We start from the raw sequence: 576,716 nt of genomic DNA on the forward strand, positions 1-576,716 counted from the left end.
TTGTAACGGAACTGTTTGAAATGTTCAATATTTAATATGTATAATATAAATGTAATAATATTTTCAACTCACGCCCGCGCACACATACAAGATTATTGTCATTTTTTAAATATTGACAGTAATATTAACTTTGTCCGAGGCTATCTGAAGGATTCAATTAAATTATTGGCAATACTTACTTTATTTCTTATTATAATTAGTGATTTCACGTACACTTGGAGGAATTATCAATTTAATAAATTATAAAAAAAACAATATTTCATTACTTTGTTTTAAACGTGAAAAAGTATATCCAAACTACAATGTATCCTACTAGATGGCGCTTAAAGTCGTTATAGGACTAATATAAAAGACATGTACACAATTTCGGCGGTAGGAGAGCCGTAGCTTAGTGGTTAAAGAGCTCAGGCCGCGATTGCCAGAGAGTCGCAGGTTCAAATCCTGTCAGTCTCGAAAAAAATTATATGCAATTAAATTATAGCCCTTGACTGCAATTATTTATTTTGACAATAATATTGTATGTTCCTAATTATTGCGAAGAGGCCAATATGACTGTTTTGCCGTGCGAATGTAAGACAGACACAAGACACGTCAGTTTGAGTACGAGGTAGCGATTTATTTATTTAGCAACACACCCCGTGAAGACGTTACATTTGCCCAATTCGTCTCCCCGAGGCTTCAAAAAGACTATAACAATACTTATAAAATAAAGTTGTGTTAGATACACCATTTATAACTCAAGAACGGCTGGACCAATTTTTATGATATTTGGTTTTTTTGGATTATTCTCAGTCCGGAATAGGATAAAAATTCAAGCCTCGTTTGACATCTTTGTGTGGCCTTTGGGCTAGCTGCCAAATGAAAATCTTCAAAATACTCACCCTGTTTAAGCATCTTAAAACATAGCAAATTGTTCACCCATAGACTTAGAAAACCTCCTAAATAACATTTAAACAAAAAGAATTGAGCCTGAACAGAAATATCATTTATTGAATCATTAATTAAGTTTCAGACTTGCGCAGTTACTAGGAAATTGTAATTGACAATACATGATAAGTTATCAAGAAACAAGAAGTAGATGTTTCGGGATGAAAACTTGCTGTCCTGAATGTTTCTGACAGGTCCGGATTAAATGGACGATGCAAATATTGGATAGAAGCATGCATAACATTGCGGAATTCTTAGTAGTAGCTTAGTTTGTCATACTCCGCGAAAAACAGGAGCTAACCAATTGTTTATGGTCAACATCTCCTGAGGATGCTCCGGTGTCGCATTGCAGTTTCAATCTACTTGTCACACATGGACTGCTTCCTAACATTCATAAATACGGTACATGCGGCCTTTACGCAACAGGTATGTTAATTACATCACTCGTAATTTCTCATTTATTTAATGACTAACATGAAACCCTACACTTGTCGTATTTGAATAGTAATTTGTTTTTTTTTTTTGTTTGATAAAATAGAATAAAACTTTAATGAAGTCAACATTTTTTTTTCTTTTTTTCTCTTTTTTTTCAGCTTTACATTTGGTAGGTACACTATTTTATTTTATTTCCCATTTTATGTTATATCTTGTTTCAAACGTGTCTAATTGTAATATGGACCTTTGAAAAAGCAGAGGTACCGAAAATTCTTATATGCATTTGAAATTTTTAAAATTGATTTTTCCTCCAAGTGTAGGTAAAAGCACTAAAAAAATATATAAAACTACACCGTACAGATTCTTCTGCTTTTCGCCGCGTATAGCAAGTTAAGCTTCATGTTCATTGGACAATGTATCTTTGTCCATCTAAGTTATAATATTGGTATTACTTTCACACCTACCAGCCTCTTTAGAACATAGTTTAGTAATCATACAGTTATGTAGGTGGTAAATATACGTATTGGCAAACTCACTTAAGACAATCGAATAGTATGGGTCATACTTGAGTATTACCAGTGGGGTGCATAGAGGGTATGCACAAGGTATGTAGATAAAATATAATCAAGAAAATCTCCAGTCAGAGTTTAAAAAAAACTTAAGGATAGACTTTGTAAGAGTGACTAAAAGCCTACCTTTAAATATTTATAACTCGTACGGGAGATTTTCTTCATTTTATATTATCTGCATACCCTGTGCATACCCTCTATGCAAGCTGAGTATTACCTTATGCAAAATAGATAAGATTATTATTTCTAGATATGGTATGGACTCGTGAAGTCATATTGGATCGATTAGATGCAACCCGGATTATTATAATCAATATTTAATAGTATTAGAGCTTTTTGTGACAGAGCTCATGCGGGGAAGTCATACAGGCATATAAGGCTTATGGACACAGGGCGGCACTTTGTATGATGTGTTCCTTGCATGCACCGAAAAGTCTTGCTCTGTATTTAGGCGATGGTTTTCCGCATACCATCAGGTGGGCCATCTACTCGGTCCGGCTATTATACCTATAAAAAAATGTATTGTCTGTAATTTTACGCGATGACGTCATTAGAAAACATGCGTCACAAGCCGATAGTGCCACTCTATCGCATGTTCTGCCCTCTCGCTTGCACGCTCTGCTCAGGCGGAACGGTACAGTGACTTTTTAGTGCGTGCAGACGGCGTTCATCTATTTATATATTATCACGCCCAAAACATATCGACCATATTTTATATCCTGATGTATAGGTTAAATTCTCCAAGGATAGTATTTAACTTGCGAGATTTATTATTCTTAAACAATATTTTATACGTTATTAGATACTACTCCAACTGTACTGTAATGATTGCTAAACTGTAATTACAGTTTTTTGTGATGAGATCCTAATTCTATGAGTTATTTTGTGTCAATCTCTGATATGTTAAGAATAAGTGAAATAGTTTTATTTCCTTAGCACCAAAGTCCATACATTTGAACTCACGTAGATAGCTAAAATTGTATTATATATATAAAAACTGAATTTGAGGTGTTAAAAAATAAAATTTGAAATAAACTACAGTGCAAGGAAAATTACCAAAGTTTCGGTACATCCAAAAACTACAGCTTAGCATATTATGCAAAATCTATTCATAATAAACCCAATAAAATGCTAAGAAAAAACCTTAAATTATATTAGATTCGCAAAACGATTTTTTTGTTTATTTATAAAAGTTTATTCATTGTTTCTCCTAGAAACTTTTCTATTTATAATTTAACAACGTGAGTTATTATATTTGAATGTATTAAATTAAAAAGCTAAAGTTACATCCAAATGTAAACATTATAATAAAAATGACAATATATATTTTTAAAAAATCTAAATATTTTAAAGCATTGGTGATTATTACGTTGTACACAAATCCTAACCAAACATAACCACAAAATAATAAAAATATACTATTCTACTAGACAATCCATATCATTTGATAGCATGTTGAGGGAAGTCTGAACATAAAAATGTATTTTGTCACTCTTGTAGCGGCCATCTTGTATTTGAAAGTTGTCATAGTGTATAGTATTCTACAAGTCAGACCTTTTCATTTGAAAACCATACTGATCCCTCAGTATGGGTACAGAAAAAGTATGTAATTTGCCATTCTGTGGCGGTGGCCATCTTGTGCCTATTTTCATCAAACATAGCTAAGAATATTCCCGACTAATTCGCCTCTCAAACAAAAAAAACAAAATCAAAATCGGTTCATCCGTTCGGGAAATACGACACACACACACACATACAGACACGTTAAACTTATAACACCCAGGCGTATTTACGTCGGGGGTTACCAAATAATTTTAACTTATGTTATTCAACAGTCTTGCGATACCATAACTGGTAAACGCGCGTACAATGCCCGGTGTATACAGGCTTTTAGTATAGAATTCAATTACAAACAAATTACCATATTTAAATTTTAAATTTAAGGCAAGATAATGGCTAAAACTGTAATCAAAAAACTCTAAAATGTATGCAATATTTGTTCAAGAGCCTAGCGAAAATTAATGTCAGATTTTTTTTGTATTCTTTTTGTATTTTCTTTCTTGTCCTTTTTACGAGTATGTTCTTTCTTTTTTTATTCCCCTACAAGTTACCCCTTGAACGCAATCTCACCTAGTGGCATGTTATGATCCATTCTAAGATGGTAGCGGGCTAACCTGTAAGGCAGTATGGCAGTTATATTAAAACGACATCGCACCGGAACACTAAATCGCTTAGCGGCACGTCTTTGTCTGTAAGGTGGTAAATAGCCACGACGGAAGCCTCCCACATACCAGACCAGAGGAGATTCTGAAATTATAAATTCCCAAGTTGCCCCTGCCGGAAACCGAACACGGGACTTCAAGCTTGAAAACACAGCGTTCAGCGTAGTAAAGTCAGAGTTTGTAAACCTCCATAGCGCAGCGCGCTATGGAGGTTTACAAACTGTGAACTTACTTTACGATGATAAGTGTTCCAAAATTGTACTGCCGGGATCGAAGCCATCGAAGCCGGGCCTTCTCACTAAGAACACAGCACTCACAACTGCGCCAGTGAGTAGCGGGTTAGCCCGCTACCATCATCACTTGCCACCAGGTGAGACTGCAGTGAAGTGTTTGTAATTGTAGTGGAATAAAAAAAGTAAATAATGAACAATGATTACACAAGTACAAATAAAACCTTATTGCTATAGATTTTTATGTCACAATACTTTAAAACAATATGACTTAGTATTCCATCGGCAGTTTTAGGATATTTTTTGTAACTTAAATATTTAAATACAACATATTTTTAATTGAATAATTCGTAAATGATTTTTAATTCTTTAAAGTAGACAATAACTGTAGTATTTTTAGTGAAAACATTTGTCGCTTACGTTTATACATATTTATACATAACATATACATAAGTTATATACAACGTGTAAATGAAAACCAAAATAGTACTTCACAGGCTTTAGAGGTACATTATGTATTGTCTCTGAGACTTATCTGTGAAACCGAAAACCTAATAGGTTTAGAGTAAACCGCTGCCATAGTTTTTAAAGAAAGAAATCAGATACAGCCATGCAAAATGCAAAATTAAAATCGTGTAACTCCTGTCACTTTATTAGGTACACGTCGCGTTGCATACGTACTATGCGCGTGTCGGTCTTTGAAGTATGGAAAAATAAATAAGCTTCCATTGATTTAATATTTTACAGGGTGACTCTTTATGAATTATACCCATGCATTTTATTGTTTTTTTTTTTATTTGAAATTTAATCATTGTTTTTATTTGTCTCTGTTTAATTGACTTACTTGGCTCTATTTTTTTTATAGGCATTTACTGTGTTCTTCTTTTGTTTTATTGGTATTGGAGGTGGGCGTTACTTGTTGCGAAAGTTTATACTATTGGAACAGCTATCGCGCCATCATGTTTATTGTGTCAATTCTGTATCCTTACCAATATTCTGAATGAATAAATAAATAAAAATCTTTCAACATTGTATCGTAATTCGGTTACACGTTGTATAAGTATCGGGTACTTACAATTATATTGAAAAACGTATGCTACATTCATCCGTAATACACTCGGGGATAAACACCATTTAATAATTCCACAATTTAATTTTCATCTTTGCGCACTTGTAGCATAATGCACTATTAATAATGTTTCACTGAATGCCTCTCCCAGCGGGCGGTTTTGCCCATAATCAATACGCTGGGCAGACGGTGGTGATATCAGTAGATGGTAGTATATCAGAAATAGCGCTGGTGACTGCTCTCCGTTATATTTCCTTAGTCGCCTCGTACGACATCCGCGGGAAGAGCACGGGTGGTGACAGCTGTATTTTGATCTGCCGTCACCACTCGGAGACACATTACGAGATGTAATAAAACATATCAACTATATTAATAAGTTATATGAACTACGTCACCGCCTACGGAGAGAAGACACTGCCCCTGAAAAAGAAGTAAAATTTATTAAAAAAGGAAAATATTTTTTTATTTTTTAATAAATAAATATACTACGACAGACATCGGTTAGGGGTATGACTATCATAATCCCTAACAGGTTAGCCCGCTACCATCTTAGACTGCATAATAAAGTAACACCAGGTGAGATTTCAGCCAAGGGCTAACTTGTAGTGAAATAAAAAAAAAATTATTATGTTCTTTTGACATAATAGATCAGTATAATAGCACCAGGAGTGAGCGCGTGCGTTATAAGTTACGCACCTGGTTTTTGTGCCCGTTATGATGTAACAACAGGTGCGCGAGGTAGAGTGACGTCAAAGCGTTACCACCCAAAGCAGTCGTGTACGCGCGGACTATCGCCAGTACCTGAAAAACATATAATCGATTATTTAGATCCTCTTCACAATGTTTCACGCACGCACGCACGCACGCACGCACGCACGCACGCACGCAGACACACAAGTACGTACATTAACCCATCTTACGCCAGGATAAAAAACATATAACGCTTACCTCACAAGTGAACGTGTGTAGAAAGCCGCTGAGTCCACCCAACTCTCTGACTGCGGTGGTTTCTCTTACGAATAACAAACGCAAAGAGCAGACACGCCGGGCTACCTTAGTGCCTTCCACCGTGCTTAGAGTCGTTAGGGATACTAGGCCGGCCGCCTGTGGAGAAACGTTAAGACGCTGATTAATCTTCGCTAGTGACCCAAGAGGACTAGGGGCAGCGTTGTGGGTTTTTGTCCTAAAACCTGATCTCCTATGAGCGACGAGGCACGCGCCCACAAGTGGGACGTTAGTAGGCTGCGGATTTTGATTGGAGTGATTAATAGTACACATTGTTTAGCCAGCGTTTACAATGTAAGAAGCCAAAAATACATAATAATAATAAATATCACCGCTTTCCCCTCCTGTAACACCTTTCTCCACTTCATTGGATATCCCACTTCTGAAATATATATTAGCAGAAGTCAACTTACCGGTCCACTATTCTTATCCTCCGCTTCTGGCGACGGTTTCGCTTGTTGCTCTTCATCGAGAGCGAAGATGTCGTCGTCTCCCTCTAATACACCTTCCTTTTCTACTCCATTGGTGTGTTCCACTTTAGAAGGGTCGTGTAGAGGGATGGCTGTGCCCGACACTACTAACTGGATTTCATCCTGTTTAGAAAATGATGCAATATTACATTTTAATATCCAAAAAGGTACAACCGTATACCATACAGATACGCATACGCTACCATGTATTCAAGATAGATCTAAAACGAAAATATTTTTTGCTATCGCACCATATTTAACGTTCGAAACATCTATTATCTGGTATGGTGTAATTTATATTTTCTTCAATCGCTATACTCCACAAAAAACATATTCGGCAATGTATCCTACTACGCACGTTTCGCTCCGAAACTTGAGCATCCTCAGGAGCTGTTGACTTTACAATGAATAATTGTTAACATTTAAAGCAATTTAAATATATCATGGATTACCGCAAAATAACGCCTGCTTCTACCCAATGTTCTAAACATCTTCATCTGCTTTTTGACGTCAACCAATGGACGTCCACTGCTGGAAATAGGTCCTTGAAGAGAGTTCCAAACATTACGGTCTTGTGCCGCGTAAGTCCAGCGGCTCCCTGTGACTCGATGGATGTCATCCGTCCACCTCGTGGGTCGGGTGGAGTTCGCCATTCCAGCATCTTGGGACTCCAACGTCCATCGGTTCAACGCCCACCGCCACTTTAGCTTTCGCTTACTCTTTGAGGTACGGTAGTAACTCTGGATTTTCTACGGATCTCCTCATTCCCGATTTGATCACGTAGTACTCCAAGCCATAGCTCTCATTCGTATGAGAACCATACGAATCTCATCTCAAAGTTAGCGACCACGTTTCACGTTTTCGACTTATGGCTTTGAAGCGTGAAACATGGTACGTACACGCCACGTTATAAACAAGAAAGTTGTTGTCCAAAAGTAAAGCAGCCTGAATTTTACTACGGTTAACAATTGTTTTTATTAATTGTAGTAAGATTAATGCTTTCTCACGAATGAATATTGTCGATATTTTATTATTCAACGACTTCTTCCTGACCTGATCCCACATTACGTTGGGTCGTAACTTTTCTTCTTCCTCGAATATAGACTTGTTGTATCGGTTTTGTCATATTTTTAACGCCACTAAAGCCGGTTTTCACTAAACCTAAGAAAAGCCTTAATCAGATGCCTAGTGATTTCGGTGATTACTAGAGAAAAAGAAAGTTTCACGAACTCTTGTGTGATAACTAACGACACAAGGCGACATCTAAAGTTACGACACCGATTCTTCGGATCCTAAAGTTTAGGGGAGTGGGGGTTTTTTCCGATGGCCTTATATACATACGAAGAATAAAAAAAATGATAATACAAACATAGACACACAAACATAAAATAACCTTTTGGCAAGAACCTTAGACAAGTTAGGTAACACGAGTTGCCTAGTGAAATCGATTGGTGAAAGGCTTTGATTAGACGTTACTTACTTGGGCATTGCCTTGGCGTTCGTTAGTGGAAACGAGAATTATACTCTGAATACTTTCTTTCACAAATTGACAGATGAAAAACTGGGTTAGGAGCTCGACTTAATTTTCGGAGAGCCAAATTCGAATTCCAGCACGCACCTCCAACTTTTCTCAGTTATGTGCGTTTTAAGTAATTAAAATATCACTTGCTTCAACGGAGAAGGATAACATCGTGAGGCAATCTGCATGCCTGAGAGTTCTCCATAATGTTCTCAAAGTTGTGTGGAGTCCACCAGCGTGGTGGACTACGGCCTAAAGTCCTTCTCACTGTGGGACTCCTCCCACAGTGAGAACGGATCATCATCCGTGCACTGTGGTGGGCCGGTAATGGGTAGATATGATGATTGAAAGTTAATGATAAAATACAGTTTTATAGTCAGTTTAGTGCTTATATAACTCACCTCAGGCAGTTCCAAGTGGAAGGATGGTGCGGCGAGGGCCGCTGGCTGTAACCTCCTCAACTTGTATGCGGCCCCGGTCAAAGCGCTCGCAACTAGCCTTTCTGCTCCGGACCCTTGGGATCCTAGGCGTGCTCGCCAAACCTGGGGATGGTAACAATCACAGAATTCAGAACACACGACTTATATTGAAGCATCGAAAACCACTCCACTTTAGAATGGTTGCTCGAACAAACGGCTAGTCACTTCATACCATTTATAGCAGTTGACAGTAATTATTTTACCTCTAATGTTCTAAACGTTCACCATAATTCTTACGTACGGCTGCCAAACTTAGGCACTCACTCATGCACAAAATAAGAAACTGGAGACCTGTCAGACAGCAATGGAGAGGAGCATGCTGAATATTAAGAAATCGGACATAATATATAACAAAACCATCAGAGAACTTTCAAAAATAGAAGATGTTACAACTAGAATTAAAAAAAAAACTTGTGTTCCCAGTTTCCCACCACCCCTCTACCCGCAGGTGTCGTACGAGGCAGCTAAGAGAATATAACGGAGACCGGGCAGCCTCCTCTATACTACTACTACGATCTACTGCGATCACCAACCGGTCTGCCCAGCGTGCTGATTATGAGCAAACCCTCCCGCTGGGAGAGGATTTTGGTCCAGCAGTGGACTGTGCGTCCAACAGTGAATACGTACTTGCATGAAGGCGTGCGGCGGCGCGGCGAGTGCTGGTCGCAGCATGTTGGTGAACACCTGCATGTGATTGCGACGGATGGCCAGCGCTTTGGCTGTCTCCACCTGCAAATGTATACATTTTTAATTCAACCGGTTACTCTTAGTTTGTAGTTATAATGACAAGATTCAAGTTTAATTATATCTTTTTATGTATATTTCCTGTGCGTGTGTATGTTACTGAACTCCTCCTAGACGGCTGGACCGATTTGAATGAATTTTTCAGTATGCGTTTGGGTGGCACCCTGGATGGTTTAGATTCACAAATCAGCCCGACGACAGATGGCGCTGGGGTCCGCTAGTTTTATATATAATTTTATATTTATTTTAACTGACAGATATTATAATTATTTTTATATTGTTCAGAATTTTAATAATTGCACTAAACGAAAAAGTTAATTTAAATATGAAAATTGTAACTACAATTACGATTACCAGCCTTACCTGCGATTTTTTTTTTTTTTTTTTGGTTAAATGAGCCATACCTAGCTTAGGGACAATTGATTTCTGTATATTCAAGTACATAAATAGATATGTAACTTGTATAGATATAATACATGTTATATACCTATTGTCAGTGGCGTGCACTTCATACATGCACAAAAGCACTGCATACCCAAATTATTTTATAAAACTCGTATTGGAGGGGAATTTTTCCATGTGTCTGCTTTATGCATACCCTAGTCAAAAACCCTGTGCACGCCACTGCCTATTGTGCAGATGTAATGTAACCTGTACCTATGTTTTATTGAACAATAAACTAGAACTAAATCAGTGGGAGTAGATAAAGTCTTATAGTCGATAATTAAGTATTAAAACACTCATGCGATACTATTATTTATACGTCTTTTTATACCCCTTACTCTACAACAGTTGCATAAATAACTATAATTATGGTTAAAAAATATAAATTTTTGTTATTTACAAACAGTTGCATAAATAACTATTATTTAAAAAATAATACAATACAATAATGATGTAGTCACTCACATCTTCCGCCTCGTCCAACTCTAGAACACACGCATCTTTGTCCGCGCAGAGATCTAGTACTGGAGCTTCTTCGCCTTCTATTTCTGGTAGCACTCCGTTTGTGCTGTACTCCTGTGAACCTGGTGCAAATACTAATATTATAAATGTGAAAGTGCGTTTGTTTGTTAGAAAACCGATTAGCGCAGTGGCCAGTGACCCTGCTCGTTGAGTCCAAGGCTGTGGATTCGATTCCAACAACTGAAATGACTGTGAAGATGAACATGAATAAAAAAATTCATCAGACATCTCAGTACACAAAACACAAGCTGCGCTTACTTTGGGGCTAGATGGCGATGAGTGTATTGTCGATATTTATTTATTAATTAATTTGTTTGTTTGCCCTTACTTTACGCCCTAAAGTAAGCAACCAATTGACGTGATTTAAGGCGGTGATAGCGCATCGGGCGGGATCTCGACTTCCCTTTCGGGGGACCGAGTTTGAATCCCGGCACGCACCATTAACTTTTCTAAGTTTTGTGCGTTTTAAGTACTTAAAATATCAGTGGCTTCAACGCTGAAGGAAAACATCGTGAAGAAGCCTGAGTTCTACATAATGTTCTCAAAGGTGTGTGGAGTCCACCAATCCGCACTGGGCCAGCGTGGTGGACTACGGCCGTAACCTTTTCTCATTGTGGGAGGAGATCCGTGCTCTGTAGTGGGCCGGTAGTGGGTTGATGTGATGATGATAATGAAGGCGGTAATTTAAAAGGACGGAGGGTGAAATCGGCTACTTTTTATGCCAGTGATTTGTAAAAAAAAAACATAAAAAATGCGGGCAACAGCTAGTTCGAAAATAAAGCTCACCCATGTCGTAGCCATTCGCTGACTTGTTAGCAGTGAACGCTTCCCACAGAGACTTTTGGATCTCTATTGCGTTCTTGTCTTTCTCTGAGGCCTGCAAGAAAGATGCTGCATTTAAAAGTATGTTTAACGAGAAATGGTCAAAACACCCACCCCACCAAAATCATAAAAGTTTAGGTAGAGATTACATTTCTGATGGTTTTGTAATGTTTAACTTTTATAAGGGTGACATAATATCAGTGTCTGACTGTCTGTGTCTTTATGTTATATGTGTTATATTTATGTATCTAAAGATAATCTTAAGATAGTTATTTATATAATCGAATTGCTATATTTGTTAATTTTATGTGTTTTAATATGAGCCTAGCTGCCTGAATGAAAAAAATAATAATCAAGATGTGTCCCTTTAAATAAACAACATTTTAAAAACAAATTCTTCAAAAACTTACAACTTTTTTTTATCTTTCTTCAACCAAAGTCTAACCTAGTCAATTTGATTTATTTTCTTATCGATGCTATTTCATGTCTCCAGCTAATCTAAGCGAATATCGGGGCAGAAAAAAAAATTGGTGACGGAGCCCATAAAAGGTGGAGGAAGGGCACCCCAGGTTGTTGCAGACGCAGGTTAAAGGTAGGTAAGCAATCCTTGGTCTCCGTATGGCGTAGTCGGCCCTTTGGGTATTCGGGCCTCCTCTCAGCGAGTCGCACATACCCTTGAGAAAACTGGTAAGTTTTTTTTTACCCTGCGTCCGGGAGGGTAACGTAAAGTCATATAACAGCGTTAAAAAAGGAGCTCCTCAATACAACATAAAATCACATGAAAAGGACAGAACTACTTCTATAACTAACAATTTAGATAGGTAGGTAGATAGATAAACACTTTATTGCACACAAATTCGTCAGAATCAACACAAATGACATACAATAGTAAATTTATGCTAATATAGTGTCAATGTTTGTATGAATTTATTATCGAAGGCGGTCATATTTAGTTGAGTGATTTTTGGATGTGATAATTTAATAAAGGTAAGCGAGAAAAGCTAATTAATTAATATGGAAGAAAATTCATTCTTCTTGTTTACCTTTATCCTGGGCGGCACGGGCGGCGGCAAGGCCCCCAATCGCACCGCAGTTCCGCTCGCCAGCGCCATGACGCATCTTTCACCTATTGCGATTTGCGTTTGCAGTGCGAATATTGCGTTTGCGCCCTGGAATTGTGAGCTTGTGTGAGTGCGTCACTCAAGGTCATTAGGTATACTAGAACTGCTAGCGTGATTATCAACTCTATGAGCATAGCGGTTATAGCCGTTATAAATTAACAAGTGTACTAATTTGTGATTCTTTATTACGACGTAATGAAACCGAACCATTTTTGAAGAAGCTGATACCTGGTGATGATAAGTGGATCATGTACGAGAAGAACGTGCGAAAAAGGTTGTGGTCAAAGGCCGGACAGGTTTCACAGACTGTGACGAAACCCGGGTTAACTCGCAACAAGGTGATGCTGTGTGTGTGTCGGGATTGGAAGGGCATTATTCATTATCAGCTGTTACCACCAGGCAGGACCATCGATTCTGAACTCTACTTCGAACAACTGATAAGATTAAAGCAAGAAGTTGAGAGAAAGCGGCCGGAATTAATCAACAGAAGGAGTGTGGTTTTTCATCATGATAAAGCTAGACCTCACACTTCTTTAGCCATTCAGCAAAAATTAAGATAGTTTGGCTGGGAGGTTGTTATGCATCCGCCGTATAGTCCTGACCTTGCACCTTCAGATTTCCACCCGTTTCGGTATCTTCAGAATTCTTTAGGCAGTGTCAAGCCTAACATCACGAGAGGACTGCCAAAACTACTTGTCGCGGTATTTTGATCAGAAGCCCCAAAATTTCTATAGCAATGAGCTTATGTCCCTACCTACAAGATGGCAAAAAGTTATCGAACAAAATGGTACCTACATACTCTAGTTAAATGTAAATAAACTATGTTAAAGAAAGTTTTGAATTTTCATAAACATTGCGAAGTAACTTTTTCCCCAATCTAATATCATGACGCTAAGATCAATAAGAGCATAGAACCCATGAAGAATGCTTCAAAATCGGACGTCTTTTTTCCTTTTGAGAGGAAGAGGCGCATGTAGCGCTGCGTAATCGGATAAAGTTTCAATAAAATCATAAATCACTAAGTTTTTTCCGTTCAAAACTTCTATAAAATTGAAGAAGCGTCTCAGTTTCATCATGGGTTTTTTTGGTATATACCATTTTTTTGTTAATTTTGTCATAAAGATAGGTGACTTGCATGATACAATCTCGAGCAAAAGCAGTCCTGAGTCAAACATTGCGCAACTTCCCTGGCGCAACGGTGAGCGCTGTTAATTTAAGTAAGAGGTTTGACTCCCGCCAGGTTAATTTGGGAATTTACAATTTCTGAATTTTCGCTGGTCTGGTATGGTGGGAGGCTTTGGCCGTGGCTAGTTACCACTCTACCGTCAAAGACATGTCGCTAAGCGATTTAGTGTTCCGGTGCGATATTGCGTAGAAACCGATTAGGGGTATGACTACCATACTCACTAACAGGTTAGCCCGCTACCATCTTAGACTAGCATCACCACTTACCACCAGGTGAGATTGCAGTCAAATACTAACAAATGCTAACTAGGCTAGTAGAATATAAAAAAAAACAAACTGCATTGCGTCAAAATGTATCGTTTACCTGCATTCTCAACTTGGCTAGCAACAGCTTGTGCAGTTCGTACTCCAGGAAGGGCAACTGGTCTGACAGGTCCCTGGCACCCGCTTCCGCCCCTACGGCCCTACGGCAGCGAGCCGCTAAAACAAAGGGAGAACAGGCATTGATATGCTACGTGGTTTTAGAGACCATTTTTAAACACTACTTTCTGAAGCATAATTTTGCTCGCAAACAGTAAATGAGCGAAGAATAACTATTTTGTAAGTAATATTTAAATCAATTAAAAAACAGAATTACAATCAGTTTAGGTCCCTTTTTGGAACTACCATGCACACACAAGCACGCGCACACACATGCACGCACACACGCACGCCCGCACGCACGCAGCAACGCATGCACGCTCGCAATAAACCAAACCAACACTTTATAAAATTAATATTGATAGGTATTAATAACAGTTTATTCGTTTTTTTCTAACAATCGTTTTTCATTCGCAACCTACCGACCGCAGTAATAGTGACGGCTTTGGCATAAGAAATCAGTCGGCTGGGTTTCGCGCACGTCGCTAGAAGCACGGTGGGTACGCGGGCCCTCCTGCAACAAATTATAATAAGGATAATAATAATAAATATACTACGAGAATCCACACATCACAATCTAGCCCCAGAGTAAGCGTAGCTTGTGTTGTGGGTGCTAAGATGACTGATGAATATATTTATGAATAATATACATAAATATTTATAATATACAAATAAACACCCAGTCACTGAAAAACACACATGTTCATCACATACGACATTTTCCAGTTCTAGAAATCGAGCCCACAGCCTTGGCTCAGAAAACAGTGTCGCTGCCCACTGCGCCAATCGGACGTCAGATTATATGCGAATAGCGAGTATTCATCCAACTTTAACCAAAAAACTATAAAACGAACTTACTCCTTCTTCTATAAACTATATAACGAACCTTAATAAATTAAACTATATATTATACCTTAATAATGTAATCCATGTAGCAGATGAAGGTACACTGCATTTCTTCTAACTTGGCTTATAATGTAAATAATCTTATGATTTATTTTTAGTGAAAATATTTCTTTTAATAAAAACAAACACAATAGTAAGATATTTGCTTTTTGCAAGTGTGTTTTTATTATTTTCTTTAAAAAGTAACACAAAGCCTGTTTAGATTATAAGACAAGTAAGAAAAAATTAACTATAGCAGGGCTTCCCAACCTGGTTGCTAAACTACAGAGGTTCGCTTACGTCAAAAAAATAATATTTTTTTGGCATAAATAGTATCAATGTTTGTTAAGATACTGGCATTAATTAGCATATCATAATTTACCTGCATCCACCACACATGGATAACTCCGCGCGGTATGGCCCGGCCCCTGGCGAGTAAGGTACGTGCGCGATAGAGCACGGTTCTATTTCACACTCATCCAAAGCATTTTTGGAACCCGTCGTCACTATACACACAACATAACAAAAAAAACAACATTAAGGATTTTAATGAAAACATTTAATATAATCTATACAAAAATGGTAGTATAGTAGTATTAGAGCTTTCTGTGGCAGATCTCGTCCGGGAAGTACTACCGCCACCAGCCGGGGCGCCAGAAGACCGCTGTGTTAAGTGGTTTGATCCCCGGCTGGGTCAACTTGTGAATTTATAATTTCAAAATTTTCTCTAGTCCGGTCAGGTGGGACCACTCTACCGGCAAAGAAGTGCCGCTGAGCGATTTAGCGTTGCGATACGATATAGTGTAGATAAAACTGAGAACCTACAAGAGGTTTAACAGCGAAGGAAACCATGGTGAGACTGCCTGAGATTTCTTCGTAACGTTCTCAAAGGTGTGTGAAATGTCTCCAACAATCCGCACCTAGCCATTGTGGTGGACATAGGCCTAACCCCTTCTTATTCTGAGAGGAGACCCGTGCCATGTAGTGGGCCGGTAATGGGTTAACGATGTTGATGGATACTCACCCACTGTGGGTTCTTCGAGAGTGAAGTCGCAGTCCAGGTTGATGACGGCGGCAGTGCCAGACGCGGATAGCACGCAGACGTCCTCACTGTACATGAAACATTCCGAAAAGGCATGATGATTAATTTTGAAAAACTACCCTGTGATGTGCGGAAGTTTCTACTATAACCAAAAAATAACTCATTTTTGCAGCAATGATACTTCATTAATAATTAATAAAAAAAAAATTAAGGATTTTTTGATATGAATTAAAAATTATATCAGTGCGTGCACATGCTTCCTCTTTAAATGTACCGACTGAGAATGTTGTGGACTTACCGCACAGACGCGCGTTCGCTGTACGCCAGCACGGCGGTGCACCGCAAGGCGCGCGCGTGCGCACGCAACTCAGTACGCAGCTCCGCCCACCACGCCGCACGCGCCGCACTCTCCCCACCAGCATCCACCAGTTTTACTGACCGAGCGCAAACTGTGCCGCCTGTATTTCAATAGTCTTGTATATACTCACTATTTTTTTTTTATAAACGTTGACAGACTCTCTAGAAAAGACTTGTACAAAATACTAGACTCGATTTCCGAGATGAACTTCTAGTGAACACAGCCATAGCCACTATACTTAATTTTGTTGCCGTGCGCAAACCGCTTTATAATCTATAAGGTGCGTTATTTATTCTATTATGCGACTCGGTATGCGCGAGAAAGATACACGTATTGTTTGTCCAAATATTCGTTTGGACAAATTTAGAAACTTGGAAGCAGCTGATTAATTTAGGTACCTATTCAAAATAAAATTCTACTCCATAAAACCGCACCGCTGACACTCCAATACCAGACTATTAATAAATTATTCCTATTATTAATTTTTACGAATAAACAGTAGGGTAAGTCCGGGGTAGTTGGCCATAGTTTACTGTAAAGGCTGTTAAAAAAAATCTTACAGGTTGCAATAAAAATATTTATTTTGTAATTAAACTTTGAACATTCATTCGGGTCCAAGGTCGAACTTTTTATTCCTATCCGTCTCCCTGAGGGGACAAAGGGGACAGATAGGAATAATCCAGATTAACGGGGACACTGTACTATGAAAAGTCCACAATTATAAAATGCAATAGCCGTGCCATTTTTAATAGCAGTGAGTTTTCTGTGCTCGTCCGGGGAATTATTACTGCAAAGCTTATTTCTGTCTCTCATCATCACATCAACAAAAGGATGGCGTCTTTCGTAGGAATGTACAAAAAAGTCTTCTGCAAAAAGTTTTATACCACAACTTTGTAATAGGAAGAATAAAAACACTACTTACCAATATGGACAATAAATCCTGGTGGATATTCAGTCATTGTAAGGAACGGGTATTCGAGCATTTCCAAGTTATTGCTGTTCATTGAGGGCCTCAGTATTGCCCCGCCACCACTTCCTATTATTCCAACTGACGCGTTAAGAGAGCCGCCTTAAGTGGGAAAAAATATTTTTTATTTAGTAGTATTAATTAGTCGTATTAAAAGTTCGTCGAGACTATTAAAATGTTAAGAATGCAATGGGCAGGGCATGTGAAGGTACGAGAGCCCCAAGAAGGTTGATAGAGGGCACTTTGGAGGGGCGTAGAGTCCGAGGACGACCTAGGGGTCGGTGGAGTGATGGAGTTGAGAGGGATATGAGGGTTCTGGGAGTTCGGAGCTGGAAAGAAGCAGCTTCTGACCGAGTCAAATAGAGAAATATGCTTGACCAAGCCAAGGCCCACCCAGGGCTGTAGAGCTTTGATAATGATGATGAGTATTAATTAGTTATAAACAACATTTTATTAAACACAAAATTTGGACATGTTATATATATCTTCATTTATGCTTTTACGAGAATTAACTTTCTTGGATTAACGGTTAATTTTTTGACGTTTATTTAGCGTAAGTTTTCATGTAAAAATGTCGGGCCCAAACGTAAAAATTGTCAACTCCATCTAAGACCGGTAAAACGCGGTTATTTTTAAGTTGCGATAAAATTTTGCAGTTATTTTTATGTTACGGTAAAATGTCCCAATGACCTGTAAATTTAATTCCAAGAAATTCATGTTACTTAAATACTTTTATATAAACTAGGTTTAAATTTATGTTGTAAAAATGATCAAGCTTTTCGAAAGAACCACAGTTAATCCTAGTGAGTTAGCAATAGACGATCAAGTCAACTAATGGCTTGCATATTAATATACTACTCGAATTATTATTTGAAAATTAAATTGAAACATCAAGAACGTAATATCTAAAGCAATAATTACCTTTAGGTGTAACACTGAGATCGGAATCCGAAGATCGTCTATGTATACCCAAAGGAGTAGACGATGAATTTAGAGAAGCATTCTGTCCTGTAACACTTCCGACCGGCTCCCTTCCTCCATACGACTCATGTCTTGCGTGTCTTGGAGACCCTTTGTCCTTGTCGCACTTGTCCCGCTCCCTATCTCGCTCTCGGTCGCTCCTGTCAACATCGCACACTGCATGCGAGTTACAACACACGCTAACACTGTTAGTATCAACTCCCTCAGCATCTAAGCTCTCACTTCTATCTACACTGCTTTCCGGCAGCGATGGTATGGTCTCTAAGGGTGATCCACTAAGTATGGGATGGAAATGTTGCAGCATTGGCGCGTGGGTTAATTTGAATGGTGTGATTTTATTATTTGGATCTAATTCCTTGGACATTTTAGACGACGCCGTATCCTCCGTAGATCGGATACTGTCCTGACGAACTAATTTGCGTTCCTTCTTTTCGATTACTCTTTTATTTTTATCAGGGCTCTTAGAGTGTGTTTTCTCTTCGGTTCGTGATTTTACTTCGTTTTTGTCATCTGCTTCGAATAGCTTGTCTTTTTTAGTATCTATATTTTCTTCAACATCAGCTTGGACATTTTCTAATTCATTGAATTTCCTAATTTCAATATTAGTGTCATTTGTTTCAGGATAATTGCTGTGTGCCAGGTCTTCAGCCTTGAATTTTAAATTTTTTTCTTCAATCGCATCCTTGAAAAATTCTTTATCGCCAGTTTTAACGTCCTCGGGTGTTGCAGGCATCATTAGTGATTGCACTTTGTCAATTAACATTGTTTCCATAGCAGAATGCACAAGACCTTTAGATTCTATTATTTCCCTATCCACTTTTGTTTTAATAAGAACATCTTCAGAATGGGGTTTAGGTTTTGGATCGCCGAAAAATTTATTTTCGTCACCTCTTACAGCATCAGGCGTTGTTGGTAACAACAGAGATTCTATTTTATCAATTAACACTGTTTCTAAGGCAGAATGAATTAACCCTTTAGGTTTTATTTCAGCTCCCTGAACTTTTTCCAATTTTTCATTGACATCGTCGAAAAATTTTGTATTATCGGTTTTAAACGGATCTGGGCTTGTTGGTACCAACAACGATTCTACCTTGTCCATCAGTATAGTCTCCATGGCAGTATGAACAAGACCGGCAGGTTTAAGTTTAGTATGTTCTTTCTTAAAGGGTTTATGATCAATAAAATTATTTTCGTCCCTACTGAATGATGGGCCGCTTAAAGATGATCTTGAAACCGGTTCTGATCCTATGTACATGAAGGCCTTAGACGCGACATGCTCGTCGCTCTTATGGAGCTGGTTCATAGAGGTAAAACCTTGTTTATCTAGACTGAGCAAATCTGTATAGGATAAAAAAGGTGAACCTAACACTGTGTCACTAGGAACCTTAGATGTAACATCAGAAGCAGACCCAGGTTGGCTTATAGCAGTTTTAGGGTCGACGTGCTTTTTCTTGGGTAACAACGAATAATGCGATAAACTTTTAATCATGCTGTTCTTAGAAAATTTCGACAGCTGTCGCTTAATTTTTTTTGAAGATCGGTATATAAAACTGCTCTTTTCTACGGGAGAAGAAGGTGCGCTTATACTTTTTGATACCTTTTTATGTGCAAAGGGATTATGGAGTTTGATAGAATGAGAATTATTTGACTTTAAAGGTACACACGTTGGTTTATCTCCAGTCAATAACGATTGGGCATTGACTTCCAGCTCCTTCCCAGTAGTAAGAATGTTGGTTTTCGTTTCGGAATCTTTTAAATTTTGAACATTTGTAATTTTTTGATCATTGTTATTTTCAAGAGATGACATCTCTGAAGCGGTTTGTTTTCTGTCCATTTCAGTCATAAAGTTGACATTGCTAAGAACAGATTGAATAACAGAACTCGTTGTATCCATTTGTTCTACGTCGCTTTTCATATCATAACTTTCGTCATCTTCGTCTGAAGATGAATATATTTCTGAACTTTCAACCGAAAGAGCAGATGAAACGGAACCATAAAAATCATTATCTCCAGGCAATTTGAGAAGATTTTCATTTCTCGAAACAATGGGAGTTGTTGGACATGACTCTGATATTTTGCGTTCGCGTGGAGCAGTTTCGTTGCTCTTAATATTTTCTAATGAGCCGCAATGTATTTCTGGTATATTTTTTATGTCGTTTTCTGGTACATTTCCTGTACTCGATTGAGGTCGTGTTTTATCATCATCTGAAATGGTCACATTCGGCTCAGATTCACTAGTCCTTCTCAAGGTAGAGCTTGGGGAATTCTCAGAGTCTTGACTTTCCTTAATACAAGCGAGGCTAGTATGAGCGTGTATAACGGATCGAGCTAGTATAGAAGCCATACCCACACCGTCGTCTTCTGTTATTTCGGTTATAATCTTTGGCATTTTCAGTTTCTTTATCTTTTTAATCTCTTTTTTGATATCTGATATAGATATACGCGATGTGTCGGACGAAGTTGATTTAATAGATATTTGATCGTCTTGTATGTCTGGTTTAGACGAGCGTTTAGTGAACTTTTTCGAGAATAAATTGTTTTTTATCTTTTTGATTGTTTTTAGAGGGTTAATTGATTCTGGTGGTTCCGGCCTATTAAGTAATTTGTCGAGATCTATTTGATCTTCGGAAAGGTGTCTAAGGCTTTTTTGTGCAACGTAATTATCTTGGTAAATAGAGAGATCACCAGTGTAACTTTTTGATGGTGTTGTTGGTTTTGCTTGACCTTCGAGGCTTTTTTCATCATCGTCAAAAGTATCTGGGTCATCCAAAAGTAGTGGAGCTTGAGGATTCAAGATGCTTATTATTCTCATCAACTCTTCTTGATGAGATTGATAATATTCTTGCAAGTCTGTTATACTTTCCTCGTCTGTCGCCAAAATGTCCAAGTATTTTTTTAATTGTCTAATAAATTAGTTTTTAGGGGGGTGACAATGAAAGAGCAACAACGCAAACCATGCAAACATTTATTCATGAGTATATTTTGTTAAACTTTTATAAATTTCGTGTTATAATAAAAACAACAGTGGACAACATCAAGTCAGTTTAAAAAAAATTAAATTAATTTAAATAACATTGTAGTGTAAACAAAAATTATATTCGATATCAAGTTAGCACTTTGCAAAGTGTCGATGTCATTTAAGATTGTGTCTTGTTTAACAGGAAGGTATAAGACAGTTTATTAAGCCCATAAACCTTTCGAGAACCATTTAATGGAATGGTTTTACCCGTACATTACGTAGTCAAAGCCTACCATCACACCAGACCCGAGCCAAACGCCAGGAATAGAAACCGAGACTCTCGAGACTCACCACTGCGCCAGAAGGTCGTCAAAATTTTTTTTTTCATCAAAATTTACTGAGCGATTATTAGTACAACAACGAGAGAACTATTTGATCAAGTTAGTTGATCCATTGTGCTCGATTCTCGAAAAATCCCTTTTTAGTGCTCTACTTACTATTATCGACATTAAAATATAATTTTGTATAAACCATAATCAATTTGTTATCAAAGTTTTAATATTTCCCCAATTTAACGGAAATTACTGTAACATTACTGAAAAGTATTTTTTTATACTCACTGTTGCGTGCAAGTGATGTTTAAGGGTACGCTCGGGGTAGGTAGCGGAGTTATGCTGACAGCGGTACCTTAATACAAAGTTTTGGGTTAATATTACGCCTTAAAAAGGTTTTAAAATACAATTTATATAAAATCATCATCATCAACATCGTCAACCTAGTAAACTAGCTAAATTTGTTGTCAACTGAGATACAGAATTGGCCTGCTGGTGTCTAAATTTATAAAACATTGTCTTGGTCGCAATTGAGGTCCTGGAGACCTCTTCCGAAAAGTTTTATTACTGAAACGGACAAAAATGGTTAAGTTGCTTTATCAAGAAATTCTCAATATCATACTACTCTGGTACTGCGGATGTTCATGCGCGGTGGTGATCACTACGCTCAATATATGCTCTCTCCCTAAAATGTGAGGGTATATTTTGTTCTAAGAGTAACGGTGCAGACTCTTTCTGTACCTCGTGATTCGATGGTAGAATGCTGTGTGATCCTATAGATAGTTTGACTCACCAATGGCCCGAGCCACCACACCTGCTTCCCCTTCCAAGTCGAAGTCCTGTTGGTAACCCACCACTGCGTTCGCTCCTAACTCTGCCGCCTTCAGTCCCACTAAGCGTTGTACCTAACGAGCAGAAATTACATATCATTATATATTATGAAAATTTAGCCTAATTTGTTATACTCCGCGAAAAGCAGGAGAATCTGTATTACGTAATTTACTATTTCTTCAATCCTTATACTCCACACCAAACAGATCCTCGGCAATGTATTATGCACCCTATACGCGTGTTTCGCTACGAAACCGGAGCATCCTCAGGAGATGTCGACTTTCAAAAAAAGTTAATCCGTTCGAAAAAAGGGTTCTAAGTTTTTGCATCACGTATTAATATATATATAGATACTCGTAAAACAACAAAGAACAAAAGTTCCGCAAGAATATTGTAAAACCGAAATTTTTCATAAAGGCTGTATATATGATAACTAATTTTAGTTACCTTAAAATGAAAAAAATAATAACAATTAAAATTAAAATAAAAAAAGACTGAAACAAAACTTATATAGTTTACAATAGCTCCCTCTCGCCTCCTATATCGCATGATATCACCGATGATTGACGGCCCATTAGCGCAGTGGGCAACGACCCTGCTTTCGGAGTCCAAGGCCGTGGGTTCGATTTCCACGACTGGAAAATGTTTGTGTGATGAACATGAATGTTTTTCAGTGTCTGGGTGTATATGATTATACGTATTTATGTATATTATTCATTAAAAAAATTCATCACTCATCTTAGTACATATAACACAAGCTACGCTTACTTTGGGGCTAGATGGCGATGTGTGTATTGTCGTAGTATATTTTTTTACTAGCTGACCCGTGAAACTTCTTTGCACCAAATCGGTTATTACCGGAAAACACAAATAAAATGACATTTTCTAAAAATGAATCCATTCACATCGATTTATATACCCCGAAACCCCCTGTATACTAAATTAAATGAAAATCGTTGGAGCCGATTCCGAGATTCCAATTATATATACAAGAATTGCTTGTTTAAAGATATTTTTTTTATTTATTTTATCCAGTCTCACCTGGTTGCTGAGGTTGATGAAGGCGACCTGCCTGGCCTCGTTGGAAGCTCGAGGAGTCCTTATCTTGTCGATCCACTGGTACTCCGGGTCGTCGTTCACGATCAACTCCTCGACGAAGCCGTGGATAGCCGTCGCGTTGTACCCGGGTGGTATCATTGGACCTGTGGATAAAAATTAGCATTTATTATTTTTTGTTTGGTCTTTTACGTTTTAATTATTTTTTTTTTGTAGTTTTCAGCAGCCGTATGTTCCCACAGTATAGGGCTCATAATAAGGCTCAGAGTCACTCAGCGGGCGATAGAGAGAGCTATGCTCGGAGTATCTCTACGCGATCGAATCAGAAATGTGGAGATTCGTAGATGAATCAGAGTTACCGACATATCTCAACGAGTCGCAAGCTGAAGTGGCAATGGGCCGGGCACATAGTTCGGAGAAAGGATGGACGTTGGGGTCCCGAGGTGCTGGAATGGCAGCCCCCAACTGGTAAGCGCAGCGTTGGTCAGACGGTGGTGGACAGACGACATTAAGCGCGTCGCAGGTAGCCACTGGATCCAAGCGGCACAGAACCGTGGAATTTGGAACTCCCTACAAAAGACCTTTGTCCAGCAGTGGACGTCTATCGGTTGATATGATGATGATGATGATGATGATGTTCCCACAGCGAGTGCAGCAGAATTATTTCGCCTCCTAAACATAGACAAGAATTTACGAAGCTGACTGCCAACCTTCCCTAGTCAGAGAGGCACCGCAAGAAGAAGAAGAAGAAGTATGTTCCCAACGGATTTGCATGCTTTGTTCGCTTCGAGAAGGCACAATTGTATATCATCATCATCATATCAACCCATCACCGGCCCACTATAGAGCACGGCTTTCCTCCCACAATGGAGTGGTTAAGGCCGTAGTCAACTACGCTGACCCAGTGCGTAATGGTGGAGAAAAAATAATAATTACAAATTAAAAGCGGTGATTCGACTTCAATTTTTGTGGGCCGAGTTCGAATTGCAGCATGCACCTCACCTCAACTTTTCTAAGTGATGTGCGTTTTTCAGCAATTAAAACATCACTTGCTTCAACGGTGAAAGAAAACATCGTGAGGGAACCTGCATGCCTGAGAGTTCTACATAATGTTCTCTAAGGTGTGGAGTCCACCGATCCGCACTGGGCCAGCGTAGTGTACTACGGCCTTAGCCTGAGATGAGACCCGTGCTTTGTACCAGTTGCCGCTAATGATGCTACTAAAATTAAATCCGGACATATAACCATCATAAGGTGGTTATAATATACACTCACAGTGAAAGAACTGCACTCCACAGCTGGACGTCTTGTACTTGTTGAAGTCTGAGAACAGCTCCACTTTGACAATCACGTTGAGCTCGCCTCGTATACCGTGCATGGTGTCGAACACCGGGATCCAGCCCGACATCACTGCACCTGTTGAAAGGCACCAAGATCTCAGTTCCACTGCTCGTCAGTTTTCTGTTTACCACCTATAAGCGGTGATAGCGCAGTGGGTAGGAGCTCGACTTAACTTTCGGGGGGCCGACTTCGAATCCCAGCTCTAACTTTCTAATTTATGTGCGTTTTGATTAAAAATGTCACTTGATTTGACGGTGAAGGAAAACATCGTGAGGAAACCTGCATGCCTAAGAGTTCTACATAATGTTCTCTAAGGTATGTGGAGGACTCCAAATACTTTTGAGAACATTATGTAGCAACCAGTACCAATCACAAAAAATACAAAAATGTCTGTACAGTAAAGATAACTATTCAAAATTCTTTATCGTGTCTCACTGGTTACCCTAAGCCAGCTCACCTCCAGGTAGCCCTGCCACTATTTAAAACCTTCATCTTCAAAAAAGTATGTACAGTAAAGAAAAATAACTATTTAAATTCATTATCGTGTCTGACCGGTTACTCTTTAGTAGGCCAGCTCAACTCTAGGTAACCCTGTAACTATTTAAATTATTTATCGTGTCTCACTGGTTACCCTTTTGTAGGCCAGCTCACCTCCAGGTAACACATCCACTATTTAAATCCTTCATCTTCAAAAAAGTCTGTACAGTAAAGAAAAATAACTATTGAAATTCATTATCGTGTCTGACTGGTTACTCTTTCGTAGGCCAGCTCAACTCGAGGTAGCCCTGCAACTATTTAAATTATTTATCCTGTCTCACTTCAAAAAAGTCTGTACAGTAAACAAAAATAACTATTTAAATTTTTTATCCTGTCTGACTGGTTACTCTTAAGTAGGCCAGCTCAACTCGAGGTAGCCCTGCAACTATTTAAATTATTTATCGTATCTCACTTCAAAAAAGTCTGTACAGTAAAGAAAAATAACTATTTAAATTCTTTATCGTGCCTGACTGGTTACTCTTAAGTAGGCCAGCTCAACTCGAGGTAGCCCTGCAACTATTTAAATTATTTATCGTGTCTCACTGGTTACACTTTAGTAGGCCAGCTCACCTCCAGGTAGCCCTGCCGCGCCGTTGGCATTATTGGCCTCCCGGGCCAGTAGCGGGGCGAGGCTGATGACCACCTTGCCAATGGCGTCGTTCGCAGAATACGTGTCGTGGTCCATAAGGCGCAGCTGAAGGGGCTCGTCTTGTAGTTCTGATTCGTCCACCTGAAGCAGGGAAGAATCTTATACTAATATACAAAGGTGAAGAGTTTGTTTATATACTTGAATGCAATGATCTCAGGAACTACTGATCAGGTGTGAAAATATTTCAGTGTTGGATAACTCATTTATCGAGGAAGGCTATATTATATATCATCACACTAAGACCAGTATGAGCAAAGCATCAATGAAGTATGTTTCATAATCGCGTTTTTTATTTTCCTTTTGAGAGCTTAAAGTTACGATAAAATACTATATGATAAAATGGTTCCCCTTTATAAATTCTAAAAAAATGTCCGCGACAGCATATGTCTATCTTTTAAGGTTGACTTATACGCGGATGAAGTCGCGAGGGACCGCTAGTCACTCAATAAAAAACAATCAATATGTTTTTAAACTTAACCACCAGAAACCTCTAAGCAACTTCTTTATAAATATATATACTACCTATATTTACAAATCCCACGGGATACATAAGTCATCCATGGGGTTACTTTGTAGGTGATAGTAAGTATTTCAATCATGTACCTAGTACATAACTTTTAGTTTTCTCAGTGCACGCCAAATAATGATTTTAATAAGCAACATTTTGCTGCTTTAGGTTATATTATTATATTATTGCTATTTTCTAAAGGAGTTCTATTTTTTTTTATAATGGCCTATGTTACTACGTGATAATTTAGATTTCTATTGGTAAAAAAATGTTTAAAATCGGTATAGTAGCTTCGGAGGGCATTGGGTACAAAAAAAGAAACAAGAAAATCTTTGGTCTTTATAATATGAGTATAGAGCATTCATCGAAATCTATGGATATGGATAGCATCTGTAACTTTCCGGGAGCTATACACGTTTTTATTCAAGAAATTAAAATATTAATAGCTTTAACGGTAACGGAAAACATAATGAGGAAACTGGCATGACTGAGTTTTCTTAACATTCTCAAAGTCTTCTGAAGTCTGCCAATCTGCATTTGGCCAGCGTTGTTGACTAAGCCGTAAATCCTTCTCATTCCGAGAAGAAACCAGTGCCCTGAAGTAAGCCAGTTACAGGTGGATAATCACAGAATTAAGAAAAATGCAGAACCCACATTTTCCTAACTCCAGGATAGGACCTAATTTCACTTTTATTTGAGACGCAGATGCTGTAGTTCTGATTTTGGTTTTGCAATTGTTCTGTCAAAAGCCAGATCAAGAATTGTAGGCAGATTTGAGCATGTGGTAAAGATCAACAACAATTTTTTTCTCTAGTAGGTCTCATTAAATCTTAACGATACAGGAAAACTGTAATCTAATATACATAAATACCTTAAATATATAAACTACTAGCTGTTGCCCGCGACTTCGTCTGCGTTTGATTTTGTTTTTAAAGTATTCAGTATTGTTAAGCCTTAAATGAGTATAGTAGTATATATCTGTATAACATGTGACTGTCAATTAATTAAAGACAAATAATTACAAATAAAATAAAATTGCGACTATAATTAAAGATCTAAGCTATCCTATCTCTTAAGTTGGAGCAGACTGCTCACTGTGTGCCAATTTAATTTAAAATCGGTTAAGTAGTTTAGGAGTCCATCGCGGACAAACATCGTGACAGGAGATTATAAATATATATTAAGATTATGAAGAATGAGCAATAATAACAAATTTTGATTACTGTCTACATCCTTAATGCTTTATATCTGGATATAAACATGTAGACAGTGGCCAGACAAAGTTTATTTTTAGCCTGCCTGTTCAGCATTATGAACTTGAAATATAGCCAAATGATGAATTTATGATTACCAAATTCAAAATATAATACAGTTGGCACAGTGTGAGGGATAGAATAAATGATGTAAAGAATGTTTCCACCATAACCTTTTTATTTTCATTTTTAAGTCATATCAAAATCTTAATATTTGGTTTATGGAAACTATATATCTGGTCAATAATGTTGTGTACTAACAATACACACGATAGGTCCTCCCCAGGCTTGTGATGGTAGTAACTTTAAACAAATAATTAGACATCATATCAGAATGCTAAATCGCTTTGTATTATGTCTCTGTTGGTAGGGTGGTAACAAGCCACGGTCGAAGTCTTCTACCAGACCAGACCAGAGAAAATTAAGAAATTTTAAATTTCCGCTGTCAGAAATCATACCCGGGAACTCCAAGTTTAAACTACAGCACTCTTTTTTTTGAGCTCCTTGGTCAGAAAAAGTTCAAAGTTATATTAAAGACATAAGCCTAATCGGTTTAATTGACCTAATAATAATAATGCTTATTTTCTTGCCCATTTTTTGTATGTTTTTTTGCAAATTTTTTTTACTACCAGTACCAGATTGCTTAATCTCTTGGTGGCATGTCTGCATTGTAGGGATGGTCACAAACCACAACTAAAACACAAGACCAGACCAGAGAAAATTCAGAAGTAGCGGTGGCAAGGTCCAAATGTCTCTAAATCCTTGTTTCTCCTATGAGAGACCAGGCTTTTGCCCACCAGTGGAACGTTAATGATGATGATGAATTTCTTAACAACAAGGCTGTTTGGAAGCAGGCTGTTCTGATCTCTTCTCTCACAAGAAAGAAAAATTCTAAAGATTGCTAACTGTAAAATGATGTTGAAAAAAAGCAATCTGCTGAGTTCTTTGCCAGCTTTTCTGTGTAGAACCTATCACTATCCATCACTATAAACAGACTGACTTAATGTTTCATAAGTAAATTTTGATGAATGATATCCTAACTAATATTATATGTGAAAGTGAGTTTGTTTAACCTTCCTTCAGATCCTAACTGAGCAACCAATCAACTTCATTAATTGGCATATATATGAGTTATTTGAAAGGACTCAGGAGTAACATAGGCTACTTTTGATGCCAGGTAAGCCAACTGTACCCACAGGATTTGTAAATAAACTATTATAAATGGAGATGTAGCATGTGGACTATAGCTAGTTATAACTATAATTGTATTCATTTGTAATAGTGGTTGGTTGGACTTTGTTTGGAATTTGTGTGCTAATTTGGTATGTATGTTATTCTCTTACCCCGAACTACCACTATGAATTCTGTGAAAAACAAATCTAAATCAATCCTACAGGAACCATAAATTGTTATGGGACAATAAGTACCATTGGTACCATTCCAGACTACACACTATCTCTATGTTCAATTTAACCTAGATTTGTTCAGCTATTTGGAACATAAATCCATCCAAACTTTTGAATATAGAGCATTACTTTCAACCCATCACCAGTCTACTACAGGTTGCAGGTGTCCTCTCAGAATGACAAGGCTGCAGTCCACAACACCAAGTGCATGTAGACTTAACAGAACTTTGAGAATATTGGGTAGTACTGTAGATTTTCTAACAATGTCTTCTTTCACTGTTAAAGCAAGTTTAATTTTTGTATAAAAAAATGTACATAACTAAGAAAATGTAGATATGTAAGTAGGGTATTGAGCTCAGAACCAAGAAAGGGAAATTCTAGCCACTAGGTTATTACTGCTTCACCCCTGGGCACAGGCAACCGCTATCATAAATAAGAAGGATTTTGAGTATAGGCCCAATGTGCACACATTGGAGTAACATTGCCAAGAAAATCGATCGATCGAAAATCGGTTAAAAAGTTTAACCCATACCTCAAATCTGTACCATTCGGTGCTATTCCACTGAGGGTTCAGTGACTTCCGGCAGACGTCGGTTTTATGCGTTATCCCACCGAACTTTATCTCCACGAAAGCATCGGTTGTATCACTGGCCCTATCCATAACAGGCAAGTTACGCCCCGCTAACACCTTAACTTTTATTTTCCCAGGCATTTCCGTATTTTAACACTTTACTACAACTACAAAAACAGTTAAACCGTTTGCATAATCGTCGTTTTAAAGAGATAAAATTAACACTGATAAAAGGTGTAATTAATAGGCGAAACAACCTTTGTACTACTAAGATTAATATTAGTGCACTGTGTCAATCGTTTTATTTGATAATAACACTTTAAAAATCGAAAATAAGCTAGTGTTTTGCTTTTTAAAACATGTTTTGCAACGCTCGAAACCAAAACAATGTCTGAGACGCCGAAAACATTTTAAACGCGTCGCATTTACGTACGTATTGGTTTTACACAATCATAATATCTTAACTATAAAGAAAGCGCGTTGTATGTTAATTTTACTAATGTTTATTTATAGAATTGAAAATTTATAAATAATTCTGAAACGTGAGCGACATCGACTGTCGACATTGCAAGCGACATTATTTTCGGTGCCCCGTGCCACAGAAAAAGCCAAAGAGTATAAAACAATTGTAAATAACTTTTCACCCAGCTGTTAAATATTTTATTATCTGGCTGAACAGCTTTGAGGATTAACACTGTTGGCTAAGATATATTTTATTGCCCATTTTTTTTGCACATTTTTTCACTACAGAAGTGACTGCAATCGTTGAGGAAAATTATGCATGGTAAATAAGGTCCGCGTGCTCGGTTGTGTTCTATAACAGATTCATTGTTTAAACTTTAAATTAAATTTTTAAAGCCAAAATTGACGCAAATTGAAAAAGATCATGCATGAAACTTACAGCTAATATATACCTGCTATAATATCGAAATGACCATAAAAGCGCGTAATCAATGAAGATTTGGTAACCAAAAGGGATTTAAAAAAAAAAAAACGTTGTATGCGATCACTGTATTACTGTTCATAAATACTAATTATTCATAAAAGGTTTCTTTATAAACTTGCCATCATCATTTCAGCCTGCGGACGTCCGTGTCTGCTTTCGCATGCGTAAAAACAAGATAGTCCATTCGCAGAGCGAGACCTGTGGCGTTTATTTATGCTTTGAGGCTTGTTGGGCCAATTGGCACTCGCTGGATACTTTCGAAGGAGTAAATCCAGTGTCAAAGGAGTGCCATAAAGAAATGTCCTTGCCGATAAAGATCCTAACCTAAAGATCTTGGAGACTGGATAGTTGGGGAGTTGGGAATTGCCGACCTGTTGATTGTTGCGTGATTCCGTTTAACAATATAAGATTTCGCTCATTTAAAATCAGGGGAAGTACTGTGCTGCTGGATGTGACAAAAATCTCTACCACTACTTATTATACTATATTCAATATTCTGTTATTTAATTTTTATTAAACATAATTCCATATGAAACATGTTAATAACAAAAACACACAATAGTTTATTATGTTTATTGTCTTAACAAAATCAGTCTTCAGTTTTATATTAACAATACATTAGAATTTATTTATACATTAAGTTAACACACTCACAGTTTGGTCTAGTTAAGTGTAAAGTCAATGCTGTTAACTCATCAAGTAAATAGAAATACTTTATATCATTACAATTTTGTCATTACAAAGCTGCTTAGCAGTATTTATACATAGGAGAATCACCAGTGACGTTAATACATTTCCATCAAATTTGGTCCAGCAATCCAAAAAAACCCAACCAAAATCAGAATTTTCGAAACTAAAATGTTTACAACTTTATAACTGACTTCCTTCAAAGTGGAGGTTTTTAACATAACTCGGAAAGGGTTTATTCAGAAATTGTGCCATTGAAATGTCATATAGTTCTGATGAAGAGTTCCAGACACAGACAACTTGTTTTCCTGGGATAAAAAGTAGCCCAAGGAACTCTCCGTCCTTTCACTAGCTTATGCCAAAAATCAAGTTGATTGGTTGCTATAAATGCTTTATTTTGCCTTAGTTAGGGCGTTAAGGAAGGACAAACAAACAAGCACTTCCGCGTTTATAATATTGAATTAAGGACGATTTATTGAAATTGGTAAGTATAACATTTGTTTTAGAAGTCGTTTCTTTTGTTAGAAAAAAATTCTATCTTGTCCTTTGACCGTGTCAAAGTTCGTATAACCTTATTATACGCCATACAAAAGACTAAACAAAGCCATAGCTTGAGCCGAATGCAATAAGAACTTGAAAGTCCTCTCGTACCGAAATACGTGAAATCAAATTAACGTGATCGGGGAAAAAAAATGGATATTTAAAAAAAAAAATCCACGCTCTATATTTGGCTTCTTTGTTTCAAATCTGTATATCGACAGATTAAATTATGCTTATCTACTTGTCTCTGATTTTCTCTAACATCTTTCCTATATCCTGACTCCCGACCGGGTTGGGTCGTTTCAACTTGTGTTTCGCTGAAAGCTTCGGTATGCAACTCTTGAAATTGGGTTTTGAGTTGGGCACTGGAAAGGTGTCCAGTTTCGAATGCCCGCCCAATCCGTCGTAGGAGATATTCAGTAGGGAGAGATTCGGGTCATTTTCTTGGGTGAAGTTGATTTTCGTCGGCTCCTTTTTTTGGAAAATACTTGTCGCTTGACTTTTGTTTGCTTCCGGTTTCTTTGTGATGGCATTTCTCACTGAGTTGAGGAGTGCGTATTCTGACGGCTGGGAATTAAAAAAATATTTATCTCTACAATGAATTATAGTCTGAGATCGTTTTTTTACGAATATCGACAACCGCTTTAGACTATTCAATCTACGATAACAATAAGCAGTATTGAAAATAATTGCTTAATAGTTATCACTCATAAAAAAAAATTAAACATGGGCATCAGGCAAAGATCATTGACCATACAGCCTATATGCAATAGACTAAGAACATAAACTCCGCAAGCTATGAGATGTCAAACACTTTACTTTTTGATCGTACATTTTTAATTCACATAATCTTTAATTGACAGCCGAGTGAGTCCGAAGCCTTGGGTTTGATTCCCACAATTGGAACATGTTTGTGTGATGAAAATGAATGTTTTTCAGTGTCTGGGTGTTTATCTGTTTATTATATGTAACTATGTATATCATATTTATAAAAAAAAATCAGCTATCTTATCATCTCACAAGCTATGCTTATTTTAGGGCTAGATGGCTATGTGTGTATTAATATTAATAATAATAATAATAATCTCTTTATTAAGACAACTAAGGTCCACCTTTGTTAGTAATACAACTTAAACGACTATGTTAGTATAAAATTAATTATATTATATTATAGGATAAATTCAAGACAGTTTGATTCACCGTACAAGCACCGACATGAAGTGTTGCAAGATATACTGTCGTAGTATATTTATTTATTTAATTATTAGACCAATCAACAATCTTTTAGTGTCTTTATGAATAATTAGAATCAAACAAAGAAAATAAACAATGTTGATTTGAATTTGATATCTTATAGCGTCCATGAGATAAGTTTTGTCATTGAAGACCAAAACAAATTGATAGCTGACTGTCTAGTGGTAAAGAGGTCAGTTTAATAATAAAGCATACCTTCAGGTTTTTATCCGACAAGGGTTTAGCGGGGTTCGCGTGTTGCGAGGCGAGGTTCAACGCGGAGAGTGCCAAGCTACTCTGCTGTAGACGCAAGTACGGCGATTCTGCGTTCTCTATCTTATCAACCATCGTGTTCTGTAACAAATTAACGCTATTGGGTTATTTCATTATCATCATCATCACACCAACCAATTACGGGCCCACTACAGGGCACGGGTCTCCTCCCATAATGAGAAGGGTTTAAGGCTGTAGTCCACCACGCTGCCCCAGTCCGGATTGGTGGGCTCAACACACCTTCTTAGAACATTATGTAGAACTCTCAGGCATGCTGGTTTTCTCACGATGTTTTCCTTCACCGTTGAAGCAAGTGATATTTTAATTGCTTAAAACGCAATCGCGACCCCAAAAGTTTATGAGCTAGCAACATTCCGGGGGTGTTAAGTGAGACTTGCGCGGACGTTTTCACTGTTTTTGGACACAATGCACTGCATGCAATAATGGCTGAATGAGGATTCTGTATGTTCTTAACTCTGTTGTATTTTCCATTAAATATTTGTCAGTACACGAAGCTCACGAGTTAGGAAATTGGCGGTGTCAAACAACGTGCCTCGGAGAACACGTCAGCCGCCGGTCCGGCTGTTATCACTTTGTGGTAATAGTTAAAGCCCACCAACCCGCAATTAAGCAGCGTGCTGGGTCTACGCTCTAAAACTGTCTCTTTTTTTATTCCACTACAAGTTAGCCCTTGACTGCCATCTCATCTGGTGGTACGTCATGATGCAGTCTAAGATGGAAGCGGGCTAACCTGTAATCTCCTAAGAGATATCCTGAGAGAGCCTATGCATAGCAGTGGGACGTTAATAGGCTGCGGATGATGATGATGACCTATGAAAGTGCTCTTAAAAAAAAAAAGTTCACTATTCATAAAACCTCATAACTACTAGTGCCATGTGAGCATTTCATGTTATTGTTAAATCACAAGTTCTATCTGTGCAAAACTTGTGATTTAACAATAACATGTGAAAAATAGGGTAGGCATTGCTTTTGTGCATGTATGAAGTGCGCGCCACTGGTACTCACGAAGCTGTTATTGCAGCTGTCGGTGAGGAGTACGGCCGCGTTGAGGTCCTGCCTCATCTTTTTCGCCGACGACGGAGACTCCTCGGCGAGGGAGCTCTCGAGGACGTCGGACTTGCGTTTCTGCTGCAGACCTCTGTACTTGCGGTGCAACAACGAGAGCTTCTCTTCCGCAGATCTGTGGCAAGAAGTAATCTATACAACGTGTAAATGAAAACCTAAATAATATGACCTCACAGAACACTATGTACTGTGAGTTTAGTGGTACACTATGTACTGTCTCTGAGAGTTATCTGAAGGCCGACTGGCGCAGTGGGTAGCGACCCTGCTTTCTGAGTCCTGCCGTGGGTTCGATTCCCACAACTGGAAAATGTTTGTGTGATGCACATGATTGTTTTTCAGTGTTTGGGTGCTTATATATATATTATAAGTTTTTCTGTGTATTATATTCATAAAATATTCATCGACTTTCTAAGTACCCATAACACAAGCTACGCTTACTTTGGGGCTAGATGGCGACGTGTGTATTGTCGTAGTATATTTATTTATTTATTTATCTGTGAAACCGAAAACCTAATAGTTTTTGAATAAACCAATGCAATAGTTTTAAAAAATCAGATACAAACATGCAAAACATCACATGCAAAATTAAAATCAAGTGACAGCCTGTCACTTGATTAGGTTTACGCCTATGCACGTGTTGGTCTTTAATATTCAATAGGGTTGTCAAAAGTAAACACTTAGAATGTTTTGAATTACTTTGTATGGAAAAAAAAATATGCTTCTTTTGATTTAATATTTTTACAAGGTGATTCCTTACGACATATACTTATGCACCCTTTAACATTATTTCGTAATTCGGTTACACGTTGTATATTCGATGAGCGACGGCTATTTGGCCGTACATACGACCGATGGCGCAGTGGGCAGTGAGTTCTTTCTGAGCCCATGTGGGTTCGATTCCCACAACTGTAAAATAATAAATAAATAATAATAAATATACTACGACAATACACACATCGCCACCTAGCCCCAAAGTAAGCGTAGCTTGTGTTATGGGTACTAAGATGACTGATGAATATTTTTATGAATTATATATACATAAATACTTAGAAAATACATATAAACACCCAGACACTGAAAAACACTTATTGCTCATCACACAAACATTTTCCATTTTTCAATGAATGTTTTTCAGTGTGTGGTTGTTTATCTGTATATTATAAGTATTTGAGTATAGACCGTGTATAGTGTATACATCGTGTGGTGATGACAGATCAGAATACAGTTGGCACCACCCCTACTCATCCCGGTGGTGTCGTACGAGGCGACTAAATGTATAAAACGGAGTCCGGGCAGCAGCTCTGTGCTACTACTACCGTCCATTTTGATCACCAACCCGTCTGCCAAGCGTGGTGATTATGGAGCTGGGGAGAGGACATTAGACCAGCAGTGGACTGAAGTAAATAGATTGTTGATGATGTATATCTTCTATCTATATATATAAAAGAGAAAGTGTGTGGGTATGTTCCGTATAGGCCTTGAAACGGCTGGACCGATTTCAATGAAACTTTCAGGGAATCTCCGGATTGACCTGGCGAGTAATCCTGTAAGTTTGGTCACGATCGCAGCACTCCTATTTTTAACCTGTCAAATACAGCTTTTATTTACTATGATGATATTCTATTGTTGGGTGTACATGGGTGTAGATAATGATCATCACCCGCTCGAGAAGTGAATGAATACGGCGACAAATAAATGATTTAATATATTATAAGACTTAAATTAAAAATTTAATGATGTAAGTTTATTGTTTAAATAAAATAAAGCAAAATCTAGCCCGGCGAAGCGGGCTGGGTACGCTAGTAATTCATAAAAATATTCATCAGTCATCTTAGTAACCATAACACAAGGTTAGATGGCGATGTGTGTAGTGTCGTAGTATATTTATTTATTTATATTAGCCTTCCCTTATTAGAGAATTCGGCTTCCCTTTCGCCGAGTTGGATTTCTGGCACGAACCTCTAGTTGAAAGGAATTCGAATGTTCGTTTTAATAAATTTTATACCACGGAGAACGAAAATAGCGTGACAAAACCAGCATGTCTCACGCCAGTTAGGACTGCAAGTCATTGACTGTAAATAAATACATCTAATTCGACGTAATTGAAATGCATATCTCACGCTAGTTTGGCCTGCAAGTCAGCAACGATGCTCTTCTCCGCTGCAAGTTTCTGCTTGGTCACTTGCAGTCTGTCTCGGGTGTCGTTCTTTTTGCTCTCCGACTCGCATAATGCGCTGGGAAATAACAAATAAATGTACGCCCACCAACCCTCTGTGAAGTTTAAGCTTTTTAACCCTATGCTATTAGCCTAGCTGTGGCACCCCAATGCGAGTTATAAAAAAACTTTAGGGTAGTTTTATGTATATATACAGTGTAGGCTAGTATCGTCATAAAATCATTATTCCATTTTTTTACCCTAGGTTAATAAGCCATTGGCTGCAATCTCACCTGGTGGTAAGTGATGATGATGTCTAAGATGGCAACAGGCAAATCCAGAAACTACAAATTTTCAATAAGAAAATACGATATTGATGATTTCTCTCTTTTAACCCGTTGTTGGAATATTGTACAACTTCAATTTTCATCCCCTCGATTCTTCTATGATTTCCATTTTTAAAATAAAATATTAGATTTTAAGTAATAATAATTAATAATGGTAATAAATACTTTTATTGCAGGCCCACATGACACCAGTTGTTGTATGTATGTAATAAAGATAAGCAAATAAAGACCCTGATAATATAACTTTTTAAAAATTAACATTAAACAAAAAAAAAATCTTAAAAATTGCATTAAAAAAAAATTAATACTAAATAAATATCAGGCTACAATTACAATTTTAAAAAACAAAAAATGCAACCAATGCCGAAAGGCGACATCCATCCAAGTGCTCTCAAGGAGAATCTCATTACTAGAGCGACGTAATCGTAAAAGCGTATGAATGAATGAATGAATGAATGAACTTTTATTGCACACCACAAAAAAGTACATAGAAAAAAAAATTAAGTGTATGTGACAAGATTAACAAGAAAAATTCATGTAACATACTACTTATTACTTATTACTTTACCGTTTCAGAGCAGTTGCGAATGTGGCGACAGTCCGAACATCCGAGTAGCCCTCCAACATTAGTTCCACTTCCTCACTTGTGGCGTTCAATACTTTCTGAAGACTGAAAGGCAAAATTATTTTAATAATAAAAAAATTGTGAGCCGTCACGGGACGCCTGTCAGATGTGAAACATCGAAATTATTTTGTACAGGGAATAGGAACAAAAGTACAGATTATGACAGGAACTAAATATGACATGATAAAAAAATACAATATTACGAATTTTCTCCAGAAAATTTCTTGATGTACAAAATGTTTTAATTCAAAAATTTCTTTAAAAAGGTGACAACTCAAGTATTTTCATCGACGTATAGTACATATATTCTACGATACAGCGTGGCGATTCGTCGCCACGGCCTGTGTCGCCACGCCAAAAATCAGGTTTACCCTCCGCCTATAGATATTTCACATGAAAAACATTATTAAAGATTTATAAAAAAAAACATCCACTCTCCGCTGGTGGGGCTTTTGAATGTACAAGCAACCGGCAGTCAGGGCTCCAGAGTGAGGAACCTTCTCACAGTACGCACCGTTTCAAGGAATACTACCTTCTGTATCCGACCCTTGATCTAACACGAAGACCTTGACCAAAGCGAAGCGAAAGCTTCTTAAGATTTTGGTCGAAGCTTTTCGTGAGAAGACCATTGAGTGAAACGACTAATTTATTATTATTACAGCTTTATAGTCCCACCCATTTACAATTGTTTAGTATACATTTAAAACTCAACACCCAACTGGGCCCGACCATTTTGTGATTTGATAACTCCTTGTCTTTGTACCTTGCCTGCCTTGTATATGTCCTACACATCTGCATCATCTTTTATGGTACATCTTTTGTGCATGTCATATGAACTCATAATAGGCCCACTACAGGGCACGGGTCTCCTCCCACAATGAAATGGGGTTAAGGCCGTAGTCCACCTCAATGGTCCAATGAGGATCAGTCTTGGAAAAATGGTCCTATGTAATAAACACTTCATAGGACCAATTCTATAGTAAGCTCTTCACAAGACTTATGTGACTTATGTGTTATGACGGCCGATTGGCGCACTGTGCAGCGATTCTGCTTTCTGAGTCCAAGGCCGTGGGTTCGATTCCCACAACTGGAAAATGTTTGTGTGATGAACATGAATGTTTTCAGTGTCTGGGTGTTTATTTATATGTTACTAGCGGACCCCAGCGCCATCTGTCGGGCTAATTTGTGAATCTAAACCATCAAGGGTGCCACCCAAACGTATACCAAAAACTTCATTAAAATCGGTCCAGCCGTCTAGGAGAAACACACAAGAAATATATATATATAAAGATAAGTATTTATGTAGGTATAATATTCATAAAATTATTAATCAGTTATCTTAGTACCCATAACACAAGCTACGCTTACTTTGGGACTAGATGTGTGTATTGTCGTAGTATATAAATATTTTTTTTATTAAGTATGTAAATGAAGGCAATTAATTGATAAATAAATAATTATAAAATAACAGCCTGTGAGTCACAAATCATTGATTCTAAATTCAAAAAAGCCCTTAAACAGTCTACTGTTTAGATTTTACCCGTATAGTATCTTTGAAGCATTCTCCTTTTTACCATTGAGTTAAGAACATACAGAATCCCCGATCAGCCATTATTGTATGCAGTGTATTGTCCAAAAACAGTGAAAACGCCCCGCGAACTTCTTACATTACACCCGCGGAATGTTGCTAGCTCAACTTTTTCCCATTTTATGTTGAACGTTTAGAAAGATTATAGGTATAATAATTACTCTCTCCCGACAACGAGGGGTGACCTCCCTGGCGCAACGGTGAGCATTGTAAATTAAAGTAGGAGGTTTTGGGAGGCAATTTTGGAATTTATAATTTCTGAATTATCTCTGGTCTGGTCTGGTGGCAGGCCGTGGCTAGTTACCACCCTACCGACCAAGCCGAGCCGCTAAGCGATTTAGTATTCCGGTGCGATGTCGCGAAAAAGCCGATTCGGGGTATGACTACCATACTCCCTAACAGGATAGCCCCAGATGAGATCAAGGGCTAACTTGTAGTGGAATAAAAAAAAAACACTCTCAACTCCTAAATGGTATGAAGTGACTAACAGTTTTTTTGAGGCACCATTCTAAAGTGGATTGGTTTTGGATGCTTCAATATAAGTTGTGTACACGGTTTCTGTATGTTCTAAATTCTGTGTATTTTTACCCGTTTAATGTTCTCATGTTTTTCTTTAAGCCTTCGTTCTCATCCTTTAAATTCTCGACCACTGTGATCTCCATCTTCAAATACTTGAGTTGTTCCTTCATTGCTGCGATGGCGGTTTCTCGGCTCTCCAGCTGCTTTTCAGATGTCTTTAACTGAGTCCTGAAATGGAATTTTTTCAGTTCTTTGACCTCATCTTTTTTTTTGTTATAATACCTGTTAAAGCTCTTACACTAAATGCTTTTATATGATATGTAATTTTTAGGAAAATATCCTAGAACGTAAGTCCGTCAAATCTATTGGCTGTATTTATCCATGCATGTCTAACAGGTTAGCCCGCTACCCTCTTAGACTGCATCATCACCTACCATCAGTAGCCTTAGTCCAAGATTTGCTCGCTGTCAATCCTGAGGTCGTTTTCGAGTATTAAACTCTGTATCGTTAAAGTATAATTCACCTTATTTTAATAGGCTTAGAGTCGCAAATTCTGTACTTTTGACTTGTTTTACAAACGTTTTGCCCGAGCAATTGCAAATAAAGGCAAATTTAAGCTTTAATAGAATGCGAAAAAGATGCATTTTATTCTGATGTTGCGAGCAAATTTAGTAGTAAGGCTACAGGTGAGATTGCAGTCAAGGGCTAACTAGACCTAGTAGTGGAATGGAATACTTACATTACTTTGGCCAGTTGCGCCTCCGCTTTTGCGCATTTTTCGACGTTTTCCTTGCAGGTGGCGTGAGACTGCCTAAGCTGCAGAAGTGCGTCATCCAGGCGGCTCTGAAGCGTTATGACGTCATCGACCTCGGTCTCGCTGGAGATGGTCGGAAACAGCCGGTACAAACCCGATTCTGTCACTTTGTTGCGGCATTGAGGGCACGACTTTGATCTGCAATGATCAACTAACTTTTTTCAGTTTTACGTGACTGTGTTAGTGGTGCGTGTGTGTGTGTTGTGTATGTTTGTGTGTGTGTGTGTGTCTGACTATGTAAAGCATTGTATTTCACGAACGGATGAAACGATTTTGATTTTACTTTTTTTGTTTGAAAGGTTCTTAGCTATGTTTGATGAAAATTGGCCAAGATGACCGCCGCAGCAAGATGTCTAATAACATGTTTTTTTTCACAACTCCATCAATATGGGTATCAAATAAAAGGACTTGACTAGTAGAATAATGTACCTACACTATATTGAAAGTGGAGGTTTTTAGAATTTTAAATTTATACATTTATTTTTGAGATGATTATGTCTTATAACTCGATGATAGCCGGTTGCAGGCACGAAAAAGCATGACTCACTGTCACGTTCCACCTGAGTCAAGCAATGGAAACGATCGGCCTAAGACACATCTATCTCTCGACTATTCAACATAATTATTGTATTGATACAATATATATATATATATCATGGAGATATGACTTGTAATTTAAAGTGCCAAAGTGTGCCTGTTTGTTTATTTGTTACGTATGTTGATCTGGCACCTCATTTGGCACATATTATATAGCTTGCACCCTGGAGATAGACATAGGGTACTATTTATCTCATGTTAAAATGATATTGTAAAAAAATTAATGCATTTTAGGTCACTTTCAGCCTGTACTGTAATGAAACTATAAATGTCATTAACATACAGCTTATATACCTTTCTATCCATTTTGATAGGCAGTTATGATGAAATATATGACCACATTTTGTTACAATTAAGTTATCTGCTTGATTCACCAGGTCACTGCAGATTGTGCATAGAATATGCATTATGCTGAAACAAGTATTAAATCATTTTAATTAAATTAATTTGGAATGTCAACTATTGTGAGTAAAGTTCATTTTTACTGTTTCATAGATGGCAGAACTCTCATTAATTTTCGTCAGAGATTCCCCAACTAGTTTGGAACCATTTGGGATCTTAGTCATGAGAGTATTATAGAGTATAATATGTCTATTTGACATAAATATGAGTATATTTAACAGCCGACTAGCGCAGTGGGCAACAACCCTGCTTTTTTGAGTCCCAGGCAGTGAGTTTGATTCCCACAACTGGAAAATGTTTGTGTGACGAACATGATTGTGTCCGGGTGTTTATCTGTATATAATAAGTATTTATGTGTTTTATATTCATGAAAATATTCAGCTATCTTGGTACCCATAACACAAGCTACGCTCATTTTGGGGCTAGATGGCGATGTGTGTATTGTCGTAGTATATATTTATTTATTTATTTAATATGTGAGTTCAGTCTTCTATGTGCAGTATAATATTCCAACGGTAACAATAACATTAAAAAAGGCAATCCTCAACATGTACTACATTGTGTTGCCAACTTTTAAAGAAATAGATTCATCTGATTTTAGATAGGTAAATGAGTAGGTAAAGAATTGTATTTTTTTCTATAGTAATAATTTGGCCCTCCCAATGGTAATTGTTAACCATCAACAGAGCAACACTTAAAAAGGCATGCAAGGAGCACATCCCGCAAAATGCTACCCTGTGTCAATCAATTTAATGTGTTGACGGCAAACAAATCCCTTGGCGTTTCAACAATGCTGCTTAGCTGTAGAAATAATCATGGCAGTAGAAGTAGTAGTAGTCTGTTTAATAATCTAAACATTCTTAATCTAGTTATAAACGAGTCTGATAGTGGAGAAACTTCTGATGCTTTAGAAGCAAAAAATTGTTGAAGAACATCAGTTTTTATCATTAAAGGCAAAGATTTATTGTTTCATGTTTTCTTTTTCCTATAGTCCGGTTGTATTTAGAACTTGGAAATAGTTTCAGAGTAATGAGAATTTTTAGGCAAAGAACCAAATACCTAACCATTTTTAACCCGACCTGGGAATTCAATTGAGAATCTCATTGGGCTACTTACTAAAAAAAGATCCATTAAGCCACTTAAATTATCAACTTGAGCCTTACCCTCAAATCGTTGATCCGATTTTTATCTATGATTGATAATATATTGATTAATATGTATTGTTTTACAACGTTTGATTATTTGCTTTATTTACGAGACATTGTAAAAAAAGTAAAATTCACAATGTTTCTTCTTCTTTTGATTTATGGCTTTTCGTAGTGCCAAAACAGCACAATGTACTTTGCCAGTGTCAAGTAGCTTGGAAAAGGCACGAACTAGAGTGGTCAGTAAAGAAAAAGAAATGTCTATTTCATAACTTCGACCTGCAATAGTAGTTGTTAGTGAAATGAACTAAGTACGCATGAATTTAAAAATCATTTGAAGATAAAATAGAATTCAAATTTTATATCCAAAATATAAAAATCATAGTTTTAATTTGTTAATTTTAATAAATTTGCATAGATATTTAACATACCGACTATACACTGACATTAACACACACTCGGCATTTAAGGGACGAGGAATTTTAGAAGGAAGTATATCATACAGATTAAAGGGTAATTTCGGGCTCACAATGTTTATGTACCGGTTTTTGTGTAGCCGTCAATGTAACTGTCAAAGTCAAAATTTCACCTCAGAAAATGTACAGGAAATAAATGTCACTGCCATAAAAAGCAATGCAAGTGCCATAGATTAAAGATCAGTCGTTATTGTAAGAAGATACTCACAATATTTTTAGTGTTAATATTCCCTTTCATTCATTGGGAGTATGGAGGGTAGAGGTAAGGAGAGTCATCTTATATGGGAGAAAAGTTGAAAAAGTGTCCAGTGTATGCGCTAAATAACAGTTCAGTTCAGTTCAAAAATCCTCCACAATGGCGCTGGTGGATGCACAGGGTATGGTATGAATGTAGCAATCGTAGATGAATTGAAGTATGCCGAGTTAAAAAATTTAATGTCATTATCGACTAAAGTAGTTAATTATTGAGAATTTCAACAACTTACGTTGTACAAAATATTGTAGTAAATATAACCTTACTTCCTTGTATCTCCATACTTCCTTGTTTATTTTTCAAGCCTACTCTAACAATATTTATATTTGGCGCTTCTTTTAAGAGTTACCCTGATGCAAATGTGGCGCCATCCTAATTTAATACATTTTGACGACACTTTTTCATATACACAGATGACTCTCCTTACCTCTACCCTCCATAATTGGGGGGCAAGAATTATTAATGTAAAAGACTTCATAGTTCATTTAAAATTTTTGCGTTATCTTACTTATAGTAATTAAACATTTTAAAATTTTAATGGTCTAAACATTTTGAGACCGCAATTTAAACTGAATTGTTCACGATTGACGAAATGTTAATTTGAGAAATGTACCTACCTAACTAACTACTTGTTCCTTCGAAGATTTAGTAAGTAGATAGCTACTTACTAAATCTTCGAATTTTCTTCGTTCAGTATAGACTAAGAGTAGTCATTATACGAATGTCAAATGACATTGTGAGATGGTGATAACAAAAAAAAAAAAACCCGGCTAAGTTGTGGGCTTCTTCTTAGACCAGGACGCGTTTGGAACCCTCGTAGCTTTAGTTTTATGTTTACGAATGTGGTTATCGCCATCATCTCACTACCGTGTAATTATTATGTACGCATCTTTGGGGTAATTCGGGATATTTTTCTTCTGAATTTTCTCTGGCATGACTAGAGTACCACTCTACCTATGGAGACGTGTCGCTAAACAATTTAGCATTCGGGTACGATGTCGCGTACAGACCCACTAGGGGTACCTATAGGTTTAATATAACTATCATACCTCTGAACAGGTTAGCCCATTAACAAATTAGTTTGCGTTATCACTAGGCGAGTTTGCAGTCAAGGGATAACTTGTAGTGGAATAATAAAATAAATCAACTCTGTGTGTGATTATATTCTGTTTATAAATGATACGATTCTGAGGTACGAGTAACTTATATACAAAAATACAACCGAATTGATACCGGCTCCATTTTTGTAAGTCGGTTAAAAAGCAGATCGTAGACTATGCATTACTGTATCTACCAACATGCTTTAAATCCCCTATAAAAGCTTCTAAAACAGTTCGCTTATTGTTACTATTAAAACACCCAATTTCCTAATAACCATTTTATCATCCGAGCAGATTTTCTAATGTTGTACTAAACTTCGTATTAATGTTAATAACACTACTTTATTCTGCGCAAAGTTTTTCTGTGCATTGTATATGTAAAAAAAGAACATTGTCATACACGCGCGTATCCTGCTGAACGCTGCGCGCAAATCCCTGCCATTTTTCTTCGATATATTTATTATTTTGTTAACAAAAAAATGAGCGATTAAAGTGGTAAATATAAATACTTCACCGAGTAGGTAGGTACATATGCATCGGAATCTTCCTACATATTCAAGTGAATTTGATAATTACACTATACAAAATAAATAATAATTATTTTATTAATACTTAGTTTATTTGTATAAATTTTTAATTTGGATAACATTAGGTAAACTATAGGACTGGCTGTTTTTAACGTTAAGCTAACTTGAAGCTAACTGTATTAGAACATTTTATACAATCTAAATTCCTCAGATTATTTATAATGTTCTCAAACGCGTGTTAAGTGTGCTAATCCGCACTTGGCCAGCATTGTGGACTACGGCCGGAAACCCAAAAAAAATCAGCCAAAAGCAGCGGAAAACGATTACATAAAACTACTACTAGAAACAATTTTATTTTGACTCAATGTCAATTTCATCCATCTTCATTTTCGCTGTCCTCAGTTCTTGAAGCAGGTCCTTCACTAGCGACTTGTCTATAATCAGGTTTGAAGTCTTTTGTTCCCCGGTGAATACCTCGTCGCAGATCAGCGACAGAGTGACCGTGTCGACTGTGCCCTCGGGGCCTGGGGCCGTCTTCACGTCGGTCAGTTTGTTTACTGGAAACCAAACATGAATTAGCAAACTGGCCAGCTTTATCCACAGTCGCATATTTGAGAGAATAGAACTACGTATAATCCTTAACTTCTACCAAGCAAATTGTAGCAATCCATGATCTTTGAATGACGATGAATCACGATGTGCTGATGTCTAGAAAACATCTCGCCCATTTTTTTGCGAGTGGGTTTCAATAACCAGTGGGTTTCAATACCCAAGCAGGTCTTTCCCTACTTTTATCCGCTGCAAGAAAACCTGGCGTGATATTTTCGAATATAAACGACCAAGTTATCACCTTACCTAACTGACTGGATGGAGTGTGGTTCCTATCATGGACTTCGTAGAGACTTCGTAGACTGCGCGGAGTCGGTACTGCCAATACAAACAGGTCTCTCACCAGCTCAATCTGCTGCAAGGATATATGGCAAGTCGGATGCAAGTAGCAATGGCCAAGTTATTACCTTACGTTACCAGCTGATTATGGCCACTCATCTGGTCTTTAGAAAGTCCCATTGCTTTCATCTGTGCCTCGGTAGTCTTTCTCTTGGCTAGATGAATGTGAGTAGAAACGACTAAGTTATCGTATTACCTTACTGTCCAGAATGTAGTTTAGTTGGACTTAGCATTACTATCTATTGATATACACCTATCTCTTCACCCAAAATTTCCTCATTAGTTAACGGAACACTTACCCATAAACCCATTGGTCTTGATCTGTGCCTCGTAAGCCTCCCTTCCGGTCTCCGCGGCGTCAGCCAGGGCAGAGGCGTGTGCTCGGGGCACTCCCAGCACGAGCAGATCTCTCGCAAGCTGGACGCCGCTGCAGCCACATCTGTGTGCCTGTTTCAACGTCCATCGGAGCACGGCGGCTGCGCGAGCGCATTCCTCGCGCGATGCTGGTGACAACGTTTTTACAATGAACTTTTTTCACTAGTTTAAAAGTGGTAATAGCCTAGTGGATAGGGCTCTGGCTCCCCCTTCTGGGGGACCCAGTGGAAACCTTACTTTTCGAAGGTCTGTGCGTTTCAAGCACGAAACATAGCGAGGAGGAACTTGAGAGTTCTCCATAATGTTATCAAAGGCTAGCGTGGTGGTAGTAACCTGATATGCTTGCTTGGTACCATCTTATAATGCACAGAAACAGGTGGGATTGCAGTGCAATGTTAACTTGTAGTGGAAAAATAAATACTTACATAAGCTGGTGTCCTTCAGTATTTCCATGATGCCATCATCCTGAAAAGTAAAAAAATCGGCTAAGTGCATATTGGACTTGCATAAAGAGGGTTCCGTACATAGGTGCCATATAAAAAATCCCATTATCATTAGTACGATTGTGAATCGAAAACGTAGCTTTGTTTTCGTTTTAATTTTCAACTTTTTTTAATTTAATTATTTGTTGAAGCGGTAGTAGACAAAAAGTTTAAGGTAAACGGCGTTACAATAAAATAATTCACAGACAAATCGTCCCGTCTAAACCACGGAGCAAAGTCGATTACTTATCCAGTTACCTAATTGGTTAAGAGTTGTCAAATCAGTAACGTTGCTATAACATCCTCTTCCTCAGCTAATTACTGGCCCACTACTGGCCACGAGTGTCCTCTTATAGGAGAGAGGCATTGGTGACGTTAAGCCATAGATGATAACCATCCCGCATTGCAGCAGCGTGGTGGGTTGTAGACCACCACCCTACAACCTCTTAAAATGTTCTATGACGTTGTCCATTAACATATTGTAGATGTGCATTCTTTACCCATTGAACTTTGTACAAATAAATAATAAAATATTTGCTCGTAATGTCAAGGTAAAAGCTTTTATTTTCTATGTATCTATGATAAAAAAAATCTTCCGTGCGTGTACCAAAATAAAACACATTTTTTAAATTATTGGGTATCTGTATTTTAGTCTTTGACATTAGCTGAATCACCGAAACTTCTGGATTTATTTTAAGGGGACTTTTACAGGGTTTAGCAAATTATGCTTCTGTTACTACGGAAAACTATCCCACAAGTGTCGAAATGACAGTTGAAAGAATGTATTAGAGTCATATGATTTCAAAGTTAGCGATATAAAAAAGAAGGTCTCTCTTAGTTTGTTGGTTTACACTAAGACAGAGTTTCTCTTAAATCTACAATTAAGGCTTAAACCGGGAATTAGAAGAAGAAATGTGAAAAATAATGAAAGAAAGTCCTATGTTTTTGAAGCCAGGGCCTTTAAACCAGCATAGTTTCAAAAAGCTTTTTTTTAAACCCTCTAGTCTAGACTACTATCTAGGTACTCTCTATAGGACATATCTTTATATATATATTTCTTGTGTGAGTGTGTATGTCACTGAACTCCTCCTAAACGGCTGGACCGATTTCAGTGAATTTTTTGGTATGCTTTTGGGTGGCACCCTGGATGATTTAGATGCACAAACCAGCCCGACAGATGGCGCTGGGGTCCGCTAGTAAGTTTATATTTATGAGAATACTAGTTGTACCCAGCCACGTTTCGTTGTGGCACATTTTTACGGAATGGTTGAGAAATGAGAAACAAAACAAAGAATACATTACATATAAGTTTAATATTGCAATATTTGTGGATATGCAATATTCTTTGTTTTTTTACAGTCTTTTACAGGTGCGTGGTGTCTTTATGTCTGCGTAGATATAAAGACCCGCGGATATGTGACTGATGCATAAAATATATAAAAACAATCCTTGATGCGGATATTATATAAACAGGGGTAGTGATACTTCTCTTAAAAGAAGGCTTCAGCGATATATTAATACCACTTTGTTTCTTACCGAAATAAACTATTTTTTTTTATATCATGCTAAAATTTCAGCTCGATCGGTGCATAACTTTTTGAGTTTTTGAAGCGTACACAAAGTCACAAACCAACATAACATTTTTATATATATAGATGTTACATATGATATTAAATTGTACACAAACCAAATCGCGCGTAACCGCTAGTCTAATATAGATTCGGTACAATGGAATCTTGTTACCCACTTACTATTCGCAAGACAAAAATGATTCCCTGGCTAGGCTTTTAGCGCGTCTTTGACGATAATCCAATCATAAGTAAACGAATAATGTTTTGTATTCACTTCTGTACCTACCTACTAGTTTACTTGTCCGGCTTTTGTGCGTTCTTAACTAATCTATTAATATCTATCTGATATCTTAAAACAAGGAATGATTTGTAGTCTAGGTTATGACTTCGGTCTGTTTTTCAGAAGGAACGAGTTTGAACCCTTCTTATTTGGCGAATATCATTTTTTTTTGTGAATTGCATCGATTTGATATTAAGATGAAGGTATATGTTGGTGGCGGAAACTGTGACAGCCTAGTGGTTAGGACGGGCTTTTCAATCGGGGGCCGAGTTCGAATCCCAGCACGCACCTCTAACTTTTCTAAGTTATGTGCGTTTTAGGCAATTAAAATATTACTTGCTTCAACGGTGAAGGCAAACATCGAACCTCCAAAACGAGAGTTCTTTTTTTGTTCTCAAAGGTGTGTGAAGTCATTCAATCAACAACTTCACTAGCGTGGTGGACTACGGCACGAACCCTGAGAATATCCTCTCTCTTTGGATCGTAAGCTTCAGTGAAATGTCTTTGTCTGTCTCTCAGCTCAGCTGCCTTCGCAGTCAGAGCAATGAAGTAGTTTGAAACAGATAGGCCTAGTAAAGGACTACGTAATCGGAAAAAAACCAGGTTGCTCTTCTAATAATTTAAAATGACATTGTGAGATGGTGATAACAAAAAAAAAACACCCAGCTAAGTTTGTTGTGGGCTTCTTATTAGACCAGGACGCGCTTGGAACCCTCGTAGCTTTAGTTTTAAGTTTACGAATGTGGTTATCACCATCATCTCACTACCGTGTAATTCTTATGTACGCATCAAAAGTGCCGCCTGTGGGCCGGGCCTACTTGAATAAAGATATTTTTGACTTTGACTTTGACATTGCAATCCAACTTATAGGTCAGCCCGCTACCATCTTACATTGCACCATCAGGTAAGATCGTAGTCAAGGGTCTGACTTGTTGGCAGAAAAATTGTACCTACTGTTTACGAAGTAGTTATATTAACTCTCGAATGACAATAAGAACAATCCGATTTGAACCACTGCTCTCAAAATTACGTCAAAACAATGCAAAAAGTATTTCTGAACGATTTACAAAACAACAACTTCGCTTATCCCGATGGAGACATTGCCAACTTTGAACAGTTTAAAAGTTAGTACCTGTCTAGATCAATATCCAAATTTAATTGCTGAATCTCAGAAGCGTAGGAGTTAGTTATAAATAATCTTAGAACAATACATTCGGCAGTCATTTCATAAAATCGCCATTGTAAATGGCAGCTACTTGATATTCAATTGAAATCCACCTAATTACCTATCCCCTTATCCGAGCCCATTGGTTCAACAAATCAAGAATTCAAAGAGTTTCAACATCGCCCTTGAAGTTTGTATACTTATTTCAACTTAATAAGTACTTAGGCAATAATTTCGTAACTTTTAAACTTCCACTAGGGGTAAAGTAATTGCGTAATTTTGTTTGATGTAAACTTAACGAGTTGGTTTCGACTATTGGCAATTTTTTATTTTCAAAGGCTTCTTTTCACGTGTTTACGCAAGTTTCCGTTTTCTAAAACATTTTATCGGTTTAGTAATACTTGCCTAACTACCTTTACTACTTAGCCATTATTAATAACGGTTCGTTTGTGCAATGGAATAAATTGTTCATGCGAGACAGAGATCATTCTAAAATGTGTTTTCAAACAGCATTTTTTTACTGTGAGATGGTGATAACAAAAAAAAATTTACCCGACTAAGTTTGTTGTGGGCTCTTCTTGGACCAGGGCGCGTTTGGAACCCTCGTAGCTTTAGGTTTAAGTTGGCGAACGAAGTTATCACCATCCCCTTACAACTAATCCATGAACCTGAGGCGTTGGCGTTGTGGCCGCGTACCTGTAAGTAAACCGGCAACTACGCCCTTCAGACCTGAACACAGCATTGCAACAATGCTGCGGAAGTAATAAGCATTGCGGTAGAAGGTACTTCCCCGGACGAGCTTTGGCACGGAAAGCTCTAACCAAACTTGGAATCCAAGCATCCACACTTCCGAAAACGCATTCAGTAGTCATCCAGATACTTATTTTACTCACAGGCTGCTCTTCCACGACCTGGCGCAGCAGGTTCTTGAAGGTCGGCGCTGGGAGACTGCCCAGGGCGTGCAGAGCAGCCAGAGCCCACAGTGGACAGTCGCCGTCGGAACAGAACTTGAATTTCTAGAATAAAAAGTCTTATTGTTTTTTATTTCACTATACCACAGTATAAGATGGCTGCGATAATCTCAATATCGTTGCTGTCAAAATCACTTTGAATTAAAAAAAATACAAATGTCACAAAAAAAAAGTGACGTTTGACAGCAAAAATTGCACGAAAAACTATGAAGGGTAGAGGTAAGGAGAGTCATCTTATATGGGAGAAAAGTTGAAAAAGTGTATGCGCTAAATAACAGTTCAAAAATCCTCCACAATGGCGCTGGTGGATGCACAGGGTATGGTATGAATGTAGCAATCGTAGATGAATTGAAGTATGCCGAGTTAAAAAATTTAATGTCATTATCGACTAAAGTAGTTAATTATTGAGAATTTCAACAACTTACGTTGTACAAAATATTGTGGTAAATATAACCTTACTTCCTTGTATCTCCATACTTAATTGTTTATTTTTCAAGCCTACTCTAACAATATTTATATTTGGCGCTTCTTTTAAGAGTTACCCTGATGCAAATGTGGCGCCATCCTAATTTAATACATTTTGACGACACTTTTTCATATATACAGATGACTCTCCTTACCATACCCTGTGCATCCACCAGCGCCATTGTGGAGGATTTTTGAACTGTTATTTAGCGCATACAACTGGACACTTTTTCAACTTTTCTCTCTCTCCTCTTTTGACTCTCCTTACCTCTACTTTCCATACTTCGAACGGAGCAACGGAGCATCGCTTTGACAGATTTTCGTAAATCGAAAACATGCCCTTGACATTACGGGGGCGTTCAAATTATCACTCACCATGGTTTAAACGTTTATCACCGAGTTTGAAGGCAGTGGCCTGAAACAAGGGGGTTATAAAATTAACATAGGAATTAGAGTCGATGGGCTATCATACGCATACGCTATACATGTTATAATAATGCACGGTCAATGAAGCCCCACTTATATATCGCAAATAGTGCTTGTGGTATGGTTGAAGTTATAGCGGATCATGAAGCGATAAAAAAAAAACTCATAACATTTATTTAAACTTGTTGCATTCAAAAACCTACAGCTATGATAGCTGTAGTTTTTTAATACAATCACAAGTTAGGGCGAGGACACGAGGAGTATAGTCGGCTGACAACTTGTGCACCAATTTTATATTTACGTTATGTTACAGTGACAGTTGTCATAAACACTGAAGACGCTTGTGTTCGGTGATATACCTCTGCCTTTTTCCTATGGGAAAGAATAAAAAAAAATGACAGCTGTCAATGTAACTGTCACTATATATCTGTGTATTCTACTCTTATCTAAGAACAATAAATAAATACAACGTGCCGATATGGCACACCTAAAAGACAAAAAAAGCAATAGAAGAAGAACAATTAATAATAAACTCATATACATACAACATCTTATGATTGGATACACCGGTGCCACACAGTATAATACTCATTTCATATACATAGGTACATAATAAACTATACTATATCTGTTTATGTATTTAAAACCCAACGTTTGAACAGATACATTTGTTAACGTTCCTTAGATTATAAGAAACCGTTGTAAAAGAGATAGGTAGGAAGAGATTTAGAAAATTATAAATTTTAATAACAAATTACGCTTAGTGTTCATTTTATTTTAATTTTTATTTACAATCGTTTTACGGGTGTTCATTTAAAATAGTTTAAAACAGTAGTTTTAAGTAGAACCGTATTATATTTCCTCACAATCAATGCCCCAGCGTTTCATAGGGCAGCCATGTTGAATGTTGACAGATTATACACGGACAAACTTAATATCGGCAATGTTGAGTTTAATGCTCCGATTAATACGTGAATATTGGACAAACACTATACCACTGGGGTTTGTTCCACAATATTGATCTTGTGACTAATGTCAATAATTTATTGAGGTTGAGCGTATATCTGTCCATCTAAAACCTTTAAACGAGCAATTCTTGTATAATTTGTAGCTTTATATATATAAATCTTCGGCTCTAACAATATTTATAAAGGAAAGTTCGTATAAAGGTATACAGGGGGTTCCGGGGGCGATGAATAGATCTAGCTAGATTTCATTTTAAGAAAATGTTGTTTCATCCATGTTTTCAGGCAACGAAAGACTGCTACAATATGATTAGAATACGAAGGTAAATTTCCCATAATCTACAAGGTTATTATAGCTTAGGTGGTAAATCCTAAATCAGGACACCCCGTTTCGAATTCAGATGATTATTTTTCTCCTTTTTTTGTTCGGTACTTTTACGGCGAACTACAAAAAAAAAATCAGTTAGGTACTGTTACCAGTATAATATAAATTATGTACCAGAATAAAAAGTACTTTTTATTTTCACATAACTCACTTTAGTTCAAAGATCTTGTCATTGTCATTTGTTAGTCAGTAATTTATGTTAGGATTAGCTGGTTGCACGCCATCTTTATCCGCGTTTATTATGTTTTGTTATAAATCCCGTGGGAACCGTTTGTTTTCCTGGTATATATATTAGGTATTTCATACCTACGAGCAGTGGCGTGCATAGAGGGTATGCATAAGGTATGCAGATGATATAAAATGAAGAATATCTCCTGTCTAAGTTATAAAAAACTTAAGGATAGACATTGTAAGAGTTATTAGAAGCCTACCTTTAAGTATTTATGCCACGTACTGGAGATTTTCTTCATTTCATATCATCTGCATACCCTGTGCATACCCTATATATGCACGCCACTGCCTACGAGTATGTTACACTCCTTGCTTTGACTAACTCTATGACAAAATCAATTAATAAAACAAAAGGTAATGCGAATGCAAAGATAAATATTAAGAATATAAGATAAATTTAATTAATATAAGATAAATATAATTAATATAAGATAAATATAATTAAATATTAAGTAATAAATGGGAAAATCCCTTTATGGAGCACTTGGTTAGTAGTTTGGTACACACTTATACACCACGTGCTCAAGAGGGAACTTACCTTTATTAGGAGGTATGTTTGGCCAATTGTAATTTATAAAATAGTTACTAAGATAATCTTTACAAGCTTTTATTATATTTTTGTCATCAAACCTGATCGTAAGTAGAGGACTTCGTAGGGAATACGTCCTGCAACGTGTTGCCTGTGGCCAGTGGCCTGGATCACAGCAGATCAAGCATGGCGGCTGAACTTCTTCTTGCGAGCTCCATTACAAAAAGCTCTACTTATTTAAACACTTACTTAATATTATAAATGCGGAATTGTGTTTGTTTGTCCTTTCTTCACGCCATAACTAAGCAACCAATCAATTCGATTTTTAGCATAGAGTTAGTTAAAAGACGGTGAGTTGGATCTAGGGATTTTTATTTCAGAAAAACAAACGGTTCTCACGGGATTTGTAAAACCCAGTATAAATAGGCACGAAGCCGTGGGTAACAGCTTATACGCTATATTTTCTACTCGCATCAAGTGTCAGCAATAAAGCAATTTAAATAAAGTTTAAGTTGACCTTCCCTATATCCTTCTAGCTTCCAAAATATGGTAAAAAAAGGTAATAATTTACGCGGGAATTTTGGGAGTCAATATTATAAAAACGTGCCATCAACTCTTGCAATATCTAATCTACCCACTCGAGTCTCGATCTCTCTCGAACGGAAGAACGTAAGTACGCAACGCATGTTTACATTCAATCAACGATAGGGCGGGCCCCAGGTGTTTTGTGTCAAAACTGCCTCTTTTATCGAATTAGCCAGGTCAATCGGTTTTAAGGAGACTTGAGTTCAGTTGTTCCCAAAGTTTCTAGCCCGTTGGATAATATTTAAGAAGCCTAGAAACATCCAACAGCCTTTTTTATGTTAGCTTTGTCATATTTCAGTTGTGCTCCCTTTTTCAATTTAGTGAAGATTGATTGGGGAGGGATAAAGAAAACTAAAAACTTTGATACGTTGATAATGAACGTGGATATTAAAATTGTTAAAGAAAATATTTCCTTCTTGCTTTTTAGTTTGCATCTTTTCTCAGTTACGTCTGCTTTAAGCAATTTAATACTACTTGAAACCTGCATGCCTTAGAGTTTTCCGTGTCGAGTCAGCCCGTTGGACTATGGCCACAGCTGTGTTTATTTCGAGAGGATAAAGAGGAGACTCGTACCCTGTAGTGGGCCGGTAATAAATTAAGCGTAAAGATGATAAAATGGTGATCTTTGAAATTTAAAACAACTGCTGATTTTTGCAGGCGTCTTGTAAGCGAAATCTACTTTCAGAACCGGTAATAGAGTCACGTGACGTTTCAAAAGTGCTTGTATACCAAACTAATTCTGAATTTAAATTTAAAATAAGACAAAGTGACGACGTTTGCGTGGAGTAAAATTTTCACAATTAGGCTCGTTCAACTTTGGGAAGCGATTTATAGGACCATTCGTAAATCGATTAAGATGACACAATGTTCGTTTATTACTTTAGCGAATGGCTTCTAGTAAAAACACTATTAAAAATTGCTTATTAACATTAAGATCCATTTATAATCGACTTTTAGAAAAGGTTATGATTCGGTGCGTTTTTTTATGTGTATCATCATGTCTACCGCACGATTTCCACTGCTGAACGTCGGTTTATTGTAAGCATTTCCAAACGTTACAGTTTACCGCTCGTATCCAGTGACTATTTGCGACTCTTCTTATGTTATATATTTATTTATTATACATCTTGATAGTACGGCAGGGCACTAACACTAAGTAAGTGGAACTATTGGATAGAAGCAGGCGTTACTTTGCGGAAATCCATGATATATTATGAAAATTAAGCTTAATTTGCTATACCTTCTCCGCGAAAAGCAGGAGCATCTGTATAATTTATAATTTCTTCAATCCTTATACTCCACACCAAACAGATCTTCGGCAATAAATAAATAATAAAGCCATCATTCTGCCAATACTTCTTTATGCTTCTGAAGTTTGGTGTTTGTACAAAACAGATATTAAGTGTCTGGATATTTTCCATCACAAATGCTTAAGATAAATAATGCGTGTAAAGTGGCAGGATAAAATCAAAAACTCTGAAATTCTGAGGAGATCGAGCATGGACGGCATGGAAGCTTTGATATTGAAAGGTCAACTCAGAGGGTGTAGACATTTGGCGCGCATGAATGACACCCTGCTACCGAAAGCAGTTTTTTACTCTGAGCTCAGTACTGGTAAACGAAAGTCTGGTGGTCAGTACTTGCGTTTTAAGGATGTTCTAAAACGTAATCTAACATCATGCAAAATACCATGGAGCAATTGGGAGCGAATTGCCGCGCAGAGGTCTACATGGCGCAAACTGATAAGTGACAAATGTAAAACCTTCGAAAAGAAACGTCTAGAACACCTTGCTTCAAAGCGCTACAACAGAAAAATTAGGACTAAGTCTTCCTATACATATAATTGTAATAACAGCGGTCAACTTTACTGCGGGTCATGCAATCGAATCTTTAAGACTAAATTTGGCTTCGCTAGTCATATCCGTGCACACTCGAGACTATAAAGCCAAGGTGTCGCCGTGGACGGATACGTCATGGAGGACATCATCATCATCAAAGGTGCCACGCTTCGTGCAACAGTGTTACAGGAAGGGACCACGAACAATTTTTTGACGTGACAACGTCTTATAATTCGATGGAGCCGGCTGCACGCACGAAAAAAACATGACGCATGCGGCGTTAACTCGCTCTGAGGCGTTCCATTCAAGGCTTGAAGTGCAAGCGAGAGCGCGGAACGAGCGACAAAGAGGCACAGTCGGCCTCCGCGTTCGACATCTGTCACTCTTCTACTTGAGTCAGCGATGCGTCCGCGTGGACAGCTTCTATACAATAATACATTTACATGTTTTCGGCAAGGATGAAGTGCAGTGAAAAGTGAATGTGGTGTCAATTGTTTATAGCAACGATAATATCTATCAAACGAATAAAATTTAAATTTTCTTTTGAAACCATTCCATCAGTATTTTCTTACGACGTTGTCACGTTCAACTATCGTCAGAAAGCCGACTTTACAGACAACCAATTTTTTTTTTGAAGGACGAATGTTATTGCCTTTTGGGGCACAATACAGTTGGTTATGAAGATCGTGCTATTTTTAGTTGGTCTCAAGTCCGTCTGACCTCCAGGGATTTTGAATCTTAAGCAGCCTAAAAGAAATTTGGTTGGGAACCGAGTGATCGATTTCGATTTTGTTTTTGATAGTATACTATAAACTATGATAAATTAAAAATCCAAGATGGCCGCCAGCACAAAATGCTGAATCACATATTTTTCCACAACTCCCTCAATATGGGTATCAAATGAAAGGGCTTAACTAGTAGAATACTGTACACGATATTGAAATTCGGTGGCATTTATAAATTTATACTGCTTATTAAAAATGTCGGTCAACCTCTACGTCCTGTTAAAATCGTGTAATCATGTGCGCGCGCATTTCGTTACATCGTATAATTTCAATCCCATGATTTTTTCCTGCCGCCGCTAAAGAAGTATAACTACAAAAGGTTTTAATTTATTTTAGTTTTGAACTGAAAGGACCCAAGCTCAATATGCATCCTTCTTACGGAATATGGAGAAGGCTTTTGATGATTGTAATACCTACTGATGATGGCTACACAGAAGTGAGTTTCGTGTTTCACGTCGGCACGTAAACTATTTTAACGTACTTCGCCTTGGTTCTTGGAGAAATCCATGTTGACAAACATATGGGATGGATGCTGAGCATAACTTGGTGTGTTGATTTTGTGAACAAAAGAACTGATTTATGTCATAATAGTTACATTTATCATCCTTATATTGCTTGTAACACAAGAGAGGTTTATAGAATCGCTTTTTTAAATTCCATTACAAGGTACTTTACTATAATCTCACCAGTCAAGGGTATGGCAGTATTAAGCCATTGCTATGCGACATCGTATCGGTACGCTAAATATCTAAGCGTCACGTCTTTGTAGTAGACTGGTAACTAGCCACAACCTGAGACCCTCCCCTAGATCCTAAAGAAAACATTCAGAAATTATACATTGATTTGACGACCTCCCTGGCGCAATGGTGAGCGCTTGTTAAGAGAGGTCCCGGGTTCGAATCCTTGTAGGGGCAATTTGGGAATTTATTATTTCAGAATTTTCTCTGGACTGGTCTAGTGGGAGAATTCGGCCGTGGCTAGCTACCACCCTACACACAAAGACATGACACTAAGCGATTTAGTGTTCCGGTGCGATTTCGCGTAGAAACCGACTACTACTCCCTAACAGGTTAACCCGGGACCTCCTCGGCTCCCGGAAAAACATTCCCGACTTGCCACAGACAGACACGTCAAACCCGTAACATCCCTTCATTTTTGCGTCTGGTATTAAAAATATAACATGTTGCATTAACGAAATAAGTGAGGGCACTTATGATTTTCGTTTGAAGAGAAAATGTTAATGTAATACAAATTTATTTTATTCCAAACAAGAAAAGCTCTCTTAAATCAAGCAATATAATGTACGATGTATATTTTAATTATTAATTAAATTAACATCTCGTTAATAAAACAGAAAACAACTTACTTAAGCGCTTTTAAAATCCCGTGGAATTCCCGTTATTTTGCCTCGGATGAAAGGCATAACGTTTGACGACCACCCTGGTGCCTTAGTGAACGTTGTGATCTTATAAGTTTGAGATGCCAGTTTCGGTCCCCGGTGGGGGATGTTTGGGAATATATAATTTTCTCTGGTCTGTTCTGGTGGGAAGATACATGGCCACCGAAAAAGGCGTGCCGCCAAGCTATTTTCAAAAAAAAATCAAAATTCATTTATAGTATATTTCAAGGCCTTTTGAAACTTCAAGTCTGTCTGAGTGTAGTGACTCTAACACCGGTTCGGCAGGCAGATTCTACCGAGAAGAAGCCGGCAAGAAACTCAGCACTTGCTCTTTTCAATATCAACAATTTACATTCACATTTTAAAATTCATTTTTCTCTCTGTGAGAGATGAAAGCGGAGCCGGATGCTTCTAAGAAACCTTTTCATTAAGTAATTAATTGTTGTGTATAGTAATGTCAATAGTATAGTAACCTAGCTGTAATAAATGTGTTTTAACACATTCTTTAAACTAAGCATTTAGGTAGGTCCAAACTTACCTTAGGAATCATATTATAAAATATTAAGCGGAACTTTTTTAAATTGATGCTGCCGCTGCTGGAAATCTCGCAGAAAATGTAAGGCGGCCAAGATTCAGAAAAAAATTAAAAATATCACTATCTGACCTGAAATATCTCGCTATGTCAGTCACAATCTCTCCCCCTAGACCTGAAGCCGGGTAAGCCCATGCTGCTATTTTGTATATACAAAGTAGATTATTATCTAAAGCCGTACCATTAATAATGGTATGGACACCCTGGACTGTAAATTTCGCAAACTGTTGACGGCTTACCGTATGCATCACCCACGTTCCTCTGTAATGTGGTTGTACATCCCACGCAAGTGAGGAGGACGTGGTCTTCTGAATGCCAAGAACCTTCATAATCGTGAGGTGTGCAATCTTAGAGATCATTTTCTTAGAATGAATGTGGGTATGTGTAAGGATGTAGTTGCAGTACCCCTAGGTCTTACTCCACTATTCCTTGGCAAAGAGAACTGGCGCAAGCCAAAAGTACTTAGCAACTCAGATCGTGTGGCGGTATGGAAGAGTAAGGAGTTGCATGGCAGATTCTACAAGGCCCTGTCGGGACCAGATGTAGATCAAATCGCATCGATATCCTGGTTACAGTTCGGTGACCTATTTGGGGAAACCGAGGGTTTTGTCTGTGCAATTATGGACGAAGTCATCAAGACGAGAAACTACCGGAAACACATTATGAAAGATGGCACTCTAGACATATGTCGAGCGTGTCATCGTCCTGGGGAGTCCCTCAGGCATATAGTTTCCGGGTGTTCTCATCTTGCTAACGGCGAATACTTGCACATAGCCAGGATAGTTCATCAACAACTTGCTCTTCGGTTTGGCCTTATCGATTTTGAGATGCTTTACTATAGGTACGACCCGGCGTCAGTTCTTGAAAATAGCAGTGCATTGCTCTACTGGGATCGAACGATTATCACTGACAGGTATATTACAGCTAATAGACCTGATATAGTGCTCGTCGATCGATCAGTGCGCCGTGCAATAATTGTTGACATAACTATTCCACATGACGATAATCTGGTGAAAGCTGAAAAGGAAAAAGTATCTAAATACTTGGACCTTGCTCACGACATTACCGCCATGTGGAATGTTGAGTCGACCGTTGTTGTTCCGATCGTCGTTTCAGTCAATGGTCTTCTCGCGAAAAGCTTCGACCAACATCTCAAGAAGCTTTCGCTTGGTTGTTGGATCAAGGGTCGGATACAGAAGGCAGTAGTCCTTGAAACGGCGCGTATTGTGAGGTTTCTTACTCTGGAGCCCTGACCACCGGTTGCTTGGGCATTCAAAAGCCCCGCAAGCGGAGGGTGGAAGTTTTATTTTTTTATAAATTTTTAATAGTGTTTTTTAATTTATTCTTAAGCATTGTTAATAATTTAAAAAAAAAAGAAAAATAATAAATGATAGAAATAATAATAATACCAGTTTAATGACAATATTTTTCATATGAATATCTGATTTCAATAAAACAGTTATAAATCTATAAAAGAAAGTTGTGTTTAGTTACACCATTTAAAACTCAAGAACGGCTGGACCAATTTATGATATTTGATTTTTTGGATTCCTCTTCGACCGGAATAGGATAATAAGTATTAAGATATAACATTCATAAAAAAAAATGATCCGCGGTTCGAAGTTCGCACCAATCAATATACCTACTAACCCATCTCTAAAATTTTTATATATTTTTTTATTTCCTTTCCTTTTATATAATTTTGCCTTTAAATGTCAAACGGTAGTGATTAGGTCCATAAATATAGGTAACACACCTATAATATGCCTTCACACTAATGAAATGTTTATTAATTTCTTAAACTTAAACTTATGTATATTAATTTCTTTTCTGATTAAGTGATACGGATTCTTCTAGGAATAAATTTCTTTATAATATACTAAAAAACAAACTCTTCAGATTTCCTCAACATTATATAGATGTTGTATAATAGGAAACGCAACAAAAGTATACAATGGGATGCGAAGAGTGCCATTTGAGGTAATGAATATGAAACAGTGGACTGAGATGTTGCACTGCAGAGATGGGGCGAAACAAGCCCTTTTGCAATTCAACAGGTGCAGGGAGCGACAGCAAATATCTTACTTGCAATATTTTCTACGCCATTTTTTTTTTTTTATTCTACTATAAGTTAGCCCTTGACTGCAATCTCATCTCGTGGTAAGTGTTTATGCAGTCTAAGATGGTAGCGGGCTAACCTGTTAGGGAAAAGTGGCACGTCGCCCCAGACCAGGAAAAATTAACAAATTATAAATCCTCAAATGGATCCTGCCGGGCTCAATCCGGGACCTTCTACTTAAATTCATAGCGCTCACCGCTGTGCCAGGGAGGTCGTTTTTCAATTTACATCCACAGCTACATCCGGTGTCAACTGAGATACAGATTAGCCCTGCCTCTCAGGCTCTCTGGACCTTTGGTTCCTCCACAGGCATAGTTAATGCTGATTGGAGGCCATTTTGGAATACACACGTACGATTATTCCTTAAAGTTCCTATTTTTATACTAAAACGTGTATGAAGTTCTTAAATAAACACTTTTGTTTAGACGTTTTTGAATTAATACAAATCAGCATTGTCTAAGATAATTTTTTATAGTTTTTTCTTCTTAATTTTTAATTATTAATGTTCTCATCTTATTTTTTAATTATTAATGTTTAATTATTTACTATCGTACTTTCGTGCTTTTTGGGTTTTTATCACAATAAAGAAATTATTATTATTACGATTATTATATGCGTCAGGTTTCAAAGATATTAGTGGTAGGCCAAATGGCAGGTACTCTAACGTTAAGAAGGCAGGAGGGGTTTTTAGTCGGTAGGAGTCCGGCACTATCTATAGGGATGTCCATGAGGATTTTCCCCTCCTAATTATAAAAAAAAGGTTACAAAGATATATGCCATCAAAGTTGTATCAAAGTTAACGCAACGAGTGATTAAGTATAACTAAAATAAAAGTCATAAATTCGCTGTAAAATATATTTTTTTAATAATTCAGGTCTAGTTTTTAAAGCTAGTATATCCAGTAGGTGATAATCCCGGAAAATATTTTATTGATTGTTGGCCGGAAGTACCTACGATTAATTTTAGTCCCACCTAGCCTTTATTGAAAAACCATCGCCTATAATACAGAGTAACACTTCAGAATGCCACATTTTGACTTTCAACTTAAAGTCAAAGTCAAAGTCAAAAATATCTTTATTTAAGTAGGCCCATAGGTGGCACTTTTGATGCGTACATAAAAATTACACGGTAGTGAGATGATGGCGATAACCACATTCGTAAACTTAAAACTAAAGCTACGAGGGTTCCAAACGCGTCCTGGTCTAAGAAGAAGCCCACAACAAACTTAGCCGGGTGTTTTTTTTGTTATCATCAATGTCATTTAAAATTATTAGAAGAGCAAGTTGGTTAGAGCAATAATTTACACTTAGAAGTCAAGCTTTATGAGCCTTTAATTACACCGGCATCATAACTCTTCAGACCAGGGTTACAGCAGTACTGCGTGACGAAAGAGAAAAAAATTTACTACTACTAATGTTTTTCTAGTTTTTTTTTTTCAAATCGCATTACAATGAATGCCATTGAATACATAAATATACTTCGACAAGACACACATCGCTATCTAGCCCCAAAGTAAGCGTAGCTTGTGTTATGGGTACTAAGATAGCTGATGAATATTTTTATGAATATAATACACATGAATACATATAATATACATATAAACGACCAGACACTGAATAACATTCATGTTCATCACACAAACATTTTGCAAGTTGTGGGAATCGACCCACGGAATTGGACGCGGAAAGCAGGGTCACTGCCCACTGCGCCACTCGGCTGTCAAAATAAAGAAAATGTCACGAGCAGCGGCTTCGAATATACGAAATCTCAATCCATATAATTCAAGTGTATACGCCGGAAACCCTACGACGGTCGTTGCGAAAACTTTTTAAGCAATAAAAATTATTGTTGCTCAACTTGTTGTTGCCCCTAACTAGGGAAACTTTCGTAATTATTTGCACAACCCCTTTTTATAGGCTTCGATAGCTACTGCCCTTGACTACGGTTTTTTTTTAATTCCCGCAAAAAAAAAAAAAAAACAGAAATACTATCGCATTCATAATGCTATGCTTTGTCTAATTTAGGATGATAAGTTTGAAAGGACCGCCCGTAAATAATATACATAATGTCGTACTTCATTGACCGCCCACTTCCGAAATCGGTATTGAAATCAAATGAATCCGACTAACTACTAACATTCTAACATTCATAAAGAATGTTAGTATTTTTTGTAAATATTAAAGATATTAGCAATTATGTATCACACAATAAATTATTGGTTAAAAAAAGGATTACATAGGTATATAAAAAAAAAAATTGAGTTTTAAAATTAGAATTGCCATGAAACTATAAAATTTAAAAATCCAAATATTCTTTCATCATCATCATTGAGAGGAGGAAGAGAGATATTCAACCAATTGACGTCCACTGCTGGACAAAGGACTTATGTTGGGAGTTCCACAACCACGGTCTTGGGCCGCTTGTTTCCAGTGGCTCCATCCGTGCCGTCCATCGCTTCCACGGAGTTACCGACATAGCTAAATACATACTAAATACAATACATAGCTAAATATAATTTTTTCTACCAAAATTGTTGATGTAAAAAAACGTTGTGTCAGATGAACGGAAGAAATCCTCCAATCAGAATTATTTTATACCATTTTGTACGGAACCCCAAAAATAGGTTCATACTAATACAAACCCTTCTAGCAAACGAACTGTGAGGAAGTATTCGTGCGCGACTCTAAAAATACAGAAATATGTATCATATTGTTTCAGCGACGCGACGTTCTGATTTGGGTTGAACGGCAGAAGAATTGATATTAAAAACCAAGAAAAACATATATAGTGTATAGTATTCTACTAGTCAGACCCTTTAATTTGATACTCATATTGAGGGAATTGTGGAAACAAAATGTAATCCGCCATTTTGTGGCAACGGCCATCTTGGATCGATTTTGATAAAAAATAGCTCCCAAAAAAATCTAAATACACACACACACACAAATTAATAAAACTCCGTCGTTTGTGTTAAATGTAAAATTGTTGAAGTTTCTTGCCGGTTTATTATCGGTAGAGTCTGTGTTCTGGATGGTAAAGCGACTGGAAATAGACAAACTTGACATTTTCAAAACTCTGATAGAGTACGCCTACTGGAAATAAATGAATTTAGAATTTTTTATGGTGTGGTCTAGTGTAATTACGTAATCATAACGATGATCCAAAACACCTACGCCTAAGGTTGATGTATACAGAGCGGCACCTTGCAGGACGTGACCCGTTCATGCCCTGCCAACTGTTGCCCTGTTTACATGCAATCTTTTCCCGCATACCATCCGGTGGGCCATCGCTTGTTCCGTCAATTATTACAATATATAAAAAATAAAGACCACAAGCAAATACGACACTAGCATACTAAAACGATAACTCTACATTAACTTCAAACGCCTTCTATTGTTCTTTTTTATTGTTTAGAAGATTATTCAAAGTTTCAAGTTGAAAAATGCAGACAAGATTTTAACGATCATTCGCCACCTGTTAAACGGTTAACAATCTGGTATTGATGACAAAAAAATATATAAAACTGCGAAGTTTATTAACTTTACATTATGCTGCTACCCGCGTTCTATATTCGCCTTTATTACAGTTTTCTTTTACGAATACAGTGTGAATCAGTTATTTTCCTGAGATAAAAACTAGCCTATGATACTCTCCGTCCTTTCAACTAACTCTATACCAAAAACCAATTTAATTGGCAGCTCACTTAGGGCGTGAAGGAAGAACGAACATACAAACTTTCGCATTTATAACTTTGTTAAGGAAGTAGGGATAATCGAAAAATCTCAATGAAAAACTAATTAAGAAGTAAAGCAGTACATTAAATATACAAGATCTTGATAGAACAAGTTGTGTTGAGACTGTGATATCGTGCTAACAAAAATAATACCTGGATACTTTTATTGTGGGCATCTCCTAAGACCAGTATGGCAAGCACGCGTGCCATGAAATAATTATCTCTACACGTTACTCGATAGATCAGATAATATGTAAACTGTAAACATAATTTTCTCGTGGGACCCACGTTGCTTTAGTTTTAAGTCAACAAAGGTAGTTATCACCTGGATTTATAATTTTTTTTGTTTGAGAAAAATCTTAAAAGAATATAAGCCTACGAATTTCATGTGGCGATGTGATGAATTAAATCAACACGCAGAACACCGTCCGCAAAACAAATGGTTATGTATCAATCAACACGATAGGTAGGTGTCTACGAAAACCGCAAAAACCGTTTATGTCGATGGAAATAATTGTTGAGGCTGACGCTACTTCGCATCTCGCCGGTATAAAAACGCGGGGTTGGTCGCATCAAAATCATAACAGCTCCCATCGTCCTCCGGTGTACACCCTTAGTGAAACAACATTATATCGAATATATATATCGAATATATACAGTTATAGTAAAGTTCCTAAGACGTGAAGTGGTGTATTTGAGTTATGCTGTATTGATATCGAACGGGTGAGTATTTTTAAATTAAAAGTTATATAATCAAGTGTTAATTTATTTTTTTTGGTAATTTTTATTTCGGGGGACTTAACACTAAACCAAATCGTTAAACACGGAAATTCTTGATTCGTGAAATAATGCATATTAAATAAATAAATAAATAAAAAAGCCATTTATTTCTCATTCCAAATATATAAAGTTTACATTGATTTTTAAATTCTATTTTATACAAAATTTTACAGATAAGTCTTGACCAGAGTTAATTTTTATTACCGTGCATTTACTCAGCATAAGTTTCATGTTTTCATGTCAATATATATATGTACTTTTTTTGTATACTTAGTATCTTTATATTGTCGCAGTTATATGTATATTTTTTTTTTTTTTTTTTTTTTTTTGCCATAGTATTTTCTTATTATTTTGGTCATTTGGTTTTTATTGTTATTGTAACTTATTATTGATATTATTATTATGTTTCATTTATTGTGTTATTTGTCATGTGTGGATGAGAACCCCTTACGGGTATAGGCCTCCTCCAGAGCTTTCCAGGATCCAGAAATAATGCATATTAATATTTTCTAAATCATCTTTATCACTAAACAACGTCAACAAATCTATTTCAGAAGATTCGTTTTCTCTTGATCTGTATAACATTGATTCGTGAAATAAACGATTTTCAAATATATTTAATTTTTTATCATGTTTAATTCGTAACTCAACAAAATCTAACAAATAACTTTCGTTATTCTGTTCAATGTTTATCAGTGAAAAATAATAATATTCAAATATATATATTTACTTTCGTGATCAACTTTTAAAGAGCAGATTTACTGAGGTAACTATTGTAACAAATGTGGCTTAAAAACAGTTTTAAATCTTAAAATAAATAATGTGACATAGCTCTACAAATGTTCAATGTGAACGATATAATTTTATTTATCCGTTATGCAAATGCGACTAACGGTTAAAAATAAATATCAATATAAATTTATAATCGTCAACGTGATAATGCCCAATAATCGACGTCTAGTTCTGGACATACATCAATATAATTTTGAGGGATATCCACGAGCCGCGATCTTATGCCGCCAGTGACTTTCAATAGATGAATCAGAGATGATTGAAGAAAACAAAAGCTAGTGAAATAATCAGTTAAATTTAAATAAAATATTTTAACGCTGTTTTTTATTTTCTAATTTGTATTTAAAAAAGTTGCATCAACAATTTTAGAAACTAATAAAACTTATGTCATAATATTTTGAAACTCAGAAAACCAACTAAGTGCAAGTTGGACTTGCAGAAGAGTTCCGTACCGAGATGTAATTTGAATTACTTTATTACACACTGCTAACAAGCAGTAGGTAATTATGTTTTATTTAAATAGAAAAGAAGGAGAAAATATGTAGCAAAAAACTAGCTGTTATTTCGGAAATAGAAATACGTTATTTAAAAATTTCAAATCTCTACTTATTAGGAACAAACAGACGGATCTGTTCTTTAGTTTAAAATTCAAATAAACCAACAGTCAAAATACAAATATCGAAATTATTTAACAAATTAAAATTCTTATAGACGTACTTTTCGTAGAGGGCTACGCAATGCCTACGGTAATCTCTACGATAAAGTTTGAAAGGAACGGACTATATAAAAATTTACTTAAGAATAAAATTTATTTTTATTTTTTTTATTACTAATAGTTTTATTTTTTACACCATGATTATTTTAGATACAAGCAGCTTTCGCTACTTGATACAATACAAAATCGAGTGTCGATATCGTATTACACATATAACTTACTCAGGTTTACGTATGAACGTTAAACATTATTATATCTACTTTTATTAAGTTTATGTACATATCTGTGAAAACGATAAATTCAACGTTTTTTTAGGATTCCTAACACGAATGGTGCCACATGGACCCTATTACTAAGCATCGGCTGTACATCTGCCTGTTTTTTTGTTTAAATTCTTTATTGGACACTTAAAATCTAACCAACAAAAACCAGAAACGCACAGAAACTTAAAAAGTTTAAACGTGCAAAGGCGGTCTTATTGATAAAGAAATCTCTCCTGGACAACCTTTCTGTCAGCGGGCTGTATCACATAGTGTGTACTGCTATTGCTACAATTGCGAGAAAATATATAGTATTTTTATTATCAAAATTAAGCTTAATTTGCTATACTCCGCGAAAAGCAGGAGAATCTGTTTGGTGTAATTTATAATTTCTTCAATCCTTACACTAGATAAGTATATTGCGTTATTTAATGTTCCGGTCTGAATGGTGTGGTAGCCGGTTTAATTTCAGGCTTAAAACATACAACTTAGGTTGACGGCATAGGTGAGCATTTGATTGGTGCGACAATAATTACTATATAACAAAACTTTAAGTACCTTTGTATAAGATGCCAACAACCCCACGTTTAAGGGTAAAAAGAAGAAGGTATCTAAAAGCTTTAAGCTAATAAGCTTTTATAATATGATTCCTAAGGTAATTTTGGACCTACCAATGCATAAGTTTAAAGAATGTGTTAAAATAAATTTATTGCAGCGAGGTTATTATACAATTGATGAATTTCCTAATGACAAGGTTGCTTGGAAGCATCCGGCTCCGCTTTCATCTCTCACAAGATAGAAAAATGAATTATAAAATGTAAATGTAAATTGTTGATATTGGAAAAGAGCAACTGCTGAGTTTCTTGCCGGCTTCTTCTCGGTAGAATCTGCCTTCTGAACCGGTGGTAGAGTCACTACACACAGACAGACTTGACGTTTCAAAAGTGCTTATATTAAGCCTATTTGAAATAAATGAATTTTTAAGTCACCTAGTAAGAAAAAATATTCGCAGCTTCCTAAATGTCTCCCCATTACACCCGAGCCGGGTATCGAACCTAGTACCCGCAAGACGCACAATAAAGGTTGCCAATACAATAACAATAGCATACCTTGTCGCCATTATCGAAATGTCGGCAATAAAACAGAAGGCGTCTGCCCTATACAATCTTTAATGGATACAATTAGCGTTAGATACAATGTGTAATCATCTCGATTAATATACAATTTTGTTGCCAAAAAGGCATACCTTTGTAGCCGTTTGCGTTATCAATTTAAAACGCTATTTTCCCCCCGACGTTTTCCCGCGGCCCTAAAGAAAACAACTTTAGTAGAAGTAGAGATACAGTCAAAGTCAATCAGTCAAAAATGTCTTTATTCAAGTAGGCCCATAGGTGGCACTTTTAATGCGTGAATTACATGTGAATTACACGGTAGTGAGATGATGGCGATAACCATATTCGTAAACGTAAAACTGAAGCTACGAGGGTTCCAAACGCGTCTTGGTCTGGTGTTAATGATTGATTTTTGTGAGCTTGTCCGGGGAAGAAGAGGAAGAAACACTTTATCGCACGCAAAACCTAAAGGAAAAGAAATTCACAGTAATACACAATGCAGAGATGCAAAGGCTGCCTTGTTGCTGCAAGCAATCTCTTACAGGCAACCTTTGTAGACAGAAGTTCCTACCATGCTTATTTCTGCCGCCAAGTAGCATTGCTGTGTTCGGGTCTGAAGGAAGTGGTTGCCGCTGTGATTACTGGCTTCAGAGGCTTTTCCCCTACACAATAGGTTGATTGACAGTGCAGTCTCTATCAACTGCAATTTGTGGGACTGGTCCCTTGCATACCCATGCCAGTGTTGCTTGGTTTATAATGATTCCTAAATAGGGCTGGCTGGGACTAAAACTAATCGTTAGTTACTTCCGGCCAACAATTAATTTTCCGGAGTTTTCATTTACTGGATATACGCGTTTAAATGTAGACTTGAGTGAAAGAAAAAAAATAATTTTCATAAATATTTTTTTTATTCCACTACAAGTTAGCCCTTTACTGCAATCTCACCTGGTGGTAACTGATGGTGCAGTCTAATAAGGTAGCGGGCTAACCTGTTAGGGGATATGGTAGTCACACTCCCTAATCGGTTTCTACGCGACATCGCACCGGAACACTACGTTTTGTCGGTAGGGTGGTAACTAGCCACGGCCAAAGCCTCCCACCAGAAAAAAATGTGAGTTTTATCTTAGTTCTACTTAATCACTCATGGCGCTAACTTTATTATAAATTTGGTAGGCTTTGGTTTTATACTTATCAGGCTGGCCACCTGCTCGGTCCGTCAGTTATTGATATAAACAGTACAGAAAACAGAAAAAAAATACAACTCAGCGTATACAATTTGGCCTCTTCCAGGTAACCAACGTCGTAAAAGACATAGCTACGGAAAATAAATAGAACCCATTACCGATGTACTACAGGGCACGGATCCAATTTCAGAATAAGAAGGGTTTAGACCGTAGTCCACCAAGCTGGCCAAGTTCAAACGCCTTTGAGAACATTATGGAACTGTCTGGCGAACAGGTTTCCTAACCAAGTTTTTGTTAACGCTAGTGATATTTAACTGTTTAAAAACCATATAACGTAGAAAAGTTATAGGTGCGTGCCCGTGTTCGAATTCGGTTCCCCCGTTAGAGAAACCGACGTCCCAACCACTGGGGTATCACCGCTGGCCGTAACAATAGCTATCACAAATCCTCCGTTATTACAATGTCCGATTGTAATATGGTTTCGGGCAAAAGAATAATACCTATTTGATTAACTTTTGCCGACCACACCGGCGCAGGGGCGTTATTATATGCCTTACAAGTAAAACGTGAGTTAGTTTGGATTCTTCTATCTAATGTTAAAGATAGTAAGTACAGTGCCACTCTTTCTTAAAAGGGCTTGTGATATGTCCTTGTCACAAGCCACACGACCACAAGATACGGGATCCGCACATACAGACACACGACGTCCAAGACAGAACTTTTTCAAACAATTTTTTAATTAGTTTAAATAATAAAAAGAGATTTAAAAATATCATGAGTGTTAAAAATAGTGTTTTTTCTCAACATTTGTCTATTTATATTCACTTATAAAAGCAATAAAGAATAAAAAAAAGTAAGACATTTTAAGTTGGAGAATCACTCGGTGTGCGTAAACTGACAGTAATACCCACCTCAACGCTTCGCTTATGAGGCGTGCAATATATTATGTTGAATACTATCGCAATGCAATTTAAAATACGCTGTAAAAATTTTCCTTTCCGTTTCCAAAACTTTTACGCAATTAGTGGAACTTCACGTGTTCGCAAACATTAAATACTTCAAAACTTCTTTGCCTCCGGTGCAAGCTCTCAAGTTGACGAACGGTAGGTACGGCATTTTTACGATGTTACCAACTTTGTTTCTAACTTGCAACTGTTGTGAAATCAGTACGTTCGGTGTTATTGACACAAAAATAGCGGCCAAAAGTATGTATGCAAAGTTTACCTAGCTGTGTTAGCGCGCAATCGCATACCCACTTAATTATTATATTTGCGTTATTTTATATCAACACATACGTGTCTGCTATGTGTACAAAATTCCAATATTGTATTATTCAATTTTTTGTAGTGGGCTGGTAAAGGTTTGATAATTAAGATGATGATGATGATACATAGCTATTTCTTCCAGGAGGATATGGGCAGGAGACATTTCCTCCACAGGAAAAGGACAAAATGTTTATCTTCTCCCTGCACAGTTTTATCCACTCTCCGAGCATGGGCGTTAGGGTGTAATATAAAACAGGGTTAACCTTCTCCTTTCCCTTATGCTACGCTTTGGTAGGTGGACAACTAAACTTTAAATAAAATAAAAAGTAAACTTTATCCCATCAAAAATATTAATGTGAAAATGAGCTAGTGTAAAATAACACAACACGGTAGCCGTGACGCCAGTTCCTATCTCTTGGCTTGAACTTTGCTGACACGCTTCCGCGTGTCTTGATATCCTCGTCTATCTCATGGTGTGGGGCCATGACTACGATCAACGATCTGACCAGAAAAAAAACTCAATTTAAAAATTCCCAAACAAAGACGGGTCTATTGTTAACCCCGGGTCGGGTTTAACAATAGACCCGGAACTTCGTCATCCGTATTCGAAAATGCTAGCCACTAAACCACCGAGGCAGTTAAAGTCAATCGTAAGGCATTAAAATATTCAACATTTATACAGACGAAGAAACGGAACCATCAAAGAGATATAATTAAAGAAAAAATATTGTTTTTAGTGAAATAAGTGAACGGCGAGAGTATTTCTTAACGGTTCAGTATACCTACCTAAATAATTTAATAGGATGTCCTTTTACGGTTTAAAAGTTTACACAAACTCCGTTCTTTAGGGTACCGTGCGTAACGAATTTTTAACCTAACTCGGACCTATAACATATTGTTAGTGTGCCTTTGCTCTGTTTTTCGGAAAGCTTGAGATATCAATTAAACAAGTAAACAAAATTTAATATTGTGTATTTTAATGATACATGAAGTATATTCGTTAGCACTAAAAAAAAAATCCGACTAGGGGACTAATCCGACTAGTCTAATTAGACTAGACTAATACACACATCGCCATCTAGCCCCAAAGTAAGCGTAGCTTGTGCTATGGGTACTAAAATGACTGATGAATATTTTTATAAATAATATACATAAATAATGATTAGCATCCATGTTCATCACACAAACATTTTCCCGCTGTGGGAATCGAACCCGCGGCCTTAGGCTCAGAAAGTACCAATATTGTTGTAAAAAATACGACTGTAAACCACTTGGGATGTTTTTCCAGGACTAAAAGTAGCGTATGTTACTAATTCGTCCATTCAACTATATGCTAAGAATTGAGTCGATTGAATGCTTTAACTAAGGCGTGAAAGAAGGACAAACAAACAAATACTTTCACATTTAGAGTATTAGTATGAATATTAAAATAAATGAATTTCGGGCCTTTCTTTAACGATTTGGATGTCCACAATAAAGGGTTTCTTTTATTTGGTGACATCGAAACTTGGAATAACTGATTTAGGAAGTTAATCAAAAGTAGGAAGTAATTTTCATAAAACAAAAAAAAAATCTATCTTCCTTAAACTCTATTACTACAAATAATACTAGTTTCTTGAATCGTATAATCTTTGTCATTATAAAAGATTCAGTGATAATACTGCACGTATTGCTTCACAGTTGATTATCGAATTTTTTATTTCAATGGATGGATTTAATACCTTACTATTAACTATAGTAACTTAAGATATTAAATCCATGAGTTATACAATCTTTTGATAGAAGGCTGGTTCTATCAAACATTTAGATAAATTCCTACTAGTATTCCCCCCAAACAGTTTAGTTCGGTATTGAAAGATGACATTAACAACGTAAAATGGTTATATTTTTATATTTTTTTTTCCAGAACCATGGCTTACTTCTGGATCTTCGTGATTCTTTCCTGGTTCGGCAGTGTCAGCCTCCAGTACATCAACACCGCCGGCCAGGGAGCGGAAACCCTCCTGGATCCGATCGACTCATCAATCCACTACCCTCCGCTGCCGTACGTGAATTACTTCAACATGCCATTTCCCAGGAGCAACTACGACTCATTCCCAAACGATGAAACTGATCAGGCTTTCTATTCTCAAGGCCAGGAGTCACTAGATTTTCTAAGGAAACGAAGAACAGTGGTAGAAGATATTAAGGAAGAGAACAAAGAAAAACGATGGTTACCAGATTTAATCGATAGCGACAAAACGATTTATCTGCGAAATGATGGAAACGTCAATCCTTTTATCATACAAGCATTGGCCAATGCGTTGGAAGGAAATGCAAATGACAGCGACGTGGTCCAGACGAAGGAGGATAAGCGTAGCTTTAGCCCTTGGGGCGGAAAGAGGGACAAGCCTCTGATAGAGCATACCTGGACTTGGAAACGATCGCCCGGAATCCGAGAGCCGAGCATGCCGAAGAGAGTACGTTTCAGTCCCTGGGGTGGTAAGCGGAGCGGACAGATGATTTACAAGCCAGGAAATAAAAGCACAAAGTTGATCTTCTCAGCGTCAATGCCAGAACTGACTCGCATTATATCCAACTATTCACCTAACGGCAAGAGTTTGGATGTGGCTGGTTTCCAATTTGTGCCATCTTTGGGGAAACGGCATCCAATCAGGATATTGGCTTTGAGTACCAACATGGATGAGAGAACGCTTCGTGACGCACTACCGTATAACACGTTCATGGAACCGATGCCGAGGATCTACAAACCTGGTCATCCTTACTCGGATGTGAACCTAAAAAAGGACGGCAAAAGAAAGGTTAAATTCAGCGCGTGGGGCGGCAAGAGATCTCCACCCATCATCGGACCGATATGGACGCCAGCATCTCAGGACCTCCAGGAATCCACGTTGAACACGATAGTGTTGGTACGAAAACAGGACAACGAAGCGAAAAATTTGTAATGCATTGAAACGATAATAAATGGCGCAAAGTAACATTATAACGACGATCTTTGATACTCAATAATTGATAGTTTTTTATATAATGTAAGTGCCATAGTCACATTATTAGACTGCCTTTCGATTAGAGCATGAGCTAAGAATCTATTATGTAGAAGCGCGATGCGATTATGCAGACTTAAACTATAAATATTAAACCTCTAGGGGCTTAGTAGCCCTTAAAGCAGTACTATTTTAAAATTACCTTAAAAAATAAGGATTGGAGTACTGAAACAAAACGTCATTGATATTGAAATAATACTGCTTCAAGCGATGGTAGTAAGGGGGCTGATACGGACAAAGCTAAGCGGTTCTGTTTAACTTGTAAAGCAGTAAAAAAGTTTTAATTAACAGAGGATGGACCATTTCATAGACTTTTGCCCGATGTAAGTAATAATCAATCTAAATCAAATCTTCAAATTGCATAATGTATTTAGTACCTAATACTATACCTGCCTACAGGGATGGTAGGAAATGAATAGACTATAGATTTTGAATTGAGTTTTAATTTCGGGCGTTAAACATGTGAATTTTAATTCTCATTCAATACATCCTTGAACCACGCAATCATCTCTATCTACAACGAGTATAAAGTATGAAAAAACTTAGTTAAATCCCTTTACCGCAGACAAAGCTTAGCTTATTATTAGTCTTAGTCGCTTATTATCCATGAATAATAAACGACTTGAATTGGTTAGTTTTTAATTATCCCGAGCAACACAACCTTTAATACCTTTAATAGTCATAGCACTTGCTTTGATGGAGAGGCGCTTTCAATTGGTAGAAATAGGTATAGAACACTTGCTTGGTTTGCTATCATTCTCAAAAACCACAGATTATCTTATTTAAGTTTTCTACCATCGCATATCCTCACATACTAAAGAACAAAGTACCCCGCCGAGTCTGTCTGACTGTCTGGGCGCGACAATCTGAAAAACTACCGAACGGATTTTTAAACGGTATTCACTAAGAAACAGAGTGACTCATGCGGAAGTGTATATTTTAATTATGATTTTCTGTAAATTGCCTGAAATATAACGATGTTTGTTAAAGATGACATACCAACTCTTTTCTGAAGTACGCTGCGAAAATGATTGATTACAATTTATGTATCCTCAAAAAAAATTAAGTATTAAGTACAAAAAAAGTCCGCGAGGCTATAAGTGTAACTTTTATGGTTAGGTCATAATTACCGCTTTTTGTTATAATTTGTCAATCAAAACACGGGTACAATCGAAAGATGGGGACATTTCTATAATAATATTAATAATTATTCAAATCAATAGTATCATAATTTAGATTGATTATGCACCTGCAAATTTCTTTTTAAATTATTGAAATTGGACCTATAGTTTAGAAGTTACGATGGGTATAGAAATGTTAGAAGCAAGAAAAATGCCGTGGGCCGACCGGCCGCGTATAATATACTTAGTTTGGAAATAAAACTAGACCTGGTAGGTGGTGCTGCAATTAGCTTCCAGGTTTTTGTAAGATATTAAAGTCTGTAATAACCGATTTGGTTGTTCACGGATAAATTACAGTTTTATATGATTGTACCTTGGTGGATAGGTTAAGGATTATAATTCTGAAACAAAAGCGACAACACGAAAATACGACATAGACATTCATTCGTAGTCCGTAGAAGTTTATAAGTACAGTAGAACTCCAATTATCCGAATTAATGGGGACCGGGACCCATTCGGATAATCAAATATTCGGATAATCGGATTTTTGTAAAAAAAATTGCCATTGGAGAGAATAAAAGCTACCTTTTGATATTGCACTATTTTCTTATTGAATTAAATGAAAGAAACATGAAATTTTCACATGTTTCAAATATAAATAAAATGTACTTATGTACAAGTTTAGAAATAAAAATCATTGTTTTTTAAACATCTCCGTCAATGTAAGCTGTTTTGCGTTTTTCAACCGTTTTCGGGCAGCCAGGTCACGCATTCGCTTGATTCTACTGTATTCTAAGAGATGGCGCTGATTTATTTGTTGGTCGTATTACTGTAAAATATTTGGTCGCAGGACCGTATCTCCGTATCATATCGATAGCGGATAATCTTACGCGCGAATTATTTTAATCCAAAATGGTCTGAATAAATAATGAAGTTAGTAGAGCCATCTTTATCGACAAGCAATAGTAGGAAAAGGATAGCACGACTAAATTCCATCTGCGATCTGAAGATTTTGAATTACATTGACTATTAATAATTTAGTAAGCGATAAAAATCGTAAAGTATCTAAGAACTTGTGAAATCCGAATTGTCATATTTTTTTTGCTATTAAATTAATAAGTTTTTTTTAATAATGGCATATAAGGTTTTCGCGAATGATTGGCAAAGAGTATCGTGGATTTTTGAACTTAGGTACGAGAGATACACTGACCTCTAGTGGTAAAAATAGAGGACAGGCGAGAGCTCGTATCTGTACAAGAAAAATTACAATTTGCTACCAACGAAAAGGCTGGTTTCGTTGGAAGCACTTTAGTGGTTTCCAGTAAATATATATTGAAACAATGTTAGTCAATTGTTTTCAAAGAAATGTTCTTACGTAATATAATATATTAAGTAGTAAAATTGTATTTCAAATTATTGGACAAAGGCTAATAAATAACATACTGTATCTTATTTATTGTGAATTTTAAGTAAATGTAAAGAATTAAATTACGGGTTTTTAAAATTTTATTTATTTCACCTAACTTTTTTTACTGTTTCCAAGAATTTATGTTTTTTTTTGTACATGTTAACGCTCGACTACGACTACAACTCATGGTAAGTGGCGATGCAGTCTTAGTTGGAAGGGGAAGGGGGTAACGGGTTTTGGGTCCTGGGATAGCACTAGTGGGTTATCACTATACATCGTAACGCTTTGTTAAAATTAACGGACATCTTAGGACAAATTCTCCCAGACCTAATCTGAGAAATAATTTAAAAGACCCAAGGCGCTTATCGAACACGGGACTTCACACTAAAAATGCTACTGCAGCGCACCGCTATTTTCTAGATTATCTTTGACAGTTACTTTATGCTTAAAGTCATAGCCTATCCTAAGATTTCATTTTTTTTTCCTTAAATTAGTAACTAATTTCGTATAGGAAAAGACATGTGAATAAGTTATTGCAGATTTTGCATAATGAAAAGGGAAAAGACATGTGACTAAGTTATTGCAGATTTTGCATAATGAAAAGATAAAGCATAACAAATTTGTTCCCCAAATTAAAAAAAAAATATACATTCAAATGGATAACAACTCCGTTTTGTAAGACGGTTAATAATTACTTACCTACTGTTTTATTACAAAATTAATATATATTGATGTTTATAGTTACATACGAAATACAAAAATTCAATCATATAGCGTGGCTATGCGTCGCAATGCCAAAAATCAGGTTTACCCTCCGCCTATAGATGTTTCACATCAAATAAATGTTTTTCTTTATTCTACCTTACTGACGATACACCTAAAAAGCGTAGATGGTTACCCAGTATCGAACCACCACTGGCAGACCAAAATGGACCTAACCCTGTTGGTTTTAAAGTTAACATCAGTATAAACGGCTACCGCCTAGCGCCGCCTTCTGGACTGCGATAACTTCGTGAAATAATAATTGTGCGGAAAATAAGATTAAAACAAGTAGTAGTAATATTTAACTCACCATATTACTACTACTACTACTATATCTGACGTTGAGTGATTGGAATCATAGATCAGTGACACCCTTAACTTAATTTGAAGATGGTATGAAACAATCCACAAAATGGCTAGTGTAGATAGTTTAAAGAAAGTCAGTAGTCTAAGGTGTTACTGTTAAAACAAGACAGATTAAAGTCCATTGGCTTAATATGTTACTATTGTTAAAGTCAGACATATAACTTTGTCTCGTTATAACGCTTTCTTAAATACAATATATTTCATAGTGTACAGGTTGACATAATAAACAACAATTTTAGTTTATTTTTTTATATTCAGAAGTTTTAAAATACAGAGTAATGGAATCTTAACAATACATATCTTGTCTTTTAAATCATTTCTCCAATTTTATTCTTAGTTCCTATATTTATTACCATCATCTTATTTACCTTGACATTGGCTTACTCATGGGACAGAACTTTACACCCTCCACTGTTCCAATGTTTGGGGTCTTTAAATTATTAATGTATAGACCACCCAGGCAAGAAAAGTGGATAATCATTATACAGCTTGAACATTTGATTAATATTTGAAAATCACTGTGCTAGATATGATATTGTTTAGTTTTATACAACATGTAAATGAAAACCGAAAAATACATCACAGGCTTTAGAGGTACATTATGTACTGTCTCCAAGACTTATCTGTGAAACCGAAAACCAATGTAATCGTTTTTGAGTAAACCAATGCCATAATTTTTACTGAAAGAAATCAGATACAGTCCTAATATCACAGGACAAATTAAAATCATGTGACTCCTGTGAGTCCTCATAAGTAAACACTAAGAATGATCTGAATTAGTTTGTATGGAAAAATAAGTATGCTTCTTTTGATTTAATATTTTTACAGGGTGTTTTCTAATGAAATATACTTATGCATTCTTCAACATTATTTCGTAATTCAGCTACACATTGTGTAAGGCTCAATGTAATAGTTATAATAACCAGGACAGATGGCTTAATAACTATATAGACTATATATGACATGATGGTAAACAACATCAACTTTGCAACTCTGGGCTAGTACCGAGGTAATTTAAATTGAAGCCCAACCTGGGAATCCACCTAGGCTCATAATTGGTTGAACATGCAAACCGCTAGATCAAGAATGGTTTGATAAGTCATCATCATCATCATAAACACATTACTGGTATGCTACAGGCAGTGGTGTGCATAGAGGGTATGCAGTTCATATAAAATAAAGAAAATCTCCAGTACAAGTTAAAAATACATAAGGGTACGCTTTTTATAACCCTTAAGTTTTTTTTAAGTCTAAATGTAATATGGTGATTTTCTTCATTTTATATCATCTGCATACCCTGTGCATACCCTGTATGCACACCACCCACTACAGGACACAGGTCTTGCAGAATGAGAAGGGTTAGGCCACAGTCCACCACACTGATGCAGGTTTCCGTGTGATGTTTCCCTTAACCGCTACAGCAAGTGATATTTGATTCTTAAAATCCGCATAACTTATAAAAGTTACGAGTTGGTTGCTGGGGTTCCAACTCAGTTCCCCATCCTGCCCGCCATAAACAAAGCAGAAGTCCCACCCACATACAAGGACTTTCAAATTTATTTCTTTACAAATCAACGTAATATAGGAACTATGCATAATATTGGTGACATAACTGTCTTTGGGCTCATCACAGCACCATACAAGAATCTTTAGAATATTTTTTTACAAGGACTAACGCACACTTCAGGTGGGTCTAGGTAAGCATTACTATATGATGAAATTTGCAATACAATGCTATAGTGGGCCCAATGTTGCGCTAGCCTTAAAGGTACAAAAATCTACACTGTTCTCAATATAATATGGAACCCTGAATTGGTCTCGATTGGCTTGCTCAGCTGACCAACTTTGAGTTTGAACGCCTCTTCTTCAAATGCCTGCTGCATTTGACCTCGTCCAAACATTCCAAGATCACCACCTCGTTTTGCTGATGAGCAATCAGAATACTTCAAAGCAATATCAGGGAAAGCTGCGTCAGTAGAAACTATTTGCTTGCGGTAGCTTTTTAGTAAATCCATAGCTTCTTCTTTAGTCCTGGTAACATTCTCTTCTCTCCAAGAGGTTGGGCGACGACTCTCTGCATGTTTAACGAGGATGTGGCTGCATCGGATCTCTCCAGGGTCGGCAGGTGCCTCCGGACGTTCCCACTGCGATTTTTTCGTGTACATATTGAGAAAATACGTCATGCCAGTCGATCTACTAGTTCGCATCTCCCATCCTTCGGGTAGTGGTGCCTCGTTGTCATTGGACATCCTGGAATGTTTTGTCAACTTTTTTGATGCTTTTCCACAGTAAAACACACACACAGTTGTTCCAAAATGGTATAAAATAAATATCACTTTTAACCGTAAGATCTTTTTAATAATGGTAAGCATTAAATTTCAGTGAAATCAAGGAATTTGGATAACAGTTGTAATTTATAGGCCTTTATCCGAATTATGAACTGTATTAAAGGTAATAAGAGATTGTTAATAGGTTACCTACCGATTATTTTAAATACAGGGATAACCTAAATAAAATTAAAAGTTTCGACTTTTTAACTTACCTAAAGCTGGTTTCTTGATGTCAAGTTCAAGATGAACCTTTATCCAATAAAATAGTTACGTAGTATTAGTGAACACGATATTTATTTAAATAATTAACAAAAATCCAAAGCAATTCATAGCTTCCCACAAACCAATCAAACCACAGAACCAAACAACTCAAACAAGCGTCCTCGTCAAACGTCACGGTCGAGTTGCAAGGAGTAAAAACATTCAAGACTCCAACAGGAGGTTAAAGAAGATAATAACATACAGTGAGCTTATAAATATAGTAACATATTAAATCAATGGTAAATCCCACTCATTTCTTTATTCTAAGGTTAGGATACGATAAAATTCTCTGTAGGACTAAAAATTAAGTTTTATCCGCAAAAGGATGTAAACACTATGTTACATTATTCTCGGAATCAACCTGAGAAATCTCAGAGCAATGCCTAAAATACAAAAATAAAAGCATGTTCTTTATTGTAGATGCAGCCTTGTTTATTATGTGGTATAAAAAAAACACAACCAAAAAAAAAATTAACGTTTAAAATTAAAAAAAGACCAAATTTTTTTAACACAGATTCTTGCTTTCATAACGCCATCTTACGTAAATATTTTACTACGCTTGATATGACCATGAGAGCCATCTCTAGGAAACTTGTGTAAGACAAAAACGATGAACACAATACAGATGGCACTGTCAAATATTATCCAAATCTAGTAAAACAATAAAACTATGCTTTTGGCATAGTTTTAAACATGGTTTTCACCAGACAGCCAAGTCAGGGTTACATTTTTTTTAGTTATTATTACTATAGCTTCTCTTAAAATATTATAACCCATTTACGTTATGGCAACCAGGCCAAATCATTCAAATGGAAAAAGCTGGTGATATTAAAATGAATTGTGCCATCTCCAATTTAATGTTTTGTTTTAACAGACGATTTCCTCGAGTCGATTTACAACGAAATGGAAAAAGGGTGGGTTGACACTTAAAAAAGCGTTGGGACACGAACCAACATTTTAGCAAGTAGAAAAAATGATTTTTTTGATTATATTAGAGCTGTAAGAGAACTAAATAAAGTTGTAGATTTTTTAATATAAATAAAAGTTTTGTTATGTTGAATAATAAAACTTTTATACGTGTAAAAGAATAACGAAATAATATTTAAGTATGCATAAGTATACTTCATAAGGAATCACCCAGTCATCATCATCATCATCATCATTTCAACCAATGGACGTCCACTGCTGGACATAGGTCATTTGTAGGGAGTTCCACAATACACGGTCCTGGGCCGCTTGCCTCCAGCGGCTCCCAGCGACTCGCCTGATGTGATCTGTACACCTCGTTGGGGGCCGACATACGCTGCGTTTACCGGTGCGGGGTCGCCATTTCAGCACCTTAAGACGCCATCGTCCATCGGTTCTTTGAGCTATGTGCCCTGCCCATTGCCACTTAAGCTTCGCGAATCGCTCAGCTATGTCGGTAACTCTAGTTCTCCTACGGATCTCCTCATTTCTGATAAGATCACGTAGAGATACTCGTAGCATAGCTCTCATCGCCAAATATATGGTTTTTAATAATTTAGGTGATACATCATACAACATGACCTAATTTTTTGAAGATCCATATAAGATTCCTTGTCCGATGTATCAAACTTTCTATTTGTTTGTGCCAATTAAGGTGTTGGGGTATTATTATTCCTAAATATTTATAGTCCATCAATTTATCAATTTTCGGGCATACCTGCAATACTATACAATGAATAGTGATGATATAAAATTAAAACGGAAAATAAATTAATTTAAGTTATGTAAGTAAATGTTTGACATGTTTTTTGAATGAGGTCAAAGAAGTACTAAAAATGTCACAGTTATTTCTGTAAGCATTTAAAAGTGAGCAAATTCGAAAGACAGGCGCATGTTGTCCTGCCTTGGTCCGACAAAAAGGTAAATGAAACGGTTTCCGATTTTGCAGGCGACTACCCGAACGCGGTACACAAAACTTCAACCTCTCCAATATTTCCGTTGACTCAATGTCTCCATTGATGACTTTGAAAAAAAAAATCATGTCTAGCATTTTACGTCTGTTCTTTAGTGACATTATATTGTACGAACGTAAGCGTCATTCGTACGAGTCCAACTCACGAGATTTGTTATCGTTATACGCTAGGTGGTAGATAAACCGTTTTTGAACGCGTTCCAATCGGACACTATGTACGTTATATGTGGGGCACCAAACTGGACTGCAGTATTCCAGTATACTACGTACCAAAGAATAATAGATAGTAATTGATAAAAAAGGGTCTCGGAACAATTTCATCTGACGGGATATAAAACCTGACAATTTTGAAGCTTTTTTCACGATTGAGTCAAAATGGTATCGAAAAGATAGTGAACAATCAAAAAGTACGCCCAAATCACGGACAACTTCTACTTCCCGTAACGGAATGTCGTTATACGCATAATATACTGTATTATTTGTTATTTTTTTTCTAGTGAATTTAATGTGTAAGCATTTATCGGAGTTTAATGCCATTAAATTATTATTACACCAGTTAACAATATTATTAATATCTCGTTGAAGTAATTCAGAATCATTTTTATTTCTAACGGCGCGATAAATTTTTAGATCATCTGCGTAAAAACGAAAATTTGATGTGAGTGTAAGACTAAGGTCATTAATAAATATCAAGAAGAGAAGTGGACCCAAATGAGACCCTTGTGGAACTCCGGATGGAATTGATTTAATGTCAGACTTGTGACCGAATAGAGACACTAGTTGAGATCGGTTTTTTAAATATGATTCACACCACCTTAATAGGGAGCCATGTATACCCATATGATTAAGTTTAAGTAATAATAAATCATGATTAACCAAATCAAAGGCTTTTTTAAAATCAGTATAAACTGCATGAACTTCCATTTTATGACAAGGTTTCTGTGTTCCTAAATCTTTTCCCGCAATAAGAAGGGCTTAGGCTGGGTCCACCATGCTGGTCGATTGCGGATTGGTGGACTTCACACGCGATTGAGAAAATTATGAAGAACTCCCAGCAGTGGCGTGCACAGGGTTTTGGACCAGGGTATGCATAAAGGAGGCAGATGCCATAAAATGGAATAATCCTTCGCATTAATCAGTTATACAAAAATTTTAGGGTATGCTGAGCTTTTGTGCATGTATGAAGTGCACGCCACTGACTCCCAGGTATGCAGGTTTCACGATGCTTTTCCTTCACCGTTGAAGCAAGTGATACTATAATTGCATAGCACGCATATAACTTCCGCCGCTTCCTGCTTATTATTTTCATACTTAGTTAAAAACTTAGCTATTACGTATTCACTACACTGAGTCACTGCGACCGTACTCACTAAGTAGTTTCTAAGTTATTGAATAGAGAGAAAAGCGTTCACTGCTTACATAACAACCACTTCAACGTAGGGATCTCTGGCTTTGATTATTGAATAAGTGTTATTATTCAGTAAATGAAATGTTGGCATTTTAGAATAAAAATTAAAAATAAATTTTGAAAATGACATTTATTACAACGATTGACATCATTATTTAAATTATATAATTTTTTGTTTTTTTTTTGTATATTATGAAAATTAAGCTTAATTTGCTATAATCCGCGAACAACAGGAGAATCCGTATAGTGTAATTTCTAAATTCTTCAATCCGTATACCCAGTGGCGTGCACAGGGTCTTCGGCCAGGGTATGCATAAAGCAGATATATAGCATAAAAAATAAAAAAATCCCCTCCAATACGAGCTATATAAAATCATTCGGGTATGCAGAGCTTTTGTGCATGTATGATGTGCATGCCACTGCGTATACCCCACACCAAACAGATCCTCGGCAATGTACCCTTTACGCACGTTTCGCTCCGAAACCGGAGCATCCCCAGGAGATGTTGACTTTACAATGAATTGTTAACTGACAATTACACCATACAGATTCTCCAGCTGTTCGCGGAGTATAGCAAATTAAGCTTAATTTTCATAATATATTATGGATTTCCGCAAAGTAACGTCATCTTCTATGCAATGTTTTTTTTTGTAGTTATACTTCTCTTGTCGCGTTAGAGAAAAATGGTAAGAGTAATTTTTTACGATGCGCCACCGTCACAAAAAACCAACAGCATGAAGTAAGCTATATAGTCAACATGTTAGTTTTTCTAAAAAAGGTTTCACAGTTGACTTTCAATAATTCAAACATCACCTTTTTTCTATTGCTAGTGTCGTTTTTTCTACAAACGTAGAATAAGGCGAAAGATAAAATTTTTGAAAAGATTTTTATCTTGTTACGCCAAAGAAGTATAACTTCTGACGCGTACATACACGTTTTTTTTTGTTTTGTGCGATATGATTTAACTTTTTTTTTTTAATATGTAACTATTTGTTCAATAAATGAATACACAGTTAATGCAATAAATGAATTATGAATGAAAACTGTATATTTCTTACCATCTTTCAACCCCGGTTTCACCCGCTCATCTTAGTCCTTTCCTAAGCGAACACCACAGTTAATATTAGAGATGCGCCGAATATTCGTTTGGTATTCGGTTTTCGGCGTATTCAGTATCGGTTTTGTTGGCGAATATATTCGGTTCAACATATTCATAGTATTATTTTTCTTAAGTTATTAGCAATACTTTAATAACGATAAGCACGATTGTTTTCAAAGTTATAATTTTATAGAGGCGTTAGAAAAAATCATGTGAGTGAAACTATACGATATAACGAAATCCACGTGCCCATAGTTACACGACTTTAACAGGATGAAGGTATATGCGAAACCGAGTGAGAGGGGAATACATCGTCCGCTAGCTCACTTTTTACGATATGCACGCACACCGGCACCCTGAAGTTAGCTATAAGGTTTGACAGTGTACATTTTCAATTGTCAAAGTCTGCGGGCTAATTCCGGTGATTTAATTGATAAAATTGTACAAAACTCTCAAATTTTAATTTTCAGTGAAACTTGGTGGTCCTATAACGAGATAATTAGATAATGCTTTATAAATTATCATAAAACTTTCAATGAAGTAAATACCTTTTTTCTATTGTTAGTGTCGTTTTCTCTGCAAACGTAGAATAAGGCGCTAAAGAAGTATATTTTCTAACGCGTGTACATAAGTTAAGTGTACACACGTTTTTTATTTGTAAAGTAATCGTGGGATGTTTAGAAACCAAGTGACAGCGCGGTTGGTGAGCGGGTAGCGGGTGAAGAGCTACGGCTCGTTTGTCATCTATCCAGCAGCGATACGTAGCGTATATGCAAGAACATGTTTTTGCGGCAAAACAACTTAATGGTAAACCGAATAATTCGGCGGAATATCAGGTTAAACCGAATAATATTCGGTTATTCGGTGCAAACAATATTGGGCGCATTTCTAGGAAATATAACTTTACGCTTATTTACTGTGCCTACACTCATGCTCGCACGTTTTGTTTGACACCCTTCCTGGTGCACCGGTGAACGCTGTGGTTTTAGGTGGGAGGTCCCGAGTTTGGTCCCCGACAGGGCCACTTTGGGAATTTTCTCTGGTCTGGTCTGGTGGAAGGCCTCGGCTTTGGCTAGTTAATCCGATCACGTGCCGCTAAGCGATTTAGCGTTCCGGTACGATTCAATGTCGCGTAGAAACCGACTAGGTATACGGGTTTAATATAACTGCTATATTCCTTACAGGTTAGCCCACTAACATCTTAGACTGCATCATAACTTACCATTTCAGATTGAAGTCAGGGGTTAACTTATAGTGGAATAAAAATATTGTAATTCGTAGCACGCTGGACGCATGTTTTTATCTACGTAGTCATAATCGAATTGAAGTCAAAGTCAAAGTCAAAGTCAAAGTCAGGGTCAAAGTCAAATATTTCTTTATTCAAATAGGCACATAGATGGCACTTTTGTTGCGTTGTTTGCATACAAAATGTGTACATAGTAGTGAGTAAGGATGGCGATATAAGCATGGCGTATGCATGGCGTAGTACTCCACCGGACGAGGATACAGCTTAATACTGAAACTTCTACGCTTACCCCTTGTGCGATTTGCTTGGTCCATCAATAATGACTATAAGTATAAATATACTACGACAATACACACATCCAGTGGCGTGCATAGAGGGTCTGCACAGGGTATGCGGATAAATAAATAAATAAATAAATAAATATACTACGACAATACACACATCCAGTGGCGTGCATAGAGGGTATGCACAGGGTATGCGGATAAATAAATAAATAAATAAATATACTACGACAATACACACATCCAGTGGCGTGCATAGAGGGTCTGCACAGGGTATGCGGATAAATAAATAAATAAATAAATAAATATACTACGACAATACACACATCCAGTGGCGTGCATAGAGGGTATGCACAGGGTATGCGGATAAATAAATAAATAAATAAATATACTACGACAATACACACATCCAGTGGCGTGCATAGAGGGTCTGCACAGGGTATGCGGATAAATAAATAAATAAATAAATATACTACGACAATACACACATCCAGTGGCGTGCATAGAGGGTCTGCACAGGGTATGCGGATAAATAAATAAATAAATAAATATACTGCGACAATACACACATCCAGTGGCGTGCATAGAGGGTCTGCACAGGGTATGCGGATAAATAAATAAATAAATAAATAAATATACTACGACAATACACACATCCAGTGGCGTGCATAGAGGGTCTGCACAGGGTATGCGGATAAATAAATAAATAAATAAATAAATATACTACGACAATACACACATCCAGTGGCGTGCATAGAGGGTATGCACAGGGTATGCGGATAAATAAATAAATAAATAAATAAATATACTACGACAATACACACATCGCCACCTAGCCCCAAAGTAAGCGTAGCTTGTGTTATGGGTACTAAGATGACTGATTAATACTGATTATGAATTATATATACATAAACACTTAGAAAATACATATAAACACCCAGACACTGAAAAACACTTAATGCTCATCACACAAACATTTTCCAGTTGTGGGAATCGAACCCACGGCCTTGGACTCAGAAAGCAGGGTCGCTGCCCACTGCGCCAGTCGGCCGTCAAATGAAGAAATAGGATAGGATGATATAAAATGAAGAAAATCTCCAGTACGAGTTATAGAATCTAAAGGGTGGACTTTTTGTAACTCTTACAATGGTTTTTGCACGCCTCATAAGCGAAGCGTTGAGGTTGTGCTCTACTCTCGACATTTCAAAAAAAGCAGTTTTCTCGAAACTGAAATTGATTTTTTGTTATTTATATTGCACTTACAGGTTAATTTGAGTACACTAATATCAAGTCAAATAATTTGTCAGGCACATAAAATACATTTCAATAACAATTTTTTTGTTTAACATAGTAAATAATAACATTAAACATAATCTTTTCTGGACGTCCGTGTATGGACGGGTGTATGTGGCATCAAAATTGGTCGAAAAAATGATCGTATCGGAATATTTTTTTTTAATTATCTAAAGTAACACACGACATAATTTCTTAGTTAATATGAGCGTTCAATTCACTGTCGTTAAATTTCCATGTAATTATTCTAGCTAATATTAATGTGCAATCATTATGACATTCCCGTGTCTTGTTTACAAAAAATGAATAATAATTAATATGAAAAAAAAAAATTTGGTATGAGCATTGAAAGTTTCAGTTAAAAAAATTTCAATTTTATTGTGAAAAAAATAAGATTATGAGGCGTGCACTTTTGGATTTTCCAAATTTTTATAGCTCGTACTGGAGATTTTTTTCATTTTACTTTATCTGCCCGCTTAATGCATAACCTGTGCATACCCTAAATGCACGATACTGCAAACATCGCCATCTAGCCCCAAAGTAAGCATAGCTTGTGTTATGGGTACTAAGATAGCTGATGAATATCGTTATGATTATAATACACATAAATACTTATAATATACAGATATACACCTAGACACTGAAAAAAATGCATATTCATCACACAGACATTTTCCAGTTGTGGGAATCGAACCCACGGCCTTGGACCGTAAACACAATATTTCATACCTACCGTTTTCGAATAGCCAGATTATAATTCTAGTTTAGATTAAGAATTATCATTGGTCGGAAAGGGTAGATACTATGAATGGAACGTTCAAAACAAACATAAAGTTGATCTAACTTCCATTCTTCGCTGAGTCAATTCGACCCGAGTTTCTGTGATTAGTTTCAAAATGGTTATTGTAAACGATTGATATAAATCAATACTTGGGAACATAGTCGGTCATATCTAGCGCACATAAAGTCGAAATTAACTTTGATTTTCGGTACCTTTATCTGTAGCTTAGTTTTTGAGAACCTCTTTGTCGCAGTAGTGAGCGGTGTGGTATGGGACCACAGTACAATGAAGCTACGAAGTTGCAGGTCCCCAGTTCGATCCTCGTCATCATCATCATGTTAACCAATGGATGCCCACTGCTGGACATAGGTTCGATCCTCTACATGGGCAATTTATAATTTCTGAATTTTCTGGTGGCAGGCTCATATGCACGTCTTCGTCGGTAGGGTGGTAACTAGCCACGGCCAAAGCCTCCCACCTGACCAGACCAAATTCAGAAACAATAATGTTCCATATTTCCCCTGCCAGGAATCGAACCCGGGAACTCCGACTTTAATTCACAGCGCTTACCGTTGCGCCAGGGAGGACGTAAAATAGTTTTATTTTTGTATGTATGTAAAACTAGGTATGTCATATAAAAATGCATTTTTAAAATAATACCGTTCTACCCTCAGTGCTCCGCGTGGGGTGGTTTGATGAATAATATTTTACCCAATTCCGTCGGTCACGACATTTTTGAGTAAACATTTACACCTTTTCGCGTTGTTACCTACTTTATACGTCGCGACTTTCGCGTAAAAGCTTTCTAATTTAAATCTAAAAGCTTTCAAAGAACTGGATACGTAGTTAAGTTGAGTGTTAAAGTTAGCTGCAGTTTCTTTCTTCTGTTTACGAGACGAAGCGGCGATAGCCTAGTGGTTAGGACGGCTCACTTCACTTTCGAATCCCAGTACGCACATGTTACTTTTCTGAGTTATGAGCGTTTTAAACAATTGAAATATCAAAGATTTTAAACTAAGATTTTCGTGGTTAATCCACATTCTTAAATAAAGTTCAAAATTTTTAGTTGTCGATACCCATTTTCTGGATCGTGGTCACGACGGCACTTTGGTCGTGGTGCCGTCGTGACCACGATCTAGTGGCGTGCCCAGGTTCTTTGACAAGGGTAAATAAATAGGGTTTAAAGAACATTTGGTATAGTGGTAGTTGATATTCCGGGTTAACATATAGGATACTTTTTATCCCGTTAAACAATAAGTTTCCTCCGGGAAATGGGATGAAAAAGTTTATAAATTTTACTTCATAGCTCATTTCAATTTGCAGCGATTTTAATAATTCTTTTTTTATTTGAAAGTGTATACTATCAAGCATGTGTTGCTTAATTTTTATGAAGATCTGATAAATATTGTCGGAGATAAAGGACATAACTCCTCGCAAATAACAGCAAGTTGCAAGGCATATGGTACAGCGATCGAATGCATGCTTACCATCCTAATTCCTACTAATATTATAAATGCGTGCACAGGGTCTTTGACCAGGGTATGCATAAATAAGGAAGATGGCATAAAATGGAAAAGTCCCTCGCCTTTACCGGTTATCCAAAAATTTTGGGGAGTGCAGTGCACGTATGAAGTGCACGCCACTACCACGATCCATGTAACTGGGTCGAAATATCGACAAATCCAAAAATATTATCGTAGTATGTACCCGTTGAACGTTATTGAAAATTGAAATATCACTTGCTTCATCTTCAACGTTAAAGGAAAATATCGTGTGGACACCTGCATGCCTGAGAGTCCCCATAATGTTCTCAATGGCGTTTGGAGTCCACAAATCCGTACTGGGCCCGCGTGGTGGACTACGGCCTGAACCCATCTCTCTGTGGGAGGAGACCCGTGCTACAGGGCACGAGTCTCCTCCCATATGCCGGTAATGGGTTCATATGATGATAATTTTAGAGATTCGGCAAGGTTCCGGCACCTCGAACTACCGTTATATTGATCCCGTCCAAAGATTTTAGATCTTATATCTTCCCGTTACAATATTTAATATTGATGTAAAGTATTTATAAAAAGTTTTTCTTATTTATTTGTAGTTAGTTATGTGTTTTAAACAATAAATAATAATAATAATAATAAACTAATTAAATACTCACCCACTCATGTACATGTATCACGCACCATGTACAAGCACCATCTATGTTATGCTATGAGGTTTGTCCACAGCATCGTCGCTTTGGTAATAAACTGCGCACCGTTTTAGCTGAGTCGCTTTGTTTTATTTTTATTGCCCTACAAAAGTTTAAGATGGTAGCGGGCTTACCTGTTAGGGGGATAGCCGCTATATTAAACCCACAAATATAATCGTTTTCTACGCAGCGTCGTACCGGAACGCGAAATTGCTTAGTGCCCTGTCAAAAATCAAATAAACCCATTATAGGCACAATACAGAGCACGGGTCCTCCTCCCACTTCCACGCGAGCCTAATAGGGATTGGTGGACTGCACACACCTTTGAATAGATTATGTAGAACTCTCAGGCATGCAGATTTCTTCACGATGTTTAACTTAACCGTTGAAGCGTTGATATTTGTATTACTTAAAACGCACATAACTTAGAAAAGCTCAAAGTGCGTGCTGGGATTCGAACTCGGCCCCTCGAGAGTGAAGTTGAGTTCCTATCCAATATCACCGCTTCTACAATGCGAGACCAGATATATTTAAAACATGATAAATTCCCAAATTGCTTGTTGGCGTCCTCACGGCCGCTTTGATGTGTATATAAATAAAACTAAGTGGACTGTATATAAAGCTGGTTATAATGAGAATAACAAAGTTGTTAACAATTGTCTATAAAATCGTTGATCGCGTCGTCGGTGGTCCGTTTGCGAGTGCCTTTCGCCGCCGCGACCGTGCGATGTCCCCGTCGACTCGCCTGGCCCCCCGCGCGTCTCCTCCCGCGCGTTACAAACAAGTATATCGTTCCCGCACATTGCTCGTGCTGGGTTAACCCGGGATCGTTCACCTGCCAGACCTCGGTGCCCACCATTGCGCTAGGGAGGTCGTCCGTGAAACTCCGTGCCAAATATTCCAATCAGCATTCTACAACCTGCAAAATGACAGTCGGACTCGCGCACGAAGTCAAAGTCAAAGTCAAAAATATCTTTATTCAAGTAGGCCCACAGGTGGCACTTTTGATGCGTACATAAGAGTTCCGAACATCGATAAGAACGACTAAAAACACTATTGTATGGGAATAGACATGATTTTTTGTATATTGATATTCTGTCTAACCCCCCTTGTTTATTGATTTTATTCTGTCTCCCTATCAACTATAACTATATATGTCACGAAACATACCACCTGGTGCAGACGGACAACGGAATTTTAGTTTCCGTTTCACCATTTGGGTACAGAATCTTAAAAAGTCGATTATTGTTTTTTTTTCAATTATAGCTCCAGATACCTTTATAAACATAGGACTGTGATATAATCTTCCGGCTCCTTTTTCAACCATTAAGATTAAACCCTTCCAAAAGAAATGTCCTTTCAAATTGACATCAACACAACTTTAGAAAAGCTAAACTAAAGAACAAATGTCTGCAGTTTGCGCGCGTCCTTACAATTGTTTTGTGTACTCATCGACAGATAGTTAGAATATAATTATCTGAGGCTTGAGACTTCGTTAAATAGTTTCATAGCTCTTAATCCAAGATGCCCTACACCATTGTATTTGAATAATGTATCTAGTATTTTTATGGCCATTATTTGCTTGATGCAAATAAATAAATAAATGAATATACTACGACAATACACACATAGCCATCTAGCCCCAAAGTAAGCGTAGCTTGTGTTAGGGGTACTAAGTTAGCCGATGAATACTTTTTTTTTCTGAATATAATACACATAATAACTTAATATATATAGATAAACTCCCAGTCACAGAAAAACATTCATGTTCATCACACAAACATTTTCCAGTTGTGGGAATTGAACCCACGACCTTGAACTCAGAAAGCAGGGTCGCTGCCCACTGCGCCACTCGCCACATTTATTTCTAGAAGGCAAAGTTTAAAAGCGCTTTTGAAACGTCAATTCTGTCTGTGACTTTAACATTAATCATTTTAAGTGTGTAATTTGAATTATTTATGTATTTCATACAAATTGAGGATGTTATATGTTATATATTTATATAGATATTTATGTTATATATTTTATTTGTATTTATATGTAATATATTTATATATATTTTATTTGTATTTATATATTTGTATAATTTTTAAATCTTATTTATTGCACCACCTACCTCTTTTCTATGTTTTTTCCTTTTACGCCATTGGTTGCCTGGAAGAAATCGCTATGTAGCGATAAGGCCACCAAATTGTACTCTCTTGTTACGTATTTATATCTTTGTAACTACTTTTTTTTCTTTGGTGTACAATAAAAGTGTATTCATTCATTCATTCATTCATTATTTTGGAAGACAGATTCTATTGAGAAGAGCCAGCAAGAAACTCAGCAGATTGCTCATTTTCAACATCATTTTAAAGTTTACAATCCTTAGAATATTCTATCTTGTGAGAGATGAGAGCGGAGCCTGCTTCCAAGCAGCCATAGCCATCAATCGTATAGGAACCACGGTTTATAAAATTAACATATCTGGTCTGGTGGCCAAAATACTAACATACTTATTTCTGGCGCCAAGCAACATCACTGTGTTCCGGTCTGAATGATGCCACCGGTGTTACATGTCACATGAGCCTCAAAACCTACGTCTTAGGTTGATAGACACAGGACGTCACTTTGTAGGACATGCTCGTATGCTTAGCGAAGTATTGCCTGTTTATAGGCGACAAGTTAGCCCGCTACCATCTTAGATTATTTTTTTAACCGAATTGGGATAAAATATTATATGAACTGATGTCTATGCTTTGAAAGTAACCTATTTTTCAAATTGCAGGGGTTGTGACTTAATAATAAAAAAAAAGCTTAAACTTTCATCCCCTATATTTAATGCCCTTAAATTGAATGCCCTTAGATTTTCCAAAATATTCTTTGCAACGTGTAACGGAATTAAGAAGGGTGCATAAGTATATTTCATAAGGGAAAATTCCCTGTAAAAATATTAAATCAAAAATTGCGTATACATAAGATTGCCTTGATACTAAAATTTCTTTCTTTAAGTATTAATATTTTGTGCCTTATAATGACGATTGGAAACTTTTTAATTTTTAATTTCTTTTGTACATAAAACATCTGTCCAACGGTAAAAGAATTACGGAAATCCATTCAGTAGTATCAAAAATTATAAATCTTTCCTCTGTATAATATTAGTAGGTATTGATTAAACACTGTAATCAAAAAACATTATAAATAAAGTAATAATTGCAATTAAAAAATCACTTGCATAAAAATTGGTGGAAAACATCGTTTCGAAATCTTTATGTGTGTGAAATCTACCAATTCGCACTTGACCAACGTGGTAGCCTATAACGGCCTTAACTATTCTCATTCTGGGAGGAGAACTGTGAGATGGTGATAACAAAAAAGAACACCCGGCTTTGTTATGGGCTTCTTCTAAGACCAGGGCGGATATTATTATTATTTTTATTATTGCCGTGAACACATTTCCAATAAAATGTACGGATCATCAGTGCCATACCCGGGCCTAGTTGAATAAAGATATTTTTGACTTTGACTTTAACCTTAAATTGTCGATGATGCTAACTGTTAGTTGAATTGAAAGTTAAAATAAACCGTGTGTTTTACGTATTTGTGAGCCGGTATCTAATGGATGATAAAAGCTAGACTGTTAGTGTGAATCAATATAATTTTCTCAGTACTTGAATCGCTTTGAGCTTTGAGCGCAGTGGTGAGCACCGAGGTCTTATTTCTGGGAGGTCCCGGTTTGCTCCCTGGCGGGGACATCCTGGGAATTTATAATTTCTATGTGATTTTTGGCTTACTAGCCACGGCTGAAACCTCTAGGGTTTCAGCCGTGGCCGTGGTAGTTACAGGCTAAAGCCCCACCGACAAAGACTTGCTGCCAAGCAATTTTACGTTCTGGTACGAGGCCGATTAGCAACCTTAGAGTTTAATATAACAGCTGTCATATTGCTAACAGGTTAGCCCGCTAGCACCTTAGAATGCATAATGAGGTGACTCAAGGTGAGTCAGGGGATAGCTGGCAGACATAAAAAAAAAAGGAGAAGAGATTTGATTCAAAACAACGGATTAATAAAGAATACCCGGGTGAGTTTGCTATGGGCTTCTTCTTTGACGAGCTGGTTTGGAACCCTCGTAGCTTTAGTTTAAAGCTTGCGATAGAAGTTATCGCCATCATCTTATTACCAATAACAAATGCGGATGAGGTCGAGGCCAACAGCTAGTGCTTTACATATTACTAGCGGACCCTCGCGACTTCGTTCGCGTATGAGTCAATCGAGAAGCTAGAATAGATCAGATGCTAACATCATAATCATCGTGGCTAGCTATGTACCATACTATTGTTTTACGTGGTATACTGAGTGAGTAAGTTGTCATTATTTTAGTTGATACGTACATACATTCATACATCCATCCTCACAAACTTTGGCATTTACAATATTAGTAGAATGGTACGCATGCATTCGATCGTTGTACCTAGTATCCTGTATGTTGACCCGGAATATTAGCTACAACTATACCGAATTTTCACGTGATGCCCTGACAGTCAGACATACAGACAGACAGACAGACAAAAATTAAATAAAAATCTTTTTTGGACTCACTTTTGGAATAAATGTACGGAAATCTTCCAGTTACAGGTTTATTATAAGTAAAGATAGGCATTTAGATGCCTACATTATATAAAGTGCCATCTATGGGCCGAATTGAATTAGGATTTTTTTTATTTTGATACTGACATAAGACCAGTCGAACAAGCGGATATCGGACACTTCCCCTGCGTAGGATTTTGTGATTAGAATTTTCTGACTTCAAAATAAGATATTTTCCTGGAATGCTAGGTTTTTTATTTGCCTAAAGGCAAATATAAAAGCGATAAAAAGTAAAAATACTATGTTAAAAGATATAACTTGAAAGATGAAATACTTTTCTACAAAATTTTGTCCCCTATTTTATCCTTTCGGGGTAGCTTTTATATAAAGCCTGGAACGTGTGTTTTACTTTTTTATTTGTCGACCATTGCCATTTTTTATTATCACATATTGAAACTCAAAATAATAATATACAAACTGTCGTCCCCTGTTTAACCCTCTAAGAGGTATAATTAAAGCAATCAATGAGCTCTTTCAATTAAGCTCTTAAGCCTTCCTAGACTGTATAGTTCTCACCACATGGGGGTCGAGGAACGAGAAACATAATATAGATAAACAAATAGACAGTCATCATCATCATCATATCAACCGATAGACGTCCACTGCTGGACATAGATCGTTTGTAGGGAGTTCCAAATTCCACGGTTCTGTGCCGCTTGGATCCAGCGGCTACCTGCGATGCGCTTAATGTCGTCTGTCCACCCCGTTGGGGGTCGACCAACGCTGCGCTTACCAGTTCGGGGCTGCCATTCCAGCACCTCGGGACCCCAACGTCCATCCTTTCTCCGAACTATGTGCCCGTAAAGTAAATAAAACACATACGGACAAAATCGCGAGCTTAAATTAGTATTTGATACAATAAAACGCCCACTCTACAATCTACGAAAATCAACAAAAAGCGACAAGATGGCGTCAACCGTCAAGCTATCATAACCAAACAACAGATAAATATTAATGTAACAATAATTACTACAACTAAAAGAGCAGACATGAAAAACCTATTAAAGTTTTTAAGTGCTCTAACCTGATTGGCGGGACGTGGGAAGAGTTTGCGTGGTACGGGGGCCCCGATTGGTGGGATTCCGCGTAAGTAGAGGTGTTTTCGCGCGTTTTCCATCAGTTGTGACGGAATTTCCCGCGCTACGGTGCGGTCGCTGTATTGAAAAGTTAACGGCGAGTCATGAAGAATCTTTAAGTCGCAGTTTTTTCGAGTTCAGATGGTAAGTTTAGTAATAAAATTTTAAATTTATAATTCATAGTTTAGATTAAGAAAGTGGTAATTTTAAAGATCATAAAAAAAAGGAAATTCGTTTTTAAAATATGTTACAAAAGTTGACTTAATTTATTTATATGCCAAACATTTAATATTTAAGAATAAATAATGCTTATTTCTAATAGAAATAAAACAAGACGTTTTTTTCGGGATCTTTCAAAATATAATATTTTGCTAATCAGGGGCGGTTTAAGTGTACAAATTTACCCTCAAAATAACAGCCAGGAATATTTAGAAAATTAGTGAAACTGTTATATCATTTTCAAACTATTTTTTCAAACTAAAATGGTAAAGTCAAAGTCGAAAATATCGTTATTCAAAAATTGCGTACATTACATGAAAATGTGTATACGTTAGTGAGATGATTGCGATAACCATATTCGGAAACTTAAAACTAAAGCTACAAGGGTTCCAAACGAGCTCTGGTCTAAGAAGAAGCCCACACCGGGTATTCTTTTTTGTTATCACCATCTCACATTGACATTTTAAATTATTATAAGAGCAACCTGGCTAGAGCAATAATTCACACCCAAAATTTCGAATCGATTACGTCTTTTATAACTAAAATAGGACTTTTCTATAAGCTTGCGTTAAATACAAACTTAAACTCCAATATATTTACGTATTTTTAAATTTGCAAACGGTTGATAGATTATGACTTAAACTCTTATCTTAAAAATATTTATACAGTTACTTAATTAATTGAATTATCGAAATCGAATTTTTAACGCTGGCTGGCTTATTTTAAATTTTAGTATTCTCTTGCAATTAAAAAAGAAAAACTAGAAAAAGGTTGGTTTCCGGTTTCCGATGATTAGATTTTTACTGTTGATTTTTAAGCGAGTTTCCGAGGAATATTTAAACAAATGCACTATTTTGAACCCGAACTATAACATTTTTTTATAGAAGTAAACGTAAAAGAGATTCCATGTTTTAAATTATTTAAAAAAAAAAACGTTCAAAGACTGTAAGAGCGATTTTCACGATTTCAGCTTTGACTGATTGGTCAATTTTACGTTTTGGTGGTCTTTGTATTGGAAATCTGTCAAGATGTCAATACATCAGTTAAAGTTTAATGGTTGAAACGGGCCCTAAGTATTTCAAACTGTTACTTTACTACGGACTTTAATATCTCCAACTTCAATACAGTCGAATAACTATTATTCTGCTTTCGAAAAAAAACTTCTAGTATTGCAGCGTAATATTGAGATTTCATCATATGTTGTTTTATAGAGTGAATGTACTTCGCTTTTGTATACCTAAAAGTATATATTGAAAATCTGTAAACGAACAGTTGCAAAGATTCTCATTCAGGAGTTGTAAAGTCAAAATCCCCTGAGGATTAGTGTGGTGTTGAGAAAAAAATATAAACCCTTCTTACTAATATTATAAACGTGAACGTTTGTGAGGAATCTATGGATGTACGGATCTTTGTAAGTCTTTATAGTCTTTGTATAACACATAGGCTACTTTTTAAACTGAAGAATCCATCCCGTTCGATTTTTGGATAACTTAATTTCTTGTCTATGGCTATAACTTTAGCTATAGATAAACTTTACCATTACAAACTTCTTCGACATTAGATTTATACTAGGCGTTCCGTACGATGTAAAATCTGTACACGGAATTGCAATAAAAAAGTTACGTGTACAGACTTATTCAACCCTGGTAATCTACTGCTAATCTCTATCTACTATAAATCTACTAATCTGGTACACTGTAGAGATTTTTCCGGTAAACGTGAATGGTAGAAAATGGATAGGTATAGTGCTGATGAATTAGGAATAATGATCTACTAAGTATAGTTCTCTGATGCATTAGGAATAATGATCTACTAAGTATAGTTCTCTGATGAATTAGGAATAATGATCTACTAAGTATAGTTCTCTGATGAATTAGGAATAATGATCTACTGTAATATTAGAAGCACGCAATTGAAAGTAATGTCATACTTTTCAGAATGTTTTTCCGGAAAAAAACTGGAATAGAATAATAATTTGCCAAACGTAGAATTGGTGGACTTCGCACGCCTTTGAGAACATTGTAGAGAATTCTCAGGCATGCAGATTTCTTCACGATGTTTTACTTCACCGTTGAAGCAAGTGATATTTTAATTGCTGATAACGCACATAACTTTAAAAAACTAGTGGTGCTGGGATTCGAATTCCGCCCCCCGAAAGTGAAGACGAAGTGATACTCACTGTACTCACTTATGTTAATTTAGTTTAAAATCCTAATATTTCACTAATGTTTGTTGTACCACCTACTAATTTCGTATAGCATTTTCTTGTATGCCTTTGGTTGCCTGGAAGAGATCGCTATTTAGAGATAAGGCGGCCAAATTGTACGTTCTACCTTATTGTGCTGTTGTATTTGCATCTCTGTAAATTTTCTCTGTAGTGTACAATAAAAGTGTATTCATTCATTAATTCATTCACCGAGCTATCACATAACATCATAAAATCAAAAACAATGACACTAAGCAAGCGCTAGAGGAAAATAAAATCATCTTACAACAAATAACAAATATCTCTTCATATAAGTTTAACTTTACCCTCAGGGCTATGGGTAAGGATATAAAAAATATCTATTGACTTTTCCATAGAGTTTGACAAAGTTTCTGCGTTTTATAGCAATCATTCGTTATTAAGATAAAATAAACTTCTAACAAGTTGCGGATATAACTCTTTCTTTCTTAGTAAAATTAACTTTGCCTATAGGCCATGGATTTAGTTTACATTCGCGTTATCCTAGAGTATATATATTGTTTGTAGAGCTTAGACTTATCACGCAGCTCCAACATGAGTTGGTGGGCATAAACGATATAAATATCCCAGATAGATATAACAACGATCGACGGCTTAACTTAACATATCTCCGGGCTGATACTGATAATTTCTTGACAGAAACTCTCAATAGCTAACAGCTTTTAGTACAACCTGAGAATCGAACGAAGTACCTTTCGCATTTTGTCTGAAAACCTTTGTAGTAAGTTAATGTTTTTATAACATGATATCGAAGGTTTTTTTTATTAAAGATAGGTCAGCGTTTGACGACAATCATGCCCGTTAGAAGGCAATGGTGAGGTCTAGGTTGGAGCACGCTTGTCTAGAAGAAGCCTATTCACTCTGGCCTTGAAGGTACTCTAGTTATACGTGGCAGGAAACACAGTTGCCGGTAGGGCGTCCCACATCCTAGCGGTAACGTAAATAATATCATCATCATCATCTCAACCGATCGACGTCCACTGCTGGACATAGGTCTTTTGTAGGGAGTTCCACAATACACGTTCCTGGGCCGCTTGCCTCCAGCGGCTCCCAGCGACTCGCCTGATGTCATCTGTCCACCTCGTTGGGGGCCGACCTACGCTGCGCTTACCGGTGTGGGGTCGCCATTCCAGCACCTTAAGACCCCAACGTCCATCGGTTCTCCGAGCTGTGTGCCCTGCTCATTGCCACTTCAGGTTCGCGACTCGCTGAGCTATGTCGGTAACTGTAGTTCTTCTACGGATCTCCTCATTTATGATTTCATCACGTAGAGATACTCCTGGCATAGCTCTCTCCATCGCCCGCCGCCCTTAGTTAGCGACCATGTCATAGTTCCGTAAGTCACCACTGGCAACACGCACTGTTCGAAGACTTTAGTCTTCAGGCACTAAGGTATTTTGGACGAGAAGATGTCACGCAGTTGTTCGTTCGGGAAACAAATAATAATAAAGGTAATATTAGATTGACCGTAGCATAAGTTAAAATAATGTATCTAAAACATTACATTAATGTATATACAATTGATGCATTTCTTAATGACAAGGTTGCTTGGAAACTCGCTCGTCCGCTTCTCTTTCATCTCGTACCCATATAGAAAAATGATTGTTGAATTACGTTGGAAAAGATCAAATGCCTAGGCTGGCCAAGTGCGGATTAGTAGACTTCCCAGGCCTTTAAGAACATTATGGAGAACGCTCAGCCATACAGGTTTAATCGCGACGCTTTCCTTGCCCGTAAAAGTATGTGATATTTAAATTAAAAACGTAAAACATAACTCATAAGTCAGTGGTGCGTGCCGGGTATCGAACTCGGTCTCCACGAAAGAAAAGCCGAAACCTTAACCACTAGGCTATCACCGTTTACTACAGTAGTAGAGATAAAATAAAATCAACTTAAAAATAGCAAATGTCTCTTTCTATACGTTTAACTTCGCCAAAGGGAATTATTATAATAATCTAACTTCACATTTCTGTAGAGTTCATCGTAAAACTTTATCTTCACACTTCACAAACGCTTCCTTCGTTTAATCACTTCTGAATACTATGATCAATACAGATGCACTAATAAGAAAATAATTGTTGGAAATTCTTAATGTCGCTACGAGTTAAAAAATGGTGCAAAATCTTTTCAATTCATTTGAAAGACAAAATTGCATTTTATGTTAGGTTTTTTTTCAGCAATATTTTTGTTGTTTAGAGTTGTAGGTCCATTATCTAAGTTGAATTTGCCAGTTTTAAAAAATACGTGTGAAAAATCTATACAATTTTGTTATGAAATAAAGTAAAAAATAGGTAGTCTATTAGTCTATGAACTGGAAAACTTTATACAATGTATATATAGATAAAGATATTATTACTACATGTACATAGCACCAGTTTTCATCATTATCATATCAACGAATGGACAGCTGGATATAGATATTTTGTAGCGAGTTCCAAATACCACAGCCTTGTGCCGCGTAGGTCCATTGGCTCCCTGCAACTTGTTTGATGCCATCTGTCCACCTCTTCACCTTTCCAGCACCTTGGATACTGGTTGTCACTACCAAAAATCGCGACTAGAGAACTTTTCACTTCAAAATTTGAAAGTCGCTCGAAAGAGTATTTGGACCACATTTTTCGCCGATATCGTCAAATTCAAATTTAAATTCAAAAATGTTTTATTCCTGTAGACCTTATCACAGTCACTTATGAAGCATATTACACTAATGTTAGTGATGGTAATAACTACATTTGTTAACTTAAAACTAAAGCTAGGCTGGTCTTACACCTAAAGCTGGTCCGAGAAGAGCCCACAATAAACTTAGCCAGGTTTTTTTTGTTATCACCATCTCACAGTCGAGTTAATGTTGAGCTATGAGGTTAGAGCAATTCATACCCAAGCTTTTTTATCTTACATGTAATCCTTAATATTATAATAGGAACTTTGAACTTATTGAGAGACATCTCAAGGATTTCATCTGGTAATTTGTTATAAAATAATATATAATTATTAATTACCCTTAAATTAATTACTAATTTTATGCAGCCTAATATACTGCACTAAAAGTTTATTTCTACTTTTCCTATTAATATTGTTACAGTCCAGTTTCTTTTTAAATTATGTAATATTTTTATGTACATAAATTAAATTTCGTGGTGATCCTGGTAGAGTAATGGCGTCAAATCGTACAGGAACGCTTCATCACTTTGCGACTCATCTTTGTCGGAAGGGTGATAACTAGACACGAGTCACCACCAAGTCTATTAACCAATCAGAAATACTATACAAGTCTATATTAAAATGATTTCTCGGTCTTGAAGTTACTTAATTAAAAAATATAAAAACAAAGCCACGCCTCAGGTTCACCGCCAGCGGTACAGTGTACACGTCATATTACATCTTCCCAAATTTATTTTAATTAATGTTGGAAACATCTTTATACCACAGACTAAAGGAACGAAAACGGAAGAACATTTCAGTAATCTGCGATCCGTATTAGAAACAAGGAAGTAAAGCCCTTCGTACGTTTTCATTGATTTCAATTTTCGGATGGACACTAGCTGATAAATACCTGAGGGGTTGCTATGACTTAACGGGGGGATTGGGGCGAGCGCGAAAGCTCGGCATGAGATGAACCCCAAGGCTCGACGACATCGGTGGAGAAGTGGGAGACGTCGACCCGAGAGTGCCTCCTGCGATTACTCGGACCTCGACTCGGTTCGACGTTTTCATGAGATATCAACAACGTAAGGGTGCATTCCACCCATCCGCACTGGGCCAGCGTGGTGGACTACGGCTTTAAATCCTTCTCATTGTGGGAGGATATCCGTGTCCCGTAGTGGGCTGGCAAGCGTTGATGTGATGCTTGTGATTATGTTATCATTCCACTGCTGGGTGCGTGACTCCTCTTTTATAGGAGATCGGGTATTACAGCATAGATCCACCTTGCTCGAATGTGGATCTGTGTGGTTAACGGGCTCCCCGGAACACGGGGGTGGGTACCGCCAATTTCTTAAACATGAAAATTTTAATAGGAAAACCCATGACCTTGTAAGTTTTGGCCCGACGTTTATCCATACCGGCGAGCCTATATGGTAATGCCATCAACAAGTACAAATACATTTATTATTAAATCCATCTGTTATTTGTGACTACTACCCGTCATCGACAGATTCTATCGAAAATAAATTGGCAGCAGGTTTTTTATATTTATTTCACTACTAATAGTCCTTGACTGTAATCTCACCTAGTGGCAGTTGCTCTTTTCAAACATCAATATTTTGCGATTCTGTCATACGATGATGAAAGCGGAGCCAATTATCATTGACGTAAACTGCTGGACAGGTCTATTTTTTCAATTTATTGATACAATTAGATGCACAAGTGTCATTATATTTAATTTAGCGAGAAACCCTTGTTTGGGATTCTAAAGTCCATCGTTCTGCCACGCTATGCCCTGCCACACCAGCTTCGCAACTTGTTGAATAGTGTTAGTAATTCTAGTTCTTCTAAGAATGTTTCATTACTGATTTGATCACGTGGAGACACTCCGAGCTTTCTTAACCAAATATGAGTAACACTAAATCTCCTTATGAGGCCCATAGTAAGCGGCCATGTGACGATTCCCTTCTTGAAACTCGGTTCTGGCCAATAACATCGATGCTTATTGTTGATGAACTGATTTTATCTGATAGTGAAGTGATATTGCATTTGTAAATGTGCTAAGCAAGACTTAAGAGTCCTAGCTAAGCTGCGCAAATATTCGCGCGTCTATATTTTCCTCAGTCTGAGCCTTACGCCCCGGTAGATGTTGTTTTAGGCTGTTTACACACTGTTTAAGGTTGTCTACGGGAACTTCCAATTAACAAGGAAACTCTAAAATGAAAGATAATACCGAGCTGCCAGTCGACCAGATTTTCTAGAACATGCCCTGTGTTTAGGAAGTTCAGCCATTCATTCATAATATCATCCCATTACCGGTCGACTACAGGGCACGGGTGTCCTCCCACAATGAGAAGGGCTTAAGGCCGTAGTCCACCACGCTGGCCTAGAGCAGTTTGGTGGACTCCACACAACTTTAATAACATTATGCAGACCTCTCTGGCTTGCATGTTTCCTGACGATGTTTTCCTTCACCGTTGAGGCAAGTTATATTTTATAATATAACTTTTAAAAAATCGTGTATGTGTGCTTATGTACACGCGTTAGAAGTTATACAACTTTGGCGTAAAGAGATAAAAATTTAAAACTCTTTTCAAAAATTTAATCTTTCGCCTTATTCTACGTTTGAATATTACGACTTTGACAATTTAATGTGTAAGCTGTCAAACCTTATAGCTAACTTCAGGATGTCGGTTTTTTGGGCGCATCGTAAAAAGATACTCTCATAATTTTTCCCTAACGCGCCAAAAGAAGTGCTGGGCTTCGAACTCGGCCCCGTGAAGGTGATGTCGAAGTCCTACTCCCTGAGCACATCCAACGGGACATCGTACCGAACGCACAATCGCTTCTCACCAGGCGAATACTTACATACAAATACCAAAAATCGTAATCCAGTTATACGTTACGCATAGCCTGGCAATGAATGGGGGCGATATTAAATTTGTTATATAGATATGTCTGGATTACATAACTTTAGCCGCTATCTCACGAATATGTTGAACATCGGACGTTATTCGATCGCATTGACGACTCGGTATCGCGTTTACGACCGCATTAAAATAAAGGTGCGACGTTTGGTACCTATTACCTCGTTTCGGACCAACGAGGGTATAAAAGTTCATTGACATTTTTTTATATATTGGTACCTAGGTAATACAAAAAATAAAGTATGCCGTGAAAATAAATTAAGGTCACTTATGACTAGGCTGTGAAATTTCATGTATAAGAAAGAAATTGTTACAATCTATTTTCTGACGTTAAACTAGACTAGCAATTTCGACACAATTTTCAAACCTTTTTTTTCAAGCGTTTTTTAAGCTCTGTGGTTTTATAAGTGGGGCAATTTAGGAATTTCCGAATCTTCACTGGCCTGTTTTTTTTTTTTAATAACTTTAAAATGGTTAGTATAAAAGCACCGAAAAAACCGCAGAGGTTTATCTTCGGTGCCTATCTGCAACGATTACCTAAGGTGTTAATTAGAAGAATAAAAGCGGCTGTGGGAAAAACATACTGCTACATTGTAGAACGATAGGAACTAAGTAAGCCTGTAAATTTTAATTTTTAATAGTAGTAAGTACCAAAATAAATGAATATAAACTATACCAGATACACCAAGTGGTTGCCGCCAAGCGGTCACACGTAGCGTAGAATCTTATTGGGATGCCACAGCCCAAACAGGTTAGCACGCTACCACCTTGGACTGCATCAAGCGTGAAATTGCAATCAAGGGTTAACTTGGTCGTGGTGTTAAAAAAAAACAAGTTTTGCAAACTTTGGTACTATTCCTCCCATATCAAAGTTAAAAAATCAAAATCGTATTTGTTTAAACAAATGCAATCACCATCATCATATCAAACCATTACCGGCCCACCACAGGGCACGGGTTTCCTCCTACATATCCACCACTTTGGCCCAGTGCGGATCGGTGGACTCCACACCAATAAAAAAAAACATCCTTTATTTAAAATTTACCGGAAAGAAAATGGAAAATGCGTTTGAAGGGTGAAAAATTTTGCTTAAGAAAGCGATATCTTACTTAGTTCGGGACAAACGACTGGTATATTCGGATAACATTATAATGCGAAGTAGATCGAGCCAGGATAGTCCCCGAGTTAAAATATCACTGGATTTTTCTGTAAGTATCCCCGATCCTAATCGAAACGTATCAACCCAATGGATACCCACCGGATAGTTTCAATAACATTAAAATAAATAAACTGTGTCGACCTACGCAGAAATATCTACTACATATAACGCTATGTATTATTTACTAGACAATAATCTGGACTTGCGAGTTTCGAGGGATATATTCGATACAACAGACGATTTAAAAATCGGACCCACATCCCGTTATTTGACAGGTTGGTCTTAATCATCTTCATCAAAATCTTCATCATTGCCACCGACAGCCGAGTGGCGCAGTGGCAGTGACCCTGCTTTCCGCGTCCAGGGCCGTGGGTTCGACTCCCACAACTGGAAAAATGTTTGTGTGATGAACATGAATGTTTTTCAGTGTCTGGGTGTTCATATGTATATTCATAAAAATATTCATCAGCTATCTTAGTACCCATAACACAAGCTACGCTTACTTTGGGGCTAGATAGCGATGTGTGTCTTGTCGAAGTATATTTATTTATTTATTATTATCATTATTCGGTAAATATAATAACGGCAAAAAAATCATGTCTGTTGTATGGGAGCCCTCCTTGAAGTCTTCCAATAAGCACTTGGCCAGCGTGCTACGGCCAAAAACGGTAATATAGTCCAACTAACAGATACTATATACTTTGTCCGTTGGGAGGCTTCGGCCGCGGCGAGGTAGGTAACACCCTACCCTACCGATAACGTGCCGCATATTTGTTTTATTCTGTTTATTCTAACTACCACTGTTCAGAGATACAGCCCGGTGACAGACGGACAGACAGACAGAGGGACGGACAGCGGAGTTTACATATGTGTCACAACAGATCTTATAATAGTCGAAAATACGTTGAGCTTGAAATGTTTGCTCAATTCCAAATTCAAAAGCTTGGAGCCCAGTAACTTTTGCATGATTGAAAACATTTGAAATGAAAAGATATATACGAGTACGTATCATATTCGGTCAGTGATATGAATCACTCTTGCATATCACTAGCCCACTGGTATATCAGTAGCTCAATTGTAAAACGGAGAATTTTAGCCAATATAGCGAGCACAAAAGAAACTAAATATTGTATATTAATAGCAGGTAGTGGTACCGATTCCGTTGTACACGTATATCTAAACTAAAGTAAATTGACAGTTCTTTTTACAATGTCATCATCTGAAAAAAGAATCTACTTTAAAATTTTGTGTATTTAAAAACAGATAGACAGACAGAGGGACGGACAGCGGAGTCTTAGTAATATGGTTACGTTTTAATACTGTGGATACGGAAGCCTAAAACGCACGCAAAGCCTTTAGAAGTGCGTGCCAGCACGGCTAGCACGGACAGGGGACCATTATCTCCGGGGGCTTTATCAACTTTCAGAGCATTGACGCACAATTGGAAATATCATCTAAATAATAAATGTGTAATAATAAACGCAAGTGATATTTTGATTGGAGGTTAAAACGCAGATAACTTAGGAAGGCCGAACTCGGTCCCCTGAAAGTGCAGTTGAATTCCTACTCACTAGGCTATCAACGCTTCAGATAGGATATCACATTCACTGCAATCAACTTGAAGATCTCTCTAAAACTAATGAGTTTTAAAGAAAGAACGCCAACAATTTGATGCATGTACTTAGTAAATCTATTCAAGTTAGCTCTATTATAGAAGAAGTTTCGAATAAACGCCATAAAATATATTTATTATGGTTCTAAGTAACAATCGCTTTTGTACTAACATCATTATAAATGGTTACGGTTTTTATATGTTTAAACATGCCAATAAGGAGTACTTCAGTTTAATAGGAGTTTACCTGCCAACCACTGCCTGGCAGAGATTGCTACTTAGCGATAAGGCCGCCTTTTGTATCCTCAAGTGTTTGTTCTTTTTTTTTGTTTTTCTGAGTTGTGTACAAATAAAGAGTATAAATAAATAAATAAAAAACCACCACGTAATATATTGAGGTTAAGACAGAGTATAGCTGCGACAAAGATGAAGAGGTATTTTAAAAAACTATTGTTATCGTAACTATTTTCATATCTTCCTCCGTAGGGACTCGTTCAATCGCAATCATACCGATTTTAGCTATATAAATTTGACGAGTTTAACGTTTCCCATGTTTTCTCATCCAAAGCTGAGCCCATTAAAATATTTTTGGTATGAAAATTTTGAAAAAGGTTAACGTTATTTTACTAACGGTTTAATTTTTCTTAATAATTTTTCTTACTCTAGATGCATTGTCCAGAGAAAAAATAGGGAACTAAATTTGAATCGAGAATTTCGCCACTTTTAGTTAGCTTTGTGAACCGTGACGCTGGCAAAGCTCATTACAATTATTACTAGTAAATAAATTAATATAATACTATAACGATACACACATCACTATCTAACCCCAAAGTAAGCGTAGCTTGTGTTATGGGTATTACGGTGACGGATGAGTATTTTTATAATTAAATACTTATAAAATACAGATTATTTACACTACTTATTTTTAGGGTCGCAGCAGGGTGCGGAATAAAAAGATGCTAAGTTAAATATAAATTTATGAGTCTAAGAATTACATTATTAATTATTGTAAAATTAAAAATAAACTTATTAACAATGCTCGGTCGATTTGTGGCACGAGCTACCTAGCCTAGGTCTTACAATTAATTCCCATAGGAAGCGCGGTAAAAAAGGTATCGCATCACGATTCAAAGCTAGCTGGAATTTGCTGCGTCGACGTAACTTGAACATGATGCGATACGGCCGCTTCTTGGTTAGCAGGCATACTATGACTATCCTGTGGGTATGCTTAAGTAACACACTGAAAAACATTCATGTTCATCACACAAACATTGTCAGGTTGTGGGACTCAGAAAGCAGGGTCGCTGACCACTGCGCCAATCAGCCGTCATGACATGAGCAAGTCATATGGCGAGTAGTAACTCTTGAATTTAGCGAGATTACTGCCATGAGAAGAGTCTGTTGGCAATAGCAAGCCTCATGGCAATTAGAGTATCATGAAGTTCACAGGTCTCATGGCAAGCAGTGTGTCTAACGGGTATCATGGCAAGTAAATTCTTATATATATTACAAGAAATGGTCATAAATTAGTGACATCTGCATATCGTCTGCGAAAGGTGCAGAACTCATTTGTGGGACTGAGTATACGCTTTTATAATATGATTCCTAAGGTAATTTTGGACCTACCAATGCATAAGTTTAAAGAATTTGTTAAAATACATTTATTACAGCGAGGTTATTATACAATTGATGAATTTCTTAATGACAAGGTTGCTTGGAAGCATCCGGCTCCGCTTTCATCTCTCACAAGATAGAAAAATGAATTTTGAAATGTAAAATGTAAATTGTTAATGTTGGAAAAGAGCAACTGCTGAGTTTCTTGCCGGCTTCTTCTCGGTAGAATCTGCCTTCCGAACCGGTGGTAGAGACACTACACACAGACCGACTTGACGTTTCCAAAGTGCTTATATTAGGCCTACTTGAAATAAATGAATTTTGAATTTTGAATTTTGAAATGGTAAGAGTGGGCCTTACGTGCCTCGTTTACTTTCTATTTGAACAAAAAAAGTTGTGACTTTGATTCTGATCTGTCAAACCAGCTATTCCCAGCGCCTATATAAACATTATCTGATTTATATTCCGCCCATAAATAGCCAGTTCGCACTAGGTGAGAAGGGTTTCTGATGTTTAAATAGGACTTGCTTGTTATTTCAAATCAGATATTGTTACGTAAAGTGCTGGCCACGGGATAGGTCTCATCGCGCGAATTTTCACGCGGTGTGAATAAATGTATGGGTAACCGCGTCGTCGGTCGCCGCTGCCCCGTGTCATGGTGTGTGATGATACCATGAACATTAAACTGATTTTCCGCAATGTACTATACTCTAAACTTACAATGAACGGTTGTTAAGTCAATATCTCCTGCAGATGCTCCGGTGTCAGAGTGAAAAGTGCGTAGAGAGTAGGTACACGATCTGTTTGGTTTTCAATTTGCCATCAAGTAGGCGATCTGCTTGGTCTGTCAATTATTAAATAAATAAAATGTGTTTTATTAATTAAAAGAGGTTCAGATTTCATGTAGACCTCGAGTATGTTATTAACTACTTGAATTTTCTCTGGTCGGACCTACAACCTCGGATGTGATACGCACACGGTTTGCCAGTAAGTTGTTTTATGATAATATTGTAGTTCAGATTAGTGGTATAAAGTATTGGCAAATCTAATAAACAAATAAATAAATCGCCCCACGAACTCAACAGTTATATTTGCTTGTTCACGGTTTGATATTAGATTTGACTGCACACCGTGATATAAATGGAACGATACTGAAAATAGGAAATGTGAGGAAAACTTTTAAATTTGAAATTTTTGACTATTTGTCTGGCGCAACGGTGAGCGCTGTGAATTTAAGTAGGAGGGCCCGGGTTCTATTCCCGGCAGGCAATTTGGGAATTTATTAGTTACTCTCAGAAATGCAGACTTCCTCACGATGGTTTCCTTCGCCGTTGAAGCAAGTGATATTTTAATTACTTAAAACTTTTTTGTTTATTTAGTTTTATTATATTTTTGTGTAATTTTCGCTTGGTAGCTAATCCCTAGGTAATTTACTGTTATCGTTATATTATCCTACTAATATTATAAATGTGAAAGCGTGGATGTCTGTTACTTAATCACGAAAAACCGGCTGAACGGATTTGGATGAAATTTGGCATGAAAGTAGCATAAAAATAGGGAAAAACATAGGCTACCTATCCTCCCGATTTCTTAAGTAGTCCCCGAGGGAAAATGAAAATTGTTTGTGAGCTAAGACGCGGGGTAACAGCTTTGAAATTGGTATGCAAGTCTATGCTTTGCTATGGAAAAGGACATGTACTTTCTATACCGACTTCTCAAATAGTTCCCGTGGTAGGATTAAAAATTGTTAACGAGCGAAGCTTTAGACCCAATTGTGAAGTCCACGTAAACGAAGTCGCGGGCAGAAGCTAGTAAGTTAATAATTATAAGTGAATATTATCATTTATGTATTACTAAGTTGTTGAAACTTTATTGGTTTATGTGATAAAATGTACTCTTATGTGTTAGTACACATAGGAGTACTGCCGTACTTTTACTATTGCAGTACTGATTGTTTCCCTTGAAAAGCTAATAAATAAATACTAACCGCTTAAAAAACTGCATCACGACTGTAAAATTGAAAAAGACCGCGTATTAATTGGCTTACACTGTGTACAAAATAACAGCAGCAATCTCGTATCTGCAAGAATTACAATACAGACTTTGTAATAGAGTTTCCAAACTCAATTCCGTTGTTCATTTTGGTATGCCGTATCTATACAGTCAACTAAGCAACTCTATGCTAACATAGTCTGTATATATTTAGTTAAACTAGCTGGAATATTTTATATAGGTCCTCGCGTTATTACGTCATGTTTGACGAGTTACTTGAATATAGAGCATTCTCGGTCTTGCTAACATCTCATTAATTTTATTAAATCAGTTCATACGTTCAGGAAATACGATGCCACAGACAGACAAACACACATGTACAAATACACACATACACACACACACACACACACAAAAATGAACATACGTTAAATTTACAAGATCCCGTCTTACCCTTAGGAAGTCAAGGTATATCAAATGAACTATCAATTTAAAATAATTCTGAATTATTTAAAATTGATTTTTCATTGAATTATTCATGAGGGGTTTGCTGCTGTCCACTGAGGAGTTCTGTCCTCTATCTCCAACTACAGTTTAGGCAAAATTAATTACATATTATAACCTCTGTAGTACAAAAATAATTATTTAAATAGGTTATAATTTGTCGGAGTTACGGCGTAAAATCATCAAACACTTTCAACCCCTCTCCCAAAGAAACCGAGCTTAATGACGGGATCAAAGTATTCTATGTTACTTCTAACACTTCCAAGAATATGTGATTCATGAGAATCGGTTAAGTAGTTTTTGCGTGAAAGCGTAACAAACAAAATTACATTGACATTTATAATATTAGTAGGGATAGGGATTAATAACCAACAAAAATATATTTTTCTAGTGAAATAATAATTACAAACTAAGTTTTTAAGTTCTATACACGAAAATTTGTATTTTGACTATTATTTTTGCCTGTGCCGTGCTTGCTTTTTTGAGACGGGCATAGGTACCATATTTTATACGCAGACGAAATTTGTGGCATCAGCTTGTATATCATAAACGTAGTACGTAAAAACTTTAATTTTCATCCAACTTCTCGAAGTTATTGTACTTGAAAATCTTTTAAAAATCGTCCCCGAGACAAAAAGAAAATTGTATGCAAATGTATTGTAACCATTCCATTGTCTTTGCATGATCAAAAAAAAAGCAAACACATGTAGCTACTCGTACATACAATGGTGTAAACTATACAGCATGTCTGCCGCGACCTGCTTCAGAAAGGGAACGCAATCTGACATCAGTTTAGTAGTAGTGGAGCCTTTTGTGACAGACCTCGTCCGGGGAAGTACTTCCGCCATGCTTATTTCTGCTTAGCAGCATTGTTGCGATGGCTGTGCACCGGAAACCACGCCCAACAGACTGACCGTTGGGCGTGGTTTCCGGTGTAATTACAGGCACATGAGCTTTAACACCCACGTGTTAGTTTGACGGACACAGAGGGCATGTTGATGTGTTCGCTTGAATGGTTTTTTTGCAACTACTATAAAAAAAATATGCATTTTGAAGAAACTGTATTAATTTATTTTTTATTTATTTATACACTTTATTTGTACACCACAAATAGGAAAAAAAAACAATGCACACAACAATAATAAACTTAAAAAGTAGGATTCAAAGGGCGGCCTTATCGCTTAGTAGCGATCTCTTCCAGGCAACGTTAGGATGTAGGCACTGTAGTGCCATGTATATAATAGGATTTTTCTGACGATCTCCGTGGCGCACATGAGCGCTGTGGTCTTACAAATGGGAAGTACCGGGTTCTATAGCCGGTAGCGGCAAATTGACAATTTATAATTTCTGCGATTTCGCGTTCCGGTATGATATCGTGTTGAAACCGATTATGGGCTTCCTACACAAAAAAAAAGGTAAGCCCGCTACTCTCTTAAACTGCATCATCTGTTACCAGATAGCAGTAAAGGGCTAAATCGGGAAGGAATCAAAAAATGTTTTGAAGACTATTTAACATCACGATACGATCACACTAGATGGAAGATTGTCACCCTAGTAAGAAGTAACACGTGGATAAAGTCACAGTAACCCGCTAGTTAATTTATAAAGAGTTACACTTGTAACACGGAAATAGAATTACAAAATAATAATTGTAACTGGATTGCCCAACTTTCATACCGATTGTCGACTCGTTTTAACTCGTTTAACCCCGAAAGGATTGTTAATTTAATTTACATTTTAACTTCATACCATGTCAAAGCTTTTGAAATAATTTATGCCTGTTTTAATAAATTAAAGGAGATAAAATACGGAATAGTGGGATATATACTTGAAGTTGTGGTCGGTCTACCCGGCGAAGTGAGCGTAGGTTATATACTTGAACTTGTTTTCGGCCTCCCCGGCGCAATAAGTAGGAGGTCCCAGGTTCGAACCCGGCGGGGGAAATTTCTTTTGCTTATTCTGATAGGAAGCTCAGGCCGTTAGTTACCGATACAAAGATATGTCAAGCGTCCTAAAAATAAGAAAAAAATTCTAATGCAAAACGTCAACAATTCTTACTAATATTATAATTGCGAAAGTATGTTTGTTTGTCCTTGTGTACGCCCTAACTAAGCAAACTTGATTTTTACCAGAGAGTTAGTTGAAAAGACGGAGAGTAACTTATTTTTCATCCTAGGAAATTGAACAATTCCCACGGGATTTGTAAATAAGCTGTTTTACGAAATATGTTGTGGTTTTTAAACGCCGCGTGTGTGATGACCATTGTAAAACTTTCTCATTTTGCGGGAGATATGTCACACTCATTTTATCTTTAAACATGATGCGCAACGTGGAACACGCTTCAGTAAAAACCATTATACTGAGAGTACAAAAGCGGACAGTGATCTGCCTCGTTGTTCTAGGTTTTTGTACGGGGCAAGAGGTTCTTTTTTCAAATCCCGGGTTGCTCCGATAATTGTTAGGTTAGGTAAGGACTTCGGCTTCACTTTTGGGGTGCCGAGTTCGAATCCCAGTACTCACCTCTAACTTTCCTAAGTTATGTGCGTCTTAAGAAATTAAAATATCACTTGCTTCAAAGGTGAAGGAACATATAGTGAGGAAACGTGCATCAAAGGGGTATGGACTCCACCAATCTGCACTAGGCCAGCGTGGTGGACTAAGGCCCTTCTTTTTGTGGGAGGAGACCCGTGCCCTGTTGGGGGCCAGTAATGGGTTGATACAATGATGATGATGACATTGAAAAGCTGGAGTGTAGATTGAAGAAATTATAAATTGCAGGTTTTTCGCGGATTATAGCAAATTTAGCTTATTGATAATTTTTTTATGTTAAAGAATTCTCAATACCAGCCAGGAGTTAGGAAATAGGCGGTGTCAACTCCTCATGCCTCGAAGCACACTTAAAACCGTCCGTCCTGGTTATTTTCACCAACTTGTGATAATACTCGTTAAAGCCCATCCGCATTAGAGCAGCATGGTGGGTCTTCACTCTAAAACACTCTCTCCTATGTGAGATGAGGCCCGTACCCAGCAGTGGGATTGTGAAAAGGCGTATGTGTGTCGTCCGAGTGCGTCTTCACCTGAAGGTCTATAATTTTGGACGGCCGATTGGCGCAGTGGGCAACGACCCTGCTTTCTGAATCAAGGCCGTGGGTTCGACTCGCACAACTGGAAAATGTTTGTGTGATGAACATGAATGTTTTTCAGTGTCTGGGTTTTTTTTTTATTATAAGTATTTATATATATTATTCATAAAAATATCTTAGTACCCATAACACAAGCTACGCTTACTTTTAGGCTAGATGGCGATGTGTGTGTGTATTGTCGAAGCATATTTTTTATTATTATTATTATTAATATTACAATTAGGTATAAAGGTGTTAGTTTTAAAGTTCAGTTTTTGGAATCAGTTAATTGTTTTATCTACATTATTAACATTTTCGTGTTAAGTTATTCGTTCACGCTATTTTCGCTCAAGTTCGCTTGTCCAATCACAATTTCGGATGTATTCTGGAAACGTTAAGCAATCAACGCCATACCAAAAACTATCTTCAGATTTATAACACCATTACACATACCACGATTGTCCCTGCCAGGGATAGAACCCGTGACCTCATATATTAAAGATAATGCGCAATAACATTTATATAACAAGTTATATTTTAGTGTCTTTGTGTTTTTAGTTCACGATATTGTCGCTCAAGTCTGCTTGTCTAATACTAATTCTGGAGTATTCTGGAAACGTTAAGCAATTGATACAATAACAAAAACTATCTTCAGATTTATAGCACTCTTACGATTGTTCCTGCCAGGGATAGAACCTGAGACCTCATACATTAAAGACCACACTACTGCACTAGGCAGAACTAACTAAAAAAATAATTTTTATTTTAATATACTTTGCGTGTTATTTCTTACATGTTTTTCATACCGCTGGAGCTCTATTTTCACACTTACATAATTTGCCTCAACAAAAACACGTAATTCTCCGACCGGACGGCCGCCGTTCACAAACACTGAATTGCCGATTGGTTTGTTTAATTCCATACATAAATGTTTGTCTGTAGTTCAGCTGGGTGTGAAAGTTTTTACCTTTTTCACAAGTCCCTTGTTTGTCTATGAATACTATGAGAACATTTGTATTTTTAGAGTACAATAATAATAATAGGTTTTTTAACTATTGCAAAAGTAGGTTAGTCCGCTTTTGTATTTGTTTGTCTGGTCGCACACCAAGCGATTTAGCGTTCCGGTACGATGCCACATAGGAACTGATAAGGGGTATAAGTTCAATATTATTGTCATACCCCTAACAGGTGAGACGGCCACCATCGTCGCGATTGCGGTAAAGGTCTAACTTGCAGTGTAAAAAAAAGGTATAAAAACTTTCGAAATATGAATTTGACAGATGTAGTATCGAAATGAGCCAAGATATAGCAACCTGTATCTCAATGAGGGAATGGCACTCTTTTCGTTACAGGTCAATCTATATAAATTTACAAAGAAAAAAAACGAAAGGCAAAGGTCGATAACTATACAGCCATTTATTACAGACGCCATAACCATCGTCTGAAGCTCATCTACCATATACAGCAAGAAAAGTATTAATTTTATTATCTCGCTTGGTTGTCTGACCTATCTGATCTTTTACTATTTGCATGGCATAATTGGGATCACTTTTACAATATTTAATCAATTAATTAATTTAATTTACTACACTCCCCGAAAAGCAAGAGTATCTCTAAAGATGTATAAATCTTTAACAGTGTGCCTTATGTTCATCGTATACCCTTCTATCCAAAAAAAAATATCCATTATAATTTTGGGAGTTATGTGTTAAAACCGATTGGATATGACCGACGTCGACATCGTTAGCAAATTGGAAGATACTCCAAATGACATCAATAACTGTTCCATACAAAATCTTAATTTCACCAAAACCTACATGTATGCAGCCGCCGTAAGTTTGTTAAGGCGGTAATTTTAACTGTATCGTATCGAAGGATCTATATACGTCGTAGCAAATGCTACGTCGTAGTAGTCTACGAAATATCATGTCACAATTCAAAAATCCAAATTCGCTAACTTCAAAGATTCAAAAGCCCTACTTTATAAAGATTTTTGGAACATCAAATTTGTGTGTTTGTAGTAACTCTGCAGTCTGTCACTTCCACCAGATTCTACCAAGTTTTTATTAATGCCATAAATATTGAGAACTTCTGAACGATAACTGAAGTGAACGATTCCTGAGTGTGTATTTATTTATGTATGTTCCTAAAGAGTTATTCTGCTATGGCGTTAATCATAAAATATATAGTTTAAAGTATATGAAATAATATAATATAATTTTAATCATAAAATATATGAAGATCTGAGTAAGACATTAGACGGCATCAAATTCTACTTACTCATAACAATGCCTTAAGATAACGTGTCCCCTACACCCAATTCCTATTTCTACAGAATAAATTCGACGTTTTGCCTTCGACAAAAAAAATATTCATTCAAAACTTTGCCTTTCCATTAACTCAACTAAAAATAATGTGTTTTTTAATTCAAATACTTAGACAAAATATCAATTCGCTTTCGGGGGGCCGAGTTCGAATCCCAGCACGCTCACCTCTAACTTTTCTAAGTTATGTGCGTTTTAAGCAATAAAAATATCACCGTTGAAGGTGAAGAAAAACATCGTGAGGTAACCTGCATGCCTGAGAGTTCTACATAATGATCTCAAAGGTGTGTGGAGTCCACCAATCCACACTGGGCCAGCGTGGTGAACTACTACCTTTTAACCCCTTCTCATTTTTGGAGGAGACCCGTGCCCTGTATTGGGCTGGTGATGGGTTTATATGATGATGATGACTTAGATAAAAAATGCCCTGTTTTTCTATTTCTGATATTTTAGGATCATTTCAACACTTTCTCTAATGGTGCATTAAATGGAGTAATTTAGATTTGACCGAAACTTTGGAAAAAAATAACTTTCCTCTGTAATTCTAAGAGATAAGAGAGAGAGAGACACTCTTTCTTTACTATCCCACCTTATTTGGGATAAGAATAACATATCTTCTTCTTCTTCCGACCGATTCTAGCTGTCGAATCACTATCAACTCCATTTACACATATCACATTTTACGAAATCCGTGTATCTCCTTCCACACAAACATTACAAACAAAAGTATTTTGGTAACATGAAGTTAATCTCTACGCATTAAAAGACCCCACGCCACACTTATCTTTCCTTTCCCTAGCACGACTTTTAAACAGACCCTAAGAATTCGCTTTCATCTGATTTTCCTAATGCCTCAAGAGAATTATAACTACAATAAAATAAACTCCCTGCTCGGTAACAGAATACAAAATAACAAGGTGTTAACTTGTTGTGAACTCTTTACAACTTAAGTGCTACTTAACCCTTAACTCTTAACTGGATCTGAGATTGTATTGACCGACTACTTATGAAATCCTGGTGTTTTATTCCGTACTATAATAATTACAGACGTGTGTTTTGATCATACTACTCAGAAAGGACAGATTATTATGTCATTGTGACTTCATATCTTTCTGAACTCTTGATCTAACGAAAACAAATATTTTTTGTTTGAAAAAAATTTAATTATTAGAAAATAATGATATACATATCTCGACATTAACGATAAAAATCTGTTAAATTTTGCCTCCATTTCTCGCATCTCGCAATTACTTCCACTAGTTTTGAACTACAATGAAAAAACTCGCCATTTCGAGTTGCGCTGTGCGTTTAAAAATAGTTAAGGTTAAAAGGTGAACGTAACAATTTAACCGAATTAACCGCTTAGTGCGATTTAAAGCTGTTAACGCCATAATTAATTTAAACCAGGATTTAATTGCTGTATAGTTATGGAACGCTTGACATTTTAGTTACAGGCTTTATAAAATTTGCATTGCGTCACTAATAGACTTTTAGCGTGAGAGAATGACTGTACACATCTGGATTTTACTGGGATATGAAGAAGCCCCAATACTGACCCATACACTATTACTCTTCTGAAACACACGTTTACACATGTTTTAGGTTTTTATTGTATAATCTTAATATATATATATCTCCTGTCACGATGTTTGTCCGCGATGGACTCCTAAACTACTGAACCGATTTTAAATTAAATTGGCACACCGTGAGCAGTCTGGTCCAACTTAAGAGATAGGATAGCTTAGATCTTTAAGTAAAGTCACACATTTTATTTTATTTTATTGCAAATTATTTGTCTATAATTAATTGACAGTCACATGTTATATGTATATACAACTATACTCATTTAAGGCTTAGCGATACTGAATACTTTAAAAACAAAATCAAACGCAGACGAAGTCGCGGGCAACAGCTAGTATAATATAAGGTTGGTTGGCATTGTATAATATAAGGTTTTGCTACTAGACCATATATCTCTCGATTATTCGCAGTCGTTTGTGATGGAGAACGTTAAGTTATGGGTAAGTCCCCGGGATGGTTATTTACGATTGGCAATGTCTACTTGATTGAAGTTTTCAGATGGAAGAAGGCTAAGCGCAGATCAGTAGACTTTACACACCTTTGAAAACGTTCTGGATCACTCCCAGGCATGTAAGTTTCCTCATGATATTTTTTCTTTGCAGTTAAATCTAGTGATATTTAAATTGCTTCAATTAAAAATATTCATAATATATCATGGAATTCCGCAAAGTAACGCCTACTTCTACCCAATATATAAACAGAGTAACACTTCACATGGCATTCAAAGAGTATGCCCTTGCAACCTGCCAACTTGTATCCGTCAATTTGAGGCGTAGGTGTTACGCCTCATGTGCCTGTAATAACACCGGTAACCACGCCCTTCAGACCGGAACATGGCGTTGCAACAATGCTGCTTAGCGGCATTACTTCCCCGGACGAGCTCTGTCACAAAAAGCTGAACTACTACAAAATACGAATGTTCCTTTAAACTCTTGGGAATTTAATTGTTCCAGGATCTAGAGTAGCTTATGCTAATCTCCGTCGTTTTAACTAAACCTGCCAAAAATCGAGTCAATTAGTGGCTTAGTTAGGGCGTGAAGAAAGGACATACTAACTAACTACTTTCGTGTTTTTATTATGTATCGTCTCAGTACATGTAAATATAGTTAAGGAATATGAACTTACTTTGTTCCTACCTATACTGAGCTATATAAATTATTGGAACGTCAACAAAAGGTTTTTACATTTAGTGTTGTCGGCCTACCCTCATTCTAAATATTAATGTGAATACGAGTAAGTAACGTTTTTGTAGCGTAAATTGTGAATGATAATAGTAATAAATATCTGTTAGATTAACCAAACAAAAATGTGTCATCAGCAGCAGCAGTGTACGGAAATTCTAAATAATTCAAAATTCAAAATTCATTTATTTCAAGTAGCGCTAATATAAGCACTTTTGAAACGTCAAGTCTGTTTGTTTGTAGTGACTCTACCACCGGTTAGGAAGGCAGATTCTACCGAGAAGAAGCCGGCAAGAAACTCAGCAGTTGTTTTTTTCCAACATCAACAATTTAAATTTTACATTTTAACATGAAAGCGGAGCCGGATGCTTCCAAGCAACCTTGTCATTATGAAATTCATCAATTGTATAGTAACCTCGCTGTAATAAAAGTGTTTTACATATTCTTTAAACTTATGCATTGGTAGGTCCAAAAGTACCTTAGGAATTATATTATGAAAGCGTATACTCAATCCCACAAATGACTTCTGTACCATTCGCACAGGATTGAGTTTATGCTTACACCTTCAATTTAAGACGTGTGATGTATATGTGTGATTAGTTAACAAATAAAAAAAAAAAAAATAGTACCCCATTTCGTTTAGATATCTGTAGGTATTAATAGGACCGAACATGTTTTATCGAAGGCTGTAGTTATTATTGCTATGAGCCGGCCACACGTGCCCCATTTTTGCGGGAAATCACTAATGTCCAGTGCGATCCCGAATCACGTCCCCGAAATCCCCCGGGCGCGAACGCTTGTGTGCGATTAAGTACATCCCTTACTTTAATATCGATAGGATATATATCTGTTCATTGTAACTTTACAATTTTTATAATTTATACTCAAACCAAAAGGTTATAGTCCAGTGGGTAAGACTTCGATTTGTCAGCGTTCCAATCTCAGTTCGCACCTGTAACTTCTCTAAGTTATGTGCGTTTTAAACAAATTCAATATCACTTGCTTCACCATTTCCAAGACAACATGGTGAGGAAACCTGCATGCCTGAGAGCTCTCCATAATGTTCTGAGATGATATGATGATGATGATGATGATGATGTTAATTCAGGTTGTAAAGCTTATGGAACCCAGATCTCTTGCTTGTAAGAACACTGGGCCAAAATGGTTTTGTAAAAGGATGTGTGAACGAAATTTATTTTCCTTAAATTCCGAAAACGTCCATCCTACCCTAGTAGGATAGGATGGACGTTTTTGGAATGTAAGGAAAATAAATTTCGTTAAACATGGCTTAAAAGTAAAGACCCTAATTAGCAATGAAGGATTTAAACTTTCGAATTCATTAACGCATCAAAAACATCTTTTCACGGATTTAAAAACAGTGGGAGCTCCTATCTTTATATATATATTTCTTGTATATATATATTTTTTTAGCGTATTAATAGATTAAATCACAAATAAACATATATATAATGAATATCATTACCATCATCAACCTATTACCGGTCCACTACACGGCACGGGTCTTCTCCCACAATGAGAAGGGGTTAAGGCGCCGTAGTCCACCACTGGCCCAGTGCGGATGGGTGGACTCCAGAAGCCTTTTGAGAACATTATGGAGAACTCTCAGGCATGCAGGTTCCCTCACGATGTTTTCCTTCACCGTTGAAGCTAGTGACATTGTAATTGCACAAAACGCGCAAAACTCAGATAAATTAGAGGTGCGTGTTGGGATTCGAACTCGGACCCCGGAAAGTGAAGACGAAGTCCTGCCCATTGGGCTATCGCCGTTTTATATCATCAGGTTAAACATTCGAAAATTAAATTATTGTAGCACAAACTTTATTAAAGTAAATTAAAATAACGTTTAATTGCATTTGCGGTAACTATCACATTAACTGCTTTCCGCTTGGTAAACCTGTTGATCGTATGTTTTTGTTGGTACACATAGCAATTGAGAGATGATCAGAGGGGCGTTTGTGTAAAGAAATCGTATTCATTTGACAGCTTGGAATGTAAGAATTAGTTCGATTTTCATTCGCAAATAGAAGTTGGTTTGATTTGTAAAATACCGGTGTTGTGGTGCATTTTTCATTATTGGGCGGTGTCATCTTTACTAATTATAAAAATATAAAATGACGTAGTGGGTAAATTCAAAATCAACTTAAATGAGTTTGGAATATTCGAGGAAAACACGTTGGTTATTTGACAAATTCTATACGAGACCTTATATTCAAATAGTATAATTATATAGATTTTTAACGTACGGTATTTCATCATCATCATATCAAGCCATTGCCAGCTGGTCTCCTCCAACTACAGGCCACGGGTCTCCTCCAACATCGAGCAGGGGTTAGGGGCGCAGTCCACCACGCTGGCCCAGTGCAGATTGGTGGACTCCACACATTTTTGAGAACATTATGTAGAACTCTCAGGTATGCAGGTTTTCTCACGATGATTCTATTCACCGTTGAAGCAAGAGATATTCTAATTCCTTAAAACGCACATAACATAGAGGTGCGTGCTGGGATTCAAACTCGGCCCTCTGAGAGTAAACTTGAGCTTCTACCCACTATCACCGCTTGTACGGTATTTGATATATGCAAAATGTTAATTCCAAAACAATGAGATTAATTGATACAATTCGACATAATAACACATTGTTATAAATTGTTATTATAATAGCTGTATAATTATTTATGAAAAGACATTAGATACTTACTCTATTTTATTTGGATTCTATAGGCAACAATATTTTTAATGGAAGTTAGGTGTTTCTTATGAACCACTGAATTATATGCAGTGTATTTAGACGGGATTTTTGTAGGCTGAATATTAAAAAGTCAAAAGTTAGGAATATTTTTTGAAACCACCACTTAGGGGGTTTTTTCATATACCGTTTACTAAATCCCATATCGGAAAACAAGCGCCTATTATAAGTATATGTGCGTAATAGAACGAGTTATCTAAAAAGATACCTGGCATCGATATCCTCCATGACTCACCCACAGCTTTTAGGAAAAAACTCACCGAACACTTATCGGTGAGTTGAATTGTTTGTCAAATTAAGTTTACATGACGCTTTGTCAATGCTGTGTGCACTTGTAATTGACGTGCACATCAGTCCATTTTTTTGTGTGTGTGCTATGTTTAAAAACGTATTGTAATGTGCATGTTGTTAGTGCTCTTAACAAATAAATCAATAAAATATACTAAAACTATACTACTTCAATACACACATCGCCATCTAGCCCCAAAGTAAGCGTAGCTTGTGTTATGGGTACTAAGATGACTGATGAATATTTTTATGAATAATATACATAAATACTAAGAATATACATATAAACACCCAGACACTGAAAAACATTCATGCTCATCACACAATATTTTCCTGTTGTGAGAATCGAACCCACGGCCTTGACTCAGAAAGCAGGGTCGAAACTGCGCCAATCGGCCGTCAAATAAATCGCAGTTTGACGATTGTGTTATTATAGATCCCGTAAAATGCTGGTTGGAATATTTATAAAAATGTATTTGAAGTAACAGATATGAAAATTTGCGGTAACGGTTTGATAAAATATATTTAAACCCTTAATTTCTAGAAAACAAAATTTCTTAAATCAAATATCGGCTTAAAGTTCTATAGTGTACAAGCGGACCCCAGCGCCATCTGTCGGGCTGATTTGTGAATCTAAACCATCCAGGGTGCCACCCAAAGGCATACCAAAAAATTCATTCAAATCGGTCCAGCCGTTTAGGAGGAGTTTAGTGACATACACACGCACACAAGAATTATATATAAAAAGATATATCACAATTCACTAGTTTAATTTGAACCTCTTTAGGTTCAAAAACGTGTTCGCCCGACGCTGCTGCTTAAGTCAGGCGTACTTCAACGTAAATCTACGTTTTAAACTGATATACAAGTAGGTATATTAGTTATCTTGTAGGTGAGTGCGGACGTTCAGCCGTAGCTTGCGACGTGGCATTCGTGTTATTTATTAGCATAGCTGTGCCTGCGGCTGAAGGCGTGCGAATAGATATCGACGCGAATAATTTTGGCTTATGAATATCTCAATTATGCATCGACGTATTGGGTCAGTTATACAGCGCAAAATGATTCAGGTGGTGCGTCATATTAGACTCGTACCTTCCATTTACAAAGTTATATCATAGGGTAGTCGATTGCAAGGCGTAACTTTGGTGAATCCCTCACTAAAAGTTAAGTTGAAATTAAAATTCATTCATTTCAAGTAGGCCTAATATAAGTACTTTTGAAGTGTCAAGAATGTATGTTTGTTGTGCCTCTACGGCCGGTTCGGAAGGCAGATTCTACTGAGAAGAAGCCGGCAAGAAACTCAGCGGTTGCTCTTTGCCAACATTGTTTTACAATTTAACAATCTTTGTTCTATTCTTCATTCATTCTTTAAACTTTATTTAATCTAATATTACTTTGGGTAGCATGTTATAAAAGCATACACTCAGGCTCCAGAAAGGTTTTCTATACTTTCCTAAGACATAAAAAAAAAAATATTAAATTGCTTAAATAAAAAACACACATAACTCTGAAAAGTTAAGCGTGCCGGGGCCCGAACTCGGTCCCACAAAAGGGAAGCCAAAGCGCATCCGTAGCCGTAGGTTTAAAGCTACTGCTTCTAGGCCATAATTCCTTGACGGCCGACTGGCGCAGTGGGCAGCGACCCTGCTTTCTGAGTCCAAGGCCGTGGGTTCGATTCCCACTACTGGAAAATGTTTGTGTGATGAAAATGGTTGTTTTTCTGCTGTCATGGTGTTTATCTGTGTATAATAAGTATTTATGTATATTTTTCATAAAAATATTCAGACATATTAGTACCCATAACACAAGCTATGCTTACTTTGCAACATATAAACTTACAATATATAAACTTAAATCACGTGAATCCCTCCGTGAAAAATTTAAAGAAATAAGTATCCTTACGGTAGCCTCACAATATATTTATAACAATATCGTATTTGTAAGACAACATATTAGTCTTTATAAACAAAAAGTGGATATAAACAGTCGACTTACAAGAAATGGTCATAAATTAGTGACATCTGCATATCGTCTGCGAAAGGTGCAGAAGTCATTTGTGGGACTGAGTATACGCTTTTATAATATGATTCCTAAGGTAATTTTGGACCTACCAATGCATAAGTTTAAAGAATGTGTTAAAACACATTTATTACAGCGAGGTTATTATACAATTGATGAATTTCTTAATGACAAGGTTGCTTGGAAGCATCCGGCTCCGCTTTCATCTCTCACAAGATAGAAAAATGAATTTTGAAATGTAAAATGTAAATTGTTAATGTTGGAAAAGAGCAACTGCGGAGTTTCTTGCCGGCTTCTTCTCGGTAGAATCTGCCTTCCGAACCGGTGGTAGAGTCACTACACACAGACAGACTTGACATTTCAAAAGTGCTTATATTAGGCCTACTTGAAATAAATGAATTTTGAATTTTGAATTTATTGCGCTAGAAGGATTAGAAGGATATGTGTGTATTGCTATAGTATAGTTAAAAAAAAATCGCGGTAAAAGGAGGGCTTGTGACAACTGTATTCTAATACACGGCATTATACTTGGGCTATTTTCGGGTACGTTGGTGCACAGACAATCACAGAAATTTACACTTTGAACGTACGACAGTTTCTGCGAGTGTTTACGCCAGCTGCCATACTTTTTTTTCAATTTCCCGCCGCCGACGCACGACAGTGCCGTGCTAATGAAAAAGGCGACTTTTCGTCACTTTGATAAAACTTGGTTTCAGACTTGTGCTGCATCTGCAAAGGGAGTAGAAGAAGTTCTTCCCACGTTCGTTTCACAAGAATGATTTTTTGTACAAACAGAAAACAGAATGACACGGATAATTAAGACGCGTACACCTCGCTATCTTGCCCCAAAGTAAGCATAGCTTGTGTAATGGGTACTAAGATAGCTGATGAATATTTTTATGAATATACACATAAATACTTATAATACACAGATAAGCACCCAGACACTGAAAAACACTCATGTTTATTACACAAACATTTTTTCCAGTTGTAGCAATTGAACCCACGGCCTGGGATACAGAAAGCAGGGCCGCTGCCCACTGCCCCAACCGGCGGTCTGAAAATAGATAGATGATAAATTCTTTATTGCACACAATGAAAAACAAAACAATAAATAAGGGAATTAACCCTTAAAGTAAGAAGCAAATAATAATAAAAAGGCATAGCGCGATATAGACTTAGATAAAAATTACATATATATATTAAAGCTTACTTTGTGGATGTTAGAGAAGTCTGAAACTCAGTTTTAGTAAAATGTCCAAAGTAGCCTTTTTACAATCCATCGAGCTCCGCCTGGTGGCTTTCGCGTTCATATTTTTATCTGTCTTAACTATACTGCTATGTAAATAAATATATATATTTGTAAAGGCGGCCTTATTGTTTGAAGCGATCTTCTCTAGAAAAACTTTCGCACAATAATCGTGTTACGGTAAACGGGATAGTGTAGTGTAGGCACTTTTTATTAATAAAATACAAGACATATACTTCAAATACTAGTACTATTTATTTGAATCTACCACAAGATATCCCTCAACTATTTTAGGGCTGATGCAGGGATCGAACCTCGAACATTCTACCACTGTACCATCCAGGTAGTCAGTGCAAAAGCGTTCTGTTAATATGTTAAATCCGTAAGCGCCTGCAAATTGGGATATGCGGATTGAGTCATTTCCTGCAATAGGTACCGACTTGAAGCGATTTCCTTGGCTAAAGCACAAATTCAAACTTAACGATACAGACTATCTACGTACTGAAGTTTGTCTTGGGGTACGACAGATCAGAATACAGTTATCACCACTACTCCTCTTTAAAAATCCACTATTCAAGAAGTACTTTTTGAACGACAAGTCTGTCTGTCTATTTAGTGACTCTACCACCGGTTTGAAAGGCTCGAAGATTCTAAAGACAATAAACCGGGAAGAAACTCAGCAGTTGCTCTTTTCCAACACAAATAATTTATATTTTAGCATTCGGTTCTCTATGTCGTGAGAGATAAAAACGGAGGCTGATGCTACCAAGTATATATGAATTTCACTATTATAAATGTTTTTCAACACATTGTTTACGAATCGGTTGGTCCAAAATTACCTTAGGAATATTAAAAGACTATCTAAAACATACACCATTTATTAATTAACACCAATATGCAGGTAAGTATAATAATGTTCTTTTAGCAGGAGTTATGATAATACATATTTATAGAATGCAATTGATATATCTGAACATTACAATAAATAGGACGGTACAGGAATAACCGTTTGTAGGACTACAAAATCCAAACTGCTGCAGGCTCAATACGAACGGTAATCTTTTATTAAATAATCCTTAATACAATACCGAGGTTACTTATATTTTTCCAATACGCTTACAACATTTTTGCATGCGGCCAACTTAATGGAAAAATCGACCGCCTTCCCGCCATTTTTACAGCCGTCGTACCACCCGTTTTTCGTTTAAGCCCGCGCCGAGCGCGCCGCTAGTCCAATGCTGCCACCCACGTGACCACAGATGACGCACAATATCCATGGATGACAACAGGAATCATATTAAATACGCGTATATAATATGATATGAACTCAATCCCTCAAATAACTTCTGTACCTGTCGCAGTCGTATAAATGAGTGCCATTTATGTGGGTGTTTTTATTTTTAGTAATAATTGACGGACCAAATTTTTCAAATTCAAATTCATATCGTTTATTTGCAGGTTGGTTTAACGTTGTTGATAGATACTCGTACACAAAATATAGGGACAAACAAACCACTTTAGATGGTTGCGAAAAATATATATGTTTGTACACTAATTCCTACTTACTATAATAATGCTATCCTAAGACAATCCACATTATTAAAATAAGAAAATCAAATCAAATCAAATCGTTTATTTGCAGATTGGTATTACATTGTTGGTAGGTACACAAAACATAGGGACAAACAATCCGTCTTAGATGGCATCCAAAAGATATATATGATCGTACACTAATTCCTACTTACTATAGAATAAGAATAAAATTTAAGACTGATATTGATACAAAATTACAAGCAGATGTCCCACCTGATAGTAAGTGGAAAACCATCGACTATAAACAGAACAATACTTCAAAGGGCACGCAAGGAGCGTGCCCTGCAATATTCCGCTCTGTGTCATCAATTTAAAACGTAGGTGTTAAGCCTAATGTGCCAATAATTACACCGCGCCCTTACGACCGGAACACAATGCTTAGCGGCAGAAATAAGCATGGCGATACTACCACAGACTAGTTCTGTCACAAAAAGCTTTACTACTACAAAAACACAAAAATAGAATTCCATGATATATTCAAGAGAATTCAAAGAGAATCTGTATGGTGTAATTTATAATTTCTTCAATCCTTATACTCCACAACGAACAGATCTTTTCGCGGAGTATCGCAAATTGAGCTTTATTTTCATAATATAACAGAGAATGGACCGCAGCATCCTCTTTTCTACTACGACCATGAACTGCGATCACAAACCCAGTGTGGTTACTGGGTAAATCCTCACGTTGGGAGAGGCCTCGCTCCAGCTGTGGACTGTCGTAGGCAGTGCCGGATTAACCGCGTAGCAAGCGTAGCAATTGCTACGGGCCCCTATCTCCTACTACGATCTCTGTTTGAGTTGACCAAGAAGTTGACATTCACCTAATTTTACTATTAAAACTGAAACTAAATGAATTAATCTTAAATACAAATAAATTGCCTAATGGAATGGATTTGTATACGTAAAAAATTGTGCACGCAAACATGACGGCCGATTGGCCGTATATTCTAAGTGTTTATTATTTATAAAAATATTCAACAGTCATCTTAGTACCCATAACACAAGCTACGCTTACTTTAGTGCTAGATGGCGATGTGTGTATTGTCGTAATATATTTATTATATTTATTATTTTGTTTTTACCTTAAAACGAGTACCACTTTATACTTAAGAAACCCATAGCAGATCAAGGGTTCCTTTAAAGAATTTGCTACGGGCCCCGCGCTTTCATAATCAGGCACTGGTCATAGGCTACCATTGTAATTGTATATGTACTGAATTACTCACTTTTTTTAGGATTAGTAACGCCTTTGGAGATAGTTTACCACACGGTGAGATTACAGTCAAGGGTTTATTTGTAATACGATAAAAAAAAAACATTGATTCATTATTTTAGCTGTGAATCACTCGCATTAGTTTTTACGACTACAGTTATTTTATTACCATAGCCGCTGCTTATGGCTTTTGACATTAAAAGAGTTTTATATTCCAGTCGCATATAGCTTAAACTCGCTATATATAAACACACCATTTATTACTATGCTATAAATTTTCACTTCTCACACTCTTAAATTTCTCTTCGTTGCTTTTTTTGGTGTTTTGGCTTTTAGGTGTGCCAAATTAGCGTTGTACTTCGCCAATGTCACTTATACTTGGAATATCTGACAAAAAAAAATAAAACAACTACAGCACTATACATTTTATCTCACTTTAACATACCAAAATTGAGCTTACGTAATGGAGTATGGTTAAAGTTTTACTATTCTTAGTTTGAACTATGTCATTTCAACTTGACTTATTATTAAAACAGTTTTAATAATAGATTATATAAAATATTATTCGAATGAATAAAATCAGGCAAAATAAAAATAGGTGTTCCTTAAGAATAATAAAGTCTTTTTTATTTTTTACTAATAGGTAGTGAAAAGATAGCTCACATTATCATCGTTATCAACTTGTTATCAGCTCACTACAGCGTAAAAAAAACGAAAGGGTATGGTTTCAGGATGATCTGCTGAGTTTCTTGTCGGCTCTTCTCGGTAGAATCCGCCTTCCGAACCGGTGGTATAGTCACTATAAACAGACTGACTTGACGTTTCAAATGTGCTTATAAACTAGGCCTACTTGAAATAAATGAATTTTCAATTTTGTTGAGAAGGGTATAGGCCGTAGTCCACCACACTGGCCCAGTGCGGAGACTTTACACTCCTTTGAGATCATTATTGACTATCAGCCAGTTCCTCACGATTTTTTTCGTTACAGTTAAAATCAAGGTATATTGAATTTCTTAGAACGCTCATAACTCCGAAAAGTTTGAAATGCCGGTGATCGAATTCAATCCCCTCGATCGTGAGGCAGAAGTCCTAACCAATGCTATTTAAATAGCCGTAAATAGAAATGGAATTATATACTTTCACTTTGTACATAAAGATCACTTTTAGTGATAAGGCCGCCTTTGCACCCTGGGACTAAGCACTATTACTGTTTCCCTTGTGGTTTTCGTATTGTGTTGTGTTGCAAAAAAGTTTTTCTATTCTATTTCTAGAACGATATATAATTTTCCATTGAAAATTTTCTAGTGATTAAATACACTCTTAGATTCGTCAATTTAGTTTACTTTCAAAATTTGAATATACCATAGTATCGGCATTTTTAATTCTCTCGCAATCTAAATTAAAAGTTAAGTGAAAGTCGATTATAAACCCATTTTATCCATGACTTAAATATCTAAATTCGCCTTTGTCTAAGGTGGAAAAATGTGTCGCATAAAATGGGTCGTTTAAAGATGTTCTGCATTTGTTGGAGGAGTGTGTTCGAAATATACCAATAAGGGACCAATTAAAATGTAAATTTAAAAAAATCTTAGTCAAAGTCAAAGTCAAATATGTATTTCTTTATTAAAATAGGCACATAGATGGAACTTTTGATGCGTACATTACATGTGAAATATTACATAGGAGTGAGTTGATGGCGATAAATAAATTAGTTTACTTAAAACTAAAGCTACGAGGGTTCCAAACGCACCCTGGCTAAGAAGAAGCCCACAACAAACTTAGCCGGTTGTTATTTAAATCTAAATGTGGGGATTTGGAAAAGTATCCTGGCGGCACCATATTCAGAGGTAGCCAGATTTTAAGTTAAGATAAGAGAAGAAGCAAGAATTATTAATCGTACAGGAAACGATGGGGCTGGCATTCTTATTGTTAAGAAAAGTCCCGAATTAATAAAAAAAAATGGGTCGTTTAATGCACTCGTTTTACAAAGTACAATTTACTATTTATTCTAGGACTAGTAAACCTTTTGAATAATTTACATCTTCAAGCGCTTTAAGCAGAATACTTGGATAATTAACGGGATGCAAGCGCTCTAGACTCCTGTCATTTATTTTTCCACCCGGGGCAGTGCTTGCAATTTCGTTTCACCAATTATTTCTGTGGCAAATCTAAATGCTATTTTAATTAGAGAAACGGTACGGCAGCGTTTTAATAAAGAGGAAATACTTATTACCTTCAAGTTAGGTTTTCGTCCGCAATCAAAACAATTCTGGATGTGTATCTCTTATACGCACAATGTTTACAAGGATGTGTGGAGTCCACCAATACGCACTGGGCCCGCGTGGTGGACTACGGCCTTAACCCTTTCTCATTATCTTAGGAGACCTGTGCTCTGTAGTGAGGCGGGTCACATCAACATCACATCAACCAATTAGGGTTGATGTGATGTTGATGTGATGAAAACATTGTGTTATTAAGGGGTTTTTTACATTAATTTTGAGCTTTTTGTGGCAGAGCTCGTCCGGGGAAGACAGGTGGTGTAAAATTATTATAAACCTACATTCAAATAGCTAAATACAAATACATAACCAAAATTGCACAAATAAGAAAGATATAATAAATAAATGAAAAATAATAAACTAATATATACTCAATCATACATAAATACTTATGAACATTTATATCAATAAAATAGAAAGTATTCAAAAGAAATTTATCAGATTCCTTAAGCACAAATTTCACCTTCCTAAAACTTCCTACGAAATATCATGTTCGGATTTACACCTTGTACCCCTTCATACACGTAGAAACATTTCCGATGTTTGTCTCTTACTTAACATTGTTAGAGGGTCAATAGATAGTCCGGAATTACTTACTAAGTTAGATTTTTTTGTACCCTCGCTATTACCTAGGCATAAAATGATTCTCTGCACGTACCCTTAACTAAAATTAAGAATAGATTTAATTACTTTATAATCCGTGTCTCTCGCCTTCTTGATTCTGTTTACAATGACCCCGAAATTGACTTATTTTATGGTAATATGAACAGTGTACGTCGCAACTTAGTAGATAAACTGTTGCATGCTCGGTAAACTTAACACTTTGTTATAGTTTGCTGCGTTATTGCTGGGTTCTATCAGGTACCCTTGTTTATATAAGACTTATCTGTGGAAACCTGTTATTAGTTTTAAGTCAACCAATTTGTTAAATATTAAGTATCTACAACTGTTGGTTTTCCAATTAAAGAAAAGATGAAATAAAATAAAATAATAAAAATAAACATAATCAAGGTACTAAGTGTCGTCATTATTGTGCAAGATAATATGCTTTCACAGCTTGCTTGCTTTTTTTTCTCTCGGATATAAAATTATTAGTGCATACCCCGCGAAGTGTTGTTCTATATCTGTAAATTAGCGTTATTTTATACAGACTGAAAACATTAGACATGGTTATTTTAAACTTTGCATTCCGTAAGGTCCCAAATAACAGTATTCCCGATGGATAATCAAATTTTGTGGTTCCACCGCGCGTATTTAACAAACGTTCCATTAACATTAATGAGTTAACAACATTTATACATATTCCTGGTGTAATTAAATCATTTACCTGCCGCGGGTGGTATCTGATCGATAATATATCAACTGGAACGGAAATTTTTGATTTTGAAACAGTTTGTTAATTCAAGGGTGCTAATTCTTTTGAACATTAATCTCAAACTAAACTAAATTGTCAGTTTTTTATTTATTTGTTTATTTCGTAGTAATAGGATCAAGGAGGCGCAAATTCAAAATTCAAATTCGAAATTTCTTTATTCAAATACACAGGCACTTATGAAGCGTTCATACATACATGTTTACATAATTGTAAGGGGATGGTGGTAACTTCGTTCGCCAACTTAAACCTAAAGCTACGAGGGTTCCAAACGCGCCCTGGTCTAAGAAGAGCACAGATGATTGTTAAACCAAAACTAACTTAAGATCAGAATACCAAGTAAATAAATAAAAACAAATGTCATTGATCCGTCATTTTATGGTACGGCGGCCATCCGATGGCATTATCTTAGCGCAAGCATTCAACATATTTGAAAGGATATAATGAAAGCAATCAGAAAGTTATACAGGTATAACCAAAATACAATAGCCGCCTATTACAGTACTCAAATAACGTCTCAGTAACATGCTAACATGTAACGTTCAGCCGCAGTTAGTTGCATTTGTGTAAACTTCAGCTATTAGCATTTTCACATTCGCGGCTCGTTCCTTTTTGCACCTTCGCATTATACATTCACTTACACCAACAATTAATTATAATAACGTAAGAATCTAGACTAGCAAGCGATGATAGCCTAGTTATTAGGGCTTCGGCTTTCCTTTCGGGGTACCGAGTTCGATCCCCAGCACAGATAAATAAATAAATAAATAAATAAATAAATATACTACGACAATACACACATCGCCACCTAGCCCCAAAGTAAGCGTAGCTTGTGTTATGGGTACAAAGATGACTGATGAATAATTATATGAATAACATACATAAATACTTATAATATATAGATAAACACCCAGACACTGAAAAACATTCATGTTCATCACACAAAGATTGTCCACTTGTGGGAATCGAACCCACGGCCTTGGCTCAGAAAGCAGGGTCGCTGCCCAATGCGCCTATCGGCTTGTAACCTTTTGAAGTTATGTGCGTTTTGAGAAATTAAAATATCGCTTGCTTCAACGGTTAAGGAACACATCGTGAGGGAACCTGCCTATTTAAGAGTTCTCCATAATGTTTTTAAAGGCGTGTGAAGTCCACCAATCCGCACTGGGCCAGAGTATTGGATTAGAGAATACTGGTAAGCTCACTGATTAAACGTATCTAAATTAAACTATTAACATTTATATACAATTTGCATACTGTGACATTTGATGTATTAGCATTTTCATGGTTTCCTACACCCACCTCCGGCAATTTATCTTACGTTTGTCCCCAAACGATTTACCATGGAAACGATCGCCTGAGACATCTGTGTGGAGGTCGGATATTATTAAAATAATTTCGGGAACACAGCGAACCGAGAGGAATAGTCATAATTTCAGGAATACTGTTTGTTATATAAGACTTAAATACTTACCAACGTATAACTACCTTCGTACAATCTGCCTGCTGAAATCCGTGGAAGTAGTTCCCTTCCGATATTTAAGAGTCGTCTGAAGGACTACTACCTCTCTTTGAGTGATGAAATTTGAAGTAGATTCTTTATATTCTTATTTTTTTTTTTTTTTTAACTGTGTGTTAAAATCTACTTATATATATTATGTTTGTTATATATTTATATATATTATGTATATTTTCTATTTATATATCATGTAGGTATATTTTATATATTACGTATATTTATTTAAATTATATATGTATTTGTATCTTTACATTTTGGTATTTATGTATATCTATCAACACTCTTGGCACTATCCCGTTCTCTTGCTGTTAGTCCTATCTACAAAGGTTGCCTGTAAGAGATTGCTTGCAGCAATAAGGCCGCCTTTGCATGTCTACATTGTGTACTGTATACTCCTTACTGTTTCTTTTCCTGTATGTTATACGTGCAATAAAGTGTTTCTTCTTCTTCTTCTTCTTCTTATAATAATACATATGGCCAGCGTACCTGTGATTATACGCTCCCATCACTTATCAATACGCTTCCAGTTAGTTTGTTTGTTAAGATTAAAAACACCGATAACATTATATTTAATGTTATCGGTGTTTTTAATCTTAGGGCAACCTTAAAGAATTTTATTCTAAAATAACTTTATCAGTGAGAAAGTTGCGTGGGATAGGGATCTGGTATGTCTTCTGTGTACAAGTTGTAATCATAAACTTGCTATGTTGGGTACTGGCTACTGGTAGGGTTGTGATTGTAACTTAATTTTTTTTTTTAAATGAATATATTAATAATCTATACCTTGTCACATAAACTCTGTGTGGTTTGAGATGAGGTGAGTTACCTAGTTGTCGTTAATTGTTTTACTCTTAAGTTGACAAAAAAAAAAAGTAAAACATTGTTTGTTATTATATTGTTAGGTGGTAGACTACAAAAAAACTGACTTGAAGCCTAGGTAACCTACGATGTGAAATAAATGAATTTCAAGATAATTGAATTGAGGAGAAATGAATTTCAATGAAAATAAAATACTTTTATTAAGACGAACTGATAATATGTTGAAGTGGTGATAGCCCAGTGGTAACGGCTTCGGTTTCTCTTTCGAGGTGCCGAGTTCGAATCCCACCTCTCGCTTTCCTAAGTTATGTGCGTTTTAAGTAATTAAAATATTGCTTCAACTGTGATGGAAAACATCGTGAGGAAAACTGGATGCCTGAGAGATCACTCGTGTGGAGTCCACCAACTGGGCCGACGTGGTGGACTAAACCCTTCTCATTGTGGGAGAAGACTCGTGACCTGTAGTGGGCCTGTAATATAATGATCATGATGATGATGACATTATGACATATCGTATTTTGTGCTTTTATCGTACTGGAACGCTAAAATGGAAGACATTTGCGTTGTTAATCTCTAGCACCAAGAAGAGCAACTCAACTTGAACCGAATGACTTATTCCACAAGGCGATTTCCATTTGGAATAATAGCAATCAACCTGAGACTTTTTGCACTGAACTTCGAACGCTAGAACTTTTGACTGCATTTATGTGTACCATAAAGTGTATATAGTATCATAAAGTTTTGATGGGTCATAAGTTTTTGGAACAATCAGCTGTTGATTTTTATTGAACGACTAGTTTATTTCTGTGTAGCTCCTACTACAAATGTAATACATGATAAAATACAACTGACGAGAACTGCCTGAATTATGACATTTGAAAATGGCGCTATGCTGCGGCTATTTTGAATATATAGCATTCAAATCGATAAAGGTATTTCGAAGTCATAGTGGAAAAAAGGAACTCGTATACATACATAATTAATATATATATATATGACGGTCGATTGGCGCAGAGGTCAGGGACCCTGCTTTTTGAGTCCAAGGCCGTGGGTTCGTTTCCCACAACTGAGAAAATGTTTCTGTGAAGAGCATGAATTTTTCTCAGTGTCTGGGTGTTTAAATGTATTTTATAAGTATTTATGTATATTATTCATAAAATAAATAACACAAACTCCGCTTACTTTGGGACTACATGGCGATGTGTGTATTATCGTACTATATTTATGTTTAAAAATATATATTTTATAAACCTACAAGTTAGCCCTTGACTGCAATCACACTTGGTGATAAGTAAGTGATGATGCAAGCTAATCTGTTGGGTGTATGGCAGTCAAATTAAAACCCATTCCCCTTATCAGTTTCTACGCGGCATCGTACCCGAACGCTAAATCGCTTTGAGGAAAATCTTTGTCTGTACTATGGTAAGCTACTACTCCTACTACTCTTACTCATATTTAAGTATGTTTTAGTATAAATTAGTTTATTATTTTTATTATTATTAGTATTTTATGTGTGTAATTTTGATAAGTATTAGTGTGTAATTGTTCGTAAGTGTGTATATAATAATAATATACCCCACCAATCGGTTTCCCTTGGTTTTCCTAATCCTAAGGTTGTCTGGAAGAGATCGCTACTAAGTGATAAGGCCGCCCTTTGTATCCTACTTTTTAAGATTATTTTTGTTGTGTCCATTGTTTTTTTTTCCTATTTGTGGTGTACAAATAAATTGTATAAATAAATAAATAAATAAGCTAAAGATGGCCAAAGCCCCCAGACCAGATGAAACTAATAAGAACGCTTGCCAATGCGCCAGGGAGTTTCACCCATCCAGTTATTGACATGGATGAACGTTGTCAAAACAACACAATCGATTGTTTACGTTATCCTAACAAGACTACACCACCAGCTTCAAGACCACTTTTCATAACCCAAATCGGGTATCTCACCAGGAGATTTCCCTCTCGTAGTAAAAGGAGAAAAACCCAAATTATAGCTCAAAAAAAGGTGAACGTTCGTAAATATTTACTTTAACATTAAACTGGAACGAAATATTAGTCTTAGCGAATCTGAAAACACTAACAGCCTTAGGACAAAGTTAAAAATATAAGATCCGAGAAGGGCGACTAGTTCAAAACTTCTTCAAAATCAGAAAAGCAATGTTTTCTTCCAAACTATCCTTCACCGGGCACGTAACGATGTACTTTTTAGTGTAGGGACACAATATTTTGAGATTTATTGGGACATGTTTCCTTTAATAAATATCTTTTGTATTTAAGATATAAAATTTTACGCAACACCTAATTACCATGTTAATAATTGTATAAAGAATGAAAGTGCTTTCCTTCTTTATAAATGAAAAAGTGTCACTTTTTCATTTATAAAGAAGATTTTTATTGAAGAATGGAGAATCGAGACAAAAAGAAGGCTGTTGTAAGTTTGTTGACTTCCTCTCTCTGTCCGTATATATGTGTGTATTCGATGTAGTAATTAAAATATTAGTGACATGTGGCAGTGATAAAAACATTGACATTACCATAAATAATAAAGGTAAAAAACCATTCAATTTTCAGCTTACATTTTTATCCTATGTAGGCATTAAGAAAACGTAAGGTCATTGCGTCAAATTGTATAATGTAAATGTAAATCTAAAGAAGGTAAACGAAATAAGAAGATATTATCAAAATTATATCATGGATTTCCGCAAAGTAACGCCTGCTTCTATCCAATATTTGAAATAAGAAGAGTAGCCAGCGGTTACCTAATCTACAGAATAAAAGTAACAGTTATGAACCGGACGCTTCTAGAAGATAGTTTAAGAGTTTTGTTTATAGTAATACTTCACGGACCAACCAGTTGGCCCACCTGATGGTAAGTGCAAAACCATCGTCTATTAACAGTCCATCATTTCACAGGGCATGCACGGAGCACATCCTGCAACATACCACTTCTGTCCATTAAACATTATCATGTCCATTAATTTGAGGCGTACGTGTTAAACATGTCCATCATATTAAACATGTCCATTAATTTGAGGCGTACGTGTTAAACATGTCCATCATATTAAACATGTCCATTAATTTGAGGAGTACGTGTTAAACATGTCCATCATATTAAACATGTCCATTAATTTGAGGAGTACGTGTTAAACATGTCCATCATATTAAACATGTCCATTAATTTGAGGAGTACGTGTTAAACATGTTCATCATATTAAACATGTCCATTAATTTGAGGCGTACGTGTTAAGTCTCATGTGCCTGTATCTACTACGGAACACAGCATTACAACCTTGCTGCTTAGTGGCAGAAATAAGTTGAGCAAGTATAAAGTGTACTACCAGTGCTGCACTGGCACCTAAACTAATGGCACGTCTCATCGACTTGTCCACATCCCGTATCTTCATATGGTCAACCTACACCGGTGTTCCCACAGAGACGTAAACTGGGTTTTATTAGGAGTATAAATCCAATAAAAGTTCGCATCGCACCGGACAGTTAAGTTTTAAACTTACAAATCAACCTAATTCTACAAAGGATCTTAGAAAACTTTGCTCATATATACGAGTTGACCATTTTGCGTCTATCCAAGGGTCCCTGAGCCACGGTCAGTTTAATTCGTTGGATTATTTTAAAACTGTAAATAACTTACTTTACCCTTATCTTACCCTTTTTAAATAGTAATTGACTATTGGCATAAATAATATGATGGCGAACCAGGATTTTAACATAGCAAAACATTTTGTTATAATATAATGAATTAAATGCAAATTTATTTACCTTCACTTGGAGGAATTATCAATTTTATAAGTTTAAAATGCATATAAATTTTTTTGGAACCGACAGGATTTGAACCTGCGACTCTCTGGCAATCGCGGCCTGAGCGCTTTATTCAGTTAAGCTACGGCTCTCCTACCGTCCATAATTTTTTTTTTTTTTTTGTGTCAATACCCATTCTCTATTAATATAAAGCATATTGGCAAAGATATTTTTATAGTATCTCATGAAAATCGAAGCAAGAAACAAAAAAAAAAAAAAAGAGCGATTACACAATTTTTTATGCATTAATGTTTTTTTCTTAAACTTATGAAAATTGTTTAAATTATAAAAAAATACATAGATCGATAGATAAACACTTTTAAGACATAAAAAGAATCAACACAAATTAAAACTTAATAAATTTAAACAAATATTGGTCATAATTATATTAATAATAATAACAATTTTTATTTTTCTTATTTTACGACAATACACACATCGCAATCTAGCCCCAAAGTAAGTGTAGCTTGTGATATGGATACTCAGATAGCAGATGAATATTTTTATGAATATGATACACATAAATACTTATAATATACAGATAAATTTCCAAACAATGAAAAACATACATGTTCATCACACAAACATTTTTTTCCAGTAATGGGAATCGAGTCCACGACTAAAAACCACCAACAACACTACAAACACTATATATAAAGGTAGAATACATAAAAAATCTCCCCCAGAACGGTTTGTCACCGCGGGGGTAGTAGACAAACACCCTCCATTAAAGAAAAAGTATTATATATCTACTTTTAACGTCAGATCATTAGGAAATGAAGATAGAGTCATACAACTAGAGCATGCGATAGCGAAAATAAAATGGGATATTATAGGTCTATCAGAAGTTCGCCGGTTGGGATATAACATGGAAGATAGAGGCCAATACATACTATATAGCTTCGGAGAAACGAAAGGAGAAAAAGGAGTCGGTTTTCTGATAAGAAAACAAAATCAAATTATAATATTGGATTTTATAGGTATAAGCGAGAGAGTGGCCGTACTTCGAGTGCAAATTGAAGGAAATATCTTCTCAATTATTCAGGTATATGCTCCTACAAGTGAAGCGAAGGACATTGAAATCCATTATTTTTACGAATGCTTGCACAATACAATTAAAAAATGTGATCTAAAAATGATTCTAATGGGAGACATGAATGCAAAGGTAGGACAGACAAATAATAATATGGGATTTATCATGGGAAAATACGGATACGGCATCAAAAACGAAAGAGGTGAATTATTTATAGAATTTTGTCAACAAAATAAATTAACCATAATGAATACTATATTTTACAAGCCTAAACAACTTAGATGGACATGGGAGTCGCCAAACGGATCCACAAGAAATGAAATAGACTTCATTACAACAAATGTCCCTAAGTCGATAGAGAATGTTAATGTCCTTAGCAGTTTAAAATTTCCAAGTGATCATAGGATGGTAAGAGCAACTTTAAATATTACCTGTCAAAAACGATCTAGACGACGATTCAATCAAAAGTCAGTAAAATATGTAGATATACCTAAACTTAAAGCATCACTTGCAAGCAAAATATTCAAAACATATTGGAATGAGACGGAAAACCCCCAAGAAATGTATGACATCATAGAAAAAACTATATTTGATAGCACAAAAGTATCTAAAATTACAAGTAGAGAAAACAAAAGGCAAAATATAATAAATAAGGAAGTGGAAGATCTAATAAATGAAAGACACGAGTTGAAGAATAAAAGAAATAAAACAAGAAAAGAAAAGAAAAAACTGAGCATGCTGTATAGAACTATTAATAAAAAAATAAGGGAAAATACTAAAAATTACAGACTACATATACTCCAACACTTACTAGAAAAAACTGGAGCAGTGAAGAAAGCTTATAAGAAGTTAGCCAATACGAAAATCGTCATGAGTCAGATAGAAACCGCTACAGGCTGTACCGTTACTAACAGAAATGAAACTATTCAGATAGCTACTCAATATTATAGAGCTCTATACAGTCAACAATCCCATACAAATGGTACAAAAGTAGAAACATACAATACGGACCCAGCACCACCGTTTATGGAAAGAGAGGTAGAGTTATCAATAAATAAATTAAAACATGACAAAAGCCCTGGACCGGACGGTATTAGCAATGAAATAATAATAGCTGGAAAGGACAGTCTTATTATACCATTGACGAAACTTTTTAACATTATACTTTATACGAAAAAACTACCGACTCAGTGGACATATTCTGAAATTTCATTAATTTATAAAAAAGGAGACCCGAAACAAATATGTAATTACAGGCCTATCAGTCTAACATCATGCATCTATAAAGTGTTCGCTACCACTTTATTGCGACGCATAACAAAAATCATAGATGAAAACCAGGGAGTAGAACAAGCAGGTTTTATACAAGGATTTTCCACAATAGATCATATTCACACACTAAAAAATATAATAGAAAAATACAAGGAATATGGAAAACCATTATACATTGGATTTATCGATTATTCTAAAGCATTCGATTCCATTTCCCATAATGCTATGTGGAATGCTCTAGCAGAACAGGGTATTAATAGTGAATACATAGACATTATAAAAGAACTCTACCACAAAAGTACATCTAGCGTTCGTATAGACACGGTCGGAATCCCATTTAAATTAGAAAGAGGTTTAAGGCAAGGCGACCCGCTCTCTTCAAAGCTTTTTTTAGCTGTCCTTGAAAATATATTCAGGACACTAAATTGGGACAACGTCGGGCTAAAAATATACGGTAGCTTCTTGTCACACCTGAGGTTTGCGGACGACATAGTACTATTTTCTGAAAGTTCAGATGGTTTACAGTATATGTTGGAAACATTAAATTTACAAAGTATGAAAGTAGGTCTGCATATAAATCAAGAAAAAACGAAAATTATCACAAACTCCACATGCAGTCAGATACAAATACAATCGAAAGTTATAGAATACGTAGAAGAATATATCTATCTTGGTCATCTGATCTCATTCCAAAACTCTATTGACAAAGAAATAGATAGACGAATCACCAATACATGGAAAAAATATTGGAGCATGAAGGAAATTTTTAAAGGAAATTTACCAATAAGATTAAAAACAAAAGCGCTAGAGACGTGTATATTACCATGTCTTACCTATGCATGCCAGTCCTGGCCCCTCTCAATCAGGACATTGAAAAAAATAAGGACATGTCAAAGAGGTTTGGAGAGGAGTATAGTTGGCCTTAAACTTAAAGACCGCATTAGGTGCTCTGATATAAGACGAGAGACCAAAGCAAGAGACGCCATAAAGCTAATTATGCAACTTAAATGGAGATGGGCGGGTCACATTCAAAGATGTCAAGATAGTAGATGGACAAAAATTGTTACCAACTGGCATCCCATGGATTGGAAGAGAAGACCCGGTAGGCCATTGAAAAGATGGGAGGACGACATCGCGAAAGTTGCGGGTAAGACATGGAGTACTCTTGCAAGGGACAGGTGCAAATGGAAAAATATGGAGGAGGCTTTTACCGCTACTGGCGGTCCTTACGTAAATTAGATAGTATAAGTACAATAAGGGCAATATATTACTTAGCTATGAAAACATTAAAATAGAAAATAAGAATTTAGGATTAAGGAAAATTGTATTTACTTAACTCTATTATATTTAGCCAGTAAGGTATTTAATTGTAAGGAATGTAAATAAAGCTTTATTATTATTATTATATATTATTATAATGGGAATCGAACCCACGGCCTTGGACTGAGAAAGCAGGGTCGCTGCCCACTGCGCCAGCCATCTGTATTCATATTTTTATAGTAAATACATTTCATTAGCTAAGATTATCCACATCAGTGTTTTTACAAACAAGTAAACGTGTTTTAATTAGGCATATAAATCCAATAAAAGTTCGGATCCCATTTAAGTTTTAAACTTAACAATCAGCCTAATTCTACAAGGGGTCATAGAAAACTTCCCTGATATTTACGAGTTAAGCTTTTTACGTGCTCAAAGTACCTCAAAGGGTCCGCCACGGTCAGTTTAATCGGTTGGTGTAATTGTTTTTAACTTGTTAACTTTTCTCATTCCATTTTCATATGAAAATTTAGCAATAAAACTTCTGCCCAACTTATAATAATACTTAAGCTAAGTTATTGCCTTATAACTTATACTCTTTGAATACTGGCTGGCTGGAGTGCTGGATGCATTCCCGCGATTAACAGTCAGGCTGATCCTTCGCGCATAAAAGTCAAAGTCAAAGTCAAAAATATCTTTATTCAAGTAGGCCCACAGGTGGCACTTTTGATGCGTACATAGGAACCACACGGTAGTGAGAAGATGGCGATAACCACATTCGTAAACTTAAAACTAAAGCTACGAGGGTTCCAAACGCGTCCTGGTCTAAGAAGAAGCCCACAACAAACTTAGCCGGGTGTTTTTTTTTTTGTTATCACCATCTCACAATGTCATTTTAAATTATTAGAAGAGCAACCTGGTTAGAGCAATAATTTACACCCAAGCTTTTTTATCGTTTACGTAGTCCTTTATACTATAATAGGACTTTTCTATAAGCTTACGTTTAATACAAACTTTGAACTTTTTAAGAGACATCTCCAAGAGTAGTATGAGTCAGCTCTTCTGTCACTCGATGTATCATATAAGAGCCATGGTAAATGTACTGGTTCTTTATTAAACTAAAAGTTAGCCCAAGTGGTATGGCAGTTATAAAAAACCCACGTCCCTACCTAATCAGTTTCTAAGAATGTACTGTACCAGACCGACCCGGGAATTTTATCGTAGTAGGACATCGTATTCTGTATTTAACCTCACAGCATGTAGGTTTTTTAAATTTCTGCCATAAACATAAACGTGGCTTACGAGTTATGGATTGTTTGTGTAACCAAAAACAATGGGGTGTTACACACAATTACGGCGCGTCTGTATGTGTGTGTGTGTGTGTGTGTGTGTGTGTGTGTGTGTGTGTGTGTGTGCGTGTGTCTCTGTCGCATAGTTTTGACCTGATGAACCGATTTTGATTTTGTTTTTTTGTTTGATGTCCAGGGTAGCCATCCTGCCACAAAATGGCGGATGACATACTTTTTTCACAATTCCCTCAGTATGCGAATGAAATGACTTGGCTAGTAGAATAAAACACTCTCTATTAAATTCGGGGGATTTATAAATTTTGAATGTATTTATTTTTAAGCTCTGATATTTGAAATATGCTGTCAAGAAATTGAGGCAAAACACTATTTCGGTGTTATGTCACCTTTACCAATCAGGGAGTAAAGTAAAGACTGTGGCTCAGTTAGGTATTTTATTTATAGGTATATTATAAAGTAATACAACACGATAAAATGTACAATACAAATGAGTGGTATGATAAAAAAAAACAGTTCCAGTAAATGGAATGAAATATAGCACATTTAACGCTTAGCAAGGTAGCAGGCGAGAAGTTAACCCCTCTAAACTCAAGCTGTGCATCTTATCTTAGGCTAGTTCCATACGGACGACTTTCAGACCTTCATTAGTAAAGTATACATACAACGTGAACCGGAATTATGAAATACTATTGAAGGTTGCATAAGTATATTTCATAAGACATCACCCTATAAAAATATTAAATCAACAGAAGGATATCTATTTTTCCATATCAACTAATTCAAAACATTCTTAATGTTTACTTATGACTATCCAATTTAAGATAAAAGACCGACCGACCGACGTGCATGGTACAGGTGCAAGAGACAGGAGTCACTTGATTTTACTATTGCATGTGATGTGGCTGATTTGATCTTTTAGTAAAAACTATGGCAATGGTTTACTCAAAAACTATTGGCATTTCGGTTTCACAAATAAGTCTCAGAGAAAGTAAATACTGTACCTCTAAAGCCTCTGAAGTATTATTTCGGTTTTCATTTACACGTTTTAAGAAAAAAGAAAATACCTTTGTTTCATGTTTTGTTAAAAAAGTTCAATTATAGTAACATCTAAAAAAGTGTCTATCTTTAAGACCATACAGAAAGGGTGTACAGCTCAGCATATGCCATGCGTTATATATTCCCGCACGACGCTGATTCTAAGCAGAGACCCGAGTGACGTTACAGCAAATATAATTGAAAAAATAAAAAAAAGCGAAGCATATAATTTCCAGTTAAGTCACAGGAGCAACAAAATATAGTTAAATTAATAAATAATAAAAAATATTGTAAATATCTTTATAAACAAATCAAATGTTGCAATAAATATGAAGCGTTAATATAATGTAAAATTATTTGTAAATAAAGATAAAAAAAAATTACTAAAAGTACTACACATGATCTCAATAATTGACAAATGAATCACCTAAATGTTTTTTAAAATTTAATGTAAATTATGGATAGTTTGTACTCTTATATCTATTCGTGCCATGAATTGCCTTTTGAAGGTTCCCACTTATGACTGTTAATCCCAAATTGTAGGCTCAATACTATTGATGTGTTGCCAGCATCTAAAATACGTTTGCACTATAATCACTAAAACTATTAACCTGCAATTTCATCATCATAAATGGCCTATAACGGTCCAATGCTGGGCTAAAGCCTTCTCAAACGGGACGGTTTGGCACTTATCACCACGCAGTGGTGAATTGGTGGAGGGGTGGTGACAACAATAAAAAAGAAGCACCCGCAATAGAGCAACTACTGTGTTTCTTGCTGTCTTCTTCTCGGTAGAATCTGCCTTCTGAACCGGTGTTAGAGTCACTACAAACAGAGAGACTTGACGTTTAAGTAGTACTTATAGAGGCCTATCTTGAAATAATAATAATAAATAATAAATATACTACGACAATACACACATCGCCATCTAGCCCCAAATTAAGCGTAGCTTGTGTTATGGGTACTGAGATAGCTGATGAATGTTTTGAATTTCGTATTCTGATCTGCCGGCACCACACGGCGTAATATTAAATTAATTTAGAGTGTAAGTTACGTCTGAGTCGCACGATCGTTATATTTTCACGAAGACAGGGCCTGGTGGAACGTAAAAATGAAATAAACCGTGTTAACCCGACGGTTTACCGTAACAAGTTAATGTTTCGCCGCGATCTCGACAAAATATTTATTGTTTTACGAGCCGCCGTCAAATGGCAGTAAAAAGGGTATTTTCTGGCTTGTTTCGATGTCTTATTCTTTGATTTAATTACGGCATTTATTGACGGGCGGTAATCTTTACATTATTGAGTATAAAGTTCTGGTGGTGAATGCGAATTGTCAGACATTTTATAAAGCTGGGTTGACATCTATGGCGCAGTGGCCCATAGCGGTGATAGCCCACTGGGTTCGACTTAACTTTCGGGGGCCGAGTTTGAATCCCAGCTCCTCTAACTTTTCTAAGTTATGTGCGTTTTAATCCATTAAAATATCTAATGCTTTAACGGTGAAGGTAAATTTCGTGAGGAAACCTGCATGCCTGAGAGTCCTCCATAATGTTCTTAAAGGTGTGTGGAGTCCACCAATCTGCACTGGGCCAGCATTTCAGACTCTTTATGATTCTCATTATGGTAGGAGACCCGGGCCCCGCAGTGGACCGGTAATGGTTTAATATTAATAATATTTATTATGGCGCAGTCTTATCTGACTCCGCTCTCATTTCCCACAAGATAGAAAATTTTAAAGATTGCAGACTAAAATGATGTTGAAAATGAGCAATCTGGAATTTACCTTCCGAACCGGTGGTAGGCAATACAATCAGACTGAATTGACGTTTCAAAAGTACTTATATTAGGCCTAGATCCCGGCGGAGGAATTTGGAATGTATAATTTTTTATTTTTTTCTGGTCTGGTCTAGTGGTTTCGACAAAGACTTGCCACTAGACCATTAAGCGTTCCGATATTGTGATACCGCGTGGAAACCAGTTAGGGGTGTACAGTGGCGTGCACAGAGGGTATGCAGAGGGTATGCAGATTATATAAAATGAAAAATCTCCAGTACGAGATTATAAAAAACTCAAGGTTAGGCATTGTAAGAGTTATGAAAATCCTTCCCTTAAGTATTTATAGCTCATTTTCTTCTTTTTATACCATCTGCAAACCCTGTACATACCCACTATGCACGTCACTGGGGTTATATGGGTCTTATTTGTCTGTCATACAGTTTAATCCACTAACATCTTAGACATTATCAAGGGCTAACTGAAGTTGAAAACAAATTACATTAAAAGGGTGCTCAGTTCTTATGAAAAATATCTGAAAATAAAAAATTGTTATCTATACTTATTGTTTTACGAGGCGACGTCAAACTGCACTAAAAAGGTAATTTCTTGCTTGTTTCGATGTAGGTCTTTGATTTAATTACAGCATTTATTGTCGGCCGGTTATCTTTATATTATTCGGAGTAAAATTACGGTGTTAAAAGGGAGGGGAGGAAGATGTTCGCGTGTTTTATTCCGGGTATAATTAAAATACTAGCTATCTTCGTCGACTTCGTTCGCTTATAATTTCTGATAAAGCTCCCATTCAAACTTTATTCTGCTATTCTACACAATCAATTAATGATAAGGTGTAGATTGGAAGCAGCTAGCTCTCATCTCCCGCAAGATAGAAAAATGATTGTAAATGTTGATGTTGGAAAACAGCAACTACTTAGTTTCTTGCCGGCTCTTCTCGGTAGAATCTGCTTTCCGAACCGATGGTAGAGTCACTACAAACATACATACTTCACGTTTCAAAAGTGTTTATAAAGTAGGCCTACTTGAAATAAATGAATTTTGAATTTGAATTTGAATTTAAATCTATATGCTGACCTACCGCGTCCCCCCATTCACCTTATGGTGGAATAGTTTATCACCTTCATCAAGAATTATTGGGCTCTTAAATTCAAAAAGAGCTTTGAAATCCGAATGATATCTTCCTTCTCTTTCTGCCAAATAAATATTCATCACTATCGGTTAAATACTTTTGGGGTAGAATTTTTGTGAATCCTTAAAAATGCAATTTACTATTTTGTTTGTCAACGTAAAAACCAATTAACATTGATAAAATTAAAAAAAAATACGGACTTCATCTTAATATATATAAATCTCCTGTCACGATGTTTGTCCGCGATGGACTCCTAAACTACTTAACCGATTTTAAATTAAATTGGCACACAGTGAGCAGTCTGCTCCAACTTAAGAGATAGGATAGCTTAGGTCTTTAATTATAGTCGCAATTTTATTTTATTGTAAAGTATTTGTCTATGATTAATTGACAGTCACAACTCACATGTTATATATATATATATATATACTACTATACTCATTTAAGGCTTAGCGATACTGAATACTTTAAAAACAAAATCAAACGCAGACGAAGTCGCGGGCAACAGCTAGTACTACTATATATTTAACCCTCTTAGGGGCGAAAATTTAAAGTCAATATGTAATTTAAATTTTATGATGAATTCATAAATTCATTACAATATATTTCCAACACATTATGTTTTATAACATTATATTTTCCAAGAATTCATTATATCTGAATAAAGCCTTCTCGACAAGCTTAGTTTTCAGTTTTTTTCTGGGATCTTATTAAAAATTTCTGGACCCATTCCTGTTACAGTATTTGATGCCTCTTAAGGATGTGATCTTAGGATAGAAATCTATTTGGGGGTACGTTAGTAATAATGACTCATTTTGCCCCACTCGTTTTTGTGCAGCTACGTATATATAGCCGCAAATATTGTGCTTTTGCATGCAAAAAAGATTTTTTTAATCGGACATCTTCCGAATTAGTGCGCCTTCTCACAAATAAACTATCATCTAACCCTTTAGATTAGAACTTTAAAAAAGTCAGTATCATGTTATTTCTATTGATTGACTTCAAAATTGACTTCGAATTTCATTATACCTTATTTAAACTAGCCACGGCTAAAGATGGGATGAGGGGATCAAGACCGGCCACACAAAATTCATAAATTATAATTTCCCAAATTACTCCTCCCTCACCACTAGGGTGGTCGATAAAAACTGTAACATTTTCCTTATAAACATTTGCCCGTAATTTCAAGTAGCTCAGGATGTTTTTGTACGAATATTTTACGGAATGCAAGGCTTCGCTTCCATGTTGTACCCGTTTTCATGTAAATTAAGTTGCCACGAACAGAAAAAAGAGTTTAACATAATGTAAATATATGTAACGGTGGTAGCCTATTGGGTAAGACTTCGGGATGCATTTCGGGGGACCAAGTTCAGGCACCTTTTACTTTTCGAAGTTATGTGCATCTTAGGCAAATGAGTATCACTTATTGGATTAAAGCAAGCGTTGCTTTGCGGAAAACTTAATTTGGTATACTCCGCGAACAGAGTATAGCAAATAAAGCTTAACTTTCATAACGAATATGACTTGTTTTAACGGTGGAGGAAAGTATCGTGAGGAGTGTGGAGGATCTCAACGGCGCTAATTGGCACTTGGCCAGCGAGCTGGACTACGTCTTCAATTATTCTATTTATGTTTAGACAGCCGATTGGCGCAGTGGGCAGCGACCCTGCTTTCTGAGTCCAAGGCCGTGGATTTGATTCCCACAACTGGAAAATGTTTGTGTGATGAACATGAATGATTTTCTGTGTCTGGGTATTTATATGCATAATATAAGTATTTATGTATATTATTCATTAAAATATTCATCAGGCATCTTAGTACCCATAACACAAGCTACGCTTACTTTGAGGCTAAATGACGATGTGTGTATATTTATATTTTTCGAGTAAGATAATAAGCTAATGATTAATATAATTCTAATAATGATTAGAACCAAGGCCAAGGGGTACCAAGGTGCCCCTTAACCTTGGGACGACCTCCAACGATGTGGACAGACGACGTTAAGCGCGTCGCAGGTAGCCGATGGATCCAAGCGGCACAAAACCGTGGAACTTGGAACTCCCTACCAAAGATCTATGTCCAGTGGACGTCTACCGATAGACGTGATATGATCATGATGAATAATGATAAAGTAGAATGTTCATTTTCGACACAACCTCTAACTAATGAAATCCCTGCGTCAAAATAAATTTAATTAAAATTCAAAATCTAAATACAACAAAAACATTACATTTTTGCCCTGTAATATTACTTGCGCTGTAATATTAACCGTTTTTACTACACCCATGTAAGCCTCGCCTTTTGTCGAGATAATCGTATGAAAATAAAACATGCTTTGTTGTTTATGTTGCCCGAGATCACGTAGAGATACTCCGAGAGTATAGCTCTCTCATTGCTCACTGAACATTAAGCGTAAACATTTTTTTAACAAACTAAATTTTTATTTAAATTATTACTTACTAGCTGACGCGCAACTTCGTCTGCACAATATCTTAAAAAACGTAGAATCTAATTGCAGCGCAACCTACCGGGTCCAGTTTTATTTTCAATATATTATACGTGGCCGGGCGTCTTGCGGCTTTTTTTTTGCTATTTCTAAACGATAAGTCCAATTTGAATAATTTTAAAAGGAAAAAAAGCATTGTGGTAAGCTGAATGCCTGATAGTTCGCCATAATGTTCGCCATAAACTCCACCAATCCGCACCGGGCTAGCGTGGTAGACTACGGCCTTAATCCTTTCTTATTGTAGGACGACCTGTACCCTGTAGTGGGCCGGTAATGGGTTGGTAACGCGTTGCCAGAAGCAGGGAGTTGCTACTTATCATTAAAAAGCGTAAAGTCAAATATCTGGGCCACGTTCTGAGACATGAGCGATACCAACTGCTCCAGCTCATAATGATGGGCAAAGTAGAGGGCAAACGACGTGTTGGGAAGAGGAAGAAGTCATGGTTGCACATCCGTGAATGGACGAATATTGTAAGCGTGGAAACATTGTTTCGTTTTGCGCAAGACCGCGAGAAGTTCGCTGAGCTGACGGCCAACCGCCAGTAGTGGAGAGGCACAAAAAGAGAGAAGAGAGAGAATCGGTTGGTATGATGAACTTAAAGTTTAATCCCTCAGCTAATGCGCGTGCAGAGTGGAGGGAAATTTCGTTGTTCATCCCGGACGAACATCGCGACACGGGAGTTATAATGACCATAAACTCGAAAGTTCGATCGACCTTTGATCTTAAACCGTTGTGGAAATGCAATAAATAACTAAATTCTTTAAATGGAGTCGGGTTCATAAAGCTTCACTTTACATACATTTATAAAGTTCTTTCAAACTTTTCCATCCAGTTACATTTGAATAACAAAGCGGACCTATGTCACCCGTGACATGTTTTACAGTTATTATATAAGACTAGCGTTGCCCGCGGCTTCGGCCTTGTTGGATTTATTATCCACGTGTCACCATCAAAAGCCCAAAACAATTCAATGCTGGTCTAAAGTGAAATAGGGGGTTTCCCCTAATCACGCTTCGGATTTCAAAGGATTCGGGTTATGATCACAGTAGGTAGTTGTAATATGTGTATATTCAGAAACCTTCTTGACGGAGGAGGTGTGTCCAGCAGTACCTTCGAGCTCGAGACGAGGTTCAATCCCCGGCACCCACCTAAAATTTTTGGGATAAGTTTATGTGCATTTTAAGCCATTGTCGGCCCACTACAGGCAGTGGCGTGCACAGGGTTTTTGACCAGGGTATGCATAAAGAAGGAAGCTGCCATAAAATGGGAAAATCCTTCGCATTTATGAGTTATACAAAAAATTAAGGGTAGGCGGTGCTTTTGCGCATGTATGAAGTGCACGCCACTGACTACAGGGAACGGGTCTCTTCCCAAAATGAGAAGGGTGTAGGCCGTAGTCTTTACCGTTGAAGCAAGTGATATTTTAAAACTTAAAAAGCACGTTACTTAGAAAAGTTAGTCGAGCGTGCCGTGGTCCAAACTCGGTCCCCTGAAATTGAAACCGAAGTCTTAACCACTAGGCTAGCAGCACTTCTAGACCGCGTAGAAGAACGGCTGATCTGAATTATTTATATAATTTAAAAAAAAAACAGTTATGTTATATCTGTAAAGTTTTTAAGATAAAAAAAGAACTTTGGCTATAAGAACTTCTTCTTCTGAGGGCGCCGTCTCCTTACAAAGATTGGCAATCATTAGGGCGATCTAAACTTCCATCCGGACTAGGCCAGCGTGGTGGACTACTGCCTTAGCCCTTTATCATTGTGGAATATCCGTGCTCTGTAGTAGGCTGGTAATGGGTTGATAAATAAATAATAAATACTATAAATAAATATACTACGGCAATACACACATCGCCATCTAGCCCCAAAGTAAGCGTAGCTTGTGTTATATTTATTTATTTATTTATTTATTAGCTTTTCAAGGGAAACAAACAGTATTATTACACATAAAAGTAATGCCGTATTTTTGTATCACATAAACCAATGAAGTTTCCACAACTTGGTTATACATATAATACGATAACATCAACCACAATTGCTTAGGAATAAGTACCTAGCAAGCAATTATTATACAAAAAAAGAAAAAAATAATAATTAAATAAAAACAAAAATGAAAAACAAAAACTTTAAAGCTATAGTACTTATTTTGTCATAATAAATTTCCTAAATGTGCCAACTTTGCCTTGAAAAATGTCCGTCTCACAATATTTGCTGTTGAAAGCATTGCACGCCCGAGATAAAAAGTTATTTGCCGAATACCTTGTCTTCCATCTAGCCCACGCAAAGAGAGGTTTACGCCTTGCATTTAACCTACGACATGCAAAATCGATATTACTTAGAAGAAGTTTTATGAATAAAATACACATAAATACTTATAATATACAGATAAACACCCAAACACAGAAAAACATTCAAAAATTTCATCACACAAACATTTTCCAGTTGTGGGAATCTAACCCACGGCCTAGGACTCAAAGCAGGGTCGCTACCCACTGCGCCAATCGGCCGTCTATTAAAACTACAAACAACGGCACGTACAAAACAATTAGAAATTATACAAAAAACTTGAGGGTAAAATTATAAATTAGAAATAAAATTCTCCGGGAGCTCTGTCACAAAAACCTCTGCTCCTCCTGAAAAACTAAACTGCTTTACGTGCTGTAAATTATGGATTTCAATGAGCAGACAGATCACGGTTGACTAAACTAAATCTAAACCGCGATATCTAAACCGCGAGGCGGAGTAATCTTCCCCACTAACGAAATTACCTGCCGTCTGGGTGACTTGTCCCTTGAACGTGCACTTTTCTATTAACAGCTCGACGCAAAGCTTGTGGGTGTTATTAGCTTTGGATTTAATATCTCACCCACTCTGCACCCGCATTAACTGAGGGTTTCTCTTTATGTGCATCATATCAACCCATTACGGCCGAGTGGCGCAGTGGGCAGCGAGCCTGCTTTCTGAGTCCAAGGCCGTGGGTTTGATTCCCACAACTGGAAAATGTTTGTGTGATGAATATGAGTGTTTTTCAGTGTCTGTGTGTTCTCTATATAATTATTTATATGTATTTATGTATATTATTCATAAAAATGTTCAACAGTCATCTTAGTAACCATAACACAAGCTACGCTTACTTTGGGGCTAGATGGCGGTGTGAGCATTGTCGTACTATATTTATTTATTTATTTATCACCGGTCCACTACAGGGCACGGGTCCTCCCACAATGAGAAAGGGTTAAGACCGTAGTCTTCCACGCTGGCCCAGTGCGGTTTGGTGGACTCCACATACCTTTGAGAACAGGCAAGCAGGTTTCCTCACATGTTTTCCTTCCCCGTTGAAGCAAGTGATGTTTTAATTACTTAAAACACACATAACTTAGAAAAGCTGGGATTCGAACTCAGCCCCGCGAAAGTGAAGTCGAGCTACCCACAGGCTATCACCGCTTCTGTATAAGTTATAACATCGTCATTATATTAGAAGAATCATCCATAATAATACTAGCAGACCCGGCCACTCGTTTCTGTGGTTTTCTTGGGTTTTCCCCCCTATTTTACTTGATAGGTGAAACCCAAAAAACGTTAATATGAGCTTTTTTTTTATTAATAATAAACCCCTAACCTTTAAACTTAAAAACAAAGGACTTTGATACAAACTTCCAACCCCTGTTTTACCCCTTTAGGGATAGATTTAGATAAAATATTTTTGACGTCTACGCTTTAAAATAAACCAATGTTCTAAATTTCCACGGACGAGGACGAAGTCCTCTTTTTTTTGGTTTTTAAAAAGTCACATCGGAACAGTTTATTCACCAGGGCGTAAAATTGCTCAAAGGCTAGCTCCAGGATGTATTAGTATCTAAATTATAAAGAATACATGCTCCAAATGCATGTCTCTAGGACCAGTGTAGCGGTTTAAGTTGTGCGTTTATTATTCGGGTATTCTTTCCAAGCACTGTGATACATATATTACATTATATTTATTATAAAAAATAAGCTTAATTTGCTATAGGTACTCCGCGAAAAGCAGGAGAATCTGTGTGGTGCAATTTATAATTTCTTCAATCCTTATACTCGACACCAAACAGATCTTTTCGGGGAGTATAGCAAATTAAACTTAATCTTCATAATATATCACGGATTTCCGCAAAGTAACGCCTGCTTCTATTTCCAATTTTCATGGATATTACTTGAAAAATAACAGACCTTACAAACTTTAAACACCTATTTAACAACCTTGTGGATGGAATTTCAAAAAAAATGACGTCATACAATAAAACTACTGTCAAAACTTCAAGTTTCTAACCCCTAGGTTTCTGGCCTAGGCTGTGGGTTCATGTCTCAGTCAATCAGAACTTTGAATTTTATGTATATATATATAGTAGGACTTCCAAAATAGTTTTAATAGAAATTGCCAGTATGTAATCAACTTTTGACACACAGCAAAGCCGGGAGATTCATGACTTTAGTTCCGTTTACTTTCGCGCGAAATAAAAACAAATATTAATCTTAACTTATAACATTAGTGAAAAATGCCGACGTGTCATTTGCCAACAAGCTTTTGTTAGTAAAGTTTACACCACTTTGAACATGGCGGTGGGAATTCAGCGTCGGCATTAATCATTGGTTGGTGCTGTTTAAGCCATTTTTTTTTATATATTAATAGCGGGCAAACGAGCAAGTAGGTCACCTGATGATAAGTGATCACCGCCGCCCATAAACATCTGCAGCACCAAAGGAGCCACCGATGCGTTGCCGGCTTTTAAGGAATTTGTTTATCCGCCCCTTGAACAAACCCTAGATTGTATTTTTGAGGAAACATATCAGATGGGAGATTGTTCCACAATTTGCAAGTGCGCGGTAGAAATGATCTGGTATTTCGAACGGTAGAAGAATACCAGGCATCCAGACGATGAGGGTGGAATTTATTTCTACGGCGTGAGGTGCGGTCAGAGTGATTTATATTACTCTAGTAAAAGCTCTGACTACTTTAGCATTAGAACTGAGATCATATCAACCCATTACCGGCCCACTTCAGGGCACGCTCCTCCCACAGTGAGAAGGGGTTAAAGCCGTAGTCCACCACGCTGGCCCAGTGCGGCTTGGTGGACTTTCTACACCCTTGAGAACATCATGGAGAACTCTTAGGCATGCAGGTTGCCTCACGATGTTTTCCTTTACCGTTGAAGCAAATGATATTTTAAATGATTTTTCAATTGCTAAAAACGCTCATAACTTAGAAAAGTTATAGGCAGGGAATCGAACTCACCACCTCGAAAGTGAAGTCTAAGTCCTACCCACTGGGCTATCAAGTAGTAGGGCATTTTGTGGCAGAGGTCTGTCAGAGGTTGTGTGGTCTCTTTACTAGCTGTTTCCTACGGTTTCACCCACGTAAACTACGGAGCGCAACGTACTACACAATCAACCTCAGTATATCAGCTACCTGTGGTAAACATTTTTATATCTATTCTTGCTTTTGGAGCTTCAATCACCCACTATTTGAAATCTTCAATCAAGTAGACATTGCCAATCGCACATTATTGTCAAAGCACATACGCAGACAGACTGAAAAAAAAAATTAAAAAATACTGTTATGGCTTCAGTAGTGATTAAAGTCAAAGCCAAAAATATCTTTAATCAAGTAGGCCTCATATGCGGCATTTTATGCGTACATTACATGAGAATTACACGGTAGTGAGATGATGGCGATAACCACATTCGTAAACTTAAAACTAAAGCTACGCGGATTCCAAACGCGTTCTGTTCTAAGAAGAAGCCCACAACAAACTTAGCTGGTTGTTTTGTTTTGTTAGCACCACCTCACACTGCCATTTTAAATTATTACAAGAGCAACCTGGTTAAAGCAATAATTCACACACAAGTTTTGTCATCGATGACGTAGTCCTTTATAATAGGACTTTTCTATAAGCTTATGTTAAATAGAAACTTTGAAATTTTTAAGAGACATCTCCAGATTATAAGGCCTGTTAGGTATTGTCAGCCAAAAAAGAAAAATTTCAAAATATCTTCAATACTTGACCTGCTTCAGTTATAATACACATAATATATCCCTATCCCTATCCCTATCCTTACTAATACTTACTTACTTACTTCTCTATCTCTATCTCTACTAATATTATAAATGTCAATGTAAGTTTGTTTGTTACGCTTTCACGCAAAAACTACTTAACCGATCCTCATGAAACTTTGTACACATATTTTTGGAAGTGTTAGAAGTAATATAGGATACTTTTTATCCCGACTTTAAGCTCGGTTCCTTTGGGAGATGGGATAAAAGTGTTTGACGATTTATACCATAACTCCGACAAATTATAACCGATTTAAATAATTATTTTAGTTATAATATGTGTTTAATTTTGTCCAAACTGTGGTTGGAGATAGAGGACAGAACTCCTTATCGGACAACAGCAAACCCCTCATTCAAGGCTTAGCGATACTGATAACTAAATTTAATGCCACATCAAAAATAAAATCAAACGCAGACGAAGTCGCGGGCAACAGCTAGTAATATATATATAGTACTAGCGGACCCTAGCGCCATCTGTCGGGCTGATTAGTGAATCTAAACCATCCAGGGTGCCACCCAAACGCATACCAAAAAATTCATTCAAATCGGTCCAGCCGTTTAGGAGGAGTTCAGTGACATACACACGCACACAAGAAATATATATATAAGACTAGCTTTTGCCCGCGGCTTCGCTCACGTTAAGTTTTATTTTTGATTTGTTAAATTTACTACAAAGGGTTAAAAAAAGGTCTTGCTGCTTATAGAAAAATATGAACGGAAATTACTTAGAAAATCAGAAACTTTCATATAAATTTTGATCCCCTATGAAATACGTATTTCTTTATTATAAATCGAAAACCTAAAATCAAAGTTTAATTGATGTAGCTTGAAAAATAAATTGAAAAATGAAGAATTTTTGTCAAACTTTCATCCCATATTGAAATATTCAAATTTTTTCAAATTCCCATATTCAAATTTGTGCAGTTATGCTGATAATGCGTTTGGTGAAAATAATTGGTCATATACAATTACGTAATCGGTGAGTACTTTAGTAATTAAACACCGTTTTATCTATTTACATAAATAATTAATTAGTTAATTCTTTTCTATTTACAATTTAAATTAACTATTTATGCTTGATAAATCCTCATTAATCTGTGGTCGAAGTAATAGATAATGGCTACACTATGGATTTCCATCCTCCATTTTTTATATTTCCGCATCCTTATCTGCCCGCATCACGCCGCCAATTAGTTGCACACCTATATCCGCGGCAAACGCACGTCAATCTTCCGCTCATCCATTCAATAAAACCACATGGTCGGCCGGCCAAAGAACCTTATACTGGACGATTAATAGTATTTAAACCTACATCAGTGCTTTAGTGTTTAGTGATAACCTGTGAAACCTTGTGAAGTGACGAGAAATCAAGAGAACTGCATTACGACGAACTGTAAGTCCACGTGCAAATACTTTTCTGTCCAACCCTAGTTATCCCTTGTTCTATATCCTTTAAAGCCATAGTTTAAACATTAAAAAGGGGAAAAGAATCCAGCAAAACCTAAAATATACAGTCCACTAAATTTACAAAGAAAATAAATACCATTTTATGGTGATGATTCCCCGAAAGTAAAAATGGCGTCACCATAAAATTTGGTCACTTCGAGCCGATTTCATAAAAAAATATTTGATCACTTCCATCGAATTTCATAAATTTTAGTCATTCGATCCGAAGATCGGCCGATTCGATTTAAATTCATAATTTTAGGATTTAAATTATCGTTAATCATTACATTCTATGACTTTAAAGTTCGGAATTATTATTAGTCTATGCAACTTAAAGTACGCCATATTGTAGGTATTCACTAGTTCAGTTTGTAAGTTTAATACCGCTAAGATATTGTCTACATAATAGATTTAACGTTTTGTTTACTAAGTAAAGAAGTACTAAGTATTTTATAATTATATATCTCTTTTCCGCACCGCTTGCTTAGTATTTCTATATAGTTTTACCCCGCTACTTAGTATTAAAAACGGATGAATCGTAGGTAAAGATATCTATTTCAAACGCATCATACCTACCAAACAATGCGCTCGGCCGCAGTCGTTTTTGTCGCTCGCTGCATTCAAGGTCACGCATGACCGCTAACTTGTTAATTGTTATACCTAGTTCTTTGCCCGGTTTAGTTTTTAAAATAGCATTATAACACTTTTATTTAACCGCTCGCGTCTATAAAGGGGTTGTGTGTTTATTATTATAAGACTGCAACTACTTTATATATTTTACGCATTTCTTGACGCATTTGCAAACACATATACACCTTTTTTATAATATTTTTATTTTTATAATTCGGTTTACTCCTTCAGAATGAATAAACCAGAGTCGGTTTCTTCACCAAGTCCATATAGCAAGGAAGAATGTAAGTTACGGTTGTTGGAAGGCAAACGGGACGTTATATTTGCTCGTATGCAAAGAATGTTTGACACCGCTATTCAAGTCGAATCGGACAGCAGTAAGCTGCCTTCTTTATTGTCTCAGGCTTCAAACATAGACACTTTACGCAAAGAGTTTGAGTTAAATTTAGATTTATTCAATGAGGCGCAGTTAATGTTGAATCCAAAGGCTATGATTAATTACCAATCGTGGACTTCATTTGAAGAAATGTTTTGCTATGTCAAACAAATAATGGAGCGTCACTCTAATGTTGATAATACTAGTTCAGAGAATGACAGCGCACGTCCTATCTCTAGTTTTCCTAAATTAAAATCCCATCTTCCGCCTATAGACTTAATGGAGTTTGACGGTCAGTTAACTAAATTTCCTTTGTTCTACCAGCAGTTTAAAAACATGATACATGATAATCCTAACTTAACCAATAATGAAAAGGTATTTTATTTAGTTGGTAGGTTAAAAGGGAAAGCCGCATCTGTATGTGCAGGATTGCCAGCCACCGCAGAAAATTATCCTATTATTTGGGAGGCGTTAATACAAAAATACGACGATCCGCGTTCGTTAGCCTGCGCTTATTTAAACCAATTATTGCAATTTAAACCGCTTGCTAGTACTAATGCTAATTCATTAGATAGCTTTATAAATACATTTAATTCTTCAGTAGAAGCTCTCAAACAATTAAAAATCGATCTTACTGATTTTATATTCTTTCACTTAGCCACGCTTAAATTAGATGCTGATACAGTTAAAATGTTTGAGATAATAAATCGCAAACAACAAATTCCTACCTATAGGAGTCTTATAGAATTTGTGAAGGAACAGAATAAAGTAATGTCGCGCTCTCTTAATAAAGGATTAGAATTACCTCAAAATAGATATAAGGGGAATTCGATTCCGAAGCCTTCTACCAAAAGTTTTGTAAGTACAGAAACTGTAAATACTTTAAATAGTGCAGCTTGCAGTTTGTGTAAAATTGGTCAACACATACATCTTTATTCTTGCCCTGCATTTATGAAGTTGTCTCCGCATGAGCGGCATTTACATGTAAAAAATAATAACTTTTGTAACCGATGTTTATCGACTCATCATAAAACTTTAAACTGCTCTTCTCAGCGAAACTGTAAAAGGTGCTCATCGGCATCACATCATACTGAATTGCATTTTGAACGCAACAATTACAACGCTAAAGATTTATTACCTAAAACGTCCAAATCTAACATAGGTAAACCGCCCTCATCTCCTAACGCAATTAATTCGCCTCGCGTGTCATCAGTTATTACTGAGGCACCTTCGACAAGCTCCTCTAGTGAAAATACACTAAATAAAAATAATTTTATATCTCAGACCACAAATACCACTTTGGTATGTAACGTATCATATGATTGTTTAGAACGCGTCACAACAACAACTTTGTTAGGTACTGCGAAAATAAGAGTGTATGACAAAAATAATTGTGCACATCTTATAAGATGCCTAGTGGATCCCGCATCGCAAAGAGATTACGTTTCAATTAGTTGCTGTGAAAAATATTCGCTACCTATTAGCTTTCAGAGTCGTTTTTCTGAAGTTCAAGGCATCGGCGGAATATCGCAAAAAATAATTGGTGTTTCAGAATTTACGTTTAAATCTCGTTTTAATGACGCGAATGAATACTCAATACGCCCTCTTGTAGTTGAGCGAATCACTTCTCAACTGCCTGACTCTCATGTAGACATCACAGCCATTGATGGTCTTATTAAAAATTTACCTCTGGCTGATGATGATTTCGCAGAACCTGGTCCAATTGATATATTACTAGGGGTAAATGTGTATCGCAAAATAGCAATGGCTGATAAAATAAATGGTTATGAAAATATGCCTTCCGCATTTGAAACCTCTTTGGGTTATATAATTATGGGCGATGCACCTATTTTATCTAAACCTAATAATTCCCGCGCTTTGTGTTTTTTCACGAGTGAACCTTTAGATAAAATGTTAGAGAGATTTTGGACAATAGAAGAGCCTCCTTCCCGCAAATTCTTAAGTCCTGATGAACAAAGGTGTGAGGACATATATACGGCTTCCACTGTACGCCAACAGGACGGAGCATATTCGGTAGATCTTCCCTTTAAAGAAGATCCTAATTTATTAGGTGATTCGTATTTTACCGCAAAGAAGCGTTTTCTCAATCTGGAAAAACGATTCATTAGAGATCCCGAACTTCATATTAGATATAATGAAGTTATTAAGGATTACCTTGATAAGGGTATCCTCAAACGCTTACCACCTGATGAACCTGCTTCACCAGGTTATATCTTAGCGCATCATCCAGTGATACGCGAAGACAAGAGTACCAAGGTACGAATCGTACTAGATGGTTCTTGTCCCACTGATTATTCTCTTCTTAAAATAGAAGAACCCTCCGCAAATAGGAAATTATCTTTAAATGATATTTTGTATACTGGTTGCAATTTGCAAGCAGACATATTTAACATTCTTTTGAATGTCCGCATTTTCCGCATCGCATTTTTTGCTGACGTCCGACAAATGTATTTGTCTATATATGTCAATTCTCCGCACCGCAAATATCAACGCATTATTTATCGATCTTCACCAAAGGACCCACTTGAAATGTATGAATTTACTCGAGTGACCTTTGGTCTCCGCTCATCGCCCTTTTTGGCATTACGCACACTGCGCCAGCTGGCTAGTGACGAGCGCCAGCAATGGCCTCTCGCTGCATCAGTGGTTGAGAGAGACGTCTACATGGACGACCTAGCTTCTTCCGCCTCATCTCTAGATGAAGCGGTAAAGATAGCTCAAGAGTTGATACAACTGTTTAAGGCTGGTGGATTTGACTTAGTGAAATGGACCAGCAATTCGACTGAATTGCTCGGACACATTCCTTCATTTCACCGCCAATCTGAGTCGATCTCTCTTGACACTGATGACTCTTTTAAGATTCTTGGTCTTCATTGGCTTCCCGCATCTGATGAATTTATTTTTAGAGTTTCGCAACCGCAAAGTGATTGTACCAAAAGAGCTATACTTTCAGCTACCGCGCGTCTTTATGACGTTCTAGGTCTTGTTGGTCCAGTCATTTTATTCGCTAAATTACTCATAAAGGAGTTATGGCTTCTAAAAATAGGATGGGACGAGTGTCCCCCTCAACACATATGTGAAAGATGGCAAAATTATATAATTGAACTGCCTATTATTCAGAATCTTAAGTATCCTCGTCATGTTGGAATAGAAGACACTTCTGAAATTTATCTTCTCGCATTCTCTGACGCTAGTGAGCAAGCATTTGGCTCTGTTTTATACTTATACGTTAAAAACAGAAATCAAAGGCCTATAATTACACTTATTTGCTCTAAATCCCGCGTAGCACCGGTAAAACCAACGGTCACGCTAGCTAGGTTAGAGTTAAATGGAATAGTATTGCTTGCTCGACTTGTAAATTCAGTATATAATATATTGTCAACCCGCATCAAAATAAAGGAAGTACTCGCGTTTTCTGATTCAGAAGTCGCCCTTTGTTGGGCACTCTCTTCGCCACACAGGTTTAATACATATGTGGCTAACCGCATCTCTCAAATTCATACGCTATTGACATCAATTAAGGTGAACTTTTATCACATACCTGGTGTTCAAAACCCCGCGGACTGTGTGTCTCGTGGCCTTATGCCCACACAGTTTTCAAAACACGACCTTTGGTTTAAGGGTCCCCCATGGTTGTCTTTATCTTCAGAAGAGTGGCCCATAATAAAGTTTTCCTCTCAGCAGGTTTCTTCATTACCTGAGGAGAAAACTACAACGCACTTAATAATATCGCACGATGAATATACAATTATAAAGCTTGGATCTAAATGTTCTTCTTGGACTAAATTTCTTCACGCCACGATTTATGTACTCAGATTCATGAAAAAACTTCCGCGCAGAGATATTATTACAGCTGAAGATATCAATGCAGCTGAATTACTGATAATTCGCACAATACAACGCTCAGTCTTTCAGACTGATATTGACAACATTAAAAATAATAAACCATGTTCGTCAAAATTACGAAAATTATTTCCTTTGTTTCTGAGGACATTCTTCGGGTGGGTGGACGTCTTGCTTACTCGTCGTTAGATTACTCGCATAAACACCCAATTTTATTACCCAAGAAGGGACACATAATAGATCTGTTAATTGATCACTATCATCGCAATCATTCACACGCTGGCCCTCAATTGCTTCTGTCTATATTGAGACAAAAATATTGGATATTATCCGCTCGTTGTGTGGTACGTCAACGCATACATAAGTGCAATGCATGTTTTAGGCATAATCCTAAGCCTACATTTCCACTTATGTCTGACCTTCCTAAGTGTAGGATAGAGAAAAGTAAGGCATTCCTACACACAGGTGTAGATTACGCTGGACCTCTCTATATCACATTGACTAGGAAACGCGGCATACGTAGTCAGAAGGCATATATATGCCTATTTGTTTGTTTGGTTACAAAGGCGGTTCATATAGAGCTAGCCTCTGATCTGAGTTCCTCCGCCTTCTTAAATTGTTTTAAAAGATTCCAGGCCAGGAGAGGAAATTGCGAAGTCCTGTATTCAGACCAAGGGACCAATTTCGTTTCATCCAAGGCTTATTTGAATGAGTTACATATCTTTTTAAAGTCAGAAGATTATTATAAGGACTTTAGTTCCGAATTAGCTAAATATCGTATAGATTGGAAACTTAATGCACCAACTGCAAGCCATTTTGGAGGAGTCTGGGAGAGTAATATTAAAAGTGTTAAAACTCTACTTTTTCGCGTAATCGGCAAACAAATTCTGACATACGAGGAAATGCTTACTGTACTTAATGAAATTGAGGCTGTACTTAACAGTCGACCTCTGTATGTTTTAAGTTCAGATCCCTCTGAACCCTCCGCGCTAACGCCTTCGCATTTTCTTTCAACCGTACCTTTGGAATTCATTCCAGCTCCAGACGTAACTGGAGAACGCGCTGGTCTTTTGTCTAGATTTTCTTTATTGGATTCTCTGGTTCAGTCATTCTGGAAGAGATTCAGAACGGAATATCTGCACAATTTGCAAGTGCGTCAAAAGTGGAACACTCCCACGAATCCGCTTACAATAGGGACTGTTGTGATAGTTATTGTACAAAACGCGCCGCCCTTACAGTGGCCACTTGGGGTCATTACTAAGGTGCTACCTGGCAAAGATGGAGTTGTCCGCGTAGTTCAAATAAAAACTAAGAACGGGACTTATATCCGGCCTATCGTTAAGTTATGTCCGCTGCCAACTCAATAATTTTTATCACTAGTTCTCATTTAATCTTATTATGTTTTAGTTAATTTATTTTATTTTTCTTTATGCATTACTCTTGTATAGTATACTTACAATATTAGGTCGTATTATAAGTTGCAATTATGTTTATATCCGTTTTATGAAGGGTTCCTTCATGTCCGGGGGGATGCTTGATAAATCCTCATTAATCTGTGGTCGAAGTAATAGATAATGGCTACACTATGGATTTCCATCCTCCATTTTTTATATTTCCGCATCCTTATCTGCCCGCATCACGCCGCCAATTAGTTGCACACCTATATCCGCGGCAAACGCACGTCAATCTTCCGCTCATCCATTCAATAAAACCACATGGTCGGCCGGCCAAAGAACCTTATACTGGACGATTAATAGTATTTAAACCTACATCAGTGCTTTAGTGTTTAGTGATAACCTGTGAAACCTTGTGAAGTGACGAGAAATCAAGAGAACTGCATTACGACGAACTGTAAGTCCACGTGCAAATACTTTTCTGTCCAACCCTAGTTATCCCTTGTTCTATATCCTTTAAAGCCATAGTTTAAACATTAAAAAGGGGAAAAGAATCCAGCAAAACCTAAAATATACAGTCCACTAAATTTACAAAGAAAATAAATACCATTTTATGGTGATGATTCCCCGAAAGTAAAAATGGCGTCACCAATTTATTATAATTAAAGTCTTGAGTATACTTACTAATTAAGAGTATTATTGACTTTCATTAAATTACACTTACAATTAAAATTACAAATCAATTTTTTTAGTACATGATCATGTTATTTTAAAATAATAATTATAAGTTATTTTTTTATTTTATTGCTTTATTTTTATTTTCAATAACAATTATAGTCATACCAATTTTTATGACAATCGGTTGAACGGGGCGGAAGTCGATACTTGACAGCGCCGCCTGGTGGGGAGTTACATCAATGGGCATAGCATATAAACCTTCTCCGTGAAAAAATACATAAACATACCAATTTTCATAATGATCGGTCAAATAGTTTCTGAGTTTATCGATGACATATATACAAACATCCTCTTTTATATATATAGAAGATAACACATATTAGTATAGCTTATCTGTTTTCTTAAATTTTTCAGTGTGTTTTACATTAAAGTGTTTACATGTTGTATTCGAAAACGATTTTGTATTTTGATTTTGTTTTGATCTGGAGATATTTAAAGTTTTTTCATCATATTGTGTGCTCACGTGAACAAAGAGCTGCGGGCGCTGTAAAGTAAAGTTACCGAAGACTTTTAACGAGCTAATAACGTAGTAATTACAGGATTCAATATTATCTTGTACATATTTAACCCGAAATTCTTATATAAATAACTAGAAGCGCCTGCGGCTTGGTTTGCATTTGTTTTTGCGTTTTTAAAAATGCCGCGGGAATCGTTTCTATTTGCGGGGTGTAAAGAATCCTAATCTCTAAGTTGCAAGCTACCCCTATATAAAGTTTTGAAGACTTTGGCGAAGTGATCAGCGCTGTGTTTTTATGAGGGGAGGTTTTCAGGAGGAGGGTTCGATAATTTCTTAATTTTCTCTTGTCAGGTCACGCGGGCAGCTTCTATCACCCTACTGACAAAGCCGTGCGGCCAAGCGTTTTAGCATTCCGATACGGTGCAACGTAGAAACCTATTTTAGATAAGTACCTTTCGAGGGATAAAATGTATCTATAACTCTTAGCTTATTCTGTAGTCAGTTTTGTTGACCTCTCTGGTGCAGTATTATGAATTGAAGGTCCCGGATTCGATCCCAGGCAGTCGGGAGGCAGGGGCAATCTGGGAATTAATAATTTCCATATTTTCTCTGGTCCGGTCTGGTGATAGGCTTCGGTCGTGGCCAGTTACTACCCTACAACCAAGTTATTTAGGATTCCGCCATGTTGCCGCGGTTAGCTCGCTTACAGTACGCTCATTTGAGCGTACTGTAAGCGCTAAACTTAGAGTGAAATAAAAAAAAGATCTGTGCAGTAGTTGAACCGGAAACAAAGAAATATATCCTACCTCACATATAACTCAACATCTCATTTAAAATTACATAGTTTAGTGTGAACTAACGGGTCATCAGTTGATTGAGACATAAAGTGATCTCTCACAAGTTTTTCAATGGTTTATATATCATACTAATATTATAAATGTCAATGTAAGTTTGTTTGTTACGCTTTCACGCAAAAACTACTAAACCGATCCTCATGAAGCTTTGTACCCATATTCTTGGAAGTGTTAGAAGTAATATAGGATACTTTTTATTCCGACATTAAGCTCGGCTCCTTTGGGAGAGGGGATGAAAATGCGTGGCGATTTTACACCATAACTCCGACAAATTATAACCGATTTAAATACTTATTATTATACTATAGAGGTTATAATATGCGTTTAATTTTGTCCAAACTGTGGTTGGAGTTGGAGAATAGGACTCCTCAGCGGACAGCAGCAAACCCCTCATTTAAGATATAAGGCTTAGCGATACTGAATACTTTAATTTTAGAACTGCAACTAAATTTAATGCCACATCAAAAAACAAAATCAAACGCAGACGAAGCCGCGGGCAACAGCTAGTATGTATTTATTTGTAAAGATGGTAGTACAAAGGACAATGCTGCCGGTTCTCCGTTAGTAGCTTAGCCGCATCGTACGATACCGGCGCGACGAGGAGGTCCGGTAATTAAAAAATTAAAAATATTTATTTCGTTTCGTACAGCAAAATAATACATTGAAATTGGGGTCATCCTAGTAAGTTACTAGTATTACTACTAGCACTTGTGGCAGGCGGCCCCGCTCTTCCATAACATAATATACAAATTAAAATAAATAAGTAGATCAAAGTTATATAAATCAAAATTAAGTATAATTTAAAGTTATAAAGGTTGGTAATAAATGGATTTTGACCTGCCATCGCAAATCGAAACACACTGGGAAGTCTCCGAGCTATTAAACATCACGCTAAAACTCGGAATAAACCGCGGGGCACAGCTAGTCGAAACCCCACCACCCCTTTTAACCTTTCCACAAGTAAAATGCCGCAGGCGTCGCCTATATACAGCGTGTAAAATTTTCGTTCACGATATCACACAATCGTTATCGATACAATCGCCCGCGTCCATATATCAATGTATTCGTATTCGTTATCCGGGTTTTGTGGGGTTTTGAATACGCTTCTCATTTTTCAACGTCACGTGAATCAGCCTGTATACTTCCAGCGTCATACATGCTGTAACAGAAACAGCCTGTACACTGTCTAATGCTAATGGACTGGAAACGTATGATTAAAACGTGCCTTTTATAGTTAAACTAGCTTCTGAACCGCGACTTTGGTTGCGCTGTTTTAGAGGATAGACTTTTTATTTAGCAAGGGCTATTACTAATTTAGCAAATAAAAAAATCCAAAACTACCCAAAAAAATATATATTTTTTAAAATAATATTTGTATATATTTTTTTAACAATATTCATACAAACATTAAATTTTTCGATACTGCAACGTTTCCTACTAGATGACGCTACAGCCGCTATAATACTGTACGGTAGCAGAGCCGTAGCTTAATTGGAGAAAGCGCTCAGGCCGCCATTGCCAAAGAGTCGCAGGTTCAAATCCTGTCAGTTCCGAAATTTTTTTATATGCTTTTTAAATTTATAAAAATTGATAATTCCTCCAAGTGTAGCTAAAAACACTTAAATAAATAAAAAAAAAAACAAAAAAATATTCATACAATTTTTAATAGTAACAATTGACGGATTAAATAGATGGTCCACATGATATATATATATATATATATAATAATATTTTAGGTGATATTTATAAAACAATTATTTTAAAGATATAATAATATATATATATATATAAATAAATAAATAATAATTAATATACTACGACAACGCACACTTCGCCATCTAGCCCCAAAGTAAGCGTAGCTTGTGTTATGGGTACTGAGATGACTGATGACTATTTTTATGAATAATATACATAAATGATTATAATATACATATAAAAACCCAGACACTGAAAAACATTAATACTCATCACACAAACATTTTCCAGTTGTGGGAATCGAACCCACGGCCTTGGACTCAGAAAGCAGGGCTGCAACCTGCGCCAATCGGCCGTCCATTATTGATAGAAGCGGACGTTACTTTGCAGAAATCTATGATATATGATTAAAATTAAGCTTAATTTGCTATAAAAAGAAACGCATTTGGTACATTACAGGTTACCCACTCGGCTTTCTTAGCTCATTCGCTTTTAGCTAATACCGCCTCAACTATAAAATGCAATGTTACAAAACTAGATTCATAATCTACTAATATAAGTTTGAGTTTCACAAAACGGACTCAAAATCCGATTTCAGTTTCGATTTTATCAAATGAATTGCTAAACCAGTAGCGAATTCTCAACTACTCCATCAAACTGTTTTAGTCGCATTTATTAGTTGAACGATTCCCGCTTAATTTACCCAATTGTTGCTGTGAACTAGTTAAAAACTTTAAAACTTGCTCAGCTATTAATAATTTGGTTTCTGAATGAAATTCAATACAAAAATACCAATTTTACGATCTCTGCAGACTGGCTACGTGTAATAGCATAAACGTTGACTGCTTATTGTTTAAAGTTCATCTCATACTTGTCGTTGTTATTGTAATTCAATTTATGCTAAGTTCAAATCGAGTTTCCCGTAACATTATCCCCTACAATAATGTTATGCTTTTTGTTTCATAGTTACATGCTCGATTATATCTCAATACAGGTTATGCTTACATGAATAATAATTTGGCGTTAATAGCATGAGCGGCTTTCCGTTCGTGGAGACTTTTGAAAGATATGTGCGTTTTAAGTAATTAAAATACCACTTGCTTCATCGGTCAAGGAAAACATCGTGAGGAAACCTGTATGCCTGAGAGTTCTACATAATGTTCTCAAAGGTGTGTGAAGTCCACCATACCGCACTGGGCCAGTGTGGTGGACTATGGCTTTAACCCCTCATTGTGGGACCCGTGCCCTGTGGAGAGCCAGTAATGGGTTGATATGATGAAATAGCAGGTGGAAAAAATAAACCTATTTTCAGAGACTACTACAACATTGCAAGTTTGTTTTATGAAAATGTTTTTTGTTTTATACGCTAAAGTCTGGAGTCTTAAATCGTTAACATAAAGACTGTATAATACAACGATTCAAAATATTGTACACGACAATAAAAGCAGCCTCTTGTAATACGTGATCATATAAACTTTGTGACGTTTTTTTCGGTTCTTCGTTGGAAGCGATCCAGCCTTTGCTCCGTTGCTTCCGAATGGATGAAGCGATTTTGTTTTTTTTGGTTGAAAGGTGAATCGTTATAATAAATATACTGCGTAAAGATCATCTAGCCCCAAAGTAGGCATAGCTTTTCTTATGGGCACTTACTAAGATGAACGATGAATATTTGACAAACAATATAAATGCTACTAGCTGCTAGATTGGGCAGGAGACAATTATATCCCCGGGGAAAGAATATAAATTTATCTTCTCCCACAGATTTAGCAACTCTCAGAGCAAAAGTGGAAATAATATCCAAATAATTTATGTGTGATAATAAACGGGGGTAAACTTCTCCTATTCCATGTTCCCGTGATTGAGCAGGTGGACAAGTAATTATATCAGGGGATATAATCGGGGATAACCTTTTTATCTCCCGCTTGAGCTAGCCCTGCAGACACTGAAAAACATTCATGTTCATCACACAGACATTTTCCAGTTGTGGGAAGCGAACCCACGGCCTTGGACTCAGATAGCAGGTTCGCTGCCCACTGCGCTAATCGGCCGTCAAATACAAACACTTGGCTCGTTTTATAAAGTGGTTAAAGTAGTAGTAAAATTGAAATATACGTATTTAATGCTCTGTCTTAAAAGTGAAACAGAGTGGCAGTATTAAAAGGAGTGTAAAGTGAGTTGTCAACAAGACGGCGACCATCAGTTTTATTGATGCTAAAATATCCACCGGGAGCTCAATAAAATATTCTCTACTCGTGTAGGTATTCCTCGTTGGTTAAGTGGTTATCTTCGTCTAAGGAATCCTAGGTTCGCATGTAGATTTGGTTAATGTCCAAGAATTTTACCTACTCTTCCCGCGGGTGTCGTACGAGGCGGCTAAGGGAAAATAACAGAGAACGGGCAATTTGCGTCCGCTGAGCTACAACATCAATCTACTGCGATCACAGACCAGTTTGGTGTTATGGGAAAACCCTTCCATTGGGAGATGCCTTTAGTCAAGTTTTGTCAAGCCTTTAGTCAAGTATTTGACGGCCGAGTGGCGCAGTGGGCAGCGACCCTGCTTTCTGAGTCCAAGGTCGTGGGTTCGATTCCCACAACTGATGTGATGAACATGAATGTTTTTCAGTGTCTGGGTGTTTATCTGTATATTATAAGTATTTATGTGAATTATATTCATAAAAAAAATATTCATCGGCTATCTCAGTACCCATAACACAAGCTATGCTTACTTTGGGGCTAGATGGCGATGTGTGTTTTTTCATAGTATATTTAGTATTACTTATTATGTGAACTGCCGTCACCCCGTCACGACTCACACAAATCCAATGTGCTTGCAAATCTTTTTGATTTTTTTCGGAAGGACAATTGTCGATAACCACCTACGTTGCTAGGGCTTCGGCGTCACCAGGGGAGTGAGGACGCGAAAGCTTGCCATGAGAAGAGCCCCAGGGCTCGACGAAATCAGGGGGGGCTCGTCGAATCGAACCTCGGCTCGATTCGACGTTAATCTGACTTGATGGACTTAATTACCATAATTAGTCAAAGTTAGTTTATTCTGAGCACCCACGTGACCCTGGTAAGGGTCCACGTTCGGATGACATCAGAAATCGGGGCCCTCGTCTTCGCCGGCGAAGACTGTCTATGCTGTTTGTGTGTGTTGTTGGGACACATTGTCGCTAGTAGTAGATCATCTGGGTCGTCAGGGACGTGTTCCGGTCATCTCAGCCTGAGCTCGACGTTGGGGACGGGGTATAGGCGGATGCTTCGACCACAAGGTGGTTGCTAGCTAATATTTTTTCGGCGCATTTTATGGTGCACCGCGAGACTTGATACCCTACTTCTTCTGTTCCTGGGCCTGTCTTTATACTTGGTTGGCCTGAACCGTCCGTTGTACGTGTGGCTGCTGATGCGGCTCCAAGCTGGATCACTCCAGCCAGCCGAGCTCACTCCAGAAGCTTAGCAGGCCGCTCAGGTCGCCGAGTGCTTCATGGAGTGTTGCTGAGGAGCCAAGATGTGCTGCACGTTGTTCTGCCACTCTATTGCATTGGAGCATTACGTGTATCGATGTTACATCTGTCTGTACTGTCAGCTATGCCTAGAATTGAAAGGTGATTGTTTAATGGGCAGTGCCCCGTTATCATTGTCCCAAAAGCAAATTAAGCAAGGGCTTGCAATTAATTACTTAATTGAGCTTAGGGCTCAAGTTGGAGTTATGGATTTGAAACAAAAGATTGCAAACACAAGAAGGAGGCCCCAATCAACGACTAACAACCAATATAATGCAACTAAACCTGCAGGGTGAATACGTATCTCGCGACAGCAATGCGACAGGCGTAAATTTTGCAATCACTGCTGTCAAACGTCACTTTTGTTTATTTATAAGCTATATTAATTAATAAATTGCTAGCCCTTGCTTAATTTGCTTTTGGGACAATCCGGGACAGATGATGCACTTTGATGATGCAATTTGCTTTTTATTATTTTTTTATTTTTATTACTGTTGCATTTTATAAACACGTAATAAAAACTACCGCCAGATTGCAAATCAAACGACTATCGATGCGTAGTTTCGTTGATTAAAGTTTTGATTAAATATTCATGAAATGTATTTATTTGTCAGACACCGTGAATTTTGATTTACGCGGTTTTGAAAGCGTTGTGAATATTACTCTTTATACTTATTTATTCATATTATGAAACTGAAGAGGCGCTGGCTTAAAAACGCGCATATCTTACAAAAGTTAGAGGTGCGTGCTGGGATATTATTGTGTCACCATCATTATCATCATCATCACGTCAACCCATTACAGGTCTACTACAGAGCACGTTTCTCCTCCCATAATGTGAATGGGTTAAGATCGTAGTCCACCACTCTGCCCCAGTGCAGATTGGTGGACTCCAGACTCCTTTGAGAACATTATGAAGAACTCTCAGGCATGCCGGTTTCCTCACGATGTTTTCCTTCACCGTTGAAGCAAGTGATATTTTAATAACAAAAGTTAGAAGTGCGTGCTGGGATTCGAACCCGGCCCCCCAAAATTGAAGTCGAGCTCCAACCCAATGCGCTATCACCGGTTTTTATTGTGTAGGTAAGGTTAATTTAAATGTTCCATACGATTTTTTTGCAGTAATAATTAACAGACCAAGAAGTAACGATGGGTTATTGGAAAAACGTCGCCTATAAACAGAAGGACACTTCGCAGAGCATGCTAGCAACATGTCCGACAAAGTGTCAGCCTGTGTCCATCAACCGGTGACGTCGTAGGTGTAAAGCGTCGTGTGCTTCCATTTATTTACATTTGCATCTTCTTTTCTTTCGCGTGGCTGGGGTTTGGAACATCCTTACAAGTTCTGTGTTTCCTAATTCTCACAACGTGGGTATCTTTGAATCAAGAGGCATTTTATAGGCAAGCGCATCCTATATGAGCCACATCTACACTTTCCATCAGGTGAGAATGTGGTCAAGCTAGTATATTACAGTTTAAAAAAAAAACATCGGCAACCATGCCCGACCGGTACCCAGCATTGCGGCTTAGCGGCAGAAATAAGACTGGCGCATTGTAGCACTTCCCTGGACGTGCTTTCACTAACAGCTTTAGTACTACTGATACGTGTAGAATTTTGGATACATTGATTATAATTTCGGACGTTATTTAAGATTATTTTTACAAAGCGTATATCAAACTTCGCAGTTTTCTATTTTGGTTGTTTTCGATATTCTTTTATATATCTGAGGACGTTGATATCAATTTTTTAGTACTGGTGTAAGTGCAAAGTAAAATCCAAGAATAATAATGAAAATAGATTTATGTACAAAATACAGTACTATTAAGTACCATTTTGTGAAAGTCTCAATTAGGTAAAAGAGATGCACCGAATAGTTATTTAACCGAATAACCGAATATCGAATTCGGTGAATACCGAACCGGATATTCGGCTGAATTATTCATTCTGAAATAATATTAACAGAAACGCTCGAACCGGATATATTCGGCAACAAAAACTAATGATTTGGCCGAATACAAGAAGTGGAAAAGATGTCGAATTCGCCAAATAACGAATATTCGGCGTACCTCTATTACTCACGCTGCGACCTTCAGCAAAACCTGCAGGCATAGCTAGTTATTTTATACATGTTCCAAGCTAGCAGCTCCCTTCCAACAGGGTAGTTAAAGTAGTGTCATTAGTGATAACGATAATCTACTTGCGATGAACTAGGTAGATTACTAGGTCTAACGTTTTCCACGGCCAATACAACCATATTTCACACTTGTAAAAGTCCCGGCCAATACAACCATATTTCACACTTGTAAAAGTACCGAAATGACACGATGTTATTATGATATGATGTGATAAAATAATGTATTGATATCGTATGCAAATATTCTTTTATCGAAGTACACTTACGGATAAAACACCTTTTATTATATCGAAAATTCGCATCGTAACTATATAACTGGCAATTTGAAAAAGTTTTACGAATTTTTTTAAATTTTTGTATATAGAATTCGATGGTTTAATAGAAGTTTAAGTCGAGATATTTTGCTAGGCCGATTTTTTACCAAACAGTCGGCGGTTTTTAAAATTATAATTTTATTTTTTTAATTACTTAAAACGCACATCACTTAGTAAAGTTAGAGGTCTGGGATACAAACTCGGCCGCACCGTGTGAAGTCGAAGTCCTAACTACTAGGCTATCACTGCATTTGCTTTAACACACTAGAAAAGAGGGATTAAAACCCACCAACTAACACTAAAGCAGCGTGGAGGGTTTTCTCCCCTAGAGACAAGGCCTGTATCCAGCTGTTTATTGGCTGAATATGATTAATAATGAAAAAGATTTTTCTAATTTTTATCTTTACAATTAAGTAATTGAATTTCTTAACGATGTTAACACAGTAACATTGCTTCGTACCTGCCCCATTGGCTTAGTGGAAACCGTGCGAAAATTCGAATTACAATGTTTCGGATAGGAATCCCGGATCGGTCTTAAAATTATTAGCTACCGGTTTTTTTTTCGTTTTTTCACTTCCTAGATTATTTTTATTTCACTACAAGTTAACCCTTGACTGCAATCTCACCTGGTAGTAAGTGATGATGCAGTCTAAGATGGTAGCGTGCAAACCTATTATACGTTAGGGAGTATGATTATACCCCTAATCAGTTTCTACGCGACATCGCACTGGAACCCTCAATCGCTTAGCGGCACGTCTTTGTCCATAGGGTTGTAACTAGCCACGGCCAAAGCCTCCCACAAGACCAGAGAAAATTCAGAAATTATAAATTCTCCTACCGGGAATCGAACCCGGGTCCTACTTAAATTCATAGCGCAACAGACTGCGATCCCCCTGGTGGTACGTGATGATGCAGTTCAATATGGTAGGGTGAACCTGTTAGGCGTATAGAAATTAATTAAAACCCATATTATTTTCTAATCGTTTTCTTCAACATTTGATTTATCACCGTTCCAACTACAAAACAGTGACATTAGCTTCTTAAAGAACCAATTGGCCAATTGGCGCAGTTTGCAGCGACCCTGCTTTCTGAGTCCAAGGCCGTGGGTTCGATTCCCACAACTGGAAAATGTTCGTGCGATGAGCATGAATGTTTTTCAGTGTCTGGGTATTTATATGTATATTCTAAGTATTTATGTATATTATTTATAAAAACATTCAACAGTCATCTTAGTACCCATAACACAAGCTACGCTTACTTAGGGGCTAGATGGCGATGTGTGTATTGTCGTAATATATTTATTAATTTATTATTTAATTGTGTAGAGTCGGTCCATAATTGTGCCAAGTCAACAAATTTTGTTTATTGTCAACAATTGGGTTCAGTTTCCAGAAATGTGTCCAGTGTCCACAATTTGGTCCTGTGTCTACATTACCACTGCTACCTTGGCGTCTGTCCAAAAACTAATTGCAACGCTAAAATTTAGCACAGTTATAAACACAAAGGCGTGTAGTGTAATTTGCTTAGTGTTTCGTATTTGTCAGTAAGGTGGTTACTAGATTCGGCCGATGCCTCCAGCCATACCAGACTAGAGAAAATTCTGAAATTGTTAATAAAATCACATTATGTGTCGGGCCGAGATCGAAACCCTGCACCCCATTTACAATGACAATGATTCTGACAGACGGACAAAGAGCAAAATTTATTATATGTTGTATATGAAGCTTGTCTACTTACGTGTATTGCAGTAAGTGCACAAATTGTATCTGATGTTTGCATGAGATATAGAACTTTCGGCAATCTCTGTTATATCGTCATAGTTTTATAACCCGCACTCCAGCTTCAAGTGCTCGTGGGTGTTCGTTTGTGTTTTTGAGGGTTCTAGAGGATTTTATTGAGTTTAGGATCACGGGTGATTAAGGTCTGTCTTTTTAATTTTCTTTAATGTTATATTGACGAATTTTCGTCAAAAGTCCCTCAGTGCCTGAAGACGAAAGTCTTCGAACAGTGCGTGTTGCCATTGATGACTTATGGTCCTAAAACATGGTCCCTAACTATGGGCCTGGGCGATATGAGCTATGCTCAGAGTATCTCTACGCGATCAAATCAGAAATGTGGAGATTCGTAGAAAAACCAAAGCTACCGACATAGCTCAACGAGTCGCGAAGTTGAAGTGGCAATGGGCCGGGCACATATTTCGGAGATAGATGGACGTTGGGGTCCCAAGGTGCTGGAATGGCAGCTCCGAACTGGTAAGCGTAGCGTTGTTCGCCCCCTAACGAGGTGGACAGACAGACATTAGGTGCGTCGCAGGTAGCCGCTGGATCCAAGCGGCCATTGACCTTTGACTATCATCATTGTCATCATCAACCCATTAACGGTCCACTACAGGGCACGGGTCTCTTAGAATGAGAACGGTTTAGGCTGTAGTCCACCACGCTAGTCATGTGCGGATTGGTGAACTTAACACGCCCTTGAGAACTTTATTGGGACCTCTCAGGCGCCCCAACAATCGGTTGGTGTGGTTAGTAGACGTCCGGGTATACAACGGGTTCCCCGGGCGTCTAACAAAGCCAACAAGAGGGACATGCCGTGGTGGTTTTTAGTTTAAGTATACCCTCTTTAGAGGGGGGAGTCCCACATAACCTCCGTCCTGCCCAAGGGTTGGAGGTAGCAATACAGCTTTTCCACTATGCCAAAAAAAAGGCATGCAGGTTTCAGCATGTTTTCCTTTACGGTTACAGCAAGGGTTTAGTTAAGGTTATTTAATTAGGGCAGGGGCAATTTGGGAATTTACAAAGTCCAAAGTCAAGTCAAAAATATCTCTTTATGCTAGTAGGCCCATAGGTGGGACTTTTGATGCGTACATTACATGAGAAGTACACGGTAGTGAGATTATGGCGATAACCATATTGGTAAACTTAAAACTAAATTTAAGAGGGTTCCAAACGCGTCCTGGTCTAACAAGAAGCCCACAGCAAACTTAGCCGGGTGTTTTTCTTTGTTATCACCATCTCATATTGTCATATAAAATTGTCATCGAAATATGAGACGTTGTCACGTCAAAAACGAACGCTCAAGTTATCTTATCATATATTTAAATTCTCATAGAAGTTAGACCATCCAAACATTTGGTCACTGAAGTTTTTATTGCATAACATAAGGCCACACTACTATACTTATGTTTTTATAAATAACTAAAATAAATCTAACTTTAACAAGTGAAAGATATATGTGATCTCATAAACTTCAATAACGAGGCTCGGTTTGATTGCCCCGCGAGAAGTTTCATACATAAAGGAGCGCTGCTGAGAAATTGCATTCATAAGTGAGGCGCGAAGCAAAAGACTACGATAACAATCCATTCGAGTTGGCCGACATCAACAAGTACTAACTTCTTAGTTTGCAAGTGAATGTGTATAGACTTTCTTGAGGGACGTTCAATAACAGCGTTCCCCCTTACTTAAATCTAAGTCCATGTACAGACATCACCTAGAATTACGTAAAAATCAAACTCGTGTTTATTAGCCATTAGCAGTGGCGTGCACTTCGTAGATTCACAAAAGCACTGCCTACCCTAAAATTGATGTAGAACTCGTATAGTAGGAGGATTTTTGGCGTTTTTGCCAATTTTTCCGGTGCACGCCACTGGCCATTAGCCTAAAGGTTATAGTCATAGTCAAATATATCTTTATTCAGATAGATACCACTAATCCATAGATAGCACTTTTGTCGTTTCCACTTATAGCACAAGTGCAGAAATACTCTGAAACTGTTTATGTCTATTTCCATTTTGAACAATCCCTATCCCTACTAATATTATAAATGTCAATGTAAGTTTGTTTGTTACGCTTTCACTCAAAAACTACTTAACCGATCCTCGTGAAACTTTGTACACATATTCTTGGAAGTGTTAGAAGTAATATAGGATACTTTTTATCCCGACATTAAAGTCGGTTCCTTTGGGAGAGGGGATGAGTTTTTGACGATTTTACACCATAACTCCGACAAATTATAACCGATTTAAATAATTATTTTTGTACTATAGAGGTTATAATATGTGTTTAATTTTGCCCTAACCCCTCATTTAAGGCTTAGCGATACTGAATACTTTAATTTTTTTAGATCTACAACTAAATTTAATACCACATAAAAAAAACAAAATTAAACGCAGACAAAGTCGCGGGCAACAGCTAGTAATATATATATTTTTTTGAAAATGTCTTTATTTGGTCAAAAAAAGGTAACGAATGTTAGACAATCGATATATAAGTTCTTATTGCTAACGTAAACTAATATTTTTTTTGTTGTTCGACGAACACACCTTTGTGACCATATACAATGAGTACCCTTAACCTTATCACCTACGCAAAATTAAACGTAACACTTTTTTTTACCTTATATAAACGTACCGCTTCCGGTGTCAAGCACTTATTCAGATAAATTATACTATATATACAGAAACGTTCATGAAGTAAATAAATATAATATACTACGATAATACATAGCGGCCGGCCTACTAAAGGGCACGGGTCTCCTCCCACAATGAGTAGGGTTCGGAACCCTTGCAGAATGAAAAATTCAAAGTTTATATAAAACGTAAGCTTACAGAAAAATCCTATTATAATATTAAGGATTACTTAAACGATAAAAAAGCTTCGCTGTGAATTGCTCTAGCTTCATAGCTTAATATAAATTTACTGGAAGATGGTGGCTTTTCTTCACCGTTAAAGCAAGTGATACCTAATTTATTTGCTTAAAACGCAAATAACTCAGAGGTGCGAGTTGGAATTCGAACTTGGCCCCCCGAAAGAGAAAACCGGAGCCCTTGCCACTATCACCGCTTCAAATATTGACTGACAATAAATTATATTCAGTTCCGATAAGACCAGTGGCGTGCATAGAGGGTATGCATAGGGTATGCAGATGATATAAAGTGATGAACGACTAAGACACTGGCAGGTATCTTTGCATCGTTCGAGTCCATGTAGGATGCGGTGCATCGATAATGCAGTCGTATTTATATCAAAATACCCACAAACTCAATGTCATGAACATAAATATCTGGCAAATATGAATTTATAGCTAGCAAAAGTTTAATTATTTACCCAGTTTATAAATTAACTGTAACAAAAGTAAAGAAAATGTTCAGTTCGAGTTGTAATAATAGCCTAAGTTTTTTAGAACTCGTACTGGAGGATTTTCTTTATTTTATATCATCTGCCTACCCTGTGCATACCCTCTATGCACGCCACTGGATGAGACCAACTTGAATGTTATTAAGTAAAAACCACAGAATATTACGCGATATCATAAAAATGTTGCAGTGGAAAATTGCAATAACAGTTTTCAAGTGTGCCATAATCCGCTATTTAAGGCTCATATCATAAGATTCGCTGCACCACTCTCGCAACACTAATATGATAATATTGGAAACAAATTCTTGATATTTTATAGCAAGTTGGCAGTTTACTCAGAAATTACTTTACGGTTTTAAATAAGATTGATATTAAGGATGTTCTTTTTGTTATCACCATCTTAAATTTTCATTTAAAAAGTAAAAGCTACAGCAATAATTCATACCCAAGCTTTTTTATCGTTTACGTAATCCTTCATACTATAGCAAAACTTGTCTTAAGTTTTTTGAACTTTTTAAGAGACATCTGCCCCACAGATATCAACCAGCAGTTTATTGTAATAGAACCTACCGTAGCGATCTCTTCCCGGAAACCTTATGATTAGGAAAACCAAGAGTAACCGAATGTTAACAATTTTGCAGTCAAGTTTTTCTTAAATTTACTAATATTTTTGTGAACATTCATTAAATTTTCAAATGTATATTGACAGCATATACTTACGTATATACTGTCATTGTTTTTTATAGATTTTAAAATTGAAAAAAATATTAAGTTTATTATTCAGTTTAACATGATATATAACATTAAGATGCTGTTACTGAGAACGGAGGCCTTAACGCGCACACAAAAACCTTATTCTATAACGGGTACGTTTATCCACTGAACAATCCTTATACTCCACACCAAACAGATCTTCGGCAATAAACCCTCATGAGGGTTTTGAGTGAAGAAATTATAAATTACACCCTACAGATTCTCCTGCTTTTCGCGGAGTATAGCAAATTAAGCTCAATTTTCATAATATATCATGAATTTCCGCAAAGTAATTCTATCCAATATATAAAAATGCAAACTAAGATAAAGAGATTCCTGAATTCGCACCAGAAACTTAAAATAATTCAATACACTTATAAATAAATTGATAGTACAAAGAAAAAATAACCGTTCGCATCGATGGAATAGCATTTCGTATGAAAGATGTTATAATAGGCCTATTTGATTGAAGATTTTAAGAGTTTTTTTTTCTTCTAAAAACAGATCACACCGAAAAAAAAATCGTTTACTTCTAAGGAATCTCATATCACACGTCAGGGTTGGCATCAAAGTGCGCCAATTATTTATTTTCGCGACGGGATCCGACAAAATCGTCGTCAATTAGGTTTCCTCTCGATTTAGCTTCAGGGTGCCATTTTTTCACTCCCTTTGCCTTTTGTAGCTTGTCTGAAATCGCTTCGGAAAACCAATTAGAACGTATCGCGCCCTACCTAAAAGTTTAATAATAATTCTAACATCAATCCGTACTAATGTTATGAGATTTTGTCTGTTTGTTAAAAGCATGATAAGCATACAATGAACTTTATTGCGTTGATAACATAGCTGGTGGGGCCGAGTTTAACCCTGGACTTGAACCTCTGACTTTTGTAAGTTATATGCGCTTTAAGAATTATATATCACTTGCTTGTTTAGAAAATCGTATAGAAACCTGCATGCCTAAGAGTTCTCCATAATGTTCTCAAAGACGTGTGAAGTCTACCAATCCCTGGGCCAGCGTGGTGGCCAAGTGGCTACGGCTAAAACCATTTTCATTCTGAGAGAAGATCCGTTCCCTGTGGGCATGTAATGGAGTGATGATTCTGATAACAATGATTATTAAGCTAATACTCCACACAAAATGTATTCTCTACGCACGTTTCGCTCCGGCGCCGGAGCATATTTATAGCCAATTTACAATCAATTATCTATACAACCAATTGACGGCCGATTGGCGCAGTGGGCAGACACCCAGCTTTCTGAGTACAAGGCCGTGGGTTCGTTTCCCACAACTGGAAAATGTTTGTGTGATGAACATGAATGTTTTTCAATGTCTGGGTGTTTATATGTATATTATAAGTATTTATGTATATTATTCATAAAAATATTCATCAGTTATCTTAGTATCCATAACACAAGCTACGCTTACTTTGGGACTAGATGGCGGTGTGTGTATTATCGTAGTATATTTATTTATTTATTTTATTTTATTATAAACTAATTTTCTTCTTCCCATGTTAGTTTGAATTTCCTCTACAGGTCGTATTTTACAACCGATTTAGATGAAACTTGGCATACAGGTTGTATGATTTTATAGTCTTTTTTTGCGTCAGGCATTTTTGATCGGATCGGGATTCCATTCAAAAAAAGGGTATCCGACTTCGATGGTCCTTTTTTTATTTAATAGGTAGAGAATGAGCAGGCTAGATCACAATGCAGTAAATTGCTCACTTTACATAATTGTTGAGAATTCACCGTTATTAAGTTAATCTAAAGAAATTGCTACGATTTTGAAGGTTAAAAAATAGAAAAAATAAAAACCGTTTATTTAGTTTCTTCGATGATACATATTGTGGAGACCTTCTCGTAAGAATCAAAATACCTGTGCCACGAGGCCTCACTCTTCCATAGCAAAGGTACCGTTGAGTTTTAAAAAGCGTTGCATTCGGACATACCGAAAATATATTTTTTTTTTGTTTTGTATTGAAGCAATTTCCGAGCATACGGGTGTAACTTCTTTATTTCTCTCTTGAACGAAATAATAATCCAATTGAGGTTCACGCTTGACATGGACATATGTCTTAGGCACGCGTATAGTAAAATTAAGCGACGGACATGGTATCATATAGCGTTATGGAGGCCACATTTTGCTACGTTTTTCATTAAGCGCCTACGTGTTGGGAATACGGGACAATGAATTGCTTGTATTTAGGACATTCTTACACAAGGATGTGTTAGGTTAGGGTCCCACCAGAGCTGAGCGAGGTTTCAAGCTTTTAACTGGTGGTAGAATCGATTCAAACAGACTGACTTTACGTTTTAGAAGTGCTAGAACTAGGCCTTCTTTAAATAAATGAATTTTGAATCAGCCCCGGTATCGAAATCATTTCGGATTCTTTTATTAAACCGGTTAAATTGAGCAACCGTTGCTAGTACAATTTCGCTCGGTTTATCGAATTAAAAATCATTAATTTTTAGTCATTTTGCGCGGTTGCTACGATTAGCGGAAAATAAAAGGTGCAATTGGCGCTATTGTCGCATTATTTTTTTCGATATGATTTCTTTAAAACACGTTCAATCAATTTACCTTATTTTTACTTATTTATTTATTCTTAAGACACATCAGCAGTTCATTTTAATAAAAATTTAAACAGTGTTAGAATTACTAATTGTGTCTAGTTCCATTACATCAATCAATTCTAGATGTATACAGCATTATTAATATTAGCGAAGAATATTTTTCATAATTAATGTGTCGCTTTCCTACCAGTAGGAAAACCCAGTAAGGAGCTTGTGGAAACGCTGTTGTCATCGGTACACAGTTATGTATGTCTTGAAAAAAGGAAATAGTAAAAGAGCTTAGCTTAGCATCGAATCCCCCACAGTTGCAGTGGAAAGATGGCCTTAGGTTCGTATTATTTGAATTTACTTCTGAATATAGAAAGATACATTGGGTCAAATACCAAAGATATTTATTTCTTAATATTTTCTCTTTCTTGATTTGGGTTGAATGAATGACATCCAACTAACTACATTCCTTTTTTGAGGAAACATACTTTTTGGAGAAAAGTGATAATGGAAATTGCAATTTTTCTGAATAAAACTGAATAATTTAGTAAAAACACTGCGTAGATATCATTGATGGGAATCTTGAGACCTTGACATACCTTAAGCACTAACGTAATTTTTTAAATCTTTCCCAAGTGAAGTGTTTATTTTTATGAAACTAACGATATTACTATAAGACGCCATCTTGGACTTGATACGTCATTCGTTCCATTTCTATTGTTTGTGATAAAGTCGTTGTAATTATCAGAAATCAAAAAAAATTGTAAGTCAGAACTAGCCTAGGTTAGGTTAGAACATGAATGTTATTTTTTTTCTGATAAGCAAGTAATTTTTTCCCGAAAAAAGGAAGGCGGGCAGGAGATTCCACTGTAGGCTGATCATACTTGACAGTCATGTTCAAAGCGTGAAAAAATAATCTGATGAATGCCTTCAGAATTCTTAATGTTTGAAGTTTGTTACAAAACGCGAAGTTTTTTTTATCAGAAATCATAGTACACTTTGATGTCCCATTCCCCGGTGTTTCTTTAAATTGATTTGTATTTTTTTAAAACAAGCTAGTAATTTTTTATTAGTTAAATAGTTTCACATTCATGAAGGGTAGTGGTTGTTTCGTTATAAATACGGAACCATCTTGCATTGAAACTCCCACGGCGCAAAGACACATTCTGGCGTTAAGTCGCAATTAATATAAAATGTCAACGACACCGTATCTTTTTCTTTTGTATAGTGATTATTGTTAATTTTACTAGAAATAACTTTTATGTTAAAAACACAATTGAATATCTATTGTCGTTCTTTCATTGTGTTATTGTATTGTTTACAATTCCTATTATTATGTGGAAGATGTTTTCGCACAATATTGCATGCTTTGAATCAGAAATGGTGGACGATTCATAAAATATACATGAACTGAAGTGGTTCTTTAAAATGATATTTCATCTATTTTATTCCATGACGAGGTTGTTTGTTTTGGTTTTTAAAAATCACCGGAATTAAATTTGTATGGAATGTGTACTTAGCTGTAATAGAGCATTATAGAATAGAAAAACTTCATAGCAACACAACACAATAGGAAAAACACAAGGGAAACAAAAAAAGTACTTACTGCTAGGGTGCAAATGCGGCCTTATCACTAATTATGTGACAAAGCTCGACCGGGAAAGTACTGTCATGTCGTGTGTTTCGCGCTTAGCGATTTACTTAGCTTTAAACATAACTACCGTACCCCCTAACAGGTTATTCGGCTACAATCTCAGACTGCATCATCATTTAACAGGTGAGATATCAGTCGAAGCTTGTAGTGAAATATAAAAAAGAAACTTGAGGGACAATATCTCGCGGTGCACTCTACAACGGTGTACGGTGTTTCGATAAAAACACATTTTTGCAAACTTTTTAGTGTTTTTGTTGCTGACAAAGATTCGGATTGAAAGATACGCAAAACAGTTTACTTACGTTATATACTAGTTTTTATACGTGACTTTGACTACCTCACTGCGAGAGCTCCCGTGTTTCGTTCCGTTCTAGGGCAGGAATTTAAAATTTCTGGGATTTCTCTTGTCTGTGACAAAGACTTGCCGCCTAGAGGTTTTGCGTTCCGGGACGACGCCGCGTAGAAAGAGTTATTGGGTTTAACATACTGACATATGTTAGAGTAATTGTGGTAAAAAAAAAAAGTAGATAAATAACCAAACTTTTGATAACTATAAATTCATATTTACCAGATATTTTATTAAATTGATTTGGATTTTACAAATACCCTTATAAATAAACAATTAAAATTATATTTCATTAATAACCAATGTTCATGACATTGACTTTGATAACAAAACGTGTGTTTACTTATGTACACGCGTAAGAAGTTATACTTTGGCGTAACAAGATAAAAATCTTTTCAAAAATTTTATATTTCGCCTTATTCTACGTTTGTAGAAAAAACGACTCTAACAATAGAAAAAAATACATTACATTCCTTGAAAGTTTATAATAACTCACAATCTATTTAAATAAAGTTTATTTAAGTATCACAAAAAAAATATTTATGCATATTTAAAGGAATGGATATAATGAACAAAATTTAATTTGGACACTAATGGACTCGTAGTTATCGGACAACCAAGTTTCACTCAACATTAAAATTCAAGATTTTTGTACAATTAAATCACCGGAATGAGCCCGCAGACTTTGACAATTCAAAGTGTACACTGTCAAACCTTACAGCTAACTTCAGGTTGTCGGTTTTTTTGTGACAGTGTGCGCGCGCATCGTAAAATTTACTCTCATCATTTTCCCTAACGCGCTAAAAGAATTATAACTTCAATAATAATAATCACACACTAAAATTAATATTTACAAAAAATATAAGCCGTCTAACTATTCACTTACGGGCATGGCACCCAAAATGTTGACGCTACTGCCCCTTTAAATGCTAGACTTAGCCGTTGGGCTAAGTATAAATAGTAATTTGGTCAATATATTCAGTTCCAAGATGGCCGAAGACACAAAGTGGCGTATCACATATATTTTCACTACTCCCACAATATGGTCATCGCATAAAACGATTTAACTATTAGACCACGATACACGATGACAAATTTTTAATCCAATATGGTCGCCAATACGAAACTGCGACTTACATTGTTTTCACAACTCTCTCTATATCAAATATAGGACTTGACAAAGAGAATATTATACTGAATGTAAGAATGTATAGGTACACTTTTATTGTACACCAAGAAAAAAGTAGTCACAGACATAACATAGTAAGAAGGTACAATTTGGCGGCTTTATCGCAACCTACGACAAACATTATCCGCTATGACAAATTTCGAATGCAAGATTGCCGCCACCACAATATAGCGACCCATTCGTTCCGACACCGGAGTATCCTCAGGAGATGTTGACTTTACAATGTATAATTGTTAAGTCATTATTTATTTAGTCGTATGGCATTTTCTAAGAAAAAGCGGTTTAAATTATTGATATAATTTACAAATTATTTATTTATTTCATCTTATTTATACATAAATATAAATAAATAATACATACGGATAGTTAACCTCAAAGCACTTGAAAAAGTATATAACCACAATTTTTTTCACTAATATTCACAAATAGTAAGTAATATCAATCAAAACATTCAATTTAAATCACTACTGAATATAATTTATTAGCACATATATAATTCGCACTTGTATGAAACTAAAACACTTGTTGTGAATGTATAAACTAGAAACATGTTGATAAATATTATAAATATGAAAACAGTGATCAGAGGGGACGAGCGTACCAACGCGCGACTAATATCGAGGTTCAATTTCTATTTTGTTGGTAGCTTTTTTTTCGAGACTTAATGAGCGGTTAAGCAGACAACTTCATACTGTTAATTTTGTGTCACATCTTAAATTTTCACTCTCATCATTTTTTCATAACGCGCCTAAAGAAGTATAACTTCAAAAAAAAATATGATTGAGTGGAATAAAAAAAATATTTAAAGAAACAAATTGTTTTATTTATGATTAAGTAAGTGAAATCGCGTAGTCGAGTATCGCTCGAGTCCATGTAGGACTGAAGTCTATCGAACATTCACCCGTATTCATATCAAAATACCCACCAACTCAATGTCATGAATATTGGTTATTAATCAAATATAATTTTAATGGTGTATGGAAAACTATATATTAATTAATTAACAATTAACAGGGTATTTGTAAAATCCTTATCAATTTAATAAAATATTGCCAGATATTTTATTAAATTTGAATTTATAGTTATCAAAAGGTTGGATATCTATCCGCTTTATAAAATTACTGTAACACTTATGATAAAGACTAAGACACCGGGAGGTATCTTTGCATCGTTCGAGTCCATACAGGACTGAGGTGTATCTTCTTTTTCGGATGGTCACTTGCCGATAACCACCTGAGGGGTTGCTACGGCGTCACCGAGGGAGTCGGGCGAGCGCGAAAGCTCGCCATGAGAAGAGCCCCAGGGCTCGACGACATCGGGGGTAAAGTGGGATACGTCGGCCCGAGGCTGCCTCCTGCGAGGACTCGGACCTCGGCTGGGTTCGCCGTTAATCGGACTGTGACAATGCAGTCTTATTTACATCAAAATACCCACCAACTCAATGTCATGAACAATAGTTGTTAATTAAAAATAAAGTCAATTGTTGCCTGAAAACTATTTACATATTAACTAAAAAATAATTATTATCGTATTTGTAAAAATCCTAATCAATTTAATAAAATATCTGAGAAATATGAATTTTTAGTTATCAAAAGTAGTATTTACCCATTTTATATATTTACTGTAACACTTATCTTCCCGTTAAGTCATAATTGAGTGCTTTCTGCTGTTCACTGAGTACTTATTTTCTCCATTTCCAACGATTTTCATCAGATAATGTATATTAGTATTTGCCTATAGTTTGCCCATAGTTTTTGCCTCGCGGGTTAAAAACAAGTGTCAGTAGAATAATGAAAATATAAAAATTTATGAAAAACTCAACTAAATGCTTAAAAGAATGCAAGAAATAATTAAAGGAGTTTTAAACGTCCTAAGTCAAAAAGATAGATAATAGATGAGAAGGATAGAAGCTAAATCTATTTTCAATATATTGTGTAGCAACTTTAGAATGATTAAATTAATTTCATCGTTGTGTTTATATAAGAATCCACACAGCTGGGATTTTTATTGGAAGAGTTCCTAATCAAATTCCCTGTTTAACTTTCGCGTAAGATTTTATATACTTAATCTAGTTTGAAGCAATATCAATAAACGATACTATATTGCGATTATCTCCGTTCTTTTTAATACCCCGCTGGCACAATATCCTATGCCCTTCTCTAAAATGCAAGTTATTCATATCACAGAATTAAGAACGCACAGAACCCTCATTCAGCCATTATTGCATGAAGTCTATTGTGTCCAAAAACAGTGAAAACACCTCGAGCTCATTTCACTTCACACGCGCGGAATGTTGCTAGCTCACAAACTTGACGGCCGATTGGTGCAGTTTGCAGCGACCCTGCTTTCTGAGTCCAAGGGAACCCACGGGGTTCGATTCCCTCAACTGGAAAATATTTGTGTGATGTGCATTAATGTTTTTCAGTGTCTAGCTGTTTATATGTATATTCTAAGTATTTATGGATATTATTTATAAAAATATTCATCAGTCATCTTAGTACCCATAACACAAGCTATGCTTACTTTGGGGCTAGGTGGCGATGTGTGTATTGTCGTAGTATATTTATTTATTTACTTATTTAAAAAAAGAAACTTTTTCTAGTTTTCCCCATCGTATAGTAAACGTTAAGAACTAGCCTGGTGGGTCAATGCTGCAATTTCGTCTTTCTGATTGGAGGGGTGTATGCCTAGCAATAGGACATTTATAGGCTGTTTGTAATTATGAAATATTTTGAATTAATAAAAGTTCAATGACTGCGCTGTAGAACTAGCCTGGTGGGTCAATGCTGCAATTTCGTCTTTCTGATTGGAGGGGTGTATGCCTAGCAATAGGACATTTATAGGCTGTTTGTAATTATGAAATATTTTGAATTAATAAAAGTTCAATGACTGCGCTGTAGAACTAGCCTGGTGGGTCAATGCTGCAATTTCGTCTTTCTGATTGGAGGGGTGTATGCCTAGCAATAGGACATTTATAGGCTGTTTGTAATTATGAAATATTTTGAATTAATAAAAGTTCAATGACTGCGCTGTAGAACTAGCCTGGTGGGTCAATGCTGCAATTTCGTCTTTCTGATTGGAGGGGTGTATGCCTAGCAATAGGACATTTATAGGCTGTTTGTAATTATGAAATATTTTGAATTAATAAAAGTTCAATGACTGCGCTGTAGAACTAGCCTGGTGGGTCAATGCTGCAATTTCGTCTTTCTGATTGGAGGGGTGTATGCCTAGCAATAGGACATTTATAGGCTGTTTGTAATTATGAAATATTTTGAATTAATAAAAGTTCAATGACTGCGCTGTAGAACTAGCCTGGTGGGTCAATGCTGCAATTTCGTCTTTCTGATTGGAGGGGTGTATGCCTAGCAATAGGACATTTATAGGCTGTTTGTAATTATGAAATATTTTGAATTAATAAAAGTTCAATGACTGCGCTGTAGAACTAGCCTGGTGGGTCAATGCTGCAATTTCGTCTTTCTGATTGGAGGGGTGTATGCCTAGCAATAGGACATTTATAGGCTGTTTGTAATTATGAAATATTTTGAATTAATAAAAGTTCAATGACTGCGCTGTAGAACTAGCCTGGTGGGTCAATGCTGCAATTTCGTCTTTCTGATTGGAGGGGTGTATGCCTAGCAATAGGACATTTATAGGCTGTTTGTAATTATGAAATATTTTGAATTAATAAAAGTTCAATGACTGCGCTGTAGAACTAGCCTGGTGGGTCAATGCTGCAATTTCGTCTTTCTGATTGGAGGGGTGTATGCCTAGCAATAGGACATTTATAGGCTGTTTGTAATTATGAAATATTTTGAATTAATAAAAGTTCAATGACTGCGCTGTAGAACTAGCCTGGTGGGTCAATGCTGCAATTTCGTCTTTCTGATTGGAGGGGTGTATGCCTAGCAATAGGACATTTATAGGCTGTTTGTAATTATGAAATATTTTGAATTAATAAAAGTTCAATGACTGCGCTGTAGAACTAGCCTGGTGGGTCAATGCTGCAATTTCGTCTTTCTGATTGGAGGGGTGTATGCCTAGCAATAGGACATTTATAGGCTGTTTGTAATTATGAAATATTTTGAATTAATAAAAGTTCAATGACTGCGCTGTAGAACTAGCCTGGTGGGTCAATGCTGCAATTTCGTCTTTCTGATTGGAGGGGTGTATGCCTAGCAATAGGACATTTATAGGCTGTTTGTAATTATGAAATATTTTGAATTAATAAAAGTTCAATGACTGCGCTGTAGAACTAGCCTGGTGGGTCAATGCTGCAATTTCGTCTTTCTGATTGGAGGGGTGTATGCCTAGCAATAGGACATTTATAGGCTGTTTGTAATTATGAAATATTTTGAATTAATAAAAGTTCAATGACTGCGCTGTAGAACTAGCCTGGTGGGTCAATGCTGCAATTTCGTCTTTCTGATTGGAGGGGTGTATGCCTAGCAATAGGACATTTATAGGCTGTTTGTAATTATGAAATATTTTGAATTAATAAAAGTTCAATGACTGCGCTGTAGAACTAGCCTGGTGGGTCAATGCTGCAATTTCGTCTTTCTGATTGGAGGGGTGTATGCCTAGCAATAGGACATTTATAGGCTGTTTGTAATTATGAAATATTTTGAATTAATAAAAGTTCAATGACTGCGCTGTAGAACTAGCCTGGTGGGTCAATGCTGCAATTTCGTCTTTCTGATTGGAGGGGTGTATGCCTAGCAATAGGACATTTATAGGCTGTTTGTAATTATGAAATATTTTGAATAAATAAATAAATAAATAAATTTATTTATTTATTCACAAGAATGTAGGTACATACAGTTTTTAAAATGTAAAGTAGTTATTATAATATTTATACAAACAAATGCGTGCCTCACAAATTATATTGGTGTGTATGTCATAAATGTATGTAATGGTGCCATTTAAAATCTACTGTCCCTGATTTAGGTAAAAACCTGTATTACAGGCGACAGTGCTCTCTTTAAATTGTTGTTTCGATGATTGAGTGTATGATTGTGCGTATGTGAGTTTGTTAATAAAAGTTCAATGACCGCGCTGTAGAAACGAGTTGGGCAAAAATATAGATTGGATTGATACTGCACTTCTGATTCAGACTTGGAAATATTAAAAGCTGGTTTCGATGAACTCGTAACACAATATTATTTAGGTCAATAGCAGCGAAGTAAGTACTTTAGGTCTTTTAAATTATGATACACTAGCTCCTGCCCGCGACTTCGTCTGCGTGGCCGTCAGAATTGGACCTTAAAGCCTCGCTCGTTAACAATTTTTAACCCTACCACGGGAACTATTCGAGAGATCGACATAGAAAGTACATGTCGTTTTCCATAGCCTAGGTGACATGCATACAAAATTTCAAAACTGTTTGCCCTCAGCTTACCTCGTATACAATGTTCAATTTTCTCTCGGTAACTTCTTAAGGAATCGGGATAAAAAGGTAGCCTATATTCTTTTCCATGTCAAAGGCTACGTGCATGCAAAATTTCATTCAAATCTGTTCAGCCGTTTTTGCGTGATTGAGTAATAAACATCCACACTATCACATTTATAATAATAGTTGGACTAGCGAAACGTTCCGGCTTCGCGCAGGTGAATAAAAAAAAATTGGTAACTTGCTAGCAAAATATACAAACATTCATTCATTGGCCTGAGCTGGGAATCGAACCCGGTACCACATGATCTGCAGTCGAACGTGCTCACCACTACATCCTACTAATATTATAAATGCTAACATTTCTATGCATGAATGGATCGATGGATGTTTGTTACTCTTTCACGCAAAAACTACAAAAACTGACAAATTTGTTCAGTCAAAAAAAAATTGACTGAATTTTGAAATGGAGATAGGATTGAAACATAGGCAGCTATCCCGGTAAAAATTACGGTTCCCGCAGGATTCTTGAAAAACCAAAAAACCGTATACGAAACAGCGGGCAACAGCGGGTAATAAAAGTGAAGGGTTTATTTTTTTGTTCAATGTTTGTAGTTACGTCACTGCATTGTATACTTAGCGGGCGACGGAGTGACCTAGGCTCACAATATCTCTATGTCAACAAATCAGGAGAGCCATAGAAAAACAGAGTTATAGCTCAACGAGTAGCGGAACTGAAGTGGCAATGGGCGGGGCACATAACTCTGAGAACCGATGGACGTCCTCCGACCACCGACGAATTGGATAAATGACATCAACCGAGTCGCAGGAAGCCGCTGGACACAAGCGGCATAAGACCATGGTATTTGGAACCCTACGAACCTATTCCCAGCAGAGGACCTCCATTAGATGACATCACGATGATGAATTATCAATTTTATAAATTTAAAATGCATATACAAATTTTCGGCAGCGACGGTAGGAGAGCCGTAGCTTAATTGGTGAAAGCGCTCAGGCCGCGATTGCCCGAGAGTCGCAGGTTCAAATCCTGTCGGTTTCGAAAATTTTTATATGCATTTTAAATTTATAAAATTGATAATTCCTCCAAGTGTAGGTAAATAACCTAATAAAAAATTATAAATTTCATGATGATGATAGACTAAGAGGGTGAATCCACGACGCACAGGTAGTCCAACGTTACAAAACCTTCCTTTGTAGGTAAGTTGTAAATCGCCGGTAGGGTTGACACAGCCGAGTAAACTGTACGCCGTACTGTAAGTACAATACTAACAAGGCTGAACACAATGGCCGGAGCCTCCGTCAAGCCTCGCCTTTGTGATGACATAAAACTCGTAGACGTTGGTCCAGTCGTTATAATAGATCACTGGGCTTGATTGCAGGTAAAATTAGTTTTTTTTAAAAGTAATAATTGTCGTACAAAGCAGATAGCCTCCATGCATATACCAGAATCGTTTGCCATACCAGAATATCCCGTCAAAGATACCGTCAAATTGTGGAATAGCCTTCCCTCTGAAATTCGAAAATCCTTATTAATTTTTAAAATATTTAAATATTACCTTTCACTTATCAGATTGAGTTTATGAGTAGGTAGTATTAGTACAATATATTTGTTACACTATTAATTACTACTTATTGTTAAGATTACATTACTATAGAGGTACATGCATTTGTTTATTGTATTTATCTATATATATAAAAATGTTATGTTGGTTTGTGTAGGTACGCTTCAAAAACTCAAAAAGTTCTGCACCGACCGAGCTGAAATTTTGGCACAGCGAAGCGTGGCAGGGTATAGCTTGTAATATATATATATATATATATATATATATATATATATATATATATATATATATATATATATATATATATATTACACACACACGCACACGCACACAAACACACACACACACCCACTCATACTCATTCGTGCTGTTGTGAATATCGTAACTGATTGTTTTGTATATTTTGTACTTGCACCTATTACTTGATTACTAATAAATAAATAAATGAATAAATAAAGGCAATTAAAGTCCGCCAATCCGCACTTGGCCAGCGTGGTGGACTATGGCCTAGCCCCCTCTAATTCTGAGTGGAGAACGGACCCGAAATATCTTTAACTGAGAGCACCTTTCAAATTTCAGAGCGTGATAAAACATTGAATAATTATTCCCAAGTTATTCCATGAATCTGACACAGTTTATTATGACACCTACTTATACGTAACACATATGTCCCTCAAGATTGTACTGGGTGTAAGCGAGATAAAATCTCATTTTCACAGGCGAGTGAAAGAGAAAAGAAATGACTAATGAGCGTGTGACCATTGTGGCATCATTATCATTGCCTACTTAAGCTTTTTTAAAGGCGTCATCTCTTACCTTGCAACTAATACTATGTTATAAACATGCTATCTCTTTTCTATGACGCTCATTTTTATGGTTTATATTTTCCAGTTGTGTGATACGAAACCACGGCCGTGGACTCAGAAAGCAGGGTCGCTGCTAATCGGTCGTAAAATTTTCACAGATGATTTATTTCGGTTGCCTTAAAATAGTAACTACACAGATTACACAAATTTTGTCTTTCCTAAAACAGAAATATAATAAAATAAATATACCCATACAACAGAACGGTTAACGGCAACGGTTTGAAACCTTACGCGCGCGAGTCCGTCTCGCACTTGGCCCGTTTTTAGACTTGTCAATTAAGCTTGTATTAGATAATAGTCACTATTGGTGCTAAAGGTAAACCGAGACAGGTTATAAAGTTGTGCTGTCGTTTTTACGATGGTTGCTGTAGAAAATGATAGCACTTTATACAAAGTATAAATGAAAACCGAAATAACACTTCAGAGGCAGGTACATTATTTACTGTCTCTGAGACTTATCTGTGAAATCGTAACGCTAATAGTTTTGGAGTAAACCATTGCCATAGTTTATACTGAAAGAAATCAGATACAGCCCTAACATCACATGTAAAAGTAAAATCAAGTGACTCCTGTCACTTCATAAGGTCCGCGTCGCTTAGCGTAGGTACTAGGCACGTGTTGGTATTTTATCTTCAATAGGGCTGTCATAAACACTTAAAATTTAAATTAGTTTGTATGGAAAAATAAATATGTTTCTTTTGATTTAAATTTTTTACAGGGTAATTCCTTATCAAATATACTTATGCACTCTTCAACAGTTCTTCGTAATTCCATTACACGTTGTAGAGACTCGTCAATTTACTTTTGAATCACCGCCAATTTCACCCTATTAGTATAAGATATTTTAATAGGTAACTTCTTTATTTATTGTCGCAAACTCACAATGTCACTTAAAACTAAGTAGCTACCCACTCGCAGTGAGGGCAATTTATACCTAAGCTTTTTTACCGTTTATGTAATCCTATATGTTACAATAGGATGTTTATATCGGCTTACGGTTAAAACGTATTGTGTGGTGTACAATAAAGGTATATTCTTTTATTCATTTTGAATAGTTTTTGATACGTAAGTGTGGATTGTGAATTATTTTTACCTGACTACGGGAGGGCAGCGCTGATAGCCCAGTGGTTAGAGCATGAGCCTCCTTTTCGGGGGACCGTATTCGATCCCCGTAACGAATCTTTAACTTTTAGGAATTATGTGCGTTTTTATTAAAGCATTATAAATATCATATTTTGTGAAGACCGATCGGCGCAGTGGGCAGCGACCCTGCTTTCTTAGTCCAAGGCTGTGGGTTCGACTGGAAAATGTTTGGTGATGAACATGAATATTTTTCAGTGTCCGGGAAGTATGTCAAATTCAAATTCAAAATTTCTTTATTCACGTAGACCTTATGAAGCGTTCATACATATATGTTTACATAATTGTAAGGGGATGGTGATAACTGAACTTCGTTCGCCAACTTAAACCTAAAGTTTCAAAGGCGCTCTGGTCTAAGAAGAGCCCACAACAAACTTAGCCGGGTTATCTGTATTATATTATATGTATTTATGTAAATTATTTTAAAAAATATACATAAGTTATCTTAGTACCCATAACACAAGCTACGCTTACTTTGGAGCTAGATGGCGATGAGTATTGTCGTAGTATATTTATTTATTTATTTTATTTTATCACTCGGTATAGGATTCTCCATAATGTTATCAAATGCGTGTGGAGTCCACCAAAACTTGGTCAGCGTGGTGAACTACGGCCTACTTTCGTCTGGAGAAGATCTTAGCAAGTTGTTAGCCGATATTGGGTTGTTAATCATAAAAGTCTGGTTTTCGAACTTTTATTTTATTTTACAGCTTCGGTGTTAGCAAAGATTTTAGCCGAAGCAAATTGTGTTTACGCCATTTTTGGACGAAATGCTCGCTCCTCCATTACGAGCTAAGTGCACCGCGATATATTGCATTCGATACAACGTCCCGCGGAAAGGAGATATTGCTGTTAGCTTGCGTTTCGAAAACATTTGTTTGTATTGTTTTATAGACTCTCCATCATTTGGGCTAAAACTTAGCTAAACTTACTTATTTACCCGGCTAAGTTTGTTGTGGGCTCTTCTTAGACCAGGGCGCGTTTGGAACCCTCGTAGCTTTAGTTTTAAGTTGGCGAACGAAGTTATCACCATCCATACGTTACAATTATGTAAACAAATATGTATGAACGCTTCATAAGTGCCTGTGATAGGCCTACATGAATAAAGAAATTTTGAATTTGAATTTGAATTTTGAATTAGTTTTATATTAGGTAGTAGTAGTATTTCGATCAAATGAACTAAGAGTTTGTTAATATATCCACTTACCCATTCTTAGTCTCTCATGTTAATAGGCATGCGAATAATAGGTATTTGAAATCACGTATACAATGCTAATCGCAAATTATCGTCACGGGTCGGATATCGAGGAGTTAAAGTTTTTGTTTTAATTTTTGATGAATTGTGTGTTATTGGATAAAAAAAATAATTTTCTAAATTACAATAAAAAAGAGTTTTTATACTTACAACTAAGAAGCAAGAAATAAATGCCACTAAAAAGCGTGAAAAATAATGTTTACAAAGTAAAACCGACTTTGTTATGTACCCTGTAAATACAGCTAAAAACCAAGAAATAATTATTTCCTACAACATTTTGAAGAGTCGCTGACAAGTTAAATTTAGAAAATAACTGGCACTTTCCTTGCTATCATATAAAAGGGAATACGTAGGAAGTATACGAGATCATATAGGTACCTATTAGTTTTTAAAATTTTACTTGGCACCGACTTAAAAATGTGGTAGAAAATAATTATTTCTTGCTTTTCAGTTGTAGGTACATAACCAAGTTGTTTTTATTTTGTAAAAATTTTTTTTTACTCCTTTTAGCGGCTAACATTTCAATTATCTATGTTTTAAAAGCCAAATGTCAATTGCTCACAATCTTTTAAAAAATGTTTCTCTTCCCGAAACTGGGGCGTTATTGGTTGAGGAGTTCTCCCGGCACTTCACCATTAGTTCAACTCAAGTAATCTTTCTTCAGGATCCCTTCAACAGGTCTTGACCTGATGAAAATGGGGCCACATAAGAAGTATACCGTTTCAAAAAAAAAAAATTAAATCGATCGATATTAATTTAAATATGTAATTCCAACAACAAACATTACAAAAAAAATACAACCGAATTGATAACCTCTGTGTTTTGTAAGTTGCGGTGAATAAAGATAAAAAACATCGTAAAGATATAGTTCTAATATAGGTGAGGTTTCACGATTTCATCAGTTGAACATATCTATACAGAGTTTGTAAGCTCGGTTAACTTTGCTCAAGAGACGAGTTAACTCACACCGCCCGTGTAATAACGTTACAGTCACGTCACTGGCTGGCACACATGACAGTCCCGTGAGAGCCGAGTGTAAACACAATGTTTGGCTAAAAGAGTGAGGAATATATATTTTTTTTTATTCCTTTACAAGCTAACCTTTGACTGCAATCTGCTCAAAAGTGATGATGCAGTCTGAGATGGTAACGGGCTAACCTGTTAGGGAATAGGGTAGTCAAATCCCTAATAGGTTTCTACGCGACCTCGCACTGGAACACTTAATCACTTAGCGGCACGTCTTCGTCGGTAGGGTGGTAACTAGCCACGGATGAAGCCTCCCACCAGACCAGACCAGAGATAATTCAGAAATTATAAATTCCCAAATTTGCCCTGCCGTGGAAAAAGAAATTACAATTAAAATAAAATAAAAAAACTTAATTAATTGTATAGTATATAAGGAACTTATTTGGTATAAATAAATTTAGATGCCTCGATTTGAGAGTTGAGGTAAAAGTTTTTTAGTTTATACTTTACTAGTGGGTGCAATGATTTTTTATAGGCACGGGCCACCGCGCCAACCCGCCGGAATCGCTAGGTCCCTGCATTTTAAATCTATAATATCTTCAAAAATATTCATTTAAATTACGTGCTGTAAAGGACATATTTATCTATATTAAATGCACAATGTTTTTCAGGTACTTAATTACATAAAGTTTAATTCTGTATTGCTTAAAAATGCTTCGTAAATAAGCCATTATTTCTCGTTAATAGAAATAAAAAAAAATGTTTATTATGGGATATTCCTAATAGTGCGGTGTGGTGACGGCAGATTAGAATACATTTGTCACCACCCCTCTTCTATTTAATACATTGGAAGTTTTATTATCAAGTAAAATAAAGTTTATTTAAATATCACAATAAAAAAATCTACAAAATGAAAGAAATGGACATAATAAACGTAATTAAATTTGGAATACTAATAGACTCATTATCGGACAGCCAAGTTTCACTCAACATTAAAATTTGAGATTTTTGTACAATTGAATCAATTAAATCACCGCAATGAGCCCGCAGACTTTGACAATTGAAAGTAACACGGTATTATGAACCTTATAGCTAACTTCAGGGTGTCGGTATTTTGTGACGTTGTCGCGCGCGCATCGTAAAAATTTACTCTCATCATTTTTCCCTAACGCGCCAAAAGAAATATTACTTCAAAAAACCGCATCAAAATCCGTTGCGTAATTTTAAAGATCTAAGCATATATACACGGGCAGATAGCGGAAAGCAACTTGGTTTCGTATTACGTTGTGATTGTAGGTACGGTATGAGTGTAAAGTACTGTACATGTACTCACATGTATGGAGCGTAGGCGTTAAAGCGTTCCAATATTGTTATATCAAGTACAGCTCTATAACAACCAAAACAATACATAAAATGGTCTTGCGAACCTTGAAACTTAAGCCAGAAATGGAGCTCTCGAATTCTTAGTTGGTGCTCCGAATACAAACCCATTTTTAAAAGCTATTTTCGTATTGGATAGAAGCAGGCGTTGCTTTGCATATATTATGAAAATTAAGCTTAATTGGCTATACTCCGCGAACAGCAGGAGAATCTGTATGGTGTAATTTATAATTTCTTCAATCCGTATACTCCACACCAAACAGATCTTCGGCAATGTACCCTCTACGCACATTTCGCTCAGAAACCGGAGCATCCTCAGGAGATGTTGACTTTACAATGAATAATTGTTGAGTGACTTAATATATAAAGCTGTTTTCTTTCTTTTCAGATCCATAAAGCACAAATGGGTGCGTTAAAGGCTTTCGGTTTCTTGATTACCATACTGGTGTACTCCGCCACCGCTCAGGAAGTAGTGAGAAGGGTGCCCCAGGGGTTCGTAGGCATGCGCGGCAAGAAGTATGGGGCATCGGAATTCTATAAGCGAAAACCCCAGTTCTTTGTCGGTGTAAAAGGCAAGAAAAGTTTCGACCCTTTCTCGGATATGAATTATAAAAGAGCACCAATGGGCTTCGTTGGCATGAGAGGCAAGAAAGAGGATTACTCAGACTTTGAAGACAATCCATTGAATCAATTTTCGGACATGGATTATAAACGAGCGCCAATGGGTTTCGTTGGTATGAGAGGCAAGAAAGAGGTACATCCAGATTTCAGCGTTAAAGACAGTTTTGACTTTGATCAGCTTTTTGACACGGGCGAAAAACGAGCTCCTATGGGTTTTGTTGGTATGAGAGGCAAGAAAGAAGCTGATCCTGATTTCAGTATTAAAGACAACTTGGATCAGTTTCCTGGCGTGCATTACAAACGAGCTCCAATGGGCTTCGTAGGCATGAGAGGGAAGAAAGACGCTTACCCAGATTTCAGTATCAAAGGCAAGAATGACTTCGATCCCTTTACTGATATGGATTATAAACGAGCTCCAATGGGCTTTGTTGGTATGAGAGGCAAGAAAGAGGCTAACCCAGACTTTAGCATAAGAGGCAATAATAATTTAGATCAATTTTCCAACATGGATTATAAACGAGCTCCCATGGGTTTCGTGGGTATGAGAGGCAAGAAAGAGGCTTATACAGATTTCAGTAACTTTGATCAATTATCCGATATGTACAATAAGCGAGCTCCTATGGGCTTTGTAGGTATGAGAGGCAAGAAAGATTATTCATATCCAGAATTCCTCGGTGTCAAAGGCAAGAACAGTTTTGACGAATTTTCGGAATTGGGTTATAAAAGAGCTCCGATGGGCTTCGTAGGCATGAGAGGGAAGAAAGAATTCCCAGATATCATTTTCATGCCAGATAGTGATGATAATATACCGAAAAAGTCTGGTTCTTTGATCGGACAGATAGATTATACAACTGACGATAATAATGGCGGCGAATTTCCTATCCTGAACGAAATTATTAACGAATATCTTAATAAGTTACGATCGAATTTGAATAATGAGGTATCAACTGAGTCTTCCAACGTTTCTGATGAAAGGTATTGTAATTATTTAAATTTTTTAACTTAAGAATAGCTTTAAAATAATATCTTGAAAGTAATATTAAAATAAAAATAAGATTATAATACAAATTGTGTACAAAACACGTTTCCATTTGAACAAGATATCTTTGATGAGATTTCGAAAAAAATAAATAAAGAGCCTGTAAACAATTAGAACTAACATTATTATTATCATTATTTTGTTTGTCTGGTGGGAGGCTTCTGCCGTGGCTAGTTACCACCCTACCGACAAAGACGTGCCGCTAAGCGATTTAGCGTTCCGGTACGATGTCGCCTAAAAACCGATTGGCAGTATGCAACTACATCTTAAGGGCTAACTTGTAATGGGATTAAAAAAAAGCTCTGTGGCTTGTGTTGTACACTGCTGGATAAATCTTTTTTTTTCTAAAGTCATTATTGACGGATTAAGTATATGGCCATCTGATTGGCCTGTAACGTGCCGCCCTGTGTCGATCAAACTGGGACGTAGGTGCTAAGCCTCACGTTCCTGTAATTACACCAGAACCATCCCCTTCAGATCGGAACACAGCATTGCAACAATGCTGCTTATCGGCATAAATATGCATGGTGGTACTTCTCCGAAAGAGCTCAAAAAACTCTACTCTCTACAGCTTTCGATACGTCGCGTCGCATATTACCACGCGCTCTTAGTTTAGCGTGCTTTCTTTGACTTTTTGGTCTTAATTTCTTTGTTTTTTATTTTATTTATTAGGTTTCCTACAAACACTTACACTAATGCAACCGTTTTTAAAATTTTAACTATTCTATTTAAGTGTAATGTTTTCTTAAAAGTAAACACAGCATATGAAAAGTTATCGTGAATGAGAATATATTAACAAAATATCTCACACACTAAATAAATAAATCAAGGAAACTGCAAATAAGGGTCAATTGGTCCATGATAAAAATGTCTTATCTCTGAACTTATACAACGAGTCAGAGTAAATTTCTTCAACTTCAGCGCTAATGTGGTTTTTTTGTTCTTGATTCGTTTTTAAGAACATAGTTGTATCTATGTTTAACTTGATGTAAGCTTTAAACCAACGAGGCACGCACTAAAAATCTATTCTAACAATTACCCTCAGGGTGAACGATTTGGAAAAGCGAGCGAACTTACACAAATTCTACGGTGTCAGAGGAAAGAAATCCGTGCAAGCGAAAAGACCATACGATGTTTCCTTTCGTGGTAAATTCATCGGTGTCCGTGGCAAGAAGGACTTGAAAAACTCGGGGGCTCAAGAGATCAGGTTTTTGCTGCCCCGACCCTGGCCGAAGAGAAGGGGGCAGGGGTTCCTGGGAATGCGCGGCAAAAAGTGGACCGACAATGATACCGTTTTAGGTAAGGCTGTGAGCAAATATTTGGGGCTGTTGTGTACATGCCGGCTTCGTTGGGTCATGACGTGTTTCTTTTTTGTTAATATTTAATACTGGTTGGTGAAATTTTCTAGCATGTACTTATACGTTCAAAGGCTGTGTTGTAGGTGTATAATTTATCCATCCTCACATTCCTTAGCCTATTAATCGGGCTGTTTCCACCGAATTAAACATATTAGTCGCTTAATAAATAACAATGACTGACAATATTAATGTGTCGCGACCGTTCCGTGGCACTACCCGCACCTGACTCAGGTTTTTTTTTTTAAATATCTATCATCATCATCGTCATTATCAAACTGGTCCACTACAGGACACGGGTCTTCTTCTAGAATGAGAAGGGTTTTCAGCGTAGTCCACCACGCTATTGGTAGACTTAACGCGCCTTTGAGAACGATATGGAGAACTCTGAGGCATGCAGGTTTCCTCACATGTTTCAAGTGATAATTTAATTGCTTAAATTAAAACGCACATAACTTCTAACAGTTAGAGGTGCGCGCTGGGGGTCAAACTCGGCACCCCGAAAGGCATCCGTCCTAACCACTAGGCTACAACTTTATATTAAATAGCAAGAAAGTTTCTATTCACATCTTTTTAATATACAAAATATCTAGGTTTTTTTTAACATTAACATTGGTTTTCTATGTTCAATATACTCGTATAAGAAGCAGTGATAGCGCATTAGGTAGGAGCTCGACTTCACTTTCGGGGAGCCGAATTTTAATCTCAGCACGCACATCTAATTTTCTAAGTTATGTGCGTTTTAATTAATTAAAATATCACTTGCTTCAATGGTGAATGAAAACATCGTGAGGAAACCGGCATGCCTGAGAGTTCTACATTATGTTCTCAAAGTTGTGTGGAGTCAACCTATCCGCACTGGGCCAGCGTGGTGGATCACGGTCTTCTCATTGTTGGAGGACACCCGTGATCGATATCTATAGATTACGGATAGATTGGATATTGAAAATGGACGTAAGTCATCAGTTATGCCTAGATATTGTTTTTAATGTTGGTTATTTAATGATTTCGTTTTTCCTTTTGTGAATTTATGAATAGGTAGGAACTACTGTATATTTGAAGATGCGAATGTGGGTTTTTTTTTGTTTTATCCCCTATTTATATATTATGTTGAACTTATTTTGGCACAAATTAAGCTTGCAGATGCACATAGGGTTACATTTATCGGTTCAGGTTCGATTCCCACAACTAGAAAATGTTTGTGGTATGAACATAAATGCTTTTCAGTGTCTGGGTGTTTAGCTGTATAATAAAAGTATTTATGTATATTATCATAAAAATATTCATCAATCATCTTATTTTTTTTCTTTTTATATCATCTGCATACTCTGTGCATACCCTCTATGCACGCCACTGCACGATAATATTCTTGGATTGGTCGTCGTGACCACGACCCATGCACCTTGGTCGAAATATCGACAAATCCAAAAATAATATCGTGGTATGCACCCGTTTAACTATATTTAAGAAATGAAAAAAAAAATGTTTATATTTTCAGATCCAGAACAAACCAGCGAAATGGTGATTCCGAATTAACTCTTAGAAGCTATGTCTACATTCAACAGCATCCGATACTTATCTCAACTAAGACTAGAACTCTAAGACTAGTCGACCTATAGATACCTAAGTACATCTTATAAGTCAGCAATAAGGTTTAATTGGCACAGAATACAGAACCAACTAGAAGCTGCGAATCTTTGTGTGGAGGCTTCGGCCGTGGCTTGATATCTTTATAAATGTGTAGAGTTTACAGTATGTAAGTATCATCAATAGCCCTTGTCAGTCCATTGTTACTGAACTTAAGGCTTCTCCTAACGGAAAAGTTTGCCCTTAATCACCTAGCTGGGCAGACGGGTTCGTGATCGTAGTTGATGATAGTAGCAGCATAGAGTACGCAGTGGCGCGCACTTCAAACATGCTTAAAAGCACTGCTTACCCTAAAATTTATATATAACTCGTATAGGAGGCGGATTTTTGCCATTTTATGCAATTTTCCTGATTTATGCTTACCCTGGTAAAAAAGGTTGCCTGGCAGAGATCGCTACTAAGCGATAAGGCCGCCTTTTGTATTCTCCTTCTGTCTTTGTATTTCTATTGTTTTTTTTTCCTAACTTCATAGTGGTGTACAAATAAAGAGTTAAATAATAATAATAAAATCTATGCACGCCACTGAGTGTACGCTGCTGCACGTTCGACGACGATCGCGGAAAGAGTTATGGTGACAACTTCATTCTGATCTGTCACCATACGGAACTGTGTATTATATAATCTTATGCATCATTTACCATTATTTAAGCAAGCCTACAGAACTCTACTATACAAGGTCTTTAACCTTTTTTATGAATGAGGCTCTTGGAGTTTTAACAGTAATTCTTTCTGCTAGAATTGGGTTACCAACATGATATCGCAACGCCATTCGCTCAACGAACATAGAAAAAACAGAGCAGTTTAATACATTTAACTGCTAGTTTTTCTGTGTTTTAGTGTCAATTTGTGACGGTCTCTGGTTTGTCCTGTATTCTGTTCCGACATCCGTATACAAACGTTAGTGTGAATTCTCACAGTGATACTAGCTGTATTTGCTTTGTACACTGAATAGAAGCAAATGAAGAACCCTGAACTTCCACACCTTAAATTAAAGCATTGAAATGTGAGCTCTATGTCGTGGACATTGTGGCCCACTTGCATTATATTAAAAAAATAATAAAAATATTAAAAGTTTGCTTTATGTTACATAGCATAAAGTTCACATTCCAATGCTTTAATTTGAAGCGAGCCGGTGTTGAATCGATATGCATTATGTGAAATGAGGAGGTATGATATATTTTGTGAACTTGTTTGTATACTCATTGAGAGTACCGGCGTGCAAGCAAAGTTGAATGTAGAAAAGAACTTCTCAGCGGACAACTGCAAACACGCGGCCAGTGCAAGCTACTCAAAATCTCTGCAAGTCACAAATCATCTGTGGAATAACTTGTAGTTTAGTTGCGACTGTGAGAATGCACAGTAATGTAAATAAAAATGGGTGTAAAGTTATAAATACGTATGTGTACTATTCCCGGCGATATTACATTTGTTTCTAACAACAAACAAACAGACACCGACGATCCAATTTAAGTCATGTATTACAGTAAGGTTTTAATGTATCTACCTTAACTTTGTTATATTATTTTTAATACCTAAAATTATTTTTTTCCACCGTAGCTCAAGTAGCTACGAAATTTTGTTTGTTTGGTTCCTTGTTAAAATGATACATATGGCTTAGCACTAAATCGGTTTCGGCAAAAATATTTGACATAGACTTAGCTTGCTTTTTAAACCTGTTTAATTATGCTATCATTTTGACACAGTTTTGTCTTGTTCTTAGATTGCCCTCTTCACGTTAAGTATAGCGCATAGCGTAAACAGCGCCATCTAGTATATTAAATTTAAACTAAATTTAATTGATACTAAATTTAATACTAATTTACCTGTTATATATTGCCGGGAATTGTAACTTTATAAGGCTTATTATAGCGTTCGTTAAGTTTCAACTGTATTTAACTAGTTTACTTAATAAGAGTATCAGTATTTATTTACTTAAAATAGAATTCCTGTTATATTCAAAAATAAAATTATTTACATGTTACTTTTAATCATTTATAACGCATAGGGTTTAAATGGGTAAACATAAATTATTTTGGAATTCAACCTGTCGTGAAAAAAGTTCTTAGTATAAGATTTATAGGCCCGCAATCCTGGAGTAGTTTTCGAGGTTTAGAACACTGTAGTGCCAGAGTAAAATGGAACTTATCAACCTTGGTTTAAAACTCAAATACGCCCACGCTTTTTCATAATAACACTCTGGGCAGAGCTGGCAGAATTCACGACTCTAAAATAAGGTTTTATGTATTTTTAGGCTTTTTGTGACAGAGCTTCTCCGGGGAAGTACTACCACCATGTTTATTTCTGGCGCTTAGCAGTATTGCTGCAATCTTGTGGGGATGGGTATATGCTTTTATAACATGTTACCGAAGGTAATATTAGATCTACCTTCACCTAAGTTTAAACAATCCGGCCATCTGATTAGTCCATCCATTATTAATATGAAAAAAAGGCAGAAAGGAGCACTTTAATTTGACGTCGTAGCGTTCCGATACTCGATTGCGAGTGTGCAGAACTTATACTAAGGATGTTGGACTCGCGTAAACTTGTGTTGAACAAGCTTATTACTGAGCGCCCCAAATGGGTTCGAAAATTCTCAGACAATCTCTGAATTAGGTAAATTCACGTGATTTCAGCCGGCAATAACAAATTTAAAATAAAATACTGATAATGGTTTGGACTTTCGAAATATCTTTAATACTTTCATGGCTTTACATATAAACGTTGAAAACCGAGGGAATAGTTGTGGAGTTTTTTTTATCATTGTGGACATTTGATGCCAGCATGCCAATAATTGTGAGATTAACTACCTATGTTTAGAGCGCCAGTATGGTGACAGTGACTAGTGACAGTATGGTTTCTACTAGATGGCGTTCCTTCGATACCATGTAAATCGTAGTGACCTAACCTAACCGAATAAGTAAACGTAGATATACAATCTCACACTGGGCACTCAGTTGTAGTTACAAAACGCTGCTTAAATATTACGTTATATCGCTATTATCTTCTTATATAGCTTTTATTCGAAATACCCGAATATCAATCACTGTACCGGATTCTTTACCGCTCATTTTAAATGTATCTAATGTTGCTACAACATTATGAAAATTATGAAAGTTAAAGCTTAATTTGCTATACTTACCCCGCGAAAAGCAGGAGAATCTGTCTTCAATGCTTATACTTTACACCAAACAGATGTTCGGCAATCTACGCACGTTTCATTCCGAAACCGGAGCATCCTCAGGAGATGATGACTTTACAATAAATAATTGTTGAAAGTGCAAATTAAGCTTAATTTTCATAATGTATCATGGATTTCCGCAAAGTAACGCCTGCTTCTATCCAATTGTTATTACATTTAAAATAAAAAGCTCTATTTACCATAAGTATTTTAGAACAAATTATTTTATTTCATTGTGTGAAAAAAACTCCTTATGCTTTAAAAATATTTAAAGTGTTTTTAAAGGAATTACCGTCAAAGACAACTTTCGCCTTTACTAACAAAGATGAAGGCTTTTAGGTTTTCGCTACCCATGCGTATAATTGAAAGTCAAGTAGGTGCAGTGAGCCGTCTGCTTTTGGGTCTTCCCGTAGTATTTAAGTTACAAAATTTAACCAGTGATTATTTAATCATATCTATGACTATTACACAGAGCACCTTAATACGACCTTTAAGGGTAAAACATGTAATGTCTAAAACGCCTAGGTACCTACTTAGTAGGTACTGCCCGATTTAGTAACTTTTCTAAGAATTTGATAACTGGCTGCCTTCGTACATAACGAATAATTTGACAGCCACAATTGGTAACTTATCGCAAATTTTGTATCTTTTCCAGATCACGTCCGACTAGTAACTCTAAGAAAAGTTTCTGAATACTTTACTTTTAATAAACCTCTTAGCATTTTTTTCATTATTGTGAGTGTCTTTGAGTTCCTATGTATAGGTCGTGTCACGTAAAATGAGCACTATGAGATTCTTATTAGGTTTGATACTAAGGCGCTAGCACTATTACAAAATAGTTCTTTTTCTTGAATACTAGTTACTGACAGGTTTATTTGTTAGTTTGCTATAAAGAAATAATGAAATTTTTAATCGATCAAATCAAAATCTTAAAATGGCAGATTTATGTAGTCGTTTTACATAAGGATAGCATTATTAAATTCAATCATAATCTATTTTTTATTTTTTATTAAATTATAAGCATCTTTTGTGCATCAAAAGGTAAACAAAGCACGTTGCTCACACGATTCCACAAGCAAAACCTGCACCTTGACAACTTCCAACGAAGGGAAGATTACCTAAAAAATTCAAAATTCATATTACCTACATGTGCGAATCAATGCATTTTATGGGCTATTATTTTAAAACAGTGACTTTAACTTCATTATTTATTCTAACATAGTACAAAAAATAACGAAAAAAAATCAATAAGCTGTAATTAAGAAAACAGCTATTTTTATTCAAATAATTTATTAATTTCGTTTTCTCTCATATATGACTTATTAAGTAAGTGTAATACTTGCCGTAAGGAATGGATTAAAACTAACAATGACAGACGATGTCGATAGTGGGTTCATTAATTACACTAAAATATTGATTAATTACTGTTTTATTCACACTTATTCCCATGTATCAGCTTACATATTTCGTTAATTGGTTTTTTTTACGTGACACTTACTGTACTTAAACAATAATATTCTTTATTTACTAATAATGTAGCTAATTAAACTATTATAGTTATATCACTTTAAAATAAAAGAGTAAAACTCTTGGAATGTGAAATATTTATTTACTTGAATTTAACAAGCTTGTTAATTTATTACAGAATATATTCAAGTTATTATTAAAAAAATGTTGATAAATTAGAACAATATAAATCGGTATTTATAGTTGTAATTCGCCATATCTTGATGTTATTAAGATAATAATACATTTTGCTAAGGCTGGCAAAATGTTAAATAGTGTATAATAAACACCAAACAATCATAGGCAAATATAAGCAATTGTCAATTTTAAAAATGGTATTTTATTTCCTGCCTATAAAGTTCACTATTATGTAGCTTATATAGCTTTTATAGCTTATTATAGTTCAGCATTTCTGTACCTATTTCCGCCTTTCCACACTAGGAAGTGAAGTAAGTTGAGTAGGTACCTCATCATCAGCGGCGTGCATAGAGGGTATGCAGATGATATAAAATGAAAAAATCTCCAGCAGGGCTAGCACAGGCAAGAGACAAAAATTAGATCCCCTGATAAGGGACATAATGAACGTATCCACCTGCTAAATCACGGGAACAAGGAATAGGAGAAGTTTACCCTCGTTTTTTTTTTTTTTTTTTTTTAATTTATTGATCAAAATAAAAGTAACAAATATTTTTCCAACATAATTATCCATCCCCTTAGAAACTATGCGTTTATGGTGGGGATGGCAGGTTCGCAAGTTTATATCTTAAAAAAAAAAGAAAAAAATGTATTCAACTACTTAATCAAATATATTATAACACATATATTATTTCCACTTATGCGCCAGTGCTTTAAGAGCTGATAAAGCTGTAGAAGACAAATTTTAATCCGTTCCCCGGGGATATAATTATTCCCTGCCCTGCCCTCCATTTTAAACGCTCATAGCTTAGAACAATAAGAGGTGCGTGTTCGGATTCGAAATCTGACCCCCGAACACTTTCGGGTCACACAGTCGAAGTTCTGCCCACTGGGCTAACACCGCTTTAAGTACCTAATTCCACTAAAGTATCAGTGTAAAAGAAATGATTATAAATTATTATTATTATTATTATTATATATATATATTTATTTTGAATTCGAATAGATGTTATCCTTTAGACTGCACTTTCTTTAGGATGTGAAGCGATGATGCAGTCTTAAGATATTCTTGACCATGTTTCTGTCGAAATGGTTGTTCGATGAGCAAATGAGTTCAATTTGTATAATTACCGTACCTCAAACGAAAATTTAAATTATGTTTTCGATAGTTATATTACGTCAGTGGTTATATATTTTAAAATATTGGAATAAAATAAAAGAAAAATGTTGGTTAAAAAACATTACTGAGGTATCTATTTTGGTTGTTTTCATTACTTACCTCCTAATTATACTTATTGTTAGCTTCTAATTAATATTGTTAGATCCCCAAGTAAAGGTAAAGGAACTTTTAAAATTAAAAATATATAAAACTTAATTTTTGATTAATTCGTAGAATCATAAATATCAAAGGGGGCAAAAGAAATATTTTCATATTGCAGAGTTGCATACTGAAATCCATTTCGAAGCAGTGATAGCGATTAGATATATATGGATAGATTGTGACTCGACATCACTTTCGGGGGCCCGAGTAGGAATGCCAGCACGCACCTCTAACTTTTCGAAGCTAATAATCTGTATGGTAAAAGACGATTGCTATACGTTATACCTTACTTAATTAACCAGCTTCCTAAAGAGCTTAGGGAAGTTATAACGAAGAAAAATATTAAGTATAAACTTAAACAACATTATAATATAGATCTTATAACAAACAAATATATTTAATGACAAAATCTGAGAAAAAATTAAAAACATCCTGTACATGTATAGTGAAGGAATATGAACGCACTTCGTTCCTACCTATACTGAGTTATATAAATTATGGAACGTAAACAAAAGGTTTTTACATTTATCAATGTCGACCTACCCGCATTCTAAATGGTAATGTGAATAAGTAACGATTTTGTAGCATTAATTGTGAATGTTAATATATTAATCTATTAGACTAACAAAGCAAAAATTTGTCAACGGCTGGGTGTACGGAATAATTCGTTTGAGTTTATGCTTACACCTTTAAATTAAGACCTGTGATGTATATTATGTGTAATGAGTTAATAAATAAAAAATGTGCGTTTTTTAGTAATTAAAATATCACTTGCTTCAACGGTGAAGGAAAACATCACGAGGAAACCTCCATGCCTGAGAGTTCTCAATAATGTTCTCATAGGTGTGTGGAGTCCACCAATCCGCACTGGGCTAGCGGGGTAGACTACGGCCTTAACCCTGTTTCATTGTTGGAGGAGACCCGTGCTCTGTAGTGGACTGGTAATGGGTTGATGTGATGATGATACTGATGAAATCGAATAATGTCACGATTAAGTCTATACCTAAATTCGAAAGAGTTTGCTGATTTTACCTCCTTCCTTTTTTATTACACTAGTGGGGAAGAAAGGAAACAGCAAAAAAGCCGCGTACATATTCGGTATTAAAATAAAAATACATGAATCAAATTTCATAATATTTTTTATTAAAACTTTCTCCTTATAAATCCATCGATTGCTAACGTAGTAAAGAAATAGAACGTACATATAGAAGCCATGTCTCAATGTGGTAATATAAATACATACAATACATGTTTTCATATCATTATTGTATATAATAACAGAGCTAACAATTGTCACCATGCTTAGCGCACACAAAAATGACTTGCGCACGCGCATAATGGACGCGAAACAATGAACAGATGTAGTACAGGGAGCTATATTTGTACCGGAGTATGATAAGACGTTTTCGATTTGATCCTGTTACGACAAACTTCAGATGCCAGAGAGACGATTGTCTGAGTGTCTGTGGCTTTTAGTTCTATAAATTTAGCTATGCCGTCCATTATTAATGAATATAGAGGTATTTACAGTCCATTCACTACAACTTGTCTCTTATATTATTTAGGACAAGTAATAGTGAATGGAAGGTTTTTATTAAATACATCTTTCTGACATCAGTCAAGCTCCTCATACTAAACTCATTGTTCTCTTAGTGGAATACGCCGCCATTTTGTTTTTTTTTTTTTTTTTTTTTTTTAATTCATTATACTTTACAAAATTGGATATGCATGACTCTATTGACTACACAATATTTATTATAATCAAGCGTTATATTATAATAGGATTAAACAAATTATACACAAAAGGTGACACGTACGATAATGTACGAGCAAAAAGAAAAACAAAATGGCGTCATAGGATTTCATTGCGTCTAGAAACCAGTTCGATACTTTCATACAAAAACTAAATATTAGAAAAAAAAATAGCATTTAAAATTATTCATCATAAGGCCGTCTTGTAGTTACTACATGATTTATTTTTATTTAAGGGAAAACATTATATAAAATGGACGATTGGCAAATATTGTATAAATGTTATCTACAATAAGCGAGGGAATATTATTTTGAACCAACTTTTATCATAATGGGCGTACGAACACGGCAACATTTTTCACCGTCTTAAATCGGGCGCGCTTCAATATATTCGAACTAAAGTATCCGTTAATAGAAAGAAAAAAAAATTAAAATCCCTTTAAATTTATTGGCCAGATCGGGATCCGAACTCAGGTACCTCATTACCTCTAGTGAAACATGCTAATCACTAGACCAAAAAGGCTGAGGCTGATAAAAGTGTCACTAAACACTATTAAAAATGTGTACTTGTGGCAAAGTGATAAGAATTAAAATAAATGCAGTTACCACCGCATCGCCGTTTTTACACTCTCTATGTAGGGTGTTTCTTATAACCATACAGACTCGCCGTTGTAAGACGAAAAAAGTCACCGTGTAAATAAAAGACGTCTTGGTCATTTGGAATTAATAATATTTAGGCAAAATGACATTGTGCCACCAAATCAGTAACAAGAAGACAGTAAACTAATCTGACATTATTCAAAGTAGTGTCATCCCCTTTTCAGGTTTCTGTTAATAAGGATATCACTACTTTGTTAGAGCAATAAGTTTATATGAAGATATCAATAAATTCAAGTATTACATAAAATAAAAAAATAAAAAAGAGAAACCGAAAATTAATTGTCTAACGTAGATAAAAATGATTTCAAATATCTATTTTATAACACACAACCGAAGTAGTTCATTGATTTTAATTATTTTTTTCCAAAATGGCGTCTACTGACGGCCAAAATTATTTTACTAAGACTCATACGAAGTTTCAGCTCAGAAATGCAGCTAAATGCATGTCTTGTATATTTGCGTTAAAGGTATATTTTAAAAAAAACGCTTTGATCAATTTTACGTAATATTTGAACTTACATTCACGTACGCCATCTATCGTCAGTCCATGGAATTAAATTATACATTAAATGAAAACAATAATGGAATATACAATATAATGAGGGAAAAAACACTAATCCCAGTAAGTATTAATTATAATTTGTTATTTTAACTACTAGTTCATATAAATAGGAATTGAAAATATTTGGGCTAAACGAACAAGCTATTCTAGGCTTAATTATATAATGTGTCAAAATTGTGCAAACCGTTCGGTTGAATGAACAATTTTGACAGATTTTACATACTTCATTTGAATGAGGAATAATTTGGCGCCAGTGGACTTGGATAAGCTTTCGTAATCGAATAAAATGTAAAAAGGCAAGCCAGTAAGAGAAGATACTTTAGGAATTATGAAGTGTCCTATTCTCAATCACGCACTTAATGCAACTATATTCTTTTCCATTCCTAATTACATTTTATTTAAAGTTTTATACGTATCTACTGCAACATTTTCCGTTCATAATTTGGGATACTAATATATAAAATCTGCGAAAACGTACTTTTTTTTTTTCTTCTCCAATACTTATCATTATACCTGGAATGAACCGTAAAACATCTGGGTTAGGACTTTGTGTTCATAAACAAATTTACTTTAGAACTTGACAACAGAATTATCTGAAATAAACGGTATTTTATGTCTTGTTATAACTCGAAAATTATTGTTATTAACTTTTGTATGCAAAACGATTGGGCTGACATTCTTATAATAAAGAAAAGTCCAAAGTAAATAAAAAATATGATTAGACTATATTCTTGCTAGCGAAATTATGAACGTTTACTTTCTCTTTACCAGGCAACATTCATTATTGTGCATTTGATCCCATTTACTTACCTAAGTCCAATTAAACATGAATATATGAATGAAAATTCTAAACTGGAACTAACTGTTCCTATGATAGACTTATATAATTGTCAAATTGTGATTCGATTCAGACTTTTGAATAGGGATTGAAGTAATTATAAATTACACCATACAGATTCTCCTGCTGCTTGCGGAGTAGCTTAATTTTCATAATATATTATGGATTTCCGCATAGTAACGCCTGCTTCTATACAATATTTCGATTCACAAGCGCCAAATTTTCCATAGGCAAAAAAAAAATTTGTAATGCAAATAAAAACAAAAGAAAGTGGGAGGCGTAAATTGTAAACGAGAGAAACAGATAAAGATTATTAATATTTTGAATTCTAACTACTTACAATAATACAAAAATTGTTTATGCATGTTTAAACATAGTCTCAGCCTGGCTATAGAGTTACATTACACGTGACTATACCCAGTGGCGTGCACAGGGTTCTCGACCAGGGTATGCATAAAGCCGTTACATGGCATGAAAAGGAAAAATTCCCCTCCAATACGAGTTAGATAAAATAATTTGGGTATGCAGTGCTTTCGTGCATGTATGAAGTGCACGCCACTGACTATACCATTGTAAGTGCCATACAATTGAAGCTATACTTATAAACCAGTTGTTAAGCGTACTAACACACGTTGCGGCAATTCATCGCAAAATTAATATGATTCCCTAGTGTAACTTTGGTGTAACGTTAGTCTGTCAAATTTGTGTGGAGTTTTCAAAGTTCGACGTTAGGTCCTCCTTGTCGGATGACAAATTTACGCTAACGTGGGCGTGACGTTAGTTAAAAATGAAAACTTAACTTCAGACTGCGCAGGCTTGCAATTCGTGCCGACGGTAAATTTTGGATGTTAACTTCAAACACACATCAGACATGAACAAAGATGTCATCCAGTAGCATTAACTATATTGGTACCGTACCATTGGACATAATATCTAACTAAATTGACAGACACGTCTAAAAATAGTGAGATCGTTTTTAACATAAACATGCTGAAACTTCTAGACCAGTCAATTTAGTTTTATTGCGGAATTTGCTTACAACTGAAGAGTTTTTGCCTACTTCTAATTATAATAACGGATGAGTCAAAAATTTCCTCTAAATGTGTATGACAATGGTGCTAATTCTGTTGCACACATATCTTTATATCAAATCAAATTGACAGACCTAATAGTGCTATCCTGTGCACAATATTTCTGTTGGAAAGGGACAGCACTAGACCTGTCAATTCAGTTTAGTTTAAAGATGTATTATATACAGAACTGGCATCATTGAATATCAAAGAGTACTTTATTAGCTTAATATTTGCATTAAATAAATTTATTTGTTCCTAAAAATTGAAGTGTAAGCTAAATTTTCAGAAGCTGTAGTGCTGACACTAGTCTCCAAAGCTGTCTGAACAAACGCCAACGCCTGCAGTTGGCTCCGCCGTAAGTATTCCATCCACTGCCCTCACTAAAAACGTTGTACATCGGTTGTATAGTTTCGCAAAGTTCTGACTCCTTCTTTCGAAAATCGAAATAATAATGACAGATATAGAGAAAACATTATACAACCAGCTAGCAAAGTTTAAAAAAGCCATAAGTGTGTCAGAACACTAAAACAAGAGTGAAATGACATAGCTGATACCTCTACAGCTAGACTGAGTACCATAACCTATAGTTAACGTTTATTAATTGGTTTTTTGTTACTACTGCGTCGCGATCGGGCTTCCTTCTGAACCTTAAGACCTCAAGTCTAAATAAACGAAAAAAAAAGCTGTTTTAAACATATGCAGCTTTGTTTGCATTTCATAAGTAATGTATACATACATGATTGAGTTCAAACATGAAACTTAGCTAATATTATAAAAAAAAAAAACATTTAATTGAATTGATTTAAGCACCGCCATTTTGGCGTGCATTTATAACGAGTTTATAAATTTGTAATGTAAAATGCGAACACTTATGCCCGTTTTCATTAGATCTACGAATCGCCTTAATCGAATGTCTAATTATTGAGGTGATTCCTAGAGCAAACGTGTCACTTATGTGATGTCTAACGACGTCAGGCGCCGTCTAAAGTTACGACACCGATTTGGCGCATCAAAAAATTTAAGGAAGTTGTGTAAACTGATAATTGACAGATGAAAAAAATATGAATTTATTTATTTTAATGGACAATTATTATAATTTACAAAACACCACATCTCGTGGCAGGAACCATAGATAATAAGTTATGTTTTATAAGTTGCGTATTGAAAATCGATGTATGCCTAGACTAGGCGTTGTTTGATTAGGCAAAGAAATTAGGAGTAAGAGTCGAAATCGAAACAGCGCCATCTAGTGAAAAATACTGTTTCCCAGTATTACAACTAGATGGCGCTATTCAATTTAGTGAACGGTACAAGAGGTCTTAAGGTAACTCGAGGCTACGTGACATGTTACACACCGTGCTCCACATTGTGTAACATTAATAAATGTTAGGTAGTTATATACTCTAAACTCGTCTTAAATATGCAATTCTTTATTTAGGTCTATAAACAGTACAGTTTTCATACTTGCCTAGTATTTCAAAGCTAAATAAGTCTTATTCAGATATTAGTTATAGGTACATTTTAAAAACGAGACTAACATTTCTTACTAGCATTTTGTCCGTGACTTCGTTTAACTGTATACTACATAATGGCGCTCCCACACAAAACTTATATAAGGAAATAGCATTAATTAACTCATTGTAACATTTTGTTTCAAAATGTCTTAATAATATTTATTGTTCATATATAACGTGATATAACATGGTAACAATTCATAACTTCGCAATATTGTAATGTTATATAACTTAATGTAAAGCATGTGTGTGAACACCATTACATATATTCATCAAAATAGTTGCTGCGCCATCTAAAACGACGAGCAAAAAAAGCAAATCTATTGCACGCTATAATTCAATTTCTTTCTTTTTCATTTTAAAATATTGGATAATCCACATAATTTTAAATGTCGTCTTTTTCACACATTTTTGGTGTACAATCTACCCTTTGTCTATGTTATAAGTTATATAACTTCCATGTTGAAAATCACAAATAAACATGTCTAAAGCCAAAATTATTATTTTAATAATAATAATAATAAAAACATCACAATAAATAAAACTTAATTTAAATAATTATTGTAATACACACTGTTTAGCACAGCGTTCCTATACACAACCTATTAATGACGTTCAAAGTTGATGAATAGTCCAAGAGTCCACAAGAAAAAAAATACCATTGATTCAAACATCTAAATTGTAACAGCGATCAAGTAACCGATCTTAATTTTATCGCCTTGCTTGGATAGGATATTCGCATTGCTAGATTGTTCTATACTTATTGAATGTACCAGATAAATAGGTATAGGTCCTAACTATTGGTATATTCAATTCGTATACGTTCATATCAATGTTAGCATGACGATTCAAAAAGACTGTGCCCTTTCTTAACTCATAACATCGTCACATCAACGATAGCGTAATAAACCGCGCGACCAAAATGGTCACATTTAAGTTCAGCGTTATGTTTGTAAATCTTTCACAAACATAAAAGCCGGGTTATTCATTTTAACGACGGCTCTTGAACTATCCCTTGGATAATGAAATGATAAACCCCTTTCTTAAGTCCAACTACGCAATGAACATTTATTGTTATTGTTTAATTTTATATGAAAATATTATTTTTCTCTCACACATCAAACATGAGGAACGTTAAGCGACAATAATAATAATTTTCTTTTTTTTTTATATTAATTTATATTCGCTTACATTAATTTAGCGGAACAAAAAAGCTAGACATTTTATTATTATTTCATAAATCGTGGATTTGCGATATAAATGCAGTAATTATTATTAAATATTTTATTTATTATTATTATATTATGTGCCAACCCTATCTCAGTAATGTCAACTATTCGCCAGACCTATCTTTCGTGATGGATGAAACATTCGATTAAAACAACAAAATCTATTCTATTGATCAATTATATCGAATAATTTTTTATTATAACAATGTATGGAATACCAATCAAAATCTGTGCGAATAGTTGACAGTAGAGAAAAAAACAACACCCTTCTCGATGCGTACATATTGGCTAGGACGTGAAAATGCAGAAGTGATAATTCATTGACGACTGACTCCTAACCTATAACCGCCGTAAAATACATTCAATTTGTACTCTTCTGCCTTGAAATTAAATTTCAAATTCCAACACCTAATTAGCACCGTTTTTTTTTAAATAATAGGACAATATCGAAGGCACCTTTCGTATTAAACTGAGCGTTGCTTTCTATTGTTTCTTGGTTGTTTTACGAGACGTTTCTAAGCGACTTCGAATCACAAATCATCACACTATAAATAGGCCATAGATATGCGAAAACGTTTCTATCCACAATTAATCGTTTTCATTGTTGGATGGGACCCCACAAGCGGTGATATGTTCATAGTTCAGCGTGTATATTCATATGTAAAAATATCAGCAAATTAATATCACTTGTAAATTAGCTTATCACTGTGTTACTAGCCACATGTTTTTTTTATTGTTTTTTTATACATCTAAAAAGTAATTTCGTAATTCTTTAGATTCCGGGAGTCCCCGAATGCTATCCTATTACGACCAAGGCTCATTGCCTTCGCTCAAATATATTTTTATATCTGAAATAATTCAAGGTGTCGAAGCTGGGTGGATTTCTGGGTTAAAACGTTTTCGCTTAACTTTGTCTGATTATCTGTTATAAAACTTAGAATATCGGGTAGTATTCTAATCTTGAGATACAAATCAGTCGTAAAATGCATGGCATTTAATTTAATATCATGAGTTTACTTATATAAATGCATTGCTCACTAGTCTTACACCCCATATCTATTCTTGCTTCATGCAAGCAATTTTTAAAAAACGTAACTGAATTTTATTTTCCCTGTCATTTATGTTAAAAATATATCAGCTGACTTATTTACGCGACATTTCATCAGTGTGGCCTCACGCTTATGTATGTTTTTTTTTTTTTTGGGAATTTTTCCCAGAAAATTTGAGAACTAAGCAAACCTACCAATAAAAAAATAAAATAAGTAGGTTTTTATAAAAAACTTCCAGTTATCCTCGAGAGCTTAGTTCGACAAAGGCGTGAAATGTCTTATTTAAGACGTGTGTTTATTTTAACACACCGAAAATGATGAATTACTTCATTAAACTGTCCATCTTTTGTGGATGACCTTGACATAACAACTTTAATCGCATTTTCAGTAATTGGACCGATATTACATTTGGAAATAAAAAAGTACGTCCATAGTATGTTTTCTATTGAATAATCACTCCTGAAACTCCTGAAATTATATAAGCGCGTTTCTAACACGGTTTTCGAGAAAACGTGCGTCTTTTGAATATTTTCATTCAGTTCAAGAGCCTAGTGCGAGATTGTCTATCTACATTCACTTATTCGGTCGCATGAAAATTAACAACTATTAATAAGGTAACGCTGTATCCAAGTTTTGTATCTAGATTGCGCAACTAGGAGACAATATATTTCGTAGATAACATTCGACTTCGCCATTGATTAAGCAAACGTAGGGAGAAAATCCTGGACTTCACTTCTGGACACTTTGGTGATAAAGATAAAAAAAAACTCCTGTTCTGGTTTTACTATCTAACCTTGACTAGCGATCGGTATTCATACGTAAACATATGACCTTGATAGAGATATTAAATGAATAAAAATATTTAAATTTCATGGTAATAAAAAGCTATCGTACATAAATGATAAGTATATGATAGTGTTATAACATTCTAACAGTGCGGCCACATACAGTCTTGGACCAACTTGAGTCTTACCTAGCCAATATGCAAGCTGAGAGTGCCAATCTAAATTGATCCTTATCCTTTAGTAATAAGGCCGGCAGCATATTGGATACGAATTTTTAAACAACAGCCAGCGAGATGGGATTCAGAATGTAAACAAACTTGTACATTGGTGCCAATTACGCTGTACGCGAATCTCTATTAAACTGGGTCCGTAAATACGATAAAAACTATTTATTGCCTTCGAGATATGTAGTTTTTTTTTCTCTCTTTTATTATTATCTTTATCGGGACATCTGTGCAGAAACCTTTTTTTCAATCTCTACTCTTAATTACAATCCCACCTGGCGGTAAGTGCTGATGCAGTCTATGACAGTAGCGGGCTGACGAGCTTGGCTATCGCACCTCAATCAGTTCCTATCATCATCGTACCGGAACGCTAAACCTTGGCGTGAAACCGGTAAGGTGGTAACTAGATAGAGGCTTTTGTTTGTGTTTGTGGCCGAAGTGATCCACCAAATCGAAAAAAAAATAATAATCATGAAAGCCAAATGGGCCGCTCTGGGGATCGAACCAGTAATCTCCATTTATGAGACCACACTCGCTTACCACTGCATCAGGTTCCCAGAAACCAGTAAAGACCCGTTCGTTCTGAAGTGGTTACACCTGGGGGTATCATCTCAAGCTCTCTCCCGGAACCCATTGCATCCCGCCAGTGTAAAATGCAACATAGCTCGCAAACAAGCCCAATTATAAGTACCCTGGACAGGTTAATGTCTAGTCGGGCATACACCGACTTAAACAAGCTCGAATAAAGAACGATTTTTTTTTTAATATTTGTAATAGCCTACCATTCTTACAGCAGCCTTGCGTGCCCTAAGCCCTGCACTAGGTATACCAATCTAACTGACGTCGCGTCACGCGAACGAAATAATTAAGAAACACATACAGTTCTTACCGCGCAAAAAAGTTAAAGTCGGGCATACAATGGTTAAAACAAGCTTGCGTACTAATTCATATTTTAAAACTTTTTTTTTCTCAACACAATCTCATCCAATAGGCGGCCGGCCTTATCGAAACTTTACACAGGGTTCAATGTAAATTAGTAACCGACCCTTACCCGAGGGCCACGGCTTTCGCGATGCTACAAGTGACGCGATGTGTCGTGGCCAGCTATATTTCTATACATTTTTTTGTCGCATTCCGCATCGCTATACCCCAAGGCCACAGCTCTCGGCTGAAACACGCTCAACAGCAAATGTGTAGAGAAAAACCCTTCCAACTATTACTTTTTCATCTTGCGTTTAAAGCATGCATTATATGTTACTGAATATATTTTGGAGCATATATATACTTTTGACATCTGGTTAAATATATTATGCAACAGAGCAATACGCCCGCTCGAATACCGTTACGTTTATTATTCATATTTTCCACAATTTTTTCATTTAAAAAAATACAGATAAAGTGGATTGACTGTCAAGATCGTCTCATTTAACTTTTTACACGGACCAAGAATACGCAATATGAAAATTAAAATAGCATATCTTATGGAGTTGCGTCAACTTGTTTCTATACATTTGTTTTTGTAACGTGTCGCTCACGCAACAAGGCTGTGGCCCGGGCGTTAAGCTACCGCTCCCGCGACGAGGTCGTGGCCCAGCTAGATCGCGTTCTGCAGCGTCAGCGGATGGTTGTGTCCGTTGTGCGTCGTGAAGTCGTCGAGCTTGTTGTTCACCTCGGCCATGCGTTCAGTTTGTATGAAGTTGGCGGATATGTGGCCAACGTTGGGATTGCCGTTGTTGGCTTCCAATATTGGCGTGTTGTCCATTTTTGTAGTCTGCTCCTCTTGTTTGTCCTTCGTCTGTAACGATCAGAAGGTTGTATAGAAGCATTGCGTTACTTTCCGGAATTTATTATTTGTTCTTAATTCTGTAGCGGCGAGTATGGCAAACTGGCGGATCACGCAGCAATGTGATATTGTGCTGCCTTCGATACATATAAACACCCAGACACTGAAAAACATTCATGCTCATCACACAAACATTTTCCAGCTGTGGGAATCGAACCCACGGCCTAGGGCTCAGAGAACAGTCGCTGCCCACTGCACCAGTCGGCCGTCTATGATGAGGCCGTGATGATTACGTACCTCATGTTGTTGGGACAGTCCAAGCAGGTCGGCAGTGATGTTACCGTTGTTGGTCACAGGCTCAAGGGGGGCCGGTGACTGGCTTTTTGTATCTTCAGGCTGCTTGGAAAAAAACAGGGAAACTATTTTACAAAATATTTTAAAATCAAATAAACTTGGGTTTTCCTCTAATCAGGTTTTAATGCTAGCACGATAGCTGAACATGTTTTAGCTAATACAATATTAAATTGAATCTATACTTATTTATCAAAAAGGTTTAATATATGATTTTAAGAAATCAAATTTGCATGCCATTCGATGGCGATTGTAGCACTATTCTACTATTGGACCCAACAACTAAGGAATTGAAATTTAAATTGATTCATTGTTTGATGGTTAAAAATTCTCAACTGATTTTAAAAATACTTTCACCTAACAAAACAAGTTTTTACATATTTTATTACACTAAAAAAAAGAATACAGCCTGAAATAATTGTATTTGTAGAGCAAACCAGAAGAAAAAAATGCGACATAGCTGCTTTAACCGTGTGCACTGACTAAATGTTTTAAGAAGGTCAAACAAAAAGTGTGAATAAGATAACGCATTTTACGTATTGATTAAAAAAAAATGTGATTTTTAATCATCATTATTTAGAACTCAGCATGTCAGAAAAAGTTATTAGCTCTACTACTAGAATTTTTGATTTTGATTTGTTTCAGGCAACTATGCCCATATAAAAACACATAAAATACGGTAGATAAATTAAAAAGATATTCAAATTCAAAATTTATTTATTTCACGTTGGCCTAATGCAAGCACTTTTGAAACGTCAAATATGTTTGTATGTAGAGACTCTACCACTGGTTCGGAAGGTAGATTCTACCGATAAGAAGCCGGCAAGAAACTCAGCAGTTGCTCTTTTTCAACATTGTTTACAATTTAACAATCATTTATCTATCTTTTGAATCTGTATATAATGTTATCTATCTTTGCGGAATTCCATTATATAATATGAAAATTAAGCTTAATTTGATATACTCCGCGAACAGCAGGAGAATCTGTATGGTGTAATTTATAATTTCTTCAATCCTTATACTCTACACCAAACAGATCCTCGGCAATGTACCCTCTACGCACGTTCCGCTCCGAAACCGGAGCATCCTCAGGAGATGTTGACTTTACAATGAATAATTGTTAAGAAGTTGTAAGTATTGTATAGAAAAGTAAGAAAGAATAAACTTTAGATATATAACTCACCTGACTAGGGGCAAGCTGCAACAAATCCGACGTCTGCATATTGCCGTTGCTGTTATCCACCGCGATTTCCACTGACACCGGCAAATTCACATTCACGTTCTCTCTAACAGTCACTATGGACGCACTATCACTGACTGACGATGCACTCTCTAAACTACCGACTACATCCGACTTTGCACTATCATCACTAAAGAGCGACACATTATTTTCAGACTTCGCACTATCTTGTGCGAAATTCACTAGGGGCGCACTTTCTTGCGCTGTATTTACAAGTGCACTATCGGCGTTCGTTTCAAGTGTTACACTTTCCATTTTCGTTTCTAGTGTTGCACTTTTAGAATTCTCTGTATTGTTGTTTAGGGATGATCCATTTTCATTTGTTGTAGCACTATCTACATTATCCTTGGTTGGTTCTGCTGCTGTGTTATTTTCAGGGGCTGTTTGATTTTGATGTTGCGTTGTTTCTTGATTTTTCTTTTCTTCTTCCGCTTGCTGTAAAGACAGAGATTATTACTTACTTATTATTTAAATCTGATTTAGTATTAAGTAATTTCGAAAGTTTTTTTCTTTTCTTCTTGAAGTATTAAATCTAATGCTATATTATCTGGATTAAATATAAATAAATAAATATGCTTTTTACGACAATACACACATCGTCATCTAACCCCAAAGTAAGCGTAGCTTGTGTTATGGGTACTAAGATGACTGGTGAATATTTTAATGAATTATATACATAAAAAAATTTAAATACAGATCAACACCCAGACACTGAAAAACATTCATGTTCATCACACAAACATTAACAGTTGTGGGAATCGAACACAGCCTTGGACGCAGTAAGCAGGGTCGCTGGCCACTGCGCCAGTCGGCCGTAAAACATTGGAGCGATAATATACATTTAAGTAAATTGAAGTTATCAATTGTATAGAAGAAGAAGAAAACTGGGTCTATCAGGTTACCTCTAGCAACACAAACGTTTTGGTTATTTGTTCAAGCAAATACGAAGCAATGATCAGTTCTTTTATCTTTGCTACATTCTTACACTTATAGCTTTCTCTACTTATTTGTTGTACATTTCAGGCTTACCTTCTTCAAGCGCGTTCTTGCCATAATAGCTTCTACTCTCTGCTTTCTAGCGAGTCGTTCACGTTCTTCCTTCTCCGCCTCTTCTCGTTTCAATTTCTCCGCCTCGTCGGCCGCTTTCCGCCTTTCTTCTTCTTCCTTGACCTTTAATTTCTTTTCTTCTTCTTCTCTCACGCGACGCTCGGCTTCTTCTTTTTCGAATTGCTGTTGTGCCTGAAATACAACATTATACAGGAAAAGGGTAATTAAAAACTGACGACAACTCTTAAAAAATACAACCACGGGTTTCCCCACATAAATGATATTGATACCAAATCTTAAATTTTTTTGATTTTCATTCTTTGTTCTATCAACCATTAATTTACCTCAATGGCCTTCCTTAGTTTCTCTTCTTCCATTTTCCGCTGCAAGGCGGCAAGTTCTCTCGCTTCAATTTCTTCGCGCCTCTGTCTTTCTTCTTCTTGACGTTGCCTTTCTGCTTCTTCTTCTGCTTCACGTTGCAATCTGAAATTAGTTTCATCTTATTTATACTTTATTTTACACTGAACATTTCACCTTGTTTGAATAGTTGATTTCCTTTCTCCCAAGTTTATTGTTTTGACATTGGTTTCTAATAACGTTGGTCATATGCAATTGATAATTTTAATAAATAGCTCGTACCGTCATTATCATTATCAACCCATTTCTGGCCCAATACAGGACACAGGTCGCCTCGGTTAAGGAAAACATCGTGAGGAAACCTACATGCCTGAGAGTTCTACTATAATGTTCTCAAAGGTGTGTGGAGTCCACCAATCTGCACCGGGCCAGCGTGGTGGACTACAGCCTTAACCCCTTCTCATTGTGGGAGGAGACCCGTGCTCTGTAGTTGGCAAGGAATGGGTTGATGTGATGATGGTGATGATGACATATTTCATACAATTCTATCTATGGCAACAGTAAGAATTCAAATTCGTACTAATAATAATAAATACCCATAGGTATATTGGTTAAAATGTTAGACTAAGAATCAATCCAGAGTTGAGTCGAATGTTCTGGAATGGCGACCGATGAGTTAAGATGTACTTACACTTTCTCTGTGTAAGTACATATAAACTCAAAGTTATTTCCACTGTCTGAACAGTTTAAACTTATGGAATAGAGTTTGGGAATAGAGAGCGAGTAGAGAACTGCCTGAACTCACCGCTGCCTCTCAAGTTCTGCCTGTTTTTCTAGTTCCTCTCTGGCACGTCTTCTCCTCTCAGCGAGGGCCGCTTTCGCCTCCACCTCGGTCGTTATACGACGGGCAACCATTGATGCTGGAAACAAAACCATAAAAAATATTTTAAACTTGAGAATGTATCTGTTTATTTGTTACCTATGTTCCCTTCAACTACTCCACTGAATTTGATGAAATTTGGCACAAACAGCTTGCATTTTTAACATAGCCCCAGGAAACATTCTGAAAAATATCCTTTGTTAAATACGCACTGTTTTGACATAGATGCAGGGAATTGGCACTGGACAGCAAGTTAAGCCGTCCGTGACCGTAGGTAGTCGGTTTTTTTTTTAATCGGACCAGGTTGATGGCCCACCTGATAGATGGTTAGGATGACAACACTTCGCAGGGCATGCAAGGAGCTTGTCATACTGCAAACGAGGGCTGTCATGAGTGAGAAGCCCTGTGTTCATTATTAAGCAGATTATAATTCCGAGAGAGAAAATATTTTACTGTCCTGGGAAAACCTAAAATCCACGCCGGAACTAGTATCTATAGGTGAGCACACCAGAATCTGCATCTTTAACTCACCGGTCATTTCGTTATCTTCAGTCTTTTCCACCGACGACTCCTTCTTCTCTTCTCGTTTCTCTTCTGTCGGCTTCTCGGTTGGCTTCTGTATCTCTTCTGTCTCCTTCTCGACTCGCTTCTGTACGTCTATTGGTTTCTTATCTACCTTCTGTTCGTTATTCGTTTCGGGCTTAACCTCTGCAGACTCTTTAATTTCGCTTATTTGCTGAAAAGATGTTTTAATTTATTTAAGTACTAGTTTCGCACTGCTGTGTTACTCACGGTGATTAAGTCGCTCATGTCGAAGGACGATATTTAGTTTGAACATAAGAATGCTCCTGGAAATCACCCTTTGGAATTGGATGTTTTTCCAGGATCAAAAGTATGCCAAAAATTAAGTTTGCGAAGTTAGGACAAACAAAAACATTTTCGCATTAATAATACTAGTATGGATTTGACCACGACCTTATTTGATTGCAACGCCTAGTATATTCCGATCGCCTAAATCAGGGGTTCTCAACTTTTTCAAGCCAGCGGTGCACTTACAAGTTAAGAAATTTGTCATGGCGCCCGCGCCTCAACCTTAGCTAGTTAAAATAAAAAAAGGGAATTAGGCAGATATGCGCAATACATTAAACATCCCCATTATGAAACCAATGGAACCATAATAAGTAATCAGTTTTAACAAAGAATTAAAAGAGTATTTTCAAAGTGCGGGGACAACCTTTCACAACTAAAAAAATATTATTTATTTTTTTAAGTACAAAAGGACTGCCTCGCGTTTCACCTCTGTACTATCTAGGGCGCTTTAGGTTGGGAACCCCTGGCCTATATTAAACATTATAACGTGCAATGTTCTTACGCACTCATACAGTTTTATCGTACCTAAACAGCGTAGCGAAACAGATAACCTGAAATTGGTTGGTTACCTAGGTACTTCATATGACTATCACTGTCACTCACTACATAAGAAGGGTACATGCTCTTAATAATTATTAACATTTATGCCAAATGTGTCATGAGTATAGTGAGGCAACTTGTTTGTATACTCACTGAGAGTACCGGCGCGCAGGCAAAGATCTTGAAGAAATCTTGCATAGAAGTTGCTTGCATCTTGGTAACCGACAAAGGATACTGGTTCATTATTAATAGCCAATATTGGTCCACTGCTGGCATAAGTGCCTCTCCCAACGTGAGGGTTTGCCCATAATCACCACATTGGGCAGATGGGTACGTACTTTTGGGACGAGCAGAGATGGTGTCAACGGTATTTTGGTCTGCCGCCACCCCACGGAATACTCTTTAGCCAGGGTTAAAATATTATAAAGGTATGGATATTCACCTGTCGGTCATCGATTCGCAACGCTTCCAGTTTCTGCGTCACCTCGATGGCGTTCACTTGGTTTTTAACCAGCACCGGTTGTGGTACGCTCTGAGAAATTTATACAATACTAAGTTATTATAACTTATCTTAGCTAGACTCTTGAGTGTGAATTAAGCATTATTAGCATTTTTTTAATTTTATTCCACTACAAGTTAGCCATTGACTGCAATCCCATCTGATGGCCGACTGGCGCAGTGGGTAGCGACCCTGATTTCTGCAGTCCAAGGCCGTTGGTTCGATTCCCACAACTAGACAATATTTGTGTGATGAACATGATTGGTTTTCAGTGTCCGGGTGTTTATCTATATATTATAAGTATTTATGTATATTATTATAAAAATTATTCATCAGTTAACTTAGTACCCATAACACAAGCTACGCTTACTTTGAGACTAGATGGCGATGTGTGTATTGCCGTAGTATATTTATTTTATATTTTATTTATTATTTATTAAAGTTGGCTAGTTGAGTTATCTCCGAGCCTTGAGGGTGCACCTTCTTTGCTTTTTGCGGCCTGGCTCAATAATTTACGCCTCAAATTCTAGAGTCCTGCTTAGCGCTAATGATGAAAGAAATATATGATTTCAGTACATATGCCTAGTTACCACCTAACCGACAATGACGCAGCCAAGCGATCTAGCGTTCGGTACGATGCCGTGTAAAAACCGTAGGGGCATCGATTTGATGTAACTGTTATACCAACATCGTGTACCACCAGGTGTGATTGCAGTCAAGTCAACTTATTTATTAGCAACGCGGTTAAAAAGATACGTAGATACTAAATTATGATGAGGTGGAATCTTTATTAGAGAACGTTTTATATAAAATTGAATTTATCAGTCGTGAATTTTCACAAATTCTGGCTTACACAAACTTTGAGCACGCACACACAAACACACACACATACACACCCACCCACACAAACACACAGAAGCACGCATACTTATTTTGTATATTGTATGCTGTAATTTTTATTATCATCTAAATTTCTTTATAACATGTCTGTCCTGTTGTTTTGTTTGTTTACCTACCTTCATTTTAATGTATTTTGTTAAGTTTATTTTAATTGTAATGGAAGAGCGGAGTCTTCTGACACAGGGGTAGTAATACTACTCTCAAAATAAGGCTTCAGTGATATATTAATACCACTTTGTTTCTTACCGAAATAAACATTTTTATTTTTTTATTTTTCTTTTAATATTAGAAGTAAAATTAAACTTGAAGTGCAGTTTACTAGGCTGCATAAAATTAGTAATTTATTTAAGGGTAATTGTATAAATTTATAACGGATCACAAGATGAAATCCTTGAGATGTCTCTCAATAAGCTCAAAGTTTTTATAAAACGTAAGCTTATAGAAAAATCCTATTATAATATTAAGGATACATGTATGATAAAAAAGCTTGCGTAAACAACCGAGTTAATACTCGACTGTGAGATGGTGACCACAAAAAAAAACTTGACTAAGTTTGTTGTGGGCTCTTCTTAGACAAGGGCGCGTTTGGAACCCATCAGCTAACATTAATGTTAAGATGTTAGATGTATGAACGCTTCATAAGTGCCAGGTCTACATGAATAAAACATTTTAGATTTTGAATTTGAATCATGTTATGTAAACTTATTATTCGCACATCACTACACAGTAAGGAATATAAAGGACGAATAGAGAGAAACACAAAAACTGGAGAAGCGATCTCTGCAACTTGAAGTGGGAATAAAAAAAAAAAGCTAGAAACTGTATCGGTTGACGCAAGCATACCTTCGGTATCTCCTTATCAACGCTGGGATCCTTAGAGACTCCCGGCGACGGAGACAGCGTGCGACCCGGGGATGCTGACAGCGACTTGCCGCGTGACTATAAATATATAATTATGGATTTCCATTGAAACAGCTCTTTTATCATCATATCAACCGATTGACGTCCACAGCTGGACATTGGTATTTTGTAGGGAGTTCCAAAGAACGCGGTCTTGCGCCGCTTAGTAGTAGTAGACTCTGTAAACCTCGTCGAGGGTCTACCAACGCTACGTTTGCCGGTACAAGGTAGCCATTCAAGCCCCTTGGGACCAACGACCATCGGTTCTCCGAGCTATGTGCCCCGCCCATTGCCAGTTTAGCTTCGCGACTCGTTGAGCTATGTCCGTAACTCTTGTTCTTCTACGGATCTCCACATTCCTGATTTGGTAGAGAGATACTTCGAGCATAGCTTTCTCCATCGCCCGCTGTGACTCTGAGCCTTCAGATGGCTACACGCACTTCTCGAAAACTTTGGTCTTTAGGTACTGAGGTATTTTCGATGAAAAGCTCTATAACTAGATCGAATTAACTGTACACCTCGATAGTCATAAAGGAAATCCATACAAAAAAAAAGGCAAATATGCATATTTGGCATTTTTAACTTTGAGGATGGATGTAGAAAAAGCGATAAAACCTAATATTATCTCAGGTGCATAGTTATTTCAAACGTGTTGGAGATGTTATTAAATTATTGTGCATTCCTTTAAGGTGCACCTCAAGGTCATACAATGGAATCTCTATTATTTGTATGAATTTAATTAGTGTTAAAAAAAATATATTTGACCAATGAATTTTAACTGAATGTGTGTTTTTAAAGATATGAGAATTATTCTTCAGGTTTGTGTTCATTAATGTTTTTTTTTTTACGGTTTGATTCCTATTTCGATAACCGATGTCAAAGTTTAAATGAATGACAAGAGAGAAAAAATTCCCAAAAAATACAAAAACAATACAGCGTTAATGTAGTAGATACAATTTGGCCACCCTGTCGTAGAAGTAAATGCTATAGATCCTATAGATTCAATCAATAATTTTTTTATTTTGCTTGAATATGGTACATGCAATATGTAAGTAACATAGGTAATAATTAATGTGTATAAGTTTTGTGAAACTTATAAAAATTAATTAACACCTATGTTGTACCATATTCAAGCAAAATAAAAAAATGATTGATTATCCATTGATCCTTATAGTTTGGTAAAAACCTTAAAGACCTTATCTTTAGTATAGAGCTGTATTGAGAAACTCTTGATACTAGTTTCTCATATTAACAAACACCCCTACAGAACACAATTTTCATCTTTTTTTTAATGCTCAAGCTGCCATACATAATACCTTCTAGTGTTTTAGTCGTTACTTTTTGGTCGTGGTGGTGTCTCACATACCTTATCATGATCTTTGGATGGCTTTGGCTTTCTGTGTAGCGGCGGTTTGCCTTCGCCTGGAGCGACCGGTGTAGCTGCAAATGTAATTATATTATTTCATACATTTTAGTTACGTTTGCACTAGATATAAATAACGTATAATGGAGAACAATGATCCCGATATAAAAGATAGGGATGTGGATTTCTTATAATTTGCATACCTCTAACATGTTGTTTTTTTCTAATGAAAAAAATAAATGTAAATGTGTAAATATTCACTTAAATACTAATTATTAATACTAATTATTTAAATTTTTTATTTTAATATTATTCATTGTAATTTTTTATTTCGACTTTTTAATTTATTTAAATTTTTTTTTTATTGTTTAATATTAATGACATGCCATTTTAATAAAATTATAAATATTGCATTTTTAATTTTAATTCGATATTGTATATTGTTACTGTTCACTAATTTTGTAATTTTAAATGTATTACTATGGGCTTTGCCTGAAATGAAGAGATTATTATTATTTAGGGTGTGCACAGCATTTACTACAAAATGACTGTATTAAGCACAACAAATTGAACAACAAACTTTGTTAAATAAGACACAATAAGTTAAACAAATGTAATACTAATTAAAAAAAAAAAATTATGATCTAAAAGTGCAGTCGGAATAGATTGTCAAAGCAGAAATAATAGCACGTATATAATCATTCGGCTTTTGTTAAATAAATGAATATTATTATTTGCGCGCCCTGTGAAGTTTCGCTTATAATTTTTGCTTTGTTATACGCAATGGTTTTCCACATACCAATAGGTGTCAATTATCACTATAAAAAAAAGTAAGGATTGGAACCTAGGAGCTCGTGATTCGTAGCTGGACACACTGACTACTAGACCAACAAAACAGTAACCGTGATATAATGTACACTATAGTCGTAATTATATATCGTATGTTACATACATGCGATATATAATTAAAAGTATTATGAAAAAAAAAAAAAGTTTATTTGGGTAAATAAAATTACTGTATACGCTAATGGCTGGAGCCTTCTTTTAAGGGAAGTATTACTACCCCTGTGTCAGCAGACACCGTTCTTTCATAACAAGAAAAAAAAATAAAAAACGAGGGTAGGGATACAAACAAAAAAAAAAATATTTTTATATTATTCAAACACAATAGTACGTAGAACGCTATTTATTGTATACACTGGTGATTACATATTTAAATACACAAAGCTAATTTACGTGTTACGTCTACCGCTGCCAATGCTCAACTGATCCCCTAAAGAGGCCATATTTATTAAACTGTGCATGTCAACAATCTAGTCAGTACCGTTCACGTGGGTAATAGGATGATGATAACAAAAGTAATGCTAACCTGGTTTGGACGACACGTGCAGCGACAAAGGTCTCGGACGACGCGGCGTGGTCGCCGGCCTGCTAATCACCGTGGTCGCATCCCGCGACACAGATGGCGTTGTGGAAACACTGTTCGCTCCTGTGTCTGGACCTACGCGAACGTTCGAAGTAACACAGGACACGTATTAACACAACGGACATAATTATGTTACACCGGCACCTTAATACCCGTTTTCATTGCGGGGCGTCCATAAATTATGGGGGGACCCCTGATAAGATTTCGTGAGATTTTATTCAACCCCCTCCCCTCATCCCCCAATCTCACGTGAGATTTTTCAAAATGTGGGTTTCTTACGTAAACGCGTTGGAATGTTATTGTAAAAAGTGTACGTGTACTATTCAGAAAATATTTGCGTAATTTTTGCCGAGACCCCCCTCTCTCCAACGTAAGATTATATGAGATATGACTTGACCCCCTCCCCCCCAAAAAATATCACGTATTTTATGAACGCCCCCTAACGACGGCCCCTAAAGACATTGCCAAAGTCAAAAATGTCTTTATTCAAATAGTGTGCACATAGATGGCACTGTTGATGCATAGATACATTAGGTGCCAAATAAGACATAGAATTGAGTTGATGGCGATAACTAAATTCGTCAACATTAAACTAAAGCTACGAGGGCTCCAAACGCGCCCTGGTTTAAGTAAATGACGGCTAATCAAAAAATATTCCTAGGCATATATTTACTATTCACCAATCGATTTTTACTAGGCGACAAACTTAACTTGTATATGGCTCTTGCCAAGATGTGGTATTTTGTGTTTGGATTTTGCGTATTGATTTAGGTTTTTAAAAATAAAACCGAATATATGTTTTTTTCGTCTGTCAAGTGTCAGTTTACGAGTCTCCTAAACATGACGATCCGCCGAATCGGTGTCCCAACTTTAGACGGCGCCTAACATCTTCGAACGAACGACGAATGACAAATCGAGAGCAGTTCATACTTTACTTTGGAAGCTTTAGACAGGAAAGTGCTTTTAAAACACATTGTATGTCAGCTACATTAAGAGCAAACTTCAACAGTTAGTATGCAAAAGAAAATATATTTAGTATTTCTTTTTGACAAATTTATCTGTTGAACGTGTACGTAATTGTATCGTTATAACTTTAGATTATATTTAAAAGATTCATCATAAAATCTCAGTATCACAAAGAACCGATATAGTAGGATATAGTATAGTGCCTTTCAATAGTCCGAATAGATTACGGTTTACAAAATATTTCAATTTGACATTATTAAACGCAAAGTATCCAATCCACATTGAGGTGTTTGGAGACATTTAGGGCCTTATAATAAATAATGAATGTTCAACCTTTTGTCACATTTCCACTGACAGCATCTTTCACATGTCAGAGTTACGAAGTTATGCAAAATATATTTTCAAGGCCTCGAGTGTCTCAAAACGGCATATGTGTGTTGGTTCTTTTCGTTTATCTACATAAAATTGTGGAAGTTTATTTAAAAGGGAAAGAGAGCGAATGTATAAAAACAATAAACACAGATAAAGCAACATTTCGTAAACATCGACATAAAAAGCAATCAACAGTGTTATACACAGCAAACGTGCAAAAAATATATTAGTATAGTGCGATTCAAACTATATGTCGGCGCGAAAGTGCGAGTGTAGCTTCGAAAAGGTACACCGAGTATTGAATTCTGCGTATCAAAACGCACGAACTTCACGAAGTCGTAACATTTGAATCGGATTTTGGTTAAAATAAAATAAACACGAGACAGTTGTTATTATACAATAGTGTTTCAACTGCAAAAATGTACATTTTTATAATTAATAAATATATATACAAATTTGCGAAACTTGGAAACATGGAAATCCATTTGTCATATATACTAACTAGACCAAGTTTCAAAATCACAGTTATAATTTCATCGCTACACAACTGATAAGATATTAGATGAAAATCTTGTGACAGGTTGACAACCGAAAATGGTTTTAAAGATGATTGTAAAATCTTATTATGTCTTTAAAAAAAAATTGAAGATTTGACAATCATCTTATGTCCATTAATAGACATAGAAATGACAGCTCGATGACTCGGTTGGAAACTGTCAAAAAACCTACGCAGTACGGGACTGTCTTCATTTTCTGCAAGTGTTTGTATGAAGTGGATCGAATTATTGTCTCAAATATATCAAGCAAAAATCTTTTGTTGAGTATGGAAATATCCCATGAAACACTATCCAATATATTTAATATTTGTAATATTATATACAGATATCCACAAAATATCTTCCCCTTCCCTCTAATCCCAGCGTTGGGCGTCCAACATTGGCATACGTGGACACTTGGGGAAAATGTTTCAGTGCTTATAAAACGAGTGCATATTATGTATAAAAACCCATCAAACAAAACTCCTTAGCCACTCGTGCTACTACGTACGTGTCATCGCAAAACCAACTCAACTGCCTACGTAACAAAGTCAAATTTACCTCGCGGCGTGTTAACACCCGTACCGGCTATAGAGGCGGGCCGCGGCTTCCGAGGTGCGGATGAAGCCCTCCGTACCACGCCAGTCGCGTTCGACATCGCGCTGCCGGGCCGGGAGCCGGGCGTTGTCTCGCCCGATCTGGTTTCTGTACACCGATTGTTTTGTATGAAATGGTGTGCGTTATGCACTTGTTAAATAAGCAATGTATGTAGTGCAAGATGATTTGTTAGTAATAAATGTGATAAGAAGCTATGCACCACGCCAGTTATATATATACATAGTAAGTCAAATCGACTGCACGAATGGATGAAGTGTAGTACAGAGTACTCTCTCTGCTCGGGACGTCTGCGGTAGGTCGGTTGAGCTTTGGCTGCGCACCGATAGTCTCGATGAGTATACAAAGTCGAATTTGACAAGGCTGGAAAGGTTGGAAATCTGTATTTACATTTTTGTATGAAATTTCTGAAGACAGTTTCGTGCTATTTCAATGTAAGTAGGTCCGTATAATACGTTCGAAACTAAGCTTTTGAGAAGTTATAATATAGTTTTAATTATTCTGGCTTCTGTACATGTGATATGTGATGCTTTTGTATGAAATTATAAGAAAATTATAGACAAATATTGTGTTACATAAACAATGGAATTATAGACAAATAAAGCTTCGAAATTAATATTTTGTAGTAAAAGCTAGTTGTCGCTAGCAATTTTTAACATAAAATTCTCAATTTACTGTACATTGAGAGTTATGTATGACTTTATGCCCGAAGATAGAAGTAAGATGATAAATACGCAATGCATGTGAATGTTGCCCGACTTGAAAACTGTTAGTGCCTTACAAATGGATGTGAATTATAAGTGTAGTGCGAATTGTGGACATTAGTTCTGCAGTGAGATGAAACCGCACCCTCATACAAAAAAAGCATAATTTACATAATTGAAATAAGGGAATTACGATGTGTTTCTCGCGTAGAATCATACTTTGAACATTCCAAAAAAACGATAAATGTAGCACAGACTTGTGAAATACATTCATTGTTAAATTATATACTTTAATTTTATTTTTTGAATATTGTTGATAAAAAAAACAGCCAAATAATATCTAAGGTGCCAATTCTGTTGTCATATGTGTCTAACTAAACTATATACTTTAAAAAATCAAATGCTATCCTTTTCTAATAGCACTTTTTATATGCTACAACAACACTGGGCTTATGCATTTTTTTTGTATTAGGGATACAAAGAAAAAATTATTGTAATTTTCTGCCCATACAAGTATTAGTGTGAGATTTTTGTACCTACCTTTTTGTTAACTTATCCGATCGCGTAAAATTTTAAGACAAATTAAATGAAATCGAAACAGCGCCATCTCGTGACAAAACTGTAACTCTTTCTTACACTAAGCACTCGGTAACATTATAAGTACAAAAATGTATAAAGCAGTGATACACAATGGTAAATACAAAATGATACATGAAACTTATTATTTACATGAAAATAATTAATTAATTATTTAATAGAACCTTACCTTGTGAGAAGAAGGCCTTCACCAGAGTGATGGAGAGATTCATTATACAGGGTGTTACAAAATGTTAACTTTTTATGTATAATCATAAAATTAAGCCATTATTATAAATAATATTTCACCCAAAATCTCACTCCAAACTATGTATAACATGCTACAATATTAATTATAAAATTACCTGTTATTCCACATATCTTGAAATGTTATATACCAATTCCACGTGCCGTAGAAGTAAGACGAGGACAAATCAACATAGAACCCATTGAGATTGAGAAGAGGAAAAGAAGTTGGAAATTTTTACCATTAAATTTCAAATGTCGATAAGAGCTTATAAAAAGAGAGTGAATAAAGACAGTTGGTTTTAGAACATACTATATATTATTACAATCTTGGTTTTAGCAACACAAGTTTTTTTTAATATTAGGACACAAAAAACGGATTAACACAAATAAACAATTATTAAAGGGACACAAAGTTGTCATACTCATTTGTAAAAGCTGATCAAACGGCATAACACAGGTTTTCATGTGGCAGGGGTTAGTGAGACGAAAACTTTATCTTTTAGAGGTAGAGAAATTTGATATCTAAGACGTTGATTTTAGAGAAAAGCAAGAATATATTCATATATTTTTTTAAATAGTAATTAAAAGGGTTAAAGTGTATATTGATTAGGCATTTAATGAAAAAAAATTTGAATAACGAAAATGAAGGCATAGTGCTTTCCTATTTATTTGGGAAAAGATTATATTTATTATTATTTACTTCTTGTATGAACACAATTAGACACAAAACAACTTTTTAAACAAGACTGTCCTGAGCCCAGACACCAGAGTAAGGTTGTATTTAATTATTATATAAAACCTTTTTTCGTCTAAATGTGTCAGGTCATGTGTACTTAGTCATGTGTGCCATCAAATTCCTCGAACTCTTACAGTAACTGCTTTTCGCTACGCTGGCGCTTCTAAAGAAACATCCTGTATTATAGCAAAGCCACGAAAACGCAAAATAAAAAGCAAATATTCTTTTGAATACCTATTGTAAAATTTATAGCAAATAATTAAAGAATTATCAAATAAATAAAACGAATATGTACCTATAGAAAATTTACTTTAAAAATTAATTAAAGTACCTTAAATTAGGAAAATTTAATAGTGGAAGACATATCCACATATTATATCATAGGAAAATATATCAGAGAAGTTGGTAAGTTGGTATCGCATGGAAAAGAGAAAAAAAAAGTAGGTATCGCTTGGAAAAGAGACCAATGTGTTTGGTATAGTACGGTAAAGAGATCAACAAGGTTTATAACACATGGAAAAGAGACCAGAGAAGTTGGTATCGCACAGAAGCCCATCACAGGTGAAGTAAGCTTGTAGAAAGCAAAGCAACCGAGTTATTTCTTCCAGGCGTAGAACGCAGCGTCGCAAGCTCACCCCCAAAGCGTTGTAGGCTTCGCGTTCCACCGGGGATATGCGAGGATATGTAACGATAATTCCACCATTCCGACTATTTTTTTTTTCCAGAAAAGTTGATGTACGCATAGAGTTAATTCATTCAACTTAAGTCAAAAAACATTACACCTGCAATTAATAAGGCAGCTTTCCGTCGAATTTTTGGGCACGATATGTCTTTCCAGTTCCTAATAGGATCGTTCACATTTTTTTTTCTACCAATAAGGCTTTAAATTCTTTTTTTTCTATAGTCAAGTCAAGTCAAATATAACTCAAAGTCAAATGGCGCATAGATGGCACTTTTGATGCGTTGATTACATACAAAAGGCGTACACTGCATTACATGTGTAAATTACATGTGCCCATTGTCATTTGAACATATTTAAGAAGCAACGTGGTTAGAGCAATTGTTCACACCCAAGCTTTCTTATCGTTTACGTAATCCTTTATATATATAATCGGCTTCGTACGCTCAGGTTGCCTTTAAGAGATCACTTTTAGATAAGGCCGCCTTTGCACCCTAGCACTAAGTACTATTACTGTTTTCCTTGTATTTTTCCTATTGTGTTGTGTTGCAATAAAGATTTTCTGCTCTATTCTATTCTTTTAAATATAACCATAATGCTATAACCAAAATGTGCTATAATATGTTATTGTCGTAGTTATGACAAAGTCTCTAGAGTGTTTAAAGATCGACTAAAATACATTAATGGGAATTTCCCTGGTCGTGCGTTACGTACAGTTTACGTTGGATATTAATAAAAATTACCCTAAAGGAGCGCAATGCAAATGTAATGATTGTTAACTTAAAGATTGCGCTGGAGGAAGTAAGCTTTTACTAGTTACTTAACTAGTAAAAGCTGTGGTGTGTGTGGTGTGGCGACGCAAAATGATCTCGTCGGTAGATTCCACTAACGTTTCATATACTCGCACATACCCGATGAAAAGCATCCTTAACTTCCTGCGCATAGAATCAGCACGGATGAGAATTTTTCAAGTTATATTTCTCGGTACTACATATTTTCCTAGTACTTCATATTCTGTTTACTAATCACACCAAAACAAATCAACTATATATATCACACGTCTAAACACACAATAAGTTCTTACTAATTTCTCTAAATTCTACAATTATTGGTTTTTTTTCTTATGTATATTTTTTTACGGTTTATCAGTTTGTTCACAGCTAGAACATCTAAAGTTCTATGCAAAGCACGTTCCCATGGCTAAAAAAATATTTACGAAATCCTTTAATTCCGTCCGGTGGATGACCGTTAGGTGGATAAAAGTAAAATCTTAACGCGCCTCTCTGATGTGTGTATTGAATAAAAAAACTGGTGTATACTCGATACACCCTTGGTTGGCTTTTTCAAGATGGTTAATTGGCCAACGAGCCTCTCTAATTTCAATCTCACCTGGTGGTGATGAGGCAGTCTAAGATCGTAGAGGGCTAATCTGTTAGGGAGTATGGCAGTTATTTTTAACCCGTATCCCTAATCGCCTTCTACGCGACATCATACCGGAACCCTAAACCGCTTACCCGAACCAGAGCGGCCTAGAGAAAATTCGCAACAAAACGCGCATACGCCTATGTATGGATAGACAAAAACCGAATGCTTCGTTTACTCACCCCAAAAAGGGTGAGTAAACGAAGCAACCTAACGCGCTACTGTAAAGTCTCGGCGCTAAGCGGTCAACCCGTGCTGATTCCACACCCGTGCAGGCGAGTATACGTACGGCTCCTGTTTAGGTGGTGCATGGACGGCGAGGCCGAGTGCAGCGGGCGCGCCGAGGGGATCTTGTCCAGCCGCGTCATGGAGTAGGCCCTACCTGGCGCGCGGGGGGCGGGCAGCGTGGGCACCAGGTCAGTGCGCCTGCGGGCCACGGACGACCACATCGGCTGCGGGGAGCGGTCGGGTTCGTCTGCAACCGACGGACGGGTCTGGTCAGTATCCCCCTGCCTCCATCATCACACTAGCTTCGACCCGCGATGTTTAGTACGCTTGGATGTGAAAGTAGGACAATCAACGACGATCACCATCATATTAACCCATTTCGGGGGAGTTCGAATCTCAGCAAGCACCTCTAACTTTTCTTAGTTATGTGCGTTTTAAGGTATCAAAATATCAGTTGCTTCAATACTGAAATGAAATATCGTGAGAAAACCTGCCCGAGGCGTGTGGAGTCCACCAATAGCCACTGGGCCAGCGTGGTGGACTACGGTCTAAACCCTTCTCATTGCTGGAGGAGACCCGTGCCCTGTAGTCAGTGGCGTGCATAGAGGGTATGCACAGGGTATGCAGATGATATAAAATGAAGAAAATCTCCAGTACGAGGCATAAATACTTAAGGGGAGGCTTTTAATAACTCTTACAATGCCTATCCTTTTTATAACTCGGACAGGAGATATTCTTCGTTTTATATCATCTGCATACCTAATGCATAACCTCTATGCACGATGCCACAATGAGAAGAGTTTAGGTCGTAGTCCACCACGCTGGCCCAGTGCGGATTGGTGGACTTCAGACGCCTCAGGCAGGTTTTCTCACGATGTTTTCCTTCAGCATTGAAGCAAGTGATATTTTAATAGCTTAAACCGCACATAACTAAGAAAAGTTAGAGGTGCGTGCTGGGATTCGAACTTGGTCCCCAGAAAAATTAGGTCGGGCTCCTACCCAATGCGCTACCACCGCTTATTGCTAACTTAGATATACAAAAATATAACTAGCTATCATTAACCTGGGTCCTGATTAACACTGATATCGGAGTCGTAAACACACTGTGTGCACTCCGACCAACCGCGTCAACTACGACTCTAATATAACCGCTTATAAATAAGAATTATATACCTACTAGATGTGCCCTGCGGCTTCGCCCGCGTAATTTTGGGACGCAGCGTACTGCTAAATAGACTACACCTATAGTCATATATGAGATTTTTCGATTTTTTCACTAACTTTTTTATCTCACGTATTTTTGTTTTTCAATGAAAAGTATACTATATTAATTTTAATACCTCCAAGAATATGTGAATATGATCGGTTCAGTAGTTTACGAGTGAAAGCTTAACAAACAAACTAACATTCACATTTATAATAATAGTAGGGAAGTAGGGATTACGTAAATACTTATTATACAAGTACATATTAACACACAGACACTGAAAAATATTCTTGTTCATCGCACAAACATTTTCTAGTAGTGGGAATCGAACGTACAGCCTTGGATGCAGAGAGCAGGGTCGCTGCCCACTGCGCCAGTCAGTGTATTACTTGTATACCTAATACCGGACGCTTGCAATGGCGATCACGTATTACCATTTTTGTAAGACAAGGCAGTCATTGGCATTGCACAGATGTTTGTTAACCATTCCGTATTCTTTACAAATACCTATACCCTTAGTAACTACAAGATTCTTTCGCCCGCAATCGACCAGTCGTGCCAACCTATGTACCGTCAAAGTAAAATGGACCTCATAGCACTCGCTTTAGAGTCGCAAATCCTGTATTAATATTTTTGTATTAAAAACGTGCTGTCAAAAGCACGAGTTGTAGAATTGTAGTCAAAACTGAGCTTTAATACAACGTAAATAAGATCCATTTTAATCCGATGTTAAAGTATTTCGATATTCAAAAACGATTCAACGATTGCGAGCTAGGAAATCTTGTACTAGGGGAACTGTATATTTATTTATCTACATAAATAGTGACAGACTTGTTTTTCCACATTCCAGAGCTATGTTTTTCGAACGATCTAATAATATTTATACTTAATCCGTACATAGCCTGCTTCGTTTTTTTTTAATACCATTTAAAAAAAAATTCATGGCCGACCAAGACGATGGGCAACCAGGTGATAAGAAGACATTGCCTATGACGAGAGAAACACTTCCCCGGGCATGCGAGGAACACGCCAAGTGCCACCCTGTGCACATAAACCTGAGGCGTAGGTGTTAACTCTCATGTTCCTGTGAACTGTAAACTGTTAACACAGTGAGCAGCCACCGTGCTTTCTGAGTCCAAGGCCGTGGGTTCGATTCCCACAATTGGAAAATGTTTGCGTGATGAACATTAATGTTTCTCAGTGTCTGTGTGTTCATCTGTATATTATAAGTATTTATGTGTATTATATTCATAAAAAAATTCATCTGCTATCTTAGTACCAATAATACGCTTACTTATTATATATTTTGTATATTTTGTCTTGTATATTTTGTATACAGGGTGTTTCGGGGGCGATGAATCGATCTGGCTAGGACTCATTTTTAGAAAATGTCATTTTATTTTTTCGGTAATAACCGATTTGGTGCAGACGAAGTTGCACGGGTCAGCTAGTTATTATTAAAATAATGAAAATCTTATGTCACACAGCTTGTTCCCTGAGGAATAGTTCAGCACTTTTGTTTCTTTTTTTAATAATTGAACAGAGTTGTCCTAAGAAATACGCAGTGACAACCATAACATCAGCTGCGTTAACATTTAAAGTGTGGTGACGGCAGATCAAAGTACAATTGTCACCACGCCTCCTCTCCGCGAAAGTGTCGTACGAGGCGACTAAGAGAATACATCAGAGAACGGGTAGCAGCTTCCTCGGTGCCACTTCCATATACTGCAATCACCAACCCGTCAGCCCAGAGTAGTGAGAGTAACCCTCCCATTGGGAGATGCCTCTAGTCCAACAGCGGACTAGCTATTGACTTATTACCAAGGCAACAGTAATAAGTTTATGGTTCTTGAAATTATTAAAACAATCATACACACACACGTTCATACGCTGACACACACACATGTAAATGCGATTTCAAATAATTACAATGAGTTAGGGTTGTCAAGTTTTAAGCTTATTTCAGGAAATACCAATCTATAGATATGAAATATTTAGAATCCCATCTATTTAAGCTAAATTATATTTTGACTTCATTAAACTTTTTTTTTTGTAAAAGATATTACTATTAGTGTTCAACAGAAACCGCTTCATTGTTTTCAATCTTAGCATTTTACAAACAGATTTAGAAACTTGCAGCAATTTATACATGTGCTACGTGTAATCAAAATTCCATAAGTTTCTATAAAAAAAAGTATTTGCTTTATACTTACATAGACTCGCAAACATAATTCCTTGGCAGCATAAATATGAGAAAAAACATTATTAAATGGAAATAAAAAAATAAAACATTATATCGTATTAAACCATTTTTCATATAAATAACTTATTCTTAGATCTATACGAAATACTTAAAAGCAAATTATAAATAGTCATTGCCTATATTGTGGTTTTATCTATAAAAGCCAGCGTTAAGCCCCAAAGCGCGTGTTCTAATAATCATAGCTTGGTTGTCACAGACAGAAATACATATAAAAAGTATATAATATATATAGAGTAAGACAAGAGAAACTTCTATAAACCAAAATACTTCATTATGTTAGTATGTTTTGGCAGAAAGAAAACCGTTGTTTTCAGAGTGTTTCAGGTGATAGTTCTTAATGTTGTTATTTTGAGTCTCTATTGTATTCCACTACAAGAAAGTCCTTGACTGCAGTATCACCTGGTGGTAAGTGATTACGCAGTTTAATATGGTAGCGCGCTAACCTGTTATGAGTATAGCAGTTAAAATGTAAAAAAAAAATATGGGCCTCATTTATCTTTAGAAACGTCAAGTTAGTCTTGTACTTGTACTGACTCTACCACCGGTCCGGAAGGCAGATTTCAGAGAAGAATCTGGTAAGAAACTATATTAAGTCAATACCCCTAATTGGTATTTACATGGTATCGTGGCGGTACGCTTTGTTGGTAGGGTAATAACTAGCTAGGCCCAAGTCCTCAATTAGATCAGACCAAAAAAAAACAGAAATTTGGGAAATTTACCCTAATTATGAACGTGTAAATGAAAACCGAAATTATACTTCAGAGGCTTTTGGGGTCACATTTACTGGGTCTGAGACTTATCTGTGAAACCGAAACGCTAAAAGTTTTTAAGTTAATCATTGCCCTAGTTTTTACTGAAAGAAATCAGATACAGCCCTATCAACAACATGCAAAAGTGAAATCAAGTGACTCCTGTCACTTTATTATGTGCGTGTCGCGTAGCGTAGGTACTATGAGCGTGTCGGTCTTTTATCTTCAATAGGGTTGTCACAAGTAAACACTTGAGAATGTTTTGATCTAGTTTATAAATATGATTCTTTTGATTTAATATTTTTACAGGGTGATTCCTTATGAAATATACTTATGAACCTTTCAACAGTACTTCGTAATTCAGTTACACGTTGTATACGGATATCGAACCCATTTATAGCGCTCACCACTGCGCAAAGGAGGTCTTCTTTCTTACCAAAACATACCCACATATGTATGAACAAGAGTACCAAAAATAAAGGAGTGGGGATGAACGAACAAGTAAGTACCTTTATTATCAGTGTCCGACGAGTCGAGCTGCAGTGCGGACGCGCGTCTCGTGAGCGGCGCAGACGCGTACATCACATTCGTTGTTGATGCCGCCCTGGAATTTTAAATAGTAACTTAATTATTTGTTTTTTATAGTAACCGAATTTAGTTGGGTTAGTTTTTTCGCACTGTGGCAAATTACATGCCAGAAATAGATTTTCATACAGTAAAAGAGAGATAGAAATAAATAGCATTAGGTTTGTGTTATTCTGTCGAAATAGTGATTTCATAATAATACCTCTTATAAATAGTACTATACCTACTATGACATATTATAGTTTTTGGACATTGATGAAAGCGCTATCTTACTTCACCATACCTGACAAGTTTGTCAGATATGATGCAGTAAGAGAAGGTTACATGACATAAAAAAAAATAAAAAAACATAACACATCATTATCTTATTGATAAAATGACTATTATGACGATATCAAAGAATCAGATAATTAAAAGATAATTCAGGTGCAAAAAGATAAGAATACCAGGCGAAATTATTTCCCAATGCTACACAATGCTCAAATAGATGCTCACAATAAATTATATGGTTAGTCCAAGGCTGCACGATAATTCAAACACCGATATGCAGTATTTTAGGTCATTAATAATATTTATTGTTAAAAATATTATGAGTATAATATTAAAGTAGAGACAGCACAATTTAGCAAATTAAAAACACAAGACACTAACTAGGTGAGTATAAATGCTTAAAAAATACGTAATTCGAGATAATAGGATCTCTATTTTGAAAACAGGCATGATTACAGTAAAATAAAGAATCGCTAAAATATTGTATTTATCAATATGATTCATGTAGTATGAAAAACGTATTTTTATATATATCCGAAATGAGATTGACATGTTAAACGCCGAATTCTAAATTATGACGTCACGTCTCTATACACATTATTTTGTACCGCTAAAATTTCTAAAATCTTCTAAAATCTCTGTGTTTATGAACCAGGTTTGTTTTTGTAACCAGGACTTACTTGAAGCTCTAACTTTGCTTATGATGCCACGAGTACACCCATTACATGAAATATATTTTTTTTTAAATAATTCGCAATTTATATTAAGAAACACTTTAATTTCAGATTTTTTTATTGTATACAGTAGATACTTCCGGTGATCATAGGGCAAATTCAAAATTAGTGTACTACGTCGCGTTGGTATTATTCGGGTGTCGGTCTTGTATCTCCAATAGGGATGTTCGTTTGTGCTCAAAGCGTGTATTAAAATTTTTAACTGGATTATGCCCGCGCTCTCCGTTCGCTTATTCGTATTTTCTTGCGATAAAAAGCCTATGTGACTAACTCTCCACCCTTTAAACTAACCCTATGCCAAAAATCAAGTTCATTGACCGTGAAGTAAGGACGAACAATCAAACTTTCGCTTTTTATAATATTAGTTAGGATGTAAACGTTTTTGTCCTGCAGTAATAGCAATTGGCCGGAATCACGCACTAACAAATAGAAAAGTGAAGTTAAAACTCTCTCGCTTATGCAAAGCGGTAGGGTATGACGAAAGCTTATTGTAAAATTCGCCGAGTTGAATTAATCCCATTGTTTTATGTTGACAATGGTGACATTTTGAGTATTATTAAATGTACCGAGGCAATGTTTACAGGTCGTTGATCTTGCAATATTTTTTTTCGTACTACAGTGATTTTTGCTACGTACTCGTATCACATTTATCAATTTTTTTATTGAGTCATGAAAAACTTAAACATAGGCTTTGTTAGAGTTATTAAAAGCCTATCCTTAAGTTTTTATAACTCATACTAGACATTTTCATCATTTTATATCATCTGCATACCCTGTGCATACCCTCTATGCACGCCACTGTATGGCAGTGGTTTACTCAAAAACTATTAGGTTTTCGTTTATAGAGATAAGTCTCAGAGACAGTACATAATGTACCTCTAAAGCCTGTGAAGTACTAATTGGGTTTTAGTTTACACATTGTATATTTATTTTTATTCCACTACAAGTTCGGGTATGGCGGTTATAAAAAAACCCATACCTCCTGATCGCTTTCTACGCAACATCGTACCGGAACACTAAATCGCTTAAAAAAGCGTTCATCTTAAATCTTGATCCATACTAATATTGTAAATGCGAAAGTGTGTTTGTTTGTTGGTTACTTTCCTCGCTAATTAAGCAACCAATCGACTTGATTTTGATGAGCTTGGATTTAAATTCAAATACACAATTTCTTTATTCAAGTAGGCCTATCACAGGCACTTATGAAGCGTTCATACATGTATGTTTACATAATTGTAAGGGGACGGTGATAAATTCGTTCGCCAACTTAAACCTAAAGCTACGGGGGTTTCAAACGCGCCCTGGTCTAAGAAATGCCAATAACAAACTTAGTCGGATATTTTTTTTTATTATCACCATCTTGGAAGGACGGAGAGTATCAAAACATGGACAGAGAGCTCGGATGGCAGCTGGTATAATACAAATCTTTCGCGGCGCAAGAATTGGAACTTGACGAACTAATGTTAGCTTAAGTGTGTTAAAAATCGAGCAATCAAATACAAAAAAAAACACATCTTTAATATAAGTATACAAAGATTATGAAAAAATTCCACCCATAAACAATCATACAGCCGATCCATACTATCTTATCTCTTTCTAGAATATAAAAATATATATTATCACAGGTATGACTCTGCTGGTATCTAATTATATTTATATAAAAACAATCTTGGAAGCGGTGATAGCTCAGTGGGTAGGACTTCGACTTCACCCCAGCTCACAACTCCAACTTGCGCGTTACGTGCAATTAAAAATATCATTTGCTTCAACGGTGAAGGAAAACATCGTGAGGAAACCTGCATTGCTGAGAGTTCTACTTAGTGATATTAAAGGAGTGTGGAGTCCACCAATCCGCATTGGGCCAGCGTGCTGGACTAAGGCCTTAACCACTCCTGAGTGTGATCCGTGCCGTAGGTTGATATGATGATGATGAACTACAATTCGTTGGTGGGAAATGATGATGCAGTCAGAGATGGTAGCGGTACCTGTGAGGAGTATAAGCCATATCCCAAATCGATTTCGCGACATCCCACCGGAACCGTAAATCGCATGGGGCATCTCTCTGTCAGACCAGAAAAAAAACGACTTCGTCCGCGAAGGAGTCGACTTCAAAAAAATAGTCGTGTGTTGTTGCGGACTGTTTTATAGAACACTAGCTGTTGCCCGCGACTTCGTCTGCGTTTGATTTTGTTTTTTGATGTGGCATTAAATTTAGTTGTAGGTCTAAAAAAAATTTAAAGTATTCAGTATCGCTAAGCCTTAAATGACGGGTTTGCTGCTGTCCGCTGGAGGAGGAGGAGTTCTGTCCTCTATCTCCAACCACAGTTTGGGCAAAATTAAACCCATATTATAACCTCTATAATACAAAAATAATTATTTAAATCTGTTATAATTTGTCAGAGTTTTGGTGTAAAATCGTCAAACACACATCCCCTCTCCCAAAGGAACCGAGCTTAATATCGGGATAAAAAGTATCCTATGTTACTTCTAACATTTCCAAGAATATGTGTACAAAGTTTCATGAGGATCGGTTAAGAAGTTTTTGCGTGAAAGCGTAACAAACAAACTTACATTGACATTTATAATATTAGTAGGGAAGTAGGGAAGTAAGGATAGGGATTAAAGAAACAACAATTCCGACAATTCCGATATACTTCTGTCTTCCGTCGTTTGGCGTAACGTTTACCGTTCACGCATCGCACGCATCAGAATCTCTCAAAAAGGATATTTTTTGCAGTTTTGCAACATGGGGACAATGGGAACCTCCCAACAAGGCCACAGCGCGTACCACTGTAATCCCTTTTTTGTATATTTTTTTTTGTATATACCCAAACCAATGACAAGCCATCGCCTGTAAACAGAGCAATACTTCAAGGCATGCAAAGATGCTGCAAAGTGATGCCCTGTGTCCAGCAACCTGAGGAGTTGGTAAGCCTCATGTACAGGTGGTTACACCGGCAGCCACGCCCTTCAGACCGGAACACAGCATTGCAACCATGCTGCTTAGCCGCAGAGATTCCAGCCTTTTGGGACACCGGCCTTAAAATTTTATCTAAATATAGTAAAATAGGCTGTAGAACCGTTAATCTCACAACAGACGGTCCGCAAGTGAGTGTCAAGTCTATATTAGTAGCAGTGTTCCTATTCCTGTATTAGCCGCGAATGTGGGTCGTATTAATTAGATTCACAGCTAGTAAATGCATTGAGTATGCCACCAGTGTGCGGTGTAGTTTATAATGTCCTGCGACTTCGCACAGATTAATAAATCGATTGTTTACCTTTAATAACCATCTCTCCCGCGAGATTGAAAAATGATTAATAGTTGATATTGGAAAAGAGCAACTACTGACTTTATTAAAAAAAGTTTATATAAACAATCGATTTACTAGAAACGGACATAAATTAGTGATATCAGCATATCGTATTAGAAAAGTACAGAAAACCTTTGTGGGACTGAGTATATGCTTTTATAACATGCTACCGAAAGTAATATTAGATTTACCATTACATAAGTTTAAAGAATGTATAAAAACACGTTTATTACAGCGAATCTACTATACTATTGATGAATTTCTTAATGACAAGGTTGTCTGGACGCAAGCCGCTCCGCTTTCATCTCACACAAGATAGAATAATGTTCAATTGTAAAATGATGTTGGAAAAGAGCAGCTACTGAGTTTCTTGCCGGCTCTTCTCGGTAGAATCTGCTTTCCGAACCGGTGGTGGAGTCACTACAGACAGACTTGACGTTTCAAAAGTGCTTATAAAGTACGCCTACTTGAAATAAAAGAATTTTGAATTTGAGTAGATACTTAAGCCTTCGGCTTACGAAATCTCAGGCATGCAGGCGCCCTTTACGATGTTTTCTTTTACTGTTAAAGCAAGTGATAAATTGCTGAAAACGCAAATGATTCGGAAAAGTTAAGAGACGCTACACATTTCGAAATCTAGTGCATCTTTGTGTTTTTTTTAAATCAACTCTGACAGGTTTAAGGAGGTTGCAAATTTGTAGCAAAAGAATTCGCAATCAACCCTTATTTTAAAATGGATTTTTCGTCATGATCCCAGAAAACAACATTTTTTTTCTTTAATTCGTAAAATTGACAATCAACTGCTCACTCTAATGTAAACCATAGTACTATTTGGAATGTGTATTGTGCTTTCTTGATGCGAACATATCATCCGCTAGGTAGGTACATACGGCTGCCATAAACAGCTAAAAAATTAAAAATGTAAAATACTAAGAACAAAAAAAAATAATTTTGCTAAAATAAAAACATATAAACAACTTACTAGTTCTTAATTTAAGCTAAACACTAGGAATGCTATCGCTAAAGATAGTAAGATACTTTCACGAAAGCAACACTGTATTTTATTTAATTAGATTTTAAAAAAGTTGCATTTATTTTCTTGTATAGTTATACATCTAATTAAAAAAACCAATTTATATTTTGTGTGTTACCTATTTGCGTAAATATATTTTTTGAACTAGTTTTTTTTTTTTGAACCAGGTTGGAACAATTTAAAATGCAATAAAAACAGTAAGACCGTAACTTAACTACCGTCATGACGACATAATATGTTCCACATGACTGCAACAACACCATATGGTGAGTGACATATCAGCTTAAGGCCCCTTCTCATAAAACGGCTTTCCAAAGCACGTAATTGAAGCTATATTTTGGCGGTAATTATAGAGTAATAACTTTGCAAAGAATAATTAAAAAATATTAGCTGCCAGTCAATACCTACTCAGGTAAGTTTATGTTATCACACGAACTGGTTTTATCTAAATTTTTAACCGACTTAAATACGAGGAGGTTATCAATTCGAATGTTCGTACATAACTTTGCCCCATATGAGCGGATTAGCAAAATGATTTGTTCCGAAACGGTCCCATTTTATTTCATACTAGCGGTCCTTCTCGATTCAGACTGCGTTTAAGTCACCCTAAAAAGATGGACATATGCTGTCGCGAACTTTTTTTTTTAACTTTTAACGGGGAAACCACTTTGTCATACTTGATTTTTCGAAACTTTATTCGATTCGCACGCTGTGGTTGCTCTCAGAAGGAAAAAAAAACCCGATTTTGAAACATTCTTCATTGGTGCTATTCTCCTTAGCTTGATGATATATAGTTTATGTTCTATAAATGGGCTATCCAACACTTAAATATTTTTTCAAATCGGAGCAGTAGTTCCCGAGATCATCGCGTTCAAGTAAACAAACAAACAAACTCTTCAGCTTTATATATTCGTATAAGATTTTGTTCAAAAGGCCTTTAACCGAAAATTTAATTGCAAATTTTTCACGTATTGAACTAGACATACTAGTTGTCGTACAAAGTATTAATTGATTATTGCTTGATTTATACAAAATTATTAACATTTTGGTCTTTAAATAATCAATTGAATTTGAATTTGAATTTGAATTTTTGTAATTTATAATTTCTTCAATCTTTATACTCCACACCAAGATCTTCGGCAATAAACTGTCTACACACGTTTATCTCCGACACCGGTTTAACTCAGAGGATGTTGACTTAAGTATAAGATTATAGAAAATTAAGCTTAATTTTCATAGTATATCATGGAATTCTGCAAAGTAACGTCTGCTTCGATCCAGCCTCTATAACTTCATTACTCTGTGCCATGAACTGTGACTAAGACTCCATCCGGAAAAACGGAATGCAAACTTCATAAAGATTTCGAGTCATTGTATTATGATACCTATTTGCTAAAACAGAAGAACTATATTGTTATGCGAGATATCTCCGCAATAAACTTCTGTACATACATTCCGTATAGAAGTGCAAAGTAAGCAAATGGGCACTTACAAAGTGGAGCTATTTGAGTTTTCTATTTACTGTTCTTTATCAATATTGTATCTGCATAATCTTTCATCTCGCAAGTCATGCATTTATAAATACACTACATTAATACATAAAGAAAATACCTAAATAATTATATCATAGAGAAATGTCAATTAGATCATACAATGCAGAGTTGTATGAAAGACCATAATTGTTGATTCATACAGAATTGCATACCTCAAATCACTGGTATCTTTAGTAACAAAAAAAGATAGTATCAACCTCAGATTTAGGAAAGGTATAGAGTACGGGACTGCGGTCTACTTTTATTGAAGTGTGAGTGACAGATAAGTTATTTGAATAGCTATGGGGTATTTGCGTTAGGTGCCTAAACCCCCTCGCTACACTAAGGATTCTGTTTTTTTTTTAATTTATAGTAATTATTGACAGACCATGCATATGGCCGACCGGATGGTAAGTAAAACCCCATCCCCACGTATCGAGTTTGTATTTAGAAGTGTTTAATAATTCTTGAAAGTTTATTTTTAATAACACTACCTAATGTTAATATAACATATTTTACTTCGATAATAAGAACAATGGGTACGCAGTCATACAAACCGAATAAATTTAAATCGGAAATAGAATAAAAATTCATGCATTTTTGACAAACCATGCAAGTAAGACCATCTAATAGAATACTAATAATTGTTAATTACAGTTTAAACTTGCGATTAGTAACAGAGTTGATATATAAACTAAACTACGTAATGAGTTCATTAAAAAAATACAAAACTAAACAAGTAGAATACATATTAGTGATTATTAAAGAATGACAGAACATAACAGAACCAAAAACAACAAAAAAAATATGTTGAAACTGCTTACAGCGATTCAAAAAAGTTCATCTGATCTATGGGGTTGGTACTGGAGGTGAGAAAACAAAAAATAAAATTAGTGCAAAATAAAAATTGTTATACAATAATGAATATTATAAACCGACACCTTTGACAATAATAAATAATAAATGGGTCGTAAAAGAAGAGCAATTTAATCACATTTTTAACTATGAATAAATTAAAAGCGAAACAAAAAAACTAATGGCGGCGGACAATATTCTATGAAAATTTTGGGGAAAGGGATAGTTGTTCCGCTAGCGGCCTTTGCAACAAAATATAATACGATCCCTTAGAGCGAAATTCGACGGTTCACTGTCGATTAAATTTTCTATGCCGCATCAATAAAGCTCCAATAATAAAGGATCTGAACATTAATTTTCATTGCAGATTTTGTGTACATCCATTAAGGATGTTCATGAACAAACTTCACACGCCTTTGAGAACATTTTACAGAACTCTTAGGCAAGCAGGTATCCTCACGATGTTCCCGTCACGGGTATTATAGTTTTATTTCGATTGGTTAAATTAAAACGCACATAACTCCGAAAAATAAGAAGGACCCCAGAAGGGACGCAGAGGCTATTACCATTTACATACAGTGATCAACTAAGATTGATTTATTCCAAATGAACCGTCAAATTGCGCCATTATATTTCAAGGAGTAACGTCTTAAAAGTGCATTATATGTATAATCAAAGAATTCCAGTGATCATCTTATCTAGAAATTCGCTCTATAAATCCATAATTAGATTATACAAATATTAAACAAAAAAATCATTATTTTTCGTGATATAAAAGGCAATTTGGAAAAGGGGTACCTACTTCATAATAATAAAAATCCACTTTTATTACTGGTGGCATAAAAAAAATACGCGGTGACAACCAGAAAATGTAAGTGTAACCGTATAGGGCTGTCGTCATGATGAATCGTAATATTGATGCTATAGTTGTTTTTTTTTATTCAATGCCTGTAAGGGGTATAACATACCCATATCGCTAATTGGTTTCCACACAGGGTGGTAACTAGCCACAGCCGAAGCCTCCCACCCGAGAAAATATTTCTGGTGGTATAGTTGGTGTTACCCCCTTTCCAAAATACCTTGTTAAGCAGTATAATAAAGCGTGGAAGCTCATCCCATACCTGCGCGCGGCCCAAAAGAAGCCAGCCGAGTCTACTGGTTCGAGCAGGCGAGGTGTCGACGAGCCGAACGCGAACGCAGGCCTCGGCGCCGAGCGAGCGGCTCGCGCTCGTTCCAACCGCTCTGTTCGATCGCGCTCGCGCTGTAACAGCGCCTCTCGACGGGAGATCGACGCCTCCCATATCGCGCGTTTTCGTTCTTCTACCTGTAAAAGAATAATAACAATGAATTCAAATCCATGATAAAAAAAAAAGTTAAAATCAAAATTTACATGTTAGCAAAGCAACCTTAATGCTTGTCAGTTGGGTAGTTACTAGCCTCGGCCGAAGTCTGCCAGTGAACCGGGTAAGAGAAAATTCAAAAATCCACAGTTTTATGTAATGTTTTGTCAACATCGGATTTGCTCTAAATATTCACACTTTAAAATTTTTTGTTTTGAATTTGTTTGTATGGAAAAATAAATATGCTTTTTTTGATTTAATATTTTTACAGGATGAATCCTTATGTAATATATTTATGCACCCTTCAACAGTATTTGGTAATTCCGTTACACGTTGTATATTTAATATTATACATTTTATAAGTATGGATGTACCAAAAATATATGTTCACACATCGACAACTTTGTAATATACGTCCATCTTAATTATACAACATAAACTACTCGATGATCTCTTACATGGAATTTCAATTATAGCGATATTTTATTAGTGTAATTATAAAATTCTTCTACGAAATATAACATTACGAGTTACGATAATGGCGGCTAAATATACTGGTTAATACATAACAACAATAAATTATTAGTAGCGACTACAAGTTTCCATAATATGTCCACAATTTTCACACGTTTCACATTCAGTATTGAGGCAGCATTAAATTTTCTTTTGTGACGAAGATAGCTCATTCAAATTTAAGTTAATAAGCAAACAACGAGAGACTGAGAAGGAATTTGAAGCCCTGATTAAAAGAAGGAAAGAAAGAAAGAATTAAACAACTTTATCATCATATCATCCCATTAACGGACCACTACAGAGCACGGATCTTCTCTCACAATGAGGAGGGGTTAAGGCCGTCGTCCACCACGCTGGCCTATTGCGACTGGTGGACTGATTGGTGGACTTCACACACATTTGAAATAGTATGAAGAACATTCAGGTATGCAGGTTTCAGGCAAGTGATATGTTGCATAAAACGCACATGACTTAGAAAAGTTAAGAGGTGCGTGCTGGGATTCGAACTCGGCCCCCCGAAAGAGAAGCCGGAGTCCTACCCACTGGGCTATCACCGATTGACAAAATAAACAAAAACAACCACAAAGCAGTCTGTCTATATCTGTTATAGGTTTTCAAAGATTTAGGCACTATACTGTAACCAGTCATTTTTTTTATTCCATCACAGGTTAGCTCTTGACTGCAATCTCATCTGGTGGTAAGTGATGATCTAAGATGGTAGCGGTCTAACCTGTTAGGTAGTATGGTAGTCATACCGCTAATAGGTTCCCGACCATATTAGATTCAGAAATTATTCAAAAAAAAAATTAAAAATTCATTTATTTCAAGTAGTAATATAAGCACTTTTGAAACGTCAAGTCTGTCTGTGTGTAGTGACTCTACCACCGGTTCGGAAGGCAGATTCTACCGAGAAGAAGCCGGCAAGGAACTCAGCAGTTGCTCTTTTCCTCTTTATTAATTCCCCAATAGCCAAATTATTAATGCGCCAAGGAGTTCGTCAAAATCTTCTGTCCCGGTCGCAGCATCAGGTCAAGATAACAATGATTTATTGTCACTTCGCTACAAGTTAGCACTTAACCGTGATAAGTGTTTTCGCGAGATTTCCAAAGACAATCTTGCTCAGTGTCTCGAGTCAGAAAAACAAGCGTGTGGTAAGAGTACAAAAGCTTCGTATCATCATTACTTTCACAGTCAAGATTCAACGGGAGCACTAAATGTTTCGATGTAAGTATAACCGCTCACATGTTTTTATAAACAGCACTCACGCGTAAAATCAATCATTAGCGACTTGTTGAATGGGATTCTTCGTCTGCGATAAAGCTTGAATTAAATACCATTCGAAACCCGTCTAGACTTTTGACGATTTTATTTTTGACGCTTTCGTTTCGTTTATGTTAATCTACATACCTGTTATTTTTTGTATTATAATCAAGCTAAAGAATTTGGTTTTTTTTATTGTTGCATGTTGTATCTTCTTTTAATAATTAACAGTCCAATACTCGAGGGAGGGTCTAAGCTGTTTCTCGGTAGCTTATCCTTTCTTTTATGCAATATGCTTTCCGAACCGTTGGTAGAGTCACTACAAACCGACGTACCTGAAGTTCCAAATTAGGAATACTTGAAATAAATACATTTTGAAAACATAAGGCTTCGACATCCTGGATCCGAACAATCGAAGCTCATGGCAGGTTGTACGTCGCGTGTATATTGTGCAGAATAGCGAATGAAAGTTTGTATGTGAAAAGTTTACTTATCATTACCGCTACATTAAATTTTTTTCATATACCATTTACTAAATCCCATCTCGGAAAACAAGCGCCTATTATACGTATTTGTTCGAAATACAACGATTTATCTAAAAAGATACCTAGCATCGATATCTTCCATGACTCACTCACAGCTTTTAGAAAAAAACTCACCGAACACTTATCGATGAGTTAAATTTTGTGTTAAAATTATTTTTTTTGCAAATTAAGTTTATATGACGCTTTGTCCATGCTATGTGCACTTGTCATTGACGTGCATATCAGTCCATGTGTTCGTGTGTGTGCTATGTTTAAAAAACGTGTAATATGCATGTTGTTAGTGCTCTTAAATAAATAAATAAATAAATACATTAGAATCATCATCATCATCATATCAACCCATTACCGGTCCACTATAAGGGAACGGGTCTCCTCCTACATTGAGAAGGGGTAAAAGCAGTTTGTGGTGTCCACCACACTGGCCCAGTGCGGTTTGTTTGACCCCGTACACCTTTTGAGATCATTATTGAGAACTCCCAGGCATGCAGGATTCCTCAGGATGTTTTACTTCTTAGTTGCTTTAAACGCACATAACTTAGAAAAGTTGGAGGTGCGTGCGGGGCCGGCTATCACAGTAAAATATCGTCGCTTAACTAACAATAAATACCGTGCAAGTAAAATTTCTGAAAATTCAAAGTCAAATATGTATTTATTCGAATAGGCACATAGGTAGCACTTTGATGAGTACATTACGTAAGTAGTAGTCTAGCATTTTATGATAGAACTCGTCATACCATCATGCTTATAACTGCCGCTAATCAGCATTATTACAATGCTTTGTTTCGGTCTCAAGGGCATGGTTGCCAGTGTAACTACAGGCCCAAATTGCTTAACAGCTACGCATCAGGATGGGCACAGGGCGGCAAGTTTCAGGACGTGTTTCTTGCGTGCCCTGTGAAATTTAGCTGTTCCTAATGCAATGGTTTTCCACCTTCCATCAGGCGGGCCATTTGTTTAGTCACTTTATCCATAAAAAAAAATCGGTTGTCCGTAAAGTCGATTTACTGACGGTAGTTGAACGTGACAACGCCATAAGAAAATACCGATCGAATGGTTGCATTTTTAAAGAGAAAATTTTAATTTTATTTGTTTGATAGATATAGAGAAGTAGGTAAATGGAAATTACAATTATTTTTTTTACAATATTCATAGTTTCTATCATCATCTGTGCTATAAACAATTGACACCACATTCACTTTTCACTGCACTTCATACTTGACGATAACATGTATATGTATTATTGGATAGCAGCTGTCCAAGCGGACGGCATCGCTCACTTAAGTAGGAGAGAGACAGATCGGCCTATTTTGCCTCTTTGTAGCTCGTTCCGCGCTCTCGTTTGCACTTCAAGCCTTAAACGGAACGCCTCAGAGCGAGGTAACGCCATGAGTCATGTTTTTTCGTGCGTGCAGCCGACTCCATCGAATTATAAGACGTTCTCACGTCAAAAGATTAGTTTTGAAAACAAGAAATACAGAACCCTTGCGACTATACCTATTAAACTAAAACAAATATATTTCCATTTGTTTCACATTAGAGTCTGACATAAACGACTTTGAGGACTGACCTTGTCTGCTATGCATTGCTTATAGTATTATACATAGATGTTTGTGTACAGGTTTATAAATCGCGACCTTACTGTGCAAATTACGTACATTGTAATGGCAATCTTTTTTTTATCATTGCCGATGATATGCGATGCGATAAGGGTGACTTTATCACTTCCTTTGTCCATACACTGTATTATACCTAGTAGCCCCTTACTTCCTTAGACTCCCATAATTGTTTATTTCATACGATGCCTTATAAACAAGCCGCGAACGAATATTTCTTCTTCTTCTTCTTCATACCCTGGGCTTGTCTCTGTACTTGGTCTGTCGGAACCTTCCGTTAGTTTATTTTGAATTTACGGGGAATAACCATAACAAACACCACTGCGCCAGGAAGGTCATTATGATGTTTTTTTGTTTTGAATTTAGTTAAATAGTTGTTACACAAGTTAAATTAGAATTACAGTTATTTTATAAAGTGGGAAAAAATAATTAATCTTTTGATAACTATAAATTCATATTGAAAATACCAAGAACGAAATATCCAATCTATTGGCTGCTATTTATACACGCATGTGCTGGAGAACGGCTAGTTTAATTTTTATTGGTTGTTTTTCTTATGTTTATGTTTTGTCATGATCTGTTTTGTGTTAAATAAATTTAAAAAAAAAGAAAAAAACTACTGCATTATCGATACATTTCCCCCCGATGTCGTCAAGCTATGGGGCTCTTCTCATGGCGAGCTCTCGCGCTCGCCCCACTCCCCCGGTGACGCCGTAGCAACCCCTCAGGTGCTTATCGGCAACAGTGGCGTGCACTTCATACATGCACAAAAGCACTGCCTACCCTTACTTTTTTTTATTTTTTTATAACTCATTAAGTTTTCTCCATTGTACGCCATCTTTCTTTTTTGTGTATACCCTGGCCAGAAACCCTGTGCACGCCACTGATCGAATCTAATGTCAGCGAAGCGCTAGGCAAAGGCTAGAAATCCCTCACGGACATGCCATTACTAATATTAGGAAAATCGGCATCGATGTATACAGCATTGTTTCTATTACAATGTGTACACACAGGGCGTCCAGGTGTGGTACAAAAATAGAGATACGGTGAGGTACCTTGCCCAGTGGCGTGCGCTTTATCCATGCACAAAAGCACTGCCTACCCTCAATTTTTTGTAAAACTCGTAAATGCGGAGTATTTTTCCATTTTATGGTATTTCCCTTCTTTATGCATACCCTGGACAAGTGTCCATCCGAAAAAGAAGATACACTTCAGTCCTGTATGGACTCAAACGATGCAAAGATACCTCCGGCAGGGTGATAACCTACACGTCACTTTTGTTTATTTATTGTATGGAAGTGACGTTTGACAGCAGTGATTGCAAAATTTGCGCCTGTCGCATTGCTGTCGCGAGATACGTAATCACCCTGCCGGTGTCTTTAGTCGTTATCATTAGTTAACTAGTTAGTTAAACATGTTAACATTTAGGTATACGTACAAGCGACATTCACATAAAAATCAGCTCACATATTTTCAGTTCAACTCATATGCTTATTACGCTTTTGGATTGACTTGCACCTTTATACAAGTTAAAATGTATGAACGCGACGTTAAGAAGGATATCAGCTCGCAAGTTTAATTCGTAATCTAATATCGAATGCACTTAACGGGTGGTCCGTAACCCGTTATATCTCCACAGTTTTCTCGATAATTGATTGAGTTATTAAGTATAGGTATATAAATAACACTTGCATTCGATTGTAACACTTTGAATAACAAGGTATTGTGAATGCGGTGGTATTTTGCATGCAATTTGAATATTAAAACACTTATCTATAGAAACATGCATAAAACTGCTGTGGCCATTTGGATACTCGGCGATCGTTCGAAAGGAAAATAATTTTAATTGCATTTTATTAATAAACATGCTTAATTATATTGAAACGGTGATTGTCCAGCGGTTAGGATTTTGGCTTGACTCTTGGGAGGACCAAGTTCGAATCCCAACACCTGTAACTTTTCTAAGTTATGTGCGTTTTCCGGGGGAAATCTGCATACCTAAAAGTTCTCCGTAATGTTCTCAAAGACGTGAGTAGTCCACCAAACCGCACTGGGTGGTGGTCTACATTACCTAATACATTTGTCACCACCCCTCCTCTTTAAGGTGGTGTCGTCCGAGGCGACTAAGGGAAGTTTTTATGATAACGTTAAAAAAAAAAACACATTTTCTTCTGCTCTTATGTGTACAATAAAGTCGTCTTAACAAATGTCTTTCTACCCTCAATTTTAAATTTATTTGTTTATTTATTTATTTATTAGTAATCCAACAGCGTTACAAACTATTTTGGTTAAGGGTTTATCTTATTACTAAAATAAGGCCAAATCTAGATTACATATATAAACTGTGACAATAAAGCAATAGGTGCAAGTACAACATATACAAAATAATCAGTTGCGATATGAACAACAGCATGAATGAGCGTGTTTTTTATAGTTACATTTGGCGGACCAAGCTGATGAGCTAGCGAGCTAGCGAGCGAGGACCAGCCTCATGCGCCTGTAATTACACCGGAAACCAAACCCTACACGTCAATATTATATGAATATTTTAATATTCTCAACTCACACACTCACAGTTTTATACCGGTAATAAAGGGACTTTACATCTTCGTTACATATTAACCTCTTTACAATGTTATTTAAAATAAATAGCCTAAAAATATAATGCAACTAATGAAGTATCTAATGCGTAAATTGAAGACGTTATGTATAAATAAAACATGTAAATAATGACACTATCTTATTTGTTGAGCTACAAATAAATTAAATGAAGGCTAGTGTGGTCTGTTGCGTATATTAATCGACTAGCACTCCATCGCGACTTTTTCCAACTGTTTCCCAATACAAATTTTCCGCAAACCAACGCCTGGCCGCCCGTGCGAAACCTAATCCTAATAAGTTTAGCTAGGCGTTCCTTCTGACTTTTTTTCTTGCTGCTCAATTCTAAATGGTCGTTTCGTATTTTAAAATAGCCCATTACCATTCTTGGTATGAAATTCAAAAAGGATATATCAAATTAGACTAGTAGTTTCAGAAATACTAAGATAATAATATATATAGGTATACTAAGAGTCCGACGGTAAGCAATTGATAAACGACTAAGACACCGGGAGGTATCTTTGCATCGTTCGAGTCCATGTACTTAGGACTGAAGTATATCGAAAATGCACCCGTATTCATATCAAAATACCCAACAATTCAATGTCATGAGAAATGATTTTTATTCAAATTTGTAAAAATCCTAATCAATTTCATAAAATATCTGGCAAATATGAATTGATAGTTATCAAGTTTAATTATTTACCCACTTTATAAATTTACTGTAACACAATGTTGACAACGGTAGAGTTTGGTGGAGAATTTGGCATACGTTGGTACACTACTTAGTATATGTTATAGTATATCTAATGGAAAACATTTGTTTCAGATGGGGTTATAATATCGATGATACACACAGCGCCATCTAGCTCCAAAGTAAGTGTTGCTTGTGTTATGGGTACTAAGATGACTGGTGAATATTTTTATGAATAATATACATAATATATCCTCTTATACTCCACAAATTTACACAGAACAGTTTTCTCTAGAAATGCGCTCGGTCCTGGAGGAAGTCGGCCCGCCGTTATTTTTGTCGACTCCTTCACGGCAGGAGTTAATTTTGAATATTTTTGATGCACTACAAGCGGCCGGGTATTTCTGTCTGGCCATTAATTCTTGCGAGCTCAGGATGCTTAGAATGGTTTAATACATCCCTACTAATATTATAAATGTGAATGTAAGTTTGTTTGCTACGCTTTCACGAAAAACTACAAAACCGATCATCACGAAACTTTGTACACATATTCCTGAAGGTATTAGAAGTAATATAGGATGCTTTTTATCTCGAAATTAAGCTCAGTTCTCTTGGGAGAGGGGACGAAAGTGTTTGACGATTTTACACCAGGCTCAGCTATCCTAAATATATAAAGTGCTCCCACATTTATGAGGCACATGTCTTTCGAAATATAAGGAGCAAAAATAAACTCGTTGTGCCGTTGAACTAGGCTACATAAAATTGCTAATTCATTTAATGGCAATTGTATATTATTTTATAACAAAAAACCGAATGAAATCTTGGAGATATCATTCAATAAGTTCAAAGTTTATATAAAACGTACGCTTACAGAAAAATCCTTCTATAATGTTAAGGATTACTTACGTCCGTTTTCTATATTCAATCTATCTGTTTCTGTTGTTAATTGCTTGCTTGTAATTCGTTAAGAATTGTATGGATATATTTGTGACAATAACAACGTTGCTAAGTACCTATAGATTACGGATAGATTGAATATTGAAAATGGACATTAAAAGATAAAAAAGCGTGGGTATGAATTGCTCTAATTTCATAGCTTAATATTATTTGACTGTGAGATGGCAGGATAACAGGAAAAAAAATATTTGGCTAAGATTGTTGTGAGACCACAACAATCTCTTTTAATTAATTTATTATTATCTTTCTTATTAATTAATTTATTATTATTTTTATACTCTTTATCTGAACACCAGTATACAGTAAGGAAAATAAAGGAAGATTAGAAAAATACACCAAAATTGGAGTGGAATACAAAAGGCGGCCTTATCGCTTAGTAGCTATCTCTGCTAGGCAAACTTAAGATTAGGAAAACACCTACAAACATACATTCAAATAACAACATACAGTTACACCTGGTAGTAATTTTAATGCCTGTACATACTCTTAAGCGCTTGGTGGCACGATAGGGTAGTAGGTAACCAGCCTAGGCCGAAGCCTCCGACCGTAACAGGCAAGAAACAAAAACATGTTATCATAAATTCCCAATTGAATATCGAACTCAGATGACGTTCAGATGTTCCCCTTTTAAGAACACAGTGATCAAAATGGGATGTCAAAATTGCAATTTTTTTTTACTTTAATTTGAATTAAGATGGCAGAAAACTGTGCAGAAAATTATTTACAAGTCTAGATTGTTCGTTCATTCGACGCGACGTTTGTGAACGACAAGTGCCCACAAGCCCATTGCGGTATGATCTGATAATTGCGGGAGTAGGTATATAAGATGACCCGGTCACGTCATTCATCTAGTACTATCAAGGCTTTGAAGTAATTTGCACGCTACAATCGATAAAGATATTACGATTATTTTTACTTTAGGAAAAGGAGGAGTCATTCGAAAAACTAAAATAGGTTATTCTATTGTTAAGTCCTAGGTTTTATTTCTGAGTCAGACCAAAAATTGAACTTTTCTGTTTATTAGGAAACCAGCAGTGTCAAACCGTCACGTTATAAAATAGCGATTTTACAGCTAGAAACCCTAGAGAACTGGATCTATAAATTAGAAGATTCATTCGAAAAAACACATCCGACATTATTCGTACGCAAATATCTCGAGCATTTTTACAATACCAGAGATTCCCGACGTTCCCAAATTAGCAAATGAAATGTATGTTCTAACATCTGCACTCAAGAAACGCGTGTCGTACACTTCTAATGGCACACTATGTGTAAATTTAAAATTTAACAACCCCAGACTTTCAATATAGTGTAGTACATTATTCTACTCGTGAAAACCCTTTAAATTGATATCCAAATATGTAGTTGTAAAAAGAATGTCATTTGCCGTTTGCGGCCATCTTGTATTCGAAGTTGGTCACAGTGTATAAGTATTCTATTAGTTCAGCCCTTATTACCGTAATAAGGGAGTGGTAAACAATGTATGTAGTCGGACTACAGACGGCCACACGCACGGACACGCACACGCACACTCACACAGACGCACAAGTGCGCGTGTGTGCGTACGTATGCATCTTCTTCTTTCATCAGTCTTTTGAATGTCTTCAGATAATTTCAGAATCAGAACATATTTTTTTGCTCGAAGCAAAGATTTTGATCGAAGAAACTGAATAATATGCTTCGTTCCTATAAATTATCTGAAGCAATTCATCTAGGAAGACTGTATGAGAGCAATATTATGTTTATCAAAGTTAGGGATGATGAAATTTTTTAATATAGGTACCTAAACTAGGTATGTGTAAAAACCCTAACGTGAAGGTGAGAAAACCAAGCCTCTATAATTATCCCCGACTTGCAACAATAAGGCTTTGATCATTACCACAAGTGTTTCACAGTTCATCGATCACGGAATATGGAGCGTTGCAAACCAAGGTCTTCGCTAGCGATCCATGAAATACAAATCTCTTTAAGCTGCGTTCAACGAATACTCTCCACGTTTCGCAGTAGGTTTAGTTGGTGTCACTTAAAAAGAACGCCGTCGTTCAACTAGCGCAATCGACATATTCTTGCCAAGCCTATGATAGTCAGTGGAAAACCATCGCAACGCATAGACAGATATCAAACTTCACAGGGTATGCAAGAAAGCCGTCCTACAAAGTGCCAACCTGTGGCCATCTACCCGAGACGTAGGTATTAAGAATTATGTGCCACTCACTTAATCACCGTCACCACGCCCCCATAGACGGGAACACAGAATTGACACAGAAATAAGCATCGCGGTAGTATTTCCCCCGGACGACCTCTGTTACAAAAAGCTCTACAACTTCCCATTGACTGCTTTCAGAAAATATTTTTTTAGTGTTCCGAGATATATTATGAAAATTAAGATTAATTTGCTATACTCCGCGAACAGCAGGAGAATCTGTATGGTGTAATTTATCATTTCTTCTATACTCCACACCAAACAGATCCTCGGCAATGTATCCTCTATGCACGTTTCGCTCCGAAACCGGAGCATTGTCAGGAGATGATGACTTTACAATAATTGCAATTAAGCTTCATTTTCATTATATATTATGGATTTCCGAAAAGTATCGCTTGCTTCTATCCAATATTTGTTCCGAGATAATCAAATAAAATCAAATCAAAAATACTTTATTGCACACCAGAAAAAAATAAATAAAAGAGACAAAAACAACAAAGGTACAAGTCAATTAAATTTGTGTAACAAAGGCGGCCTTATCACTTATAGTGATTTCTTCCAGGCAACCATTATGAGGAATTGGCTCACACATGAATCCTTATAGCGGTGCGCAAAACTCTAAGAATATACATACATATTAATAATTACAAAAACAGTACATATTTAAAATAAAATAAAATACTATATGGTAAAATAAATAATACTAAAACTATATATAATAATGTTATCGGTACAGAAAGTAAATGTGGAATATAATAATCATACTTACAGTGTTAAATAATAATTCTTTAGCCGAGTCTTAAAAATACTGTGTGATTTAGCGTAACGAATGTCACGTGGAAGATCATTCCACAATTTAACTGATATAGGTAAGCTAATATAAAAAAGAAATGTTTTGCAGTACCTGTAATGGGTTGATAATGATAATGATGATTATATTGCATTAATGTCAGGCTGAAAACAACGTTTATTAGTAAGGCCTTTAATTAATTTAGTTTAATGTTGCAAAACCAATATATTTTTTATTCAGTTTTTTCCAAAGCGCAGTTAGATAACCGGCGCTCTTTTTAAGTGACATCTACAATACATACGTTACTTTCTCCACTCCAGTAAATTGTGTTTACGTACTCTACTGGTGGGATGGTGAAAATTAGAAAATTGGAAAGCGAAATTATTTAAATGGACACTATCTAATATTATTGAGATCTTGTTGCCCATTCAAATATAGAGTAAAATGTTCCTGCATCTATAGAGTAAAATGTCTCTGCTCTATGGTTTTGATTATAGTGGTATATTTTTGTCTGTTTGTCCGTTCCATAAACACACACCATATCAGAAAACACGAGGCAGACCTTACAGAGATGCTCTCTTAAATGAAAGATTTAGAGTTTACACCCTTAATTCAACTTCAATGTTAGTTGGCGGACTTTAGAATATGTTTTAAATGCAATATATGTAGACAGTATAGTATATACGCTTGTATGTGTCAAAAAAGTGGTAGCGTGTGTAAAATGATTAAAATAGAGTAGGTATATATGCGTGTATGTGTCAAATACATGTTAATGTGTGTAATGCGTTTTTAATTAATTTTTATTTATTTAATGAATGTTTTACGCAAAATTAAAATAAAATAGCATTCTGCACTTATTCTTTATATGTTACTCATATTATAATTGTGGGAAATTTCATACTCATCCGTCCGCGCAATTTTCGTCTCCACGTATTAATATATAGATACCACTAGAATTTGCACGAAAACTAGTAATAATTCGAATGCACCGAGTTATGATTGCTATGCGGGATCACGGGTCAACCACAGTCGTTGAGCGGAATGCTACCTAGATCGGCCGATATTCGAGATATTTCCGACACACCTCTAGCGTAGAATGCAGGGTTTACTGCAGTTACTCTTACTGCGATAAAATCTTTGATAAATGAGGATATCCGTGGAACCAGAGTTATTGACGTAGCTTAATGAGTTTCGAAGCTAAAGTGGTAACGGGCGGGGCACAAAGCTGAAAGAATCAATGGACGTTGGGGTTCCAGGGTGCTGGAAAGAGTAATTGTAATTTTTTCATTTGCATCACAAGTTGGCCATTGATTGCGATGCAAGCTAAGACTGTAGCGGGCTAACCTGCTTGTGTATTTATTTGGGCACCTAAATCAGTTTCTGTTTTCATCGTACCGGAACGCTCAATCCATTTGCGTCTTTACCGGTAGGGTGGTAAGTAGCTATGGCGGAAGCCACCTACCCGATCAAACAAGGGAAAAGACCAATAAACCGGAAACCCCCCCGATTGCCCCCGATCGGGATCTAACCCAGAATCTAAACTTCAAAGAAAACTTATAAATCCCCGATTGGCCCCTGCCAGGGATCGAACGCGGGAGCAATAAGAGCACAGCGCCCACCACTGAGCCTGGCAGATAAACGTAAGGTTTGCGATAAAACTTTTGGAAATTTTTAGAACCAGAGTCACCGACGCGACGTCGCTTAATGCGTTGCGAAGCAAGTGGTAATAGGATGGGCGAATTATTGATCGACGGGTTAACTTTCCAAGGCACAGGGGATGAAAGACGCCCAATTTTCTAAGACCGGGCCGCCCCGACCGAAAGTTTTGGTTATTCTCCTTTTAAAAAAACAAACGTATGCATTGATAGGCCCGAAATTACCTTACCAAGCTCGTGATCAGTATAGGCTATTGATCATAACCTTTGTGAGAGTTTAAGAAATTCAGCTCTTTCAACCTAATACATAAATGGAACAGGTTCTCAATTCGGTTGTTTTAAAAAAAAAATAGAAAATATTTATTTCTTACGTCGGTTCTTTTTGAGTCAAAATTTTTTAACACTTAGAATTCAATTTTGTACATTCAAATTCAAATTCAAAATTCATTTATTTCAAGTAGGCCTAATACAAGCACTTTTGAAACGTCAAGTCTGTCCGTGTGTAGTGACTCTACCACCGGTTCGGAAGGCAGATTCTACCGAGAAGAAGCCGGCAAGAAACTCAGCAGTCGCTCTTTTCCAACATCAAAAATTTACATTTTACATTTTAACATTCATTTTTCTATCTTGTGAGAGATGAAAGCGGAGCCGGATGCTTCCAAGCAACCTTGTCATTAAGAAACTCATCATAATTTTTTTTATATATTAATTTTAATATACTAAGCCAAATACATACATCTTAACCATAGGATTTAAGTTCGAGCATATAAAAAATATGTTACTTAAAGATTAACATAAATTTCTTACTATTTGAGTCATTCAAGTCTCGGAGGCGGTCGTTAGATTTCCTTACTGTCAAAACATTATTTTTATGCGGGCTATTGTGGAGATAGGTATTCATTCAGTTAAGATAGTCAAGGTAGTTCAGATCTTAGTTTTAAGTTTTTAGATACTTGTTAAATTATTTATTTATTTATACTCTTTATTTGTACACCACTCAGAAATACGAAAAAAAAAAACATATGAAGAATGAAGCAGGCATACAAAAGGCGGCGCAACCTTAGGATTTGAAAAACTAAAAAGAAAAAACAAATAGGTGGGGTACACTATTTAGAATATGCATACGAATAACTACATAGTAATACATAAACCAGACTACACAAACACAACAATACTATTGATAAATATAAAAAATAAATAAACTAATACATATTAAATTACCACAGTGTTAGCTTATTTGTCGCACACACAAAGGATACTTTTACATATACGAGTAAATCCGTGGGACAATATTAGTAGTAAGTTAAAGTTACTTGAAAGTAAACGTCTGTTACTTGCAAGTGTGTTTATTACACTGTTTTTGGTAAGTTGGTCTGTAAGTTTTTTGCCGAAACCGCAACAATGCAATACGCAATGTCAGCATTGTCGCTGTACATATTAAGATGGCGGCCAAACTTACTTCAGATTAAATATATATCATAAAGCGACAATTATACACCATCATTCAAACTATATATATAGCCAATAGGTTCTCAACCAATACACTCAAGCTTATGACGGAGAGGCAAGAGATGAGACTACAGTCTATAGCAGACGCGTCCGCTTACCGGCGGATTAATAGGCAGATCTCTAAATCACAGACTCGTGATATGCGGCACTTCAATACAGAGCGTATTAAAAATGCCATCGAGCAAAACAGAGGCTCTAAAGTGTTCGCTAGAGATCTGTCTATCGGTCAGAGCCAGTTGATGCGACTGAAGACCAATAATGGTAGTCTTGTCTCTTCCAAACCTGAGATCTTGGGTGAGGTTGAGAACTTTAATGGACAGTTGTACACCACAGTACAGACGCCTGTTGAAGATTTGGCTAAGGATCCTAGAGCCAAATTAACTCGACACTATACTGAAGATATCCCAGACGTCAGCCTATACGAGATTAGTGTGGCTCTCAAGCAGCTTGTAAATGGCAAGGCGCCGGGTGATGACGGAATAACGGCAGAACTCCTGAAGGCAGGTGGAAAACCGATACTGAAAGTCCTTCAGCGATTGTTTGATTCCGTTATTCACCAAGGCACAACGCCAGAGGCATGGCACAGGAGTGTGGTGGTTCTGTTCTTCAAAAAAGGTGATAATACCTTGTTGAAGAATTACAGACCCATCTCGCTGCTGAGTCATATCTACAAGCTGTTTTCGAGAGTCATTACGAATCGTCTCGCTCGTAGGTTTGATGACTTCCAGCCTCCCGAACAAGCCGGTTTCCGTAAGGGCTTTAGTACCATATACCACATTCATACGCTGCGGCAGGTTATACAGAAGACTGAAGAGTATAACCGGCCACTTTGCTTAGCGTTTGTGGACTATGAAAAAGCCTTTGATTCGGTGGAAACTTGGGATGTGTTTAGGTCACTGCAGAGATGCCGAATTGACTACCGGTATATCCAAGTGTTGCAGTGTTTGTACAAAAACGCCACTATGTCAGTTCGTATACAGGATCAGACTACGAGACCAATCCAATTGCAGCGAGGCGTGCGACAGGGAGATGTTATCTCCCCGAAACTATTTACCGCTGCGTTGGAGGACGTCTTTAAGCTTCTGGATTGGAACGGACTAGGCATCAACATTAACGGCGAGTACATCACTCAACTTCGGTTTGCCGACGATGTAGTCATAATGGCAGAGACTCTGGGAGACCTAAATACGATGCTCAATGGCCTCAGCAGAGCTTCTCAACAGGTTGGCCTACGAATGAACATGAGCAAGACGAAGATTATGTCTAATGCTCATGTTCCGCTTCAACCAGTAATCGTTGAGAACACTGCACTGGAAATTGTTGACGAATACGTATACCTAGGACACACGATCCAGTTAGGTAGGTCCAATTTCGAGAAGGAGGTGAACCGCCGAATCCAACTCGGATGGGCAGCGTTCGGGAAACTTCGTGCCATCTTTTCGTCAAAAATCCCTCAGTGCCTGAAGACAAAAGTCTTCGAACAGTGCGTGTTGCCAGTGATGACCTATGGCTCTGAAACATGGTCGTTAACTATGGGCCTCATAAGAAGGCTTAGAGTCACTCAGCGGGCGATGGAGGGAGCTATGCTCGGAGTATCTCTACGCGATCGAATCAGAAATGTGGAGATTCGTAGAAGAACCAAAGTTACCGACATAGCTCAACGAGTCGCGAAGCTTAAGTGGCAATGGGCCGGGCACATAGTTCGGAGAAAGGATGGACGTTGGGGTCCCAAGGTGCTGGAATGGCAGCCCCGTACTGGTAAGCGCAGCGTTGGTCGACCCCCAACGAGGTGGACAGACGACATTAAGCGCGTCGCAGGTAGCCGTTGGATCCAAGCGGCTCAGAATCGTGGAACTTGGAAATCCCTACAAAAGACCTATGTCCAGCAGTGGACGTCTATCGGTTGATGTGATGATGATGATGATGATTCAAACTATACCGATCGGTCATTTTCTTTCATCGGTGAACCAATTTTCTTACTATTTATTTACCTATTTAAAACTTATATTAACCTACACTCCAAGTAAACAATGTACTATATTATTTTATTTTTCACATATGTGTAAAAATTAAAATAGTATTTATCACCGGGAAAAAAAACTCGAACTAGGCAATCGCTAGTAATGATTCTTTCTCTTTTGCACTGTTAATTACAATAGTTTTCGGCCTTACTTAGAATAACATAACCACGTCCCTGCACGATGATGTCATTAAATCTCTCGCAAGCGTTATGAATGGCCGGAAATCAGGCTTACGCATTTTCCTACGTAAAGAAAAAAATTAAACTGCTCCCTTACACAGGCAACAAACATTATTACGTACAATAACGAACTAGATCCTCGCGAGTAATCGGTTGCTTTTCTCTCTTGGTGAACAATGCACTTTTATCCACTAGCTCTCGACCTATAAGTAGGCATTACATAACCGCGTCCTTGCGCGATGATGTCATTACATCTCTCGCGAGCCGCGATTTGAATGGCCGGACGTCAGGCGTACGTATTTCCCTACGTAAGGAAATAATTTAAACTGAACTCTACCACCGAAACCAATAGAGTAGTTATAAACGTTGCACTTGTGCAAATCTTGTCACTGGTTCCTTATCTCAGAACGTTAAACAAAGTAGGAAAACTTTTATTCGTATTTTCATTATATTTATCCACTTCATTAATAATATAACTATCTTCATTAATATTAATACATAATGATTTTGGTTTATAGTAATTTAAAGTTAAATTCTCCTCAGTAACATGCACCGGAATCAACTAATTATTTTAACCCAGATAAAACAATAAACAGATAAAACAAAACTAAAGTCTTAGTTGGTAAAAGAATCGACCCTTGGTATGAGATTTGCACGTTCGCAAACATTACAACGTTAACTTATTCGCTTTGTCTTAAAGCTACAGTTCGCACACACCTGTCAAGCAGGCGCGCCTAAGCGAAACCTCATTAAAAGATAAATTAAGCAGCTCGCTACCATTGCTCAAAGCATAATTACTTTAATGATGTGGACTCTTGTTTCGAAATTATAATCTTTATTTCAGGGACGTCAAGGTCAGCATCATAATCATATTATCAACGCATTACCGGCCCACTAAAGGACACGGGTCTGCTCCCATAATGAGAAGGGTTTAGGCCGTAGTCCACCACGCTGGCCCAGTGCGGATTGGTGGAATCCACACACTTTTCAATTCAGAAATTATAATTAATACTTATCCAAATTGTCCCCGCCGGGAATCCATCGCTTAATACCCCAGCCCTCAACATTGCGCCAGAGAGGAAGGAATATCATCATCATCATCATCTCAACCAATGGACGTCCACTGCTGGACATAGGTCTTTTGTAGGGAGTTCCACAATACACGGTCCTGGGCTTCTTGCCTCCAGCGGCTCCAAGCTACTCGCCTGATGTCATCTGTCCACCACGTTGGGGGCCGACTACGCTGCTTTTACCGATGCGGTGCCATTCCAGCACCTTAAGACCCCAACGTCCATCAGTTCTCCGAGCTATGTGCCCCGCCCATTGCCACCAGCTTCGCGACTCGCTGAGCTATGTCGGTAACTCTAGTTCTTCTACGGATCTCCTCATTTCTGATTTGATCACGTAGAGATACTCCTAACATAGCTCTCTCCATCGCCCGCTGAGTGACTCTGAGCCTTCTTATGAGGCCCATAGTTAGCGACCATGTCTCTGATCCGTAAGTCTTTTTTACTTACTTACGAAGGTGTGTATTAATGTAAAAATATAGTTTTATATACTAAACCCTGTTTATTTTACTTGCGTGGTATTGTCAGCTAAACGACGATATAAATATGTATTGTTATGTAACTATGGATTTGAAATGCGCTAACTTCGTTTCACTCGCGTTGTACAATTCTACGCTTTCCAAATTGAAAACTTCGGCAGCTATAACTCCTTGTAAACCCATAAATATAGCAAACAATGTTGCGCGGTATAATACGGGATGTTGATTCTGATTGGACTTTATCATGAATGACTGGAATTTACTATGAGTGACTTGTATTATATGAATTCACTGAAAACCAAGACGCACTCACAGGAAATACCACAAACTTACTCAAAACAACACATATAATATGACATAACAAACAAACAAGCACACGATTAATGTAACAAAAATGTTAATAACTCACAGTCAAGTAAAATCCTGATATATCACTGACGAATCGACACGTATTATGTGTACATAATGAGTCAACTTCTTTGTATACTCAATGAGAGTATTGGCGCGCAAGCAAATCTGAGCCGGACTATCTCAGGTGCGGGAAGAGAGGTCTCTGCACATCCTAAGTTGAGTCAATGTTCTAATTACACATAGGTATTCTGAAGTATATGATAAAGTGGTAGATCATATTCCTTGACTCAGCCACTTAAAGAATCCTTAGCCGTTATCCTGTGGAAATCTTAATTTAATCTAACCTTACCTGTTTCTGTTAAAGTTGATGTTATTTTCTTAAGTGGATTGATGCTTTTGGCTGTTGAGTTGATAGTGTTGATGGAGACCAATGCTAAATGATTCACTATACTTGGACAAACCACAGCACCAAAGCCAAAGTAGTAATATAATCAGTTCTTAAAAGACAGAAATCTATCCCTAGAAAGGGTGAGATGGGTTCGAAACACTCCATTGCCGCCGGTCTCAGGGAATATCAGTGTGTATCAAATAATAAACATGTGAAAAGCACTGTGACTTCGGTCACAAAACTGGAAGTGAAAAGCTCACGCTCAAGAGAAATATCAAGGGACACGGACGAAGCATAAGATCCATCTCATAGGAATAGGAAGAGAAAATGGAAGACATAATTATATCGGCACACGCATCATAGCCGATAGAGAAAGAAGAACTCTATTCTCACGTTCACAGTTCTTGCCATAAGGTGAAATATATGAAATGGTTTCACATGCTTTAAGAATCTTGGTATAACCTTGGTGGCTTTACCGGCTGCAGAAGTGAGAAAAAAATGGTTGTCCGTTTCTAGCTTTCATTTATTACAGTATTTTTGGCTTAGAATTACAAACAGATCCTGGTTTAATACCCGGATTAAATCAGAAAGAGTTTCTCATGTTCTGGTGACTCTACTTACGGTTACGTCGTGCTCTGCTTTTTACCTATGCGCTCTGATGTAGGAGAAGAAGATATGTATAGAGATCTGCTGCTGATATAACTGCTTCACACCGCCTTTCACATTGATACACGATACTCTGGAAGTAAAGATATCTATCTAGAGTGAACTTACCTGTATTCGCCTATCGTCCTCTTTAGCGTGCTGTCCCAAATGCCGCTGACACTGCTCCTCATCTCTCTTCTGCAAGCATACGAATACTTGAGATCTATTCATTGATATAAAACAACCAAAGATACACAGTTACTCGAAAAAGTGCATTTAGTAGACAAAAATTAATGCACACACAATTACGCATTCGATGTTGTTGTGCAAAAAATATAAGAGATAACTAAGATTTTTGAAGCATAAAGAAAATAAGTTCTAAAAGTGATACATACAGAAAGTTTTGCAAAAGGAATATTATAATTTGTATGGGCGGCGGTATTACTGTTTTAACACCGTTATCAAATTTGTATCTTTGGGCATTTTTAACAAATTACTCAAGAACACTTGCTCCTTTTAAAAATTGTTAAAAATGACTAAAGAGTTGTCATGCTTGATGCAACGGTCCGGGTGGAAATACCATAGCGGAAGATTTCTGTGGGATCTGTGAAAAGTGTGTGATTGTTGTAAGGAAATTCAACGAGCAGTTATTTAATCTTTGACTGTGTATCTTTGTTATAACATTATATCAATGGATCTAATACCAATGATTTTTTATACTATAGATATGTTACATTAATATTACGCAACGAAGTAAAATCGATAGAGCTGTAGCCTTATTAAAATAAATAAAAGTTAGTATTACATTTCTTATACTGGGTCTCAAACCAGAGTAACGTTATATTAAAATGGAACCTATTCCGTTATACTTAAGACTCAATTTCGGCCAAAATTCTATAGCTATTGGCGGAACGTTAAAATTTAAATACCTATACAGAATTTTCGAATCTTAATCTAATAACATAACGTTTATTTTACTTTAAAGCTATCGTGTTTCAATACTCAATTTTGACTTCAAGATTGCGGGCATGCACATTTTAAGGTCTACTACTACATACGGCTACAAAAACAGGACGGGAAAAGAGATAATTGTCTTTAGTTGGGACAATCAGATTATCCGATATTATACTGACAGCAAACAGGAGATTTTTTTACAAGTTTTTTCCTACCTAATGAATGAGCATAAAAACAATGATTGAAATAAGATTGAAACTTGATTTAAAAAAATTCTCTTCCAATCGCACATCCTAATATCGAGGGTGCAATACTTTGCATTAAGTTACCTTTATATTCTTTATTTTGTGCATTAGAGTTTAAAAAATATGGCCTCATTCAAATTAGCTGTTGAATTGAAGGTATATGAGTGCCTATAATTCCAGATCTTGGCGCTGCGTGTTTGAAACGAGGAAGCAAAGCGATCGTACGTGTCCATGGAAAAATCTGTGCATATCGGAAACGAGGCAAATCAGTTTGCAGTCGTAACTTTTATCGCGTTAGTAACATATCTTCGGATATAAAATATCATTGTTTCACTAATCGTTTGTTAAAGACGTACGGTTTGGCCCGTTGGCAGACGCCGCTCGTGCAAGCTCGTTCGTTGGCTTACCTGTGTCCGCCGGTCATCGTCTCTGGCGCGCTGGTCCGCCTGCCGCTTGCGCCTGTCTTCGTCTCGTTTCTCTCTCTGGGCTTGTGCGGCCGCTGCGTGAGCTCTGAGCTCGTCTAGTCGCTTCCTCTGTTCGGCCTCGCGACGCTCACGCGCCAGTCTCGCTCGGTCTAGGGCCTCTGTGATAAATAAAAAAGTTCGATTTAATTCTTGTTTATGGCTTCTATGTGCGTCGCGAGTAGCTTGTGCCTAGAACACAGTCTAGGCACAAGTTACTCGCGACTGTCTGTCTAGGTAGGGTATCGGTGGTAAAAAAAAAGAAGTTTAATGATTATTTTTTTTTTATAGTTTTATGACATCACGATCACGCGTCAGTCCCGTTCTGTCTAAGGCCTCTGTGATAAAAAAAAGTTCGATTCAATTCTCGTTTATGGCTCGTATGTGAAGACTAGGGAAATGCTACTACTATAAGGCAGTTGTGGTAAATAAAATGAAATTTTGTTTATGGATTTTTCGGTGCCAACTGGACATTGCGATCATGCGTCAGTCTCGCCCTATCTAATGTATCTGTGGTAAATTTGTCTGTGATAAAAAAAGTTCAATTAAATTATTATTTATGGCTTCTATGTGTGGTCTAGGCACAAGCTACTCGCGAGGCTCTTTTTAAGTAAGGTATTTGTAGTAAATAAAGAAGTTAAATGAAATTTTGTTTATCACGCGTCATTCTCGCTAGGTCTAGGGCCTCTGTGATAAAAAAAGTTCGATTCAATTCTTGTTTATTGCTTTAAAGCATGGACTAGGCACAATAATACTACAACTTGAATAAAGATATTTTTGACTTTTGACTTTTGACTTCAAGCTACTCGCGCCCTTTCTCGAGGTTACCCTACCTCGAGAAAGGGCGCCTGTGGTAAAAAAATAGAAGTGTTTATGGCTTCTTCTGTGGTAACTAGACATTATGCTTACGCGCCAGTCTTGTTCGGTTTAGGGCCTCTGTGATTAAAAAAAAACAATTTAATTAAATTATTATATAAGGCAGTTATACTTGTCACCTCCTGTCCTTCCCGCGGTTGTCATACGAGGCGACTAAAGGTATAAAACGGGCAGAAGCATCCTCTGTGCTACTACTACCATATACTGCGATCACCAAACCGTCTGCCCAGCGGTGATTATACTCCCGTTCGGAAATGCCTTTAGTCCAGCAGTGGTTTTTTATATACTATTGAAAATGATGTTGACGATGATTGTATAGGTCTTTTGTATGCTCAATATATGAATAATAAGCAGGTTTCTTATTAAGGTATGCATACAGCAAAAAATCCAAATAATTCAAAATGGCAAGCTATATAATCTATTTTAGGTTAGGCAGTGCTTTTATGCATTTATGAAGTGCACGCCACTGCAGGTAGCATAAGGTAGGTGCACGCAACTCTTACGCGCCCTTTACGCTAGTCTGTAGTAAAAATAAAGTTTACCTTTCGGTATCCTGAAATTTCTAAATAATATACCTACCTAATATTTAATCCAGTATAAAAAAATATCCGTGGGTAGTTTCAATAACCTTGGTCAACAAGTGAAAATGTGTAGGTCAGCTACCGGATTTCTAAAAACTGCAGAAGCTACTTTCAATGTAAAGATCTAGAACAACCAAAAAAGTCATCCTTTCTCCCCATTTACTTAGATGACTTTGATTTGATTTGTTTTCATTACGCGTTTCGTCTCGGCAGTTTCTATAAGCAACTACAGACTTCACAACTTCTCTCTCAAACTGAAGTCGGCATCCGATACAACAGTTTTATCTAAAACAGCTTAATAAACAGCCTTTTTTATCGCAATTTACTTATTATTGACTTGATTGACACATTTCGTCTCTTGGCATTTCTATTTAAGTATCTACAGACATAAAAACTCTTAATTGTATTACAGGATTTGTGTGATGAACATGAATGTTTTTCAGTGTAAAAAGAAATTATTCATTAAAATATTTATGTGTATAGTTATCTTACGTACCCATAACACACGCTACGCTTACTTTCGATAGCGAAGTATTCGTAGTATATTTATTATTATTATTAATTAGCGTGCATATTCTATTAGTCTGTCGCAGCCCATAACTTCTGAATTAAAGAATGAAATAGTTTCAAAAAACCAATATACAGGTGACCGTCAGGATGGCACATGAAGTAATAATAAATATAAATAAATATACTACGACGATACACACATCGCCATCTAGCCCCAAAGTAAGCGTAGCTTGTGTTATGGGTACTGAGACAGCTGATGAATATTTTTTTATGAATATAATACACATAAATACTTATAATATACAGATAAACACCCAGACACTGAAAAACATTCATGTTCATCACACAAACACTCTCCAGTTGTGGGAATCGAACCCACGGCCTTGGACTCAGAAAGCAGGGTCGCTGCCCACTGCGCCACTCGGCCGTCATGTGCTGGAATACTGATGAAATATCCTTCAATTAATTGTACCTACCTAAACTGTGGCAAATAGTATCATTATAGAGACGAATAGTTCATAACGCAACGGCCATTCTGATGTCAGATTGGTTGTTGCGTTATTGTACCTTCTGTGCATGTTGCTACGATTATAATTGTTAAACTTACATGGATAATCTGTACCTTTATAGTACCTACTTAAACTCCCAAAGCACAATAAAAATTTCAATATAGGTAGTATTAAGAACGGTTTAGGGACAATTAGTTGGAGGATATTTCATCAGTATTCCAACACTTCATGTGCCATCCTGAAGTTCACAAATATAGACTTTGGTACAAAGTCAGAAATGGTATTTTATTTTTACGAAAATTCTTACGCTTCGTTTGGTCAACTAGGTTGGAGAATATCGGTAGCCGTAGGTAGTAATATTGGCATATCTGTAAACGCTCATGGCTTAGTTAGAACGAATTGTATTAACCGTGAACTATCAGGCGACGCAGAACTGACGTACCTACACAGTTTATTGAAGCTTGGCATGTAAGTGAAAGTGCTGAAATGACAACGATTAATTTTGGAGCAGTCGATGAACTATTATTTATAGTTGTGGGTTTTAGCTAACACGACGCCATTGAGTGACGATGCGTCAAATTAGTCGCCTCACATCACACTTTAGTAGTACACTAGCCCGTGACTTCGTCCGTTACAGTGGTTAGGGCATCGGCCTCCTTCTCGGGGTAACTCCGAACTCCAACTTTTCAGAGTTATCTTAATTTATGCATTTAAATATCACTTATTTTAATGGTTAAGGAAGATATCAGCGGCCTGTGAAGTCTACCAATACTTCTAACTCTAAGAGGAGACCCGTGCCCTGTGGGCTGGTAATGATTTCATAACGATGATGGACCAAAGCTCTAGATATCTCACTCCAAAGTGGAACGTTGATAGGTCAGTCAAAATTTGAGCGTAAATCTATAGTCATAAGCTTGGTCATAAGCTTAATAAAAAGCTTGGTCCTGACTGCAGACTACAGACCAGACATCCTAGATATCACGAACCACACCCTAGGCTTAAAAGGGTTATTTTTAATTTTATCCTTAACGGGGCTAAAAAGGCGAGGAAATTTTATATGAGTCTTACATTTTTCAAGATTATTCAGAAAACTTGTTATTTAGGCCTTTGGTTAAAAAATAAAAAAAAAACATGTACTAACAGTTTTTGTAAATACTATACCCACACGTGTAAAATAGGAAATGAAAAGTTTAAAAAAATAATGAATTCAAAAAACGAATTTACCCAAGTTAATTGGTCTTTTGGCTTTCGGCTAAAGATAAAGAACTACGTGCTTCAAAGTTTGGGGGATAGAATTCTTAGATTAGCAATTTTCACACATATTATCAGTCAATCGCTCAATCTTTTTTTACTAGTAATGACTACCTCGTACATATAGTACTATTAATATTGGTAGTATCGCTACAAAATAACAGACTTGACGTATCAAGTGATTAGAGAGTACCTATTTGCCTGTTGAACCTTTTGAACCTGTTGAACCTTTGAGCCTTGTTGAAATTAAATAATATTTTGTTATCTGTTGAATTCGGAAGCCACCATTTTATATAACAGTAATGGTTTTAATGAAAAACAGGCATTTTGACCTCATAAAAGTTTAATTTGCAAGTAAATCAAAGCATTTCTTGGACGGACTTCCAAACGAGTCAAGCACCGTTTTCAAGTGCCCGTAGCTGACGAAGTGACCCAATTATTTCCTAACACGTACACCCACTGCCAGGCCATATAAAATACTTATATAAAGGTCAGTCAATAACATTGGTGCTGCCTACATACTACTTTTAAATGAATAATTCATGGCATATTTCTATTAAATGCCTATTTTCAAATGATGATCAAACTATAAAGTGACGTGTCGTATATTGATTTCTTACAATCATACCTTCGGCAAGCATAGGGAGAGGATAAAAAATATTACAAGTTAATTTTATCCCTTATCAAGGGATATAATACTCCCTGAAAAGGGCTAAAATTAACGTGTCCACCTAGAAGTAGAGTTGGAGTAGTTTACCCCCGTTTATTATTTGGCTGTCGTTCCCTGGAGATAATCATCTCACAACGGTAAGATTTACGTTGGTACTATCCATTCTTGCTCCATCTTTCTATTGCATTTTCTACAAAGTCGCGCAGCGTGCTATGAACCGGACAATGTTAGGAGTTTCTGCAAAATTCGTAATGATGAAACCGTATAACTAAAGTCGACGGCATAACCCAAAGATTATTCGTTGGGCTATGTTGGAAGGCTGAAGTGGCAGTGGGCAGGTAATGTCTGTCGTAGAACCTATGGCCGTTGGGGCAGACGTGTTCAGGAGTGGAGCCGAGTGGAGTGGAGTTCAGTGTGTAGGATTAGTAAAAACTTCCAGCCCGTCGGACAGATGACCTTAAAAAGGTAGCTCGAAGCGGCTAGATGAGAAAGGCGGAGGTCCGTGTGTGGTGGAGTGCTCTCGGAAAAGCCTATGTCCAACAGTGGATGCTTGCAGGCTGATGATGATGATGATTACAAATCAAGGGTGGGTTTATATTATAGTCCAATAAAATTCCTCTATTCACTGTACATACAAATAAATAACTATCCTGAGCTCCTTCCAAATATGTATTGAACGCTCCAATAGCGCTTTTGATAGGCCTATTTGAATATAGAAGCTTTGATTTGCTTCGGTTCCCGAATGTGAACAGTCAATAAAAAGTGAATTAAGGAATGCAGATTACGATACAAATCGATGAACAGTGGTTCAATAGTTATTGATTATACAGGCCCGTTAACATGTGGGGTCATAGCGTAGGAATGCTGTTTAAACTTTATTGCAGTGATTGTACTATGATTCTAAATTTCACGCTGTAAGTAATGGTAAAATTTTTTAGCTTAGTTGGTCTTTCTTTGGAAAGAAAAGTACTTTTTAGCAGTTAAATAAAAGAAGGGGAGGATATAATTGTTTTTCGGTAATAAAAGAAATCGCGAGGAAGTTTTTTTTTTTACGTGTCTTTAACTGTATTTTGTAAACAATCGTTTAATTAGTGTAAAGTATCCATACTTAAGAATGCGAAAGCGTCTTTTTATTTGTTACCTTTGTTCAGCTTAACAATTGCACTGATCTTGATGAAAGGCCGTGGCCGGAATCGGAATTGAGTTGTGCCCTTGCAAAAAATATTCATCGCCATACAGTGTGTCAGGTTAAAGCCTGTATTTACAGTTGTTTAAGTTTAATGATAAGAGAGACAGGCAGATAATGCGTTAACTGTGCTGGTAAATTTGGTGACCTGCGGCTTCGCCTGTGTAAATTATGGGACGCACCGTACTGCTATATAGTCTACACCTACCACCTCAATAAATTAGGTACCAAATGGATGTGCCAAATATACAAACTTTGATATTAAGTATAAGTAGTATTTAAACAAACGGCTGAGGTGTGAATGAATATTGATCTTGGAGCTGAAATCACCTACTATTTGAGCCTTCAATCATGTAAACATTGCCAATCGCAAATGCCCGTCCCGAGAACCTACTCCCGTTTTTCCTTATAAACTTTAATGACTGTATTAATAATGTATGGCTTAGCAGCAGCACAATATATTCGTCGATAGCGCTGGGTAAGCAACGTTGACCCAAGTTATTAAATATATGGGTGTTCGTCTTTGGTAAGTTGAAAGATAATTTGGTATCCAAGTCTTAGCTCGTATCACTAACAAAGAAAAGTAATCGTTAAAGGAATAATCGATATCGCATTGTTGGTTGGTTCATATGCTTGAGGTTAAGGAGGCCGAGGAGTTCTGTTCTCTATCTCCAATCATATTCATCAGATAATTTACGAAATTTGGTCAAAACTAAACTGTTAGTATCTCTATGCAGTACACAAAAAAAGATTAAATCAGTTATCATTTGTCGGAGTTATGGTGTAAAATCGTCAAACTTACATCCTCTCTCCAAAGGAACTGAGCTGAATTTCGGGATAAAGAGTATGTCCTACCCTGTATGACTTTAAATCGTGTGAAGTTCTATTTCAATTCATTCAGTAGTTTCAGCGTTTTCACGAACGAAAAAAAGTAGTTTGGAGTTCGGCTATAGAGTGCCCTCCAAAAAAAAATTTTAAAATATCTTTAATGTACAGAATTTGACCCGTTACAGTTTTATTATAAGTATATATATAAGATCAAGAAATTACTCTAGGTTCGATGAAGATTTTCACAGGTACACAAATAACAGTTAAAACCCTGACATTATCTCAATAGTGTGAGGGTTTTGTATCTTATAAGTAGTTAATTTTTAAACAAATACCGGCTAAGGCGAGGATTAGGTATTATTGACGTTAATATTGGTGAAAAAACAACATATTTCCTATATATAGGGACCAACTTTAATTATCAATTTTATTTTGTTTTTAATATTTGTTGTTAAAGTGGCAATAGACATTACGTGAGGTATAATCCACTGACAGAAAGATAGAAGAACCTACAACAGAGGCTAAGTAATAAAACCCTAAAAATCCCTCATAACATTATAATATAACTTAAAACATGCAATTAGAATAATTAAGGAAAAATTACAGACCATCGAGGGGTTTCATTAATTATTTATTTCAATTAAGAAATCCAAAGTAGCAGTATTTTTGTAATGCTTCAAGCTTTTATAACTTTAAAAGATCCAGTGGTCTCATTTCAATTAACTAATCGTTAAACTTATCTTTATTATTGCCATCAATGTTAACTGACCGTTTAGCTGTAAGATTATTTATTATCTTTGCAATGTTAACTTTCCACTGGTGCTAACAAAATTAACTTTCTGTTTTGTTATTCAAACATTAGCAGCAAACGATGAGTATTAGTATCACCCGTGACTTTAAAGAATTGTGTGAATTAAGTGGTGGCAGATGTCGTGCTGTCTTATTTGCACAATATTCGTGAATCCGTTTGTACGAAAGAGATAGCACGACATTAGCCGCCTTTTATAAATCTATTCTTTAATGGATCGGGTATTTAATTTTATACTAATGTGCCCCTATCCTAACCCTACTACTTATGTCTACTCGAACAGCTTTTTTGTGATTCTTAGTTCAGTAGACCTGTTCATATAATTCGAATTGACACACTTATATCAATGTCAGACTGTCAACCCACTGGCTTTACATTTTTTTCATCTACTACACGTCCATGTATAACGAATAACTGTTGTTGTGCTTACAATTAATTATAATCCCTACTTATATTATAAATGTCAATGTAAGTTTGTTAGTTACGCTTTCTCGCAAAAACTACTTGAACGATCCTCATGAAACTTTGTACACATATTCTCGGAAGTGTTAAAAGTAATATAGGATACTTTTTATCCCGACATTAAGCTCGCTTCCTTTGGGAGTGTTTGAAGATTTTACACCAAAAGTCCGACAAATTATAATTGATTTAAATAATTATTTTTGTACTATAGAGATTATACTATGTGTTTAATTTTGCCCAAACTGTGGTTGGAGATAGAGGACAGAACTTCTCAGCGGACAGTAGCAAACCCCTCATTTAAGGCTTAGCGGTACTGAAAACTTTAATTTTTTTTTAGATTTACAACTAAATTTAATGCCACATCAAAAAACAAAATCAAACGCAGATGAAGTTGCGGGCAACAGCTAGTACCTATATATGTTTTTGTCCTTTTGGTATTTTAGAAGTTTGTTTGTATGTTTAAAGCCTTACTATTAAACAAAGTTCATCTAGTTGATCTAGTTTTGATGGAAAAGAAATTGTGTGTCCTTAGAACGATGTATTATGATATTTTCTTGTCAACAAATGAAGTTTCTAGAACGATTCTGTTTCACTCAGTTTCGGGTTACATGTTTTGTGTTAGGAGGCACTTGGTAAAGTCACAGATTTGATTACTGATCTAGAATTGGAGATGAAGGGATAAGGGAATTCCTAATTCTGGTATTGCGTACTAGCATCAAAGTGCATAAAGTTCCTAGTTCGTGACAATGACATATCAGTTAAATAATGTTGCAGACGTATAAGATTCGCAAGTGAAAAGGTGAGGGAGGAATTTATTACAACATTACATCGAGACGGACCAAATCACGAGGAAGATTTACAACATGATGTATTAAAACCTCGATAACATCACCATCAAGACCAGTTTCTCCGGCACACGACACGATTCGATCAACTTTTCCCCGCAATTTTTTGCTCCAAAACTCCAATGCTCAAACTCCACAATGAATAATGGTTGCGTACAAAAACTTTCCTCACAAAAAGTAGTCTAGCTTGAAAATTGTATAGAATTGCGAAATGTATAACAGGAACATCCATCTCTTTAGAATTGCTATATTTCTGTATGAAATTGTATTATGTACAATTATAATTAGTATTTATGAATTAGTTACATTACCTCTCTTCTATCGGAGGTCTTTGCCCGGGAATGGAATATTATTATACTGTTACTTTTACCAGTTCTATGACTTGTATGATATGTATAATGTATAGTTATTGTGTTGGTTATTTAATGTTCTTAGTTCAGTATTTTTATCGAATCAGTACCCGCTAACGCGCATTGGAGTAACGCGTATCAAGTTGATATATTTCACACAAATGAGAGACGAGGCATGTGTCCACACAAACATTAACTAGGCTATTGATGAAGTAGTTTTCAGTATAATTGGCAATTTAGTAGTACTAAGCAAATGGAGAAACTAGTACATTCTTTTATTAAAAGGGAGGTCAGAAAAACTAACAACTTAAATTTCCTGATGAAAGTTAATGTGTTTCATAGTTAAGAATGGTACTGAAGATGTAAGATGCATGCATGATGTACTGTTTAAATTTAAGAATGCACTAGGTTTATTCGATACAACTAAATTGCCAATTATACCAAAACTGAAAATTACTTTATCATAAGTCTATAACAGTTAATGCCCTTGTCTGTTAACCATGTAAATTGAAGAAACTATATAACGAAGAACGATAATCAAACAAACAAGATAAATAACGTAAATTTCCAATCCAATACAGTACTGATAAGCAAGATGGAATGCTTGCTGATAACAGCTCAATATTGTTGGCTATTATAACGACGTACTGCATTCACTTAACCCAGTTTAGTTAGTCTTTATTGAGATGAATTTGTGATACCACAAGCTCTGAAAGGGAACGAAGATAAAAATTATAGTTAAGTAAAATTAAACTCAATTGAATTTTGGATTCTACATTATTTTCAATTAATTGAACCACTTTCCAATGAAACCCTGCTTAAATAGAATTGAGGAGATAGTCAAGTTAGACAACATGCCCTGTGCAATTAATGGAAACATTCTTGGTCGACAATATGTAGATTAATAATTTCAGTATTTTTAACATAGCAACACTACCGTTGTCAAATAATTAAATGTATCTAAAGTCAAGAAGATCGTCAAGATGATGAACCGTATTTAAACTTACATTTATGTAAACTTTGGTTTCTTAAAAGATGAAGTTGCTAATACAAAAATATTTCAAGAAAATAGATTGAAACAAATGAGAAAATAAACTAGGTATTACAGTAAAATACGAAGTTCTAATTATAATTGTTAATCACAGGCCTACTCTTAATTAAGTTATATTATCCGAAACGAGAAATTACAGTTGAAACTTATCTTTCGATCTACCAAATAGAGTACCAAACTTTCACTGGATGTTTTATTCAGTTTCAATTGATTGCAGAGACGTAGGAGTCAACGAAAAGAAAGTAATTAGTGCTCTAATAGATACCGTCTGCTTTTAGAGTGGTAGTTAGACTGTAAAACATCCGGATGTTGATGAAAACACACAGTATGTTTCTTATAACACGCGGTAATAACTTAGTAATTAGTATGATGGCTGTTATGGAACAATTAATAGTTAGAATCAACTGTATGGGTTACTACTTTACTAACCATTTTAATGTAATTGTTTTATTTGATAAATAAAAATAAAAAAACTTGAAACTGTTTTTGAGTTTTATATTGCTTCACATGCAAATAATAGATAGCAAAGGGCTTTATGTTCGGGAATTATTAATAAGCTCCTTTTTAGTTATTTACTTTGTGTTATGTTAAGGTCGTCCAGTACAATTATTTGTTAAATTTTTATTACTTTATCATTTTGTATTAGTAACTGTGGCTGTTAGGGTGTTTCAGAGAAATAAATCTACAGTTGTGCCACCCGCACAGTTGTACACAAATCTCTGAATTTACCAAAACTTACAGGTGTAAAAGTAGTGCACAGACCTTTTCTACTTTTCAGGATTTCGGCTTCCCTTTCAGGGGTACCGAAACCTAGATGCCTGAGAGATGTTTAAACAGGCTTATGAAGTCTATCAACCCGCAATTGATCATCCTGCAGGGCTAGCACTGGCATGAGATAAAATTATATACTCCGATGTCCCCTGACAAGGGATGATGGAAGTTCCAAGCAGGGGAACATGGAATAGGAGAAGTTTACCGCCTTTTATTATTACACATATTATTATTTTTATATTATTTTCACGTGTGCTCCAATGCTCTGAGAGTTGATAAAACAGTGGGAGACGATAAATTTGTATGCTTTCCTTGGGGAGATGATTTTTTCCTGTCCCTGTCCCGTGTTGGTAGACTAAGGCCCTTGAACCCTTCTCATTCTGTGGTGACTTCGTGCCTTGTAGTGGGCCACCAATGATGATAATGATGATGGTGACTTTCGCCACCTTTCTACATCTTTCGATGGTGTTTAAGTGACAGATCAAGAAACATTATTGGCACTATTATATACGTACATAATTCGAATCGTAATTCATGACTCATCAAAAATATCAACTGTAGAACACCCTTTCAAGGTCTAAAGTAGGTAATTCAACACAATACTTCTGTAATCCGTGGGTTTACATTAATATTCGACACCCAACATTTCCCCATCCGTATAATATATCCTAAATACTTGAATTCCTACGCGAAATATCTTTACGGCAAGGTGACAAATATTTAATTTCATTAGCTCCCTAACATTAAAGTTAAAATGGATTCCGATCTTTATTGTATATGAGGAAGAATTGATTTTCAAACGCAGCCTTTGTACCGTTTATTGACCGCATATACTGCAAGGTCGTTTCCCAACAAGGCGGTGATTTTTATACAGCATCGACAGACTTGCCAATTTTCAAGTCCAACTTGGGAAGTGGTCAACCCAATGAGAGATTTTTACAAATTTGAAGTTTAGAAGCTAGGAGGTGAGCACTAAATACACTTTACTACGACAGTCAATATTATACTCATTTGCTTTATTATCCCTAGCACTCAAGTGATGACTCTACATCATGATATAGTCCGATAATCACTGGAACTCCCTAATGATAATATTATATGACAGTCAGTTTTAACGTAAATTTCTCATTGTCTCAATATTAAAATCTTATTGAAACTTTGACTGGTCGGTTGCTTTTATTTCATTATGATCTTGTTACGAGTTGGGAGACATGACTGGCTTAGTCGGCATATCTATAGATAAATTAAATAGAGAAACCTAAAAATGTATTGGCGATGTCGTTGCACCTGGACAGTTTTCTTTGTCTAGACAAATGAGTGAGATGATTTGTTATAACACTAAGAAAAAGCATGATAATATCAACATAACATCAGACCCTGAACAATTTGTAGACTTAATTTTGCGTATCAAATTGTGTACGGTGAAAAGATAAGATTGCTCTGACCGCAAGTTGCAGCAAATTTTTCACTGCTAAAAATGCGTATGACATCATCAGCACGAGTTGATTGCATCATTTTAGGGGTTTTTAGGGATTTGCAATTGTGCAACTAAGAAAGAACTGATTTTGATGTTTATTTAGCTAACGACAACTTAGAATTACATTGTATGCTTCAATATATTTCTATCATAAGATTTAATATGACGCAAGGAGAGATCGAGAGTAGGATTTGTTTAGTCTAGATGTGGGACGCCGCAGATTAGATATTCAGTCCTTATCCTATTGTTTAAGAGTCATTGACTTAGTGAAATTTTCATTACTCTGTAACGACTGCATACAAATAACTTAAAATAAATGATAATGATGAAATAAAGAAATGCTATTCATGAGATTTTTTAAAACGTTATAAATAGCAGAATCTTTCAGAATAAAGTAACTAAATCAACTAGAGAGCGATCAAATTAATTGCATTTAAGTGAGGTTTTGAGAAAGGCGTTTCTCCCAAACTTTCAATAAAATTTAAAATGACATAGCAAAGTTTTTTTTTTCCAGATTCTTTAACATCTAAATAGACTTTCACAACCTCTTTTGAGTTGCTCTAGTGCTTTGTTTCAACGTTGTGCGCTTATACAGTTGTTAGATGCTGTAATTTTATTTGTCATAAACAGCTGGCACATTCAAGTCAGAAAGTACGGGGGTTTTTTTGCAGCAATCTTTTTGTTTGCGAGGATACTAAAGAATATAAAACCGCAAACACTTACTACCCCAGATGCTTTCAACAAAATCCCTACGGGTAAGAAATAGAGGACAACGTCCAGATGAAACGAGGGCAGGAAACATTGCACTGACTTTTATGATTCTACTAACAGTCAGTTCAGAGGTGGCTCGGACCTACTGGCACAAATGTCCTACTTGGATGCTATTATATATAATGATTATGATGGAGTAATTTGAATTACTTCTACTATTTTGCCATCGAAATGTTATTCTTTACGATTGCAGCAAACCTCCAAAAGAATAGCAATTAATTCATAGGGCCATAATTACAAGCTAGGCAAACAAGGCATAAAGTATTTAAAGGCTGAAAAGATGATGATAATTTTTAACTAGAGGGTTATTAAAGGAAAGAGATGAATTTTTACTACACTTAGTTTAAAGAAGATTCATGCCCGTTTTCACTGACGAAGAGCAAGGCAATGCCTTAATAAGTAACGACTAACCTACGGAGATTCCTAGATATACATTAACCCTTTACCAATAGTTATAACCTGAGAGTTGGTAAAAAGTTTTTGGTCTTTAGACATCGCCTAAATCATCAGGCATACTATTTAAGCGGACCTAGGTTTAGTGGAAACCGTCATAGAGTGAAATCGGCGGTTTTTGTGATTGGATATATGATTTTTTCTTATCGCTTTTATCAACTGTAGTTTTTAATAAACTATGTTAATAATAAAGTTTGAGGAAATATTTTCTTTGAAATGACTTAATAATAATTGTAAGACTGCAGCAGATAGACATTCACGGTATTTACCGCAAAAAAAAATCGTATCCTAGAAAACTTTAAAATACCATCAGAAGTGGGATAAGGTTAGCTCTTGACGTATATACGACTGACACGCGGTTCAAATAATAATTAACATCGTAATAAACTAAAAATACCCACACCATGCCATCCACGGCAGTGTCGCACGTTTATATAAAGGTCAACGCGCCACTATACAAGGCATGTCTTCCGAGCGGAGGAAAAGTGCAGATATAATTAGCTAATCTCTTTTTAACAGACTTAAAAAAGGAGGATCTTTAATGCTTTTTTATTCGTAATTGGCGTTACACAAAATATAATGGATTTATTTCAGTGTAAGGAGACAAAGATTACAAAAATATAAGGTTTAACAGGATTTAACACAACATGTTACTTACGATTGAACAAATATTATATAGATGATATGTATCTACATCAATTTGAATGATTTGCTACTGATATTTCTGAAATATTGGGGTTTTTTTTTAATTGGCTCAAGAGTAGTCTCAAAAGTCACATACTAATTTTAGGGAACTACCATAAAATATCTTTTCCATACTAGGAGAAACATAAAACAAATTGTCGTTATTGTCTACAAAGTAAAGGAAAAAAAAATTACGCATTTGTACCATTACAAAGTCGAACTAACGTCATTTCCGTTAATTTCAGTTATGTTTACTAGAATTTGAAGAAAAATCTAATTTTAAGAATAATATGCTGGGTAAGCAAAGGATAATGGGTGGTAGACCAACTTTGGACGTTTGAAAGAGAATTGGGTGTAGGTTTATTTCAACTCCGATCCTAATCCTAACCTAACCTAACCTAACCTAACCTAACATCGAATAGTAATCGTTAAATTAAGAGTCAATATCGTACTAGTTGACTCTTAGTTGATGCAGAAGGCTAACCAGGAAAATTTCAATCATTTTTTAAGTGGCTCACGATCATCTGCGAAATGTGTGTACTTATTAAGTAGCGTTCATTCTTAGGTGAGCTGATTGCTATCTGCTTAGGAATTCTGTCCCATGTCTTCAATGATATTCCGGAACTGTTGGTTCCGGAACCCTCTTGTCGGGAGATGCCGTTAGTCCAGCAGTGGACTAAAGGCTACTGATGAAATAATTACCTAAAATACAATAACATAAGATGAGTATTAGGCGATAATGCCATTGAAGGATTCACAATCACATTAATTTGCACAGCACCTACCCACAGGTTGACTCATTTCTTTGCATAAGGAATTCTTGTATGGGTGTGTAAGATTTATTATTAATATTCACGCATTGCTCAGTGTGAGTTTATTATAAACATTTGAGATTGCGAGATAAAATACTAATGCTGCAAATTCATTGCAAATTACTAACAGTTTCTATTACTAATCTATACTTCTCTTCTAATATTATAAAGAGGAATATTTTTTTTCTGTAGGTTTTATTTCCTTATAGGCTCCAAAACTACTGGATTCGGTTTAAACAATTGTTTTGGGTTTAAAGAATTCTAATTTAATTGTCTAAGTTATCACGATATAGGTAATTATTTTTTTGATGATCCATTTAATTATTATTTTATTTAATTTCAATTATGTAACCTAAGGTAGCAAAACTTTATCCATAAAATTAATTATTTATCATATTTGATATTGATAATACATAAAAGTTAATATGTAGGTACTCCAAGTACTTATTTTTAATGTCTAAGATTTTTGGTACATTAAGGTACATAATACTAACGACGTAAGGCACCATCTAAAGTTACCGGTTCGTAATGTTTAAGGAACCCGGAAAACTAACATTTAACAATTGAAAGAGAAAAGTTTGTACAATGACCTTATAAATCCATACGAAAATTAAAAATACCTATGACAATACAAACACAAGATTCAACAACTAGTGTCGTGGCAAGAATCATAGACAAGTTAGGTTATGGAGATTAAAAATAGACTAGTGAAAGGTAAATGGAAGCTTAGGAATCTCTTTAGATTAGGTGTTACTTACAAAGACATTGTCTTTTAGTCGTTAGTGAAAACGGGCAAGTCATCGACATAGCGCGTAGCGCAAAGGATAAGGGTGACATTGGGAGGTCATGCCGGCTGCAGGACTGGTCGCTTTTGTCAAAGAAATTTTCAATGTCCCGGGACACGCCACCAACCACGATTAAAGTAATTTTGGGTGACATGTACGAGGCGACTAAGGGGATATAACGGGAAATTGGTAGCAGTCTTCTGTGCTACTAGTACCATCTACTGCGATCACCAACCCATATTCCCATCGTGGTGATTAAAGGCAAACCCTAAGGCCCCAGGCAATTAGTCCAAAAGTGGACTTATGTAGGCTATTGATGATTGATGATCGAGTAATAATTTTTTAATGATGCTTATAATGACAGAGTACAGGAAGCTAATAAAGTTTATTTTTGTGCAATCAATATAAAATGAAAATTGAAAATAACATTTTTAGAAAACATTTTCAACAACGAAAACCGAAATTCTCGGGACCCGAGACAGTAAATTTCTCGACAGTAAATCTCGGGACTTCGAAGCAAGAGCCGTCCGATGGCACGAACGGGTCCCCATTCACCTTATGACAAGTACCGATTCAGTCTAACACGTAAATAATATCCCACAATACTATTCCAGTGCAGGTTGGAGGACTTAAAAAACTGACTGACAGGGGCTTTCAGTAACACCACACACACGGTTTACAAAATTTGTATCTGAGAGTATTTTAATAATGTGTTACAGTAATTTTATAGTGGGTAAAAAAAACTTTTGTTAACTACAACTTTATATGACCCAGATATTTTATTCAATTTACTAAAATGTGCTGATAATTCTTATTTAATTATTAAATAGTTTGCAAGAAATAATTCAAATGATATTTGATTCACAGTCAATGTTCATAACATTGTGGCGGTATTTTGGTATACATACAGGTGAATTTTCAATATACTTCAATCTTGTATAAAACAATGGAAAGATACATTCTAGTGTCCTAGATTTTATCAAATGCTTAAAGCCCACCAACCTACATTGAGCACAAAGACGGGTCTATGCTCCACAACCCTTTATCCAATAGAGGAGGACTATGTACAATGTCATATGTATGGCTGATGATCATGAAATATAATAAGTATGAGAACAAATAAATAGTTACAGACCAAATAACTGTGTTACACTTCGTCAGAGAGATAAAATATTTAGTAAAACTGGTTTAGCAACTTTGAAACTTGCAATTACATAATTTAGTGTCTGAGTGAAAATTAACAATGGAATTTTCTATTAAGTATGTAACTACAAACAACTTGACGGTAAAATGTTTAAGGACTGAATTAACTTAGGATCTAGATGAATGAAAAAGATAAATGGTTATTTGTCATCATCTTAATAAAACATGGGACTTACGGGGGACATGTCTTCCCTCAGAATGAGAAGGTTGTAGGCCATAATTCACTAAGACACTAGGTGGTATCTTTGCATCATTTGAGTACATACAGGACTAAGGTATATCGAAAATGCACCCATATTTATATCAAAGAACCCACAGGCACAATGTCATCAACATTGGCTGAGATTCAAATAAAATTTTAATTGTTTCTTCAAAACTATTTCTTAAATAAATAACAATTATCAGCACATTTGTTAAAATCCTAATCAATATAGTAAAATAATATCTGGCATAAATCAAATTATAGTTATCCATAGTTCAATAATTTATAAAATTACTGTAACATACACCTTTGAGCACATTATGGAGAACTCTCAAGCATGCAGCTATCCTCACAATGCTTTCCTTCGCTGTTAAAGTAAGTAATATTTAATTTGCTTAAATTATAGATGCAGTCTGAATAAACAGTCATAGGTAAGTATTGGGTGGTTACTTTGTGAATTCAGATTCCGTTTTAGTACTTCCACCTTTCATCGTCTCTTGGCTATTCTCATCATGAATATCTATCTTTGGTTAGTTCCAAACTGACCATGCCCCAGAAAAAGCAGCAAAATCCTTAGCTGACAGTTGTTAAGGGACCTACTCTCAGTATCTTGAGATATTCTGGCACCATATGCAATGTTGATTCTGCTTTTCTTTTTTCAGTAACTATTTAAAGAACTAAACATTTTTCTGTGATCTCACTAGGAATATCATGACGTAACTAAGTCAAATCTCACTCATAGCCTTTAGGTTGACAATCTTAGTAAAATTGTTAAAGTTAATGTTTAGATGAGCTCTAAATAGTATTGTTTAATATTTATTAAAGTTAAGATTTACTTAAACGCCTAACAGTCAAACCTACATTGAACATACCATAGAAATTCACATCATCAGTTAATTCAGTATGTATTTAGTTTTAAGTTTAGTTTATAGACTACTAGTAAAACTTTGATAGCTGAGATTTTACAGTCAGTTGGTCATCACTACAGATTTTACAGTCAGTAGTAGTAAACGGAAGGAAGTTAAGCTCCATACTCAAATATTCAAACCTCTTTATTTCACAAAATTAACTCTACGGCAGATAGCAAAACTAATTAGCTTACTGTTAATATTATAACACTAAGTAAGGTGCACCTTTTATAAGTGATTTTGGCATTAAGTACATTTTCATATTGAGCTACATATTTATAACTGCCTAAAACATATTGTACAACAAATTGTACTATTTTTAATTCTTTTTTGTATCAAGCAGACAGCGGGTAATATCCTGTTATTCTTATGCCAGTTTCTGCTAAACCTAGGCATAGCCTTATTCTATGATGATTTTTATGATGTCTACAGAAAAAAACCGTTTCACCAACTCTTAGGTGATAACTATTGGTAAACAGTTGATGTATGCCTAGTAAATTCTTTCCATTAGGTGTCACTTATTTAGGCATTGCCTTGTTTGTCATTAGTGAAAAAGGGCATTAGTCCCAGAATCTCACAAACCCATTAGGCATGGGACTAGTATTCAGTATACATCTCTTTAGATGTATACTGAATACTAGAGTCACATACTACTTTCATAAACTATTTTAGATTGCAATAATTAATTTGGGTGCAGATGAACATTCCTCCCCTTATGTCCTAAAACCGTTTAAAATAACAGGAAATAATAAATGCACACAATTAAGTCATATATATATACACACAGGGAAAATAAATTTTAAACATTCCTCAAATTACTGCAAATAAATAAATTGCAGTGTAGCAGTGTAAATAACAGGACAAACATTCATTTTCGTACCAAAAGTATGATTCTAAACATATTTTGGATTTCCAGTGACCTTTAATAATAGAAAAATGATTGTAAAATTGTAAACTTTTGATGTTGAAGTGCTGGCAGGGTTTCTTGCCTGCTTCTTTGGTCTACTAGGTCCCGAGTTAGATTCCCACATAGGCATTGTTCATCTCCATGCCTCTCAGCATGTTAAGTGATCAATCTTGGTTAATATCACCAATCATCATTGGAGCAGCATGAAAGGTGTATGCCATCATCCATATAAGATAGGATCAGACTCAGCAGTGCTTATATTATGCCAACTTAGGATGTTAAATGGCTGAACATGGCGATGATGATCACCTTGATTACGGAGATATCAGTGCAATGAATGACAACACACTGTCTGACATACAAACAGACACAGATTATCAAAATCGCAGAGCACAGGGTTCCTATATCTCAGAAAAAGGATTCAAAGCCTTCCTTTTGATTTTCAAATGAATCCTATGAAGGATTCATTTGAAAAGTTATTTCTTATTATTACATGATTTATAGGTACAGTCAACCAGGAGACAGTATGTTCTGGGATGAGGAAGTGGACTATGCTATTATACCCAGAGGGGTTAAACTTACTTGGCAAAATTCCCAATTTTCATTAGTTTTTTGTTTAATATAGTCAACAAACTTTTTGATACAAATGAGACAGACAGTTAAAACATTCTAATATCAGGAACTATGCTGCCTATTTCAAAAAATATTTTGAGTTTTGTGTTCAGTTCCTATTCAGTGTCATTATACAAGGTTATCATAAAAGAGATAACCTAAACATTAAGTCTTAACTATAAAGGTGGTCATAATATTTCCTATTAGCAATATACAATAGATAATACTATCTGATGATCAAGTATCTGTATATCATAAGTATTTTACATGTGCAATATTAATGGGAGATAGGACATGCAATTGTGATGGCAATAGGGGAAAAGTTTGATATAGGATTAAACTGATAAGATAACTGTCCATAATAGAAAGTAACCAGGCTGCAGCGTAAATGTATAGATGTGTGTATTCACGAAAATTTTATGCACATACATGCAAAATAACGCACTTACGTCAGACTACGTATTGACTGTATGACTCAAGAAACTTTGTTAGAACATTTAAGACATTCTTAGTAAAGTTTAGCACAAAACTCTGCAGTAACCGATCGTATTGCGGCAGTACTTATCACTTTTACAATAGTTACGTATGATATAACGGTAACTATGCAGGGAGTCCGGCTAAATATTGGCGAGTGTACCATCGATGAGCAAATGACAGGAGGTCCGCGGTCCTAGAGCTCATTGCACATTCCTGCGCACATCACACCGTCTGGTGGCCGTTTAGCTAATATTAGAACATACCACGACGTCAAAAGACGTCCAAATGCAGATGAAAAACAAAACATCGGATTGCGTCGGCCGCAACCCATTGGGGACATTCTCGAAAGCTGTGCACGAACCCACGACGTGGGGCCACGACGCGGTTTAGGGTTAGGCGATTTCGATCACATTTCACACTTAAAACGGCACGTATCGATTTTAAATGCACATAATACCTTTACTTTCAGCTTTTTCCGTAATATCTTTCACGTCATCAACCATCTTGCTAGATGACAGTCACTCACTAGTCACTGTTCACTTTTTTATTCGAACATATTTCGAAAACTCATACTTCGTTCACTATTTTCAGCCAGACACGACCAGCCAGAGATCTATACGACGGCACTTCGTTCCGTTCACTGCCAGCGACGTATGAACGGCGATTGGTGGCGTTTGGCGAACAATCTCTGAAGATGGCGTCAATAACCGCTAATCCAAATAAATAAACTACGAAAATAGTCCCATTAAACTACTGTTAGTCGTAGGCTTCTTTGCTAAACAGTGTTGATTATTTATTAGGTTGAACTAAAACTAGGGTTCTTTCAAAATTCAGCTGTTTTGAAAGACGAAATTAACTGTATTCATCTAACTATTGAAGAAATATTTTTAGTCTGTGCCATTTTTATTCTATTCCAGAGTTTTACGCCATCTATCGACACAACTTACCACTATTTTTGACATTTTATGCAATTATCATAGTTCCTAAATCATTCAATCTTTATTTATTGTATATAATTATTACTACAACCTTGAAAATAATTGGTAATGATGAAATTATTGTGCCACTGTGCCATTTCTTTCATAGAAATGTATTTTGAAATATCTTCATTAGATGGCGCTTGAATAGTTCTAACGTGAAACGTTGGTTAGTAATTCAATGCTTCGCCACTAGATGACGCTAAGAAAATACTATGACGTTAACATTCACATAATATTTTCTATTATTAATATATATTTTAACAATAAATATAGAGTTCGAGAATTTATTGTTTTGTATTGTTTGGATGTATTCAATATAGTTAAAAGGAATTTACAACAGCTACAATACAGCGTTATTTGTAAAGGTAGGACAGTTGTTTGAAAAGAAAGGTAAATAGCCCTCAGGCCCACCACTCGTCTCCAATGTCGTTTAATGGGTGGACTTGGTTGAATAATCTAAATCTCATTATAGGAACGGTTGATCCCAAAATGGTCTTTACTCAGCATGTTTGCAGTACCTGTTAAAGACACAGCGCTGATCTTCCGTGAAGCCAGGCCTGACGTTTGGACGGTAAGCACCGACAGAGCGACGCTTAAAAACTATGGATAGGTATGCTATAAAATAATATAATTTATAAGTATTATATAATAAAAAAAAAAAAAGAAAAATGTGTAATAATAGATATATATTTTGTTACGATTAAACCGATAAAAATAAAATAAAGAAGAATAAACACACGTAGGCACCGTTGTTCAAATGTTTTGTTGTTGGAAGAATATTCTCTTAATTTTAAAAACAGAATTAAGAACGTACAGAATCCTCATGCAGCCATAATTGCATGCAATGCACTGTATCAAAAAACAGAGATAACGCCCTGAGCACGTCTTACTGCAGACCCGCGAATGTTGCTAGTTCACAAACATATCCCATTTTCCCCTTTACATAGTAAACGTCTAGAGCATTAGAAAAAATAATTATTATCAAGTGCTAAATTAAGCGACTAATCGCCTGTTCCAGAACCTTTCGCTTGGTGGTCTGGTCAAGATCAAATCGGGGTTTTCCTGAACCCACATATGAGTGTTATATCCATTATCCATATTGCAAAAATCAGTAGCCGACCTAATCATATTCCGCGGCCTTACCGAGGCAGTAGGTAAATAGAATTTCGACAACAAATTGAATATTCTACAACTCATAAGTTAAGGCAATTCCAAACCTCGGCGTCAAATCTGCGTCCTAAGCGGCGTTAGAGTGCGTCGAGCGTGCGACCAACCAAGAGCAAGGAAGTTGGCGCGCAACGTGCCTCCAATAAGCGCGTTTTATTTTTATAGTACCTAATAATTGACGGGCCAAGCGAATGGCTCACTGATATGGTAGGTAAGTGGTAAACATATAAAAGAAACCCCTTATTCATATCTTACAAGCAGTCCGACACCCCAACCCCCTAGTGGTCGAGGCGTCCACTTATACCCCCGTCCCCGACGTCGAGCCAAAGCGGCGACGTCCGAAGCATGTCCTTGATGACCCTGACGATAAAATAACTACCGACAACGTGTCCCAACAACACACACACACGCAACAAACACAGCGTCTTCGCCGGCGAAGACGAGGGCCCCGATTTCTGACGTCATCCGGACATGGATCCTTACCACGGTCACGAGGGCGTTCGGACAAAACAATGATTAGTCCAAAAGTCCACCAACAGTCAGATTAACGTCGAACCGAGCCGAGGTCCGAGTCCTCTCAGGAGGCACCCTCGGGTCGACGTCTCCCACTCTCCCCTGGGGCTCTTCTGAGCCTCTTTCTGGAGCCTGGCGAACTCTCGCGCTCGCCCCACTCCCCCGGTGACGCCGTAGCAACCCCTCAGGTGGTTATCGGCAAATGTCCTTCCGAAAAAGCAAAAAAAAAAAAAGCATCTCTTACAACGTTTAATCGTTTAAGTATCTAATTACAACATGGCACATTATAAACTCAAACATCAATCTATCTGAACTTATATCCCACTGTTAATTTACTACAAAGAGAGAAAGAGACAACGTATTCAATCTTCCCTTGACATTTCTGATTGTACTCCTCTGTACCCGCCATTTTGTATGACCCTCCTTTTTGAACTGGGTTCCTGTCATTTTGAATTTGTACTCCAACTTATACCGACCACAGATCGAGCATAGGACCAGTCTGAACGAAGATACCTTTTTATCTTTAACTAAATGCACATACAAAGGCAGATTTGCTAACAAGGCGTTTTGCCCTGCTTATATGTGTGTTATTCGCAGGTCATGCAAGGAACATTTCCACCAGTTGCCACCGTGAGTTGATCACTTTGAGCCGTAGGTGTTAAGCCTCATGACCACAGACATTCTGCGTCGAGAACCTTGATGAGCTAGAGACGCAAAACGCAACGCAGACGCGCAGGGGTGGAGTTCGCTTTAAGACAGTGCATTGAGTAGGTACCTATTAAAGTATCGGAAACGACAGTCAAATCACCTTCGAAAGAGAAAATGAACACAGCAATGCTACTTCGCGGCAGAAATAAGCATTCTTGCGAGGGCCTTGATAAGCAAGAGACGCAGAACGCTACGCAGACGCACATGTGTGGGGTTTGCTTTAAGACAGTGAGTTAGGTATCAAATTATCGGAAACGACAGTCGAATCGCCTTCGAAAGAGAAATCACGCAATCCGTTACTTCTAACTTGCTTCCGGGAAGAATATTTCCTCTACTTAAAGAGTAATGTGTTGGTTTTTTTTGTTTTACCGCTAACTATACTGACAGCGGTGATAGCCTAGTAGTAAGAGACTTTTAGGGGCCGAGTTCGAATCCTAGCACGCGCCTCTTACTTTTTTTATGTGTGTTTCGGTTAGAATGCAGTTAAGAGCGAACTTGTAGTGGAAAAAAGATAAAGGAGAGTAGGCACTTACATTTAACTCGTTCGGATCTAGTAATGTGTAGTGATAAACGTCCACTGCTGGACATAAAAGAAGGAAATAAAGAAAACCGTTTATTCGGGAACCACAGAAAAAGAACCATTTTTAAATGGAACAAAAACAAAATAGTTTACATGTACTTACACTCTGTAAATGTACATAGGTAACCAGCATGGATTCTCTGAAACTTGGGTCCAGCAGCTATCTGCGACTATTAACGTCGTCTGCCCACCTCATTAGGGTCTTTCAACGTTGCGTTTACTCGTGCGAGGTCGCCATTCCAGCACCTTTGAACCCCAGCGGTTCTCCGAGCTATGTGTCCAAACCTTTTCATAATTATCAGCATCATCAACCCATACCGGCCCACTACAGGATTGCTTCAATTAAAAACCCACATAAATCCGAAATGTCAGTGATGCGTGTCGGAGCTCGAACTCGATCTCCACAAAACGAAAGCCCAATCGTAACCCACTAGGCTATAACCGCTTATACCCTTTTATGGTTAGATAATGAGAACAAATCCACACAGACTAATGTGTCTACGAAGTTACGGGCAAAACTTAGACAAATTAATAAAACAAATCGCGTAGTACCGGCCCTCTTACAAAGTCGCAGAGTTGATATCTCAATAATGCAAGAGCCAAGAGTTCAATGTTACTAACCCGCCGATTTCCAATTAAAGCTACACGCAGGCCTCCGCGCCCATGCATGCGAGCTAAACTTTACATTACCCGACCAAAAAGAAAAGGTCATACGAAAAATATAAACCGCAAATATTTTATCGTAGGAATTGCCAATTGTTTGGATCATCATGTTAAACAATGGACGTCCACTGCTGGACATAGGTCTTTTGCATGAAGTTCAAAATACCACGGTCTTGTGCAACTTGGGTCCAGGCGCTCTCTGCGACTCGCTTGATGCCATCCGTCCACCGTATCCGATGCGAGGTCGCCATTCCAGCACTTTGGTAGTTCAACATTAATCGGTTCACCGAGCGATGTACTTCGCCAACTGCCACTTCAGCTTCACGACTCTTTCGATATCTCTGTTTCTTCTACGAACGAAATAACAGACAAAATATGAACGAGTAAGACACCGGCATCTTTGCATCGTTCCAGTCCATGTAGGACTGAAGTGTATCGAAAATGTCAAAATACTCAATGTATTGAACATTGATAATTAATCAAAAATAATTTTTTATTGTTTCTTGAAAACTATCTATTCACTTATTAATAATTATTAGCGTATTTGTAAAATCCTAATCAATATAATAAAATATCTAGCAAATATGAATTTATAGTTATCAAAAGTTTGGTTATTTACCCAGTTTATAAAACAAGACGTTTTATAAGACGCATAAGATGGCTCAGAGTCACTCAAAGGGCGAAGGAGATAGCTATGTTGGAGTATCTCTACGTGAGTAGAAATGAGAAGATCCGTAGATGAACCAGAGTTACCGAAATAGTTCAGCGAGTCGCAAAGCTGAATGGGAATTGGGCGGGGCACATAGCTCGGATAACCGATGGACGTTAGGGTTCCAAGTTGTGAAAATAGCAACCCCGCATTGGTAAACGCAGCGTTGGTCGGCCTCAACGAGGTTGACAGACGTCATCAAACTAGTCGCTGGGAGCTGCTGGAAACAAGTGGCCCAGGACCGTGGATTTTGGAACTCCATACAAGAGACCGATGCCCAGCAGTGGACTTCAATCGGTTGAAGTTATGGTGGTGATGGTGATGACATAATATAATGGTTCCATTCTTGTGTGTAAAACTAATGCTGGGACGATTCCAAATACGCCGTGGTCTAGAAGACTCAACCACAAACTAAGTCATACTTAGAATGTATAACATAAAATATTATTCTATATACCTTTGATTTTATATTTAGCAAATATACGTTAAACTGCTTTTAAATGATTGGCACTAAAGAAATTTTTAACCTGTGCTTTAATAATAATAATAAAAATAAATAAATTCATAAGACTTTATTTGAAATGGAAAAATGTACGAAGCGGTAATGTCATTCTCCAAATAACGGTTCAAAGCTGAGGCTTGTTACTGTCTGCGATAGCTCTGTACTGCTCTTAACAGCAAGTCGCGCTTTTACATGAATGAATTAATGAATGAATGTATAAACGCAATGAACGTTTCGTACAAGGCCTTTATAAGTCGGCCGGTTTATAGTACCGTTTACATCGTCAAGTCGCACTTGACTAAACCGTGATACGGACAGTATACGTTTGACTTTCGAATGTGACGACCACGCGGGAAAAGTTTTACTGACGTCTCGAAATTCCGTAAGAAAAATGCGATCTATTTCGTTTAAAAAACTTAAAATATGACAAAAATATTATAAAACTTTACAAATGATGTGTACATAAATGATTGTGGTAAAAAATGGTTTTTATTATGATGTTTTAATGTTGATTTTGTATGAATTTTTGACAACATTAGCCAATTTATTTACGAATAGTGAATAGTTCAAGTGATTTTTCAGTGAAAGTGTACCTATAAAGATGAAGTATTCACATTTTTTTGGTGGATTTTTGTTTCTATTGGCTGTTTTAACAGGTGAGTCAAACAATCTTATTAGGTACTAATGCTAGGAAAATTGATACCAGCCGCGTTTTAATCTTGTTTGGGTTCACATTTATGGGCCTTTCCCGCGCAACAGAATAATATAGCATACCTATATTTCATTAAAAATATTAATCTATAGCCTATAATCGTCCACTGCTGAACTAACGGCCTCTCTGTAACAACTGGAAGGTTTCCCCATAATCACCAGCGCGGGGCAGACGGGTTGGTGATCAAAAATCTTTAGGTATATTTCCACTCCACTGTTCACAGAGGTGTTTGCCTTACTCACGTTAATAAAGACAAGACAAGTAACAAAAATAAATACCTGGCTAAGTTTGTTGTGGGCTCTTCTTAGACCAGGGCGCGTTTGGAACCTAGCTTTAGTTTTAAGTTAACGAATGCAGTTATCACCATCACCTAACGTTAGTGTTAACATGGTAAGTGAATGAACGTTTCATAAGTGCCTGTGATAAGGTCTACAATAATAAAACATTTTTGAATTTTAATTTGAAATAAGAATAAGTGAATTAAACTTATTAAGGCTCAGCAGCGTGGTAGGTTTACATCCTTCGATCTACTAAAGGGCAGGTACCTATAGGGCACTGGTTTCCTCTCATAATGCTTAGGTTTAGGGCGAAGCCTAACACGCTGGCTAAGTGCTGATACCACTAGACTTTACACGCCTTTGAGAACATTATGGGGAACTCTCAGGCATGGAGGATTCTATACGATATTTTCCTTCCCCGTTAAAGCAAGTGATATTTAATTTCATAAATTAAAAACGTAAGTCGACAAGGTTTAAGGGTGCGAAGAACCTAAAAAATATGTTATATTTTTGTTTCAATAAATAAATTGATACATAATACATGACTCAAGAGTTAGCTATCAAGCGATATGGCCGCCTTTTGTTTTCTACATCTTTCTTCATGTTTCTGTTTTTCTTCTTTTTAGTCTGGTGTTGTGGACAAATAAACAGAGATAATAATAAATAATATAGAGTTAAAAATCGAACTAGGTCCCCAAAACTGGGTGGCCTAAAAGACCTAACCGCTAGGGTATCAAAACTTTATTCTTCGCCCAATAGCCGCTAATTAAGCTAATGTAATTGCAACCTTTTTTGCATATTTAGTAGAAAATGTTAATTAAACAATCAATTAATATGCTACTTTACACGATTTCCCGAAAAAACTTTAAGACGATTTAATTTTAATATACCTAAATACTTGTACATTAATGAATTTAATGCGTTAATTAACCGAATGCAGCCAGTGACTACTTGCTACAATAAACCCGCTATAATTATTTTAACCGTGAACATTTTTTTTTTAATTTCGTAATATTTAATTTGAGATTAAACATTTCATATTCTAGTATTTAAAACCGTATGGCCTCTGGAATTATTTTTGAAAACACTGTCAAATCTTTTTACGACCTCCCTGGCGCAGCGGTTAGCGCTTTGGTTGTAAGTCCCGTGTTCGATGTCCGGCAGGAGCAATTTGGAAATTTAAAATTTCAGATTTTTGGATAGAAGCAGGCGTTACTTTGCGGAAATCCATAATGTATTATGACAATTAAGCTTAATTCGCAATACTCCGCGAACAGCAGGAGAATCATGGTGTAGTTTATAATTTCTTAAATCCGTACACTCCATACCAAACCGATCCTCGGCAATATACCCTCTACGCACGTTTCGCTCCGAAACCGATGTTGACTTTACAATGAATATGTGAAGTCAACATCTCCTGCGGATGCTCCGGTTACGGAGCGAAACGTGCGTAGAGGGTACATTATTATCATAATTATAATTTTTTTATTTGTACACCACATTAAGAATTATACAAGAAAAATAGAAACATAAAAATAGAAGCATTGCTGAAGATCTATTAATGATAAGTGAAAAACCATTGCTTATAAACAGAGCAACACTTCACAAGAAATGCAAGGAGCACGTCCTGCAACAGGCCTTCCTGTATCCATCAATGTGAGGCGTAGGTGTTAAGCCTCATGTACCTGAAATTACAGCCCGGAGCAGAGCATTGCAACAATACTGCTTAGCGGCAGAAATATGCATTGCGATAATACTTCCCCGGAATAGCTGTGTCACAAAATACTTCACCACTACTAACCTAACTTTAGATGGCGCATAACGTCGTTAGTTATCATCTAAGAGTTGGTGAAACGTTTTTTTTCTCTACGCATCACCCAAATCATTAGCCATCCGATTTAGGCTTTTCCTAGGAAGGTTATAATAGTTAAAACAGATCAATGACAGACGAATAAAGTCGCACCTTAAGAGTTAGTGTTAACCACGTTTCACCACTTAAAAATTTAGGAATCCACAGATTACGATTACGATTTCGATATTAATAATAATAATAATCACTTATTTCAGACGTTTCCATCCATAGATTAGGTAGGTAGGTATTATTCTGTATATTGTTATAAGCTATGACCATCCGATGCAAAATTCTCCTTCAAATCTCCAAAATAGGTATTGAAAGTATATAGGCAGCATAAATCTCTCTGAGCATCGGCATTCCAGACCTTCTCGGACAACTTTCTTTTCGAATCAAATTATTTTTAACTAGAAGGAAGCGGTGATAGCCAAGTAAGTAGGACTACGACTTCACTTTCGGGGGGACGAGTTCGAATCCCGGCACTGACCTCTAACTTTTACACTTCGAAGTTATGTGCGTTTTAAGTAATTAAAATATCACTTCCAACATCAGTGAAGGAAAACATCGTGAGGAAACCTGCATACCTGAGAGTTCTCCATAATGTTCTCAAAGGTTTGTGATGCCCACCTTTCCGCACTGGGCCAGCATAGTGAACTACGGCCGTAACCCCTTCTCATTGTGGGAGGCGACCCGTGCCTTGTAGTGGGCCGGTAATAGTTTGGTATGATGACGATGATGATAATGAGTAGGGCTCAGCTTTAGGTGTCCACTGTAACAATTTGTTAAAAAAACTGTCACAGTTAAGAGTATACACAGTCAAAGTTTACTATCCCCACTTTCCCCAGCCTATAATTTTCCTACTCCTGGGACTGGCCTTTGTCATAATTTAGGAGAGAGGGTTTTACAGCTTAGATCCACTTTACAACTCCACCAATAGCCTCGTTATGCTTTCCTGGTAGCCATCAGGAGAAAAGTGATCGTGCCCTCCGAGAAATTCACTTATTGCGAACGTTGGATAGAAGCAGGCGTTAATTTATGAAAATCCGTGATATATTATGAAAATAAAGCTTAATTTGCTATACTTCGCAAAACGCAGGTGTAATTATAACATACAGATTCTCCTGCTTCTATAGCAAATTCAGCTTAACTTTCATAATATAATTACGAACGGATTCGAACCTAGGGCTTTGTGATATATTCTATTCTAAACATGCCAACAACTAGAAGTAACACTAATATAAAAAACAATTTAGTCATGCGTATTTCCGGCTTATGGTACCTAAAACTTTTATGTAAACCAAAAAACAATTCCATTTTACATTCAATTTAAAATTAAATGTTTTATTTACATTAAATATCCATCTAAGTGCTTCCATTATTAAGCTCGAAAAAAAAGCATAAAAAGTCAAAATATTATGACCATATTTTGACTTTGTTTTACCATGTTTTAAGACTTCCAAAACATATCTGATTGGTAGGTACCTCGATTATAGATTGTGCAATAATATTTGGAATAAGTAATTGTTTTTAAGTTATAAAAATTTATCATGTTTAAAATACAATATTTGAGTTAAGTATAATAATAATTTTAATCGAGATTACCGAGATTACCGCCATATAGAATCTTGAGTCGACAGTTATTGTTCCGATCGTCGTTTCAGTCAATGTTCTTCTCGCGAAAAGCTTCGACAAACATCTTAAGAAGCTTTCGCTTGGTTGTTGGATCAAGGGTCGGATACAGAAGGCAGTAGTCCTTGAAACGGCGCGTATTGTCAGGATGTTCCTTAATCTGAAGCCCTGACCGCCGGTTGCTTGGGCATTCAAGAGCCCCGCAAGTGGAGGGTGGATGTTTTTTCTTATAATTTTTGTAAAAAAAAATGAATATCAATAAATGATATAATTTTTTTTTTATCTTATCATATTATTTTTTATGTCACTTAGCCCTAATCGATTCTAGTGTCAGGGTAAATGTTGGGTATTGGGTTTTTCAAAAAATTCTCATGCTATATAATCCCGGTTAATTTATCACTAAGAATTCATATGGAACGTAAAACCCTAGCACGATATTTGACCTAAAGAATTAGCTGAGACACGGTCTGAGTCCCATTAACAATAGTGATATCTCCTTAACGGTTACCTTTTTAAAAAAATTGGTTGTCTGTAAAGTCGGCTTACTGTCGATAGTTGAACGTGACAACGTCGTAAGAAAATACTGATGGAATGGTTGCATTTTTTAAAAGAAAATATTAATATTATTTGTTTGATAGATATTATCGTTGCTATAAACAATTGACACCACCACCACATTCACTTTTCACTGCACTTCATCCTTGCCGAAAACATGTAAATGTATTATTGTATAGAAGCTGTCCACGCGGACGCATCGCTCACTCAAGTAGGAGAGAGTCAGATGTCGAACGCGGAGCCCAACTGTGCCTCTTTGTCGCTCGTTCTGCGCTCTCGCTTGCACTTCAAGCCTTGAATGGAACGCCTCAGAGCGAGGTAACGCCGCATGCGTCATGTTTTTACGTGCGTGCAGCCGAATCCGTTCGAATTATAAGACGTTGTCACGTCAAAATTTCATTCTGGTCTCTTTGGAAGTAGTAGAGCTTTTTGACAAAGTTCGTCCGAGGTAGTAGACCTACTACCGCCATAATTATTTCTACCGCAAAGCAGCATTGTTGCAATGCTCTGTTCCGGTCTAAAGGGTGTAATTACAGGAACACGAGGCTTAATATCTACGCCTCAAATTCTACGTTCATTTTCAGAATTCACTTATTTATAGATATTAGAAAAATCCTATTAAAATATTAAGGATTATTTAAACGATAAAAAAGCTTGGGTGTGAATTGCTCTAGCTTCATAGCTTAATATAAATTTACTGGAAGATGGTGATAACAAAAAAGGCGCGTTTGGAACCCTCGTAGCTTTAGATTTAAGTTGGCGAACGAAGTTATCACCATCCCGTTACAATTATGTAAACAAATATGTATGAACGCTTCATAAGTGCCTGTGATAGGCCTACATGAATAAAGAAATTTTGAATTTATATTTTGAATGTAAGTCTAGTTTATAAGCACTTTTAAAACGCTAAGTCTGTCTGTGCCGGTTCTGAAGGCGGATTCTAATTTTTACCGAGAAGAACCGGCAAAAAACTCAGCATATTGCTCTCTTCCCACGATTTATTAATTGTGTTTTAACACATTAATAAATCGTCTAAACTTGCCTTAGGAATCATAAAAGTATATAGTCAATCCCAAAAAAGGTATAATCTGTACTTTTCGCAGATGCCACTAATTTATGCCCATTTCGAATTAGTCAGTTATTTATGTCCACTTTTCGTTTATAAAGGCAATGTTTTGTCTCACAAATACTATATTTTTGGCGGCCGAGTGGCGCAGTGGGCAGCGACCCTGCTTTCTGATTCCAAAGCCGTGGGTTGATTCCCACAACTGGAAAATGTTTGTGTGATGAACATGAATGTTTTTCAGTGTCTGGGTGTTTATTTGTATATTATAAGTATTTATGTGTATTATATTCATAAAAAAATATTCATCAGCTAACTCAGTACCCATAACACACATCTATTGCGGCTAGATGGCGATGTGTGTATTGTCGTAGTATATTTATTTATTTTTATTTATATTGATGATGGGCACACGGTGACACTTTGTCTCTTTCCTTGCATGTCCTGCGAAATGTTGCTCTGGTCATTGTTCATCAGGTGGATAATCTGCTGGGTCCGTCAATAATTACTATAAAAAACCTTACCCGAACGTACCACCACACAAGTGAAGTTAAATGATTACAAAAACAAGCCGTAGTATTATTATGCGCAGTGTTGATGAGTCAGTAACAAATGATTTATTGTTTTGAATGGCCACTGCTCGTTATGCTTTCCTGGTAGCCATCGTGAAAGTAGTCGTGCCCTGCGAGTCATTAACTAATGACGAAATACGAGTACGTACTCGTTTTCTTTATATGTGTGTGTGTGTGTGTGTGTGTGTGTGTGCGTGTGTGTGTGTGTGTGTGTGTGTGTGTGCATGCTTGTCTGTTTGCCTGTAGCATTGTAGCTCTTGAAAGGATGATCCAAATGGGGTATCAAATGAAAAGTCAAACCTTTTCATTATCATTAATGTTGGGTTTTTTTTAAATTGTTAAACATACAACTACAGTAATGTAGAATTGTACAATAGTGTAGCCCACAAACTTGCATTAGAATAATTTGTAGGGTTTAAGTACTATCCCTCTCTCTTATGCTGAGGAGGCGGGTAGGAACCCAACAGTGTCATATTGGAGATAGTTGTATATAACACTTATGTCAGCATTAATTATATTCCCAGATGATGAAACTTCCGTACTGAGGAAAAACTATGGAATGAATACTCGCGTGGAATTGAAATGCAGAATTTTGCAGCCACGTGACTGCATGTTATAAGTACGAATCCTCATTATCAATAGCCTATAAAACTCCACTGCTGGAGTTAAGGCCTCCCACGCTTCAGAGACAAAAGACAAGGCAGACGGGTTGGTGGGCGCAGTAGGATGGTAGTTGTAGCACAGAGGACGCTGCTGCCCGTTTTCCTTTATGTTCCCCTAGTCACCTCGTACGACACCCGCGGGAGGAGGGAGGAGTCACCACAGGGTAATAAGTATACACTCGGGTTAATATCTTGACACCACTGAACCAACTTCAGGGCGAATGCACGCCAATAGAAAAAGGAATGTGATAACCAAATTAACAGTTTCCAAGAGATATTTGAACAATCAGACAAAAACCTGTACAATTTCGAATATTTGTTTGGAAGCCCTAATAATGATCACAATTAAATGTGGATATATTGTAATTGCAATAATTCACACGTATTAAATTAATAGCCTGTCTTAAGGATGTTGATAACTAGGTAGTTTACGCGTTCAACGTCTTTTGTCAACGAAACGTTTGTTTTCATGGGATAGAAAGTATCCAATTTTACTCTCAGTCCTTTTAACTAACTCTATATTAAATCCAGTTAATGGGTTGTGAGAATGACTTTGCATCAATCGAGTCCATACAGGACTTAAGTGTATAGATAATGCAGTCTTATTTATATCGAAATACCCACCGACTCAATGTCATGAACAATAGTTGTTAATCAATTGTAATTTTAATTTTTTCTTGAAAACTATGTTTTAATTCAAAATCCTAAAAAATTTAATAAAATATCTGGCTAATTTTTTTTAAAATATATTTATACCTTTTATTTGTACGCCACAAAAAGAAAAATTCAATGGACACAGCAAGAGGAAACTAAAAAAGTAGGATACAAAAAGTGGCCTTATCGCTTAGTAGCGATCTCTTCCAGGCAACCTTAGGATTAGGACTGAGAGAAACCTATTGGCAGGGTGTATATTATTACATAAAAACAATACAACTTCCACCTTTACTAATTACAACTTCTAATGTAATAACTACAAATTCATATTGGCTAATATGAATTGATAGTTATAAGAAGCTTAACTATTTACCCACTTTTTAAAATTACTTTATCAGTTGCTTATTAAGCGTATGTGAAGAAAGGATAAACTATAAACATACACATTTTGGCATTCACTATGTTAGTACCGATTAAGCTCTTATTTTAACCGGAAAAATGGACACGATCGAAGCATGGTCATTTAAAACTTGTACAAAAACTTCGTATCGTTCCAGTTCGCGATTCAATTGAATGTTTGTGCATTTATTCCAAATTGCATTTATAACGGTGCGCAATCACGCCTCAGCTCAGCTCAGCTCAGCCGATATGACACACATCTCGACCGGTTTTGATCCAGTTTTGTTTACCTTTACAAATTTTAAAACAGCACAATATCAATAAAATGTATTTTTCTGTGTTACTTTGAACTGTATTTATTGGAAAGTGTAACTGTTTCGTTGACCTAGCAGACCACATGTCCGACCATGGACCATGAGGGTCGGGCAATATTTTTTTTATTCCACTACAAGTTAGCCCTCGGCTGCAATATCATCTGGTAGTAAAGACGCAGTCTAAGGTGGTAGAGTAGCGGGTAACTTGTCAGGGTTTTCCTCATCATTATAATCATCATCTCAACCACAGGAAATCAAAATTCATCATCCATCATTATTAAAAGTAGGTTTATAAAAAATTACCTTACAGTACTGGCAAACTTAAAACCAGAAGAAATATGGTGGTTTTACATTCAATTCCAAGTAGAACTAAATTTGCTTCCCAACCATTTACCAGAAAATTTATTAAATGTTAAATAACTGCAAAAAACTTATAGAGTTGTTTCATAAATTAAACTATTATGAACAGATTTTGATGCACCAAATGTACATATTATGAATTTTGAATCCCATACATTGCCACGAACAGACACACACGCTTAAAAAACACTTATTCATACACTCACTTACACACACACACACACACACACACACACACACACACACACAAACACACACACACACACACAAACACACACAAACACACACACACACACACAAACTAACTAAATTATAAAATCATACGTTACGCTAATCATACTGTTAAAACCCGAACGCCGTCTTATCATCAAGGATGCCGTCCTTGTTCTGATAACGAAAAGTAACGAATTGTGGCGGCTTTTTTTCTGAGATACCAAACATAGCCCCGAATTACTGCTATTGCATATTAACTAGCATCAACAGAAATATGATAATGATGCTATGTTACCAGAACGCTTAATCGACCTTCTTCAAAGTTATCTTCTTACTTATAAAATGATTTCACGCAGCAACGGCTCATCGTGGCATTGAATAGAATATATAACACTACTTAAATCGCACATAAAATATATCAGCAAGTCCTACTTTTACGCTGTTACATATAAAGTTGAAAATAAAGAAAGAGCCGAATATCTTCACAGAATAAATTTAACATAGGTTTTTTCCCCGTATTACTCCATTCCACATTGTTACACGGAATGTAGCGTGCAATATTTTAAAGTCTCGCATTCGAAGCACGCGTTGATGACTTTTCTTAGTATAACTTGACGAGGAATATAAAATATTATGATTGAACCGAGTGCAATACATCAATTTATATTCTTTTATATCCTTTATTTATATTATTATAAATTCTATTAAAAGGATTACAATTCGTTTTCTATTAAAGTTGTTAACTATTAAAGGAAAAAATAAAGTTAAGTATTTCACGCAAAAGGATGGTTTTTTTTTTATGATACGTAAAGCAAAAACTTTGTACCCCTTTTAACGAAAATTTCGCGTACGGAGGAGTATGAAATTTCCTACACTTATAATTTACTAGCGCGACTTCGTTCCCGTGGATCAAGGTTTTTTTTTCACGGGAACTCTCTTATTTCCCGGGATAAAAGGTAGCCTATGTTATCTTCCATGCACAAAACCTACATGTATGCCAAATTTTATTCAAATCTGTTCAGCCACTTTTGCGTGATTGAGTAAGAAACATCCACACTAACATTTATAATATTAGTAGGATAAAGATTTTTTTTAATTCTGCATAAAAATGCATTACATGCACACACTACCATGTATTCGACACGCATGTATACTCTTTCTCAGTAGTGACATAAGACAAATTAACAATGTATTTATCCACTGCAGTTTACAATTTTTATCCGGCATGTGGTATATATTCTACAAAAAAAATCGTGACTACTAACCTAAACACTCACTCTACTAATTTAATAGTATGCGAGAATCCGAGAAAAGTGAAATGTTCGTAAAATGTAATACAAAATTTTGGCAATCTGCAATAACACTTGCAGATTTTATATAAAATCAAAGTTGTAATAAAAAAAGTACTATGAAATAGTCTATAAGATAAAAAAACAAAAAGCAGGTGTCGTACGTAGCGACTAACGAGGTAGTATAAAACAGAATGGGCGGCAATGTGCTACTACTACCATATACTGCGACAACCAACCCGTCTGTCCAGCGTCAACGTCTTTTGGTCTAGCAGTGGTAATAATAAAACAAAGATAAGCACTATACACACTATAGACAAAAGACGATTAAAGTGACGATGGGCAGGTCACATAGCTAGGACGGTGGACGACCGTTGGACAAGAAGGCTAACGTCATGGCCAGGTCCCGCAGGCCATAGAAAGGTCCGACGATATTGTTAAAGTTGCCGCCATAAACTGGATGCAAGAAGCCAAAGATAGAGACCGGTTGTCATCTCTGGAGGAGGCCTTTACTCTCGCATGAGAGCGGTTCTTTCGAGAAATATTATACCAGATAATAATTTTTAATCTCTTTATAAATGCAATTAAGAACTACTTTTTAATTTATATATTTTTTATTATATGTTTTCACGTAAAATCGTAATAATAAATAAATAAATAATATTTATTTTATTTTAAGCACTATATTATGTACCACACAAAATCAATCGTCATTATCGGTGTAGAAAATGATTACCCTTGAAGTTCACTCGAACCCCGAACGTGTTAATAACGGTTTAATTAAGTGAAACCGGTTCTTAGTGAAAGTCTAGCAGCATTTCCTCCTTATGTCCAAAGGCTGTATACAGAGTCCAAGTATTGTCAAACTATCGATCAAAATTTTAGTGTCGCCAATCTACAAAGAGCACGTGGAGGAAATACGTGATATTAATCACCATTTTTCTTATTTAATTAATTGTTATTTTAATATTAATTTTCCCTTTTCCCGGTTACATGAAAAGTTCCGTAATGTACCATTTTTCACAAACAGCCTTTTTTCGCAAAATCTGTTCTTAATGTGATCTCATTTTAAGTAAAACAAAAGAAACTTTAAATAACAAAAAAAGTAAAGCAAGTAGATTTTAAAATAAAACCTTATTTTTTTAATTATGGACCTTTATTTTTGTTCCGCTAAATATGCCGGTGTGTATATTTAGCCTAAATAATTTATTTCTCTTTTCACTGTTTTCTTATTGGAAACAGCATACTTTTCATTACATGGGCATAAGGTTTTGGATACTAGCTTTGGCCCGAGTGTGTTAGAAATCCCGTGGGAACCGTGTATTTTCCTTTTTCAGTCTATAGTAATAATTGATGGGCCAAGTAGATGGCCCACCTGGAAAAGTGGTTAACCACTGTATATAAACAGATCAACACTTTACAAGGCATGCAAACAAACATATTTAGTAAGGATTTTACTTATGATGAAAACCGTTAAAGCCCATTAATCTGCATTGGAACAGTGTTTTTTTTTTATTCCACTACAAGTTAGCCCTTGACTGCAATCTCATCCGGATGAGTGATGTAGTAATCTAGGACAGTAGCGGGCTTAAACTTAATAATTGTTTTTTTTTTCATTTTTCTTTTCTTAGTAATTTTTATGTTTTTATATTGTTTTTTTAGCTGTTTGCAGCAGCCTTATGTACCCAGCGGATTTGCATGCTATTTTCGCATCGAGAAGGTACAATTGTATTCACATGCCAAATAGTTCTATAGTGGATTGTCAGTTTTGCGAATTAAATAAAAAAAAAAAAATTAAACCCGTAATCAGTAATAAGCGGCATCTTACTGAAACCCTAAATCGCTTAGCGGCTCACCACTTTATTTGTAGGGTGGCAGTGGCGTGCATAGAGGGTATGCAGATGATACATAAAATAAGAAAATTTCCAGTACCTAAGAACTATAAATACTTAAGGGTAGGCTTTTTATAACTCTTACAATGCCCATCTTTAATGCAGATGATATAAAATGAAGAAATCTCCAATACTAGTTATAAAAAACTTAAGGATAGGCCTTGTAAGTGTTTTAAAAAGCCTACCCTTATTATTTTGTAAATCTTACTGGAGATTTTCTTCATTTTATATCACCTGCATACCCTGTGCATATCCTCTATGCACGCCACTGTTAATGGTAACTAGTTACAACCGAAGCCTCCAACAAAACCAGACCAACAAAATTAAAAAAAAATCTAAATTCCCCAATAAGTGTACCTGCCCGGGAACGCAGCAGACGACTTTGCTACGAAGGTCGTCAAGTTACAAAGTAATGTACATTTTCTGTGCAAATGATGTGAGAAAAGCAACAAAGAACATTTCCATTACACACGCACTCTCTAATGAGACGTTCTAAAATGTGATGAATATAACCTTTCGATAAAAGGAAATGTTCTTAATACACTGTGCAATCGTTTGACACACTTGTAATCATTGCAATAGATGAACTCTTACATTATGACAACTTAGGTTAAGTGAGTTAAAAGCAAACCACTTGCAGTTTCGCACTTTGATTACCGATGTTACGAGATCTAATATAAACACATTTGTTAACATTATAACAGCTGATTTCGAAAAAGGCGGTTCTCTCTTTGTTGCGTTTAGTTTTATTTTATAAATGTGGAGGTATAACACTAATTTCTTTGCCCTTTCATTTTTTACTGATATTTCGGCTTCAAAATCTATAACAGTTCTATGCTGGGCTAAGGGGTTAATGCTGGGCGTATGCAGGTTACCAGTTTGGAAAGAAATATTTCTATGTTCCATTAATTATGGAGCATCTTATTTGATAAAAATTAACTGTAAAAAATACGTTATGTGATTGAGGTATCCCAAGATTTTCTTTATGAAGCGGTGATGGCCTAGTGGGTAAGAGTTCGGCTTCTCTTTCTGGGGACCGAGTTTGGAGTTACGTGCGTTTTAATTTAAGATATTATTAAATATCACATGATTTATAGTGAAGAAAAATATCGTGGGGAAACCTGCATGCCTGAGAATTCTCCATAATCTTCTAAAGGACAGAACCGGACAGGCCTCATTACTGTGTTTACATAACATGCAACATAAATAAAATAAAAATAATGGCGTGTGAAGTCTACCAATCTGCACTTGGCAAGCGTGGTGGACTTCGGCCCAAATCCTTCTCATTCTGACAGGAGACCCGTATCTTTTGGTGGGCCGGTAAGGGGAGATGATGATTTTTTTTTTTTTAATTTTTTTTTTTAAACGTATATTTTTACTACCTTTACTCGCAGACGAGCGGCGCAATGTCTCATTACAGACTTGTAGCTATAAAAGAAGAGGGCAAAAAATGTTTTTTTTTATAAATCTCAGTTCCCCCATGATTTTAATTAACAACCAAAATATTCTCTAGAAATAATTAATATGGCAGAACAACGTTTACCGAGCGAGCTAATAAAGTATAGATACATATCAACGCCTCTGACTGCCAGTACCAGTCCCACTCGCCTGCCACCTGTGAGTCCACTTTCCCCGCAACGAAAGTTTTTCTATTTCTGTCACATAACAATTAGCATAATTTAGGCTCGCCACTTGGTACCGCAGTTTCGCTAGGTGGAGTAATAGTTGAGTTTAAAATAACAATGTTTTAGCTAAGTTTAGGCGGAGAAATTTAGAAACGTTTTTTTTTATTGGATACGTCTCGCTGTCCAGACGAAAAATTTTATTTTAACGCATTTATCTCAATATTCAAATCACTTTCGGATTATGTGTTTGAACCATTGGACTGAACTGTCAACCAAAGAGTATACAGAAACACTTGACAACATATTTTAAAACAATAAATGTTATGTAAACTATAAATGTTATGTTAATGTGAAAAAATGTTATAAACATTTTTTCCACGATTACCTATTTTAAAAGTAAATGCTTCTAGTAATACTAGCTTCTGCCCACAAAACTTCGTCTTCGTGGACTTCAGAGTTGGGTCTAAAGCTTCGCTCGTTAACCATTTTCAATTTTATCTCGGGAACTACTTAAGAAATAGGGATTAAAGGTTCTGGTTAAGGTGTTCTTTTCCATGTCAAATGCTACATGAATGCCAAATTTCATCCAAATACGTTCAGGCATTTTTGCGTGATTGAGTAACAAACATTTTTTCACATTTACATTTACAATTTCACATTTATAATATTTGTAGGAGTTATGGACAGGACCTAAACAGTACTTTAAATAAAACAAATAACAAAATAATCTCTCCAGAGAATTACTATGAAATCCATTATACAGATAATGCGACAACAATGTTGTATTTTTTGTGTTCATGTATTTTTTAATTGCCAAGAGCTATTGAGCCCTGTTTTTCTTTAAATAAATATCTCTGCGTAACGGATTGTTTGTTTAATCTTTCGTCTCTATACTTTAATGTCAATGTCGAGTTACGGTATACCTTAACGAAGGCGGACATACGAAATACACAATAATACAATTAGCGGCGAAAACAACCATTTAACAAAACTTTTGTTTAAATAACAACAGCTTTTATTAACTTTGTTGATTTTGAATACTTTTTAACAAATGAGATTTTTTGAAAGATATTTTTTGATGATGATGATGATGGGCTATCACCACTTACTGTACTTATTATTATTGGTCGACTAATATATACGAGTAAGTCACAGCTAAGTTAGGTTTTATTAGTAGTATTAATTTAAATTTTAACGATTTCCAAAATGATTTATAAAATGTGGAAATTTGAAATGTAATATTAATTTTAGAAGTTAAATTAAAGCTAGTAAAGTTTATTTTAGATGTGTAGAATTGACGGATGAACTCACGTGAATTTTTGGCGAAGATTGCCCGACTAGTTTTCCTAATTCTAAGGTTTCCTGGCAGAGATCGCTACTTGGCGATAAGGCCGCCTTTTGTATCCTACTTTATTCTAGAAGTGTTTTTCTTTATTTATGTTTATCAAAGAGTAAAAATAAATAAATAGTTTCGATTCGCTAATATTTTGTTGATAAAAATTTTTTATAATTCATACAAATAATAAAAAAAACATATATTCTTGCTTTTATTCTAGGTAATGATTAAATCAAAGTGTACCTATGTCAAGTTGTATTTAACAATCTCGAAAAAAAGCGAGCTTAGCTGGCATTGACCTTTGTCTAGATATAATTATTTTATTATATTCACATAATAGATCTATTTAAGTATTTGAAATGAATTATTTTGCTACTTTTATTTAATTAAGTTTCAATTGCAAAATAATTTTTGTAGGTTAGCTTTTTGAGTCATTTGAATTAAGTAATTGTTTTGTGCAATTAATATCTTCGGGGACTTCCTACCATCACTTTTAAAATAATTATAATTTAATGTTGACATTGAGGTTCATTTTTATGACGTCAATAGGAACTCATATTTTAAAATAATTCTACTTTAAGCTATAGTTGTAAGCCTCAACGCATAATAAAAGGAAAACATCGTAAGGAAACCAGCATGCCTGCGAGTTTCCATAGTGTTCTCAAAGGTATGTTAAGTCCTTAGTCTGGTCTTAGCCCTTCTTATTCTGAGAGCAGTAGCCTTACTACAAGATTCCTCTCTCGCAATCGAAGAGTCGTTTTCGAGTATTTAACTCTGTACCGAGTAAAATAGACCTAATGTGACACGTTTTAGAGACGCAAATCCCATATTCATGATTTTTATTTTACAGTCGTCCTGTCAAAAAGCTTTCGCCAAAGTATTTTAGGCAATTTGAACCTTACCTCAATGTATCAATTTTACTCCGATGTGCAAATATTGGCGACCGATTGGCGCAGTTTGCAGCGACCCTGCTTTCTGAATCCAAGGCCGTGGGTTCGATTCCCACTACTGGAAAATGTTTGTGTGATGAGCATGAATGTTTTTCAGTGCCTGGGTGTTTATATGTATATTCTAAGTATTTATGTGTATTATTCATACAAATATTCGTCAGTCATCTGAGTACCTACCCATAACATAAGCTGCGCTTACTTTAGGGCTAGATGGCGATGTGTGTACTGTCGTAGTTTATTTATTTATTTTATACTAGAAAAAGACTCCTCGATTGCGAGCGAGCAACTTATACTAAAGCTACCCGTGTTCTGTGGGCAGGTAGTGGTAGATAATAATGATTTCAGCAAGTTTACGAGGTTTACGAAACGCATAGGAGGGCCTGTCTCTTACACTACTTCTTACTCCTTAACAATAAGGTCGAAAATCCAGGTTCACTTAGCAAATGCTCGTTAGCTGTGCGAGTGCCTGGTAAAACGGTAAGAACTTGCAGGGGAAGATAACCACTATTTTCACTTGAATCGTTACGTACGCATTATGCTCGGAATGCTCCAATATTTCGCGAACGCTCGTTGCTTTGTAATCTGATTGCTTAGCACCAACAAATTGACATATATATATATAAAAGGCAAAAGTGACTGACTGACTGACTGATCTATCAACGCACAGCTCTAACCACTTGAAGGACAGGGTTGAAATTTTGCATACAGATAGTTATTACAACAAAGGCATCCGTTAAGAGAGGATTTTTGAAAATTACAACCCTAAGAGGGTTAAATGGGGGATGAAAGTTTGTAAAAAATCCGTCATTTATCAATTTATTTTTCAAGTTACATCCATGAAACTTTGATTTTAGGTTTTCCATTTAAAATAAAGAATTACGTGTTTCACAAATTTTAAAAATTCCAACTGCGATGACATCAAGTAGGGGATGAAAACTTATATGAAAGTTTCTGATTTTTTAAGTAATTTACGTTAATAATTTTCTACTAGCAGCAAGTCTTTTTTTTAAACCTTTGTAGTTAAAATTTTCCACATCAAATATTTAACTTAACTAACTAGTTTAATATAAGTTTAGCTAAATTTTATTCACATAAATAAACTACTACGATAAATAATATTTTTTGTAATGTGCATCTGTAACTGACTGAGTTACAGTTTGGCTAGCTGTAAGTATACTAAGGCTATAAATAGATAATAAATAAATTATGTTTGGTGTACATCATGGATAGGTATGAAGAAATTAAAAAAAAAACAATTTGGACTTCAGTCATTCAGAAATTAGAATAGGAATTCACACTTACCGTTTCAGAATAGGAAGTTTATTCATTCTTTATAACTTGTTACTTCTACGCACATAACTCCCAAAATTTGACGGCCGATTGGCGCAGTTTGCAGCGACCCTGCTTTCTGAGTCCAAGGCCGTGGGTTCGATTCCCACAACTGGAAAATGTTTGTGTGATGAGCATGAACGTTTTTCAGTGTCTTGGTGTTTATATGTTATTCTAAGTATTTATGTATATTATATATAAAAAATATTCATCAGTCATCTTAGTACCCATAACACAAGTTTAAATTGGGGCTAGATGGCGATGTGTGTATTGTCGTAGTATATTTATTTATTTATTTATTTTATTTATTTAAAAGTTACGAGCTGCGTGCCGTTGATTGAACTCGGACTCCTCGGCAAATAAAGCCGACTTCCTAACCACTAGGCTATCACAGATCGTTGTCGATTAAAGAGCATTAGTAATTTGTCAAAACTATTTGTAACTTGATGAAATTTCGATGGAATTTCTTAATAGATTTTTAAATAGATACGCATTAATGTTACAAAATCGGCGGATTGTGACAGACAGACGCTGCGTCTCGCTGTCAACTGGTAAAAAATGCGTGACCTAATGATTTCAGCATTTATTAATGGGCTGGCCGTGACCGTGGCTGAATCTTTCAAAGCGATGTTATTTTAAGACCTAGTTTAGCACTGCGGTTTTGCCAGTTGTTGAATTTAAAGGAAATTGTTTTATTTATACAACACCTTTGAACCCACCGCGTCGCATCGCACTTACATAAATTTTGTTCTTTTTATCGTACTACTTCAATATCGCCCATGACTTCACCTGGTGATAAGTGATGATACAGTCTAAGATTAAAGTCGGCTAACCTGTTAGGGCCTAAAAGTATGACAGTTATGTTAAACTCTTACACCTAATCCGTGTCTACGCGACTTCGCAGCGGAACGCTAAATTGTTCTGCGGCACGTCGTTTTCTGTAGGTTGGTTACTAGCCACGGCCGAAGCCTTACAGACCAGAATAAAATTCAGAAATTGTAAATTTCCAAATTGCATCCGCCGGGCATCGAACCCAGGACCTCCGCTTATAAGATCACAGAGCTCACCACGGTGCCAGAGAGGTCGTCAAAGCAAATAAATTCGGCAGATAAGCAAATTAACTCGAAGAAAATTTTAGCTCTCTAGGTAGAGAGCTAAAATTTTCTTAAAATTAAAATTCACGAAATACAAACCGGTGACCGACAGACGAACGGAAAACCTACTCCGGTTTGCACTCTTCGGATACGGAACCCTAAAAACGTTTAATTAAATTGACTGATAAGCACGTCTTGTCAAAGATTTTTCTCGCCATTCTGTGATAGAACGGTAAACATTTATATCGTTTTCTTCCATAAAATAAATATAAATAAAATAAAATAAATATACTACGACAATACACACACCGCCATCTAGCCCCAAAGTAAGCGTAGCGTGTGTTATGGGTACTAAGATGACTGATGAATATTTTTTCAATGAATAATATACATAAATACTGATAAAATACATATAAACACCCAGACACTGAAAAACATTCCTGTTCATCACACAAACAATTTCCAGTTGTGGGAATCGAACCCACAGCCTTTGACTCAGAAAGCAGGGTCGCTGCCCACTGCGCCAATCGGCCGTCAAAAAGGCCGTCTCCATGGGAGAAAGTGTGTAGCCATTACTAAGTTGTGGAGATTTTGACGTCTTACCTCAACGGGTGGTATCCTGCTAGAAAGTCGTCTCTACACAATCGGTAATGATGGACGAATATAAGCGATCCCAAAGTGTAGAGGAAAAAGTCGCTAATATTCGTTCAGTCAGTGACGATTGAGTGTACTTATCACTGATCGCTGTGTCGGTTTTTGGACACACATCAGAGGAAGTTCAGTCATGCTTGCATCTGCACGAATGTCGGATCTGAATGTTGCAAAAAATACAGTAGTTTAAATTATAGCCACTTTAAATGAAGTCACGGGGTCGCCGGGATCACTAAACTCCGTCCATAATGACCGATGGGGTAAAGGAGCCATAAGGAACAAAGGTCTTTATCACTTACTTACTACATTCGGGATCATTAATCACGGATGGTGTAGAGGAGTCAAAAGAAACAAAGGTATTGAATACCTACCGCATGCAAATTAGCACGCGAGCCCACACTCATGTCGTGGGATTTTTTAAGAAATCCACCGCCGTCTCGCCCTTGACTCTATTAAAACCGATGCGATTATATCTAGAAATACATCAACGGTTGATCAATCGACATTATAGTTTTGTGTTAGACTTCGGGCTGGTTAGCGATACTTATTTACATATTTATCAGTACATCATTATATATAAAAGGCTAAGGTGACTGACTGACTGACTGATCTATCAACAAACAGCTCTAACCACTTGACGGATCCGACTGATATTTTGCACACAGATAGATATTACAACTTAAGTATCCGCTAAGAAAGGATTTTTGAAAATTCCAACCCTAAGAGGATTAAAGGGGGGATGAAAGTTTGTATATAATCCTTCATTTATGAATTTATTTTTCAAGTTACATCAATAAAACTTTGGTGTAGGTTTTCGATTAAAAATAAAGAAATACGTGTTTCATAAATTTAAAAAATTCCACCCCTAAAGACATCAAATAGGGGTGAAAAATGTACTTGAAAGTTTCTGATTTTTAAGTATTTGATATGTTGATTATAATGACGAGTTAAATGTCTGACTCTTTAGTTTCAGTGTCTACGCATTATAATAACTTATATAGTAAAAACAACAGAGTTACGTGCAACTAAGAATAGTGCAACCTTCGTGACGTCATCACCTAAAGCTATTCACACAAATTACTTCCCATTACAACATCCAACATCATAATATTTCGGCGTTTTCTTCACAATCAAGGCGAGCCGAAGGTGATGGAATAGATAAATGTCTGACTACCGAACAGTATATTATCATTGTTTCGTTCTATTAAATGTTATTATAGCTCTTATATAGCCTTAACTAGAAAGATAGATAGATAAAGTCTTTATTGGCCAAATATATTTTTCTAGGGAAATAATAATTACAAACTAAATATAAGCCGTCTAACTGTTCACTTATGGGCTGGCGCTATTGCCTAATTGAATTGCTAGACTTAGCCGTTGGGCTAAATAAGCGCCAGCTCTTGGATCACCAGGACCAATTTTTTGGGACACGATGATAATATTTTTTTTTTATATATATAATATGTAAAAAAAAAATATTACTTATTTACATAATTTACTTAAGATAAATTATTTTCTTATTTGCATTATTTACTATCGTACATTACTTACTTACATACATTATTTACTTGAGATACATTACTTATTTATATAATTTACTTACATTTTATAAATTATTTACTAATTTACAATATTAACTCACGTACATAATTTACTTACTTGTATTATTTACTTATTTACTTACATTAAATGTTTTTCAAAACAGAACTATATATTTTGTATAACTAATGTCGTAAAATATAATCATTGGTTCGTTTTGTTGTCAATATTGTAAACGTTACTTGCATTCATTCTGTATCAAGTAATTGTATCGGGACACTGTGCTCGATTATATGTCAAATGTAATAAGTGGAAACTAGTATTATTTAAAGTCCTATCCCCACGTTCTCTAACATAAGTTACTTTTATCATTTTACCTACTGTTTCGTTACCCTTGTCCCTTTAAATCTTTTTTTTACATTTAAGTTACTTAAATGCGTCAGTCACACATTGACTCACTTATAACTTAAGTTTAAAATTTTGAGTTCTTACCAATGGTGTCTACTAACACGTTATCCCAGGTTCCTATATACATATGTTTCTATCTTAAAGTACAAGGCCGGGTCAAGTAAGCGAATGATTTATATACAAATGCATGGGAAATCCAGTTTTGTTACGATCTAACGCATACCATTATATTTCGACAGAGTAGTTTCAAATGTCAAAGAAATAAAAAAAAGAAACAGCTGCGATAAACAAATCTTTCCAGTCTGTTTACATAAAGATTACTGTTAGCTCATAACTCCTCAAGTATATATTAAATTCTGACAAAATACGAGGTGTTTTAAATAATTATGTTAGTTTCACTATTTAGGATGTATTATTTAAAAAAAAGCCAAGTGCGAGTTGGATTGCACACCGAGGGATCCGTTTAAAAGGTCCAATCCGACTAAAACTACATTATTAATCAACAAACACCAAAATAACTCCTACAAAAAAAACGTACTTTTACCTCTTCTATTTTAACTTTTTATTATTTCCTGTTATAGCGACAGTAGAAATACATATCCTGTGGAATTTCAACTCCATATCTAATGCGGTTCATGTTATACAGATAGATGGACGACGGACAGCGGTAGCTTAATAATAAGCTCCCATTGGCACACATCAGGTCATTTGACAGCCGACTGGCGCAGTGGGCAGCGACCCTGCTTTCTGAGTCCAAGGCCGTGGGTTCGATTCCCACAACTGGAAAATGTTTGTGTGATGAGCAATAAGTGTTTTTCAGTGTCTAGGTGTTTATATGTATTTTCTAAGTATTTATGTATATATAATTCATAAAAATATTCAGTCATCAGTCATCTTAGTACCCATAACACAAGCTACGCTTACTTTGGGGCTAGATGTCGATGTGTGTATTGTCGTAGTATATTTATTTACTTATATTTATATATTAAAACTGGCCAAACATGAGTCCCACTCGTGCACAGAGGGTACCGTATTTCAGAAAAAAAAATTCTGTACCTATTAAAGTAAAACGATGTTATTGGTTAACGACCCCGATGCCATCAAAAGAGTAGCAATGAACCTGCATACGTTAGCGGTACAAGACTGTGGTATTTGTAACTCCCTATAAAATACCTATGGAGTTGGAGAGGTCCATTGATTAACATTATGATAATGAAGGGTGTATAACATTAAATTTTATCAAAATCTTTGACATGTCTTGGTCAAAAGCAGTCGGAAGTTCGGTTATACATAAACATTCAATATAAATAACAGAACTAAAACTTATCTTTCTTAACAAAGATAACAAAGAAAACGGCTGCGAAGGACGGACGACGCGACGGTCGAACAAATTACTACAATAGTAAGGTTCTGTTTTTACCATTTTGGTACGGAGCCCTAAAGCATTTATGGAAGACATAATAATTATTTCACATTCCGGAAGAGGGTTGACGTCAGACATGCAGTCGGTCGTAATAAATAAGCTAACACCACAACTTCAAGTTTGAAGAAGACTTATTGTGCTGACCACTTATTGTATTGAAAAAATCATGATATGACTCCACTGTCACCCATATTCAGTATTTTGTAACCTTTCGAAACGTCCAAGGTGGGATCTCTCTATTTAACGTTAGTTATTGGCTAATATTTACGACCGTGTTGAAAGATGGTTTTACAATTTCGTTGAATAGTTATAATATCGCTTTGCTACTTAGTCTTTATGTGGAAATTGTGTGTGTTGCTTTATAATTTATTTGTTCGTCACATTATGAGATGAGGTCTGACGACACAATGCTAAAGTTTAGGTTAATAACTTCTCTCATATACTATCTTGGTCAATTTAGTCGTTTATCAGGTATCTTATTGGATACCGAGTCTAGATTCTAAATTTAATAAAGGCGGAGTTATTTATAGTTCTTGCCATGCATTTATTTAGGCTCGCTAATCTTTTAAGTCCGGCCTACGGCGAATAACTTTTGTAGAATAGTCCGCCCATCGTTTGCCCTTGTAACATTTATTTATAGGTATGTTTTAATGACTGTTTTATATAAGTACAACTTTTTGTAAAAAACGAACCACGGAATAGTTATTTGATATTAACTGTTACTGGAAGATTTCTGTACATGGTGTTAATCTTTATCCAAATAAATAGTTTTTTAAATATTAATTGCACGCCTCATAAGCGAAGCGTTGAGGTGGGTATTACTGTCAGTTTACGCACACTGAGTGATTCTCCAACTTAAAATGTCACTTTTTTATTCTTTATTGCTTTTATAAGTGAATATAAATAGACAAATGTTGAGAAAAAACACTATTTTTAAAACTCATGATATTTTTAAATATATTTTTATTATTTTGATTATATACCTGCAAATTCCTTTTTAAATTATTCAAATTGTACCTAAATGCGAAAGTGCCTGTTTGTTTGTTTAATTGCTTGCTACCTATATTCGGCGCAACCACTACATCGATATTGACGAAATTCGGGGGACGACGTATTTGGGAAATCTTTTATCCCGGGAAATCTAACCAAGATTTAAGAGGTCAGGTTTCTTAATTGTATGTTTGGTATGCTGTAATAATTTAGAGATATAATTACTTATATTGAACTATCAAAAACCATCACTTTAGAATGGTTTCTTTGAGTAAACTGGTAGTCACTTTATAACGTTTAGCATTTGACAGTAATTATTTTACCTCTAATGTTCTAAATCTATACAATACGTTGATGAGTATGTGTACTTAGGCCAGAGTGTATCTTTTCAAGGACATTATGTTGTTGAAGTCGAAAGAAGAATCAAAAAAGCCTGGGCCTCATATTGGTCTCTCAAACATATGTTCAAGTCAAACATGGATGTCAGAATGAAGAAAAAAGCTATGGACTCAGTGGTTACACCGACTCTATTATATGCATGTCAGACCTGGCCTATTACTAAGAATGTGATTCATAAAATACAGGTTTGTCAGAGAGCCATGGAAAGGAGCATGCTAGGCCTAAAAATAAAAGACAAAATTAAAAATATATACATAGGAAAAGGACGAAAATAATCGACGCGGCGAAACTAGCATGTATCCTTAAATGGCGCTGGGCCGGACACATAGCGAGAGCCAAGGACGGGCGATGGACTGAAAAGATACTGGTACCCACGCGAAGATCGCCGACCGAGAGGACGGCCGCGGCGTTGCTGGAGTGACGATATTATCAAGGCTGTTGGGGCTACCTGGACAAGGCTGGCGAGAGAGAGAAACAGATGGAAAAGGATGGAGGAGGCCTATGCCCAAAAATGGGCATTCCAATTGACATTAAATACCTAACATTGACATACAACGATTTTATAAATGACAAAGAAAAATAACATAAATAATTAAGATTAAATTTAAGATAGCAAATGATTGTAAAATTTTAGACATACACAAACTGACTAAAATTACAATGAATAAATGTATGAATTACTATGTACGACTAAAAATTGTTATTGACTTAAAGTTGGAAATAAAGGCTTTATTATTATTATTATTATCAATGTTCTAAATGTTCATCATAAAATGGGAAAATGGGTAAAAGTTTGTGAGCTAGCAACGTTCCGCGGGTGTAAAGTGAGACTTGCGCGGACGTTTTCACTCTTAAACACAATACACTGCATACAATAATGGATGAATGAGGATACTGCATGTTCTTAATTCAATGTTAAAATATCATAAATCTCGAAAAAAAAAGTTTGTGCGTGTAACCTTTACGCGTAGATATATATGAAAGAGTAGTGTTCCTGGGACTCCGCCATTTCATTTAATATTCAATATTTCAGTATATATTCTACTTAAAATTTATTAGCATCACTTTCGCATTTTATAAATATTTTCATTTGTTAAATAGAGTAATTGAGAGTAGAAAATTGAAGGTTAGATCAGCACATAGCAATATAACCTTGTCATTGAAAAAAATTTTTTTTATTTTTTTGTCAAAATTTATTTTATAATTAATAATTTATTTATTACAAAAGTAATAAATAAACTAGTATATTTAGAGATTTAAAAAAAAACTGAATTTTATGTTTTTTTAATTGTTGAATTTTTATTCACTTCGCTATTCACAATTGATCCGTTTGAAAATATTGGAAATAAATAATCCTAATTGATTATGATATTTGCCACTAGCTGGCGTAAAAGACTAGAAGCGTGCAGTAGGTATATGACATATTACCTACTTACGACGGCCGACTGGCCCATTGGGTTCGATTCCTACAACTGGAAAATGTTTGTGTGATAAACATAAGTGTTTTTCAGTGTCTGGGTGTTTATCTGTATATTATAAGTATTTATGTATATTATTCATAAAAAATATTCATCAGTCATAACACAAGCTACGCTTACTTTGGGGCTAGATGGCGATGTGTGTATTGTCGTAGTATATTTATTTATTATTATTATTATACTTACGTCCAATCCAAATTATTATATTTAAATAACGGAAACTACACAGACGTCTGTCAGAAAAAAAAATTGAGTTACTCCCTAGTCGCGCCTATAGAAGTTTTACATTTAAAACGATTATTTCGATAACAGTAAACAGTTACCACTTGACCTGAACCATGGTCAAGTGGACACCACTAATCAAAGCTGGTTCTATATTATCAATTGTAATCACGGAGAAATGTGACTCGACGGAATCAGAGCATACAAATGAAATTGCCTGTAAAATTACCTCTTCTAATTTATGTGACATTGATCGTGCAACTGGCACATTTAAATATTGTATCAACATCATCATGACTTTTACTGCACTGTGTAAATAGATAAATAAGACAATAAGCATATGGTTCTTTGGTCACGTATCCAGAAGACACAACGACTTCATTGAACGTCTGGTTGTCCAAGGAAGAATCGAGGGCACCAGATCACGCGGAAGATCGCCCATGAGATGGGCTGACCAAATAAAGGCTGCAGTGGCTGTCCTCTTACTCGAGTGTGCTAGAAAGGCAGCTGCCAGAGAGGAGTGGCGACGAATAGTCAAGCGTGCCACTACCCTTAAATGACGACCACGACCGCTCTGACAAGAGCGAACCGACTGAGAAGAAGCATATGGGTGATTGCCCAGTAGGTAGGTCCTCGACTCCACTTTCGGGGGGCCGAGTTCGAATCCCAGCACGCACCTCTAACTCTTCTAAGTTAAGTAATTAAAATATGACTTGCTTCAACAGTGAAGGAAAACATCGTGAGGAAACCTGCGTGCCTGACAGTTTTATATGATGTACTCGAAGGTTTGTGGAGTCCACGAATGGGGCAGCGTGGTGGACGACTCCCCCCCTCCCTGTTCCCCCTTCTCATTGTGATGATGACACTGTTAGTTTTTTTGGTAGTACAAACGTGTAAGAGTAAACTCATACAAATAAATTTGGCCTTCTTAAATCATAACTCTTCCGTACTTGGGCATAATAACAGCCTACATTTATCGCAACATTTTTTTGTGACAAATTGATCCGCTCGCAGCATAGGCAACCGTCTACTTATGTAAATTAAAAAACTCACGGTCGACACCATTTTCGCAGTGTAAAACCACACTTGGTTCGCCGAAATTAAAACAAAATAAGCCATATAAATAAAGAATATTGTAAGGAGAACCTCTGCATCGACTAATAATCTTTTAATTCCTTTTATTTTTTGTCAACACGACACACACCCGTTCTTGATGCCCACGCTGACTGGAACCCCCTTTCTCCCTTTTGTTTCTCAACTACCCACTTTTTCATTTCCTTTAAATTATAAAATAAACAAAGCTGGATTGCTTTTTGTATTACGCAAAACAAAACCTAGCAATATTATATAGTTTGATGTATAATGTATAACTATTGGACTGATAGAAAATGCATGGAATTTTAAAACGGTTTATTTATATGACAGTATTCACTGACCACTGCACCAAGGCCATAGCCAGTAGGTCATTTCAAGTGTTTGGACAAGAAATAATAAATAATCAACGAGGAAAATATGTTTCGATGAAAGAGTTTAATGAATTATTTAATTTATTAACCCTAAAACGTCATCTATTAACTTACTATTTAAGTGGCAATTCTCAGGCTTTCTTGTTTTCGCTATTTGCCGTTAGGTTTTTCCTATTTTTCTGTTTTATAAGCCATTATAGGATTTTTAGTATTTGTCATTTTTATGATACAGAGTTTTCAGATACTTTCAATTTTTATCCTAATCAATGTAATATTTTTTTTTTAATTTTTTACCCACTTTATAAAATAATTGTAACACAAGTATAAATTTAGTAAAAGTATTGGAACAGTTTTAATTTTGACAAAAATTCAGAGCAACAATGAATAAAAATCACATGTAAACATTAACCTCATAACCTTTCGGATGTCTGCTTAAAACTTGTATAAGATAACGGAAGAAATCTGGTAGCAGGTAGTAACTCTATGAAATACTATTTTTACGCAATACTTACGCCAGTTTTACATTGTAGACTGGTTTCGTCAGATAACACCACATACTCTAAATATTCTGGTTTTGTTTACCAAATAAGACTGATGTAATATAAAAAAGCGATTCGATTTTTCTGTCAAAAAATAGAACAACCAACCCAGAGATAAATAATTGTCGGTTTCCGATTCACAAATTATACAAAATATAACAAATTAAATTAATTGTTCAAACCCACCTTCCCTTGTCTTTGCCTGTATTCAACATTTGGTAGCCAAATTCTCAAAGAATGATATATACAGGTTGTATAAAAATTGAATTTGTCACTTCTAAGAGTGATAATTGAAGATAGAGGGGATATTTTGTATGAATCTCTATAATTTTCTCAGTAATACTTTTTAATAACGTTGAAATTTTTAAATACTGAAATACATATTTTTTGATGAACATAAATTTCACCAGTCCGCACTGCGCCAGCGCGGTGGACTACGGCCTTAACTGTTCCTCAATATAAGAGGAGATCCGTGTCCTTTAGTGGGCCGGTATTATATATATTAGCGGGTTGATATAATGATGATGGTGTAGATAAATTTCACCCCCAAAGGGGCAAAGAGGGGATGAAGAGATTCTCAGATTCGATGAGCGGAATTCAATATTCGGTATCAGTCAATCAGCGGGGTAGTATAGTTAAAAACTTTAACTGCGGAAATTTTAAACAAACAAACACGTTTTCGTATATTTAATTTTAGTTAGGATAGATATATGGTACAATGATTTTTTGTTTAAATCTACTAAAGAGCAGTATTTTTGTAGAATTAGGTATTTTTTTATGATTAACTTTATAGAATACTAGCGGACCCTCGCGACTTCGTTCGCGTATGAATCAATCGAGAAGCTAGAAAAGATCTGATATGTACCTACAATTATTTTACGTGGATACCGAGTTAGTAAGTTGTCATTTAGTTGATACATCCATCCATACATCCATCCTCACAAACATTCACATTTATAATATTAGTAGGATGATACGCATGCATTCGATCGTTGTACGATATGCGAAGAGTTATGACCTTTATCTCCGACAATATTTATCAGATCTCAATATAAATTAGCCAATACATACTTGATAGTATACACTTTCATATAATAAAAGAATTATTAAAATCGGTTCAAATTTAACGGAGCTATGAAGTAAAATTGATAAAAAATTTCATCCCATTGCCCGGAGGAAACTTATTGTTTATCGGGATACAAAGTATTCTATATGTTGACCGGGAATATCAACTACCACTGTACTTATTTAATTTAAATCCGTTCAGTAGTTTTCGCGTGATGCCCGGACCGACAGACAGACAGACAGACAAACAGACAAAAATTCAATAAAAATCTGTTTAGGACTCAGTATCGATTACTTAGCATCCCCCGGTCATAATTTTCAAAATATATTAAATGATATATTATACAGAAATCTTTTAGTTACAGTTTTATTATAAGTATAGAAGTAGTATATCAGACTCATGTTGTATGCCGCAGCAAAATCACGTTATTTTCAGTCACAATAACTTAACTACATATCAATCTTGATACGAACCATAGTCACGTTAAGGTGTCGGTCTATTGTGACGTGCATTATTGCTATCTCGAGATAAATCACATTCTATGTGAATGCGATTTATCTCGAGACAACCCTCAGTACGAGATTTGCACGTATCGTTATCGAATATCGAAATCTTGATATCATAGTATATGAAAGGTTTAATTGTTATCTTCATTGATTTATTATGTAACTCTGGCTGCTGTAGCAAGTGTCATAGCCTAGTGGTTCACGTCACGTTATAGGCTACGGTTTACCTTTCGGGGAAAATTGTGTTATGAGTGACGTATTTTTTTTCGTATGCATATGTCCACTAAAGTGCAAGGGTCTACAATGAGTAAGGGTTCAGGCCGTTGTCCATCAAGCTGGAAAAGTGCGGATTATTGGGTTATTGAACTGTGAGTATTGTATATAACCAAGATATTCCTATTGCTACGTTCGAGCGCATCGCCCATGGCGCAGTGGTGAGCACTGTTGTTTAACAAGTGGAATTCCCGGGTTCGATCATGAGCAATTAGGGAATAGGCATCTCCTAATTTTTTAATTTTTTTTTTATTCCTCAATAAGTGAGCCCTTGACTGTAATCTCACCTGGTGGTAAGTGATGATACAGTCTAAGATGGTAGCAGGCTAACCTGTTAGGGAGTATGGTATTCATACCCCTAATCGGTTTCTAAGTGATATCGCGCGCCATAGCTTTTGAGCAGACTTTTTGCGCGAGCGTGCAAAACTCATACTGAGGGTGCAATCATTAGTTATCATTACATCGTTCGCGGTCAACGACGACACATCTGTGCTACATCTTTATTAGATTAGCATTCAATTTACCTGCATTGTGTTGCTGACATGGCCTAGTTACTGTGACCCACGGTTGGGCACGGGTCTCTTCTTTCAAAGGAGTGGGATTCAAGCTGCTACACTGAAGGTTACCAGATTTAGTTATGCTCTTAAACTAGCATTCAATTTACCTGCAGGTGATAGCCCAGTGGGTAGGAGCTCCACTTCACTTTTGGGGGCAGAGTTCGAATCACGCACCTCTAACTTTTAAAAGTTACTAGCTGTTGCCCTCGACTTCGTCTGCGTTTGTTTTTGTTTTTTGATGTGGCATTAAATTTAGTTGTAGATCTATTTGATTGCTGCTGTCCGCTGAGAAGTTCTGTCCCCTATCTCCAACCACAGTTTGGGCAAAATTAAACACACATTATAACCTCTATAGTACAAAAATAATTTGTCGGAGTTATTTTTTTTTTTTATTCCACGACAAGTTAGCCCTTAAGTGCTGTTAAGTGATGATGCAGTCTGCAATGGTAACGGGCCAGAGAAAATTCATAAATTATAAACCGCATTGCTGCAGAGGATCGAACCCGGAACCTCCCATTCGAAACCACAGCACTGGGCCAGGGGCTAGACCATTAAGGCAGTATATATAACACAATTCGTCAAGTACAAAGTCCCATAAACTATAGTATCACCACAGACGGACAAACAGACATTATCGCATTCGCACAACGGCAAGCACAGGTGAGTTGACAAATGTACATAATAAAATGATGTATGTCAGAAACAAATTGATCCAAGAGCTAGTCAACGATTTATTCAACGGTTTTTGTACTTATGGCAATTTTACATACTCTTACAGCATGCAAATCTTAGTACATCCGCATATCGCATTGTTACATCGTATAACCTTCCCATCCGTAGGAAAATTACATCCGCTTAGTAACGTTACTACGTTAAGAAGCTTATTATTTACGTACTAAAACATCTATATCATAGCTTACTACCACAAATAGGACAACTCAAAAAAAAATCCAATAACTTTATATATCTCGGAAAATAAAAATAGTAGGTACTTTTTAAAAGTCCTATTTTACATTTCAGTTTACTTTAGCTTTTCAATACAAATTAATATGATATATGATGGTGCATTGTTAAATTAAGTTTAAAAAAGTTAATTGTTTACTACAATCTATACTTATAATAACTATAACTGGAAGATTTCTGTACATTTAATATATTTTGAAAATTATGACCAGTATCGATTATGCTTTATAATCGATTCTGAGTCCAAAACACATTTTTATTTAATTTTTGTCTGTCTATCTGTCTGTCCGGGCATCACTTGAAAACTTCTAAACAGATTCAAATAAAATTTGGTATAGTGGTAGCTGATATTCCGGGTCAACATATAGGCCATTTTTTATCCCGATAAACAATAAGCTTCTCCCGGGAAATGAAATGAAAATTTTTATCAATTTTACTTCATAGCTCCGTTAAATTTGAACCGATTTTAATAATTCTTAAAATCGGTTCAAATAAGTATGATAAATATTGTCGGAGATAAAGGACATAACTATTCACAGATAACAGCGAGTCGCAAAGCATATGGGACAGCGATCGAATGCATGCGTACCATTCTTCTTATATTATAAATGCGAAAGTTCGTGAGGAAGGATGTATGGATGGATGGATGGATGGATGTATGTATGTATGGATGGATGGATTGACATGTTTAAAGTAATCATTATTACCTACAAAAAAGTCTGGGAGGCTAAATGCCTAATTGTTAGGACACAATAACCGCTTTTTGTTATAATTTGTCAATCAAAACACGGGTACAATCTTAAGACGGTGACGTTCCTATCAGATCTAAATAAATAATAATTTCTCTTTAAATTATTCAAATTGGACCTATCGTTAAGATGTTACTACGGGTATAGAAATACTAAAAGATATTAAATCCGATAATAACCGATTTTATGCAGACGAAGTTGCGCGGGTCAGCTAGTGACGTATATGCGCCAATGAAATAGTTACAAAAATGCTTTCCAAAGCACATTGGTCATGCCATTTCTATAACTCCTTTTTTTTTGTATTACATATGAGATTAATATTGATATACAAATATACTGACAAAAATAAATAAGAAGACATAAATATTATTATGAAAAATTAAAAAAAAATCACTGACACTATTACAGCACAATCTGCTGTATAAATGTCTATTCTCCATAATATAAATGTAAGTGTAATAGTTCCGCTATACATAGAGTAAGAGATCGACATATTTTTTGAATGCTGCTATTTCATCTTCTTAGTACAATTAGTTCACATACTCTTTGACTAGCACAGAGTCATTATTCAACATCACATTGTTCGCGCCCATCGACGACGGAACAGTGTTAGATCTTTATCCCACGACAATGTGATTATCATTTTACACACTTGCATGATAAGGTACTTACATGACTTTTATGTCCTATTGTTTTTCATAATAAAGTCTATAATCATTAACAGCATACAACATTCCACTTCTGGACTAAATACCTCGCCCGGGTTATCGCAGTTTATGTTAGTAGCACAGAACAAAGAACATACAAAATCCGTGTACACGACTAATATTGAAGCATCAAAAGCCACTCCCCTTTAGTAGTGTTTCTCAAACTCACTCACTCTCGAAGTCACTTCATTCATTAGCAGTTGACAGTTATTATTTTTCCCCCGGTTAAAATTTTCAAAATATGAATGAATGAATGAATACACTTTTATTGTACACCAAAGAAAAAAAAGTAGTTACAAAGATATAAATACATATCAAGAGAGTACAATTTGGTGGCCTTATCGCTACATAGCGATTTCTTCCAGGCAACCAATGAGCAGGCAAAATATCTTAAATGTACAGAAATATTCCAGTTACAGTTTTATTATAAGTATAGATGTCAATGTTGTATTTATTTACATAACATTTTACGTATAAAATTGTACAAGAATGAAGTCGCGAGCTCTACCCAAATATAGACATACTCGTAACACAACATTTCCCAAAGCAAGTAAGCCCAACAAACGTGCATTGTAAGTGGTAAATGCTTATATTTAAACACTCTAACATTAGTGCTATTGTGTACATGTTGTCTTGAAATTTCTCTGTGCCAAGAATTTACCAGACGCGGCGCATCGCTTTCCTCTAGTCTTCTCGTAGACTAACTTAGGGTTGCCAACACTTATAAATGGAAAATAACTAACTTGCTGGCCACGGGAAAAATCGCAAGAATTTACCAGATGCCTCGCAGAACTTTGCTCTACTCTTCTCATAGACTAACGTAGGCTTGCAAAATGTGCAAATGTAAAATAACTAACTAGCTGGCCACGGGAAAAATCGTGTCGCAAAATTTTTACGAGTATGGATAGACGAGTCTGTTCTAATAGATTTTTTGAAGTTATACTTCTTTAGGCGCGTTATGAAAAAATGATGAGAGTGAAATTTTAAGATGCGCGCGCATATGTGATACAAAATTAACAGTATGAAGCTGTCTGCTTAACCGCTCATTAAGTCTCGAAAAAAAAGCTACCAACAAAATAGAAATTGAACCTCGATATTAGTCGCGCATGTTGGTACGCTCGTCACCTCTGATCACTGTTTTCATATTTATAATATTTATCAAAATGTTTCTAGTTTATACATTCACAACACGTGTTTTAGTTTCATACAAGTGCGAATTATATATGTGATAATAAATTATATTAAGTAGTGATTTAAATTGAATATTTTGATTGATATTACTTACTATTTGTGAATATTAGTGAAAAAAATTGTGCTTATATACTTTTTCAAGTGCTCCAATATAATTGAGGTTAACTATCTGTATGTATTCTTTATTGATATAAATTAAAATACTTTTATTTAATATAGTTAACACTAAATATTATTAAATTATTAATGTTAAATACTTATTATTGGTTATTTAATATTTACAAAATAAATTCAAAAAAACATTTAATAAAAAGTTTGTGATAAAAATTAAAATTGAACATCAAATTATAATATTAATTTTTAATTTTTATCTCGTTACGCTAAAGGAGTATAACTTCTAACGCGTGTACATAAGTACACACACGATTTCTTTTTTTTTATATATTATATATAAATAAATATACTACGATAATACACACATGGCCATCTAACCCAAAGAAAAGCGTAGCTTGTGTTATGGGTACTAAGATAGCTAATGAATATCTTTTATGAATATAATACACATAAATACTTATAATATACAGATATACACCCAGACACTGAAAAACATTCATGTTCATCACACAAACATTTTCCAGTTGTGGGAATCGAACCCACGACCTTGGACTCAGAAAGCAGGGTCGCTGCCCACTGCGCGACTCGGTCGTCAAATGAAGAATGAGATGGGTTTAGACCGTCATCCACCCTGCTGACCAATTGTGGTTTGGCAGACTTTACACGGCTTTGACATTATATTGAACTCACAGGCATGCAAATTTTCCTTTTCTTTCTTTACCTTTGAATAATAATAATAATAAAAAATCTATATTCAAAGGTATAATAGTTATTAAAATACAAAGAGATTTATAACAGAAAAATTAAATACCTAAATCATGTCCTGGGAATCCAAATCTCGTGATAAATACTTGAATATGCTTACTACTCAATAGAGGTCACTCTAGTTTCATTCTGATTATAATCAAATGTTTTTTTTTTCACAATCCACCTTTGAAGAAAGTTGCCATCGAAAGAAATTGAGACCTTGTTTCATTGGAAGTTCTAACGCCATGCTTATTTCTGTCACCAAGTGCATTGCTATGTTCCAGTCTGAACGGTTGAATTACAGGCACTTGCAGCTCAACACATACGCTTAAAGTTGATGGAATAATGGCGGCGCTTTGTAGGATGTGTGCCTTGCGTGCACCATGAAGTAGTTGATGTGATTATTTTCCGCCAAACAAGTCAGTTATTACTAAAAAAAAATCGGTTGTCAGTAAATTCGTTTTACTGACGATAGTTAAACGTGACAACGTCATAAGATGATGGAATGGTTCCATTTTTCAAAAGAAAATTTAAATTTTATTTGTTTGATACATATTTTTTATGGTAAGTAGGTAGATGGAAATCATAATTGAATTGATCAAGTTACATTTATTTGTACGCATAAATACAATTATGTAAATTTTTTTACAATGTCCATAGTTTCTATCATCATCGTTGCTATAAACAATTGACACCACATTCACTTTTCACTGCACTTCATACTTGACGAAAACATGTAAATGTATTATTGTATAGAAGCTGTCCACGCGGACGCATCGCTCATTTAAGTAAGAGAGAGACAGATTTCGAAAGCTGCCGAACGCGGAGGCCGATTATGCCTCTTTGTCGCTCGTTCCGCGCTCTCGCTTGCACTTCAAGTCTTAAATGGAACGCCTCAGAGCGACGTAACGCCGCATGACTCATGTTTTTTCGTGCGTGCAGCCGGCTCCATCGAATTATAAGACGTCACGTCAAAAAAATATTTTTCATAATACGGGACGGCACTTTGTAGGACGTGTTTCTAGCACATTCTGCAAAGTGCTGCTCTGTTTTTAGGGTTGTCCAGTTACTATCCACGTGTCGGTGGGTGATCCACATGGTCCGTCAAAAAAAAAATGCTGGAAGAGTTAGGCAAGTGATAACCCTAGTTATCTTTACATTTCTGAACAATGGGTAATATTTGCAGCGAGGCGTGTGCGATGCGAAATCGACAGTTCTCGAATAAATTAGAGGTTTTATTAATGGCTCTTCCGTCTTTCAGTTTATGTCCAAGTGAAATCTGCTAACAGCAGGGCTTGAGTTGTCTCACAGTTGTCTCACTTTGTGTTATGAATGCTGAAAGTAAATTTGAATTTGGAAAGACGTAACATTGTTTACACAAGCATCCTTGAATAGTGCACTGTTCTGTATTCATAGTCTGTCTCTCGTTCCTCCAACACGGCTAGCATGGGCTGGAGACAATTATCTCCCCGGGGAAAGGATAAAAAGTTACCGTCTCCCACAACTTTATCAACTCAATAAACACATAGAGAGACACACGAATACACACACACAGACACAGTCATACACACACACCAACACAATCATTCACACACATCAACACAATCATACACACGTGTGTGTGTGTATGATTGTGTATGACACACACCCATACACACACAGACACACACACACACACGATAAACAACACATTTTCACATTAATCAACACATGTATGCTAAGCTTATAGATTATTTTTTCTTAATTTTTGTATTTAATTTTTTTTTTACTAGTAAATTACCTGTATTAACTTTATTGTATACAACCTGGAAGGAAGTGATTTCCACGACGCAGGGAATCCTAGTGTGAAAATCACAGACTTTATCTGGCTTTGGCTTACTTTTTATGTGTTGGTTTGAAATTAATAATTAATTAAAATAAAATAAATAAACTCTCAGAGAACTGGCGCACAAGTGAAAATAATATTTGTGTGATAATGAACGGGGGAAAAATCCTATTCCCTGTTCCCGTGATAATGATAATTAATTATATCCCTTGTCATGGGATATAGCCGTTCTAGCCCTGCTGCATAAGGTTCTCAAATTACCACGCCACGAGTAAAAGCTATTAAAAAATAATTAAATAATATGATATTTTTGGTGTAAATCTTTAACTCCTCTGTAAGTAAAAAGTGACGGTACGGTCAATTGAACTTTCCTTGTCCAAATTAAAAGATTCGCTTACTTTTCCTGTTTTTAAACAAACGATTTTGTGCAATTAGTTTTTAAGTAAACGCAAACCGCAATAACAGACTTTCCCTAACAATTAGACAGGCGATGTTACAACTTTAAGAGCTGAATACCGTCACGACATTTTGGTATTTCTGCAATAGCTTGATTTTAATCCCAAAATTATATAAAAGTAGCTTCTGCCCGCGACTTCGTCTGCGTGGACTTCAGAATTGGGTCTAAAGCTTCGCTCGTTAACAACTTTCAATTTTCTCTCAGGAACTTCTTAAGGAAGTAAGCTTATGTTCTCTTCCATGTCAAAGACTACACGCATGTTGAATTTCATCCAAATCCGTTCAGCCCTTTTTGCGTGATTGAGTAACAAACGTCCGCACTGCCACAATTATAATATTAGTATGAGGAATATATTAAGTGACATTTAATTACCCAAATACAAAAAAACGAGCATGACTCCGAAAAGTTAGAGGTGCGTGCCGGGGATCGAATTCGAACAAACCCCCTCCCGCTAAGGGAAGCCGAAGCATAAACCACTACGCTATATTGCTATAGCTTTTATTTTTGTTAGTATAGGAAATATAATATTATCTTATAATTTGAATTTAATTGAACATTTAACTGTTTCAGGTACGAGACATTGCGGTTTATTTAGTGGTAAATATAGTAGATAAGTTATAATTTGTGTTAATTGAACTCAGCTATTGCATCATAAACTACAGCGCCCTGTGGTTTTGTCCGCGTTTAATTTTGTATCACATTATTTTCATAGTCTTTCAAAAACTAAGGATTTTTTAAATCTCACTGGTAGTTCAGAGATAAATATCGGGGGAAACGGCAGTGCCCTCACCAAGTCTAGCGCAAGCAAACACTGTCGTACAATCCTTTAATGGAACCATTTCGCCGCATTTGCCCCTATTTGAGAACCTGTTTTTAAGACCAGAACGCAGGAATTTTCGTTATCCAGTAATCACATGCTTAAAATCCAAAATTTCAATCTTTAGGTCAATAAGTTCCAAAGTTAAGCGAAAGCAAAGTTTCGCATTTATGACACTCACTCACTCATGGTCATCAGAATAGAACTAGTACTTCCCATAAACTCAGAGAGCTGAAACTTGGTACAGAGTTAGGGTTTAATGGCCACATAAAGGGAAAACTATAAAAACTAGGATAATCGCAGATCTGGAGTGAAGAATCTACCTCCCCGGCATCATCCGAGACCGACGACGGCTTCACCGTCGTCGGTGCTAAAAAGCGGAAGCTTAAGGCTTCCAAATCCAAGGCGAACCCGCCAAAGAAAGTGGTAACGGACCGCCCGATTAAGACCCAGTCCCAAGCGCCCCGCGCAGCGCCTCGCGCAGCGTCCCAGGCTTCCCCTGCGGACGAAGACGAGCCCGAAGACTCCCCTATGGAGGAGCAACCCCAACCCAGGGATAGAATCCCACCTCTCTTCATCCGCGACAAGCTCGCATGGATGAAAATCATCCCGCTTCTTGAAGCGAACGGCATCGGCTTCACCGGTGCCCGATCCACCGCTATAGGCATTAGAGTACAGTGCCTATCCTCCGACGACCACCGTCGGCTAACTTCAATGCTCAGAGAGCATAATATAGGTTTTCATACCTACGCCCTAAGAGACGAACGCATTCTCCGCGTCGTCATTAAAGGATTACCGAAGGAGATTAGCTCCGAGGTAATAAAAGCCGACCTTTTGTCGCAAAATCTACCTGTCCTGGAGGTACATAGGATGTACAATACCAGGACGAAATATGTCTACGAGATGGTTCTCGTTTTATTAGAACTTTCCCCCGAAGGTAAAGAGATTTACAATCTCGAAAAAGTGTGCCACCTTTCAGGACTCACTATCGAGAAGCCCCATAACAGAGGCAAGGTCGGCCAGTGCCACCGATGCCAACTGTACGGCCATTCCGCAAGGAATTGTTTCGCCCGCCCTAGGTGCGTCAAGTGCCTGGGCGACCACGGCACCGCCGATTGCTCCCGACGGGACCCGACCGTCGACGAACCACCGAGCTGTGTACTCTGCTACACCCAAGGGCACCCCGCGAATTATCGCGGATGCCCAAAGGCGCCGCAGTTTACACGGCGCAGGGGTCCGCCGCCGGCTCGGAGACCCGCAGCACAGCCCGCCCAACGCTTCGTCCCAGCGCCGGTACCCGCTACCAGCGCATGGGCCAAGCCCCTTAACGGAGCGCCTAGCGCCTCCGCCCCCGCCCCCGCACCGGTGCCGGTAGCCCCTCAGGCCACCGCACCGGCAGCGGCCCACCCGGCCTCAGCGCCCTCGCCCATGCACCTATCTCCGGATATGGACCCCCTGGACTTCATCCAGTACCTCGTGTCTGCGGTTGACATGAACGAGGTAAAAGTATTCTTTGCAAAGGCAAAGGTCTCCCTCAACCAGGCTATGCGTGAGCACTCTAGCCTCCTAACAACCATCGGGACTATCCAAAAAGCAATCCGTTAATGGGTAGTACATATAAAGGTAGGGTAAAACCACACTCCCTGGCAGTCAGCTTCTTTAATGCAAACGGCATTATCGATCAAATGCATCAAATCCGTGAATTTATATGTGCACAACAAATCGATATCTTCCTAGTGCAAGAGACCTTCTTAAAACCTAGTAGAAGCGATCCCAAAGTTGGAAATTATAACTTAATTAGAAATGATCGGACCACCAACCGGTTGGGTGGTACCGCGATCTATTACAGAAGGGCTCTTCACTGCACTCCTCTCGATCCTCCACAGCTTACCAACATGGAAGCCTCCGTATGTCAGGTGGGTATGACCGGCCATCCGTCGATCATACTAGCATCCGTTTATCTCTCACCGAACAAAACCTTTTTAGAGAGTGACTTACTCGCTCTCCTCTCCTTAGGTGACTCTGTCATTTTGGCTGGCGACTTCAACGCTAAGCACACCGACTGGTCCCGCTCCACTAACGCGCACGGACGACAACTTAACATACTTGTCAGACGACCCGACCTCAACTTTATCGTAGTTGCCCCAGACTCGCCGACTCGCTTCCCGATGTCGGATAGTTCGATCGACCGACCGGACATACTCGACATAGCGCTCCTCAAGAATATCACCCTTCAGGTGAACTCTGTGGAAGTGCTATCCGAGCTATATTCGGATCACAGACCTGTCAAACTACAGCTAGGCCCCGTAGGCCCCTCGATCCTCCCGACCCGTAAAGTCATCGACTTCAAGAAGCTCTCCGGGCTACTCGAAGCGAAGGACTCTGTGCACCTCTCTAAAATTCCTGACGTCGTAGAGACATTAGAGCAAGCCCAGGCAGCCTCACTGCACCTGACCAACCACGTTTGTGACGCTACGAGCGAATGCTCCCGCGAGATGCCGTGCGGATTTTACCGCATGGTACTCACGGAGGACGCGCGAGAGCTAATCACAAACAAGAATAGGGCCCATAGGGAGCATGACAAATATCCGACACGACAGAATCGGTTAGAACTCTGGAGAGCCCAGAGGAAGGTAGTGTCTATCATTACCGCACTCCGACACGGACAATGGGACAGGTTCTTGGGGGAGCTCTCGCCATCGCGTAGTGCGTTCTACAAACTGGCGAAGGCTCTCAAAATGACCCGCGCTCCCGCCCTCCCCCCGTTAGCACGGCCCGACCTTCCGCCCGCCTTTGAAGATATCGATAAGGCTGAATGCATGGCTGACTGCCTCGAATCCCAATGCTCTCCGAGCACCGTATCCATTGATAGGCCCCACGTCTTGCGAGTCGAAAGCGAACTCGCAACAATCCTCTCGACCCCTCCCGATGGTGAACCTCTCGCCCCGACGACCTGCGATGAAGTTCATACTATTATCAAGGGTTTCCACTCTAAGAAAGCCCCAGGCCCCGACGGCATTACCAATAAAACCCTAAAGTTACTCCCAGGACAAATTATCAACCTACTTGTGGTAATTTTTAATGTATTCTTGGCAAACTGCTACTTCCCCAACCAGTGGAAGGAAGCAACAGTCATAGGTATCCACAAGTCGGGCAAACCCCGCGACCTTCCCTCCAGTTATCGCCCTATAAGCCTCCTCAACACCTTAGCAAAGGTGTATGAGAGGGTAATATTACACAGACTGAAGGCAGTCGTAGAGGAGAAAAACCTCCTTAACGACGAGCAATTCGGCTTTCGAGCCAAGCACTCTTGCGTCCACCAAGCGCACCGCCTCACGGAGCACATACTGGCAGGATTCAATCGATACAGACACATGAGCCCCACTGGGGCCGTGTTCTTAGACATTGCCAAGGCCTTCGACAGGGTCTGGCACGCCGGCTTGTTGTACAAGCTGCACCATCTGGGCGTGCCAGCTAGTCTCGTTCGTTTGCTGCGAGCGTATCTCACCGATCGCACATTTCGCTATCGTCTAGACGGTACGCTCTCTTCCCCTAGACCCATACGAGCGGGAGTCCCTCAGGGCTCCGCGCTCTCCCCACTTCTATACGCGCTCTTCACGAGCGACATTCCCCGCGACCTACCGGCGACGGTCAAACTGGCCCAATTCGCCGACGATACCGCTCTCTTTGCGACCGATCCCAAAAAGAGCAACATTGCAAGTCGACTCCAAAAGGCGCTCCACCTGCTGGGCAAGTGGTTCCGCCTCTGGAGGATCGAGGTTAACCCCGAGAAGAGCGCAGCGGTGCTCTTCACGGGCAAACCGAGAGGCCGCTTCACGGTAAACCCCGCAGAGGTCACCCTCTACGGGCGTCCCATACCCTGGCAAGACAAGGCCAAATACCTGGGAGTAACGTTCGATCATAGAATGAGCTTCACCGCACACATTCGCAAGGCCCGCAACAAGGCTGCGTATGTGATGGGTCGTCTCTATCCGATGATTTGCCGCAAAAGCAAATTATCCCTCCGTCACAAGGTAACCTTGTATAAAACGTGCATACGTCCCATTATGACATACGCCAGCGTCGTATTCGCCCATCGCCCTCACAGCTCCTACAGGAGCTTTCAAGTCCTGCAGAACAAATTTATGCGTATGACCACGGACAGTCCGTGGTACATGCGCAACGTAGATCTCCACCGAGACCTCGATCTTCCCACCATAGCCCAGTACATGAAAACATTATCAAAGACCTACTTTGAAAATGCAGTCCGACACCCCAACCCCCTAGTGGTCGAGGCGTCCACTTATACCCCCGTCCCCGACGTCGAACCAAAGCGGCGACGTCCGAAGCATGTCCTTGACGACCCTGACGACAAAATAACTACCGACAACGTGTCCCAACAACACACACACACGCAACATTCACAGCGTCTTCGCCGGCGAAGACGAGGGCCCCGATTTCTGACGTCATCCGGACGTGGATCCTTACCACGGTCACGGGGGCGTTCGGACTAAACAATGATTAGTCCAAAAGTCCACCAACAGTCAGATTAACGTCGAACCGAGCCGAGGTCCGAGTCCTCGCAGGAGGCACCCTCGGGTCGACGTCTCCCATACTCCCCCCGATGTCGTCGAGCCCTGGGGCTCTTCTCATGGCGAGCTTTCGCGCTCGCCCCACTCCCCCGGTGACGCCGTAGCAACCCCTTAGGAGGTTATCGGCAAGTGTCCTTCCGAAAAAGCAAAAAAAAAAAAAAAAAAGATCTGGAGTACCTGGTGACCCTGATTAGAAAAGTCAAGAGCCCAACTGAACTATTAGAGATCGACATACCGCCTTACAAAAAATATTCATTCAAATTTTCATTACTTTTAGTGATAAACAAACAGATCCATCGGAACTTGGCTAGTTTTTTACAGAATGTTTTTGGTGGGATCCAAGTTGCTGATACAAATTAAATATAAGATACATTTTATCAATAACGGGACGTCGTTGATTTGTAGGTTATATGAATTTCGAGGTCTAAATTTGACATTTACCCTTTCTGATTGCCTCGGAGGCAAACATGTCCCGTTCATTATTTTATTCAGTCTAAATATACATAATGGCCAAAGGTGGATGCCGGTCTCTTGATGTCGCTCATAAACAGCAACAACCGTCTTTTAAGTATTACCTGCAAGCGGAGGTATGGCAATGGTGGGAGCTCGACGTCAATTTCGCGGGGCCGAGTTCGAATCCCAGCACGCATCTCTTACTTTTGTTAGTGCGTTTTGAGTAATTAAAAATATCACTTGCTACGAAGGTGAAGGTAAACATCGTGAGGAAACCTGCATGCCTGAGAGCAGTGACGTGCATAGAGGGTATGCACAGGGTATGCAGATGATATAAAATGATGAAAATTCCCAGTTCGAGCTATAAATACTTAAGGGTAGGCATTTCATAACTCTTATAATGCCCTATCCTTAAGTTTTTTATAACTCTTACTGGAGATTTTCTTCATTTTATATCATCTGCATACCCTGTGCATACCCTCTATGCACGCCACTGCCTGAGAGTTCTACACAATGTTCTCAAAGGTGTGTGAAGTCCACCAAAACCAGTGCCAGCGTGGTGGACTACGGCCTGAAGGGGCTACGCTTCTCATTGGAGACCCGTGGTGGGCCGGCAATGGGTCGATATGATGCACATGTGCGCTTAAAAAACCCTTAATCGTAGTTTTATGGACCAGGAAGAGAAGCGTGGCGTGGCTCTTTCTCTCGCATTAGAGTGGGACGCATATCCAGTCGTGAGAAATTAGGTTAGCGATAATTATACAAAACTACTACTCTGAACACGTTTCACCAATTGCTTAATATGCTTAAAGCTGCTCAGACCTTGCTCAAAGTTATTAAAATTTATGAGATATTTTCATGCATAACGAGTAAAAGATGTTAAAATTACTAATAACATTAAAAACTTATTTGTCTATTCAAGGTTTTGAACGTTATGATATTATTTACCAATGTAACATCGTTAATTTTTAGGATTCACAAACTCTTATGTAGTAAACATAAGGTTGTAGTATGATCCCAGTGGCGTGCACTTCACACATGTACAGAAGCACTGCTTACCCTAATTTTTTTATACAACTCGTATGGTAGGAGGTTCGTCCATTCTATGCCATATTCCAACTACATACTTAGCCCGCTAAAAACTCTTTGCACACCACGGTATAATGGTACTTGGTAGCAAAGTCAAAGTCAAAGTCAAATATTTCTTTATTCAAATTTATTCAAATAGGCACATAGATGGCACTTTTGATGCGTACTTTACATGCAAAATATGACATAGAAGTGAGTTAATGGCGATAACTAAATTCGTCAAATTAAAACTAACGAGGTTTCCAAATGAGCGCGTCTAAGAAGAAGCCTACAACAAACTTAACCGGTTGATTTTTTTTGTGTTAACCATCTATCATCGTCATTTAAAACTATTTTAGAAGCAACCTGGTTAGAGTAACAATTTACACCCAAGCATTTTTATCGTTGATGTAGTCTTTAATACTATAATAGGACTTTTCTAAAAGCTTACGTTTAATACAAACTGTAAACTTTTTAAGTGACATCTCCAAGATATCAACTGGTAGTTTATTGTAAAATTGTATACAATTGCCTTTAAATGAATTACTTATTTTACGTAGTGTAGTATATTGCACTGCAAGTTTATTTTTCCTTCTACTGATCAAGTTATTGCAGTCACATTTTTTCAATATATTTTGAGAACATACATTAAATTTTCAAATATGTATTGGCAAAGACCGTCATTATCTTAACATCGGGAAATTTATCAATCTCAATGACTCCCTCGTACCCATTTTATAGATCGCACGAACAGCCTTCTTCTGCAGCACGAAAATAGTGCCAATATCAGCAGCACCACCACATATCACATCACATATAGTAACCAAAATAGACTCGCCCAGCCATTTCTATGTCCGTCATGTGGCGTATCTTCTTCACTGCATAGGCAGCAGAAGGAAGCCTGTTCAATAAATTATTTACATGGTTTAGTGAGAAAACTGAATGCCCGAGAGTTCTTCATAATGATCTCAAACGTGTGTGGAGTCTACTAATCTGCACTGGGCCAGCGTGGTGGACTTCGGCCTTAACCCCTTCACATTGTAGGAGCAGACCCGTACCCAATAGTGGGTTCGTAATGGTTTGATATGATGATGATAATTGATAGGTGATTTTGACAACCTCCTACGCGGAGCAGTAAGCGCTGTAGAATTAAGTTCGAATCCGAATCGATTTGGAAATTTCAAATTTAAATATGTTCTCTGGTCTGGTGCAGTGGGAAGCTTCTGCCGTGGCTAGTTGCCACCCTAACGACAACGACGTGCCGCTAAGCGATTGAGTGTTTTAATACGATGTCACTTGGAAACTGATTAGGAGTATGAATTGGGTTTAATATAACTGCCAAACTACATAACTGGTCAACCCGCTAGCATCTTAGACGGCATCATAACTTACCACTAGGTGAGATTGAAGTCAACGGCTATCATGTAGTGAAAAAAAAATTCCTAAATTACTAATTATAGCGGATAATATAAAAAAATCCGTAAAATCTTTAATTAGGTCGCGTAACATCATTGAATAATTAGATACCGTGACTCTACTCATCTTATGAAAAGGGCGTGAGAAGTTCAATGGAAATTAATAATTCATTAATTAGTTAATTAATCAATTAATTATTTCAGTCGGTCTTGAGTAATTACTGCTTTTGTGACTCTAGGTCCATGGTTAACAAATAATAAATATATAAAAAAAAAAAAAAAATACTACGACAATAAACACATCGCCATCTAGCCCCAAAGCAAGCGTAGCTTATGTTATGGGTACTAAGATGACTGATGAATATTTTTATTAATAATATACATAAATACTTATAATATAGGTACATATAAACAACCAGAAAGCATTGCGTGGTGAACATGAAAAACATTCATATTATATTCATTCATATATTATAAAGGTACACACCCTAGTTTAGTTTATAAGTTGTTTATTTATTATGTTTTATGTTTTGGAGTGTAATACAGATTTCTTATTATTTTTTTTATTTTTTAATACGAAAAGCCAGACGAGCAAACTGGTTAAGTTATTTACCACCGCAATTTCACGAACGTCTGCAGCACCAGCTACCAAAGCGTTGTCCGCTTTTAAGCCACTCGCTTATCCACCCTTTGAACATCTTCAAATCATTTTTGAGGGCACTAGATTAGACCAGAGGGATTATTGTGGACGATTTAAAAAAAACGTGTGAGTACTTACGTGCACGCGTTAGAAGTTACACTTTTTTGGCGTGACAAGATAAAAATCTTTTCAAAAATTTTATCTTACCTTATGAGAAAAGAGACTTTTCTCTTCGTTTGTGGAGAAAACGACACTAACAATAGAAAAAAGGTAATGAATACATTGAAAGTTTTATTATAACGCATTATCTAGTTGTCTCATTATCGGACCACCAAGTTTCACTGAACATTAAAATTCAAGATTTTTGTACAATTGAATCAATTAAATCACCGGAATGAGCCCGCAGACTTTGAAAATTGAAAGTGTACACTGTCAAACCTCATAGCTAACTTCAGGGTGTCGTTTTTTTGTGACGATGTGCGCGCGCATCGTAAAAAGTGAGCTGGCGGACGATGTATTCCCCTCTCACTCGGTTTCGCAACTACCTTCATCCTGTTAAAATCGTGTAGCCATGTGCATGCGCATTTCGTTTCAGCGTATAATTTCAGTCCCATGATTTTTTCCTAACGACGCTAGGGAAGTATAACTTCAAAAACTCACTCTCCTATTAACATTAAATAAATATAAGTATATATAATAAGTAAATTTATCGATATCGCTCTACTTTGTCGAACAACTCTGTTGAAATTCTTCCATATTATGCATTTATTTCCCATATTATATTGCCCAAATACCAGTGTAGGTACGTATGTTGTAAGTTGAGACGAATGTAGGTATTTCATTGATTTTTAAGCGTGATTAATGGATATTGCATGCCATATACCTTATTGATATTTGCCGAAAATTGACCAATGGTTTCGAAACTTGATATGTTTTTTAACAGGTTATTTAGACGATCTTCCCAGTGAATCAATGCATGGGGAGTTCCGAGTTTTAATGTCCGGCTTTAAAACCCCATTTTTAGCACATTTGTACTAAGTGTTTTTGAGTCAAAACATTCTCCAAAAGTTGGTAACTAGTATTAATCGCTCGGTCAATGGATATAATGTATCCCTAACAGCTAAGCCCGCTACCATCTTAGACCGCATCATCACTTACCACCAGGTGAGATTGCAGTCAAGGCCTAACTTGTAGTGGGAAAAAAATATATAAGTTGCAAGCTTTAGCAAAAGTTTATCAAATTTGTATAGAAATCCAAATTTTTTTTTTTTAATTTATTTATTTGGTATCTATGACCCATAACTACGCACTACACTATAACATAAATAGAATAATTAAAAACTAAACTGAACCAAAAAATAAAAAACTAATAATAATATTTAACTTTAAATATTTGATATGTGCTATCAATATAGCAATAAAGCAAATAAAAAGAAAAAATCGGAGTATTCAATACATTAATGTAATAAGGGAAGTATTTAATTTTTTAACCTATACCTTTAGACCTACCTACATAAAACTTTGTATTTAGGTTTTCATAGCTTTGACCAGTTTTGGTTTACTTTTTAGCAAGTGTATTTCTTAATCTTATAAAATAAAGAAATCATATGCTGACAAATTTGCGGGCATCTTATAGTATCTTAAAAAAATCAACGCTTTTCTAAATAGTTCCTATCTTAAAAAACTAAACGCTTTAACAAAAAGCCCAATAAGAACTTGCTTATCACTGACCAATAGGGCTGTGAAAGAGATTGCCAAACATTTATTTTGTAAAATATATACAGAGTCATAAAGTTCGATTTCCAAACCGCTAAAACTTAAGTTTGACAGTTTACGGTGTCAGATGTCAGGTAGTGCATTACAGACAATGCAAAGGTCTTTCTTTGACCCCTGTCGCTTTTATATAGCTGTCGCCTTTTACTATTTACTCCCTGTCGTAATGATTTATCTGCTAGCGTCTATTTAAAAGCGTGACATTACCAGATTCGATATCAGAACGTTGCAAAATAAAACGCGACCTAAAATTCTATGTGGCCAGTCCGTGCAGTTTTCCATTTTCACTTTTCTTTCGCAATTTGTAGCTGCAAAAATAAAATTTATCATTCATAAGCCCTATGAACGAGCGGCCCTCTGTAGCACAAGGGCTCTTAGGACGAGAAATGTTTAGATAGTTGCCCACCACGCTGGCCAAGGGCGGTTTGGTGGATTTGAGAACTTTATGGAGAACTCTCAGAAATGCAGGTATTCTCATGATGTTTTCTTCATTGTGAAAGAAAGTGATGTTTTATTGCTTTAAATGCTATATCTATCTATATATACAAAAGAGAAAGTGTGTGGGTATGTTCCGTATAGGCTTCGAAATGGCTGGACCGATTTCAATGAAACTTTCAGAGAATCTCTGGATTGACCTGGCGAGTAATCCTGTAAAGTTTGGTGACGATCGGAGCACTCCTATTTTTGAACTGTCAAACTGTCAAATATAGCTTTTATTTACTATGATGATATACTATTGTTGGGTGTACATGGGTGTAGATAATTATTTTCACCCGCTGGAGAAGAGAATAGAAGAGAATGAATACGGAGAGAGATAAATGATTTAATATGTTATGAGACTCAAATTAAAAATTTAATGATGTAAGTTTATTGTTTACGGCTGATTGGCATAGTGGGCAGCGACCCTGCTTTCTGAGTCCAAGGCCGTGGGTTCGATTCCCACCACTGGAGAATGTTTGTGTGATGAACATGATTGTTTTTCAGTGTCTGGGTATTTATCTGTATATTGTAAGTATTTATATGTATTATATTCATAAAGATATTCAACAGCTATCTTAGTACCCATAACACAAGCTACGCTTACTTTGGGGCTAGATGGTGATGTGTGTATTGTCGTAGTATATTTATTTATTATTATTTGTTACTTAACTAACTAAAATAAAATAAAGCAAAATCTAGTCCGGCGCTAGTATTTTATATATATTTTTTTTCCGTGACGCCGTACGTTTGACATGTTTGTAGTTGTTTCACATCAAACAAATATTTGCTACACATAACGGTGTCCAGAGGGGTAAATAATGCAAGTCTTGGAAAGTTCTAGTTTGGTATATAAATAAGAAAGCAGGACCAACATTAATTGAATTGGAAAGGTGATCAAGTCGATCACAGAATTGATGTCGCGAGAGAAATTTGTTTGCTCATCAATGCACGTTTCACTTTAGTCTAATCTCTTAGTATTTTTAGTTCCTACCAATTTGTCTTGCATGTTATTGGTAATATAGATTGCAACTATGTTTTTAAAAAATATATATTTAGTGGGCAACCGTAAATGTCACTAGTTTGACATTCACCGTGGTGCAGTGGTGGGCTCTGTGATCTTATAAGTGGAAGGCCCCGGGCTCGATGCCCAATCCACCAAAATATGGGGATAAGATATTTTGTTTTATGGCATGATGCAGTAATCGCAGTGGATGACGTAAATAACTGTTTTGGCATTTAGTAGCAGCGTTAATGAGCGTGAGCGTTAATTTTTTTTTTTTTTTCTATAAGTTAGCTCTTGACTGCAAACTCGCCAGGTGATAAATGATTATGCAGTTACAGATGGTAACGGGCTAACATGTTTGTGGTATGGCACCCTCGATCGGTTTCTATGCGGCATCGTAACGGAGCGCTAAATCGCAGCATCTTAGCAGCACGTCTTTGTCGCTAGGATGGTAACTACCCACAGCCAACTGATTGTACGGATGTGGTAATACTCTCCACTTATGGAATTTTTAAAAAGCATTGTTAACATACATAGCATTGTTACAAGAAGTTTTTAAATTGTCGAAGTCGCCGTATCGAAAGGTTACAATCATATTTACGTACAAAACTCGTTTAACCTCACACGGAATGTTCAATGACCTTAACTTATGCAACTATAAAATAGTGTTTTTGCAGTGAAAATCGCGAGTTTTAATTAAATAATAACTGTTATTAGACAAAATGCCACCTTCAAACTTGAATCATACTTCCGGGGAAGTAACTTTCACCGATCATTGATTTTTAACTGACTTTTAAAAAAGGCTTTCAATCGCATTTGAGTATTCCATCATTTTCTTCGTACAAAAACCTCCTACTTATCTACCTTCGTCCCACTTCATCATATCAGCCCATTACAGGGCACGGGTCTCCTCCCACAATGAGAAGTGGTTGGGGCCGTTGTCCACCACGCTAGCCCAGTGCGGATTGATGGGCGTACACCTGATAAACCCATAATACTTTATTATTTTCTGACTATTGAAAGAAATAATGTTACAAGCATTTCGGGTACTTTGACTCGTTGAGGTGGTATCGAGGACGTTTAAGGTTTAATTTAGTTTTTCTTAGTGTAGTTGAAATGTTTATTTTACTTCATATGTAAAGCGTAATTTTGTTGATTCGTTTACATATTGAAATTTCCACAGTTAAGTAAATCGTAAACATTTGACCAGACTCCTTAAAATTATTTTTAACTTTATCAAGAGATTAAATAAAAATATTCAAATAAGCAAACAGCGTAAGCGCACATAATAAGTCTATCGAAAGACACACAGAGTTTTAGTTGGTGTTAAAAAACCCCTACCCTAAAAACCCCCAAAACTAAAAACCCCCGTTAGCCCCACATAACCACTCCGTTTCCCCTAACGGACTTGTATGCGTTAGGAAAATGCCTGTGTAATATAAAAAAACAGCGTAGAATGGTTTTGGCAAAAAAATAGTAAAAAGTTAATTAAAAATCACAGCCTTTTCTAAAAGTAAGTAAGTAAAATACGAATAGAATTGGCATCAAAGTTAGTAGCGCAGTGTGTCAGTACGTTCAAACAAAGCTACAAAAACGCAACTTTCAATACAAATCGATCGCACGATGGCCGACTTTGAACGCCGCGGATATTGCTTTACGCAGCTTTTTATAGCGACTTTAACATAACATATATTATTTTTTCTTTATCATCATTTCAAATAATTTTTTTAACAACTTAAAAAACCCTGACATTGACATTTTTCATGACACTTTAATTAGCTTTAAGGTGAAATTAAACTTAGAGTAATATTTTTCAAAATTTTCATTTTTTATTTTAATTTGAATCATTATTTTCATTATGACTACATCGTCGGCAAACCGAAGTTGAGTGATGTACTCGCCGTTAATGTTGATGCCAAGTCCGTTCCATTCCAGAAGCTTAAAGACGTCCTCCAACGCAGCGGTAAATAGTTTCGGGGAGATAACATCTCCCTGTCGCACGCCTCGCTGCAATTGGATTGGTCTCGTAGTCTGATCCTGTATACGAACTGACATAGTGGCGTTTTCGTACAAACACTGCAACACTTGGATATACCAGTAGTCAATTCGGCATCTCTGCAGTGACCTAAACACAGCCCAAGTTTCCACCGAATCAAAGGCTTTTTCATAGTCCACAAACGCTAAGCAAAGTGGCCGGTTATACTCTTCAGTCTTCTGTATAACCTGCCGCAGCGTATGAATGTGGTCTATGGTACTAAAGCCCTTACGGAAACCGGCTTGTTCGGGAGGCTGGAAGTCATCAAACCTACGAGCGAGACGATTCGTAATGACTCTCGAAAACAGCTTGTAGATATGACTCAGCAGCGAGATGGGTCTGTAATTCTTCAACAAGGTATTATCACCTTTTTTGAAGAACAGAACCACCACACTCCTGTGCCATGCCTCTGGCGTTGTGCCTTGGTGAATAACGGAATCAAACAATCGCTGAAGGACTCTCAGTATCGGTTTTCCACCTGCCTTCAGGAGTTCTGCCGTTATTCCGTCATCACCCGGCGCCTTGCCATTTTTAAGCTGCTTGAGAGCCACACTAATCTCATATAGGCTGACGTCTGGGATATCTTCGGTATAGTGTCGAGTTAATTTGGCTCTAGGATCCTTAGCCAAATCTTCAACAGGCGTCTGTACTGTGGTGTACAACTGTCCATAAAAGTTCTCAACCTCACCCAAGATCTCAGGTTTGGAAGAGACAAGACTACCATTATTGGTCTTCAGTCGCATCAACTGGCTCTGACCGATAGACAGATCTCTAGCGAACACTTTAGAGCCTCTGTTTTGCTCGATGGCGTTTTTAATACGCTCTGTATTGAAGTGCCGCATATCACGAGTCTGTGATTTAGAGATCTGCCTATTAATCCGCCGGTAAGCGGACGCGTCTGCTATAGACTGTAGTCTCATCTCTTGCCTCTCCGTCATAAGCTTGAGTGTATTGGTTGAGAACCTATTGGCCTTGTTTCTACGGTGGGCCTTGTAGAATTTGGATCCGACTGTTTGGACAGTTTCCACCAGCCTGTTGTTCAAATCGTCCACAGTGTCGCAATCTGCTAGGCAACCGAACCGGTTCTGTAGTTCTAGTTGAAAGCTCTCGGGGTTTTGAATATGGGCACGAGTAGGCCGGAGTGTAGACTTTACCAGTCTGACTCTTTCAAGTTGAACGTTTATACTCAATGTGCCTCTTACCATACGGTGATCACTTCCGGTTTTAACCCTGTTGATCACAGAGACATCATTGAATACATGCCGTTTGGTCGACATGATGAAGTCGATCTCGTTTCTCGTGGAACCATCGGGGCTTATCCAGGTCCATTTCCTGTGTGGCCGCTTCTTGAAGAAGGAGTTCATCATATAAAGGCCCTCCTTCTCCATGAAGTCAGCCAACATTTGACCCCTGTGGTTCCGTTGCCCATACCCAAATTGCCCCACCCTCAACTCTGAACCAGTTCGCTCGCCAAGCTTCGCGTTGAAATCCCCCATCACAATATTGTAGTAGGTGTTCGAGGCATGTATGGCTTTTGAAATGTCCTCATACAAAACCTCTACATCCTCGTCTGGGTGTGCCGAAGTCGGCGCGTATACCTGTATGACCTTCAACGAATACCGTTTGGTAATTCTGAGTATAAGGTATGCTACCCTGCTCGACACACTTTCGACTTTTACAACATTGTTGACGAGAGACTTGTGGACGATAAACCCGACACCACCCTGTGACTGTTGGTCACCCTCCCGGTAGTAAAACAAGTTGCCGGATTCCAAGATTATCGAGTCCTCCCCCTCTCGCCGGACTTCAGACAATCCTATAATATCCCAGCGCAACTTGCTCACCACTTCTTCCAGCTCAATCACCTTTCCATCGGTCCTCAACGTGCGTGCGTTGTATGTTGCCAGGTCAAGTCGTCGGGGTTGGCAGCGGAATCTCTGCCGGAGATTCTTAACACCCCTTGCCCCGCCGTTACCATAACCGCTGCCAGAGCCAGGAATAGCGGGGCCGCCGGGAACTAGGGGCTGTGGTTTTTTTCTCCTTCCCATTAAAGATATGCCCGATAATGACCACGCTGGGCAGGCGGGTTGGTCATCGCAGGGCTAGACTGATCGCCCCGGCGTCGCTGCTGCCCGACACCGGTCTGTGCCATTTGTTCAGCCTAGCCAATTCGAAGTGGTTATACCGCCACTTGTCGGTCGCCAGAGCCTCGTCGGTTAAACGGCAGGGTGCACCACGTGCAGGTGAGGTTGGCAATTTGGGAGGCTGACTGGTACTAGCCACACCCACTTACACCCCCCTCATGATGTAGTCATAATGGCAGAGACTCTGGGAGACCTAAATACGATGCTCGATGGCCTCAGCAGAGCTTCTCAACAGGTTGGCCTACGAATGAACATGAGCAAGACGAAGATTATGTCTAATGCTCATGTTCCGCTTCAACCAGTAATCGTTGAGAACACTGCACTCGAAATTGTTGACGAATACGTATACCTAGGACACACGATCCAGTTAGGTAGGTCCAATTTCGAGAAGGAGGTGAACCGCCGAATCCAACTCGGATGGGCAGCGTTCGGGAAACTCCGTGCCATCTTTTCGTCAGAAATCCCTCAGTGCCTGAAGACGAAAGTCTTCGAACAGTGCGTGTTGCCAGTGATGACCTATGGCTCTGAAACATGGTCGTTAACTATGGGCCTCATAAGAAGGCTTAGAGTCACTCAGCGGGCGATGGAGAGAGCTATGCTCGGAGTATCTCTACGCGATCGAATCAGAAATGTGGAGATTCGTAGAAGAACCAAAGTTACCGACATAGCTCAACGAGTCGCGAAGCTTAAGTGGCAATGGGCCGGGCACATAGTTCGGAGAAAGGATGGACGTTGGGGTCCCAAGGTGCTGGAATGGCAGCCCCGTACTGGTAAGCGCAGCGTTGGTCGACCCCCAACGAGGTGGACAGACGACATTAAGCGCGTCGCAGGTAGCCGTTGGATCCAAGCGGCTCAGAATCGTGGAACTTGGAACTCCCTACAAAAGACCTATGTCCAGCAGTGGACGTCTATCGGTTGATGTGATGATGATGATGATGATGATTATTTTCATTTGTTTAACATTAATTCTTTTATTCTTACTATTCTTTCTTTTGACTTAATTTAATTATTTTTAACCGGACTTACTTCAATGTTGTGTATACCTGTAAGTGATAACTGTACTCTGACAATAAACTATAATATAAATGATTAATGATAATACAGTGTATCGTTGGTATATCTAATGAAATAAATAAATAAATAAACCCATTACCATGGGCAGGGGATAAATATATCCCCGGGAAAGGATAAAAATTTATCTTCTCCCACAGCTTTAACTCTCAGCGAGTGTTATAATAAATGGTAGTAAACCTCTCCTATTAAGTCCCTTGGTAATCTAATAAAAATAATAATCATTTCCCTTGTTAGGGGATATGATTTCCTAGAAGACTTTTGACGTGAAAACGTCTTATAATTCGATGGAGCCGGCTGCACGCACGAAAAAACATGACGTATGCGGCGTTACCTCGCTCTGAGGCGTTCCATTCAAGGCTTGAAGTGCAAGCGAGAGCGCGGAACGAGCGACAAAGAGGCACAGTCGGCCTCCGCGTTCGACATGTCTCTCTCCTACTTGAGTGAGCGATGCGTCCGCGTGGACAGCTTCTATACAATAATACATTTACATGTTTTCGGCAAGGATGAAGTGCAGTGAAAAGTGAATGTGGTGTCAATTGTTTATAGCAACTTTAAAATTTTCTTTTGAAAAATGCACCCATTCCATCAGTATTTTCTTACTACGTTGTAACGTTCAACTATCGTCAGTAAGCCGACTTTACAGACAACCAATTTTTTCAGTCATTCAAGGACAGAAATTTGTTTAAGATAGTGATGATCTTCTAATAGAATCATTTAAAATTTCATCACTATATTCAGATTACAAGCTGTTATGAAAATGTTTATCAAGGTTTTCTTAAGTTCGAATGCGCACTAAAATGTGTTGGCAATCGTATCAAAGATGGTAAAGAATCTATGGAAATAAAATTGAAATGTCTGTCTGTGGTTTCAAAATTACTGCCTATTACCTATCATGCAAATATGATATCCTAGTAACATCCCACTGTTACCAACATAGGAGAAAGAGAATCAGTGAATTGATCCGCCACTCTGCACCATTGTTGGCTTGGCGGGTTATAATAACGAATGTTATCATATGCTAGTGTTAATAATCAGGTTATCGGTAAGCCCAGTTTGGGACGACCTCCAGCGCGCTGGACAGATGACCCTAAAAAGGTGTCTGGAAGCGGCTGGCGGAAGACCGTGTGTGGTGGCGCGTTCTTGGAAAAGCCTCTTTTCAGCATTGGACGCTTGTGGGCTGTTGATGATGATGATGAGTCATCAGGACCGGCTGCTTAACTTGCTCTCCGAGGCATGGGGTTCGCCAAAAAGTTCTCTAACTCCGAGTGATACTGACAAATTCTTGGCAGAAAAATTCAGTAGGTGCCTACTATTTAGCGCCCCAATCCGGGAATCCACACCAAGATCTCGCTGTCCGCTAACTATAAAACCAACGAGGTAGTTTATATCTGTACAATAACACGTAAAAACAATCTGTTTGTCTGAGTATACCTCGAATTCAAATCAATTAATACTTACCGTTCCCAAATTCCCAAATTCTCCACAGACTTTAAGAGTCTGGTAGAGAATTTGGTCGAAGAGAACTTGATCGAACTTTTTTACGAGATTTTTTAGTTGTATTTAAAGCAAGGTAGGATACACAGAGTCGTAGGTTACTGCTAGTTAGTTATTACAGGGTAATTTAAAAAAATAACGCCTTATGCAAGGCTACATAAACAACAGCTTCCATTGTATTATAAGTCGTTTGGCTTACTTTTTAAGGTTGAAAATCAATATAGCTTCACTTTTTTGTTATAATATCGCGTGCACATAATACGAATACATCATGCAAAGAAGATATAAAGACTTTCTTAAATACACAGTCGTCATTAAACCAGCAATTCGGTGCCTACTCACTTTTCTTAAACGTTATAAAAATGGGAACAGGTGATAAAGACAGATGGTATATTTCATCAATGTTCGCACATGATAGTATGAAGAACTATGTAGTAATATACTTAGTCTATGGCTTGAATAGATGAAAATAGCATCACTTAATGTAAGTAAGTGAGAGGAAATAATCATTATAGCACTCTATACAAATTCATGTTTCGTGAGAAAGGGACACAAGTCAAAGGACATCGATGTACTAATAAGTATATTCGCCTCTTTAAACGTATGGTTACTAAAGTCAATTATAATATCCCGGAACAAGCAATGACATGACCTCAGAAGAATGTTTGGCAATCCTATAAACGTAGGACAAACAAAAAGGACGGGGTGTTATGAGTTTGACGTGTCTCTGTGGGTTTGTACCTGTCTGTCTGTGGCATCGTGTGTCATTTCCCAAACAGATGAACCGATTTCAATTTTTTTTACATGAAAATTGAATTAGTTCTTGGCTATATTTGATGACAAATCGTGCAAGATGGCCTCCGCCACAAAATGGCGTAAAATATTTTTATTTGTTTTTCGTACAATGAAGATGTGTGAATCTAATAAAAAAAAATCGATACATATTAAAATACTATGATTTTACTACAAAAAAAAGGTAACAATTCAACGCAAGCCACGAAAAAATTTTTTGATGTTTATGGACCAAGCGCAGCGTCTGTGAGAGTGGCACGAATTTGGTTCGAAGATATTAAGAGAGAGGTAGAACCAGACGGTGGAAATGTTGAACTGTTACATGTCTCATACTACTTGAAGATATTGGTATATCAATGTCTGGAAAAACACTTCTTCAGTTCGGTCTCCACTCTACAACCCGAAATAAAAGGTGTAGTGTCACTAATGGTCAATATTTGCGTGAATTGGCTTGCGACACCGTCTATTTAACTAGAGTTGTAGCAGAAAATGTTCCTAAATTAAATCTAGAACAGGAAAAAGTTTACAATGAAATTTTAAATTCGATTATATCTGATTCTGGGCAGCTGTATTTTCTTGGTGCTCCGGGTGGTACTACTGGGAAAATTAATCTTCAGAAATTGTTGCGACTTTGATAGACGGAGGTAAAACAGCTCACTCTGCCTTTAAATTACCTCTCAATTTAGGTTATTCTGAATCTCCATTTTGTAACATCTCTAAACAAAGTGATATGGCTTATGTACTGTGAGAAGCCAAAATTATTATCTGGGACGAGTGCACTATGGCTCACAAAAATGGCATTGAAGCTATAGCAATGCGACCGAGTTATGGGAGGAGTAATTGTTCTCTTGGCCGGTGACTTTTGATATACTTTGCCTGTCGTGCCAAGAGGAACACTGCTGTATCAATTCATCAATATTATGGCCTTCAATCAGAGTTCTATCTTTTACTATCAATATGCGTGTTCAACTTCAGCAAAACTCGAAAGCAGAATAGTTTTCAAAAATACTGATCGATATAGGTGATGGCAAAATTCCGGAAGAAGACGGAAGAATAAAGGTGTCCTATATTAATTGTGAAACTGTCCCAGATTTAATCACCTTGACTGACAAAATATACCCGAATATTTACAAAGCTGGCGACAATTGTAGTTCATGGTTAAAGGAAAAAGTTCTATCCTCACACCAACGAATGAACAAGTCAATTATATTAACAACTTTTTGCTGGAGAAACTGCCAACTTGCCAACTGATGAACTGAGCAACTCAGATGTGAATCCGTGGATAAAGTACTGGAGGATGAAGAAGCTGTCCACTATCCTGTTGAGTTCTTACACACTCTCAATCCGCCAGGGATACCACCTCGTGTTCCAATTTAAATCCGCCAAAATTATTTAATGGTACCAGGCATTAAGTCAAGGTCTTACACAAAAAAGGCATTGAAGCCATGATTTTCACCGGAAAATATGAAGGAGAAACTATATACTATATAAACTAGAAACTATATAAACTATATATACTATACTATATAATGAATACAGTTTCTCCTAGGGTTCCTCTAATTGTTGCCAGGAAGAGATTGCTGTGTAGCCATAAGGCCACCAAATTGTAACCTTATCCTCCTATAGTATTGTTTCCTTTCTTCTTATGATTATTCTATGTTGCGTTTAATAAATATAATAAATAATTTTTCTGTTGTGTATAATACATATTAAAAGTATGTTCATTCATGTGTAGTGGGAGGAAGGAAGATTTTTAGGCCATTGTTATACTTTTATATGGGAAGCAGGAAATAATCAGAAAGAAAGACTTTCATTATAAGAGACTTTGCATCAAATTCCATCTTACGGTCGATATCAAAAGAGTGATTGAGAACTCAATTCTGACATTTGAGGAGTACCTACCTATGACATCGTTTAATTCAAGAATTTTATGCTCAACTCATTTGATGAACCATAAATGAAGTAAGTTTGAACGACATTTTTTTCGATTTAAATTTATTTACGAAAATTTATACCCATAGAAAAATGTTTATTGAAATTTCTACACCTTCGGAAGTTCTTCACCGCTTTATTCCTTTTACATATGACATAACGTTGCCATATAAAAAAATACGGACAGGAATGGGAGCGCACTTTTTTCGCTTGTATTTCTTTTCCATTTCAAATTCGAGCCACAGTTACACATAAACGAAGCTAGTAAATAATAAACATTTTAATAAGTGTCAATAATAAATAGTTTGAATGTATTATTCTTAGCTTTTGCTAAAGCATGCCTTAATACAACGGTGTTCACATAGCATTGAATTGTTCCGGTAAATTAAAACTGGTTACACTTCTTTTATGTCTGGTATCTACAGCTCAGTGTAGGTGTGACAATTATATTAAATTTATTAAATTCTTGCTGTACCCAGTCACGATTCATTAAGTCTTTGTTTTATATTAACTCCCCTACCCGTGGGAGTTAAAAAGTATAAAAAGTAAACAAACACTTCTATATTAAAATGCAACGTTTCCAATTTTGTATTGGTCGAAAAATGTTTAGAAGGTACTAAGCCTTTTTTCTGTATTTTTATATTACCTACTTACATTTATTTAAATTATCTATGTATTTGTATTCATACATTTTGGTATTTATATTACAGCACACTTGGCACTATCCCGTTCTCTTGCTGTTAGTCTGTTGCCTGCAAGAAATTGCTTGCAGAAATAAGGCCGCCTTTGCATGTCTACATTGTTTACTGTATAAAGTGTTTTTTCTTCTTTTCTTTTAAAAAACAACCATTTACCTCGCTTTCACATTATGTTCTTAAGGGTTGATTATACAGGTACTTGGTAAATATCCAAATGTTAGAGATGATTTTTGACTAAATGGAGTCAATATGTATACAACGGACTTAAGAATCACTTTAAGTTCTTTGACGATTCACCGTATCACGTAGCACTGCAGTATCATTAAGACTGAAAGGCTTCCAACGTATGGACACATTGCGAGCATGTATTTTCTCTAAAAATCGCCCCAAGCCACGAGTAGCTAACTCCCAATGTTTTGACGCAAAAATTACGCAAATGGTTTGACGATACCTTGGGGAAAATGGAGGTTGTCGCCTAAAATGTATGATGGATTTTGTATTAGCGTTTAGTCTGAACGCCCTCGAGACCAGTGTGTCTGATGGTACACATGTGAGAACAGTAGATATAGATGACTCTGTAATAGTGGAGTCATTTTTCAATATCGCAACTATATAACTTCAAAGCAAAATAGATCTATTGCTACTCAATTTAGCATAGCAAATTCGGTAAAGCTGTATTTATTAAAAAAAACCTAGTTGTTGTAGACGTGTAGAAGAAATTGTAACTTTAAAACAGGCTTAATTAATTCCATTAAGGCAGCGGTGATAGCCCAATGGGTAGGAGCTCGACGTCACTTCCGGGGGTCCGAGTTCGAATCCCAGCACGCACCTCTAACTTCTCTGAGTTATGTGCGATTTAAGTAAATAATATATCACTCGCTTCAACTGTCATGGAAAACATCGTGAGGAAACCTGCATGCCTGAGAGTTCTCCATAATGTTCTCAAAGGTGTGTGGAGTTCACCAATCCGCATTTGGCCAGCGTGGTGGACCTTAACTCCTTCTCATTGTGGGTGGAGTCCCGTGTCCTGTAGTGGGCCGGTAATTGGTTGATATTATGATGATGAAAAGTACTGTTGGGCCCGATCATCATCGTTGGCCCATTTCATTCCACTGCTGGAGGAAAGTCTTTTCAACAACACGGCCGTCCTCTTCTATTTCTGGTGTTACAGAACACCACTTCCTTTCCTACCACTTCTTTTCTTTCCACTTGGGCTCGATATTGGGCAAACATTTAGAACCAATGCTCCAACACCAATGATACATTATAAACAGAAAGATTATTTAATTATTTTTATAGAAAAATAAATAAATAAATATATTATATCAGTAAATTTAAATAAAAATGTGGTTTGTAAAGGAAGAGCGAAATCTTCTGGCACAGTTTTTAAACCTAACAGACGTTCCCTTCCTTCCTTTAAATTTTCATTGCATTCTTCATTTTAATTTTTTTCATTTGACGGCCGATTGGCGCAGTGGGCAGCGATGCTGCTTTCTGAGTCCAAGGCCGTGGGTTTGATTCCCACAACTGGACAATATTTGTGCTATGAACATGGATTTTTTTCAGCGTCTGGGCGTTTATAAGTATTATGTATATTATTCATAAAAATTATTCATCAGTTATCTTACTACCCATAACACAAGCTACGCTTACTTTGGAACTAGATGGCAATGTGTGTATTGTCGTAGTATATTTATTTATTTATTTATTTAATTTGCCTCAATACAGTTTTTTCCGCACCCACGAAACGTAGAGTGATTTATGCTTTACTGACCAGTGTAATGATAGTGTTTGACCGTGACTGCGTCGCAGTTTGATGTAATTCCATACGTTAGCCGTAAAGCGTGCTTGCGGCCAATTCGACAAGGTCGACGGCACTTTCGAAACGATCCTGACGTGGATGTTGCGATTACGATATTAAGGAACCCCGTGCACTGGTCGGACACTACCGTACCAACGGCTACATTATGTAGAAAAACATAATTTACTTAATAACGATGACCAACTGGCGCAGTGGGCAGCGACGCTGCTTGCTGAGTCCAAGGCTGTGGGTTCGATTCCCACAACTGGAAAATGTTTGTGTGATAAACACAAATGTTTTTAGTGCCTGAGTGTTTATCTGTTTAATTAAGTATTTCATAAAATATTCATCAGTTATCGTAGTACACGTAACACAAGCTACGCTTACTTTGGGGCTAGATGTGTGTATTGTCGTAATATATTATTATTATATATCGTCCAACTTCTTGAAATCCTTCTATTTTTAACGCGAGTCCACGCTATATGCATTCATAATTCTGGTAAAAAGCAAATAATTTAAATTACGCAACGACGAAACGACATAAACTGTTATAAATACTTTCAAATTAACGCATTTGGCCTCAAATAACTGAGGTTAACTACACCGTACACGCAGTAACCATTTTTGGCATGGCGGGTGATAAGTGAATCGAAAGTGGATATTTCGGTGTAATATCTCTACAAAGTGATGTGAGCCTAGTATGGCTTCAGCTTTCCAGTTGGAGCCCCAACGCCACTAACTTTTTATTTAAGTTACGTGCGTTTTTTAGTTAAGCAATTAAATATCACTTGCTAACAGCAAGTTTGTCCTTTAATAACGCAGCAGCAGAGCAACGGATTGATGTGATTTTTTTGCCTAGAGATAGTTTTTGGGACAGTTTTTTTTGTTTTTTTTCACAGTACTGTTAGGATACCTCCTGACGAGATGTGCGAGGGCGCACACGTTGTCAGGACGTTCGATTGTTAGGATTTAAATTTAACTAGCATTACAATTTCCACTTCTTTGTTATTTCTTTTAATTTAATCTTATTTTTGAACGAGACGATCGGTTGTCATTCTCCGATTGGTTAACGCCGGTAGACGCATAACGGTGGGAACCAATCAAATTGCTTGGATGCTACCTGGACGCTATGTGTTTTTGCGGGAAATTGGGTTTTCTTCTTGGCGGGTTGGATCGTTCTCTAGAGAGTAATGAAGTGAATTGCGAGGTTGTAAAACGATAAGTTCATATTGTCTTAGTTTATAAAGTAAATTAATAAAGTGTTATTTGTATGGTATGTTTATTTGCATCTTTTCGTGGCCTCATCGCTATCCTACTAAAGTTCTAACAGTACCTGTGGGAAGATACTCTTGCGCTTATGTTTTGTCTTTCAATCTCGCAGTAACAGAGCAACATATTGACGTGATTTGGCATATACATAGTTTATGAGCCGTAGTTTGAATCAATTGTAAATAACGCCATACGGATTTTTCGGCTTTTCGCGGAGTAATGCAAATTAAGCTTATTTTCATAATGTCCAGAGGGATATTGGAACAGATTTTTAGAGATCATCATCAACATCACCGGCCCACTACACGTGGCTCCTCCTCAAAATGAGAAGAGTTAAGCCGCATTCCGCCACGCTTGCCAAGTGCGGATTGGTGGACTTCAGACTCCGTTGAGAAAATTATGTAAAACTTTCAGGCATGCATTCCTCACGATGTTTTCCTTCACCGTTGAAGCATATGATATTTTAATTACTTAAAACGCACATAACTTAGTAAAGTTCGAGGTGCTAGCTGGGATTCGAACTCGGCACCCGAAAGTGATTCGAGCTCCTACCTAATGCGCTATCACCTTTTCAACCGGTAATATATCTTACAATAACTATAAATTTACTTTCTAATCCTTTCGTCTTTTTAACTTTCTTTTACTGCCCGTAATTTGCATGAATCAGCGAACCCATTAGTGAAGCCATTAATCAATAACAATAAAATCATTAGATATTTGATTCCTTTGTGAATGCTTTAGCCATTTTAAATGACCTTCAAAACCGCAATCTAATGATGGGGCTAGCCATTCATCAGAATTATTGCGATGCTTTGATAGTCTTTTTTTTATTTCGTGTATCCGAAGTAAGCATTACGTATCGATTTGTACAGCGAATGAAATTCACTGGTCTGCTAGTTACAGGTCAGCTGTCTTATCCTTCTTCTCTTTCTTCTGGTGTTTTGGGAGGACTGTTGGGTGTTGGATACAGTGATGTCCATAACTCACAGTGGTATAAGACAGAACTATTAAGCAAACATGTGGAAGTGTAAAACCTCATGCGTATTCGATATCTTATGACAGGCACCGACCTGAAATCAAAATCGGTTCATCCTTTCGAGAGCTACTATGTCACAGATAGAAACACACGCTTAAACTTAATATAACATTGACGGCCGAGTCCAAGCTGTGGGTTCTATTACCACTTTTGGAAAATGTTTGTGTGATGAACATGAATATATCTCAATGTCTGGGTGTTCATCTGTAGGTATATTATAAGAATTTATGTATATTATTCATTCATATTCATCAGTTAACTTAGTAACCATAACACAAGCAACCCTTACTTTGGGACTCGATGGCGATGTGTGTGTTGACGTAATATATTTATCCCTATCCCTATCCCTATCCCCACTAATATTATAAATGTGAATGTAAGTTTGTTTGTTACGCTTTCACGCGAAAACTAATGAACCGAACTTCATGAAACTATGTAAACATATTCTTAGAAGTGTAAGAAGTAATATAGAATACTTTTTAAAACAATAAGCTCGGTTCCTTTGGGAGAGGGGATGAGTGCTTGACGATTTTACACCATAACTCCAAGAAATTATAACCGATTTAAATAATTATTTTTGTACTATAGAGGTTAAAATATGTGTTTAATTTTGCCCAAACTGTGCTTGGAGATAGAGGACAGAACTCCTCAGCGGAAAGCAGCAAACCCCTCATTTAAGGCTTAGGGATACTGCATAGTTTAATTTTTTTTAGAACTACAACTTTATTTAATGCCACATCAAAAAACAAAAACAAACGGAGACGAAGTCGCGGGCAACAACTAGTATTTATATATTTTTATACAACACCTCGCCGTTTTTGTGTCAGGGGCTCAAAAAGGGGTAAGATGGCGAAAGACTTATTACTTATTCTGTTTAGCTATGGATAAGGACAAGGTAAAAAAAAAACGATGAGTGAATGGAAATGCATATGAAGAAGTCCTAGTTGAAGTACTAGAAGTCTGCGATGGCTTAACATACTCTAAAAGGCACCCTGGACATAACTTAGTTCGTTTCTCTGGAATGTACCTACCTACTGACATTTTCAAGCTAACCTAACTTCTCAACACCTGATCCGAGAATTAAATTAAGTACGTCGCGATCCGCAATCGACCCAATCTAACTACTCGTATGAGGAGGCAGTAAAATATAGATCATTTATGTTTCTAGATTTATAATGGTTTATTTAAACTTGCAATATATTGCGTAATGTAACGTCATTACAAAGCGATTACCGTTTCATTGACTCCATCTAAGTGATGTGACCTACTGATCTTATACTCGCAATAAAACTGACTTACCCGGCTCTACTACAAATAGCCCAGCCATGGGACATTACTAGGCTAAGGCTGATGATTATGAGGTACGGGAGTAAAGCAGTACTATATTTCTTAATCACCTTGGTACTGTACCAAAAGTAAGAATATTTAATTTGTTCAAGGTTTGAGAAAAAACTATTGGGGGTAACAGCCGAAGCATCCTAGTTCAATAGGACTGACCACCATAGTGACAACCAATAGTCGTCCACTGCTGGACACAGGTATTTTGTAGGGAGTTCCAAACCACGGTCTTGTGCTGCTTGGGTCCAGGAGCTTGAAATTTAGCAAAGCTACGTTTACAGGGACTTGGGAGGTACATCGGTTATTGTTATCGGTATTAAACTATAGACTTATGAGTTAGGGAGTTAATGTTATTGGGCTTTATATTTGGATGTGTTACATTTCATTTTTAACCTGTTACCGGTGCATAGGTCTCCTGTGCGATAAAAGGATTTCGGCCGTTGTCCACCAAACTGGCCCAGTGAGGATTGGTTCAGTTCACACGCCTTTGAGAACATGTAATCGGATCAGGCATGCAGGTTTCGTCACGATGTTTTCTTTCGGCGTTAGAGCAAATTATATTTAATAACTCCATAAAGTTAGGTCGAAGATTCCTCGTAAGGGATGCCGAAGTATGAAGCACTACATCAATGATAAAAAAGCTTGGGTGTAAATCATTGCTCCAACCAGGTTGCAATAGTTTTAAATGATAATGTGAGATGACGATAACAAAAAAAAACCACCGGCTAAATTAGTTGTGGGCTTCTTATTAAACCAGGGCGCGTTTGGAGCTCACGTAGTCTTATTTTTAAGTTGACGAATTTAGCTATCACCAATAACACACTTCTATGTTATATTTTACAAGTAATAGTTTCTTTATTCAAAAGAGCCTTTTTGAATAAAGAATTATTTGACTTTGACTTTGAACCACTAGGATAAACCCGCAATAATTGTAACTAAATCAAACGTAACAGTTAAAAATACAATCGCGGAGTAGTTACAGCAAATTAAGTTTATTTTTCATAATATATTATGGATTTCCGCAAAGTAACGCCTGCTTCTATTCAATATAGCGGCTAAAACAAAAGAGGTCAGCATCGAGGAATTTCTATGCAGAAAAACCTATATCTGACAAACTAGTTGAACGTGTTCCTACCAACAAGCCGAACAAGGCAAGGATTTTTTTATATATCAGTTATATGTCTTACATAATAATCAATGCATGAAAATAGAATGGTAAAAAGATAAAAACGCTCGCCTGCCATGTTATGACTGAAGCTATTTTTACGTTTTTGGTTCACACCAAAAGGTTAAGGAAATCAATTATTATTCTGCAACTAAAATTACACCCTAAGTGGGTAATTTTGACTACTTTAAAAATTATATTACACATTTGTTGATTTCCTGGCTAGTAGAATTTGTAAAGGTCATTTTTATACCGAATGAGCAATCATTTTTTTATTCTACTATAAGTTAGCCCTTGACTGCAATGTCTTCTAGTGGTAAATTTGTGATGATGCAGTCTAAGATGGCAGCGGGCTTTCCTGTTAGGGGTATGGTACCAACTACCTATTTAAAGAAAAAACTCAAAATTAAAAATTCATTCATTTCCAGTGAGCTCTATAAGCACTTTTGGAACGTCAAGTCTGTCTGTTTGTACTGACTTTACCACCGATCTGGAAGTAAGATTCTACCGAAAAGAGGATAACTAGTTCGTAGAATAACAACATAAACATTCCTTACACAAACTTACTTACAGAATGTACCCCGACTTACCGCGTAGCGTATTATTATTACCTTTGCTCGACGCCTGTGATTTAATTTTGGCTGACATTTGAGGACATGCTTTAATATTATGATATTAAATTTAGTTATAACTTTGGGAATCAAATTGTATTTGAAATTAATTGCTTTATCATCGTAATATTATAATTATTATTAGTTTTAAAATAATACTCATGATTTTTGCACGCCATTTTTGGCTGAATATTAGATGGTATTCGTAATTCATGATCTTCATCATGAATTATAATAACATCTATTTTTTTGTACCATGTTCAAGCAAAATTTAATAAGTGAATAAATAAATAAAATTCCTCAATAATTGAGTTAGCAGATTCGAAAAAGATATTTCATATCAGACTGGGATTTCCTTTGTTTACCGCATTGGTACAAATAAAGTTTAAAGCAGGACATTACCGGATTTAGAACGTTTCAAACTAAAACGCGACTAATATTCTTCAAGGCCGCCCCGTGCACTCACTTTTTTAAAATTATTTACGGACTAAGCAGATGATCTACCTTTTGGTAAGTCAAAAACTATTGCCAATTAGCACAGCATTACTCGCAAGAACAACCTCCTACAAAGTGCCCTTAAACTAGAGGCGTAGGTACTGGTTGTGACAACCATGCCCTTCAGAAATAAGCTGTTAGCAGTTCTATCACAAAACCCTCTTCTACTATTTTCAATTGCCTGCTTAAATAAAACATGTGCACCTGGTTTTAGCAATGAAAACATCAATAGGAAGAATCAAACAGAGAACACTCCAAACGTACACACGGGAGAAGCTGTCGCTAGAACTAGTTTTGATAAACTACGAGGTCAAGTCTAAATGTTATGCAACTTATGACAGGTTTAAATGATTGGCTAGCTCATTAATCATTAGATGAACTCGTCAGTTTTAGTCCATGCACGTACCTGATGGTCAATACGAGGTCAATTATTGGCCAACGGAAATTAGAAATTACGAAATCCGTAGAAGAATTCGAGTTACAAGCATAGCACGAGTAGCGAAGCTGTAGTGGGCGGGCACACAGCCGATAGATGTTGGAGTCCCAAGGTGCAGAATGGCCACTCCAACAACGTTGGTCGCCCTCAACGAGGTAAATAGACATGAGTAAATAGACAATGTTGTGAAAAATAAAGTAAATCGCCATATTTTGGTGGCAGCCATCTTGGATTTGAAAGATTTCATAGTATTCATCTAGACAAGCCTTTAATTTGATTCAAATATTGAGGGAGTTGTTGCAAAAATATGTAATCCGCCATTTTGTCATGGATCAATTTTTTATCAAAAATAACTAACAACAATCCAGATTAATTTACTTTTCAAATAAAAGAAGCTTAATCAAAATCAGTTTATCCGTTCGGCAAATACGATGGCACAGTCTGACGCAACAAAGTTAAAAAAACCCCCGTCGTTTTTGAGTCGGGGGTTAAAAACGCTGCTAGAAAATCTCCACCTTCCAATGGAAATCGGTTAATAATTGTAGCGATTATAACGTCATGCGTTCGTGTCTTACATCCCACCCATTAGTAGTTGCTAAGTTAGAGAATTTATGACGTCCATTTAGAGAATTCTCCCAGTAATGATGTTTGACGTCGCAATTGACCGTGCGTGACGCGTGTATACTTTCTCACGTGAAATCGAAAGTGACCCGTTGCGTTCTAATAAATTGGAGTGCAACATAGGTGCGTCGAGATATATTTCATTCCTGCAGGGCTAGCACAGTAGGAGACAAAAATTATATCCCCCGATTATATCCTCTGACAAGGCCTATAACTAACGGGTCCACCTGCTAAAGCACGGGAACATTAGAAGTTTACCCCCGTCTATTATTACAAATTTATTATTTGAATATTATTTTTTGCGCCAATGCTCTGAAATTGATTTTATTGTGATATTTAATCGCTTTTAACACACAATAGCGAAAGGTAATCTTTGTAAGTGCTGAAGATCGAACTCGGTCTCTCGAAAGGGAAGCCGAATCCTTACCCACTAAGCTATCACGACTTCCAAAATTGGTCCGTTTTCAAAGAATTATTGTTAAATTACTCAGACTTTCTATGGAAAGATTTCTGACGCGGGGGAGCTTAGAAGGTGTATGTATATACACACAAAACGGACGGACACATTCATCTTATAATACACGGGCCGGCCATAAACCTTAGCTCACTCACTCAGAGGTGGCCTTTACGCAACAGTGGAACCATATAAGATGGTTTATTTCTTTATTTTTCTGTGGTCAGAGCTAAAGGAAAAAGAATAGGAATTTAGTCAGTGGTTTCGAAAACCCGTGACCTTAGCGGTTACATTTGAAGATGTAGCCGAAAAGAATTAGAGATTGCTCGTTAACTTAGGGAAAACTTGCCCAATACACTTCACATGTCTAATGGCATCGTTTTGATATTATATCCAAAGTTACTGTAAAAGTTTATTTTGAAATATTTCTTCACTAACCTTTTGTTGGCAAATGGCTGATAGTTCCAAACAACATTCTTAATATTTCCAAAACTTTTATTTCCTTATTCGTTCTTTACAATATTATTTTAAATATCACTCTTCGCTTAGGATTTAAAAATTATATCCATTCCGCAGTTCGTTGAGCGTTCGGCGCCTTAATCCATAATTAGCACCATCTTTTCTTCTTTACACTGTTTTTTTTTTTCGGATCAAAGAGGAAACAAACATACAATTTATATTCAATCTTATATACATTACTTAATTATTGTTATAACTATTTAAATACTCTATATTTAATAATTAGTAGTAGATAATCTTAATATGTTAAATGATGCTAACACTATTCCTTTCTTCTTGAACTGCTCACCCAACTTTTGTTTAGTGAATATGACAATAATAAATTTAATTTAATTCAATTATATAAGGCTTTTATGTGTGCCAACTGGACACAAGGAACTTTGCCAATGTCTTGTAGATGTATATATGGCACATAGGGGATTAATCAGTAAAAATAATGAAACGTTAATTTTCATTTTCAAAAGTCAGTATTGTGCAGAAAAACATGCGTTGGTAACTTAAAAAAGAAAAAAAGGGTAAAAATACCATGTAGGACCTTGATGTTGGTGATTTTCAAATATAATTTAAAAAGCTGTTAAAATATGTTAAATTTATTTATTATCTCAATTTCTTATTAAGTCTGTGATTTCAATGTATTTTTTATTACTTGATTTTCTTTTCCGTACAGCCATGTCTTCAGTGTGTAATATCCATATGGAATTTCATTATAAGGCATAAAGCTCTGAATACTCTTATTTGCAGCTTTTATAATACTTTGAACCATTTTTTAATGGCCAGTTGCGTCGTGACCAACATCGATGTAAAAATATCGATAATTTTCAAAATAATACATCAATTTTTAATTCTGCTTACCACGAATAACAAAGCTTTAAAATAATTTAGTTTAAAATTATTTCTTGCAGAAACAACAGTGTTGTTTTACATATAACGACGTATTTTACGAATATTATAAATGCAAAAATGTGTTTGCTTGTTCGTACTTCCTTAACGCTTTTCTTAAGCAAACAATCTACTTGATTTTTGTTATACATTAGCTACTCTTTATCCCCGGAAAACAAACTGTACCCACGGGATTTGTAAAAGAACGTAACGCGGGCAACAGGTAGTATAGAATAAATGTTTCGTGCAAGTCATTGGTTATTGTTTTACTCATATAGCAAAGGATCTAGACATTACAGGATTCATTGTTCTTAGAATACAAATGTGGAGACCAACGACAAAGTAAAGGCTGTAATTTTTTGTCAATAAAGAATTGTAATTTTGTTTTAATTATAATTTATATATTTTGACGCTTTGTTGATATATAAGTCAGTCGGGAAAGGCTTTTATAATTATGTGTTTACTCGGTTTACGGAAACTTCGTAGAAACAATATAAAGTGTGTGAATTATGATAGAAATCATGATCATCATTGTTAATGAATCAGCCATTAAAACTTTCATGTGTGAACAGAAAGCATTAATTAATAGTTCCGTACAAAGACGCTGAGTTATATTCTGATCGGAAACTAACTTGAAATACATAAATTTTATTGAATGTTCGGTCAGCATTAAAATGCATGAACAATTCTTAAAATTAAAACTTACAGTATTTTTTAGATTATTTATTTAATTAAGATAAGACGCGCTGTCTCTCGTAGCAGTGAAAATTTTAAATCAATAAAATAATTGTGTTGCTTGTGTAATGGGTACTACGATGACTGATGAATATTTTTCATGAATAATATACATAAATTCTTATAATATACACACCAGAACTTGACAATCAATCATGTTCATCACACAAACATTTTCCAGTTGTGGGAATCGAATCCACGGCCGTGGACTCAGAAAGCAGGGTCGCTGCCCACTGCGCCAATCGGCCGTAATCTAATAATTTTTATTAGTATACAGAAAAGTTTATCAGTGTCCTTATCCTGACCCGTAGTAAAAAAAAAATTACAGGGTCGGGCCCTGTCATTTTTGTATGCTAGCTCGATTAACAACTACTGCGTATAAATTAAGACATATTTTTTTCTGACACAGAACCTTAAAAACCGATCATTATCATTTTCCAAGTTTTTCATATCACTTTTACTAACGAAGATGTATTGTTCTATAAGCAATTGGGCGTGAAGAATACCCGCATGCGATTTCACGGCAATTTATTACTGCAGACGTATTCCAAACAACTTTAGCGATGTCATTAAAAATATTAACGCATTTTGAGTCTTACCGTTCAGATCATAAGGTTAGGTAAATTTGTCAATGCGTGTCATTTGATGAATTATGTGTTGCATAATGCATTGTCATTGCAAAGACCGGACATTGGTATTAGACGTAAGTTTTGTTGGAAATTGTTAAGGTAGTCGCTTCCTACAGGAAGATACCTTATTTTACTTGACGTATCAAAAGTGCTTATAAAGTAGGTAGTACCTACTTGAAATAAATCAATTTTGAATTTGGAATTTTATCCCACAAATAGTTAACCCTTGACTGCCATCTCCCCGGGTGGTTAGTAATGCAGTGTAACATGGTAGCGAGGTTTAGGGAGTATGGCAGTTATATTTTAACGCATTCCCCAAATCGGTTTCTACGTGACATCGTACTGGAACGCTAACTCGCTTTGTGGCATGTCTGCGTCTGTATCCCGCTAGAAAAAATACCTCATCATGGGTACTATACATGCAACGTGCTAGCATGTGTCCGCTAACTAGCTTTGTGGCACGTCTTTGTCTGTATCCCACCAGAAAAACCTCATCATGGGTAATATACCTTTTTTGCAACGTGCTGTCATATGTCCATGAACCGGAGAAGTAGGTGTCAATGTCATATGCCTGTCATTTTTTTTTTATTATTAACGATAGGCCAGCGTTTGACGACAATCATGCCCGTTAGAAAGCAATGATGAGGTCTAGGTTGGAGCACGCTTGCCTAGAAAAAGCCTATTCACTCTAGCCTTGAAGGTGCTCAAATTATACGTGGCAGGAAACACAGTTGCCGGGAGGGCGTTCCACATCTTAGCGGCACGTATCAGAAACGTGGTTAAAAATCGTTTCGTGCGTGTTGATGGAATATCAACCACATAAGGATGCCACCGCTCACGGTGTCTCGCTGTTCTGTGGTAGAACGGGGAAGGAGGAACAAGATTGTGAAGTTCCTGAGCACACTCACCGAAGTATATCCGGTAGTGTAACAATGCTGCTTGGTGGCACAACTATGCTGATGATAATGACCTACAAATTGTTTCATCATATATTTGGTTAGTGATTAAAAGTTGTATATTTTTTCTCTCAGGCCGCGATTGTCAGAGTTGGAGGTTCAAATCCTGTCGGTTCCGAAAATTTATATATGCATTTGAAATTTTATGACAATTGATAATTCCTCCAAGTGTTACCTACACTTGGAGGAATTACTAATTGTAAAAAACTAATAAAACAATTTAAAAAAAAATTATAAGATTATAATCATCATCATATCGACCCATTACAAGGCACGGGTCTCCTCCTACAATGAGAAGGGGTTAAGGCCGTAGTCCACCACGCTGGTCCAATGCGGATTGGTGAACTCCACATACCTTTGAGAACATTATGTAGAACTCTCAGGCATGCAGGTTTCCTCACGATGTTTGCCTTCACCGTCGGAGCAAGTGATATTTTTAATTACTTAGAACGCGCATAACTTAGTAAAGTTGGGGGTGCAGGCTGGGATTCGAACTCGGCCCACCGAAATTAAAATCGAGCTCCTATCCACTGCGCTATCATAGCTTTAAGATTAAAATACGTTCCAGATATTTTATTGAATTGCATTTTACAAGACTGGGGTTTTAGTGAACCAAAACAGAAGTGAAACAAAGTAAAAATGTGTTGGTAATAGATATGGGAGGGGCACATAGCTTGGAGAGCCGATGGGCGTTGGGGTCCTAAGGTGCTGGAATGGCAACCTCGCACCGGTAAACGCAGCGTTGGTACACCCTCGACGAGGGCTAATATCAAGCGAGTCGCTGGAAGCTGCTGGACCCTATAGCTTTGTAACTCCATACAAAATACCTATGCGGCTGAGTATATATATGCTTTTACAACATGCTATCGAAAGTAATATTAGATTTACTTAAGTTTAAAGAATGTATAAAAACACATTTAATACATTGAGGTTATTATACTATTGATAAATTTCTTAATGACAAGGTTGCCTGGAAAGAAGCCGCTCCGCTTTCATCTCACACAAGATAGAACAAAGATTGTTAAATTGTAAAACGATGTTGGAAAAGAGCAACTGCTGAGTTTCTTGCCGGCTTCTTCTCGGTAGAATCTGGCTTCCGAACCGGTGGTAGAGTCAATACAAACAGACATACTTGACGTTTCAAAAGTGCTTATATTAGGCCTACTTGAAATAAAAGAATTTTGAATTTGAATTGAATTATTTGGACGACCGTTGGTTGACATGATGGTGATATGTCTTTGCAGGCTTATAATAACATCATCAGGCATTCGAGATTGCAGGTGAACTAGGTCCCAGATCATTGTCGGACTTGTCACGCGGTGCGTAATCATGTGCAATATGTTAGAGGAGATGTAGCGATGGCAAATAAAAACGTTTATTTGCGGAATTCAATTTATTAAGACACGGGCACAAAGTTTGGAGAAAGGATGGACGCTAAAGTCCCAAGGTGCTGGAATGGCAGCCTCGCATTGGAAAGCGCAGCGTTGGTCGACCCCCAACGAGGAGGGCCGACGACATTACGCGCTTCGTAGGTAGCCGCTGGATCCAAGCGGCACAGAACCGTAGAATTTGGAACTCCCTACAAAAGATCTATGTCCAGCAGTGGACGTCTAGCGGTTAAAATGTTGATGATAAATTTATTTAGAAAGGAAGAAAGAAAGCAAAAACTTTTATTTGGGTAATCAAACATTATAATTAAAAACATAAAAAAAAAAAAAAAAACTTATAGTCTACACAACAATTATAGGTACGGTGTAATCCCGAAATGGTCTTCACTCAGCTTGTTTGCTGTGTCTGCGTTCGTGGTATTTCTTCATGAATTTTACTGTCATTTTGTGCGGTAGTGTCATTAGGAGATTGAAATAAAATGGATTTAGAGCTACAGTCCGTAAAATTTAAATTATACTATACAGATTGTTCTGGTTTTCTCGGATTATATCATATTAATTTAGGTAATTATTATTGTGAATGAATATAAATGAACTATACACACATACACATCGAATTCAAGGTGTAGTTTAGGTAAATTTTCTCCGAAAATTATTATTAAAGAGATACATAAATACACAAGTTGAAGGCTGATGTCATTTAAAAACAAAGAATTATTTTAACAATACATAAGCTATATTATACGTTTTTATATGGAATTTGTTGTCTGATGCAATTAAATATATAAATAAGAAATTTGGTTCTTTATTTCCAGAATAATACGATCCACTTTTTATGCCATTTAAGAAAATGTCTTGTTAAAAATAGTAGGTGCGATGCCAAATTCATACGGAAAGCCTTTCGTTCTTGTTACAATGTAAACAATATCGTGACGTCCCATAAGGTTTATAATTCTCTAAAGAATATTAGTAAATACCCCTGTGTTTTACCGATTGTTTAAATCTTAGGTTTGATTGCTACTGTATAGTAGCCATACTCCTAAATGGTTAGCCCGTTACCGACTGCTATTGCATCATCGCTTACTAGGTGAGATTTCAATCAAGGGCTAACTTGTATAGTGATATTTAACTCAAATTTTGGATCCTCAACATCCGTAGCCTATTAACGTCTCAGTGCTCAGCACAGGCCAGTCTCATAGAAGAGATGGATTTAGAGAATAGACCCACTGAGCTGGGTTGATGGGCTAATAAACAACCAGATAAAACTTTACGACTTCATTAGTACGTACAGATATTCTGTAAGCAACAAATCTACCAAAAGTGTAATAAAAAAAAATGTTTGCTATTTTTTGTTGACGGTACTAACCCAGTAAGCTAGCGGCCTTTCTCCACGCATCCGGCTGCGACCGGTGGCAGACTGAGTCACATTTCGTTACTTGACCGATCCGGACCGGAGGCCGTTGACCGGGGAAAGTGAAGATTGGTATTATGAAGATGTATGGGCGTGATATGAATACGCTTAGTTAAATTCCAAGAGAAGGTCAAGCCACCAAAATTTCGAAAACCGTCACTTATGAACACACTGGCCGTGCTTCCTTTTTTTTATTAAAAATGTTATTTTAGCAAGAAAGTTGGTATTGGACAAAGAAGGTTTTTTTGATATTAAATATTTATGTAGATATTGGATAGAAGCAGGCGTTACTTTGAAGAATTCCATGGTCATCGTCATCACTTCAACCGATTGAAGTCCACAGCTGGACTTTTGTAGGGAGTTCCAAAATCCACGGTTCTGGGCCGCTTGTTTCCAATGTATTCCAATGATATATTAATTAATTAATTTTAATGATATATTAATTAATTAATTTTAATGATATATTAATTAATTAATTTAAATGTTATATTAATTAATTAATTTAAATGATAGATTAATTTATTAATTTTAATGATATATTAATTAATTAATTTAAATGATATATAAATTAATTAATTTAAATGATATATTAATTAATTAATTTTAATGATATATGAATTAATTAATTTTCGTAATATATGGCGGGATTAGACCGACTGTTGCGGTGGTGAAGCATGTAATACGGAGCTGCACACAGAATTTGCAGAAATTGAAATATGTTTTTACGACAGTTGTAGCTACTACTACAACTGTCTACCTAGAGCTTTTTCATGCTTATTTCTGCCGCTTAGCAGAGTAGTTGCAATGCTGTGTTCAGGTGTGAAGGGCGTGGATGTCGGTGTAGTTACAAGCACATGAGGCTTTCTTCTCTTCTTTCTTTTCTCTTCTCTTCTAACTTTCAGGTTGAAGGACACAGGATGCAGAATGTGTTCCTTTCATGCTCTGCGAAGTGTTGCTCTGTTTATAGGAGATAGTTCTCCACTTACCATCAAGTGGGCTGTCTGCTTAGTCCATCAATCATAAAGTATTAAAAAAAAACGTGTGTGTACTCATGTACACGCGTAAGAAGTTATACTTCTCTGGCGTCGAAAGATAAAAATCTTTTCAAAAATTTTATCTTTCACCGTATTCTACGTTGGTAGAAAAAACGATACTAACAATAGAAAAAACGATACTAACAATAGAAAATAGGTATTTAATTCATTGAAAGTTTTATTATAACGCATTATCTAGTTATCTCATTATCGGACAACTAAGTTTCACTCAACATTAAAATTCGAGATTTTTGTACAATTGAATCAATAAAATCACCGGAATGAGTCTTCGGAGTTTGACAATTGAAAGTGTAACCTATCAAACCTTTTTTTGAAAAACTAAAATTTTGACTATATACATATATACTTCACGGTGTCGGTTTTTTGTGACTGTAAAAAACCGACACCGTGAAGCGCGCATCGTAAATATTGATTCTCATAATTTTTCCCTAACGCGCCAAAAGAAGTAAAACTTCAAAAAAGTTTAATCTGGTCGAGAACATCCAAACAATGTTTTTCGTATACACGATAAAATATGAGTTTCTGTAAATAACAAATGTAGGAAATATAGTTCGACGGGTACATACCACGATGATATTATGGGAGTTGTAGATATTTCGACCCAGTTGATTTTATTGTGGTCACGACAAATATCGACAAATCCCATAATACATACACATACATAATATACATAATGTATGTATTATGTATATTATGTATGGGTAATAGACATAGGTATTTTGTAGGCAGCTCCAAATACCACGGTCTAGTGACGCTCGGGGCCCGGACCCTGGATGGCCCAGCCCATTTTCAATTTCCTCATCTATTTTAATTGCGGAAATAGCTCTAGTTTATTTAGGGATCTCCCAATTCCTAATTTGATGACGTATATATACTCCCAACATAGTTCACTCCATTACCCGTTGAGTGCCTCTGAGCCTTCATAAGAGCACATGGGAGCTCAAAACAGTGTAGAGTATAAAGACTGAAGAAATTATAAATTACGCCACACAGATTCTCTTGCTTTTCGCGGAGTATAGCAAATTAAGTTTCATTTTCGTAATATATCATGGACTTCCTGCATTAAGTTATGCTTTAAAGATTATAGTTTATAGATTTATATGTACCTAGTATAGTGAACGCTCACAACATGTTTTAGTTTTAAGTTTAATGTTTTCTCTACTGTAATTGTTTTGAAAAATAAAGATGTTAAACCACAATTTCGCAAAGTTATGTCTGCTTCTATCCAATATTTAACTAATTTTGTTAAATCTTTCTTTATTGGAAACGTTTACAATTTATAGACCTGGTCTAGTATAAATAGTACTACTTATAAATCATTCATTCGATATAAAATAATCAACGATCAGTACTTGCGGAACAAAGCAAGGTTATAATTGTAGGAGCTTGTATTGTCAAAGCCCTCAATAAGTTGAGTGCCAAGAATTAATAAGGACTGTACTTTTTACCTACTTATATAAAATAGTTACGTGACGTAATTTCGTCATTTTCGGTTCAATAATACTTCACAACTGCCTTGTTAGTCTAAGCATATTCAACCACGTACTACGAGATCCAGGGTCTGATCCACGGGTCGGTTTTAAGGTAAATGAATGAATGAATGAATGAATACACTTTTATTGTGCACCAAAGAAAAAAGTAGTTACAGAGACATAAATACATAGGAAGAGAGTACAATTTGGTGTACTCTCCTGCTATGTATTTATGTCACTGTAACTACTTTTTTTATGTTACACAAAATTCAATTTCACAAAATTTTCATAAAATTGTAATAGGATTTGAACATTAGAAGTAAGAATAGCACAGTAGTATATTCAGTGCGATATACTATTACGGTTACATAAAGTTCAGAATTCGTTTAAGAAAATTGCATAAAATTCTACAATAAACTGCCCATAGACATCTTGGAGATGTCTCTTAAAAAGTTCATAGTTTGTATTAAACATAAGCTTAAAGAAAAATCCTATCTTTATATATATATTTCTTGTGTGCGTGTGTATGTCACTGAACTCCTCCTAGACGGCTGGACCGATTTAAATGAATTTTTCGGTATGCGTTTGGGTGGCACCCTGGATGGTTTAGATTCACAAATAAGCCCGACAGATGGCGCTGGGGTCCGCTAGTTATAGTATAAAAGACTACGTAATCGATAAAAAAGCTTGGGTGTGAATTATTGCTCTAACCAGGTTGCTCTTCTAGTAATTTGAAATGACAATGTGAGATGGTGATAACAAAAAAAAACCCGGCTAAGTTTGTTGTGGACTTCTTCTTAGACCAGTACGCGTTTGGAACACTCGTAGCTTTAGTTTGAAGTTTACGAATATAGTTATCTCCGTCATCTTGGCCAACTTGAGTGAAGATATTGTTTACTTTGACTTTGATTCTCTTAGTCTAGTACTCGGAATTGGAAAATAAGCGGTGTCATACTTGGTGTCTCGAAGGTTAGGTCTGTCATAATTGGTGTCTCGAAGGTTAGGTCTCGGTTATTATAACTAAATAGCAGTGCTAAGAGCAGCGTAGTTAAGTGATGCTGCTCAAATGCTAACGCTGACATTGCTTATTATAAATATAAAATACACATAGCATATACAATTATATAAATTTAATTTGTAGATGAATAATTTCTACAAAAAATAAACAACTGATTCTGTATGTGAGTTGTATCCTAATAATGCTGCGGTTGGTTATACAATTTTTTCTCTCTATCTTTTCTTAAAAAATTGGCATTCGAAAGAAGAAGACCAAACGTTGCATTACTATACAACCGCTTTCTTACCGCACAACGTGTAGGTATTATAGGGATATAGTATCTAAATACTATTGACCTCACGATTTACCTCTGCACCCGACGATAGATGCAATCTTGCGGAGCTGCAGTTAAATACTTTCATTTATTTAACTAAATATGGTAAAGTTCATTCAGCATAACTTAAACTGTATCGCAAGCATTTACCTATTAAGGATTTCAATTAACAAAGATCAAATAAATCATATTAACACATTACCGCCCTACTACAGGGCGCGGCTCTCCTCCCACAATGAGAAGGGGTTAATGCCGTAGTCCACCACGCTGGTCCAGTGCCAATTGGTTATAGCTATCTATGGGTAAAGGCTACTTAAATAGTTTAGATAAAATAAATATAATTAGGCAATTTAAATATCAAAAAAACACGGTAATTTTTTCCTAACCGTTGAAGCGAGTCATATTCAATTACTTAAAACGCACATAACTTAGAAAAGTTAGCTATGCTTGCTAAGGTTCTAACTCAGCTCTCCCCCGAAGTGAAGCCAAAGTCCTAACCACTAGCCTATCAGCGGTTTCTAAAGTTTTCTTTAGAAACCGCTACCAAACTTTTAAAATTGTTTTTTAATCCCGCTTGAAACATAAACCGATAAAGGCAATATACAACGCTGCAAACGCTGTCACAAGTGACGTCACAGCTAAAGATAGTCATAATAAAACCAAGATCTTGGCTAGATATACTGTAGTTACTTTCATAACTTTATACGGTTATAACCAAATAAAACAATGTAGTAGGCGTGGTATGAGCGAAGGTGCAGGGCGAAGAGAAATCTAGGTCGCCTCTAATAGATCCTGGAATGTTTTGTAATCGAAGGTTGCCGTGTGTTCAACGGATTAATTATATAATTTTTACCACGATTGCCAGAGAGTCGCAGGTTCGAATCCGGTTGATTCCGTAATATTATATTTGACGGTCGAGTGGCGCAGTGGGCAGCGACCCTGCTTTCTGAGTCCAAGGTCGTGGGTTCGATTCCCACAACTGGAAAATGTTTGTGTGATGAACATGAATGTTTTTCAGTGGCTGGGTGTTTATCTATCTTAATATATATAAATCTCCTGTCACGATGCTTGTCCGCGATGGACTCCTAAACTACTTAACCGATTTTGAATTAAATGGGCACACCGTGAGCAGTCTGGTCCAACTTAAGAGATAGGATAGCTTAGATCTTTAATTATAGTCGCAATTTTATTTTATTGCAAATTATTTGTCTATAATTAATTGACAGTCACATGTTATATATATATATATATATATATACTACTATAATCATTTAAGGCTTAGCGATACTGAATACTTTAAAAACAAAATCAAACGCAGACGAAGTCGCGGGCAACAGCTAGTATATTATAAGTATTTATGTGTATTATATTCTTAAAAAAATATTCATCAGCTATCTTAGTACCCATTACACAAGCTACGCTTACTTTGGAGCTAGATGGCGATGTGTGTATTGTCGTAGTATATTTATTATTTTTTATTATTATTATATGGATATGATGATTACATAATAAAAGCCAGTTGCTAATTATAATTTTTTTCTCTTTCCAGAAATAGTGCAGCCCCTGTGTGTTCTTGAATCGGATTTCGGTTTTAAAATAAACTGCGCCTTCAAAAAGTCTGGACTATTCAGGGTACGGAATCTCGGGGGTGTGAAAGCGCACGCCAGTATAGGTGAGAATATTTTTTTTAAATTATCCCTTCCTAACATTATCCTTTCCTGACATTTTCCCTTTCTCCTCTACCCGCGGGTTTCGTAGGTACGTGGCGATTGAGGGAATACGACGGAGAATGGGCGGAAGCGTCCTGTGTGCCACGACTACCATCTATTGCGATCAGCAACCCGTCTGCCCAGCGTGGTGATTATGGGCTTTATTTATTTATTGCACACGAAAAAAATACAGAAGAAGAATAAAAAACAAGTTTAGTCCTTTAGTCCTATATATGGGCTATCGATGTCGATGATGATAAATTTTTTGTTCAGCTTGGCAATCCACAGAACGTTCAGGATTGCTCCTAAACCATCTCCTATTGAAGAGGTATGTGTAATGCGTGTAACTAGCAGTTGCACGCGACTTTGTTCGCGTGGAATTTTTGAAGCGTATGCTTAAGTTATTCTCTGACCCCTGAACTACTATGTAAACAAAAGTCCATTTCTTACTTTATGAAAAACAAAACAAATTCAAACTGTACAGTTTCACAAAAATTGTCTAAGGTCTATAACAGATCATAATCTATGTGTATAATCTATCTTAAGTGTTCTGGCGTTTCGCATTTAATATCGTTAAGTGATGTATAGGTATTATAGTGAGTCAAATTGACAAACCGACAGGATCCGAAAGGCTGTGGTGTGGAGGCTATTATTATTATTATTTTATTTATAATCTCGTTACCTTGTCGACGGCCGACTGGCGCAGTGGGCAGCGACCCTGCTTTCTGAGTCCTAGGCCGTGGGTTCGATTCCCACAACTGGAAAATGTTTGTGTGATGAACATGATTGTTTTTCAGTGACTGGGTATTTATCTGTATATTATAAGTATTTATATGTATTATATTCATAAAATATTCAACAGCTATCTTAGTACCCATAACACAAGCTACGTTTACTTTGGGGCTAGATGGTGATGTGTGTATTGTCGTAGTATATTTATTATTATACTTGTACCTATTTTGAAGTAATAAAAAGACTTGGGACTAAAAAAAAAAAAAGAAATTCTGTTAGTTAGGCCATGTATTACGCCAAACCTCCAGTGTCCACGATAAGCATTTCAATAGCAACCTGAAAGAGCGGCAGTCCCAAGTCAAATGGAAGTGGGCCGGAAATCAAAATGGATCATATTCGGCGTAGAAAACGTCCGGTGTTCTACAAGAACAAGATATGGTAAAAGAAAAAACAACTGGTGTTAAAGGACGTAAAGAAGAAGGCCGGGTTTATAATTTTTATATTTTAAATTTTGTATATGGGTCCCCGACCTGTAATAAAATTGTTTTTTTTTTGTTTTGAAATCAACCAAGTGATATTTTGTGTTTAGCCGTTATAAACCTTCGATTTCGTTACAGTAGAGTCGACTGATCGTTAAATTGGATATGCGTGTCTGACTCAACTTAGAATGGCTCCCGTTCTAACGCACTAGATTGCTTCTTTTTACTTAACTTATGATTGTGATCTCTAGACAAAAGATTCCCAGCACTCTCAATTATTATTTGCACAATGTTATTACGGCGGGGGACTCTATCTGCCTCGCTGATCGATAGGTTCAAGATTCCCCGGCTCTATTCCCAAGTTGATCTAACGATTATAAAGTACAGAATTTTTTTATAAAGAAGTTCTCTGTACAGGCCTGGAGTTGGGAAATTAGCCTAGCCCATCCCCATGCCTTGAGCCATGCGATTCTCGGCTTGGAGTAGCGTGGTGGGTTTAAGCTCTAATTCCCTATGTTTTTTGAGAAATGAGATAGCTGAATGAATGGGGCACTCTTATTTGGGATGGTCCTGCGTGGGCATATCACTTCTGCCCAACTATAGGACATTTTAGACTGAGGATTACTCAACCTCAGGCCTTCTCTTTCATAGAAGAGAGTTAATTACATCTTGGATATTCCACGCTATACAAATGCTAGAATAATGATCTTTTAAGCTTTTAATGATTATTAAAAACACTGAAGTGGTCATTATAATAATAATAATAATAATATCTTTATCTTATCAAAATAAACGTATATATTTCATGAGTGTGAAGCCCTGATGTAGTTTAAACTGTGTTACAGGAGACAGTGTCTTCCCTATATCTATGGTCTTATTGACAAACGTTTGACAATTTTACAGGGAACATTATGAGAATTATATAAATTTTTGAGGCGGGTGCTTAGGTACATTTGATTTGTTTGTGGGTGTGCGCGTGTTTGTATGAGTGTGTGTGGGTTTTTTTTTATTGCATTGCGAGTGCCATTTTCGAGGCTTCCTTGCTCTTGTCATTCAAAATATTTCGTGATTTTTGCTTCCCAAGTCATAACTATATCTGCATACTAAATCTTAAATTTATTGTCTGTTCGTGATCACTATAGATAAGACTGACGAAATGGCTAACCAAAAAGGGTATGATTAAATCGTGATTATATTCTGACCACACAAAACGAGGGTAGATCAAGGTGAATTGGATCACCGACTAATTTGATAAACTATCGTTATGCCACCACTCTCACAATGCATTTCTTGATTTTTTGCAACGTCAAATGTATAAAAATGTAATTAAATGATGCTTGCTGGCTTAAAACTGTTTTTTTTATCAAACTTTATATAGCGCAAGAATAGTGGCTTAGCAATGTGCGCTTTTGAGAGTGCTCAATGCTTCTTAACGGTATAATATCTTTGCTAGTTGGTAAGTAAGTATTAGAGATTACCTCTTACTAGAAAGACCTAAACCAATTATAAAACAATAATTATGTAGTGACATGACCTGGAAATCAGTCCCGATAGTTATTTTAAACAAACTCTAGTTGTAAATCAATCCCTTAATAACCACTTCGCCTCAGTCTACCAATTGTCATTCTTACAAAACATCACCTGTCTATTTCAATCGAGTAAATTATAAAAATTGAAATCATTAGGTAATTTCCTCTATTATTACCGAATACTAAAAATTATGAAAGGGCTTGTCTGAAGTAGATAATCTGGGTTCTGAACATTCAAAATAATAGATCATTTTCAATCGGTTTGAAAGTAACTTTATTAAGCTTGTGTGTACACTATTTAACATCATGTTTAAGAAGCTAGTATCTCTGTTACGAAATAAAAAGTAGGTTTTATAGCTCACTTCATCACTCAGTTAAAAGTTCCTAGTAGGCAACATATTTTTAAAGCTTTTATCATCCAAATACGCATAAACGTGTCTCCAAAAGTATTTTAATATGCCCCCGAAATAAGTACGTTGCGATTCGCCTCGGTCTACCCAAATTATTTATTTATGCCTTAAACAAATTCTTTCAACTCTTTTGCGTTTAGAAAGCTGAATGGCGCAGTGGGCAGCGATCCTTCTGATTTCAAAGCCGTGGGTTCGATTCCCACTACTGGAAAATGTATGTGTGGCAATTAATATTTTTCAGTGTCAGGGTGCTTATCTGTACATAATAAGTTTTTATGTATATTATATTCATAAAAATAATCATCAGCTATCTTAGTACCCATATCAGAAGCTATGCTTACTTTCGGGCTATTGTATTGTCGTAGTACATATATATTATTATTATTTATTTCAATATAATACATTAAAAAGCTTAAGTGTTACGGAGAAATTTCTTTCATTCCTAATAAAGGCTGTAAATTATAAAAGGGCATAGCGCAGTATCTTATGAACCCTTATTATAACTATACTCTCCTAACCAAAGGTCATTTTTGATTATCGATATTCCATATAGATAGAGTAAAATGGAATTTATGAACTTTATTTTAGGCTCAAATTCATCCATACTTATAGCGTATATTCCAAAATGAAAAACAGGATAACAGAATTTGCGACTCTAAAACCAGCAACACTAAGTCCATTTAGTTTTGACGTTACAGTGTTTCGATACTTGAAAGAGACTTCATGATTGCGAGCATGCAAATCTTATAAGCGTAATGGACTTGGATTGGCTTTTAACATTTAGCATTATGTATCGAGAGGTCGTGGCTTTCTCTTTTAACGTATCCATTTTCTATAGGTTTGAAGGTAACATTATGTTTAAAAATACATAAGTTTGTGTATTTCCGTTTCGCCATTTTGTTGAAGTATGATGTCTCGAAATATATCAATATAAAAAAAACGGCAGTACAAAAACGGTGACTGTAGCGATGATAGCCTAATATATAAAGGCTGTAAAAATTACAGCCTTTATATACTAGGCTATAAATCCATTAATACCAATAATAATTCCAGGGTAGGTATTCTGACTTTGTCTTACTTTCTGGAGGCCGAGTTCGAATACCTCTAACTTAAATAAATATATAAATAAATATACTACGACAATAAACACATCGCTATCTACTCCCAAAGTAAGCGTAGCTTGTGTTATGGGTACTAAGATAACTGATGAATAATTTTTAGGAATAATATACATAAATACTTATAATATATAGATAAACACCCAGACACTGAAAAACATTCATGTTCATCACACAAATATTGTCCAGTTGTGGGAATCGAACCCACGGCCTTAGACTCAGAAAGCAGGGTCGCTGCCCACTGCGCCAATCGGCCGTCTTTTCTAAGTTATATGCATTTCATGAAAAGGAGAGTTCTCAAAGGTGGAGTGTGTGGAGTCCAGCAATCCGTACTGGGCAAGCGTGGTGGTAGTCCACCACGCTTTACCTCTTTAACCCCTTCTCATTGTGGGAGGAGACCCGTGCCCTGTAGTTTGCCGGAAATGAGTTGATATGCTGATGATAATGAATACCAATTAAAGACGTTTAATGGTTTTTAAATACCTTGTCTAATTCTTGCTCTAATCTGTTAATCTGTTAGTTATTCTGCAATTAATATGTTGCAGGTTTTAGTCTCGGAGACGAGCTGGGTTTCGAGCAGTCTCTCACCAATCAGGACCCCAGCAGGCGGAGGTCTGTTAGCTTCAAGAATGGGGCTCCAAACATTTTAGTCGACACATCGGGCAGGCCTGCTGGGAAACAGGAAGTAAGTTTATTTTATCCTCTTACTAAATATTATATGGATGTTGAGGGATGGATGGACGTTGGGGTCCCAAGGTGCTGGAATGGCAGCCCCGAACTGGTAAGCGCAGCGTTGATCGACCAACGAGGTGGACAGACGACATTAAGCGCGTCGCAGGTAGCCGCTGGATCCAAGCGGCACAGAACCGTGGAATTTGGAACTCCCCACAAAAGACCTAAGTCCAGCAGTGACCTATGTCCAGCAGTGACCTATGTCCAGCAGTGACCTATGACCAGCAGTGGACATCTATCGGTTGATATGATGATGATGATGATGAAATATTATAAACTTTATTGCATATTTTTAGTAGTTATCATTTTGTATATTGTACCTTTATTTGACCTGAACCACAATAAAATCATCTTACTCATAAGGAACCGATCTCTTATAGAGATGAGCTATCCTTGGTACACTTCATGTATCATACGTTCACAAACACAATTTATGGCATATAAATAATGAATAAAATATCATATGTGAGCCAATTCCTCATAATGGTTGCCTGGAAGAAATCACTATAAGTGATAAGGCCGCCTTTGTTACACAAATTTAATTGTACCTTTGTTGTTTTTGTCTCTTTTATTTTTTTTTTCTTGTGTGCAATGAAGTATTTTTGCTTGATTGATTGAAATAAAATAAATAAATAAAGGAGTAAGGAATGTTAGTATCACTTACTTGTGGTAATCATCGTTAAAGCCGACCAACCCGTATTGGAGCAGCGTTGTGGGTCTATGCTCTAAAACCGTTGCTCCTATACGATACAAAACTTGTGCCTAGCCTAGTTGACGGATGATGAATGGACATTAAGCTTAATTTGATTATCCTCTAAATCCAGCAAATAGATAGAACAGGTAGATATTGAGGACCTGAGTTCGATTCCCGGTTCGGGCCAATGGATACTGGGTTTTTCTATCAAAAAGAAAAACCCACAACCCATCAGCCAGGAGTTCGAAAATTGGCATTGTTCCATCCCCTTGCAATTTGTTTTGTGTATTAGTGTGTGTGTGTGCGTGTGTGGGTGTATGTGTGTCTCCACCATTTATATTTTTATTTATTCAAATTAATATTCAATAAAATATGATACATAGTTAGTAAATTTACCTAAACGAACGAATCATATTTTCGGTAACTTGATAATTTGGATGACTCAGCATATTCTTCAGTTTATTTGTAACATTGTAATTATTTGAATGTGTAATTTTTATTTTATTATTCATGTTTTAAGTAAAAAATGGCCCTAAATACAAAAACTGTCGCTGTGCAAAAGCACTGTTTGTTCGAAGAATATGTACTGTAGGTCGACGACGGGGAGAAATGTTAATTGATTGAATTCGATAGGTACGGCGGTACCGTGTAACACTTCGCTTGATGTACAGTTGCCGTACTGTAAGAATTTTGGACATTGTATAAAGTTCAGTTGTAGGAAAACTGCGGGGCTTAGTAGATATATAATAGAGTTCACCTGTGTTTGCGCACACACTTATGCACTATGATATCTCGTGCGTAGTTGGAAAACCTGTCTTGAGATTAGCCAACGTGGCCGAAATCGGTCAGGGAAACTACATGAAGTACTTAAGTGTAGTTATTTCTGAATTTTCTCTTGTCTGGTCTGGTGGGAGCCTTTGGCCGTGGCTAGTTACAAGCCTACCGACTAAGACGTCTAAGCGACAGTGACAGCAGTGATTGCAAGATTTACGCCTGTCGCATTGCTGTCGCGAGATACTCAATCACCGTGCCGGTGCAATGTCTTGTAGAAACCGTCATATCTTCTGATAAAGGATATAACTAACGTGTTCACCTGCTAAAGTACGGTAACATGGAATAGTTTTTTATCACACATATATGATATGGATATTATTTGACACGTATGCGCCTGTGCTCTGAGAGTTGATAAAGCTGTGGGAGAAAATAAATTTTTATCCTTTCCCCGGGGATATAATTGTCTCCTGCTCATGCTAGCCGTGCTGGGGGTGTGACTACCACACTCCCTGACAGGTTAGCCCGCTACATTCTTAAACTGCATCATCACTTACCACCAGGTGAGATTGCAGTTAAGGGCTTAGGACCCATTGACACCTTGGAGATGTCTCTTAAAAAGTTCAAAGTTTGTATTAAACGTAAGCTTATAGAAAAGTCCTATTACAGTATAAAGGATAAAAAAAGCTTGGTTGTGAACGATTGCTCTAACCAGGTTGCTCTTCTAATAATTTTAAATGACAATGTGAGATGGTGATAACAAAAAAAGAAAACACCCGGCTAAGTTTGTTGTGGGCATTTGGAACCCTGGTAGTTTAGTTTTAAGTTTACGAATATGGTTATCGCCATCATCTCACTACCGTGTAATTCTCATGTAATGTACGCATCAAAAGTGCCACACCTATGGGCCTACTTGAATAAAGATTTTTAGACTTTGACTTTACAGGAATAAAATAAAACTTTGAGTAACCTGTAGTAGAATAAAAAAAAAATGCCATACAAAAACCCCGTGTTGCAAAGATCTCGTTTGCTATTCAAAATCGAAAGTTGTTTACGGCAGCATAATATTATGTGTATCTAGGTGAAAATGGAAAAAGTGACGCAATTAACCACGGTTATTCAACTTACTGCTTATTAACATGTAGTAAAATGTTAAAATATTAAGCAGTGAACTTACAATAGTAACATATAATTTTTTTACAAATAAATCGTAGAACTACTATCGTATTGAGCAAGACGAAGATTATGTCTAATGCTCATGTTCCGCTTCAACCAGTAATCGTTGAGAACACTGCACTCGAAATTGTTGACGAATACGTATACCTAGGACACACGATCCAGTTAGGTAGGTCCAATTTCGAGAAGGAGGTGAACCGCCGAATCCAACTCGGATGGGCAGCGTTCGGGAAACTTCGTGCCATCTTTTCGTCAAAAATCCCTCAGTGCCTGAAGACGAAAGTCTTCGAACAGTGCGTGTTGCCAGTGATGACCTATGGCTCTGAAACATGGTCGTTAACTATGGGCCTCATAAGAAGGCTTAGAGTCACACAGCGGGCGATGGAGAGAGCTATGCTCGGAGTATCTCTACGCGATCGAATCAGAAATGTGGAGATTCGTAGAAGAACCAAAGTTACCGACATAGCTCAACGAGTCGCGAAGCTTAAGTGGCAATGGGCCGGGCACATAGTTCGGAGAAAGGATGGACGTTGGGGTCCCAAGGTGCTTGAATGGCAGCCCCGTACTGGTAAGCGCAGCGTTGGTCGACCCCCAACGAGGTGGACAGACGACATTAAGCGCGTCGCAGGTAGCCGTTGGATCCAAGCGGCTCAGAATCGTGGAACTTGGAACTCCCTACAAAAGACCTATGTCCAGCAGTGGACGTCTATCGGTTGATGTGATGATGATGATGATGAATATCGTATTGTATAGATATAATGTACAAATTATTAGTATCCCTATCCCTACTAATATTATAAATGTTAATGTAAGTTTGTTTGTTACGCTTTCACACGATAACTACTGCACCGATCTTCATGAAACTTTGTATACATTCTTGGAGGTATTAGAAATAATATAGTATACTTTTCGTTTAAAAAGAAAATTGCGTAATGTAAAAAAAATCTCAATATGACTATCGGTGTCGACTATGTAGCAGTACGCTGCCTCCCAAAAATACGCGGGCGAAGCAATATTATACTACAATTATCTAGTATGTATATATAATATTGTGTAGAAGTTTATATTGCCACCTTTTTTGACTGACGTGGAACTCCTTTTAAAAGACTTATGTCCAGCAGTGGACGTCGATTGGTTGACATGATGCTGATGATGTTATATATATTAATATGCACCACCTACCACTCTTGAGCAGTTTTTTAAGCCATCGGTTGCCTGGAAGAGATCGCTATGTAGCGATAAGGACGCCTAATTGTAAACTTGTTTTTTTATGATTTTTCCTGTATTTTTATGTGGTGTACAGTAAAAGTGTATTCATTTATTCAACTACGAGGGCAAATAAGTACCTACATCTATACTTATATTAATACGCGAAAAAAAACTTTGTACCCCTTTTAACGGAAATTGCGCGGACGGAGGAATGTGAAATTTTCCGCACTATCTAATATATAAATCTATAGAGTTTTTTTACGGTTGTTCACTTAAAACTATTAAACTGTACGTCTGATTGAATTGAAATTTTGCATCCATGTAGAGGATACATTGACTTAATGGATAGGCTAAGTTTTTTATAAGTGTTAAATCTTCGAAGTGTATAGCGGGGGCGTTAATGATAAGAAAAATTCATAAAAAACTACATTTTGAATTTTAACTCTTTTAGACATGAAATTTGGACAGAATTTTCTTGGGCTATGTTACGAGCAAACAAGAATGTATTGAATGAAGTTTTAATCACAAAATCGGTTACGGGGAAAAAAATGAATTATTTTATACTAAAATTCCTAAATAAAATTTAATAAAAGTTTCAGGTTTGTTAAATTAAGGTCACTTATTATCAGATTTCGAAAAAAAGTGTGGAAGAGTCTATATAAGATTTGCAGTCAATGATTGCAACTATCTATAATTTCCAAATAATACTGGTTGCCTCTGGAAGTAGGAGGGACATCTTTAGTGCTAAAACACATATCTATATATATAAAAATGTTATGTTGGTTTGTGTACGCTTCAAAAACTCAAAAGTTCTGCAATGATCGGGCTGAAATTTTAGCATGATATATAATACGCATCAAGGATTGTTTTTATCTATTTTTCTCAACCATTCAATCACAATGTGCCACAGCGAAGCGTGGCAGGGTACAACTAGTTACTTTATATATGAGTGCAGAATATATATTTTTTTTTTAATTACATATCATTGGTACAGGTAAAGGTACAGGTACATTAAATCAATAAAAAAAAACATTTCATATACTACTACGTATTTGACACACACACGCATATATATATTTCATTATTAAATCAATATTTAAATTTTTTGGATTATTATTTGTTTGAATGAAAATAGGCTATTAATAGTTTTAGTGCCTCGATCCGAAAATAAAATAAATCCGTATTTGGCGTGCTTCTTTCAAAAAATGGATTTAACTGTTAATCTGAGATGAATTTTAAATTAGCATAACTTTCTTACTTAATTGTGTAAAAATACGTTACGTTAAATAGTTATAATAATATTCACATAGTAATAGAAACTTATTTATTTTATTGAGACAAGTTTTCATCAGGTTTTACGCCTAATAGAGGATTCGCGACTATTCGCGGTATATTTCTCATAGGACAAATATTTTTTCGCGATTCGCGGTCGCAGGCGGTCTCATATTTTGGTGAAAGAGAACGTTACGTAGTAACATGTTACATTTCGTTAAACACTTAATATTTCATGTATTTAACAATATTATCTGTTTCTCTGATCTACGTTTTGTGTAATTCCAGAAACGCGCAAAGCAGAATAGAATAATGATGAGGCCGATGGTGCCCCCGAGCCGACCGAACCAAGCTGCGATGGACAAACTCTCGACTCTTCACCGACGAGTTTCCTCTACGACGCAACCCGTCGCGCCCGGACCAACTATGGAATCTCCCACCTTCAAGTCACAACCCATCATAACCATGGCGAAACCTATGCCGATGGGTGTACCACCTTTCAAACCTTTGCCTCCAAAGGAAGACACACTGAAAGTTGTACCTCTAGCTTCTTCGAAGAGAACTTACTCCCCACTTCAAATTCCGCAGTCGCAAGGCCCAGCGATAGCCTACCAAAGTGAGAAATATTACTTAACACCCGACAATGTATCCAAAATGGTCTCGCACATGACGGCAGTACAATACCAGCCGGTCAGAGTTGCACCAACACAAATCACAAGAACTAAACCAACAAGAACAACTTTAAACCCATTTCTTCCCATGCCACCATCATCGCAAGCTATATCTATCATACCCGCACCAGTTCTTAAAGAATCTCTTCCATCACATACCTCGTTTTCTTATAACACTGTTTCTATTCCTAAAACCAGTCCTCTTTCTAACTTTATAGACCCCGTTCCTCATCAAGTTCACGATCTGGCGAACAACTATCCAGCTATCCAATACAATATTAAGAAAGTTGATGACTACAACACTATCAGCGGTTACAGCGATGATGTGACACTCAAGTTTAATAAAGAGGATATAAATGCTAAGATAGCTGAGATTGCTAAAGCTGGAAACATTTCAACGGAAGCGGTGGAAGCGGCTATAGCGTTGAGGCAGCAGCAGTTGTTGAGCAAATACGCGAACATACCGATGCCAACCACCACAACGTCAACGACAACGACAACCGAGCAGCCTGTTGAAGTTTACCAACTTGAGCCCGAGCCGGAGATCATAGTGGCGCCGATACCACAGAAACCAAAAAGGTAAAAATCATTAGAATTGTTACAATGCAATAGAATACTTGCTATAGACATTACTTGGCGATAAAAAACGTAAGGAATATCATAATATTCGAGTCACATCATCGTCATCATGTAAACCATTAGGCGTCCATACGTAGGGAGCTCGAAATTCTGCTGTTATGCGGCGTTTCCTTCCTTCAACTCATCGTCGGTCCATGTAATTCGATCTACCACCGCTTGTGTTTGCTGGTATGTGGTCCTTGAGGGTTAATTATAGTGTCGGGATTATCTTCAGTTTCAAAGAGGCTCCGATTCTTTGCTGCCATTCTTCTTTAGCAATTTTTTTTTATTCTAATAATAATGAATGCTTCTCCTACCTTTTCTGCCTTCAAAAATGATTAGTTTGCCTGCAATTCTCCTTGATTGTGATAAATAGTAATGTAGTCGGAACAGCGCTTACCTTGAAGGAGTGTATCTTCTATTTAAAAATATCCGCTGGTAAAGCGGGGACTTTGTAGTCACAATAGGTTTTGAAAATTTGCCATTAGTCAATGTGATTTAAACATTGATTTAATATGTTCTTTTAGATTTAAACCTAAAAATTCTTTGAATTATAAAATATTTCCAGAAACCCCACATCAGGCAAAGTTATGAACGCTCCTCGAGAGTACTACCCTGTGGGCTACGAAAAAAACTTTGATGACCATTTCCAGTCGAAGGTTGACCTGCCAGACACCAGTTTCCATTGCGGTGACCAGAAATACTTCCCTGGACTATATGGAGATGAGAATCTTGGGTGTATGGTAAGAAAAGAAAACAATTAAGCTTTATGTAGATATAAATATATATCTATAAATAGATATAGATAGGTACATAAAGCTAAATTGTTTTTTTTATTAATATCTGTAAAAATCTGTAAAAATTTCGCAAACAAATTTATTTTTTATATGGCGAGAGCTCAAAGCTTTCAGCTATATTAGTAATGTACTCGTAAGTATTTATTTGCAAATAAATGACTTTCAAAGTCACATTTGAAAATATGATATTTTAGGACTTAATAATTTGTTCACGATGTACTTATTGTTCATAATCTCAGAGACCTGCGATCATTAGGTACTTATAAACACTCACAATTACGAAGATGGCACAATTTTAGCCAAAATATTTTCAAAATATTGATATAGTAAGTTAAACTGTTTTAGAAACCGCAAAGTTTAAAAATGGTTAGTTTGACGGCAAAACGGCAATATTATAATTATAATAATTTCCAGGTATTTCACGTTTGCGCCCTCACAGATGACGGCCTGGTGATGAAGTCATTCCTTTGTCCGGAGTCCACACTCTTCGACCAGACCATCCTGAAATGTAACTGGTGGTTCTACGTTGACTGCAAGAATACTGTGAAACTCTACGACACCAACATTCCTGTGTCCAAGAGTTACCAGCTTATGAAGGCCCTAACTTTCTTTTCTTCTTACAAGAAAGAGATGGAGGAAGGTAACATTTCCTTGTTCTTATTTTGAACTAGTGACTGAAAGTTTTACTACTCGGTTTATAAATACACAAAATAGTTGGCATATGGACTTAATACCGAGAATGTTAAAGTAGCAAAACAAAGCGCGAATATCATCATCATCATCATATCAACCCATTACCGGCCCACTACAGGGCACCGGTCTCCCCCACAATGAGAAAGGGTCAAGGGCTAAGGCCGTAGCCCACCACCCTGGCCCAGTGCGGATTGGTGGAATAAAAGCGGGATAGTAATTTGGAAATGGACCCCTTCAAAGCCAATTACCCAACCAATTTCTAATTTTTAGGTTTCCGGACCTCAAAAGGGAACAATGGAACATTAAGAGCATCACTTTGTTGTCCATCTGTCTGTCGTCAAGACTATTTATTTTAAGAACGGGTGGAGTTGGTTTCAGTCTCTTGAAGTTGTACAAAAATCATACTTTTTAATTAACGCGAAAAGTACATAAAGTCGTTTATACCACAAAAATTACATATATTTTGACACTCTCAGGAAATCAAACATATACATACTTTTCGTCTTCGTTCTTCTCGACATAGAACTATGAAACAAATAATAACTTCTTGTATTAAAACTACAGGAAATAATCTTAAATCAATACATTTGTAAATAAAGCATGTTAATGGTCTTTTTTTTAAGTACGTCAATCAGTCATAATCAGAATTTCAGCAACGGTTTGCGGAGTTTTCATTGTATGGGAGACCGAATCTTGCTGTTTATAATACGTACCATCGAATTTGTAATAAAAATAAATACTAAAATTATAAATTTTATAATTACAGGCCAATCCATGAACCCTGAAGATGTAGAAGGTGTGAAAGAAGCTATAACTATACTTGAAAATCAAGACTCTAAACCAGCCGCCAGCGATGATGTGCAAATTGTGACACCACTACCCATAATCAACGAAAGACATAGCAATAAAAAAGATTATTCTAATGTAACATCACCTGTCTATCGAGGAACCAGGGAATATACTAATTCAACTGAAAGAAAGAAATTAAGAAGGCCTGCCCAACCTCAAGAGTTAGGAGACATTAGACTGATTACAGTTAATGCAGATATTAATTTCAATAGTACCAAAGAAAATATAACCAATAAAACAGATATTCCATCCACGGACAATTCCAGTGAACGTAAACGAAGAAGAATAGCTTCTCGTAACAAACATTTTAATAGTAAAACGACAATGCCTAGCACCACTACGACTACCACAAGTACGACTACACAAAAACCTCAAGAATTAACGACAGCACTCAAAGAATTATTAAAGCAAGAAATACATGAAATAGAAAACACTACTACAGCAGAAATAAAGCAAGATAAATTGACAGATGAGATTGAAAATTTAGAACAAATTGATCCAAACATTCTTAAAGAAGCAGAAGTTGCTCCTTCAGTGCGTAGATTTTATAGATCAAGTGCCGAGTTAAATAATGCAGAAGAAAAAGAAATAACAATTGTAAATAATGAAAAAGTACAGATAGTAAGACCAACACCAATATCACAACTTACTGGAGAGTATCCAACACAAACAGCGACTATAGCGAAACTAGATGAAGCAGTCTTAGGTAAATATAATCCGAGGTTCAAGAAAGAAGTCATCGCGATGGTGTCCTCAGGGAAACACGAAACTTTTCTACATCCTTCACGAGGTCGAACATAGCCCAAATATATTTTCTTAGTCAATAACTTTACTTATAGTGTCATATAGACCTTGTTAACTTATTTATTTCTCAGATACGTAAGCGTTGGCGAATGTACTGTAGATTGCGTATTTGCTCAATTTTTACGTTAGTCTAATCGAAGTGATATTACGGTGTATGTTTTAATAGTTGTTTAGAATAAAAATGTTTCCCGATTCAAAGAATTTTATTTATACATCAATAATAACTGTGCGTATCGTAATAATGGCAAACGATTTGATTTCATTACATATTCGTGTTTTGTTTGTCGCAATACTGTAGTATAAGAAAAACCGAAAGTAAAAAAAATCCCGCAAGACAGCTGAAAAATCTAAAGAATCTTAATCTGTTATTTGTATAGAGTGGAATCTTAGGATTACATTAAATATATGATGGCTTTGTATAGGGGATAGGAAGTTCACAAGTGCCATCTAGTAGTGTATAAAGGGATCTTCACTTTGTTCTTAGGTTTGACTAATTGTTCTTAAACTAAACTACAAAACTTAACAAACATCACAAGTTCGTGTAGAAGTAATACAGTAAACTTTATTGATTAAAAATTACTGACATCCGCTATTGACATGTCTTTAATAACAGTGTGTATGATTACTGTAAATTTTAAATAATAATTTTATTTAAATTCAGACGTCTCGATAAGTAAATAATCAGTAAGATAATATTGTTGAAAAGGCTATAAATAAATAAATAAAAAAATAAATTCAGACACTTTTTTCATTCCAGGCGTATAAAACGCGTTATTTGAAAATTAAATTTATATTGATACTGTTTCTCGTAATTTTGTCTGCCTTGGGTTCACTATGCATAAAATATAGCCTATATCCCGAATGAATGGATTAGACAAATTCGCTATACAGAAGTACACTTACATCCATTTATCCAAACGTTCGAATTCACAATAGCAGTGGGATAGCTAGCTAAAATATTAAAATACATAATAATAATAAAAGACAAGTTTAATACATATTTTATAATATTTATTACGCTATGTTCATTTACAAATCACTAAAGAAGAAATTGTTTGATAATTATAGTCTATTTAGCAGTCAAGTATGAATTGACTGCTAAATGACTATTTCTTGGTTTTTGAACATTTGACAAAGCAACTAAAACATCTTTCACAAAGAACAGGACCGCATGCGACCAAGGTCATCGCAATAACTGCGGTCATAGCTGACATGCAAATCATGTTTGCCAAAAAAATCAAAAACTACGACATTTAATATAATAGATAGTCTTGCTTCAACGTTTAATTATAAAGAAGCCTAATACAAAATTACATCAAATTTAAATTCAAAAAATTTGGAAATTGAGAACTTTAGACGTTATTGTCGATGATAAAATAGATGACAAAATACTTAATTATAAAAAGTGCAAGTTACGAGTAGTTAATAGGTCATTCCACAATCAGCACAGACGGGGACAATCGGGCAGGAACACTGGCGGGTGAAGAGGCCCCGGACGCAGAAAGGAAAACAGCACACGAGGGCCGTCGAAGTAAGGATACTCAATAGTGATATACAAATCATATGAGCCCCTCGCACCCGGGCCTGCGTTATTTGCGAAATCTGGAAAATAAAAGTAATGTTTATTAAGAAGATGTAACGCTGATCACTTGTGAGCAGTGTCCAAAAAACAAACAAGGTCATTAAACGTAGAACAAATGTCAAAAACTGTATATAAGGCTGATTAATATTTCTCTGGTTGACTGAATGAATATTGTCCTAAAAGATCAGGATTTTCGTTGTCATCTTAAACACAGCTGGAAATCGTGCAATTCCTGCAAATCCTGGAACGCCGGTATCCTTCGATCATCGATCATCTATGTATCTCTCCAATTACTGCTTTAGCTTTGATAATTCAAGTAAGAAGCCTCTCAATCTGCAACTGTGACTGAGCTTTCTAATAAGATCCTTAGCCTAACATTTTATTATAATTGGTCACATACACTGCTCATAAATGATAATCTACTGCCACATAGGAATTTAAAAAGTGTTAAATCTTTTCAAAATATTCAGTTTGTCAAATGCATGAGAAATAAAAGGCTTTGATTATTATTTGTTATTTATTTTAATATTTATTAATATTAGTTATATAGTAGAAATATAAGTCAAGAAAGGCTAGGTAAAATGGTTTTATGTAATGTTTATAATAAAAAATACAGTATTTAATAATTAATAGACAATTATTAAAATACTTACATTTTCGCTCCACTATGAATTGATATTTTTTTCTGTTAGGCCATCCTCAAATTAATAACGATAATCCAGAAAGTAAGATCAGCCTAGCGCAATTCCACAATAATTTAATTCTCATAATGCAACGAGAAAATAACCGAATTATTATGACAGTGACAAAATATCAAAAAATGCTAAAGACATGTTTCGAAATTTAAAAACCGTTACTTCTGTCATGATTCTTGAGTATGAAGACTTCTTTACACAAACTCTTCTTCGTACAGCCTGTTCATCTGGGATGAACAGTTCATCCGATGTTACGTACAAATAAGCTTTATTCTCTTTGACTACGTTCTACTTTTGTTTTATTCATACCATTCATTTATTGTTAGAGGTGGGCGTTAATTTTGGTGACACAGTTTATACTAAATAAATAAATAAATAAATAAATATACTACGACAATACACACATCGCCACCTAGCCCCAAAGTAAGCGTAGCTTGTGTTATGGGTACTAAGATGACTGATGAATATTTTTATGAATTATATATACATAAATACTTAGAAAATACATATTATAAACACCCAGACACTGAAAAACACTTAATGCTCATCACACAAACATTTTCCAGTTGTGGGAATCGAACCCACGGCCTTGGACTCAGAAAGCAGGTTCGCTGCCCACTGCGCCAGTCGGCCGTCAAGTCATACTATTGCAACAATTATCGCGGCACCATGTTTATTGTGTCAATTCTGTACCCTTACCAATATTCTATTTAAATAAATAATAAATTCGAAAACCAATGCTGGTCGCCTTGACAAAGGCTTAGCATTACTCCAACTATCGGCGACTTACAATATTATGTGTTATCAAGGAAGAAACGTTTGCTAGCAATAGACGCATTGTTTATAATATGTTCTATTTATTCATATATTACTAGTGGTTACCCGCATTTATTACGGTAAGGCGTAAGCCTATTCTTATACATCTCTCTATTTCTTTCTCTCTCTCCCTCTCCCTCTCACTCTCTCTATTCTTGAAGTTTAGTCGTTTAGGTTATTGAGCTTGTTCAAATTAAAGACCCTAGGAACGCCACTGACTACAATTATTTACGAGATAATTCATGATTGAAATTTGCTTGTGGTTAGGACATGGGCCTCACGATTTGAGTAGAGCAAAAACTACCTTCCACCTCATTAGTTCCCCCAAAAATGAGATTTTGATGTTGGGTTATTAAAGGGGCTAATATAAAGGAACAATATCTATGTTTATGCGAATACAGAAGAATATATGCGAGACTGTGATGGAAACTAGCAGTGTCCTGTACGAGACATAGATCCTAAGTATCACGAACATTTCAAAAGAAGTAGTTTGCTACACCGTGTGGCGACCGCGCTTCGAGGGTCGGGAAGTTTTGGATCCGTGTACCGTCCGTCTTTAGAACGAGGCACGGGTCGGTCCGCTGTGATAGATACCAACCCATCACCGGCCCACTACAGGGCACGGGTCTCAAACCACAATGAGAAAGATGTACCGTATCACAGTTCCAGCCTGGCCCAATGCGGTTTGGTGAATTTCACATGCCTCTGAGAACATCTCTCCGGCATGCAGGTTTCCTCTCGAAATTTTCCTTCACCGTTAAAGCAAGTGATATTTTTATAGCTTAAAACACCCAAGTTAGAGGGGCGTGCTATGATACAAAGCCAGCCGAACTCAAACCCGGCTTTGTTAGTCCATGCACAATGACAGATACACAGACAAAGCGGTCAAAGTAATCTTAATGTATCTCCTAATAAAATGGAAGGTTAATAAATAAAATAATTTCCAATAGCAAAAATTTTAATAACAACAAAATTAAACAGTGACCTTCAACAACTTGTGGTGGATCTCGATTTGCAGCACGGACTTCGACACGTATGTAGCGGGGTTGGTTTCTCGTTTAGTTTACATTTAGCCATTTTTATGAAATACTCCACGAACAATGGGCCGCAGCATATGCAAGCAGCTGTGGTAAAGGCTGTGGCGACGGACATGCATATGCATAGCATGTTAGGTAACAGCTATTTCCTGAGGCACCTCATGAACTTCTGCACTTCCATTTGTCTGTAGCAGACCGGCACGCAGGCTAGGAAGGTTGCGGAGGCGATGAGACAATACAGTGACAGGCAAATCATGTTTCACGACCTAACGGGTCGCGCTGAAGCCAACACTGTGCGTTAATGTAACGGAATACAACCACCTGTTCAATAAAAAACCCATGTTATACTCGTGGTTCTTGCGTTGCAAGAAGTTGCACTCAGGGACTCGGTAGACCACGACAAATTAAAGCAGGAAAATCTGTACCTACCGCATAATTTATAACTTCTTCAATCTTTACACTTACAGATTTTCGACAATGTACTCAAAAAGCATGTAAAGTCTATTATACAAGGCCAGCGTGGTAGACTAAGATATTAACCATGCTGAATGGCATAGAGATTGCTTATGAGGCTTATAGTAAGCTAACACATTTCGTAGATGGAGATCATAACCGGCAAAATGCAGTTCCAAGATTAAGTTTTCAGGCACTGTGGCATTTAACACAGATACGATTTCTTAAATTTCTAATGCAGCACTGACAATTTGCACCCCTTTGCAGCAATTTGGCCTAGCAGCTCCTTGCGACTCGTCTAATATCGTCGGCCCAGCTAGTGGGATGCCGATGCAGCGGTAGTGTCTGTCTGTCTGTCTGTAAATGCAGTGTTGATAGACAATTAGAATAAAGTAAATTTTACCAACCTTATAATGTGATTTTTATGATAAACAAGTAAAGAATATTAAACCACAACTTCAAGGTGTTGCATAAGACACATATTTTCATGGGATCCTGTAATTTACTCCATTTATATTAAAGATCACAAAACATCCATGACAGAACCAAGAGATTGACAGTAAAGCTGATTTTGAAATAAAATTGTTCTTAAACTCACTTTATGCTACCTACCTGCATCCAATTTTGACTAACTTCTTTAAACTAAAAATAAGTTTCAAAAATTATATTTAATAGCGCCATAATTTTATTTGATGATATTGATGATGAGGTGGAGAAGCTAAACAGCTTCTAATATTAAGTCTACAAAAAAGAAAAGTTAATTATTAAAAATAAAATACCAAAAAGAAGGTAATCGTTTTTCCAATTTAGAACAACAATAAGATGACAGTCCCAGACGTCCTTTTGATAGAAAACCTGATAGTAATTTGTTAAATAAACAATTTTTACGAAATATTTCCCATACATTACTAAATAAAAAACGGTAAACCTATGTAGTTCTTAAAGTTTAGCGAGGCAATTGCCGCTACATGCACGTAAGGCAACAAAACGTTACAAATGAAACTTATTTTGTTGATTGGTGCGCTACTGGTGTCTGTGCAGGGAATCCCAAAACCAAGGAGAACTATTGAAGATACAAGATCACAACAATTTAATTCGCAGGGTAATGAGAATTCGCAGGGTAAAGCAAATATTGCAAGGGATTGTAAATCAAAGTGTGCGTCGAGTATAGCACAAAAAGCTGCCGCCGAAGCTAAGGCTGCCCAGGCTGCTCAAAATGCGGCAGGGGCTCAAGCAGCGCATATGGTAAGAAATTTAAAAACACAATTGCATTTTTTTAATAGGTAAAAGTTGTCTGATGATTCTTTCAAATGATTTAAGATTTTATATACGGATTGCTTAAGTACCTACCTAAGCAATCTGTATCAAAGCAATCTTGCGAAGTAAATCCTAGAAGGCGCTTTTAAATAAGTTAGGTATCTAACAAGCAAAATTTCACTTCATGATTTTCTTTTAGTTATAAAGAACTAAAATGATACTTATATAATGACGCTTCAGCTTCATTTCAGCATTCAACATTCAGCTTGACAAATCTCTTAACAAATCAACTGAAAAATTTAATAAGAATAATATTAAATAGTCGGAATTGAAATTGTAATACTTAAATAATAAAAAATGCAACCAGCATTTTATAACTATAACATTCAAATAACTTTTTGTTGTGTTTATGAGTGTTACGACTACTCCTCCTAGTTCTGCTGAAATTCCATTGAACTTAAAGGGCTGACTAAAAGCTTACTAAATTCTTGACTTCTTATTTTTACAAACTAAAATTACATCAGAAATGAAGCTGCTGTGGCTCTACTGATTAATTCTTTTACGGTTAGTCGTTGGCTAACCGTTTCATACTTACAGGCAACTGAAAGGTAAAACTAGAAAGGTTTATAGTAAAGGTTTTATCTTTACTCCAGGTGAAAACTCAGCTTGCCGAAAAGGCTCTACAGGCTGCTAAAGCTGCGGAAGCAGCTTTAGCTGGTAAACAGGCGGTTGTAGAACAATTGCAACAAGAGGTTAAGGAGGCTGAGGCCGTAGTCTGTGAGAATACGCAAGCTGTTCACCAACAGCAAGCTGCGGTGAATGCTGCGATACAAGCAGCACAGCAAGCCTCTGTCCAGGTATGTAAGATAAATCATAATAACAACCCGGAACTTAACAAAAGCTATAGCCTAAGTTGGTAAGTTCAGGTAGCAAGATATAGGTAACAGATTCTTTGTTGAAGATCCGATTTTTAAGCATGTCCTAAAAATTTTCCTAGGTTTAAAATCTGCCAAATTATAATAACAAAGTTCAGTTAGAAAGAATAACTATCGTAATCAATATTCAAGACCCGACTTTTAAGCATGTGCTTAAACTTTTCCTTAGTCTAATATTTTTGATAATACAAAATTAAAATCAGTCTGAAAACAGCCATTTTAAATCGACATCTTGAAGGTAGATTTTTTGTAAATAATATTCGCCAATTTAAATCCACTTCCAACGATACCCTACAAGGGATAACGTCAATATATTTTACTAAATTAGCTTGTTTGAGCTGCACCATACGCTTGGTAATTTTGTCACTTGACTATGTTTAACGATGAGGCCTAAAGTTTGTGTTATTTCTCCAAATTTTGTTTTTTATAATGCAAAATCAAAGACGGATATATTCATTTATACTGTTTAATTTCTAGGTATTATCTTCAACAATTCCTTCCTAGTCAGATTTAAATCGCAAGTTTTACGAAGAGATCACAAAATACAAAGATATTTTTTGGATATTTTGCATGGCTTTGCGCTAACCACGTTTAATACGATTCGGATGTAATTGTTGAAGAATTTAAATATGAACCAGCAATACCTTCGTAAAACTGTGCAATTTTTTTTTATAGGGCTGACTGAGAAGAGTTGAAGATAGAAAAAAATACCACTTTCCTATTAGATTGTGCATACAAAATGATCTGTATGTCTGTATGCACATTTATAGCTGCAGCCACAATTTTATCATGCACTCGTGCAATTATTACCTCTTTATTTAAACGTGGAAATTGTAAATGTACTCCAAGAATATAATAACGTTATTATATTCTTAGTTTTGGTTCCAAATTCATTCTTGATATTAAATAAACTAAGATTTGAATTTACACAACTGTTTTATTTTAATTACACTCCTTGATATTTTATTTGATAATATTTTTTACAGCATAAGTTGATGTGTCAAGCTGTCCAGCTTTCTGCTCAACTAGAAAAGGCAGCTCACAGTGTACTGGAGAAGGTGAAGTGTGGTTTACAAGAAAAATTTCATAATTTATCAGAGTCGAGATCAAGGTTAGCCCATCTACAACATAAGCTACAATGTGCTTGTGCAGAATGTGCAGCTACTAAACAAGCCGCCCATAGTGCTTGCGAGGCCGCAAGAGCTGCTTGCGGGAATGCTAGAAGGAAAAAACGTTTTAGTAAGAGGAAGGTTCCTGTAAAAAGACAAATAAAGCGCGCAGGATGATTGAAATGAACATACCTAAATAGAAGAAATTAAGGGAAATGAATGGAACAATTTTGAAGGAATACTATCAACAAAAAGCTTGAGCCTATGCATATTAAGAATTTGGAAAAGATACTTTGCGTCGGTACGCAAGTAAAATTACGTAATATCCCATATTCCTTAGATTGGCTTTCAGATGTGTACCTTTTAATAATGTTGGGGATATTCTTGAACACACATTTGAATATAAAATGATCACTGAGGGGAAACGGAGTATAAGTAGTATTGTGACAAGCGTGAATTTAGATTAATTCTGTATACTTAATTTGTTATTCGTTATATTAAGACATATCGTCTAAGTTGTTTTATAATAGTTGTTTGTTTTAAGATTCTGATAAATAAAGTTGTTATAAATATTTTATTTGGTAATATTTTTTGTCCTTTTACTTATAAATAATACAAAATGAGCTTGCAATTAACATTTTTTTGTTATTGGTTTTGTTTCTTACGAATGATTGAAGAAAAAATAACTAAAGTTTTTGATATCACGTAATAAAACATATATTCTTCATTGTAACAAGACACAAGTATTATTCATTTAAAATCGGATAAGAAAACATTTGGAAATAAAATAAAAAATATACGAAACATTTTTTTATTTAATGCATATGACAACTTTGTGGAAACAATTTTATACATTAAACTAAAATAAAACAATTAGTCATATTGCAAGTACTAAATACTAGTATTAATTAACCTTTGGACTTATTGTTTCTACCAAATATTAGAAGGCGGTTGATGTATCTTCACCAAATCTTCTCGTTTGTACCGATACCAATAAGAATAAATAATTTTACACAAACACTAAACTAGTACATAATCATACTAAAAACTATTTATCTACTATACTGAATGCATCATTAAGATTTTGTGGACTAAAAGCCATATTGCTATTTTTGTAATTAACATATGGAGACATTGTTGCCGAAATCGCTACATCTGGATCTATATATCCTTTTAATGGTGTGAAATCATCATCATCTGAATATTGGGCTATGGTGAGCTTGGGTACATATCTTTCTGGTGGTTCAGCGTAGCGGCCACCAACTAACACTTCTTCAGGTTCGGGGCTGGTTTTTTTTGGTGGTCTTTGTGACTTACTCGTTATTTTCTTATTCACATTATGGGAAGCTATTTTGTTTTCAAATGGTAATGGCTTTCGTTCTCTATGAAATTCCCTGTGCTTGTAATTATGTAAGTAACGGTTCTTCATATCAAAGTCTTCATCCGGCGTTGTAAATGAGTGATCTGGCTTAACGTAGACAGGACGTACTTTGGAGTAGGCTATGCTGTTATCGAAGTTCTGGTTTTGGTTACTATGGTAATCTTGCCATGATTTATAATCTTGACCGAAGTTCGCGTTAAAGTCGTCAAAGTTGATAAACGTGTCGGGCAAATTTGTAGCTTGTGGTGGAAATTGTTCAGATATATAAATATCTTTTACGGCAGTGTTTAAAGGTTCACCGTAAGAATCTAAAGGAGGCTCACCGAAACTCTGCTTTGGATGTTGAAATTCTACGTTACTCATAGGGGGCTCTCCGAAACCTATTGGTTCTGGTGGATAAAACGAACTTAGTGGTATCTTTTTAGGTGGGCCATAAACGAGCTTATGGATTTTTGGTTTTGGAGGTCCATATTTTGGTTTAGAAGGATACCTTTTATAGCTTGGTGGACCGTATTTAGGTTTGACTGTCCTTCTGTATTTCTTCGATGGTTTCCAGGGTTTGACTGATCGGTATTTTGTCGGCGGGCCATACTTTGGTTTTGGACTTTGATATCTTTGTTTGGAAATGCGCCTGTATATCACTTTAGGTCTATGCTGGTACATTGGTTCCATTGGGAAGTTGTCAATGAAAATTGCTGCTTCGCGCTTTGACATTCTTTTTTCTGTTTTATTCCCTGATAAACCATTATTTTCATGTTCACTTTCAGCATGGGCGTACAACGTAGGTATTGTTGTTATCTGAAAAGAAAAGTATGTGGCTTTAAATTTAATCACGAGACATTTTATTGTTATTAATTTATATAAATTATAAAGATATGCCATGGCCATTATGCCAACTGTGTGTAAAAAATAATATAAAATGCAACGGAATACTAGGAATTAATAAAAAAGTTATTAAGTTTTTGTTTTAAGAGATTGCGTGAAGAATGCGTATCATCTCGTATAGAAAATTGTTAAAGAATTCACTTTCTGTTTTATGATTTATTGTTGTTAAGTGTGCATGTTTTTTTGAAAATATTATCTTAATATTTATATTGGTACTGGAAGTAATATGTTATGAGTTTTTGTTATTTGTTATGTCATTTATGCATCAGACGACTTATATTTGGGTCGCAGCGGGGTGCAGAAAAAAAAGATATTAAGACTTATATAAATTTATTAGTCTAAGACTTACATTATTATTTATTATAATATTAAAACTAAACTTATTAACTATGCTCGGTAGATTTGTGGCACGAGCTCCCTAGCCTAGGTCTAATAATTAATTCCCATAGGAAGCGTGGTAAAAAAGGTATCGCATCACGATTCAAAGCTAGCTGGAATTTGCTGCGTCGACGTAACTTGAACATGATGCGATACGGCCGCTTTTTGGTCAGCAGGCATACTATTGCTATCCCATGGGTATGCCTACGTAACAGACGTCAAAGGTTCAGTACCTGTTTGAGAGATATACAGATAAGAGATCCAAATATTGTCTTAGACTACCAGTTGGACTTCGGGCCTTGCCATATCTTACGTATAAATGGCAAAGGTTTGGATGTTAGAATGGCTGAAATTTGGCACCGAGGTGGATTACAGTGTGATTTTAATAGGACAGATTAGTAGTAGAACTTTTTATGACAGTCCTTGTAGTCCAGTACTTGTCTGGGGAAGTACCTACTATCGTCATGCTTCTGCCGCTAAGCAGCATTTTTGTAACATTTTGTTCCGAAAGGCGTGGTTGTCGGTGTAGTTCCAGGCACAAGAGACTTAGCAACTACGCCTCGAATTCATGGACACAGGGCGGCATGTTGCAGGACATGCTCCTTGCATGCCCTGTGAAGTTTTGCTCTGTTTATAGGCGATGGTTTTCCACTTACCATCAGATGGGTCATCTGATTGGTCCGTCAATAAAAAGAAATAAACGATAAAACCGAAGTTGACAGCCGATTGGTGCAGTGGGCGGAGACCCTGCTTTTGAGTCCAAGGCCGTGGGTTCAATCCCACAACTGGAAAATGTTTGTGTGATGAACATGAATATTTTTCAGCGCCTGGGTGTTTATCTTATAGCTAAAGCAATCTTTATAATATATTTTTTTGTTTATAATTTCATTCTGTTAGGTGTTCAATAATAAGTATTTTCATTTTAATTTCATCTTAGTGAAATGTTGCTTAGCGGCGATTTAATAAATAAATATAACGTCGCCATCTAGCCCCAAAGTAAGCGAAGCTTGTGTCATGGATACTAAGATAGATATCTGATGAATAGTTTTATGAATATAATACACATAAATACGTATAATATACAGATAAACGCCCAGACACTGAAAAAAAAATCATGTTCATCACACAAACATCTCCAGTTGTGGGAATCGAACCCACGGCCTTGGACGCAGAAAGCAGGGTCGCTGCCCACTGCGCCAACTGGCTGTCAAAATGTATATTATTCATAAATAATACTCATCAGTCATCTTAGTACCCATAACACAAGCTTCGCTTACTTTGGGGCTAGATGGCGACGTGTGTATTTTAATAGTATATTTATTTATTAAATCGCCGCTAAGCAAAATTTCACTAAGATGAAATTAAAATGAAAATACTTATTATTGAACACCTAACATAATGAAATTATAAACAAAAAAAAATATTATAAAGATTGCTTTAGCTATAACAAAAACGAATACTTATTTTTTTTAAGGAGAAGAATTTTTCAATTTTATCTTTAGCATTACTGGTTAAATATATAAGATCTTTGCATAATATGAGAAAAGCTGTCATAAATTTCTTCTGAGGCCTATTTGCATTAACCGTTTTTAACTTTCTACGCATGTTAATTCCCCGGGGTCTTAGGTCTCCGGGGCAAAATTGCTACGTACAGAGTGGCTTTTAGAGAAAATAAAAGTTGCTATTGTTCTATGGCACTAGGTCATAACTGTATATTATTATGATAATTTTCGACGGTCCTCCAACATTTTTTTATTTGTCTTCATTTCTCGGTTTTTCTATTTGAGTACAGGTTTACATGTCCAGTGCCTGGAGTTATTTATTTTTTTATTTATTAAGGTCACTAACAATATACATATATTATTATTATTATAGCCTCTTTATTTCCATAATAAATTTTTATCAATTATTAATACATTATAATATGTGCATGCATAAAAATGATATATATATATTAAACTCTTAGTAATAAATAATAAAATCAAATGGACCCCTATACGGGTGAAGGCCTCCTCCATTTTTCCCCACGACTGTCTGTCCTTTCATTTAATATTCACCGGCTCTTCTTATTATTTCGTCAACCCATCTTTCTTTCGGTCTACCTCTTTTCCTTTTGTTTGTTGGACCTTGCCAGGTAGTTACTCTATACGTCTCTAAGTCCATACGTGCAATATGACCCGCCCATTTCCATTTAAGGTTTTGAGAATGTTCTAAAGTATCTATTATTTTTGTTGTTTTTCTTATTTCTGTATTTCTTATTTTGTGTATACGTTTTATATTCAGCAAACTCCTTTCCATAGTTCACTGACATACTTGTATTATATTTTTAGTTTAATTATTGTAAATCAATGTTTGGCAGCCATACGTAAGATAGGGTAATAAACAACAGTCCATTATTTTTTCTTTAGCTTTAAAGGGATTTTTAACTTTAAAGTACATATATACATATATACCATACAGTATATAGAGCCAACGCGGCCAGCTGGGCAGCGTATTCGATTAATAGTCGATAATAAAGTTATCGATAATAGACTGCCTTATATAGATACATAAAGTTATTGATGAACCAAGTTTATTATTACGCAATTGAGTATGTAAGCAACATATATTAATATTTTAGCGATGTATCAGAACGTTTGTCTAGATCCATACTAACTAATAATAATATTGCAAAATTGTATTTTTATGTTAGTTCGTTTGTTTTTTGGCTTAACTACTGCACCAAACTCGAAGAACAGAATTTTCATCCTGGAGGCATACGTTACTTTTATGGTAGTAAAGTGAATCTACGCGAATGAAGTCGCTGAGTCGAGTCGCAAAAGCTTGTAGATAACGAAGTTATTTATTGAAAGAAAAACTGTGCACACATAAAATAAATAAATCTTAAAAGTGAAATAACTTTTACTATTTTCTTAACCTAATGAAACCTACATAGACTCACAAAGCAACTACAGCTGAGTTTTTTACTGCTCTCTTCTCCATATAATCTGCCTTCTGAACCGGTGAGACTGTACTCATACAGACAGACATGACGTTTCAAAAGTGCTTATATTGGGCTGGGCTTTCATAATGAATTATGATTTGATTTGATTTGCAACAGACAGAAAGGTTATACGTGTACATATTTACCTAGCTATAAACCTTCGGTAAGGAGGTGAAAAAACGGTAACCCATATTTTCTACATTCAAGTAATAAATAACGGCGAAGTTAAGATTGTACAGGTTTCAATTACTGCGTGGTAACCACAACGCTAATGGCGTAACTGTAAAGTCTTATGTCCTCAGTTCTATTCGTCCGTACGTCCGTCGGTCCATTGTTCATACCGTAAGTACCAGCCCGCAAAGGGCTCTCACAATGAGATGGGATTAAGGCTGAAGTCCACCATGATGGCCTAGTGCGGGTTGGTGGACTTCACACACCTTTGAGAACATTATGGAGAACTGTCAGGCTTGCAGGTTTCCTTACGATATTTTCTAAGTTATGTGCGTTTTAAGTAATTAAAATATCACTTGTTTCAAGGTGAAGGAAAACATCGTGATGGAACCTGCATGCCTCAGAGTTGTACATAATGTTCTCAAAGGTGTGTGGAGTCCACTAATCCTCACTGGGCCAGCGTGGTGGTCTACGGCCATTCCCATTGCGGGAGGAGACCCGTGCTCTGTAGTGGGCCGGTAAAGGGGTGATGTGATGATAACGATGGCAAGCAAAGCTGCGGACTAAGTTGGGACGCGCTTGTCTATAAAATGCCTATTCACTCTTGCCTTGAATGCATTTAAATTGTATCTATCAGGAAATACCGATGCCCTAAGAGTCGCCTAGTAAGACACCCGCGAGAAAGGGTGGGGTTACAACTGTATTCTTATTCTTATTCTTAGACGGCCGATTGGCGCAGTTTGCAGCGACCCTGCTTTCTGAGTCCAAGGCCGTGGGTTCGATTCCCACTACTGGAAAATGTTTGTGTGATGAGCATGAATGTTTTTCAGTGTCTGGGTGTTTATATGTATATTGCTATTTATTTATGAATGAATGAATGAATGAATGAATACACTCTTATTGTACACCGCATAAACATAACAAATTATAAGTAAAAAAATTTAACAAAAAGTAAACAATTTGGCGGCCTTATCGCTACATTGCGATCTTTTCCAGGCAACCAAAGGCGTTAAAAACAGCTCAAGAAGAGAGGTAGGTGGTGCATTTAAATAAACATGCATAAACCTATATATACAAATATAATATATACATATGACAAACTTACAATAAAATATATAGATAGTGATAATAATAATTAATATCAATAATAAATAAATATATACAATACTAGCGGACCCCAACGCCATCTGTCGGGCTGATTTTTGAATCTAAACCATCCAGGGTGCCACCCAAACGCATACCGAAAAATTCATTCAAATCGGTCCAGCCGTTCAGGAGGAGTTCAGTGACATACACAAGTACACAAGAAATATATATATAAAGATTGTCAAACCACAAATAAACCAGAAGGGAATAGGCATGTTAAAGATCCGCAGATTCAGACAAAAAATGATCGTTGACAAGTTTTTATGTATATTACTTATTCATAAAAATATTCATCAGTGATCTTAGTACCCATAACAAAAGCTACGATTACTTTGGGGCTAGGTGGCGATGTGTGTATTGTCGTAGTATATTTATTTATTTATTTATTTATTTATATGTGGTCACCACACGCTGAATATCATAATCACAGCTTTATTGTTTTCTAGATGGCATCACGGATGCCACAGGCTTGCTACTATGAGATGATGGCAGTTTTTAGGACGTCATTTGACTCAAATGAAAGCGAGTTGATAAAAATATCCCACAATTATAGAGAAATTCGACAACGACCGCGGACCGATCAGCCGATAATTACATGAGAACATCGATTGTTATTCGATTGCTATGTTGTAACTACATAATGGCAAAACCGAAACGTCGCTTTTTAAAAACAAAATCACTTGCCAAGATGACTGATGAATATATTTTTAGGACTTATATTCCTATACCTATCCCTATACTTACCTACCTATATTACTACTAATATTATAAAGGTCAATGTAAGTTTGTTTGTTACGCTTTCACGCAAAAACTGCTTAACCGATCCACATGAAACTGTGTACAAATATTCTTGGAAGTGTTACAAGTAATAAAGGGTACTTTTTATCCCGACATTAAGCTCGGTTCGTTTGGGAGAGTGGATACAAGTTTTACACCCTAACTCCGACAAATTATAACCGATTTAAATAATTATTTTTGTACTATAGAGGTTATAAATTTTGCCCAAACTTTGTGTAGATCTGAATTTGGAGATAGAGGACAGAACTCCTTAGCGGACCGCAGCAAACCCCTCATTTAAGGCTAAGCGTTACTGAATACTTTATTTTTTTTAGAAATACAACTAAATTGAACGCCACATCAAAAAACAAAATCATACGCAGACAAAGTCGCGGGCAACAGCTAGTACATTATAAATAAATACTTATAATATACAGATTAACACCTAGATACTAAAAAAAGCGCACATGTTCAAAACACAAACATTTTCCAGTGTGGGAATCGAACCCAGTCGCTGTGCCAGTCGAAGAAATTCTGCTTGAACCTTCGCTAACCCACCGTTTTTGTGGACTAGTGGAGGTGGTTTGTTCGCAATGGCGTCGACGTCCCTGCCGCGCAGGAGGTCGCGGGTTCGATTCCCGGAAGGTGCAATTTAGGCATTTATATCTCGATCTTTGCAACTGGGTCGAAATTTCGACAAATCCCAAAATATTATCTAAAAAAAACAAATGGGTCTTTTGTTATAGATAGCACTATAACTGCATACAGGTCGCTGTAGCTAAGATTGTCATCGAAAAAGGAATTATTGTTGATTTTTCTCGATACCAATTCCAACCAATAACAACAATTTTCTTGCTGTCGAATCTGGAGTTTAGAATTAAATTTTATTATTATTAAAGTGACAGGGAAAAAGCGTTGATAGCTCATTGGGTAGAAGCTTCGACTTCTGTTTCGGGGGGCCGAGTTTAAATCCGAACACCTCCAAGTCTTTCGAGTCATGTGCGTTTTAAGTAATTAAAATATCACTTGTTTCGTTGCAAGATAATATCGTAAGGAAACATGCATGCCTGAAAGTCGTTCATAATGTTCTCAAAGTTGTGTGGAGTCCACCTATTCGCACTGCTGTTCGATTCCCGGAAGGTGCAAGTTAGGCATTTATAGTTTCTGAATTTTCTCTGGTCTGGTTTGGTGGGAGGCTTTTGCCGTGCCTAGTTACCACCCTACCGACAAAGACGTGCCGCTAATCGATTTAGTGTTGGGGTGCGATTTCGCGTCGAAACCGGTTAGGAGTATGACTACCATACTCCGTAGCAGGTTAGCCCGCTACCATCTTACTACCCAATGAGATTGCAGTCAAGGGCCAACTTGCAGTCGAAAAAAAAATTGCCAGTTTCTTACAAGGACAGATACGCATTTGCAAAAACGAGGCTTTTAATGTCAAGCAATACTTTAACATCTAGGTTTTCCCTTAACTGAGACCAAGAAGACTCCGGTTTTCTTGAACGAGAACTATTTACTTTAGTGTATTACGAAACAAAATAAAGACTTATTTGACTTTTTTGTCACGCAATTTAAAGATGTTATATAAGAGTAGTCATTACAGTCAAATCTTTAAAGCATCAAAAATCTTTTTTTTTCACGATCCCAGTTTATTTTTGCTTATCTTGATGCCTTTTTTAGGTTCTTATAATCGGCGCAGTTATTTAGTGATTTTTCCTTTCTAATTTTCACATTCCGAAGACACGCTATCTTTTAAATTCAAAATTCTAATTCTAATTCTTTATTTCGAAAAAATATGGTAGGTACTAAACCCTTATATATAGACTTTATCATTTTGTGTTTGACGCACAACAAAATATTGTGTTTTAAGTAATGAAAATATCACTTGCTTCAACGGTGAAGGAAAACATCGTGATGGAACCTGCATGCCTGAGAGTTCTACATAATGTTATCGAAGGTGTGTGGAGTCCACCACACCACACTGGGCCAGCGTGATGGACTACGGCCTTAACCCCTTCTCATTGTGGGAGTAGATTAAATATGAAACAAAATATACAAAAGAAATAATTATCCTCAAATAAAAATTATAAAAAAAAAAGTGAACTATCCCGGGTCATCAGTAATATGTTAAACTCGTAAAGTAAAATAGTCATGGCTGCCCTAGATAAAGGTGTTGCTTGAAGCGTTAAGTAGTACAAACCACGTGGATAAATTAATTAGACACCATCGCATCGTATTAGCTTGCAATAACAACTGAAAGCTAATATGTTATCATGATCTCGGTGTGATTTATAACTGTGTTACTTTCTTTAACTTACTTAGTGAACAGTGAATCGACCTCCCTCACGCAGATGTGAATGAATGAATGAATATACTTTTATTGCACACCACAAAAAGTACATAAAAAAAGAAAAGTATAAACAAAACAACTTATACAATTTTGGTTTTGGTCATTGCTAATTTGTATATTGTATAGAAGCAGGCGTTACTTTGCGGAAATGAATAATTGTAAAGTCAACATCTCCTGATGATGCTCCGGTTTCGGAGCGAAACGTGCGTAGAAGGTGTATTGCCGAGGATCTGTGTGGTGTGGAGTATAAGGATTGAAGAAATTATAAATTACACAACACAGATTCTCCTGCTTTTCGCGGAGTATAGCAAATTAAGCTTAATTTTGATAATATATCATTGCTAATTTCCACCCCCCCTACAAAACCGTGCCACATGTAGGAAATGAAGACCTCCCTTGCGCAAAGTTGAGCTCTAAGAATTTAAACAGGCGGTCCTGGTTTCGATTCTGGCAGGGGCAATATGGGAATTTATAATTTCTGAATTTTGTCTGGTCTGGTCTGGTGGGAGGCTTCGGCCCAGTTGCCACCCTACCGACAAAGACGTGCCGCTAAGCGATTTAGTGTTCCGGTGCGATGTCGTGTAAAAATTTATTAGGGGTATGACTACCATACTCCCTTACAGGTTAGCCCGCTACCATCTTAGACTGCATCATCAAGAACATCAACATCAACTGTCAAGAACTAACTTGTAGTAAAATAAAACAAATGGGTCTTTTGTTATAGATAGCATTATAACTGCATACAGGTCGCTGTAGTTAAGATTGTCGTCGAGAGAGGAATCATTGTTATTTCTTCTCGATACCAATTCCAACCAATCACAACAATTTTCTTGCTGTCGAATGTGTGTGCCTACACACATTGGACAGCAAGAAAATTGTTGTGATTGTAAAAATATCCAACGGAGTTTAGAATTAAATTTTATTATTATTAGAGTGACAGGAAAAAAAGCGGTGATAGCCACTGGGCTATCACCGCCGAAGGCAGTCGAAGTTCTACCCACTGGGGTAGAACTTCGACTACACTTTCGAAGCCGAGTTTGAATCCCAGCTCTCTAAAAACCTCTAAGTTTTCTAAATTATGTGCGTTAAAAGTAATTAAAATATCACTTGCTTCAACGGTGAAGGAAAACATCGTGAGGAAACCTGCATGCCTGAGAGTTCTACATAAAGTTCTCAGTTCTCTAAGGTGTGTGGAGTCCACCAATACGCACTGCGCCAGCGTGGTGGACAACGGTCTTAACCCCTTCTCATTGTGGGAGGAGACCCGTGCCCTGTAGTGGGCCGTTAATGACTTTATATTATTATTAAAGTGCTGTCTGTGTGTTCCGGATACATTCTATTAGAATAAGGATCACAATTAACAGGAAGTTTTCGATCACATTACAGACAAGACACACCCATGTGTTTTGTCTGTAAAGTTATTACACAAAACACACCCATGTGTTTTGTGTAATAACTTTTTTCATAATTTAAGCAAATTTACTCAATGGAATCGTAAATGTTTCTGTTTGATTAACTGTGGTTAGTTACGAAAAATAATAGAAAAATATTACTCCAAACCAGAAGGGCCCGTTTTAACAGGTTATGGGATTGAACGCACGAAGAATTCTCGGCCATACGGTATCACAAGATTTACTGTAACGTTTAGATGTAGTGTAATAACTCAAACGGGCATTTCGTATGCAAATAAGAGAAATTCAAACTATGACGTCCACAAAAAAATTATATATAAAAAAAATTAGGCCATATTTCACAGCCCAGGTCACGTACTAATAACAATGAAAGTTTATTATAACGATATAATCGGTACACACCTCAAATTATATTAAAGTATTTTTAAGTAGGAGTGCTTGGGTTCGAGGCGATTTGGGCATTTATAATTTCTGAATTCTGTGGTCTGGTCTGGTGGAAGGCTTTGACCGTGTCTATACCACCTTATCGACACAGACGTGCCGCTAAGCGATTAAGTATTCTGATGCGATGTCGCGTAGAAATCGATTAGGGGTATGACTACCATACTCTCTTACAGGTTAGCCCGCTACCATCTTAGACTGCATCATCACTTACCACCAGGTGAGATTGCAGTCAAGGGCTAACTTTGTAGATGAATTAAAAATCTCTACTCTTCTCACATTCGAGGGCTTCTGGAATAAATCTCTGTAAAGATAAGTTGTCCATGTGCACGACCTGTCCTTTTTATGTTAATTAAATTTTTGGTTCTAAATTAATAAATATTCAAGTTATCTCAAGTGTTAACTAACTTAAACCTTTCCGTAGAAAGTTTATAAGTTCCTTGCAAGTTCGCGGTTCAAAAGTTCATTGTACTCTGATATTATACTTCGAGAGTGCGTAAGCAACTTCGAGGGGGTGTTGGATGATAAAGTTTTTAATAATATGTAGCTATTTTTCCCATTAGTGTGAGAATTTTCACTTGCTAGATATATATAGGTAGTTTTGTGATTGATTTTTTTTTATGAATTGACAACCAGTACCTGTAGTACATCTTAAGCTCTTGACTGATGGAAGAGTTATTACTAGTTTTAGGTTAGCCAGAAATGTGTTTAGCATAATTTCAAAATTCAATTGAAAATAAAGCCTAAATTATTATGATAAATTTAGCCCTTCGGCACCTATATTCAAATTCAAATTCATTTATTTCCAGTAGGCCTACTTTACAAGCACTTTTGCAACGTCAAGTATGTATGTTTGTGTGACTCTACCACCGGTTCGGAAAGCAGATTCTACCGAGAAGAGCCGGCAAGAAACTCAGTAGTTTCTCTTTTAGCGGCTTCAGTAGCTTAACTAGGACCATACCTAGGACATTTGTACCTCTGACTGACATGTAGAAATCATTAATTATTTCCGTGGGTTGGTCTCGTTTGATTTTTGTTCATAAAGACTAATATTTTATGTCACAAACGACTATACAACAGTATTTCTCGAACTCTCATCAAACTTTTCACTAAGATTTGCTGAATAAAATCAATCGAATTGTAAAGTTAAGAAATACCTACAAAAGAGCAATGGCAGGTCATCGCTATCGGTTAAATGACGATAATGGCGATTCAGATAAGTTTAATGACTTTTGCAAACCTCTATGGGACAGTAGCCAAAGCTGTGGAAATCCATGATATATTGTGAAAATTAAGCTTAATTTGCTATACTCCGTGAAAAGCAGGAGAATCTGTATGGTGTAATTTATAATTTCTTCAATCCTCATTCTCCACACCAAACAGATCTCCGGCAATGTACCCTCTACGCACGTTAAGAAGCAAGAAACCGGAGCATCCTCAGGAGATGTTGACTTGACAATGAATAATTGTTAAAGAAAAGTTGAAAGGCAAAGCAGTGCCTTTATAATAGGACCCATCAGGTACATTTTAGATCGATTTGTTATTTATTCTTATTTAATACATTTTCTGAAACACTCCCCAAATATTACCCATGCCCTCAAGCACTATAAGGTTTAGTTACTTCCGTTGTTATTTATAAGTGCATTTGAAGTTTCCGGGTGTAATTTACTACTTATGATATTAACACCGTGGTGTTTGTTGTTTCACGCAGCAACGGAGAAACTCATTGATGTGTTTTTTTGGGTGGACAAATAGAAATAGTTGTAGTGACATTATATCCTTATTTATATCACAAAAATGTACGATAACCCAAAAGGCGACTTAAAAGAACAGTGCAGTATAGTGGTAAACCCTTGTGAGGAAATTTCGCGACTGCTTTATCTAGTTTATATTAAATCACAAAAGAAATTATTTATTAAAAACTAGCTGTTTTTCGAGTTTTTCGTTCGCATTTATTACGGTTTTACAAGTCTCGCTGGAACTGTTTTCCTGGGTTTAAAGCCTATAATTCTTTCCGTCCTTTTAACTAACTCTATGCCAAAAATGTTGATTGGTTGCTTAGTTAAGGCGTTGAGGAGTAATAAAGAAACAAAAAATAAACATACTTTTGCATGTATAATATAAGTTAGGATCTTTTTATTCATAGTAGCGGTTTTTATATTTAAGAAATGAAGAAAAAAAAGTCGTGGGTGTTTATTATTATTTATTGATCAAAGAGTAAAATGTTCCTGGGACTCCGCCTTTCATTTAATATTCACTATTTTATTTAAAATTCATTAATATCACTTTCACATTTTATAAAACATTTTCATTTGTAAAATAGAATCATTGAGAGAAGAAAATTTAAGGTTAGATCAGCACAAGTCATTATAACCTTGTCATTGAATATTATAGAATGTCGCAATTGTCAGAAAATGTATTGCTAATTTATTTATTACAAAAGTAATAAATAAACAAGCATATTTAGAGGTTTTCAAAAAACTTTGCAATTTAAAATATTTTTTTTAAACTGTTGAATTTTTATTCACTTTGCTATTCACAATTGATCCGTTTGAAAATATTGGAAATAAATAATCCCAATTGATTATGATATTTGCCACTCGCTGGCGTATAAGTCAAGAAGCGTGGAGTATATGACTTATAACCTGAGTTACTCCCTAGTCGAACCCAAAGAAGTTATACTTCAAAAACATGTTTCATGTTTTTCATAATTCATAAATTTTTGCTAACAATTAATATCAGAAATGGTTTATTAAGTAAACTTTTTGAACATGTATCGTGAGCGAGTTTAGAAAAAAACACCGCAATGTTACCCATTTTTTAAAAGGAAAGAAAATAGGTAAAACATTGGCTTTATTGAGTTGAGCACAATGTTTCTTGTTCTCAGCCTCTTCAAAGTCAAAGTCAAAAATATCTTTATTTAAGTAGGCACTAGGTGGCACTTTTGATGCGTACAAAGCGTACGACTTACCTGCTGAGTTTAGGAACAAAAATGTTTCTGCTTCTGCATTTATGTCCTTAAACTCAGTCGGCAGTAAATCTTCAGAAAGGGCAGCTCCAAAGATGCTCTAATACAATAACCATTTACATGTCCTTCATGAAAACATTCTTAAAATCGTCACTTGTTTTATCCATGTCTACTCAAGTCGAAATAATTTGAATAAATAATTAATTGCTAAAATCGATTTTGAAAAAAAAAACTACTGAGTTTCTTGCCAGCTAATCTCGGTAAAATCTTCTTTACTGAACCAAGGGTAGCGTACAACAGCAATACAATAAATTAAACAGTACAATACTTGGCGTTTCAAAATTGATTATAAAGTACAACTGCATACTGGAAATAAATTAATTTTGAATTTTTGAATTTTTAAATTGTAAATTTATTACTACGTAATATTATAAGTAAGTGTGCTACTCATCTGTCCGTCTGATTATGTGCATACCTTGATGGGAGAGGCCAATGGCAGTAGACTGTTATAAGCTATTGTTTGCTATTTATTATAAAAGAGCCTGTCAACAAACTGTTCTACACTTTGTCGGAATGTTTGTAATTTATCTACATGTAGATTTCTAAAATAGAATAGAATAGAATTGGTTTATTTACCAGAACAACACAAACGGAATAACTTTAGGCTTTTTTTACATTTTGTTTGTTTGTACAATAAAGGCTTTGAAACTACTGAACCAATTTTAACCATTTCTTCATCCAAAGAAAGCTTAACAATCATGAAGTAACATACGGAGTAACTTAAAATTTTATATTTAATTATTAATAGTTTAAGTCTATTATGTGTCGTGCCAATAAAAAGGACCTGACTCAGCTTAATGATCTGGATACTAATGTACTTAACCACAACGCTGGTAGTCTGTCAAATAAAATAAAAAATTATAAAAATTTACTCACCGTCAATAAAATATAACAAAAGGCGTCCGTAAGTTGCATTTTGCGATTATTTCACTACGAAGTTATAGAAATAAGAAAAGCACTAACATCACAGAAGAATTAAAAAAGGCATACAATATAAAATATATATTATATTTTTAAAATATGTATGTTTGTTTAAACGTTGTATCAACTCGAAAGTTCGCTAGACAGTGGAGCGTGTGGTGGGATAGCCGGAGTGTGTCCAACTGTGACCATAATACGTGGAGCTGATGATACCACCTTTATTACAGTGTATGAGCACACCTCTTTGATGCAGCGATGTGCCTCTTGTTAAGAGTCCCGGATTAAATCCCTTACGGTTTGGGAGTCCACCATCCCGCATTGGATCAGCATGGTGTCTGTAAAACCCTCTCTACTATGCCAGAAGAAGCTTGTGTTCAGCGATGGAACAAATGTAGTTGTAACAAATAAGACATTGACTCAGGTTCTGGTGGAACGTTTCAGCTGTGGCTCCTTACCATTTCGATAAAAAGACATGCCGCAAAGCGATTTAGCGTTCCGATAGAATGCTGCGTTGAATTCCATTAGGAGCATAGCCTGTGGCCTGCATAGCGGGTATGCACAGAATATGCAGATTATATAAAATGATGAAAATTTCCGGTACGAGTTATAAAACTTAAGGGTAGGCTTTTATCTATCTTACAATACCTACCCTTAAGTATTTTATTACTTCTACTGGAGAATTTTTCATTTTATATCATCTGCCCGCTTAATGCTTCCCCGTGCTTACTCTATATGCATGCCACTGAGTATAGCAGTCAACTTGTAGTCTGGTAAAAATAAAAAATAAACCCCTTAACTACTTAATATTTCTATGGAATAATCGTTTGCTATTCGTGTTTTTGGCTTATTATTACCGGGCTATATGGCTATGTTAATGCTGAGCTAAGGAAAATCCTATAAATCTTTATAAATCTATTGTGCGTTAAACATTACTTGTTTCATCTGTAATCTGTAATTAGATGAAACAAGTAATGTTTATACGGGATTTTTTTGCCGTCAGAAAGTGTTGTAATATCTTTTTACTATAATACATATCCCAATGCTGATACTTTCAATCATTCATCGATTCATTTTTGTTAAAGCACTAGCAGGCACAGCTAATTAAAAAAAATACTCAGGCAAAGGTAACATATTTTTAATGACGTGACCATTTCCAGCGAGCCACAGATAAATCCTTAGAAATACTGTATTCATAAACTTTTTTTTGTTTAAAATTTACTTACAGCAAAAGATCATTCCGGGATATTCAATTTGGAGCTTTACACGCTATACAAATGATTTTCACATTGTTCACCTGGCCAAGGAACGAAGTTTAATTTATCTTAATTTATCCTCAGTTATAATTTTTTTTATATATTCGGTGGTAATAACAGCTCCAGCAGCATATTTCACGGCACGCGGCTGCTCTCACATCAACTAATCACTTATACATTCATACAAACAATAACGTACATTAATCCAAGATGAACTTATAATTGTAGACGCGTTACCCGCGATCACTTTTAGCTATAACTGTTAAAGGAAGGTAACTGCCTGGCATTAAGTGATACCCGAAATAAGTATACTAAGATAGATGCCTCTGAACTCTTGCCTTAAATGTACACAGGTTAGATGTACGAAAAAACAACTGACTCTCAATGGATAGTACTGTATCCCAGTATTGTAACATTCTAGTAGGAAATCACCAGCTAGGCGGCTAAAGATCCGAAAGTTTCATGCCACCGCTCACGGTATCTCGCTCTTCAGTGGAGTAGAGGAACAAGGCGTACCCAATATTTAAGACGGATTTCTCTGGCAAAAAGATGCCTATTCAAAGAAGCAGTAGAAAATAACAGAAGCCAGGAAGGCATTCTAGATCTTTGCATTGCGCATTAGAAACTAGGAGGCAAATTGATTCGTAACACCCAAAAAATATAACTTCGTAATTGAAATACTTGTTGAGCAGTAAGCGCACTCCCTGAAATATAGTATTTTGTACAATATCTAATTCGGTAATATCTAATTCTATCTCATTACGGTAGAAGATTTTTGTCTAACCATTGGTAGAGAATCGTGGTCGCTGGCTATGGGTCTCATAAGAAGGCTCGGGCACTCAGGAATGGAAGAGATCGCTACTAAGCGATAAGGCCGCCCTTTGTATCCTACTTTTTAAGTTTATTTTTGTTGTGTCCATTGTTTTTTTTCCTATTTGTGGTGTACATATAAAGTGTATAAATAAATAAATAAAAAAATGACAACATGTCGGGGGTCTACCAAAGCAGCATTGGTAGACCCCGACGAGGTGCACAGATGACATCATACAGTCTGGTCCGAGGGACCCAAGCGGCACGTGACCGTGGTATTCTGAACAAAAGATGTACGTCCAGCAGTGGACGTCAATCGGTTTATATGATGATGACGATGATGTAAAGCAGTCATTAAGGTTCAGATATATGCATAATTATCCGTCTATTTATAAAACATCACAGGCCTACATGATATTTATCATACATATACAAACATATTAATCACTGAAATCTGACTGATAGTGACATTAGCGTCGCTTGTTTCATTCAAGTCGTGAGAGGGTTACGACATTTCTTTTTGAATGGGGTATATTAAGTAAGGCGTAATTCCTTTAAACAATAGGACATTTTTTTCCGGCTTTGTTTCAGGACTAGTGCGCGACCATACTAGAGACATGTCGGGGTAAAAAGTTTATATGTACTAATTTTGTAAAGGTTCTAATAAAGTTCTGCTAAGTTTTTTGCTAAACAATGTTGGTACTAGTTAAGTTAAAAAGAAAAAAAAAACAAAGAACTGCCGACGGAATTTAAAACTCAAAACAATTATTGTCATATTTTTTTTTACAGAAACATATAATTATATAAGTGACTGTAGGATATGGATATATGTTAGTATACTGATACAATTTTAAAACAGTCGGCCCCAAACAATGTAATTTTTGCTGTCTAAGTTTGTTCAAAACATTTTGACGGAACGCGGCATGATGAAATGTCGCAAAACATGTTCAGTTAGTCCGTCAGTGTGGTTGACCTTTTAATAGAGACATAAAGTTACCTATATGATAATAGTAATAACTGTTATTGAAAGAAAAACGAATACAAATCTTACGACTATTCTTACAATTGTTGCCCTCAACTCGTAGAATGATTTTAGAAAAAACTCTGAGAACTAGCTCTGATACTTAAACAATTTTGTTCATTGTGCATTCCAATCTACCGTCAAACTGTGGCTTTTGGACGTTGGATTTATATGCGCCTTAGATAAAATGTCACCTTATAGCAAAGGGGTCTCACTATAGTCGTTTATAGAAGTATTTTTATAATTTTTTTTTTTTTTTTTTTATTTTTTTTTTTTTTTTTTAACATACAATACACACATCGCCACCTAGCCCCAAAGTAAGCGTAGCTTGTGTTATGGGTACTTAGATGACTGATGAATATTTTAATGAATTATATAAACATAAACACTTAGAAAATACATATAAACACCCAGACACTGAAAAACACTTAATGCTCATTTTCCAGTTGTGGGAATCGAACCCACGGCCTTGGACTCAGAAAGCAGGGTCGCTGTCCACTGCGCCAGTCGGCCGTCGAATATATAGTCGATAATATTTTGATGTGGCGGTGATAGCCCAGTGGGTAGGACTTTGACTTAAATTTCGAGGGGGCGAGTTCGAATCCCGCCACGTACCCCTAATTTGTCTAAGTTATGTGCGTTTTTAGCAATGGAAATATCACTTGCTTCAACGGTGAAGGAAAACATTGTGCGTAAATCTGCATGCCTAAGAGTTCTCCATAATGTTCTCAAAGATGTGTGAAGTCCATCAATCCGCACTCGGCCTGCGTGGTGGACTACGGCATTAACCCCTTCTCATTGTGTGAGGAGCCACTTGCCTTGTAGTGGGCCGGTAATGGGTTGATATGATGATAACCCATAATTTTATGACATCAAGGTATGTCAAATGAACTATAATTTTAATTATTTTTGAAGTTAAGTATAACTTCAAAAATAATTTCTTTTGGCGCTTTAGAACAGTAAAAAAATTTAGACAGTAAGTTTTTACGATGCTCGCGGATACCGTCACAAAAAATCGACACCCTGAAGTAAGCTATAAGATTTGACAGTGTTCACTTTCAATTGTCAAAGTCTGCGGGCTCATTTCGGCGATTCAATTGTACAAAAATCTCAAATTTTAATCTTTATTATGTCCACTTCTTTAATTATATAGTTTTTTTTGTGATATTTAAATAAATTTTATTTAACTAAATAACTAACTGATAATGCGTTATAATAAAACTTTCAATGTATTAAATACCTTTTTCTACAAACTAATAAGGCGAAATTTTTGAAGATTTTAAATATTTTATCTTGTTACGCCAAAGGAGTATAACTTCTAACGCGTGTACATAAGTACACAAACGTTTTTTTATTTTGAAACAATGATAGTACATTGATTGACACCAATCACAAGGTTCGATTTCTTTCATCTATAACTGAAGCTCGTGACCAGCAGTCGGACCTTATAAATAGACGAAGTAGAAGAAAAAGAATCTCTTCCTTCATATCCCAAGGGGGTTATTTTCCTGCAGGCTTTTCCCACGTTGGGAAACATCAATCGGTTAAGCATTTGAACCATTGGTAAGAAATAAATAAATAACAAATAAACTCACTTTCGTATTTATTATACTATTTATTAATATGGATAAAAAATATGTTGTGTTTTTGTAGAAGTGCGTGTACACACTCGCAATAAGTGAAAACTATGGTTCATTCTCGTACATATGTTTTAATAAATCAAAGTATATATAAATATTAAATACTGTCCGTTAGTCACCACTATCACTTTAGAATAGGACCCATTTGGGCTTTTTTTTTTAATATTCCTAATAAGATTTTGGTGGAATAAAATAATTTAAAAGATTAACGGACAGATGAAAAATTTAAATATGTGGGAAATCTAAAATTGTTTTTGAAAAATTCAATATTCAAAATTTCACAGGCACTTATGAAGCGATCATACATATATGTTGACATAATTCTAAGGGGATGGTGATAGCTTCGTGCGCCAACTTAATCCTACGAGGGTTCCAAACGCATCCTGGTCTAAGAAGAGCCCATAACAAACTTAGCCGGGTAATTTTTTTGTTATCACCATCTCACAGTAAATTAATATTTAGCTATGAAGCTAGAGCAATTCATACCCAAGCCATTTTATCGTCTAAGTAATCCTTAACATTATAATAGGACATTTCTGTAAGCTTACGTTTTGTTAGTAAAGTATACAGAACAATTCGGCCAGGTCCGGTTCAGCCCTTCTCCACCATTTTCTTTACTATCTTTTATCGTAAACAATATTTTTATTACTTTTTAGTTTAAAACATATATATGTTGGTAGAACTAACTCCTTTAGCAGATGCAGGACTAGTCGGAAAATTAATTTTAGCAACATGTCAAAATTTCGCATTTTAATGAGCGCGGAAGAGTAATTAAAAAATACGTGGAAATATCATAGTTATTAACTATACAAAGTTATCAAAGTTAACGGTATTTTATATACTATAAATGAAAAATCGGTTAAAACTAAATTATTTGTCTTTCTTTCACGCAGCCGTGTTTTAAAAGTTAGGAAACATCTTCGTATAAGTAATTATTCATTATCTTCCATAGTCTAGCAGACTAGTAAATAGTTAAATTTAATATCCCAACTCTTACTTTTTAGATAGTAAACGTGATAAACACGTTTTAGATTCGCGCACGCTAATTAATTTCACGTCGAATTAACATTTTAAACGGATTTTTAAGTTTTAAATCTAGCTTTAACACACGGAACGCATCGCGATGCGGAACCGCGTCACACTAAAGCGAGGGCAACACCTGTGCGATTATTATTATTGAACCTAGGAAAAGAGCAACACTTCAAAATTCAAAATTCAAATTCTAAATTCTAAAATGTTTTTATTCATGTAGACCTTACCACAGGCACTTCATTAATTTAACATAAATTTCAGAATTTCGAGGAAGCGTTCATACATTTAACATGTTACACTTATGTTAGTGATGGTGATGGTAACTTAAAACTAAAGCTAGGAGGGTTCCAAATGCGCCCTGGTCTAAGAAGAGCACACAACAAACTTATTTTTTTTGTTATCACCATCTCACAGTCCTTAACTGGACTGTGAGATGGTGGTAACAAAAAAATGGTTAGTTGAGCTATGAAGTTAGAGCAATTCATACCCAAGCTTTTTTATCGTATATGTAATCCTTAATAATGTTATAGGATTTTTCTATAAGCTTACGTTTTATTATTATCTCTATCATTTATTCTTTTTCTTTTTTTTTTTTTTAATTATTAACAATGCTTAAAAATAAATTAAAAAACACTATTAAAAATTTATAAAAAAAAAAAACTTCCACCCTCCGCTTGCGGGGCTTTTGAATGCCCAAGCAACCGGTGGTCAGGTCTCCAGAGTGAGGAACCTCCTCACAATACGCGCCGTTTCAAGGACTACTGCCTTCTGTTTAATATTATTATTATTATTATAACTCTTTATTTGTATACCACATTAAGAACTATACAAGAAAAAAAGGAACATAAAAATAGAATCAGAATACAAAAGGCGGCCTTATCGCTTAGTAGCGATCTCTGCCAGGCAACCTTAGAATTAGAAAAAAAAGAGGCGAAGTAACTGCAGGTGGTACAAAATATAAAATATAATACATAAACTAATACATTTAGTATATAATAAATATTTAGAAAAAAACTAATAATAAACTATAAACCATATAATAAATACTTAGATAAAAGTAAATAAATACTATTAAACATCGCCTTCAGTTGGACAAACAATAAAGCTTAACGACTTTTTTAAATATCGCCAGTGACTTTGACTGCCATTTTTTTTGTGACTTTTTATATAAACTTTGAACTTATTGAGACAGGGCATCATAAATGCGTAGGTATTAAGCTACATGTGCCTGTAATTGCACCGGCAACAACGCTTTTCAGACCGGAACACAGCTATGCTGCTTTATGGCAGAATTGAGCATTTTGTTAGTACACACCCGGATGAGCTCTGACACAAAAATCCCTACTACTAAGTATGCGTCTTTTTCGGCGTTCAAGTTTGCGTCTTGCGTACGACCAATCATGAGAGAGATCGGAGAGCGTTGTCAATCAGCAGGTTTGCAGGTTTACACGGTGTTATAACGCTTTCAAAGTCATTGCTCAGAGCCTATTGCATCAATATCTACACGTGCAGCCTGTGGGTCAAGTGCTCTCGGAAAACTTACAATAGTCTCCGAGTACCTACAACATAAAAATGTGTTCAGGAGGCTGGTGAAGCTGCCCCGATTTTGTAGCGCATCGGGAGTCGATTGTTTTTACGCCACAACGCAAAATGGCTCCCTGGTGCAAAGTTCGCAGGGGAGACCAACACCATCCTGCAGTTTATGGTTAGCAGGTTGGACTGCATATGTGTAAATCACTGCTGTGCTATTTCAAATGGATTGGAGCGGCAGTGAATCGCATATCCAAACATTCTTTACTTTTAGTAACATAGAACATAAGAATAACATAGAATATAAGAATCGGTGATAGCGCAGTTGGTAGGAGGTTCACTTTCGGGGGGCTGATTTCTGATCGCAGCACGAACCTCTATAGAAGTTGTATGAAATTTGTAGGGTAGGAAGTGCATTTATGCATATATAAAGTGCAAGCCACTGAGTGGGTAGGAGCCCGACTTCACTTTTAGTTATGTGCGTATTAAGTAAATTAAAATATCACTTGCTTCGACGGTGAAGGAGAACATCGTAAGGAAACCTGCATGCCTGAGAGTTTTACACAATGTTCTCAAAGGCTTATAAAGTCCACCAAACCGCCTTCATATAGCAGGAGACCCATGCCCTGGTAGGCCTATAAAGCCTGTAAAAATATGATTATGATGATATGACGGTCAATTGTGTGTCCTGATACGTAAAATTGTCTTTATATGTTTAGGCCTCCTCTTGTTGAAAGTGTCGCTAAGTGTGGGTGAGTAAAAGTCGCAACTATGAGAAGGCGATGTCGAATGGAGCGGTGCCGCAGCGGCTTTGCATTCCGTGTATTCATAGCTTAATGACAATTTTTAGGTTATTTTGATTCGTCGCGCACATTATACACCAAAATATTGAAATTGCGTAATTGAATATTTTTTGGTCAGTTACGTGGTGTTGTAATATCTATAGTTTATAATCTATAACTGGCTCGTTCAGTGGTTACCATGTTCAACAAAGAATCACAATGTCCGAGAGTAGATTTTCGTAAAATGGTAAAAATCGTTGGGTATCTATTATTGTGTTTTTTTTTCTGCAACCCCGGAGAGCATTGAATTATAACTGAGTAACTTGTGTAGCCTTTGGAGCAGCGTTGTGGGTCCATGCACTTAATCCTTTAGCTATGAGACAGGGGGCCTGGGCGCAACAGTGTGACGAGGTGACGTGGATAAGAATAATGGTAAAGCATAGACAAAGTAAGTCAAAACTCTACACTCCATAATAAAGATATAGATTTTAACTATATGGTCTTAAACTAGTGACAAATGCGCGCATTGTCTGCGAAAGAAGTCATTTGTAGTGTGAGTATATCGCGAGGTTACTATGTAATTGATGACTTCTGAAATGACAAGGTTTCTTGGAAGCACAGTAGTTTCTTGACGGCTTCTTCTCGGTAGAATCTACGTTCCGACCCGGTGGTAAAGTCTCTGCAATTAGACAGATTTAACGTTTCCTTATTTACATTATCTGTCAATAATATGTGTTTTTTTCTCTCAAGCCCATATTCTAAAGTTTCATAATTAAGTTATAAGTTTGCTGTCAATTTTAATGTATTCGTTAGATTTATTAGCGGCTACTTAATTGGTGTATGTGTTATTTTCTTTGTACTAATTTTAAGTATTAAGTATACTGTTTGGGCCTTAATAAATAAAATAAATAAATAAATAAAAAGTGTGCAGGTCTAATATATAAATGAATATTGAATTGGAATTTTCAATTTATCTTTGTTGTGGGTACCTACTGCTGCGTGGCTCTGTCGAGGTAGGTACATAAGATTCGCTAGAAAAGGGTTAGGGAGTAAGCACATACACACACACATACATATTGCACACGTACCTACCCACTAAAAACCTTTAAAAAAATCATCATCATCATCCGCAGCCTATTGAAGTCCCACTGCTGAACACAGGCCTTGACTCTCATAGGAGAGACGGTTTTAGAGCATAGACCCACCACGCTGCTCCAATGCAGGTTGGTGGGCTTCAACGACTAATACCACAATTACCTAAGTGATAATAACCGAGAACGACGGCTTTGCATGCTCTCTGAAGCTGGGGGCTGGCACCGCTAACTTCCCAACACCGGGCTGAAACAGAAAAATCTTTAATAAAATATAAACCTCATACATAATACCTTAAATAATTTGTCCCAACCCGGGGTTCGAACCCAAGATCTGTATTTGAAGCCACTAGACCAACGAGGCAGATAAAAAAATTAAATATAAAAAAATAGATGTATATATTTTTAGTCGTTAAAAAAAAGCCCAATTTCACTGTTCTATGGGAATGGAGTTAAAATCCTATGCACTAACGCCATCTTTTGACTATTTGTTAGACTACGTTGAAAAAGTGAAAGAACCTCCGTTGCCTTACTGCGACCTTAGAATTACGTTTTGTTTCTTAACTGCCATTACAGATGGCGGTTTTGTCCACATGAACGTTATTTTAATCCATGCATTTTTTTGTTTGGAACAAATTCTGTTTTAATTCGTTTTGATGATAGAATAAACAAAGTAATAAATCTCATATACAGTATGAGGTTAAAGAAAACCCAAAAATATCAGTGGCATGAAAAAATTTATTTGATTTTCATTTCATTACATAATTATGCTATACTAAAATAAATACAGAGACTGTCTCGTTTATTTTCATCTTAACTATATTTTCAATTAAATAATTATGAATAGTCGTCAATAATATAATTATATTATGTAATTAAAGCATCTAACCTAGTTATTTATTTACAATTCAAATTTTTTTATTGGTGATAAGTCAAATATAATATAATAGTAAAAACTGTGATCTTTATATTTATAATTGATAAAAGTTTTATCGTTTTCTGTGTAAACATTGTTTGTCAAAGCCCACGTTCAGAAACGGTGCATAAAAAACATTTCATATGAAGTTCTATATAACGCGTTCCGGCAAAGATTGCCTTCACGAATTATGACAGAAATAGATAATAAATAAATAAAAAAATCATATCTTTGTGTACATAACCCTCCATAGTTAACTATTGCGAGTACCTATATTATTTTTGCCATCTATATTTAAAAAAAAAAACCTTTTTAATTGGATACTTTCTTCATTGGTTTTGCTATTCATTATGAACATGAGAGAATTGAGGTATCAAAAAAAATCTAAATTTAATAACTTTACGTAATGATTCCGAATTATAAAGTTAAGAAAATTTATGGAGTTTAGTTACAAAGTTACATGTGCAATGTCAAAAGTGGTCAATCAAAGGTTTTATCTTAAAATAAAAAAGCTTGGATACAAATATTGGGCTTAGTATTGTAAAAAACATATTATGCTTCATAATATGAAATTATGTTGCATAATATTTAATAGTGTGATTTTACGTATATGTAAGTTTGTGTCTTATTGCTATAGAAACCTTTTATTATTAATTTAAAGTCAAATTCGTTTATACATAACAATTAGGTTGGAACTTGTAGTGGAAGATAAATTCGCTTAATGACTCGATTATTTTCATAAAAAACTAATTTCGGTTAACCCGTATGTATGGACAATACAATTTTTACTTTTCTTAATTAATATACAATGCGAAGACAAAATATTTTGCGAAGAGCACTTCGTTTTTTGTTTTTAAAAGCGTTAAATTAAAAAAGGTATAACAGTATTTATGTCGAGTATAAATCTGTAAAAAAATATTTTTTTCTAAAATCATTTTAAATTTTACATAAGTAGGTATAATTTGTTTGAAAATTAAGAAAATTAAATAGCTCACTAAAGTTGCCAGATTTATATTTTAAGTAGGTATTGAGTTCATATTATTTTAATGTTTATTTTGTTTATACCAAAGTTAACTTAATACATTTGTCATTTTCTTTGTTATACAATTGAATCTGCTTAGAGATTTGTGTGAATGGAAATGTGAAAATACAACATTTTTACGCAGTTGTTAAAAATTTATTACAATTTAAATAGAGTTTGTAAAAATTGCACAAGTAGGTTTTTTACATTTTAAAGTGCTCTTCTGTAGCCTTAATATAAGTTTCCATGTAGGTATATATCTTCATTATAACAGTGATGTGAATCTGACATTTTTTATTGAGGACCGAACGTTTATTTTGACAACTTAATACGAACTTTACAGATTTACTTAGTTCCAAAGTTTATTACCTTGATAAGTTACAATAGGGTCACCAAGCTATGATGTAAAATCTTAGGAAGTTACTTACATCAGATGCAAGCTTAGATAAAGGACCGAATTTAAGTAAGTAGTATGATTTGAGTAAACTAACGTGAGTGCGTTTATTTGTTTCAATTCAATTCAATTGTCAAAACAACGAGCCATTACGGCCGAATTAGCGTAACCGACAAACCACAAATTTGACAGAAGAAGGTTTATTTCAATATTTTAGCACATGTGCTGTAACATAATGTGTTAACATTAAATAAAAAAAAACAAATTTAACAGCAAACAAATCCAAAACACGTAGATATTAAGTCGGCAGTAATCGCTCCTCATTCTCACTAGAAAATGACAGAGTATAGTTTTTTATTACTTGGAAACTCACAGTAGGGCACTGAATTATACATATCTATAGCTAAGTCTTAAATCTATCGACGTCGGAAGGTTTGTTCGACGGTATGGATGCCCTGCCAACGACGAGTCACTGTACAACGAATACTTGGTTAGAACTTTGTTAAGCCCGTCCCTTAATGCGCTGAGCCCATGGTCACAGTATAATGTAGAGCTCAAGAACATGAGCGTCTTTGATCTGTTGGGAAATGCCGACGTCAGTGTAGTTTTTTTTATAACTGAGGCCAGTACTTTGATTTCAAGATCTGTAAGCTTCTAAATCGAATGTCAGTTACGACTATCGGTGCTTTGTAACGTCAGAGTCAAATGGAATTTAGAACGTAGCAAGTAGTTTGCAAAATAAGAAATAGGATTACAGAATTTGCAACTCTAAAGCTGGTAAATTTAAGGTCTATTTTGCTTTGACGTTACAGTAGTTCGATACTCGTACACGATTACGATTGCGGGGATGCAAATATGATTAGTACTGTGCACCCTATAGGAGCTCTGTTCTAGCGACGATTGCCACGATTGATCTCTCTAGAAAACTGCATCGGATATAACTATTCTTACTCCGTGCCTTAGAGTGGATTAAAAAAGTGTAAAACCGAAGCAAATTTTGGTTCAAACGTACTAACTTGTGGGTCTAGAGATTAGACTTAAAACTGTTAACTGCCTCATGTTTAGTATTCTCATTTAACTAGGTTACGTGGACCTTGGTTCGTTTTCCGATTGGGTCAAGAATAATTAACATTAGTATTTATTCTATCTCTTGGCTTTGTTTAATAAAAATCAGTCCAGTGGTTTATACGTTAAAAGGCAGCGGATAAAAAGAGTTAATTATATAGTATATTTATTTAGAAGTATTTTTGTAATGAAGTCAACAATACCAGCCTGGAAGGAAGAAAATACTTTGTCTGCCTTTGAGAGCTTTAGGCCTGTATCCTATCACAATGGAGTGTCAATGCCTAAAGTGAGCCATTTAAACGCTAAGGATAATGTTTCCCAGATTCGTTTACCAATAAAAAAACAAAAGCTCACATTTATACGAAAGATTCTGTGCTGTGCAGAAGTGCTTCGTTATGGGCCGCATTAACTTGAAATCTACAGTTTTCTCGTATTAGCATGATGCGATTGACGTATGCTGCCTATTTCTCTGTTATACTGTTTATTTTTCCTTACCTCCAACTTGTCTTATATTTAAAGGTATCTTTTAGTCTATTTCTAGCGTAAAATATATTACAAAAATTAAAAACAAAAGAAAACTAATTTATTTGTTTTTATATTAATTTGGTTTCTTATCAAATTTTAATACATTTACATTAGAAAGTTTTAACAAAATTGCTGACATTTTAAGAAATATTAGAAATGATGAAGTACAACGTTTATTCAATACTTGCACGCTTTGTTAAGCTGACGAAGAGCTGCCCTTAGCTCATGCTGAAAGTTTGTCGGCTACTTCAAACACTCGGCACGTGTTGTACACACGCAGTGTTTATAGGCGCCTCACGCAATCTGTTAGCTAAACTCTTTTACTAAACACACAATGATTATAAAAAATCAAAAATCATATGACTAATACTTAATATTTTGAGTTTTCGTAGTTTCATTATTGTAATTAATGAAAAAAATGGATTCCGATCAAATAATGTTGTATTTTGGAAAGTTTGCGTGACGATTTATGTATTGTTTTAGCCGGTTGCTTCAACGTTAACATTGTGAAGAACCTGCATGCCAGTAAGTTTTCCATAATAATCTAAAAGTCATGTTAAGTCCACCAGTACGCACTGGGCCAGCGTAGTGAACTACGGAATAAACCCTTCTTCCGGGAAAAGACCCGTGCCCTGTAATGGGTCGGTATTCGGTTGATATGATGAACAGGATCAAAGGCGTGCATAGATACGTCACTAGCACAATGCAATATTGAAAAAACTGTAATCTGGGAGGCACGCATAGTGTATGTACAAGGGATGTGCTTTTATGCTTCACGTTGGCAAGGCAGCGAGTAGTCATGTCCCCATAAATGTAACAAAGAAAACCGTTTAAACTGTGTAATCGCTAAAATAAACCTGGTTTACATGTTCCGTACCTTTGGAGTACCGCATAATATTATGCGGAAAGATAAGAACGAAAATAGGCTCTTAACGATTTTCACAGTAATTTTGTAACACTTTAAGAAAGTATAACCTTATATCTGCAAGATATTTTATTAAATTGTTCGTTAGCGTTTTATCGAATGTGCTTTTAATGCTTATTTAATTAATGAATGCTTATTGTTTAATAAAGAATTAAAATATTATATTAGAAATATTAGAATTTATAACATGTAGTTTAGTTTGCAATATTTTTATGTAGGTATACATTTTTATTGCCGCACCAACCCGTTCCTTATAAGGACTAATTTCGCCAAAGGTTGTCAGGGGGAGATCGCTTTAGCGATAAGGCCGCCTTTGCACACCTAAACTAGTTTTTTATTTTTTAATACGTTCTCTTTGTATTTTGTTTTTGTGTGTGCTATAAAGAATTTAAAAATAATATTAATAAAAGTTATCCTCCCACTTAGATCGAGTTTGGTCCCGGTCACGCAACGCTAACTTTTCAGACTTAAGTGCATTTTTAATGTAAGCAATAAGATATCACATGCTTTAACAGTAAAGGATAAAGTCCTAAGGAAAATACTATCGAGGGCTCTTCTTATTGATAGAAGCAGGTAAAACTTCTTAGTTTGCAGCACCGACTCAATGTTGCCTGTTTATCAGTTTTTTACTGGATACACTTCGGTGCTCAGGAACGTCAAAATCCAAAATCCCAATTCCTCCTTCCCCGTTCTACCACAGAACAGTATCGCTAGGATTTGGGACGCCCTCCCGGCAACTGTGCTGCCACGTATAACTTAAATAACTTCAAAGCAAGAGTGAATAGGCATTTCTAGGCAAGCGTGCTCCAACTTTGACCTCATCAGTACTTTCTAACAGGCATGATTCTCAAGCGCTGGTCTATCGTTAGTAAAAAAATTAAAATAACTGCGGAATTCCATAGTATACAACGAAAATTTTGCTTAATTTTCTAGGCTCAGCGAAAAGCAGGAGAATCTGTACGGTGTATTTTCTTCAATCTTTATACTCCACACCAAACAGATCTTCGGAATCGAGATTCGACAGATCTTTATTTCTCAAAAAAATTACAAAAATTCGCTTAGTGAAGAAAACATTAAATTTAAAACTATAACATAATGTGAGTGTATAAAGATAAACTTCTGTAGAAGTGTTTCTTTGAGAACATTATAGAGAACTCTCAGGCAAGCGTGTTTCCTCACGATGTTTTCCTTCACCGTTGAAGCAAGTGATTTTATAATTGCTTAGAACGCACATAACACAGAAAAGTTAGTGGTGCGTGGTGCTGGGATTTATTCAAGGTTTTCCCCCTCCTATTTACAAGCTAAATTTTAAATACAAAATAATGTGGTTATGTAAGAATTATTTAGACGTTTTAAGATTTCATGCTCGGTACTCTGTAATACGTAATTTGCAATAAAAGTTATGCAATTTTATTTATCCGGTTTTCTTTTAAGTTGTTTTACAATTCACAGGGACATAAATACTTTTAATTATAATGCATGCTATTAAAATATTGATATGTTTATCTTTACTCTAAAAACTTATAACAAAATGCAGCAAAACGAAGAAACGTAAACGAAAATACTTCATATTATTTAAAAAAAAAACTTAGTTTAATATCTCAAAAATCAGTTAAGAATTTCTTCGTAGGTTTTAAATGTTAATGTAACTTTTACTAGAAAAATAATATTATGTAGACAAAGGTTGATTTGAGCAATATAAAACGCACTTCGTTTCACTGATTTCATTTAATTTCATATAAAAAGCGAAAATCACGAACCAGACATTTAATAATGAAGCAAAAGCTCACAAAAACGATAAAAAATAATATTTACACCGTCACACTCGATGTGTCTCTTAGTGTGACCGAAAGTAACTCAGAATAAGCTAAATTTATCTAATTTTACTAAAACCGTTACTTTGGATAGTAATTATTATTTTCAATTTCAAATATACACAAAACTATATACACAAAATTATTGATCAAAGTTCATTGCAGATCATTTCAAGTTTCTTTTTATGGAAAATTATATTCTTTTTACAATAATTATTGCTTTCTAATATGGAAAAACAGAGTATGGAAATATATGGTATTGGCATAAATAAGTTAATGTACAACATCTTTTGCATATGAAATCATTGAGCGAGGCATCGTTGCTAGTTGATATTCGGGTAACAAAAAAATTAAAAAAAAAGCTGCATCAAAAAGTGCAGTAGATTTCCAAGACATGTGCGACACAAGGAACGATTAAACTTGATTCTTACTTTAAAAGGATTAGTAATAGTAAAATACTAAAAAAAAACAAATTCGGATTGTAAGGGCGTTTCTTTGGTGGACGTTTGAAATTTTGCGCCCTTGGTGAACCCATGTCCATATAAAGTTACAGGGGATATTGCACAAAATACTAAGAGCTACAGTCATTGAGTCGCTTCAGCGGTGTGGTAGTGGGATGGATGGTATCGCCAAACCTGCGGTGGTGAGTACTCCACTGGGACTTCTTGAGCGGTTCCACCAGCGCCCCACATCAGGACCGTCTGTCTTGGCATCTCTGAAGTTTGGGTTTGCTGCATCCTCTCCTGTTCAGTGGACCCGCTTGACCCGCCAGGACTCGGTCCGGGCACCACACTGGGAGACCTCCTCTCCCCGGTCACAGGGCTCATGTACCTTCCACTACTGTCGACATACGTGTACTCCCGCGATGGAGGTCGATGATACGTCGGCGGGACTTCGTAACCAGGGGGCGGTGCTGGCTCGAGGAAGCCATTAGGCGCGTAGGGGGTGTAATGGTAAGACAGAGGTTTGTATTGGTGGAAGAGGTTGTCTGCTGCGAGGAATCTATCGTCTATGGGCGGTGGAGCGTAATGTAAGGCTGGAGCTGGCGGGTATTCCCCGTATGGAGCTGTATAAGCTCCGTTTAGGTTGGTATACGCCGCTGCGACCGCGTCAGCGGCTAAATAGTCCACTGGAGGCGGTGCTGGAGTAGGGGGCACTCGTCTTTTATTTCTGCAAGTGGATAAAAAGTCCCGCAATTGCGTCTTGTATCTTCTCGCCGCGCGGGGTGGTGTTGAGACGTTGGACTCGCAACCCGATAGCTGTTCTGTTTCGGAGAAGTAAAGGCTAGTGAGTCCGGTGTCTAAGTAGCTGACTTTGAAGTCCATCGTCCGCTTTCCGAGCAGATCCCTGCCTTCTTCTTCCCTGAAAATAATACAACAGTTCGTTGAGATTATATACATTGGTGCTTTTGTGAGATCGAAATGCTAGAATGGAAAATATTTTTCAGTGTCTGGGTGTTTATCTGAATATTCTAAGTATTAATGTATATTATCCATATAAATATTTATCAGCTATCTTAGTGCCTATAACACAAGCTACGCTTACTTTTGGGCTAGATCGCGATGTGTGTATTGTCGTAGTAAATATATATACTTTTTTAATATTTATATATTGGCAATGATTCACCGCCTTGTTTCGGAAAGCATAACATGCTTTCCGAAACTGAAGCGCAATCGATGCTTGAACCGAAGCTCAAAGCATCGATTGCGCTTGTTGACTATGAGAGAGAGAAATAAAGAGAGCTTCTGTGATTGCGGACAGACTTGTGCACAATAACATCTCACACGTGAAGTAGAACACGTGGCCGATATTGTGTCGTGTTATTAGTGTTATTTCTTACATGAGGGGTCTATGGGTGCTGATGACGAAGTCCGGCTTGGAGTTCTTGTAGACGAGACGCGAGGAAGTTTGTAGCCACTGCCATTGCCCGTCCTTCGTCTGGAAGCGGTACGCGATCATCCCTGATGCACCGGTTTTTAATACTGGAATATTAATACACGAGGTTAATTCTATGACCTTTAATACAGATTGATGACTGGGCTGTCTTGGATTTTTACCGGACATACAAGTATGTAAGTATATTTTTTGTACTCGTAACTATTGCCCGCGTTTTTCGTCCGGGTTTTATTACGGATTCCGGAACCCCGTGGAAACCGTTTTCTTTGCTGGGAAGAAAAGTAGCTTAGGTTACTTTCCGTCCTTTGAACTAACTCTGTGCCAAAAATCAAGTTAATTGGTCGTTCAGTTAGGGCGTTAAGGAAACACAAACAAACAAACACACTTTCGCATTTATAATATTAATGATATTCTATAGAAGATATTTTTGACGACCAAATCAACGGCGCAACGGTGAGCGCTGTGAATTTACGTAGGAGGTCCCGGGTTCATTTCCCGTCGAGGGCAACTAGGGAATTTATAATTTCTATAGTCTCTCATGGTCTGGTGGGAGGCTTTGGCCATGGCTAGTTACCACACAACCGACAAACACGTGCCGCTAAGCGATTTAATGTTCCGGTGCTATGTCGCGTAAAACTTAGACTGCATCATCACTTACCACCACGTGAGATTGCAATCAAGGGCTTACTTGTAGTGGAATAAAAAAGTATTTATGTGTATACTTTGGGACTAGAGCTTATCTATGTAATTGAGTATTATGTAATAGCATAAATATATATCATGTATATCTATTATAGTATATATAAATTTATATCGGTATTTGTGTAGTTAATATGTTAATGTAGTATGTATGTTCATGTAAGTTTTTTTTTTGTAACATCCTGTATGCACCATCCACTTTCCACTTTTTTATCGGCTTCGTACGCTCAGGTTGCCTTTAAAAGATCACTTTCAGTGATAAGGCCGCCTTTGCACCCTAGCACTAAGTACTTTTACTGTTTACCTTGTATTTTTCCTATTGTGTTGTGTTGCAATAAAGTTTTTCTATTCTATTGTATTCTATTCTATTCTATTCTATTCTATTCTATTCTATTCTATTCTATTCTATTCTATTCTATTCTAGATGGCGATGTGTGTATTGTCATAACATAAGTCATCAATGTCAACCTTCAAAATAAGTATGAGAAGTTTTTTTTTAATTTCGCGATGCTTTCAATATTGTGCAATACTTACATTCTTGGTGAGCGCTGGCAACGTACGCTAGATCATCGTAATGTACAAGATCATAACCACCCATGTTCGCAAGCTCTGCATCCGTGTACCCGAGAAGCATTTTACCCCTGAAAAATAAGACAATTAGAATGAATGGTTATAAATCTACGCGCAAAGTAAACCAATTATTTTGACAACAGGTTCCCTTTAAAACAAAAACACTTTCTTAGGATTTATGTTTTTTTATATTTTACCCCGTTCAATGGAACAGTAACATTATAACTAGTTTGATTGTTTACTTAAAATAAATCTCAAAATTCTAACTATTCTTAAAAACAATGCGGATGTTGGCTACGGAATTTGAAAACAAAACCTCGTTCCGTTCAAAATGTATAATTGTCGAGCATAAGCCGTACCAAATGGATTTATCGATAGTTATTCGAAGATGGCCGATCTAAAAGGGATAAGCATACCGACACGGGAATATTTAAAGGCTGTTAAACGATAAAAATATAATATTCTCGGATTAAATTTTACCTCAAAGTTTTTTTGGTCTTTTCTGATTTTGATAGATCATCTGAGAGTTGAGAGATGAGGTCTCACAATGATAATCTGATGAAGGACTTAATTATAGAATTAATTACAATCTTACTTTACGAAAATGAAGCGGTGATAGTCCAGCGGTTAGGAGCTCGACTTCCAAGTTCGAATCCCAGCACGCAGCTTTTCTAAGTTATGTGCGATTTAAGCAAATAAATTATCACTTGCTTCAACGTTGAAGGAAAACATCGTGAGGAAACCTGCATGCCTGAGAGTTCTACATAATGTTCTCAAAGGTGTGTGGAGTCCACCAATGTGCACTGGGCCAGCGTGGTGACTACGGCCTTAACCCCTTCTCATTGTGGGGGGAGATCCGTGCCCTGTAGTGGGCCGTTAATGGGTTGATATGATGATGGTGATGATTACGGAAATAATTCAATATCCAAAATTCATAAGTATAATTAAATTGATATAGTTTTTGTAAAACCCCAAACAATAATCCCTATCCCTACTAATATTATAAATGTGAATGTAAGTTTGTTTGTTACGCTTTCACGCAAAAACTACTGAACCGATCAACATGAAACTTTGTACACATATTCCTGAAGGTATTAGAAGGGAAGGGATGCCGAAGCCTTAACCACTAGGCTATCACCGCTATAAGATATGTTATAAATCTGCGAACGATTTCGATGATAAATAAATAAATAAACTACGACAATACACACACCACTATCTAGTCCCAAAGTAAGCGTAGCTTGTGTTATGGGTACTAAGATAAATGATGAATATTTTTATGAATAATATACATAAATACTTATAATATACATATAAACACCCAGACACTGAAAAACATTCATGTTCTTCACACAAACATTTTCCAGTTGTGGGAATCGAACCCACGGCCTAGGACTCAGAAAGCAGGGTCGCTGCCCACTGCCCCATTGGGCCGTCAATTAATTAATGATAATTTGATACCTTACAGAAAAAAGATAAGTGCTATATATAATTTTATAAGTGCTATGTATAGTTTCTTATGAAAATAAAGAAAAGGACAGCTCATTTACCAGGCCTTTAATTTTTAATCTTAACTGTGCTGGAACTGTATTAGGACAACCAAATCAGCATCAATATTTGTTTAGCTACTAACCTTTGGTCCATAGAGACTAGTGATAAATCCAACTTGTGTTTACTCTTGAACATGACCTCTTTCTGTGGTATCTCCAGCAGGCTGGGGGGCCCAAACGGCGCGCAGATTGCAAACAAAGCTAATGGTGGTTCTTCTGTTTTCTTATTCTGCCCGTGGAGAACTTTAATCCGGCCTCTTATGTCTAACCTCTGGAAACATGATTAGAATTAAAAATAAGAGTTTTTTTTTAAATAATAATATACTGCTACCACGACAATACACACATCGCCATCTAGCCCCAAAGTAAGCGTAGCTTGTGTTATGGGTACTAAGATGACTAAGAGAATATTTTTATTTATAACATACATAAATACTTAGAATATACACATAAACACCCAGACACTGAAAAATATTCATGCTCATCACACAAACATTTTACAGTAGTGGGAGTCGAACCCACGGCCTTGGGCTCAGAAAGCAGGGTCGCTGAAAACTGCGCCAATCGGCCGTCGGAGTTTCGTTGGCTGCATCAGACTTTTAATTAAGACTTTAAGATCTTCTAAGATTAGCGAGCTAGTTACCTTAATCTTTTTTATTCTTATTCTAAGAATGTATATAATATATATCTATTATAATCATATCAACAGTGGCGTGCCCTGGGTTTCTTACCAGGGTATGCATATAGCAAGAAAATTGCATAAATTGCAAAAATCCTCCTCCTATAAGAGTTATATATCAATTTTAGGGTACGCAGTGCTTTTGTGCATGTATGAAGTGCACGCCACTGCATATCAACTAATTACCGGCCCACTACCTCTCCCTCAATGAGATGGGGTTAAGGCCGTAGTCCACCACGCTGGCCCAGTGCGGATTGTTGGACTTCACACACCTTTGAGAACATTACAGAGAACTCGAGGTATGTTGGTTTCCTCACGACGTTTTCCTTCACCGTTGAAGCAAGTGATATAATTGCTTAAAACGCACAAAACATGGAGAGGTCCGTGCTGGGATTTAAGTGAAGTCGAAGTCCTACCCACTGGGCTATCAACCATTCCTATCATATCCATTATATCTCATTATATTCATCAGGGCTTGTTATTGAATTGAATTATTCTACATAAATTGAATTAACATATCGCTAAATCATAACTTACCAAAAATCCAGATGTGTTGTCTAATAAACATCTAAATCTGACTGTGAAACTTCTTTCTAATAGGTGCGCTCGCTCTTGCCTTAGAACGTCTTGAAGTGTGAGACTATTCGCTTCTGGTGGTAGAAAGGAGTTCCATAGCAACTGTCTCTGAAGTTCTTCTCTATCTTCGGAGTGGACTAACTCGTAGACTGATTGGTGGACTATGTCTGACTGTAAATAAACATTAAAGAGTAAGTTTTGTTATATGAAATCATTTTGATGACTCCGATTTTCATTTAGCGTTAAGTAATGTGATCAGATGTTCAATGGTATAGCCCTTCAAGGCACATAGTAAATGAACAAGGGTTGCTATTGCAAGTCTTTAGGTATAGTTACAGTTACCCATCAAGTTAAGTTCAGTGTGTTGACGGCTTACAGAATACAGGTGTCATCACCCATCTTTCCGCGGATGTCGTACGAGGCTACTAAGGGATTATAAGGAATGGGTACCAGTTTCCTCTGTGCTGCTACTACCGACTGCGATCACCGATCCGTCTACCTAGCATGGAGTTGAGCAGTGGACATTTTTAGGTTATAGATGATCAAGTTATAATTAGTAAGATCAAATGGAACCTAAAGAATGTCTCCAAAAGGTAATGTCATAATCACTGATCAATAAAGTGATATTATACTTAGTTTAGTTTCATAATAAGATCTTTACTATAAATAATCTAATAAGCCCCAGCGAAGGCAATCAATCAATTAAATCAGGGCAACAAGATAACCAGCTAAAAATAAATCTATTCATCGACGAAAAAAAGAGCAAGTCACAACTATACCGTAAATCAATAAACCATGGATGACCCTAAAAATCGATTCGAGCCCGATCATTAAAGAATCATCTGTTACAGAGACGGACATGTTAATTCTGATCCTTAAAAACGCCATTACAAGCCTTAAGTTCCAAAAGAAAAAGGTTCAATTTGCAATACAGGATCAAAATATGAATTATAACACGTAATATAACAAAGCCTCGTGTAAATACTGTGGATAATGTGCCGACAATAAGCGTTGCAAGTAGAAAACTAATTGATAATCAATGGGGTTGCGCAAGGCACAACACTAGCCCCCAAATTTTACGAATGACATGTTAATGAATCATGTAGGAAAACTTGCCCTAAGTTTAATGTTTATGCTTATAAAATGGGGTACTGGCGGTTGAATGTGGGTTCGAACATATTGCGATGGCATTAAATGTCAGAGGATGATTTGTTTGGTAATTGCTTCTTGTTCCTGGTTCGATTTGGGGGTATAGTATAGTTGCTATGGCGAACTAAAATGTTTTGTTAATATGCTTATTGTTTTGGCATTTTTTTCTCGGGTTTGTTTTTTGTGAATGTTTTTTTTTTCTTCCACTACAAGTTAGTTCTTGACTGCAATCTCACCTGGGGGCAAACGATGACGCAGTCTAACATGGTAGCTGGCTAACCTGTTAGGAAGTATGGTAGCATACCCCTAATCAGTTTTTACGCGACATCGCACCGGAATACTAAACCGCTTAGCAGCACGTCTATGTAGTGGGACCTGGGCACGGCCAACGGCTCCCACCAGACCAGACCAGAGAAAAGTCAGAAATTATAAATTCGCAATGTGCCCCTGTCGGGAATTGAACCCGACCTCCTTTTTTTTTAATTAATAGCGCTCACCGTTGGATAGGCGTTACTTTGCAGAAATCCATAATATATTATAAAAATTAAGCTTAATTTGCTATACTCCGCGAACAGCAGGAGAATCTGTATGGTGTAATTTATAATTACTTCAATCCGTATACTCACCAAACAGATTGAATAACTGTTATTATTTTGAATAACTGTTACCAACACAAATACAAAAGTGTCCCATTTCTATATCAATAATTATACTTTCTCTTTACTAAAAAGTAGTAAGGTCAAATGGTGTGGAAATCAAAAAAGGGAAAAAAAAATACAGTCACATTGACAATTTAGTTTGAATGAATATAATTTAATGTACAGTCCCTCAAGACAGAAGTTAATAGGCTAAAGATTAATAAAATACTAGTAAATCTTTCGAAGAAAAAGATTTCTTACAAACTTTTATTTTAATTGACTTGAACCCTACCCCAAAAATATTACACACACACACACACACACCCACACACACAAATATACTAACTATTTTTACTATTTCCTTTTTTTAAGCTACAATTAAAGCTACATAATAGTAATGTCTTAATTTCAATCTGTCTATCTATATTCCGGGGGCGTGGGCTGGTTATCCTTAACACAGATACAATCTAGCTGGGATAGCTTCGTCAACTCATTATACGTGCAATTTTGATGAAAGAAATTATTTATTATTATACTGCTATTTGCCAGCAGGTTCGGCGATACAGAAAAAACCTCATGGCTGGTTGGATTGATCATAAGAAGGCCTATGATTCGGTGCCTCATTCGTGGCTCATGGAAGTCATTCGGTTGTGTAAGGTCGATGCAACCCTAAGCTCTTTTCTTGAGTCATGCATGAGGCATGGATGACAGTCCTTCGTCACCCAGGAGCTGTTGGGAACTCTGAATCGACTGAACCGATAGGAATTAGGCGGGGTATTTTCCAGGGCGATAGTTTAAGTCCTCTATGGTTTTGCCTAACCCTTAATCCTCTCAGTACCTTGCTGATGGACTCAGGACTAGAATTTTACCTACGCAGGCGTGGTGAGTTCATATCTTACTTACTGTATTGTTATTATTACTTTCTATTGATTTATTGATCATTTATTGATTTTCTTTCGTTTTTTTTTTTAATTCTTAACAATGATTACAAAAATTAAATAAAACACTATAAAAAATTTTGTAGATTTAAAAAAATTTAAAGTATTCAGTATATGAGGCTTTAAATGAGGGGTTAGTTGCTGTCCGCTGCGGAGTTCTATCGGTTATAATTTGTCGGAGTGATAGAGTAAAAACGTCAAACACTCATCCCCTCTCCCAAAGGAACCGAGCTTAATGTCGGGATAAAAAGTATCCTATATTACTTCTAACACATCCAAAAATATTTGTACAAAGTTTTATGAGGATCGGATAATTAGTTTTTGCGTGAAAGCGTAACAAACAAACATACATTGACATTTATAATATTATACGGATTATTATCGTACACACAATACTTTCACTCACAAAAACAGCAAAACTAAGTCCCTTTTAAAGTGACCTTCAATGTATAATAATTAAATTATTCCACCTGGAACGTTACCGGGAGACCACATGTGCGCCATTAGAAGGGCAATGGGGAACGATCGATGACCAGCCACCTGGTGAGACGGCTCGAAGTTAATCTAAATGCCCCTTGTTCCGTTTTCGAAAATGTATGGAGGGTGTGCGTTATTGTAATTTTTAAATCAAGCTTTTATTGGCCCGGGGGCTGGTCTGTTTTTAATGTTTTGGTTCACAATAGACAATCTCTATAGGTAGAAAGAAATAAGATTCATAAAGATAAGTTTTAAACTATATGAAGCCTATACCCCTTTTTTTTTTTTTTGGCGTGGTGGAAAAGCTTTATGGCTACCTCTGTTCTTTTGGACAGGACAGAGGTTATGTGGGACTCGTTTACCCGAACTAAAAACCACCACGGCATGTCCCTCTCGTTGGATTAATGGCTTAGTGGCGCGTCTTAGTTACTACAGTAGCCACAACAGCAGCCTCGTAGACCAGAGAAAATTCAGAAATTTTAACTTGCCCGGACGAAGTTCTCCACACTGCAAGGAAACTGTATTTAAGAGTGCCTAGAGATAATTCATCTTTCTTCCACCACCGGTCTTTCACTATTAAGGTTAGCTTTGGAATGCCTTAAAATCTGAGAGACACAGTCGATTACCATCTTTAAAAAAATATAAATAAATATATTTATCTATATATATATAAAAGAGAAAGTGTGTGGGTATGTTTCGTATAGGCTCCGAAACGGCTGGACCGATTTCAATGAAACTTTCAGGGAATCTCCGGATTGACCTGGCGAGTAATCCTGTAAAGTTTGGTGACGATCGGAGCACTCCTATTTTTGAACTGTCAAACTGTCAAATACAGCTTTTATTTACTATGATGATATTCTATTGTTGGGTGTACATGGTTGTAGATAATGATCTTCACCCGCTCGAGAAGAGAATAGAAGAGAATGAATACGGAGAGAAATAAATGATTTAATATATATATATTTTTTTTAAATTGAAATATAAAATTGAATGATGTAAGTTTATTGTTTTAATAAAATAAAGCAAAATCCAGCCCGGCGATGCGGGCTGGCTGGGTACGCTAGTATATTATATAAGTTTTTTAATATATACGTCGAAAATCCTAATAATAAGCTCATTAGAATCGTCGCTCAGGCATCCTCTGACAACGTATTCTTTAAAAAGTGGCAAACGTATCAGATTCCAAACATGAAATAATATAAAATTCTTGAATTTTAATTATCATTTAATTTACACTAATTTTAATGTTAGATTTTAATTATTTTTTTTTTTTTATTTATTTATTTATTTGAGTGGCTTTTATATTTATTTTATGTTAATCTCTCAATTTTGAATATGGGTTCCCGACCTGTTATAAAATGTTTTTTTTTTTATATATATTTATATGCACCACCTACCCCTCTTCTTGAGCAGTGTTTTACGCCATTGGTTGACTGGAAGAGATAAGGTCGCCAAATTGTACACATAGTGTAAACTCATTATTTATTTTTTTCCTTTATTTTTAAGTGGTGAACAATAAAAGTGTATTGATTCATTCACTCATTCGTTCATTCCCAAATTTCTCCTTCCTAACTCCTACGCTTACTTTGGGGCTAGATTGAGTTAAGTATACCGTATAACGTAGAGTATTTCCTACTGTCTGTAATACTGTAACAGCTATTTTACCTCTTGGATGTCAAAGTAGAACTAAGATAATAGTTCAGGTTAGATTAATTTTACGTCATTAGTCATCGGTTGGGACTGCCGCTACCCCCGGCGCGTATCTCTAACTTTTTGGAGTTATGTGTGTTTTGTGTGTGTGATGTGTGTTTGTGTGTGTGTGTCATGGGTGTGTCAGAGGCATGGATGGATTTCCAAACGGATCAAAGGATTTTGGTTATATATTAGTCGAAATAAGGACATTCTAAAGCTAAGAAGCTACGAGTATATTATGAAATCCGCTCCATAATAGCCGCCACCACAAAATGAAAAAGTACATATTTTATCTCAATATGGATATCAAATAAAAGGGAACCCAGCATGCCTAAGAGTTCTTCATAAATTTCTCAAAGGCATGTGCAGTCTAGCAATCTGTATTGTGCCAGCTTGGTGTACTACAGCCTATAAACCCTTCTTATTCTGGGAGGAGAGGTCAGCAGTGGTCTGGAAATCGTAATGGTAATGGTAATTAATACTAATAATAAATGGACAAAACGCACATCTCTATGGAAAGGTCCAAAGGGCATTAGAAAACGGGGTCGACCAAAGGTACGATGGTCAGATGAATTAGAGAGAGTGGCTGGCGAGAACTGGCTTAAATGAGCGCTAAACAAAGCTGAGTAGAGAAAATGGAGGACGCCTTGACCCACAAGGGGTCCTTGGTTTCATAACTCAATTAGCCAAAAAAAAAAAAAATTATCTAACGTACAAAATTTGCAAAAGCTTATATTCTTATCTATTTTTATATTTATTATGTTTTTGTTTTGTTTATATCTTCAATCAAGGAATAATAAAAGGCTTTTTAATTTTTAATTTTTATTTATTTTTAATGGTAATTAATTGGTTTCGATATAGCGTTGGTTTTGGACGCTCTATTAACTTTTATCTCAAACATTTTTTCATATATCTACGAATGACGTATTGAAAAAAAAAAAATTGAAATAAAGGGAAAGTAGATATGCCCAAATATTCAAAGGCCTTCTAACCCGATAGTCAAATGGCACAAATAAACAAGAACGCTTGCAATAATGTTTATTTAAATCAATACCCCCATTTTATGGCACGTGGCGGCGTCACGACTCAGTACCGGTGGATTTAATGATTTCCAAATCGATTCGGTTTTAATCGACCACCCTGTTACAGAGTAAGATCTTTCGACAGATATGCCGATAGGTATTAACTGTTACGAATAACAATCGTACTGACGACTTTCTCTGTTAAGTGAATTGGGATATACTGTTACTGTACTTGTTCAAGACAGACCTTTCTGAAGCATGTGAATTAAATCGGTATTAGTTTAATTATTTTATTTCCATAAGTTGTTAGTTTCACAAGTGGAAAATGTTTGTGTGATGAACATGGTATGTTTTTCAGTGTCTGGGTGTTTATGTGTATTTTATAATTATTTATATATATTATTCATGAAAATATTCATCAGTCATCTTAGTTCCTATCTTAATACTCCATACTTTGGGGCTAGATGTGTATAAAAAATATATATTGTGGTTTGAGGCACTTAAAATACACGTATGTTTGTTTATATATATATTTATTTGGATCAATATATAAGAAATGTTTTTCAATCGATTTAATAATTTATGTTAAAGTATCTATTATGTTATTTATATCTTATATCGATTATTCGTAATGTATTATGGTGCATGATGATGGCCTAGTGGGTGCGACTTCAGCTTATCTTTCGGTGGTAACGAATTCTAACATTACCTCACCTCAAAAATTTCTGAGATACGTGCATTTTATGGTTGATGTAAAAATAATTATGTAGTCATTCGTATGTCCTGCGAAGCTTTGCTCTATTTAAACAGACGGTTTTCCGCACTTACCCACCATCTATCAATCAGTTATATCTAAGTAGGTATTAAAAGCAGGTGTAAAACTAAAATTTCGCAACTCCTGGTTTTAACAGTAACAGACTGTTGAAATAAGAACCTAATGCAAATCAATTTTATACATTTTCAAACATAGAGAACTACTAAAATACCTAAGAGCCTATCTATTAAAATAAATTAGTCTTAGGTTAGCAGGTAACCGAATAATTCGGGTTCAAGTCGGAACAAAAGTGTAGGGGGAATAAAATTTATATACGATTGTTAACTGAAAGTTTTATGGCGCGGGTTGGATTTGTGCCCAAATAGCGTTTTTAGTTCTGATAGCAATATTTCATTGCGACTTTATTAGCAGTGCCTATCTTTTCGTAGCTAGGCAAGTTTTTATTAACAAGGAAGTTTTAATGATGAAACTGGTTTTATGTCACACTCTTTTACTTTAGAAGCAGTTCGGCTGTGGAACGATTTGCGGGAGTCGATAAAAAGAGCTCCTTCTAGACCGTCGCGTTGCGAGAGTGTCAAGGAGTATCTTTTAAAAAAAGAGTACCTATATTTAAAAAAAGATTTAAGTAAGACACCCTTCTCCGCGGCGTTAGCACTTTTGTCTCCATGTTTTCCTCTTTACACTGTTTTATGTATTTAGTTTTTTAGAGCACTAATTCTCACCAAAGCTTATTATTAACGTAGCAAATCGTTAACGTAGTCTTTTATACTATAACAGACTTTTCTAGAAGTTTACGTTTAATATAAAACTGACACTTTTGAGATGACTTTGAACTTTTTAAAAGTCATCTCGAAGATATATACTGTTGGTTTATTGTAAAATTGAATACGATTTCCTTTAAATAAATTACTTTTTTTATGTAGTCTAGTAGGTACAGTGCACTGCAAGTTCTTTTTTGGTTCTCAAATTATTGCAGTTACATTTTCTCTTCTATTTAGATATATTTTATAAATCTGTTGTAAACTTGCGAGCACGTATTAAATGATTAAAGTTACAATCAAATACCAAATTTTCTATGCAGTGAGAAGATGTTGATAACTAATAATATAAAAAGGTTTCCAAAAATCCGAGGATTAACTTAGCCGGATTGTTATATGCAATATAACTAGTTAAGAAAAAATACGCCAAAGTCTTAAACTTTTTTGGTTCAGTTGAAACTCATGTCGATGAAAATATATATCTAGGTACCAATAAACGTTAAATTATATTATTCTAAGACAATAGGTATTAAAGCCTCCGATAAGCCCTTTATCTGAAATTAATATAGTATATACATATCATATATATTATGCTCTATGTATTTTAAATCCAAAAAGGTGTCAGCATAATTTGCTTAATATTTTGGGTTTTAGATTTTTTTTTCTGTTCGCATTAATTATTATATATGTGCTCACATTGGCCTTTATTACTTTACGACCTCATAATTACGTCGCAAAAACTATAAAATTAATAAAAATATCTTCGTTTATGATCCTTTTAGTGTTCTTTACTTTACTACGCGATAAGCAACACGACAAACCCCGCAGTTAAGGGCCCACCTAAGCGAAATTAAAACTATGTCCGTATTATGTCATTTGATGGCCGATTGGTGCAGAGGGCAGTCACCCTTTTTTCGCAGTCCGAGGTTGAGGGTTTGTTTCCTACAACTGGGAAATGTTTTTGTCATGAACATGAATGCTTTTCAGTGTCTGGGTGTTTTTCTGTATAAAATAAATATTTATGTATATTATCCATAAAAATATTTATCATTTATCTCATAGCAAAAGCTAGGCTTACTTTGGGGCTAGAGTGCGATTTGTAATATATTTTATTTATTTATTTCCTTTGCAGTGCCGAATATGAAATTCCTCTTGTTTTTTTTTTAAAACCAAACCCAGAAGTTATACAATAACATAAATGTTATAATAATTATATTCAAGCAGCCTAGTAGTTTCTCATGAAAATAATAACACTGAAATAGCTATATGCAAGCTTTTAATAAAGCTAAATTTAAAATGTGTCACAATTATTAAAATAAACGTACCTACTTAGTGACTTATATTTTACAAAAGTTTATCAATTTCAATTACTTATATGTGATTTCTGTTCGTCTTGAATGGCTTTAAACATTTAGCCATACTATAGCTGTACTACGGGAGCCTTGAGTTTGTATTGAAAATTTAACAAACAGCATAATGCTCTATCTAAAAACAATCTCCAACCCAAAATGTTTAGTAATATTAAGAATATTCATAAATAGCATAAAAATAAAAAATACTAGGTACTAAAATATTAATATACAGTTAAATATAATTTTATTACTAAATTGAAGTCAATTAGACAAAGATAAAGATCTTTTAGACAGTAATTAATATATTGTTCCGAAAAAAATACAACCACAGCCAAATCATATATTTGCTATAAGTAATATTACCGCTCTGCTATGATATAAATATTAAGGATATAGTATTTAAACACGCACATACCCTCCCAACCTACAGGCATAAAAAGGAGGGCTACATTAATATAAACTGACTATAGTAAGGCCCTAAATCCCCTAATGGCCCTTTTTCTGCACTATTTAAACACAGGCTTTTATAGCCTGTGTTTAAATAGTGCAGAAAAAGTAATCACAAATTCACTCCAAGTTGCGAGAAAAAAATTATATTGGAAAAAATACGCTTTACTAAAAATATGTAAAATATCTTATTAAACTGGTACCGGTATAAATTTAAATGTGTACTTAAGCCGAAGGATGTAATTTTATTATAAAGTGAGGCCCTTAAAGAAAAAACTAAAGGTCTTTTTTTAGCCAGTTATCGCTGTAATTAATATTTTTATGGAGTCACCCGGACCAAAATTCGACCACAGCAATATCATATATTTGCTATGATTAATATTACAGCTGTGCCGTGGTGGTCTCGCGTTTGTATGGAAAATTAGGTCGGCTCTTTCTCTTAATGGTCGCAATTAATTAGGGAAATGCGATAAAAAATTATAATATGCACTTGTGATTATTTTGGTGAGAGCTTGTGTTTATATACTGGCTATACTGTTATGGTAAGTATGGCATTCTTTCTGTTTGTAAAATGCTTATAATGGATAGGGAGTGACTCCACTACTAAAGTGGAGTGGTAATTGATGCTTCAATATTCGTCGTAGTGTAGGCGGTTTCTTTATTCGCAAGTTGGAGGGCGTTACGATATTGGATTTATTTTAATATTTGTTTCGTGTTTAATTATTAGTATTTTATTAATTTTAATTATTTTTATTATTATTATTATTATTATTGTTAATTTAATTTGTGCTTCATTTTATGTTATTTTTAAAAACTGTTAAGTGCACACTATATGGGCTATGCCTGAAATAAAGTTTATTATTATTATTATTATTATTATTATTGGATAGAAGCAGACGTTACTTTGCGGAAATCCATAATATACTATGAAAATTAAGCTTAATTTGCTATACTCCGCGAACAGCAGGAGAATCTGTATGGTGTAATTTATAATTTCTTCATTCCTTAGGTAAGGAAGGGAGGTAGGGGTACGAAAGGTATAAAACGCGACTCTTTTGGCCGTCAACGTCAACATCTCCTGAGTATACTCCGGTTTCGGAGCGAAACGTGCGTAGAGGGTACATTGATAAGAACTTGTTTGGTGTGAAGTATACGGATTGAAGGCATTATAAATTACACCATACAGATTCTATCATATCCTGCTGTTCGCGGAGTATAGAAAATTAAGCTTTATTTTCATAAGGGCTTTACGATTGCTTTGGTAAATGATGAGATAAAAAGTTGTAATATAATATGCACTTGTGATTAATTTGGTAAGGGCTTGAGTTTGCTGCTTGTTACTTATACTGTTGTGGTAACTAGGGCATTCTTGCGGTTTATAAAATGCTTATAATGGGTAGGGAGTCGGTCAGGTCATCATCCTAAGCCCACAGAACTCAGAGTTGAGTCCATACAGAACCCTCATTTAGCCACTATGTATATAGCACATTGTGTCCAAAAACAGTGAAATCGTCCAACGCACGTACGTCCCTTCACACCCGCTTAATGTTGCTAGCTCACAAACTTTCCCATTTTCCCAATTTTATGGTAAACGTTTAGAACATTAGAGGTAAAATAATTACTGTCAAATGCAAAGTTAAGTGAAATAACTAACCGCCTGTTCGAGAAACACTACTAAAGTGGAGTGGTTTATAATGCTTCAACATTGGCGGTGTGTTTCTGTACGTTTTTAATTCTGCGCCTAAACCTATTAATGCTCCTTTGTCAAGGCATTGGACGCTTTGATTGCTTTTGAGAATATTATGGTAACCTCTCAGGTAGATTTCCTTGCAATGTTTTCGTTCATCGTTGCAAGTGAAATTTAAATGGCCTATATTAAAAATGCATATTACTCCGAAAAGTTAAGAGATGCGTGTCAGGGATCGAACCCGGTGCCCCCGAAAGGTAGCCTAAAGCCACCGCAACCAACCACTGAGCTATACAAATTTAGTCACAATAATGTGAGAGTAAAATAGACCTTATGCCAATTCCTTTAATGCTTAAGTTCTTCGATCCATATTTTGTGATCTCATACTGTCTTACTATCGAAATACTGACCTGGTGGAAGCCTAGGTAGCTCTCGATGCTGTGCGTCGCGAAGAACACCTCCCCCTCGCAAGTGAGGATCATCAGGAAACCGTTGAGTGCCTGTAATCACCACACAAAACAATTATCATCTCTATCTTCATCATCCTATACTCATCAGCATCTGAACTTTTAAAACATGGAGTCATTCGTACACAATCTTCCAATCCCCACTGATTCATTATGGTAACCCATTACCGGCCCAATTCAGGGCACGGGTTTCGTCGCACAGTTAGAAGGGGTTAAGGCCGTTGTCCACCACGCTGGCCAAGTGCGGATTGTTTGACTCCACACACGATTGTTTAGTTGTTTGATTCGAAATCCGTGCTCCGAAAGTAAACTCGAAGTCCTCCACAGGGCAGTGGCGTGCATAGAGGGTATGGTTATACCCTGTGTATGCAGATGATATAAAATGAAGAAAATCTCCAGTACAAGTTATAAAGACTTTTTACTGACTTTTGCAGAACTTTTTGAGTCTTTAAAGCATACACCAACCAACGTAACATTTGTATGCACATAGATATACGTAAATAGATATAATATACAGATAAACACGCATAAATTGAGAAACATTCATATTTATCACACAAACATTTTCCAGTTGTGAGAATCGAACCCACATCCTTGGACTTAGAAAGCAGGGTCGCTGCCCACTGCGCCAAGGTATCGGCCGTCAGTTAATCTCACACTAGGCACTCTGTTTTACGACGTTTATTATTAAGGTCTTTGTATTAGTGCAATAATATAGTGCAGGTCACCTGTAAGAACATTTCGCCGTCCGGCATGATGTGGTCGTAGTGCGCGTGGTCCCGACGGTGCAACTCCTCCTTCTCTTTGTGCATGACCACTGGAACAGAAGAAACATCCGCTGAGTCATCATCATGACCAGTATCCACTACAGGGAACAGACCTCCTATCAGAATGAAAAGGTTTAGACCGTAGTCCACCACGCTGGCCAAGAGAGGATTAGAAGACTTCACATGCCTTTAAGAACATCTCAGGAATGCTGGCTTTCTTCGCGATCTTAATATCATCGTAGTATGTACCTCTTGAGGTGTGTGGAGTCCATCAATCCGCACTGGGTGAGCGTGGTGGGCTACGGCCTTAAACACACCCCCCTCCGTGCTGGATGATTGCTATTTGCTTTTGTTCTGCTTTCAACATTTCTCTCTAAACAATTTAATGTATTTTTTCCACTTTAATTACATTCCCACCTCCCACTCCCATACCAATTACTCGCAATATCTTTGTACCTAGATATAAGATGATTTGGACGAATTTATACTCTATCTTTATAGTGATAAAGTGTATATTCGCTTCAGCAGACTTTCACCCCTTACAGCTTCCCTAAACCAATTACGTGATGTGATTTGTCGTCATAACCCCGCCTATTTACCTACTAGTGTACTAACGATTCAAGTCATTACATAGGATATATAAGTTAAACTTTATGACAGTTTATTTATCATTTTTTTATTTATACTCTTTATTTGTACCTATTTCCACAACATGACAAGAAAGTTATAAAAAAAACACTACAAGTAGTAGAATACTATACTATACTGAATCATACAAAAACACGAAACTTATTAACATCAAACCGATATATAACTACTATACTTCCATCAGTGGCGTGCACAGGGTCTTCGACCAGGGTATGCATAAAGCAGATATATAGCGTTAAATAGAAATATTCACCTCCAACACGAGCTATATAAAATAATTTGGGTATGCAGTGCTTTTGTGCATGTATGAAATGCACGCCACTGACTTCCATATTGTTAAGAAAAATTCTTAACAAATCCATTCATACGCACATCGCATTTACAAAAATACACCAAGTGCAGAGTAGAACTTCCTCGGGCGAAGAAATGTGAAATTTAAAGGTGTACCTACAACTCTACAATAAATTACCCACGGAAGTGAAAAATGCGAAGTCGTTTACAATTTTCAAACGCAAATTAAATAATCGCATACTATCTCAGTTGTAATGTTGTAATACCGCTTATGACTACATTATGGCAACGACTTCGCATTTCGCAACATACGGATATCGAAGTTTCTGAGGGTAAATTTTTAATAATTTATATGTATACCTAATAATAAGTACAATATGATTGCTAATCAAATAATATAATATGACATATAACATCAATCTGATTTCTCTGTAAGTAAATATGTAAAATTATTCTTTAAGATAAATAAATGATTCTCAAACCTGAAAATACAAAAGGCGTCCTTATCGCTAATAAGCGATCTCTGCAAGGCAACCTAGGATTAAGAAAACTAAAAAGAAAACAAAGAAGTTTAGCTACCTAATTGTTGCCCGTAATTTCTGTCGCGTTTATTTTGCTAGGGTTAAAAATACGACTGGAAACCTTTAATTTCCCTAAATAAAATGTACCTAGGATAGCTTGAGGATGCGAACTGGTTTTATGTAAAGTTTCCCCAAGATAAATGAAGCCATCAAAGCCATACTAGTTACTATTTTTTTTATAAAACTGAGGGTAAATTTTACTACTAGGTTTTTCAGGATGAATATAATTATTTGTGTAGTTCTGCTTGGTCCTTGCTAGTCAAATAACAATAAATAAATTCATGCCCATCTTCAGGGTACAAGGTTTGTTTTATATTTTGGTGATGCTAACTACATTTACTTCCAATTTAAAGTCTTAAAGGCTGAGCTGAATATAAGTTACATACAAACAACCATATATATTAGGATGAATTAAAAAAATATATATGGAGCCCTAGTAATGGTCGAAATCGGTACTAGGGCTGCATAATAATAAAAATCAAAGTAATGTTCGAAATTCGAAATCGGTACATAATAAAAAAAATCAAACTGTCAATTGTTTCGGCACAGCAATCAGCGTAATTTCGATATTCGAAACCGAACAAACAAACAGCACTGGCCAATTACTGCCAACGTGAAATACACCATCTGGTATTAGGGGTGTCTCGTAATTCGGGTTGATACCTGTTTATATCGATAAAATTATCAATACTATCGATATAATGATTTTTTACTCAACTAATTGTTTGTTCGGATTAATCATCCATAATTAACGTTTCGGCAAATATAATTTACACTAAAGAATGCTATTTCGATATTAGCTGTATAGTATATAGTTAAAAATAGTCCTGTAATGATTTGAGTTAATAAACATAAGGCTAATAACTAGCCAAAATTTCATCATGATGAAATATTAGAGGGAGTTTTCCTTGACTGCAATCACATTTGATTATGATGCAGTTTAAAATGGTAGTTGGCTAACACACCCCTAATCCCTTTCTACTCGGCGTCAACATACCGGAACGCTAAATCACTTATTAAATGTTCACGGCGACTTTACTCTTATTATTTTAATAAGTATGTAAAACTGCATTACAATAGTCATGAAAAAGTTTGAATTAAAATAATTTTCCGTTTGAGTATTTGATTAATTGTAAACTTTCATAAGTATGGAAAGTTTGTATCTGCTATCAAAAAATGCACTTGAATGTGTGTTTTTTCTTAGACTAACTTTTTGTAAATGAGCAATCATTTTTGCGTTATTAACTTATTGTAACTAGTATTACTTAAAAAAATTCAAAAAAAAAAAAAAAAATATGTAATCCAATCATGGTACTTTTTCATGATCGGTAGGATCAGATAGTTTATACTGTACAAATTGTACATGGTATGTCGTGCATACTTCAATTCCTTATTAATAAACGAAGCGTAACATCAGAATAACGATGCAGTATTTTGTCCCACTTCAAATGTCAAAACGTGGCAAAACAGTGCGTAACTATTCCAACGCATGTTTATTAATAAGGGAGCAGAAGTTTATCAATAGCTTAGAAGTACTAAAATTACAACTCAATACTTGTATAAGAATATTTTACAATCTTAATAGTCGAAATGTTATTTTAATATAAATTATTATGCGGCAAGAACTTTTACTTAATACAACATAAATAAATACATTACAATTATTTATAACGCAATACGAATAAACATGTCAGTTTTGTCATTCGCGATTGTTTTGTAACGAATTCACGCATACTACATGAATATAAATGAACAAATTCTCTTGAATACATAGTTGTGATGAATATTACCCTTTTTTATTTACTATATTAATTATGCATTTCTACAACTGATAACACTTAAATGAAAGCGGCTGGTTGTGTTACAATAGTAACTTATGTTATAAAGTAGTTTATTTATTTTCTTTGCCCAATTAAATTCAGAAAGGCGATGTTTGATAAATAAAACACAGACAAAATAGCAATAAATTAAACAGCTTATCGAGATTTTCATTTTCATTTAGACAAACTTCTACCTTTTTGTAGAATGTATTGGATTTATAGTTTTTCGCGGCGCGATCAAGATAAGAGTGCTGGCAATCGAATCGATTTATCGATAATGTCCTTCGATACGTCACTAATCGAGCTCAGTGGGTTTTATCACACATTATGATCGTCATTACCGACTATCGAATAGTGATTTTTTTTTTGCTTTATATTGAGAATTGAATATTAAAAATATACTGAAACTATGGAAGTCAGCTGTTATCATTCAATCGGATGTTTGGAATTATTTCTTGTTGCTTAAAGCAATTACTGACTGTAAAAACTCCTGCAAACCATTGACTAAAAAATTATATCAGATCATACGTGCATAATTGACTTCTTTTTTTTTATTACTCTATAAGTAGTTCGTCTAATCTCACCTGGTGGTAAGTTACGATGCAATGTAAGATGGTAGCGGGCTTTCACTGAGTGTGGCATTTGGGTATATGAAACCTATATCCCCAATCGGCTTTTAATTAGGTATACGCTACATCGTACCGGAACGCTAATTCTAAATTGCCGCTGCCTTTTAACCACAGCGCTCACCGCTTACCCTTTATTGAAAATTCTAAATAATCCTATCTAAAATTTTAAATGTGGAAGTTGTTTTTTTTGTTTGTTTGTCTCACACTCTAACTTAGCAACCAATCAACTTAACTTTTGACATAGAGCTAGTTGAAAAAACGGAGAGTAGAATTGGCTACTTTTTATTCCATTGGATATTTTTCTTTGGTGTACAATAAAAGTGTATTCATTCATCATTCATTCATTCATTCATTCATACATTCATATCCCATCGAACCCGGACGCTTAATGGCTTGGCGACTCATCTTTGTCGGTAGGGATGTAACTAGCCACGGCCGAAGCCTCCCACCAAACAGCTGATCTTTTTATTCTTCGTTTCACTGGGCTGTTTTCCAATTGTTAGTCATACGCTTGTTGTACGTCGAACTACATCAAAGGCTAAGGCCACTGCTAGAGATATTATTTTTTCAAAAATACTAGGGAAATAATAATTACAAACTAAAATTAATATTTACAATAAATATAAGCCGTCTAACTTTTTACTTATGGGCATGGTACCCAAAATGCTGGCGCTATTGCCCCTTTGCATAGCTAGACTTAGCTGTTGGGCTAAATAAGCGCCAGCTCTTGGGTCACCAGACGTAAGGACCAATTTTTGTGACACTATGTTAATAAAATTGTATTGTTGACAGAGGTTATAATTAGCTCTACATTTTACTTATTCGTAAAAGCAGTGAGCGTAAAACCAATCGCATCATTAAACCTCCCGATAAACATCGCCACTGGCAGATAAAATACTCAATCAATTGAGTAATTATTTCCAAAGATATTTCCGATAGCATCTCTACATCCCTACACGGAGTAGACTGACAGTTGGAAGCTGCAATTAAAAGGGTTTTTCTCAATTAAATGTTCGGCCATCTTGGAAGATGGCCGAACATTTAATTATTATTTTTATATTTATTTTATTTATATGAATATTTTATTTTGTGTTTTTATTTGTGTATTTTTTATTTTTGTATTCGTATGTAGGTTTATAATAATTTTACACCACCTTTTTGTTCTCGCTCTTGTTGTCTCCTAATCGTAAGGTTGCCTGGCAGAGATCGCTTTTAAGCGATAAGGCCGCCTTTTCTATTCTACTCCAGTTTTTTGTGTTTCTCTCTATTCGTCCTTTATTTTCCTAACTGTGTAGTGGTGTACAAATAAAGAGTTTAAATAAATAAATAAATAAAGATGTTTTATTAAGTTTTGATGTTTTTACAGTTTAGGTAGTACAGCCTTTTGTGATGGAGCTTGGCCGGGGAAGCACTGAGCAGCATTGTTGTGATCGTTTGACGACCTCCCTGGCGCAATGGTGAGCGCTGTGAATTTTAGCAGGAGTTCCCGGGTTCGATTCCCGGCAGGAGCAATTTGGGAATTCATAATTTCAGGATTTTCTCTGGCCTAGTCTGCTGGGAGGCTTTGCCCGTGGCTAGTTACCACCCTACCGACAAAGCCGTGCCGCTAAGCGATTTGGTGTTCCTGTGCGATGTCGAGTAGAAACCGATTAGGGGTATGACTACCATAGTCCCTAACAGGTTAACCCGCTACCATCCTGCATACTGCATCCAGTGTCTTGCATAGAGGGTATGCACAGGGTATGCAGATGATATAAAATGAAGAAAATCTCCCGTACGAGTTATAAATACATCATCATCATCATGTCAACCAATCGACGTCCACTGCTGGACATAGGTCTTTTGTAGGGAGTTTCACAATACACGGTCCTGGGCCGCTTGCCTCCAGCGGCTCCCAGCGACTCGCCTGATGTCACCTGTCCACCTCGTTGGGGGCCGACCTACGCTGCGCTTACCGGTATACCGCCATTCCAGCACCTTAAGACCCCAACGTCCATCGGTTCTCCGAGCTATGTACCCTGCCCATTGCCACTTCAACTTCGCGACTCACTTACTATGTCAGTAACTCTAGTTCTTCTACGGATCTCCTCATTTCTTATTTGATCACGTAGAGATACTCCTAGCAAAGCTCTCTCCATCGCGCGCTGAGTGACTCTGAGCCTTCTTAGTATTTATAGAAGAAGGCTATAAATCCTTAAGGGTAGGCTTTTAAGGGTAGGCTTTTTATAACTCTTTCAAAGTGAAAAAAAAATAGAGATAGGCTTTATTTTTTTTCACTGGATATTTTCTTCATTTTATATCACCTGCATACCCTGTGCATAACCTCTATGCACGCCACTGGCTGCATCATCACTTACGACCAGGTGAGATTGCAGTCAAGGGATCACTTGCAGTGGAACAAAAAAAAAAGGTAGGTACATGATGACATGTTGCAAGTGTTGCTCTGTTATAAGCACTAGTTATCCAATTACCATCAGATGGGCCATCTGACTGGACTTATAAATTACACTACACTGCTAAGTCTCTTGCTGGCTTCTTGCTAGAATCTGCCTTACGAACCGGTAGTAGTGTCTCTACAAACAGACGGTCTTAAAGTTTTTAAAGTGGTTTGGTAGGAATACTTGAAATAAATGAATTTTTAATTTAAGCTTATTTATTTAATTAGATATACCAACGATACACTGTATTATCATTCAATCATTTTAGATTATAGTTTATTGTCCGAGTACAGTTATCACTTACAGGTATACACAACATTGAAGTAAGTCCGGTTAAGAATAATTAAATTAAGTTAACAGAAAAAAATAGTAAGAATAAAAGAATTAATAGTGAACAAATGAAAATAATGATTATAATAAAAAAAAAGTTTTCTTTCGCCTTAAAGCTTACAGGCATACCATATAAATTATAGCTAAAACCACACAAAGTACCCCATAGGTTAAAAAAATATATCAGAGTTTAGGACGAGAAGAATAAATATAAACCCATTACCGACCCACTACAGGACACGGGTCTCCTCCCACAATATGAAGAGTTAAAGCCTTAGTCCACCACGCTGGCCCAGTGCGGTTAGGTGGACACATGGAGAATATGAAAGAGAACTCTAAAAATTCAAATTCAAATTTAAATTCATTTATTTCAAGTAGGCCTACTTTATAAGCACTTTTGAAATGTCAAGTATGTATGTTTGTAGTGACTCTACCACCAGACCACCAGTTCGGAAAGCAGATTCTACCGAGAAGAGCTGGCAAGACACTCAGTAGTTGCTCTTTTCCAACATCAACATTTACAATCATTTTTCTATCTTGCGGGAGATGAGAGCGAGGCTGGCTGCTTCCAATCTACCTTGTCATTGAGGAATTTATCAAATGTATAGTAACCTCGCTGTACTAGATGAGTTTTTACACATTTTTTTAAATGTATGCATTGGTAGGTCAAGAATTTCCTTAGGAATCATGTTGTCATGTTGTTGTATACTCAACCCAACAAAGGAGTTCTGCACCTTTCGCAGACGATTTGCAGATATCTAGGCATGTAGGTTTCCTCACGATGTTTACCCTTGAAGCAAGTAACATAAAGCGCACATAACTTAGAGGTGCGTGAGATTCGAACTCGGCCCTCCAAAAGGGAATTCGAAGTCCTAACCACTGGGTTATCGTCGCTTACCGGGCTATCACAGTTTGTTTATCTTATATCTTTAAACGAGCAATTCTTGTATATACGAGTATATAATTGGAATCTCGGAATCGGCTCCAACGATTTTCATGAAATTTAGGCTAGGATTCATTTATATTGGAATCCCAAACAAAAACTGCAAAAAATATCCTTTTTGAGAGATTTGAGAGATTAAGTCGGCTCATTCGCGGACGAAGTCGCGCGGGTCCGCTAGTAAAGTTTTAAATAACAAAACAAAGTGATTGTCCCAAACGATAATCATATGATACGTGGAATACGCGTCTTGAGTACGTACCAGTGCTTTCACAGCAGTCTTCAGATAATTTACATGCCTTTATACAATTAAAAACAGAAACAAACATCAATTAACGATTATAGTTATAACTACTCGCGGTACGTCACGCTGCGTGCCTGTATTGATGGACATTGAAAATTAAAATGGCGGATAACACGGCACGCAAACGAGGTTTTTGTGAGCATTGTTCAATGAGATGGACAAATTAATGTTGACTTCAAACGAGTGTTATGATTTTCTGTCATTTATAATCTGTGGTATAATGCAATAGTTTTAACCTTAAATCGAACAAATACCAACTCGTATTTGATTGGTCAATGTTAAATTAATGTTTTCCCGCGCTTTCACTCTGGCCAATCACTACGTTTCCCAGGGAGCTGGAAAAATGAAAAGAGAATTGTGTAAACATACATGTATGAACGCTTCATAAGTGCCTGTGATAGGCCTACATAAATAAAGAATTTTGAATTTGTAAATCATGAACACTTTATTTGATTCATCAAACGAGTAATTCAGGGAAAATTATAATTGCAAAGTAGATATTCTATGCACGATGCCCTTGTCCAATTTACTATTAAGATATAAAATATATAAAATGATTACATTGGCGTATAAGGTTTCGTCTGTATTGTACTGTTGTATTTGTATCTCTGTAAATTTTCTCTGTGGTGTACAATAAAAGTGTATTCATTCATTCATTCATGTACTTCTATGAAATAAGGAAACGACTAATAGAATCTTGGATTTATATTTAATCATCCATTGTACCCTAGCTAGGTAATGACTTATAAAATAAACTACTACAATAAACACATTGCTATCTAGATGTATATATTATGATATACATATATAATACAGTACAGATAGTACAGACATTGTAAAAAATCATGTTCATCCCACAAACATTATCCAATTGTGGGAATCGAGCTTTGGACTCAGTAAGCAAGGTTGTTGCCCACTGCGGAAAGCCTTGGACTCAGTAAACAGGGTTGCTGCCCACTGCGGAAAGCCTTGGACTCAGTAAGCAGGGTTGCTGCCCACTGCGGAAAGCCTTGGACTCAGTAAGCAGGGTTGCTGCCCACTGCGGAAATCGGTCAACAAATATCCGTATTGCAGCAATGGCTGCGTTTTATTTTGTACTTCTCTTCATTTTCAGCTTATTTATTTGTCACTATTCACAAGCTTCGTCTATCCTATGAGACGAGGCCTGTGCAATGTGCATAATCCATTTTTAGGTTGGCTTTAACGATAAAAACTAACTTATCGTATACTATTACTTATTCTATATAAGAAGGTACCAAAAAAAGAAAAAAAAAAAATGAGTTAAGGTTTTCAAAACACAAACGCATGAGTAAATATGTATAAATTTGAAAATGGAATTCCTAACCAAAGAGGAGATATTTGAGATCAAAGTGGCCAGTACGACAAAACGCCAATTTCATATGTGAGAATCATAAATACGAGTATATTCAAATCATCAATGTTTTGCAATTTGGGCTGTAAGTTGTCTTTCAGTCAATCAGGATACAGCCTGATACAGTCATATTTACGGTCACATAACTTTATGTAGCGTTAATAAATTATGAAAATAGAACGCAAAATTGCAATTAATAACGCTCAGTAGTAAAACTAAATCAGTTGTTTAGTCATATTATGAGAATGTAAAACAGATTTATGGAAAAAAATGTTGGTGTATAATGCAAAAACGCACCCGGTTCGCTCCAGCGTAAGAAAAAACAAACATGCAAGTTTCCTAGCGGTTACTTTATTACGTCGAGTATTATTTATTGTATAGTGTTATGCATCGGAAGCGACCAAACCATGGCTCTAGCACATACTTTGCTTGCCGTTCTGGTTTACAAATCCACAACAGATAGACAAAAGGATTTATTCTATACGGGTTCAGTTTTCCCATTAATAAATTAACAGAAAAAAATTACCCTTTTTCAAATCAAAATCATCATCATCATCAACCGATTGGCGACCTCCCTGGTGCAACGGTGAGAGCAGTTTAAGCAGGAGGTCCCGGGTTCTATTTCCGGCAGGGGCAATTTGGGATTTTATAATTTCTGAATTTTCTCTGGTCTGGTCTGGTGGGAGGCTTTGGCCGTGGCTAGTTACCACCCTACCGACAAAGACGTGCCGCTAAGTGTTCCGGTGCGATGTCTCGTAGTATGACTACCATACTCCCTAACAGGTTAGCCTGCTACCATCTTAGACTGCATCATCAATTACCATCAGGTGAGATGCAGTCAAGGGCTAACTTATGGTGAAATTAAAAAAAAGGATAGAAGCAGGCGTACTACTTTGCGAAAATCCATAATATATTATGAAAATTAAGCTTAATTTGCTATAGGTACTCCGCGAACAGCAGGAGAATCTGTATGGTGTTATAATGAACAATTATTCATTGTAAAGTCAACATCTCCTGAGGATGCTCCGGTTTCGGAGCGAAACGTGCGTACAGTAGAGGGTACATTGCCGAAAATCTGTTTGGTGTGGAGTATACACATTGAAGTAATTATATTATATTCCTGCTGTTCGCGGAGTTATTTATACTCTTTATTTGTACACCACTCAGTAAAACGAGACAAAAAAAAGAACAAACACATGAAGAATGAAGCAGGAAACAAAAGGCGGCTTTATCGCTAAGTAGCGAAGCTTATTTTTATTTTTTATTTAAACAACTTTATTGCATAATAAAGGAAACACACACAGGAACACTTACAATAACATAAATTATATACAAAAGGCGGCCTTATCACTAAAAGTTATCTCTTCCAGGCTACCTTAACTATTGGAATAAGGCAATTAGAGACGGGAAATCGCAATTCTATATAAAATATATATATATATATTATATACATAAATAATGAAATAAAATAATAAATGTAATAATATAATATATATAAATATAATATATATTTATATATATGCATAAATACACATACATATACATATAATATTAACATGTTTATAGTGACAAATAGTGCCTCCTGATACGACTTTTAAAAATCGCAAGGGATTTAGAGTGTCGAATGTCATCAGGGAGTTAATTCCACAGCTTGATTTTCATAATAAAAAAAAAGTCCACCGCTAGACTTAGGCTTTTGTAGGGCGGTCCAAAATCTATAATTTGTTAGTTTACGAGTCCCTCATACTTTACGATCTGAGTTAAGTACGAATCTAAATTCTTGAGAACCATTTTTCAACGGCTACAGACGGCCGACAGTGGGCAGTGACCGTGCTTTCTGAGTACACGGCTGTGGTTTCGATTCCCACAACTGGACCGAAGCCCACTGGGCTATCATTTCCCATATACCAACTTGTAATACACAGGTAGGTAAATAAACTATTTAATTCTTCGAAACATACTTTAATAACTTAAGTACCTACCTACTAAAGTTAGCCAAAAAAAGAGTTTTTAATGTACGTAAAGTATGAAATAATTAGCGACCAGCTAGGCGGGCGCAAACACTGTGTTCGTGATAGTGAGCCATAAAGTTAAAATACTAACAGTTAAAGTCCAGGTTAAGATTGTTAAAAAGGTGTATAGTTAGGGTAAAGGTTAAGTTTGATGGCAGCTTATTAACCGCTGACGCTAAGAGGGGTGTTAAAGATTGGAACGTTTGGCTATCTGTATACCTATGTGTTTATTTATCACTGGCTTTTTAAATAAATGTATTACGAAAATACACACATCGCCATCTAGCCCCAAAGTAAGCTTGGCTTTTGTATGGGTACTAAGAAGGCGGATGAATATTTTTATTAATAGGATACATAAATACTTAAATAATATACATATAAACACCCAGACACTGAAAAGCATTCATGTTCATCACACAAACATTTTCCAGCAGTGGGAATCGAACCCACGGCCTAGGACGCAGAAAGCATGTTTGCCGCCCACTGCGCCAACCGGCTGTCTAAAATGTTTATCTATCTGTATGCCTACGCGTTTATTTATCGCTGGCATTTTAAATAGATTTATTACGAAAATACACACATCGTGCACATAGCTTGTGTAATGGGTACTAAGATGACGGATGAATATTTTTATGAATAGGATACATAAATATGTACTTATAATACACTGAAAATCATTCACACAAACATTTTCCAGTTGTGGGAATCGAATCCATACCTTTTGGCTCAGAAAGCAGGGTCGCTGCCCACTGCCCCAATCGGCCGTCAAATGCTATAAATGGTCATAAAAAAACCAGAAACAAAACAACGCGCCTAATAAATGAGAGACAATAATTAAAAACGAACGCACATCTGTTGCAACCGTTTCACAATATGGCACGCGTCATGGTATATCACCACCCCATACAACCCCGGGGCAGCCACGCGGGGAATTCCGAAAAGTGGCCTTTTTTAGACGGTTTTAGTTTGAACTTTGTTTTAAATGTAGTATTCTTTATAGGTCCGTTTGAACTGCGTAGTCGGTTTAGTGATTTGTATGTTCAACTTACTACCTCCCTGGTGTAACGGTGTGCGCTGTGAATTTAAGTAAGAGGCTCCCGGTTCGATTCCTGGAAGGGCAATTTGGGAATTTATAATTTCTGAATTTTCTCTGGTCTGGTGGGAGGCTAAGGCCGTGGCTAGTTACTACCCTACCGGCAAATACATGCCGCGATTTAGTGTTCCGGGGCGATGTCGCGTAGAAACCAATTTGGGGTATGACTACCACACTCCCTAACAGGTTAGCCCGCTACGATCTTAGACTGCATCATCACTTACCACCATCACTCATGTGCCTGTAATTACACCGGCAACTACGTCCTTCAGACCGGAACACAGCATTGCATCAGTTTAACGGCCGATTGGCGCAGTGGGCAGCGACCCTGCTTTCTGAGTCCAAGGCCGTGGGTTCGATTCCCACACAAGGACAATAATTGTGTGATCAACATGAATGTTTTTCAGTGTCTGGGTGGTTATTTATAATTATAGGTATTGATGTATATTATTCATAAAAACTATTCATCAGTTATCTTAGTACCCATAACACAAGCTGCGCACGAAAATACACACATAGCCATCTAGTTCCAAAGTAATTGGGACTAGATGGCGATGTGTGTATTGTCGTAGTATATTTATTTATTATTATTTATTAATGCTGTGTTCCGGCAGAAATAAGCTCGGCGATAGTACTTTCCCAAACGAGCTCTGTCACAAAAGTCTCTACTATTACAAAGTTTCATCAAGATCCTCGTGCTCCTTAGTTAAGGATGTTAAATACTAGACTAGTTTGGTGAGGTTTATTAATGCATTATTGTTAAATACTAGACTAGACTAGTTTATTAATGCATTATTAATCTAATTAATTGAGTATTATGTAAGTTTATCTCCTAATATTATAAATGTAAGTTTGTTTGTTACGCTTTCGCGCGAAAGCTACCTAACCGATCATCATGAAACTTCGTACACGTGTTCTTAGAGGTATCAAAAGTAATATAGGATACTTTTAAATTAAAAAAAATATTTTTTTTTTACGAAAGATAAAAAAATGTTTGTCGAAAATCTCATGTCTAGACTATGTAAATTGCGTCCCGAAATATACGCGAGCGAAGCCGCAGGGAAAATCTAGTAATAAATAAATCCCTATCCCTATCCCTATCCCTACTAATATTATAAATGCGAATGTAAGTTAGCTTGTTACGCTTTCACGCGAAAACTACTAAACAGATCATCATGAAACTTTGTACACATATTTCTGAAGGTTAATTAGGATAGGCTTTTTATCCCGAAATTAAGCTCAGTTCATTTTGGTGAGGGGTAGAAGGTGTTTGACGATTTTACACCATAACGCCGTCTAATAACCGATTTAAATAATTACCTTTGCACTTTAGAGGTTATAATGTCTGTTTACTTTTGCCCAAATTTCGTGTAGATCTGTTGAATGTGATTGCAGATAGAGGACACAACTACTCAGCGGACGGCAGCCAACCCGCCATTTAAGGCTTAGCTGTCCTAAATACATAAAGTGCGTAGAGTTACACCTAAATCTAGTGCCACATGTCTTTCGAAATCAAAAACAAACGCAGACGAAGTCGCGGGCAACAGCTAGTAATAAATAAAAAATACTACGACAATACACACATCGCCATCTAGCTCCAAAGTAAGCGTAGCTTGTGTGGTGGGTACTAAGATGACTGATGAATATTTTTATAAATAATATACATAAATACTTAGAATATACAGAAAAACATTCATGCTCATCACACAAACATTTTTCCAGTAGTGGGAATCGAACCCACGGCGTTGTACTCAGAAAGCAGGGTCGCTGCCCACTGCGCCAGTCGGCCGACAATAGCATAAATATCTATTATAGTATATATAAAGTTAGTTCGTTAGGTCGTTTAGTTTTGTAACATCATTATGCACCTCCCACTTTCCACTTTTTTATCAGCTCAGGTTGCCTTTAAAAGATCACTTTTAGTGATAAGGCCGCCTTTGCACCCTAGCACTAAGTACTATTACTGTTTTCCTTGTGTTTTTAATATTGTGTTGCGTTGCAATAAAGTTTTTCTATTCTATTCTATTCTAATTATTTATATACGTACAAAAATAATATAAATGGTTTTTCGGTTAAAGTACCTTCTTAATACATTCATTTTACCGGTAGAGGCTTACAACTTGTCTATGCTGTGTTTAATCTGTGCTTGCACGCGACACGGCTAGGGTTGTCAACCGTCGCGATTATTGATTGCTACTTTTTTTTTTAAATTCCACTACAAGTTAATCCTTGACTGCAATCTCACCTTTGTAAGTGATGGCGCAGTCTAAGATGGTAGCGGGCTAACCTGTTAGGGAGTATGGTAGTCGTAACCCTAATCGGTTTGTACGCGCCATCGCACTGGAACACTTAATCGCTTAACGGCACGTCATTGTCGGTAGGGTGGTACTTAGCCTCGGCCAAAGACTCCCACCGGACAAGACCAGAGAAAATCCAGAAATTAAAAATTCCCAAATTGCCACGGTCGGGCATCGAACCTGGGACCTCCTATTTAATTTCACAGCGCTCCCCGTTGCGCCAGGGAAGGCGTCTTTTGATTCAAGTTATAATATGTTTGATGGAAAATTAAAAAGTAATACATTTTGTAGAAAAAACGCGGATGCGATTAATGGGTTATAGCGCTTCATTAGTATTACTCAAAAACTACAATGAAACCTTTCGCAAACGTAAACTAACAAAAAAATTGTAGTCACATATTGAATTTCTTTCTTAGACCCAGATGATGTTTTAATAAACCAGCTGGCCTACGTACTCGTGGGATTATAAAAATAATTTATTTCTTATTTACATTTTTACAGCTATACTGAGCTTGGATTTTTTTTGCATAGAGATAGCTTGGAATATAATGTGCATGGCGGATTTAAAAACCCGAAGTAATTTTTTAATGATTTTTGGTTTTTTTCTTTTGAAGAAATTTTAAATTATTTAAGTTAAACAAAAGAAAATTAGCTTTAAACATAGGAATGCCTTCATATGCTTTTTTATTTTTAGTTTTTCGCTTAGAAGCTAAATTATTATTTATAGTTTAAATTCCTTTTCTATCTTATCTATTTTGAGTCTATCAAACTTTGGTTTGAACGTTTCCTTTCACGGTTGGCAACCCTAGCTTCACCCAGTTTCACAAATTACTTACAAGTTATTCACACAAATAACATTTAGAAACTAATAAGTGCTAACAAAAGGAAAAATGGATTAAAAATCTTAGGTTTAAACGTCAGTTGTCAACCCTGGTTTCAGACCCGCGCGATGTCAACATCAGTTTAACGCTGGCCGCGCTCGCACAAAGGTTTTCCACTAATTAGACGCGGGGTCGCTTCGGCCCCTCGTTTTGGCGCCGATAAGAAAGCACCAAGTATTTTTTGACACCTTATTTTCCAAAAAAAAATATGAATTATGTTTTCAGAAATATATGAGGGGCACTTATCTTGGTATATGAAGGCGACCTCTTTAGGGAAACTTATAAAATTAAATAATGGGGTCATTTTCGCCTCCTTTTTTATAGTAAAAATAATAATGATGATAATTTTTTATTTGTTAACTATGACCCATCTATACTTTTATGTAACAAAATAATTGACGGCCGACTGGTGCAATTTGCAGCGACCCTTCTTTCTGACCCTGCATGTCCAAGGCCGTGGGTTCGATTCCCACAGCTGGAAAATGTTTGTGTGATGTGCATTAATGTTTTTCAGTGTCTGAGTGTTTATATGTATGTTCTAAGTCAATCCACACTAATATCACTTTCACAAAAAGTTTCCAGTTTCCTTACCTTACCTAGAACAAGAACAAATTATGGTAAAAAATCCCTTACCTTTGAAGGCGCCAAATTTTATAATAAAATACCTATACTTATAAAAAATGAAGACTCATTCAATGTATTCAAAACTAAATTAGCTTCTTATATATTAAGTAATACCAATAAATTTAAAGACGAATACATTGAATGAGTAGATAATAGTAAAATTAAATTTAGTTTAGTCTAATGGCGAAGTGTATTAATTTATTATAGAAACCTAAGTTTCCTATGTAAGTGAATCAGGTCTTTTTATGGGAATAAATGTCTTTAAACCTAAACCTAAACCTAAGTATTTATGTATATTATTCATAAAAATATTCATATATCAGTCATCTTAGTACTCATAACACAAGCTACGCTTACTTTGGGACTAGATGGCGATGTGTGCATTGTCGTCATATAGGTATTTAAAAAAAAAAAAAAAAAATAACCTAACTGAAAAAAAAAACTTACATGAGGCTTTAATAATAAACACACACAAGTTAGCCCTTGACTGTAATCTCACCTGGTGGTAACTGATGATCAGTGGCGTGCATAGAGGGTATGCACAGGGTATGCAGATGATATAAAATGAAGAAAATCTCCAGCAAGAGTTATAAGAAACTTAAGGATAGGCATTGTAAGAGTTATAAAAAGCCTACCCTTAAGTATTTATAAATCATACTGGAGATTTCCTTCATCTTATATCATCTGCATACCCTGTGCATACCCTCAATGCACGCCACTGCTGATGATGCAGTCTAAGATGGTAGCGGGCTAACCTGTTAGGGAAGTATGGCCATTTAGCCCCTGATCGGTTTCTATATCATAACCGAACGCTAAATCGCTTAGCGGCACGTCTTTGTCAGTAGGGTGTTAACTAGCCAAAGCCGAAGCCTCCCACCAGACACAGCACAAACGGCTCAGCCTAAACGGCATATTAGTCAAGTCAAAGTCAAAGTCAAGTATTTCTTTATTTAATAGGCACATAGATGGCACTTTTGATGCGTACATTACATGCAAAATAAGTATGAAATAGGAGTGAGTTGATCGCGATAAATAAATTCGTCAACTTAAAACTAAAGCTACGAGGGCTCCAAACGCGCCCTGGTCTAAGAAGAAGCCCACAACAAACTTAGCCGGTTGTTATTTTTTGTTGTTATCACCATCTCACAATGTCATTTAAAAACTATTAAAGAAGCAACCTGGTTGCGGTATTACTTAGTTAACTCTGGTGTCTAAAAGCTTATTTTTGCTTTCTAGAGAAGTCCTTCAGTGAGTTAGGAACTTTTAAAAAATCTATAAAAGATTAATAAACTTATTTAACTCATACTTTAACTCAAACCAATTATAACGTACAACTAACTTCACAAAAGGAGTGCCGTAAATAATATATTCCAAATTTATAGCTGTACCTTTAACGCTTCATTTTGTTCTACAGCGCCTAATCCTATTACACATGTACCTAAGTATGAAATACACCGGATTTACATATCGAATTATTGTGGCGACATAAATCGGTGCGCTGTGTTAACCCACTAATTTCTAAAGTAAACAAAATCGAACAAAAAAAGTGTATCCGAATAACCCCATATATCACTGGCAAATGATGTCTCAATATCGGCATTTTACGGGTTAACAGGACAGAGATGGAAATAGTTTAGATGGGTTGTCTGTTGAGTGTGAGCGGGACAGCCATAGTCTCTCGTTTCGTATTAATTAGGCGGGTGGGAGATAAATCATTGGCTGTCGGCGCTCCCTGTGGGAATCCTTGAGAGTTATAGGGACCTTTATTTCTAAATTTACAATTACAATTCTGTAAGTGTTCGGAATTTTTTCAAATGCTGTCGTAGCGTCGATATAAATTGGTCCCGCGGGTGTTGATTTTTCTTTTTGGTATCTTGTAAATATTTATTAATTTAGGTATGTAAATAACAGTTTATTTGTGTACTTTCTGTGATGTACAATACCAGTATATTAATAAATAAATAAATAAATAAATATACTACGACAATACAGACATCGCCATCTAGTCCCAAAGTAAGCGTAGCTTGTGTTATGGTTACTAAGATAACTGATGAATATTTTTCATGAATAATATACATAAATACTTATAATATACACATAAACAACCAGAACTTGACAATCAATCATATTCATCACACAAACATTTTCCAGTTGTGGGAATCGAACCCACGGCCTTGGACTCAGAAAGCAGGGTCACTGCCCAGGGTAATACCCATAACACAAGCTACGCTTACTGGGGCTAGGTGGCGATGTGTGTATTGTCGTAGGATATTTATATTTATATTTACTACAGGGCACAGTTCCCCTCCAACAATGAGAAGGGTTTAGCCACCACGCTGGCCCAGTGTGGATCGGTGGACTTCACAAGCCTTTAGGAAGATTATGGAGAACTCTCAGGCATTCAGCTTTCAAATAAGAAATATAGTCAAGAATAGCATAATATCCTTTTTGCGCTGTAAAGAACTACATTGATTATTAATAATTTAAGTTCATTCAACCCCATTTAGCATCACTCAGCGCTGCCATCGCTACGCTAGCTTAGCAAAATATATCATTGCAATAATGTATAAAACATATTTTAATCAGCCAAGACCTTTAATTAACGATATAAATGTTCTTTTAATTAGCAAATTTCCTAACAGTCTTAACCTATACATAATAAATAACAACGTGTCACATAGCCACTACCATAGCTTATTAATTAATAAAAAAAAAAACTAATTACAAATACGTTCTGTACGTCAGAACAGATAATCTATTCGCGCCAACTGTCACGTCAGTTGCGTGAAACGGAACGTCTCGCGCGCTAATCGCGATTGGCTCACTCGATAGCGGACTGTCACGGCGTGCGGACGTGTGGGGTGTTTAGTGATGTGAATTATGATATAGGCAAATGCAAATATTATTCTATTTGCGACCAACGAGCCAATATGACCTTATTAGAATGAATCGCTGGTTGATAGTTTAGATCTTTATTTTTAAATGTATTTATTACGTGACGCTTAAAAACGACGAATAAAAAAGAGATACAAATTATGACAGTAATTACAGTGGCTGACTATTTAATACGGTTAACATATTTTGAAACTCTTTTATGCAGAATATATTTTAAAAAAGTATTTTTCTTTGCACCCAGTATAAATAAGAATTGAAGAGTGAAAAATAGGATTTTACTTAGTGATAAATTATTTGAGTGGGTACAATAATTTATCACTACCACGTTTATCAGTCCTTATACTCTGTCTGTTTACTTTAACAAAACGTCTACTATCTTTACATGTCTTCTATATAATATATAAAACCCAAAATAGTCGACTTTGAAACGATCAAAAGATATGCCTCTATCCGGTTTTATTTGAAAGGCGATAAGTAATACTAAAATTGGTTAAGATCATTAAAACAATGCATTAGGCAAATTCGGACCATTCATGAAGTAATTTTCGACATTTCCCATCGAAAAAAAACCCTCATTTTCAAATTGTATGTATTAGATATTATTTTTAGTAAAGTAGATAATTGTCCTGCTTTTTAACCGACTTCAAAAAGGAGGTTCTCAATTCTGCGTTTTTATGTGTGCTATCGATTGCTCGAAGAAGCCTGAAGCGATTTGAATAATTCTCTTTTTGTTTTAAAGTGCATTTTTTCCAGGTTGTCCCATTTAAATTTAATCGAATTCAGTCGAGCTGTTATTAAAAAATCAACAATAATGTAACCCAAAGTAGCAAATATTTGCCTGTAAAGTTCATTATTTGGCGTGCGCTGAGAAAGTATTTATTAATTTATTTCATTAGATATACCAACGATACACTGTATTATCATTAATCATTTATATTATAGTTTATTGTCAGAGTACAGTTATCACTTACAGGTATACACAACATTGAAGTAAGTCCGGTTAAAAATAATTAAATTAAGTTAAAAGCAAAAATAGTGAGCATTAAAGAATTGATATTAATAAAAAAAAAAAAGTATTGATGAAACATAAAAAATATGTACTACATAATTAAAGTACTCATTATTACTAAAGAAAATAAAGTTTCTATAGTACATCGAGTATAGCTTAGTTACATAAATTAAATTTATAAAATGTAACTCATCATTTCAACCCATTATCGGCCCACTTCAGGGCACGGGTCTCCTCCCACAATGAGATGAGTTTATACTCCACCACGCTGGCCCAGTGCGGATTGGTGGGCTTCACTCGCCTTTGATGGACATTATGTAGAACCCCCATGCATGTCGGTTTCCTTCACCGTTAAAGCAATCGATATTTTAATTACTCAAAACGCACATAACTTATAAAAGATAAAGGTGCGTGCTGGGATTCGAACTAGGCACCCCGAAATTGAACCCGAAGTCTTAACCAATAGTCTAATACCGCTTTGTCAAAATGCAATTACATGCCAAATTACTGACGACAGATAGAGAGAAAACATTGCATAACTAATCATCAAGTCTCCAACGTTTATTAGTCATAACTGTACAATACTCAAAAGTTAACAGGTTGCATGGTTACGGAATGTTTTGTCTTCTTCTTTCGGATGCCAAATTACTGATGACAGATAGAGAGAAAACATTGAATAACTAACTAATCATCACCTATGCAATTTTTATTATTAAGACCTCTAGTAACTAAGAATTTAACCCTTTGACGTACAATACTCAAAAGTGAACAGCTGGAATTAATTAAAGAGGCAAAGGTATATTTCGCCCGAGATCGGGTCCGCCATTTAATTGATACCGAGGAATCCGAGTGAAGAAACGGTCGTTAGCTTATCACTCTACTGATTTCACACCGCGCGGTTAGGAGGCGGTTATATTGCGGCGGAATTTAAAAAAAAAATTGGTCACTAACTTGCCCGCGGACAACGGACCCACTTGAAGCAGTGATAGCGCAGTAGGTAGGAGCTCGAATTTACTTTACGGGGACCGAGTTCGAATCCCAAGTTTAGATAGAAAATCATGTTAAGCTTTTGCGAATTTACTTTTAATCGCTTTCGAAACTTGTGAACTAAAATTCATGTGAATCAACCTTACTACAGACTAAGAATAACACAAGAACATGTAATAAACAGATAAAACAAAACATTGGCCTTTGCTTGATTGAAATATCTCCCAGTTTATAAAAAAAAAAATTTCAGTGTTGAAATATCGTTATCGTTAAAATTTACATTTTAAGTTCAAATTTTATCATATTTATTTAATAAAAATTGTTTCCGATTATAATCAAACAATGAATTAGAGCTTAAACAGAACAGGCACCTTAGCGTGCTCGTTACATAAGCAAAGGTTGTTTAAACGGCTGCAAATACGTTCAAATCAAGCTCTATGTAACACCGCCCTTAACAACAGAAGTCCCCGTCAGGTCACGCTTTGCAAATAAAAAAAAAATTGCATTAACACAAGTAAAACCTCTGTGTTTGCTTTATGTTAACGGGTGAGGCCTGATTAGGTTTATGCTCGCCTTAATGGCTTGATTTTATACCATTTTATGCCATTGTGCGGAATTTATACGCTGAGATGATTGCGGAAAATTATAAAGCCGAATCGCCCTTTTACGTACGTTTGAGTCGTTAGGTCGCTCAGTTATTACAAGCTTTTATTTAACTGTACCTACTTTTCTTAATCATGATGACCTCAGTGGCATAGTGGTGAGATTTGTGGTTAATAAGACCCGGCTTCATTCCTGGTTGGGATCAATTTGTAAATTCATATTAGGTAATAATATTACCTAATAAATGCGAAAGTGTGTTTGTTTGTTTCGTCCTAGGTAACTAATCGATTTGTTTTTTGGAAGAATGTTAGTTGAAACCACGGGCAGTAATATAGGCCGAGAAGACAAACGGTTCCCAAGGAGTATGTTAAAAACTTTAATAACGCAGTCGAAGAACGCGGGCTTTTTATCCCGGAAAAGTTGCTGGTACAAATTGACCGCGGGATTAAAAAAATAGCATTTGTTACATGTCTTGATCGCTTAATTTATATCAATAAAATTTCGAAAAGGAATACTAAGTATACTTTACATACTATATATATCATGGATGGATACATTTATTTCAGTGAAACCCAAAATAAATGCGGAAGTAGTCGCGGGCTACACTAATTTAAAAAAATATATAAAACGAAAAAGATTTTTCGGAACGGTTAAAAAAATTATCCGTTTAAATTTAAATAAAGTTTTTACTCTTTCGAAATTCAAAAAAATACGTTAAGGAACGATTAAACTAAACCACAAACCCAGTTCCCAGTCGGTATTACATTTTTTGACTCGGACAACCCTAAAAAAGGGCGATGCGTCGAAAAAATAAAGGTTTAAGCCTTCTGTAACAGGAGTACATCAGATAGCGCGTTTAATTGAGCTACACCCGTGCTTCTGATTTATGACCCCGCTCCGCCAAAAGTTGTTTTCATTTCGCGGCTGACGCTTCGGAAACACGGCCAAGCGGAATGCATTGCAAACTGAGATCTCGCATTTGAATTCACATTTGAAAATGGCACTATACGGCCGCCATATTGAATTTTTTAAAAAAAACATTTGTGTACTTAAATGTACGCGTTAAAAGTTATACATACTTCTTTGGAGTAACAAGATAAAATTTTTTTCTTTCGCCTTATTCTAACGTTTGTTGAAAAAACCACACTAACTATAGATTTAGTATTTAATACATTGAAAGTTTTATAATAATTATCTAGTAATCTCATTATCGTACAACCAAGTTTAAGTCACATTCAAATTTCGAATTCGTTAGAAGTCCGCAGACTTTGACAATTGAAAGTACACTGTCGAAACTGGCATCGTCGAGACGACCAAAGGATACATTATATCCCGAGGAAATAAAAAGGTTCCTATTGGATATTCCTTATCATCATCATGTCAACCAGTTATCGGCCCATACGGCACGGGTCTCTTCCCACAATGAGAAGGGTTTAGGCCCATTGTAGTCCATGCTGGCCCAGTGGGAGTTGGTGGACTCCACACGCCTGTGGGAACATTATGGAAGACTTTCAGGCATGCAGGTTTCCTGTCGATGTTTTATTTACGGTGATAGTCTAGTGATTCGGACTTCGTCTGAACTTTTGGGAGGCCAAGTTCAAATCCCAGCCCGCACCTATTACTTTTCTGTTATGTGCGTTTTAAGCAATTAAAATTTCACTTGTAAAAACTCTTAAGTTTACGAGGATGAAGTCGCGAGATGCGCTGACGCAGATTCAGGAACAGCTCGCAAAAGATAATAAAAACTGAGTTTAAAACTCCTTAATTAGCGTCCAAATTCTAAGCGGCCGTGTGTCACACGTCAGAGATCTCACGCCCGATACAAGCTCCCACATCCAGCCCCGGTTTGTTTTGTTGCGCGGTAAAATATTGTACCATCGAGATTGAATTTTCATCACCGTACCTAAGGGCGAAACGTGATGCTGCCGCTTTCACACTAATTACGAATCCTCTTTAGTGCTTTACGCTCTACTTCCCTTATCTATACTTGGATCCTCTTCTTCGTTCTCTTGGCTATTTTCCCGATTTATCCGGGATAAACTCTTCTAGTATTTTTCTGTCTCTCTTCTGTTATGTTGCTCGCCATAATGTAATTTTTTTATTCTTAGCCAAGTTATTTTTGGTCATCGACGGCCATTCATGAATTTTCTAAATTCTATTCTTCTTACATATCTCATAAACCATCTCTGTGTTGTTTTTAAGTGCACAGTTTATTTTAAAAATTAAAAAAAAAAATAATTTTGTCCAGTCTTGGGTCTTATAATTTTGGCTAGTTACCCCCGCTGACAAAGACGTTCCGCTAAGCGGTAGTGTTCCGGTGCGATGTCGCGTAGAAACCGATTAGGGGTATGACTACCATACCCTCTAACAGGTTAGTCCGCTACCATCCATCATTCACCCAGGTGAGATTGCAGTCAAGGGCTAACCTGTATCGAAAAAAAAATCATTCCTAGAAATAGGACTTAACAAAGCGAACTGTATCAAAAGAGATCCATATATAAAAAAAGAACTTTGAAATGGTGAATTGAGAGTGATGGTTTTCCTTTGACCAGCTCGCTCAATTCAGTACTACTAATTGTTGTACTTAGAGTTTTCCGTGATAGAGTTCCTCCGGAGAGTAATACCGTCATGCTTATTTCTGCCGCTAAGCAACATTTCTGTCACCGAGCACTTTTGCTGTGTTCCGTATTGTCTTGAGGGTGTGGTTTCCGGGTGTGTTACAGGTACACATCTGCTAAGTCTGTCAAAAAATAGAGTGTTGTGGCGGGTCTAAACTCCATACTATGAGACACCACCTAACGATGATTTCTCTTCTATCCTTCATTAAAATATTTTATTATGGCGATTTCACTTCTATTTTCCACGCTGCTAAATTCCTACGTTGGTATTAGTAGCAGTAAAAATCAACCACCGCGTCGTCATAAAATGGAATGGTGACAATTAAAATAAACGATAGAAAATTAATCGATCTAACCAATTTAACTGCGATACGGTTTCGATTACTTATCATAACTTTCGGCTATTAACATCGATTGTCGAATTCCGAAACGCGTTCAATCGATACCGAACTGTAATGAACATAACAATGAAAATTACACCTTATTCCACTAACCACATGTATTAAAATCGCATGACTTCCTCATAGCTAGACGACGCAGGTTTCATGGAACCGCTCGAGTAATTTTCAATTATGTTCGTATGAACGGAAGATTGAAATTCGCTTGGGTTTTGGTAAAGATGGTCCTTCAATACAGATATGGGGTTATTCCGAAAAACGGCTCGTGCGCGCAATCAATTACGATCGAATCGATTCGACGATTGTAATCGATAATTACGCGTGTGGCAGCTGTAATTTCTTTTGGGGGTAATGTCAATGTATTTTCGCATACAGTTCAAGTATCAAATAAATAGCTTTTTTGTCGTTTAACGCCAAAAATGTTTTGTCGAGCTGTATGTTTTAATTAGGGAAAATAAGCACCTTTTGTTTACTTTCTTATACTTTTGCTAAATAATTAATAATGCAGGTACCAGGTATTCATAACTTAAATGGAGGTACTACACTTTTTTATATTCGCACAATGTTTGTTTCGCCGAAGCCTGAAACTCCCCTTACAGACTGCTCACTGTCAGTCTTTATTACTACATAAACGAAGGAATTTTTTATATACATTGACGACAATCTCACCTCGTAGTAAGTGATGATACAGACTAAGATAGCGCACGATCGATGGTAGTAAACTAATCAGGGGCTATTATATTAAACTCACTCCTCGAATCGTTTTCGACGCGGCATCGTACCGAAACGCTACACCGCTTGGCGGCACATATTGTCGTTAGGATGGTAACTAGCCACAACCGACAAGAAAAAAATTGGAAGATATCTAACTTGCCCGCGCCGAAGATCGATCCCGTAACCTACCCTTATAAGACCATCACTCACCACTGCGCTTGGGAGTTCGTCAATAAAAAGAGAAACAAATTATCAGACTTTCGCATTTATAATATAACCAGGGAAGCAGAGATCGATATGACCACAATGCTACAGTCCATTCAGTATAACTTGACCGCTATCTTATATAGTACCCTATGAAAAATAGGGGGCATGTTATAGCGAATGGATCGTAGTAGGTACCTATGTCCAATTGTCTGCGTTGTCTATGGTAACTTCATAAACAAGTACAATCAGCATGATTTAAACAGTCCAACCCCGGAGCGGTTTCGCGCGGCGCAATCAATGAGCGCGATACTTTGACGTTCCATTATGCCGTTTGACATCTTCATATCTGCGGTGATATTTATGGCGGCGACTGTACCCCGGGGTGTGAGCTTGTTTGCATTTTACTTTCCTCAACTATTTTACGATGACGGGTTTTAATGACTTTCAAAATAACAATATTGTGTTCTACTATTCTTTTGCCATTCGGGTACATTTACCTACCTAGTTCTATTTTAAAGTCGCATTTGTAAATAGACAAAAAAATAATTATTTGATAGTTTATTCATTCAATTCATAAAACATTGTAGGTATACATGTTTAGTCAAAATCAACACAAATTCATTTAAACAATAACTAAAAAATCATCTAAATATGTATACTGAATATAATAAAAATGTTATTAATTTTACTCTATGGAATAATAATATTCATGGAATGAATTGAAAATAACATATAAATTTAATTTGTACCTAAATAAATTATATTTTTTCATCCAAGAACTCTCTTACCGAGAAATAGCATTTATCAACCAACCAGTCACGTAATTTTGCCTAGAATTTCAAAAATGGTAAATATATTTTAATAGCTATAGGCAATAGATTCGTTATATCCATCATTGAACCCTTTATCAGACTAATATAGAGCACGCGTCTCCTCTCACTTTTCAGAATGGAAAGGGTGTAGACCTTAGTCCACCACACCGGCCCTACGGCCCTGTAACACTGGTATACAGGGGTGAGATTCGGTCGACCCTACAGCTGAGGCTGATGATAATACCAGGCTATCGTAAAATGTAGGCTAACACCGCTTTTTTGATACACAGTAACGTTTTTGCTGATTTGAGAACTTATCCTAGTAATATTAGCTAGTTTTAATATTAACTATCTCTGTGGCGCGATAATTTGACGTTCCACTTTTGCGTTTGACATCTTCATATCTGCGCTAATATTTACGGTGGCAAATGCACCCCGGGGTGAGGCCATGTTTGCATTTAACTTTCCAGCACTATTTCATGCTGAAGGATTTTAATGGGATTTGGAATCATATTACTCTTTCTTCATATTGCGATGCGCAAACGCAGATTGAGAAGAACTTGTGTAGGATACAAACTACCTCTGTCTTGATGGCTTCGGTCATGTCCAGTTACCATACTGCCCATCGATATAGCGGTCCGATACGATGACGCGTGGAAGCCGATCAGGGGTATGCCATCTTCCATTACCGCCTTCGTAAGTGATGCAGTCTTACCAGCAGGTGAGATTAAAAAGTATAGCCGAGATTGTTGTTAGGTCTTACTTGTAGTAAAATAATAACATCATCACGGTGAACTCTCAGGCATGCAGGTTTCCTCACGATGTTTTCCGCCACCGTTGAAAAAAGTAATGTTTTTATTCCTTAAAACGCACATAACTTAGAAAAGTTAGGGGGGTGCTGCGATTAGAACTCGGTCCTCCAAAAGTGAAGTCGAAGTCCCACCCACTGGTCTAACACCGCTTTTTAATATGACTTATGGAAGGTATTTTAACAAGAAATTTAGCAACGCAATTTGCATTTATAAACTTCAACAAACATCTTGCTTATTTCCGGTATAAGCTTGTTTCCACTATCAATGTCGAAGGCCTGGTGTAGCAAATCCTAATTGCGAATTTTAATTTACGTACGAACATGCAGTTTTAATCAATTGTGTTCTTTAACATGTTAAAATAAAGCTCATACTCGTTTAGAAAAATCCTAAGTGGTTATGTGTACTTTGAAATTTTTCCCGTTTTTTAATATCTCCGCCACCTGTTCTTAAATAAGTTGAATAAGTGCAGGTAAAAGAGACAGTTGTATTTTTTCGATAGGCGGAATGTCAAAGAGTCATCGTGTACCAGGTGTCAACGTGATATCAATATAAAATGGTTCCGCGATCGGTGGCAATAAATTTTGTTGCATCGATTAAATATTTTGTCAAATGGAAATGATTACTTCCAGCAAAAGCTTCGTAAAAAGTAAAAAACTTGTAAAGCACCGCATTAAAAAATTATGTATATTTAAAGCAGAGGTTCTTATTACAGTTTTATCATCTATATATATATAAACATGTTATGTTGGTCTGTGTACGCTTTAATAACTCCAAAAGTTCTGCACCGATCGAGCTGAAATTTTAGCATGGTATATATTCCGCATCAAGGATTCGGTGCTAGTTAGTATTTTTTTATAAATAATATAATTAAATACTTATAATATACATATAAACACCCAGACACTGAAAAACATTCAAGTTCATCACATAAACATTTTCCAGTTGTGGGAATCGAACCACGTCCTTTTACTCTTAAGCAGGGTCAATGCCAACTGCGTCAACGGGCCGTTAAATCAATCTTATTAGCGTGATCCAGTTTGATCTAACCGTAGAAAAATACGCGTTAAATTAAAGTTGCAAATAATGCCTCAGAAAAAAAAATTACAAGGTTGGATATTTTGGTTAAGATATGGGACATCATGATCATCATGATATCCCATATCTTAACCCATTGCCAACAATTGTGCAAATTACAATTACAATTGTGCACGGTACTCCTCCCTTAATGAAAAGAGGTTAAGGCCCACCAAACTGACCCAGTGCGGATTGGTACGCTCCGCAAACTTTTGAGAGTATGGAGAACTCGCAGGTATCCAGTAATATTTTAATTGCTTAGAACGAACACAAGTTAGCGGTGTGTGCTTATTCGAACTCGGTCCTCCAAAAGACAAGTCGAAGTCCCACTGGTCTATCACCGCTTTTTAATATGACTTATGGAACTTATTTACTGTATTAACAATCAATTTAGATTATTATTCAATAATATTTTTTAATTACACCTAACCTAACTACGCCCAGGAACTAAAAAGCAAAAAAAAATTGCTACTTTGTGTTCCATTATTGTTGATTTTTAATAACAGCTTTACTGATTTAGATAAAATTTAAATGAGACCAACTGGAAAGTATGCCCATAACATACATAAAAAAAAGATTCCGACGAATTGAGAACCTCATCCTTTTTGAAGTAGGTTAAAAAAAAAAATTAAAAAAAAGGGAGGTGGTAATCGTGCATTGCAGACCGGAAAACAGCAATGCTGGCTGTTTTGTGACAGCATGGCGGTACTTCCCCGGATGAAATCTGTCACAATAAACTCTACGACTAAAATAATATCAAACTGTCAACTAAGCAGGTCACAGATTTTTTTAATTTTTAGCTATGATTTAGAGTGATTCATTTAATGTAAAATAGATGAAGCAGGGGCAGACCTTTTTAGATGACAATGTGAGATGTGATAACAAAAAAACACACGGCTAAGTTTGTTGTGGGCTTCTTCTTAGACCAGAACGCGTTTGGAACCCTCGTAGCTTTAGTTTTAAGTTTACGAGTATGGTTATCGCCATCATCTCACTACCGTGTAATTCTCATGTAATGTTCGCATCAAAAGTGCCACATATGGGCCTACTTGAATAAAGATATGTTTGACTTTGACTTTGACTTGAGATAAGTCTAGAGGATATGCAGATGTTGGCAACCGCCTCTTTTCCCGCGGGAGTCGTACGAGGCGACTAAGGTAACATTACATAACACAGAGTGCCTCCAGCAGTAGACTGTAATAGGCTATTGATGAGGTGGTAACCCTATAAACACCCTATTCCGTGTATTAAGTATAGGGTAATATATTACTGCATCATATACGAGTAGGTCTTTAACTGGTTGCTTATTGCAGTTCGAGATAACCGGAATCGAGGTGGCGATTCACCTCCGCTAATGACGTTACAGGTCTTATTAACTGCGCAGCTGGCAGTACTGATAGGCCATCTTTAAGGTGGTAGCATACTCACCACGGTGTTTTAGTGTGAGTCAACCCATTGAAAATTCCTTAAATTATTTGACCATATTTAGATGTTGCGACTTGGTCTGAGTTATTTTTTTAAAGTGAATATTTTGTTATTTGGATCAAAAAACAATGCTGTCTTTTTTCTTCAAAATTAAAAAAAAAAAATCAAAATTCAAAATTTCTTTATTTATATCACAGGCACTTATGAAGCGTTCATACATATTTGTTTACATATTTGTAACGGGATGGTGATAACTTCGTTCGCCAACTTAAATCTAAAGCTACGAGGGTTCCAAACGCGCCCTGGTCTAAGAAGAGCCCACAACAAACTTAGCCGGGTAAATTTATTATTTTTTTAACACCATCTTCCAGTAAATTTAAATTAAGCTATGAAGCTAGAGCAATTCACACCCAAGCTTTTTTATCGTTTAAATAATCCTTAATGTTATAATAGGATCACTTCACTTAGCCGTACGTCTGTAGGTAGGCTGGTAGGTACCCACAGCCGAAGGCACCCACTAAACCGAAAAAAATCTGAATTCCCAAATTGGCCCTGCCCGGTATCGAAACCGAGACCTCCAGAATTCAACAAGTTGATAACCATTTGGTCAAAGATTACGTCAGCATTTCAAAGTAATGTGCGTTCTAAGCAATTTAATGCCACTTTCAGCAACGGTGAAGGAACACATCGTAAGTAAACCTGTATGCCTGAGAGTTCTCCATAAGTTTTCAAAGGCGTGTGAAGTCCATCAATCGGCCAGCGTGGTGGACTGCGGCCAAAATCCTGCTCATTCTGAGAAGAGATCCGTGCCCTCTAACGGGCTAGTAATGGGTTGATTGTATTATTATGAAAATTAAGCTTAACTTGCTATACTCCGCGAACAGCAGGAGAATCTGTATGGTATAATTTATAATAAGATATAAGTATAAGGAGATGTTGACTTTATAATCTTAACAATTATTAATTGTAAAGTCAACATCTCCTGAGGATGCTCCGGTTTCAGAGCTAAACGTGCGTAGTGGGTACATTGCCGAGGTTTGGTGTGGAGTATACGGATTGAAGAAATTATAAATTACACCATACAGATTCTCCTGCTGTTCGCGGAGTATAGCGAATTAAACTTAATTTTCATAATATATTATGGATTTCCGCAAAGTAACGCCTGCTTCTATCCAATGATTATATTATGTTGTAGGAACCATATGTTGAAATCAGTATTCTAAGAAAGTAAGATACTTCTGATATCTTGCAAATGACTGCGTTTTCAATGGTAAGCTAGTTATTAAAAAAATACGATGTAACCTGTTGATAAAAAAATCACGCAAACAAAACCACGTAAACAATAAAACAAAAAACAATAAAACTAAAACAAGCAAACAAAAACAAGTCCGGTCACGATGCGGGCCACACCGCGATATTGGTGACAAAATGTTTTTACGCCTCGGCTACCTCACTTCAGTTGCTCTTTTTTTATTTTACACTGAGAGCTGGTGACCCATTTTATGTTCGACAGATTTCCAAAAAAGGGAGATATCCTCAGTCTGACGCTTTTTTTAAATATGTACCTTAATTGCTTTCTCTGCCGTTTCCAAATCAGCAGATAATATAGTTTCATTAACTTTGCTAAAATGTATTTCAGTAATACCAATGATAATATAACCATATTGTTATAATTACAAAATACACGTAAAATAACAGATGAAAGCTAATTTGTCTTAAACTGTACTTAATTTTCAAGCTTTGTTCAAAGTCATATATGCAAAAGCCAGTTTGCTTATACACGATTATAGAAGTTTGTAATGGCGTCGTACTATTTATACTATCGTCTCTGAAAGTAGGTGGAAACTACCGATGATAGACGCACTAATAATATATGTCGCATTTTATAAAGCCACTCGTATTTACACCAGCTCGTCGGGGAGAGGTCGCTTTAGCGATTAAACGCAGATTAAAGGCGACCCTGCTTTCTGAGCTCAAGGCCGTGGGTTCGACTCCACTACTGGAAAATGTTTGTGTGATCAGCATGAATGTTTTTCAGTGTCTGGGTTTTCGTTTTCTGGCGTCTGTTTATTTGTATTTTCTAAGTATTTACGTATATTATTCATAAAAATATTCATCAGGAATCTTAGTACCCATAACACAAGCTACGCTTACTTTGGGGCTAGATGGCGATGTTTGTATTGTCGTAGTATATTTATTTATATTTATTTATTTAATATCGGAATTAGCGAGTAGGATGACTCTGGCAGAACTGACAAAGGACTCCGCCCGATATAGACGGGTCGAGATTTATCTGCTAGGCTGTATCTAGTTAGTAGATACGCATAATATGTTTTTATGGACATTACTGCGGTCCAGCATAAGCGCTTTGAGCAAACCGTTCGCCGGCTCTTCGGACGTTTGTTAACCCGCTTTTGTTTTATTCAGTTTTGCTCCAACATTATGGAGTTTTAATTAAGACTTAATTTTATCTCTGGGACTCCCGTTTAATTGAGGGCCGTGGACCAAATCTGACCGATCGAATGTCACAGAGAAATATAGTTGTTTAAAATTCGTTTTTAATTGTTCGTGAAACAGAACCGAGGGTTGGTGAACTGGTGAAATGTTAATTGGTACTGTGGGATGACGATTGGATCATTTATAGTTGGTTCAGTAGTGATTTGGACCTACGTGCTTCGGTTAGGCGATGAACGTTTGATGATGTACATTCCATCTCGCAGATCATCCGATTTAGATTTCCTACTTATATAGTACTAGCTGACCCGCGCAACTTCGTCTGCATCAAATCGGTTATTATCTGTTTTAGTATCTTAAAAAAACTAAGAACCTAATTGCAGCGACACCTACCGGGTCCAGTTTTATTTCCAAACTATATAATACGCGGCCGAGTGTCCCTCTGCATATTTCATGCTTTTAGCATTTCTATACCCGTCGTAACTTCTAAATATAGGTCTAATTTAAATAATTTAAAGAGTAATTTGCAGGTACATAATCAGTTTTAATAATAAAACTATTTATTTTGATTAATATCATGATAGGAATGTCACCATCTTATATTATATTCAATACTTAGAATTATTAATTACCTACTTTAAAAGTCGTCTGAAACATTTATCTATTAGCTAAATTAATTAATAATAATCATGTTTTAAGATGCGAAAAAAATGTAGTACTGTAACCAATTCTACGTGACGACGGGGCGACGGAATAAGGAGACACGTGTGAAGAACAGAGTTATATTAAGAGTTCACTTAGAAATACTTGACAGTCAAGAACAGTGTCCCTGGCTAAAGTCCCACGCAGTGGAAGCAAAAGCTGGAAGCACGTCCTGTAGGTTACACTAGCAAGGTTCCTAACTACAGCGTCCGGCAAGTGTCTCCGAAAGGAAAGCGTTTGCTGAAGCACCGCAGACAGGTACCGCTAGTAATTGACAATGGCGGAGTGACTGACAATGGTTGGCCGTGGCACCGTCTTGTACTAGTGGGAAAAAATCTCTTTTGCGCGATTTACATTTCACGCAACTACAACTAACGCCATCTAGTGTTAGCGGGTTAGTATTGCGTTTTATTGTAATGTTACAGTACCGCTTAATTTTTTTCGTAGGAGCTCGACTTCACTTCGTGAGGAAACCTGCATGCATGAGAGTTCTAAATGATGTTCTTAAAGGTGTGTGGAGTCCACCAATCCGCACGGGGCAGCGTGGTGGACTACGGCCTTAACCCCGTCTCATTGTGGAAGGAGACCCGTGCTCTGTAGTGGGCCGGTATAGGGTTGATGTTATGATGATTTTATTTTATGATGATGTTTTAAAAACATAATATTATATATTATAATATATTATTTTTAGTATTGTTAAATAAAAAAATTATGTTTTTTATAGGTATCGCGCCTCTACCCTATGCATCTGAATTCCTGAATTAGGTTCATCCCCCAAGAGCTGCCTGGGAGAGATTGCCCTAGAAATAAGACCGTTTTTGAATACTAATGTCGGGAATAATTATAGGTAAGGTAGCTTAATTTTTATTGTTTTTTTACCTACCTATCTTTCTTTGTTACCTACACAAATACAACAGTCATACAAGTCACTAAAAGTTATACGTGACCATCGACGAAATATACCAAGTAATTAAAATCCTATTTAAAGCACTCGATTAAAAATTTAAAATATAACAGTTCGTTTTGAAAAAAAAAATCTGGCTGAAATAAACTTGTTCTTAGTTTGTGTCAGTAAGAGTCTAAGAAACAAATAAGTAATTCCCATTAGTTCAGTAGGTCACCCAACCAATTACTGTATCGGTTCAAGGTTCCACGGATGTTTAAATACCGTCAATTTCAGCATTAAAGAAATATCCCGCTGAGTGGAACTTCCATTTAAACGAGCATTCTGTCTCCAAATAAGAAATGGAAAGGAAAAAAAAAGTTAATTAAAAACATAGCAATACACCTGGCAGGTAGTGCCGGACAAGTGCCTAGCAATTAACACCTTAATACCAATTATTGCACGTACTTTTACGAAAAATAATTAATTAATGGCGTTTGACGCGTCATTTTCAACCATAAAAATTTAATTACCAGCTAATATGACTGACTTGGCGTGCGGTGACGGCAGATCAGGATACAGTTGTCATAACCCCCCAGTGGCGTGCACAGGGTTTTTCACCAGGGTATGCATAAAGAAGGAAGATGCCATAAAATGGGAAAATCTTTCGCATTTATGAGTTATAAAAAAATTTAAGGGTAGGCAGTGCTTTTGCGCGTGTATGAAGTGCACGCCACTGTAACCCATGGGTGAGGCGACTAAGGGAATATAACTCAGATCGTACAGCTGAGTCATATATGCACTTTTGACATGCTCCCAAGCGCAGCGGTGAGAGAGTGGGAGATGTCTCTTAAAAAGTTAAAAGTTTGTTTTAAACGTAAGCTTATAGAAAAGTCCTATTATAGTTTAAAGGACTACGTAATCGATTAAAAAGCTTGGGTGTGAATTATTGCTCTAACCAGGTTGCTCTTCTAATAATTTTAAATGACATTGTGAGATGGTGATAACAAAAAAAAAACACCCAGCGGAGTTTGTTGTGGGCTTCTTCTAAGACCAGGACGCGATTGGAACCCTCGTTGCTTTAGTTTTAAGTTTACGAATATGGTTATCGCCATCATCGTGTAATTCTCATGTAATGTACGCGTCAAAAGTGCCACCTATGGGCTTACTGGAATAAAGATATTTTTGACTATTTACTTTGAATTTGTCAGGTCCCGGGATCCAACGGGGACAATTTGGGAATTTAGAATTTCTGAATTTTCCGTGCTTGTTACCATCCTACCGACAAAGATACGATACCGTGTAGAACTAGGGGTATGAGTAACTGCCATACCCCTAACAGGCAGTGGCGTGCGCTGGGTTTCTTACCAGGGTATGCATAAGGCAGGAAAATAGCATAAAACGGCACAAATCCTCCTCCTATACGAGTTATATATAAATTTTAGGGTAAGCAGTGCTTTTGCGCATGTATGAAGTGCACGCCACTGCTAACAGGCTAGCCCGCTACCATTTTCTCTTACCATCATTTGAGATTGTAATCGATGGCTTACTTACCATATTACAGATAACTCTAACTATTTACAAATAACTTATCATCGATTTATTGATTTCAATTTCAATAAACATTAAATCAGTTAGATAATCGTTGGAAACACCGTTTTTATTATCACCATCATCACATCAACTCTTTACCGGTCTACTACAGAGCACGGGGTTCTTAACAAAATGGATAGGGTCCAGTATGGATTGGAGTACTTCACACGCCTTTAAGAAAATTACGGAGAACACTCAGGCATGCAAGATTCCTTCACCGTTGAGGCAAGTGATATTTTGATAAGGCAAAACGCATATAACTCAGAAAAGTTAGAGGTGCGCGCTGGGATTCGAACTCCCCGAAAGTGAAGCCGAAGTCCTAACAAGCAAAGAGCAACTGCTGAGTTTCTTGCCGGCTTCTTCTCGGTAGAATCTGCCTTCCGAACCGGTGGTAGAGTCACTACACACAGACAGACTTGACGTTTCAAAAGTGCTTATATTAGGCCTACTTGAAATAAATGAATTTTGAATTTAACAACTGGGCTACCACCGCTTCCGTTTATAAATGCAAATGGAGTGTACCTACTTAATTTTTATCATAATCATCATCACAACAACCGATAGACGTCCACTGCTGGACATAGGTCTTTTGTAGGGAGTTCCAAATTGCAAGGTTCTGTGCCGCTTGGATCCAGCGGCTACCTGCGACGCGTTTAATGTCGTCTGCCCACCTCGTTGGTCGACCAACGCTGCGCTTACCAGTTCGGGGCTGCCATTCCAGCACCTTGGGACCCCAACGTCCATCCTTTCTCCGATGGCTCTTAATTGTTATAGGTAGATTAAATAAGCGCGTTTTCTACTAAGATAAATTAAGGAAGTAAGTAGCTTAACATCTTACTGTTTAATCTAAATATTAAATCTATCGCAGCGGGGTTTATATCTGAAATAACTATAAAATAGTGCGGCGCTAAATAAAGACCCAATTATATCGATAATTACAGTCTCAATTACACGTTTCTTGCAACGCTAATAATAATTGATGATGTAATTCAGACCATTGTAAGACTTATTTTTAGCAGGTTAGTTGCTAAAATGGGTTGATAGCAACCTGGATAGTAGGAGTTTATTTTAACCAATGTTTTAAAGGAATGTGCATGTAGGAACATGCGAAATGTAACTATTTTTGCTGTAATGAAATATAGTGAATACCGCATATTTGGCATGCGTTGAGAATGCTATTAGATATACGTGGTTAGCGCACCCACATCTCTACATGAAATAAAGTAACTTTCAATTGTACATCTTACAATAATACAATTAATTATCTGTATGAAACTACTGTCCTTAATAATACAATTAGTTATCTATAAAAAACAGTTATACTGGATAATCTGTGTCACTTATTTTCAGTTGCAACAGTCACCTACGTTTCCAGCTTTGAATTTTTTAACGTTAATTATTATTTACGACGGAATTGGCTCTATTCAAGGAATACCATATGCATGTATGTACTGTAGGCACACTCTATCTACTTATGTGCAACTAATTTGTAATATTATTTGCTTTAATAATAATAATAAAATAATTTATTTATTTCAGGCAAAACCCATATTCATACATTTAAAACAACAATTAGTATTACTTAATATATTATCAAACAATATCGAATTCAAATTAAAATTACAGTATAAATTTATTCAATTAGCATGTCAAAAATATAAAATTAAAATACAAAATTAAAATTAAAAATTACAATGAATAATGATGAATTATTAAATTTAAAAAAATATAATTAAAATATAATACTATTTGCTCCGTGTGTGTGCATGTAAACCCACCCAGTGCCTCCAGAACGGGTTATTTAGCTTTCCAGCTAGTGTTTGCTGCATCCTGAGGCCCTTATTATATTGCACACGTAGGTCATTGTAAGCCCTCCGCGTATACGCCGCCCACAGGCTGCACGTGTAGAACGTTTGGCAGTAAGCTTTAAAAAGCGTAATCTTTACTTCTGCATTACATCGTGCAAACCTACGAGCCAGCATATTGCATTTGACGGCCAATGACCTACGTTCCCTTTCGATGTCTTTAACATCAGACATATCTTCTGTCACGATGTGCCCCAAATATTTAAATTCACTCACCCTATTAAGCTGAACGGATGATGGTGAAGGAAAACATTATGTGCGACCTGCATGTCTGGGAGTTCTCTATAAAGTTCTCAAAGGTTCTCTTGCAATCCGCACTTGGCCAGCTGGGTGGACTACGGACTCTTCTCACTATGGGAGGGGACCTTGTGTGTGTTGTGTGGGACCTTGCATTGGTTCAGTAATGGGTTCATAGTGATGAGCTATTTGGGGAGCTAGCGACTTCTAACAAAACATCATGACGTTATGGAATCTAAATTAAATAAAACCGTTAAATTTTAAATCTTCCACTTACTCCCTCTACACGGGCATATATCTCTAGCATGGGCAGGACAATTATTTCCCCGATGAACGGATAAAAATGTATCTTCTCCTACAGCTTTATCAACTCTCCGAGCATTGGCGCACAAGTGTAAATAATATACAAATAATATTTGTGTAACTATAAACGGGGGTAATCTTCTCCTATTCCCTGTTTCCGTGGTTTAGAAGGTGAACACGTTATTTTTAAATCGGGGAATATATGTTTTGTCCCCTGCCTGTGCCAGCCCTGCTGGTTTTATTTAGTTCCCGTTAAATACGATTTTAAGTTGTTGCTCCAAAGCGGACAACTTTTTGGTAGCTGGTGCTGCAGATTTGGTGGAAAGAGGCGAAATGGTGGTGGGGCAGTAAACGAATATAACTTAACAACATAACTTAAACTGCTTGCTTGTCTGGCTTTTCGTATAAAAAAAATAGCTAATAATAAAAAAAAAATTTAATACAACCATTATACCACGCAGTTGCTAATTTATCTCACTTTAGCACTAATAAAATCAAATATATCAAATCCTTTCGTATTGCTATCAAATCCTTTAGTATTAACAATGTGAATCTGAGTAACTGAACATATAACTCTGAGTGAATAAAACTTTAAGGTTGATATTTTTTTAAATATAAATAAAGTTGGGCAAGGTTTTTGCAGCAAAAGTTTTCATTCGTTATCTTTTAACTAATAAAATTTCTCGTTAGCTGTACGGTGATTAGGATGGATGGTGGGATAACTTCGGTTAGCTGATATAAAACAACCCGTGTCCGTCTGTAGGATACTGGAAATTTAGGAAACAATTTACCTCTGGGTGAAGAAAGGTACGTCAACCAGTGTTTTGTTAAAAAAATAAACATAAAAACACCTGTTGTCTCATAATATTAGTATTGATTTTATTTCCATTATTGATTTTATTAGCTGTAGAGCTTTTATACTGTTTTCTTCATGTCATTGTTCTCTTAGCTAACAGGACATAGGATTTGCAAGGATATTCGCTTACTGGCCTTGATGGGAACCTATTAGAAATTCTAATTATAGTTCTAAACATAGAACATAAAATTATTAAAAATAGAAATATAAGGAAATATGAATTATTCTATCTATCTTCAACAATCGACAGCTCATGTAAGTTTAATGTGAACAGCCCTATTAGCAAATGCATTTTTGTAACGGACTACTGATAGACCCAAACTTAAATGGTAATTTTTGAACGTACTATACTTACTTTAGGTTTCGTTTTGGAATTTGTTTTCGAACCTTGACTAGAATAACTGTTTTTAGTTTTATCTCATCACGAATCAGTTAATAATAAAGAAGTATAGTTTAATAATATGACATGTCAGACTGGGTGAATATTAAAACTTTTGTTAACTATAGCGTAGAGGTAAAGTAAATTTTTTAGAGGAATTTTTACTGAAACTTGCTAATTGAGGCTACCATTGAGTCAGAAATATAGTTAAGAATGATTTTCCGCATAGTAACAACGGCGCCAATACTATAAAATAATATCTACTCGTATCAACTCATAAAGCAATTAAATATCACATGATTAAACGGTGGCGGAAAACTTCTTCATAATTTTCTCGTGTGAAGTCTATTACGCATTTGTCCAGCGTGGTGGACTACGGCCTAAACACTTCTCATGCTGAGACCCGTACCATGTAGTTGAAGAAAGAAAGAAACATCGTCTTTATTATTACACATTTGTCTCATAAATTGGTTAAAGTAAAAATGTGTCACAAGGAGCTGGCTGGCAGTACAGCTGTATACTAAAAAGCGCAGCACTGGTTTTCAGCCAGCCCCCTTAACTTCGTCGTCGCCGAATCCTCGCGACTAAAGAATGAATGAATGAATGAACATACTTTTATGGCACACCACAAAAAGTACATATAAAAAAAAGAAACGTATAACAAAACAACGTATACAATTTGGGGGCCGTATCGCTTCATAGCGATTTCTTCCAGGCAACCAAACCAGGTACAGAAAATTAATGGTACAGAAAACACAGACAGGTACAGAAAATTGACGTTTCAAAAGTATATTAGGCACAAATTCAAATTCAAATTCATTTATTTCAAGTAGGCCTACTTTATAAGCACTTTTGAAACGTCAAGTATGTATATTTGTAGTGACTCTACCACCGGTTCGGAAAGCAAATTCTACCGAGAAGAGCCGGCAAGAAACTCAGTAGTTGCTCTTTTCCAACATCAACATTTACAATCATTTTTCTATCTTGCGGGAGATGAGAGCGAGGCTGGCTGCTTCCAATCTGCTATGTCATTGAGGAATTCATCAAATGTATAGTAACCTCGCTGTACTAGATGCGTTTTTACACATTTCTTAAATGTATGCATTGGTAGGTCACAACAATCATGTTGAAAAGGGTATACTCAACCCCACAAAAGAGTTCTGCACCTTTCGCAGACCATATGCAGATATCACTAATTTATGTCAGTTTCTGGTAAGTCGATTGTTAATTTTAGCTTTTTGTTTATAAAGAGTAATATTTTGTCTCACAAAGACTTACTATAAATATATTGCGAAGCTACTGTAAGAATACCTATTTGTTTAAATTTTTCACGAAGCGATTCGCGTGATCCAAGTTTATATATTGATCGTACGGCTCTTTTCTGTAGTATAAATATACTTTCAATATCTGCAGCTTTTCCCCATAATTGAAATAAATATAATTTAATTTAAATTTAAATTTTAATAATTTTGAATTTTGAATTTTGAATGTGACTAAATAGTGGGCCGTTAATGGGTGGAATACGTCGATAACGCTACGAATTCGTCATTCTGATTTATATCTCGTGATCATTTCTAATTATAAAACTGCGTTAGTCAATTACACGACAAAATCATGTTGTCAGTTAGTATTGCACTATTTCGTGGACATTTATTATTTCGATTATAGTTATACGGACCGTGTAATTGTTCTGTATTGCTCATATTGCTGTGCAACTTTCATTTTTTTTTCTCTGAACGTTCGGACGCTGGATCTCGCGTCAGAAGCGACCGGCAATTATGCTAGAAAGCCGAGTGAAAATACCTCGTCGTCTTCTTAGTAGTTTATGTTGCACTGAATAATTATTCAATTACTTTTATATTTAGTTTCGTTTGTCGTTTTGTTTATTCATGTTTTGGTACTCAGTTAGTGGATATTAGTAATAGATACATTGTGTTGTATGAACAGTTTCCCCTGACGATTTCGGTCACATTGGTTAAAAACTCCAGAGAGTTCGTTCAAACATGTAAGATAATACAAAAACTTAGTAAAAGTAAAAAATAAACTTGTAGTGCAGTTCATTAGGCTGCATAAAATTAGTAATTCATTTAAGGGTAATATCATTTTATAACAAATTACCAGATGAAATACTTGAGATGTCTCTCAATAAGTTCAAAGTTTATATAAAACGTAAGCTTATTAAAATCCTATTATATTTTTAAGGATTACATGTATGATAAAAAAGCTTGGGTATGAATTGCTCTAACTTCATAGCTCAACATTAAGTCGACTGTGAGATGGTGATAACATAAAAAAACCTGGCTAAGTTTGTTTTGGGCTCTTCTTAGACCAGGGCGCGTTTGGAACCCGAATGGAGTTATCACCATCACTAACATTAGTGTAACATGTTAAACGTATGAACACTTCATAAGTACCTACCTACCTGTGATAAGGTCTACCTGAATAAAACATTTTTGATTTTGAACTTAGTATTGTGTTGTATAAACAGTTTCCCCGACGACGGCCACGGTGGTCAATCTCAAGAGAGTTTTTTCAACTACGCGGGAGATGTTCTACTTCACTAGCGTGCGCGTAAACACAGGTAAACTCTATACCCTAACTCTCATATTTCGATGGGATGACCCCTCCGACACGACCAGAAAGAGATCAGGCCCGAGACCGACAGCTTAACGTGCTCTCAAAGTCACGGGGATGAAATAGGTACCGTTTCCAAACACGGGGCTGGTTTAAAAGAGGGTTTCAAAGCGAGGGTCCACTATGGAGCCCCAATGCGGCTTGGCTTTAAAATTAGTTTGATAATAAATATAATCCTACTAAAAACCAGAACGGATAGCTTAACATCTGCGATGCACGGAGCTGGTACTGAGAATATATTCCGTAGTTTAATATGTTAAACTACATACCAACAAGGCAGTTGCGTAAATACAGAGGAGTTTAGTATACTGATGTTAGTTTATCGACTTGAGAATAATAAACTGCAAAGGCGGTAAAATATTGCTGATTTATACGCCAGTTGTCATCGCTAATTATGGGCCTCATAAGAAGGCTCAGAGTCTCTCAGCGAGCGATGGAAAGATCTGTGTTAGAAATATCTCTACGTGATCAAATCAGAAATGAGGAGATCCGTAGAAGAACGCTGAAATGGCAAAGGGCAAGCCACATAGCACGGTGAACTGATGGACGTTGGGTTCCCAAGGTGTTGGAATGGCAACCTGGGCAGTCCGTTCAAAATACATATATGTCCAGCAGTGGACGTCAATCGGTTGTACTTAGTGGTGATGCTGCTGTCATATATCGATAAAAGCAGCTGCAGAAATAATGCATTCGGGTAGAAACTTTTTCGAAAAGAAGTCTTGTAGAAAATGTTGTACGACCTCCTTAAAGCAGAGGTGTAGTCTTATAAGCGGAAGATAACAGGCGGCAGAGATAATTGGGATACCTGATGGACATTGGGTTCTTAAAGTCCCCCCCCCCCCCCCCCCACGAGGTGGATAGACGACATAAAACGATTTGCAGCGAGTCGGATACTAGTGGCACAAAATCGTAGCGAGTGGAAATACCCAGGAAAGACCTGACATGACTTTAAGAAAAATAGCTTGTTAAATAGACTACATAAAATTAGTAATTCATTTAAAGGAAATTGTGTACATTTTTAGTTTAAACTACCATTTGATATCTTATATACCATTGATTGGAGATTTCTCTTGAAAATCAAAGTCTGCATTAAAATAAGCTTTAGTGTGAATGTCCTATTATATGATAGAATGAAGGATTACTGTGTGTTAATTATTGCTCTTAGCAGGTTACTTTAAATAGTTTTAAATGATAATGTGAGATCGTGATAACAAAAAGAACACTGTAACCCTTACGGCTATTTTGTTGTGGGCTTCTTCTTACACCAGGGCGCTTTTGGAACCTTCGCAACTTTGGTTTTAAGTTAACGAATAATTGCCATAATTTCACTACTAATTACAAACATATTTATTTCAAAAGTGCCATCTATATGCCTATTTGAATAAAGACATATTTGCCTTTGACTTTGATTTTGATTTTATCCAGCAGTGGACGTCCTGTGGTTAAAATTATGATAATATTATGGTAATATTAGATCTACCTTTACCTAAGTTTAAACAATATATTAAAACACATTTAATAAATCCTGGTTACTACACGATTGATGAATTCCTAAACGACAAGGCTGCTTGGAAGCAGGCCACTCCGCTCCCATCTCTTACAAAACAGAAAAATTCTAAAGATTGTTAAACTTTAAAATGATGTTGGAAAAGAGCAATCTGCTGAGTTTCTTGCCGGCTCTTCTCAGTGGAATCTGCCTTCCGAACCGGTGGTAGAGTCACTACAAACAGACTTGACGTTTCATAAGTGCTTATTAATTAGGCCTACTTGAAATAAATGAATTTTGAATTTGAATTTTAATTTGATAATGATCCTCTGACGTGGCTGGGCGCAAAATGTTTTTTAATAAAAAAATGAGTTTTTATATAGCAATTAGATAACATTGTAGCGAGATACTAAATCATAATGACAGTGTTTACTTCACTTTCTAGCTCAGCATTAGATCCGTTGATAAGTGGATAATTGTATTAATTCAACAGTTTTCTATTAACAGACGGCTGTTAAAGACTAGGCTAGATAGCATCTTGGGGATTGTGGGGCATCACGGTGTGCGAGCGCGAGACACAACGAAAGTAGGTACTAACCCACTTCTATTAGGTATAACAAACATACTATATAGAGCTAGGGACTGAAAGTACAGACGAATGCTCGAATTTGGTGTTTAAGAAGATAAATGTTGATGTTGGAAAAGAGCAACTACTGAGTTTCTTGCCGGCTCTGCTCTGTAGAATCTTCTTTCCGAACCGGTGGCAGAGTCACTACAAACAGGCATACTCGACGTTTCAAAAGTGCTTATAAAGTAGGCCTACTTGAAATAAATGAATTTTGAATTTAGTACAGCTAGCAACTTGTATCTTTTTTTTTCTTTAGGTACTCTTTATAGTGCTTGACTGCAATCACACCTGATTGTAAGTGATGATGCAGCCTAAGGTAGACCGCGCTTGCCTAGAAGATGCCTATTCACTCTTGATTTGAAGGTACTCATAATGTCGGTACTGGGAAAAAGTAAGCTGGAAGGGCATTCCAGATCCTTGCGGTGCGAATCAGAAACGAATATGCAAAGCGCTTCGTACGAGTCCATGGTATATCAACCAGCAGAGCTAGCACAGACAGGAGACAAAATTGATATCCCCCGATTATATCCCCCCAAAAGGTATATAAAACAATAAATATACTACGGTAATACACACATCGCCATCTAGCCCCAAAGTAAGCGTAGCTTGTGTTATGGGTACTAAGATGACTGATGAATATTTAAATGAATAATATACATAAATACTAATAACATAAATATAAACACACTGAAAAACATTTGTTCAATCATGTTCGTCACACAAACATTTTCCAGTAGTGGGAATCGAACCGAACCGAATCGGCCTTGGACTCAGTAAGCAGGTTTTCTGCCCACTGCGCCAGTCGGCCGTCTAATTAACGTGAATGAATGAATGAATGAATACACTTTTATTGTACACCACAGAGAAAATTTACAGAGATACAAATACAACAGCACAATAAGGTAGAACGTACAATTTGGCGGCCTTATCGCTAAATAGCGATCTCTTCCAGGCAACCAAAGGCATACAAGAAAATGTTATAAGAAATTAGTAGGTGGTACAACAAACAAAATTAAATATTAGGACTTAAAACTAAATTAACATAAAAAAAAAAATAAAAAAAAAAAAAAAAACAAAACATAGTATATACTAAACAAAACATATTAAAGATATGTACAAAAATATAAAATATACGTGTTTACTAAAGCACGGGAACATGGAATAGGAGAAGTCTACCCTCATTTATTATTCCACTTGTGCGCCAGTGCTCTGACAGTTGATAAAGCTGTGGGAGAAGATAAAGCTTTATCCATTCCCCGAGTGTATAATTGTCTCCTGCCCAGCTAGCCGTGCTGGTAGGGATGCAGATCCTTACGCTGCCTCGCGGTTCGATGGTAAAAAGAGGGGGTAACTAGATCATACAGTTTTTGAGCACACTTTCCGAAATGTATCTTGTAGAATACCGAAAGGCAGGCAACCTTGCGACGATGCCACAAACTCTGAAGTTTTTATTGCCTAGGTCAACGATGAGCCTCCTAGCACGGCGATCCACTGAATCCAAGACATCAAGCTGATACTTGGCAGATCCATCCCATAGATAAGAGTCCATGTACGATCGACCTTGGTAAAAGGCGAGTGTTCTTAGCGATGCTGGATGAAAATTGGTCCAAGATGGCCGCCGCTACAAAATGGCGGTTTACATATTTTTCCACAGATATGTTATCAAATGAAAAAGCTCGACTAGCGGAGTAATATCAATTCCAAAATGACCGCCACCACATTTGTTTTTTCATAATTCCATGGTGTCAAATGAAAATACTCGACTAGTAGAGTAATGTACACGATATTAAAAGTCGTGGTCCCCGTTATTACCAATTACATGATACGTTAAAACCCATAAACATTCATTGGAGCAGCGTGGTAGGTCTATGCTCTAAAACCGTCTCTCCAGTTTGTGATGATATTCGTTAAAACCCACTATTATTCATTGGAGCAGCTTCGTAGGTTTATGCTCTAAAACCGACTCTAGTTTGTGATGATATTCGTTAAAACCCACTATTATTCATTGGAGCAGCGTCGTGGGTGTATGCTCTAAAACCATGTGAATGACTATTACATAATATAATGATACATATAAATAATGTTACATTAGGAGCTACACGGTGTATTTTTCATACTAATTAGCATAAGCTCGTTAAGAGCGTTGCGACCACATAAATTACATTAATATGTTGTTGTAAAAATATTATCTAGTAGGCAGCGCCCTCTGGGGTGCGCTACACGGCCTTTGTTTGACGGGTGGCTTTAACCAGGTTACCGAACCGAAGTTAGCCGAATTAGCTAAATATATTAATTACCTACCTATTTCCCAACTCATTTAATTTTATGGTTTATAATTTTCTAGAAATTCAATCAATAATTATTATAAAAAGGACTTGCACTGCTACTAAAAAGAAGTTTGAAGAAGGCATAAAAAGGCAAATTAGTTTAGGCGATTTTAAAAACGTAAGTGCGTAAAATCGTCCTTTTAAGGCAATACCTTATCAACTTGATCCAAATTGTTACAGCCTAGTGATTAGGGTTTCTGCCCCCAGTCGGGGCACCGAGATCTATCTCCGGCGCACACCTGTAACTTTTTGGAGTTATGTGCGTTTTTAAGTCAAGCAATTAATATATTACTTGCTTTAACGATTATTGGGTTTACGTTCTCAAAAGCGTGTAAAGTCTACCAATACGCACTTAGCGTGGTTGACTACAGCCTAAAACCTTCTCATTCTTAAAGGAGACCCGTGCCCAGTTGTGGGCCGGGAATGGCTTGATATTGATGATGAAATTAGATTAGATAAATTAGAAAAGAAAGATTACATTGAAACTTGCTATTAATTGTAACGACACTGATGTTGCCGCATTTATATGCATACTGACTTCGTCTGCGTATGATTTTGATTTTTGATGCGGCATTCAATTTAATTGTAGTTCTAAAAAAAATTAAAGTATTCAGTATCGCTAAGCCTTAAATGAGGGATTTGCTGCCGTCCGCTGAGGAGTTCTGTCCTCTATCTCCAACCACATTCATCAGATCTACACAAAGTTTGGGCGAAATTAAACACATATTATAACATCTATAGTAAAAAAATAATTATTTAAATCGGTTATCATTTGACGGCATTATGGTGTAAATCGTCAAACACTTTGTCCCTTCTCCCAAAAGAACTAAGCTTAATTTCGGGATAAAAAGCATCCTATATTACTTCTAATACCTGCAGAAATATGTGTACAAAGTTTAATGATGATCGGTTAAGCAGTTTTTGCGTGAAAGCGTAACAAACAAACTTACATTCACATTTATAATATTAGTAGGGATATGTAATTTTTTATTAGGCACGATGACAGTAACGAAGAATCGCTAAAATATTGTATTTATCTAATGATGCATGTACCTATTATGAATTACTTATTTTTATTTGTATTCGAAGTAAGATTGGTAATTATTTTCAATAAAAAAAACTGCTAAATCTAGGGATCTGCCAGAACACTCGAAACGCCGAGGTCAAGATTATGACGTCACGTCTATATAAACATAATTTTGTACAGCTTGAACTTCTAAAACCTTTGCGTAGTTTATCAAGTAGGTATTGTTTGTACCGCTTGAACTTCTAAAATCTTTGCGTAGTAGGTATACCAAGTAGGTATTTCATGATTACAAACTACCAGTTGCTAAGTTTTTTGTTATCAATAATCTTTAGCTATAGAACAAGGACTTTCTAAAGCTCTAATTTGCCTATGACGTCATGAGGGCGGCCATGACACGCGTAGAGCGTTGTCGCGGTGTTTTTTTTTTTGTATATATTAGATACTTCTGAACATCATGGGACCGTATTTCAAATTTAGTTATCATGCCATTGTCAAATTTTATACTTAATTGTTTGCTACAGATATATATTCTACTAAATATATATATTATAAATGATTACAACGAACTCGCTGCGGTTTTGTTCTTGTCAGTGAACACTGGATAAAGCCACACAAACAAGTTTCCTTCCAAAATATTTACCAAAATATTGCTCACAATTTGGTTATAATAAAATTTACCAGGGCAGGTCGGAGCAGGTTGGATCTATACCGAGCGGATAATACCACTAAGGGGAAATATATTATACATGCATTTATTTTATATCTATGTGTTTGTATGTCTTTTTATTTTTGAATATATATGTATATATAATTGCACTATCCCGCTCTCTTGCAGCTTTTCCTTCTGCCAGAGGTTGCCTGTAAGAGATTGCTTGCAGCAATAAGGCCGCCTTTGCATGCCTAAAATTCTTGTTCTTTTGCCTATTCTATATTTTATGTATATTTTGATGTTTGTGTGCAATAAAGTATTTCTTCTTCTTCTTATTTGTGTGTTCATAGCATAATCATGGTCTCAACCTTTTGGCTAATAACTACTGGTGGAAGTAAGTATTTTCTGTCTGTCACTGTGTCAATGATGATGACTAAGTCTACTTAACTATATAGTTAGTGGATTATCCAGTAAGAGTTATAAATGCTTAAGGGTAGGTTGTTTATAACTCTAACAATGCCGATTCTTAGGTTTCTCAAAACTCGTACTGGAGACTTTCTTCATTTTGTATCATCTGCCTACCCTGTGCATAGCCTCTATGCACGCTACTGTGTATAGTGTGCCTTTTCCCGGTGCAGGTGAACAACGTATGAATGTGGGTTTTATGCAACTAAAATATGATTTGCTTAAGCGGTGAATGAAAACATCGTGAAGAAACCTGCAAGCTTGAGAGTAATATATAATGTTCTCAAAGGCGTGTTGCGTCCGCCCTGGGCCAGGCCACTACGGCCTAAACACTTCTCATGTATGGGGGACGCGTGCCCTACAGTGGGCCGGTGATGGGTTGATATGATGATGATGGATTGTTTTATTCCTAATTCGATTACGAACAGATCCACTGACCTTGCCTTGTGGTGACGGCAGATCAGAATACAGTTGTCACCATCCCTCCTCTTCCCGCTGGGGTCTTACGAGGTGATTAAGGAAATATAACAATAGCGGCCTCTGTGTTACTACATCTAATCTAATCAACTGGTATCACCAACCCGTCTGTCCAGCATGGTGATTATGAGCAAACCTTTGCAGCAGTTGACTGTTATAGGCTCTTGATGACTATGCCCTTGGCTCTCAGCATAGCATTTTCTGCGCTTTTTTAATTATTATCCAAATCAAAAAAGCGCAGAACAGCGCAGGAAGTCGAAAAACCAACTGAAGCAGGTATTTGTAAAGAGATGAGTTTTTTGAACAAAGTAATATTATATCAACGGGGTTTCATCAGCTCTAAACAATTATTTTCACTTTCACAGACCAAGTTGGGTCACTGTCGAAATTCTGTCACGCAATTCAGCCATTAAGGGTTGTTTCGCCCCCCGCCACCCCCGGCCAAGGAGTCGGCGAATTTTACAAACTACCCTCCGTAATTTCGAGCCCCGTACATAAGCGCCCCTTCGAGGGTAGCTTTTTTATGCGCCCCATTGGCTGGTTGCTTCTAAAAGGATCTTTTACGATATGCAGTTTTATTGCCCTGATTTTTTCCATAACAGCAACTGCTGTTATAGGGTAGTCCGATATTTAGGGGATGTCACCGTTTGAACTTTTATAGTCTGTATTATTATTTATTATCAATTATTTTTGATGGCGAGCGTTGTGGGTTTTTGTTCTATAAAACCTATCTACTATGTGAAAGGATATTTGTACCAAGAATCAGGACAACGGGACGTGACGGCAAAGACGTGCTGCTAAGATTGAGCGTTCCGGTACGATAGGGCGTAGAAACCGATTAGGGTTTAGGGTTTAATATAACTGCCATACTCCATAACAGGTTAGCTCGCTTAACAGGTGAAATTGCAGTCAATTTATTTTTATTTATTAAAGGAACACCAACAGCTTGTTCACAATACGTAGTAAAGGAAAATTACAAATATTTTGTTTCTAATCAGTGTGACCAGCATTTACTATAAAATGACTGATAATAACACTACAAACAATAATAAAAATACAAAAAGTTAAGCAAAAGTAATATTAAAATAAGAAAAACTAAAAAATAACAAATGAAAACTAAAAATTACAATCCAAAAGTGCAGGCTAGTGCTAGTCAAGGTAGTATCAAGGGCTAACCTGTAGTGGAATAAAAACAACATATTCACATGTTTCACCCGGTACCCGGTGAGCCCTCCCTTAAGATAGATATAACGTACAGAACACCTATTCTTTCCAATCTTTGAATGAATGAATGAATGAGTACACTTTTATTGTACACCAAAGAAAAAAAAGTAGTTACAGAGATATAAATACAGAGCAAGAGATGGTATCTTTATGATAATTTTTGTGAATTTCATCGTCACTTGTTATCGTTGTACATATAAGTGAATCTGTTGAATATTGTACAAGTTTATTACTGTATATTGTAAATATGTATATTGTTAGTGCCCTTAATAAATAAATAAAATAAAAAATAAAATAAAACAAATAAAAAAAAATAAACGATTTTATATCCTTACTACTATTATAGTTATAAAAGTGAGCAGTGGAAACACTTTATTACACGTATAACATAAAGGAAAAGAAACAGTAAGGAGTATACAGTACACAATGTAGACATGCCAAGGCGGCCTTATTGCTGCAATCGATCTCTTACAGGCAACCTTTGTAGATAGGACATACAAAAATATACATAAATATATAACATAATATATAAAAGTAGATTTTATATATACATAAGTGAGTCTGTTTGTTCTACCATTACGGCCTACCTAAGCAACCGATCAACTTGATTTTTAACATATAGCTCTTTGGAAGGACGGAGAGTAACAAAGGCTACTTTCCTATGAAAACAAATGCCCACGGGGTTTGTCAAAAAATGTAAAGAACGCAGACGAAGAACGCGAATAGCGTACCTTTTGCCTTTGACCTCCTAATCTTCGTAACCAACCACTATGAAAATTAAGCTCAAATTGCTATAGTCGGCGAAAAGCAGGAGAATCTGTATAGTGTAATTTATAATTTCTTCAATCCTTATACTCCACACCAAACAGATCTTCAGCAATGTACCACGTACCTACGTACCTACGCACGTTCCGCTCCGAAACCGGAGCATCCTCAGGAGATGTTGACGTTACAATGAATAATTGTTAAGCGTGTGCGTGTTCGTGTGCGTGTGCGTGTGCGTGTTCGTGTGCGTGTGCGTATTCGTGTGTAGCACGAAAATGTAGTCGATTCTTATAAATAAATAAATAAACAAATAAATATAGGTACTATAAAAGACCAAGACGAATTTTTCAAGAAGCAATCAAAAAATGCATTTGAATTGTTTCTTTCTTTCTTAAATTTACTTAATGGGTACTAAGAAGACTGATGAATATTTTTATGAATAATATACATAAATATTTATAATATACATATAAACACCCAGCCACTAAAAAACATTATTGTTCATCACACAAACATTTCACAGTTGTGGGAATCGAACCCATAGCCTTTGGCTCAGAAAGCAAGGTCGCTGCCCACTGCGCCAATCGGCCGTCAAATAAATCTATGAATGATTTCAGAAACATACAACTTAACGCGAATCGATCCTGATTAATGTCAGCCAGTCTCAATAATAACTATTAATTGTGAGTAAAGTCGAAAAGTAACAACATTGCTTTAAACAATAAAAATTACTTTGTACGTAATAATAAAAAACTTCCCGTTTACAATGAGTTCAGTTTATTTCTTCATTAGCCTAGAGCCGTGCGCGTAACAATTAACTTAATATTTAACTGGCTCTATTTATTATGAACTTAAAGCCCGAGAAACGAGTTTAGCTTAAACTCGTAAAGTTACTAAGACTTATATCGATTGAATATACAGGATGCTTCTAAACTAACCCCACTATTAAATTAAAGAACGTGGGTAAGCAGTAACGGCATTCTGAAAGCACTAATAAATCGATACGACTCTCCAATTTACAGGTTGTATATTAAATTCCACATAGGGCTGCCTGGACGCAGAAATTTTAATTTGTAACTTTTTTTTTATATTGCATATTAATATTTAAGTTTGTTTTTTTATTTAGTTTAGTTTGCAATTATTCTATTTATGTTATAGTTTAGTGCGTAGTGATGGGTCATAGATACCAAATAAATAAATAAATAAAATAAATAAATAAATGAAAAAGAAATTTAATACAGTAGGCATATCAAATTAGAGTACTCTTTCACGTACCTCTTAACTCTTTCGTAACTCTTTCAGTAGTAGCAGAACTTCTTGTGACAGCTCGTCCGGGAAGTACTACCACCATGTTTACTTCTGTCGCTAAGCAGCATTGTTGCAATGCAGTGTTCCGGTCTGAAGGCGTGGGCAGTGGCGTGCACAGGGTCTTCGGCCAGGGTAGGCATAAAGCAGATATATAGCATAACAAAAAAAAAAATCCCCTCCAATACGAGCTATATAAAATCATTTGGGTATGCAGTGCTTTGTGCATGTATGATGTGCACGCCACAGGCACATGAGGCTTAACACCTACGCTTCAAGTTGATGGTCACAGGGCGATACTATGCAGAACGTGACACTTGCATACCCTGCGAAGTGTTGCTTTGTTTATAAGCGATGGTTTTTACTTACCATCAGGTGGGCCATCAGCTTCGTCCGTCGATTGCGGGGGAAAATGCGGATGTACTTATTTTCTACAGACGTAGAATAAGGAAAGACAACATTTTCGAAAAGATTTTTGTCTTGTTACGCCACAGAAGTATAACTTCTAACGCGTGTACATAAGTACACACACGTTTTTTGTTTTTAATCTTGTTCTTTTCAGAACTTTAAACACTTCTATTGCTAAGCTTAGTCGGATAGAAGTAAATGAAACACGCTGTATATGAAGGGCGGGACTGCGGCCGCCCGCTTTGCGCTTTGCGCTTATAAAATATAAATACGGCTTTGATACCACACCACAATGCTTATATCGCCGCCAGTGTGTATATAACATCACTAGTGTAAGCTGTGGTCTTATAAATAGGAGGTCTCGGTCCTCGGCGGAGACAATTACATCACCACCCGTAAGCGTAGTAGAGTATATATATTAGACCATTTTTGATAGAGCTCCGACGGTTGACGGAAGTACTACCGCAATGCCAGTGGCGTGCATAGAGGGTATGCACAGGGTATGCAGATGATATAAAATGTAGAAAATCTCGAGCACGACCTATAAATACTTAAGGGTAGGCTTTTTAAAACTCTAACAATGCCTTTCCTTAAGTTTTTTAAACGGAATACCAGCTAGCAAATTTTATTTAAATCCGTTCAGTAGTTTTCACGTGATGCCCGGACAGACAGACAGACGGACAAAAATTAAATAAAAATCCGTTTCGGACTCAGTATCGATTATAAAGCATCCCCCGGTTAAAATTTTCAAAATATATTAAATGTACAGAAATCTTCCAGTTACAGTTTTCGATAACCACCCAGACAATAAAAAAAACATTCAAACAAACATTGTCCAGTTGTAGGAATTGAACCCATGTGCTTAGACTCAGAAAGCAGGGTCGCTGCCCACTGCGGCCGACAATATCATGTATAATTCCAGTTCGCGCTTAACTCTAAGGTGCTGAATAAAGCTTTTAATCATAACATCCAATTAAGCGCACTCCAATAAAAAGTGTACCCCGTATGATGGATTATGTTGCTTATCACGAGGTTATTGTTTTCCATAAGGCGCCATAAAAAAGACTAATTTGTCACATCGAAGGCCCACGCTTATCGCCCGGTAATTGTTTTCAGAATCTGAAAGCCTTGCATCTGATAACAGGTTCACGTCTGAGTACGCGCTACATGCAACGTGGTGTACACATGAATGACTCTACAAACCTAATTTCCACCCGATTTTTCTATAGTAAATTATGCCGTGCTCCAGTAAGAGTTGACATTTTGTTTCTTTGCAGTTTACTGTGGAAATGCTTACCATCCCTTGGAATACTAAATAAAATAAAATAAAATAAAATAAAATTAATATTACATAAATTTTGAACACGGCACTTTATAGTTCACGCCAGGTGAGATTGCATCAACGGCTAACACGTGTTAACGTGTACGTAAATTAAGAAATGACCATCAGTGACCAATTTGCCTGTTCAAAATTTCTTAATTCTTCTTTTTCCCTAAAAGCTAGAAATGTAGCTCCAGAGAATTAATATTACGGGATACTTTTTCAGATTCTTTTGCCCTGTGGATAGGTATATTAAAAAGTTTTAACTATATACTACAGTAATTCAACTGTGACTTTTTTTTTGTCGCACAAAAGTGACCCAGAGTCTAAGATAAAAAAATAAAGGTGTTGTTACGGGTAAGGTTGGAAGTTGGAATAAACTAAGGTTTATCCGGGTTTACTTAGTATAAAGTATTACCCAACGTTTTGGGTAATGTCCAAATAATAATGAAATAACCTAACATAACCTTTTTTCTTCTCGTGGGGAAATCCTCATGGATACCACTACACCACGGGGAGGTGCAGTGTTTATGCTGGACTCTCACCGACTAAAACCCCACGGTGTTCCAACTCGTCGCCTGGTGACTGGGTCACAGTAACGCTTTCGCACACAACCGCAACCGAGCCAGCGGTGCCTACCGAGGCAGGCACTCCTCTGTAAAACGTCGGTAACCACTAAACACCATCGAAGGCACACCAAGAACACGGGGTATCCCTTTCAACTCGAGGACTTAAATCCAACGGGCGATAGAATCCCCATATCTATCCCCGGAGGTCCTTCTCTAGTGGAACCTAACATAACCTTACCTAACCAACCAGAGTTGGGTAGACTTAGGTGATAATGGTTAAAATCCGAATTATTTTTTTTTTTGTTTATTCGAACTTTACCCAAAACTAAGGGTAATACTAAGTAAACCCGTGTGAACCCAGGTGCTACATCTTATAGCATTACCCGTAACATATATATCACCAAAATATAAATCGTCCTGCACTGTGAAGGCGATAATAAGGTCCTTATTGCCTGTATATCGTCTGCACCACTCCAAAGTCGGTTTAACTAAGTAAAAAGCCCGCTTATAAAGCTAAAAGGTGTTTCGAGTTAGCCTTTATCAGATCAATTATACATTCGTCGTTGACTCACCACACGCCAAATTGGGATTTAATATAGTTTTTATAAAAATGGGGACGGTTTGTTGTTACCTAGCGTGTAAGGGACTATGCACATCGCGTATTTTATATACGCCGGCACATAAGATGTTCCGCTTTTCAAGAACGCGCTTTTTATTGCCAAAGAAGTAGTAAAAACGTTTTTTTATTCAAAGAAATTTACTGTGGCCCCGTTGACTTACCTCTAAAATTAATTGAGTAATTCAAGAAAAAATTACGGTATTTTGTGCTGTTGCCAAATGAGATTAAAAGAACTTAAGCCATTGTTAAATCATTATATTATGTAATTTTTCACAGCGAATAATTCTTGAACATATTCTGGTCCGAATTTTTCATATTACAGATAAAATGTCAGTTACTTCTAGAGAAAATTTCAAATAGGTACTATACAATATAATATATTACATTATATACAATATTATTGAATATTTTTGTGGTTTTAGATTTCTTTGATTACTTAGGTACACTCTTCCTCCAAGTGCAGGTAAAACACTAAAAGTATATATATATAAAATTTATTGTATTATGAACATGACGACTCCTGGAATGCATCGAAAATTGCAAAATAAAACAACTGCAGCGTTGCATACTAAATCTAATCCAGTAAAACACGATCTGATAAGACACTAAATCCGTCGGGGCGGCGAAAATACGCCATGTGTATAGGCTCTTACAGTTATGTATATTGGTAGCTTTTCTGTTATAAAACTTTTTGTCGTATTCCCATCCTGATGAATCGATACTGGACAAGCGTTAAACACTTATGGCATAGTTAAGAAAGTGCTAATCAATCGATTGCATTAGATATGCAACGTTGAGGCAAGCTTGTAACGGGATGGGATACGACATTACAGTTGTAAATTTGGCCTTTACTCGGGGTTTGATGGGCGGTTTTTTTTACCACAACTTTGTTACAATCGCTACGACGACTTGTAGATGGTAAAGGACTAACCTTTAAGGGGTTTTTTATCGCAATCATTGAGTTACCAAGCAGGCGGCTTCCTGATGGTGATTGAAAATCGTCGACCATAAACCGAGCAACATCTTGCCGAAACACAAACAATTGCCGCTCTGTGTCCGACAATCTGAGGCGTAGGTCGTTATGTGTAACAGCCCTAAGAACACACAACGTTTCGTTACTCGCGCTTATTGTCTTCACCACCGCCGATGCGCTGGGAATTCTGGAATTGGGGCATAACATTGGGCAGTCCCCAACTCGGCTCCGTCCGTATTAACTCGTATTATTAATTTGTTATAAGTTTTATTTTAAATTAATGTATAATAATCATTTAAATTTTTCTTTTTAAAAACGCCCAAATACGCTCTCGAAATTTGACTAGGTATCCTCACGTAATACCTCACGTCCATGTTATAACATCAGCAAACACGGCCTTCAGACCAGAACTCGGCAATGCTGCTTAGCGGCAGCAATAAGCACGGCAATTGTACTGTTTGTCACAGAAAGCCTGATTTGACGACCTCCTGTGAATTTAAGTAGGAGGTCCGGGTTCGATACCCGGCAGGGGGGGGCAATTTGATATTTCATAATTTCTGGATTTTCTCTGATCTGGTGGGAGGCTTTGGCCGTGGCTGGTTACCACCCTACCGACAAAGACATGGCGCTAAGCGATTTAGTGTTCAGTTGCGATGTCGCGTAAAAGCCGATTCGGGATATGGCTATCATACTCCCTAACAGGTTAGCCCGCATCTAAATAAATATATAAATATACTAAGACAATACACATCGCCATCTAGCCCCAAAGTAAGCGTAGCTTGTGTTATGGGTACTAAGATAGCTGATGAATATTTTTATGAATACAATACACATAAATACCTATAATATACAGATAAACACCCAGACACTGAAAAACATTCATGTTCATCACACAAGCATTTTCCAGTTGTCGGAATCGAACCCACGGTCTTGTACTCAGAAAGCAGGGTCGCTGCCCACTGCGCCAATCGGCTGTCAACTTTTTATCGCTTTTTATCGCTTTAACTTGTTTTTTAAATGGGAATAGTTCCAACAGTTTGCCCCTTTCTGGTGTGCAATTTTTGCATGCCTCATAAGCGAAGCGAAGGTAATATCTGTACTCCGGCTATATGAAAGTCAAGGACTTTTCGATACTAAAACTGACTGTATTTTTCTTACATTGCACTTATTGGATAATATTGTCATGTATATGTCAAGAAAAAATATTCGTTTAAACGTTTTTAATATTAAAAAAAAAACTATTATTTTGTTTAAAGTAAAAATAAAAGAATATTACAAAAACATTCGTTAGATGTCTGTCCGCATGGATCTGGCACTCTCACGACCGTAAAAATTGACGTGTCGAAGGTTTTTTTTTAAAAGCATCATAATCTATCATAAAGGCTAGACCTGTTTCTCTTTCAGATTTCCGTCCCATTTCGATTTTACCTTTCTTGTCAAAAGTCCTTGAAAAATTAGTTTACAAGCAGTTAAGCCTATTTCTTAATAAAAATAATCTTCTTAGTCCCTTGCAATCGGGATTTCGTCCTGGTCATAGTACGGTTACAGCATTGGTCAAAGTCACCAATGACATTCGGTGGGCGATGGATAATAAGCAGCTTACTGTTCTGACTCTGCTTGATTTTAGTAACGCTTTCAATACCGTTGACTATGATATCTTGCTTAGTCTTCTGCGCTCTATTAACATATCTCCATCGGCGATAGACTGGTTTCGGAGTTACCTCATTGGTCGTCGACAACGCATTCGGACTGATGAGTCCGTTTCATCTTGGTGTGATGTTACGGCCGGGGTACCTCAGGGTGGCGTGTTATCTCCTTTACTATTTGCCATATTCATTAATTCTATCACTCAAAAAATAGCTTCTCTCTATCACATGTATGCAGATGATGTCCAGATTTATCGCCACTCAACTTTTGAAAATCTTGGCTCTGCTATTACTGCTGTTAATGTTGACCTTTCACTGATCTGTGAATGGAGCAAGCAGTATGGGCTGAAGGTGAACCCCGCAAAATCACAATCAATAATTATTGGCAGTCCGGGAATGATTTCAAAAGTTGATTGGCAGAACATCCCTTCTATTGTTTATAATGGTGTCGCTATTCCTTTTAGTGCCACCGTTAAAGATCTTGGCATTCAAATAGATCAGGATTTATCATGGTCAACGCATATTAAGGAGCTGAGTAAGAAAACTTTTGCGACAATGCATTCATTGCGACGCCTACGTGCTGTTCTGCCAATCCCAACCAAAGTTATGATAGCCCATTCTCTCCTTCTCTCAATTCTCGATTATGCGGATGCATGCTTTCTTAATTTGACTGAAGACCAGATTAACAAACTTGAGCGTCTCCAAAATCTTGCTATTCGGTTCATATTTGGCCTACGCAAATATGACCACGTTTCCGAATTTCGACAAAAACTCAAGTGGCTCCCTATTCGCCGTCGCCGGGATTTGCATGTACTTTCGCTTCTGTACTGTGTTTTATTTCATTTAAAAACTCCTTCTTATCTTAAGGAGAAGTTTACTTTTCTGGGAGTGCAATCTGATTTAAGATCGTGTCGCGCGCTGACTCTGAGTACGCCTTTTCATAGAACTAAGTTCTATGAGCACTCGTTTACAGTGCAAGCCATAGCGCTATGGAATGCGCTCCCAATAGACATAAGGCAGTCTAAGACACTTTGTATTTTTAAGAAAGCTGTCAAAAACCACTATAGTTTGAATTGAAGACGACTTGTAATAGTATTTACTGTTGTTAATGTATTTATGATATGTTATAGTATATATTAGTTTATTATTATTTTTTATTATTTAATTTATTATGTATTATTTTATTTGTGTAATCTAGTTTAAGTATTAGTATGTAGTTATTAGTATGTATTTTTTTTTAATATGCACAACCTGCAGTATGTTATCCTTTTGTTTTCCTTATCCTAAGGTTGCCTGGAAGAGATCGCTACGAAGCGATAAGGCCGCCTTTTGTATACTTCTTCTGTCTGTGTTTTCTTTTATTCTTTTTTTGTATTTTTATTTGTGTGCAAATAAAGAGTATAAATAAAATAAAATAAATAAATAATCGCAGCGCGCTGTTTGCTATTGAACATTTCTGGGTAATTTTTTCTCATATCCTACGAGTTTATTTTGCAAAAGACTATTATCTAAACACTTAAAATTTAAAAACTCTAGACACTAATTAAGAACTGTCACATGAATATTCGTTAATATTATAATATGCCTTACTCATTAACCAAGCCCTTAATTGACGTAAACTCGCGCCCCACAACGGCATCGCACGATTTTAATTTCACATTATCTCCAAAATGTGATTCCAAATATCAGGATTCATACAAAAAAACATAATGATGTACAAACTGCGGCAGTTCCATATTTCGACTGTAAAATTTCGAAGGTAGTGATTGTATACTCTTTGATTCAAGCTACGAGGGTTCAAAACACGCCCTGATCTGAGAAGAAGCCCCCAACAAACTGAGCCATCCATCCAACACTCCCAAGTCGTAAATACATCATTCTCAACAAATTACAGATAGGTATATTTTTCCACCGCTTTTCGTAGTTTCGTAGTACATCGATAAATCGTGGGGCCCATCGAATTAGCATGGATCGATAGGGCCCTTCCGGTCTACGCGGTGCCTGGCACGGCTTTATATAAACACACGTTTATGTAATAAGCGTTTTTCCATTGTAAAGGTTACTTTGCTTACTCCGCTTTGCTTTGTATTTGCCAGTTTGTCTTGGAAGTTTGGATTTCTTTATTCAAAGTCCAATTGCTTACTTACTTGGTTCGCTTTAAGTTTGTTTAACTAGCGACTAACGTTTGCGAGCGACTTCGTCCGGTTAAATAGTTTTTTGTACAAAAATTATCCTTTTTTTACTCTCCGGTTTCTTTTAACTATCTCCGTCCAATTAATATTACGTTGAGGATCAACTATGATAACTGCGTGAAAGAAGGGCGGATCCACAGATACACTTTCGCATATAAAATTTCTTCTTTTCACTTTAAAGTCGAAAGTTAGCCCTTCAAATCCAAATTCAATGAATTGTTTAAAATATGACAAAATATTATACCTGTCTGTCTACTAGACAGTCGCCGTCTACGACATGCAAATCTTAAAGTATCTATATTAAAGTCTGTACATGTTCATCACTCAACTGCAAATATAGGTAAATTAATAACATAAATTATAATTATAAGAATGTCATAGCATTCGAAAAAGAGAAAATTCAAAAAATGTAAAAATTAGTTGCCCGCTTTGCACAATTTTGTAAAAAATGACTAAATAATTCATCAAAATTTTGAAATTTTGGGATAAAACAAAAATCCTTGCAAATATAATAGAATTTTGTAATAAAATAGAATTAAAATTAAATTAAAATAAAAAAAGTGTGTGCCTGTAACCTTTACGCGCGATTAAATTAAAACTGTTACTATTATTTATTGATGAACGAGTAAAATATTTCTGGGACTTCATTTAATTTAATATTCACTATTTCATTTTAAATTCTATTTAAAATTCATGAATATCACTTTCACATTTTACAAATATTTTTATTTATTAAGTAGAACAATTGAGAGTAGCAAATTGAAAGCTAGATCAGCACATGTCAATATAACCTTGTCAATATAATATTATAGAATGTCGCAATCGTCAGGCAATTTATAAATAGTTTATTTATTGCAAAAGTAATAAATAAACAAGTTTATTCAGAGTTTTTTTTAAACTTTTGAATTTTTATTCACTTTGCTATTCATAATTGATCCTCACAGTTTGTCAGTAGTGTCACCTATCTTTAATAGCAAGGATTTAGCCATAAGTATCTGTCGTAAACCCGTCCCACGTACCTCTCGATAAAAATGCAACGAAATACCAGTAATAATTTAGTGGCTACCGGTACTGAATACCGGTGCGTTTCAGATATATTTCCAGTTAAAACTATCTTACGTCCCGCGGCGCGGCGAAATCTTTACGTATCGAGAGGGACCGTGTAATCGATGCTTCAACAATCGATTTAATTAGAATTATCGACATTTCGGTTGTACTGGCGGACGGAAAAATCTTTAAGATTGTATTTTTTTATGCTTTAAGTTTATATGATGCATAGGTATGCATACGTAGGCTCGACTGACTGACTGACTACCTCGGCAAACATGTTTGTCTACAGATCTTTTGCCTGAGGTTCTGTATGCAGGTTGGGCCTAAAATCTTACGTTGCCCGCGTTTTTTTCTGTTTTGTGTTGGAAACTGTTTTGCAAGAAGTATGTTATGTCCGTTTTAAGGAAGCAAGCTATATGTGTGTATATATAGCCCAGGAAACAAACACACATATAATGTTAAGCAGTGGCGTGGACAGGGTTTTTGACCAGGGTATCATAAAGAAGGAAGATGCCTTAAATGGCTTTTGTGCATGTATGAAGTGCACGCCATTGATGTTAAGTGATTTCTATAAGTCGTCTGCAGCACCAAATCAGCCATAGATGCGTTGCCCGCTTTTACAACATTATTTTATCTGCGTATTAAAAGTCGGTGGAAGACGCAGTAATCCGTTAGAAGGGATAATATATACCAGGAATCCAGAAAGTGCTGACAATAATAAGTTCTACGGCGCGACTTGAGGAAGAGAAGAAAGAGAAAAAAAGAAAAAAAAAAAGTAAGAGAACCAGTATTAGGCTGTTCTTAGGACTTTATAATGGGTAATGTTCTGAAGAGTTGTATATCTATAATATCGCTTTAGTACTCTAGGAGCCGATTCCCTTACGGGCCCTACTATCAGTGCTTTAAGAAGTATTACTTTAAAGTTACAGCTAAATTGGCATAAACTTGACGCCCTAATTAAAAGGATCAAAATTACAGCAACATTAAAATAACACTCCTCTTAGCTATGGTAGTAAGCCCCCAGGTTAATTTACATTGAAACCACTCGGCCTTGGATTCCGTTTAGCTGTGGTTAAATACTTTCTAGCCAATAGACTACTGGGGTAGGGTTCTTAGATGCATTAACTAGCCCGGAATGTCTAAATCTGATGAATGGATAGTATGTCGTGGCCAATTTATTCGCGGACTAAATATAAACAGACATATGTCAATAATAATATACAAAAATAACCTACATTAGGAAAAATTTTTTTTGGGTACCCCTTAACATCCTACAGCCTAGAAATCTTTAATTTCCTATAGAAAACTACTAACACTATGACATAATTATAAACTATAACATAATTGAAAGAGTAGAGTTGACTTTTCGCGAACCCGATAATCACTTTAGCGATCGCCAGTACCAGCAAGTTACCACGTCGTCGACCCCTTAAAGTCCTGAGTGCACAATAAAGCATATGCCCATTGCCCCCCCACTGATTTTTATATTCAAATCTCGTTCGGAATAAAATTATATGGCATATTAATAACTCAGTGTATGATATACGCGCGTCTTGGTAGCGTACGGTATGCAAAGTGGGTGTTTTATAAGGGATTTACGGGGCCAATTATCGGTTATATTAATCTGGAAATAATTTGTTTTGTCCCTTATAAAGAACCTATTTCTATACTTACCAATGCTTTTAGTTAACTTGAATGCAAATTCAAATTCAAATTCAAAATTTCTTTATTCATGTAGGCCTATCACAGGCACTTATGAAGCGTTCATACATATTTGTTTACATATTTGTAACGGGATGGTGATAACTTCGTTCCCCAACTTAAATCTAAATCTACGAGGGTTCCAAACGCGCCCTGGTCTAAGAAGAGCCCACAACAAACTTAGGTTTGCAAAGGTTTGTTTGTTGGTTTGTCATACTTTCATGCAGCAACGCACGCAACATATTGAAGTGTGTTTTAGGGACCAGGATATGTCGAATATAATGAACTACGAATATAAATAAACTTTTCTACTCTACTTTTCGAACCGATGGTAGAGTTACTACAAACAAATGACCTGACGTTTCAAAAATGGTTATAAACTAGTTCTGTTTGAAATAAATGAATTATGAATGATGAATTTTAAATCGACTTAAAAATGATAAGTAACTCAGAATTCTGAAAGTATGGTACTATTAAGACGCCAGTAAAAAGGTATCGTATACAAAAAATAATCAAACATCAACCTGGATGGAAAGTTATAGCATTCGTTTATAATCTAGAATCGTAATATCCCAACGTACCTAATCAAAACAGAAAAATCAGAAATATCTCAAATTTGGAATGAAGACATCCGTAAAACAACCAGAGTTACTGACAGGCTCGTACACCGGGTAGCCTATGCTAGACTCACAGAATTAAGAACTTACAGAACCCTCATTCAGCTATTATTGCATGCAGTGCCTTGTGTCCAAAAACAATGAAAACACCCCGAGCACTTATTGGATAGAAGCATGCGTTACTTTGCGGAAATCCATAATATATTATGAAAATTAAAATTAATTAGCTATCTCCGCGAACAGCAGGAGAATCTGCATGGTGTAATTTATAATAAATTCAATCCGTATACTCCACACCAAACAGCTCCTCGGTAATGTACCCAAGTTCCTCTACGCACGTTTCGCTCCGAAACCTCACACCTTCACAATGAATAATTGTAAAGTCAATAATTGTATATAAGAATTGCTCGTTTAAAGATATACGATTTATGTGTTTAATAAATACTTAGGCATCTAAATATCACTTGATTTTACGAGGAAGGAAAACATCGTAAGAAAATCAGAATGATTAAGGGTTCTCCATAATATTCTCAAAGGAGTACGAAGTCTACCAATACGCTCTTGGCCAGCTTGGTGGGCTTAAACCCTTCACATTCTGGGAGAAGACCTGTTCCATGTAGTGGGCCGGTGATGAGCTTATGACGATGAAATACTTAGGTAGATACTAGTACATAGACCGCAGTGGTAGGGTGAATTATTATGAAGACATTCCTGGCGCTGCGGGCGCTCTGAATTGAAGTAGGAGGTCCAGGGTTCGAATCCCGACAAGGGCAATTTGGGAATTTTAAATTCTGAATTTTCTTTTGAGACTGCGGCCGTGCCTCGTTATCACCCTACCGACAAAGGCCAGCCGGTAAGCGATTTAGTGTTCCGCTACCATCTTAGACTGCATCATCGCTTAACACCAGGTAAGATTGCAGTCAAGGGCTAACTTGTAGTGGAATTAAAAATAAATAGCTTTCTCGGAAGTATTTCTAACGGTAGGATAGCGACAGCTATAAACAACAAACAATGGTAGCATCGTAGAGCGATCGCAAGATAACAAAATCTAAGCATTCGCAATCGAAAGTATCGATTACATTCTCTCGAATCGGAATCAGTACTCGGACACTGCTCATTTATTAATACATGCTATAATAAAATTGCCTGACAACGTTAAATACGTGTCATGGAACACATTTATAAGTAATCGAATACATCGGTATGCTATCGATTCTAAAACGATTTGGTTTTGTTTTGCAAATGGGTGCCGGCCGAAATGATTTAGTGGCGTTTTAGTTTTAATCGTGGAATGATGTTTGCTGTAGATATTTATTTTATAGGAAGTCAACAATCTTCGTATAAATTATTATTCAAATACAAAATTATGGTTCCAATGAAAAGTATTTTAGTAGCAGAAGCTACTTATGATTATTTTTTTTTTTTGATGTAAAACTTCTTTAGGCATGGGAGGGAGTAACAAAGATTTTTTCTGACAGAAATAACCTCTGTGTAGTTTCCGCAATTTAAAAATAATAATTTGGATAGGTCGTAAGTATTTGTCATAATATACTCCACGCTTCTTGACACATACGCCAGCTTGTGGCAAATATAATAATCAATTAGGATTATTTATTTCCAATATTTTCAAACGGATTAATTGACAATAGCAAAATGAATAAAATTCAACAGTTTAATAAGTTTTTTGAAAATTTCGAAATACTGGTCTAATTATTACTTTCTTAATAAATAAATTATTACTAAATACTCGTAATAACGTTTTATACGAGTATGTTCTTGTTTTTATTCGGTAAAATTTGTGTAACTACCCGCTTATACGAACATTTTGTTTTTAGCTGAATTTAGTTATGCTTATATATAATATAGTTTATATATTTATATGCACCTTATTTAGAGTACGCTCACAACATGTTATAGTTTTGTGTGTAGTGAAATAAAGATCTAACCATAAAAAGGCACACATATTACTACACTCACCTTGAAAATAACTCTTGGTGCGTAAGTAGCTGACCGACAACCGCAGTATGGAGAGTCGGTCGAGTTTGCTGAGGATGTTCTGCTCGAAGGGGAGCAGAGAGGCGAGGGTGTCAAGCTCCGCGTTGAGCCGCTCTCGATGCCTCTTGCTTGGGTTGCTCTTCGTGACGCCGTCCTTTGATGGGGGTTTGATGCTGGAACAAGGAATAAACCTTATTAAAATGACTCTTTTATTACATCGTCTCAGACTTTTTCGACTGTGTGATGCATGTCGCGTGACGGTCGGCCGCGGAGTAGGGATAAAGTGACAGGCGCTCGTCAGAGCAGCCGAGGCCAATATGGCGGCGCCTATAGTTCGCATCACTTGACCGTGTAGAGTATAGACTATAACACATTTGTGCCAGTGCTGCATGAAATATTGGTTACAATTATAAACTGTGAAAGTTATGATAAAGATGGAATTGATAATAGAATGAAATTAATTGAAAAACGGATCACAACATATTATTTTCAATTTTTTAATATGTGTATATCATTTTATTAGATGCGGAACTATTACAAGCTGACTTGTTTAGATTAGATGATTACTGCATTGAAAATAAACTTGATCTTAATGTCTCTAAGTGTAACTCTATATCTTTTACTAGGAAAAGGGAACCTTTTCTCTATGACTACATTTTAAAACATCAAAACCTTAACAGAACTGATATTATAAGAGATCTCGGGGTACTCCTCGACACTAAACTAATTTTTGATTATCATATAGATGCTATTGTGACCAAAGCATTTAAAGCTTTAGGTTTTATTATACGTGTTAGTAAACCATTCAAAAAAATTAAAACCATCAAAATCCTCTACTGTTCACTGGTCCGTAGTCAACTAGAGTATGCTTGCCAAATATGGAATCCTGCGTATCACATTTATATCAATAAATTAGAAAGTATTCAAAAGAAATTTATTAGATTCCTTAAGCACATATTTCACCTTCCTAAAACTTCCTACTAAATATCATGTTCGGATTTACACCTTGTACCCCTTCATACACGTAGAAACATTGCCGACGTTTGTCTCTTACTTAACATTGTTAGAGGGTCAATAGATAGTCCGGAATTACTTACTAAGTTAGATTTATTTGTACCCTCGCGATTACCTAGGCATAAAAAGATTCTGCACGTACCCTTAACTAAAACTAAGAATAGATTTAATTACTTTATAATCCGTGTCTCTCGCCTTCTTAATTCTGTTTACAATGACCCCGAAATTGACTTATTTTATGGTAATATGAATAGTGTACGTCGCAACTTAGTAGATAAACTGTTGCATGCTAGGTAAACTTAACACTTTGTTTTAGTTTGCTGCATTTTTGCTGGGTTCTATCAGGTACCCTTGTTTATATAAGACTTATCTGTGGAAACCTGTTATTAGTTTTAAGTCAATCAATCTGTTAACTAGTTAGTATCTACAACTGTTGGTTTTCCAATTAAAGAAAAAATAAAAATAAAAATAAAAAATAAAATAATTATTTCTTACTCGAAGATACAGAGTTCAATAAAATATTAGTTGGAGACCTAGTCTTCTTTCATCATTTCCCATTATCAATCCAATTTTCCAAGTATAAAATTAAGATTGATTTAGCGATTTTTTCACCCTCAATGGAATATTATTCCGAAAATTTTTAGTTATATGTCTATAATGTGAAAAAGAGTTTCACTTTTATCGTGGTTTCACACAGTCCTTTTTAAGATAAAACTATTTGTTTCTCCCGCGTGAATCGTCATAACGTAATGCTATTGTGACTTTGATAGTCTTCAGCATTTCCTTGGGATTTTTTTCGTAGGTAATAAAACATGCTTAGAAAAATTTTGACACCCTTCTTCTAGATGAATCGATATGGCTGTACATACTGGCCAAATACATGCGAGCAGCGGCCGGCGATAGTTGTATGAAAATCCATAGCTGTGCATCTTACAATTGCAATAACAACTGTATTTTTAAATATGAATTATTTTTTTCTAATTTTTTTTCGATGCATATTTGTTTTTCCTGCTTTTTTTGTTCTCGTTTTGCCTAGGTATTTATAGTACTGTAGCCTTGATAGACGAACGTGTAAATGTAGGCCGAGGCACTCATACGTAGGTAAGTTTTTTGCCGGCCGCTGCCGTAGGTACCTAATGTACTATAGTATATAGATTGTGTAAGAAGATAGCGTAATTACTAGTAGGTAAAACTATCTGAATTGTAAGTAAAGTTATTTGAAATGTTATATTTATGTTTTTTTTTGTTCTCGTTTCAATCTGAATAATTGGTATAATTGGTGTTAACTGTACTAATTGAATTAAAATAAATAAATAAAAAAAGAAATTGTAATACAGTGGTGGCCGGTATCAATGTGTCGCGATTCTTGTATGCGGGAAGTATTTGATACATGGTTGCACACATTGAAAACTGACAGTTTGTAAACAAGCTTCTTAATAAGTACATAGGTCTTGGCTATCGTTCAGGCGTGCAAACTCGCCCTTGTCACATAAGTAATTCTGCCGAGTGAGATCGCGTGACGCGCGCCTCGTTAGCTACCGGCCAGTCGCCTCATAAACACGGGACCAGTGAAAGGACTCATGATCCTATTGACTCATTCTGTTAACGATAATAACTGTTTTATATAATCCTTCTGACCGTCTCAACCGTCAGGGTACTGGCCGTCAGAGTATTGGCTTCAGAGTATTGTTTGGGCTGTTCCGCACTGCATCAAAAATATTTGCGAAGAATCACGTTGATTACTTCTACGCAAACATGAGAAAAAGATCTGTATTAATGATGAGCGCGGAAGCTCCAACAGTATTTTGAAAATATTAAGCAATAAATGGGATCCCTTTAAGGAGCACTGGGTTGGTACACACTCACACACAAAGTGCTCAAGAGGTACTTACCTTAATTAGGAGATATTTATATTCATAGGTTTGGCAAATTTTAATTTATAATTAAAAGATAATTATAAATTAGATTAGAATTAAGTTTTATGAGTACCCAAGCAACCGTCGGTCAGGTCTCCAGAGTGAGGAACCTTCTCACAATACGCGCCGTTTTAAGACTGCCGACCCTTGATCCAACAACCAAACGAAAGCTTGTTAAGATGTTGGTCGAAGCGTTTCGCGAGAAGACCATTGACTGAAACGACTATTATTATTATTATTTTATGTTCTATCATTTATTGATTTTCTTTTTTTTTTTTTTAATTCTTAACAATGCTTACAAAAATTTATAAGAAAAAAAAAAACACCCTCCACTTGCGGGGTTTTTAATGCCCAATTAACCGGCGGCGGTCAGGGCTCCAGAGTGAGGAACCTCCTCAAAACGCGCCGTTTCAAGAACTACTGCCTTCTGTATCCGACCCTTGATCCAACAACCAAGCGAAAGCTTCTTAAGATGTTGGTCGAAGCTTTTCGCGAGAAGACCATTGACTGAAACGACGATCGGAACAATAACGGTCGACTCAACGGTCGACGGTCGGTTATTAATATTATTATTATTTTAATGGCCCGTTATATTTGTTGATGATGGTGAAGATTTCGGGGGCTCAAGTCTGCTATTCCAATAATTTTAAGTCAGTGGTCAGTCAAAGGTAATCTTGACGTTGAATGATAGATTGGTTAAAGACTTTATGCTTTAATATTGCAAAGGCACTTTCAAGAACTTACTACGTGGAGGTACCTACCTACTCAAATGCAAAGGAATTAAGCACATACAGAACCCTCATTCAGCCATTATTGCATACAGTGTCCTACAATATACATCTCACCCGCGGTAGGTTGCTAGTTCACAAACTTTTTTCATTTTACCCATTTTATGATAAACGCTTAGAACATTAGAGGTAAAATAATTACTGTCAACTGCTAAGAAACACTAGTAAAGTGGGGTGGTTTTTGATTAGTCGTGTCTCGGTTTCTGTATGTTCCTAATTCTGTGGTTGCATCTTTTTCACAGGTTATTTTGCAAAAAGGATTTATTTATTATTTATGTACCATAAATTGTGACTGTGAACATAAGTTTCATGAAGTGTACAAAGGAAAGCTTATCTCTATAGGAGATCTCTTCTAGCTACCAGGATGTGAGTAAGATGATTTTATTGTGGTATAGGTCAAATAAAGGTAAAATGTACTTCATATTAACTACTAAGGATATTCAATATATCTAAATAATACCATAATTCCAAACCAATTACTATAATTTGAAGATACTATATTTACAAAATACATAAAAATAATATAATAAATATTTATATAATACTAGCTGTTACCCGCGACTTCGTCTGCGTTTGATTTTTTTTTTGATGTGGCATTAACTTTAGTTGTAGATCTAAAAAAATTAAGTATTCAGTATCGCTAAGCTTTAAATGAGGAGTTTGTTGCTTTCCTCTAAGGAGTTCTGTCCTTTATCTCCAACCACAGTTAAGCACATATTATAACCTCTATAGTACAAAAATAATTATTTTTATCGGTTATAATTTGTCGGAGTTATGGTGTAAAATCGTCAAACACTCATCCCCTCTCCCAAAGCAACCAAGCTTAATGTTGGGATAAAAAGTATCCTATATTACTTTTAACACTTAAGAATATGTGTACAAAGTTTCATGAGGATCGGTTAAGTAGTTTTTGCGTGAAAGCGTAACAAACAAACTTACATTGACATTTATAATATTAGTAGGGATAGGGATAAATATAAATATATATCTATAATAAGTAAACAGTGATAAATATACTATGACAACGATAGATAATGCTCCTTTACATTGTGTTTAAAAGAGTGTCTAATATGTTACTATTTTGAGGCTTCTTATGAACACTATTTTGCTTCTATTATAACTTCTATTTACACTATTTTGAGGCTTCTTATTAATTATTATTAAGCTACAGAGATCTTAGTCCAAGCTGCAGGATCGCAAGTCAAATAAGTAATGCTACCAGGTGAGATCGCGTGACGCGTAATACCTCGTTAGCTACCGGCCGGTCGCCTCATAAACACTGGACTGCTGGATGGACTCATAATTTTTTTAATTTATCTGTAATTACCACTAGTAAGTTATAACTACAATGATTCTTTAATGTGAATAATTCGAATTCAAACTCAAAAATTCTTTATTCATGTGGGCCTTACAAGGCGGTATGAAGCGTTCATACATATATGTTCACATAATTGTAAGGGGATGGTGATAACTTCGTTCGCCAACTTTAACCTAAAGCTACGGGGGTTCCGAACGCGCCCTGTTCTTAGAAGAGCCCAAAACAAACTTGACCTGAAAGTGTGCATAGTCAGTACATATTTGAACATTTAATTGATGTCCAAAAAATTTAATAACAAAATTTAAAAAGAAAATCGACAGTAACAATGGTACATATTTGAAAATTTAATTTATGTCCATAATAATATAACAAAATTAAAAAAGAAAATGCAATTTAACAATATTAATATTAGAAGCAAAAATATAAATAAATAAGTTCAAAGTTTACATAAAACGTAAGCTTACAGAAAAATTCTATTATAATGTTAAGGATAACTTAAACGATAAAAAAGCTTGGGTGTGAATTGATCTAGCTTCAAAGCTTAATATAAATTTAACGTGGGATGGTGATAGCAAAAAAAATACCCGGCTAAGTTTGTTGTGGGCTCATCTTAGACCAGGGCGCGTTTGGAACCCTCGTAGCTTTAGGTTTAAGTTGGCGAACGAAGTTGTCACAATCCCCTATGTAAACATATATGTATTAACGCTTCATTAGTGCCTACATGAATACCTAAAGAAATTTTGAATTTGAATTTGAATTTTATTTCCAGCTTAATCATCATATTTTATTTCATTATAAATACGTGCCAAGGACTTAAACTCCATGCGATACGAAACGTCCCTAGAAGTTGTCACCGCAAAGTAGCCTCTTAGAAATATGAGTGACCCGGAATGAAGTTACGAGTGCTACGGCGATGAGTGACGAGCGCAGACGTTGAAATTATACGGTAGGATACCTAATCACTATTTATCTAAAGCTAAAAATAGCAGTACTGCTTTTTGTGACAGAGCTCGTCCCGAGCAGTACTATCGCCTTGCTTATTTATGCTGCCAAGCAGCAATGCTGAGTTTCGGTCTAAAGTTCGTGGTTTCCGGTGTAATTCAGCTAAAGCATAACAACTACATTATCATCATCATCATCATATCAACCCATTACCGTCAACTACAGGGCACGGGCACTCCTCTCACAATGAGTAGGGGTAAGGCCGTCGTCCACCACGCTGGCCTAGGGCGGATTGGTGGACTTCACACACTTTTAAGTGCTTTATTTGTTGTTTTGCCCGGGAATTTGCTAAGGTATGGATATATTAATATATGTTTACTAATACAATGATATATATTGATTTGTTGGAATACCGTACGACTTACTATTCTGCACAATAGTAACGTGGGCTTAAGTTACATATGCTTCTACTTAGCAATAGGCCACTAATAAGACGCATCTCATTAGATAGGTAATATAATATGTATTAAGGCAATGAATTATATTGGATAGAAGCAAGAAGCAGGCGTTACATTGCGGAATTCCATGACATATTATGAAAATTAAGCTTAATTTGCTAATCTCCGCGCGAAGCAGGAGAATCTGTATGGTGTAATTTACCCTCTACGCACGTTTTGCACCGAAATATTGACTGTATGATACTTTACAATGAATATTTAACAAGTATTCATTGTAAAGTCAACATCTCCGGAGGATGCTCCTTTTAAATTACACCATACAGATTCTCCTGCTTTACGCGGAGTACATAAAATACCTACAGCTTAATTTTTGTAATATGCAATAAATCATAGAATTAATTGTTTGTTTATATCGTAAATAGATTTTCATTTTTTTCAAAAATTCTAGACAATGCTTAGTTAAAAAAAAACAATATTAAAAATTTATAAAAAAAACATCCACCCTCCGCTTGCGGGGCTTTTTAATGCTCAAGCAACCGGCGGTCAGGGCTCCACAGTGAGAAACCTCCTGACAATACGCGCCGTTTCAAGACTACTTTGCCTTCGCCTTGCTACTTGCGCCTTCTGTATCCGACCCTTAATCCAAGCGAAAGCTTCTTAAGATGTTGGTCGAAGCTTTTCGCGAGAAGACCATTGACTGAAACGACGATCGGAACAATAACTGTCGACTCAACACTCCACACGACGGTAATCTCGTGAGAAAGGTCCAAGTATTTAGATACTTTTATAGAATTACTAGCTGTTGCCCGCAACTTCGTCTGCGTTTGATTTTGTTTTTTGATGTGGCGTTCAATTTAGCTGTAGTTCTAAATAAATTTAAAGTATTCAGTATCGCTAAGCCTTAAATGAGGGGTTTGCTGCTGTTCTGTCCTCTATCTCCAATTACAGTTTGGGCAAAATTAAACACATATTATAAACTCTATACTTAGTAGAAAAATAATTATTTAAATCGGTTATAATTTGTCAGAGTTATGGTGTAAAATCGTCAAACACTCATCCCCTATCCCAAAGGAACCGAGCTTAATGTCGGGATAAAAAGTATCCTATATTACTTCTAATACTTCCAAAAAGTGTGTGTTTTAGTTTTTGCGTGAAAGCGTAACAAACAAACCTACATTCATATTTATAATTATAGTAGGGATAGGGTTTATTATTTTATGCTGATAACTGGCTGATAGTGATAAAAATTAACGAGTGAAAATCGAACCTCCTATCTCTGACACAACGACCTCTGTCAACGTCAGATGGTTTATTAATACACCCCATTTGTAGCGGCTATTAAATTTTAAACAGGGTTAACATTTGCAACACTTTTTGGGCGTGCCCAGCAAAAAAGTTTACACATGTTCAAAATGTATGCGCTGAAGGAAAAAAAAAACAGACGGTCAATAAATGAAATATGTTTTGAGATGCCGGTGTTAACAAGAAATTTAATTAAAAAGTTACGGTTATAGAAATTTTAGCAGTTAAATACCCTGTAATGAATTTGCTAGAGTGCCCGGCAGATATGGCTTTTTAGCAGTAAGGCCGCCTATATAATATTTGTTGATTCTAATAAATAAATAAAGATATATAAACATACTACGACAATACACACATCGCCATCTAGTCCCAAAATAAGCGTAGCTTGTGTTATGGGTACTATCTATCTATCTATCTTGTAATGAGGCCCGCTTCAGCGTATGCACTTGGACCCTCCAGGATCTTTTGTGCTCGCCCCGTCCTTGTATCCCCCCTCACCCTAAATAGCTTCAAAAATCCACTCTAAGAGTTTGATTGAAGATTTTAGGTTGGAAGTAATCCTCTGGTTGTGGATAGGCCACTCCCAAGAGGTCCAACCGCTTCCTTGCCAATCCATCGCATTCACAAAGCAAATGTTCCGTGGACTCGACGTCCTCGTTGCAGGCCATACATGTAGGGTCATCAATTATGCCCATTTTGAGCAGCATGGACCCTGTGCCAAAGTGTCCTGTTATGACCGCTATGGCGTATCTAGCCTGTCTCCTACTCAGTCTGTTAATCTTGGAAAACAAGCTCCAATTGCGCCCAAGAATTTCTTGGAGTGCCTTAGACATATGTTGATAGCGCCATGTTCACCACACATGGTGAAAGCGCTATACATGGTTCAGGACCGATGAATCTTCGTCCAGATCCCTTGCGAGCTAGCTCGTCAGCCAGCTCATTGCCCTGTATTGTTACGGGTACTAAGATAACTGATAAATATTTTTTACGAATAATATACATAAATACTTATAATATATAGATAAGCACCCACACACTGAAAAACATTCATGTTCATCACACAAATATTGTCCAGTTGTGGGAATCGAGCCCACGGCCTTGGACTCAGAAAGCAGGGTCGCTGCCCACTGCGCCAATCGGCCATCAAATGCTTGTTATCTTTGTTTCGTCTGGTGGGAGGCTTCGGCCGCGACAAAGACATACCGCTAATCGATTTAGCGTTTCGGTACGATGTTGCCTGGAAACCGATTAGGGGCCCATACTCCTTAAAAATAACTGCCATACTCTCCCTAACAGGTCAGCCTGCTACCATATAAGACTGCATCATTACTTTCTAAATTTTTGGGATTGCAGTCAAGAGCTAACTTGTAGGGTGTAATAAAAAAAAAATCTGTTATGTTCTGGTGTACAATAAAGTGTATTTCATTCGTTCATTAAAAATATCATGTTCTAAATTCATCATTGTTAACCAATTACGGTCCAATACACGCCACGGGTCTCCTCTTAGATTAAGAAGGGTTAAGGCCGTGTTCCACCACGCTGGCTTAGTGGGGATTGTTAGACTTCAGACACCTTTGAAGAAGGAGAACTCTCAGTAAGAGTTCTTGGTCGTAAGAGTTATTTTATTGTGGTCCCACTTTCATCAGTTCAAGATCTATTTTATTTTATTTATTTATACTCTTTATTTGCGAACAAAAAATACGGAAGAAGAATCAAAAACAGTACAGAAGCAGTATACAAAAGGCGGCCTTATCACTTATCGCTAAGATGTATTGGAGGTATCTGGAGATTTTTTTAGGAAAACACCATTGAACAACCTGCTTGCAGCTGCTAATCGTCAAGCAACTAAAAGCACCCAGGGATCAGAAATTACCCAGAAATTATACGTGCGTCAGCAATGCGAAAATATTACGAAACAGTATTCGTAATTTTTTATTCGCATTTTTAATTTTATCTAATATACGACTGAAACTAGATTTAATGGTCATAACCGAAACCGATTTCTACGCTACACCCACCTCAATCTCTCGTAGGCTACTTTTCAGAAGTTACACTGCCGCCGAGTGTGAATATATTGCACACGTTTTTTTTTTAACCCAGGTGCCAACTGGTGACAACCTGCCAACTCTACCAAAAAAAATTATGTTGGTAAATGAATACATAAAGATTAAGATTCCTTTCTCTGATGATAAGGTCTGAGCCTTTTTTTGCTCCACCACAATTTAGCCTTTGACTGAAATATCCCCTGATGGCTACTGATCATGCCGTCTAAGATGGCAGCGGGCTAGCCGGTTATAGATGTGGAAGTTGTAATTAACATACCCATACTCTAATTTTGGGGCATTAAAATGATATCTAGAACAGAAGCGTTTTGCAATCCTTGTGTATATCTTCTTATCATGTCATCATCATCATCACATCAACCGATAGACGTCCACTGCTGGACATAGGTCTTTTGTAGGTAGTTCCAAGTTCCACGATTCTGAGCCGCTTGGATCCAACGGCTACCTGCGACGCGCTTAATGTCGTCTGTCCACCTCGTTGGGGGTCGACCAACGCTGCGCTTACCAGTACGGGGTACAGTATAATAACAATTTAATTTTATTACTTATCATGTAATAAAATTAAATTGTTATTATTTGCAAAAGGCCTGATGGTTAATTTTCAAAAACTGCACTGTGATGCTCCGATTTTTCTATTTTAAAATAAGAAATACTTCGGACATTTCGTACTTATTTTGCAGATATTGAATTAATGAATTAATATAATTTTATTGCACACCACAAAAAGTACATAAAAAAAGAAAAGTGATAAAAACAACTTATTATACAATTTGGCGGCCTTATCTCTTCATAGCGATTTCTTAAAGGTAACAAATGGCGAAGAAAACCAATACTGAAAATAAGTTGGTGGTGCACATATACATATAACCATAAAATAAATATATCATTACCTCAATAAATATATTTAACATTATAAAATTCAATTATAAGTATTTTTAAAAAATATTTCCCACGAAAACGTTCATCGGGCGTCATGGCCGCACTCGCGACATCATAGGCTAATTAGAGCCGTAGTAAGTCTTTGATCCATAGGGAAAGATTATTTTATTTATAAGAAAAAAATTCAAAACGTAGTTTAAAATCACAGAATACTTGAAATACGCAAATATTTTCAAAGTTCAAGCGGTACAAAATTATGTTTATATAGAGGTGACGTCATAAATTTGGATTCAGCGTTTCACCGGTCATGGCTAATTGAAAATAAATACCAATATTTCTTCTATTATAAATAAAAATACGTTTTTCATTAGAGATAAATACAATATTTTAGCTATTCTTTGTCACTGCGATCATGCCTATCGTCAAATTATCTTTAAAAAAAACTAAAACAGTAATCAAAAAGGCTATTCTTCCATCATTTTTCTATAACACTGATATAATAAAGACAAAAGTGATCTATTTTAATTACCATTTATTAAAACTTAAATTACAATCTAAAAACGTATTTGTTTTTCTAATTTGTGTTCACAACTCGCTCGAGTAGATTAAGTGAGTTAACATGAAAGGTATGGAGATGATAATATTATTGAATTTTTTTTATGTTCTTGAGTTTGAAATGTCGAATATGGAGTAAGTACTTAAATACGGTCTGATAAAAGCCTTGTAGATAAGACAACGGTTTCACTTTCGGGATACCATATTTAGTTTATTTAAAGAAAAAATCAATATATTGTATAAAAAGAATAATTTAAATAGCTTTCAATTAAAACTCTTACTTATTACTTTAAACTAACTTATTGTTTTGAAGTATTAAAAACCTGTGCATTGCTATAATACCTAACAGAAGTAACACATTTATAGATGCTCTGTTTATAGGCGATGGTTTCCCACTTGGGTGTCATGCTCAGTCCATCAGTTAAAAGTACAAAAAAAAAAAAGTAAATTGATGGATAAGGAAAACATGTTTATGACAGCTAATTTTTTTTTAAGTAAACTTGCCAATACAAATAAATGATACTATCTACAGATGGTATCTACTTTATAAATTTGTACGTATGCAAATAAAGTTAACATTATGTAGACTCCACACCCGTTCCTGTTCAAAATTACTGCATACAGTCGGGCATTACTCATTGCCGCCCGTCGATTTTGTTGATTTATTCAAAGTAGTATCAAACGAGTACGCCTTTGATATCTTTCCGATACAAATTGTATTCATACACCTCGAACTTCACGCGATAATATACTTTAAAGACTCCAACGTATGGTTCAAAATGAATGATAGGAAAATTCATATCGATAAATCAATGACCGATTATTTCTATAAATTGTAACTCGATTAAGTTATAATCGATGGTTTGAGATAGGTTTTATTTAGATGTGGGATATTGTCTATGATACTAATTTATTGGTGTGGCTTTAGATTATAGGTAGGTTTGTCAGTCTAGCATAGCTTTCCTATTTATTAAAGTTAATAACATAATTTTCTATGATAACACCAATCTTAATATATATAAATCTCCTGTCACGATGTTTGTCCGCGATGGACTCCTAAACTACTGAACCGATTTTAAATTAAATTGGCACACCGTGAGCAGTCTGGTCCAACTTAAGAGATAGGATAGCTTAGATCTTTAAGTAAAGTCACAATTTTATTTTATTGCAAATTATTTGTCTATAATTAATTGACAGTCACATGTTATATGTATATACATCTATACTCATTTAAGGCTTAGCGATACTGAATACTTTAAAAACAAAATCAAACGCAGACGAAGTCGCGGGCAACAGCTAGTAATATCATATATAAATGTAATATACTTCGACAATACACACATCGTCATCTAGTCCCAAAGTAAGCGTAGCTTGTGTTATGGGTACTAAGATAACTGATGAATAATTTTATGAATAAGAATAATATACATAAATACTTATAATATACATATAAGCTCCCAGCCACTGAAACACATTCATGTTGATCACACAAACATTTTCCAGTTGTGGGAATCGAACCCACGGCCTTGGACTCAGAAAGCAGGGTCGCTGCCCACTGCGCTAATCGGCCGTATAATATAACATCTTTGTATAAATTAAAAATTCCCTTGTCACAGTGTCGGCTGTTGCACTCCTCCGAAACGGCTCGTCTGATCTTTTTAAATGTATATTTGGTACGGGAAAAGGTCGAAATGGAACTATTTTAGCAAAAATCTTCCATACTTTTACCATAAAATCAGTAAAATGGGAAAAGCTTGTGAGCTAGAAACATCCCGCGGGTGTGAAGTAAGACGTGTTTGGGACGTCTTCTCTGTTTTTGGCCACAATGCACTGCATGCAATATTGGCTGAATGAGGATTCTGTATTATTTATTTATACTCTTTATTTGCACACAAAAAATACAGAAGAAGAAAAAAAACACAGCAGAAGCAGTATTCAAAAGGCGGCCTTATCGCTTAGTAGCGATATAAGCTGTATGTTCGTAATTCGGTGATAGCTACCTAATAAATAATTATTATTATTTGAATTTCGATTCCGACATTAGCTACTCTGATGTTTTGTTAAATACAGTGTTATTATATAACAATTTTTACTATAGTATATATATATATATATATTTACTACAATTTGTACTTTATACAGTTTTAAAAGTAGAAGATAAGTACCTACAGATAAAAAAAAACTGCGGAATGAATCAGCGAATGCTTTCTAGTATTTTCTTTATTCATATTAGGCTAGTAACAGATAATGGGCAGGAAAAAACGCATCGTAATAATTAAAATGACCGTTTCCAAGAAAAATCATAATAAATTCCAATCGTTTTTGCCCATAATAACGGCCAGCCAAGTAGTATTACTATAACTGAGTAATAAAGTCAGTGAAACGTGGCGAAGTATGTATGTACTTCTGTTGCATCTGTGTTCAGATGTTTTCTTCGACACGGTTAAAGTCCATTCCTAGATCCTACATATTCGATTTGATAACGTTCGATTACCTAGACCATTTTTAAATAATTAATTTAAGATAAAAAGTATCCTATATGTTCACCACTCTGCCAAGAGTGTAACGACAAAGAAGATATGTTCACCCGGAATATCAGCTACCACTATGCCAAATTTTATTTAAATCCGTTCAGTAGTTTTCACGTAATGCCCTGACAGACAGATTTACAGACAGACAGACAGAGAGACAGACAAAAATTAAATAAAAATCTGATTTGGACTTAGTATCGATTATATAGCTTCCCCCCGGTCAAAATTTTAGCAGTTTTATTATAATTATAGATATTATTCAGTTTCCATGGAAACTAAAACAAAATGTGTTATGTCATTGATATAATAATATGTTACTTTTGACTATTGTAATATAATGCAATAGCGTTGATAGCCCAGTGGGTAGACATAGACTTCACTTTCGGGGTTCAAATCCCAGCACGCGCCTTTAATTTTTCTAGGTTATATGCGTTTTTAGCAATTATAATATCACTTGCTTCAACGATTAAGGAAAACGTCGTGAGTAAAACCTGCATGGCTGAGAGTTCTCCATAATGTTCTTAAAGGCACGTGGAGTCCACCAATCCTCATTGAGCCAGCTTGGTGGACTAGGCCGTGCTCCGTCGTAATGGGTTCAGGGGTTCAGTAATGGGTTGAAATGATGATGATGATGATTGTAATGTATTCTATCTCTTTCTCCCGCAGACTTAATCCCATACATTCATGTGTTTCTGTATCGTTAATCATTTTCGTTTCACCAAATTGCAAATCACAACGATTCCAAAGAAGTTTTACTTCAAAAACAACCCGCGAGCTCAGCCGTTTACTTCACTCTGTTAAAAGTCAAAGGTCAATGCACTGAAACGCTTAAACTCTTTTGAAATAAAACGATTATGCCGCTAAGCCCGAGGGCGGTGAAACAAAAGTAGGAATTCACATATTTAAGTATAATTTCATCCACAACTAATGAACATTTAATAGACGCGGTTCAATCTTACCATTCGGACCTAACTGCACTTCTAACTGCTTCCATTTAACCTTAAACTAACGTTTAAGTGTAAAAAGTGAGTCAATACAGTCTAACGCACGCTACTGTAAGAACCTCGAGACTGCAATTGAAATATTACCTACCTTTTAGACTGCAGCTTAGTCCGCGTATAATCGTAAAACCTTTCCTTGTAAAGATATACTCGTACTAGCTGTCCCTCGCGACTTCATCGCGTATGAGTAAACCTTGAAAGATAGACATATGCTGTCTTCGACTTTCTCTTAGAAATTTTAAAGGGGAACAACATTGTCATACATGATTTTGTCAAAACTTTTTACACAGCGCACGCACGACGGCTCTCAAAAGGAAAAAAAATGCCGATTGTGAAACATTCTTTATTGGTGCTATACTCCTATTGCTCTTCGTAATGACATGTAAATTATAGCCTTCCTCGATAAATAGGCTATCCAACACGGAAAGAATTCTTCAAATCAGTAGTTCCTGAGATGGCGTTCAAAAATAAACAAACTCTTCCGCTTTATATATTACTATAAGAATTACACCTATGAGGGTGGTTTAAAGAAACGAATGTAGAGATATTTTATCAAATTTAACTGCAGCTTTTAATGAAGAATATTTTCCTCCTCAACCATGCTGGCGCTGAGGTGAGCTCTGTCTTATAAATGGGGCGTCCCGGGCTCACACCCCAGAAGTGGTAATTTGGGAATTCATGATTTTTGGTTGCGTAGAGGGTACATTGCCGAAGATCTGTTTGGTGTGGAGTATAAGGATTGAAGAAATTATAAATTACCGCATACAGATTAGCGAATTATAGCGAATTAAGCTTAATTTTCATAAGCTGTTCTTCATTTTATATTGTTTGTGTATCATGAATTTTTGATAAATAATACACATTTCTATTCAATATCCAAGATATAGAAATGTGCGTTATATACAACATCCAAGATATTTAATAGAATAGACTATAGATGTCTAATTTAAAAAAAAATCACAACCCCTTACGTAATGATTGTTTGTCATCTCAGTTTCATCTTAGGTAGAAGGGTTCATCTTAGGTAAGATTGCTCATAGCTGATTGCAGTTGGTTTCCTCAAATATTCCTTCACTGTCTACGTGTTTGAGATGGTGTGTCGGCGGCGGGAGCGGACACCGCGCGGGTGTCGACGTAGCCCGGGCCCTTGCCGTGACGTGTCGGCCAGACTCGTTTTCGTTGGCGTGCTCGCATGTCAGCACGACACCCATTCATGTCTGCCTGGCCAATGACTTGCACCTATAATTGTAGGCGATAACGCTCGGCTCAGACAACACGCGACATCTTTTCGGGAAGTTCAAGAGTGTTGGGGCATTTAGAAAGAAAATAAGACACAATTAAGATTAGGTCCCAAAAAGCGGGTCAAGTTGCCGAAGCTGTTCAAATGTTTAGAAGCCAAAACCGACAAGCGAGCGGTGACGTGTAAAAACCGACTAGAGGTATGCGTTCAATATAACCGCGATATTCTTAATAGGTTAGCCCGGTACTATCTTTGACTGCATCATCGATTACCATCAGGTGAGATCGCATTGAAGGGCTCTATAGGTCATCATCTTCGTCATATCACCTCATTACCGGCCCACTATAGGGAGTAATCAATCAGCGTTGTTTTGCATTCGTCGTATGTGTACATATGTGTACAAACTTATGTTTGAATGCACGTTTAAAAACTTTACTTTCGGTTCACCAGCTTCTTTGGCTTAGGTTCTTTAAATAGATCACGTTAAGTGATAAAGCTACTCATGCATGTTAACACTATATGCCATTTCTTTCTTTCTTGTATTTTTCTTTGAGTTTTGTACTATCAATCAATGTTATGCCCAATAATGACCATACTGGGCCCTAGGGCTAGACTTATCGCACCGCCTCGCGGCGATGTCGCTCCTGCCCGACACCGGTTTGTGCCATTTGTTCAGCCTAGCCAATTCGAAGCCGCTGGACACAAGCGGCACCAAACCGTAGAATTTGGAACTCCCTTCAAAATACCTATGTCCAGCAGTGGGCGTCTATCGGTAAGTCGTTTAAGAATCAGAGCATTAACATCTTCGATAACATCGCATGCTGCCATAGCATCATCAACTTCCTTACAAAACATGCGATGCTACAACGATGTATATATTGTTTACCGATAAAGAATCATCTTCCAGTTTAAACTTTTTACCTTCAATTCGGTTTGCTCGAAATCACTAAAGAGTTTCAAAATATCCATTATAATTTAAAATGCATGCATGAAAGAGGAAGGTTTGTCCGTTTTTTACACGCAGCAAATGATAGTCGTGGTTTCCTTGCATATATTTCATGGTAATAGATAATGAGAGATTGAACATCCTCTTTGCGATAGATGTGCCATTTTGACATCAATTTTCATTTGATGCTATAATTTTCTATTTTCGCTATAATTTAGTATTACTTAGTATTCTACTTCTTTCTTCATGTTCACTTTCGGGGGCCGAGTTTGAATTTCAGCACGCACCTCTAACTTTTCTAAGTTATGTGCGTTTTAAATAATAAAATATCAGTTGCTTCAACAGGAAACCGGCATGCCTGAGATTTATACATAATGGTCTCAAAGGTGTGTGGAGTCCACCAATCCGGCTGTATCCACCGATACTGGGCCAGCGTGGTGGACTACGGCCTTAGCTCCTTCTCATTGTGAGGAGACCCGAGCCGGATACGAGAGTGGGCCGGTAATGGGTTGATGTGATGATGATGATGATGATGACATACTTGATGTGGTGCACAAATAGAGTGTTATAATAATCATATTATAAATGCGAAAGTGAGGTGAGTTTTGTCCTGCTTTCACGCTACATTCCAATTTATAGCATCAATTGGGAATTAAGGATCGCGTTGTGCGGACACGCGAATAGCACACGCAAGCGGAGCCATGGGCAGATCTAGTCCAAAAGCACTGTTGGTAATGTTTATCATCAAGTTCTATTTCAAGTTTAAGGTTGGAGGTCAGTTGGTGAAAAATCAATCGATGGTGTGCCTCGTTTTATATTGCATGCCCTTTTCTTTGTTTTGTTTCATCCAATCGTTTCTTCCTCTGTCTCGTAGGTTTTCTTTATTACTAATAATGCCTTCTTATAAGGACCAACGCGAACAAGGACCCTCACGGTACCTGACAAAAAAATGCAACTTGCCTTTTTATAACGGACAATTTTCTTTGGCATTTGGCTCGGTGCAATACTTGAGCATTTGAGATTAAATGTCTTGATGACATTTTAAACATTCTTATTAGTGATCATCGCATCTTAAACGCTTGCGACTGCCTGCAATTAAAATTTTTTTAACCCATGTTTTGCGATCATATAAAAGAGTAGACGTGGTCAAATACTTGAGAATGCGAGAACACGCGGAAAATTAATTTTTTGGATCACACAATACTTTAGTCATTTTCTGAAAAATGTTGGTCCATCCATACTCGTACCTACTAATATGAGTAATATTACTCAGGTTCAAATGATACTAGTTTAAGAAGTATGGGTCACTTACAGTGGTCATTTAGCTGTCTTTTTTGTAAACGAAACTCTAGTCGGGGCGGGAGATGAAAACAAAAACTATCCAGCCACGTCACACAGTAACCTATGTTTACAAATGCGTTCGTCATGTGTGGTGTAATTATAAACGTATTAGACGGGTCAATGAACCGAGGCTTAGATCGTTTCGAATAAACAAAAAAAAATGACCGCTGTTGTGGATCAACACGAATTATCTAATCAACAACTTTTTAATTCAATTCTATAAGTTACGTGCTATAGTTTCCAACCAAGCAACAATCAAATTCTGCAATGTAAAATGTCATGATTTGACAATGACTTAGTGGAGACAAAGTTGGAGTTCTCGAGTTTGATCAGAGAAAGTATAACTGCCAAACTTTCTCTAGTTTGGTGATCTTGCACTAGTAATCACTAAGACCAGTCAAAGACCATCGAAGACTTGGCGTCAACCAATTTAGCGTTCCGGTACGATGCTGATTAAAGGTAGAATGGGCTTAATATAACTGCCATACCCCTAAAAACCTCGCTATCTTCTTAGATTGCATCATCTCCAACTACCAGGTCAGATTGCAGACAAGAGCTAAAGTGGGATATAAAAAAAGGCTTTCACATAAATCAATAAAACATACCAGATAGATTAATGAAAAATTTCTACTCTAAAGCAATTATGAAAAACTGCCAAGATTCGAAAAGTACCGTAATCTGTAAACATCAAGTCTTGATTAATTAAATACAATAATTGAAATTCATATTAAACATAAAAGTTATGATGATTTACAAGCTACAACATTAGCATAAGTAGATAAACAAATATAACAATAAGAAATCGAAAACAATAAATTGAAATAAAATCTACCACTTATCACAGTTCAAACAATACCCGATAATTATTTCGTTGTATATTAACAAGACAATTCTAAATGTTATCTGTAATTAGCGTTAATTATGAATGTTGGTAGTACTTAATAAGAAGTGGGTAGGTAGAATGATGTAATTGATTACGTGAGGATTTACATTGTAGGGAAATTTACAACAAATATAAAAACAATAGGTACAACTACATAACCTACATTTATTTCCAATAATATAATAAGCTCTTTTATTGCAAACTAATAACAAGTTATCGTTGTTCTTCACGCTTGAGTGACAACAAACCTGACTGTAGAGAATTCTTGTGGTATTCTCAAATATAGCTGTTACTCTAACTTGGAATATTTAACCAAGCTTGTATGTTGTGTAAGTAAACAAGAATGATTCTGTCAGTACAAGAAGGATCAAAAAGAATTAGATTCGGTGGACCGCTAAAAACACAGTTTAAAAAACTAGCTAATAATATATCGTTTATGAAAACAGAACTCACGTTAGAAAATCTAAGTTGCATTGGACTAGAAGTTGTATCATAGAGGAGCCATAAACAACTTATACTGAGGGGATAGTAGCTTGAAACCAATTTAAAGAATAGCAAGAGTAAAAGCTTAATAATATATAGAACATTGTTAAACTTAAGGAGACAGGGGATAATTATTTGCTTCTTTACAAAGTTAAAATAATAGGGTTTTTAAAGATGCTCCACGCAGCTTTGTAGTGGTGTTGTAGTATAAGCCTCATAATATTTGGCGAAAAAACTAAAGCTAGTATAGCTTTAACAATTATTTAAAATTAAGATTGTTTCTTAAATGTCTTTAAATCGTTTGATCATTCTACTTACCATAAGAGTTGTTTAACTATTTGGTAACAACAATCATCCGTGCAGTCCAGAAGTGGCTACCTTAGAGAAAATTACTTTGACTTTTACAATTTTCAACCAGTTCTTAAACTTTCGAGGTGCAGAGACTTAAGTATTATCTAATAGATGAGAAATTTCATTCAACCAAGAAAAGTGATGCATAGAATAAACAGCTTATTTCCTGATACCACAACGTATTTGCATTCGCTCGCAGGAATAAAATGGACGTAATAACGCAGATCACCACTCGTTATCCAACAATCAAAACTGTGCAATTGTTGACAATTGCGCTAAATTACCGTAATCAGTAACTGTTACTTTGTGACCTAGGACATAGGGTAAGCCGGGATGGTTAACTGTGATGCAATTATCTTTTGACAGTCACTCAAACGCAACAGCTCGTGTCCATATTAAATTAAAATACATGTATATAAAAGTGTCAGAAAAATCTACTTTTTTCTATTAATAATACTAACTCTAATAGGTCATGTAAATTATAAACGACTATTTAGTTTATTTAATCATCTTGATCAGTTTTCAATGATTTGTCATCAATCAAAGATTTGTTGATAATTAAAACTGTTTCTTTATAGATAAAGATGTATAAAATAATGTGAAGTTAATAATGTAATGACTGAATACATATTATAATTAACGGTTTTAAATCTGTTATAAGCATTGTAAACGAGCAAAAAGCGTTCAGTTTAGTGCGTTCAACTAAGAGTTTAAATATTTACTGTCTGATAAAATAAAGGTCCTTAATGGGTTGATATAGATGATGATCACCGAAGTTTCATGATGTAGAAACCAAAACTTATATGTTCGCCAATAACAAAAATACGTAAGTTTCTCCCACCATAGTACCACCGCATTTACTAGTACTAGCAAATCTAAAAGTAAAATAATGAAACGGTGTAAAATAATGAAAGGATTTTTATTCATTATCATCACAATCAGCTTCCCATATTATGGGCCTTGACTGGAATAGAAATGTGAGTAAATTACACGAGAAAAATCGACGGAAAACAGTTATTCCGACGAAGGCTACAAGCGATGAAGCGCGAACATTTATGATATTGGCATACTTAATTTTGCTTGGCATACATGCCCAGCCATGTATGAACATAATTTTCTTTAGCAGATAAAAATAGCATCAAATCCTTCACCCTAAAGTTCATTTTTAAAAGATCAAGGCATTCAAGTTACGTCTTCTTTGCCTAGCATTGTTTCAACAGAATGTCCTATCTGACGTTTTTATTTTCGCAATTTGAATTTTAATTGCGTTTATTTAGAGTCGGTTTTTAATCGTTGAATTCGTATTGAAGTAGCATAAGCATCTTTGTCCTAAATTCTCATGTTCGATTATTCAATTAAGTACTAACTTCAGTGAAGGTTACGTGTACATATTCCATTGTATGTTGAATCGCGTTTTTTCTGCAATTTTCCGATATATTGTGTTGATAATGGTATGGCGAAGTTCGTCGATTTCCCATAACTTCTAATACAAGGTTAAACCCCTAACCCACACCTTGAACATCGGGGCGTTGTTATTGGGAATTAATTTTCATTCATGTAAATTATTGGCGCCGATTTGGGCGCGCCTTCACGAAATCAAGGGAGAAAGTCGCGATTGTATCGTGTTGTATTGCATTTATTTCAGACTACAAAAATCCATGTGTTAGTAATTCACAATAAACTTTATATCTATGTTAGTTATTATTATTTATGTTACTAAATACTAAAGCTGATATCCAGACTCCGATCTGCTTTTAAAACACTATCCTGCCTGTCACCTAGTACCTTCAGAGCAATATTGGAACTGCTCACTCTCGATCCTACATTTTGAGGACGCGATATTGTTCCTAATAATTGCGAAGTCGCCATCAACTCAGTTCTCCGCAAACATACCAGCCGCACTACAGGCAGCCCCAACATTATCCTGAAGATATTATTAGTTATGCAGGTTACGCTATGCGGTTTATTAGAATAATATAATAAATAAATAAATATACAACGACAATACGCACATCGCCATCTAGCCCCCAAGTAAGCGTAGCTTGTTTAATGGGATGACTGATGAATATTTTTATGAATAATATACATTAATACTTATAAAATATAAATAAACACCCAGACACTGAGAAACATTCATGTTCATCACCCAAACATTTTCCAGTTTCGAATCCACGGCTTTGTAATCAGAAAGCAGGGTCGCTGCAAACTGCGCCAATCGGCCGTCTAATAAACTATTTAATAGGATAAGTAGAATGTGTCATAAACGATTGGATATGATAAAATATGAATAGAATCTATACTAACATTATAAATTCAAAAGTGTGTCTCTTTGTTTGTTTGTCCCTTACGGCTACACCACTCCAGCGATCTTAGCATTAGCTCTTTGAAATCTGGAAACGGACAGCAAACACCATTTTACAGATGATGGAAGCGTTCCCACGAGATTTAAAAAAGCTATAAACTGTTATCTATATTATCGGCGTGAGCGCTAAACTTTTGAATAGAGTTTCCTTCATGCTTACGTTCTAATAACTTCAATAAAAGCGGTTTTAACGTGATTTTGTTGTTTGGAACCCTCCTAGCTTTAGTTTTAGGTTTACGAATATGGTTATCGCCATCATCTCAATACCGTGTAATTCTTATGTAATGCGCGAATCAAAAGTGCAACCTATGGCGCGGCCCTACTTGAATAAAGACATACATATCAACATTAGCGTCCACAAGATGAAAATCTTACATGGCAAGAATGGCTTAGATATACCCAATTTAATGAAAAAATACTATATGACTTTAAAAATAATATTATGAGTGTATAAATGAGAGTATATATGAATAGAAAAGTATGGGACAGACCTGAGCTACTTATACAAGCACAAATTTATTTTTATGGCATCAAACCCAAAACTTTACACATAAAGATCACAGAACTTGTTACTACAGATCGTATTGTTTCCTACATTTGCAATCGTTGCAGAAAAATATAAAGTGAGGAAAATTAATGAAACCTTGCGATTGAATTTCGTAAGCTAATAAATCAGTCCCCTACCAATGAAGTTAATCAAGCATAGATATTTACAATACGAAATAGGGTAAATGTTCCAATTGTTGCCCCCACTAGGATGTGGGGTAAATGCGCCAATTGTTGGCTCTTTATGGCACTCGACGGGGGGCATTGCAGGTAGATCTGACAGTCCCTACGTCCTGTCCAAGTACAACAGTTTGTTGCAAAAATAATTATCTTTGTTGAACGGCACTTGACTCGATTCTTTTTATCCGCGACGACGTAACTGCGGCATTAGAGGTCTTATTAATGTTTGCTTTGTTTATAACTACTTTTATTAAACTACCGTTTTCTAAATCCATGTTATTTTGTACAATTTTATTGCTGTTATTAAAAAGGGATTTTAATTTAATTAAAATTTTCTTAATGCTACTATTTTCCAAATAACAGCTTTTGAAGACAACTACTAAAATCATTAAAATATAGTTTAAAGTTCAAGTAAATTGGATTAAGGTTTTTTATATAAAAATATAATATGGATTGGATTTTTAGTGCATAATATCTTGCTGTAAAATTAGTTTTCAAGTATACCTACATTTTATTGAAGGTAGATACAACTATTTAAATAAGCTCAATTCAGATCGTAATTTCAAAAATAAAAAAAGAGCTTAATTTTGAAATTACACAGTAAATTGAGAACCGCGGCTTTTGTTCCAATGGTTTATAAGGCTGACTAGAAAAAAAAGGTTGACGCCATCAGAAAAAATCCTAACGAAAATGGACGTCTCCGCAAATCTGTTTTCCGTCCCAATTCGATATTACCTTACACTTTAATTAATTTCTTTGCCGACCGTACAAAAGAAGGATAGGTAAAGTTGTCAGTCTACCACCAGTCCACGTTATTGACTCCTGTCAAAACACAAAGCGGCTCTCTTTGTCATGACAGCGACCCGAGGGGTGCTTTTGCCGAATTGTGTAGAAGGTGTAGGGTTGGGTGTGGAAATCCGATTATCCGGTGAATCATAGGGCATTTAATGTTATTGTACTAGTAGGTATATTATTTAACTTATTATACTCTGTAGTTTTATTTCAGTTTTTAAGTTAAGGCAATTTTCATTTTTAAATCTTAATTTAACGGTGAAGATACACATAGTAAAGAAACTTGCATGCTTGAGAGTTCTCCATAATTATCAAAGGCGTGTGAAGTCTACCAATCTCTAAAACATTTTACAGCATAAATGACTATTTGCAATTTAGAGAATAACTTTATCAATTTTTTTTTTATGATCAGCCTGCCTATATCCAATGTGCCTAATGGTTTAAATATTATATTTCAAAATACGTCAAAGAATTAATATGTCAAAAGAATATAATAATACCCATGTGTTATTATTATATTCTTTTGACATCAATTAGTTGGGTGGTTGTAACTATTTTGTAAAATTGCATGCCAAATTACTGGCAATACACTGTACCCTAAACCAACATGTAAAACCTTATTGACGAGTATTTTGCAGTAAATGATTATTATTATTGTTAATCTGCATTTGGCTAGCGTGGTGGACTACACCCTAAACCCTTCTAATGGGAGAGGAGACCCGTATCCACCCGGTAGTAGGTCGATGATTATGAAGTTTACCCTCTTAAGACCACTACTAGTTAGCTCTTGACCGGTGATGATGCAGTCTAAGTTTATATTTAACCGAAATCTTTAATCGTTTTCTATACAGTGCAATATCGGAACGCTATATAGCTTGGTGGCACGTCTTTTGAAGCAAACAGAGAAAATTCTTAAATTATAAAATCCCAAATTGCCCTTACTGTTGATCTCAACATCTATAGTAAGGTACATTTATACAGACATACATACAATCTTGTTTAGATGGCGTAATTACGTATCATAGCTTGGGGCGGCCTTAATACTATTTTAATGGTTCCCACTCCAGCCACAGTTGAGTGAACATACAGTTCAGTACCTACCTAGCGTGGGTGCCAACAGAAATCGTTTTTATGTTGAATTGTTAATTATTTTCTTTTATTTTTTCATACATACTGTGATGCTCTGCCAGAAAATCATCATTATCTTCTGTTTTAAGATTCCACTACTGGGCAAAGAGAAGAGATATAGAACTTGGTTTCTCACCCACAACGTTGTTCTAAGTAGAACACTGTGTTTTATTATAACCCCACTGTTGGAAACAGGCCTACTCTCTTAAATTACTCTTCTCCTGTAGACATGATAAAATCAAATTCTGTTTATAGGTATTTCAAAAACAAAATCTTTAAATTATATTCCTTAAGCGAATGCTGCTTTAAAATTAAAACTTTCTTGCTGCCCGAATATGAAACTGTAACATTTGGGCTAGATCCGCTTATTCTAACATAAAAGCTACCATGGTTCAAATTATTTTCTATGACACAGGCATCGTTTCTTACCGTTAAATTAGTTACAATTTACGCTACCAGTGGTAGCTAGCTACCACTGGTATATGTAATTAGAATAATTTAGTCAATATACAACTTGGTAAATAATTCGATAGTTTTTCACCTTAACAGTAAGCTTACTACCATCGCATTTTTTAAAATGACAGTTATGATTTGCCTTGAAGTCAATAAAATAAGGATTGATTCTGACATGAGAGCGCGAACAATACAAATAATACTTCGCAAAGCAATGATAGTCAAATCAAAGCACGCGTGTGTCATTTATGAAATGATGCAATCTGTACGATTGCTATGCTGAGGTCCAGACGATCTCTACATTCATCTGAATTTCGTCTCATCTCTATAAAGCTACGTACAAATGACCCGAAATTTCCTCAGATTACACGCATCTCCGCTAACGCTACCGACTTGATTAGGATATTTTATCAAATTCTTTATTACACTAGTTCTAGCCTGCGAATTCGACTGCGTGGACTTCTGGACTGGGTCCACAGGCAAACAAAGACATAAAATAAAGAAAAATAAGTTACTGCGCTATTTCTGTGGAATCTTCCGAAATATACCACAAAAAATGTAACCAATGTGTTAAGTGCTTGTAAGATACGAAGACACTATACTAAGCATCCAGTAGTGAGTTGGCGACAGTTTGACGCCTATATAATAAAGTTGTAATAACTTAGGTTAGGGAAGCGGTGATAGCCCAGTGGCTACTCGACTTTACTTTCGGGTGCCGAGTTCGAATCCCAGCACGCACCTGTTAATTTTCAAAGTTATGTTCAAGTAATTAAAATATCACTTGATTCAACCGCGAAGGAAAACATCATGAAGAAACCTGCATGCCTTAGAGTTCTCCGTAATGTTCTCAAAGGTGTGTGGAGTCCACCAATCCGCACTGGGCCAGCGTGGTGGACTACCGCATTAACCCCTTTTCACTGTGGAAGGAGACCCGTGCCCTGTAAAGGACCGGTAATGGGTTGATATGATGATAAATAAATAATAAATAAATAAATAAATATACTACGACAATACACACATCGCCACCTAGCCCCAAAGTAAGCGTAGCTTGTGTTATGGGTACTAAGATAGCTGTTGAATATTTTTATGAATATAATACATAAATACTTATCATATAGGTACATATTAACACCCACACACTGATAAACATTCATGCTCATCACACAAACATTTTCCAGCTGTGGGAATCGAACCCACGGCCTTGGACTCAGAAAGCAGGGTCGCTGCTAACTGCGCCAATCGGCCGTCTAGATGATGATGGTGAACTTAGGTAATGGAGCTTTTACTAGCAATATAGTATGGAATGGTTTAGGCCGTAGACCACAATAAAGTTATTCTATTCTATTCTGACGGCCGACTGGCGCAGTGGGCAGCGACCCTGCTTTCTGAGTCTAAGGCCGTGGGTTTGTTTCCCACAACTGGAAAATGTTTGTGTGATGAACATAAGTGTTTTTCAGTGTCTGGGTGTTTATCTGTATATTATAAGTATTTGTGTATATTATTCATAAAAATATTCATCAGTCATCTTAGTACCCATAACACAAGCTACGCTTACTTTGGGGCTACATGGCGATGTGTAATACACACGTCGTAGTATATTTATTTATTCTGTAGAAGAGTTAGAGGTTCGTGCCGAGAATAAAACTCGATCCCTCCAGAATGGGTGCCGAAGCTCTAACCACTACGCTATCACCAATTTCAATTGTGTAGTAACCACGATTTACTACTTTATATGTTTGAATACATTTTTAATATATTCCAGTGTTATGGTGCTTTGCTAATTTTTATGATGACTGGCAAAGTTTATTAATAAATATATTTCTTTGGGTTTTACTAACTGACGACCTCCCTGGAGCTGCAGTGAGCGTTCCGTCGTAAGCTGGGGGTGACGGGTTCAATTCCCTGTAGAGGTAATTCGGGAATTTATAATTTCAGAATTTTCTCTGGTCTGGTCTGTTGAGAGGCTACGGCCGTGGCTAGTTACCACCCTACCGACAAAGACGCGCTGCTAAGCGATTTAGTGTTCCGGTGTGATGTCGCGCAGAAACCGATTAGTTTTGACTACCATACTCCGTAACAGGTTAGCCCGCTACCATATTAAACTGCATCAGCTCTTGCTACCAGGTGAGATTGCAGTTAAGGGCTAACTTGTAGTGTTAAAATAAATATATCAATATATTTTAAATGTAACTGTCATACTAAAAGGTCCGCTACCGTCTTAGACTGCATGATTGAGACTGCAGTCAAGGGCTAAACCGTAATGATAAATATAAATAAATATATTAATATAAATATACTACGACAATACACACATCGCCACCTAGCCCCAAAGTAAGCGTAGCTTGTGTTATGGGTACTAAGATGACTGATGAATATTTTTAAGAATAATATAAATAAATACTTAGAATATAAATATAAACACCCAGACACTGAAACACATTCTAAATAAATAATAAATAAATAAAATCTTTTATTTGGGATAAAAACAACACATAGCAATTAACATATAAGGTACGAGTTTTACAAATAAAAAATAAAAAAATAAAGTTATTATTAACAAATTAAACTTTTTAAAAATAAAAGCAAGGATCTTAAAATTAGGTTACAAAATAAATATGCTAAAAACAAACAAATATAGTTCCCTGGCGGGAGTGACATATCTGTGGTGTTGTTCCTCCCAAACAGAGTATCGCCTCAGCGTTATGCTGTAGCTGTGGTTTTATGATCACTGCTACAGCGCTCATCACACAAAAATTTTCCAGTAGTGGGAATCGAACCCACGGCCTTGGACTCAGAAAGCAGGAAATGATGATCATAATTATTTATTTGCAAAAAACGAAAACAGAAATAGAAAAAAACTTCTAGACAAACAATGCAGTTTGCATTCCAGCAAACTTTCGGATCTGTGTCGTGTCCATCCCCAAGCTAACGCGTCCTTTTATCCAGAACATTGTCTTCCAATCCATTACCAAAAAATCTTAGAGCATTACCGTAACCCTCCGGTACTTTAAGCGCATTAGACACGCGCGTGTGGTCGGACAGGCCCATTGTAGTACCTGGCCATTCGATACCCCCCGGCAGGGTAGCTATTGATTCCCGCGTCACTTGCTTTGTGCGGGGACGGCTTAGCCGTATGCTTAATGGATTGATTGCTTTTAAAATATCAACCGCATTAACTCTATCACCGCAATATTAACGGGCGATTGGCGGAGTGGTCAGCGATATTTTTTTGAAGGTATACTTTTTTGGCCACTTCGCAGTTCTAGCCTTCTATAGATTGGAAAACTCATCGTCACTCATATTAAGCTTAGTTTGCTGAAATTAAGCTTAAATGAACAATTATTCGTTGTAAAGTCTACATCTCCTGAGGATGCTCCGGTTTCCGAAGATCTGTTTGGTGAGGAGTATATAAATTACACCATACAGATTCTCCTGCTTTTCGCGGAGTATAGCAAATTAAGCTTAATTTTCATAATATATCATGGATTTCCGCAAAGTAACGCCTGCTTCTATCCAATCATCGTCACTCGCAAATAGGTATATCCACAGTAAAGATGAATTCACTGTGTAGGTATTCTATAATTTTTTACCGCACCTCTTGGATAATTAAAAACATCTCATTATGATTGTCTATAATCAATGGAGCCTGTTGTAAAAACCTTTGTGTTGTAAACTTTTTGCGACCTTGCCCCAGTGCTGTGTGGGAACACCATATAACCAATTACATTTGACAGATAATTATTGATTAATTAACTATACAATTTATAGGTGACGGCATTTTAAGATGACAACGTAGGTACCTAAAGTCGGTAAATCGGTAGTGTCGGACAGGATGGGGCTCTTGCCGTTTAACATCAATTTACACGACCCGGGTAGGACAGCAGTGTGCCATAGCCATAGCTAGGCAAATGAGGTCGGGGGAATATTTTTTCCCGGGCGAGCTCTACATGCGCTGTATGAGGGAGGCATCGGTGCGTTCTAAGGTGATCCCGGAGCCTTCCAATTATGTGCCGAGGATAGCCACCGAGGGTGTTTTAGTGCGTAAAAATCCCACATAACACGATCTTCCGTGAGGTCGGGTATCGTTGAAGATTTCCCCCCCGATAACAAAAAAAAAAAAAGGTATTTAAAGTAATTAATTCGATGACCTCTCTGGCGCAGCGGTAAGCTATGTGTTCTTATAAACAGAGGTCCCAAGCTCTTCCCCGGCAGGGTCAATCAAGTGTGGTAAAAGTAAAAAAAAAATATTCTAGTAGGCCCACAGTTGGCACTTATGACACGTAGGTACCCACATTACATGAAAATGTGTACACGGTAGCGATGTTACCATATTCGTAAACTTAAAACTTAAGCTATGAGCTTTCCAAATGCGGAGAAGCCCACAACAAACTTAGCCGTGTGTTCTTTTTTGTTATCACCATCTCACATTGTCATCTAAAATGATTTAAAATGAATAGAAGAGCCTTTATAGTATACATAATAGGACTTTTCTATAAGCTATGTGAGTCCATGTTCTAAAAACATCTCTTCTTTGTTAGAACAGTCATCATGAACTTTAAAATATAAAGTTTGCGGTGAGGGTGAAGCCAAGGTGAGTTAGACTTTAGTTAGATGGTTGATGTATATCTATAGATAAAACATTTGTTCAACTCTACATTAGCCCGAAGTCGAAGATGGTAAAGGGCTAACCTGGTGCAGCTGGTATGAAAACCATACCCCCAATCAGTTTCTACTCGACATAGTACCGGAACGCTATATCGTTTACGGTACGTCTTTGTCGGTAACTAGCCACGGCCGAAGCCTCCATAAACTGAAATGAATAGCGTAATAAGTATCAATTGAATAAGTAGTGCAATATTTACTGCTTAGCATGATAGCATGTATAAGAGTATACAACGTGTAACGGAATTACGAAGATTAAAGAAACAATTCCGATATAGTTACTACGTATTTCCGTCGTTTGGTGTAACGTTCACCGTTCACGCATTGCACGCATTGGAATCTCTCAAAAAGGATATTTTTTGCAGTTTTTGCAGCCTTTAATTGTAGCAATCCAAAGAAAATCGAAATCAAAACAGCATTTTCTGAGATTAGCGCGTTCCACCAAACAAACTCAAAAGCTTGATAATATTTCAATCTAAAAAAAAATTGGTTGCCTGTAAAGTCGGTATACGGGCGAAAGTTTTACGTGACAACGACTTTGAGTGGTAAAATAATTTTAATGTGAATATTCATTCGTATAGTAGGAAGAAGGATGAAATAATAGTAACAATTTAAAACATTTATTTATACAAAGAATTATATTTAAAACATTAATTTATACAAAGAATCTCGCACTGAATTTCATATTAACAAAATTTTATTTTTACCTTTACACATACATACGTATTTATATACAAATATACATACAATAACTTGCAATACATTTGCGTACAATGAAACAGCGTTTACTACAAAGGGACGCGTGCCTTTCACTTTTTATGTCTGTCTCTCTCGCTCTTAGGCAGGCGCGTGCCTCTCACTCGCTCTCATTGTGAGCGCATAACGTGAGCGGAGCGTAACGCAGTTTCTTGAAGTGTCACCCGGCAAACCAATTTATAAGACGTTGTCACGTCAAAATACGGCTATCTAAAACTCCGTTGCGCGCTTTTAAAAGACAAATGCGGAAAAAATAGCGATGCTATCCAGCTGTAGAAGCTGTTTGCTTTTCCGGGATAAAAAGAAGCCTATGAGCTATTGCAGGATGGTACGCATGCATTCGATCGTTGTCTTATATGCTTTCATTAAAATTAGTCAAAACATGCTTAACAGTATTCACTTTCAAATAAAAAAGAATTATTAAAATCGATTCAAATTTAACGAAGGTATGAAGTAAAATTGATGAAAAATTTCATCCCATTTCACGAACTTACTGTTTATCGGGATAGTAGTATCCTATGTGTTAACCCGGAATATCAGCTACAACTATACCAAATTTTATTTAAAATCTGTTTTGGGCTGAGTATCGATTATAAAGCATCCCCCGGTCAAAATTTTCAAAATATATTAAATGTACACTTTGTACAGATATCTTTCGGTTACAGATTTATTATAAGTATAGATTGTATATCGGTAGGTATACGAACAACGCCTAAATAAATTCAGTCGTGTATTTTTAATAATTATAAGTAAGACTCCAAGATGACAACCAAACAACGGCCGTAATTAATCTGAGAAACATCCATTTCTCATCGTAAAACAAGCTGATAAACAGCCTCGCTCCTTAATTAATTCCTCTAAACGCGAAAAAGATATAAAAGTTAAAAAGAGTAAAAAAAAACCGAAGGATAAAAGAATAAAGAAAGAAAAAGTTTCGTTTCGCTCGATTTACGATACGCCGCAAAAGCAAAAAACCACGACCGGATTCGAGTGGAGACGTGGTTAAACAGTAGTTAAATGATGCAACCCGATATGGATTGCTTGTGAAGATTGTACATTGGCGTTTTAAATTTTAAAATAATACTCGTACAGTTTTAATTTGACCTGCTTCTAAATGAGACCGAGAGTTTTATTCGAAGGAAATAAATGTTATCAGGCATTTAAGAACGCCTTTAAATTCTTCATTTGTTACCATGCAGTAGACTTTTGAAAAGAGTATCAAACAATTATCGAAACTAATCTGAATCAGTTTATTTGACGGCCGATTGGCGCAGTGGGCAGCGACTATGCTTTCTAACTCCATGGCTGTGTTCGATTCGCATAACTGGGAAATGTTTTTGTGATGTACATCAATATTTTTCAAAGTCTGGGTGTTTGTATGTCTATTGTATATATTTATCATCATGGTTATCAACTCATTTCCGGTCCACTACAGGGCACGGGTCTCCTCCCACAATAAGAAGGGTTTAGGCCATAGTCTACCCAGTGGCGTTCATAGAGGGTATGCACAGGGTATGCAGATGATATAAAATGAAGAAATTTTCCAATTAGAGTTAATAAAAACTTAAGGATAGGCATTGTAAGAGTTATGAAAAGCCTACCCTTAAGTATTTATAGCTCTTACTGGTTTTCTCCCATACCCTCTATGCACGACACTGAGTCTACCTCGCTGGACAAGTGCGGATAAGTAGACTTCACACTCTTTTTAGTACATTATTGAGAACTCTCGAACATTCAGTTTTCCTCACAATGTTTTCCTACACCAGTAAAGCAAGTAATATTTAATTTCTTAAATTAAAAACTCACTTAACTCCGAAAACATTCATGACGGTCGTCTAGCGCAGTGGGCAGCGACCCTGCTTTCTGAGTCCTAGGCCGTGGGTTCGATTCTCACAACTGGAAAATGTTTGTGTGATGAACATGATTGTTTTTCAGTGTCTGGGCGTTTACCTATAAATTATAAGTATTTATGTGTATTATATTCATAAAAATATTCAAAAGCTATCTTAGTACCCATAACACAAGTTACGCTTACTTTGGGGCTAGATGGCGATGTATAATATATTGTCGTAGTATATTTATTTATTTATTTATTTATTCAAGTGCGTTCTGGGATTGAACTCAGTCCAACTGAAAGGTGAGCCCAGGTATAAACTACTAGGCTAGATATCAGCTCCTTTAGAATAGATGTTTTACTTTTAAAATAATTTAATATACTGCGACAATACACACATCGTCCTCTAGCCCCAAAGTAAGCGTAGCTTGTGATACTAAGATGATTGGTGAATATTTTTATGTATAATATAGATAGGTACTTACTTATACTATATCCCTATCCCTACTAATATTATGTCAGTGTAAGTTTGATTGTTACACTTTCACGCAAAAACTACTTAAACGATTCTCTTGAAACTTTGTACACATATTCGTGGAAGTGTTAGAAGTAATATAGGATACTTTTTATTCGGAAAAAGCTCGGTTTCTTTGGGAGAGGGGTTGAAAATGTTTGATGATTTTACGCCATAACTCCAACAAATTATAACCTATTTAAATAATTATTTTTGTACTATAGAGGTTATAAAATGTGTTTAATTTTGCCCAAACTGTGGTTGGAGATAGAGGACAGAATTCCTCAGCGGACAGCAGCAAACCCCTCATTTAAGGCTTAGCGATACTGAATACTTTATTTGTTTTTAGGACTATAACTAAATTTAATGCCACATCAAAAAACAAAATCAAACGCAGACGAAGTCGCGGGCAACAGCTAGTAAGTATATATATATATATGAACACTGAGATACTTGAAAACATTACACAAACATTGTTCACCACACAAACAATTTCCAGTTGTCGTCCCGACCCACGGCCTTGAACGCAAAATGCTGCCCACTACGCCAATTTGCCGTCGAAGTGATATTCGATTGCTCAAAATAAAACGCACATAACCCCAAAAGGTTATAGGTTCGTGCTGGGAATCGAACTCGGTCCCCCCAAAGGGGAGGTGAAGCCTTACCCACTAGGCTATCGCCGCTATGTGTTTATTCACATATGATTAATATTCAAACGAGATTGTAAAGACTCCCTAACAAATATGTTTCTGCGAAAGTATTCCGCACGAGTGGAGCCTTCGCTCCCAATTGCCACTGATGTAGCATTTGATAACTTCTTTGATAGACAACACAGAGATGTGTATGTTTGTTTTATTGTTACTAATATGGGAAACATAAGTTTTGTTATCTGAAAAAACAACTTATGATTTGGCAATTTTTTTTTTTTATTTGATATTTATTATAATTATTTAAACGATAAAAAAGCTTAGGTGTTAATTGCTCTAACCTCAAAGCTTAATATTAATTTACTGTGAGATGGTGATAACAAAAAAAAATTACCGGGCTAAGTTTGTTGTGGGATCTTCTTAGACCAGACGCGTTTGGAACCCTCGTAGCTTTAGGTTTAAGTTGGCGAACGAAGTTATCACCATCCCCTTACAGTTTTGTAAACTTATGTATGAAAGCATCAAAACTGCCTGTGGTAAGGTCTACATGAATAAAGAAATTTCGAATTTGTTTTAAGCTATTTATGTCAGGGGGTCTGTTTTTATTTGTTCCATTTTTAACTGTCTTTCCTTCAGGCCCTAATTAAGAAGCCGATCAAGTAGATTTTTGGAATAGATATAGTTAAAAAGACGGGCATTAACGTACGCTACTTTCTCTATCTAGAAAAACAAATGGTTCCCACGGGATAAGTCTGGTGAGAGGCTTCTGCCGAAGGTAGTTACCACCCTACCTACAAAGACGTGCTGCTAAGCGGTAAAGCGTTCCGGTACGATGTCGCGTAGCAACCGATTAGAGGTATGGGTTTAATACAATTGCCATACCCCGGTTAGTCCGTTATCATCTTAGACTGCATCATCGCTGTTCAGCATTTAAGATTGCAGTCAGAGCCTTAGTTGGTAAATGGCTCAGGCCAGAGAGTCGCAGGTTCAAATTCTGTCTGTGGTCTATGCGTCTTTATTGCTCAAGATAATGGGCTTAAACAGTTGTCTCGTCACCTTGACTGTCGTGTGCTTATTGGGAGTGCATTCCACAGTCAGTAGAACAGTGAACGAATGCTTATAAAACTTTGTATTCTGAAACGGCATTCGACAAGAACGTAAATCTGACTGTACTCCAAGAAATTTAAATACCAAGCTATGTGATTTTTACGCAATAAAACCTTTTTTTTAATTATTTTTTTGCGTTTCCAGAGTGCTGAAACTACGGCCTTGAATCTTCTCAACCTAGTGAGTGGACACTCACTGTGGCCAACCGGCTAACAGTACAAACTACAGTTCTCTAAAGGTCATCGTAGTTGTCAGGTAATAAATAAATAAATATACTAAGACAATACACACATTGCCATCTAGCCCCAAAGTAAGCGTAGCTTGTGTTATGGGTATCTACTAAGATAGCTGATGAATATTTTTATGAAGACAATACACATAAATACCTATAATATACAGATAAACACCCAGACACTGAAAAACATTCATATTCATCACACAAGCATTTTCCAGCTGTGGGAATCGAACCCACGGCCTTGGACGCAGAAAGCAGGGTCGCTGCCCACTGCGCCAGTCGGCCGTCAGAATAGAATAGAATAACTTTATTGTGGTCTAGTGCTTAAACCATTCCACACTATATTGCTAGTAAAAGCTCCATTACCTAAGTTCATCATCATCATCTAGACGGCCGATTGGCGCAGTTTGCAGCGACCCTGCTTTCTGAGTCCAAGGCCGTGGGTTCGATTCCCACAGCTGGAAAATGTTTGTGTGATGAGCATGAATGTTTATCAGTGTGTGGGTGTTTATATGTACCTATATGATAAGTATTTATGTATTATATTCATAAAAATATTCAACAGCTATCTTAGTACCCATAACACAAGCTACGCTTACTTTGGGGCTAGGTGGCGATGTGTGTATTCTCGTAGTATATTTATTTATTTATTTATTATTTATTTATCATCATATCAACCCATTACCGGTCCTTTACAGGGCACGGGTCTCCTTCCACAGTGAAAAGGGGTTAATGCCGTAGTCCACCACGCTGGCCCAGTGCGGATTGGTGGACTCCACACACCTTTGAGAACATAATGATGTAAGTTTTCTTAAGTGTTTCTAAACGCATATAATAATAATAACTGCTGCTGTTGGCTAGGATAGTCCGCCGATTTCTTAGCCTGTCGCCCTGACCCCCGGCCGTCTGGTCTCCCCTGCCGGGGTGTAATCCTTCGCCGGTGCAAATATGTATTTATGTAATGTATATTTAAGTGTATTAATCTATATGTATCTAAGTAAGTATATAATTGTTGTTTTGGCTCACTATATGTATTTATTTTGGACACGGGCGTGAGAGTAAATCTCGATTAATAATAACGTTTATTTCGGATAAAATTCCATCGCTTGTAACAGTTATCTTATTAACTATTTTATTAATTAAAATTGGCCAAAACTATAAATATAAATATTTCCTTATTAAGGTACGAGTAGTTCGTATGTAGTTATTTTTAATGCTGTCCTAATCCTAAGGTTGCCTGGCAGAGATACGCTCTAAGCGATAAGGCCGCCTTTTGTATGCTACTCCAGTTTTTATCTCTATTTGTCCTTTATTTTCCTAACTGTGTAGTGGTGTACATACAAAGAGTTTAAATAAATAAATAAGTACTCTATTTTCCTATTTTTCCCATTTATTGGTTAATATTTTCAAAATGCTGTTGGAGCTTCCGCGCATCCTGCTCATCATTGATGCAGATCTTTTTCTCATGTTAGCGTAGAAGTCATCAACGTTATTCTCCGCAAAAACTTTTATGCACTGCAGAAGCGCGGCAGCCCCATCAATACTCTGAAGCCCTAATTTTACTGTATACGTAGGTCGTTTAAGACCCTCTGTGTATAGACACTAATTAAAAACTTCATAATTAACATAGCTCTTCATTTTGGAAGTTAAAAGACAGCTTACACTGATCTTTTAAAAGGCTATCTGGAAAACTTTAAACTTTTGAAGGTTTGGTCAGGTAGTCCTTAGACGCTGTAACACGGACTCTACCTTTATTAGTACCTACGTTCAATGCACTGAAAAGTCGACTCCATTTTGAAATTATCTGTAGAATATAATACGATTCAGTGCTGTAATACGTCGTTTATAACACGATTTGTGGACTAATCCAGTCTCTAACAGTTACTACGGAGGCGTGCCTTTGGATAAGTTCATGAAGTTTGCTTTATCTCATTAGTTACTTACATGGGACACGCCTTACAACCAATGGTAATGGATTTTTATTACAAGCGATAGCGTTGTAAGCGAAAAGTACAAACTCTTTGTTTTTCATTATACATGCGAATATCAATTTTAAATCTATGGGCTAAAGGTTTTGAATTAGAAAACACGATAATCTTTGCACCATCGCAATTGGTCGATACCAACAAGATTTGTACATTATCACGGTTGTAACTATAAAAGATTAAAGAACAACGTACAGAAAGGCGGCTTTAAATAACGCTGCACAAAAGCCTCTAACGTTTAATAGAGTATATGCCTTATTAAAATAATATACTATTTAATTAGTAATACACTATTTAACTATACAAAAAATGCAGCAATCAATTCGTTATAGTAAATTTCTATAGTAGCTTTATTTCAAAGGGCTGATATAAACTAATGAAAATCTCGTATAAATGACGTATAAAGCGCTTAGCGTGGTATAAGGCTAAATCCAAGTTAAACCAATAAAAGGGTTTTATTAAATGAAAACCTATTGGATTCTCGGTGACGACCTGGCTGTAATGCATTTTATACCGCCAAAGAGCGACGTACACTAAAGCACAGAAACGCTTTATTAAAAGCTCTAACGAAATCCATAAATAACATATTTGTAATTTTAAAACTCTACGATACAAAAGCTCAAATACTAAGCAAGCATAAAATATTCCATATAATGTAAATAACTCCTACAAATGATTTAAAAGCTGTAAAAACTATATTTAAGATATACTGCAAATTTTATGTTATCCACAAATCTGTACCAATACTGAAAACATAGAAATGTGATTAAAATAATTTATAGCTGCAATTTTAATGTTTAACAATGCAAAACTATTACATAATCATTTATACATCACGGTATTTAATAATACAAAGGTGTTTAACACAGTTGAATGAACCATAATAACTATATATCACTGAGAAACACTTCCGCAACAGCGTTTTGTAAGCGTTTAAGGCAGTGAGCCAGCGTTTCTTTACCCATGTGTGCGTCGCAAAACCCTTTGCCGAGTTTAACGCAGCTTATTTGATTAGTAGCGTTTATTGAATTAAGGTTAACGTACCGGCGCACGGATTTAGTTCTAGGGTTTGATTACTTTTGATACTTTAATTAAATTTAAAGGAATCATGGTAAACATTTTATGGTGTTCTGTGACATAGTAATAGTATATAGTTATGCAAGAGAAGTTTTTCTCGGAGTTTCGTTGATATACCTAAGTATTTTTTTTTTTTAATTCCGTATTTTCAACTTCATAAAAGCTTAAGTTAAAATGTAAAAAAAAAAAAATAAGAAAATCACATTAAACATAGTATAATGCTACTGAATAAAAGTTCTGATGACGTCAGTGGCTGATTGCATTTCGTTTCAAGCTAGTTTGTAAAGCTTACATGGTAATAAAGGCGAGTTTGTAAAGCTCACGTAGACTTCGTCTCCATTTCTACTCCAGTTTTTAAACCCTAGCTCGTAACAGTAACATTAGTAAAACAACTATTATAGCCACTGATTTTGACTTTACAATGAATAATTGTTAAGATTTGTAAAGTCAACAGCAAATGAGTTTTATGTATCTGCGTTATTACCTACTCCTGGACCCTAGCTTGTAACAGTAATATTAATATGACAGCCGATTGGCGCAGTGGGCAGCGACCCTGCTTTCTGCGTCCAAGGCAGTGGGTTAGATACCCACAACTGGAAAAATGTTTGTGTGATGAACGTGAATGTTTTTCAGTGTCTGGAATTTTATCTGTATATTATAAGTATTAATGTGTTTTATATTCATAAAGATATTCATCAGCTAACTTAGTACCCATGACACAAGCTACGCTTACTTTGGGGCTAGATGGCGCTGTGTGTATTGTCGTAGTATATTTATTTATTTAATTATTATTTAATAAAACGGCCATTCAATATGCTAAAACAAATATTGAAATTAATATTCCTATAAGATATTATCTGTTAATAGCTACATTGTCAGAAAAATATGTTGCGGCATGCATTAACATATTTCAAAAGATGCACCGATACACCTAACCGCCATTTCTCCGATTGCAAACTCTAACAAAAGATAACAGTATGGGATCAATTATTATAATGAGCGGCGGGCGAAGCGTGGCCGAAGAAGTTTTTTCAACGCCACCTCTGCAGACTCTAAGTCGGCTCAGCGTTTATAATTTACATAATTCATAATCGCTATTTGGTGGCGGGTGTCTTTGACGGCGGGTAATTGGTCACCTTCGATGTTTCACGGCAAATTAGCCCTGAAACTTAGGTGCGTCTATTCTCAGCGACCATTTGGTGAAATCGTGCCCAGAGTTTAGACCGATAGGTACATATTTTTAGTATCTAAAATTAAGTATAGTGACGAGAATGACTGTATCTAGAAATAGTCCAAAATTAACATTTATTTAAGAATCGCAATTTAAATCGATTTGAGATCGAGAATTACAAGTGATCTTTTGCTTTTAGAAGCAGACGTTGCCGAAGAATTTATTTTATATACCAGTTCTCACCTAACAATAATGAGAATTGTAGAAGATCCATCCTGTTCAGAGTGTGGTGAGGCCAGCTTTCACTTCACAGCTAAGTGCCCCATGTACGTGCTGGTAAGATGGGCACTACAAGGTGCAAACCTCTCCATAGGAGATATTGTTAGGTTCACCAAAGGGAATGGTAGGTTTGAGGGGGGGGGTGCTGCCGGAACATCAGCACCTCAACCATGGGGCATAGGGTGGAATGGTCCTTACATAGGACTGATCTTCTGGCAATGACAGGCGTACCCTCATTAAATATAATATAATAATACCAGTCCTCAATTTTCACTCTTTATATTATTTACTAGCTGTTGCCCGCGACTTCGTCTACGTATGATTTTGTTTTTTGATGGCATTAAATTTAGTTGTACCCGTAGTTCTAAAAAATTTAAATTATTCAGTATCGCTAAGCCTTAAATGAGGGGTTTGCTGCTGTCCGTTGAGGAGTTCTGTCCTCTATCTCCAACCAAATTCATCAGATCTACACAAAGTTTGGGCAAAATTAAACACATATTATAACCTCTATAGTACAAAAATATTTTTTTAAATCGGTTATAATTTGTCAGAGTTATGGTGTAAAATCGTCAAACACTTTAATTCCTTCTCCCAAAGAATAAGTGCTTAATGTCGGGATAAAAAGTATTCTATATTACTTCTAACACTTTCAAGAATATGTTTTCAAAGTTTCATGAGGATCGGTTAAGTAGTTTTTGCGTGAAAGCGTAACAAACAAACTTACATTGCCATTTATAATATTAGTAGGGATTACACTTAAAGAATATGAATAGAAGTAATTTTACTGAATTACTTATCATACGTTGTAGGAGCCAATCTTTTTTTAAATTGGTCCCTATTATGTTACCGTGAAAGCTAGGTACTTTTTATCGCATACTCAACCGAGTTATTTGAGTTATTATAGAATACTGTCTTCGATATATTCGAACTATGTAGTTCTGATATGTAAATGCTCAATTTCTATGATTTTAAACTGTAACAAAAGATAACTGAGTAGTATCAATTATTATATTGAGCAACAACATGGCAGTGGAGCTTGTCGAAATTATCTCAACATGCTCTTAGTCGACCAAATGGTTATAATTTACGCAACTCATTATATCTGCAATTTAGATCGAGTGAGATTAATGGCAAAAATATATAACATAAATAGTATACTCAAGGTTTAATTTTATGATGTTTATAAGAGTTTGGACAATTATACAATAAAGTACGATTGGAACATTTATGAAGCTTTGATAATGATGACAATATTGGTTTTTCAAGGTCGTTTTTACGACTTTGATGTTTACGAAAAAAAACACAAAATAATTATATATTATAGATTTCACCTGTTATAAAACTAAATAAAACCTAAAACGTCTTCGAAACCATCTCAGCAAGGCATAGTTCCTAAGATGCTGGCAGCATTGCCCCTTTGGATGGCCAAACTAATTCGTTGGCCAAGGGTTATTGCCCGCTCTAGGGTCACCGGTAGACTCGATAACCCTTTTCGATAATTCTACGTTTTAGATTTTATTTAGTTTTACATAGTTTATTCTAGGTTATATTTATTTTGCCTGTTATTAAATATACATATAATTATTATTAAATTACATATAACTTCTGAAAGACCGCTGTAACTTAAGCCATACCCTGTGTCTAATCATTTTCATTACTAACATAGTTGCTGGTAGGTAAATAAACGGTATAAAACCCTTTGTTTGTAGCTAAGAAAGAATTTTCTAGAACTCAAACAATGTTAGTAATCAGTACTCGGCATCGTATTACTATCAGCCTTACAATGTTCTTTGGAATTAATACTTTTAAAAATTTTGATAATTATTATTGTTGAATAGATGCAGTGATGGCCTAGATACTAGGACTATGACGTGTCTTTTCGCGGAGATCGAGTCCATAGCAAACGCACCTCGAACTTTTCGGAGCTATGTGCGTTTTTAGAACTTGAATATCACATGCCTTATCAGTAAAGGAAAACACGGTAAGAAAACTTGCATCCCTGAGAGCTCTCCACAGTGCTCTCCTCATTCTTAGAGCTCACCCGTGCCCTATAGTAAGCTGGTAATGCGTTAATAAAGATGCAGGGCACACCGGTGATGACTGTACCCAGAATTCATAACCATAAACATAGGAATCTGCATCTTGTTACCACTAGTTAAGTATTCATTTGCGTTGGATAAAGATTAAATATTATCTCATTTATAAACATACTAGATGTTGCCCGCGACTTCGTCTGCGTTTGATTTTGTTTTTTGATGTGGCATTAAATTTAGTTGTAGATCTAAAAAAAAAAAATAGTCAGTATCGCTAAGCCTTAAATGAGGGGTTTGCTGCTGTCCGCTGAGGAGTTCTGTCCTCTATCTCCAACCACAGTTTGGGCAAAATTAAACACATATTGTAACCTCTATAGTACAAAAATAATCATTTAAATCGGTTATAATTTTTCGGAGTTATGGTGTAAAATCGTCAAACACTCATCCCCTCTCCCAAAGGAACCGAGCTTAATGTCGGGATAAAAATTATCCTATATTACTTCTAACAATTCCAAAAATATGTGTACAAAGTTTCATGAGGATCGGTGAGGTAGTTTTTGCGTGAAAGCGTAACAAAGTCAAAGTCAAATATCTTTATTCAAGTAGGCCCATAGGTGGCACTTTTGATGTGCACATAAGAATTACACGGTAGTGAGATGATGGCGATAACCACATTCGTAAACATAAAACTAAAGCTACGAGGGTTCCAAACGCGTCCTGGTCTAAGAAGAAGCCCACAACAAACTTAGCCGGGTGTTTTTTTTTTTTTTTAACAAACAAACTTACATTGACATTTATAATAGATAATCCCTATCTTGTTTTCAAGGGAATGATTATTTTCACTCAATTTTTTGACCTACATAGATTTATGAATGTGATAATATAAATGCCGACCTTTGTTCTTCAACCTAAGTCGTAGGACTCAGGCCTCATGTGATTGTTCTGGCAACTACGCCTTTTAAGCTGAACACAGCGATGCTGCTTGGCAGCAGAAGCGAGCATAGCGGTGGTACCCCGGATGAGCTCTGTCACAAAAAGCTCACACTGCATTGGATCTAAAGATGGTGTTAATATACCATCTTTCTATCATCATCATCGTCATCATATCAACCAATAGACGTCTACTTCTGGACACAGGTCTTTTGCAGGGAGTTCCAAATTCCACGGTTTTGTGCCGCTTAATATCGTCTGTCCACCTTGTTGGGGGTCGACCAACGCTGCGCTACAACCAACGTTCATCCCTTCTCCAAACTGTGCCCCGCCCATTTCCACTTCAGCTTCGCGACTCGTTGAGCTATGTCGGTAACTCTGGTTCTTCTACGGATCTCCACACTTTTGATTTAATCCCGTAGAGATACTCCGTGCATAGCTCTCTCCATCGCCCGTTGAGTGACTCTGAGCCATCTTATGAAGCTCATAGTTAGCGACCATGTTTTGGAGCCATAGGTCTTCACTGGCAACACGCAATGTTCGAAGACTTCTATCACTCTAATATTTCTATCACTATAAATCAATATTGTAATTCTAGTATGAATAAAAGAGTATAACCATGCACGAAGATTCAATTGGTTTTAAATGCCCGCTAACACTCGCACAGAACCCTGTCTACTAATCGTTTTAATTACTGACACAGTTGCTCGTGGTAAATGTACAAACAGAATAATTCCTTTGTTGAGAAAAAACGTCCTAGAATCGAAACTATGTTGGTAATCAGGAATCAGCAGCCATTTTCCTTATGAAGCCTACAATATAACGCGTAATATCTATGTACCTATCTCTATGTATAGCGGAGAAAATAATTGTTTCCTTGTATACTCTATGGGATAGGAAGTGGTGATAGCTAAGAGTGTAGGACTTCGACTTCACTTTGACGGCCGATTGGCGCAGTGGGCAGCGATCTTATGAGTTCAAGGCCGTGGGTTCGATTCCCACAACTGGAAAATGTTTGTGTGATGAGCATGAATGTTTTTCTGTGTCTGAGTGTTTATATGTATATTATAAATATTTATGTATATTATTCATAAAAAAAAATATTCATCAGTCATCTTAATACCCATAACACAAGCTACGCTTACTTTGGTTAGATGGCGCTGTGTGTATTGTCGTAGTACTTTAGTGGGGACGAGGTCGAATCCCAGCACGCACCTGTAACTTTTCTATATTACGTGCATTTTAAGGAATTAAAATATCACCTGCTTCAACGGTGAAGAAAAACATCGTGAGGAAATTTGCTTGGCTGAGAGCTCTCCGTAGCGTTACTCAAAGGCTAGTTATATTAACTATTCCACCAATCCGCAATGGTCCAGCGTGGCGGATTACGGCTTTTACCCCTTCTAGTGTGGGAGGAGACTCGTGCCCTGTAGTGTGGGTTGTAGGGTAGGTAATGGGTTGATATTATAGGCAATGTTGTTAATTTAACCTGGAGAAGTTACCGAAATTAAAAAAAAAAAAAAACAGTCCAGCAGTAGGATTATGAAAATTAAGCTTAATTTGCTATACTCCGCGAACAGCAGGAGAATCTGTATGGTGTAATTTATAATTTCTTCAATTCGTATACTCCACACCAAACAGATCCTTGGCAATGTACCCTCTACGCACGTTTCGCTCCGAAACCGGAGAATCCTCAGGAGATGTTGACTTTACAATGAAAAATTGTTACGTGATTCATAAGCTTAATTTTCATAATAAACGAGTATTATGGATTTCCAACAGCAGAAGGATATTAATCGGCTAAGGATGATGAATCAACTAAAAGTTTGAGACGGTAGCCAGGCTGTCTTTCTAAGGGCTTTACCAAAAATGAGCGTTATTAAAAAACTAATAACATCGGCTTGGTAACAGACGTCGGCAGCTCAGACATACTAAAACCACCCTAGCGATGAAATAATAATCGCTTGTGGAGGAGGCAAACATCAATTTGCTGTGTGTCTTAAGGCACGAGCGTTAGCGGGGTTCTTAATCAATCACTCCAAAGCTCGCCGCTAACTATTATTTTAATTAACTATCACAAGAAGTGGAGTCGAGCGTACCTCTATTCGGACGTTTCTTAATCAAGATTGGATAAATGTTGTATTTAGACACACAATTTGTATTTATTCCGCCAATACTCAAGTAAAAACTAATTGTCTTTAATTAATTTATATATATTATAGGTGTCGCCTGGCAGTTTGAATGACGTCCTTTTGAAAAATCGCTAACATCAGTAGCGAATGGATCCAATTGTTAGAATTTATTTGGAATAATGTTGAAAGCAAAGCTTACCTTAGCCGCCGAATTGTATACTTCGTGTAAACCAGTTTTTTATCATTTTACCTATATTTTTATGTGGTGTACAATAAAAATGCATTCATTCATTCAAAGCTTGGTTAGGTCTATTTTTAAGAAGATTTGCATATTTTTATCACCATAAGATCGTTTTACTCTTCAGTCTGAAAGTTTACTAGCTCTTATACTACTAGGGTTTAAGTGGGAGGCTAGTACCAGTCAGTTTCTCAAATTTCCAAATATAAATTACGATGTATTTAAACTTTTTATAACTATTCAAGATATAATTCAAAACAAGAGTAGTAAAACAGATTTTTCTGGAGAGAAGAAACTTTAGAAACATCAATCGTTTGATTAATTTTTTTACTCGTTTGGTAGAAAGATTACCGAAATAAAGATTATAAGTACTGTAAGGTTACTTGAATTTTCGTCAAAGATAAATTGCCATTCTAAGCTAGATTATCAATACAAGATGATATGAAAATCAATAAAATTAATCTAGAAATGATAAAAGAACTTAGTCATGGATTTGGAGTATTAACATTTGATAAGACGGTGCTGCCACGTTGGAAAGTTGGAAGAAAAAGCTGGCGTGGAAAGTGACATCGGGCGTGTGGGATTATTTGGCGAAATTTTAAAAGAGAAAAGAAAAAAGGGAAAGGAATATGTTAGTTACCTAGGCCAACGAATTAGTTTGGCCATCCAAAGGAACAATGTTGCCAGCATCTTAGGAACTGTGCCTCGCTGCGGTGGTTTCGAGGACGTTTTAGATTTTATTTAGTTTTAAATAGTTTATTTTAGGTTATATTATGTTAGGAAAAGAGTAATTATTTTAAGAGTTTAAAGTAGAAGTATATTGTTAGCGTAATCGACAAATTATATGTAAGTGTATGATTGTGAAATTGGTTTTTTATTTGGACTAGAGTCATTTTACAGTAGGTACCTAAATACAGTAAAACTGGAATCCAAATTCCGCTAATCGCAACTTCTACTGACTTGTGGTGCAAACTATCGCGCAAAACAATCTCGATCCGATTAAACGCAATAAAGCATCGTGGATTCGCATACAAATTTACATAATTAATATACTAATTAATGTGAAAAAACTTGCCGTCAATTTAATAACAGTTGACTTCAAATTCTTAACGTGGAAAGTTAAATTCCAGCTATCGTTCTTAGAAAGAGAGTCGCTGAAATAAAACGGTGATACTCCATTAGGTCGTTCTTTATAGTAAAAATTTATGGACCAAGTAGATAGCTCATCTGATGGTTAGTGGAAACAAAGCCCTATAAACAGAGCAACACTTTGCAGGGCATGCAGAGCACATCCGATTCAAACCGATTGCTTTCTAATTACTTTATAATGTGAAAAATGCTCAATTGGTACCTACTTGAGCAATTTTTCTTTACAAACTCAAAAACACTCTTCAGGCAGCAGTTAAAGTATATCCAACAGTAAGAAATTACGAGAATCTGGAAACAAGCCAAAGTGTATGTGGTACCTATCGTTATCTCTACTACAGGGGTTATTCCCAATAACCTTCTACCTAGCTTAAAAATATTAGGTCTGGAAGAATCTCTCTACATCGGTTTGCAAAAAGCTGCCATTTTAAATACATGTAGAATAGTAAGAAAGTTTTTTCAGGTTGACGAAAGCAAAGGTTTAACATAAAAATACAATATAAAAACACACCACACGCTGCATTTACTTTAGGCCCGTAAATGCAGTTAAAACCAGCCAAGAGCTGAGAAATACAAACACTTCCAAAATCATAATCATTTATTTCAGGCTTTACCCATACAATTTAAGATCAGTTACGACATAATGTTGAAAGCAATTAAAATAAATACATGTCAAAAATAAATAAAACTAAATTAAAAAAAAAAAAAAAAACTTAATTAAATCTAATCCAAATAAACCAATTCAAAAATCAAATTTAAATAAAAGAAGAATAAGAACAATCCCTTAAATACTGTCTAAGCGGCATTGTATAAGGATTGAAGACATAATAAATAACATTATACAGATTCTCTTGCTTTTCGCGGAGTATAGCGAATTAAGCTTAATTTTCATAATATAAGTAGTGAATAGACTTTTGTATATCTATTGTATGGAAAAGTGACGTTTGACAGAATTGATAGCGAGATACGATATGAGATACGTCATTTAGCATAAGTGTAAGAGTAAAATACCAAGTTGAGCATCATTCCCCACTGGAAGTACAGTAATGACTCAATATCACGTCACACCGTCGCAAAGAACGTGTGCGAGCGAAGAGAGCTCGCGTTTTTACCACATAAACGTTTTCACATCGATACTTGCAATTTTCTTCTCACCCGCCCATTGTTCTTCAATTGTTAGAAGATATTTGAAAATAACATCAATGATAGATAGGACAAAGCAAAAATTATAAGTAACTAAGTTTAAGTGAGCGTCTATATATGAATCTCCGTTTTCTGGTTGTATAACCCGATTCCCATTAAAAGTATCCTGTGTTAATTCGGAGCATCTATTTTTAGTTTAGGCTATGAAACTATTTCAGCATTTGCGTAGGTACTAAATATGCAACTTATTTACAAACTAATAGTAGCGGAAAAACAAATTCCTTAAAAGCTGGCAACGCATCGGTGGCTCCTCTGGTGCTGCAGATGTTTTTGAGCGGCGGTGATCACTTAACATCAGTTGACACACTTGCTCGTTTGCCCGCTATTAATATAGAATAAAGAGAAATGAAGACTTTTCATGCCATGACTTTAGTTGCTTATTATGTTAGAGAACATAGACATGCCTTTTAAAAAAAATTATAGCTTAACTAGTAAAGTTTGTTTTTTCATAGAATTCAAAATGAAGAACACCGAGTGGATTCAAAACGCCACGGAATTACTAAAATCGCCTTACTTACCTTAGTTTACAAAGAGGTAATTACCCACTTATTAATTACCTCTTTGTAAACTAAGGTATTTATGTTTAAATAACTGCAAGTGCTTTGATGTATGCATGTCAATATTATAGTATCTACATTTATTTTTATTTTTTTATTTATACACTTTATTTGTAAACCACAAATAGTAAAAAAAAAACAATGGAGACAACAAAAATAAACTTAAAAAGTAGGATACAAAGGGCGGCCTTATCGCTTAGTAGAAAATAAAAAACATGATGAGGTAGCGAATGACGACATCAGTTAAAGCCAATTAAATGTCAAAAGTCAAAAGTCAAAAATATCTTTATTCAAGTAGGCCCACAGGTGGCACTTTTGATGCGTACACAAGAATTACACGGTAGTGATATGATGGCGATAACCACATTCGTAAACTTAAAACTAAAGCTACGAGGGTTCCAAACGCGTGAAATGAATATCAATCACCCGATAACTACAGTGATGATGTTACGGCCGATTGGCGCAGTTGCAGCGACCCTGCTTTCTGAGCCCAAGGCCGTGGGTTCGAGTCCCACTACTGGAAAATGTTTGTGTGATGAGCATGAATGTTTTTCAGGGTGTTTATATGTATATTCTAAGTATTTATGGATGTTATTCATAAAAATTTTCATCAGTCATCTTAGTACCCATAACACAAGCTACGCTTACTTTGGGGCTAGATGGCGATGTGTGTATTGTCGTAGTATATTTATTTATTTATTTTTCATTATCAACTCATTACCGCTTTATTAGGCTTAGCTTACTTAGTTACATTATTTTTAAGAATAAAAGTTATACGCTCTGCTCTATGAATATATCTCTTTGGTAATAGTTAACAGGAGATAGTCGTCAGTGGAATAAATCTGATAATTGAGTGGGTGCAAAAACCACGGGAATGGCTAAAGGAAATTGATTTGACAGCTCTTTGGTTCGTGGGCAATTTAAAATACACTAGGCCATATCTGCGACTTTGCCTGCATAATAAATGGCTTAAGCCTCGCCTTTAGCGTCCCACAACTGTGACGGCCGATTGACGCAGTGGTTAGCAATCCTGCTTTCTGAGTCCAAGGCCGTGGGTTCGATTCCCACAACTGGACAATGTTTGCGTGATTACCGTGAATGTTTTTCAGTGACTAGTTTATCTATATATCATAAGTATTTATGTACATCGTTCATGCAAATATTCATCAGTAATCTTAGTACCCATAACACAAGCTACGCTTACTTTGGGGCTAGGTGGCGATGTGTGTATTGTCGTAGTATATTTATTTGGTGCTCCCTATAAATAATATATGTCCAGCAGTGGACGTGTATTGTTTAAAATAACTACAGTCGTTAAATGGTTGTCTGGCCGATAAGACCGCCTTTGCACCCCTAAACGTGTTTTTTATTTTTATCTATTGTGTTTCTTTTGTATTTTGTTTTTGTGTGTGCAATAAAGAATTTAATTATCTGATGATTAATGCCTAAAACTGCAAATTGCTTAATAAAGCGAATTCATTTGTGACATTCATATTTAACTTTATTTAGCAATTTAATATACATACAGACACGTCGGTTTCACATTTATATCATACAAACATAAAATGTAAGTATAATAGTAGGTAATATGAGAAAATATTTTTCTATTGTAATAGACATTTATATTTGTTAGCATTTTTTATATATAATTTTTATTAATACATAACTATAACCTAAAATAAACTATTTAAAAACTAAATAAAATCTAAAACGTCCTCGAAACCACCGCAGCGAGGCACAGTTCCCAAGATGCTGGCAGCATTGCCCCTTTGGATGGCCAAACTAATTCGTTGGCCAAGGTAACTGCCCGCTCTAGGATCTATATAGTAGTTCGTAAAACGTGCAACTTTTGAGTTCCTTTCTGCTATTTTTCAAACTTTTTTCTAGAAGACCCGTCAAACAATGGTCAGTACGAATGCAGACATAACGTTGTCGCCCCTGTACGTCGAAGAGCAAGTTAAACCATCTGTTTCTGCAATACCAGATAATTGCAGTGCGGTGGGTGGCAGCTATTTATAATGCAGCATGAAGAACATACCTACCTACCTACCTACCTTCCTGGCGCAATGGTGAGCGCTGTGAACTTAAGTAGGGAATTCGATAGTTTAGAATTGTCTCTGCTCTGGTCTGGTGACTTTGGCCGTGGCTAGTAACCAGCCTACCGAAAAACACGTGCCGCTAAGCGATTTAGTGTTCCGGTGCGATGTCGTGTGGAAACCGATTAGGGGGTATGACTACCATACTCTCTAACAGGATAGCCCGCTACCATATTAGACTACATCATCACTTAACACCAGATGAGATTGCAGTCAAGGCAAGTCCTAACCTAACCAGTAGTTAAATAGAAAGCAGGTGTTACCTACTTTGCAGAATTCCATGATATATTATGAAAATTAAGCTTAATTTGCTATACCTACTCCGACATGAATGACAATCAATTATTCAGGTAATTTTGGACCTGCCAATGTATAAATTTAAAGAATGTGTTAAAACACATTTATGACAGCGAGGTTACTATACAATTGAGGAATTTTGAATTGAATTGATGAATCCTTGGAAGTATCCGGATCCGCTTTCATCTCTTACAAGATAGAAAAATGAATTTAATTAATTAAAATGTAAATTTTTGATGTTGGAAAAGAGCAACTGCTGAGTTCCGGACCGGTGGTAGAGTCACTACAAACAGACAGACTTGACGTTTCAAAAGTGCTTATATTAGGCCTACTTGAAATAAATGAATTTTGAATTTTGAATTTGAATTTTTCATTCGGTCAACATCTCCTGAGGATGCTCCGGTTTCGAAGCGAAACGTGCGTGGAGGGTACATTGCCGAAGATCTTTTTGGTGTGGAGTACAAAGATTGAAGAAATTATAAATTACACCATACAGATTCTCCTACTTGTCGCGGAGTTGGCATAGCAAATTAAGCTATATTTTCATAACCTGTAGTGGGATAAAAGAAAATCTTCGTAAACCCACCAACATATTATAATTATATATCATAAGAATAACATAAAAACAATAGAATATGTAATAAACTAGGTAGGTACAAAATAGATAAATAATAGATTTACAAGCAGTCTATATTGCATCGTGAGCGAAAACATTGTCTACCGATTCCCCGTAAGTGTAACCCCCAGCCTATTTGTGTGTTTCGTTACTCCAGCCATGGCCTTTCCGACCCCACCGTCCATCACGTGATGGTCAGATAATTACTGGGCACGCAACAACCCTTCACTGCCCATTCACTAGTAGGCACGGAGTACGTGGGGTGGTTTATTTAACATTTAGTTTCTGAAATGTATAAGCATAAATACCGTGGAGAGATGTTAAAGGTAGAGTCACTAGATGGAATTGCCGTTTCAAAAAAGGCTTTTAAAGTAATCCTACGAATAATTTAAATAATTTATATACTACGACAATACACACATCGCCACCTAGCCCCAAAGTAAGCGTAGCTTGTGTTATGGGTACTGAGATGACTGATGAATATTTTTATGAATAATAAACACATAAATACTTATAATATACATATAAACACTCAGACACTGAAAAACATTCATGCTTATCACACAAACATTTTCCAGTTATGGGAATCGACCCCACGGCCTTGGACTCAGAAAGCAGGGTCGCTGCAAACTGCGCCAATCGGCAAAAGAACTTATATTTTTTTAGTACATTTTTCTTTTTATTTAATTTCACAACCGATGGACGTTAGGGATCCAGGGTGCTCGAAGGGCGACACCGACCAGGTAAACTCAGCGTTGATCGGCCCCCAACGAGGTGGACAGACGACATCAAACGAGTGGGAGCCGCTACAAAAAAGCGGCCCAGGACCGTGGATTTTGGAATTCCCTACAAAATACATATGTCCAGCAGTGGACTTCAATCGGTTGACGTGATGATGTTGATGATGACTACAAGGTAGCACTTGACTGCAATCTTACCTGGTGATAAGAAACGATGCGGTCTAAGATATCAGCTGGATAACCTGTCAGGGAGTATGGTAGTCATACCCCTAATCGGTTTCCACGCGACACCGCAGCGGAACACTAAATCGCTTAGCGGCACGTCTTTGTCGGCAGGGTGGTAACTAGCCCCCGCCAAAGCCTCCAAGACAAAACCACTTTTAATTATCGGGCTAATATACCAGCATAATATAGCAGGCCAGCAGGCCAAGAAGCACACCCCGACAGCGGGCTCGTAGAAAGTCTCGACCAGGAGTGGCAGTAAGTGTGTTTAGCAGTCAAATTGTTGAATGAAATCACTCAAAGTATGGCAGTTATGTAGGGCTATGAAGCCTCGTTTCAAGATTTATGTCTTTTTCGACCGTCTAAAACGTGCGAAATTCGCGTGCGCGCCGCTCTCGTGCGTGCGGGTTTCGTGCAGTTCAGGTGAGGAGCACACGCTTATGGGAAAATTTTGTTAGAAAATTTGGAAACCGAAAATTTGGAGACACGATACTCATCATCATAATATCAGCCCATTACCGACACTCTATAGGACACGGGTCTCCTCCCACAGTGAGAAGGGTTTCGGCCGTAGTCCACCACGCTGGCCCAGTGTGGACTGGTGACCCGATACTATTGTAAACTAAAGCATTATAGCAATAAACATTAAATAAATTCTTCTCGTCACTATATAGGCTGGGGACGCAGAATTATGAACGTACAGAATCCTCATTGAACCATTATTGCAAGCAGTTCATTGTGTACAAAAGCAGAGAAAACGCTTCGAACACGTCTCATTTCACACCCGCAAAATGTTGCTAGCTTACAAACTTTTCCGATTTTCCTGATTTTATGGTAAATGTTTAGAGCATTAGAGGTAAAATAATTACTTCCAATTGCGTAATGAAAAAGTTACTAACCGCCTGTTTGAGAAACAGTTCTAAAGTGGAGTGGTTTTTGATGCTTTAATATTAGTCGTGTTCACGGTTTCTGTACGTTCTTAATTCTGTGGCTTGATGATGATTTATTTCAAATAGGCCTAATACAAGCACTTATGAAACGTCAAGTATGTCTGTCTGTAGTATATCGCCGGTTCAGAAGGCAAATTCTACCGAGAAGGAGCGGGCAAGAAACTTAGCAGTGTCTCTTATCCAACAATTTTTTACAATTTAACAATCATTTTTCTGTCCTGTATAAAATTTAAGCGTAGTGGCCGACTTCCTAGCAAACTTGTCATGAAGAAATTCATCGATTGTAAAGTAACCTCGATTTATTTACTGTGTTTTGATACATTCTTGAACTTAGCACAGGTAAATTTTATATTACCTCCGGTATATTATAAAAGCATATACCTACTCAGCCCCACAAATGTTTTCTGTACTTTTCTTAGGCGAAAACATAACAATTTTCAAGATTGAAAGTACTTCTAATATCCGTTACAATATCGCTACAATACCAGTAAATAAATGAGACATACAACTCAGTAGGTATACCTACCCGTATCAATGCCAAAGCTTTAACAAAGAAAAATCGAATCGCCTATCTTGAAAACAGAGCAAGACAACAATAGGAAGTTCAGTTAACGTTAGAGGGGGATAAGAGATCGTATCCGAAGAAGCCACGCCCCTTTCCTCTGGGCCGATTCTCAAGGGTATAGATTTATAAAGGCTGCCAAGGGGTGAATGTACGGGGTTGAATGGTACATTTGGACAAATTAATGCGAGCAATTTCGATCTTTATCGCTATGGTATAGGGTGTATTATGGGGTGATTATTTTCCTTTTTTTTTGTGTAAGCTATTTGATATTCAGTTTTAATTCGATTTCAGCGGTGACTAACGCTTATTTGAGTAGCAGTCGAAAATTGAATCAACAATACCTACCTCGTTAAGAATTAGGACTAGAAATATCAACTTAGAGAAAAAAATATAAGATAGACCCTCTGGCTTGGAATAAGCTAGCTAAACCCACCATGCTGTTACAATGTGGGTTTGTGTGTTGTAACACTTGCTAGTAATAATAAAGGTAGTAGTAGTATAGATATTTTTGTGGCCGAGCTCGTCCGGGGAAGAACTACCGCCACTCGTCTCGTACTCGTCATATGTTATAGTATATATTAGTTTATTATATTATATTTATTATTATTATTGAAATTAAACTTCTTTTGGCGCCTTAGGGAAAAGTGATGAGAGTAAATTTTTACAATGCACACCATCACAAAAAACCTGAAATATAAGGTTTGACAGTATACACTTTGAATTGTCAATGTCTACGGATTCAATGGTACAAAAATCTCAAATTTTAATTTTGAGTTAAACTTAGCTGTAAGGTAGCCAGTAGCTTTGCTTTTGATAACGAGTCATTTAGTGTTCCGAATTAAATTTTCAAAATTTTATCAATTTCTTTAATTAAGTAGAAATATTTCTTTGCGATATTTAAATAAACTGTATTTAACTAGATAGTGCGTTATAATAAACTTTCAAATTATGAAATATCTTTTTTCTATTATTAGAATAGTTTTTTCTACAAACGTAGAATGAGGCGAAAAGTAACATTTTTGAAAAGAGTTTTTTTTGCTACGCCAAAGTATAACTTCTAACGCGTTTGTTTTATTATTTTATGTGTGCAATCTGGATAAGTATAAGTGTGTGTACTTATTTGTAAGTAGGTATATGTGTAATAATAATACTCCGCACCAATCGGTTTCTCTTGGTTTTCCTAATCCTAAGGTTGCCTGGAAGAGGTCGCTGCTAAGCGATAAGGCCGCCTTTTATATCCTACTTTTTAAATTTCCTCTTGCTGTGTCCATTTTTTTTTTCTTTTTGTTGTGTATTAATAATATAAATAAAAAAAGTTGCAATGCTGTGTTCCGGTCTGAAGGGCGTGGTTTCCGGTGTGATTACAGGCTCATGACGCTTAACACCTACGCCTCATTTTGATGGACAATGAGCTTCATATTACTAATTTTATAAGTGATGGCTTTTAACTTACTATCTCGTGTGCTATTTTCTTGATCCATCAAATAGCACAAGGTATAAAAAACAGTATAAATTGCTTTACCTACTGCTCTGCGAGTGTAAGGATGGTACGAATTTCCTATGCGTTTAGACTCTTAAATAACGCGGAAGGAATCGCGGGAGATAGTAGATTAATACAATAAGAAATTGAGTCAAATTCAATTTAAAGCGGTTACCTAATTAAAAACTTGTGAATGCATCAGTTTGTTAATACACATGCCACTATTTTTTTTCAATCGTGAGTTTTTAAATTTGCGAGTGTGTGGAACCCAGTGGTAGAATTATGCAAAACAAGAAAGCATCGTACAGCTTCTCGATTTAAAAGTGCCGTTGTCAGTGTAGTGTGTCGAACAGTTCGTGAAATACCGACAAAAAGAACACGAAAGCGGGTAGTCAGTAAGGAGGATCATCTGTGTATATGAAAAAGTGTCGTCAAAATGTATAAAATTAGGATGGCGCTACATTTGCATCAAGGTAACTCTTAAAAGAAGCGCCAAATATAAATATTGTTAGAGTAGGCTTAAAAAATAAACAAGGAAGTAAGGTTATATTTACCACAATATTTTGTACAACGTAAGTTGTTGAAATTCTCAATAATTAACTACTTCAGTCGATAATGACATTAAATTTTTTAACTCGGCATACTTCAATTCATCTACGATTGCTACATTCATACCATACCCTGTGCATCCACCAGCGCCATTGTTGAGGATTTTTGAACTGTTATTTAGCGCATACAACTGGACACTTTTTCAACTTTTCTCCCATATAAGATGACTCTCCTTACCTCTACCCTCCATAGTACCTACGCAGTCCCGTCGTGGCCACGATCCATGCTGGGTCGGAATATTGACAAATCCAAAATATTATCGTGTTATGTACCCGTTGAACTATATTTAAGAAGTGTTGATTAACCAGGAAAACTAAGTTTGAAATCTTTAATCACATGTCACTAGTATGGTTGTGGAAGTTATTTTGTTATATAGGACTCCTAGTTCAAACACTATTACATATTATTATGCGATATTACATTGTGACATTGACAAACTGTTTCACTTTCAACGTGCGCCAATAGATGTTTCACAACAAACCAACTGGTATGTATGTTTTTAAGCTTATTTTTAATCCACTACATGTTAGCCCTGGACTGCAATCTCACCTGGTGGTAAGTGATGATGCAGTCGAAAGCTAACCTGCTGAGGGGTATAGCAGGTATTAAATCCAAACCCCTAATTGATTTTTCGGTAGGTTGTTAACTACAGCGTAAGAGCCTTGCTTGACTTGACTTAAGTAAGTTCAGAAATTATAAATACCGAAATGCGATTGCCGGAGATTGTACTCGGGACTCATATAAGACTACAGCGTTAACCACTACACCAGAAAGGTCGTCAAAAGTATAATCTATAGTTAGATTATACTTTTGACGTTTTAACTTTTCTCAGTTAAACTTTTCCCAGCTTTAAGCACGCCGCGTTGACTGGCAAACGAACGTTAAAAAGCAAATGCGCTGTTGGCACGAACGTCACGGTCTGCTGCCATCAGCTGACGGGTTCGAGTCCCGAGATGGGCAGATAGCTAGGGTGTTCACCCCTTCACGCCGCATACAAGTATACGTGTCATTTATCTAATGTTTGTATTATTTTATCATGTCCACGCAATTCCAAGCGGTGATAGCCGCGGTGTTAGAGACCGTATTGCTATCGGAGGGACCGAGTTCCATTCGACACTCTCCACGAACTTTTTAAAGTTATGTGCGTCGTTTAATTTCTGGAAATTAAACTAAAACTTACTTTAACGGTGAAGGAAAACAAAGTGAGAAAATATTGGATAGAAGCAGGCGGTTCTTTGCGGAAATCCATGATATGTTATGAAATTTAAGCTAAATTTGCTATTCTATGCGCAAAGAAGGAGAATCTGTATGGTGTAATATATAATTTCTTTAATCCTTATACTCCACACCGAACAGATCTTCGGCAATGTACACTCAACAAATTTTCTTTTACAATTATTCATTGTAGAGTCAACATCTCCTGATGATGCTCCGTATTCAGATCGAACGTGCGTAGAGGGTACATTGCCGAAGATCTGTTTGGTCTGAAGGATTAAACAAATTATAAATTAGACCATACAGATTCTCCTGCTTTTCGCGGAGTATAGCAAATTAAGCTTCATTTTCATAACGTGAGAAACCCATGTAGAACTCTGAGGTCTCCATAATTGTCACAAAGTTGTGTGAAGTGTGTGAAGACTAAGCCCTTATCATTCTGAACGGAGACACGTGCCCAGTTATTAATAAGTTAATGATGAAAACATTTTCGACGGCCGATTGGCGCAGTTTGCAGCCACCCTGCTTTCTGAGCCTAAGGCCGTGGCTTTTATTCCCACAACTGGAAAATGTTTGTGTGATGAATGTTTTTCAGTGTCTGGGTGTTTATATGTATATATATTCTAAGTATTTATTTATAAAAATATTCGTCAGTCATTTTAGTACCCATAACACAAGCTACGCTTACTTTGGGGCTAGATGGCGATGTGTGTATTGTCGTAGTATATTTATTATTATTATTATTATTATTATTATTTATTAACATTTTTTACCAAGTACGAAAACCGTATGAGGTTTTGCGGAAGTAATAATACGGTGGTTATTAAAAGAACAGTTTTCCTCGTTAAGAAAACTGTTTTTCTTAGATCCTGCTTACGTTACGTCAAATAGTTGTATAGACGCACCAGGAAATTGGTAAACAGCTATAATTTCAGCCATTTTACCACAATAATTGCACTGAGAAATTGCTTGTTAAATATTCTTTTTGATGTTCGACATAGTCATGGTAAATTTATAAAAATACTCTTAGTATTTATGGTATTATTTTACAGACGAAGAACGGGCAATAGCTTGTTGTTACTTTTAAAAAGGGACAACAGAGTAAGCGTAAATGATGACAGATTGACCATCGAGCGGTGGCGTGTACTTCATACTAGCGCAAAAGCATTGCCTACCCAATTTTTTTATATAACTCGTATAGTATTAGGATTTTTCCTTCTTTTTTCATCTTCCTGCTTTATGCATACCCTGGTAAATGCACTCCACTGTCATCGAAGTAACATTATATTGTCGTATGGAATTTCACAAAGGACACTGTTATGTTTTGATGGCCGATTTGCGCAGCGATCCTGCTTTCTGAGTCCAAAGCTATGTGTCAGATTCCCACAGCTGGAAAATGTATATGTCTGGATGTTTATCTGTATATAATAAGTATATTATGCATAAAAATATTCATCAGTCATCTTAGTACCCATAACCCAAGCTACGCTTAATTTGGGTCTAGATGACGACGTGTGTATAAGCGTAGTATATTTATTTATTATCAATATCATTTATTTAAGGTGAAGCTTAAAAATGAATGCAGCAAACAGCACAGACTCCAACAAAATAGAGAAAGTTAATATCAACTAATTCCTCCTAATTAGGGCTCCCCAGAAACTTGGGGCAACGTAAAGCCAAAAATTACTGAGCGCAACTAACAATGAGAAATGCTAATTCTCGCCAGGCATCGAACAGGCTAGTTATTAAGTGAAATGCTTATACTTCGTAGGTATTATTAGATTCTTGCAACTTTTGGAGGTCGATCGATTCATTGACCGTTGGCTCAGAGATTGAAATTTTAGAATTTTGTGAAATTAGATATTCAGAATTTATTGAAGCTATTTTGGAATCTCAAAAAGTCATCACCTTATCCACCGAAGTACGTTCAGTGTGTCACTTAGGTTTATGTCAAAGTCATAAAACTAATTAATTTAAAAAAATGGCTGCGCCCAAACCGGGTGTACGTACGTTAAACAACATAATTAAATTTATTTTAAATATTGTATTATAATAAAAAATTTATTTAAGTAGATAGCTTTCACATTTGTTTTATAAATGTAACCTAAAATAAACTATGTAAAACTAAATAAATTCTAAAACGTCTTCGAAACCACCGCAGCGAGGCACAGTTCCTAAGATGCTGGCAGCAATGCCCCTTTGGATGGTAAAACTAATTCGTTGGCCAAGGTAACTGCCCGCTCTAGGATCACCGGTAGACTCGATAACCCTTTTCGATATTTCTATTTAATTTAAATTAAAATTTTATTATAATCTAGTATTATAATAATAACATTATTGTTCTGAATAAATTGAAAATGAAATAAAACCTTCCTGGATTTTGGAATGATAACTGGGTGGCCCCGAGATCGATTCGATGGGCAATGTGGGAATTAATAATTTTTGCCATATCTTGGTTCGGTCTGGTAAGAGCCTTCGGCCATATGTGTACTGAGTTAACTCGGCCAACGAATCAATGTGGAGAAGCGTAAAAGATGATATGTCAACGTTAATTTTTGTTTCATTAAACATCATGGCTTACGGCGTGGCAATGTTATATACGAGTACAATGCACGGTTTCACGATCAACAAACAGTCTCACGCCGAAGGTGGCCGAAGGCGTCACAGAACTAGTAAACGTTATCAAGTGAACCGTAAACAAAAAGCGTAGTTTATCTAGGAAACTCAGAAGCGTCAAAGTTAATACATTAAAGCTAATCTCTGTGACGGTTGTTTGTGTAGTCAAACTACAGTTACAGCATTTCTAAGTCACAGATATGTCCGAAAGCGGCCTTGTCAAACCAGTGGCCCAGCCACCAGGCGACTGGTTGCACAAGTCCGACATAACCACCGTGCCTAGTCCTATCAATGAGGATTTCCCCACGAGAAAAAAAACGTCAATTAAGTACACCATGGCAGTACTTAATTGACAATTTAACAATCAGCATAAGGTCAACAACAGCTTGCCTAAAGGCGTGACAGACACAGTAAATGTTATCAAGTGAAACGCAAAAAGTGTAGTTTATATATTTTTATTTTATTTTTTCTTCCGTCGATTACGAAATCAGCATTAGGTCAACAGTCTCACGCCGAGGAAGGTCTACAGACGTCACAGTACTAGTAAATTTTATCAAGTGAAACGCAAATAAGAAGCATAGTTTATATACGAAGCCCAGAAGCGTTTAATCGACTAACAATAGTTCTTGTGGATTCGATCGATTGTTTGTTTAGCAAAACCTCGTCCCTAGGTCTTAAGACGTCACAGAACCAGTAAATGTTATCAAGTGAACCGAAGATAACAAGCGTAATTTATATATGAACCCCAGAAGCGTTTAATCGACCAACAATAGTTCTTGTGGATTCGATCGATTGTTTGTTTAGCAAAACCTCGTCCCTAGGTCTTAAGACGTCACAGAACCAGTAAATGTTATCAAGTGAACCGAAGATAACAAGCGTAATTTATATATGAACCCCAGAAGCGTTTAATCGACCAACAATAGTTCTTGTGGATTCGATCGATTGTTTGTTTAGCAAAACCTCGTCCCTAGGTCTTAAGACGTCACAGAACCAGTAAATGTTATCAAGTGAACCGAAGATAACAAGCGTAATTTATATATGAAGCCCAGAAGCGTTTAAGTTGGTCAACAACATTTCCTGTGACGATTGTTTGTTTTGCCGAACCTCGCCGCTTAGGGCATGGTAGTGTAAT

At 36.4% G+C, this 576,716-nt stretch overlaps 10 protein-coding genes across 22 annotated transcripts; 4 read left to right on the forward strand and 6 right to left on the reverse strand.

The window, feature by feature from the left end:
• Positions 1 to 5,079: 5,079 nt before the first annotated feature.
• Positions 5,080 to 30,429, reverse strand: LOC120633627 (C2 domain-containing protein 5). Of its 5 annotated transcripts, none has more exons than XR_005659202.1 (23): positions 29,821 to 30,429; positions 26,043 to 26,202; positions 24,870 to 25,010; positions 23,580 to 23,740; positions 22,501 to 22,612; positions 21,996 to 22,062; positions 18,357 to 21,319; positions 17,391 to 17,537; positions 16,409 to 16,568; positions 16,093 to 16,178; positions 15,451 to 15,574; positions 14,606 to 14,697; positions 14,128 to 14,243; positions 12,501 to 12,626; positions 11,422 to 11,512; positions 10,579 to 10,697; positions 9,553 to 9,654; positions 8,848 to 8,988; positions 6,871 to 7,050; positions 6,401 to 6,556; positions 6,149 to 6,253; positions 5,459 to 5,872; positions 5,080 to 5,379 (listed from the first exon to the last, which is right to left on the reverse strand). XR_005659202.1 is itself a non-coding variant. In XM_039903896.1 (23 exons), the coding sequence occupies exons 1-23, from the start codon at positions 29,998 to 30,000 to the stop codon at positions 5,822 to 5,824; spliced, it is 4,056 nt and encodes a 1,351-aa protein (XP_039759830.1). In that variant the 5' UTR covers positions 30,001 to 30,429; the 3' UTR covers positions 5,080 to 5,821. The 5 variants fall into 5 exon arrangements, 4 of the variants coding, with proteins under 4 accessions (XP_039759830.1, XP_039759831.1, XP_039759828.1 ...); XM_039903896.1 differs by having other exon boundaries at positions 5,080 to 5,872; positions 18,357 to 18,556; positions 20,081 to 21,319; XM_039903897.1 differs by having other exon boundaries at positions 5,080 to 5,872; positions 18,357 to 18,556.
• Positions 30,430 to 31,362: 933 nt separating this feature from the next.
• On the reverse strand, positions 31,363 to 43,370 carry LOC120633628 (E3 ubiquitin-protein ligase TRAIP-like). 2 transcript variants are annotated; one of them, XM_039903898.1, is made up of 9 exons: positions 43,248 to 43,370; positions 41,564 to 41,680; positions 40,598 to 40,810; positions 39,928 to 40,086; positions 37,695 to 37,796; positions 36,745 to 36,858; positions 34,565 to 34,739; positions 33,482 to 33,619; positions 31,363 to 32,599 (listed from the first exon to the last, which is right to left on the reverse strand). In XM_039903898.1, exons 1-9 carry the CDS (start codon positions 43,262 to 43,264, stop codon positions 32,270 to 32,272), a joined length of 1,365 nt encoding a protein of 454 aa, XP_039759832.1. In that variant the 5' UTR covers positions 43,265 to 43,370; the 3' UTR covers positions 31,363 to 32,269. The 2 variants fall into 2 exon arrangements, with proteins under 2 accessions (XP_039759832.1, XP_039759833.1); XM_039903899.1 differs by lacking the exon at positions 43,248 to 43,370 and adding an exon at positions 42,835 to 42,999.
• A 1,872-nt stretch (positions 43,371 to 45,242) lies between these two features.
• LOC120633729 (putative peptidyl-prolyl cis-trans isomerase dodo) lies at positions 45,243 to 80,529 on the reverse strand. 2 transcript variants are annotated; one of them, XM_039904056.1, is made up of 6 exons: positions 80,368 to 80,529; positions 51,805 to 51,844; positions 50,887 to 51,009; positions 46,921 to 46,960; positions 46,420 to 46,623; positions 45,243 to 45,729 (listed from the first exon to the last, which is right to left on the reverse strand). In XM_039904056.1, exons 2-6 carry the CDS (start codon positions 51,805 to 51,807, stop codon positions 45,524 to 45,526), a joined length of 576 nt encoding a protein of 191 aa, XP_039759990.1. In that variant the 5' UTR covers positions 51,808 to 51,844; positions 80,368 to 80,529; the 3' UTR covers positions 45,243 to 45,523. The 2 variants fall into 2 exon arrangements, with proteins under 2 accessions (XP_039759990.1, XP_039759991.1); XM_039904057.1 differs by lacking the exons at positions 45,243 to 45,729; positions 46,420 to 46,623; positions 46,921 to 46,960; positions 50,887 to 51,009; positions 51,805 to 51,844 and adding an exon at positions 79,106 to 80,075.
• Positions 73,035 to 74,069, forward strand: LOC120633728. The gene has a single exon (XM_039904055.1). The coding sequence runs from the start codon at positions 73,035 to 73,037 to the stop codon at positions 74,067 to 74,069; it is 1,035 nt and encodes a 344-aa protein (XP_039759989.1).
• Positions 80,530 to 96,418: 15,889 nt separating the features above from the next.
• Positions 96,419 to 202,393, forward strand: LOC120633842 (tachykinins). The gene is made up of 4 exons (XM_039904210.1): positions 96,419 to 96,499; positions 197,844 to 199,051; positions 200,161 to 200,414; positions 201,969 to 202,393. Exons 1-4 carry the CDS (start codon positions 96,497 to 96,499, stop codon positions 202,004 to 202,006), a joined length of 1,503 nt encoding a protein of 500 aa, XP_039760144.1. The 5' UTR covers positions 96,419 to 96,496; the 3' UTR covers positions 202,007 to 202,393.
• A 12,158-nt stretch (positions 202,394 to 214,551) lies between these two features.
• LOC120633633 (calponin homology domain-containing protein DDB_G0272472-like) lies at positions 214,552 to 292,965 on the reverse strand. Of its 6 annotated transcripts, none has more exons than XM_039903909.1 (19): positions 292,635 to 292,965; positions 272,135 to 272,310; positions 270,658 to 270,726; positions 250,843 to 251,045; positions 249,691 to 249,729; positions 241,911 to 242,005; positions 237,244 to 237,429; positions 232,559 to 232,678; positions 230,043 to 230,174; positions 228,677 to 228,750; positions 227,254 to 227,349; positions 225,454 to 225,543; positions 224,133 to 224,337; positions 223,527 to 223,641; positions 222,709 to 222,847; positions 222,347 to 222,556; positions 221,261 to 221,752; positions 220,024 to 220,122; positions 214,552 to 219,738 (listed from the first exon to the last, which is right to left on the reverse strand). In XM_039903909.1, the coding sequence occupies exons 1-19, from the start codon at positions 292,678 to 292,680 to the stop codon at positions 219,538 to 219,540; spliced, it is 2,787 nt and encodes a 928-aa protein (XP_039759843.1). In that variant the 5' UTR covers positions 292,681 to 292,965; the 3' UTR covers positions 214,552 to 219,537. The 6 variants fall into 6 exon arrangements, with proteins under 6 accessions (XP_039759843.1, XP_039759842.1, XP_039759846.1 ...); XM_039903908.1 differs by having other exon boundaries at positions 232,535 to 232,678; XM_039903912.1 differs by having other exon boundaries at positions 232,535 to 232,678; positions 237,337 to 237,429; positions 292,635 to 292,964.
• Positions 292,966 to 298,297: 5,332 nt separating this feature from the next.
• On the forward strand, positions 298,298 to 393,514 carry LOC120633822. 2 transcript variants are annotated; one of them, XM_039904181.1, is made up of 8 exons: positions 298,298 to 298,655; positions 378,608 to 378,730; positions 383,581 to 383,720; positions 389,178 to 389,505; positions 389,779 to 390,139; positions 390,747 to 390,921; positions 391,390 to 391,615; positions 392,435 to 393,514. In XM_039904181.1, the coding sequence occupies exons 1-8, from the start codon at positions 298,601 to 298,603 to the stop codon at positions 393,316 to 393,318; spliced, it is 2,292 nt and encodes a 763-aa protein (XP_039760115.1). In that variant the 5' UTR covers positions 298,298 to 298,600; the 3' UTR covers positions 393,319 to 393,514. The 2 variants fall into 2 exon arrangements, with proteins under 2 accessions (XP_039760115.1, XP_039760114.1); XM_039904180.1 differs by having other exon boundaries at positions 389,178 to 390,139.
• A 5,272-nt stretch (positions 393,515 to 398,786) lies between these two features.
• On the forward strand, positions 398,787 to 401,398 carry LOC120633823 (tol-Pal system protein TolA-like). Its single transcript, XM_039904182.1, has 3 exons — positions 398,787 to 399,149; positions 399,815 to 400,018; positions 401,083 to 401,398. The coding sequence occupies exons 1-3, from the start codon at positions 398,901 to 398,903 to the stop codon at positions 401,380 to 401,382; spliced, it is 753 nt and encodes a 250-aa protein (XP_039760116.1). The 5' UTR covers positions 398,787 to 398,900; the 3' UTR covers positions 401,383 to 401,398.
• Positions 401,399 to 402,037: 639 nt separating this feature from the next.
• Positions 402,038 to 417,236, reverse strand: LOC120633721. The gene is made up of 2 exons (XM_039904045.1): positions 417,034 to 417,236; positions 402,038 to 403,384 (listed from the first exon to the last, which is right to left on the reverse strand). The coding sequence occupies exons 1-2, from the start codon at positions 417,070 to 417,072 to the stop codon at positions 402,254 to 402,256; spliced, it is 1,170 nt and encodes a 389-aa protein (XP_039759979.1). The 5' UTR covers positions 417,073 to 417,236; the 3' UTR covers positions 402,038 to 402,253.
• An 11,788-nt stretch (positions 417,237 to 429,024) lies between these two features.
• On the reverse strand, positions 429,025 to 451,081 carry LOC120633941 (aryl hydrocarbon receptor). Its single transcript, XM_039904372.1, has 8 exons — positions 450,998 to 451,081; positions 450,213 to 450,302; positions 438,829 to 439,038; positions 437,696 to 437,883; positions 436,027 to 436,133; positions 434,738 to 434,879; positions 433,533 to 434,259; positions 429,025 to 429,040 (listed from the first exon to the last, which is right to left on the reverse strand). Exons 1-8 carry the CDS (start codon positions 451,079 to 451,081, stop codon positions 429,038 to 429,040), a joined length of 1,551 nt encoding a protein of 516 aa, XP_039760306.1. The 3' UTR covers positions 429,025 to 429,037.
• Between the last annotated feature and the right edge of the window lie 125,635 nt (positions 451,082 to 576,716).

The sequence above is a fragment of the Pararge aegeria genome, chromosome 22, assembly GCF_905163445.1.
Source record: "Pararge aegeria chromosome 22, ilParAegt1.1, whole genome shotgun sequence".
NCBI classification, from domain to species: Eukaryota; Metazoa; Arthropoda; class Insecta; order Lepidoptera; family Nymphalidae; genus Pararge; species Pararge aegeria.

What these genes read in the sequence shown, in the direction of transcription:
- LOC120633822 (XM_039904180.1), top strand. Translation starts at nt 298,601, where the DNA reads ATGAAGTATTCACATTTTTTTGGTGGATTTTTGTTTCTATTGGCTGTT. An exon ending in ATGAGAATCTTGGGTGTATG is followed by an intron (nt 390,922 to 391,389) that starts GTAAGAAAAGAA and finishes AATAATTTCCAG; the next exon opens with GTATTTCACGTTTGCGCCCT. An exon ending in CAAGAAAGAGATGGAGGAAG is followed by an intron (nt 391,616 to 392,434) that starts GTAACATTTCCT and finishes TTATAATTACAG; the next exon opens with GCCAATCCATGAACCCTGAA.
- LOC120633627 (XM_039903894.1), bottom strand. Translation starts at nt 30,000, where the DNA reads ATGCCTGGGAAAATAAAAGTTAAGGTGTTAGCGGGGCGTAACTTGCCT. An exon ending in TGTGGTGGCTCGGGCCATTG is followed by an intron (nt 22,063 to 22,500) that starts GTGAGTCAAACT and finishes CTTTGTATTAAG; the next exon opens with GTACCGCTGTCAGCATAACT. An exon ending in CGTCACTATTACTGCGGTCG is followed by an intron (nt 14,244 to 14,605) that starts GTAGGTTGCGAA and finishes CCTTTGTTTTAG; the next exon opens with CGGCTCGCTGCCGTAGGGCC.
- LOC120633842 (XM_039904210.1), top strand. An exon ending in TCCAACGTTTCTGATGAAAG is followed by an intron (nt 199,052 to 200,160) that starts GTATTGTAATTA and finishes AATTACCCTCAG; the next exon opens with GGTGAACGATTTGGAAAAGC. An exon ending in CGACAATGATACCGTTTTAG is followed by an intron (nt 200,415 to 201,968) that starts GTAAGGCTGTGA and finishes TTATATTTTCAG; the next exon opens with ATCCAGAACAAACCAGCGAA.
- LOC120633633 (XM_039903908.1), bottom strand. Translation starts at nt 292,680, where the DNA reads ATGGTTGATGACGTGAAAGATATTACGGAAAAAGCTGAAAGTAAAG. An exon ending in GGAAAAAGCTGAAAGTAAAG is followed by an intron (nt 272,311 to 292,634) that starts GTATTATGTGCA and finishes TATTTATCACAG; the next exon opens with AGGCCCTAGACCGAGCGAGA. An exon ending in TGCAGCTTGCCCCTAGTCAG is followed by an intron (nt 220,123 to 221,260) that starts GTGAGTTATATA and finishes TTTTCCAAGCAG; the next exon opens with CCTGAAGATACAAAAAGCCA.
- LOC120633941 (XM_039904372.1), bottom strand. Translation starts at nt 451,081, where the DNA reads ATGCACAAAGAGAAGGAGGAGTTGCACCGTCGGGACCACGCGCACTAC. An exon ending in CTAGTCTCTATGGACCAAAG is followed by an intron (nt 436,134 to 437,695) that starts GTTAGTAGCTAA and finishes CTTATTTTTCAG; the next exon opens with GGGTAAAATGCTTCTCGGGT. An exon ending in AGCACCCATAGACCCCTCAT is followed by an intron (nt 434,260 to 434,737) that starts GTAAGAAATAAC and finishes TATTATTTTCAG; the next exon opens with GGAAGAAGAAGGCAGGGATC.
- LOC120633823 (XM_039904182.1), top strand. Translation starts at nt 398,901, where the DNA reads ATGAAACTTATTTTGTTGATTGGTGCGCTACTGGTGTCTGTGCAGGGA. An exon ending in GGGCTCAAGCAGCGCATATG is followed by an intron (nt 399,150 to 399,814) that starts GTAAGAAATTTA and finishes TCTTTACTCCAG; the next exon opens with GTGAAAACTCAGCTTGCCGA. An exon ending in CACAGCAAGCCTCTGTCCAG is followed by an intron (nt 400,019 to 401,082) that starts GTATGTAAGATA and finishes TATTTTTTACAG; the next exon opens with CATAAGTTGATGTGTCAAGC.
- LOC120633728 (XM_039904055.1), top strand. Translation starts at nt 73,035, where the DNA reads ATGGCTTACTTCTGGATCTTCGTGATTCTTTCCTGGTTCGGCAGTGTC.
- LOC120633628 (XM_039903898.1), bottom strand. An exon ending in GACTTGCAGGCCAAACTAGC is followed by an intron (nt 34,740 to 36,744) that starts GTGAGATATGCA and finishes TTCTTGCCACAG; the next exon opens with ATCTGCGGAAGAGAAGCTCT. An exon ending in TGTCGGATAAAAACCTGAAG is followed by an intron (nt 32,600 to 33,481) that starts GTATGCTTTATT and finishes TTTAATTCCCAG; the next exon opens with CCGTCAGAATACGCACTCCT.
- LOC120633721 (XM_039904045.1), bottom strand. Translation starts at nt 417,072, where the DNA reads ATGCAACTTACGGACGCCTTTTGTTATATTTTATTGACG. An exon ending in TTTGTTATATTTTATTGACG is followed by an intron (nt 403,385 to 417,033) that starts GTGAGTAAATTT and finishes TTTTCTTTTCAG; the next exon opens with ATAACAACAATACCTACGTT.
- LOC120633729 (XM_039904056.1), bottom strand. An exon ending in AGGTCGTGGAAGAGCAGCCT is followed by an intron (nt 46,961 to 50,886) that starts GTGAGTAAAATA and finishes TTTACTTTTCAG; the next exon opens with GATGATGGCATCATGGAAAT. An exon ending in CAAGACCAATGGGTTTATGG is followed by an intron (nt 45,730 to 46,419) that starts GTAAGTGTTCCG and finishes TTTGGTTTCCAG; the next exon opens with TAAACAAACTGACCGACGTG.